Raw genomic sequence first — 546171 nt, forward strand, 5'->3', positions numbered from 1 at the left:
CTGGCGGCCTAGTTATTAAAGGCTACAACTGCGGGGGCTTTCGTGGCGATCCATTGGCTGTAAGGGGATTGTGTCTAACAGGGAGAAGGGTTGACTTATCGGGATGGCATTCCCTAGATCTCCCCTATGAACCCGCAACTATTCTGTGTTTTCCCCGATGTGGGTGCTCAGAGCGTTATGCCTGCCACCACCCCCAAGGACTCTGCACTGGGTAGTCGCCGCGTGGGATGTCTTGCAACAACTACGCGGAAAATCCAGCAGGAGGCCAACTGGGCCCGGGGCGGAGGTCAGAGCGGGGAAAGGAGGAGGGCTTCTCCGGCCGGCGGCGGGAGAGTTTAGGGTTAGGCACCTCCTGCGGCCAATCCCGCCAGCGTATGTGACTTGCTGCCTCCATCCAAAACTCCGCCGTTCGGCTCCTGGAACAACTTTGAACCGGGAAGGCGAGAGATTGACGGAGGGATCGGGCGGGGGGACGGAGCCTCCTCCCCCCGCGGCATGGCGAATCCTCCTCCTCCTCCTCCTCCTCGCAACCTGGGACAGAGACCCTTTAAGAGGTGGGGGCAACGCCTGGAAGGCTTGGCTAGGGGGTGATTTAGGGAGCGGGCCGCTAGGAAAGCCGCCTTAAAAACGCCCTGAGGAGAGAAAACACCCTTTGGTCTGGGGGAGGGAAAGAAAGCCGAACCACCACCAAAGTCTCCCTCCAAACTTTTCGTATTTTGGCCCAGTGAATGAGATTTCCACCCCGGTCTCCCTTCTCCTCCGTGTCTCTACCCCCCACCCACCCATCCGTGTCCCGGGCGTGGAGTAAAATAGGATGGTGGTGCACAACGCCGAGCTTCGCTTGGCGCTGATTTGCCTCCTCCTGCTGCTGGCTGGAGCGAAGCCGAGCCGGGATCCTGCTGCGGCCAGCTGCGAATTCCGCGGAAAAGTAAGTTCTTGCCCCGGGAGAAACGAAGTGCGGGCGGAATTTCCACCCAGCGCGGGATGGAAAAGGAACGCCACCTCCCGAGTTCGTCCGGCAAAGGTGGGGAGGGCGGCTTGGAAGGGGAGTTTGGCTCTGGGGAAAATCCGGGGGGGAAGGGGGACGCGCACACCTCCAGCTGTTTCTGCCTCTTTAAGGTCCAGGGAGCCTCCCGAGCTTTATCCGTCCGTGCAATTTTTTTTTTCATGCAGGGCGTGTAAGCTTTCCACCAAAAGCTGGACTTTTGGGTTTGCGGGATGAAGATGGCAAAGTTGGTCGGGAGGTGTGTTTGTTAAAAGCCGGACCTACCTAAATCCTGCGGGCAGAGAGGCGAGGCTTCCTCCCTTCAAACCGCAGTTGAGGGCAAATCGTGAGCGCCACCTTATTGTGCTTTATAAATCAATGAGAACAATGTAAGCTACCTGTTATAGAGATGTCACCTTGGGACGTGGGTGGGTGGGTGGCTACCTGTCGGAAACGTTTTAGGAGTACTTTGATTCAGGAAAGTGCACTAGGCAGTCAGCGGCTGGGCAGATCCGTGCTTACTCAGGGAATAAGTCCTCCCCTCCCTTCCCCCCCACCCCCACCAGTGCAGGACTTTTGTCTAAACGAGAGAGTATCCGCATCCGTCTTGTTTCCCTTCCACTCCAGGTGTGTTGAGAGCGCAAGTTGGGTCCCCGAGTTGGGTTTCTCTCCCCCCCCCGCAACTCCTCGGGATGCGTGTGAATGAATTTACTAAGCTGTAAACTGCAATTCCAGGTTCCCCCTGTGTAGGAGCTGAGTGGAAGGAAGGGGAAACCGCTTTTCCAGGCTCTGGGAGATTGGAGAGATAGCGCCGGTGGTGTTTTCTTCATAAGGGAGAGAGAGGGGGCGGGGTGTAAATTAGCCCTTGATGGGATTTAGAGTGCCTTTAATGAGATCCAGCCGGGAGAGGAGATAAGGTTCAGCGGAGGTGCCTGCCTGCTGTTTGTTTGGTTCGGCCTCTTTTGAGTTTTGTTTACTTTTGACACTCCTTCGCCAAAGCTCTGGATCCCCATCCCTCCTTCACACTGTCCGCACCTTACCAAGATGCGGGGTGGGGGGCTGGGGGGAGGGCGGGGAGGAGCTAAATCAGACAGGAGATTCCTATATTATAAATGAACCTCAGCAGCTGCTCCTTCCTTCCTTCCTTCTGTTTGTTTTTTTATCTCTTCTAAAATAAATTTCTTAAATGGCTAAGTTTAAATCTGTTAAAGACTGCTTTTCTTTCTCTTTCAAAAGTCTACCTGATGATTTTGGGGGGCATCTTAACTAGCTAAATAAAATGGTCACATTTTTCATAGAGACACCCCCCCCCCACTCACCACCAATGAAAAGTTCTACAGAAGATTGCAAAGAGCAAGCTGATCTTTGGATGGCTTCTATAATCTTGTTCCCTGGAAATACTAATTCGCCCAAAAATATAACATTGGAGTGAAATTATTTTTTAAACAAAACAACCTGCATCCTAATCCTGGCTTGTCCAATGTGCTGTTGTACTCTGGGAAGTATGATGATGTACACCCAATGGCTTATCCCCAAATAATATAAGCTTGCAGCTATAGTTAGGAAATAAAAACTGTTCAAGTGGCCTTTCCTTCTTCATAGGAGGGAGTTGTTTGTCTAATATTAAGGCATGAGCAGTTTTACTCAAACTTTGTAATGTCTTTTTTTTCTTGTCATACAAATGGTCAAAAACTCTAGAACTCCAGGGCAGATTTGAACTAGAGTTGCAGGAAAAAGTAAATTCATGTGTATTTTTTGTATCAGGAAAATACCTACCAGGTCAGGCTATACACTAATATCAGGGGAGTCACACTTGTTTCTCAAAATAATTCTAAAAAGAATGGCTTTAAAATGTGTAGTGACCTCATTCACTTATGTTCCATCCAGTTTAAGAAGCAATTTATGTACAGAATTGTGGGCCTTGATAATAGCAATAAAGAATGAAATTGAAGAAATAGACTGCTAAAGAAATCCAAGCATTCAGTGAGAATGGGGCAAAAGTCCAGAAAGCAACTTTTCAAATGGTTTTAATCCTGAATACATTCCTTGAAAGCAAGTCAGTTTTAATTTAGTGTCATGCAGTGCACTGGGGAATCAGTCTGGTGGAGTGACATTAGAGTGGTATGTGGCAATGGCTGAGCAAGAATTAAAATATGCAGTTTATCAGCAGACTAAAACAATGTTTAAAAAAACCCAGCAAGAGTTAGTCAGAAATTAGTGTTATCTCATATAACTTTATTCAGAAGTAAATCCTGCTAAATTGAATGGGGTTTACTCCCTGGAAAGTATGCACAGTGTCAACCCTTGACCCATGGCATTTTAGCTATGCTTCTACTAAAATCAGCTGGTTTTATGCAATCCTAAATTATTCCTTTGCTCTTAATGGCACTTAGCTACCATTAAATCTGACTTGATTTTAGTTCAATTCCAAGTGATGCTGAAAATTTTGTTAGAAAACTATGGTACTATCCAAAATAACGAATGCTTCAGGGTGAGATTCACACTGTTCTTTCCTGATGATCTAATTGTGCAAGTTGGTATGTATGAGTAATTAAATTTCAGCTAATCTGATTCTAGTCTAGTCGGATTTTGGAAAACAGTGAATTGGCCCTAGAAACTAATTGACAGGCATGGCATTCAATGAAGCACTATCATAATATGATCATTGACATGGGCCTGCTCACAATCTGTTACTGTGCTCTTTATCTCTTGGAGTTGCTGCCTATATAGAATGTTACAACAATCTGACTTGAAGATAACTAAACTATAAATGACCATAGCAAGATCAGTGTTCTCCAGAAAACACATAATTGTTGCATCTAAGAATAATAAAGGAAAAATGGGACCCCTTGTAGGACTTCAAAGGCTGCTGGCTTTGAGGCACACAAATCTTTACAGTACATCTATTGAGACATTTTGCCTCTCAGAAACAATTGGATCTATCAGAAAAGTTGCCTTCAAGTTACTTAGAAGAAAACCATGGCTGATAATATCAATACCAGCAGAGAAGTACTCCAGGGGTGGGTTCTACTTACCTTTACTACCGGTTCACAACGGGGCCGCGCGCAAGCACAGAAGCTTCTGTGCATGTGCAGAAGCATTTTGATGATGTCAGGGTCAGTGGGTGGAGCCTCCCGCTGGTTTTACTACCGGTTCAATAGAACCGGTGCAAACCGGGGGCAACCCACCACTGAAGTACTCCCCGTCTTTATCTCCCAGTGTACCTAACCCTACCAGAATCATCAAAGCTCTCTGTAACTCTAAACCAAACTGCAAATCTGATTTTTAAAGGATCCAGATCACAGGTGGATAACACCTGGGCTGTTAATCATGTTTTTGTAGCCACTGATTAATTGCTGGTCCACATTCTCTGGGTGGTATGCTGTCTGAGAAACTGGGTGATAAATAGGTAAGTCTTGGTTTGAATCTTACATCTTCTGTCATATCCCTAGCTGGCCTTAGGCAAGCCACATGGCAGCAACAGTAAAGAGACAGATGCTACTTCTGGATTTATTACATACAGCAGTAAAAGGTTAGCTGGCACTTGTGACAAAATATAGGGTGGGGGGAGGGATTTAGTTACTCTCTGCATCCAAGGAATTGGGCACTGCCACATGCATCTCAAATGTTATGCTCCCCAGTGAGCCCAAAAGCTTACAATAAATTTCCAGGCATCATGTATTGGTCAGACTCAAAGCAGATGCTGGCTAATATCAATTGACAGATCTTTGCGATGCCAGTCTTTCAAATATAGGCATTTTTTTTAAAAAAAAAGGGTTAGCTGCTCTTCATGTATTACTCCATCTGCCACTTACTTGGCTTCCAAAGTACCCCCACTAGCTCCAGTGATGGTTCTGTAATCTAGGGCGCATCTGAGGGAGAATATTGCATCCATCTCTTTAAAAGGGATGGAAGCTCCTGGAACCTGAATGGACAGAAGATACTGCAATGACAGAGGTGACATGTTATGGGAGAGTTTTGGACCTCTGGATCCTGATGAAGTAGATAAAGTTCCCTGCAATTTTAGCTCTACTACTTGTGATTTGTACCCCTGCTCCATCTGGGTAATCAAAGTGGTGAAGGAGAGCATCAGTAGTTTGATGCAGGCTGCACTCAATGCCTCTTTGAAGGAAGAGGAAATGTCAGAAGGTCTTAAAGATGGATTGGCTTGCCCAGATCTAGATCTAACAAAATTGGATAGTTTCCTTTTGGGGGAAGGTTATTGAGAAAGTGATGGGGCTAAAGCTACAGAAGCTATGAAGGATATCATAGTCCACATCTGGACTTTCAGCAGTTTAAGTTCATATTTGGACATGAAACAGAAACCAAACTAGTCACTTTCATAGTTGAAGGGGCCTAAATGGAGGTGCCATGGCCATCCTTGTCCTTCTAGAACAAGAGTGTCAAACTCACGTTGTCATGTCACATGACATATTGGGACTTTTTCCTCCTTTGTTAAACCAGGCGTGGACATGGCCATCACGTGACGTATCCCACGGGCTGGGAGTTTGACAGCCCTGTTCTAGAACTTTCAGCAGTTTTTGATACAGTTGACTAAGATATCCTTTCTGAACCAACTGCAAAAGTCATGAGTTGGAGTCAAGCATTTTGCTAGTCCTTACCTGAGCAGACAGACGCAGAGGGTGGTTATGGTAGCAGGGGAGAACCCATGGCACTTTGTATGAAGTGTCTCACTATTCAGTCCTTTCTCCTTGCTGAAAGAGGTCATCCATCATTTCAGGGTGGAATGCTATCAATATGCAGATTGCATTCAGTTTCACATCTCCTCCACTAGACCCTGAGTCTAGTGGAACATGTGGGTAAAAATAACGATCCAAATCTTGAAGCTTTCATCTCCGATAGGGAAAAAACAGGATTAGACTCATCCTAAAGAAGACAGAGTGGCTGTTGATCGAGTTACTAACCGATTCTGGGGTTGCACCATTTCTGGTTCTTGATGGGATTGATCTTTTCTAAAAAGAGCCAACTTATTGTCTGTGGTCCTGCTAAAAAGTAGATGAAGACTGTGGCCAGAAGGGTTTTGCAGAACTTTGACTGATGCACCATCTGTGGCCTTACCTGGAACAGGATGAAGACAGTCACTTGTGCCTGTATTGTCTCTTTATTAGCTTATTGTAATTCACTCTGTGTGGTGCTGTCCTTGAAGACCACCCAGAATACAGCAGCATATGTGTTTGGTTGATAATCACAGTACTGCCACATTATACTGCTGTGTGAATGCAACTGAAGGTGCTGTTATAAGTCCCTGTATATCCCAGGGCCATCTTTTTTTAATAGTTTCTATCCAGACAACTACGAAGTGTCTACTAAGAGTTTCCACCTACTAGAAGTAATAGCATGAGTAGGCTAATGTTTATTGCTCTCTGTAGTATCTCCCCTCCTCTGGAAATAGTTTGTCCCCTTAAGAATGGCTCCCTCTGTCATGGCCATCCAGAAGCAGAAATTCTTGTTATATACTGTAACAGCAGCATTTCCCATTAAACCAAAGTTTAGCCTTTTATCTTAAGATTTTTTTTTCCAATTATTTTTATTCTGACATGTCTTCTATTTACTGTTCAGATTCTGTAAGCTCCCTAAAATCTGGTTGGTTTTAGATGGTTAGATAAATTTCATCAATAAAAGATGCACATTTCTCACTCGTGTTGTTTGGCCGTGCAGTTGTCTGAATCCTTAAGCAAGAGAAATATCCAATTCTGTTTTGGTTAGCATCTTGATTGTGTCTTGTTTATTTCAAAGAAATTCAAAGCTAGACCTAGATTTGCTTTGGAAATATCTCAGCCCAAGTATGTTGGTAACTTGATTTTGTGGAAGACTTGAATATAGACCAAACTTTTTCCAATTCTCTGAACCAACTTGTTAAGTAACTGAGTAGATGAGAAGTGAGAACTGAATAGGTGAAAAGGGAAAGAAAGCTATTTGGCAAAATGTTCCTTTTCCAAGAGTATAGGTGTTTCTCTATAGATATAATTGGAAGATAAGTTAATCCTTTTGTATGCCTGTTATTTGTATAATATCCAGAAAATATGTATAACCTTCAGAAAAATTGTCCAGACAGCTTGGTGGTTTTTTTGTGTGTGCCCTAGATTCTGTTATGCTATGCTAAAATTATGAAATTGGGAAAAGCTAATCGGTGTGTATTCAGATGGCAAATGAAAAGCCCGTGTCAACATCCTTATCTAGTAATTTTTTATGTTCTCTTGCCACCTTGTAGGATCTGATTGCCATCTCCCAAGCTGTTTTGTTTCATCTTCCCCATTGTGACTGCACCTATCAATGCTGATCTGGAAGGGGTAAAGAGAAGTCTAGTAATCTGATCACTGTTGTTCTAAAAATCTACTATTGATATTGGGTCAAAGGTAGTTTGCTGCCCCAAAAGAATAGAGTAACCCTGTAGCCAAGAATGATTGACCATGTACTGCATTCTATTAAAAATGTCCAACTTTGGACCATTTGGGCTTTTCATACTTGATCTGACTAGCACCATCTGGAATTAATAGTTATGGGACCACCATGTTCCCATGTTTGTTTGTTCATTTATTAAATTTCTACACCACCCATTTCAACTAAGTGCTTCTCGGTATCCTTGTTGTACCCTTTTTGGTGATTGCTCTTCATGCTGATGCCTACATTGAAATTTTATCTGATTTTCACATTCTTTTAGATTGAAAGTAGGTGAGAAGGAAAGAAAGCTATCTGGCAAAACGTTCCTTTTCTAAGAGCCATTGGAGCCATTTTGGGGAAAGAGGCAACTTTACCGATAACCTCTTTAGCTTATACATTATCCTTAAGTACTAGTTGAGCTTCTAAAGTACCATGGCTATTAAACAAAATTCACAGTTGGAGGAGCTAGACATAAAATGTTTCATTTTTATACCACTCTCAGCAGTTTCTGTTCCTGGTCCTTTATTTTTACCATTTGGAATGTTTGAGAACGGCAAAAGTTGTAGCTTGTAGAAAGTTGTACAAACAAAATTGAAGGTTGTACCTTCTTTATGCTTTTACATGCTAATTTATTTCTTGATCTATCCTATTTCCAAACATACAGTGATTTCTTTTATGCCATAGCTGTTATTTAAAACGACTAAGCTAGAACATATTTCATAATCCTGTTTTCTCACAAATATTCAAAAAAGGGCCATTTTTCAGACATTCACATCTCTAACCCTATCCAAGTTCTGTTACACTTGTGATTATTGCGTAGTGGGCTTCAATAGGCAAGAACCAGACCAGTATAGCTACAACAGCATTTATTGACTGAAAACTGGAACTGAGGAACAGCAGGCAAATGCCTGTAATTTATACTCTAGGCCCACAGGGCCTTAACCAATCATAGTACTTGAAAAAGCCCGCCCAAATATGAATGTATCAAGTTTCCCTCCAAAACAGTTGGAGTTAATAGTTAGGGTCATCTAAAAGTTAGTTTCACTTTATCAGGCCAGTTGGCTGAGAGCGTCGGCGTGACCCATTTCCTTGCCCAGCTTGTGGACTAGCCAGTATGAGTGTACAGCCATTAAAATGGATCATCGTAGCATTCATGGTGACAGGACCTGCAGTGTCTGTCAGCTGTGAAGAGACGAAGCAGAGGTTTGTGGTCTGTAAAGATGGTGAAGGTTCGTCTAAATAAGAAGTCATGGAATTTCTTAATGCCAGCCACTATGGCGAGGGCTTCCTTGTCTATCTGGGCATAGTTCTTTTCAGCCGATGATAATGTTCTAGAATAGTATGTGATGGGGCCTCTCTACCATCTGGCATCCTGTGTCTTAGTACTGCCTCAATGCCATATGGTGAAGCGTCACAGGCTAGTGTTACTGATAGGGTTTCCTTGAAATGCGCTAGGATAGAGTTCGAGGATAGCAATGCTTTTACCGCCTTGAACGCTTTGCCTTGAGTGCTTGACTAGACCCAGGGTGCTTGTTTGTCCAGTAGGTGGTGTAGCGGTTCTGCCAGGGCAGCCTTATGCAGTAAGAAGGAGTGGTAAAAATTGAGCAAGCCCAGGAATGCTTGAAGCTCCCTCTTGTATTTTTTTTTTTAATTTGATTTATATGCCGCCCTTCTCCGAAGACTCAGGGCGGCTTACAATGTGCTCAGCAATAGCCTTCATCCTTTTGTATATTTATACAAAGTCAGCTTATTGCCCCCACAACTGGGTCCTCAATTTACCTACCTTAGAAAGGATGGAAGGCTGAGTCAACCTTGAGCCTTGGCGAGATTCGAACCCTGCAGTAATTGCAGGCAGCTGGTCTTAATAACCAGCTTAATAACAGGGTGCCTTAAACCCCTGTACTACCAAGGCTCTTTTTGGTGTGGGAGCTTGTTGAATTGCCTTTAGCTTTGCTTCAGATGGGTAGATTCGACAGCATCAATGCGGAATCCCAGGAATTCTGTGGATTCCACGCCGATCTGGCACTTTTCCCTCTTTAGTTTTAGGCCTGCCTCACAGAAACGTTGGAGTACTGTGCGAAGGTGTTTTGCCAGGACTGCTGCTGATTCCCCTGCAATCAGGACATCATCAAAGTATGGGCAGACACCGGTAATGTTCTTCAGTGTTCATTCCATAATACTTTGGAACAATCCTAGTGCTACACTTAACCCAAACTGCAAGCGGCGCACTCAGAATGCACTTCTGTGTGTGACTATTGTTTGTGCTTCTGCGGTAGCGTCATCTACTGGTAGCTGCTAGGAACCCTATGCGGTTTTAATTGGATTGGAGTTACTGCTGGATCAAAGTTGAGTGAAATGGGTGCCCCTTTGTATTGTCCCAGCTCAGCACTGAATAAGTCAGCTTATTGTTGGCATACTGCTTCTAGATCGGCTATTTGGGTTCGATGAACGCCCGTTACCCTGATGCCAGGGCCTTGAACCAGTCCAGTCCTATGAGACAGGTGCGTGGCCCCTCTACGACCACTATGGTGAGGGGACCCTCAAACTCTCTAAATTGTACCCTAATGGTAGCTTCGCCCCTTATGGGAACATGACAACTCTGGTAGTCTGTTAGCACTAAACTCGATGATTTGAGTGGGACTCGCTGTCTGCTACGTTTGCAAATGTGGTAGTAAGTCATGGACGATATAATGGACAGGGCTGATCCAGTATCAAGCTCCATGGAGCATGGAACCCCTTGAAGTTTTAGTTGGAATCTTATCTTTTCTTTGATGGGGCGTTGGGCCCCTGTGCGTTGGATCCTACACCTTCACGAGCAGTATATAACTCTGTTCTGTCCTGGGGGCCTTTTCCATTTGTGCTGCTGTGTCGCAGGTTTTGTTTCCCACAGACGACCTCTGCAAACTCTGGCAATGTGCCCTAGCTTTCCACAGGCATGGCATACAGCTGTGCGGAATCTGCGCTCTGCTCTTTTATGTTGTCCCCCGCAGCTTGTGCAGCTCTGTGGGAGAGTTGCTTGCTCTGTGGAGCATGGCCATCTGGGTGGCTCTCTTCGCAAGTGATCAATTTTGTCGCTCTCACTGACCTTCCCTGAGCTTTCTGTGGTCTCTTGGTGGATCGCTGGGGGGCTGGTGTGTGTTTTTGGTGGCCAGAGAGTCTTGATGGCCCCTCTGGCAGCCTCATCCGCCATGACTTCCTTCAACACATCTTGGAAAGTCAGTTTCTCCATGGCAAATAGGTGCTGCTCTAATTCACTACTATGCAGGCTGCAAATGAGACTGTCTCTGAGACTGTCTTCCAGATCAGGGAACTCACATTGGCACAAAGCTTGGCGAAGGGCTGCCACAAACTCTGCTGCAGATTCTCCAGATCTCTGTTCTCATTGCTCAAATGCATGGCGCTGGGTGATGACCGAGAGTCTAGGCTCAAAATGTTCCTTTAATTTTTTCTTGAGGTCTGCGTAGGCCACTGTCTCTATGCTTGCAGGTACTACCAAGTTTTCAGCTATATCAAACGTGGCTTGGTGATATCAAATGTGGCGAAGCGCACAATCACCGAACTGGTTGTTAAACCGGCAGCATCCCACCACTGGGTGAGGACTAGTCTTGCCAGGGCTTTGTTGCCCAGCCTATTGCCCAGTGACTTCAGTCTCTTGGTTAGCAGCAGCTGTCTCCCGTGCAGCAGCCCATCTTCATCGCCATTATTGTGTAGTGGGCTTCAATAGGCAAGAACCAGACCAGCATAGCTACAACAGCATTTATTGACTGAAAACTGGAACTGAGGAACAGCAGGCAAATGGCTGTAATTTATACTCTAGGCCCTGTGCCTTAACCAATCATAGTACTTGAAAAAGCCCACCCAAATATGAATGCATCACGTTTCCCTCCAAACCTGTTGGAGTTAACAGTTAGGGTCATCGAAAGGTTAGTTTCACTTTAGCAGGGCTTAACACAACTATATATATTCAATACATAACAGTGATGTTCACATGTTAGCTTCCTATTTTTAGTATGGTAATGTCTGAAAACTTTAAAGGTCATTGTTACAATAATCCTAAAGAACTGAACACACTATAGCATATTATATACCTGGTAACTCATGAAAATTAAAACTTGTATTCAGTGTTTTGTATTCAGTGTTTTGTATTCAGTGTTTTGAGCATAGGTCCTTGAATTGTGCACAAACTCATCATTCATTCATTCATTCATTCACATTCATTAATTGATGTAGCTTCCATAAATTGAGTGTGTGATTCTTGCTTTGCTTCTTAGCAGTCTCACCTTCTCTTTGCCAGATGGAGTCATATTTTATTACAGAAGCCAGACTGTCAAAAGAATATTAATTATCAGCAGGAAGAAGCAAGTTCCGTGCTGGCTTCAATCTCTTTTTTTCTTTGCCAATGAATGAGACTTGAGATTGCTTAACTTTGCATTGAAAGTTCGCCTACTTTTGAGGGTTTGTGCAGTGAAGGAACAAGCTTCATTGTGTTGGGTTTGTATTTTAAAACCCAATTTTTCCTATGACGAATCACATTTGTTTTAGTTTTAATGTTAGTATATTTTTCCAGCCAGAAAAATAGATACACCTGCTTAGCTTTGCCACTGTAAAGAGTAGATCTGAGAAGTGCTTAAGTGCTTTTTGACTGTCTCCAAGTCTTGAACTGTTTGTAGTCAGATTTTGGTTTGAAACCATGTTATGCTATGTTTCCTCTTATGGCAAAGACAGTCATACATTTGAGTGATAATCAGAAAACTAACCATGTTAATAGAAACTCATTACATTTTTATTACTTAGCAATTATAATGCATAGCAATCTGTGGCTTTTCTCCAGGTTAATTTCCTTTAGTTCTCATAATAACAGGAAGAAGATTACTTGGTAGTCAAGTTCATTCACCCTGCTTAACAATACGAAGAGCTTAGTTGCAAATGCAGTTTATAGTTGCTTGATTATTTAGTATAACTTTTGCTTGTCCTTCCTGATACTGCTGTATATGACTCCTCCTCCAGTCTCATGCTTATTAAAACATAGAGCTTACTGGGTTTTGTATTTGCAGTTTTACTTCTGTAAGACAACCAGAGCCACCGTGGCTATGTTAGGCGGCCATACAAAATTTCTTAATAAATAAATATAACCTTGTGAAACTTGGGCTTCAAACTTCAGAGCGTAAGGGCCAGTGGTGGGTTGTCCCCGGTTCAGACCGGTTCACAAGAACCAGTGGTAAAACTGGTGGGAGGCCCCACCCACCGCTGGATGTCGTTATCTCCGACCTACATAAGCGCAGAAGCGCCCGTGTGAGCGATCCTGTTGCGAACCAGTAGTAAAGGTAAGTAGAACCCACTCCTGGTAGGGGCCATATTTCCCCACTATATAACCATACCTGGATCTTTTTTTCTAACTTTTGCTCAATATGGTATCATGTATAGCAACTATAGTTTAGGTTTGAACACAACCCATTGTGGTTTATATACAAACCATGTATTTTTCAAACCTAATTTTTATGTGACATCAATGAGCAAAGCATTATTTCAGTTAACAACAGTTAAACCAAGATTTCAGAAGACTTCACCAATGTGGTGCCGTCCTAAACTGTTTGTCTACAATTCCTATCGTCCTATAATCATCACCTCTCAAGTTGGAGAACACTGCACTACCCCACATTGGCTCCAGTGGTGGGTTGTTCCCGGTTCTGTCCGGTTCTTGCAAACCGGTAGTAAAAGCAGCAGGAGGCTCCGCCCACCCGCCAGGACATTATAATGGACGATCTGCGTATGCGCACGCTCCTGTTGCGAACCGGTAGTAAAGATAAGTAGAACCCACCCCTGATTGGCTCTCTACTTTTCCACCTATTCTTTCTTTTTTACTGTCAAAATATAAGCTCTTGGGACAAGGATCTAGCTATGGATTTCACTGTTTAATGGTCTTTTTGTCTAGTTTGTGACATATTAGCCTTGCCACTTACTCACAGTAATCTCCAAAAGCTATATAATATACTTCCCGTGCAAAGATTTTGTTTTTATAGGTGCTGTAAATTGTAAATTGAAGCTATGGTCAAAATGAATTTTAAAGAAAGATCTTTCTTCAAAATAGGATAATGTATCTTAACTGTATTTCTTAAAAAGACAGCTGATCTCAAATGATTTAAATTGACGGAAGAGGTCTTGAATTAAAAAAATAAATTTATTTTGTATGAAATATTTTTCTGTTTCCAGAAAATCATGCTTGACTAATCAGCTTCTTAGAAACATGAACTTAGTAGGGGACATTGAGACCTTTGAATTCAATGTCCTGCTCAAACAGGAACCCAGATTAATGTATCATTGATGGTTTAGCCTCAGTTTAAATATATTCAGTGGAGGGTATCCCACTGTTAATTGACCATAATGTTTCTAGAGACTTGATGTTTCCAGAAGTCTTACATCTGGACTGGGCATTCAACAGACTTAAGACAGACACCCAGATGTTAAGGGTGAGATCAAAGGAAAATGAAATGTGGCATTCTCAAAGCAGCTTATGTATTTGCTTCCTGCTTTCCCTATCTTTTAGTTTGGAATGCTTATTGTTTCAGTTCACAGACCGTAAGCGAACCCTGGGTCACCAGAAGGAATCTTCCAGAATATATGGAGGAGTGTAGCAGGTCAGTTTATGGAGGAGTACTGCAAGGCTAGTAATTTTAAATCCAAGACATAATGACCAGAGGTGGGAGGCTTTAGATAGCCACTTAATTGGGACATACAGCTTTATTGAGAAGCATATAATTAAGACTGAATTTCCCTCCAAGTCAGTTAACTATCCCTGATTATGATTAAAACTCTAATAGCTTTGTATTTTAAACTCAGTGTAGAACCACCACTGTTACAGGAATAACATGGCATCTGCTTCTTTGGCAATAGAGTTTCTTATGTTTTTTTTCTTAAAGATAAGAAATACCACTTCACTTTAGAAAATGTTATAAGATAAAAAATAACAGCATGCACATTTTTTTTAGCATTCATGGCTAGCAAATTACAACTATAACAACTATTTAAAATAATAAAAAGATGCTGCAACACTTAATTTGATGCATTCAAATTTGGTGCACCCACTTAATTTGGTACACTCAGATATACCCATGTATGTCCTGAATGCTGATGTTTGGTTTCCTGGATATGTCCATCATTTCCCACTCTCCAGATTATGCAGTCCTAATATTTAACCATGAAGTTGAGGTGCAGTTGCACTGTTTCTTCCTCCTCCTCCTCCTCCTCCTCTTCCTCTAACTCCTCCTCTTCCTCCTCTTCTTCTTTCTCTAACTCCTCCTCCTCCTCCTCCTCCTCCTCCATCGCTGTTTTGGGGGCCATGAGATCGCTTCCCATTGACTTCTAGTTGATAGGCAGTCTTTGTAATGGTGGAAGGTTGCTCTCAGGACACGTCCATACCAGCAGAGCCGGAGCTCATCTTCTCTAATTGGTGCCACACCAAAATGTTATTGAATGGTGTCATTTGTGATCAAGGGATCACAAGAAGGGATTGCCCGATATTCAACAGAGCATTCACATTTCCGTGACATGGACATGGTTTTCAGTCCCTGTTGTTGCTGCCTAGCATTCAGTGCCATATAGTGCAACCAGGTGGATGGTTGTCTTATAAATCTTAGATTTAAGACGAGTTGGCATTCATCTGTCACATAACACACCAGTGAGTTCTTACCAACGCATCCAGGCTGCATTCACCCTTGCTCGTACCTCACCATTGATGTCGCCATTGCCTTGTAGGTGGGATCCCAGATATCGAAAAATGCCCACCTTCTTTAGGTTTTCTCCATTGATTTGAAGCGTTCCAGGGGTGGGGACCGTCTCTAAGTACTCAGTTTTCTTGATGTTAAGGCGGAGTCCAAAATGGTTGAGGCAATCATTCCATGTTTGAACTTGCTGCTGTAGTTCACCTCTGGTGGTGGAAGCAAGCATAACATTCTTAGCAGAGCATAGTCTAGGGTAGTGATGGCTAACCTTTTTGTCATTGCGTGCCAGGAGGGGGGGGTGGGGGAAGTTCATGTGCACATGTGCCCACACCCATAATTCTATGCGCCCCCCCCGCTCCTGGCACGCGATGACCCAGTAGGCCTGTTTTTCTTTCTCACCTGGCTCCAGATCCTCTCTATGCATCTGGGGAGGGTGAAAACAGCCTTCCCCACCACCTCGGAGGCCTTCCGGAGGCCTGAAATGGCCCATTTCCCAATTCCCAGATGCATAGAGAGGATCTGGATCCAGGTGAGATAGAAAAACGGGCCTTCCCCACCCCTCCACAGGCCCTCCAGAGGCAGGAAACAGCCTGTTTCCCTACTTCTGTTGGGCCCAGAAGGCCCGAAAATCAGCTGGCTGGCGCACACATGCGCACCAGAGCTGAGCTGGCATGCCCACTGATATGGCTACTCATGCCACCTGTGGCACACTTGCCATAGGTTCACCATCACGGGTCTAGGATGCATTCTGCTGCAGGTCATGCGTGATGGTATCCATGACCATTATAAACAAAAGTGGTGACAGTGCAGAGCCTTGTGTATTCCAACTGTCACTGGGAATCTGTTGGAGAAGCCAGCTGGGCATCGTACTTGGTGACTGCACTGTTACTATCTATTTCAAAATTAAAATGTATGCATGGAACTGTCTATGTAGATTCTCAGTCATCCAGGTCATGGTTGTCCTAAAGGTGGTTTTTCAAGAGGCAACTGGACTTTCTGGTTTTTCTTTGAGGATGTTTCCCTTCTTATCCAGAAGAGATCAGCTCTCTGAAGAAGCTTCTTGGATGAGAAGCGAAACGTCCTCAAAGAAAAACCAGAAGGTCCAGTTGCCTCTTGAAAAAACCACCTTTGGGATATGCATGGATCTGTATGAACCAGAGGGGAGGGGAAAGGGACCCTCCCCTTTCCCCTCTCCTCTCTCCTGTCTTCCTTTTCAAGAGAATCTTAGTGTATTCTGAGGGCTCGGCAATGTACCTCTACATCTTCTGCTTGAAATGTGAAAATATCAGGATCTCTCAAAAGCCTTGTGTGGTCAGTTGTACATCTCTACCTCACTTGGTTCTGTAGAATCAGTATCCTGGTGACTGCATCAGGTATGCCTTCATAGACTTTATAGTCTTTGAAGATTTCACAGGTATGCCTGGAGAGTCTCTAAAAAGTGCACTCAAGTCTTGGAGAGTTGCAGCACTTCAGTGCTTTAGGCAAAATGCTTGAGAGGTGTTTAATGAGTTTTGCACGTGGCTTTGCATAATACTTTATAATGCTGCCACTTAGTATTGTGACATTATTCCATATATGGAATATTTAACTGCAGGCAAAACAGTAAGCATTGTCTGGACAACATTTGAGAGTAGTATTGAAACCATTTGCCCTTGTTGCTTTCAGGACTCCCCATCCCTCATCCCTCAATTTTTCCAGGTAGTCTGCTGTTCTGATTTTCTTGTAAGTCTTCTAGAAATTAGCAATTTTATATATCTATAGCAAATGTTATGTTTTAATTCATTGTGTTATTTATTAAAAATATTTTTGCTGTTTAAGTCTTTTTGAAACAGGAATGTTCTGGAACAGGGGCGTCAAACTCAAGGTCCACGGGCCGGATCCGGCCCACAGGTTGCTTAGATCTGGCCTGCAAGGCTGCCCTGGAAACAGCAAAGGACCGGCCCATAGTGCCTCTGCCAATGAAAATGAAGCTCGGGAGGGCTGCACAGGGAGCCCCCAAGCTCCGTTTTCGGCTGCGACAGACTCCTGTAACCCTCTGCCAGTGAAAATGGAGCTCAGAATGGCTGCACAGGGGGGCCCCGAGCTCCGTTTTTGGCTGCGACAGCATCCTCCCCATGCCCTCCCATTTATGCCCAACCCAAGTTCAAACACAACCCTGATGCAGCTCTCAATGAAATAGAGTTTGATATCCTGTTCTGGAGCTTTTTTAAAATCTTTAGTTCTTGGATAAATTATTAATTATAGTAATCTGAATTGGACTCAGTGTTGATTCCTGGTGACAACCTGAACTAGTCTGCAGTTTTCTTGGTAAGATTTATGGAAGTGGTTTGCCATTGCCTCCTTCCTCGGGCTAAGAGTGAGGGACTGGCCCAAGGCCACTCAGCTAGCTTCATGCCTAAGGCAGGACTATAACTCATAATCTATTGGTCTGGTGCCTTCACCACTACAGCAGACTGGCTTTCCTTGAACGAAGTAGAAGCATAGTAAATCAATTCATAGCAGAAATAATCTAAGGTAATATAGTTTTCTGCATTAAACCACTCTTATTGACATTGTTGTGGGAAATGACAGAGGTGTAATCTTTTTGCTATGTCTGAAGTTGACCTGAATAAATGGAATCTAAATGTTTTATTAAGAGAGACAACACTGATGATTGTTCCTTTTTATTGTTGACCCAGTGGCCCCTATTCAATAATTGTCAAATAGCTTTTGAAGATGAATACAATGCCAGATTTTGATGTGTAATTTGAAAAATGGCATTTTCAAATTCAGACCATCTGGAAGAAACACACTGCTGCTGTTTTAGAAATACTTCTGCTAAACTGCAGTACAACATTCAGGAAAGTAATAAATAAGTGTTACTAGTGTGAATGGAATGCTATTTCCTGTTTTGGATCTATAATTAAACCTTTTTCTTCCTGGAAAAATATGGCAGTGGCCATAGCTTGAATGAACTTAGCATCTATTTTAAATGTTTTAAAAATAAAAGTTATTAGATAACTGGCCTATACATCCCTTTCCACCCTTCCTAAATTTAAGACAATCCCCCACCAAAAAGATTTTTTGGGGAAAAAATAAAGACAAAAATCCTCTCTACCACTGATCTTCCTTACCTTGGCAAACCTAGTGTTGATTACAGTTGAAACCAATCCTGAAATCTTCCTCCACTCCCAAAATATGTATACCCGTGAAATCTTTGCATAAATTTGCATGTGTATGTGTGAGTCTGTATACCTGCCAGGCACTCCATCAAAAGGCAAAGGCGTGATAATTAGAAAGTATTCATTGAATTTAAAAATAGTTAATTTTCATTGACAATAAAATTTACTTCATTTATAAAATTAAATACTTTACATCAGGGCTCGCACCCTGTGGACTGGATGCGTCACGTGCTGGTCACACCCATGTCCGGTTTAGTGAAGGGGAAAAAAGTCCTGATACGTCACGTGATGTCACCATGACGATGTGAGTTTGACAGCCCTGCTTTACATCTACATATATTAATGATACTCATTGACACAGGAACCTGTCACACGTAAAAATGTGTGAAAATGAACAATAAAAATAAATATGGCTCAAAAAGTTGAGATAGGTTGTAGTTTCTCTCACATGTGCCCAGTGTGACCAATGGGCTTCCTGCTTGTAATATATGAGTATTAACTGCAAACACATAGTGATATGCTTTACATTCCTTGTAGGTGGCTTCATATTACTGGTACTTCTTTGAATAGACTGTTTTGGGGATAACCATATTGAACTGGAGACGCTTTGTGTAATTCCACAAAAGAGATGAGGCAGGTAGTCCTACCATCATCAGATCTATCTGGAGGAAGTGAAGGACCTGGTTTAGAGGCCTGTGATCATTCTCTAGATTTGCTGAGAAGAAAAATCAAATTTAACTCCAGTTTTGTTGAACTTCCATTAGCAAGGAGAGGTATTTTTGTTTAGATGGAGGTGCGGCTTTTAGGCAATGGACAAAACCAGTGGAAAAGGAGCTTTTGCTGTCAGCTTGGAAAGTTGGGGGGGGGTATCTGCAGCCCTGAGGCTATTCATAATTCAGAAGACCTGTTTGAAATTAGGAGAGTGGGAGTTTAGGCCTAGAACTTGATGCAGAAGATGATAGCTGAATTCTCATTGCCTGCCAGTCCTTTAAAGCATCCCTGAGCCACAGACAGGTACCAATCTGTGGCTTGTTAGGAAGTGGGGTGCACAGCTGGAGGTGAGCAGTGGGCGAGTGAACAAAACGAAAACCACCACACACACCCGGTCCATGGAAAAATGGTCTTCCATGAAACCAGCCCCTGGTGCCAACAATTTTGGGGACCGTTGCTTTAATAACAGTATTGCCCGACCTTTTGGCTTGCCTGGGCTGCATTGAGTGAAGAGAATTGTCTTGAGTTGCAAATACAATATATGATTAATGTGTGTGTGTGTGTGTGTGTGTGTGATCTTGTGGGGCCACCGCATTACTAGCTGTCCAAGGCTGCATCTGGCCCATGGGCTGCAGGTTTGACACACCTGCTTTAAAGTGTCAGCTCTGAAAAAAGGCTGTTTTCTGTAAGATTCAACTTAGGTTTCACTGGCTTCCAGTTCTACAACCTCTCTCTTGCCACGGGTTTTGGAGAAATTTATTACGTGAGAAACCACTTTTTAAGGGCACAAACTGCTTGTTTCTTGTGCAACCACAATGTCTGGTTTTAAAGTTGCAGGATTGAATGTGGGAGCAAGTAGGATCACTCTTCATAGGACAGTCTAAAAAAAAAATGCAGGCCTTTGTCTCATCCTGGGACCTTTCTTACATTAGATCTGAGAACAAGGGTGGAGAGTGGGTGGGCGGGCGTTCATCAAATTCTGAGTGGGCCCGGGGAGATGCCTTTTCATTGTAAAATGCCTTTTCGAAAGACTTGGATCTGTCTGTGTGCTCTTTGTCACATACAGATCAGGCTTATTTAAAACAAAGGCCTATTGACCTTCCTAACCCCTTCTAGGCCTGTGGCAGCTTTCAGGATTCATTGTTTGCTTTTAAGTGGGTAGGTGACACTTCTCGCCTCTTTGGACTTTCAGTTATCTTCATTCATCTTATCAACAAATAAGAGAGGCTTCCTTTTATTTTTTCACCCCCATATCCCGCCCCAAATCGCTTTGCCTTTCTCTGTGGGCTGCTAGTTTCAATCTCCAATTAGATTTTAAAAGTTAAAAAATACATGTTATGGACATTTGAAGGCTGTTTTCAGCATTCTGTATCTTTTTGCTTATTGGGATGCTGTTGTCTTTTTTTTTAATAGGAGCATTTACATGAGGGCTTATTCATTGATGTATAATATCAAAGTTTTTCTTTTTTTTCCCTGTTACATACATACTATTATTAGAAGTATTGTTCAGTTTTCTTTTGGGAAGAATAACATTGTGCAAAGCACAGAATAAGGAGTAGTAAACAAAAGAAATTAGAGGTACCAGATTAGAGAAGAAAAAAATCCTTCTAAATATCGAATTTAAACAGCACTTTAGAAATGCTCTGTAACCTCAGTCCATTTTCTTCTAGGTGAAATCAATAATTGTGCTATTCTGTTCATTTCTCAGTGATTGTTCACTTCTCTATTTCAGCTGAACCAATGCTTATGTAGCTTGCTACTATGAGAACTTTAGCTAATATCTAATGAAGTCATTTTTTTGTTTTATTTTTTTGGACGTTTCTCAGTCTTCCTGAAATTTTGTTAGAAACTTAGCCTCATTCAAAATTTGTACCCAATCTACTGTTTTCTCAGTAACTTTAATGACAGGCTGCGTAACTTATCCATCTCACTTAATGGTTAGTTGTTCCCCATGTTGTTTTCACACATACAGGCTTGTTTATTTTCACTGCTGTGTTTCCTTTCCTTCAGCAAAGTGAGCTGAACTCCTTCCTGTGGACTATAAAGAGAGACCCGCCATCTTACTTTTTTGGTACCATTCACGTCCCTTATACTCGAGTCTGGGATTTTATCCCTGAGAATTCTAAGAAAGCCTTCCAGGACAGTCATATTGTCTACTTCGAGCTGGACCTCACTGATCCCTACACAATCTCTGCTTTGACCAGTTGCCAGCTCCTACCACAGGGCAAGAACCTTCAGGATGTGCTCCCCAGGGACCTCTACCGCCGACTCAAACGCCATTTGGAGTATGTCAAGCTGATGATACCTTCCTGGATGACTCCAGATCAACGAGGCAAAGGCCTATATGCAGACTACCTCTTCAATGCTATTGCAGGCAACTGGGAGAGGAAAAGGCCTGTTTGGGTCATGCTAATGGTGAATTCTCTGACTGAGGTGGACATCAAGTCACGGGGTGTACCTGTTTTGGATCTCTATCTGGCTCAGGAAGCAGAACGCCTCAAGAAGCAGACAGGTGCAGTTGAAAAAGTAGAGGAACAATGCCATCCATTGAACGGTCTCAATTTTTCTCAGGTAAGGATGTTCAGACTGTTTTTTGATAGACATATGAAATACTTAATCTGTGCTCTCATAATTCTTAGCTGGTAACCTTTTCTTAAAGGAACCTGAAGAAGCTAGAACATTAGGTCAGCTTTTTATCATTGAATACCTTCGTCTAATATTATAAAAGAAGGAAGCAGATCAATAGCATAAATGTTATAAAAGTAGAACAGAAGGTTCAGTCCATATGACCATGCTTTTATTAAAATCCCAGCAAAATAAACATATCTCCTGTTTAAATAGTAATATATTTGTTCTAGGAATACAGTGTTGTATTTTTTATTTTTTAATTTAAAAACACTTTTTACACACGTATTTATAGTTACTTTTTCTGTTCAGGCTTGAACTGTTTCACATTTCTCCTGCTGTGACTCTGCAAACGTGTACAGATCTGTCAAGTATTTGTTCTAAGCCAAATGTGTAAATTGAGATCCCTAACACCTTTCTGTTTAACGAACTAGAGTTGCAAGCAAGTTTTTTTTTTCCTTTTTAGTGCATGATTTGGATTTCTTAAGAGAACCTTGTTTTACAGCTTTTCATTAACGCCAGGATGATTAATGCAATATATCGACTGCAAGTCCTTCATCACAGGCCATTTGGGCTAGAAGTGATGAGTATTGGAATTCAATAGCATCTTGGTTAGGAAAAAAACCTAAAAATAAAAAATATTTCTCTTGATTAGCCAGCCAAGAAGAGAATTTGGAAGGCTGGTGAAGCATATATGAGCATACTTGATATGTAATCACAGCCAATTAGCATGACTTGACAAATGTATTGTTATTTGATTATTATAGTCACTCTGAGGGCTGTGCAGCACTTTAAATGGCAAAATATAGCACCTGTCTGCAATCCTTTAGAGCGGGCCCATATCTTCTCCCAAATTTGCAGTTTCTAACCATGGCTGCAGTGCAATTCCAGCTAAAAATAGATTTGGGTTAGAGAGTTGCAGACAAGTGCTGTGTATGCACTTCTATGTTCACCAAACCACCTTTTTGCTTTCAAATCCAAATTGCTGCCCTATTGTTGGTGCTGGGTGCCTTACCACTAGGGACTTAATGGGGATGTTTGAAAAGATACATGTAATTCCAACAAACATTTAAGAAAGGATTCAGGTTATGGAAAATGTCTTAGAATGCAACATATTGGAATGGATATCTTCACTTCTCATTTAACCCCGTTAAACAAGTACAGCTTGTAATGCTGTTGCACGAAAAACCTGGGGAAATGTTAACATTGTATATCTGGTAAATGATGCCTGAAATTGTTGCCATTCCTTCTATGGAAGCAGCATGTTTGGAGTAAGTTGAAATGTTTAATGTAGGCCCATCCTCTGTTGCTTTGAAATTAAGTACACTAAAAGTGCCTTACCATGATAACAAAATGGCATACAGTAGAGCCTGGAAACAGCCACTGATGATATGATTATCAAAGAATCCCAGGCTTTCACATAAATACTTTTGTCTCTAGTGGTTTTGAAAAAGCCTTTCAAATTGCCTAAAATGTTAGACACGCTCTTCCTGTCCTTGTTCTGCTAAGTTCTGCAAGAGGTTGATACAGCCTGAAAATCTGCATTCATGGACATCTGGATAGTTCTAGGTCATAAGTGAAGGCTCTTGATATTATCAGACACAGTTTGTAATAAACCAAAAAGAGAAAAAATGTGTAATTTTGAAGATTCTTTTTTTTAAAAAGGAAATATGCGTGATCCCCATCCCCTTTTCCCTAAAAGAGCTATCTTGACCTTTATATTGCTTCCTGGACAAGCATTTGTCTTTTGCTCTAGTTCAATGTTTTTCAAACTTGGGAACTTTAAGTTGTGTGGGCTTCAAATCTAGTTTGAGCAGCAGTCCTTCCTTGCGTTTCAAAAGGTGAGAAAAAGAGGATTAGAGTTTCTTAGATTGTCTTCATATATATGCTCTTCAAAGGAACTTTAAGCCCAAACCTATAATAGTTTTACATTATAGTGAAAATTCATCCAGGATAAGAAAACATTGACAATGGTATTTAGGACCTAGGGTATTCTCTACGAAATTTAATCTAGTATTCCATATATAACATGCTCCAGTTCCCATGGGTGAAGTAAGGGAAGACCTTAGGCCTGAAATCTGAAGATTTTCCATGGAAAGTTGCTAATGGGTTATTGAAGAGCATATAATTTCATTTTGTTGTAAAGAACAGTTTTGTTAATAATCAATTAAATCAAATAATCAATTATTTGTTAATAATCTGGTGAGTCTGATAGCAAACCTATGGCATGATTTTCAGAGGTGGCACACAGAGCCGTCTCTGTGGGCTTGCGCACCGGCCTGCTGGTCTTCCGGTTTCCAGCGCTCCGGTGCACGCGCATTTCAGTTTGGGCACTCGGTGCTGAAAAGGTCCGCCATCACTGGTCTATGGTATCAAATTCATAACCTTTTGGATGGGTGGAAGGCACACTTCCATTTTCATAATACAGGTAGTCCTTGACTTATGACTACAGTTCAGCCCAAAATTTCTATTGCTACGTAAGACATTTGTTAAGTGAGTTTTGCCCCGTTTTATGACCTTTCTTGCCACAATTGTTGTGAAACTCAGCTTATCATTTTTTTTATTCAGTTATAAAATATTATAAGATATAAAATACAAAAGTAAATAGGAAAACAGTGGAGAGGAAGAGGGGAAAGAGAAGTGTGGAAGGTTAAGAAGAAAAAGAAGCATTGACTTCTGACTCTGTTGCAGTAAAATAAGGCATTAACAATTTTTTGCTTTTTTATAATAACATGAACAAGTCATTTCTATAAAGATCTATCAATCTACTCGGTAAAATCTACCCTATTTGCCACAGTTGTTCAATGAATCACTGCAGCTGTTAAGTGAGTAACATGGTTGTTAAGTGAATCTGGCTTCCTCGTTGACTTTGCTTGTCAGAAGGTCGCAAAAGATGGTCACATAACCCAAGGACACTGTAACCATCATAAACATGAGCCAGTTGCCAAGTGTTCGAAATTTGATCACGTGACTATGGGGATGCTGCAATGGTCGTAAGTGTGAAAAACGGTTTTAAGTCACTTTTTTCAATGTTGTTGTAACTTTGAATGGTCACTAAACAAATGGTTGTAAAGACTACCTGTAGTGTTATCATCTTGGTACTATACATAGTTTGCAATGCTGCTTTTAAATGAAGATATTCCCACAAGATAACGGCATTTACTTAATTATAGATCTGAATAGATATGAAAGTATTGAGCTCTTATGTCAGACAGGGTTGGTCTGTCTTTGGCAGTGTTTCTCAACCTTGGCAACCTTAAGATGTGTGGACTTCATTTCCAGAATTCCCCAGTCAGCATGGTTTCTGGTTTCCATTACAATTATCTTTTGACGGTTTTATCTGCTGAAGATCTATTGTACTTCTGGAGGATCACAATGTATTCCAAGATGCTTTCCCACTTAATGTGGCCTATCAGTCCAGTTATTTCAACTTACCATTGCTTCAAATTACCTAACAGGGCTTCAGGGAACATACATTTTCTGAGTATTCAGAAAGCATACTTGTTGCCTGCATTTCAAAGCACAACTGAAGATTACATTACTAATTTTTACAACTCACATTAAAGGAAAACTATTTTCTCCCCAGAAGGGGAAAATCATCTTAGATTTACTGAGAAAATAGTACTGAAGGTAGATAGTGCCACCTTTCTAATGGATCTTTCCAGACGGTGAATCTACGTTCTTTGAACACCAGAGGGCACATTGAAAATAGCGTGTACAAGCTCTTGAAAGCACCCATTCTCCACACCTTTACCATTGTTATTCATAGGAAGTATATTCAGTCTGTTGCTACCTTTTAACATGGGAAATTATGGGTGCAACAATCTTAATCAGTCAAAGCAAATAACACATCCAAGGCTTATTGTTGTCACGTATAACAAGATACCTGGTTTCAGCATTCTAATTTCATGAGAATGATGGTCTCTTATTATCCAACACATGTATTTTCGGAATGAGTATGACAGATAAAATTACAGCATTTTGTGAAGGTTTCATAAAACAAATTACAGACATGATTTGGTTTGATTTAAATTTGCACTCGCTTTCTGCCATTTCATTGTGGAATCAAATTTCTTGCCTCACAAATGTGTCTAAACAATAACCAAATTCATATCAGATCTAATTTTTATCTTCACAAGAAATTCGAGTAAACTCTGATCACAATATGTTTTAATAGCTTCTTCCCCCCACCCCATGTTCGTTTTATATTATTAGAAATCATGACAGAAGATGACACTGAGCTTTATAGGATTAATGTTCCGAGCCCTGTTTCTGACAATTTTTAATTTTTTCCTTTTTATTAAATATTTGAAATAACCCCAATAGAATAAATAGCTAAAAAAAGAAAAAAAAGATGAAAGGTTGTAGATAAAAGAATAAAATATCAATAAATATGAATCTTGAATCATGAAATCATGAATCATGAAATATGTTCATTGAAATTATGAATCATGAAATATGTTCATTGAAATTATGAATCATGAAAGGTGAAATTCATTATTTCATTAATTCATTAATTGTGCAGAACTAGGTTTATTATATCATTTAAAAAAACAATATAAGAAATTAATATCACTATCATATTTTCATAATGTCCTTTGACCATGCCTTTTTATAACAGATTAATTTTGTAGAAATGATGTAGAAAAAACATCATTCAGATCTGGTTTCTACTTTCCTGGCTATCAATTTCTCTACAACTGTTTGCAGTAATTTTTTAATAAATAAATAATAGGTTTGCATTGGCTAATTCCTTACCATTTTTTTAAAAATCCCTTTTTATGACTCTGTAATCTCTTAATTCAGGATAGAGTCATCGGGATGATTTGTTTGGATGCAACTGAGCATTTACTGGTCGGATACCCTTCCTGATGCCATGTGGAATTCACAGCAGATATTTTTTCTTTATGCCTAGGAGATAAACATCTGCCACTACCTAGGATTGAACTCTCAACTTTCTCAGTGGGAGGCAATTGTCTTCACCACTAGACCACCATACCGCTCATACTTCCTTACCGTTTATTTAAGCTTATACTTGTATATCATTATTACTGTTGAGTCAATGGTTTAACTACCTCAGCGTTTAAGTACACATAGTTTTTGAAGAGAGTTTTTTATGGGATCATCCCAGCGGTGAAATCCGGCCAGATCTATCCGGCTCGCACGAACTGGTAGGGCCAGCAGCAGGAGGCTCTCCCCACCCGCTGGAATGTTATTACATCCTGTTTTTTACCTTCTGCACATGTGCAGAAGACGCATGCACGCTCACATTTCCGAACCGGTAGCAAAAGTAAGTGCATTTCACAGCTGGATCATCCTGCCAGGCATTATGGGATTTGGAAAGTGTTATACATCGTCATGTTTATTTATATACCATCAAATGCATTTGATATTTCATTGAATAGGTTACAAAATTTAGGTGATCACCATTTGGGCATAATATTTATGCTTGCAAAGGTGCAAAAACATCATGCATTACAGAATATAAACCACTCTGTCTTGCAAATATTGATACCCTAGCAGAATTATACTTTTGGCTCCAGCCAGACAAAATTGATCTCCTATGAGAAAACACAGCATTTATGTTTCATAATCAGTCTGCTGTAGAGATATGATATTGCCTTCCAACTGCAGGAACTTGTATTACATATTTCAATTGCTTTCTATGGTGGAAGACAATTTAAATTGAATAGGCTGAATTCAATCCAATCCAATCCATAATGTTCATTTTCTACATTTGGAGGTTTTCAGTTTGGTTATGACAGGCTCTGATTTAACTCATTTTAACAACCTGGGGAAAAATACTTAGATATTCTTCAGTAGCAGGTGAGAAGATTAGCACTAGAAAACACTTTTCTAAAAAGAGCTATAGTTCTTCAGGTTTTGCATTAGAGTTTTAAATTAAATAGCCTGTATCTAGCATAACCGGTGACCAATTAAGTATTTGATGGAAGTATTTTTTTTTCTATATTTGGTAATGAATTTTACAGGCATTGAAGAAAGGAATGTGCAAGACGATCCACACCTACTTATCCACAATCCACCTAATTGGCTGGATTGGATCTGAGTGTGAAAAATGTTTAAGCTAAGGATTTGTTATAACCTCAGCCCTGGCATATACTGGTGTTAAGGAAGATTTATATATCCAGCCTTGTAAATTTCTTAAGAGGTTTGTTGCTTTGCTATAACAGGATTAACTGATTGTTACATGTGGCTAGATTATCTCTTAATAAAAGGTGAACTCATTCAGACGTTCGCCCTTGCACAGTGGTCTTTAGCTGGTGTTGAGAAGAACATGTCTTTCAAAATGTCCTTTTGTGTACTTGTGTTCTGTTTGCTTTAGAACAGACAGTTCTTTGTAGGCTGTGTTCATATACTTAAGAATAAGACTTAAAATATTGATTCTTCAAGTATGCACCGAATCTGAATCAATCTGTTTAATCCTGTCCTGGACATTCTAATGAGACCTGACTTGTTTCACTCTTTTTCTTCACCAAGAGAACCCAGGGAGATATAAATCTTGATTCTAATAATACCTAAAACACCTATATTCATCCTGTCAACAAATCATCCTTTGTGGAAAATTATTCCATCAAGTTTAGAATTCTTTAGAGGGCGGGGTGGGAAATAGGACAAACTTCAAAACCTGGGAGGACTTTGTGTTGTACTTTTTCAAATAGTCTCAATATACTTGGAAGACTTTGCTACACTGGAAAAGTCTGCCCTAACAGAACGTTACAAAACCTTAACTGCTTATTATTTGAGTTTTCCATACTAGAAAATGACGAGGATTAAATTTGACATCTTCTACATGCCAAAACATAGCTCTGCGTGTAGAATTTAATACCTTTATTTCTCTAGCCAGAAAACCAGGCTTAGGAAATGTTTCACTATTTCAGAAAATCTCTGAAACAAAATCTTTTTTTCTCTCCTCATTAAGAAATACTTAGACTTGATTTGCCTCTGCCTAAAAGTTTATCCTTTTGATGTGATTGTTAAGTTACAGAGTGTCCTTTCAGAATACTTAAAGGTTAAATTACAGGTAGTGCTGACTTAGCAACTGTCTTGGACAGTAACTGTTTGCAGTTATGACAGTGATGAAGAAGTAACTTTGTGACATATTTATAACTTCTAAGGTCTGTAAAACAAAGGAAAGCTGAAGTACGATCATAAGCACAGTTGTGATTTCACTTACTGACCGCTTTGCTTAATGACTGAGTTGTTGGTCTCATTTGTGGTTGCTAAATGAGGACTACCTGTAATGGATTCATTTGAGGGCTGCTTTGTGATTGCAAACATTGCCAAAAGATTAAAACCCAAAGTGAATTCTGGACAGTATTAATTTGAGGTCATTTTCTATTTCTGACATATTCTCAACAGCCAAATTGGAAGAGAAATAAATGTGAACTAGAACTTTCCTATGTTATTTAGTGAGGTTTTTCCCCAGCTCTTTACATTTCTGAAACATCCACACTCAAAATAATAATTGCAAAAATATAACCTCTTTTTGTTCTAGTGACAGTATTTTTCCCATTTGTCAAACCTGTTGTGTTCAATACAGTGAAACATATTTTTTTTTTAGAAATTCTTCTAAATTGTCTTGTTATCACAGTGAACTTTTTTTTTCCAGTTGTCAATTTGTGTGGCAAATGCAGAACCTAAAATTGGCTTATTTAGTTGAAAGCTCTCAAGAGTTAGACAATGATGACACAAAATTCAAAATTTGGGATGACTAAAACTGAAGCTGTCTGATACTTTAACTTCTAACTCAGTCTTACTAGTTTGTATAAGTGGTATGAAATACATTTACAAATGTATTCATGAATTCCTATATCTCAATTTTGCATCTGTGTGCAGATTTGGTTGTTCAACAGCTGGCCAATTCTGTCTCTGAAGACAATTTCTGCTGCTGCTGCTGCTGAGATTTCAGAATCATTAGGATCCTTTAAAGGGCTGTTTTGAGCATGTCAGGGAAGCTGTCAGTTTGCATTAGTAAAGACGTGCCATCTGCACAGTGGCTCATAGTTCCTGCTACTTGGAGTGTGATGTTTTCATAACTTCCAATAATTATGAGCTTGCTCAGGACTGCTTGATAAAGACTCTCTTGTGTTCCTCAACTTGCCACTGGTCATGGCGTGTGATCACAAGCCACTGCTTGTCAAATTTAAGTTTCTTTTTCTGTCTCTTCCTCTCCCTTGCCCTCCTGCCCTAAGTTCCTAGAGATTACTTTTCATGAGATCCGGTGTTGGCGCAAAAGGACATAGTTTGCCATCATTCTGGAGCTGATTGCAAAGAAATAGCTACCGTAGATGACTTTTTCTCCTAAAATGTCTGGGAAGAGTCGAAAAGTTCCTTTCCAGATTACATTCTTCCCGGCAGGAGAGAAGGAGTCCGATTCTGAATTTAGGGGACTTAGACTCAAAACTTAGTTTCAGTCCCATCTCCATGACACTTTCAGAAAAATCTGTAAAACAGGCTAGAAATAATTCTACAGTTTGATTCTCTTTAAAGTGGGTGCAGCCTTACTGGAACCTGTAAAAAGGAGAACCCTGTAGAATGTGATGTGATTTCTAGGCCTTCTTACGCCTTGAGGAATGTCTATTGAGATACTCGGTCATCCAGGTCATCGTTGTCCCAAAGGTGCTTTTTCAAGAGGCAACTGGGCTTTCTTGTTTTACTTTGAAGATGTTTCACTTCTCATCCAAGAAGATTCTTCAGCTCTGAGCTGAAAGCCCAGTTGCCTCTTGAAAAAACACTTTTGGGACGCCTTGAGGAATATTTATTTATTTATTTTATTTATTTATTAGATTTCTATACCGCCCTACTCCCGAAGGACTCAGGGCGGTGCACAGCCAGACAATAAAAACACATACAATACAAAATTTAAAAAATAGAATAAAATCAAATTAAATAATTTTGGCCCCGACAAATTTAAAACCCCAAACTTTTAAAACCAATTTAAAATTGAATATATAAATACTAAAAGATATTTAAAATTTTAAAAATCTTTTATAAAAGAGGGGGAAAATTAGGCCAGGCCGGCCTGGTGAAATAGTAAGGTCTTTAAGGCGCGGCGGAAGGTGCGCAGATCCGGGATCCTCCGTATCTCTGGGGGGAGCTCGTTCCAGATAGTAGGTGCCCCCACAGAGAAGGCTCTCCCCCTGGGGGCCGCCAGTCGGCATTGTTTGGCTGACGGCACCCGGAGGAGCCCCTCTCTATGGGAGCGTACCGGCCGGTGGGAGGCTATTGGTGGTAGTAGGCGGTCCCGCAAGTACCCGGGTCCTAAGCCATGGAGCGCTTTAAAGGTGGTAACCAAAACCTTGAAGCGCACCCGGAAGACCACCGGGAGCCAGTGCAGCTCGCGCAGGAGAGGTGTTACATGGGAACGCCATGTCGCCATAGTTTATTGTAAATTAAACTATTGCTTTTATGGTTCTTGAGTTGTCTATGGTTTTTGTCTAGCAACTACTTTTGCCTTATTTATTGACTGATTAAAAGAAATCAATAGGATGGATAAAATTTAAAAAATGCATGCCAGCAACTTGGGTTTCCAGTGCTACATAAAAATGTCATTGACCATTATCTTTCCTGTCATAAAAACTTTATAGCCTGACATGAATCGATATCAGCTTCAAGCTCATAGGTTTTTCCACTTCCAAGATGCCTGCAGATGCTTACATTACTGAGTTAGGTGTTTAGGATTTCCAGACAGAGCCGGAGGCCTCCAGATGGCAGTTGAAACAAGTAGCAGCTCTTCAGACTAAGCCTCATGTCATATCTACTGATTGTGTAAACTGAGATAATGTAAATGAGCGAACAGGTCATTTCCTAGCTTCATTTCAGGTTTTAGTGGATTAGTCAATAATAAATATATCTGTTGGCTGCAAGGAGGTTGACAAGAAATTCTGATTGGATCGTTTTGATAGAACGAATTTGGAAGTGTTTGAAACAATTTTTTTTAAAAAAATAGTCTTGGATTCTCATACTGATTTTAGCCTTTATTTGGATTCAGTTTATATTTATGGAAGGATGTCATAGTCATTGGTGGCACAGTGGCTCAGCGGTTAAGTTGCTGGGCTTGTCAGCTGAAAAGGCAGGTTTGAAACCCGAGCGCCACATGACAGGGTGAGCTTCTGTCCTTGCCCCAGCTCCTGCCACCTTAGCAGTTTGAAAGCATGCAAATGTTAGTAGATAAATAGGTACCACCTTGGTAGGAAGGTAACAGTGCTCTGTGATGTCATGTTGGCCACATGACTGCATAAATGTCTCTGGACAGCGCTGGTTCAATAGCCTTGAAACGAAGATGAGCACCACCCCATATAGTCTGCAATAAGTAAAATCTGAAGGGACTTCTTTTTTTTTTTATTGTAGCCATTATATGGAATTTTCTAGTAGAATTAGATCAAACGTTAGGAATATAATTACACTTGCTATTGGGAGAACATATATTTAGGAAGGATTTGTGATTTGGATTGATTAGATTACAACGTAAGCCAAGTAGTAAGAGTCCTTGATGGCAGTACAGAAATGACTTCTGCAAATGACCACATCCTTTTGCCTCTTCACAACCTCTTTTTTTATACTCTTGTATAAAACTTAGAACAATGACTAAAAAAAAAACTGGCTGTAAATAAGAAAGACAAAGAACATCCCTAAAAACAGCAGAATGACTGCGAACATCTGACCTACTGCACTTCTATCTTTCTTGATATTAGTTATTGATTGTAGCGTTGCAAAGATTGGCTGGTTTCTCTAAAAGGAAAAAAATTGAAAGAGTTTCTGTGTCTGAATGCCCTGGGATGATCATAACCTCACTGCTAAATTTCATTTTGTGCTAAAGCCTTTGCTCTGGTTTTTTTTTTTTTTTTAAATACTGCCAACATTTTTTTTACTGTTTTGTAGCAGTATTGATCAGATGAATATGTTTCTATAATTTGAGGAAAAATGAGAAATTATCGGTGGACTGATCATAAAGGAAACACTGCCATTTTAATTATTTAATTGCCATGAGATGCTGATATTTTCATTCTGTCTGGTGGCCCAGTGATGTCCTAAATTAAGGTGACCAGACGTCCCGCTTTTGGCGGGACAGTCCCGCTTTTGAGCAATTTGTCCCGCGTCCCGCGGCGTTTCAAAAAAGTCCCGATTTTTCTTGAGCCCCAGCTGATGGCTAGAAGAAAAAAAAAACTGTTTAAACTCTTGCCCGGGGCTTCAAAGGGCCGCCCTACAGGCAATCAGTGTAAAGCAGTTTTTTTTCCCCCAACCGAAACCAGGGTCTTTGGTGCAGCGTGACAAAATGAGGCAGAGAGAGATTTATTTTTATTTTTATTTTTCCTCCCCAAAAAAGGTAGGTGAAAAACTGCAAACAATGGGAAATTTAGGAGGAGACTTCAAGATTTTAAAACACAAAGGAAAAAAAGCTGTATTTAACTAGGGAATTGTAATAATTGAGATACTATTAATTGTATATTGTGTTGAAAGCAGAAATGGTTAAGTTGTGGTTTGGAGGAATATATGGGAGAAATTATTTGGTTTATTATTATTGGTAAATATAATTAATTGATTTGTAAGAAATTGGATTGCATGGAAATAATTGGAATATTCATGTTCATATTGATTGATATACAAAAAAGATAGTTTTATAACTAATTGATTTATATTAAAATGTTGAATTTGTATTAAACAACTGTATTACATAATTACATAATTAAACAATGTGAGGATGGATATAAAAATAGATGATAATGGGAAGGGGTATAATATAGAATAGAAGGGAAAAATTGAATTTGATTAAGATTAGAGATGAGGATGAAGGGTAATATTGGTTTTTTAAAAAAATAGATGAGGAATAAATATGGCAAAAAGGAAATATAGAAATTGTAAATTTAATTGAAATGACTAAACGCTGTTTAAATTTGTGAACCAGCCAAATATTCTGTTCAAAGAAAATACATTGTATGTTTGTATGTGTGTTTCTAATTATTGCTATTTATTCATATTTGTTCTCTTTTATTCTTTAAAGTTTAACAATTCATTCTTTATCTTAATATCTTTATATTTGCTTGGGGTTGGCTTTCTTCCCTTTCATCTTTTTTATTGTACAGCAATCTTTCTCCTCAAACCTACCACCTCTCTCTTTTCTTTCCTTCTTACTTTCTCTTCCCCCCACCCTCTTTTTCTCCTCCCTACTTCCTCTTTCTTTCTCCTTCTCCTCCTCTCTTCCTCCCTCTCTTACCCTCACTCCTACTCTAATTTCCATTCCTTCATCCCTCTCTATTGCTGTAATCCTTTAATGCATATGGACTACTCAGAGGGCTGAAAAAGTTATTTTTGACTGGTCCTCACACTTTTGACCAGTCCTCGAACTTATGACTGTCCTCACATTTTACATTTTTGCCCTATCTTGTCATCATGGTGAAGAGAAGCAGTTGTGAAATGAGTGACATGGTTGTTAAGAATGCTGCATGGGCATAAATGTGAGGATGGTCATAAGTGTGAGGACCAGTCAAAAGTGCGAGGACCTGTCAGAAATGACTTTTTTCAGCTCTCTGGTTAGTCCTTTTGTGCATATGGACTACTCAGAGGGCTGAAAAAGTTATTTTTGACTGGTCCTCGCACTTTTGACCAGTCCTCGAACTTACGACTGCCCTCACATTTTACATTTTTGCCCTATCTTGTCATCATGGTGAAGAGAAGCAGTTGTGAAATGAGTGACGTGGTTGTTAAGAATACTGCACGGGCATAAATGTGAGGATGGTCATAAGTGTGAGGACCAGTCAAAAGTGCGAGGACCTGTCAGAAAGGACTTTTTTCAGCCCTCTGGTTAGTCCTTTTGTGCATATGGACTACTCAGAGGGCTGAAAAAGTTATTTTTGACTGGTCCTCGCACTTTTGACCAGTCCTCGAACTTACGACTGTCTTCACATTTTACGTTTTTTTCCCTATCTTATCACCATGGTGAAGAGAAGCAGTTGTGAAATGAGTGACATGGTTGTTAAGAATGCTGCACGGGCATAAATGTGAGGATGGTCATAAGTGTGAGGACCAGTCAAAAGTGCGAGGACCTGTCAGAAATGACTTTTTTCAGCCCTCTGGTTAGTCCTTTTGTGCATATGGACTACTCAGAGGGCTGAAAAAGTTATTTTTGACTGGTCCTCGCACTTTTGACCAGTCCTCGAACTTACGACTGCCCTCACATTTTACATTTTTGCCCTATCTTGTCATCATGGTGAAGAGAAGCAGTTGTGAAATGAGTGACGTGGTTGTTAAGAATACTGCACGGGCATAAATGTGAGGATGGTCATAAGTGTGAGGACCAGTCAAAAGTGCGAGGACCTGTCAGAAATGACTTTTTTCAGCCCTCTGGTTAGTCCTTTTGTGCATATGGACTACTCAGAGGGCTGAAAAAGTTATTTTTGACTGGTCCTCGCACTTTTGACCAGTCCTCGAACTTACGACTGTCTTCACATTTTACGTTTTTTTCCCTATCTTATCACCATGGTGAAGAGAAGCAGTTGTGAAATGAGTGACATGGTTGTTAAGAATGCTGCACGGGCATAAATGTGAGGATGGTCATAAGTGTGAGGACCAGTCAAAAGTGCGAGGACCTGTCAGAAATGACTTTTTTCAGCCCTCTGGTTAGTCCTTTTGTGCATATGGACTACTCAGAGGGCTGAAAAAGTTATTTTTGACTGGTCCTCGCACTTTTGACCAGTCCTCGAACTTACGACTGCCCTCACATTTTACATTTTTGCCCTATCTTGTCATCATGGTGAAGAGAAGCAGTTGTGAAATGAGTGACGTGGTTGTTAAGAATACTGCACGGGCATAAATGTGAGGATGGTCATAAGTGTGAGGACCAGTCAAAAGTGCGAGGACCTGTCAGAAATGACTTTTTTCAGCCCTCTGGTTAGTCCTTTTGTGCATATGGACTACTCAGAGGGCTGAAAAAGTTATTTTTGACTGGTCCTCGCACTTTTGACCAGTCCTCGAACTTACGACTGCCCTCACATTTTACATTTTTGCCCTATCTTGTCATCATGGTGAAGAGAAGCAGTTGTGAAATGAGTGACGTGGTTGTTAAGAATACTGCACGGGCATAAATGTGAGGATGGTCATAAGTATGAGGACCAGTCAAAAGTGTGAGGACCTGTCAGAAATGACTTTCCAGCCCTCTGAGTAGTCCCTATACACATAGCCATGGCCACCCGGTCACATGACCAGCTAGCCACGCCCACCCAGTCACATGGCCTCCAAGCCACGCCCACACAATAAGCCACGCCCACAATGGTGTCCCTCTTACCAATGTTAAAATCTGTTCACCTTACCCTATACACATAGCCATGGCCACCCGGTCACATGACCAGCTAGCCACGCCCACCCAGTCACATGACCAGCTAGCCACGCCCACAAAATAAGCCACGCCCACAATGTCCCTCTTTACCAATGTTAAAATCTGGTCACCTTATCCTAAATCCTAATTTGAGAATTTACTTTAAGTGTTTAATTTGCTTCATATCACAGGGATGTTTATCTAGGAGCCTGTCGGCATTTAAAGGGGATTTAATTGTCATAAAATAGTGGTTTCATGACTGCAAAGATAGAACGTAATGTTCATTTCAAAGCCTTGAACTACATGATAATTATAGAAAACCCTGCTTTTCAAGAAACATTGCAATGCGATGCAATGATCATATTCTTATTAGAAGATTATAAAAATTGAGACTAGATGGTACTCGTATAAATGCCAACAGTAACTTAACATTAAGTTTACCATGGGGATCGTTCAGTGTAGCTGTAATTTCTGACCCTTAAGCACGTAGTTGTAGGTTTTATGGATTGCTTCCTTAAACATTTATGAGAGAACTCTATTCCCAAGTAAAAATTGGTCTGCTGATCATGCCAAGTTAGAAAACTTGGCATCAGCAAATGGCGGCTGTCAGTTCCCTGACAACCTGGCAACACCTACTTTCTGGAAGCCACAATTTTTTATTTATTTAATGATGGCATGGAATAATTAGTATCTGTCTCTTCACCTCTTCAAGGTGAAACGCTCCAAATTTCACCAATTTGCTACTGTAAGAAGGGGCCCATGAGATAGTCTTTGCCAGTAATGCTCTACCCTCCCTAAAAAGCACTAAACTGGATATTGTGTATTTTATTGTGTATTCAGTTTTTAACAGAAATGCTTCTTGGATGTAACAGAACTATGGTAAACAATTTTTAGCCAATTTTAAAATATCATAGTGCAGTAATGGCAAACCTTTTCAGCCCCGAGTGCCCAAAGTGGAATAGACATGCGTATGTGTGCGTGCATGCGCCGGAGCGCCGGAAACCAGAAGACCACCTGGTCTTCGGGATTTTGGTGCTCCGGCACATATGAAGGCCAGCTGGCCAGTGCTCATGTGTGCACCAGAAATCCAAAGACCAGGTGGCCGGCGCGCATGCACACAAGGGAAACCAAAAGAGCAGCTGGAAACGGCAAGCGTGCCCACAGAGAGGGCTCTGCGTGTCACCTCTGGCATACATGCCCTAGGGTCGTGATGGCGACCCTAGTGGGATTTTTACTTCAATTGAAGCCTGGAAGGGTTGTGATTGTTGCCAAGGGGCTATAAATGGCGAGTAGTAATTTTTTTAAAAAAAAAATAAATTGAATAATTGAATGTAATTTTTTAAATTAAAATTTATTTTTTTAAATCAAAGAGAAAAAGAAATTGGTAGCAATTGGTTGGACTGTTTAAAGCATGGCAGATTAATCTCTACAGTCTTTGTTTCATCCAGAAATGCATTTGTGGTAGGCTTCCAGTTTTTGCAATGCAGCCAGTCCTATGGCAAGCATGTTTGTTAGTTGCAGACATGGCTTTTGGTGGGGTTTCTGCTGTAGGTGAAATTGTTTTATCCTTTTGTCTGAAAATTAGCTGCTCTAAGTAGATGTATGAGCAACGGAGACCCTTTTGAAACATCTGTTGTGGATAACTGCAGTGAGGAGAAAAACCATGTTTGCCATCATGCGAGACCTTTAAGTATTCAATACGAAAGTTGGAAGAGAATCTGCATGCAGTCAGTTGAGTATATTTAGAAGCATCCCTATGAATAGAAAACCTATGAATAGAAATAGTAGTATAACTTGGAGAACCTTTGTTCAGTGTTTAAGGAACATCCTTTCAGACATTCAACCTAACTGAACATAGGAAGACCAGAAGAGAGAGAGACGGGGGGGGAAACACTCCTAGAAAGGACTTTGATGATACAGTCCATGTGTCCAGCTCCTTATAGTCCATCCAATGGTTTCTCAAACATTTGGCAGAGTAACTGCATAAATGTCTGCAGGGGGTAAAAAGATAGATATCTGGATTGCTAATTTAGTCAAATATAGTCAACGGAGTACTTTCTTGAAGGGGAAAAGGAATAAAAGTGATGGGGAAGTCAGACAAAAAAGAAGTAGCTGACACAGTAAAAATGGAAAAGAGATCATCAGTGTATCTAAAAGATTCTGCTGTCTCTTGTGAAAAATAATCACCTTTCATTAGAGAATGGATTATTAGCATGGACTATAGGTGTAAAGTGGAAGATCTCATACCCTACATTAATTTTCTTATAATGTTATGGTTAAGTAAACTTTAATTGTTTGCAATCATTGGTCCTCTGAGCAAATGCAGAATAGAATAACCTTCCTCCCACATGTCTAAGAGACGACAAGAGTCCGAAAATGAACTTATTTGGAGATGAGATGCTTTCATTTTACACTTCGGGGTATCACCGCAGAGATTTTAATATTTGTTTAGCTGTCAGTGTAGGAGCTGACAAGGCTGAGCCCAAGGGAGGGGTCAAACTGGTCACAAGTCTCTTCTCACTCACAAGAGATTTAAGTCCAGCCAACCTTGAATTCCATTCTCTGTGGGAGCGAACCGGCCGGTGGGAGGCTATTGGTGGCAGAAGGCGGTCCCGTAAGTACCCTGGCCCTAAGCCATGGAGCGCTTTAAAGGTGATCACCAACACCTTGAAGCGCACCCAGAAGTCCACCGGAAGCCAATGCAGCTCGCGCAGGAGAGGAGTCACATGGGAGGGCCCCGTTGCTCCCATAATCCCCCGCGCAGCCGCATTCTGCACCAGTTGGAGCCTCCGGGTGTACCCCAAGGGGAGCCCCATGTAGAGAGCGTTACAATAGTCCAGACGAGAAGTGACGAGTGCTTGAGTGACCGTGCGTAGGGAGTCCCGGTCCAGAAAGGGGCGCAACTGGCGTATCAGGTGAACCTGACAAAAAGCCCCCCTGGCCACAGCTGTCATATGCCCTTCTAAAGACAGCCGCGCATCCAGGAGGACACCCAAGCGGGCCCTCTCCGTGGGGGCCAATGATTCGCCCCCGATAACCAGCGATGGCGTCAGCTGGCTATACCGATTAACAATTAGAACCAGGTTTTGATATTGGTTATTACATGGATAGTTCTTCAGCTCCAAAATTTGCACTCAATGATGGGTTTGGGATCACGCTTATTCAGACTACTTGTTTGGACAAGCCCTCCCACTCAAATCTTAATACTTTTATAAATACCGGGAAAGAAAGATGGAAAAACCCCTTCCTTCTCATGGATCTGCTCTTCTTGATTCATCAGCAATACACCGTCTGTTGATTTTTACAAAGTTCAGTTCCCATAAAGCTTGTAGCCAAATTGCCAAATTGCCAAATTGTCAGATTGTAAATTAATCTCAGAAAACTAAAGCAATTTAGTCCCATTGTGTACGCATGATAGAATAGAAAAGGGATATTAAGGTAAAATTATACTTCTTCCTGAATATGATAACTAAAAAGCATTTGATAATATGCAATTAATTTTAATGGAATGATTAAAAAAAAGACAAGCCATTAGGAATTTTAGTTTTAATTCCTACCTCCAAAACTTTATAGTCAAATAATTTCTTGGACATATTTTTAATAAAATGAGCAAGGTGTTTAGATTGTCAGTTGAGAGAGAAATGAGTCTCTGCAGTTCCTTACTGTGTTGGCTTAGTTTGTGTTATAAATGGGAAAAAGGCCTGAATGTATGTATTTTACTAATACTATTATTTTTTTTTAAATTAGATTTATATGCCGCCCTTCTCCGGAGACTCAGGGCGGCTTACAATGCGTTAAGCAATAGCCTTCATACTTTTGTATATTTTATACAAAGTCAGCTTATTGCCCCCACAAACTGGGCCCTCAATTTACCTACCTTGGAAAGGATGGAAGGCTGAGTCAACCTTGAGCCTGGGGAGATTCGAACTTGCAATAATTGCAGACAGCTGAATGTTAATAACAGGCTTTTAGTCTGTTGAGCTATCCAGGCTCCTAATTTATTAATAATAAATAATACATTATTAATTTGTTAATTGTATTAATATTTAAAAGATTGCGTTCCAGTCTGTTTACACTCAAAAGAGGAAACAAACTTCTTGTAAACATTTCCTGCCCAGACTATTGCAAGATTCACTCAGGATTGATAAAACCGGATTTTTCATGCTTACAGTGACACCTGCAGTATATCATAAAAGCTTCCTCAGTTGGAAATTGGAATGGATTTCTCTCACGACTCTTTTTTTGTGTGGTCAGATCTCTGATTGAGAAACACTCATTACTCACTTAAAACATGCTGCACTAATGAGAATATTGAGCATGTTTTACAGATTGTTCAGAGTTATTTCACAGATTTGTTTTTGGAATTGTTACTACAATTGCACAATGCACTTTCATCACCTCCAACCCAGTGAGATCTGTCACAGGTGATGCAGTGTGATGCATTCCAGGTTAAGATTGGCTGCACTCCTACCCAGTGGTGAAATGTAAAATTTGTTACTACCGGTTCTGTGGGCGTGGCTTGATGGGTGGGTGGGTAATGTGACTGGGTGGGCGTGGCCAACTTTTTTTTTTAACTTTTAAAAGCATTTTTTTCTACAACCTTAAGAGGTTGCAGAAAATAATGCTTTTAGAAGCCTCTGACGATCCCAGCTGAGCCACGTGATCATCAGAGGTTCTTTTTTTAACTTTTAAAAGCATTTTTTCGGCCGAAGAGGTTGTAGAAAAAATGCTTTTAAAAGTAAAAAAAAAAAAAAAGCCTCTGATGATCGCGCAGCTCAGCTGGGCATGGGGGTGGGGCAGGGATTTTTGCTACTGGTTCTCCGAACCACCCGCCCACTGCCATCACTACTGGATCGGGCGATCCGGTCCGAACCGGGAGCATTTCACCCCTGCTCCTACCTTGCTGCAGGACCCTGAGCTCCATTTCTTCTCTGCCCAATTTTTCCATTGATTTCCTTTTGTTTCCAACTTTAAGGTAGCACCCCATGAGTACTTCCCTTTCTTTTCACTAAAATGAATTTATACCTTCAATAAACATTTGATTTTTATTACAGGTTACAACAGTTCATTTAGTGACTGTTTAAAGTTATAACAGCACTGAAAAGAGGGACTTACGATTGTTTTTCACACTAAAGACTATTGCAGCATCCGTATGGTCACACAATCGCTTGGCAACTGACTCATATTTATGATCCAGTGTCCCGGGGTCATGTGATCCCTTTTTGTGACTTTCTGACAAGCAAAGTCAATGGGGAAGTCAGATTCACTTAACAACCGTGTTACTAACGTAATAACTGCAGTGATTCACTTAACAGCTGTGGCAAGAAAGGTCATAAAGTGAGCAAAACTCACTTAACAACTGTCTCAGTTAGCAGCAAAAAAGTTTTGGGCTCATTTGTGGTCACATGCTGAGAACAAGGACCACCTGTATTAGTGATTTGCTTAGAGAGGTTTTGTGTAATATAGTCTCCATTGTTTGTAAGTTAGCCAGCCTGAGAGTGAGTTGGGCAGCCATATATGCTCTTAGTTATCAAATTCAGGAAGAACTACAATTTTCCCTTAATATTCCTTTTCTATTCCATCATCCATACACAACAGGACTAAGTTGCGTTAGTAGTTGTAGTTTTCGCAGGTTAATTTACAATCTGACAATTTGGCTACTGCAAGAGAGAAAAGTTTTATGGGAGATAAACCTTGTCCAGCCTGCCACACATGCCATTTATTGTAACAGGCTTGGTCTTTTCCCTTTTATGTTCAGCTAGGGTATGTGTAATTTGTTAGCGGGGAATAATATTCACGTAGAGTGGCATCTGCTTCTGTAATGGAGCACAATATCTCAGCGGAACGAGTGGAGTCTCTTCATTGGTTGGCTGAGTTAATGGAAACATCAGTTGTAGCTCCAGCTTTTATTCCTTATACTGTATCACAATGCATGAGATTGTTTATCCTTCAAAATAACATCTAATGTTGAGTAAAGGCAGGGAAATGCACATGGCACAGTTCGTTATTATATAAACATTATAGTATAGGGGAGTTCTAGGGGACTTTGATGCTCCCTAGCTGTTTGGAGACCTCACAATCATTTAATGCAGTATTAATGCCAAGAATAAGAGCTACTTCCCAATATACAGCTGTTCCTCCTCTTCTTTTTCTTGAGGAAGAAAGAAGCTTAGGGGAAAAAATACACTGGAGAATGGGATGCAAGCTCCATTTTAAGTTAACTTTGAAATCAGCCAGGTTTAGAGTTTAGCATAGTAGTAATAATTAATAAGCACAGAAATTGACTGTTAAGTTTTAGAAGCCCATTGATTTTATTTTGCAGCTAATGTTTTTGATGTCAATTTATCCAGAAAATATCCTATATAAATATCCACAACTTACTGTACTTAATTATAATGGCTCCTTACACATCAATTGTATTTGATCTGGGAAAATATTTGAGTATTTTTTATAACAACTCCATTGGTTGAAATGTTATTAAAATAATTTGATTCAAGCAGGACATCCCAAGACTATGAACCCATTTATTTAACATATCTGTGTTATTTAAAAGATAGCTGGGCAATATTATATCTGCAGATTGTATTTCAGTTTTGTATTTCAGTTCTTAGAAATTATGTAGCAAGGATTCTATTTGAAAAATAAGTTTAGCAAAAATAAAATAAATTGAATGCTGAATGAGGGTACTATTCCCTGAAATGCTAGAGTCAAGCTCAGGTTGATGGCAGACATTTGTTGCATAAAATCTGGAAAGTTTGCCCATCTGTTTTGTTCAATCATATTCTGGAGGATTCTTCCTACAGCCTGTTGTCATCAAGGGCAATGTTCAGGTTATGCACTTTGCGAAGGGCTTCAAAAGCATCGGAGAGTCAGACGTAGAACATCTAAGGAAGCGCAAAGCATCTGAGTGAAGAATTCCACTTTTCTTCTTCTTGGTGCTTGGCACGAACCATTTCCATGACAAAAGAGGATTATTGACTTTCATAGCCATGCTGCCTTTGATTCAAGGATCGCTTTGATTTCAGGGCCGCAGCCTCTGCTTATGAGACACAGAGCCCTGTCTCCTGTGTGTGTCAGGTGAAGAGGGAGGCAATGAAGAAGTGGTCAATTGTTGCAAGTATTCCCAGTGTGAGGGTCTTGAGTGATGTGGCAGGTTGAAACGATCGCTGGGACAATGAAAGACAACCGACCGTTCCTCCTGAATCCGGGAAGATGTTCAGCTTCGGCTATAATTCACGGAGCTGAATGGCTCTCCAAACTGAGAGCTGAAAACAAATGCACACACATGCTCGTGCAGAGTGAGTGAGCGAAAGAGAGAGAGAAGATGAGGCAAAGGGATGGAACAGATGTGGGAGCCTTTGTTGAGAGGCCTCGGAGGCTAGCGGGGTGGCGATAGGCTAATTTGAGGCGCATAATGCCAGGTCCCTTTCATATGTAGAACAGCACTTTGATCCAGTCTGGATGAAAGTGATGGAAAGTGGAGAGGATGGCTGGGGATCTTTTGTCTTTGACAAAAAAGGCATCTGCCGAACTCTAACCCCCCCCCCCCTCTCTATGCAGCCTCTCTAGCAGGCGGTTCCAACAATGCTGGTAAAAGGGATGTGTCTCTTTCTTATCCCTCCGTTCCCTGACCAAAAACCCTTGTCCTGACAGCTGAAGAAATCCTAGCCAGGGGAAAAAAAAAAAAAAGGCTAAGCAGTATGTTGACTACAAAGCTTAATCATTTATTTTTCCACCGTACTAACATTTTCTCTGTTGTCAGCAAGGTCCAATGCAGTTGTTACATTTGTTCTCTTGGTGCATCCTTTCAAGAGAGACTTTGAAGTTGGCATGAATTCATTTTCGCAAGGAGGGGAGTATCGCTTGTGAAGAAAGAGAGAGAGAGAGAGAGAGAGAGAGAGAGAGAGAGAGAGAGAGAGAGAGAGAGAGAGAGAGAGAGAGAGAGAGAGAGAGAGAGATACTTGCGGCTCATAGAAAAGGTTTTTGAATGCCAGCACACTGCATAGGATAAGGGAGCAAAAATATACAGCCCATTCAGCATACTTTGCTTGAGAGTAAAGATAAAAGTAACGATGATTCCATACTTCGGTTAAACAGTGAATACTTTGGTCTTATCCTGTGCAGTGTGTTGGCAGTCAATATCTTTTCTGTTTGTAAGTAGCAATTCTACCTTAAGGGATGCTGCGTCAAAATTTAGTTTGGGGGGGCGGTGCTTTTCCTAATATTGAAAATGGTGGAATTGCTTGTTGAGAGAGATACAGATAGTCCTTGTTTAGCATCTGCCTTGTTTAACGACTGTTCGCAGTTATGCCAATGATGAAAAAGTAACTTTACGACCAGTCGGCGCATTTACAACCTTTGCAGGTGTGTAAAGCAAAGGAAAGCTGCAATAAATTCCTAAGTACAGTTTCAGTTAGCAACCGTTTCACTTAACAACTGAATTGCTAGTCCCAATTGTGATTGCTAAATGAGCATCAGCTATAACCAAAAAAGCTTCTGTGTTTGATTGTGGTAGCAGTTGCCTCTAAGCCTTATTTTTTTAAAAAAAGTATTTTGAAGAATGTATCATTTCTGTGTACAGGTAGTCCTCGACTTACAACAGTTTGTTTAGTGATCGTTCAAAGCTACAACAGCACTGAAAAAAGTGACTTATGACCGTTTCTCATATGTACGACCATTGCAGCATCCCCATGGTCACATGATCAACATTCAGACGTTTGGCAACTGTTTCATATTTATGACGGTTGCGGTGTCCCAGGGTCATGTGATCACTTTTTGCGACAAGCAAAGTCAATAGGGAACCCAGATTCACTTAACAACCAGGTTACTAACGTAAGAACCGCAATGATTCAATTAACAACTGAGATGAGAAAGGTCATAAAATGGGGCAAAACTCACTTAACAAATGTCTCACTTAATAACAGAAATTTTGAGCTCAATTGTGGTCGTAAGTCAAGGACCATCTGTATATTACCTGAGTTTTGAGTTTTGTACAGGAATTATCATGTATTATGTGAGAAGGATAGACTTTGTTTCATGCCAGTTCACTCTAGTCTAGTGAAACCTTAGTGTTGTCTCTGACAGCTATATAGGCTTAACAATGGCTATTTTATATGTCAAGATTTGCATATTTACATATGTAAAGCTTGGTAGAAAAGCAGGTTGTCATAGATTTCAGTATGGTAAAATGTAATTAATCAAATCAAGTCAAATTAAATTAAATCATACAAACTAGAAGGTCCTGGCCTAGAAACCAGGAGACTGAGTTTTAGGCCTCCTTATGCATGAAAGCTAGCTGTGTGACTTTGGGCCAGTCACTCTCTTTTAATACAACCCACCTCACAAGGTTGTTGTTGTTGCAGGGAAAATAGGAGGAAGCAGTATTAGGTAAACTTGCTGCGTTGAATTGGCAAAATACTTTTTTTTAAAGGTAGAAATCTTTTCATTATCATCATTGTCGTTCCCTAGTAACACACTACCATGACTCCCAGTGAGACACTACCTTGACATGGTTGTGGTGCTTGTGAGCTCTGAGGAAGAGGAGAGCTATGAGAGGTTTAGCCATACTGGACAGATCTCATCAGAGCAGCCAACTGAAGAGTGTTCTCGCATAAAAAATATGATGAGATGTAATTTACAGAAACCCATTTTGGATCAGTCCTTGCTCAAGTCATCATTCACTAGGTGAATTCCTGGACGTTTACCATAATTTGGCTGGGCAGCCAAGGCTAGCAGCTGCATTACTACGGAAAGAAAAGTTGTTTACCCATTGCAAATACACAAAAATTGGAGACAAAGAAATAATAATCTGTTATTACAAATCAAGTCCAACAAGAAGAGGATATCTGAAAAGAATGGACTGATTCTGGAAAGAACAACAGATCAGAAATAACAAAATAGAGGCTAACAGAGCAACATCAAATTATAATACGAAATGAAGTATACACAGAAGCAGAATTGGAAGAACTGCAAAGGTCTTCCCAGAGCAAAGAAATTGAAGCCTTACCAGAAGTACTTCAGACTATAGAGGCAAACCAGTTGGCAGTAGAGGAAGCCAGCACAGATATTGAATTGTTTTCATTCCAAATCAGGCATCCTCTCCTCTTCCTTCTGGTCAGAAAGAATAAAGTCCTCTAACTAAAAATAATAATAATAACGGAAATAAAGAATAACTGAGTTCTAGATTAGCATAAAAACAACTGAATACGTTGCCTGCATTGAAGCTTGTTCCAAAGAAACACTAGCACCAGTATTTAAAATATGCCAATACTGTAACATCAAATATAAGCAAACCCACCATGGAAGAAATATCATTAAGGCAATTAATACCAGGGCAATTCCAGCCATTAGATACATAGCTGGAACAGTGAAGTGGACACGAGCTGAACTAAAAGCCCTTGAAAGGACAACAGGAAAAATAGTAACAATGAATCATGCCCATCAGCAACGTTGACAAATTCTACTCTCCAAGGAAAATAAGTGGCCATGAAATGATGCAAGTACACCAGATAGTTGAAGAAGAAAATAGGGGATTGGAAGAATATCTGAAGGATAGTAAAGAAGATGCACTGAAGCTAGTTTACCACAAAGGCTTGCCAAGTACTAAGAGACCAAACTGATCTAAAAACGAAATGAAGAATAAAATGACATGGCAAAATAAAGTATTACATGGCCACTACATTAAAAAAAAAAAAAACAGGTAAAGCTTATTACCATTAATGGTAATGACTAGCAGCCGGAATTTTTTTTTTTTTTAATTTGATTTATATGCCGCCCTTCTCCGGAGACTCAGGGTGGCTTACAATGCGTTAAGCAATAGCCTTCATACTTTTATATATTTATACGAAGTCAGCTTATTGCCCCCACAAACTGGGTCCTCAATTTACCTACCTTAGAAAGGATGGAAGGCTGAGTCAACCTTGAGCCTGGGGAGATTCGAACTTGCAGTAATTGCAGGCAGCTGAATGTTAATAACAGCCTATTAGTCTGCTGCACCACCAGGCTCTTTTTGAATTGAATTGAAGCAAGAAATGGGGCATATTCTGGCTGTACAAGACCAAGCCTTAAGAACAAATCCATACAAAGACTACTGAATAGAGTAGACAATAACAGACACCAAGAAGTGCCTCTCTAAAGAAACAGGAGAAACATTAGACCACCTAATTCTTTGATGGCAAACCTATGGCACCACGGGCCCAAAGTGGTACACTGAGCCATGTCGCCTGGCACGCATGGCATCACCCATTCCTCTTCCGGGTTTCTTGCACTCATGGCCTTTTTGCATGCAGCAGTGCCAGAAACTAGAAGAGCTGGTCTTCCATTTTCCTGCAGGGGCATGCACGCCAGCTGATCATCACATGTGTGTGCATGCCAGAAACCCGGAAGAGTAGCTGGCTGAAACCGGAAGTTCAGTAGCTGAAACCGGAAGTTCAATTTTTGGGTGCGTGCATGCGCCCTGGGCAGCTCCTCTTCCAGGTTGCGGCCCAGACACTTGCTCACTTGCTTGTTCGCCATCACTGACCTAGTTAGCTGCTGCAAAAAGATCACACGGATGGGCTACAAACAATGGCACGACAAATGGTGCATTGGAAGATCTGCAAGAAATACCATTTACCTGCAAGAAAGAATGATGAGACCAAAAAATAGACAAATTAATAGAAAACAAAGAAGCTAAAGTGCTCTGGGACTTTAGAATTCAAAGAGGCAAACATCTGTCACACAATAGACTTAACAATTGTCAATAACAAAGACAAAAAAGTCTGGATAGTGGACGTGATAATACCTGGAGACAGCAGAAGAGAATAGAAAGAACAGGAGGAAATTACAAAACACAAAGATCTGCAGGTAGAGAAGAAGAATGACCGTGGAAAAAGAAAACAAAAATTATACCAATAGCAATAGGCCCCTTGGGTGAAATAGTAAAACATCTGGAGCACTACTTGAACACCATCGGCATTGACAAAATCTCCATCAATCAATTGCAAAAGATAGCTTTACCTGTAACAGCTTACATCTTGCAACAATCTTTTTAACACCCTCAAACAACATCTGCCTATCGCAGGTCCTTAGGAAAGACTTTCATAGGCTGATAAAAATGCCAAATCCAGTTTAAACATCTGGCAGACAGTAATAAATTCCCTTATTAGTGAATGTCATTTTTTTAAAAAAAATCCTGGATGAAACATTCTTGGGTTTAAGAGAAGAGTTTAGCTTCTTTATATTCACTTACGTATTTATGAATATGGAATCAATTAGTTAAAACACCTCTTGAGTAGTGCTCCTGGTTCCTGTAGTCTGCAATTTTTTCCTCTGGAAATCCATTCCTACTCCCACACCATTTAAAGGGTGTTCATCCCAAATTGTATAGCTAAAAGTCTTTTGACCTGAGGTGACTCTGAGGACACAGATAAACCTCCAAGTGCTTCAATGACCCTCTAAAAGGATGCAAATGACCAGCTGTCTGCAAGGAATATAAATCCTTCCATTCCCCACTATCCTGTCAGAGCTGAAGAAGCTTCTTGGATGAGAAGCAAAACATCTTCAATGAAAAAACAAGAAAGTCAAGTTGCCTGTTGAAAAAGCACCTTTGGGACAACCATGACCTGGATGACTGAGAATCTCTACAGATTTTCCTTCAGTCTTTCCTCTCCAAAATCTAGAATATTAGTAACAGCGAGATCATCATCATCAGGATGGAAGGGAATCACAGTTATACAGTCTTTCAAATAATGTTATTATATCCAATTAGGATGGTGGTGGTACTGCTCCTGCTGCTGCTGGTGAGGAGAGGAAGAGAATCTTTCTTCCTGTGAAATTTTCCCAGTGAAATATTGCAAAGTTACTGCATTGAGTAAAAGAGGCTCATGTGACCCTGTCGGGTGTATACAAAACACGTTGAATTCAAAACATTTTGAAAACCCCTTTCCATTTGAAATGTCCCCTTTTTGACATTGAAACAGTTGTTTCTCATCTGAAATGGGCTGTTTTGACCATTTGTAAATCCCCCCCCACACACACACCTCTAAACAGATCTGCCTGAAGCTCCGAACACTCCCTGAATGATGGAAAACCACCCATTTTGAATGTGAAACAGCTGCTTTGCATTCAAAGAGGGATATTTTGAATTCAAAATGGGGGGGGGGGAGAGAGACTTTGTACACCACTATTATGTTCTAATCAGCAGAGCAAAGAGCAGTTTTGGAAGAGGGCATTTTAATTGGATAAAAGAGTGAGTGGTGTGTGTGGCTGTTTAAGTGGGAGGAAGCCATACTGGAGATCTAAAAACAGAAATCTCCATTCCGCCTTGTCCTTAGAGCTAAACTCGATATAATCTAAGTGTTACACTTCCCAAACTAGATTTAGTTTTTCAACTGTATGTTGAACCAGAAGTAATATAATGCAAAAGTTACCAGCGCATAATCTCTGCTGAGAACACTGGTCTACTTATAAACTTTAAAGCAGTGGTGAAATCTAAAATTTGTTACTACCGGTTCTGTGGGCATGGCTTGGTGGTGGTGGGTAATGTGACTGGGTGGGCGTGGTCAATTTTTTTTTCTTTTAAAACCATTTTTTCTACAACCTCTTCGGCGAAGAGATTGTAAAAAAATGCTTTCAAAAGACTCTGACGATCCCAGCTGAGTTGCCTGATCGGCAGAGACTTTTTTTCTTTTAAATGCCTCTGACAATCAGGCAACTCAGCTTAGATCATCAGAGGCATTTAAAAAAAAGGGGGGGTTCTTTTAAAAGCCTTTGATGATCCCAGATGAGCAGCGCGATCATCAGAGGCTTTTTTTTTTTACTTTTAAAAGCATTTTTTCGGCCAACGAAGTTGTAGAAAAAATGCTTTTAAAAGTAAAAAAAAAAAGCCTCTGATGATTGTGCGGCTCAGCTGGGCATGGGGGTGGGGGGCAGGGATTTTTGCTACTGGTTCTCCGAACCACCCGTCTCCATCGCTACCGGATTGGGCGATCCAGTCCGAACCGGGAGCATTTCACCCCTGCTTTAAAGCAAGGTCTCTCAAAATGGTATTGGTGCCAGGGGTCAAAAGGACTATCTAAGGGGTTACTGTTGTTATTCTTAGTAGTGATAGTCCTATTAAAGTATTAAATCATTTTCATACAGTAAGGATCTGGAGGTCAAAGAACGATCTGAAACTTTATGAAGGGGTCAATGAGCTGAAGAGTTTGGGGAGCCCTGATCAAGGATGTATCAATTCACCTTAAATCAGAGCCAACCTTTATAAAGCATGTCTTAAATTACTGTAGAACATCATTAAGGAACTGCAAGGAATATAAATCCTTCCATCCTCCACCATTCGGTCAGAGCTGGAGAAGCTTCTTGGATGAGAAGCAAAACATCTTCAAGGAGAAAGCAAAGTCCAATTGCCTTTTGAAAAAGCACTTTTGGGGCAACCATGACCTCGGTGACTGAGATTCTACATAGACCAGGGATGGGCAACTGTGGCCCTTTTACAACCTGTGGACTTCAACTCCCAGAATTCCTGAGCCATTTTGGCTGTCTCAGGAATTCTGGGAGTTGAAGTCCACAGGTTGTAAAAGGGTCACAGTTGCCCACTCCTGACATAGACAGATCTTTAGAAACCTCTCCGGCTTAGAACTTGAACACTCTGATGACTAAGCCATGAACCCTCATCATCCAAGTTAGATCTCTGGACAACCTTAGTTAAAACACTGGACTGCAATAGAGTTACTTTTCCCAATGTTTATGTAAACCACAGTTGAGATAATTCCCATGAAATGCTTTGAATAATCGGAACATTACAGAAGTGCTAGCTACTAGGATATCTGAAAAGGGAACTAGGGACAAGTACTTGCCACATGCCATTTATTTTGGGTGCCCACTTTGAGATAAGCTTGCATTTTCCTCACGCTTTCCTCCCCCGCACCTTTGCCACTGAACAAAAGCACTTCCATGTGAAGAGAGCACCTTCAAATTCACAAGCTCTGGAATTTTTTTCCCCTGTTATGAAAGCCTCGGACTTGCGGGTCACTTGACTATGTACTGAAGATAAACCTTTCACAAAGGGCGCCCTGTTTGAAGCTGCACCTGGTATTGCAATCTCTGAATGCGATAACACTTGCTAGAAAAATTGTTATTGGAGAGCTGTGAGGTTGGACTTAAGAGGATTCCATTTATAACAGCTATTACTTTGCAAGGGAGGCCATAAAGTTCCCACTCTTTACAGAATGTAAAAGAATATTGGTTTCTTAATTGCAACTTTATTCATACGGTAGGTGAATTGTATTTAATTAAGTTTATACCCTCATAAAAGCCATAGGCAAAATATATTTTGGTTACTTTTTTGGTCATGGTTTGAACTGCAGGGAATTCTATTATTACTGCAAAATGGTTGATTTTGTTTTGTTTGTATGAAAACAGATTTAGGCAGCTAGAAAAGGTACATGACTGCTCAAAAGAATTAAGTGGGGTTTTACTTTAAAAAAAAAACATGATGTTTGATCTAGGAATTCTAACTTGTTTTCCCCAAACAAACCAGAGCTGAATGCCATGTTTTATACTGTCCTTTTATTTCCTTTTTTTTTCTTTTAAGAAAGAAAATGCAGGGTTCTCAGTTCATAAGTTATTACATACTTCACATTACATAGAGATAGTCCTCGACTTACAACAGCAATTGGGATCAGAATTTCCATTGCTAAGCAAGGCAGTTATTACCTGAGCCCGCACCAGAATTTATCGTTATGGTTTGTGCCATGATTGTGAAGTGAATCTCTGCAATTCAGTAAATCCCACAGTCGTTAAGCAAATCCAATTTCCTCCATTGACTTTTCTTGTTGGAAGTTCGCTGGGTTACAAGTGGTGATCATGTGATCCCAGGAGGCTGCAACCATTCAAATTCTGTACATGCCAATTGGGTGGTGCCCAAATTTTGATCATGTGACCTGTAGGGAGGCTGCAAAGGTTGTGCGAGGATTGGTCATCGGTCACTTTTTCAGTGCCATTGTAATTTGGAACGACCACAAAACAACTAGTTGTAAATTGAGGACTACCTATACATACACATACATACATAAAGCAAAGTCTTAAAGAATACTCTGCTTTGATAGAAATGCCCTTCAAGGCAGCCTGATGTGACGACTCATGAAAATGGCTCTTTTTGATACATTTTGCTGATTTTCCATTACGCGCATAGAACTCAGTATTTCTTCAAAGGAAAGGATCATTGATTAGAAGCACTGAGATGGTTCCTCACTTTTTTTTTTTTTTTTTTTGAATCAAGCGATTTTGGTGAAATGTATAAACTTCTTCATTGATTTGGCTTCTGAAGAGGATTTCCTGCTGAATGGAGCAGTGAAATTCCTTTCCATTGTAAGCCAGAAATGCTGTGGCCTGCAAACATGATTCTTGTGTTAAGTAACAGTACTGCAGTCTTGTAAGTCTAGATGTACAAGGAAGCTTATTAGCAGTTGGTTGGTTATAAGCTTTCTTTGGCATTTCAAGGTCTGTATTTCTCCTGTGGAAAGTTACCCAGCATCCACTAAAGAGGCCATTATGGAAACCACAGTGTGGTTCTATTTCAGCTTCTTGTGAAGCTGCTGCCAAATTACTGCTCTTCCGAATTTAATCAGGGAGCTTAATTAAATTGGTGCTGAAATGACAACCAAAATTCACCTAATGTATTTTTTAAATATATTTTCTTAATATCGCAAGGAAGACATTTGAAACTAGTAGGAGGGGGATGTTGCAGAAACCTTTTTACCTTGAACTTTTTGTTGTTGTTCAAAGTTTTAAAAAATTACAGGCAGAGAATAAACGGTCCGAAGGGAAGGATTACGCACCTTTTCTTCTCCAACCAATTATTTATATAGTAGACTGGTTACGTTTTTCTTAAAGGAAGAAGTTGAGTAAAAACTTGAAATTTCCAGTGCATTGAATAATTTTAATAGCATTGCAGAGCAAAACAAAACAGACTTGAACAGTAAAAGATGTGAAGAGGACATAGAAGTGCATGGAGTATCTGCTAGCATCTGTTTGAACCAAGCACCCACTTATTGATTGAATACATCTTCAACTTGCAACAGTTCATTGAGTGTCCGTTCAATGTTGCAACGGCACTGAAAAAAGTGACTTATGACCATTTTTTACACTTACCACCGTTGCAACATTCCCCATGGTCACATGATCAAATATTCAGATGCTTGGCAATTGACTCGTATTTATGACGGTTGCAGTGACAAGAAAGGTTGTAAAATGGGACAAAATTCCCTTAACAAATGTTTCATTCAGCAATGAAATTTTGGGCTCAATTGTGGTTGTAAGTGGAGGACTATCCGTATTCCCAAATCTAACAATTTCACTGTTGCTGTGGGAAAAGTCTCATGTGAGCCATAGAAAGGATGTGTTGGATTAAAGGAGAGCCCACTGGTGCGGCACGACTTCCAGTCTTTGTTGACTTTTCCTGAATATGAGTCATACACAGACCTATAAGTTTATTTATTTGGGACATTGATGATGACATCATTCTTATAATAACAATTATATAAACTATTTTCTTCTTTGTAGATGGTTGAGTGTTTAAAAGATGTGTTTAGGATAGAATGCACAGACACACACATAAATGAATGCCAAATGTTTATTATTCCAGTTTAATATATACTATTTAAAAATGAGTTTTAAGGACTGATTGGGAACTTTCCCTTTCCCTTTTCCTCCTTTCCATTCCACAGGTGATCTTTGCTTTGAATCAGACTCTCTTGCAGCAGGAGAAGCTCCGAGCAGGCAGTCTACAGATTCCTCACAGTACAGAGGACCTTATCAAGCATTACAACTGTGGAGACCTCAACAATGTCATCTTCAATCATGATACTTCCCAAGTGAGTTGTGTCTCCCCATTCCTTTGTGCTGCTCACATTACTGCTAGTTAGCTTCTCTTGTGAGCTGTCCATATCCCCAAGAGACTGGACATTTTAAAGACAAGTTTATTTTCACTATTCAAAGTCAGTATCTATGCTTCTTTGTTAACACTGCAATTGGCAATTGTGCTTCCAGAAACATATTTGTTGGTGGCATCTGATGGGCTGTTGCTGATTTACTGGATAAGAAGAGAGTTTATAATATGTTTATTGAATTAAATGTTTTATTGTAATAGAGAGGGAACACATACTTCTATTCAACTTAATTTTAAAAAGATACCACTTTTTTTTTAAACAATTCTGTAAATTATGAGCCGTGGTGGCACAGTGATTAGCGTGCAGTACTGCAGGCTACTTCTGCTGATCACTGGCTGCCAGCAGATCGAATCTCACCAGGCTCAAGGTTGACTCATCCTTCCATCCTTCCGAGGTCAGTAAAATGAGGACCCAGATTGTTGGGGGCAATATGCTGACACTGTAAACTGCTTAGAGAGGGCTGTAAACCACTATGAAGCGGTATATAAATCTAAGTGCTATTGCTATAATCCCTTGCATTGGGATGAAGTCTGGGCAACTGAATGGAACTGAGCATTTACTGGCCAGATGCCCTTCCTGATGCCTAGGTGGAGTTCACAGCAGATATTTTCTCTTTACGCCCAGAGAGAAATATTTGCCACTACCTAGAATTAAACTCACAGCCTCTTGATTGTGAGGGAAGAGCTCCACTTCTAAGCCACCACACTGCTCTTTAAAAATATATAGTAAAGTAGGGAAAAATGGATTTGTCTCACTACAGTACTTTGCCAAATTAGAGCTGGTTTCTTTTGCCATGTCTATACAATGGCTTCCTGAGCTGTGTAGCTTTTACATGAGCATAGTGAGATGTCCTGCATTTCCCATTTTTCTAAGCACATTAACTTGACATGGATGACATAATCAAAGGCCTTCTATAAACAAGGAAGCACATGTTAACTTCCTTTTGGTGTTTATAACCGGTGATATGTAGGTATTACAGTTAGTTCTCACTGAATGACTGGCTTGTTTAGCAATTGTTCAAAGTTACGATGGTGCTGCAAAAGTCACCTTATGACTAGTCTTTGTAGTGACGACTGTTACAGCATCCTTGCAGTTGTACCAAGATTCAGGCACTTTTGCAATTGGCAGGCATTAATGACTATTGCAGCATTCTGTGGTCACGTGATCACCATTTGCACATTTTACAGCTGGCTTTCAACAAACATAGTCAGTGGAGAAGCCAGCAGTGAAGTTACAAGTTGTGGTCATGTGACGTCTCCTTTAGCGATGGAATTGTATTTACAAAAATGTACTCTATTGCTATCCCATACTTTTCATTATCCCAGATAAGAATGGGGACAGGAGGTCAATATGAGACTTTAAAAGAGTGAACAATATACCACTGATTTAGGATGGAAATGCCATCTTCCCATCATGCTTACAATCTTTTTGGACTGTTGCCTTATGGCAGAAGTGTTAGATCAGGCGCAGGAAATGAAGACGTGACCAGCTCGATACATTTAGTAACTTTATTAGCTACAGTAACAAGACAAGACAAGACTGGCCGCGCGCTGCCGGAGCTCTCCTTATATTCGCTCCGGCAGTCGCACCGCCCCTGACAGAGATTCAAACTTTCCTGCCCGATGGCTGGCAGCCAATCCGGGCGGATGTCCTTATAAGGACATAACAAGAAGATACAAAACAATTAAAACTCGGACCACACGTTTTCTGAATAGTTTTTATCCCAGAGCTATAATTGCACTCAACAATGAACTAAAGGGCCACCATCAGTGAGCTGTTGGACAGCATTACTTGGTCTGTTGTGTGGATGTTTGGGTGGTTTAGAGGTGGGGAATTTGTGGTGGGGTGTTGGGGATTGTTATGTGTGCTGGACCTGATCTTTGGGTGTTAAGTGAATTTCGTTGTATGGGTATACTGTGTATATACGTACAATGACAATAAATATATTATTATTATTATAGAAGAAATGTACTGCTGCCCCGGATTTTGGGAGACTACCCTTCATATACCCATCCATTATCTTACAAAAAGAAAGAAAGAAAGAAAGAAAGAAAACACTCACTATATATCAAATACTAAGGGAGCCATGTTAATGAGCAATTCTATTTAGTTTTCTCTGGAACTCAGAGTATTCACCAAGCTGTCAAAACTGTTAGTGGTAGCCTGGAATAGTTAATCCCAAACACCAGCCTCTCAGAGCTTTGATTAATAAGCTTTATTAAGAAGAAGCTTACAGTAGCAAGAATTCCGGCAAGTAGTCTGTTTTCCAATGAGAGACCTCTGTATTGCAAAATAAGATGAGAAATCTCTAGTTGTTCTTATTTGTTTTTCAGGAGGTGGGAGAGGTAATTTGCATCTGCTATTATAAGTATTATAATTATACTCTTTTAGAACCAATTTTCATACAATGTTGCTGTGATTTTAGTGGCACATCTCTTAAATGTGGTGCCCCATAACTATGTGTGATCTGGAGACAGAGGAACACGAGGTGAACATCCTGCCCTTGAAGCAATTTATTTTTCAGGGAATATGGAAAAGAGCCACTTCTTATACTTGCAACATCTGGTATAAGAAAAGGTTTTTCTCCTCCAATACAGGAAATCGGCTATCCAAGAGGCAGTCAGCTAATCACTGACAAGTCACGTGCTTGAAATGTGTGGGCATCATGACTTTAAGATTTGAGAGTCTTATACATATGGCTCCTCTCATTTACTGCCTGCCCTTGAAGGTATGCAATGCTGGTGGCTCTCTCTAACAATAAGGGGAAATCATGCAGGTTTTCCATCACTGGCATATTTCAATAGTCTCCTGTTAACACATGCATGTGCATATATTACGTTCTTTAAAAAACAAACCACCAGGTTGCTAGTCTCAACTGAAACTCACCTGACTTATTTCTCATCAAAGCTCGCAAAGCATTGAGTTAGATAGTATTTCTGGCTGAATGGGAGAGCTGGACCCAAGAGAGTAAAGTCTAAACTTCAGAATATGTGGCTGTGGTGTCTTTCCCTTTGGCAATGGATCTTCATGACATTTCTCGATAACTTCAGGGTGAGATGGTTCTAGTCAAAAGACACAAAGGACATAAGTTATGCCAATTGCCAGGTGATTGGCAATCTTCTTTTCTCTGATCTTAAGAGTTACATGTATTGTCCCACTTGAAGAGAGCAGAGCTGATCCTGACAGCTCAAAATTGATGCAGAAAAACCTGTAGACCACCTTCATGTCTACCCACAAGGATCCTCCTATACTCCTCAAACCCAAAATATCAAGGAATATTTAATCATCAATCCCATAGTGATTACAACTACAAAATATGCATGGAGTATCTATGGAGATCCTCACTCATCCAGGTCATGGTTGCCCCAAAAGTGCTTTTCCAAAAGGCAACTGGACTTTCTTGGATTTTTTTTTCCTTGAAGACGTTTCACTTCTCATCCAAGAAGCTTCTTCAGTTTTGCTGAATGGTGGGGAACGGAAGGATTTATATTAGGTGATTGCTAAGGAATATAAATCATTCCGTTCCCCACCATTCAGCCAGTACTGAAGAAGTTTCTTGGATGAGAATCGAAACGTCTTCAAGGAAAAAAACCAAGAAAGTCCAGTTGCCTTTGGAAAAGCACCTTTGGGGCAGATATGCATGGGGCTTCATTAGTGGGGCTTCACTGCTGTTTAGACCAGGGGTCTCCAACCTTGGCAACTTTTAAGACATGTGGACTTCAACTCCCAGAATTCCTCAGCCACCATAATCCCGGACAGTATTACCACAATGCAAATATATGAACAGACATGGGGAGCTTTCTGCAGATAGAGCAGGACTAAACTTTGTCTCCTCTCCTGTCCCACACATTTTGTCCCTCCAATTGAATCTTAGTGAATGAGAATCCTACTTTCTTTCAACAAAATCCTTTGTTGAACAAACAAAACGCTGGAATGAAAAAATGCTTAATGGCAGCTGTTCCTTCATGCATCCCTCTTTGATTTATGAGTCTCATAAATATATATATATATATACATATATATACATATACATATATATACATATACATATACATATATACATATACATATACATATACATATACATATACATATACATATACATATACATATACATATATATATATATATATATATATATATATATATATATATATATATTTTCTTCTAGCCAGGTTTTCCCTACGTAGCCAAGGTTTTTTTGTAACTCCAGCTCAGTAGAATCACATCTACTCGGTTCTGGGCTTTTTTCCTTTCTAACACCTAGCAAGCTTTCTCCCACCTAGCAGTTAGAGCTTGCTAGGTGTTAGAAAGGAAAGAAGCCCAGAACCGAGTAGATGTGATTCTACTGAGCTGGAGCTACAAAAAAACCTTGGCTACGTAGGGAAAACCTGGCTAGAAGAAAAACACACATAAACCCTACGAAGAAGTAAGAAAAAAAAAAAATATATATATATATATATATATATATATGTATATGTATGTATGTATGTATGTATGTGTGTGTATGTGTATGTGTATGTGTATGTATATGTATATGTATATGTATACAATAATTGTGTTAAAAAAAAGATAAAAACTAATACAAATTACAAAAAACAAACAATAAAAAGAGAAATATTGCAGAAGAAAGAAATATAAAAAGTAAGAATATAACAAAGAAAAAGAAGTCCCTTGAGGTTTTTGCAAGGAGTCACAGTCTATTGCACAAGGAGAGCAGCACATTTTATCACTTCAACCAGTAAGACTCCCCTTGGGGATATTTTGGGGTGGGAACTTGATCGTCTATTTCTTCTTTTGCCAAGCAGTAAAAGTAAAAGGGACATGATGACTCAGTGGCTAAGATGCTGAGCTTGTCAATCCAAAGGTCAGCAGTTCAGTGGTTCGAATCCCTAGTGCCACGTAATGGGGTGAGCTCCTGTTACTTGTCCCAGCTTCTGCCAACCTAGCAGTTCGAAAGCACATAAAAAATGCAAGTAGAACAATAGGGACCACCTTTGGTGGGGAGGTAACAGCATTCCGTGTGCCTTTGGCCACATGACCATGGCGATGACTTCGGACAGCACTGGCTCTTCGGCTTTGAAACAGAGATGAGCACCGCCCCCTAGAGTCGGGAACGACTAGCTTATATATGCGAGGGAAACCTTTACCTTTAAAAGCCTTACAAATTGAATATTTTCACTGCTGCTGAGTTTTGCTTTGGCAGGTCAGTTTTTCAGTGGGCAATCTATTACTACTAATTGCTACTAATCTTTGGTTTTTATTATGGCTCCTAGCTATGTGTGGTAGGATGTTGTCTTCTACTGAAAAAAGGGGAATATTCTTTTTAAAGTAAAGAATAGTAAAGTAAAGTTAAAAAAAAGTAAAGATTCTTTTTTTACAATGCTGAGTAGGCTTTCCTCCCTATTTCCTTCCCTTAAGTGTTCTCTTTGGTGGAAGTATTGTTTTTTTCTTTCTATCTATCTTTCTGTTTTTATTACTGAGGTCATACTTTTTCTTAGTGGTATACAAAATATTGTGATCTCAAAGTGATCTATTTTGATCTCACCAGAAATGCTCCAGGACTGTTCCAACCAGTCCCAAGGCGTTTCAGCTTGAAATAAAGGTACCTTTTGATACTGAAGTGTTTCCAGAACAGTCATTGGGACTTCTGTAAGGTCAGAACAATCTGTTTTAAACCTGAAGCAGCAATTTTGAGTTAAAAAAAGGGAAGTTTCAAGTGCAAAACAATTTAAATGAATCACTTATGTTATCCTGTCATTTGCAATGGGATGAAGAAATTTGACCTTGCTGCTTGAGCAAATCAGAGGAGTAACCTGCTGTAGGAACCTTCACAATAAGTCTAGTGTTCTATTTACAGGTGAAAACTATTTATTAGAAGATCAATATCCAGCGTGATTTATCTAGGGCTGTCTTTGAAAATGGGATAGCTAAACTGATATGAAAGATTTAGGAGGTTAATGTGAGCAGCATTATCTGTTCTGAACTTTGTACTTGTGCCCTTCCAAACTGGTTCTGAATACCTTTGTGAGCATTTGAATGAGCATTGCACAAATATCATAGCCTCCATTCTTCTCCTGGTTATAGTCTTTTATACGAACCTTCTGTCGCTTTCTTTGATATCATAAAAATGTGATTTCCCAAGCTTCTGAGAATATGCTTTGTAACTGTAGCTTATTCGAAATCTACCGTGTTTCCCCAAAAATAAGATCCTGTCTTATATTTTTTTGAACCCCGAAATAAGCGCTTATTTTCAGGGAGGGCTTATTTTTGGAGGGGGCTTATTTTAGCGCATGTGCTCAAAAGCCCAATTGGGCTTATTATCAGAGGATGTCTTATTTTCAGGGAAACACAGTATTATACCAGTGGTGAAATGTAAAATTTATTACTACCTGTTCTGTGGGCGTGGCTTGGTGGTGGTGGGTTAATGACTGAGTGGGTGTGGCCAACTTTTTCTTTTTTTACTTTTAAAACCATTTTTTCTACAACCTCTTCGGTTGAAGAGGTTGTTAAAAAAAATGCTTTTAAAGCCTCTGACAATCCCAGCTGACTTGCCTGATCGGCAGAGGCTTTTTTTCCCTTTAAAAACATTTTTTTCTATAACCTCTTCGCCTGAAGAGGTTGTAGAAAAAATGCTTTTAAAAGCCTCTGATGATCCCAGCTGAGCCGCACAATCATTAGAGGCTTTTTTTTTTACTTTTAAAACCATTTTTTCGGCCAAAGAGGTTGTAGAAAAAATGCTTTTAAAAATAAATAAATAAAGCCTCTGATGCTGGCGCGGCTCAGCTGGGCAATGGGTGGGGGGACAGGGATTTTTGCTACCGGTTCTCCAAACCACCTGCCTCCATCGCTACAGGTGATCCAATCCGAACCAGGAGCATTTCACCTCTGTATTATACCCTTAAAATCAAATTTAAATTAAATGGTTTTGAAAATCAAAGTACAAGTTAAGAAATTAGTGATGCTGCCAGATGCTGTTTCACAATTTATTTTATTTGTATCCACCTGGAGGATGGAGTATTAAGTATGTTCATTACCTTGAGTTATTTATATAAATAATATAAATTATTATTTTTATCCAATAATAATTTATATTATTGATATAAATAATTCAAAGTAATGAACATACTTAATACTCCATCCTCCTATTTAAGACCCTGTTTTTCCCCACAACAGCTACCCTATGATGTGAATTGGGCTGAGACACAGTGATGGCCCTAAATCACCCAGGTGGTTTTCATACCTAAGGTGAGACTAGAACTCCACATTTCTAGCCTAGTGCCTTAACTACTATACCTCTTTATATATTTTGATGCTTGTCAAAATCAAGTCTTATATGGGATATTTCAAACTAATGACATTAAAGGCACAACCAGGGCTTTGATCTGAAAACCACTTAGCCTCACTAAGGTCTAAAGGAAGAATTTCAAGAAAATGTAGTTTGTCAGCTAAGGAAATAGTTTTCCATGTCAGTCTAGAGTGAATAACATAGTATTATGTGCTTCTACCTCTTAGTTACTTCTTTCTGTAGGAATAGAAAAGAAAGATGCAAATGCTAGCTAACCATATATAGCTCCTAGATAACCCATGCACCATTGGGTCTTTGTTACAGAGATATTTCGTTACCTAATCAGAGAAACAGAATGCCATGGGTGGGCAAAAAAATCAATAGGAATGGGAATGACTACTGACTTCCTGTTGGCTTCCCCCATTGAGTTTCCTTGTGGGAAACTGGCAGTAGGTATTGGAAATGTTCCCTTCCCTTCCCTTCCCAGCAGGCAGGTACATGGTGGCTGCTGTGTGTGGGAGGTACTGAAGGATTGCATTTATGGCTGGAATCTGTCAGGGAACATTGAAAATGAGAATTATGTGCCCTCAGTGGCACAGCAGCAGTGCTAAAGCAGCACTGAAGCAGCCTCCATTTTCTCAAATTTTATTTTGTCAATAGTAATGACAAAATTACTTTGTCAATATTGACAAAATTATTTTGTCCCAGCATTTTGTAAGTTACTACAACTTGGTTGAAAACATTTTGTCCTACGATACACAGTTTTGCCCAGTTAAAGGTTACAGACACAGGTATATAGATATCTAACACATTGTGGTTTGATGTCCATGGCGTGTGTGTGTGTGCGCGCACACACACACGTACTTTTTACTTTTATTTATGACCTTGCTGTCCCTATTCGAATAGAGTCAGGGTGACTGATGGAACTGAGTGTTTATTGGCTTCCTCTCTCCATCCCTCCCTCCCTCCCTCTCACACACACACTGGTAATTTACTTTTATTCTCCTGATTTATTGCTTTCAGCACCATGTATAAGGATACAGTATGTAAGATCTCAGAATGTTTTCTAACTGGAGTGGTATATAAGGACTTCTTAAGAAATAAATGGATAAATATATATTTTTCAAGAGTCTTTCTTCAAATAAGCAGCACAGTTCAAAAGAAATTACAAAAACAGTGCTTACACACTTGACTAATTTGAAAAATTCATAAAGGACAATTTGTAGCATCTTTTCGGGCTTATTTACAAGTTGCTACTGAAATACAATTCAGAAACTGAACTAGTTAAGGACCGTATGATCCAACAGATGCATAATTTAAACAGTACAATTAATATACAACAATGGGACTATTAGTGAAAGATAAATATTACATTTTTGCTAATATTACACTTTGAGAAAACAGGTATACAATATTTTATTGCTAGTATATACTGCTAGTACAGATTGTCAAAATATATAATTCATGTTCCAAAAACTGTTGGAAATATAATACAGGTAGTCCTTACTTTACAACAGTTCATTTAGTGACAGTTCGAAGTTACAACAGCATTGAAAAAAAGTGACTTATGACCATTTTTCACACTTATGACTGTTGCAACATCCCTATGGTCACATGATTTGCATTTGGATGCTTGACAGCTGCTTCATACTTATGACGGTTGCAGTGTCCCAGGGTCATGTGATCATCTTTGGCAAACTTCTGACAAGCAAAGTCAATGGAAAAGCCAGATTCACTTAACAACCATGTTACTAATTTAACAACTGCAGTAATTCACTTAACAAATGTGGCAAGAAAAATCATAAAATGGAGCAAAACTTACTTAACAAATTTCTCACTTAGCAACCTAAATTCTGGGCTCAGTTGTGGTCATAAGTCAAGGACTACTTGTAATCAGGTTGTACTTTCTCGTTTGGTAGTAATATTGCAAAGCTCAGCAATTCTGGAAATGGTTTATTACAGAATGAAACAAATCTTAAAAGTTGAGTCTTCTTTCCTGCCAGCAGTTTTTCTGCTAAACTTTGTATCCCTTCAAAATATACAAAGCTGATTTATGATAACAGTTCTAAGAATGCTTTAAGAAAACTTAACTGGATATTCAATACAAATCCTTCTTCATAAGAATGGGAAATCAAATTATGGGAGTATGCATTCAGTGTCAAAAATAACTTCATATTGCAAGACAAGGTGGAATTTAAAAAGAGAAGAAATCTTGTATGTGGAAAAGAAATATAAAAGGCTGATGTACAAGAACATAAATGAAAAAAAAAGTGCATTTAAAAATATAAATGTCACTGTGACTTTTTCTTTAAAGAGGGCTGGAAATAATGAATGTATTTACTTTTAAAGCTCAGGGCCTTTACCAGATGAATCTAATGAAATATTTGTTTTCCCTGTCTGTCTTTCCCCATACCCAAGTCATTTAGAAAAATGGTACATTGTGCTTCTATTGCATTTCTAATGACAAAAGAACTATCAGAATACAAAATAGACCCTTCCATGAAATAGCGCTAATGTCATATTAAGCATATGGCTATATTGCTATATTTGCTTTTATTTACAAAAAGCAAAATTGGACCTCAAAAGAGAAAGCCCAGTCCTGGAGAAATGCAGTGGTTCTAATAAGTAAAAGTGAAGCATGAGAGGATCTAAGTACAGTCAATATTTTTCTGCCTTTTACAAGACTGTTAGAAATATTAAGAATGAGCTAACTCTGGTGTACAGTATATCACAGAAGTGAGTACACCCCCTCATATTTTGTAAATATTTAAGCATATCTTTTCATGTGACAACACTGAAGAAATGACACTTGGCTGCAATGTAAAGTAGTGAGTATACAGCTTGTATAACAGTGTAAATGTGTTGTCCCCTCAAAATAACGCAACACGCAGCCATTAATGTCTAAACATGTACACTGTTATACAAGCTGTATACTCACTACTTTACAATGTAGCCAAGTGTCATTTCTTCAGTGTTGTCACATGAAAAGAATATACTTAAATATTTAAAAAATGTGAGGTGGTGTACTCATTTCTGTGATATACTTAAATAGATTTCCATTTTCCAACTCTTCTTTGCATTTCCTCTGCATAAAACCTCAAGTTTCCCAACTCTCTGGAACAAATCTCTGGGACATGCTGGGAAGGGACAGAGATTTGATCTGTTATGTTGTATAATCTTCTTTCTTTCCCATAGGTCCCAAATTTCATCAATGCATCTCTGCAACCTCATGAGCGCATCATGGCTCAGGAGATTGACAACTACTTCCGCCATGAGCTCATCTACAAGCGGAATGAGCGGATGGGCAAGCGAGTGAAAGATTTACTGCAAGAGTATCCAGATAAAAGTTTCTTCTTTGCATTTGGAGCTGGTAGGTATACATTTTAGAAGTCTTTTAAAAAATAACATGGATAAATTGATTCTCTGTCTTTCCTCAAGGTGAAAATTATCTCTTAGGCTCCAACCTAAATATACAGAATTTTAATTGGGTTTATTATAACATAAAATTGGCTTCAACTGGCATTTTCCTCCTAATAAAATAACCTCACCTGGTGGGCTGTACCTACCTCCCAAGTGTGAATCTGGTCTGAGAACACTTTGGAAGATGTAAGCCAAGTCACTGGATACAAATTTGACAACTTAGATATGAAAAAATCAACAGTGGTTTTTTTTTTTTATTAAAGCAGGGGTCCCCAATTCCCGGTCCTCAGACCGGCACTGGTCTGCAGCCTGTTGGGAACTGGGCTGCATAAGTGAGTAAAGCTTCATTTGTGCATGCATGGGATCTAGGTAGCATGTGAAATCACAGCCCCTCCGGTCCGTGGAAAAAAAAATTCTGCAGAACTGGTCCCTGGTGCCCAAAAGGTTGGGGGCCACTGTATTAAAGCATGCATTTATGCCGCAAAATGCCTGTAGTATTTTTCTAGGATTTCATTGTTTAAATTGACTAGTGTATAATGTCAGACTGTACTACCTGGAGGAGTTCCTGGAATACTCCACACAAGGGGGAGAGAGCAGCAATTGTATTTCAGTGCTTATTTTGTGAGATAATCAAATGATCTCAGATATTATCTGTTCTGGCACGCATAAATATTATACTGGCAGAGAGACAGTATGTACTCAATCATCTGCATAATGTCCTTTTCCCTCAAGGAAAAACTGATCAGGCGCACATTATCCAGTCAGGCTTTGTATACTCCTGGGTGTTGGCATTGTGTAAATTAACATCTGTCACTTCTCCCTGAATTTCTGGGCATGTAGTGTGGAGTGTTAATGTTGGCTAATCCTTTTGATCATTGGTTTTAGTGAAAGAATTCTAAACGTCAGCCATTTTTAAAACTTGGAGCATTCCTGGCAGCAAACCTATAATTAAAGATTTGTTTTAAATATATATTTGAAGTTATGTACTGATTTAAATGTGCAGGTTCTGTAGATGAATGGCAATAATTTTCCAATAAAGATATTCTTATTAGGCCTTAGAATGTTTTCAAATATCCATACTTGAGACGGATTTCATCTCCCCTCACACAGAAGTTTCTGTGTTGCCATTTCAATGATTCCAAAGATATTTGCAAGAGGTAGTACCTCTTGAAAAGTAGCACATATAACTTTTTAAATGAAAGTACTTCATTGGGAATCATAAAAGCATGACATTTACTCAATATTGTTATTAACTGTGATATATTTTAATAATATGTTTTATTTATTATTTAGTATTATTTGCTTACTAAACAATATATTTATTAATATATTTTCTAACCATGTTGTGGCCATAGCTGAAAAAGTGAACTTACTTTCCTTAAGATATAATGCAATAAGGGGTTGTTTGTTTGTTTGTTTGTTTTTCCAACTATGGTAAAGATAGTACAAATATGCAGCAGTTTAATGAAATGCAAAAAGTGTTATAAATGTTTGCAGACAATTTAAATAGAATGTTTCTTAAAGCCGCCTTTGGCTTCTGGAACAGTGATGGGATAGCCACCCAGAGTTATTGAATCAGAGAAATGGGCAGCATAGAAATTTAATAAATACATTTAATAAATAGATCTAGCACAGAGTCGGTCTCCTCCGGGTCCCGTCAGCTAAACAATGTCGGCTGGAGGGCGCGCGGGGGAGGGCCTTCTCTGTGACTGCCCCGGCTCTCTGGAACCAATTACCTCCTGAGGTCCGGACCGCCCCCACCCTATTGGCCTTCCGCAAAGCGGTGAAGACCTGGCTCTTCTGGCAGGCCTGGGACCATTGATCTCGTTATAATGATTTGCGAGACCCGGCCACGAATTAGAGTGCATGTGTTTTAACATTTTTAAAGTTTTTAATGTTTTAATGTTTTTCTTTTAACATTTTTTATGGGATTATTCGCATTGTTTTATTCTTTGTTGTAAGCCGCCCAGAGCCCCTTGGGAGTTGGGCGGCATAGAAATGCGACAAAATAAATAAATAAATAAATAAATAAATAAATAATAAAATACAGGTAGTCCTTGACTTACATTTAGTGACTGTTCAAAGTTGTAACTTCACTGAAAAAAGTGACAAGTAAACTTTTTGTAAGTTTTTCAAGATAGAGATAGAGACAGAGACAGAGACAGAGACAGAGACAGAGAAATAGATATATAGATACACATACACCACCCATAATGTAGGGCTATACTAGATCTTCCTGTACCTATAGCTCTCTGAGTTGCTTCAGCTGATGTCTCTGCACCAGATAAGGCCACAATTGGCAAAAGCCTTCTGACTTCCATTTGCTGTTCAAGCAGTAGCTGTACGTTCAGAAAGATACCCAGATCTCAAATCTGCTATTTCTGGAATAATACTTGCCCAGAGATAACACTGATATTAATAGAACAATCTGATCAACAATGCTAACTCCTGGGTTCAACTTCAGTCTGTTTTGCCCCATCAAAACCCTTAAGATCTTCATGCACTAGGCTAGGGCATTGGCAGCACCTCTCCTACAATCCAGGCTGATGATGTAAAGTGACTTAACTTGGATATTAACAGACAAGGAAGTGAGAGCTCATATATCTATGGCACCCCATATATCTGAGGCCAGTAGGCTGATCTCTCACCCGTTCCTCGACTGAGTGAAAATACCCGGTGAAGAAGAAGAGGAACCACTGCAAAATAGTATCCTTGGTTTGCAATCCCCATAGAGTTGGGGTCCAGTGGTCCAGTAAGATACCATAGGTGATGATACCAAAGGTCATGAAAAGGTCAAAAGGGATGGGGGGGCGCACTACCTTCATCTAAGTTCCAAACAGGCCATCTAAGAAAGCAATCAATGTTACCTTTGTCCCATTCCCAGGTTGGAGCCCTGACTGAAAAGACTCCAATTAATTTGCTTCTTTTAGGGAGCCACGATGTTGGTCTAACACCTTTATCTTATGTTGCCACCTATGTTTGCTAAGCACAGTGAAAACGGGTCACATGCTGACACCTTCCCAACTGAAGGGATCTGGTTTGTTCAGGACTGAAGGGTGCTTCCTATTTAAAGCTTGAAACTGGAAGTAAACATCAGAGAAAGGACCTACTACTACTAAACAGCAATCTGTGCTATAGGTGAAAGCACTTTATGATGTAAAGTTCTCTTCTGTTTAGCAGGACGCAAAACATTTAAAAGAATATAAATCTGAGTCTGTTGTCAAGCTTGAAAGAATAAATCCACCTTTTTTTTTGGGGGGGGGGGGAAAGAGGGCCAAAAAAAGAAACCTTCATTAGAACAGTGGGTACCTCTCTTTATTTAAGACTAGATGAAAAGACTATAGCTTATTTACCCACTTGGCTAGAATTGATACTTACAAGGAGATCTCAGTTTCTCCCGTTCTTGAGTTTGAACACAGAACAATGACTGCCAAAGTAAATTGACCTCCCGAACGCCTGTGTTCATGTAGTAGGATAGGGATAATGGAGAGCTGAGTGCAAAAAGAGAAGGAGGGGCTTCTGCTGGCACAAGGGTCCGGGGGCCTTTCTCTTTGGAGTCACTCAAGTGTGTCAGGCCAAAAGAGGAAACAGATGAAAAGGGTTTCTGCTCCCTATCATGCTTCTGTGGACAGCCTCCCGCAGGAGTGAGACTGCTTGATCTTACGCTTCTGGGGTGACCGTGTTCATTCATAGCTGCTTTAAAAGAAATGTTGAAAGTGGTAGGCGAATCTCTTAAAAGTGAAGCACTTCTCTTAATTGCCAGAAAGTCTAGGATGTGCCTGTGTTTGGACAACAGCATCCAAGTACATTTCTGCCAAGGATTTCTAGTAGAAGGGAAGCAAATTGCAATGCAAAGATAAGATCCTTGCTGCCAATTCAATTGTGCAGGTAGCTTTCAGGACAGGGAAGAGACAGATTATCACAGGTGAGCGCAATGCACTCAAGAGTACGGTTTGCTGAACACTGGGTATGTGTTTGAAATAATGGAAGGTTCATTCTACACACTTTTGGACATGCCTAAACTAATAAGTGAAACCTTCATTTGTGTGCATTTCTATGTGTGTGTATGTATCTGCTAGTTTCCCATTCTACACATGTTTTGACAATTGTTCTTCTCTTTAGTCTTGATTTCTGATTGTTCAGTAGTGGTAGAAAAAATAGAGAATGATCGGGAATATTGATAATAATTTTCAATATTAATGGAACACCGCACAGTAAAGTGTGATGCTCAGAACTGTTGCTAGAAATGTTCACAATAGGGTCTAATTAACACTAAATAATGTGCAATAAATTATGCACCCTAAAATTACATTAAAATTACATTTTGCAGCGTATTACATTGTCGTTCTTAGCTACAATTCTAACAACTTTTTCATATGAATTTTTTAAACCGATAAAGATGGTTTTGAGTTGTATTTGTCACTTACAGTATTAGTTATCCCACTTTGTGTCTGCTGCAAATTTGTAAATTCTTTCATCCGCTTGTCATCCAAGTCATTAATATAAATGTTAAAAAGCATAGAGTCTACGGCTAAACATGGTGCTATTTCACTTGCTATCTCGCTGAGGATAAAGAATTTTTGATACGAAGTCCTTAATCTGATTTTTCAATCCAGCAATATATCCACATAATTGCCAAGCCATGCAGTCCATGGAAAACTAGTTTGATATTTCAGCATGACTTGCTGAAATGACAAAACATATGTATATCTATAGCAGCTGCATAAGATGCTACCGGAAGCTATCTAATAAAAAAACGAGTGGTTAGTCTAATATGACATGTTCCTAGTAAATCCATGGGGATTTGTGATAATCACCTCATTGTTCTCCAGCTCCTCAAGGAATCAGTTACTCTGTGATCTCCTGTACAATTTTTCTAAGTATCAATGTCAAATTGACCAAATTCATGGATTTTCCTTTTCTTCTTTTTTGAAAGCAGGATTTTAGGATTTATAAAAGAAATACATATCAGGTTCAGCTAGACAGTCATGAACTTGCTTCATAAAAGATGAGTCAAGTGACTCAGGAAGTGTACATTGGTCCAAAGTAAAAAGATATTCCCTGAGAGTGTGTTTTTAAAATCTTTCTCAAACTTCAGTTATGCTCTTTTAAGGTGCTCTTTCCAATTACTTTCTTTGAACTGAAATCTTGTTGGAGAATACAAAGCCAAATACAGGTAGTTCTCGCCTACAACAGTTCATTTAGTGACCATTTGAAGTTACAACGGCAGTGAAAAAAGTAACATGACATTTTTTAAACCTTTTTTTTTTTTGTAGAAATAGATGAATTTGTGCTGTTTCAACACTTCCAAATGCTTTTTTTGCTAGTTCTTATATGGTGCAACCTTTTTTTAATCTGGCACTCCAAAATCAAGATAATTCAGATTGCAGTCCTAGAAAACAACATTCTCCCTTTGATATTTTGAAAGCCAGTCGTTCATCTGCAGTATTCTTTCCCTTTCCCAGTCCTCTTCCACAGGGATACACATCTGATCTTCTATTAATTTTAGTTTTATTTCAAATTCTTACAAATGCATGATGATGTGGTTGTAGTTGCTCCCTGCATATGAATTACTAGCAAAGAGGAATGGCCTTCATACATCTTAGAAATTCTGTCACATGCCTGATCCATGACATGGTAGACAGCTTATTTCATATGCTAATGGCTACAGTCAGAATATGCTTGTTTCTGTTTCCAATAGTGCTTAGTATCGAACTATTTTCTCTGTGTGTTCTTGCAGGGTGCAATTACATTGTCTCTGCCTTTCAAGGTTATGCTATTATTGTGTTTGTTACACTAGATCTTTTTCTTCCTTTGAAGGTTCAAAGCCAGTTGAACTTCTGTAAGAGCTTCAAAGCTGTTTTGGAATTGAAGACTATCTTCTGTGTCTCTTGCTTCTCTTGGTTATCATTCTTATCTGCTGTACTTGTTCCTTTGTTTACATTTCTTCCTTACGGACAGTAACTTCTTTTGTTGGTTGCTATTGTATCATCTTTGTTCCCCAAAAAAACTTTGTTCTTTCTTATGAATGGTAATACGGTCCATTTCTTACCTTGAAAATTAGATTTCTTTTTAAAAATCACATCAGCATAATAACATCTGAATATTAATTAGGCAAATAGTATTTTAGGAAGCTAATAGGTATCATCTTTCACGCTGTTACAATAAAAACATGCTTGTTGAGTCATGATGAATTTCTAAAGATTCATGTGTTTAATATTTATAATGAGTTAGAATGCTATTTCTGAGGCAGTAAAGAAACTTTCTTCCCAAATCAGTGGTTTGTCCATGTTTCATTATACAGTTGAGTGAAATACTCTTTTAATAATAAAGGACTAGAAGTGTAGGATTCTTGAGACACCATCATACAATGGTATAATTATATAACATGTTTTGCATGTTGTAATCCTGTATTTTTGCTCTTTATGCATCTTTTGAATTCTGGGATGGGATGAAGGAAAATTTATATAAATATAAATTTATATAAAAATATCAGTCCAGGCTTGTTCAGATTAACCCCTTGGGAGACCGATACACTATTTAATTCTTCTCAGGCCCTTTCTTATATGAGGAGATTCATAACTAACAATAGTTAGTGATGAATCTAGATATGAGCTTCATTAAGTATAGGAACCCTGGTGGCACAGTGGTTAAAGTGCAGTATTGCAGGCTAACTCTGTCCACAGCCTGGAATTTGATCCTGATGGGGCTCAAGGTTGATTCAGCCTTCCATCCTTCTGAGGTCGATAAAATGAGGACCCAGCTTGTTGGGAGCAATATGCTGACTCTGTAAACAGCTCAGATAGTGCTGTAAAGCACTGTGGGATGATATATAAATCTAAGCGCTATTACGTTTGCTAAAATCCTGTTTCCTATCTATTTCCATTTTTTTTACTTTCTTAATATGTTTAATGGTTCCTCATAGAAACCTACTGAACAGTCTAGTATGGGTCTTCCCAGATTACCTCATCATGCAGGATAAAGCCCTGCTGTGATCTCTCCCAATTCATGGGAGATGTTTTTGCTTCCTGAATTAGTACATTGGCTCTACTGGATTGTTTGCTTATTGATGCAGATAGGCATGAGGGTTCTCAGGAGCTTGAAAATTTTCCATTCTGCATTAATGCTTTAATAACATTGTTTTTTAAATTATTTTTATTATTATGTTTTTAAGAGAAGTTTGTTTATATTTGTAGTTTATAAGTATCTTACTTTTAGGGTTCACTTTCTAGTACGGATACTGATAAAACTGAGCAAGTCCAGAGACAGCCAGCAAAAACGGAGCAGGGTCTAAGGGACAAAACACATCAGGAGAGATTGGAGGAACTAAATATATATAGCCTGGAGGACAGAAGGGAAAGGGAAGACATGATTGAAATCTTTAAATATATTAAGGGTGTGAATAAGGGTTCTAGAAGATAGTATTTTCAATATGAAGCAAAAAATCAAGAACACGTGGGCATCAACTCAAACTGACAGGAAGTAAATTCAAAAGTAATGTTAGAAAGTATTACTTCACAGAAAGCATGGTGGAAGCCTGGGACCAACTTCCAGTGGAGGTAGGGAATCAATCCTCAGTACCTGAGTTTAAATATGCTTGGGATAAACCTATGTCCATCATCTGACAAAAATTTAAAAAATAAAAATAATTAAAAAAAGAATAAATAAGAAAACAAAAAACTCCAAAAACTCAAAATGCAGATTCAATAGACTTTTTCTGCTGTCAGTTTTCTATATTCCTATGTTTAATTATAACTAAACTTAAATCCAGCATGATTAGATCAATTCCTATAGCTATAGCAGCTTTTCCCAACCTCAGTCCCCAGCTAGGCGATGGCTGGTTTCTAATAGAGACTTCCTAGGATCGAGTAAAGCAGGTGTTCATAGTAAACTTTGCATTGTTGTCTAATCTGTACTTTAAAATATTGTTTGTGTTTTGATCAATGTTACTTGGGGCTTTTCTCTATTATCTAAAGGTCATTTCATGGGCAACAATACAGTCATAGATGTTTTGAGGAGAGAAGGATATGAAGTAGACCATACATCCGCTGGGCAAGCAATCAGGTAACAATTGCTTTAACAATAATGATATTAAGCATTAAAACATAATAGAAACTGCATTTTGGAATTGAAACTGATGCCATTTTATTCAAGGTAAAAAGGTATGAACCTGGATACTTGCAGAATAAAAAGCCTGCCAATTTCTCATGCCCTCCTCTGCTTCTCATTCATGCCTCAAGTTCTCTGATGGAAAAAACACAGGCTGACCATTGTGTCAATAGTCCTACCACGTAGAAACTCAATATTTGTAAGATGAGTGAAAATATAATCATGTCTCCATAGCCATCGTGCAGTACTGTATAGTTTCATGGAATAGTGTTTCTAATTTAGTGATGCAGGTTATAATTTTCTTCCAGATGACACAAGTATTACTCTTCTCTAAGGGATATCTTATCTTCTATCTATCCATGGTAAATGGTACTGGATGTCACTTTTGTGAGTTGCTATCTGCTCCAACAACTTATATCCCTATCTAAACTTCACTTCCTCACTTGACGAATGAAGTGCCAAGTTATGACTTCCATATATGAATAAATTTCCACAAATATAGCAGACTTGTCAGGCCCTATCATATCTTTTGGCATTCACGCAGATAGCAACACCAGAAAGTTTCATATCAACTGAAATATGATCTTTTCAGAGGATGAAAGCTGACTTACACATTCCAGAACAATTCCTCCAATGTAGAGTGCCAGTCATTTTGGTAGTTCTTTAAAAGAAGCAGGAACTGGGAAATAGCAGATATGAAAATCCATTCAATTCTGTCCCAATGCAAAGTGAAAGCTTAATTATTATTTTATATCTTGTTTTAATACAATTAAAAAATACCTCAATAAATAGACTTTTGTATGACAAGTAATTATCAAAATGGCTTTGGGGGGAGGTTTTGAAGAAATACAAATAATTTCAATGGACACAGGGCATTCTAATTGCAACAGCAGAATAGAACTATGTCATTCTCTATTACAGGGGTGTCAAACTCATATTATCACAGCATTGTCACAAGACGTAGAGTGACTTTTCCCTTCGCTAAACTGGACTTGGGCATGACTAGAGCATGACGCATCCAGCCCCCGGACCACAAGTTTGACAGCCCTGCTCTATTATTACACCTGGCCATGACAATGATAGTTCAAAATAAACACAAGAATCCTTTAACTTAAATTTACATTTTTGTTTTGTTTTACTGATTATAAGACACTCAGTGTGTTGGGGATTCCCTAAACTATCCAAAATGTGATGAGTTCAAGAAATGTTAGACTGCAATATGACCTTTTCTCTCCCACACCAATGAGAATTTTATTCCATATACATGGAAGGATGGAGGGAAAGCAGGAGGAGGAAGACTCTGCTAGGTTATAATAATGAACTACCAAGTAAAAGTATGTTGTGATCAGCATATAATTAAGGTGGTTAAATATTTGCCCATGTTTCGCCAGAATGGAAGGAAATATTTCATTTTCTTTGACTGCTTTTCCCTTCAGTAATTAATCATATGGAAGTGGCGTTTATCCTTTTGTTTAAACATTTTTTATAGATGAGTCATGGAATGTTGACTCATCAGAGAGAATGGGAAGTATCTCTGTACAAACCCTTAGTGAAGTCTAAATACTGCTTTCTCTCTCTAATTGCTTTTGGGAAAAGTAACATTCAGATTCATCCTGTTCTCATCTGGGCTCTCCCAAGAAACTTTTGCACTTCATCTCCTATTTGCCTGGCTTTAAACAGTTTACCTGAAGTTTATTTTACATTCTCATTCCTGAGTTAAAGTTCACTGAGTGCATTTCATTGAGCATTAAAGACATCAAGGATGTTTGTTTTATTTTCCGCCTTACTTGCGAATTCAACTCACTGGAGAAAGGGAATCACGTAATATCCACTGCTTTGCAAATGCTACATTTTTCCACACATTGCCATTAGCATGCAATGGATAGTGTGTGTGCATACAGTATGGTATTTTGTGCATTTGGAGAGACTGAAGATAATCTCTCCAACCACATGATACAGATTATTATCCTCTCAATTGTCTTTAATATCAAAGAGGAGATTTTCCTTTACTCCTCTTTTGGGAGCATCATGGCACTCCCATGTAACACCTCTCCTGCGTGAGCTGCACTGGCTCCCAGTGGTCCTCCGGGTGCGATTCAAGTTATTGGTGACCACCTTTAGAGCGCTCCATGGCTTAGGGCAGGGATATTTACGGGACTGCCTTCTGCCACCGAGAGCCTCCCACCAGCCAGTAGACTCCCACAGAGAGGGACTCCTCCGGGTGCCATCGGCCAAATAATGCTGACTGGCGGCCCCCAGGGGGAGATCTTTCTCTGTGGGAGCACCTGCCCTCTGGAACGAGCTCCCCCCGGAGATACGGACGATTCCGGACTTACATACTTTCCGTCGGGCCCTCAAAACCTTTTTATTTCATCAAGTCGGGCTGGCCAAATCTCTCCAATTGTGTATTTTAATTTGGATTTTTAATAGGGGATTTTAATTGTCGGGTCAAATTGTTTAATTCATTTTTAAATTGTTTTTATATTTTGTATTTGATGTTTTTTACTTCTGGCTGTTCACCGCCCTGAGTCCTTCGGGAGAAGGGTGGTATATAAATTTAAATATTAATTAAATTAAATTAAATTAAATTAAATTAAATTAAATTAAATTAAATTAATACATTATGTGGGCAATACAGTATCAGAAGTGGCTTTGTGTTGGAGTGCTATTTCTGTTACATTTGCGGCAATTTGCAATGTCCCGTGGTCACATGACATGGATTACGATGGCTTTGCCAAAAATTGGCACATACTTCTAGTTTTCGGCATACCATAGCAAACAACCAGTTTGCTTAACAACCACATTTACACTTACAACCTCTGTGTTTGCTTAATGACTGCTGCAAGAAATGAAAAATCAGGTCAGTCTTGTACCCATCCCATTTTATTACAACTTGTGACCATAATAATTGTTATGATACATAATGACCTGTACTACTAAAACTCTTGTGTCTATAATCTTTTAACTGGGTGAAACGATGCATCCTATGACAAATCTTTTTCAACCAAGTTACCCCAAATAGGATAACTTACAGAATGCCATGACGATTAGTACTGAGGTAAAGTGATCTGGGGAGGTGTGGCTGCTTCAGTATTGCCAAGCTGTCAACTTCTCACTGTGGCAGTCATGTCATCCTCATTTTTAATGCTCCTTGACAGCTTCCTGGCCATTTGCACAATCACTTGTTCCCTCCTCTATCCAGCAGCAGCCACCATGTACCTTCCCTTTGGGAAGAGGAAGGAAGGAAGGAAGGAAGGAAGGAAGGAAGGAAGGAAGGAAGGAAGGAAGGAAGGAAGGAAGGAAGATTTCTATGCTCACTGACAGCTTCCCATAAGAACATTAAATGGGGAAGCCAACAGGAAGTCAAAAATTGCTCCTGCTCCCTCTGAATTTTTGCCAGCCCACAGCCATTCTGTTTTCTGTTTAGATAAGGAAAAGTCTCTGAAATGATAACCCAATGGGACACAGATTTTTTACTATCTTATTATAGCCTGCTTTAAAAAGAAGGTGAATGGGCACTTTTGCCGCGTTGAACATTTTTGGCACTTTCAAGGGACTGAGATGTTTGCAGCATACAGACTTGAAATGTTTGTAGCAATTTACTTGTTTTGTACATTAACTTGGAAGACGATCAACCCCTATTCTCAACCTTATTTTATTTTGCTTTTCGTAGTGGAAAAAATCAACATAAGTTCTTGTCCGCCCTCTCCTCAACATCCCCAGAATATGCCTCTTACATTATCTCCCAAGAGATCCAACAACAGGAGGAAGAAGAGGAGGATGACCTGTTGCCCCACACATTATTGCCTGAAAGCATGGACCTGCTGGAGAAAGCAGAGAGGAAATACAACAAGAAGAAGAAACAGCAGAAGAAACAGCGTTTACGTCAGTTCAATGATCTTTGGGTACGCATCGAGGAAAGGTAATGAGTGAGTAGAAGCAGGCAATGCGTTTCCGAGAAATAGCAAAAAGGGAGCCCCTTAAGAGGAACATAATTTGTTTGTTTATTGACTTTTCCGCCTACCACAAAAGAAAGATTCTCTGCAGTTTACAGTACAAGCATAAAAAACAACACAATAAAATACCCATAGTATAATTAAAGCAGCTAAAAATAAAAGCAGATGAACTCCAAATTTACACAATAACCAATAAAACAGTTAATTCAAACTTTTAAGGCTTTCTGAAATAGTTCAGTTCAGTTTTTAGTAATTCAAAGAAAGCCAGCAATGTGGCAGTTCCATAACGCTGTTCCTTAATGCAGGCTCAGCACCTTCAAACCTCCAACCCCCATACCTTGCAAGGGGAGGGAGAATCACCAGTGGTTTCTCTTAGACGTGCACGTTGGATTGTTCAAAACTGGTTGCAGAAGATGATCCTATAGGTCAGGGGTGAAATCTATTTTTTTTGTGGGCGTGGCTTAATTAGTGGGCAGGGCTTGTGGTAAGATGACTGGGTGGGCGTGGTCAAGTCAATGTCACTTCTTTGCCTTTTTTTAACCTACAAAACACAACACAACACAACTGGCTCACCCACAATGTAAAAGCAGCTGTGCTAGACCCAAAATGGCCCCGCAACAAGCAGGAACCTCACACAGCCACAAAAAGCCCAAAAAAACAACTTTCAACTTTACACAGACACAACACAACACAACACAACACAACACAACACAACTGGCTCACCCACAATGTAAAAGCAGCTGTGCTAGACCCAAAATGGCCCCGCAACAAGCAGGAACCTCACACAGCCACAAAAAGCCCCAAAAAACAACTTTCACGCTTTACACACACACACAACACAACACATCTGGCTCACCCACAATGTAAAAGCAGATGTGCTAGACCCAAAATGGCCCCTGCAACAAGCAGGAACCTCACACAGCCACAAAACGCCCAAAAAACCAACTTTTACACTTTACGCACACAAAATTCCACATACAGCTTTGTGAGATTTTATGTGTTTGTGTAGTTAGAGTGAAACACTACAGAAACACACTAAATCTCAGAAAGCTGCACAAATATTATTTTATTTTATTTTACTTTTATTTTTATATAAAAGCAGCTTAATTTAAAACTTCCTAAACTTTAAATGGCTAGGTCTAAAAAAAGAACAACTAAAAAAAAACCCAATTAACTATTTTTTTTAAAGCTTCCAAAGGAGAAAAAAACTTACCCAATAGAACAGGGGTCTCCAACCTTGGCAACTTTAAGACTTGTGGACTTCAACTCCCAGAATTCCTCAGCCAGCTTTGCCTGAAGTTGAAGTCCACAAGTCTTAAAGTTGCAGATAGAGCTGCTCACTGATGAGCTTGATTGCAGGCAGGGAGATTCAGTTGCTTGCTGATGCAATGGATTGCAGGTATTACAGCATTGCGACCAGCAGCTAAGATAAGCAAGCTGGAGGCGAGGGGGGGGGAGAAAAAAAGAAACTTTTTTTCTTTTACATGGCTCTGGCGATCCAAGCTGAGTTGCCTGATTAACAGGCAACTCAGCTGGGATCGTCAGAGCTTGGCTGGTCAGAGCCATTTAAAAGGAAAAAAAGGCTCTGATGATCGTGTGGCTCAGCTGGGCATGGGGGGCAGGGGCAGGGATTTTTGCTATCGGTTCTCCGAACTGCCCGCCACCATCGCTACCTACTCACCCGAGCTGGTCCGAACCAGGAGCATTTCACCCCTGCTATAGGTGTCTCGGTGCCAAGCTATATAGATTTACAGATTAAAACCAGTTCTTGAAATTGCATTTGGAAGCCTATTGGAAGCTAGTGAAGATCCAGGGCACTGAAGTCATATTCTTTTTCATGGCATGTATCAGCCAAGACAGGCTGCTCCTTCTGGACCTATTCTAGCTTCTTATTGGTATTCAAAAGCAGCCTAATGTAGAACATATTGCAGCAGTCCAGACAAGTCATGTTGAGGCCATGACTCATTGTTCCAAGGTTGTCTCACTTCAGGTTGGGCTGCTATTGATGCCCCAGCATCCAGCAATAACTATGAATCTAGGAGGAATTGCATTCTTAGAGGTAGTACCATCCCTCTGAGAGACAATATTGGAATTCACAGAGTATTCATGAAAGACAGTAACATACAAAAAAGACTTTAGCACAAGGAACTTGTAAGCTTAGGCAAAAGGTTTCAATGCTTAGCATCACCTATTAGTTCATGTATATCTGGGAAGTTCACAACCAAGAGAGCTGTTGTTGTCCAACAAATCATATTTTAAGAGGCACTCCCTTTGATTCAAGGGGATCTTTACATAATAAATAGCCACAAACATCAAGAGCCACTCATAGCCATATCAGTGATTTTGTTTAGGCCTTTTTAAAACCATCTAAATAAATCAGCTTCACTATAATTAATACAGTAAAGTCTATCATTTAATTAAGTATTGCAAAGAAATAATAGTGTAGATGTGATTCTTTTAGTTTTTGGAGTTCAGCAACAGAGGCTGAACTCTTAACATTGCAAGAGAAGGAGGGGGGAAAGGCTTTGTTCATATTTTCCACACCATCCAAAACCTGGTCATATTTTAACTTGATGCTTCCAATTTTTTTCCTTCATTACTCAAATCTGCATATCAGAAAGTCCTTATTCAAATATCCGTGTTGTGATTGGATAAAAGGTTTATGTGTCACTAGCCAAAGAACAAAACACTGTTATCGGGGGTGGGTTCTACTTACCTTTACTACCGGCTCTCATTGCGTCCGTGCACGTGCGCTCTTCTGCGCATGCGCAAAAGCTTCTATCTATGCACAGATCACCTATGATGACATTGGGGTCAGTGGGTGGAGTAGAACCCGCTGGTTTTACTACCAGTTCTTGCGAACCAGTCCGAACCGGGGGCAACCCACCACTGACTTTTATCCTATTTTGTGTAATTTATCCAAGTTTGGGAAGCACTGTCTTATCTTGTCTAAAAGCCAAAATAGTTCTGTTTTAAGTTCTCAACCTTAAGAAAAAAAGATCAAAGCTATGGTTACAAAGAACAGGCCTTGCTACAAAAAAATTCAAGAAAACGTTATCATTTCAAAAGTGAAAACATTCTGAGGTTCCAATTATCATTTACTAAAATAAATTAAACATTAACAAATGTTAAAAATAATAATTGTAATTGCTATTGCCATTACATTCTGGTATTTTCTTGTTTCATTGTTAATAACTCAACTAAAAGATGGATGAATATACAGTAGCTATATAATCTGAAAGTATAGGTAGAGAACTGTGACAACATATACCGTAAATTAATCATTCCACATTATTTGGTTTGGAGCAGGACCTTTTATAATACTGAGCACTGGAAAAAAAAAGTTTTTCTGTTGATTTCTGGAAATTAAGCAGAATGTTTAGTCTTGGTTCCTTTTTGGAGAGATCTGCCATCAGTATTGTTTGTTTATGTATTAAATTTATATGGTGCCCATCTCATTACTAAAGCTATTTATTCTTCGCATAAACTGCCAACTGGCTATTTTCCATATGTCTGTGAACATTTTTTAAAAAACTTCAGGGATGTGTTGGTTTAAAAGATACATTAACTACCTTCAAATTTCCCATGTTTTGTTTCTTTTCGTTTAATGCAGGGGTCCCCAACCCTGTGGCTGTGGCCCATGCTGGAGCATGTGTGCAGCTCAACTTGTGTGAGCGGCGGGCCAGTAGACATTTGCACACATACTTTTGGCCTGCTGCTTGCGCAAGTTGAGCTGTACATGTGTGTACAGGCCCACCTTCGTGCGGCCCAGTTCCCCTCTTCCCCCAGCTGGGTCAAGCCACAAAGGTTGGTGACCACTGGTTTAATGCACTGCCACACAGAAGTAGAGTAGAATATTGCAGTTGGTATAGACTGACTGGTTTAATTTGAAATTAATATATTTTTATTTAATTGATCAATATTTACTTTCAATTTTTGCCTGGAATTTTAATTTACTTTATGCTTAACAGAGCACTAATAAACCACGTGGTTCGACAGGGATGCAAAATAATGTCAGGTTTTCACTTCTCACTCACACATGTCGAATACCAATGGTCCATTTCTTGCATCTTTTGCATGGTTCATCTTTTGGAAATTTAGTTCCAGTTTCTGGGGCTTCTTCTAGAGGTTATCATCTCCCCATATTAATTGGGTAAAGGAAAGTGAGGGGAAAGAAGAGAATCTGTTTTTAAGGAAGCTGGGATGGAATGCTTTCAAGTTTATAATTGTGCTTATAGCCAAGGTTAATATATTTCTGCCCAAGAAAAAAATCTATCCTCAAGCCAAAGAGGTCAGAATGGTGGATCAATTACAGAACGGCCCAAGGTTTAATGGTTCCGTGGGAAAAGTCAGAAGCTTTAATACTGTTGATGTTTCTGATCCTGAAAGTTAATTTAAATCAATGCAACGATATGGGAAATATCTGACTATTATTCACCTTAGGAAGATTGTACAAAATCTCAAAAGATTATAATTTGAATTGCTTTGGGAAAAAATTGATATTATGGAGAAAAACAAAGCAAGCCAATGGATTTGCATACTTCGGCAAAATATCTGTTAATGTTTACCGAGGATAGAAAAGTAGATGGAGAGAGAGATTTTAAGATGTGCAAACACTGGTAATAAGGATACGAAGTTGCAAGGAGCAAAGAAGCAAAAATGTCTGCGAGTTAGGCTCTTGATTTGTTACATAAAGTCAGAGTTGGGAATGTCAACAGAAACGTACAAATTCCCACTTGAATGCAATGGGAAAGGATTCCTTAATACCAAGAAAACCCTAATGAAGTCACTGGCAGATATAATGTAACAAACGTTAGGAAACTGGATCCCTTTTACTATGTATTATGCAAAGAATGCATGTGGAAGATTCAATGGATGGCTTCCATACTTGTTCAAAGATCTACATTTTTTGTGAACTGTGCAGTGTAATGCTTCTTATTATGCAACTGTAGCTTTTGACAGGGCCTGTCCGTCTCTTCCCCCCCCCCCCCTTTTGATCAACTGCATTTAATTGGGTTTTTTTATTTCTTTTTTGTCTTATAGCACCACCGAGCCACCTCTGCGGATTCATATCATTAATGGTTACATTTCTGTGGAACCTCAGCCACGAGGACACAAGCAATCCCGCCATATCCAGGCAGAAATGAGCTCTTCTAGCAGACCCTTTCTATTCTTCTTCACTTTGACTTTTGTGTTGCTTATAATAATCTGTTGAAGCTAGAATGACTCTCCCATATTCAGCTATGTGCCTTTAAAATAAAGGGAGGGGGGTTGGGGGTAGAGAAAAAGGAAAGCATTTTTTTTTCCTGAACAGGAAATCATCTGTGTGGATTTTATTCTTTTAGAAATCATCCTTTTCCTGAATCTGGACCATTAACTGGATTAACTGTTTTGACCATACCCAATGCAGGAAAAGATATTTTTTTAATGAAAGCCATTATTTATTCTTCCCTTGCAGAAGAATTATTTCATGTTGTCCCAGAATTATTGGGAACTATATATGTAACATAGCTGTTATTTAGCTGTATGGATTTGACTTGAATACAATTTATTTGGGGGTTGGTTTGTTTCTAGTTTTATGGTAAAGAAAATGTTCAGCACTTTAAAGCAATAGGAAGAGATTAAAAAGAATGCCAGATTTAACTTGTTCCCTTCCTTCCACCTGTTCCTGAGAGGCCTTGTTCTCTGGCTGTAACAGCAATTTCTTCCACTGACATTTTATCCATCTGTTCCTTTTTTAAAAATTCTCTAAGTTCAAAAACTAGTTCTTTTTTTAAAAAACAATGACTATTACTGTAAGCTATTATTTGTACCCTATTTGACTCCTATTTGAAATAAAGAATGCTCCCTAATCCCAGTCTCTTCAGAAAGATTATTAAGCCTTGCCTAAAGATGGTGGAGCTTCTATATATGACAGAACATCTGTTTCTAAGCTGGCAGAGTAATATTAATTCTTTCTTTTCTCGAAGAGCAGGTGGTGGTCATGGCCAGGAGGGCCTTTGCACAACTGCGGACTGTGTGCCAGTTACGCCCTTTCCTGGATTGACAATCCCAGTCACTGTCACTCATGCCCTAGTCACTTCCTGTCTTGACTATTGCAACATAGTCTACATGGAGCTGCCCCTAAAGAGATCCAGAAGCTCCAGTTGGTGCAAAATGCAGCGGCCCGCATGGTTTTGTGCAGACCTCAGTGTGCACATGTATTACTGCGGGAGCTGCATTGGTTGCCGATTTGCGGGTGCAATTCAAGGTGCTGGTTGTCACCTTTAAAGTCCTTCATGGCTTGGGACCAGGTTATCTGAGGAACCATCTCTTGCCAGTCACATCTACCTGACCCACCAGAGTGGAGAGGCAAGGAATGTTGTGGGTCCCATCCCCTAGGGAGATACACCTAGTGGGACCCAGAAGAAGGGCCTTCTCTGTAGTGGCTCCCTCTCTCTGGAACATCATTCCCCCAGAGATTAGAAAGCCCCCTACTCTCTTCCGGAGGGCACTAAAGACCTGGTTCTGCCAGCAGGCCTGGGGAACGCAGAGTGGGATGGAGCCCATTAAATGGTTCGTGTGATGTAGTGGGGGGTTATATTATTTTATTATTTTTTATTAGTTTTATTGTTTTATATATGAGGTTTTTATATTCCTGTAAGCCTCCTTGAGTGCGAATAGGCAGCAATAAAAATTTCCTAAAATAAATAAGTAAAATAAATATTAATAAATATTTTAGACAATGAAATTTGATCAATTTTTCATGCAAAAAGAAATAATGGATATAAGTTCAACACTCAGAACCTAACTCAGATCTATCAATAGGTAAGAACTGTTTATATCCCTTTACAATGCTTAGTTCCTAATCTCTTCTGATTGCAATAGATTTTGACCAGAATAGAAAAACCGAATGAATGGTTCAACTAATTGATGATCTAGCAACTTTAGTTCAGATCATGAGGGTGGATTGGCATATGATTATTGGAGATTCATCATTAGTGTTCAGTATGAATTTGACTCAACATATCAAAAAGTGTCATACTATGCAAAACACGTGTAGATGAATAAACTATGCCTTTTGTCACACTTTGGCCTTTTCTTTCTGCTCTGTCTGCACCATTTAGGTTAGAATGCTAAAGCAGAGTATAGTTGTCCCCAAATTAGTGTTAAATTGTAATTGAGACTGTTAATTAGTCTTATAACTAATAATTTTCTACAGGGTATAATTGAAATGATCATAATGGGCATGAAAATGAACTCATGCATGGAATGTCATGGGTTCTTTTGGTCTACTATTTATAATATCACAAAATCAAGAACTATTGTTTTCAATATGTTTAGAGACAAAACCAAAGCAAAATCAGTAATCTAATTCTAACTTAATTGTGCAAAAATGTTTGAAAAGAATAAGCAAGACTGAAGAAGTGAAAATGATACAAAGGCAATGTATCCAGATGCTGAATTCCAAACCCTGTTAGCCTAGCCAAGGAGCTGGAACCTAAATTTGACAAATAATACAAGATTAGGGCTTGTGGGCACAGTTTGTAAAGACTTCTTTGCTATAGAGCACGGGTTTCAAACTCGCGTCGTCATATGACGTATTGTGATTTTTCCCCTTCGCTAAACCCAGCATGGGCGTAGCCAGCGCATGACACTTCCTCCAGCAGGCTGCGAGTTTGACACCCGTGCTTAACTCATTTTTACACAAAGGGGAAAAAACAGTCCAACCTATCAAAAACAGCACCACAAAAAACAGATTAGGAACACAAGTTAAAATAGGGAAGAAAATGGTAAGTGAACACCTGTCAATTATATATTACTGTATATAAAAATTGCCAAAGAATTCCATGTAGTCAAATACAACGATGAGGGGCTTAGTAAAAGGAGAACTAAAAGTCAAGCAGAAAACCTCCAAAATCCAGGAGAGACTATAGAAAGCAAACCATAGTAAGTACCCATAGGAGCTCCATTACAATATGTTCTTAGGATAAAACAGCAAGTTCAAGAACTCAGCAACGTGGTTAAAAAATAATGACAAGAAAAAAAATGAAGGAATGTTGGGTTTGAAAAGAAAATGAACATCCTGTTCAAGAGAGATACTTCTGAAAAAGAAATGTAAGCGTACAATACATGTATATTATACCTATTACACTATTCCCTTTAGGAAAGAAGGAAAGAAACAGAAACAGAATAAAAAATAATAAGCCAAAGATATTAAGGCATGAGATAAAGAATTCAATAAAATCTGTTTCCCATCACTAAGCCTCTCCACTTTTCTAGCTTTACAAATCAAGTAATTTAACAACCGGTTCTCTGCCCTAATGGTTTCTTCCAACAACCAGTTTGCCAAACCGCTCAGAAAGTTAACAACCGGTTCTCCCGAAGTGGTGCGAACTGGCTGAATCCCACCACTGGGTTGGGCTGGGAGAGACCGCTGAGCCAAGGTTACAAAGCTGGCTTTCATGCATCAGGTGGCACTTGAACTCATAGCCTCTAGCTTGGACATTGCTTTCTGTTCTTTAAACTTTCGTCTCTTTTTGAGGATTTCATCAACCACAACTTTCTTTTTCCCTTCCCTTTCACTCATTCTTCATCACATTTGTTTTGTGATTCAACTTAATTTTTTTATAGGGCACACCACCTTGGCATATATCTTTCACACTAGTCATTACATTTTGCATTCAGTGAAGATTTATTGTGGGCCTTTTCTTGTTTTACACATTTCTTAAATAACAAATTCTGCACTCAGTTTTTCTTTCTGCAGATTCATAAATCACCTAATAGCATTCTATTTAGCTTTGATGCTTATATACTGAGCTCTAATTTCATGTAAGGCAAAATGCATGCTGTTACTCTTAAAGTCACTTTCTTTTATTATTATCTATTATTAAATTTATTATGGCCACCCACCCTAGAAAACTCTGGCTGTTGTCAAACATTTATTATTCAGAGGTTTTTTTTATCACATCAGTATACTGAAATATATTTTTAAAATTACAATAAAAGAAAAATATTAAATCTGACCACATGGGAGTAATATTTATTTTTTTTCTAATAAAGCAAACTAAGATTCAAGTCACAAGCAGCAAACAGATTTCATCAGTTTATTATCTGAGGTAGCTCTGTCTGTCCATTTAACTCCTCTGGATTCGTTAAAAGCCATCCTCACCAAAAATTCCTTTCTTCAATATTCTTCCACACCTTTCTATCTTCCTGACCATTTGAAGAGTCACATTTACTAGACGGGAAGCTGCGCTCAACCACAAGTATAGCATTGCACTGGCACAAGATGTCGCTCAAGTGACGTTAAGACTGAACAAAAAAAAGTTTCTTCTCTAGACTGGAAAATCCTATGCAAGACACAATAAATTAGGCACTTAAGCTTAGAGCAAAACATGAATAGAATATGTGATGCTTCGCAGGGCTAGTGGAAAAACTGATTAGAGGGCTGTATATCCATCTACTTCACTGCCTTTACACTAGATGGGGACAATCATTCTGAGTGGTATTTGGAGATTTATTCCATCAATGCAACGCAATCTTATTTTAATATGGGCTGATTAGTGTACATTTAAAGTGACAAAGTTGTCCTGTCCTGTCCTATCCTATCCTATCCTATCCTATCCTATCCTATCCTATCCTATCCTATCTCCTATTCTTGAGCAGCAGTTCAAGATCCAGCAAAAATGCTTAAGATCTGACGATGCTTCGGATCGCAGGGCTGCCAAGGATTAAGCATTAATCTCTTCCATATGGCATCGTTTGGACAGCCGCGACTTGGCTTGGGGGAGGCGGCTGCTCTTAGCAGGGGAAGAAAACGAGGGCGGGGCTCATTAAAACCCAGAGTGACCGCAGGTGACACGTGGAAGCCCTGGCGTGGTAACCATAGTGACACTAGCTTCCCGCCCCTTCGTCGCGTCCCGCCCGGGGAATGCTGGGATACGGTCCTGGGGACTGTTGCTTGGCAACGGGGCGACTCTCTGGAGGGTCTGAAGTTTCTGTAGTTTCTGGACGGGAAAGGTAAGTTCCCCCAACGGTAAACCCCGCCGGTGTCCCCTCTTCTTTTCTAAAAATGGGGAAAGTGAGGGAATTCCGCTGCTCCGACTATTGCAGCCCCGAAAGGATGCTCTCTTCCGACTTTTTTAGCAGCATCCCTTTTGGAAAAGGCATTTGAGCCAGGTTTCCAAAAACTGCCTCGTCCAGAGAGAGCAAGGGGCAATCGAGGGTGCCAACTTCTTTCCTTTGCCGTCGCGACATTTAAAATAGGAGAGAGAAAGAAATGTGGGCTCAACTTCTAAACAGAATAAATCATAGCTAATTATTACTCTTTGCCTTTCTCTGTGCCTGCCTGCCTGCCTGCCTGCCTGCCTGCCTGCCTGCCTATCTATCTATCTATCTATCTATCTATCTATCTATCTATCTCTCTATCATCTATCTATCTATCTATCATCTATCTATATCTATCTATATCTTTGTCTGTCTATCTGTCTATCTATCTATATCTATCTATATCTTTGTCTGTCTGTGTCTATCTTTCTTTGTCTGTCTGTCTATCTATCTATCTATCTATCTATCTATCTATCTATCATCTACCTCTTTCTATATCTAACTATATCTTTCTACGTCTATCTATCTGTCTATCTATATCTACCTATCTATCTATCTATCTATCTATCTATCTATCTATCTATCTTTCTATATCTATCTATCTATGTCTATATCTTTTTTGTCTGTCTGTCTATCTATATCTATCATCTATCTCTTTCTATATCTATCTATCTATCTATCTATCTATCTATCTATCTATCTATCTATCTATATCTTTCTATGTCTGTCTATCTATCTATGTCTATCAATATCTTTCTTTGTCTATCGATCGATCGATCGATCTATATCTATCTATCTCTTTCTATATCTATCTATCTTTCTATGTCTGTCTGACTATCTATCTATCTATCTATCCATCCATCCATCCATCCATCCCTCCCCCCCCTAATATTTTATGCTGCATCTTGATCCATCCAACAGTATGATGTTTCTCAAATCTTAATGTGCTCATACCAATACACATTTTCTTTTTATATTCTTATCCATTTGCCTTAGTTTGTTCTTGGTTACAGGACAATGTTAATGTTTATAAGGCACTTTGTTTATATTAAGACTTATATTAAGGTTGCATATTTTATTTTCAGGCCACTATGTCAAAAAGAGTCTTATTGCCTTCTATTCCGTCACTGGAATCAACAGTTAGTAGAAGCAATCAGAGTTCAAGTGAAGAGTCTTCTAATGGGAAAAATTCTCCTTCAATAAATGAATTAAGAAATAGACTGACCAGCGTGGCTCCAAAACAGATGGCACCAAATCCTGAAGCTCTGAAATTTGAACATAATACAAAATCTCAGGAAAGAACTAGAAAGCGACAGCAGCCTATAAAGCTAGAACCTTTAGTAGGTTGATTTTGATTTTAAGACTATATTTTTAATTTGGAAAAAGTTGTGGGTTTTTTTTCCCAGATATGTTTAGTCTTATGAAAAATGGTGCATAAATACCATTACATTTAGTATTTATATGTAGAAAACTGAAGTTAAGTCTATATTTTTTTGTTGATTATCAGTTAATTTTGAAATGGGAACTTACAAAGATATAAAACAGTTTAATATTAGATTACTGCTTATCAGGGTTGAGGAAATACAGTTCTTCTGTATGAGTAAATGTTATACAAAACATTGCAGAGGTCAGTCATGTCAAATTAATCATAATTTCATGATCCTAAAATTTCATGGATCTCTCAGTAGAAAAAAATAAACTTTCTAAACTTGCAATTTACAATAGTTACATTAAGAAAGACTAATCAATGCATTCTGTAACAATGGAATTTTGACCCTTATAAATAATTCTTCCAATTAGATAAAAAAATCAGCCTAGTACAATTCGATTAGTTGAGGTTTCCAGGATTTATCCCCTGCCCAGAGGGCAGACCATGTACTTCCTAATATATATTAAAATCAGGAAATTAAATATTTCTTATCACTGTTATTAACACAAGATGGTTGGATGACTTTAGAAAATGCTGTAAGTCACTAACAGTGTGAATCTTTGCTTTAAGAGAATGTGCAAGCCATGTAAAATAAAAGCATGGTTCTTCAATTTATCAGACTCCTGCCTTGTGGTACATGCTGTCTTCCCTATCCATAGTTAAAGAACTATGACAGAGTCTGTACTTAGCTAATTTTATTTTATTGTCTATTAACTTGTACAAAACATTTCTATTGATGAGTTATTCATTTTTTAAAACTTACTTCATTCTTAATTTAGCCTGCCTTAAAAATATATCAGCACCAAAAACAACCTGAATATATATACCAGAAGAACAGAGAAAAATTGTTAACAGCTGGAGTATTAAAGCCTACAACTTCAGCAGAGAAAAGAAAATGGCCTGGTACGGTGGAGGCAATTTCAGCTGAACTCCAAGAAGAACTGAAAGAAAGACAGGTATTGTCTGTCCTTACAGATTGGGAATGCATATTTTTATTTAAATACTTTAATCTTCCCTTCAAATAAATACAGGTAATCCTTGATTTATGACCACAACTGAGCCCAAAATTTCTGTTGCTAAGTGAGACACTTGTTAAATTAATTTTGCCCCATTTTACAACCATTCTTACCACAGTTGTTATCAGGCAAATGTCTTACGGACCACCTTTCTTCAATAGTTTCTGTCCATTATACTCAAACAACTAAGTAGTACTTGCTAATTGTCCTCATCTATCAGAAAGAATGGCAGGAGGGGGCTCTGCAATAGGCATTCTCTTCAAATGTTGCAAGAAAGTACAATTATTTGAAAATTCAAAGAACTTTCTAACCCCACTTGTCTGAGATAAAAGAAATACACAGTGTCTCATGAAGCATTTAGAATAAATATATAAACATTATTATTTATGGTTAATATTGAAATGTTGTACTTGTATTCTCAATACTATAAAAATAATCATCAGGAGTGAAACCAGTTTCAAGCAGTGCATTCTCTATATAGTAGCAATTTTCTTCCTTTGGAAGAGCTTGCCTGCTGAGGCAAAGATGGCCCCCACCCTCAGAGCCTTCTGGAGCTGGATGAAAACACAACTTTTCCAGAAGGCATTCAGGTTTTAATTGTACAAACCGTGCCATATTCAATTAATTCAATGTATTATTTACTGTTTAGCATGGATTAACTGAAGCATAATTGGGTTACCATTTTAATTACTATAACAACTTGCATTGCATTTATTCTGTAAGCAATTTAGAGATGTCTGGTTTCAGGTGGTAAACAAATGTTATCAGTAAAAAAGCATTAAATAAATAAACCCCTGAGAATTCTCATAGAGGATGCTATCTGTCATGAGCACTGAAGTAATGTGCAGGTGTTGGGCCAGCTGAATTGTGGATGCGGAGTGTGGAGGAAGGCAACTGGTGCTTTGCTTCAGGAATCCAAGTAGATTTATCTGGCCTGCTTACTTGATCACAACAAAGAGCTCAGAAACACTGTAGCTTTCAGATAATAAAATTTCTCATTAAATCTGAAATGGACACCTGAATATGGTTTCTTCAAAACACTTTCAATCCAGGCTTACTTGAATGAAACATAATTCCACACTACAGAAGAAAGTAGAACTTCTTGTTAATTTAACTTAGGAAGGGAAAGATTCCAAACTTTTATAAACCATTCTAGTATACAGTACATAGTGATAAACCATGATATTGATTGTCTTAAAAAAATATAAGGGAAGCAGTTATAAATATTATTGTTGTGCAGTAAATTTGGGATTTTATACTCCTAAGAATCTACAAGAAAATGCTGGGTTTAAAAAAAAAAAACAACCCAGGAAATCAATAGAACCTTTTTTTAAAAAAATGTTGAGTTATATATATATAAGTTCCTTTCCTTTATTATCGCAGATACTGAGTGCAATGGTACGAGTTCCAACTCCTCCTAAGCAACCACGTAGTATATTAAAGACAAGTGCTTGCAAACCAAGTTTGACTCCACCTTTACGTACATTTAGTGAACCGGAAGAAGTAATTAAAGCTAATGTTACAGAGCCTCTACAGATTATAAGAATAATATGTGAAAACAAAAATCTTGGATTTCTGTACATGACTCCTGCGGTGCCTAAATCATCAATTGAGTATGACACGTATAACCTGAAGTGAGTTACCTTTAAATGTTGAAATAATTGTATGTTAAAAAACAATAATGTTATGTTTAACATGAATTCCAGATTTACCACTTATAATACCAATCTCTGTTCTACTGATCGTTAATATATTTACTCAAAGAAATCTATATATATAAAAGTGAAAACCACTCATGTTGTAATTATAAAATCTGGAGGGCCCGGGACAGAGGTTATTCCTCTGTTCTGGTCCTATTGGATCTTTCGGCGGCATTTGATACCGTCGACCATGGTATCTTGCTGCGTCGCCTCGAGGGGCTGGGAGTGGGAGGCACTGTTCTACGGTGGTTCTCCTCCTACCTCTCGGGTCAAACGCAAGTGGTGTTGGCAGGGGGGCAGAGATCAACCTTGAGGTCCCTCACCTGTGGGGTGCCCCAGGGATCGGTCCTCTCGCCCCTCCTGTTCAACATTTATATGAAACCGCTAGGGGAGATCATCCATGGTTTTGGGGTGAGGTATCATCAGTACGCTGATGATATTCAGCTCTTCATTTCCACCCCAAACCAACCCAGTGATGCCCTTGGCGTGATGGCCCGGTGCCTGGAAGCGGTATGGGTCTGGATGGGTAGAAACAGACTGCAACTCAACCCGGCCAAGACCGAGTGGCTTTGGGTACCGGCATCTCGGTTCAGGGGAGAGGTGCCATCGCTGACTATAGGGGGTAAAGTTTTGCCCCCTGTAGATAGGGTGCGCAACTTGGGCATCCTCCTGGATTCACGGTTGAGCTTAGAAGATCATATAATGACCGTGACCAGGGGGGCATTCGCCCAGATATCGAGATGCCCTACGCACAGTTACTCATGCGCTGGTCACCTCACAGATTGACTACTGCGATGCTCTCTACATGGGGCTGCCCTTGAAGACCACTCGGAGGCTTCAGCTGGTGCAAAATGCAGCCGCGCGGGTTGTGATGGGAGAATCCCGATACTCCTATGTTACACCCCTCCTGCACGGCTTGCATTGGTGACCGGTTGCCCTCCGGGTGAGATTCAAGATGCTGGTGATGACCTATAAAGCCCTACATGGCTTAGGTCCAGGATATTTGGCGGACCACCTACAGCCAGCAACAATATCCCATCGCCCGGTTCGCGCCCATAGAGAGGGCCTGCTCAGGGTGCCGGCGGCTAGACAGTGTCAGCTGGCGGCTCCCAGGGGTGGAGCCTCCTCTGTGGGTGCGCCCACCCTCTGGAATCAACTCCCCTTGGAGCTCCTATTAGCGCCTGACCTTCGCACCTTCCGCCGTGAATTAAAAACTTGGCTTTTCAAATCCCTCAACCTGGACTGATGGGGTTTTAAGGGTTAAATTTTAATTTTTTTTTAGATTTTAGATTTTATTTTGTATTGTGGCTTGTGTTTTTATTATTGTGAGCCACCCTGAGTCCATTGGGAGATAGGACGGCATATAAACCGAATAAAAACAAACAAACAAACAAACAAACAAACAAACAAACAAACAAACAAAATCAATCTCCAGAACCGTAAAGCCTACAAACTTGAAATTTGCCACGAATGTTCCTCTTGGCTTCTAGATGCTCACTAAGAAAGGATTTTTCGAAATGATAGGAGATCCTTCTGTGGGGCAAGGCTGAGGGAGAGAAGGGGATAGGATAGGCTTCTGTGGGGCAAGGCTGAGGGAGAGAAGGGGATAGGATAGGCTTCTGTGGGGCAAGGCTGAGGGAGAGAAGGAGATAGGATGGGGAGGCTTCTGTGGGGCAAGGCTGAGGGAGAGAAGGGGAGAGGATAGGAGACGTTTCTGTGAGGCAAGGCTGAGGGAGAGAAGGGGAGAGGAGAGGCCAATAGCAACTACTCATTAATTTTCAAGCTGTAAGTGTCAATTTATCAAGCCCCATCACATCGTTTCATAGCGAAACACAGGTATCCAGCTAGTAATTTAATATAGTTATATCTAATTTCTATATTTTTCTTACATGTATATGTTTTAACATAAATGCGGTGCTAAAATTTGAAAGCTTGTGTCTTTTTCCTTAGAAAGAGGAAACTGATATGAAATTATCAATTAAGGAACACTGTTAAATTTTGATTAAAAAGGCAATTATATAATGTATACATCTCAAAAGACATAGACTATAATTAGGGTGTGTCAATTTTTTCAACTTTCTGGTGGCTCAGCAGACTAAAAGCATTGCGATTAACACCAGCTGTCTGCAATTACTGTAAGTTTGAATCTCACCAGGCTCAAGGTTGACTCAGCCTTCCATCCTTTCTAAGGTAGGTTAAATGAGGACCCAGTTTGTGGGGGCAATAAGATGACTTTGTATAAATATACAAAAGAATGAAGGCTATTGCTTAGCGCATTGTAAGCCACCCTGAGTCTCCGGAGAAGGGCGGCATATAAATCAAATTAAAAAAAAAAAAACTTTCAATTTCCAAACATTAGGAGTGCCCAAAAGTTTTGACATGCCTTGGGGATTGTAAAGATATTTTGGTTACTTTAATATAAGTAACCATATTAGATGTGCTTGTTAAGTAACTACATAAATATTATAACTTTTTAACATTTTGTTTGTTTCATGAATGTATATGGGATTTTTTTCAAACAGTTGTGGTAACATAGAAAGACAGTATTATTAGATGCCAAATATCTGTTTCATCATATAGTTTTGTCAGGTAATTTATATAACAACTACCAGCATACACTGATAATTATTGTATACTCAGTATTCAGGCAGCTTAAATGCCCTCGTGCAATTAACAGTCTATTGCTGAAAGAGATGGGGAGAAAATGTCTGTCATTTCCATTAGAACTATGCAGAGAACATATCATATGCTTTGAAAGCATGAATTGGAATATCCACTCACTGCAGAGCATGACCCAATACTCAGATTCAGAGCAAATTTTGTTAAAACCAAAATATATTGTATCCTAATCTAGCAAGGAAAGAATCAAATTGCTGTCGTATTATTGTTTTTAGCAAATTGGGACAACAATTTGATGCAAGATAGAGCTTTATGCAAACACAAAGTGTGCTAAATTGTACAAAAATTGAGCAGGGACATTTGAGTACTAATGCATTTAGAAACCCTGATTTATGCCTTTGTGTGAACAACTAAAGCTTGGATGGATGGGAAATGCATATGCTTTAGTACTACCATTTGCATTGAAGGTGAAACCGGTGCCATTCTGAATCACTCCGTCCTGGATAAATAAAGATTTGCTTCATGTCATTGTAGCTTGTCATGGATTTTATATAAATGTGATGGGATGAGGCTGCATCTAATAATTTAAAAAACAATGCAACATGTTCAGTTATTCAGGATATATCAGAAAACGTCTTGCCATGATCAGAAAAGTTATGTTAATTGCCACCCTCCCTTCTTGAAAATTAATAGATTGGTAGTAAACCCCATGATACGGAATGATACAAAAATAACAAGTATTATTCTGTTAGGTTCTGTTTCCTACAGGTACAGAATAGGCATATATAGATAATCCATCACTGCTTATTCATGTCTATAATTTATCCTATTAAACAAGATGTTTTTTTATTTATTTTTAGAATTGTAAGCTATGACTGCATAAACAAAAATGACTACTACACTATTAGTCCACAAGCAGTTATTCATACATATAATGGAGAAGTTGAATATCTGGAACTTGAACGCTGGGAGCAAGAATATGTCTATCATAGGGCACTTATCAAAATAACTATATTTGCTATATTTCGCAAATGGAAGTCATTTAATGTATGGAGAAAAAACGTCCGCTGCAAAACGATTAATTCATGTCGCCGAGCTTTACAGAAGAACTTATTCATCGTTAATGCTGTATGTATTGAGGTTTTTATTAATGAAATAATACATATGAAGGACATTAGATAATTTAAAGCATTATATTGTTTTGAAGAGGTCACTATTTAATATCAAAATGATTTACAGTGTACTGTAGGTTTCCTTGTGTGAAATATATTGATATTAACATAGCTGTAGTTCCACAGCTCTAAATTAGTGCTGCTAAAGTTTAGTTAGTATGGAAAGTCAATAAAGCTCATAATCTAAAAAATTTATGGAGATTGAAATATTTTACAAACAGAAAAATAGTTGCACTATCAGAAATGCCTGTTAATGCAAAGGGGAAGTTTTTCACTTATTCTCTTCTCTTCCAATAATCCCTTGATCTGCTTCTATGCTCTTCAGAAAGATCCATTCATGCACACAGAGGAATTTTTAAGGGATGCTATGATGAAACAATACTTCTTCCTCTTCCTATTTTTCCCACATCACCCCTGTGAAGTGAGTTAGGCTGAGAGAGAGACTGGCCCAAAGCCGGCTTTCATGCCTAAGGCAGGAGTTAGTTAGTTAGTTAGTTTATTGTATTTATATACCGCCCTTCTCCCGAAGGACTCAGGGCGGTGAACAGCCATGGTAAAAACAATATACAACAAAAATTTAAAAACTTAATTAAAATAATTCAATCATTGGCCGAATTTAAAACACCCAAGTAAAATCATTTTTAAACCCCTATCAAAACTCAATTGAAAATCCCGTCAGACCAGCTTGCTGGAATAAGAGAGTAGAACTCATAGTCTCCTGGTTTCTAACCTGGTTTTTTAACCATTAGATCAAACTGGCTGATGATGATAAACTTGTTTTTCTATCTGGAGAATATTTTTTAATTATTGGAAAATACAGCCTCTCCTTCCTTTCCTTAGTGAATACAATACTAGGAGCATTTTTTCCTTGAGTGGAATTTAAAAATCTATTATTTTGAAAAATTGGAAAGCTGCTTTGTTCATTTGCTTTTAAAAAAGCAACAACAAAATATAGGTTCTTGCTGACATTATATATTTGATAATGCATGATCACAAATACTTTGCACCCCTGTATCAGGGGTGTCAAACTCGCATCGTCATGGTAGCATCACTTGATATATCGGGACTTTTTCCCCCTTTGCTAAACCGGGTGGGGGTGGGGCCAGCACATGATGCATCCAGCCTGCGGGCTGCGAGTTTGACACCCTGCTCTGTGTAGTCAAGGCAATATTTTTAATATATGGGAATTCAGAGACACTAATATCCGGGAGCCATTTTCCAGGAGCCATCAACTATGCACATTTATATTTCAGTTTAGACAATTTATGTGTAAACATGCCAAGACCCCTTTATTCCATCAGGATATGGAAAAAAAAAACCTGAGAGACATAGAGAAAGTAGAAAAAACAGATGTAACCATGTGATTTCCAATTTGTCTCAAATATAGTCTAAATATGAAAGCCAATCAATTTGCTTTTGTTGTACTATTCAGAAAATGTACATAATACTTTCTAATAATTCTTTCTGTCTTATTGATTTCTTCTGTTTTGCAGTGTTTGAGACCAGCAATTCTAAACATCCAAGAAATGTGTTATCGAATTGGTGACATGGTACTTTGTCAAATTGAAAAGGGCTATATATATACATTGATAGAGTTTAAAGGTACTCAGTTCAGTCAGCTAAAAGATGTGAGTTTCATGTTTCAGTTATTCAATAGTTCATATTAATAATTTAACTGAAATTTAATCATTATTCACCTGTAATTGCATTAAAATTTTAGGTGGCATCTCGTTTATCAGAATTCAGAGAATTAGCCAAAGAAGTGGTTAGAGGTGCATGTCGAACTGCTCTGCTTGAAACTGGTTTCACTCCTGATGATTATTTTTATACTATTGAGAATACAGGTACAAAACTGCCATGTTAACAATAAATAATGTTTATTTATTTATTCTAAATGCCTCATAAGTGTGTGTGTATTTCTTTTATCTCAGATAAGTGGGATTAGAAAATTCTTTGCATTTTCAAATAATTGTAATTTCTTGCAACATTTGAACTTTGGGAATTTCAGTTTTTAGTGGGTAAAGTATCTGGCTAAAAACTGGGAGATTGTGAATTCTAGTTCCACCTTGGACACAAAACCAGCTGAGTGACTTTGGGCTAGACACATTCGCTGAGCCCTTGACAATGGCAAACCACTTCTGAAAAACTTTGCCAAAAAACCTCAGAGAAGTGGATCTAATTCAATAGAAAAAAATAAATAAAAGTAAGACAGAATCAAGATATGATCTTATGTACCATGAGAAGAAAAGGGGGGGGGGGGTTGTTACCGACCATTACAATCTCAATATGCAACAGGGAGGAGATAATGTGAATGGGGGGGGGAGTACAGCCTAACCCAATCCACACTTTGCTTTGTATTAGTCCCAAACATTTGAGTGGCCCCTGTAAAATTTCACAGGGATCAGTATTACCCTCCCATTCTAAGTCAACAGGCAATAGATTTTTTAAAATTGTAGCTAACAGTTTATGGATAGATTGTTTCTTTAACTGTAAATCCACTGTTCAGCTTTGTGCCTGGAATAATTACAGCAATTTCTACCTGTATTTTTCCTCAGAACAGATAACAATGGCAACAAGAAAAGAAACTGTGGTAGGAACCGTTCCTCGTGTCGAGAAAGAATTGTATGGCGAACAACCTGAAAGAATGACATACACAGAACAGGCCAATAAAAGGGCTCAGTGTGGAAGACTAACATGGTTAGTAATAGTGTATCTATGGGTGTCTTGTCATAATATCTTTCTCACAATTTAGTACTGGTAGATGTAAAACAGCAAAAGTGCTTCTTGCAAGAAGTGGTTATAATTTAGGCTAACTTCATCTGCTTTGTGAAAACAGAAACAAACATCTGATTATGGGTTAACATGCTATGTGACCTGAGTCACAGGCATCAAATCAGAGGCCTTAAATCCTATTTTGTAAATGTTGTAAATATTTCTTTCGGCAGTCCTTCCATAAGAAACTAAGCTAATCTTTAATAATAGTGGTGAAAATATAAATGTGAAAATTATAGTCCATTCCTTCCTTGTTATATTTAGTACTGCATATATCATATCTGGGTGTTATTTCTTGGCAATATGAAAGAGTAATCAATACATTGGCCAGTATGAAATAGAAATCAATAACCTGGGAACATTTTTAATGTTAATTAAAGCAATGTTAAGTTATTGCTTTAACTTAGGCAATGTTATTTATTGCTTGCTATCCTTGGCCCTTTGTTTGAATTTTGTTGCTGCTTTTTGTTTGATGAAATTATATAGTGTAATGCTCGACAGTTGTTTTACTGAATAGGTAGTACCTGGCTCAATAGTAGTAACTGCAAGAGGAATCTTGGAGTCCTAGTGAACAATCACTTAAATATGAGCCAGGAGTGTGCTGCAGCTGCCAGAAAAGCCAGTGCAGTCCTAGGCTGCATTAACAGAGGGACAGAATCAAGATCACATTAGTACTGCTTTATAGTGCTTTGGTAAGACCACACTGGGAATATTGCATCCAGTTTTGGTCACCATGGTGTAAAAAAGATGTTGAGACTCTGGAAAGTGGAATGACTTGTTTCCAGAATACTGGAGATTTTTAAGATAAGCGATTTGTTTGAAATGGTGTGGAGTTTCCTGTTTGAGCAGGAGGTTGGATTAGAAGACCTCCAAGGTCCCTTCCAACTCTTATTATATTATTTTCAAAGCTATTTTGATTTTTTCCTTTGAAGGGCGAAATAAATAGGATAAAGATTTCTTCTTGTTGTTGTAGTTGCGAAGTCATATCTGACCCATTGCAACCCCATGGATGTTCCTCCAGGCCTTCCTGTCTTCTACCATCCCCCAGAGTCCATTTAAGATCATGCCTACTGTTTCAGTGACTCCATCCAGCCACCTCATTCTCTTTCGTCCCCTTCTTCTTTTGCCCCCATTCGTTCCCAGCATTAGGCTCTTCTCCAGTGAGACCTTCCTTCCCATTAGGTGGCCAAAGTATTTGAGTTTCATCTTCAGGATCTGGTTTTCTAAGTCAGGGTTGATTTCTTCTAGGACTGACCGGTTTGATCACCTTGCAGTCCAAAGGAGTCGCAGGAGACTTCTCCAGCACCATAGTTCAAAGCAGGGGGAATTCAAAATTTTTTCCTACCAGTTCTGTGGATGTGTTGGTGGTCATGTGACTGGGTGGGTGGGCATGGCCAATTCAATGTCACTCCCACCCAGTCACATGACACCCCTCAGCCACACCTGCCCAGGTTTTGTGGCTTCCAGTGTTTTCTGTGGGAAATGGGTCAAGTGACTGGGTGGGCATGGCCAACTTAATTGGTCTCACCCTTAGGAAATTTCTCCTTAGTCCAACTCACAATAAATAAGCCAGGGATTCCCAACCTATTTGCAACTGGGCCACATGAATGGTGGACTGGGTGCACGTGCAACTCATGCAAGCAACAGGCATCAGCACTTGCAGCCCCACTCACGTGAGCAGTGGACACACTCACACAAATGAAACACCTCACAAAAAACATTCCCTCGCCCCTTCCTCCCTGCACCTGGCTGCCTACCAGGAAGGGTTGGGGAACGGTGGTCTAAGCAGTTTACAGAGTCAGCATATTGCCCCCAGCAATTTGGGTCCTCATTATACCAACCTCGGAAAGATGGAAGACCGAGTCATCCTTGAGCTGGTGAGAATCGAACTTCTGGCAGTCAGCAGAATTAGCATGCAATACTGCATTCTAATTATGGCACCATCCCATTACTGTAAGGAATATTTCAGCCCTCTTCGCATATATAGTGGTTCTTACCTATTTCTCTCAAGGATTTCTTGATTTCCTGAGCCATTTCCATGTAAAGCTTTAAAGATAACAACCAGCACCTTGACTTGTGCCAAGTGTAGCCTAGTAACAGTGGTGTACAATAGTACACCAATATTGAACATGCCACTGTAGAATCCACTTCAGAATCGGTGGAAGTTTTTGAATGTTCTTCAAACTAGAAGAGCCCAAACTAGAGCTAATTGCAATACCTGAATTGGAAAGTGACTAAGACCTTAAGTGATTATCTTATCTAGGAACAGACCAACTGGTGTACAATCTATAGTTAAGTGATAATTCTACTGTAACCCAAGAGAACCCCTAAATTGTACTCTAAAACTGCCTGGGGGAGTGTTGCATCATACCGTTAAGCATGTGAATTTGCCTTGATGTGTGACATCTAATATATAGATTCTTGCTTAAATTTAGTCTCAAATTTATTCTGTTAATTTTGCCAGTGCTGTTATTCTCCAGGTTTAGTTTCCCATAAATTGCTGTTATTCTCCAGGTTTAATTTAGTCAGGATAGTATTTCTTTTCAGTGTTCGGCCCAGACAGACAATATATTCTTAATAATTTTTGCATGATTTTTCTCTCTCTCTCCCTCCCTCCCTCCCTCCCTCCCTCCTCCCTCCCTCCCTCCCTCCCTCCCTCTCTCTCTCTCTCTCTCTCACACACACACACACACACACACACACACACACACACACACGTGAAAAGTCTCATTAAAGCCCATGAGATTGTCTATGCTAAGACAGAAGTCTATTTTGCATTGTTGATCTGTTTCTTTCTTCCCAGCTTTATTCGTCTTGCTGATTATCTCATAGTAAATACTATGCACGTCTTGGCAGTTAAATCTGTTGCTACTCTCTTGCGTTACCTTACTGATAAGTTGAAGAAGACACCACTTGTAGAAATTATCCAAACATGGAATACAGATGCAGAAGCACCTGAAGTTGTGGAAAAGAAGGTAATATTCATCAAAGTGAGATGTTCAAACTGTTTAGAATGACTTGATCAAAATTTCAGAAAACTTACTGTTTAAAGCAGAATCATTGCTTTCTATTGATCAATATCAATCTTTTTGTCTTGATCTAATATATTGTTCCTGACTTCATATCCTGTGAAAATGTATTTCTTGAATCCATGTTATCAATGGAAATTAATGAAACTTAACCTTTACAGTATGTTTTCTAATTGGAAAATACTTCAAAGAGTTCTGTGCAAAGGCTTATAACATAAGAAATGATACATTAGTGCTGAATAATATCCAGAAAAAGTCTCTACAAATCCTAACTAATTAATAATATTCACAATAATATTCACAGAAACTGGATAGGTCTGATTAAAAATATCAATTTTAATATTATTTTAAGAAATGAGTATCATAATTAAGGATTCCAGTAAAAGGATGCATTTTATAAAGAATGAATACAATATGATATGACAGAAGAGAAAGGAACAAAAACAGCTGAAGTATCCTCATAATCATAATTAAAACAAAGAAGTAACATGATCAAAGAAAAGAAAGACTCTCACCAACATTCCTAAACATTCCAAAACATGCAGTCCCACTGGGCCTGTGAACATTGTTCTGGCTATCTGAACCATTATTTGAATATTATTTACGTTCTAACAAACAGGGAACTTTCTAGGCTAGAGGGCTTTAGAGTTTGAGTTCATTGTCTAATTTTAAAAAAAGACTTAATTCATTCTTTTCTGTTTTTACTCTAGGGAACTCCTTCAGCGGTTGCAGAGGAAGAAGAGGCATCCATTCCAATGTTTCTTGTCGAGCTAATTTTAGAAATCCATGCATTGCTGTTTGAACCAACTGTGGAAGAGTTCCAGGTTAAAGTTCATTTAGTTCTGAAAAGATTTCCATTTTTTAAAAATGGAAAAAAATGTAATTATAGTTGAGTCAGATGTAATTTTCGACGGGCATAGATTTAGGCTGGAAGGTACCTCTGGAAATAATTTTTGATCAACTGAATAATAACTTAGCTTTGAATCTGACCAGAATATTTGAGAAGAATATTCATCTTTAAGCAATACAATATGAACAAGGACAACCTGTTATTTCATAATGAGTTGAACTGCTATTATTGTAGGATTACAGGAATGAAACTTGCAGTGTTAACTGCTAGTTTTCTAGTTAGTTTTCTAGTTAACTGCTGCATAAAAGGCACTATTTGAAGCCATTTTGGCAATGACAAAGATGCTGTGAAAATTAGGAAGGAAAGAAAAGTATGTAGCCAGCAACAGAAAAAACTCCAAATTTGTAATCCAGGGGTGACCATGTTTAAAATAAAAACTTCTGGGCAGCCTTGCCACTTGTCCACTGACATAGACAAGCCATGGCATTTAATTAACTATTTATTAACATCACTCTTAGAGATACTATGCAAAGGTGATTCTCCTTTTGATATTTCTATATTTCTTTTGGTGGCTTTAGTATTACTTATGAACTTTGGAGATTTATTTCAGTTTTAGGTGGCATTCAGGTTTTATGCATTATTAAGGTTACTGTAATTTAATACACAAATCAATACCCAGCAGTCCTCATATTCTTTTTTAAGAAGTGAAAACTTTTAAAATAAAAAACTCTAGAGACTTGGCATTCAAAGTGTTAGATTTGTGGGTCTTCATGAGAAATTTTTACAATTGTTGTAAAGGATTCAACCATATTTATGTGAAGAGCTCTGAAAATGCTATGCAAACCTTCATATCTAGTATAACAAACATTTCAACTGATTTTCGTCTATTTGGTCAAACAGGATGCTATGGCAGATATTGTGTCTCAGTTTCAGGCAACTGTGTTATCTGTTGCAAACCTTGTTCCAGATCAGTATTTTGATGCCTTCACTCGTCCTGTTATTAACAACAAAATTGAAGAAAAAACATGTGGTGAAGGACCAAGCTTATCAACAATGTTTAAAGATGATAAACATCTTCAAACTATTATCTTACAAATAAAGGTATATGTCACCCTTGTTTATAAATTTATTTACATTTAAATATTTTATATTGCAGAGGTATTTAAGTAACAGTTTCAAAACTGAATGATTAACAGAATAACAGAGTTGGAAGGGACCTTGGAGGTCTTTCAGTCCAACCCCTTGCACAAGCAGGAGACCCCATACCATTCTGGACAATGACTGTCCAATCTCATCTTAAAAATTTCAGTGATGGAGCACTCACAACTTCTGAAGGCAACCCGTTCCACTGATTAATTGTTCTCATTGTCAGGAAATTTCTCCGTAGTTCTAAGTTGGTTCTCTCATTGATAAGTATCCATTTATTGCTTCTTGTCCTGCCTTCTGATACTTTGGAAAGTAGACCCTCTCTTCTTTGTGGCAGCCTCTCAAATATTAAAAACTGTCACCCCTAGTCCTCCACTTCACTAGACTAGACATATCCAATTCCTGCAACCGTTCTTCATATGTTTTAGCCTCCAGCTCTCTTATCATTGTTGTTGCTCTTCTCTCCATTCTTTCCAGAGTCTCAACATTTATTTTATAATATGGAGTTCAAAATTGGTTGCAATATTCCAAGTGTGATCTTACCAAGGCATTATGAAGTGGTACCATACTAACATGTCACATCATCTTGATTCTAATCCTCTGTTAATACAGCCTAGGATTACAGTGGCTTTTGTGGCTGCTGCAGCACACTGTTGGCTCATATTTATTTATTTATTTATTTATTTATTTATTTATTTATTTATTTAATTTTATTTGATTTCTATACCGCCCTACTCCCGAAGGACTCAGGGCGGTGCACAATAAACAATAAAACAATAAAACACATACATACAAAATTTAAAAGTAGGATAAAATCAAATTAAATAATTTTGGCCCCGACAAATTTAAAACCCCAAACTTTTAAAACCAATTTAAAATTGAATGTATAAAATACTAAAAGATATTTAAAAATTAAAAATCTTTTATAAAAGAGGGAGAAAATTAGGCCAGGCCCGCCTGGTGAAATAGTAAGGTCTTTAAAGCGCGGCGGAAGGTGCGCAGATCCGGGATCCTCCGTATCTCTGGGGGGAGCTCGTTCCAGATAGTAGGTGCCCCCACAGAGAAGGGTCTCCCCCTGGGGGCTGCCAGTCGGCATTGTTTGGCTGACGGCACCCGGAGGAGCCCCTCTCTATGGGAGCGTACCGGCCGGTGGGAGGCTATTGGTGGTAGTAGGCGGTCCCGCAAGTACCCAGGTCCTAAGCCATGGAGCACTTTAAAGGTGGTAACCAAAACCTTGAAGCGCACCCGGAAGACCACCAGGAGCCAGTGCAGCTCGCGCAGGAGGGGTGTTACATGGGAACGCCATGTTGCTCCCATTACTACCCGCGCGGCCGCACTCTGCACCAGTTGGAGCCTCCGGGTGCTCCTCAAGGGGAGCCCCATGTAGAGAGCATTGCAATAGTCCAGGCAGGAGGTGACAGCATGAGTGACCGTGCGTAACGAGTCCCGATCCAGAAAGGGACGCAACTGGCGAATCAGGCGGACCTGATGAAAAATCCTCCTGGTCATGGCTGTCAAGTGCTCTTCTAAAGACAGCCGTGAATCCAGGAGGACGCCCAAGTTGTGAGCCCTCTCTGTGGGGGCCAGTGATTCGCCCCCAATAGTCAGTGATGGCATCAACTGACTATATCGGGACGTCGGAAACCACAGCCACTCAGTCTTGGATGGGTTGAGCCTGAGCCTGAGCCTGTTCCTCCCCATCCAGATCCGTACGGCCTCCAGGCACCGGGACATCACTTCAAGGGCATCGTTGGGGTGATCCGGGGTGGAGATGTACAGCTGGGTGTCGTCAGTGTACTGATGGTACTCCACCCCGAAACCACGGATGATCTCGCCCAGAGGCTTCACATAAATGTTGAACAGGAGAGGCGAGAGGACCGACTCTTGCGGCACCCCACATATGAGGGGCCTCGGGGTCGACCTCTGTCCCCCTGTCAACACAGACTGCGACCGGTCAGAGAGAAAGGAGGAGAACCACCGCAACACAATGCCTCCCACCCCTAACTCTTCCAACCGGTGCAGCATGATACCATGGTCGATGGTATCAAAAGCCGCTGAGAGATCTAACAGGACCAGGACAGAGGGGCACCCCCTGTCCCGAGCCCTCCAGAGATCATCAACCAACATGACCAATGCTGTTTCTGTGCTGTACCCGGGCCTGAAGCCCGACTGGAACGGATCCAGATATTTAAATGATTGTCCACTAGAATTCCAAGATCTCTCTTGCAGTTACTGCTATTGAGCCAGGTTACACCTATTCTATACCTGTACATTTGATTTTTCTTACCTAAGTGTAAAATTTCTCATGTTTCTCATCATTGAATTTCATTTTGTTAGGGTACAGTGTTCAAGTTTGTCGATATTCTTCTGGCTCTTGAGCCTATCTTCTGGGTGTTGACTATTCCTGCCAATTTAGTGTCATCTGTAAATTTGATGAGTTCCCCTTCTATTTGCTCATCTAAATCTTTCATGAAGATATTAAAGAGTACTGAGCCTAAGACAGAATTTGGAGTACCCCATTGCTTACTTCCCTCCCTGTAGATTTAGTTCCATTAAGGATCACACGCTGAGTGCGGTTTGTCAGCCAGTTATGAATCCTTCTGGTGGTGATGCTGTTTATCCCACATTTTTCTAACTTACTCAGAAGTAGGTTGTGGTCTACTTTGTCAAATGCCTTAATGAAATCCAAGTACACTATATCCATAGCATTTTGCTGGTCCACTAATTTAGTCACTTTGTCAAAGAATGAAATAAGATTTGTTTGGCATGATCTGTTTTTGACAAACCAGTGTGGGGTTCTTGTTTTAATTTTGCTTGCTTCTAGGGGTTAGCAGATCCGTTGTTTGATGATCTTTTCCAGGATCTTCCCAGGTATTTATGTCAGGCTGTTTGGTCTGTAGTTTCCTGGATCTCTTTCCCCCACTTTTTTTGAAGATGGAAACCATGTTAACTGTTTTTCAGTCCTCTGATAGTTCACCAGTATTCCAGGATTTTTGAAAGATATAGTTCAATTGTTTCAAGATCATGTCTGCCAGCTTCTTCAGAACTCTGGGATGTAATCCATCTGGTCCTGGTGATTATGTACCATCAAGTTGTTTTTGATTCAGGAAGAACAAGTAAAAGAAACAATGATAGCCTGGGCAAAACATTTTGGATATTCAATTGAATTGGATAAGTGGCAACAATTATGGGAAAGAAATTATAAATTCACAATGTCCCCTGCATACAAGGAAAATCAATACAAAATATTTTATAGATAGCATATGTCCCCTGAGAAACTGACAAAAATGTTTAAAGATAAATCAGCTAAATGTTGGAAATGCCACTAGTTACCAGGTTCATATTACCACATGTGCTGGATATGCCCTAAAGCAAAAAACTATTGGAATAAAATTAAGTTATAGGTGGAGGAAATGATACAACAACGTGTAGACTTAAAACCAGAACTATTCCTATTGGGTACCTTATCAGAGAAAATTAGTAAAGATAATATATATTTGATTACACATGTCTTAACAGCAGCAAGGATTATTTATGCACAAAATTGGAAAGCAGAGAATATACCATCGGAGGGAGAAGTAATTAAAAAAATTTTAGACTGTGCAGAAATGAATACATTAACTATGATGATAAAGGAAAGAGAAGATTCAGAATATTTTAAAATATGGAATAAATTTTACTATTGGTTAGAAAAGGGATATAAATAAGTTTTAAAAGAGATTGAAGAAAAAGAAATTGTTGTAATTAGAATATTATACTAATGGAAAACTTTTGTAATGGACTTGGTGAGATTGAAGACAGAAGAGATAGAGAAGAGAAGAAACTTTTGAAGATAACACCGAAATGTCACATGGAAGAAATGTATGATGTACTAAATGTTTTTTTGTCTTAAAAAATAAAAACAACTTTATTTTTAAAAAGTTGTTTTTGACTCCTAGCAACCATATCAATAGAGATTTTCTCCATAACAATTGGTCTACAACCTGGTCCTTCAGATCTTTCAATGGTTTGTGCATCACCATTGTAACTGAGGACATCCACCTTGCTGCTTGTTCTTGTCTTTCCATTCACTTTTCCCAATCAGGAAATAATTTGAGCCTGCTCATTTATGCCTTAAGTGGGAATTCTGGGTTGATTTGTTTAATGATCCATTTTCTTTTTTTGGACTGTACACAGTATTCTAAAGAATCTTTTCCAATACCAAAGTTCAAAAGTGTAAATAGTCTTTCTATCCTCCTTCTTCAAATTCCAACTTTCACTTCCATACAATATCACAGGGAATGTTGTAGCATGCATGATACTGATTTTTGTAGGTAGAGACACATCATGGCATTTGAATATCTTTTTCAAGGACTTTATACCTGTTCTACCAAGTGCTAGTCTGCAGCTCTTGACTGCTTGTTCCTTTGGTGTTGATGGTTGATTCTAAAAGGCAGAGATTATCCACCACTTCAATTTTTTCACAGAGTCGATCTCAATTTACTGAAGCCTAAGGTGTCAATTTATAGTAATTTCATTTCATCTTATGCTGTGTTGAGCTTTCCTGTGTTCATGCTTCTTATGTTCTATGTTCCTACTGTAATTCTATCTTGCACCTTTGGCTTTTCTTTTCTTATGGCAACATCAGCAACTAGACATCCCAAAGACTATTCTAGCTATGTTATCACCACCATTACTATTCTGAAACATCTTTAGCTCTTCCTCAGTAGCATGTTGCGTGCCGGTGACCTGAGGGCCCATCATCCAGCACTACATCACCAATCAATTTAGTTTTTCTATCCATGTGGGTTTTTTTTGGCAAAAATAAAGGAATGGATTTACTGTTGTTTTTTCCCATGAAGTATGAATTGATTTTTTTGCCATTGTCAATAAAGTTACCATGTGCCTCCAGCATTTTTCTATATTGTTTCTGCCCAATATAGGTGGCTTCACACCAATTCTATTCCTAATCTTTTTCTTCTTCCTGTATCTTCTCTGAGAAAAGTGCTAATATCAATAATTTTTAAAGATATCTTACAACAGCTATTATAGACCTATACAGTGGTGGGATTCAAGTAATTTAACAACTGGTTCACTGCCCTAATGATTTCTTCCAACAACCAGTTTGCCAAACTGCTCAGAAAGTTAACAACTGGTTCTCCCAAAGTGGTGCGAACTGGCTGAATCCCACCACTGGACCTATACCTAAATTAGTAATGCCATCCATGAAAAGTCAGAAGGGAAAATAAACTGGCTAATAAAATTTCTTTGAACCAAACTGTAAGGTTAAACACATGTCTCTCTCTAATACACACAAAAGGGAAACAGCAGCTGAGGTTGTTTGTTCAATATTGGGATAATGGTCCATTAATAACAATGGGAGATTTGTTAATGCAAATTGCAGCTGGTGGCTTGGGATAATGATTATAATCAAGGCTCGTTGGTGTCATTGAGAGGTTTCCTTGCAATGCAAATTTGATTTAGGAATAATATTATTCACATTATTGTGAATAATACTATAGCAAAGAGTGGTGGTAGATCTTTTCCATTACTTTCAGCTGCTATTTATAATAAGTAACGTAATTAATAATAGTTTGGTCCTTAGAAAAAAATAGTACACACTTTACAGCTTTGGTATTGGGCATCACAAAGAGGAATCAAATTAATTATGGAATGTATTTATTTATTCATTAATAGCTGAGTGCAAATGAAAATGTAATAGATTTTTTTTTAAATGTTGAATTTGGGTAGTAACAGCTTAAATTCACCTCAACTGAAGACTTATTCTCACAACAGCAATCCTGCATGTAACCTAAGCTGAGAAAAAATGCCTGGCCAATAGCAACATGGTTGTGAGATCCTTAAATCTGGATTTCTCTGACAAGAGTGCCAGTAGAGTCCTACTGAACTCTACTGAAATACTGTCTTTTCTTTTTTTAATCTACCTAAAACAATTTGGTAGTAGATAACAAGCTGGCACAATGATTACTTATTTTATGGTAGATATTTCAACTTGTTCTTTAACTTTTATATGCTTGCTATCATTGCTTCTATGTAAGAATAACACAGCATAGTAATAAATGGCAGTGAAAAAAGGAGAAATGAAATAGAACCATTGTATGGATGGAAGTTAATTAAAGACTATAAAAATTTAAATATCTTTTTTTACTTTTTAGGAAACAATTGATTCAGCATTTGAAGCAGCAAATTTTTATGCAGCTACTTTTGAAAAGTTTCGATTATTTTTCAGAGAAAATGAAAGCCTTGATTTGCAAGCTCTAAAGAAAGAAGAGCCTGGTAAATATTGTTTTATATTTTGTTACATTTTGTGCCTCATTTGATTAGAAAATAATTTTCTTAGCAGACTGTTGTGCCAGTAAACATTTGAAATATCGAAATTATAGAAAATCCCCTGGATGTGGCATTAAACAAGTTCATTTACTGTAGGTTGCAGCACCTAGCCAACTTTAACCAAATTTGGGGATGTTAAGGAGGACCTTATGGACGGCCATAAGAACATCCCAGAAGAAACAAATGAGAAGTGACTTTCATAGTGTTGCCTGAACTACATGCGATTCCATAAAGCCACTAGGAGTCAAGTTTATTTTGAAGGAAACCTTTCTTTTATCTGAAAATATTATATTTCATATATATTTTAAAAGGAGAAAAGGGGCTTCCTTTTTCACTTTCTCCAATATAGGTATCTTACTATGTTCTGAAATAAAGCTGGCAACCTGCTCCTAAACCAATCATATAGCCCTTAAGAAGGTTGTCTCTGTCACTTTAGCGATTATGTTAGCATTGCAAAGCATAGACAAAGGTAGATGAGATTCAGCTGTAATTATGTAATTATGTAACTGTGAATGGTGTGTAGCTGGTCATTGACTGTCTGTATGTGATATGATATAGTGGTTAAAATGGAAGGATTCGTGGGTGTATTCATAATTAAATTTGGCGGTTTGATGCACTGATACTGTTCTATAGTAATGAACCTTTAAGGCAGGGGCCTCCAAACTTGGCAACTTTAAGACTTGTGGACTTCAACTCCCAGAATTCCTCAGCCAGCAAAGCAAAGCTGGCTGAGGAATTCTGGGAGTTGAAATCCACAAGTCTTAAAGTTGCCAAGTTTGGAGGCCCCTGCTTTAAGGTTTTTTAAACATTTTTTTTATCCTGCTTTTTTATAAACAAACAACTCAAGATGGCGAACTTAATACTCCTTCCTCCTCCTCTTTTCTCCACAACAACAAGCCTGTGAAGTGAATTGGGCTAAGAGAAAGGGACTGACCCAAAATCATTCACTCACAGTTTCCTGGTTTCTAGTCTGGTTCCTTGATCACTAGATCAAAACTACTCTCCAGACAACATAAGTATGAAAGGATTATAGATAAAGTGTGTTCACACACACACACACAATTCTTGCTTTAATGGCAAGGGGTATCTTTTAAGATGAATGTCCACTAAGTGCTAAAAGGGATTTTTTTCTAAAACATGTACACGTGACAGTTTAATAATCTGCTTCACTATTGTTTGGGTCATTATTGTCTGAAATTCAGAGCAAAGTTAGATTTGTCTATGAAATCTAAAATTCTCTCTACCAGGTTTCAACTTTAGGTTTCTTTTTTGAACTGAATTTGAATAAAAACAAAGGAAGACTGCAATATTCTATTATACAATGGTTGGCTAGGGTGTGTAGTGTAGATAATCCTGGATTCTTTCTGATTCTTTAATTGACTAGTAGTAGTTGAGTTTAAAAGGCTTTATGCTTAAGAGTCCGCTTGAAGCATCAATCTACAAACAAGCCTTTTTCCAAGATCACACTGGAACTGGAACCAGCAATCCCAGAAAAAACTACTTTAAACTACTCACAACTACTTTAAAGAATTGCAAAATGTTGCTGCATATAAGTGACTAATATAAACTTCATGATAAAAAATATGAAATATTCATTGCAGTGACACATCCTTTTTGTTGTTCCTTGACTACTTACCCTTTCTATAGTTACTGTGAGCATGTAACTTTTTATGCTGTGAGCATGCTTGCTCTCCAAAGTGCTATTGTGCCTTTCAATCCAAAGCTTTTCACACTTCTAATAAGTATGTTAATCTCATGGTTAATACCATTTTTTACAGCAACCATTTTTTAAATAGTTAAAAACTTTGGTATTTTCCAGGATATTTTATCGGAGAATCACTTAACAGAATGGAATAGAATGGAACAGAATCCCTTGCTATTGTTAAGCAAAAATCTACCACTTCTCTGGAATTGTATTGCTGAGTTGAGATTGTTTGTGTCTAGGTTTCATAACATTCTGGAATTGGAAGTGGCTGCTTTCATACAAAATAAACATTTGTTTATTTCTGTAAAAACTCTCTATAGACCAGGCAGGAGAAGATAACCCATTTTGAATAATCTCTGTTCATCACTAAAAAAAAACTTTTCTAAATAAAAAGGGGGAAAATTGTCTTCTTTCCCATGAGGAAATCCAATATAATTTTTCCCCTCAAGCCATCTGTAAATGACTAACTGTATCCTTCTGTTTAAAATAAACAGATGTTAAATTTTTTGCTGAACAACTGGAGAAATATCACAGACAACACAAAGAAGCGTTGGCAATAAAACAAAAGAGACCATTAGGTTTGTTCCTCATAGATGCTAAAAGGCTGAAAGACAAACTAATTCCATCACCAAAGCGCTGTTTGGAGGTAAATCCACATTGTCCTTTAACTTCCATTTTAATGCTCCCATAACAGATTAGAAATAAAATGGGGCCAATATAAAAACAAGAAAGTTTCTGCATACTAAGGGGATTTTCCAGAAAAATGTGTGTGTGAAAGAGAGATAATGTAACATAAAAGATATATGTATTATCAGTTGATTGATTACTAATTGCATTTATATCCCAGCTTTTCTTTGGAAACTATTAGAAATATCCTTTCATTTAATCCCGACAATAATCTTGAGTTAAGGTTGGATTAAGACAGAATAACTGTCTCAAAATTGTGCACTGAACTCTATGGAAAAGCTTGGAAAGAAAATGCTATGGAGCAAATCTCATATGGTGGCTTGGGCATTCCTCCCTCCAGAATAACTGAAATTTTACCAGATCTCAAAGATTGCTGTAGTTTTATGACATTTTTGTATTCTGCAACAAAATCCTGAAAAAACGTTCTATATTCTCTTGTGAGATCTTACACAATTTTGAAATCAAAACACAATTTTAGTTATTTGTAATAATTTAAAAACAGTGTTTGGGAAATCAGGGATGCCCCTTGGGGTGTGATAGGTATTGACTTCTATTTCCAATAACTAAAAGACATTTCCCAAAATTCTTTTGTCTATTTTATGCATTATGAACTGAAATTTTATTTATTTTATTTATATCTTGCTTTTATTATTTTTATAAACCCCTTAAGGTAATGAATCTATCCAACACACCTTCTCCCATTTTACCCACAACAACCCTATGAGGTGGGTTGAGTTGAAAGAAAGTGACTGACTCAGTCACCTATATCCATTTAATCATGACCTGGCATTTACTCGTTATAAACTACATAATCTTTACTAAAGAATAGTTTCATATTAAGTAGATTCCTATCTAAATGTAACTTGTCTGTTTATAATATTACTAATGCTTTTAATACTTTCTTTTGCATGTAGGTTATTAATGAAATGCTTCCTGTAATTGCAAAGAAAAAAGTGAACACCATTCTTGCTGAGGCAAATGATGCTAAATTTAAACTTGAGTTTCTGCCAAGTACAACTACCGAATATGTGGTTACTTTGACATTCCTTGATGAAATACAAGATAGGGTAAGTTCACCATACTGTTTTTATTAAGTAGCACGAGTTAACAAGTTTCATTTTGTTGCCATTGCCGGATGTGTTTTCCTTGCTTTTAGATACTATGACACCTTCTATCTACAGTTCATGAAACCCATATATGCTAGTCAGTTTCTCATAAGAAATCAAATAGATCCTTTTGATCTGGGTAATAATTATGTTCTCCTGCATTTGCTTTCCTGGGAGATAGGTACAATATAATTTGCATATCTAAATCTAGTCTTGCTGTACATCCTAGCTGAAATAAATAGGGCATGAAACCTATGTATCACAATTGGTTGTGTGGCCTGTCAAAGAGTAATTTTCCTTCACATCTGCAGTGCCTAGTTAGCGCTCACCAGATGTTTCCAACATCTTTCACAATCCCTTGCCACAGGCTATGCTGGCACTAAGTGAAGTAGAAAATGTTTGGAGGACAGCAGGATGTTGGAGGAGATGCAATAGAAGAGAAGTACAGCAAAATCAGTGGAATTTATACCCAGTCTAGCTAATAGAGGTAGCACTTGTTTTGCAATTACAATTGGAAACTCAATTGTTAAGTGAAGTGGTTGTTAAGTAAAACTGTGACTGTGCTTATGACCCCAAGAAATCCAATTGTCTTCCTTTCTTTTCTCTCATACTGAGAGAAGGAATCTCTGTCTCTCTCATGACCCAGAGGCAGGGGCATGTGCAACACAACAAAAATTGTTCTTCATGTTATATATCTTCATGTTATATAGTATCTATATGAAACTACTGGGAGTGATCTCCCAGTTTGTAGTAAGTGTACTGTTGATTCTCAGTTGTACAAATAGTCCTTGATTTATGACTACACTGGAGCCTTCCCATTATGGTCACAAGTGGTGATAGCCATTAAGCAAGATGACCTCACTTAATGATCCTCACTCTCCCTGATGCTCTCTCTGATGCAGCCATTAAATGAACACGCAGGTTATTAAATAGAGCAGAGAGTGGCTCAAATTGTGGAGGCTCCCGGGAGGCCTAGTGTACTATGGACGGAGTGAGTGAGAGTGAGAATGAATGCATTTGAACTTGATTTTTATGTAGGTAGTAGGTAACGTCGATCTCTTTGTGCAATTTTAAAATCAGGTTCTGCCCTGTATTTAAAATGGCATTTGACAGCAATTTAGATTTGTGAAGTGTTTTAAGATAACCTGTCAGAGTATTTGCGAACAAAATGGAAAAATAATTTGTTTCTACCTTCCCTCAGATTGAAATTCTTGATGATGAATCAAAAGTGGTTTCTAAGATGTATCAGCTTATTGAACAGTATGTCATACCCACGCCTCCTGAAGATTTTGCTTTGTTCTCAAGTTTGAAGCCCTCTATTGTTGCTGTTCGTAATGCAATTGATAAATCTGTGGGTGAAAGAGATGCCAGCATTATTAAATTCTGCCAGCTTCTAGATGAAGATGTTCATGATCTGAATGAAGAAGTTAAAGAAGTTAGACTTCTAGCACAGGTATTAAATTAATTATTTTTTTATATTCCTGCATTATTGACTTATAGTTTGTCACAATCATCCAGATGTTTAAACTTGAATTGGCATTTTATCCACTTATCAAGTGCTTCCCATGGACCTCAGATAAGCAGATGTTCATGTTTGATGGTGTTAAAGGTATTGCTACAGGATGAAAGCTGTTCCAGGTAAAGCTGTCTTTTACAATTGATTGGTAGTGATTATGTCAATACCGATGTTCAGTGTTCAAGTGGTCCTCCAGTTGCTTTGAGATTGCACCCAAGGAAGGAATACTACTATTGGTACTACTCATGCTTTCTCTTGCCACAATTCTTCTATTTTTATTTGCAGGTCTTTTCATAATATAATTCTTGTTATTATTTACTAGTTGTTTACCCTTATTAGTTTCAGTAGTTGGGTATGCTAAACCCAAGATGAATTAGAAAGCCATACTATGTGGTAGAACTATGCTTCCCCAGCAATAATTCTCAGAGTTAGCATCTGATATTTAAAAAAATGCCTTGGGTAAAAAGGCAATGAAAAGTCTTTGACTTAAGAAGCAAGAAAAGCAATGCAACCCAATGGATCCAGGGTAAGGAATCTCATAAATCGGGTAATCCACATGGGTTTGTGTTTTTAAATTAAGAAATATGGCAAGCTTTGATTTCACTCAGAAAAATCTATTTTAATGGCACATACACATTAAAAGTGACAGGAAAACCTTTACAGCCCCACTTTTAATAGATAAAACTGGATAGAATTTGAAGGGTGAACAGTATGTACTGTACCCTCTAACTCCTTCTTGGAAAATCAGGGCCATGAGCAAAAATACTTCTCAGCTCTGTCTTCCCCGTGTAAGTAGATGATAGAGTTGTCAAGAGCCATTGATTTATTATGTATTCCTGCTCAACTAAACTGCTCTTTTATCAGATATTGAAACAAATACTTGCCTAGCTCTTTTTTCAGTTGATAACAGAGAAAAATTGATCAGTGTTACTTGGTGCCTTTTGTAGTAAGAATTAAACCAAGCATAAAAAATTAATTGCATTTACATTGTACTGTACTCTAAATAGAAACTGTCTCCACACTGAATTTAATTTTATGGTTTGGTGTACAATATTTATATGTAACCTTAATGATAGCTGATTATAAAATGACTTTTGACATTTTTTAATAGGATCCTCAGATTTTGGATGCAGATGCTGATCAAGAGAGAATAAAAATAGTTCTAAGTGAGTTGCAGGCCATTCTTGATGAAATACAAAAGCGGGCATTCCAGTATAAATCTTATCAGAAAAACTTCAAGGTAATTTGTCCACAATTCCATTCTTCTTTGTAGATGGATGTTTAAATTATGATTTGCAAAATGAAACAAGTCATATGATGTATGAGATGGTGTGCTATATTAAAGATAGCCTTGCCCTGCAATAGGAGGGCCAGGTTCAAATTTCCATTCTGTGATAGAATATTGAATGCCTTGAACCTAACCAATTTCATAGGGGCATAATGATAAAATCAGAGTTAGGAAAGAGTGCTTGAATTCCTAATAACCCCTTATTTAGTTTATTTAATGAGACTATTATTCTAATTCTGCATATTCCAGAATGGTTCTATTGAAACAATAGCAAATGTTGATTCTGACTGTATCACTGAGTCCTACTGGTTCTTATAATACAGTGCTCAACAGAATACAATGCAATTATAATATACTATCCAAGGTCAGTCTCCCTCCCTCTCTCTCTCTCTCTCTCCCCCCCCCTCTCTCTCACTCTCTCTCATAATAATATTTTTCTATTAGGGATTTGGGAATGTTTTCATTTCTTTTCTGCATTCTATTCAGCACTTACATTTCCGGGTCATGTGAAACCATTGAACTAACCCAACAAATAATTATTTATACACAATAAACATGAAATAAACAAGGCTACAGGAGAATAGAGGAATAGCTTTGATAACTGGATGCAGTTCGTAATGTGTAGTGAATAAATATTTGTGGTTAATTAAAAATATTCGTTTATAATTCACAGCAGCATATGGAACCACCACAGTCCCATGCTAACCAATCTGTTTTAAATGACATATGGGCTAATTCAATCATGTGCAAACAGTTTTTTTTATCATCCATCTCATGAAGTTATGAAATCAGTCATGTATCTTTCTTTAGAATACAGTACATTGTTTTACAATACATAGTGGTGTAAGTTTTCATAGCCTGAACTGTGAAATGGGTGGCAAATGAATTTGATAAATTAAATAAATAGTTTTACAATACATTGTTGTATTGTGGCCATGACATAGTTCATTCTACAACAGCGTGGAGCCAGTGGTCATGATTGGGTAGTTACAGTCATCTGATCTGGACTGGGTCTGCAATTTGAGAAGCTCCTCCTCTTCCTGTAGCTTCCCAGATTTCAGACTCAGTCGACCTGTTAGGACAGACTTGGCTGAGCTGACCCAGTTTTTCATTGCTTGCTGCATTTAAAGGGGATTTTTTTTCCTTTAGGATTTTTGTTGTTTTTATTATTTACACTTAGAAAGAGATACCAGGGATCTGGTGAGTCTTTTTCTACCAGCGTGAAGGGCTCATGCCCGAAACCGCTGAGGACCGCTCAGCGGTTCCAGCAGGCATCTCCCAGTCACCCGGTCGAGGTCCTGCTTACCAGCGTGAACGGCTTCGGCCGGAAACAGCTGAGGGTTGCCCCTTTTTGGAGCGACAGCTCTGCCAGCTGGCAGAGCCCTAATTGGCGTTCTCTGGGCTTCGCCTATGATGTCAGGCTTGCGGAGCGGGAGCCGAGTGTATAGCGGCCGCCATTTTGAAAAATGTTGAGGTTGCCGTTTCCCCATTGCTATCAATAGCCACATTGCAGAGAATTTCGTGCACTCTTGGAAAGCGGTAAGACCATTCTAATTCTTGTGGCTTCTGTCTGGGTCAGTGAGGTGTCTTTATTTGGAGTTTCTTCTAATGATCCTGCCCGGTCGCCATTTTGCCTCGGCTCCCTTTGGGGCAGTACCTTCAGCGGCCGCCATTTTGAATCGGCCTCGTGTCTATTGGAGGCCTATTTTCTGTTGCAAGATGTCTTCACGACATTTTAAAAGAGCCTCTTCTAGTCGTTCTCAAGACCCTGTTCCTCCCAAACATGGCAAGGGCACTTCTGCTACGGATAAACAGCCCTCCAAAGCCAGCCAGAAGGAGGATCTTAAGAGGCATAAGACTATTGAAAAGGCAATAGAAAAGGCCATTAAGGAGGCTTCTCTGAGGGAATTATTACCATCTCCAGTACCACTCCCCTCAAGGCCTGAACTTCCAGCAGGACAGGGGATTCCTTCCCCCTCAATCCCTTCATGGTCCCCAGATGGTGATCCTACTGTATTTTCTCCAGGCCAAGCTGAGACCAGTGCCAGGCTTTTATAACCTATTCAGGCTTCTTCTGCACATTCCATTCAAGTGGTAGCTGAGATTCACAAGCCTCCTTCTTCCCAGCCCCTACCTCTGCCTCAACCTTCCCTTCCTGTACTCCTTCCACAAACAATAGCTCCAGCTCAGGAACCAGTGATTCTTTCTTCCTTGGCCCTTGATTTAGCTACCCTTATCCAAGCAACTGTGCAGCGTGGCATAGCTGAGGAAAGGCAATGCAGAACTAGTTCCTGGATGACTGAACACTCTTCTGCACATCTGTCTCAGGGCTCAGATGGGCTTTCTCAGGATCAGGAGCATTGCAGAGCTACTTCTAGTCAGAATTCTGAAATAGGGGAGAACTTTGGTGAACCTGGCTTATCAGAAGATGAGGACTTAGCTCCTGATCAGCCTTCCTTTGTGTGTCTGTTCAGACCTCAGGTCTTCAGATCCCTCCTTCATAAAGCCAAACTCACAACTCGTCATGGCCTTTCACAGTCCAAACCTACTCTTCGGAGGTTGACGCTGGTGCTTCAGCTTCCTTATTTCAGGAGCCTACATTTGAAGCTGAGGAGATCCCCGGTCCTAAGATATTCAAGGATGTCATTACTTGCCAATGGTCTACCCCAGTCTTGGGTCCCAATCCTAATTCATTGGACAGACGTTTGTATAACATGGCTTCTGATATTTCCTCTATTCTTCAGGTTTCTTCAGTGGATCAACCTGTGGCTGCTCTCAATTCTTCAACTGCTATCACTGGTCCTCCAGAGGAGGGGCTCAGACCGGAAGAGAGGAGGTTAGAACACTCTCTCACCAAGACACACCAAGCTGCCGCCTGGGCCATTAAGGCTTCCTCTGCGGCTTCATTTTTCAATAGGGCCACCCTTATGTGGGTTAAGCAGCTTCAGGACTGTTTACCGGCTTCTGATACTAGGGCCCATCAGGATATAAACAAAATTATAGCCTCCCTAGAATATTCGGTGGACGCTACCTTAAATGCTTCCAGGTTCGCCTCCAAGGCAATTGGTTCCAATATCACCTCTCGTCACCTCCTATGGCTTCGCCAGTGGCAGGCGGATACCAAAAACAAATGGCATCTGGCGTCCTCCCCATACTTGGAGGACAAGCTCTTTGGGGCTCCTCTTGAACCCCTTCTCATTGAATCTAACGATAAGCAGAAGATTCTCCCCTCCTTATCTCGTAGAACGGATTCTCGTTCCCCTTCCAATTTTTGTCCCTTTAAAGCAGTGGTTCTCAACCTGTGGGTCGGGACCCCTTTGGGGGTCGAATGACCCGTTCACAGGGGTCGCCTAAGACTATCCGAAAACACATATTTTCAATGGTTTTAGGAATAATTTTATGGTTGGGGGTCACCACAACAGGAGGAACTGTATTAAAGGGTCACAGCATTAGGAAGGTTGAGAACCACTGCTTTAAAGGGTCCCTATCGGGGTTTTCTTCCTCCAGGTCTCAGAGATTCTCCTCTCCTCATCAGGATAGGTCCCAAGACAGGCAAGGGGGTTTCAACAATAGGGGTTAGTCCCGCAAACCCTTTCGGGGAGGTAGGGGCCGCCCCTTCCGCAGGTTCCGCTGACGGCTTGCCCGACCCTTCCATCGGAGGCTGCCTGGCTTTGTTTGCCAGCCAGTGGGAGGTGTCTTCCTCAGACGCTTGGGTCAGGGAGACCATCCATTTGGGACTATCCCTGGAATTTCTCTCCACCCCCCCCCCCCCGACTCGATTTCTCCAGTGCCCTATTTCACGAGATCGGTCTCACAGGCTTTTGGTGGAATCGGCAATCAACCACCTTCTGGAGATTCAGGCCATAGAACCGGTTCCTCTGGACCAACAGGGACAGGGATTCTATTCTCGTCTGTTCCTTGTTCAGACGTCCGTGGGGGGATGGAGAGCAATTCTCGACCTCAAGTCTTTGAACCGTCAAATTGCATATTGACGGTTCAAAATGCAATCCCTACAGACCATTCTGGACTCTATCAGGGACGGGGATGTCCTTACGTCAATAGACCTGACGGAGGCTTACCTGCACGTACCCATTCATTCGGCCTATCGGAAATTCCTTCGTTTCTGTCATGCGACTTGTCATTTCCAGTACAGGGATCTCCCATTCGGCCTGTCCTCAGTTCCCCGAGTTTTCACCAAATTGATGACGACACTGGCGGGCCACCTACGAGCACTGCTGATAAGGGTTCAGTTCTATCTGGACGATCTTATCCAGTCCTCGTCGGAGCGACTAGCGCTGCAGGACCTGGAAACCACGAAACAGGTCCTGCAAAGCCATGGGTTTTCCATCAACATGGCCAAGAGCCACTTGGTCCCAACGACTCGCATTCAGCACCTCGGGGCGGTGATAGATATGGTCCAGGGCAGGGTCTATCTTTCTGAGGAACGTCTGACCAGCTTGCGGTCTCTGGTCGGGGATGTGGGGTCAGGTCGGTCATTACCGATCCGCCTTCTCTCTCAGCTCCTGGGAAAGATGGTGTCTTGCATCAGCATTGTTCCGTGGGCTCATCTCCATTGCAGATCTCTGCAATGGTTCCTGCTACTGTATCAACGAGCTCTCAAGAGCTCCTCCCCCCTACGAATTCGGCTAACCCCCAAAGTAATCCGCTCCCTTTCTTGGTGGTCCTCCCCGGCCCTTCTCAAGGGCTGCAGTTTCAAGGATTCCCCCCTTCTGGATCTTCACTACAGATGCCAGTCTTTACGGCTGGGGAGCTCACCTGGGCTCGGAATTTGTTCAGGGCAGGTGGTCTCCAGTGGAGGTGACCAATGGCATAAACTGGCTGGAACTCAGGGCCATTCATCTAGCGTTGAGAGCCTTTCAGTCGAAGTTACAAGACCGGGACGTCCTCGTCAGGAGGAACAACGTCACAGCGAAAGCTCACGTGAATCGACGGGGAGGTACTCGTTCACAACGTCTCATGGAGGAAGCATGCCTCAGTCTCTGGGCGGAGACTCATCTGCGGTCCATCAGGGCCTGCTACATATCCAGAGCCGCGAACATCCAGGCGGATCTCCTCAGCAGGAGCACAGTAGACCAGGGAGAATGGCATCTCCATCAATCAATCTTCAACGAGATTGCTCTCCACTTTGGCCTTCCAGAGGTAGATCTCTTCACATCTGACACAAACGCCCAGACAAGCAGATTCTTCTTGAGGTTCCCGACTCCGGGGACAGAGGGCGTGGATGCTCTTCGGAGCCCGTAGCCCAGAGGTCTTCTTTACGCCTTTCCACTGCTGTCCATAATTTCCAAGGTCATCCGAAAGTTACTGGACGAGAGGGCAGAACTGATCTTGATTGCTCCTCATTGGCCTGTCGGCCATGGTTCGTGGACCTAATTTCCCTGTCCAAGGTCCTCTGCTCCATCCAGATGTCGGCTGGCTCAAACTGACTGCATGGTGGTTGAGCGGCAACTCTTACGCATCCACAACCTTTCTCCAGAAGTCATAGCTACCCTGCAGGCTTCTAGGCGGTCATCCATGAACCGTATTTACAATTCAACATGGGCTTCCTTCTCCCGCTGGTGTTTCCGGAGATCTGTCATCCCCACAGAGGCTTCTATTGAGCAGGTTTTGGAATTCCTGCAGACTGGTCTAGGGTCAGGTTTGGTGCCTAACACTCTGCGGAGACAGGTAGTGGCCCTTTCAACTGTTCTCTCATGTGGGACCCCTGAGGCAATCTCTAGATCCCCTCTCATTAGGCAATTTATCAGGGGAGCTTCTAATCTGTGTCCTCCCACCCTACATAGGTACCCTACTTAGGATCTGCCTAAGGTCCTCAACACTCTTACCCAGAGTCCCTTTGAACCCTTGCGGGAGGTGAGCCTTCGCCATCTTACCTACAAAGTGGCCTTCTTGGTCGCCATAACTTCAGCCCGCCGGGTATCCGAGTTAGCGGCCCTTTCCACCAGGTCCGACCTTTGTATTTTCCATACGGACCGCGTGGTCCTCCGCCCTTCATTTCTCCCGAAGGTTAACTCGAGTTTTCATAGGTCTCAGGAATTGGTTCTCCCCAATTTTTGTCCCAATCCTTCCCACAGTTTAGAGCGCACCTGGCACACCTTAGATGTCCGTAGGGCACTCCGTATTTACATCAGGTGAACTGCTTCAGTTTGCCATTCGGAGAGCCTCTTTGTCTCCTTTCAACCGGGAACCTTGGAGCATAATGTTTCATCCTCTACCATAAGTTGTTGGCTGCGGGCAACTATTGCCTCGGCCTATGAAGTCCGGTCCTTATCAGTTCCCCGCTGTATTACGGCTCATTCTACACACAGTGTGGCCACATCAGTGGCTTGGTCTATTCAAGCCTCATTGGAGAATATATGTCGGGCGGCCACTTGGTCTTCTCCCTCCCCATTTATCCGCCACTATAAGTTGGATGCTTAAGGCCGCCGGGTGTTGCAGCAAGTTCATAGGGCAGTAGTTTCCACGGACCGACCAGGTCCCTCCCTATAAAGGGTATGCTTTGGCATGTCCCAATCATGACCGCTGGCTCCACGCTGTTGTAGAATGGGTGTTGCCTTACCTGAACGCCCTTTCTGCAAAGCAGTGGAGCCAGCAGTCAGCCCCGCCCTAGTTTTTTTCCGATCCTCTGTGTGGGGAGGGTTGTCTTCCCCTTTTTTTGTGGTCATCTCAGCCCATCAGTCTTCAGCATCTCCTTCATGGGAAATCTGGGAAGCTACAGGAAGAGGAGGAGCTTCTCAAATTGCAGACCCAGTCCGGATTAGATGACTGTAACTATCCAATCATGACCACTGGCTCCACTGCTTCGCAGAAAGCGCATTCAGGTAAGACAACACCCATTTTTTTCAATCTTTTCCCTGTCTAACTATTATTGCACCACAGGCAATTATGTCTCTGCTACTGTTGACAATGTTGCAAGAAAAACTGTTTATAAATGTCAGCTTATCTATTAAATGACTGCTTTGTTTTTAATGCAGAAGTTAGAGTTCTTATAGGTCAGTAGTTAGAGTTTATATGAGCTGTCTACAAGTAACCTTGCCTACAGAAAAGAAAAAGCAGTGAAAAAATAAATACAAATTAAAGAAGGCAGATAAATGCCAAAATTTATGCTGATAACTGTTTTACACACCAGTGTTACCACTGTTTTGAGTTGCAAATAGAAAGATTACTACAACAGTGACTGCAGTTGCAATCATGGAAGTAAAACAAAAAGTTACCTCTTCTGTGATCTTGGCATGCAAAACAAGTGAACAAGGAGGTTGCTTCAATTTCCACTTGAAAACCATTTCAAGTTTTACCTTGTCAAAATGAGGGCAGTGCTGAATGTTTCTATACAGTATTTCAAGTAGAGCTGTTTCCTAACCTCTAAACAAATTATGCTTCAGGTTTTTTTGCACATTCTTATTCTGTGACATGGTTTAATAATATAATACGTGCACAAGCTGCAATGGATCTAACAAAGCATGGTTTCACATTCTTCTCTCTTTCCTTTGCTTTCTGACTAGGAGCAAGACTTAGTTACCATTTAATTTTATCTCCTGAGAATGTGCCTTATTTTTTAAAAAAAACAAGTCAGAGATCATGATTTAGTTGGTTAAATAATGCTATTTTATAGCAAATAATCATAGAAACAGTAGCTTTATATATTGATTATTTGAAATGAATTGATTTTTCCTCTTCCAATTTATCAGTATTTAGTATTGTAGATTTTCTTAAAATACTGTATGTACCATATTTTGCAACATATGGGCTTCAAATGAATGTAATTCAATTATTTCAATTGTTTCTTGAAAGGTGGATATAACAAAATTTGATACCTTGGAGGAAGTTTGTGCAGAGTTGAAGTTGAAACAACTGTTGTGGGACTCTCTTTCTGAATGGTCAGTACTTGAAGAAGATTGGATGGAGGTAAATTATATATATTGAAATTTAATGTTATCCATCTAAATGCAATAATTTAACAATCTGGAAAATTTTAAAAGAAGACAAATATATTATGGGCCAAATTAAACTATCTTTTAAAATTATTCTTTGGGTTCCCTGGCTTTTGATACCTTAATCTGAAAGAGAACAACTAAAAAAAAAAAGATAAAATATTCAAGTGCCAAGCCATAAAGGCCTTTATAAGATAAAAACAGCACTTTAAATTGTATTTCGAAACCAAATAGCAACTAATGCAGAGCCTGCAAAATCTAGATTATACACAGCTAACAACAGTAGCCAGAAAGTACATAAGGTGCTGTTGTTTTGGACCAACTGTATTATATGAGGTTTTTTAAGGGCAGCCCCAAGTAGACATTTTTGGTAGTCGAATCAATTTGTTTCATGAGGCTTCCTAACTTTTTAAAGGAACTCTGAATAATTTACAATTGTATTGAAACCCCAGACCACCCCAATGATGCCCTCGAGGTGATGTCCCGGTGCCTGGAGGCCGTACGGATCTGGATGGGGAGGAACAAACTCAGACTCAACCCATCCAAGACCGAGTGGCTGTGGTTTCCGTCGTCCTGATATAGTCAGTTGGCGCCATCTCTGACTATTGGGGGCGAGTCGTTGGCCCCCATAGATGGGGTTCGCAACTTGGGCATCCTCCTGGACTCACGGCTGTCTTTTGAAAAGCATATGACGGCCGTAGCCAGGAGGACTTTTTATCAGGTTCGCCTGATTCGCCAGTTGCATCCCTTTCTGGATCGGGACTCGTTACGCACGGTCACTCACGCCCTTGTCACCTCACGCCTGGATTATTGTAATGCTCTCTACATGGGGCTCCCCTTGAGAAGCACCCGAAGGCTCCAACTGGTCCAGAATGCGGCCGCGCGGGTGGTAATGGGAGCAATGTGGCGCTCTCATGTAACCCCCCTCCTGCGCGAGCTGCACTGGCTCCCAGTGGTCTTCCGGGTGCGCTTCAAGGTTTTGGTTACTATCTTTAGAGCGCTCCATGGCTCAGGACCAGGGTACTTACGAGACCGCCTCCTGCCACCAATAGCCTCTCACCGACCAGTTCGCTCCCATAGAGAGGGACTCCTCAGGGTGCCGTCGGCCAAACAATGTCGACTGACGGCCCCCAGGGGGAGAGCCTTTTCTGTGGGGGCACCTACCATCTGGAACGGGCTTCCCCCGGAGTTACGAAACATCCAAGACTTACGCATATTCCGCCGTGCCCTGAAAACATTTCTATTCCAACAAGCTGGTCTGGCCTAACTCTCCCTTTTTAATTGGCTTTTAAACTGGCTTTTAATTGGGTTTTAAACCTCTTTAGATAAATTTGGATGTTTTTTAATCTTTGAGCCTAAATTACTTAATCTGTTTCTTAATAGTTTTTAACTTCTATATGTATTTGTATTTATTATGGCTGTTCACCGCCCTGAGTCCTTCGGGAGTAGGGCGGTATACAAATATGAAAAATAAATAAATAAATAAATAAATAAATAAATAAATAAATAAATAAATAAAAACAAAAGGACTAGAAACAAAGCATCGCAAATATCTAGGACACAAAGTACAAAATAATAAAATAACAACAGAAAACAAAGCAGAATACCAAAGGCCAACCACTGTTCAGATCATTTAAAAAACCCTCTTATTCTGAATGGGTTCATCTCACACTCATGCTCCAGGAAGGACCAGGTTTCCATGGAGAAATATTGTTCTATGGAGTAATCTTCTTTCAAAAAAGAAATGGTAATTTAATGACTTTAATTTAATTCTCAGGTTTATTTTTAAGTAAGTATGCTACTGACTTCGCTGAAGCTAATATTTATTTTGCTTATATCTATATTAGATTTGGTTTTTGTAGGTTATTTTAAAGCAAATTTCTTATAACACATATACTAAAGAAGTTTTCTAACTGATACCTTTTTACTTACATATTTGTTTGTAGTCTAAATTTGATAGCTTGGATCCAGAATTATTGAATGGTCAAGTTTCCAAATATGCTAAATTTGTGAATCAGCTGGAAAAAGGCTTGCCACCTAATAATGTTGTCCCACAACTCAAGGAGAAGGTGGAGAAAATGAAAGAAAAGGTACAAATGGCCATTTGAAAATGTAGTATAAAGAAACACTTTCAAATAAAAAAAGTGACACAGGCAATAAATTAGGAAAGTTTCTAAAAGGAAATAAAATTGTACAGAAATATTCATCATGTCAGATTCATGTTTACAATGTTACTTTCAGAGTTAAAGAGACAAGACATGGACGAATAAGGAGTTTTCAGAGTAAATAGTGAAGCAAGATCAAATGTGAATAAATCAAGAAATGAGTAGAAGAATTAATAAATATTACATACATTTTGGGTTAAACTGCTGGCCATAGTTTTACTTTTAGGTCAGATTCATAGCATAAGCTAGTTAACAGAGTTCTATTGTAGCATGGTAAAGTTGCTAGTAGGATGTGATCTAGAGCATATTCAGATATCTAACTCTAAAATTCCTGTTCTCCATTAATCACATAATTTAAAGATCTACAAAGGGATTAGTCATTTTACTCTTTTTCAGCAATACAAACCAAAATATATTTTGATACATTCAAGACTAAATTGTATTTCATACTAGCTTCAAATATCTCATCTTTCTTCATTGCATAGAATGAAGACCTCAAAGAGATTATTTTTTAAATACTTATAATTGTTGTATAGAGGAAACCAAAAGGGAGAAAGTGGGAAAAAGCAGAAGAAATTCATTATGCTGGAATCAACATTCTGCCACCTGAAAACTCAGCACCTTCTGTAGTCCTTGTATAGATTTATTTTCTATGAGAAACGATTCTGGCCATGCCAACTCATTTTTCATACCTGCACATAGCTTCAGAATTTAATTTCTGAAACCTGGATGTTGCAGCTTTTGCAATCAATTTCTTCTATTGCCCCACTCCACAGTTGTGCATTAGGTTCATAAAATGGAGTTGCCACATTTTACTGTTTGCTAATATGTCATTTAGAACTTTTCTCCTTTCTCTTCTTCCAACACTGCTCATGAGGGCTTAGTAGGTTTAGTACCATAATAGTATACTTGAAGCCATTCAGAAAACCTCCTGTGTGCAGTGCAGTGCTATTTTGGTCATGTAACTACCCTGTTGATGGATTGTCTATGCAGTTTTAACAAATACTCTTCCCTTACCACTATCCTACATAAAGCACCCCATTAGAAGAGATTTTATTTTTATAAATATGCATTTATACAATATGGCAAATATTGGCAAATACATGGTCATGCAGGCGATGGAATGGGAAGTATAAGTAAGGAGCATTATTATTTTCTATTTGAGGAGTGGGATGAAGGGATTTTTGTTAGCTCATGGCCCATGGAGGCTCAGAGGCACTGAAGGTGGGCCTGTGGAACAGCACAAAGGACATTTTATATTGACCAAATTGGATAAATTGGATAAATAGTGTTTCGCGTGATTAGCAAACTATTTATGTTAGTGCAGAAATTCAAAAAACATAGCCTGTAATAATAATACAGATATAAATGTTGGCATAGAAGAAAAAGATAGAGCAATCCAAATAAAATCTTATTATATTTAAATATGTATTTAAAATATTGGAAAGTTATGGGCTAGCCATCTCTTAAGATTGGATGGAACATATCATAATTTATTATTATGTTGTAACAGCCTGTTGGTTAATCCGATTATTCACTGAAACAGGAAAATGGTGTGAATTGAGCTGTATTGATACACTTTTCATTCTTTCAGCTTCCAGTTATCACAGATCTTAGAAATCCTTTTTTGAAACCCAGACACTGGGCAATGCTGGAACAAATAGTTGGTTCACCATTAATAGATATGGAAAATCCATTAACCTTGGAGCGACTTACTCAGATAAGTGCTTTTGAATATACTCAGGAGATTCAGGATGTTTCTGGACAAGCTTCAGGAGAAGCTTCTCTGGAGATTATTCTCAAAAAGGTACTTTTTAATACAATATAAAAAACTCTAATCTTGGACTGAAATACATTGTATTGATTGGTTATACTGAAGCTTCAATAATATATTTATTGAACTCACTTGGAGTTTAACAATCTCTAATACGACATAGGGAAGAGCACAACATTCTTTCAAGTAAATGTTGAATAGTTCACTGCTTGAATTACAATAGTAACATCAGTAGAAAAACTTCATGGATAAGGGAATCAGAAAAGGAATAGACATAATAGCTGTCATGATGCCAATGTGGGTATCTGAGGTTTTATGATACAGTGTTGTAAACTGGATTTTTCTAAATAGTAATATATCAAGCATTTTTGTTTGTTTATTTTGCTTCTTACAATTGAAAATGATTTTTAGCTCTTCTTCCATCCCCCTTTCCACCTCCTCCTATGTATGTGGGTAATCCTTGACTTATTCATTTAACAAGCATTTGAAGTTACAAGTGGCACTGAAAAAAATGACTTACAACCTGCCCTCGTATTTACAACTTTTGCAGTGTCCCTGTGGCCACATGATTAAAATGTGGGTGCTGGAGTCACATTATCTCTATTTGCAACCAACCCCCATCCAATTTCTGACAAAGTCCATGGGAGAAGCCAGATTTACTTAACAATCATGTGATTCAGTTAACAATCAATGTGATTCACTTAACAACCAGGTTGTTGCAAAACAGGTGTAACTCACTGAACAACCACTTCGCTGAGCATCTGATGTTCCGGTCTCAATTGTGATCATAAGTCAAGGACTACCTGTATGTATATTCATTCAGCAACTTTACTTTATCTACGTATGAGGGTCAATTTTATCAACAAGCAAACCTGGTGGTGGTGGAGAAGCCTGTAGTTGCCCTTCTTTATTCCTTTTAGGAGGTTCACTGATAATCCCAGGCAGCTGTGTATAAATTGTGTAAACAAACCATAAATGGAGGCATTCATATTGTTAGCTGTGCATGCTGTTCGTTTGTTGATAAGCTTATGTGGTATGAATGAATGCATCTAGTTGGTCAAAATTATATTCAGAATTGCATTATATTTTTCTTCCAGGTGGAAGATGCCTGGAAAACAACAGAATTCATTGTAATTCCTCATCGTGATTCAAAAGATGTTTTCATCCTTGGTGGCACAGATGACATTCAGGTTAGAAACTATTTTTGTCTAAATTAGTTTTTAAAGCAAACTGTCTCCATTCTGTCCAGATTGAGAAATCTGGCAAAAACTTGTAAAATATTCAATCCAGACAACAGGCTATTATGTTCTTTCACTGGACAGTTCCCTTGCCCCTGTGCCCTGCCACTCCCTACCTTTCTGTTCTAGGAAAACAGTCATCTATTGGAGTCCACATATGTACAATGAGATCAACCAGCTTTAAAATAAAAATTCCTTTATGTCGGTCTGTTGGTTTTTAATATCTTTACCATTTGTATTTTATTGATCAAGCATACCAAGCCTCAGTAAGAAAACATATAATTCTTCTGGTATTTACAGTGAGCAGTCCTGTCCTGCTCACGCACGCACACACACCAAGAGGGTTTGAAGTCTTTACTGAGGCTTTGAAAGCCCCTAACATTACTCCACAGGGCTCGCTCACATGAAAAAAATGCAATTCCCAATGAGTCCGAGCCCTGAGCCACATCAAGTCTGAGGGCAAAGAACAAGTCCATAAATCTGCACAAAGGGTCTGAAGTCGAGATACAAATCCACATTCCAAGCAAAGTACACAAAGCTAAAGCCCAAGTCCAAAATCCAAGGTCCAAATGAGGTCAGCAAAAAAGACACAGGTCCAGAATCAGGGAAAAGAAGTCATAAAGTTGGAGCGCATGCCTGGCAGGAAATGGATAGGTTGTCTTCAACATCACTTTTCTCCATATGCTGGGCTAGGTAGCTGCTAGCCAGTGCAGATCATTAGGAGGGATGAGGCTGCCTTCTCATGAGTAGACTTGTGAACTTCCATTCCGTTCAGGTCCTGTGCACCCTGGATCCAGTGGAGAAGGCAATTTCTCCTTATACTTGCTGACTGCATCCCTTCTCTGCCCTGCACTTCTGGCTGATCATCCGAGCCTCTTGGCTCCAGCTGTGTCTCTTCTTTCTCCTTTTCAGTCAGGCATTCATCTGTCCGCTCCCCTAACAATCCTTACAAAGTTCCTGACCTCTCCTCCTTCTCTTGTTCATCCTCCCGGGTATGGAATTCCCTGCTTCTTCCTGACCCTCCTCTGTATCCCATTCTGAAGTCCCCAGAATTGGCTCTTCCTTGTTATCCAAGCCAGTATCTGGGGAAGCCATTACACAATGCAATGCTAACTGTCTGGAACTTATCTAGATGGTGTACAAGGATGAGAAATCCATTTTCAAAGCTATTTTTGTTCAGGTGGTATGCAAACAATAGATACAGGTAGTCCTCAATTTGTGACCTCCACTGAGCCCAGAATAACAGTTGTAAATTGGAGTGGGGGAGGCCCACATAGGTCTAGGCCCACACTACAGATAAATATTGATAAATATAACCCATACAAACGAAGTTCTTTGGGGGTCCTGTATAATTCTTAAAAGTGGGAGGAGGGTCCTGAGACAAGAAATACTGAACTATCATGTATCACTGGAAGTTCACGTAATAGAAATGAGGATGTTGTTTTATGTTTATTTTTAAGGTCATTCTAGATGATAGTACTATTAATATAGCAACAATTGCCTCTTCACGGTACGTAGGCCCTCTCAAGCCACGCGTTGATGAATGGCAGAAGCAGCTCTCTTTATTCAATCAGACATTGGTGCGTACTGCATTTTTAAATAATTTCTTCTACATTTTGAAGTTTGTCTTAAAAGAAAGACATTATGTTGACAATGTTATTTAATAGACGCTTAGTTCATTTTGGGCACAGCTCACTTGGCAGCATTTTAGCTAATCTCAAAAAAGCTAAATTCAGTCAGACCAATTAGTAATTTGAATGGGAGATCTCCAGGAAAATGAAAGGCTGTAACTTCACTTATAACTTCGAAGAATGCAATGGCAAAGTGTTTCTGATTGTTGCCAAAAAAATCCCTGGTAATGTCACTAGGAGTCAAGCTTAACTTGAGGGATACTTTACTTTATTGTACAAGAATATCCTTTAGAATGTTAATATTTAAGAGCTCACATAGATCATAATTAAAATATTCAATTAGATTCAAAGAGATCCAGGTTCAGATCCTCTCTTAGCTATGATATGACATTGGAGCAGTCACTATCTCTTAACCCACTCTTGTTATAGGGAAAATGTCAAGTGGCATTGATTCTTCTTTATTAAAGGCTTGAAGAGATGTAAAGAAAGTATTGGCACTCATTTCAGGGAATATTAAATAATGTCACTATAAAAAGATTTTGAAAGGGTTTCCCTCCATTATATCTGCTGAAATAGATTGGTGGCAGTTTTGCTTGAGAACCAGTATCCACACTCATACATTTGTGGAGGGAGGAGCACCCCAGTTATACATGTAAAGTGTGCCCTGTGTAATTTTTCTTACAAGTAGAAAGGAGCATTTCCAAAGGTTTTGAATAATATTTTTCTGATACGTTTCTTTTTTCTAGGAGGAATGGCTGACATGTCAGAGGAATTGGCTCTATTTAGAAAGCATTTTCAGTGCTCCCGATATTCAAAGACAGTTGCCCGCAGAAGCCAAAATGTTCTTGCAAGTAGATAAGTCTTGGAAGGAAGTTATGAGGAAAGTGAATCGACTGCCTAACGCCCTCCGTGCCGCTACTCAGCCTGGTAATAATACAGTATGTCTAAATTACGTGCTGCTTGCATTAAACCATGTATCCCTTCAATTCAAGACAGCTACACATTTTGTTTCCTACATCTACTCAGAAATTTGTCAAATAATGTATGAACAACTCCTTACATATTCTGATCTCATTTTGTATTGAAAGGTGCTTATTCCTTTATAAACCTTTGCTCGTCTTTAATGTGCTTTTACCGTTCTTTCCCTTTTCTTCTAGAATATTTTTTTTCAGGATTTCTGGGGGAAAAAATTCTTAATATCCTCAGCACTACATTCAGTGAATAAAAACATTCCATGGATGTTAGACTCATCTCACCTGAGTAGGATCTAAAAGTTGTCCATATTGTATATTAAATTAATACTTATTCTGCTTTTGTTTTATTTCAAAAGACTGCATCTCTCAGGATAACATGGTTTGAAATATAGGCATGTGCTAAGATTCATCTTCAGACAGTACCTGTTTTCATTTTACACTTTTATCCATTATTTTTCTCTGACACAGGCCTTTTAGAGACCTTTCAGAATAATAATGCTCTTCTTGATCAGATTCAGAAATGTCTGGAGGCCTATTTGGAATCCAAGAGAGTCATTTTCCCAAGGTTAGTTAAGAATCAGTAAGAAGATAATTAAGTCATCTGTTCTGTTGCTTTATCCTTTATTAGCCGGGAATACAATCCTGGCAAAGTTTACATATATTGAATCTCATTGATTTAAATGAAAGAATTAATTTGCTTCCATTGAAAGTAATTAGGACTTAATTAGTTCAGTTTAGAATTATCTTTGCCAGTTTCTTATTTATTTAAAATGATACTCATTGCAAACAGTGAATTTAATTAGATGCTTAAAGGCTGTCTCGCACCATTCTGTACATTTAAATAAAAGTAGGTACCATTGAAATATGTTATACTTTCATAAAGCTAAAGTCAGGAATGCTGCCTAAAATGATCCATCCAGTTCTTTTTTATTTTTGTTCATTAGACATGTTAAGTCCTCCCAACTTTGGAAAAACTATTAAGTATAATTATAAAATATATTTTATAAAACATTAATTAGGCTTCATTTGTATTTAAATTTGCATTTTACAACTTTTAATGTTATCTCAGATTCTACTTTTTATCGAATGATGAGCTCTTGGAAATATTGGCCCAAACTCGCAATCCTCAAGCAGTTCAGCCTCATTTAAGGAAATGTTTTGATTCCATTTCTAAACTGGAGTTTGCCTACATGGCACCAGCTGAGGGAGAAGAAAAAGTTCTCACGAATGATATTCTAGCAATGCTGTCCCCTGAAGGTGAAAGGGTAAGCATTTTTTTAAAAAATTCTAGAAAAATGCCTATAAAAATGCTTATGCCTATGATAATTATAAATAAGATTATTCACCAAAAGGTATGTTGCAAGAGACCCATAAAGGGTGGATGAATGGAAGGCTATATTTTTGTATATAAAATCACTCTATAGTATTAGATACCATTTAATATCTGGTGTTTTAGTTTTTCCCATAGGCAAGAATTGTAACTATTCATATACCAGTGAAAGTAAATGAAACTGGTTCTTCATGATTCCATTTTTTTTTAAGACTATTTTTCTGGTAGAATCTCATGCTGGATTCGCTTTTTTGGTACTGTTAGAGCAAATAGAATATCTGGTGTCTGAATATTGCTGAATCAGTTATTTTAAAAAGTCATACTTGAGAGGAGAATATTTAGAAAGAAACTAGCACTTTTGTATGAAGAATGTTTGAAGCATTTTTTTCCATGTTTGTGCTGCATAAATATGATTTACATCAATTTGTAGTAAAGCATATTTATTGGAGTTTGCCTACCTGGCACTAGCTGAGGGAGAAGAGTGATATGAATTCTGGGGGGAAAAAACACATAACAGTTACCCTGCCTTTTTAGGTTGGCTTGGGAAAAGGACTTAAGGCCAGAGGAAATGTTGAAGACTGGCTCGGTAAAGTTGAAGAAGCAATGTTTACTTCCCTTAGACGACTGAGCAAAGCTGCCATTGCAGATTATCAAACCAGAGAAAGAACGGAGTGGGTTATCGCTGGACATCCTTCTCAGGTAAACCACTCTCTTTAATGGCTTGACGTGCACAATCATATTATTGCTTTATCTTAGGAATTCAGTATACTGCTCCTTGGCAATAGTTGAGTTCTTGGGATAGTCCCAATTTTATGATAGAAATCTATCAAATAAATATTATGTGTTCCTAGGTTGAGTGTTAACAGATGTAGCTGCTTATACTGAACCACGTTCGGAAGCATTCAGATTGGTGGTAAAGATCAGTGGGGTAATAAGCCTACTGGATTCAGATTGTTGAAGAATGGTTCTGAAAGTTCAGAAGTTTTGTGTGGTAGAAATACTCAGGAATGTTTAAATGATAAAATCAGAATGTTTAAATGATAAAATCAAATAAAACTAGATATTATCTCCAGCACACGATATGTCTGTCTGAATTCTGTTTCGTTTCCTTTATATAGGTTGTGCTGACCATTTCTCAACTCATGTGGTGTCGTGATCTCACTCAGTGTTTAGAAGGAGAAGATGAAGATCATTTAGTAGCTTTGGAAGAGTTTGAAAATGAGAATTTTGAGGTGAGTATTCAGAATCTTTTTTTTTTAACATGTTGGTATTATTTTATACTTTTGTAAATATAAAATGTAGAAATATTTTAAAATCAAAATTATTGTGGATGGGTGGCTTTTTATATAAAGCATAAGTCATTCTAGTCTGAAATGCCTACTAAAAAAACATTTCACATATCTGAGAAGTTCTTGAATGACCATTTATATTCTGTTTCGCAGAGATCCCTGAAACAATATAAAATACGGCAATGATCTTCATTGCTGATGAAAATATTCAAGAAAGTTCCTATGATTCTTTTTGGATTCAATATCATTTTCTTCAATTTAACTTATTCCTGTCCTTTCAGTGCAAGGCATTATGTTAACTCAGGACATTTTATTTGCTTTCATTTCACAGAGACTAAATGCATTGGCTTCACTAGTCCGTGGCAGCCTTCCCAAAATTCACCGAAATATCATAACGGCACTGATTACTATTGATGTACATGCAAGAGACATTGTTACAGAACTTGTACATCAAAAGGTACATTAATTTTGTTTAAAGAATATTTGTAGGTTTTCCATTTAAAAAATAATCTAATAAATATTTTCCATTATTTGCCAAGGTGGATTCTGTGGACAATTTTGACTGGCAAAGACAACTGCGCTACTATTGGGACCTTGATTTAGATAACTGTGTGGCAAGAATGGCTTTATCACAATATACCTATGCCTATGAATACTTGGGTGCATGTCCAAGATTAGTGATAACACCGCTCACGGTAATGTGTTGCTGTTATTTTCTTGCCTGTAAAGTTTAAGAACTTAACCTCTTGCAGATGGGTAAATTATTTCAGTGAAAAGAGACTGTAGCAAGAGAAGTTTGGGAAATGAAAAAAAAGGCAGAGGAAACAGGAAATACAGCAGAGCAACAGCGGTTAATAGAGGGAGGCTAAAAGTGGTAGAGTGAAGGTTGATGACATTGAGTAATAGGGATGATCACCCCAGAGCTTTGAGGCTAAACTTTTTCCTCTCATAAGGTAGATCTTGCAGCTAAAAGTACCTTTGTAATAGAACATCTTACCCCCTTTCCCACACCAAAAAACTCCACCAGAAAAAAAAAATGAGTAGAGACATTGATAAAGGAGCAGAAAAAATAAATACAATACAGGTCCCATTAGATTGATTGGGGGTAGCCCCATGAGACTAGTTTAAGCGTAAGGTGAAAAATAAAATTAATTGCTGTGCCCTGATTTCAGTTCTAGGCAAAATATTCTAGCCTACATAGCCTCAGGACTACATTAGGGACAGATTTAGAAGTAAAGAAAAAGGTTTTTAAGAAACCAATTGCTTTTTCTTTCACCCAAGAGTCCAAAATTAAATCAGAGTTCCATCAATATCCTATATAATTATTGTATGACTTGATGCTGCAACCTAATTGTGCAGTTGTAGTTATGTCATATTCAGATTGCCTTACAATATTGTGCACATGTTAATTGAATATACATTAAATCTCATCAGGATCGTTGCTATCTTTGCCTGATGGGAGCCCTGCAGCTTGACCTAGGGGGAGCTCCAGCTGGACCTGCCGGCACTGGAAAAACAGAGACTACTAAAGATCTTGCAAAAGCACTTGCCATCCAGTGTGTGGTGTTCAACTGTTCAGATGGCTTGGATTACAAGGTATGGCATTCAAGTAGGCTTACAGAAACAGGAGAAATGTTTTTTGTTTGCTTGTAGTAAAGCATACTAATAATTTCTGTAGAATAATAATAATAATAATAATATCAAACATGAGCCAATCATTTTCATCCAGTGCTTAACTGATCGATCTTTGGACACCTTACCTGGAATAGAATGAGATAATTGAATAAAAGAGAGGGTTTGAAACTATGAAGGAAAAAAACCCAATAATTTTATGGGAAACTAAACATTAATGGCCCTTGGTAAGATAGGATGTTAAAGAAATTATTTCTCATGTTAATGATTCCTCTAACAGAATTAATTACAGCAAATTGGATTATTGTACGATTATTCTATCTATCTGTCTGTTCAGTCCCTTTCATACTGGTTGTAGCAAGGTCAGTAGCTTTGTTTAGATGTGATGTACCTAATCCTGGTTTATTAAATAAGCCAGAACCTGCTCCTTAAATATTCAAATACATAATTGCTTGATTTACATACATGTTTTCCTCATTGCTCAGAACTTGTAAGCTAGTTCTTTTATCATTGGAAGGATGAAGAACTGATGCAAATTAGAGAGAATCCTTAGAGGGCATTAGTCACCCTTGGAACTGTTTTGTTGTTTCCCCCCCCCTTTTTTTTTTTAGCACTGGTTGGCAATCAGTACAAAAGTTTAACCTGGTCCCTAAAGGGGTGGACAAATGTTAGCATAAAGTGAGTGGAAAATGACAGCAAAGTCTATTAGGTCACTCAGTAATTGCATCTATTAAACTGTCGGCATAGGTTCTAAGAGTAACTATGCTTTTAACATCTACATATAAATATTTATGAATGAAATCATCCACAATCAGTTATAAAATGCCTGGCCTGGTTGCTATAGAGTGCTGTGAAGGAGTGCTGAAGCATGGCGGGTAAAGAAGTTTGTTGCCATTAAAAAAAGATGGAAAGAACTATGAAAGCATCTACACCTGCCTCTTAGTTTTATGGACTATGTTTCAGTTTTGAGTTTCTCCTTCACATTTCACTTTGAAGTTGGGATAAAGCAATGTAGCAATAACTGTTAAACAGAATTCCATGTTTAGATGTAATGTCCAATAGCAGTACATAAAATTGTCCATAAATCAGCTTCAAACTATAGCAATAGCAATAGCACTTAGTCTGTACAGCCCTCTCTAAGCAGTTTACAGAGTCAGCATATTGCCCCCAACAATCTGGGTCCGCATTTTACTAACCTCAGAAGGATGGAAGGCTGAGTCAACCTTGAGCCAATCAGGATCAAACTGCTGGCAGTTGTCAGTCAGCAGAAGTAGCCTGCAGTACTGCATTCTAACCACTACGCCACCATGGCTCTTAAAATGCAACTATGCAAACTATATTTTGCATTTTAATTCATTAGGCCCTAATTTACTTTGGGTGAATGAGCCAGTTGGTATCAAACATACAAACAAGTCAGAGTAAATCTGAAATAGGCTTCTATTGTTTTGATGAAGTGATGCAGAGATTTAACACAGACCTCATGAAACTTGGATGTATGCATCCCTCTCATTATGCACTTTAGGAATTGATATTTGAAACTACAACTGATCTCAGGATAAACATTTAAGTCAACATAACATCAATGTATACATATTGTTTCAGATGATGGGGCGTTTCTTCAGTGGTTTGGCACAGTCTGGAGCATGGTGCTGCTTTGATGAATTCAATCGAATTGACATTGAAGTTCTGTCTGTTATAGCCCAACAACTGATTACAATAAGGAATGCTAAAGCAGCAAAGGTACCAGATGTTCTGTTTCATGTTTTTTTTTCAAATGTAATAGGTACATAAGTATTAATTAGCATTCTTTGGTTCTCTGTTTCAAGAAGAGTAAAAGAGGGAAACATTTTTACCCCATACCTCTTAAATTTTTATATAAATTCATTAATAGGACATGATTTTCATTCTCCGAAGGATGCTGGTTAATACTAGCAGTCCTGCTCTATGCAGACATTGCTGTAATTTGCTCCACAAACTTGTCATTTTCAGTGGCGCACTAATAAGATAAATATAAAACATTCCAGGTTTTTTTAAAAAAAAAACCCTAAAAAATCATTGCTGATATAATTAAGGGAGAAGAAACATGGTGGTTCAGCAACTTAAAGACGTTGGATTTGCTGGCCAGAAAAGGTCGACTTGCTGTATTCCATCAGTTCGAGTCCCAGCATCACGTGACGAAATGAGCTCCCATCGCTTGCCTCAGCTTCTGCCAACCTAAAAGTTTGAAAGCATGCAAAAATGCAAGTGTATAAATAGATAGCATTCTAGTGGGAAGCTAACAGTGCTTTGTGCGATAGCAAGAAACCAACTGGTGCTGGACGTGCCTGAATATGAGGCAAAATTGGTGGAGAAAAGCCCTGGATGATGCTGACATTCCCACAGAAAGTCATTATCAATAGCCACTCTATGTGTGGAGCTAGTTTGCCCCCTTCAGTGCACCCTGGAGTGTGAGCTAAACGAACTAGCAATTCTAGGCAGTCAAACTTCTCTGTAATAACATTGTAGACTTCCTGGCTTTTAATATACAAATGCCATATGCCAAGTAAATAAATAATAACAAGGGAGATATTGAGAGCAACATCAAGGATTCAATTACTTGAGCATTGCTTTTCATTATTCTGGTATCCTAAAAGAACACAATATGTAATATCCCAAAATACCCAGGAGAGATCTGCTGCTAGTTTATCAAGCTAGAGGTACCCAGTATATGTTTGTGCTTTTTGGGTATTTTGAAGCAAGTACTCTTCTCAGTTATTTTACAGAATCCAATCTATATTCTACTTCTAGATTTTAAAAATCTATTTTCCAAGCCCCCAAATGCACTGTTAAGACTGTTCTATTGAAAGTCAAGGCAAAGATTTGGGCTGCCATGTTTAATTTTGAATTAGAATTAAATCTGGTGCCTTTTAGGTTTGACCTTTGGTTTTGAATGATTCCTGCCATTCTGTATTGTGCTATCATTATAGCTAAACTCAATTCATGTGGATTTTCACCACTATTTCTCATGGCTTTAGGGCCTAGGCATGCTAAACCAAGTGTTAAAACGAGTTAATGAGATAGAACATCAAATAAATGTGTCTTTCGTTCCAAGTTATTACTTGCTTAAACTAGCTAAATATCTTTATAAATCCTATAAATAACACATACAGTGAGCCACACTCTGTGGTGATTTATAGAAAATATAGGCGACATTAGCTGTTCTTATCTGATTGGAGTGACTTTGAAACATTGCTTCCTTTGTTTTTACTTTTCAGAACAGACATTGGAATATGTATATAATGGGAAGAAATAATGCTGAACCGGATATTTTAATTTTCATATGCATTTCTTTATTGTTATCATATTTATAATACTATGGTTTTATATTTTATATAAATTAATATCTTATGTTTTATGTATAATTATATTGTATTCATGTAGGTTCTGATCTATGACTAAAATAAAGAATAATTTAATTTGAATATAAATATAAATGTAATGTTTTCTTTTTTCTTTCTTTCTTTCTTTTACAAAAGGTCACTCGGTTTATGTTTGAAGGACGCGAAATCAAATTAATTATGACTTGTGCAGCTTTCATTACTATGAATCCTGGCTATGCTGGACGAACAGAGTTACCTGACAATCTAAAAGCGCTCTTCAGGCCATTTTCTATGATGGTTCCAAACTATGCTTTGATTGCAGAGGTACTTTTTCAATACCTATTATTAGGGCCAGAGGCAGCAATTAACAATAGTAGACCAGGTCCATCATTCGATTGCTTACGCCTTTTCTGCAGCCCAGCCAATCTATCTAAACCAGAACAATGTTTTTTCCAAACCTCCCACATAGAAGCAATTAAAAACATAATTTGCAATATGTGAAGGTTGTGAAAAGGGGGCCTTTGGGCAATGAAGAGCGTTTTTTTGACTAAATGGTACATGACTAAACAACGGGTCAAGCCAAGATCAAACAATTCCTTCTGAATCCCTCCTGTTCCTCAGCATGAATATTTTCACTTTGGATTCAATCCAATAGTTTTAATAATTACTATTAACTAATAATTACTATTAATTACTATATTACTATTATTAAAACTATTTAAAAGTTTTAATTAAAGGTATTTGGCGTATACTTTCTTCAACAGGCTAATAGGTTTGCAATTAGCAGCCTTTTATTAAAATCAAATGTAGTATCTGTTCTTAACATTTTAATTATTTAATATATATACTATATGTACTAAATAAGATGACCTAATACTCCTTCCTCCTCCTCTTTTCTCCACAACAACAACTCCATGAGCTGAGTTAGGCTGAAAAAGAGTGACTGACCCAAAGACACCTAACTGACTTTCATACTTAAGGCAGGACTAGAACTCACAATCTTCTGGTTTCTAGGCCAGCATCTTAAATCAGTAGAACAAATTAATTCTCTGGTTATTTAGTTATGTTTAAGATTTCTGACTTTTGTAAGAATGCACTTTATATTTCAGGTTATCCTGTATTCTGAAGGATTTGAATCCAGTAAAATACTTGCAAGGAAGATGACTCAGATGTATAAGCTCTGTAGTGAACAGCTTTCCCAACAAGACCACTATGATTTTGGAATGAGAGCTGTCAAATCTGTGCTGGTCATGGCAGGGTAAAATATTTACTTATTCCTTTATTTATTTGTATCCCCACCTTTATTATTTTTACAAATAATTCAAGGTGGTGAACATACACAGTTTCCTCCTCCTGTTTGCCCGACAACAACCCTATGAGGTGGAATGGGCTGAGAGAGTGACTAGCCTAAAGTCATCCTGCTGGCTTTGATGGTTAAGGTGGGACTTGACCATGGTCTCCCACTTTCTAGTCTGGTGCCTTAATCAATAGGCCAAACTGGCTCACATATGTTCTATGAAGTCCAATTTTATGGACTTTTATTGTTGTACAGTAGCAATTCTATGGAACTCAAAGTATACAGAGGCTGATACATTCCCCTATTGTTAGGAAAAGCTATATATAGTAGACATGTAGAAAATAAAATTATTTCTGGTTATGTGTAATAATGCTTTTGGGGAATACCACTTTAATGTATATTTTTTTTTATAGTATAGTTTATTGAATAGCCCGAAGGCCTTTTCAAACAAAACAGAAAAGAAAAAGGGAAAAAGATAAAACAGTTACAAAAATAGCAATCTAAAAATATATGATAGATGACATTAAAATTTTACAATATCAAATTTCAATAGCTAAGTTGCCAAGACTAGATAACCCAAATAGGTTAGCTCCTCTCTAACTGAGCTCATCTTCCTTACAATCGATAAAATGTTTTTTGATATAACTGGCTCGTATTGCCGTCATTCTTTTAAGGTATCGAGTGATCGCTCTTACCAGGGGAGGAGAGTCAGCCCTCAACAGAAATGCTAATTTTTGGCTTATATTCCAGTGGGGAAATTTATTTATAATTGGGGACAGATATTGTTTTCTTACTTCTTGATAGAGACTCATTCAAATATTATATGTGCCGTATCCTCCACGACGTTTACCCCACATATGCATATTCTTTTGTCATACGGGATTTTCCGATAGCGGCCGAATCTAATGTTGGTATCTAGAAGTTTGAATCTAAATTTAACAAATAACTGTCTCTCCACTGATGGCATTTCTAAATGTAAATACTTTTCCAGAGTGAAAGTTGTTTTAACTGCTGTCAGCAGTTTAAGGGAATGATTAGTTGAAAGGGTTGCCATGTCCATTTGCCCATGTATATCTTTAATCCGTTGTTTAACTTGGTTCAGTGTGTCACACAACGGGAACCCTACGCCATATCGGTTCAATATTTCTGACAGCCGGGTTAGCCAGGAATACCTTTGAGGATTTGAAATCTGCTGTTCCTCTAGACATATTTTAGGGAGTCTGCTGGCATCCATCTGGGTCATTTTTAGTCAGTAGGCTACCACCCTAGTGATTGTATAGGTGTACAGTGAGAAATGTCCCAATTCAGCTCTGACGGCTGCAGCTTAAGTGGAATTGTTTACCCCAAGCATCCTCCTTAACAAATTATTTTGAGTTCTCTCTAATATGGGGGCCTCTGTAAGACCCCAAATTTCAGCACCATAGAGCATGATCGGAACAAGTTTAGCCTGAAAGACTTTACGAAGAAGTAAAATGGAGGTTGGTTGGATTTGTTTACTTAATTTGGATACAAGGCTTGCTCCTGCTCTGACCTTTTGAGAAAGGTATTGATGGTACGGAGTCCAACCTCCTGCACTGGAAAAAACAATTCCGAGATAAGTATATTGGGTAACTTGCTCAATTTTTGTGTCATTAATCTGCCAATTGTGCTTTTTATTCTTATTGCCAAAGACTAAAACTTTAGATTTAGCTACATTTATAGTCAAGTGGTTTGCAGTACAGTAACGTGTGAGCTTGTCAAGAAGTCTCCTCATTCCTATTTGGGTTCTAGAAAACAACACTAAGTCATCGGCATACATTAATATGTTAATAAATCTAGAGCCTATTTGGGGGCTGTGTGTCAGAAGATCATCCAGCTGTGCTGGGATATCATTTATATAAAGGTTAAAAAGAGTAGGGCCCAGCAGGCAGCCCTGCCTCATTCCTCTAGTTGTCGGTATGCTGTTTGTTGAGGCCCCATTTGCTGCATATCTGACTCTAATTGCCGTATTAGTATAGAGAATCCTGATCAACAAAATAAGTCTGGGGTCCATCCCCATAACTTGTAGTTTCCTCCACAAGTGGTTCCTGTCTATAGAATCAAAAGCAGCAGTAAGGTCAATAAAGGCGGTATACAGCTTTTTCCCCTGGGTCTTGTATTTATTAATTAAGTGGGAAAGGACAAAACAATTGTCTATGGTAGACCTACCTGATCTAAAACCTGCCTGCTCATTTGCCAGAATTTCCTTATCCAAGCACCAGTCCTCTATTTTATTTAGGAGATGTTTCGTATACATTTTTGAAATTATATTAAGAAGACTGATGAGTCGGTAGTTGGATGGGGCAGCTCTGTCACCTTTCTTAAAAATTGGAAAAACTATAGCTAACCTCCACCCTTCAGGGATTATCCCTACTTTATCGATATAAGTAAACACTGCTACCAGCACCAGTACCCAAAAGTCAATGTTGGACCTAAAGAGTTCAGGAGGCAACAAGTCCTCTCCAGGGGCCTTCCCGGCCTTTAAGGATTGAATTATATGCTTAACTTCAGTAGGGGTAACTGGTGTCCATTCCGGACATTTCCTTAATTCTTGCTGGAGGATATCCAATTGCAAGACATTTGTTGTATTGTTACCATCAAATAAAGCAAGATAGTGCTTCTCCCATTTTACTGCTGATATATCAGTGTCCATAAATGGGGAACGTTGTTTTAATATACCGGCTATCTTATGCCAAAAGATCGTAGGGAATTGGGATTTCGCTGCCATTTCTACCTCTTTCCACATCCTGGTGTTATAGCTACTTTTCTTGTTTTTCAGTAGGGATTTGTATGCTCTCCTGAGTTGAACCATATTTGAATAATCACCATCCTGTCTGGATCGGTTAACTTTCTTAACTGCGGCTCTTAGATTTGACCTCAAGTTATGGCAATCATCATCAAACCACTTTCTAGAGATCCCATCTACTTTTCTATCGTTCTGGATCATTAAGTTCTTAAGAGTAGAAGTTAGCTCTGTATAAGCTGGCATTGGGGTGTTGTCTCCGGGCTTAGATTGGGAGATTTCCCTTGCTAGGTGTCTGGCTTCGTCTGAGCCCAAATAAGTGGTGACAGATTTGACATCAAGTCTGTGCCAATATAACCTTTTATAGTTATAAACCTGGGCGTTTGCTAAGGTGTCAATTTCCTCTCTTGAATGAGGCCTAACTTCTGAAGAGAGTGAAACCAAAGCCGTGATGGGAAAGTGGTCACTTTCCTCTCTAAATATAGCTCTTACTTCTGAAAAATGGTGTACTAAACTAGAGGACGTGCAGATATAATCGATAGAGGTTGGACGAGAATAGGGATATATATACCCATCACTCGAGCCACTAAGTACTTGCATATCATTCATAAACAGCAGGGAAATTAACCTCTGGGCATATTTATTGGTCCTCTTGTCCATTGAGGACCAAGTGAACTCATTATAAAAGTAACCAGTTGGTACCAGGCCTCGGTTAGCATAGCTCTTCATTGAGAGACCTAGTCTTGCATTAGTATATTTTTAAACTTATATGATTAATGTTATATAGAACTGGGTATATAATAAGCAGAATAATCCATTGTTTGGGGTTTTTATGAAGATTTAATTCATCTATTTTAGCAGTCTGTATATGATTGTGAAACACCTAACAAAGAGAAAGGATATGTTATATAATAAAGGTGTTTTATGGATCCAGTACCAATCTTAGGGATTTTGTAGTTATTAGTAAAGACCTTTATAAAATCCTATACACATATATGTGAAATGCAACTGACACACTAAGGTTAATATAAGCTTAAAGTGCTATTTTCTGTAAATGTAGATCGCTTGCTCACGTTTGTGTTGAAAGCACCAAGGCGAACATAAGCGAGTTGATCTAAATTTAGAGAAAACACTATTTTAAATTTATATTAACATTAGTGTGTCGGTTGCATTAGACATACATATGTGTATAGGAGTTTTATAAAGGTCTTCCCTAATAACTACAAAATCCCTGAGATTGGTACTTATCAAATATTGGTATTCATCAAAAGTGTTATTGCACAGGAAGTTATAAAACTCATATACAATATATACCTATATACACATCTAATGCAACTGACATACTAAAGTTAATATAAATTTAAAAAACTGTTTTCTGAAAATTTAGATCACTAAAGAGAGAACATCCAAACCTGAATGAAGAAGTTGTTTTAATAAGAGCCTTACGAGATTCGAATCTCCCAAAATTTCTTGCGGATGATGCTCTTTTGTTCAGGTACTTTTAAAATTAATTATTACTTTTTATTTTGTTATAAGTTACACAATTAAATAAAATGAAAATGGGTGGTATCCTTAAACTCTTAGGTACTTGAAACTGGATCCAGAAACTGATTGTGAATCAATAAAAATGCTAAAGAACTGATGAGGTTTGGTTCCTTCTTCAGTCCTAGTTAACAATCTTAAGGTCTATTCTGTATGATTGCAATTAGTTAGTCTACTGTTGTTTCAAAGGCAATCCCATAATGACTGTACTGTAATAATCCAGGCAAGAGGTTATCAGAAGCTGGATAACCATAATAAAAATGCCTTTGTTTATGTTGATTCCATATATCCACTAAGCAGATGAAGATTTGCTTAACTGCAGAATCCTGTTATACTCTGCACTAGAGGTCACCCAGAGTCATCTCGTGGTTAGATGGACAGCAAACAAATTTCATAAATAAATACTTCTGGAGACAATGTTGGATGAAAATCTGAACTGAAAATCCAGATTTTGTTATGAATATTTCTCGTTTCTGACTATTCTCTCTGATATCGTATCCCTGACTGCTTCAATTTAATACATGGAAGTGGCAAGGACAAGGCAATTTTAGACTTAAAAGTTTTGAATCTGGACTTTTTATTTTTCCTATTGAATATGTACAACTATCTTGTTATGCTCATTTCTGTATTCTGGCCATAGTTGGGGAATAGAAAACCCCCAATCCCAATACGGGTTTTACCCAACTATGTCTATCAGCATTTCAATTGAGAGATGAGATAAAGGAAAAGGAGAATTAGGGGAATGAACAACTGAATTCAAATCCTCCCCTTATTTGCTATGTGAAATGTTCTCTTTGATATCTTAAATTTTGCACTGGTAATGATGGGGTACCAATAATGTAAATAAACGAGCAAATCTTTGTGCTTCATTTCTCTTAGTGGAATTATATCTGACCTTTTCCCTGGAGTCATAATCCCAGAACATAATTATGGAGTGCTGCAGTCAACAATAGTAGATACCATTCTTTCCAAAGGATTGCAGACTGAAGCTACCATGATCCGTAAAGTGATTCAGCTGTACGAAACTATGCTGGTAAGGCATGGGGTCATGCTTGTTGGACCAACAGGAGGTGGAAAAACTACAGTTTACCAAATTTTGGCAGATACACTTGGAACTTTACATAAAGCAGGTGAGGAATATCATTTTTTCCAGCCAGTTAAAACATATGTTCTGAATCCTAAATCAATAACTATGGGTGAGCTATATGGTGAAGTTAACAATTTAACTCTGGAATGGAAAGATGGCTTAATGGCACTTAGTGTGCGAGCTGCTGTAGTCGACACCTCTGAAGATCATAAATGGATCATCAGTGATGGACCTGTGGATGCACTATGGATTGAAAATCTGAACACGGTTCTAGATGACAACAAGATGCTTTGTTTGGCTAACAGTGAAAGAATCAAACTCACGCCATCCATCCACATGATGTTTGAGGTAATTTACGTTCTTAGTTTTAATGGATTTTCTAATGCTGTGTTCAGAGTATCGCTGGATTTCACTGGGCTTCTTCCAGTGTTTTCCTCAAGAACAGCATCACTGTTCAAATCTTCAAAACTAATTTGAGTTGGATAAATGTAGACGCCTCTTGTCTTATTCAAAATGAAAAAAAAAAGAGCTCTAACTTTATCTCTTACATTTTAGCATTGGGGGAATCCATTGCTGTTTTCAATGTTTTTCTTTCTTGTATTTCTTTTATATGAGGCAGTAAATGTAGTGTAGCCTAAAATCTTGCTTTTATTGTTATGCAATTGAACAATAATTTTACAGCTGGGCTAGGTTTAAAGGTTTTTTATTATTATTATGTATGACTTCATAATATTTTATGACTGTCTCATGTGTTGTCTCTGTTACTGGGAGAAGCTAGCCAGTGTGTGCTGTTGACTCAAGCTGATTCCAATAAAGGAGAATATTTGCAGCTCAGGGTTGAAATGAGGAGTCCTCGGTGCTCTCTGAGCTTGTTAGTTTTCTTGCAAACATTTCATTACCCAAACTAGGTAACATCATCAGTGCTAGTGTTTTGATGATGTTACCTAGTTTGGGTAATGAAACATTTGCAAGAAAACCAGCAAGCTCAGAAAGCACCAAGGACCCCTGATTAGAATTCTGATGAAGGATATGAAAGACTTGGAAATCCTTCTTCAGGGGCCTAGCTTTCCTCTTAGCTATGAAATCCAACAATTCCTGTATTTGTCTGAGATTACAATCTCAATTAACAAAGAAATAGAGATGTTATTTCTGAACCAAAGATACAACTTTATCTGCATTGCTTTCTTTGCTTAAGAATATGCTGAACTAGAAATAGATGCAGTATCTACTGTATGAATTTTAGGTAGAAGACTTAAGAGTTGCTTCACCTGCCACAGTAAGCCGATGTGGAATGGTATACATTGACCCAGAGGAATTGAAGTGGATGCCATATGTAAAAACATGGATGGCAGGCATTGAAGATAAAGTACGTTTTGTCTAGTACATAATAATAACTAAGCATTTTGCACATTTTTGTTAAGATTGAATATTCTCTGAGGCCACCTTTTTACAGGCCCCACATTTATGGAATACTCTGTTCCCAGAGGTGCACTTGGCCTTTTTTAGTCTGGCATTCAAGCAGATATTGAATGTTTTTCTTTTATAAACATGCCTTTGTTGTTATGTTACATTAGGCAATCATCATATTTGATAGCCATGCAATTTATTTTTACTTTATCTATATTGTAATCTGTCCAGAATCTGGGATGGGCAGTATAGGGGAGGGAGGGAAGGAGGGAGGGAGGGAGGGAGGGAGGGAGGAAGGAAGGAAGGAAGGAAGGAAGGAAGGAAGGAAGGAAGGAAGGAAGGAAGGAAGGAAGGAAGGAAGGAAAATGATTCTCAGTTCTCATAATCCTTTTTCATTGTTGAAATGACTTTGTAAAATGTCTATAATCTTCTCTCTGGGCATACCAATACCTCCCTTTTCTTTCTCATTTACCCCTATTTTGACTCTAGAGCTATTGGCAAAGGAGTCTTTAAAGTACAATACTATATACACTAATAATCAGATTTGCTTTCTTCTTATGAAATGTACATTTTTCTGAGTTGCTGAGGAAACAATAATTGTACAACAATATTGATTTTTGTTTAGCTCAATGAAGAAACAAGAACATACTTGTTTGAACTCTTTTCTCGTTATGTTGAAGATGGCCTAAAATATATTCACAAAAAGTGTTCCCAAGCCATAAGGCAAGTGGACATCAGTAAAGTTGTTACTCTTTGCTGTTTACTGGAGTCATTACTTCTTGGAAAGGCAGGACCCAGCATGAACTTGGTACGTCTGTTTGTTTTACCTTTTGTATAGTTCCTCTTTCTTTTTCCTACATGGTGGGATCTGCGAGGTCTTATAGAAATAGAGGAAAATTTTAACATATTCCAGTCTTATTCTATTCTAAAGTTAGTCTACTGCCTATATCCATTTAATCAGCAAGTTATGAGCGTGCTAAAAAAAATGGACTTATGACCAATCCTCATTGATTAAGTTTGATGAATTGTCAGAACTCGTTTTTCCTTAAAATTTCTCAGTTCATCTCATTTTAATTGAATTTTCATGTCAGCTCTTCAGACTATGTTTGCATGAGAATGCCCTATAGTTTATGATTATGTGTAACTATTGACATCACTCTCAAATGTCTTCTGTGGGTTGTTATCAGTTTATAGAGTGCGCTCTTTTCAAGATTCTCTACAGTGTTCTATAACAACACAGTGTTACAGAAACAAATCAAAAATTGGGTTGTTTAAGTGTCTTTCTTCTGTTATTAGTGAATGGAAACGAAAGCAGTCAACTTTTCTTTGGCTCAGGACTATAATTCCTATTTCTGTTCTGTAGGTGAGCCACAAGCTGGTAATATTATGATTAAGTTGGATTGGTTTGGGGGAGGGGGGATTAACGAGTGAAATTGATTAGGTTAGCTTAAGGCATCCCTTTTATTTTTCAACCACCTTAAAATGGGAAAAATCAGGCCAATATTTAGGTATACAAATATCTTTGGTTAAAGACTGCCCTGTTTGATCATTTGAACTTATGACAGCATCCCTGTGGTCACATGATTACCTTTCTGATCTTCACAGCTGGCTTCTGACATGATTAGATAACCCAATGGGGAAACCAGCAGGAAATCCCAAGTATCTGTCATATGACTTTGTGCTTATCCATTTAGGGTGATTCTCTTAGCAACTGAACTGATATTGTCAGTCAGGCATGGACACGTTATATGTCACTTAACAACTATATTGCTAGACCGAATTGCGGTAGTGAAGCGAGGACTAGCTGTATTTTGAATGATTATTTATGGAGTGTTATTAATCCTTTTAGCACCAGTTTTGCCCCTTGAAACCTCCAGAATTCTGAGGAGATCTGCAGATCAGGGATGGGTTCTACTTACCTTTACTACCGGTTTGCAACGGAAGTGCGGAAATGCGCTTCTGCACATGCACAGATTGTCAATTATGATGTCTGGGCGGGTGGGCAGAGTCTCCCGCGGCTTTTACTACCGGTTCTAAAGAACCGGACAGAACCAGTAGCAACCCACCACTGCTGCAGATGCTTGAAGCTATATCGGTCCAGGCGAAACTCAAAACTCCAATGGCAGCATTTGAAAATAAAATATCAAAAGTTACATGATCATGCTTTCTGAATTGTTCAGGATGAGTGTATCGTAGAAATGTATTATATTTCTTCTGAATATTGTGAATATTAGTCATTTGTGAATTTATGTGTTAAAATTCTAATATATTTGTTTATTATGGCATGGTGCTTAAATATGATAAAATATGAATATAATGTGCACATATGTTTTTGCTCTATTTTTCTTTCTCAAAATATGTGGAGTATGTATTTCTTAAAGTAATCTACTATTTCCCAGGGAAGATAAATTTAAATTTGCAAAATTCATATTCCTCAATAGAAATTTCCTCAGTATCAATTCCTCATATTTTTCTTACACTTTTTTCTATCAAAATCACCTTTATAGTCACCTAACCCTAATCATCTTTTCCTATCTATACAGGAACAATCACGGTTAAATTCTCTTGTGTGCCAAACCTTTGTCTTCTGTTATTTGTGGTCTATGGGTGGAAATATAATGGAGAACTGTTGGGATGCTTTTGATACATTTGTAAGACAGCAATTTGAGGATAACCCTGATGCCAAGGTATGAAATATATTGTGGGAATAATTCATTGGCATTTGTGGTAATGCTCTTCATTATCATGTTGCTATAAAAGAAGAGTAATGTTTCCTTCAACCTATAAAAAGAGATATTAACAAGTATGTCCCAGACAAGCATCCCTTTAAAATAATGTTAGGCTAGGAATGCGCAAAATTCACAGATTTGGAAAGAGAACATTCTGGAACTCGGGAAAGTTCTCTTTCTCTATAGATCTTGCTAAACCTCCTCTTGAACTGGAGATGATCCATCAGTTTCTGGAAGTAAATTCCCTGAACTGGAAATGTTTAACATGCTCTGGACCAAATTCCTAATCTGCTTCAGGGCTGGATCAGCCTGGCTCACCTTGAATTGCTTCTGCTTTGAAGGATGGCAACCACCCCTGGAATGGCATTTTGAAAAAGTATTTTGCCATGGCCTAGAGAGAAATGGAATATTCCATCCCCAAATGATGAAACACATATCACTACTTAGAACCTTTCCCTACATGCACCTAACCATGTACCGGCAGTCTTTTCTTTTTTTTCTGCTGTGTCTCAAGATCTGCTTTCACCTCCTCTACTGAACCAGAAAACATAGCTGAAAACATCTCTCTTCCTCTTTGGTTTCTGGAACCAGCTCTCTAGGGCTATTATAATTTAGACAATAAAAGATTTCGGATTTTTCAAATTGGGGTGTTCCTCATAATGAGGTCTCCAAGCATATCTGTGACTCAGAATCCTAGATCAGCTACTTTTAATTCAACAAATTGACTAGACTGAACCTTGGTTTAAAGATAAGCTAAATACAGCAGACAGGAATAGCATGGAGGTTGTTCCATGAAGCAGTAGAGAGAGAAGTGGCTGGTTCTTTCTCCTGGTTTATCTTCTGAAAATACCCCCCACCTCCACCCAATCTGTGCCTGTCAGCTCTTTTTCAGATTTGCTGACAGGTGCTAATATTAAAGAATCAGCTTCCCCATTTCCTGCCACCTCTGCCAGCATCTGGGAGGTGGAGAGAGAAGAGGAAAGCATGGTGATTTTACTCTATTTGCCCTCCAGGTCTCACAGTAAATAAAGATACAGCACTTATGGCATCATTGATATAATTTTCTGTCATCTGAAAGACTGATAGACAGCCTTCTCAGCTCTTAGTCTCTGTAAGATTTATTATTGGTCTAAAACCTAAGTAAGCCTCATGTACAACTGGCAAATATGTGAAATAAATAAATTTTTCCTTGATTATTTGCTGATTCAAAATGCATAGTGTAATACCCTGTTTCCCCTAAAATAAGACATCCCCTGATAATGAGCCCAATCAAGCTTTTGAGCGCATGCGCTGAAATAAGCCCACTCCGAAAATAAGCCCTCCCAAAAAATATTTCAATGCATGCACAGCCGGTCCCCGCCATTTCCTCTGGTTAGGGTTAGGGAGACAGAGCTGGAAATCAGGTAAGATGGCAAGAGGAGCCCATCTTGCTCCATGCACCCCAAAATAATAAGACATCCCCGAAAATAAGGCCAAGCACTTATTTCAGGGTTCAAAAAAATATAAGACAGGGTCTTATTTTGGGGGAAACACGGTGCCTGCATTAGATTTTTTTTAATGGTAAATTCTGAGGATAATGAACAAAATTCTGCCTTCATTATTACAGAGAAAAACCCAAGAATGTATTACGGTAGTAGTTTCTGCTAGTTTATGGATTGAAAAATCTGAACAATTTATGGTTGAAACTCCTATATCTGTATTAATAGAACGTTTCCCATTTTCCTGTATGTTCCATTCTTTGCTCTTGGTCCTTGGTAGAACATTAACATGACTGTTTCACCTTCTAGCTCCCAACTTCTGGTGATTTGTGGAGTGTTTACATTGATTATGATACAAGACGCTTGGATCCTTGGGAGCGAATTATACCAACCTTTAAATACAAAAGCACAGTTCCATTTTTCGAAATGCTTGTTCCTACCACTGACACTGTACGCTATGGCTTTCTAATGGAAAAATTGCTAGCTGTCAAACATTCTGTGCTCTTCACAGGAATTACTGGAGTTGGCAAGGTAAGAAGCATTGGACTACATAGTGAAATTATTTGGTTTTGGGGGGAAAAAAGCCAGCAGATTTAAGAGGACCTATTAAAAACATTTAAAGGAATGTTCATGAAGGCATTCTTTGACTAAGGCCCAATCTAATTATGACTCCCACCATACAGTTGGGTGTTGTGTAATTCTTCATTATTTAACAAATAACAGCACAAGGGTTGTGAGCCAAATAAGGCATCATCTGTAGAGAAGACTTGAACATTTTTTTCCTACTGTAGGCCTAACTCAACCCTTTTCTTCCCATCTCTGAAATTAGCCATTCTGTTGCAACACAAGCCACACACACACACACACACACACACACTTTGGATGTGTGCCATGACTTTGCACAAACATTCCAAAGCTGCAGAACTTGCAGCAAATTGGCATGAAACTCTTTTTTCTTTCTTTCTTTCTTTTTTTTTGTCAATTTGACAAAAGCATCCAGAAGCAAAGGACCCACCTGTAGGCAACATCAAGTTTCCTCTGGTTTGAAGTTAACTTTAGAAATTTCCACAGTGTGTGAAGGATTACAGGAAGAGTCATAGTTTCTGCATTTTGGGAAATTAATTCTCCCTTACAAGTATAACTTCATTATAAAGGTTGCAATATCTCCTGATCAGCTAAAAAGGAAGATGAAAAACAAATGCATTATAAACATTTTGAAAGACTTGTTGAATCCCTTGTTTAGTGAGAATGGGAAAAGAGAAGAAAAAAAACATGCATGTGAACATTTTTGATAGAAATGGAAGAAAAGTGATTGGGAAATGTAATACTGCTCATAGGATTCTGTAGTCTGCTCCACATGTAGCAGTATAGTAAATATTGGAGGGAATCTACATGTCCTGTTATTTCTCTCCCTTTTCTTTTACAAAGTCTGTAGTTGCAAGATCACTGCTTAACAAAATACAAGATGAAGCCGGCTATGTTCCTGTTTACTTAAATTTCTCTGCTCAGACTTCTTCAGCCAGGACCCAAGAGATTATAGAATCAAAATTAGAAAAAAAAAGAAAAAACATTTTAGGTAAAGATAAATAATTGCATTCTTTTTCTTGTACTTGATTATTTTGTTTTTGCTTTTCTTTTTGTTTGGTTTGCTTATCTACGTAGCACTTGATCACCTAACAGAATTGGAAGAAAATTAGTTTTCTGATAAGGGGAATTCATTAATACTCTTCCTGTTTCAGATCTGAATGTGAAACAATATAGTGGTACCTCAAAGTAACAGCAAAAGGAAAACTGACTTGAAATATGAATATAGGCTGCAATATTATATTGTATGCTTCCAACACTTCTCTCACAAGAGGGCACTATTGGCATTTGGAAAATCTAATATATTCATCTTATTACCTATGTTCTATCATGTTAACCTGAGTTTTTGCTTAATGAGGATTTTTCAGTCAGCCTCTCTCTTACTTGTGTCATGCAGGAATTCCCAACTACTGATGTTTATCAAATATGTTTCCCTTCCCTGTTTATAAAATAATGTTAAAATTATACCAAAGTGCAATTTCTGTTACTTGAGACTAAATATAAACACAATTGCATATAATGTTCAGGATTCTCTGGCTACATGTCATTCAACCCTGAATAATACGGATATATGTGGGAAATAGACAACCCAGCCCCTCCACCTTTTAAATGTTGGGATACAGCCATGATCAAAAACTTAGATTCTAATGAATAGTTAAGGGTTGGGTTTTTTTTTTGCAGAAATAACAGAATAACATTTGGAAGGGACCTTGGAGGTCTTCTAGTCTAACACCCTGCTCAAGAAGGAAACCCTATACCATTTTAGACAAGTAATTGTCCAATTCTTCTTAAAAATCTCCAGTGTTGGAGCACCCACAACTTCTGGAGGCAAGCCATTCCACTGATTAATTGTTCTAACTATCAGGAAATTTCTCTTTAGTTCTAGGTTGGTTCTCTCCTCCGAGTGGTTTCCATCCACTGATTCTTGTCCAGCCTTCAGGTGGTTTGGAGAATAGACTGACCCCCTCTTCTTCGTGGCAACCCCTTAGATATTGGCACACCGCTATCATGTCACCCCTAGTCATTCTTTTTATTAAACTAGACATATCCAATTCCTGCAACCATTCTTCATAGGTTCTAGCCTTCAGTCCCCTAATCATCTTTGTTGCTCTTCTCTGCACTCCTTCTAGAGTCTCAACATCTTTTTTATATCATGGCGACAAAAACTGGTTGCAATATTCCACATGTGGTCTTACCAGGGCATTATAAAATGGTATTAACACTTCACGTGATCTTGAATCTCTTCCTCTTTTAATGCAGCCTAGGACTGTATTGGCTTTCTTGGCAGTTACAACACACTTCTGGTTCATATTTAAGTGATTATCTACTGGGACTCCAAGATCCCTCTCGCAGTTGCTACTATTGAGTCAGGTACCACCTATTCTATACCTGTGCATTTGGTTTTTCTTGCCTAAATGTAGAACCTTACTTTTCTCACCATTGAATTTAATTTTGTTAGATAGGGCCCAGTGTTGAAGTCTGTCAAGGTTCAGAGGTATTGTTCTATGTTAGGACTTTTTTTCATGCTCTGAATGAATCTTGTCAATAGGTGTGTTCAAGAGAAAAAGCATTTTGCTTTCTAACCTAAACATCGTTTGGCCATATATTGTTCTTGTTTTACCGATATATTATGAAAGAAAAGAGGATAGAATTATGTGCCTCCCTTTCCCTTCAACAGAAACGGCAAAATAAACTATTTTTCCTAACAAAATTCCTTGATAGATTCATCTACTTTGCCAGGACCCATGGAATTTGCTACCTAGAGCAGCTTTTCCCTAGATAAATCTGAACTGCAATTCCCTATATTCGCTGCTGGGAATTCTGGGATTTGCAGCACCGAAAGATCTGATGATTTCCAGGTTGGAGAAGCCTGCCTTAGATGCAAGTAATTACACTGTTTTATAGGTAACGCTAAAGGCAGTTTAGATTTTTTTAAAAAAAATTTTTTTTGGCTCTGCACAGCTTTCTTCAGCTCTGATGATCATAGGCTACCACTCGTCTTCTGTTGCCTTCACCCTATCATTTTTTTTTTTTAATTTGATTTATATGCCGCCCTTCTCCGGAGACTCGGGGCGGCTTACAATGCGCTAAGCAATAGCCTTCATTCTTTTCTATATTTATAAAAAGTCAGCTTATTGCCCCCACAAACTGGGTCCTCATTTAACCTACCTTAGAAAGGATGGAAGGCTGAGTCAACCTTGAGCCTGGTAAGATTCGAACCTGCAGAAATTGCAGGCAGCTGTGTTAATAACAGGGTGCATTAAACCACTGTACTACCAAGGCTCCTTTTCCAAGGCTTTCTTTTGTTCTCTACTTTTAACAACATATTGCTAGAAGAGAACATAAAGCTGATTTACTGCAGTTGTTAGGCTATTTATTTTACATATTATTTATGTTTGCCTGCCTCCTTGCTGACAATGTGCTCTGACATGCCTGATTTTAGCTTTAAACTTACCTGTGGACTTTGTCATAGTTCTCTCCAATATTCACCAGAAAATGGAAGATAAATACCATTATATCCAGTAGATAAAAGAAATCTATTATTGCTAGTCCTATGGATACAGAACATCTGACAACTTCTATTTCAGATTTAAATTAACAATTAATTTAATTAATTGTTGTACACTGCCCAAAATCCCTCTCTGGGGGAGACGGGTAGTTCAGAACTGTAAAAAAAATAAATTTAAATAAATAAGTAAATAAATAATCTCACAGTTGTTCTGAAAGTGGTACATTAGTATTTTTCATTTTAGTGCTGCTCTTGCAGCACCTTGCACAGCACACTTAAATTTAACACGCTTCACAATGGGGGAGATGGTGTCCCCTCCTCCTCCTGGAGCCCATTGCGACGCAGAGCATCAGCCATAGCCCGGCCGGGCCAGTATCTCCCCGAGCGATTGAGGTGCGCAGCACCAAGAAGCGCTGGAAGAAGCATACACGAGATGAGAGGCAAGTACGGGGCGCTTCTCTCCCGCTCTGGAATATGGATCGAGTCTCTATCCCTACCGTCGCCCTTACCTTCTCAGGCCACATGAGGAGTTACTGGAAAGGGAGAGTGAGGGGCAGGGCCAGCCAGCCGGCAGGGAGCCACAGCAGGGGGACAAAAGAGCTTCATTTATCTGAGAACCTGAAATGACTCTTGATTTAAATCATATGGTAAAAAGCGCCCAAAGAAGAAGAAAGAATATCAGCAAACAAAAAACAAAAAACCCAACCCTCACCTGTTTTTGGAAATGGTTCAAGAGGTAATACACACACACATGAGAGAGAGTGAGAGAAAGGGGGGGGGAAGAGAGAGGGAGGGAAAGAGGTAGAGAGATGAGAGAAAAAAGGGGGAAAAGAGAGAAATGAAAAAATGATGGAGAGAATGAGAGAGGAAAAAGAAACAAATGAGAGAGAGAAGGGGGAGAGGGACACAGAAATGAGAGAGCTGGAGGGAGACAATGAGAGGGAAAAGGGAAATGAGAGAGAAGGGGAGAGAAAGAAAGGAAAGAAAGAGAGGGAGGGAGGGAGCGAGCGAGAGGGAGAGGAAAAAAGAAAAACACAGGGAAGGAGGGAGGGAGAGAGAGAGAGAGACCCATTTCCCATAGAAAACACCTGGAGTCACAAAACCCGGGTATGCATGGCTGGGGGGGATGTCATGTGACTGGGAGTGATGTTGAGTTGGCCATGCCCACCCAGGTTTTGTGGCTCCCAGTGATTTCTTTTCTGTGGGAAACAGGTCCAAATGGCTCTTTGAGTGCTTAAGGTTGCAGACCCCTGGTCTAAGTGCTACCGCTATTGCTAATATACTATAAAATATCTAATTTACACAAAATGTGTTATTACAGCACGGCCTATATAAAGTTGGTATAAGGCTAGAAACCGGGAATTCTGCCTTAGGCATAAAGACAGCTGGGTAATCTTGAAACAATCACTCTCTCTCAGCCTAAGAAAGAAAGCAATGGCAACCCACTTATCTTGTCAAGAAAACTGCAGGGACTTGTTCAGGCAGTCACCAGAAGTCAACATTCATTCAAAGCTGCCTGCACACACAAAAATAGCCTTCCCCAATAGGATGCCTTCCATGTATTTCTATTATATATAATCCCTAACCAGCATGTTCAACAGTTAGGGACTGGGAAAATCAAAATCAGATACTGTATTTCTGAACCATTTAATTTGAGAAGACTGAAATAGAGGCATTCATTTTGAGGAGGAGCTAAGGATTAAAACATTGGGCGGGAAAGAGCAAAGCAACCTAGAAAGGTGTGCAAAAATGTAAGACTACCAGAAAAAGCCTTATATTTTTGCAGTGGGTACAAAAAAAATATCCCAAATTGTTAGAGAGCTTGGAGGACCAAATCTAATAGCTATGAGCTATTGACCATAAGAAGAAAATTGTAGATGGAGAGTTAGGGATTTACCCTCTGGGCTTTCTTTGTTCAACATTCTATTGCTTTTTATCTGAAAGAAAATTAATCTGAGATCCCTTCAATTCTGACTTCTGTGCATAGGTTCTGACTCTTTTCCTGCTACAATGTAGTTATCCAAGGCCAGTCTTTGATTAGCCCTATAATGTATTTTCGGTAAATACATTATCTATTATAAATTACAATCCTCGTTTCTGATGCAGCTGTCAATCTTGTGTCACTAATACTTGCTCAGGTTAAGCTCCCACTCTCAGAAATGATTGTATTGACACCTGTAGAATACTCCAGTCTCCAATACAAATTACTAATGTTTATGATTGTCCTCTTTTTCAGCCTTTTTGCTCTTGTTTATGTTTCAGTGATTTTAGGCAGCTACTTTTTAATTTTAAAAAGTAATTGCTGCATTTTCTTTATTTCACCTTCACCTTTATTTTATTATTGTAAAGGTAGTATGGGCAGCAGGGTGGGGAGCAGAAATTCACATTAGAAGACCAACTCTGCCCCGAATGGCACCATATCAATTTTTTTCTCTTTAGGAAAGCTGTATGCCTTACATCAATATTTTCTGGAAGATCAGTTAGTTCTCAGATGTGGTCTCTAGGTGACTAGTCAGCAAGCCCACTCTGTCAAATATATAGTGGTTGGTGGTGTTAAAATCTTGTTTGACAAATTGAATTCTTCTGATATCCATTTAACACTTGGGCTTATTGAGGAATATGTGCAATAAGGCAAAAAGACTTCTCATTTGTTGAAAGTAGCCTTTTAGATGCCATTATTGACATTTTAGGTGCATTCAGAAGTAGTATGCCTGATTTAATTGTTTCCCACTGTGATGTGGCCTTCTGACTATTCTCATCCCTTCGGTGTCACCTCTTCAGGTTCTCTTGTTGTCCAGTTAATCTCTTAAATTTTTTCTACTAAGGAAGCCCTATTAAAAATATGATAAGCTTTCTTTGCAACTGCTTCTTCTGCAGAAGGGATGTTAAAACATTGCCATATGCCTTCATCCTGTTTGGCAGTTGTCTCACTTGAGAGAGGCCTCAGCAGGCTTTTACTACAGACAACTGTTTAGTAACCAGTGGTGGGATTCAGCCAGTTCGCACCATTTTGGGAGAACCGGTTGTTAAATTTCTGAGCAGTTTGGTGAACTGGTTGTTGGAAGAAATCATTAGGGCAGAGAACCGGTTGTTAAATTAATTGAATCCCACCACTGTTAGTAACCATTATATCACCCGTGAATATAATACTGGTGATCATTACCCCAAATTGGTTTTTGTAGACTGTTCCCTTTCTGCATCTGATAAAGCTTTTCTTTTTTCTGATTCAAAAATGCAGAATTAGTGACAATTTATGTCCATTTTTACTTAGAACTGCTTACGTGATCTTGCTCAAACTCTATTGCACATAGTATTTTACACAGATATTTGCTCTAAGGTAGTCATTTTACCTTTGTTTAAAAAAACCATTAAATATCTCTACAGCTACAAATCAGATATTCTTGTATTTCCTGAGCAAATGTTTTGAAATGTTAGTAAAATATATATCTCTGAGAACTTCCTCTCTGTTTGCGTACAGTTTATGCGATGGAATGTAGTGAGGAGATGGATCCCCATGAGAGTGGGGGGGTGCATTCCAGAAGAGTAAGAGGCAACTTAGCCTAGATATTATGTGTGAGAGAAAGAGGACAAAGACAGCACCTCCCTAATAGTTCTCAGAGTATATTGTAAATGCAGATAGTAGAATCCTTAGTCTGGCAAGGTTTTGTCTGTAGGTGTGGAACAATAAAGAACTCACCTTGGAAGAATTGCCACTTGTCCTTTTTTATTTTGGGCCTGACAGTTTATTAGTTGTCCTCTTGGTATTACAGGTAATCCTCAATTTACGACCACAATTGAGCCCAGAATGTCTGTTGCTAAGTGAGAAATTTGTTAAGTGAGTTTTGCCCCATTTTTCAACTTTTCTCCCCACATTTGTTAGTGAATCACTTCAGTTCTTAAATTAGTTATACCGTTGTTAAATGAATCTGGTTTCCCCATTGACTTTGGCTTGTCAGAAGGTCGCAGAAGATGATCACATGCCTCTAGGACACGGCAGCCGTCATTAATGGTAAGTCAGTTGTCAAGTAGCCAAATCTAAATAAGGTGACCATGTGGATACTGCAACGGTCATAAGTGTGAAAAACGGTCATAGGTCACTTTTTTCAGTGCCGTTGTAACTTTGAACAGTCAGTAAATGAACTGTTGTAATTCGAGGACTATCTACAGTAATATGGAAATCATTCAAACCTCGCCCACAATTTTATTAATAAAATTCTCAATTCATTTAGAGATTAAATCAGACCATAGAAGAAGTAAACTGGCAGCCTTTAATATAGATCCATCCTTCCTGTTTTTTTTTCACAAGATAAAAAAAATAGTGCTGTGTCCAAGTATTTGCTTCCTAAGGAAGTGTCCTGTTTTCATGTTAGGGCAGTATCCTGTCTACTTTCTTTTGTTTGCCAAGCACCTTTAACAGCAAGTAATGGCATTTTTTAATCCGTTATGCGTAGACTTATCAGAATCCTTCCTTAGTGTTTTTGGGTAGCAAATACTTAACACACATGCTAATAAACTGGCCAACCTGCCTTCTTCTGCATGCATTTGCCTTATTCCTCTGGGTCAAGCAAGCTTCTGCTATATTGATTTCCCAGGGGAACTGCATTGCCTGACATTTGTCAAACAGCTAACTATCCATCTTCTCTTAACACTGCAGATTAGAAACTAGAGCACAGTCAGATGCTGTTTTCAGATGGGCAGTCTTCAATAACCAGTCTGCCCTTCCATCAGCAAGCATAAATGTGTGGTACATGGAAGAAAGAGACTGGCTATCTTCAAGTGTGGGTCTTCAAAATGATAATGTGTGCTTTCACACAATCTACCCACCATCCTTTTTCAGGCAAATTTCTTTTCAGCCTACTGTGAGAAGCGTGCCTCTGCCTTACACAGCGTCTGTTTAAGCTCAAGGACCTAAATGGAGCTTCACAGAATTTGTGGTATTCCTGTGGAAAGCTTTGCCTTAGGATTTTTCAACATTGCTAAGTGTAAACGAACATTTGAAGAATCAGAATTGTAGAGTTAGCAGAATTAATGCACACTGAAATACTAAATATTTGGTGCATGTATCTTTATTCTTTGGCAAGGCTTACCAGCAGTGGTTTCTTTACTCATGTATTGTTTAGGAGCACCAGGGAAAAAAAGAGTGGTCATTTTTGTGGATGATTTAAACATGCCGAAACTGGATCGTTATGGCTCACAGCCCCCTATTGAACTACTTAGACAGTACCAAGACTTTGGAGGATTCTATGACCGAGATAAACTGTTTTGGAAGGAAATCCATGTAAGTCTATTTTCAGTGCCTCTGACTGTTCTAATTCCATGTTTCATTAGAGACATGCTATAAATAGTGCTAATTACGGTCTTCCTTCCCAAGGGCTGGATTCTGATGCATGTAGAGTTTTGAGGCTTGTTGTTTCTGTAAGACATTCTTCACTCCAGTTCATACAAGCAAGGAACACTGCATATAATGGAGGCTTTGCCCTGTAGAACAAGCTGTTGGTTTATTATTGTTCTCTGTATATATCTATGCCATATTTTTGTGTCACAGTTTTACCAAAAAGTGTCATTGCATTTGGAAGATTTCTCAATTGTTGTTGTTCTTGTTATTATTTAAATTTGTAACAGCCCGACTCTCAAGGACTCTAGACAATTGTAGCAGCAGGAGAAAGAAGGTAAATTCGGAGAGAAGCTATGTTCATAACAGAACATTCTGAACATTCCCTTTGCAAGTTGCTGTAGGCATGTGTATTACCTCCACATCCCATTCTTCCATCTGGAAGCTCAAATATTGCTTCATCTGATATTTTCTTTTCAGTGTCTGTTTGGTCCAGGCAGATATCGTATCATGCCATATCAATCTGCCAACACTGGGACAAAATGGCTGCTTTTCAGAGGTGCATTATTTTGCAATTTTTGGTCTAAAATGAAAATCAGAAAGGTTATGTTAAACCTCTCTAAAGCCTGAGGCTCCTATTTTGATGTGTAATCCTTCAATTTATGCTCCAAAATGGACTGAAAATATTCAGCGTTGGCTACCCAGTGACCTCCTAGCATGCATCTCCTAGCCCTAAGACAAAATATCAGGTTGGATCAGCTATAACTAGCAGGAGGGACCCTCAGGAGAAATGGAGGCAGGAATGATATATCATTTCCTTTTTTCAGGAAAAGCAACCATGGGTTATAAACTATTCTGTTTCAGAGAGAAAGCTCTTAATGGAATTTTCTCCTGGGTGCTTCTGTGTCCTGGCATGTCTGGGCTGGCTTAAAGCCTAAAAGCTATTTACGTCACCACAGGTGCCCAGTGCTTCCTAATCCTTCACCTCATTACTATGTGAATGATTAGGCTGGAAGGGAGAATGGGTGAAGGTGACCTCCCTCGTGTGCCCTTTTTTTCAGTGTGAGACCTATATCAGAGGGCACATGACAATTACAGCTGAAAGGAGCACGATGAAATAGCGTATGCACTTGACCTTTGCATGCTCTCTTCTCCAAGTCGATCATATCCTTGACAAACTGCCAAATAATATGGGGACCTTACCAGGAATGCAGCTGTACCTTGGCAGAAGTGGACTAAGATGTGACAGTGACTAGTGACTAGTGAATAGTGCCTAGTGAATAGTGCCTAGGATTCTGCAAACTATTTGAAAGAAGTGCTTTTTGCAAGGCAGATCAGCACAAATGAAGTGTCTCTCTCTCTCTCTTCAAAGTGTCAATGCAAGCTGCATCCTTTGCAAGGCTGCACAGTTGGTTTAAAGGTTTGGTTTTCTGCGTGTATATTGTTCTGTCCTCGCTACACATTACTCTGTTTGCAGATTGACGTGCAGCTAAACCCAGCTATCTTCCAATACAACAGACTGTGTGTGTAAATCTGGATGCTTTATTAAAGGAACAGGATGATTGAAACTGGGAAAATAGAAATACATGCAAAAATGAATGAATGAATGAATGAATGAATGAATGAATGAATGAATGAATGAATGAAGTTCTTGTTGATGCTTCTGTTTCCTTCTGAATGTTAAAGGAAATGGAGTCTGATTTCCCAGGATGCACTTGTTTTGGGAGTGAGGGTTCATGGGTAGATGACTCCTAAAGGGGCGGGTCCAGTGGTGGGATTCAGCCAGTTCACATTACTTCGGGAAAACCGGTTGTTAACTTTCTGAGCAGTTTGGCAAACTGGTTGTTGGAAGAAATCATTAGGGCAGGGAACCGGTTGTTAAATTACTTGAATCCCACCACTCGGCGGATCAGCTTCCAAACAATACATATTGGTATTTGGCCCTGGACACTAGATGGGGATAGAGAACAACAACAGTATATACACAAATTACTGTATTTTTCGGAGTATAAGATGCACCGGAGTATAAGACGCACCTATCTTTTTTGGTGAGGAAAAGAAGAAAAAGAAATCTCCCTCTGCCTCTGAGCAATTTTGCCTCCTTGCAGCAAACAGCCTGCTTTACTTTCATTTTCGTTTTCAGCATAGCTTGATTAGCACAAGGAAAAAAAAAACTGCTCCAGCAATTTACCTCTTTGCAGCAAGCAGCAGAGCCCTGCGCAAAACAGCTGAGAGCAAATCAGCTGAGAGTCGGGAGGCAGATCCAATCAACTTGTGCCAATTAGGCTGTGCTGAAGCTGAAAGGAGCTGTTTTTTCTTGCTGTTTGCTTGCAAGGAGGTAACTGCTGCGAGGCAGAGGCCAAAGGATGGGGGCCAGTGGGTGGGTGGGGTTACATTCAGTGTATAAGACGCACCTAAATTTTCACCCCCTTTTAGGGAGGAAAAAAGTGCATCTTATACTCCGAAAAATACGGTATATGCTGGGCATGACATATATTCCAAGATAATGTTTCTGCTGGGACTATTAGTAAACTAAGTGCCTATGTACACATGGACAGAGGGCCAGAAATAGCCTTTGAAGCAGACGTGAGACAGCGACTGTTTTAACACATTAAAAAGATGTTCCATTACTAATAGTACATTTTGTAAAGCACCTGTTTTGAATACTCTGCATGACACTGTGTATATTTTTTCCTAATTTATTAATGTCTGGTCACAGTCAGTAGTTGTGCTGTGATGAAGGTAAAATCTGCTGATTTTTTCCTGTAATTTAAACACCAGAAGAAACAATCCACTAGAGGACAGCAGTTTTCTGATCAAATTACTCTTGTACTTGGCTAGGTCAATATTTGTCAAATTCCTTGTGTTATGCCATCTGGATTCCTTTATATTCAAAACCATAGAAGAACACAGAATTGTACAAACTCAAGCTAAACCTTTATGCTCATAGAACAGGTATTTTGATACCAAATTAAAAATTGGAGTAAGAATAGAATATCTCAGTAAAGTATATTGAGTTATGGTTTACTTATAAATATATTCTTTGAAACGGATCTTTAGAAGTAATAGCACCACAGATTATTAACTTCTCACACAAATCATCTTCTCCCCAGGATGTAACTATTTGTTCAGCTTGTGCACCTCCTGGTGGCGGACGTAATCCAGTTACCCCACGTTTCATAAGACATTTTTCTATGCTGTGCCTTCCAACACCCTCTGAACATAGCCTTAAACAAATTTTTCAGGTGAGTACAACCATCTATGTACATAAAAGAAACACAAAATATATATGTATTTCTTTGGGTTTTCTGTTTTAGCATGTTGTTGTGTAGTGCTAGATCCAGACAGCTGGGCTAAAAGCTGCTGGTAATTTCATTTAGATCAGAATGTAAAGTAGCAAACGTACCTCTATAAATAAACAACCAGACCCAGGTTTCTGCTTAAAGCCAAAAGCAATTAAAACAATAGTTTTAATTGCTTTTCTGGTTTTTAGTATTGTTTCTGTTCTGGTGAGAATTTCGTTCTTAAAATAGGTGCTCTGTACACATCTTTTAAATAAACAAACAGGGTTAGACAAGACTGCCTTATGTTCAAACTGACAAAATTTACCTTTTTTCAGTTTGCTTTTTCTGGAGAAAAGGTTTTCAGGCTAAAAAACATCAGTACATTTAATGCTCATTTGTACAGATAATGTTCTCTGCATACCTTCCAGATGCATTCTTTCTTTCTGTAGCTTTACAAATTAAAGAAAATTATAGTATTTAAAAAAGCAAGATGGCAAGCCAAATCTATATGTTCCAGCTGTGAATGGATGAATTGCTCTGATGCACAGTGGAATTTTTTCCATCAGCTGCATTGATCCAGAACCTTGAGTGTGTTTGGCAATGAAAAATAACACTCTTGCTTTCAGATGCTTCCTTATTGCTTTAATTTGTTTGCAAATTATGAATTGGCACTCCCATCATAATAAATTGGGAATTTTGGTAGATGTAGAAAATGGTACTCAGAGTAGATGAAGAATTTCAGCACTTTTTACTGATTCTGGTTATTTAGGGTTGATATAGAGCTGTAGATTTTAGTGATTTTGTAAAACAAGACTGTTGTAAAAGAAAGAAACAAAATTAAATATTTAGCTTTGTGTTTTATATTATTTTTCCCTTGGTCTAGGCAATTCTGAAAGGCTTCCTAGCTGAATTTGCCCCAGCAGTAAAGCAATGTGCAAGTAGTATAGTGGAGGCTGCTGTTGAAATATATCAAAGAATGAGCATTGATCTGCTCCCAACACCAGCAAAATCTCATTATGTGTTTAATTTACGTGATTTGTCAAAATGTGTCCAAGGTAAGGTATATCTGTTTCATATAATAGTTTTTTGTTGTTCAAATTCTGTGCTCACATCTTCAGCAATTATTCTCTATAATTATCACATTACATACATTTAATTTTTTGGTTTTAGTACAGGTAGTCCTCAATTTACGACCACAACTGAGTCCAAAATTTATGATGTTCAGTGAGAAATTTGTTAAGTGAATTTTGCCCCATTTTACAGGTTTTCTTGCTACATTTGTTAAGTGAATCACTGCAATTCTTAAATTAGTAAAACGGTTGTTTAGTGAATCTGGTTTCTCCCTTGATTTTGCTTGTCAGAAGGCCACAAAAGGAGATCACATGAGTCTGGGACACTGCAACCATCATAAATGTGAGTCAGTTGTCAAGCATCCGAATGTAAATCACGTGACTATGGGGATGCTGCCACAGTCATAAGTGTGAAAAATGGTCATAAGTAACTTTTTTTAGTGCCGTTGTAACTTCAAATGCTCACTAAATGAACTGTTGTAAGTCGAGGATTTGTTCTCATATTTTAGCCATAAATAACATTATTGCTAGCATGCTTTCATAAAAGTATCATACTTAATATAGTATTTTTAGAACTACTGCCACATTCTTGAGCAAAGATGCCTATTTTGAAGAGGTTGGTTAGAGAAAACTTCAGATCAGAGTGGTACAATCTATACCAATCATACTCAAAAAGCAGATGAATCCAGTGCAATTACATATAGATAAAATAATTTATGTTATAGCCCTACTGAAATCTATAATAGGTAATGCCAAATATTGTAATAATATTTGCTGGCTTGTGTGGTCTGAAATTAATTAACTATGTATTTCTGATGTACTTTTATCCGAACAGAAGTGGACAATCCTATTACATTTATTGTATTTCCTAAAGCACACATAGAATCAGAGAATATAATGATTAGAATTTGTCTTGTGTTTCCCAACTTTGGTAACTTGTAGATGCAAGAACTTCAGATCCCAGAATTCCACAGCCAAGATGACCATTGCTGAGAATTCTAAGAATTAAAGTTCACATAACTAGAAGTTGTTGAAATTGAGAACATTAATTGGGTTCAGTTCCACATTTAGTGTAGAAATCATATTACTACATCTCCAACAGATGTCCATTCAGTTCCTGTTTTAAGTTCTTCCAGCGAAGAAAATCCACATGCTCTCCCACTGCAACCTATTCCACTCTAGGAACAGCTCGCAGCATTAGGAAATGCTACTTAACATCCAATCAAAATTTGCTTCATTATAATTTAAATCCATTTATTTTTGGCTTGTATTCTGAAACAACACGAAGCAAATCTACTCAGTCTTCTACATGGCAGCCATTCAAATGCATGTCTGACTGCAGTCTTCTCTTCTCCAGACTAAATATACCAAATGTCTCCAAGTGTTCCTCATAAATTTTTCCTTCCAGGACCCTAATTATGTTGGTTGCTTTCTTCTGGACACATTCCAGTTTATCAATATCCTTCCAGGAATAAAGACAATATTCTAGGTGTGGACTAAAAAAAAATAGAGAGGGAGGAAAGAATTTTCACCATTAAAAGTATCAAACTATATAGTGCAGGGCTATTTAATTTAAATATATGCATTAGTTCCAATCCTATGTCTACCTAGCAACACCTTTATTTTCAAGAATAGCTCTTGAGTTCCACATAGATCCCATAAGCATATCTGGAGGTGGGGGGGAAACCTAGGTGATTATATTAAAGTGTACCTCTCCCCCGCCATTTTATATGAACAACAATAATGCTGTCAACATTCCAAACACGGATAGGTTTTTCATTAGTGTATAAAATCAACTTTATTTGGTAAACTGGTAAGATTGCATCCTGCAGTCTTCTCTAGATATGATTATGTGATTAATAATAAACATGAATTAGTAGTATTAATATTTCCCATATTTTGGTTTTGAGGCAAGGAGGTGCTGCTTTTCTGCTGAAATGCTAGCATTGTAGAATAGCCTCTCAATGGAGGTCAAGCTGGCTTCCCCTATGCAGGGGGAAGTTTTTCAAAACCAAGCTTTTGCAGAGACCCTTCCCATGATTTGAATTGTGGTTGCTATATTCTATTTTCTTTTCATTTGCATAATTTCACTGTGTTTTTATTTTTCTGTGAGGAGGTTTTACATGGTATTTTTATGTGAGGCTCCAAGAATAATTTTTGATTGCCGTGGCATAGAAATATAATACAAATATTCCTTGTACTATAAAAATCCTTGTGCAGTTGTTTTCTGTGTTAGACATGACATTCTGTACAATGTTTCCAATAAGATAGATTGGTGTTTGCCTTATAGCAGAGAATGAAAAGAGCTGTAAACTAAATAGGTGTGACAAGTGGTTTACACTATTGCTGTTCAGTTCTGGAGAACCGGTAGCAGAAATTTTGAGTAGTTCGGAGAACCAGTAGTAAAAATTCTGACTGGCCCTGCCCCCATCTATTCTCTGCCTCCCAAGTCCCAGCTGATCAGGATGAAATGGGGATTTTACAGTATCCTTCCCCTGCCACGCCCACCAAGCCACACCCACAGAACCGGTAGTAAAAAAAATTGAAACCCACCCCTGGATCAAACCTAGTATTTTCCAACATGCATTTACATGATTTTCTTTTAGAAATTTGACTGAGAAGTCAACTTTCTCCTTTGGAACATTCTCCTTTACTTAACAAAATATGAATTACTAAAGAAACAGGAAGATTGTATATTCTTTGATTATATTTATTTTAAAAAAATTAGCTTCAGGACTATTCAAGTGGAAGAATAATTTTATTACCGTAAATAATAGCTGTAGATACCAATTTTAAGCTAGTATAGGAAAACATAGACTATAAAATAGCATCAAATAATTTGTGAGGGAAGTAATTTTCTAAATTTTTAATGACATTATGCAAGAAGACTGTTAACCTTATTTATTAATCATTTTAGGATGTTTATTAAAGTTAATGTATTAAATGAAATTAATTACCTTAACAGCATCTGAATTTGGTTCATGTATTCCATCCCAATAAATACAATATGTAGGAACGACAGTATTTGATAATAATATGAGAGAATGATAATAAATTTTTTACACAAAATTGGGTGATTATTGCAAGTTTTCCAGGGATAGCTTTTATTATCTCTGAGTATAGCTTAGTTTTTTTTGTGTGTCTTTTCCCATGTAAGATTGAGAGTATCTTGGTGACGTTTCGACGAGGTCCCACTCATCATCTTCAGGCTGGTGCCTTCGGCTTCGTGCCTGTGCAAGCAAAGCATGATCGGAGCTGCCGTCTCTATAAATACTGTTGGGGAGGTTTGGGGTGCTGGCTTTGTTGCTGTGAGTGGGTTGGTTGCCTGCCTTGTTACATCTTGATTAGTTGATGGAGTTGATGTTTGCAGATTAGTCGGCTGTTTCGTAACATCCTGTGTGGGTGAGGTCCTTGATGTGTGCCCATTAGTCTTTTTTGTTTTAACGACCTGGGTAATGGGCTGGGTAGTTGATGTAATGTCCTGAGCAAATCGCTGTGAAGCCACATCCTGGGCTTTGGTTTGGCTCCGAGTTTGAGGTCTTGCCATGTGTTCATGGCATGTGTCATTTTGCTTTGTGTGGGGATCGGAGGGGGGTGCAGCAGCTGGTGATGCTGCCATGGTCTGGCTTCTGGATGGTGGTTGTATTTCGTCTATGGGATGGGTTTGGGTTTGAATCTGGTGAAGATGATTGGTGGTGGTGTCATGTGTTATCTTGGGTCCGGTGTTAATCTTCGTGGCTGGGACTCGTCTGTTGACTAGGGCTAGTTTCCAGATGTCCGGTAGGCGGGAGGTATCGTTATGTTTATTCATGTTATGGGGGTGTTTCTCTATTTCGATGGCTTCCATGATTATTCTCTTGTTGAAGTGTTCAGTTTTGGAGATTAATTTGGTTCCTTCAAAGTCAATTTCATGTCCTGTTGTTTTAAGGTGCTGGAAAAGTGAGGAAGTTTTTTCTTCTTTTCTGATTGCGTTCTTGTGTTCTGCAGTGCGTGCATTTATTCTCCTATTAGTTTGTCCAATGTATGTGGCTAGGCAGATTTTGCATGGTATTTCATAGACTCCTTGGTTTTCTAGCTGGATCTTGTCTTTGGGGTTTCTTAAGATGTTGGCTATTTTTTGGTCAGTGCAGAAGGCTGTCTTGCTATTGTGTTTGTGGAGAATTTTGCTGATTTTATCTGTGGGGCCTTTGATGTAAGGGAGGAGGGCGGTGCTGTTGTCCTGTTCTGTGTCTCAGTTATATATATATAACTATATATAGCTTTTTTTTAACTACCTGTTCACCCAAACTGGTAGCTAACTACTGGTTCGCCTGAACTTTTTAAACTGCCAGTTCAACCGAACCAGTAGCTTTTTCACTACCGGTTCGCTTGAACCCGAGCAAACCGGTAGCATTTCACCCCGCCTATGACCATTTTTCACACTTATGACTGTTGCAGCATCCCCATGGTCATGTGATCAAAATTTATATGCTTGGCAACTGTTCATATTTAGGACAATTGCAGTATTCTGGAGTCATGTGATTTCCTTTTGTGATCTTCTGACAAGCAAATTCAATGGGGAATCCAGATTCATTTAACAACCATAACAAATGCAATGATTTACTTAACAACTATGGCAAGAAAAGTTGTAAAATGGGGCAAACTCACTTAATAAATGTTTCACTTAGCAATATAAATTTTGGGCTCAATTGTGGTCGTAACTTGAGGACTACCTGTATAACCTGAATTCATCCAGTGAATTTGAATGAGAGATTAGGACACATAAGGGAAATGTTTTACTTTTATGTGTAGAATTTATTAGTATAAAATAGATACTGCTAGCCACTCTATTAGAGAATTTTAAAATAATATTAGACAAACTCATTGGATGAGAATATGAATAATGGTTGGAATACGTTCAACATACTTCAAATGAATTAACCAAAGAAAAGGAAAAAAAAATACATTCCAGTTGCAAAACCTTTCCAAAAAATTTGACCAGTTTACCCAAAAATACTAATTCTTGCTTGAACCTCCCCTCAAGACATTTTGAAGAATTGCACATATCAGGTATCTATTTCTAGAAGTTAGGAGTGGATTCAACTTCCATTATTATATAATAATTCTTTTGACCTTCTGCCATGTATAAAAAATCTTAACGTTCTTAGATTTAAAGATTCAGTTGCTTAGTTTAACACACTAGGTTCTTAAATGCTATTACATGTAAAACACTCACAAAACAGATTGTAAAAGTACAATAAAAACATAAACTATATTTGAAACATTACTATATTTGCTACATAGCTCATATCCCTTTGAGGTTATCCAGCCAAGAAAACAAAAACATGAGTACTGAAACTATCTTTATTGTAAGGTTACAGTAACAGAGAATCTGAAAACACTTCCCCTCTTCCTCACCTTTAGTTTCCAGAGAACTCGAGAAGGTTCCTTCCTCCACTCTCATTCTCTTCTCTGAACATTGACTAGGCTGCAGTTCTTCTTCCTCCTGTCTCCCAAGGCTATTCTCACAGACCAATTACAGAAGTGCACTGCAATCAACACATGAAAGAACTGACACTAATCTGATTGTCACACTGAATGACAATTCAGTGATGAATTTCATCCCAATTCAGGGATGAAAAAGAAGGCTACAGACGTTGAACATAACTAGGAAAGGCTTGCTACACCAAGTCATGATAAGCTGTGTCTTGCCATGATCTGAGGCAGCATGCCTCTTAATTCCAGATACTGCAGAACATGACCGATGATTGTTACTATGTTCGTATTTTAATTGTGGGCTTCCCTTCAGTAATTGGCTGGCCACTCAGAGAAAAGACTTCTGCCCTAGCTGGGCTTTTTGTCTGATCTAGTATAACTCTTTCTGTGTTCTTTTGAATATCTTAGAAACAGTAGCATGTCACAGAAAAATATTTACTTGCAAATTGCATTTATAATAATCTGTTGTCATAGCTAATCACAAATTTGCATAGAATAATAGTTTGATGTTGCAGTTATCAGTTGGTGAATATGTACATATTTTTAAAAGTATTGAAGATTGCTTGTTGTGTAAGTAGCATTTGTTTTTCTATACAGGTATACTGCAGTGTGATCCAGTGTCAGTTCGAGACCAGAATCAGATATTTAGATTATTCTGTCATGAGTGCCAAAGAATTTTTCATGACCGTCTCATCTGTAATGAAGATAAACAATATTTTTATTCTATGTTAAGCGACATGGCTAGTAAGAATCCTTATTTAATGTATTTGTGTATGTCTGATTAATTTTTTATTCATAAGTATTCTGTACTTACAAATCAGCAAACCAGTTATTTTAATTTGTAGGCAAATATTTTGGAGCTTCAATTGACCCAGACTCATTTGCATCTAAACCTATCTTATTTGGAGATTACATTAAGGTGAGCATACTACCAACATATATAGAAACATAACTTTAAGATTAGCTTTATTTTTTTATTTTAAAAATGTCCTTCTGAATCAGCCTTTCTATGGTCAAAGTTGATTTACCCTTATGAAAGGTATATGAATTTCAGCATCCAGTATTACAATAACTATCTTAATAATCAGACTTTTGCTGCTGGCATTCAATAAAACCATGAAAGTGTTTTTAGATCAATAATAGAGAGGCTTGAACAATAATACAGTATCTTATTTTACAATCAATTTATTTTCCTGATCTGAAAAAACATTCAAATTCTCAAGTATAGTCCAAAGGCAGGCCTTGAAGGGATAGTGGAATATAATCCAGTAAAAACTGAAGAAAATTGTATGTACTGAGATATTGTTTCAAATATAAAAAATAATAGACCCCAAAGAGTGAAAAGGCAAAAGTGAAGTTTAAAACCACTCTCTCTGCCAAATCTCTGTTAGTTTGAAGACATCTGTTATTTTTTTACATGAAAAATCTACATAATTATTAAGTATTAGAATGGAATGATGCCTAAGCTTAATAACATTCACAGAATTCCTTCCCCCCACAAATGATGGTGTCTCTTTTATTGAGATGGAATATTCTTCGATTTGAAGTGTCTGTTAGATTTTCTGAAAGTGTCATATTTAGGAATAAATTCTGAGCCGCTTTCAGAACTGACAGATCAAATCAGTGCAGAAAGTAAACAGCTGATCAGCAGATGGCCATGGCACAAACATATGGAGTGAACATGTTGATGGTTTTCTTGCTCCTTCGCTTTGGAATAGTTCCTAGAGTAATCTCTGAGGCACTGAGTCTCATTTCACTAAATCTATTAATTAAATATTTACCTATATAACTGATGTGATTCATTAAATTGAATTTACTTTTAGTTTTATGAAGGAAATGCCCTCAATATGCACAGATATTAATTATAATAAGGATACAAAATTGTTTTAAGTGGTAGTCCTCATTTTGTCATTTCTTTTTGAAGAACAATGCTTAGGACCCTGAGAAGATTTGTGGACCTCCTGGACTTCAAATCAAAACATAGATCTGGTGTCGGCAAAAAACATGCACTAGGGTTTTTTTTATATATTTTCCCAAAAGGCTAAATTCTAGACTTCAAAGAATTTGTTAGATGTACAGCCAAGGAAAGGGAGACTTCCCTGCTCCAGGCATCTTCTGGAAGCTTATTTATATACAGTATATCAAATAGAGAGTCTCACTGCAAATTTGTAAGATTCATTTATAACAGTTGACAGCATCAGTAGGTCATGGACTTAGACTATAATTTCTGCTTGGATGACAAGGGGATTAAAAAAGCATACTTTCATGATAAGAATGTCAGTTTTTTTCCACCAGGAAACTATATATTTTCTTGGAAGTTATCTTCATAAACAAATAAGAATATGAAGTTATATTTGTAAAAAGAAAGCCTAGAGAGTGACAGATATGTATACTGCAAATATACGTTTTCCACCTCTGAGCTTATCAAGCTGAAAAGGAAAAACAAGAAAACAAACAGAGGTTAAAGTTAACCCCTTTGGAAATGGTTTAGATAGATCATTTAGATTTAGATAGTTGAAAATGTAAACATCTAAAAATGATGTATTCCTATCTGTTCATTGCTGAGCAATGGATCAGTAATCACCTTGTTGAGTCCTCTTTTCTTCCATATCAATCAGCCAGGGAGTATCTTATGACATATTCCAAATTGCCTTGAAGGATGGTATAGTTGAAAACTAGGATATGCATTCATTCATTAATAAATAAAATGCTATGAAGTTTAAGAACAGAAAAAAGGAGATGGTTCATTGAACTAACTCTTAACTTGCTATAGCGTTTCCCATGAATCCATGACAGGGAGTCAAAAACAAGAAGAGGATTCCAGTGCACCTACTTTCACAAGGAACCATTTTACCTCTAACATTTTAAGTTAATTAATAGATCCAGGAGGTGTGACAAGCTACTTTTCTCTCTGCATGCTTAATTTTGTGTAATCTCTGTCAACCTTGTTTCACTCCTGTCATCTCATCACTACATTTCTTTGATTAGTGTCTGTTCTCAATTTTCATTAAATTATCATTTCGTTATATTCATCTGATTTTTCTCAATGGTGCCATGTAGATTGGAATAGAGAAAGCTGAACGAATTTATGAAGAGTTACCTGACATGGAAAAGATTATTGGAGTTTTACAAGACTATCTTGATGATTACAATATAACAAGCTCTAAAGAGGTCAAGCTGGTATTTTTCCAAGATGCAGTAGAGCATGTTTCAAGGTAAATAATTATCATTGATTTAATATTAATATTATATATACATTATTGAATATCAAGTATATATGAAATATATGACATACCTTTGTCACATATAGGTAGTCTTCAGGTTACAACTGCAATTGTGACCAGGCTTGTCATTTCCAAATAATGAGATAGTTTAGTTTAGTTTTATTAAATTTGTATACCACCCTACTCCAGAAGGACTCAGGGCGGTGAACAGGCACAAGATAAAATACAGAAATACAAAAGTTAAAACAATTTAAAACCAAATTAAATATTGGCCCACGACAATTAAAATCCCAATAAATTTAAAACCAATTAAAATTTCAATTTAAAATTTTAAAAAGGGGAGAAAAATTAGGCCAGGCCGGCTTGCTGGAATAAGAGGGTCTTAAGAGCACAGCGGAAGGTGCGCAGATCTGGGATCCTCCGTATCTCCAGGGGGAGCTCATTCCAGATAGTTGGTGCCCCCACAGAGAAGGCCCTCCCCCTGGGGGCCGCCAGTCGACACTGCTTGGCTGACGGCACCCAGAGGAGACCCTCTCTATGAGAGCGTACCGGCTGGTGGGAGGCTATTTGTGGTAGTAGGCGGTCCCGTAAATAACCAGGTCCTAAGCCATGGAGCGCTTTAAAGGTGGTAACCAAAACCTTGAAGCGCACACGGAAGACCACCGGGAGCCAGTGCAGCTTGCGCAGGAGAGGTGTTACATGGGAGCGCCATGTTGCTCCCGTAACCACCCATGCGGCCGCACTCTGCGCCAGTTGGAGCCTCCGCATGCTCCTCAAGGGGAGCCCCATGTAGAGAGCATTACAATAGTCCAGGCGGGAAGTGACGAGGGCATGAGTGACTGTGTGTAGGGAGTCCTGATTCAGAAAGGGACGCAACTGGCGGATCAGGTGAACCTGATGAAAAATCCTCCCGGTCATGGCCATCAGGTGCTCTTCTAAAGACAGCCGTGAATCCAGGAGGACACCCAAGTTGCGAGCCCTCTCCGTGGGGCCAGAGATTTGCCCCCAATAGTCAGTGATGGCGTCAACTGACTATATCGGGACGTCGGAAACCACAGCCACTCGGTCTTGGATGGGTTGAGCCTGAGCCTGTTCCTCCCCATCCAGATCCGCACGGCCTCCAGACACCGGGACATCACTTCAAGGGCATCGTTGGGGTGGTCTGGGGTGGAGATGTACAACTGAGTATCATCAGCATACTGATGGAACTTCACCCCGAAACCACGGATGATCTCGCCCATCGGCTTTACATAAATGTTGAACAGAAGGGGCGAGAGGACCGACCCTTGTGGCACCCCACATATGAGGGGCCTCGGGGATGACCTCTGCCCCCCTGCCAACACAGACTGCAACCGGTCAGAAAGAAAGGAGGAGAACCACCGTAGAACAGTGCCCCCCACTCCTAACTCTTCCAGCCGGTGCAGCATGATACCATGGTCGATGGTATCAAAAGCCGCTGAGAGATCTAATAGGACCAGGACAGAGGAGCAGCCCCTGTCCCGAGCCCTCCAGAGATCATCAACCAATGCAACCAATGCTGTTTCCGTGCTGTACCCAGGCCTGAAGCTCGACTGGAACGGATCCAGATACGTCGTTTCATCCAGGTACTGGGGGAGCTGTCGCGCAACCACACTCTCAACAACCTTCGCCACAAAACGAAGATTGGAGACCGGACGATAATTAGCCAACACTGCTGGGTCCAGGGAAGGCTTCTTGAGGAGAGGCCTCACCACCGCCTCTTTCAAGGCGGCGGGGAAGTCACCCTCAATAGTGAAAACTTAATAATTCAAGTCCTTAGCAAGGAACAAAGAATTATTAAGGTATCATCTGAGAATATAGGCAGTTCCAAGCTGTTTATATTTTTGTAAAATTAAAGTGTTCAGGTCTGATAAATTCAACATTCCTAAATATCAAAGATATCCTTTTTTTATCCCCCTACCCTTCACATACAGACAGTGGACGTATCTAATACTCCTGCTCTCTCTTTTCCCTACAAAAACTTTTCTACATCTTTCTCTAAGAGAATGACCAGGCTTAATCGCCCAGCTGGTTTTTATGCCTAAGGGAAGCCTAGAACTCAGAGTTCCTGAGTTCCAGAACAATTCCTTTGTCAAAGTGAACTAAAACTAGATCATATACATAGACAATACATACCAGAGATATAGCGCTCCTTCTGCCTTTATTTCTTGACTTTTAAATTATTCTATCTTGGTTTTTACTTGGCTCCTACTTTACTGATATTTTTATGGTTTTTAATTTTTTACCTGTGAACTGCTCAGAGTGACTCTGTGAGTGAGATGGGCAATATCTAAATTTTATTAAATATAATTTATATGTCTATATATCTAATCTATCTCATTCTCTCTATCTCTGTCTTTATATAATCTATAGCTATAGCTAGCTAGCTAGCTATAAACAAACCAACCATTAGGTCAGTTTCCAAGCAAGCAAAGACAAGTTCACTCCAATATGTGAACCTAATTTTATGTGTCCTTCTCCATATTCTAGGTAATGTGACATTTGAATAAAGTAAGATTATCACCACACCCTGTTGAAATCTAAAAATATTCTACAGAGATTGCAGAAAGACTCATAATATTTGGTTGGAGAGCACTGAAGAATAGCAAAAGAATAGGAAAAAGATGCATGTGTCAAAAATGTAGAAAGCACTATTTAAGTCATATCAAAAGTAAATATGGTACAAATAGTTAAAATATAAAACCAAAATAAGTCTGTAAGAAACAGAACTAGAAAAGACATGGTATGCAAATAGGGCAAAGAACAAAAAAAGGAAAATGCTAGTGAGTAACCTATGCCATTGAAGCCATCAATAGGCCTTGTACCAAAGTAAAACAAACCACAAATTCATAAATCAGAACAAGTTTGGTGGTGATTATGTTATATTTCATAAACTTAATTCTGCCTGGTCAGAAGGGGTAACCAAATCTAACACGTGAAACTGTATTGAGATATTTTGCCATCAAATTTTAGTTATGTGGGTAAGGGTGATTCCTGAGCCACAATAAGAGGGTGCTTGAACCAAGCTGTGTATTGCAGTCATGTCCTGGGAGAGTATTAAAAGAAAATTCCTCTGCTTCAATTCCTGTACATACAGTATGTCACGGATGAATATGGCAGAATGGTGTCTTTACTTTAAGTTTTATCAAAGTCAAATGTCATTTCAATTTTCATCCTAGAATTGCTCGGATGATTCGTCAGGAAAGAGGAAATTCCCTCCTGGTTGGTGTTGGAGGCACAGGGAAGCAGTCTCTGACTAGACTTGCCTCTCACATTTGTGGCTATAAATGCTTTCAAATAGAACTAAGTCGTGGCTATAATTATGACTCTTTCCATGAAGACCTTCGGAAGCTATACAAAATGGCAGGGGTAGAAGACAAAGACATGGTTTTCCTTTTCACAGACACCCAGGTATGATATAATAATATTGCAATTCATTTTGCAGATAAAGCACTATTAATATAATGAAATGCGATGTGATTTATGTAATGTTACTTTTGTTTGTGCAGCTAAAGCACTTCAGAAAGAGAATTTTAAATGCCATTCAATGTTTAAAGTTCAGATAAGACACTGAAAATAGATGCACTCTGCTAGCACAGGATGAAGATAAAATTTGGCTTCATTCATGTTTCTGCAAGATGTGGGCTGTTGTTTCTTTGTTTGTTTCTTTGTTTGTTTTTGGTAATGCAGGTAGACCTTGACTTACAACAGTTCACTTAGTGACCATCCGAAATTGCAACAGCACTGAAAAAAGTGACTTATGACCATTTTTCACACTTATGATGGTTGCAGCATCCCCATGCTGCAACCACATTTGAGATGTTAGATTTTTAATTGTCTATGGGTTTTAGTTGGGATTTTAAATTTAGGCCAAAGTTATGTAATTCTTTTAACAAATTTTAAATTTTGTATTGGGATGTTTTTATTTTGACTGTGCACCGCCCTGAGTCCAGTAGGAGAAGGGCGGTATACAAATTTAATAAAATAAATAAAATAAAAATAAATGATCAGGTGATTTACAGGTGCTTCACAACTGACTCACCTTTATGACGGTTGCAATGTCCCGGGGTCATGTGATCCCCTTTTGCGACATTCAGACAAGCAAAGTCAATGGGGAAACCAGATTCACTTGACAACTGTGTTACTAATTTAACAACTGCAGTGATTCATTTAATAAATGTGGCAGGAAAAGTCGTAAAATGGGACAAAACTCAACAAATTTCTCACTTAGGAACATAAATTTTGGGCTTAATTGGGTTGTAAGTAATTGGATCATAAGTAAGGACTACCTCTATCTGCCTTGTGATTTTATCCCAGATACCGGTATAAACTGTGGCAGGCAATGAAGTTTGCTAGCTTTTGGTGAAAGGTAATTCAAGGCATAGCAAAGAATTCTCACTCTTCATTCTAGGAATTGTAATGGAAAGTGATAGAGGGACCTAGCTAGTAATGTACAATTGCAAATTAGGAAGATGTACTCATTTATGGCATGAATAAGAATGCTTAGCTACTTGAGAACTTGCAACTGTCTGCATGTGAGTCACTGCTGGATTATGACACTCCCCATAAAAGTAAAAAGTGTCCATAAATTACAGAAAGAGAAAAAATAACACTATAAGAATCCATTGACATGCCTAAACCAGTATAAAAATACAAGAATAAAAATGAGGGCAAACCCCCCCCCAAACAAACAAAAAGAAATACACTTGAAATGAAGCTCATGAAATGTTATATCAGGACATTGTTTTCAACAACAAAAGTGACAACAATTTCCATGGCAACATTAATAAGTGATTGAAGTGTGGAATAACATGGAGTAATTGTGGCTAAAGCAGTGATGTAAACAGTGTTTGATACAATAATTTGAGCATTTATAAAACAAACTACTGTATTTTTCGGAGTATAAGACGCACCCGAGTATAAGACGCACCTACCTTTTTTGGTTGTTGTTGTTTTTAAAGTTTTTTTTTTATTTTTTAGACAAACACAAATATAAACATACAATGTATTTTCTTTGAACAGAGTATTTGGCTGGTTCACAAATTTAAACAGTATTTAGTCATTTCAATTAAATTTACAATTTCTATATTTCCTTTTTGCCATATTTATTCCTCGTCTATTTTTTTAAAAAAACCAATATTACCCTTCATCCTCATCTCTAATCTTAATCAAATTCAATTTTCCCTTCTATTCTATATTATACCCCTTCCCATTGTCATCTATTTTTATATCCATCCTCACATTGGTTAATTATGTAATATTACAATTGTTTAATACAAATTCAATATTTTAATATAATTCAATAAGTTATATAACTATCTTTTTTTGTATATTAATCAATATGAACATGAATATTCCAATTATTTCCATGCAATCCAATTTCTTACAAATCAATTAATTATATTTACCAATAATAATAAACCAAATAATTTTCCCCTCTTATGTTACTCATTTTCACATCTTAAACTCTCCCAATAACCCACAGAGTTTTCCCATATAATCCTCCAAACAATATATAATTAAAAATATTTCAATCATTACAATTTACCTAATTAAATTTAAAAATGTTCTAGCTGTTATCCAAGCTACTACTTAATCCTTTTTACTTTCATCACCATATACCATTAAAGGTATTTCAATTGTTAGTTTATACTTATTCATATTTCTAAAAAAAATAAAAAAATAAAAACTTATCATTGTCTAGATTTCAAAAATACAAAGACAAATATTCCAATTCTTATTAATTTCATTTTTACAATCATGATTTCCCATTTATTTCTTACTACTATTCGTATTTCCATTCTAAATATCTATAACACTTTTCTCTTTCATTTCTTTTTCTTTTTCTCCCTTCCCATTTTTATTTTTGCTTATTTTTTTCACCTTTTTTTCTTTTGTGTTTAAAATCTTGAACTCTCCTCTTTTGCCCTAAATTTCCCATTGTTTGCAACCTACCTTTTTTGGTGAGGAAAAAGAAGAAAAAGAAATCTCCCTGTCTCTGCCTAATTTTGCCTCTACTCGAGCAATTTAGGTCTTTGCAGCAAGCAACAGAGCCCTGTGCAAAACAGCTGAGAGCAAATCAGCTGAGAGTCAGGAGGCCGATCTAATCAACTTGTGCTAATTAGTCTATGCTGAAGCTGAAACGAGCTGTTTTTTCTTGCTGTTTGCTTGCAAGGAGGTACCTAAATTTTCACCCCTTTTTAGGGAGGAAAAAGATGCATTTTATACTCCGGAAAATATGGTAGATATATTGAAAGGGCATGTTTAAAATAGATATTTGTGCCAGTATTAATTGATGAATAGAGGATAGAAATGAACAAATGTTACCATGTTACATGAATAAGATTCTGTGGGTTTACATAATTCTCATACCTTAAAAAATTGAACCAATGAGGAAAAATTATAGAAGAAGTTTGGATGGTAATACTGGGAACACGTGAAAGATGAAAAGGGGAAGGCCAGGAGAGACCCCAGTCTTGCCTTATTTCTGGCATGAAATGCTTCCAGGACTCCTTGGGTTGCATCTCAGCCAAAACCCAGAATCACAAAAATAGTTGAGAGGTTTTTTGGATGAATTATGAGCAGTCTCAAATAATTTAGCACAGGGTTTCTCAATCTTGGCAGCTTGAAGATGTGTGGACTTCAATTCGCAGAATTCTGGGAGTTGAAATCCACACATCTTCAAGCTGCCAAGATTGAGAAACACTGATTTAGCAGAAGGTCTGGAATGTGAAGTTATGTTTGGCTTTGAAGGAAAATATATTGATTTGCTCTTAAGGAGCAGATTAGCATCCCTCCAGTCCATAAGAAAACTCTAAAACCACCCAATTCACTGTTCTCATATTTAGTTTATCCAGTATCCGTTTTTTAAAAAAAACAGTCCTGTAATGTTGTCTGACCACTCAGGCTTAACCTCACTAGGGACTGGGAACTCAAGAGATAAACACTCCCTCTGTCTGCCTCCAAGCTTTAGTTTCATTATCTTAATATTCAATTTACAATGATACCTCTTATACCATACCTGAGCCAAGACTTAACCACCAACACCCACACATACAATTTTTATTTTTGAAAACTTATTTCGGCTCTGTGAGTTTTCATAATAGCCATTCTCTGCAGCTGCTGTTAGTTTCCCCCATGACTCCCTGCACTCGCCTTGGAATAGCCTCCCCTCTCATAATCAACTCCACCACATATTTCCAAATAATGGTGTGCCTCCAGTAATTTTTGACGGTTTACACATTTGCTACCTGAAAGCAGCAGGAAGGTCAATTTTCACTCAGCTTGAGAAACAATACAATAAAAGGCTGATAAAGATGTAATGTTAATCAAAGGTAGGGAATTGTTTGCAAAAGGCTCACTCAAGTCCTTGTCTCTATGGCTGCTAGCTCCCCCCCCCCCCCGAACAACACAAACACATATTTGCTTTACTACATTTATAATTTTATCAGGCTGGTGTTAAATACATTTTCACCTTTTCCATACAATAGTCTCTCTGTTATTCTGTTCTGGCTTTTTTTAATTTATAAAATTGTTTGAAATTAAGAAGTTTGATAAATAAATAAACAAACAAACAAATAAATAAATAAGTCTATTACCACTCCTGGTTTTTTATACACACACACACACACACACACACACACACACACACATATTGTATATAAACCAATAATAAGCATTATTTTTCAAGATATATCATGACATTAAGGAAGCTCTCTTCATTCCTAAAAACAATTCCATTTCCCCCCCAATTGTTTCATTATAGAATCCAAATAATACATTGTAGAATAGAAATAAAAATTAAGTACAGTGGTATAGAATGAAGAAGAATGTAGTAGAAGAGTTTGACTACATTAAAAACTGGAACCTGTTAACATTGAGATTATTTCAGTAGATCAAACTTTTCAAAAGTTTTAAGTTTTCAAGATTGGTTACTCGATCAGATACAATATTAGTTGAACTGCATTCAGGAATGCTTAGGCTGCTATTCCAATAGACCCACTTCACATAAATCACATTTTATAGGAGAATTGGAACTGCCATGAAATAGCCCAGTTACTGTGAGATGGTTGGTATTATTTATCAAGCATTTTTCTTTTTTTAAAAAAGCATTGATTAACACTATTAACAACATTTTAAGTTTGATGCATATCTACCTCATTTAATAGCAAGGAAATCTCTCCAGTGGTATGTAAAATTTAATTAAGCTCAGCAGGCTTTTCCTGAAAATTTTTATCAAACTTTGGAGGATTAGGATTCTGAACTTGATACAGTTCCTTATATCTTTCTACTCTTTGAAGCATAAAAGTCCTTTTAAAATGTAGTTTTCATCAGGATCAGATAAATATCAATAGGAGGCACTATACTAAATTTGTATAAAGTGTTAATAGTGTTGGTAGGATGATCAGCAAATTCATACATTTTATCATTTTTGGTGATAATGCCCAATTAGTTTTTTATTACAAAGTTTTTGAAGAAAATCACCCCACAATCTTTCATAATGAATCCTGCTTTTAATTATCTACATTTCCTAAAGCATAGAAATTGATGCAGCAAAAGTGATAGATTCAATTCCTGTCGTTAGCTGCCAAATTTACTATTGCAATATGTTAGAAAACTAAAACACAACTTTAATTAGAGCAACGGTACTTAAAAATATCTCTCTGGCTGAAAATTAACACAACAATAAAGAGCTTTGAAAACCGCCACAATAAATTATGATTCTCTAACTTTTACTGCTATTTATTAGCTATATATTGACAGTGGTTTTTCTAATTATGTAATCTGTATCAATGTTGCTCTGGTTACCAATATTGAATTTGGGATGTTTAAAATCTCTTTCTTCTTTGAATATCACATGCATCAAATCTTCATTATGGTGATAGATCATCATGAATATAATCACCAATTGTTTTAGTTCATCATTGTTATTTTTGTTTAGTTTTTGCCTTTTCTTTTACTCTGTGAAAGAAAAAAAATGGAACTTGCATTAAATACTTCAATTGTGTGAAATAAATATGTGTTTGTTTATTAAATTTATATGATCCTTATCTCCCCAATAAGGCAATTCTGTACGACTTATATAGATCATACATAATTTATCATTGTTAATCAGGCATGTTTTAATCTCTTTATCTCTTAACACCCAACAATAACAATGAAATTGGTATTCATGAAATTAGTTTCATTGGTCAGGGTCATGACCAGTTACCCTAACCAATGGTTAGCATTTGTTCCATTTTCTCAAAAGATTAAATTCTGGCCTAGATGGATTTATTTCATAGAGTTTGAAATCTGAACTAAATCAGTATCCTTTCTTAACTGGAGCAAAAGAGCTGATCATTAGGACATACTGTATGCTATATGCAATCAGACTGCCAAAGGCACATCATCTGAAAATGTTAATTATGTATCATGAAATGGAAACAGCTTAGCTATCAGGGAACAAATTGAATAACGAAGCCACCCTATAGCAATTGATTAAACATTATAGAATGATTATAGAATGATAGAATTGTAAAGAGCCATTAAATCAACCCTTTGCTCAGTGCAAAAACACATCCTAGACAGATTTATTTTATTTATTTATTTATTTATTTTATCATATTTGTATACCGCCCTACTCCCGAAGGACTCAGGGCGGTGAACAGCCAAAATAAAATACAAAGACATACAAAAGTTAAAAAACTATTAAAAACAGATTAAATAATTTAGGCTCAAAAAACAAATTAAAACATCCAATTTATCTAAAAAACATTTAAAACCCAATTTAAAAGCCAATTTAAAAGGGAGAGTTAGGCCAGACCAGCCTGTTGGAATAGATGGCCATAGAGCAGGGGTGTCAAACTCACGTTATCACGGTGGCATCACATGATGTATTGAGACTTTTGTCCCCTTTGCTAAATCGGACATGGGCATGATCAGTGTGTGACGCATCCAGCTCATGGGCCAGGAGTTTGACAGCCCTGCTGTATAATCTCTGTCTGAACACCAGTGAAGGAGAACTCATCACTTCTTGAACTAATTTGTTCCACAGTCAAACTGCTCTTTCTTTCCTTCTTTCTTTCTTTCTTTCTTTCTTTCTTTCTTTCTTTCTTTCTTTCTTTCTTTCTTTCTTTCTTTCTTTCTTTCTTTTTTTTGACATTCATTTGGAATCTTCCTTCTTGTAACTTAAATCCATATTGTGCACCCTGGAATGATAGAAACAAACAAATGTGACAGTCTTTCAGGTGTCTGAAGAAGGTTATTATGTTCTTCTTCTGTCATCTCCTCTCAAAGCTAAATGTGGTGAATTCCTTCTGTCAGGTTCAAGGATCATCAATAACATTCCCTTATGCTGCAAAATATTCTGTGGTTTAGCCTCACAGCAAGACAACTTATTTCCCGTGAGAAACTTACTCTGGGATCTGATGGACTGGTCTGGTAACTGGTTTCGGCATGGGGGTTACTCAAAGCCCTTACTAAAGAATGTTTAGTGTAGGAAATATATTTTCAGGGATATATTTGAATCAGATTAATTTATTAACTGAAGCACAAATTGGTTTATTGCCAGCTTTGAAGGAAATAGAGGAGGCCTAAAAAAACCTGTGCAGCTACAATTGCTTTTAAGAGATATGTGCAAATTAGAATATGTATGTAAATGGACACCGCAGTCAGGTATTCCATGAGATATAGCCAGCACAAAATATTTGATTAGATCACATACCTAGTTAGGTCAATGCAGCTGTTGGGGTGCAACTATAAGGTAATGGGGCAGGACTACAAAGACAATGGGTTTTTGAGAGAACTAAAGGCAGGATTCTGTGATTGTAGTCCGTTCCCCCAAGGGAGTTAATTTCTTTTGCTTTGCCAGAGTTCTGTGGTCTCCCAGCTTATCAGCATTTCTTGGCCTTTTTTGTGTTTGATACTTAGCTGACTATTTTAGTTTCCCTGGGAACGTATATTAAAGTAGCAATTTTTAGCTTAACTCCCCCAAATCTCCATCAGCAAACAATTTGTTTGAGAATTTTTACTTCATCAGAGATAATTTAACAAAAAGGTATGAAAAATATTCCAAACAAGTAAAATATTGAGATAACGCACAGAATCACTAAAACTTGGATACCACGTACTAGTAGATAAATCCTAAAACAGAGTTACTTTGAGGTAAAGTGGGTGGCCTATTAATTTAATAAACAAACAAACAAACAATAAAAATACAATTTAAACTTAATCCAGCAAAAATTCATAAAAATCTTACTCAGATGAACATAGGCATGGAATTCTAAGAAAAAACATCTGTTGCTTTTCTGCATGTGCCTTTCTTTCTGCATCCCACTCTCTTTTCCCTTATTTTCTAGTAATGTTTGTTTTTCTGAATTTGAGTGACATATAGCATTAGGAAGATACAATATAGAATATATTCTGTGGGATATTATGGTACACTCTTCTACTTTTTACTGTACTGATTTAATGAAGCAGAATAAAATTTGGCAATATTATGATTATCCAGAGAATCTTGGTTCTGTTGAAAATATAAACTTCTCTTAAGTATTTTGGATTTAGCGAATTTGTGGTAGAAAGGAAATCAGTAAAATTGAACTATCCAGATTTTTAAAATGTTGCTTAAAACTTCCTTATTTTTCTAAGGACTTGACATTAATAAGAAAAAATTAGATGAGGTTAATTTTTCAGTCATTATTTAGGTTCAGAAGTAAGCCCTATTCAAGATAAATCAAAACAGTACAAATTATCAGTCTTGGATAAACAATCCAACAGTTCAAATAACATGCTGAAAAAAAGGAGACATCTGTTCCTCTGCTGAAAATCTCAGATTTTAGCAGCAATGATAGGTTTTATGCTCATTAATACTGCAGTTTTTTTAACAACATATTTTGGATTTAAACATCATGTGGGGAAATGCTTAATGATTGGCTTTTTATACATGACTTAGGAAAGACAAATTAACAGTAAAGCTGAGAGGAAAACATATTTTAGAAATAACAGCATCTGTTTCTAGTAACGGGTACTTGTTCTCTTTTCCCTTATTTTGTACTAATGTTTGGTTTCTGACTTCTTTTTTTTAACAATATAACTTTTTAAATACCTGATATTTATAAAACCTTTAGATAGTTGTAGAAGAATTCCTAGAAGATATAAACAATATTTTGAATTCTGGAGAGGTACCTAATCTGTTTGAAAAGGATGAACTGGAGTTTGTCATGGCAGCTACTCGACCCAAGGCAAAAGAAGTAGGAATAGCAGAGGGCAACAGAGATGAGGTAAGATATTATAAATACTGCTTTACATGTATAATTTAAATCCATGTTTATTATAGATATTTAAATGTATCAGCAATTTATAGGAATTAGAGAAGTATATAAGTAGTCCTTGACTTACAACCATTCATTTAGTGTCCATTTGAAAATTTTAATGGCACTGACTTATGACCATTTTTCATTCTTACAACCATTGCAGCATCCCCATGGTCACATGATCAAAATTCAGGCCCTTGGCAAGTGACATGTTTATGTGACAGTTGCACTATATCGGAGTCATGTGATCACCATTTGTAACCTTTCCAGCTGGCTTCTGACAAACAATGGGAATTCACTTAATGACCACATGATTCAATTAACAACTGCAGTGATACACTTAACAACTGTGACAAAAAGGTCATAAAATGAGGTAAAACTTACTTAACAACTGCCTTGCTTAGCAATGGAAATTTTGGGCTCAGGTGTGACTGTAAATCCAGGACTACCTGTATTTAGGCTTAGACTATCGCTTCTTGTAGTATATCATTCTCAGTAATACAATGTCTAAAAAGTGGATGATGGCAATGATACTAATAATTATGTTTACTTTCCATCTCCGAATTATAACTTGTCTTTTCTCAGGTATTTCAGTACTTCATTAGTCGAGTCCGACAGAAGCTACACATTGTCCTGTGTATGAGTCCTGTTGGAGATGCTTTCCGAGCACGGTGCCGAATGTTTCCCTCCCTTGTGAATTGCTGCACTATTGACTGGTTTGTGCAGGTAAATAATTCATCGAAGAATGTTGATAAGATGTTAAATAATTCATGATTCTGTTTCAAGGATTGCTACTTTCCCATCAAGTTTACTTTTTTCTATATCCTGCACCATTACATTTAACCTATAATTTAAGTACAAGTTAATATAATTTTGGGTAATGGTCAAATATTGGCCCTTAGTCTTTCTCACCATTCATGGCTTTTGAGAAAATTCTTTTATATTTTATAGGGAAAGTAGAAATATCTCTGCTAAATATAGTAGTAACTAAAAGGAAAATATACTTCAATTGTCAATTTTCATTAACGTTTTCATGGGTTACAAGTGGAATACATTAGTATTTCTTACCAATTCCATAAATCATAAATTAAAGCAGCTGCCTTATGTTCATGCCATATGAAAGTAGGATATTATATTAATTAATTATTTTAATAATGTCCTCCACTTCCTTTTAGTCTTTCAGTGACAATTCTGCTGAAATAATTAAAAAAGAAATGGTTTGTGTATTGCATATATACTTCAAGAAAGATTATTTAGCTAGCCATTTTCTCTTATTTTTCTCCCCAGTGGCCAAAAGAAGCACTTCTTTCTGTATCAAGAACTTTTTTTATGCATGTTGATCTCGGAACTGATCGAATGAAAGAGAAACTTTCTGTAATGTGTGTAGACATCCACATGAGTGTTACAGAGATGGCAGAGCAGTATTATGCAGAGCTCCGGCGACGATACTATACAACACCAACTTCCTATTTAGAGTTAATCAATCTTTATTTGTCCATGCTTGCTGAAAAAAGGAAGCAACTGGTTTCAGTAGGTTGATCTTTATTAAAATAATAATGGAATTAAGTATAAGAAGTGTGTTTTATATTCTACCCCACTATTGACATACAAACAAACACTTCTTTCTATTGTTCTTTGTAGTGAAAATATTGCTATTCAGTAGTAGGAGTGTAGGTATAATTTCTATCAAATTGGCTTAAATATAACCCCCATTCAATTTATATCTAAATTCAGCATGATTGTATAAGAAATTCAGATGTCAACATTTCTGTCTCTGAATAAAGCTATCTGCATTAAGGAAAAACAGATCTAGTAGAATAAAACATTCTTTGAATAAAAAACATTGCAACAAAATATCAATTTTAGTGTGAAAACTAGGTTAACTTTGACAGAAATATTTACTTTCTTTGTTATAAAAGATAATGTTTTTCAGTAAAATAAATGCTAAAGCTATCTAGACAAGTAATTTCTTTGACATGCTGATTTGGCTAATTAAAATGATGGTAATAAATAAAATATTCATATCATTAGTATGGTCATTTTAATTTAAGTTTGATTATCCATAGAATTACTGAAAACAGCCACCAGCATCAGATTTTTAAGATAGTATCTTTTCAAAGTACTGAAATAAATATCAGTATTTATTTGCTTGCTTTTCAGGCTCGGGATCGGGTAAAAAATGGTTTATCCAAACTGTTGGAGACAAATGTACTTGTTGACAAAATGAAATTAGATCTTTCTGCTTTAGAACCAGTTCTCAAGGAGAAATCAGTGGATGTTGAGGCCTTGATGGAAAAATTAGCAGTCGATCAAGAAAATGCTGATCAGGTATAAAATGTTATTAAAGATTATGTATATGTACATATATATGTATATATAGATATAATATATGTCAATGTAATTCCACTGTGTGTCTTCCTCTATCTGAATATATCAGATAGCATTTTTCTATTCAGCAGTTCCTAGCTAAAATAACATATATAAAAACATTTAAGAGTCTATGCATTATAAGTTATAAGTATGTTGTAAGAATTTGGATGCCAAATGATTTTGTAATCCTAATAAATAGGAATGCACAAGCATCTTTGAGATCACCTTTGAGAAACAGAATCGGCCCATCTGCCATTTTGGGCGCTGCCACAATTTTTGCAAGCCAATAATTGCCACTACTTCCAAAATGGTGCCCTCTTCCAGAATAGTACCATGTGGCCTCTGTATAGGAAGATTGGCTAGCTCTCTTTCTCAAAGATGATCTTCAGTAAGTGGAGTGAGATGTGTCTAGGATGAGTGAAGCTCCAAGGGTATGGAAATTAGTGGGGTGGGAAATTGTGAAAAGGGTGCCTTGGGGTGGAGGACACCCAGGTAAAACACATGTGAATACCAAATGTTCCACTTAATGACATTGAGAGTCACTTAACCATAATGAGGAAAGCAGGAATTGTGGCCATTAAGCAAGGCAATCACATGGGCACCTCACTTCATGACTTCCACAACTTATGATCATAATATTGTGCTCAGTTGTGACCATAAGCCAAAGACTACATGAAATGCAGTCTGGATTGCTTTGGGTAGGAAAAGCATTATCAATGCACAATTTTTAACTTTCTTCTTTAAGAAAGTGATACCTTACCCCATCTTAAAAGATCATATCATAATAGCAATAGCACATAGTCTACACACAGAAGAAATACACATAGTCACAGAGAGATAGTTTCTGAGGAACTGCTATTGCCCCCTTAGTACTATCAATTATAAGGGTGCAGGACAGGGTAAGGATCTCCTCCTCCCCCTGTTTTAATAGCAATAGCAATAGCATTTAGACTTATATACCCTTTTACAGTGCTTTACAGCCCTCTCTAAGCAGTTTACATAGTCAACTTATTGCCCCCAACAATCTGGGTCCTCATTTTATCAACCTTTGAAGGATGGAAGACTGAGTCAACTTTGAGCTGGTCAGAATTGAACTGCTGGCAGTCAGCAGAGTTAGCCTGCAATGCTGCATTCTCACCACTGCACCACCATGGCTCTAGTAGAAGAATTTTACTACAATAGAAACAATAAACTTACCAGAATTTTTCTCAATGGAGGTTTTTGATCCACCAGAATTCTGTTGCCTGAAAAGAAATTTCTCTGGTTATACGATTCCACCCTCTGCTTTAAAACTCTGGAGCACTAGGGAATCCTTTGAGGCAATGGGGAAGATAGTATTGGAGGCCTGTCTACACTCCCCTGCATACACTGTTCTTCCTACTAGAAGAATTTTGCTTAAGGATATTTCATCTAATCCTCTAAATTATGAATTCCCATATAACCAATGACCGCTACCTGTTCTATTTCATTTTCTTAGGAAACATGCATGTAATCCTCAACTTAAAAGCATTCATTTCACAATGGTTTGGAGCTACAACAGTGCTTTAAAAAGTGATTTACGACCTGTTCTCAAAGTGACGACCATTGCATCACCCCCGATAGTCACATGAGTTTGCGCACTTGGCAATTGGTTTGCATTTGCAACCATAGTCACAGGATGGTGATTTGCAACCTTTCCAGCCGGCTTCCAACAAGCAGAGGCAATGGGGGAAGTTGGATTTGCTTAACGACCATGTGATTCATTGAACAACAATGTTAAAAATAGTTGTGAAATTGGATGGGGGTCAAATGATGACTCGTTTAACAACCACATTGTTAGCGACCAAAATCCTGTTCCTCATTGTGGTCTTAAATTGAGGATTACCTGTATTTAAAATATTTTTTTTCTTAAAATATGTATTTCTTTTTCATTTTATTTATTGATTAAATTGTTATGCTGCCCATCTCCCCTACAAGGTGACTCTTTTTTCTTCCAGGTTCGGCGTGTTGTTCAGGAAGATGAAGCTGTTGCAAAAGTAAAAGCGGAGGAAACTCAGGCAATAGCTGATGATGCCCAGCGAGATTTGGATGAAGCCCTTCCAGCTTTAGAAGCTGCCAACAAAGCCTTAGATTCTTTAGATAAGGCAGATATTTCTGAAATCAGAGTTTTCACTAAACCTCCTGATCTTGTCATGACAGTGATGGAAGCTATTTGTATTCTTTTAAATGCAAAGTAAGATTGCTATACTGTATATTTAATCTTTTGCATTGACTTGTAGCTTTACCCTTCACCTAGAGTGATGTTGTTTCTGAAAGCAATTTTCTTCAGTGTTAATTTTGTGTTAATTTTTCCATCTTTTGTGCAATATATGTGATGCCCCTCGGATACAAATTTCCCTACAGCTTTTGAATAGCTAACGTCATGAAGATGAAACCATAGACATGGTGACCTCACACTATACCTTGGTAATATAGATAGGTCTTTCCTCCCCCCACCTGATATTAGGGCTTCAGATTCAAAAGGAAAAACATGCATCGGAGCGCACCTGGCACTTCTCAGCAACTTTTAAAACTACTCAGTCTCTTCCCAAGGTCACATAATTGTCTTCTGCAGCTGGTGTGCAATCTTGAGAAAAGAAATGTTGGCTTGAATGAGTAGCTGACAGCATATACCAATGGAATCTGGTAATGTGTGACCCTTTAAGTGTGGTTATTGGAAAGCAAATAAGAGGCATAGTAGTAGACTTTTCTAAAACATAGGTTCATCTAATGATTAAGACACTCTGCTAGGAACCAGGAAACCATGAGTTCATTCCACCTTAGTCATTAAAAGCTGGTTGGTTGACTTTGGGCCAGTCAGTCACTCAACCCACCACCTCATAAGGTTGTGTTTGAGGGAAAATGGGAGGAGGAAGAAGTAGTATTAGGTATGTTCACTGCCTTAGATTATTTATACAGATAATAAAGGTGGGATAAAAAATAAATAAATACAATAAGAGTTCTGACTTTTCAAGGCTTTAGTCCATCTCATTGTAAAATTCTAGATAGTAGAATTTCATCTACCATCACCAAACTCCACTTCTTCCTTAATGCTTACAGTAGACTTCAGCACCCTTTTCCTCCCGATGTTTACTCTTATTTTTTCCTTCCAGGTTTTTTTGCCGTTGCACTCTTCCAACTGCTCTTTTTATACATTTTCCCCCCAGACAAGCTGTCAACTATTGTGGCACAGCCTTGAAATATAGCTGTTCAGTTGGCTATTGGCATGAGTATTTCATTGACTTTTAGACTTTCCAAAAGACCAATGCCCACACCGTTCTCTAAACTATTTTCCCCAATGGCCAAAATCTCCTGTGCTCTGATTCATCTTATAGGGAATATAAGGATGGCTGTACATCTCATAGCTAGTCCATTTTGTCCTTAGTATAGTCTATCTCATGACTGACATTTGTAATCAACTATTACATATTTATTAGAAGATGTGATTTTTCAGTTAGGGAAAAAAATCCACATTTGTAATCCAAATTCTATTTTATACATGCCAAGCCAGACAAAGCTGACACATAGAGTAAATTTGCAAGTTGGCTCTTCCCTTTTAAGCATTGTATGTCCCATATGCTTAAAAATATGAATAACTCCCTAAATAGATGCACCTCTTTGATGTTTTATGATGATTACTCATTTGACGTAATCCAATGATTACTCATTTGGTTATGTCTGATTTATTCCAACCATGTCATGTGTGCAAATTCATTGGAGAAGGCAATGACTCTAGGAATGGTTAATGGAACAAGAAGAAGGGGCAAGCAAAAACATGCTAGCTTGATAACATCAAATTTTATACAAATTGTACATCCAACAATTGAAAGAAGCTGTGCTTGACAGGATAGCATGAAGAGCACTTGCCTATAAAGTCGTCAATAGTCAGATACGACTAAATGGTTAAAACAACAGTAACTCATTTACTTAATTAGTTTAATACAAGATTATCAATTTATATTTTTGTTTTGGGTAAGTTGATCATAATATATATCTATATTATACAATTACACATATTTATTAGATACAGATATGGATTTAGTATAGATGTACTTGTAATAAGATTTAGAAAAAATGAGTCCCACTGAATTCAGTGACTCTACATAAATAGAAATGCTATCCGATATTATCACATTTAAAGTGGAATAACTTTTCAATAACTATGACTAAATGGTATCAGTTTGTTTATATGTTTGTCAATTTTTTACACGGCCATCTTCTCTTCATTTATTGATATCAGTTTGAGAATCTGTATTCTACATATCCTTTTTAATGCTGTGAGAGCATTGAATCATATAGAACAATATAGAATTATTTTTCTTTTTGGATGCTTCACTTACGTTTCAGTAGTCTTGATTTTAAAACAATATTGTTTTGTCATGTAGCAATTTGAGCTTTTGTACAAAAACATGACATGTACATAACTATCCTTTTTAGGGAAGAGAAATCAGAACATTTTATATATGAGTTTCTCTTCCTATAACTAAAGGACTGTAATTAATCATATCTTTCAGGTTATTTATACATAAAGAGTATAACCCTATATATGTTTACTCAGAAATAAAAAATTAATAATTGCTTTTAGAAGGTGTGACATAGGATTGCAGACAGCCTACAGTAATGTTATTTGCCAAATAAACTACAACACATGGAATATTTAGTGCTGGCACTTCAGTTTCTCAGCAGAACTAAGCCTCAAGCTGCAGTTGTAAATTGTTTTCTTTCCATTTCTACATAAAAAAGAATTATGTATGACATCAAAAATGACAGCATATTTTATCAATCTCTCATTTACTTTTAGAGTATGTCAAGGATACGGATGAAAACGTATTTTCTGTTTAAAAAGTAGAAAGGAAACTTGTGTTTGCCAAGGAAAAAGAAAGATCAAAAAGACTGCCTCAAGATAATGAAATTATATATTTTTACGTGTTGGGATGTGGTTAGATTTTTTATGTTGTAAAGGAAGAGAAATTTTAGCAGCCTAATATACTTTATTTTTAAAAAATGAATTAAATTATGGTTAAGGCACCAGGGTAGAAAGCAGGAGATTGTAAATTCTAGTCCCAACTTTGGGCCAGTCTCTCTCTCTCTCTCTCTCTCTCTCTCTCTCTCTCTCTCTCTCAGCCCAATCACCTCACAGGGTTGTTGTGGGGAGAATAGGAAGAAGGAGGAGTTAGGTATGTTCACTGCCTGGAGTTACTTATAAAAAATAATGGAATACAAAATATAAATAATAATAAGCTTTACTTGGAATAGCTTTCATCCTGCAATGATCCACCATCAAACATTCATATTTACCTATCCCAGGTCCTTGGGAAGGGCTCAGTAAGTGGATAAAAATGCAAAACCCAATCTGACTATCTTGGCTGACTGTGGGACAAACCATAGGAGCTTCAGTTTATGATACTGCAAAACAGTAAATTAAGCATCCAGCTTCCCTTGTATTATATCTTCTCCCTAGGATCAGAGGCTTAAATAATTGTTTTTAACTCTTTTCACCAAGTCTGCATACTGGATATACCTGTAGGTCATTAAACATATATTTCATATTAAAACTGGAGTATTTAAAAAACAACAACAACACCTATAATACTGATCTTTTTACAGTGTATATTTTCCAGGGAAGATCTTTATCAATCTTTTCATTTTAATCTTTCAGGCCTGACTGGGCAACAGCAAAACAATTACTTGGGGATTCTGCCTTCCTGAGGAAGCTTCTAGAATATGATAAAGAAAATATAAAGAGCGCGATATTAGCTAAGCTTCAGAAATACGTAAACAATCCTGACTTTGTGCCAGAAAAGGTAGAGAAAGTGTCAAAGGCATGCAAGTCTATGTGCATGTGGGTGAGAGCTATGGATTTATACTCTCGCGTTGTGAAGGTGGTCGAGCCAAAAAGGCAGAAGTTACATGCTGCCCAGGTATTTATACTTTTTTTCCCAGGATTTTTTTATCTGCGGTCTGATTATTAACTGGTGAGTCAATTCACTTTCATCAGATTCTCTTCTGTTTTCAACTATTAGCAAGTAGGTGACGAAAACAAGCACTTTTTCTGGTAGAATCGGTCCGCTGTTGATTCTTTCATGCAAGGCTGTTTCCTATATTAACATGTAACCTGTGTTGGATTATGGAAACTGCAGTTCTTGATTCACAATGTTAGATGTCTTTCTTTCTCTTTCCTTTTCATTTCTAAACCTGTAGGGGCATAGAATATTTTACTCTTCTTGTCTTGCAAAAAGCATAAGAGTCAAAGAAGAATTTGCTGATTCTTTAGGCCTGCCCTTCTGCATTTGCTTCCTTAGACAAAGCTGACAGTGGTGGAGAACATTTGGTTAGTTTAGCTTTCATAAAAAATCTCCTCAAATTACCATTGTCTGAATAGTACCATTGCTACCACAACAATTTCAATATTATTATTTTTTCTTTATCAAACTCTCTCCTTTAAATCAAACTGACAGAGCTAGGGCTCAGTTTATGTACTTCCTGCTTCCCCTCAGATCAAGCCATCTCTGTATCTAAAGTTGAGACAATTACAAGTGAATGTTCTTTTTTTTTTAGTTAAAACCATCAGCTTATTTTTATGAGTGGCAATGTTTGCGTTTTTATTTTGTTTTCCTCGTTACATTTCTATTGTATGAGCCCCAAATTAGGGAATGTGTTGTTTCTGGAATTGCCTTCATTTACATCTTTAGAAAATTTACTTCTGTAGCAAGATGCTTATATGATAACACACCGGGGGTGTGGGGGTGTGCTATAATGTTGTTATTTATATATTTTAGAGAAGAAATATATTTGGCATTTCTGTAATTGGTTGTTGTTAGCTGTCTTGACCCTAATATGAACAGAATGGAGGACTATAAATTGAATATGAATCTAATGTATTTTGCTAACATGCCCCAAAACCATTAGTCCATCCACTTTACATGTCTTTAAGTGAAGTAGCAACATTTCAGAAATATTTGATTATCTGATAAATGAGAACCATCATATGACAATATAAAATAAAATTGAAATCAGGGAGGAAAATCTCTGCTGCTGCCCATTTTCTCACAAACGTATCAAGATGTTTCAAGGAAAGTTGTTGCTATAATTCCCATTCCAATGTTTTTGTTCTCAACAAAGTGTATATGCATGAACCGGAGTAGGAAGGAATATTTTATAGCTGTTCCATTTACTAATTACATTTAATTATATTGGTGTCACAATAAATTGTTAGTTTAGCATGATACCAAAAGAGTTGGATTTGATTCAAACTTTGATTCAAATGCAATTCTATTTTTAAGGGTGGTGACTCATTTTGAGGAAGTCTTGAGATTCCTCAAAGTGAACATGAATATGTATTAAATGTTATATAATTTATAAGGTTATATAAGTAATTATAATGTATAATTATTTGTAGTTTCTTCTATATTCTATTTTGCTGTAAAGCAACTATGCAAATGAATAAAATAAGACATTCAGAATATATGGCAGAATAATAATTTGAATTAATTTGTACTATGATTAGGCAGAACTTGATGCAACTTTAGCTACCCTTCGTGATAAGCAAAAAAAACTGAGACAGGTAGAAGAACAAATACAGGAATTACAAGACCAATATGAAAGAAGTGTGAATGAAAAAGAAAGCCTTGGTAAGTATCTATTTTAAAAATTATAAAAAATATTTTAGAGTGGTATTTCTTAATTACCTTCTTAATGTAAGGAACAAATTCCAAACTCTCATAAAGTCTGTACCAATACAAGTAGCCCTTGACTTATGACCACAATTGAGCCCAAAATTTCTGTTGCTAAGCATGACAGTTGTCAAGTGAGTTTTGCCACATTTTACAACCTTTCTTGCCAAAGTTGTTAAGTGAATCACTGCAATTGTTAAATTTGTGACACAGTTGTTAAGTGAATCTGGTTCCCCCATTGACTTTGCTTGTCAGAAGGTCGCAAAAGGTTATCATATGATCCTGGGACACTGCAACCGTCATAGGTGTGAATCAGTTGCCAAGTGCCTGAATTTTTGATCATGTGACCATTGGGGATGCTGCAACTTTCATAAGTATGAAAAATGGTCATAAGTCATTTTTTTCAGTGCTGTTGTAACTTTGAACAGTCACTAAATGAACTGCTGTAAGTCGAGGACTACTTGTAAAAGTTCACCAGTGTAGTTTATTAACATCTTAAAATCCTGCTGACATGTTATCTTTCAAAAATATATTTTCACTGAAGATGTATACACAAAATGTAATAGCAAAATATCCATATGTGAGAAATGTATCAACACAAAATCAAATGATCATAATCTATTTTTTAAGAATTACTCCACAATGAAATCTTTCACATTGTTAACTCTAGTGCTGTATTTTGTTATTCATTCAAAAGACAAAAAATAGTTAACGAAATGAATTACACTGAATTATAATCATGATCTAATAGAATTATCATTGTTTAGCAAAGACCATGGCACTGACTCAGGCTCGTCTCAACCGCGCTGGAAGACTTACAGCTGCATTAGGGGATGAACAGGTTCGATGGGAAGAAAGTATTTTGAATTTTGAGGCAGAGATTTCAAATATCACTGGAAATGTATTCATAGCTGCTGCTTGTGTAGCTTACTATGGGGCTTTTACTGCACATTATAGACAATTGGTGAGTTAATTAAAATATTTACTTTCTCTAGACTATAATTTTTAGTGATTTGACTTTTATTTTTATCTTATTCTAAAGCTGATATGCTTCATAAAAGCTGCTGTACATCATAGAAGCAGCTGTAAATCTAAATAAGTGCAAATAATGTTTCTACATATAGAGAACTGAAAAAAAAATCTACACAGCCAAATCATGATTTTTCCCTGTTTGCTGTCAGTAATCAAGAGTGGCTAAGGGAACTGGATATTTATTTATTTTTTTATTGAAAAAGTTTTTCAAATACAAATTTTCCCCCCTTTTTTCTCCCCCCCTCCTCCCTAACCCCCCCTCACCACCCGTCCCCCTGTGACTTCTTCAAAATAAAATCCAACTTCATAACAGATTATATAATATTTTACCATCCCCTTGCTCCTTCCCTGAAATACTGACCCTTTCTTTCTAATAATATTATTACATCCCCCTTTTACCATACATTTCAAAATAACATTCTACTGTAACATTGTATAATAACTTCTAGTTTAGCATAATAACATTATTTTAACTCCCAATTTAACAATAATCTGCCCTTTTTCTCCTCCCCCATACATATATCTATATATTAATATAACATTTCAAAACAACCTTCCACTTTAAGACTATATAATAAATCCTATTTTAACATTTAATCTTTAATGTATATTAATATAACATTTCAAAGCAGCCTTCCCCTAAAAAGCTATATAATAAATCCTAATTTAACATTTATTCAGCTCTATCCATTTCCTCCACTCCCATAAATGTATCTCTTAAACATCCCTTTTCTTAAACTAAACAATCAATAAACTAACCTATCTCTACCCACTTACCTACAAAATTAGCATACATAACAATTCTTAATATCTTTATTCTTCTACCCACCCTACTAAAAAAAATATTCCCTTATATAGATAAAATCAATGACTTTAAACTTATAATCCATATAATATAATATCTTCTTTGATGTCTCTCCACTGGATTGTTAATTCCATCGCCCATATTAGGGTAACATAGCATCCTGATTGCAACAGAATGTTCAAGAAATCCTCAGTTATCATCTGCCCCCATCAGCAATAAATATCTTCATGTATATAAAAAAGGAAAACAACCACCCGAGTGACATTATAATTGTATTCCATATAATATCTGTAGTAGTGGATTTCTTCAGGATTATTAATTCCCACCATCATAATGGGGTAACAACCAGATCTTCTGCATGCCCCAGCATAGCTCTCTTGCCATATAGCTCAGGATAAGCATGATATATTTATCAAAAAAAAAAAAAAATCCAAAATGGATAATTCCAATCCAACAATTTAAGGCCCTTTTCACATCCCAAAATTACAGCACTGCAGAGGTCTGTCACTCTCCTCAGGATAATATTGACCAATACTTCGCCTCAACTATCTTTTCATGTATTCAGTCATCTTTTAAATAACTGGCTTCACTGTTGCCTAATTTAGAAATTTTTGTTTTTGGGAGATCTATTTCTTTTTTTCTTGACTTGTTGTGGGTTTGATCTCCATCCTAATTTCCTTTCTACGAGTTGTATATCGACTGATCGGTTTTCATTCTGATTTATAGCTTGATCTTGTTGGTTTTGCTTTTGTGACTCATATTTCTTTTCTATAAGTTGTGTATCATCTGATTGATTTCCATGCTTGTCTGTAACTTGATGAATCATCACATTAGAATCCAATGCCACATCTCTTTTATTTGTGGATAATCCAGCTGAGGTATCTAAAGAATCCAAAGGCAATTCATCTACAGAGGCCTCTGTTGCTCGATATTTTTCCTTTATTTCCAACTCCTTCTGCTTATCTTGTGTTGTGCATAAAAACGTTGAACTCATTTTCAAAAATTTTTGGTAAAATTCTTCTGCTTTTTCAACAGTATTTAATTGATACCTTACTCCTTGATATCTCAATATTATACCAACTGGAGTATCCCACCTAAATATAATATTTCTCTTTTTAAGCTCAGTCACCAAAAAACCAAATTTCTTTCTTTCCAATAACATCTTAGATGGTAGCTCTTTGTATATCCAAATCTTTCTTCCAAACAAATGCAGAGTAGAATTAAAAGATTTTTGCACTATATTATTTCTTATTTCTTTGTCTTTAAAATAAATCACCACATCTCTTGGCAATTGCCTTTGCTTTGCAATCCAGGAGTTTATTCTATAAACTCTGTCAATCCTACAAAATACTTCCTCAGGATGAACCTTTAAGATCCCAGCCAGAATTTCAGAAGATATTTTTCTTAAGTCATCTCTGTTGCTTTCCTATAATCCTCTCAGTCTAATCGCATATTCTGTGAGATTATATTGCATCATTAAAACTTCTTTTTCAATCCGTTGTTTTATATTTTCTGCATTACAAGTCTTATAATCAGCTTCCATTTTAAGTTTTTCTTCTAAGCTATTATCTTGAGTGTTTATCAAATCATTTTCAGTTCTTTGTATTTTATTGTCCAAATTATCCTCAATTTCCTCCATTTTAGACTCTAATAAGTCAATATTTGTACCCAACTTCATAACAATTTCTGAAAAACCATTAGTCACTTTTGCAATCTTTCGTTGCAGAATATCAAACTTTAATTGCACCATTTCTTTAATTTCCTGCTTAAATTTTTCAAAGTTCTGATTCACAATCTCATCCCTTCTTACAATCTCCTCCAAGAGAAATTCAATTATATTAAAATCAGTTTTCTGAGTCTGTAGGTTTAGAACTTGTTCATATATAGATGGGGGAATCCCCCCCCCACTGCTTGTTTGTCTGGCTTTGTAAGACTGAACGCCATATTTCCACACAGACAAACTCTCTTAGAAAAGAAAAGAAAAACAAAGAAAGAGAAAAAAGCTTCTTTCTAAACAAGATCAATACCAAATCTCCAGGAAAGAGAAAACACAAAAGTGGAGCTTTTTCTTCAATTGTAGCCAGGAGTATTTATTCCGCTACTTTGTGGCTTAATAAGAAACGGAAGGACTTTCCGTTTTCAGCTTCCCTGCTCAAACTTCGGCAGTCGCCATTTTAAAAGTTCTTTTTTACCCTTCCGGGTTTCCTTGTCTTCGGCGTCGGCGGCGCTCTTTGAAGCTCCGCCAGCCCCGCCGCCTGTAGAGCCGCTTCGAAACGAAGAAGCGGCTCGAAAACTTCTAGATCCTAAAGGATTGAAGAAGAGAGATCGCAGGGCACTGGTTGAGCCCCTGTGACCCCCCAGGGAAGTTTCTGGGGAGAGAACAGGCGTGGCTCCCTTCCAGCCTGCTGAAACTCCGGGCGACGTGGGACGATTCTGCTTTTGCAGAACAAGCCGGCTGCAGGAAACTTAAAGCGAAAGAACCGGCTTTAATAAACAGCGAAACTACCTGAATCCTGAAATTTGGAAACGCAAGTATCAGCACTTTATTGACTTTCAATTTGAGAAATGCGAGTGAGTGAAAGTGCTTTGAAAAGAAAAAAATATGGCGCCTAGCCTCAGAGTTAACGAGCCAGTGAATGTGGATTGGTGAAGTTATCTTGTTTTGTTACAAAGTTTCCAAGTTGTTACAAAGTTGCCCTGCTTGTTAAAAGAGAAACAATAATTTCTCCCTTTTTAATACTGGACTTTGCTTTATTCAAGTCTTTATTTGATTAAATCTGGGGGACTTTTTTAGAAGTTTTTGTGCAGGAGGGAAAGGAAAAGGAACCTCCCTTTTCAGAAAAACTAGATCACGAGCCAGGATGGCTTCAAAGAAGCAGGAAGGGAAGGCGTCAGGGGGGGGATCCCCCACACACAAACATGAAAAGCAACCTCCCCCTGCTCAACAGTTACAAACTCAGAAAAAAGAATTTGATGTGGGAGATTTAAAAGAATTTATTTCTAAAACTTTGGATGACAAATTTCAAAAATCCCAACAGGAGATAGATGATAAACTTCAAAAATCACATCAGGAATTTATGCAGGAAATTAATGAAGTTAAAGACATGGTGAATCAGAATCAAAAAAAGGTGACCAAAAAAATATCAGAAGTGGCGTCTGGCCTGGTAGAATTTATTGGGAAAGTTGATTTTAAAGTTGAAGAATTTAAATCAGAAGTTAATGTCAAGATGAAAGACAATGATTATAAAATTGATGAAGTTGACAATAAAATGCAGAGAATTGAAGATGAGATTGTTATGATACAATTCCGGGCGATGGAATTTGCTATACGGCTTCGGGGAATTCGAGAGGAGGAGAGACAGGACTTGAGACAAGTTTGCTCTGAAGCCTTGGCTAAGATTTTACAAGCTAGTCCTGATTTGGTATTTCACAAAATAGATAAAATTTACAGAGTCAACTCTTGGGTGGCCAGACAAAGACAACTGCCTAGAGATGTGGTGATATATTTCACTGATAGAGAAATTAGAAATCATATCCTGCAAAAATCTTTTCATACTTCTGTACAAGTGGGGGGTTCACGACTTGAAATTTTTAAAGAATTACCTCCTAAAATGTTGAAAGCTAGAAAAGAATTCGGTTTTCTTGTTAAGGAATTGAAAAATTTACAGATACCCTTCCGGTGGGATGCACCAGCTGGGATAATTTTTAGATACAAGGGAGAAGGATATCGGTTGAATACCGTGGAGAAGGCACAACATTTTTATAGTACTATACTTAAGGAAAGAACTCCATCTCCACGTACATCTACAGTTTTGGAGATTAAGGAGAGTGAAGAGAGGCAATTGGAAGAACAGTCTAAGCAGGAATTAGAAACAGTGCAAGGTGCAGAAGGAGGTTTTTTGAGTGAGCCCTTGCTGGATTCTTCTCCAATTTTGGATTTGATTCAGTTGGCTGAAGTGAAAGATCAACGTATAACTAGAGCTCAATCTAAGCTATTTAAACAACAGCAACAACAACAACAGGAAAGACAAGACAAGAAGGCAGTTAAGAGTACCGTACAAGAGAGTGGCGCTATGGGAGGAGCGAGATCGAAGCTTTCGGAGGAACTTCAAAGATATTGCTCCGCGCTCCAGAAAGAGGCCGATGACCTTTAAGTGTCTATCTTGGAATGTCAACGGGTTGAATTCAGCACAGAAAAGGAAGAAAATATTTACATATTTGAAACAATTTAATAATGATATAATATGTTTACAAGAAACGCATATAACTACTCAAGATCAAAAATATTTGATAAATTCAAAATTAGGAGTACATTTTATATCTTCGACATCACAGAAAAAGAATGGTGTGGTTATTTATGTAAATAAAAAATTAACAGCGAAAGTTATAGAAGCAGATCAAGATGGTAGGTTTGTAGCAATTGAATTGCTTACAGCAAATGGACCAATTCTTTTGATTGGAATTTATGCTCCCAACCAACAACAGGATTATTTTTATAAGATATTACATACTAAAATATTGCAATGGGACTATAGATCTATTTTAATTATGGGAGACTGGAATGGAGTAATTGATTCTAAATTAGATAAAAAGAGCTTGGCAAAGTCTAGAATTAGACTACCACAGACTTTTTTTGATATGAAAGAAGATATGGAATTAAAAGATGTTTGGAGAATACATAATTCAAATGTATTGGATTACACTTTTTTTTCTGATAGACATAGATCTTTTTCTAGGATTGACTTTATCCTGTTGTCAAATGATCTACTTGTTAAGACCAAAAGAACAAAGATTTTTCCAAGAACTTTGACTGACCATAGCCCTGTATGGATAGAAATTGAGATGGATAAGGTTGAGAGACGTTCTTGGAGATTAAATGAGAACTTGTTTAGATATGAAAAAAATATAATAGAACTTAAAAAGCATTTGAAAGAATTTTTTGAAATAAATTTGAATAAAGGTACTCCAATTGAAATTGTTTGGGATGCAAGTAAAGCTTATATGAGAGGGGTACTTATCTATATGAACTCTAAACACAGACAGTTCCGACAAAAGAAAAGAATCGAGTTGGAAATGGAAATAAAGAATAAAGAACAGCTACTTATTAAAAATCCAACAGATGAAAGAATTCGAGGTGCTATAAAACTTCTGAAAGACCAATTTCAAATGCTTATGGCGGAACAAGTTGCAACAAGCCTACAATATGCGAAGCATAATACATTTTGCAACGCTAACAAACCGGGCAGATGGTTGGCTTACACATTGAGGAAAAAACAAAGTATACGGACTATTGATAGTATTGATATTGGCGGGAAAGAAATCTTTCAACAAAAATTAATTAAAGAAGCCTTTGTGGATTATTATACTAAATTATATGCTAAAGAAGAGGTGCAGAATGGACTTATAGAAAAATATTTAAATGATAAGAGAATTACAAAAATTACTGATCAACAAAAGGAAAGAATGAATTATCCCATAACAGAGGAGGAGATAACAGCAGCAATTAAACAGTTAAAAACAGCCAAAGCTCCTGGCACGGATGGTCTGACTGCAGTGTATTATAAAACTTTGCAAGCTGAAATGGTGGGACAACTTAGAGACTTATTTTGTAACATTCAACAAGGGGGTAAAATACCCCCATCTTGGACAACTGCTTATATATCTTTGATACCAAAAGAACAAGTTGGTCCTAAAAAACCAGAGAATTATAGACCAATATCTCTTTTGAATACAGACTATAAAATTTATGCGAAGGTATTAGCCAACAGATTGATGCCAGTAATTCAAAAGGTGATTCATGAGGACCAAGCGGGATTTATTGAAGGCAGATATATGAAGGACAATGTAAGGCAAGTAATAGACTTATTGGAATATCTTGATAAGAATAAACAGATTCCTGCAGTGCTGGCTTTTTTGGACGCAGAGAAGGCCTTTGATAGAGTGGATTGGAATTTTCTATTAAAGACTTTAAAAAAGATGGACTTTGGGGACCAATTTATACAGGCAATCTCAGCAATTTATCAAGAGCAAAAGGCACAGATTATTATTAATGGAAGTTTGACGACAGAGTTTAAAATTGAAAAAGGAACAAGACAGGGATGTCCGTTGTCCCCACTTTTATTTATTTTAACATTGGAAGTCTTGTTAAACACAATACGGGATTCTAAAATTTTGAAAGGCATAATGATAAGGCAAGAGGATTACAGAATAAAGGCATTTGCAGATGATCTGGTGGTTACCCTATCACAACCAATGGAATCAATAATCTTGATGAATGACATTATACAAGACTATGGTAGAGTTTCAGGTTTTAGATTGAATTCAAAAAAGACCAAAATGATAGTTAAAAATATGACACAAGATCGTAAATATGAGCTTGAAAGGAGGGCAGGTTTTGAAATTGTACCTAAGGTAAAATATCTTGGAGTTCAGGTTGCAGAATCAAATTTGAAATTGTTTCAAAATAATTATGAGGTGTTGTGGCGAGAGGTCCAGAAAGATATGGAGACCTGGAAAAAGCTGCAACTGTCTTTACTTGGAAGAATAGCAGCAGTTAAGATGAATATTTTGCCAAGATTTCTGTTTTTGTTCCAAATGATTCCGGTGCTTAAAAGTGATAAACAATTGAAAGTTTGGCAGTCTGGTGTGAATAAGTTTGTCTGGAACGAGAAGAAGCCGAGAGTGAAACTGAAAATTATGCAAGATGTTCCAGAAAGAGGAGGCCTTAAACTCCCAAACCTACAGTTATATTATGATGCTGCAGCTTTAACTTTAACAAGTGATTGGTTTGGAAGTAAAAAGACTGGAATACTAAACGCAGAAAGTTTTGATCTCGAATTTGGATGGCATGCTTATTTATTTTATGACGACAAAGTAGATAAAGTATTTAAAAGCCATATACTTAGAGACTCCTTGATGAGAGTTTGGAAGAAGCACCGACTCAAATGGGATTACAAAATACCGCTATGGCTGGATCTTGGTCATACTTTGTGGAATACAAATATAATGTCACTCGGGGGGGTTTTATACAAAGAGGTTCTTTTTACAGATGCGGGCAGATGGCAGCTGAAGACATTGCAGACACTGTTGGACGAAGGGATTAATTTAACCTGGTTACAACATAATCAATTACAAATGAGATGGAAAGAGGACCAAAAAACTGGTATTATGTTGCATGAGGAAGAATTGGTTAGACATATAAGAGAGAAAGGTCCAATGCATATTAAAAGGCTTTATAATGTTTTGTTAGAAAGAGATTCAGAAACGGAATTAGTTAAAGATTGTATGATTAAGTGGGCACAAAATTTTGAAGAACCAGTGATGTTGGAAACATGGGAAAAAATTTGGGTTCAGAATGTTAAATTTACACAGTCGCAGAATCTGAGGGAAAATTTCTATAAAATGTTTTATAGATGGCATTTAGATCCCAAAAAGTTGTCATGTATGTACCCTAATGTTCAGCCAAAATGTTGGAGATGCGAATGTTTGGATGCTACGTATTATCATGTTTGGTGGACCTGTAGGAAAGTTAAGGCTTTTTGGATAAAAATTTGGTGGGTCATGCAGAATGTTTTGAAGAAAAAAATTCAGTTTTCTCCACAACTGTTTTTATTGGGTATAGTTAAGGGTTTTACATTGGGTGAAACAAAATTGATATTGTATATGATAACAGCAGCAAGACTGTTGATAGGTAAATACTGGAAGAATGAAGCTTTGCCCACTATCGAGGAATGGACTGTGAAGATGGCCAGTTTTGCAGAGATGGCGAAGATTTCAGCGTATTTAAAAGATTGCTCACAAGAGACTTATGAATGGGAATGGAAAAGGTGGATAGAATATGTTCAGAACAAATATCAAACTAGAAAGTATCAAATAGCTTTTATTTGAAAATAATGTATTAGAAATATTTTAATGCAAAGGGATAAAGAGGAAAAATTTTATAGGGGGAGGGACGGGTTCAGGCTTATATATTAGTGTCATTAGTTATGAATAAGTAATAGGGAAGTCTGGGGGGGGGAGGGTTAGGGAGGGTTAGGGAGGATGGGAAGTTTGGGGAGGGAGGTGGGGGGTGAAAAAGGGGGTGAAAATGTAATTGTAAAACTTTTGCAATAAAAAAAAAAAAATAAAATAAAAGTTCTTTTTTACTTTGTTCAGTATCCTTTACAAAATAAATATAAATACTTGCGATTTAGGGTCACAGGTCCAGGTTCAGATCTCATCCTCTTTACTTAGTCTGTTAATTATCTTGAAAAGCTTGTTTTCGTCGCCTTGCTCTGCAAAAAGGCAGAGGTCTCCCAACGCCCGGAGCAAACGGCGAGTGATATAGGGAGCCTCATCCGCTCGCCCCCAAGAGTAAAAAAAAAAACTCTGGGGGCTTCGCGGAAAGCTCTACCTACACTCACCTGCTCTATCTCACATTTCCTCCTGGAAATGGAGTTTTTCGAGCTGCCTTTCCGTTGTAAAGGCGGCTCTTTACAGGTGATGGGGCTGGCGGTCCCGAGGGACCGTCTGGCAGCGACGAGAAGCAAGCAGGAAGTCCAGAACTGGATATTTTTTTGATCCTGCTCTTTAAAATAATAATCAAGATCAAAAAGAAGGAAAAATGTATAAGTGGAAACTGTACCGTAGAATGGAAATAGTGATTTGGGAGCCAGCATTAATGCATGCCACTCAGGTCAAATATTTATGGTGGCACAGTGGTTACAGTACAGTACTGCAGGCTACTTCTGCTGCCTGCTGGCTGCCTGCAATTTGGCAGTTCAAATCTCACCAGGTTCAAAGATGACTCAGCCTTCCATCCTTCCAAGGTGAGTAAAATGAGGAACCAAATTGTTGGGGGCAATATGCTGACTCTGTAAATCACTTAGAGAGGGTAAAGCACTGTAAAAGGGTATATAAGTCTAAATGCTATTGCTATTGCTATTAAAACAAGGAGAGGAGGAGATCCTTATTCTGCCCTGTATCCTAATAATTGATAGTACTAAGGGGGCAATAGCAGTTCCTCAGAAACTATCTCTCTGTGATTATGTGTATCTCCTCTTAGTTTTAGCATGTGCCAAAATGGTTTACTGTTATATATAGATGGAGATATTTTATAGGAAAGTAAAATATGTTATGTTCTTATTTAGAGGTAGTGCTCGACTTATGGCCACAATTGAGCCCAAAATTTCTGTTGTTAAGTGAGACATTTGTTAAGTAAGGTTTGCGCCATTTTATGACCTTCCTTACCACAATTGTTAAGTGAACAACTGCAGTTGATAAGTTAGTAACTGGTTGTTTAGTGAATCTGGCTTCCCCATTGACTTGTTAGAAGTTCGCAAAAAGTGATCACATGATTTTGGGACAGAGCAACAGTCGTAAGTATGAACCAGTTGCTAAGCCTATGAATTTTGATCACATGATCATGGGGATGCTACAAAGGTTGTAACTGTGAAAAAATGGCCAATTTTTCAGTGCCATTGTAACTTTGAATGGTCATTAAATGAACTGTTGTAAGTCGAGGACTACCTGTATTTTAATGGAAATTGCAAATTGTTTAAAAAGTAAAAATTGTCCAAAAATTACCTAAAAACAAAACAATATGTTTAAAAACAAACATATTTTCATAATTTATTAGTATCATTAATAGATGCCTACAAAAGCAAAAATGTTTTCATAATTAGATTTTCATGGTTGGTTGCACAGTCAACCAAATATTTATATAATTCTTCCCAAGGACCTGAGATATTTTTATTATTACGTTATTCAATGTAGATGACAATGCAGTTCTTTTTACCTGTACTTGAACTTTTGTATCTACCAATCCCATTGACTACTATTCAGCTACATTTCTATGTAATTTTCCACCACCAAAGTCAGAAGCAATTGCTGAAAAATCAGAATTCTGGTCTTACTCATTTTGACAATCTCATTAAGAGAAAGATCTTTTGGTTTATAAGATTATTTATATTCCAAAACATTACTATATAATTTCAGATCAGCCAGTTATATATATATCTTCATATTGAACATCTGCCTTATTAACTCTCATACAAACTTTGTCTTGATTAAAATAATTAATATTTCATACAGTAACCGAAATAGCTTTTCCTGATTTGTGTTTCCCCCTTCAAATTAGTTAATTGAATGCTGGATCAAACAATGCCAAGATCTAGACATTCCTATTAGTTCTGACTTCAGTCTTATAAATATTTTGGGAGACCCCTATGAAATTAGACAATGGAATACTGATGGATTACCTCGTGATTATGTTTCTACTGAAAATGGCATTCTAGTTACACGTGGGCGGCGCTGGCCACTCATGATTGATCCTCAGGATCAGGTAAGTGTTTATTTTAATCATTCATTCATAGCTGGCATATTCAAGAAATATAGTTTGTTTTTATATATAAAAGACTTGTGTGCAATTATTATTCAGTACTGTTGATTTATGGTCCTTTAGAGATCCAGCTTCTTTTCTAGGCTCTGGATAATATGTTCCTTCTGTTCCTTCTTCTATCAACTTGCTCTGCTAGTTTGAAAAGAAGAAGAAAGACACAGAAGAATTTAGGGATTTGCCACTGCTTTTCTGAACACACTACCATTGACTTTGTCAAATTGGATCACTGACCCTCTGAACCTTTCCTCTGGTACTCAGCCACAATTTCACCTATCTATCACCGTGATCTGGATTCTTTGAATAAACAAGCACCCTGTCAACACTGAAGCCATCTTGGAGCTTCAGAGTTGCCACACTGGAGATGAGGGATAGGGAGGGGGGAATTGAAATAGTTGGGACTTTGTAGCCAAAATAAAATATTTTCTCTTGGGAACCAAGGACATTATCACACCTGGTCAGAGGAAGGAGGAGTGATGTCACCAGGCAACCAGACAGAGCCATGATTGGACCACGTGACTGTTTGTCTTGAGAAAATGAAAAACTTTTGGTTTTAATTTGGTGAAAACCGCAGGAACCGTCAGAGTCAGTTTTCACCAGATCTGTGCCAATACGATATATCTAATAAAGCTATTCTTTGAGGCATCTAATTGCCTCAGAGTTTTGCTTGTTATGGGTCTATTGCTTGGAACCTTGACACACCTCCTTTTTTCTCAATTATTGTAACAGATATCCAATAACTCAATTATTGTAACAGATATCCAATAACTGCTACCCTGTTTCTAGAACTGTTGGCTTTTGAACACCCAGAATTCCTTCAACATTTTAATTGGCCCTAGAACTATTCACTTCTTTCTCTAGGCCCAATATATACCACAGTAGTATCTGGCAGTCTTCTGTAATGGCAGTGTACAGCAATAATAGCCACAAACAGCAATATCTATTTAACCACATAGAGTTGTGTATTTGAAATGGGTGGCCACATAAATCTACCAAATAAAATAAAACAAAATAGAGTTACCCCGTGATAAGATAGGTGTACTTGTAGGACAAGGTAGCTATGTGAAAAAAAGGCCATAGTTGTTTCAAATTAACTAGACATTGTCTTCCAGCTGCCATTATATCATTCTCTTCTTTTTTTGGTTAGATAGAATAGGGAATTTATGATTAAATTATAGAGGTAAATTGAAATCTATATATGTAATTGTTTATCCATTACTCTGTGGTGGGAGGCAGGATTACTAAAGTAATTCTCTATCAGGGTTATCGTATTGCCCCTGTAATCTGTTTTCTTTTTCTTTATGCCAAGGAAAAGAGTTTTAAAAAGCACAGCCCAGAAATTCAAAACAATAGCTAAGCTGCAGTCATGAAAAGTTCCTTATCAAATTCTCATTCTTATAACTGCCATGTAAGAAGAAGGCGCCTCCTGAACCTTCCAAATCCAAGCTGCCAATAGCATCTTCCTTAGATATTCGCTATATTTTTAAATATATATACAATGCATTTTCAAACTGGGAGTGACGAAAAATCATTCATGTTTCCTAGATTCTGCAAATAAATGGATGATTGTTGATAGTAAATAGATCCTGACATATCCTCAATGCTGATAGTATTCTTTCTCTCAAACCTTGTTAAAAAATACTCTACACTGTTAATACCACCACTATTATATGTATCAGATTTGAAGGATCCCTCTGCTGCTTGTTATAACAATCCTCTTTCTCATGCAAATTCCTTGCCATGGGTGGAGGAACTCACGTACCAGGCAGTGGAGGAAACTACTCTTGTATTTACCTTAATTTTACTTGTAAAAGGATGAGCAAAATTGAGAAATGTTGATTCAAATTCTCATTCTGCCTCTAATTATCACCCTGAAAAAACAAGGCAAGCTGTAGACCTCGATTTCACTCTGTGCTGATATAACAATTATAGAAATAAGAAGGAAATTCATTTTAGGGTCTGAATGTTTTAAGGAATGTTTTAACAAATAAAATGGACAGTACTTTTAGTGTTCAATTAAAATTTCACATTTAATCATTTTTTTAATATACAGGCAAACCGTTGGATAAGAAACAAAGAAGCAAAATGTGGTTTAAAAATAATTAAGCTCACGGACACTGGTTTCCTGCGTACACTGGAGAATGCTATTCGTCTGGGTTTACCTGTGCTTCTAGAAGAGGTTTAAATCTTTTTGCATTTACATACGATAATATTATTATTCTTTTATTTATAGCTTTTAGATTTATTCCGCATGCTACAATTGTTTGCTAAAAGCTCCATAAGAAAAATGACTTTGTTCGACTTCTGGGAGAATCTATGTTTATTTATTTGTTTGTTTATTTTTCTACCCCAGCCATCTCACCTGAATGCTCCTAAACAGTTTACAAACAAAATATGCGGTCACATAAAAAGACATACTTAAAAAACAGTGTCAAACGGGTTTAACAGAATTAAAACAAGTTAAAAAGTTTAAAAATGTAAAATGTGACAAAAGGCGGAGGGTGTGTCTCAAGGCACCAACCATTCCCAGGGTTGCATACCACTCTTGGGCCCCCATGCTAGTTATTTGCCATTTATGAGAATTCCGTGTGAATAGAGGACATTGGATTATAGATTAAACTTCAAAAAGTTTATAGTAAAATCCTTGTCACTTAATTTATAAAAAGACTATGTGATTCGACTGTGATTGTTATCACATTAAAAATGGTCATAAAATCCGGTCATGAGATGACCCAATATATGACTATGATGACTTACAACAAAAATTTCAATCCCAATTGAGGTCATAAATCAAAGGCTATCTGTAACAACATTCCAGCTCATTGTCCAATTGCCTCTTCCAAAAGAGATGTACCGTATTGTAGAAGTTTTAAAATTCTTTTCTCCATGACTCCAGACGAGGGCCATTTATTTTAAAACACAGTTTTTCTTTGGCCAGCTTATTCCCCAATATCCCAAATCTGCTTCCATTCTATTCGGCGTTAGAAAGCTATCCTGCTGAAAGATATAGCTCTGAGCTCTTTTATATCATTTCTTTATAACAGTCTGTTGAGTTGAAAAGCATAAAAAAGGAGGTGTGGGGGAGAACCATCCTAGTTGTGCTTTTTACCATTGTGAATACCTGAAAATACTTTTTCCCATTTTAGGGAAGAGATATCCCAAAGCTTTGCATCCTAGAAAGTTATCAGCTTTATCCATATTTATTGAATATAATGGTAATACTAATGGTAAAGTTAGACAATGGACTTCTTATATGAATGCCTCAAAGTCCTTTATATGGTGTAGTAGTTAATAAGTATGACACACCAGTAAGGTTTTGAAACTTGGAACCCTGTAGATCGGGACAATTTTGCTGGTCTTTTTGGCTTGATAAGGTCCAAATTGAAAGAGAAGTAATTATATAACTAGCTGTTACATATAGAGTTCCAGCTTTTGAAATACTATTATATATGTATCAATTGTGGCTCAACTATAGCTATGGCTGTGAAATCTGACCTCTTGTTCCTGATCTCTTCTAAACATTCTAATGCCGTGATGGCGAACCTATGGCACGCTTGCCAGAAGTGGAATGTAGAGCAATCTCTCCAAGCACGGTAGCCGTCGCCCATTGCTCTTCCAAGTTCCGGCCAACTGGTCTTCGTGCACACGGGAGTGCTGGAAACTGGAAAAGCAGCTCCCTAGCGCAAATGCATGCGCCGGGAAGCTGAGCTTTCTGTTTCCCATCTTCGCGTGCATGTCAGAAACCGGAAGACCAGGTGATCGGCACACATGCACACACCAGAAACTTGAAGCTCAGCTTCGCTGTGCGCTCTTCCGGTTCCCAGTGCTCCCCTGCGTGTATGCGCATGCTCCCAATTCGGCACTTGGTGCTGAAAAGGTTTGCCAACACTGGCCTAATGCATGCATGTGCTAGCTGATTTTTTAAAATGATTTTTCAAAATCGTACTTGGTAAAATATATGCTTTTCTTATATATATGCTTTTCAATATATATATGCTTTTCAATAGATTAAAGAAACGCTTGATCCAGCCCTGGAACCTATACTTTTGAAGCAGACTTTCATTTCTGGAGGAAGACTGTTAATTCGCCTTGGAGATTCAGACATAGATTATGATAAAAACTTCAAGTTCTACATGACAACAAAAATGCCAAATCCCCACTATTTACCTGAGGTATAATATTAATTAGAAGCTGTAGCTGAGCTGCAATTTTCTGCAGAGTTATTCAATTGAGCATAATTCTGAGTAGACAACATAAAATTAGACTCTAAGAATTTAAAAAGAGGCATTTTTTTCCACTCAATTAAAGTAATTGTATATTTTGTTTGCAAAACCATCTTAGGCTTTCTTTTATCTAAATTAACAACATCTGCAAAAGTTATACTGGGAATGTTTTTGTACAGTTGATAGACAGTGTGCTAATGACACTTTCTGGGCTCCATGATTTTTGCTTTGTGGGTTTGTTTTTTTTTTTTTGTATGCATAATTTATTATAAGAAATGGGAAGTCTGAATGTTAATCAGCTTGTGTTCTAATGGTTCTCAATTTTTTTTCTATGGAGAAAAATGGGCTAGAATTGGCAAACTGTTTACTTTCTTTCACTTATAACATTTGAAATAGAATGTAATTTGAAATATGGTCATGGAGCCCAGAAACTGTTATAGTAATTATATCAGAAAACAATAAAACCAGTTGCAATGTTCAAACACTTTCATACAGAAGCTCCTACAAAGGTGAGGTATATGAGAGAGAGAGAGAGAGAGAAGATAAGAGATACTATATATTAAAGGACAAACCTCTCAGGTAAGTTTGTTTATTGTAGAAAAGTGATGGATCCATTATGAAACAATTCCTGCTTTTATAATGAAATCAATTTTGAAATTCTTGTATCTCTTTCTCTTATGTGAACAACACAATGAGATAGAAATCCTGGTTTCGATTTATCTCTTTTTTTTTGGTACCAGCTAATATTTAGTAACAGCCCAAAATGCAGGTGCAGGCTGTACTACAGTATCTCTTACTTGACTGTTCTGTAGACACTATTTCTTCATCCCATTACTGAAGGTCTACTCACATACCATTACAACGAAGGCTTAATGTGGTTTGTGCATAATTTTTTATGTGAACCCAGCCTTTTGGGTTAAATAAATAATAGATTACAGCTTGAGGTATTACATAGAACCAGTCACAATGCCTTTTCCAATGAAACCTTCTAAAAGAAAGCCTTGGGCTAGCTCAAGCTGTGAATCAGATAGTGAATGACTCAGCATCTGGATAAATATAGTTTACATCAGAATTTTCCATGTATCAGTCAAATATAGTAGATTTTGTAATACAGTTGACATTGGAAGGCTAAGGAAAAAAACATTTTCTGTTAAATTCTGCCTCTTTCTCTGTAATATATTACAACACTTAACTTTTTTTACAATATTGTAGCGCACATTTTAAATCTTCACCTATGATTTGAAACAGGGCAAGGAAAGGTACAACATAATGACATTACAATATGAGAAATAGTATATATTAGAAGATAAAGAAGAAGAAAGCATTGGACTATTAATTTTGGTGCCATTTCCATGTCACCATAAAATGATTTTGGTGGGGTAGTAAATGTTTTATAGTCCAACTGTGAAAAATCAATTCAAGGCCACAGTTACTGTATAACTTTTCAGAAGTAATGAGCAGTGTAACAACAACTGAAACTGATAAAGAATGTCATTTGTACTTGGGAATATCAAGTCCTATCAAAGCACATTAGCTTGCTGGTTTGGCAACAAGCTAAGGGACACGAGTAGTTCTTAACTGCTTTGCAAAATTCAGGGATATCTTAATGCCTTTGCAACCAGTTTCAGAGTTCAAAATATTTATAAAATATATAACTTTTATTTCATTAAAGGACCTTAATTGAGATTTATGGTTGAATAAACATCCACTAGACTGCAATGTGAATTTCCTGTTATCTTTTGAAGGATCATAAGTAACTTTTTATCATTATTTTTTTATCCGAATATAACATTTTTTTTGACATGCAGATGCTTTTCTTTTTTTCTTTTTCTTATAGGTGTGCATCAAAGTAACTATAATCAATTTCACTGTTACTCGATCTGGTCTGGAAGATCAACTGCTAAGGTATTGCTTCTATTTCTTAGTGTCATTTTTTTTAATATGTTTATAGCATATAGCAGGAGCCTCAGTCTTATAGACTGTGTGGGTGAATTCTGCACAATTTCTCTGTAGCCTCATCTCACCTGCATGAAGCAATATTAGTTTCTTCTATTATTGTTGTGAGGCATGAAAAAGTATTATGTATATTCATTAATTAGATTAAACAAAGTAGTGGAAACATAATATTCATCGGTAATAGAAAAATGTGTTTCACTGAAATAGGGTTGTGTGCTGATAAGCATTACAAAAGAACTTACTCATATTCCAAAATATGGTAATATCAATCTATCCAATGAGTTTTAATTAATTAATTAATTAAAATCTCCTCCATGCTCAAAGATCCAGCGTTGAGATGCTGATTACTGTATCTCTGTAAATGTCACTGTTCTTTCCAGCTTCCATTCAGAGGGTTGAGAACACCAGTTCTGCCATTTTTTATGTTATTATATTTTATTGTCTCTGGGGAGACTGTTGGGGAGAGGAGCAAAAAGGTGCGAAACATCCATTTGCATAGTTCAAAACAGGCCATGCCCTCATTTCTTATAGTTTCCAGACCATTTAATATGGCAGTGGCCCCACCATCCTATCACTTATAAATAAAACTAAGGAAAAAGACCTGCTTAAAACAACTGCTGTTCCCAGCCTGCCATTATCAACTCAACTGACGTGTTATCCTTTTGTAAAAGCTAAATAAACCTATACAGGGCTTAAAGTGGGGTTCCCCATTGTGGGAGGCCATACTGAAAACTGCTTAACCTCAAACTGAGTTTTTTGCCTGCCTCCCTAGCATCAGAGCTAGTTCTGACATTGGAGAACAAAATAGATGGGAACAAATATTTTCTGTTGACTGAACATTTTTCTCCTTCCTTGACACTTAGAGGCCAAACAGGAAACTAAGTAAAATTCCTCTTCAATCCAACCTTTTAGTACCAAACTTTTAATCCATAGCAAACTCATGGGTTGGTGGGGTTTTTTTTTACTAATTGGGAAAATTGATAGTAGGAAGATATTTATGAAAGCACTTACTGATATCTGGATCAACATTAAGAAGCTCTTGAAAGGAGTTATATAAAACACTAAACATTTTTATGTATTTTTTTTTTTATTCTACCTGGAAAATTAGAGTTCCAAATCATTGCTGCATAACAGTGTTTATTGTAAAAAAAAAAAAAAAAATCATTTGTAAGTTTGCCCAGAAGCTTCCACTGTGAGACCCCCTACACAGCTGGGAGAAAGCAATCAGACATTCACTGAAGAGTTAAATATAATTTCCTGCTTTGGAGAACTCTGGTTAATCTAGTTCATTGTGTTTATGATGCTGCACTTTAGTACAATATGCATATGCCTGCTGGGTTTATGATTCTAATGCCATCTCCTGAATGAGATTGTTTACACATGATTCTAAACAATTTTACCTTTATGTCAGTCGGTCTAATTTATATTTGGGAGGCATATAGTGAAATATTTCTAGAAAATCCTCTCTTTATTATAAACCTATAAGAAATTTAGAGACATTTATGACCAATAGGCTATGCTATAGTATCATGTTCTGATATTCTAATATTCTGTAGGTTTCTAGCAAAGCAAATTAAAAATTACCAAATGTTTAACAATGATTGCAATTAACATTTACCAAAATATTTCATGAAGTTCTTGCAATGAACCCTAATAATTCTCCCTAATGTTTTGAGGTAACTTTTGCCTTGTGAAATACTCAGTAAAAATTTAAAAGATGTATAAAAGGAGTGAGCCCGTTCTAAAAAGCAGAAAAAAAGAATTCATTGTTTTAGATAAATGAGATTATTTATGTTAATGTTTCCTTAATCAATTTCTTTTGCATCCAAGTTATGACAGCCTAGATTGCTTCTTGAATGGAGGGGCACCATGATTCAAAAAGCAAGGCATTATAATACATTTAAAGATTTGGTATCTTTTCAGTGAAAAGCCAGTTTGGTGTAGTGGTTAAGACATCAAGCTAGTTGCCAGGAGACTGTGAGTTGTAGTTCCTCCATAGACACAAAGCTAGTCATTTGGGCTAGTCACTTTCTCTCAAGGCTATGGCAAATCATGTGTGAAAAATATTACCAAGAAAACTGCAGGAACTTATTCAGGTAGTCTCTGAGAGAATCAGACATGATTAAACAGAAGAAAAATAAATATTCTTAGTAGCATGTTTCAAAAGGATATCAATGTGATTAAAGATATTTTCAGTGAAATTTGAGTAGTTTAATAATAAAATAACACATATGCACAAACAGATTGTTGGAAAACTGCAACTCTCACAATTCCCAGCTTTAACTCATCCTTAAACCAGCTTGAGGGAAAGTGCAGAAAGATTGTAATCTTCATAATGTTCAATGGCAGACAAATTGTTCTACAGCATGTCAATGTATGCATTTGTGACTACAATAAACACATTACTAATAATTACTTGAATAAAATTAAAAATTCTGACAAAATGTATCCCTCAATTTTGATATTTGCCAAATGCTACCAATACAAATAAACAATATTTATCTGGCAAAGTGAGGATGATTACTGCTAAAACAGCAGCCTTGCTTTCCATATTGAAATAGTTCCAATCTTTCAATTTTATCTCTATTGCTAGGGATTTCATAAATAATAAATATGTAAAAATAAATATATGTGTGTATATATTAATTTCTAAGCCTATTTTCTAATAGTATTTAAAATATCTTTTGTATATACATTGCACAGTAGCTTTACTATAAATTGTAAGGGAAAAAGTAGGAATCTACATGTATTCTTAAATTATGAGGTGATTTGGATAATGTATTGCTACAGGGCTAAGAATGATCATGATCAAATGCTTTTTTTCCTTCTTATGACAGAATTGAGTACAAATAGTCCTCGATTTACAACAGTTTATTTCATAACTTCAAAGTTACAATGGCCCTGAAAAAAGTGACTTGTGACCATTTCCCTCACTTATGACCATTACAGCATCCCTATGGTCACATGATTTACATTCTGATGCTTGACAACTGACTTACCTTTATTACAGTCGCAGTGTCCCGGAGTCATTTCTGACAAGCAAAGTCAATGAGGAAGCCAGATTCACTTAACAACTGTGTTACTAATTTAACAACTGCAGTGATTCACTTAACAACTGTGGCAAGAAAAGTCATAGAATGGGGTAAAATTCACTTAGCAAATTTCTCACTTAGCAACATAAATTTTGGGCTCAGTTGTGGTCTTAAGTTGAGGACTACCTGTAATCATGATAGCATTAATTCCAAATTACATTTGAATTTTTCATTTCTTCATTGATTTCTAAAAACAGTTGTCACATTTTGAAGATTTTTAGAAATATGTTTTCAAAGACAAGTGAAAATGGCTTCCTTTTCCAAATTCTTCATTGCATTCTCCTTCTTACTTTATTTTTGCCCTATAGGCAATCAGAATTGTATGCCCAAGCTCGCTTCACATTAAGCTGGTTTTTTGGGGGGAGGTGGGGAGGAGGGGGGGCGCTTCTCCCAAGCCTGCTGATCTTCTCTTTTGTGAATGTCAATTGTTTTTTTTTTCCCCTCTATAAAGCATCCCATCTAGCATTTGGGTGTCAGGGAAAGAGGCAAATAATAAAACCTGCATTATGACATAGCAATGCAATTTCTATCCTTCACAGGCTTGCATGCAGAATTAAGATGCAGTTAGAGAATAGTGGAGCATGTATTATAGTGTCATGATACTCATTTGGACATTATTGGGGTTGTGTTCCTGTGCTCCAAAGGATCAGAAATAAAGTATTTTTGTACCAAATAATGGTTAAAACATTAACTTATAATAATGGTGCTCATGTTCACCAATTGTACATTTTAACTATCATTTCAGTGATGTTGTGCGATTAGAGAGACCAGAACTAGAGGAACAAAGAACACAGCTCATTATCAGAATCAATGCTGATAAGAATCAACTGAAAGCAATTGAAGATAAAATTCTAAAAATGCTTTTTACATCAGAAGGGAATATTCTGGACAATGAAGAACTCATCAATACACTTCAAGATTCAAAGGCAGGAGCATTTTATGTCTGTCTGTCTGTCTATGACTTTTATCAATTTATACAGTATGTTTATCTACCTACCAACATATATACCTATCTTGTAGTTTTCAGTGATTATATTCTAGACAAGGTTATATTTGAATAATTGGGATAACTTATTTGACATTGTGCATATTACAAAGTGGACATACTATCATTTTTCATTAAGAAATAGATTTTATTTTTTAATTTTATGCAAACAATGGAATATGAAAAAGGATTACATGTAAAAACTTCTTGTTTATGCCAAGCTCACAAATCAGTTTATTAGGCTTTACATTACAGGGACATCATTAGATTTACAACATTTAGAAATATCACTTGCCAGCAACTACTTTGTGAGATGTAAATGCCTTATTCCCTATTGTGTAAATAATGTATATATGGGACATCGGGGGTTAACTTATTCTTTGGTTCCTAATGTATTCATAATTCACCACTCCCATCTTTGACTCCACCCCTTGTGTATATAAGGAGTCACCTTCACCATTTTCCCTGCTTCTATCTGTGAATATTCAGTGAATATAGAATGCCTGTTATAATTAAAGAGAAATATATTTAAGCCTCTAACTCTTATTATCATTATTGAGTCTGATCCTGAAAATATTGCAACAAGCTGGTAGCAGAGGATGGTTAATTGACTCAATAAATACTTAAAAATGTCTAAGAAAGATAGGCCCAACACCAGGGCCTACAGCAAAGAAATAGAAACTGAACAAGAAATAATCAACGAATCCGCAAACGCGATTTCGAGAGAATCCGAAGAATACACCACTGAAGAAGAAGAACTAATAAATGAAAATAATGACCAGGAGGAAATCGAAATAGAAAATAACGAACTCAGGTCAGAGATATTAAAACTATTAAAAAGCCAGAAGAATGATGAAAGCCTCATCGCGAATCTCCAAGAAATGCTGAAAAACAGCGGAGCAGCGAGAGAGAGAAACATCGCTAAAGAGAAACCCAAAGACCAAAAAACTGTGAGTGATATGACTACAGAGAAAGTCGTTATGAAAAAGAAAAGATATGATCCCGCGCGAAATTTTGAATGGCAGCCATCTTGGTTTCAACAAACCTCCAAAGTGAGCGAAGCAGAGCCAATCAAAATGCTCAGTTCAAAATTTCTGGCGCGAAAAACGTTATCAGACAACGAAAGTGAAAAGGAAGATTCAAACTCTTCAGAAGAACCAGAATCAGAAAGCGAAGACGACTTGACGAAATCCCAAGTAAAGTCAGCAATGAAGACGCTTCTTGCTGCATTTGGGCCAAAATTAAAAATTTCCAAAGCGACAACGAAGAAGCTAGAGAACAAGCCGATACCTCAAGACCTGCACGCTCCCATCCTGACTTCAAGAGCGACGACGCCCGAGCCCAGAGAGCCATGTCGATTCCGCCCTACACCGCAGACCGGATCAAGTACCAACGCACACAAAAGAAAGAGAAGAGCAGTCGCCGCCATCAAGACTCCTAAAACCGAGCCAGAAACCGACTCGTCTGAAGAGGAGCGGAGCGAGCGAGCTGCAATGGAGAGAACCTTCCACGACGACGCCAAAGAAGAAATGAGCAACGCGCATGTGCGAAACTACGTAGACGGTCCGGAAAGACTTGAACTGGCCAGAGAACCGCGCAGACTCGTTGCGAGCATCCCCATGCCGTTTTGCAATTTCCTGCACTTGCGAGACCACGGACTTCCTCAGGTTGTAAGTAATGGACAAAATAATGTGGGAAACTTACCCAGTGACTTCCCAAAACTTAGAGTTGATGGCATTAATTTGCAAGAATGGTATCAACAGCTCCAGGTTGTCTTTATGAAAGAAAATTTACTATTCTTTATCACTAGTCCTCCAAGAAGACCTTGGACTTTAAAAATAGATTGTTTACATCATAGAGCATTTTTCTTAATAATATCTAGCGTGTCTCCTGCAATGTATCATAGCATCAAACCAAACCTAACTGTGTCAGAAATAATTCAATGCATGTTTAATCTGTTTCACAGCGATAGTGTAGCTACCACTACAAGAATGTCTAAGGATTTCTTTTCTTCCAGAGTAAAACCAGGGGTTTCCATAAGTGAGCATTTGATATCTCTAAACAAAATAAGAGCTGAGCTGCATTTGAGGGGGGAAGTGATTTCAGATCAAACAATGAAAAGTGTTATTATCAATTCACTTGATTCATCATGGGATAGTTTTATGTCACACTTAGACACCATCAATCTAGGATATTTATCCATAGAAAGTCTATCTAACAAATTGATAGCAGAAGACAATTCAAGAAAAAATCGTTCCAGCAATCACACAGAACACAAATCTTTTAGGAAGGTAGCTTTCCAAGAAAAATACAATGAAGCTTTTAAATGCCATAATTGTGGGTCCAGGGAACACAATAGAAGAGACTGTCCCAAAATCTCAAAGGAGAGACATAGGTCAGAGTATAGGAGCAAATACAATTATAGACAGTCTTCCACAGATAGACATAAATATAGAAGCCCACTAAATTACAGAGAAAGTAGAGGGGGTAGAGAAAATTCAAAAGAGAGAAAATCTGGTTCACTGAATGGACTAAATAAACAAGACAGCACTAAAACACAACAAAATGAGAACAATAATTGGCTTATTGATTCTGGGGCAACCAACCACACCACTAATAACAAAAATATATTGTCTTCATTTACAGAAGATAAATTTGTAATAAAGGTAGCTAATCAAGAAAAGGTTCAAGTATTAGGCAGAGGAAATGTGACCTTGCCTGGCCTAGGAAAAATAGAGGGGGTATTGTTAATTCCAGAAATACCTCATAACATACTAAGTGCTATAAAACTAAGCAGAGATTCTGACATCAATATAGTTTTCTCAAAGGGGAAAGCAACTTTAGAGAAGGACAAAACAAATGTAGGCACTGTGATGATTAAAGGAGGCCTACCCTATCTAATAACAAAAGAAAGATGGTTACATAACATTGATTCAAATATGGAAGATTGTAGTGAGGCAGATGATGAAAATGTTAGTAACAGTGACAATGATGAATGTAAAATATCTCATGATCACGCAAATACACACAATGAGAAGAAACCAAGAATAGGTAAGCCAATTCATGATGAGTGTGCTCACATCTTGCATAGGAAGTTAGGACATGCAAGTTTTCCTGTAGTACAAAAAATGACTGAACACGCAGAAGGTGTCAAAATAAAAAATTGTGAAAATTATTTGGAATGCTCAGTATGTAAATCCACTAAACTAAAAACTAGTCCCAGACCAAAAAAATCCAACAGATCAACTAACAAAATTTTTGACTTAGTACATATGGACTTAGTTGGTCCATTAACTCCATCAATCACTTATAGAAAACGTTACTTCCTAACAATAGTAGACGATTACAGTCGCTATGGTTTTGTTTACACATTGAAACACAAGGATGAAACCTTTCAGAAATTTAAGGAATTCTACAAACGCATAGAAACACAACATAATGTCAGAATAAAACAAATTATGACAGATAGGGGATGTGAATTCATGTCTAAAGAATTCTCCCAATGGTTAAAGGATAGAGGAATGCTACATTTCACATCTAGTCCATTTTCTGCGTTCCAAAACGGGATTGTAGAGAGAAAGAATTCCACACTACAAACCATGATTAGGTGCACATTAGAGGATGCTGGTTTAGGCAAACAATTTTGGTCAGAAGCCTTACATTATTCAAATTACACTCAAAACAGAACCTGGTCCAGTATTGTGAATAAAACACCATATGAGGTGATGTATAATAGGAAACCTAAATTAGCACACATGCACATATTTGGAGTCACTGCAGACGTACACATACCTAAGCAGTTGAGGAGAAAGGGAGAAAACGTATCCAGAAGATTAAGATTTATGGGATATGAAACTGGCACCAAAGGGTACAGATTCATTGATAATAATAACAAATTTATAGTTTCCAGAACAGCTGTGTTCCATGAACAGGCCAATTGGTCTAAATTACATCTTAATGAAATATTTCCAAATAAATGCAAAGATACAAAATCTTGTGAGGAAGGGACAATAGAAAATCAAAATATCAACAAAAATAAAAACAAAACCAAAACTTGGACAAATAGTCAGCACAAAATAAAGACAGACACATTAACCAAAAAAGAAGCAAGATATTTGCATGATTACCATAGCAAACCTGAAAGAGCTATTAGAAACAATAGAAATCAAATACCAAATAAATACAGAGATTACATAATGCATATGGATGGTGAACAAATGACACCTAATACATATGAGGAAGTATTAAAACTCCCTCGTGAAGAAAAAGAAAAGTGGGAACTAGCTATGAAAAAAGAGATGGAAAGTTTGCAAGGATTAAATGTGTTTACACCTGCGATAGCACCTAAAGATAAAACAATTATAGGTACCAGGTGGATTTATAAAATTAAGAATCTAGAAGGAGGCAATACTCTATACAAAGCTAGATTGGTTGCACAAGGTTATGCACAAAAATATCCGGAGGACTATACTGACACGTACTCCCCCACAGTAAGAACAGAGAGTGTTAAAACAGCTCTAGTAGTGGCATCTGCACTCAACCTTGATGTATTTCAATATGACATACAGACTGCGTATTTACACGCAAAGCTAGATAAGGAAATATATGTAAGAGCACCACACAGTCAATACACTAATAAGAATGAAATTTGGCTATTGAACAAGAGTCTATACGGATTAAAGCAATCTGGCAAAAGATGGTACGATTGCTTGGTAAAAGTGCTTAAGACCATGGATTTCAACGCTACCACTGCTGATAACTGTTTCTTTGTAAAAAAGAGTGATGATCACATTGAATTTGTATTAATTTATGTAGATGATATTTTATATATAGGAAAACACAAGGAGAGAAGAGAAACCTTTGTAAACAAGCTAAACGAACATTTCTCGTTGAAATCTCTAGGTAAAGTAAACAAATACCTTGGTGTACAAATTAACAAAACTAGAAGGGGATTCAAACTTACTCAGAAAGATAAAATCATTGAACTTCTGAACAAATGCAATTTAAACAATGCCAAACCATGTGACACTCCTATGCAAACTGATTTCCTTAGAAACACTGATGAATCTTCCCCTGAATTCAAGGATAATACATTTTATAGATCAGTCATAGGTTCACTTCTTTATATATCTAATTGGACCAGACCAGATATTGCATTACCACTCAACTTATTGTCAAGATATGTTAGCAAACCTACATTGTATCATTGGGAAGCGGTCAAAAGAATTCTAAGATATCTGAAAAGCACATTAGACTTTTGCTTAGTATTAGAACCTAGTAATAATAAAGAACCAAAACTTACATGTTACGCTGATGCGGATTGGGCTGGAGATATATCATGCAGAAAAAGCACTTCTGGTTATATTTTTCTATTAAATGACTGTCCAGTTTACTGGTACACTGGTAAACAAGAACTGGTAGCCACTTCGACCACAGAAGCGGAATATGTTTGTTTGTCCAAAGCTGCAAATAACCTTGTATGGTTTAATGACTTGATTTCAGATGTTTGGAAAAAACCTGCTTTGCCTTTTGTTATGCATGAAGATAATAAAGCAGCCATTGAAATATCCAGATCCGATGCCATTGGACAAAGGTCCAGGCATATAGATATAAAATTTAAGCATGTGAGACAATTGTCTCAAGATGGATTTATCAAAGCAGTGCATTGTGATACCTCTGAACAATTAGCTGACATATTAACGAAGCCTTTACCTTCAAAACAGCACAAATATTTAACATCAAAATTATATGTCTTATATTGTCCTGAATCTGAATGTAATTGGTGTTGTATAGCGAACCGGCATTTAGAGGGGGATTTGTGAGATGTAAATGCCTTATTCCCTATTGTGTAAATAATGTATATATGGGACATCGGGGGTTAACTTATTCTTTGGTTCCTAATGTATTCATAATTCACCACTCCCATCTTTGACTCCACCCCTTGTGTATATAAGGAGTCACCTTCACCATTTTCCCTGCTTCTATCTGTGAATATTCAGTGAATATAGAATGCCTGTTATAATTAAAGAGAAATATATTTAAGCCTCTAACTCTTATTATCATTATTGAGTCTGATCCTGAAAATATTGCAACATACTTCAGTTCATAGTTCTAACATAAACAATCTCCTTCATATTTCAAGGCAATTTAGAGCAATTAATCCACCTTAGAAACACAGTCTCCAGTTATATCCTACTAATCTAGGGGTGAAATGCTCCTGGTTCGGACCGGCTCGGGCGAGTAGGTAGCAATGGCAGCGGGCAGTTCGAAGAACCATAGCAAAAATCCCTGCCCCCACCCCCCATGCCCAGCTGAGCCGCACGATCATCAGAGCCTTTTTTTCTTTTAAATGGCTCTGACCAGCCAAGCTCTGACGATCCCAGCTGAGTTGCCTACTAATCAAGCAACTCAGCTTGGATCGCCAGAGCCATGTAAAAGAAAAAAAGTTTCTTTTTTTCTCCCCCACCCCCCACCACCCCCGCCTCCAGCTTGCTTACCTTAGCTGCTGGTCACAATGCTGTAATACCTGCAATCCATTGCATCAGCAAGCAACTGAATCTCCCTGCCTGCAATCAAGCTCATCAGTGAGCAGCTCTATCTGCAACTTTAAGATTTGTGGACTTCAACTCCCAGCAAAGCTGGCTGAGGAATTCTGGGAGTTGAAGTCTACAAGTCTTAAAGTTGCCAAGGTTGGAGACCCCTGTTCTATTGGGTAAGTTTTTTTCCCCTTTGGGAGCTTTAAAAAAATAGTTAATTGGGGTTTTTTTTAGTTGTTCTTTTTTTAGACTTAGCCATTTAAAGTTTAGGAAGTTTTAAATTTAGCTGCTTTTATATAAAAATAAAAATAAAATAAAATAAAATAATAATAAAATAAAAGCTTTCTGAGATTTAGTGTGTTTCTGTACTGTTTCACTCTAACTACACAAACATACAAAATCTCACAAAGCTGTATGTGGAATTGTGTGTGTGTAAAGTGTGAAAGTTGGTTTTTTGGGCTTTTTGTGCCTGTGTGAGGTTCCTGCTTGTTGCAGGGGCCATTTTGGGTCTAGCATAGCTGCTTTTATATTGTGGGTGAGCCAGTTGTGTTGTGTTGTGTTTTGTAGATTAAAAAAGGGCAAAGAAGTGACATTGACTTGGCCACGCCCACCTTACCACCAAGCCACGCCCTCCCAGTCACCTTACCACCAAGCCACGCCCACAGAACTGGTAGCAAAAAATTTTAGATTTCACCCCTGTACTAATCCTAATGTGAGAAAATTTACATACTGTAACTGAGTACGGTTTCAACCCATTGAACACCTAAAAAGGATATACAAAAATGAAATATTCTTGTTGTTATTATCCATGTCTTCCCAAAAATGGTACAGCAGGTTTCTTTTGTGAAAATTTTTTTCCATGTTTAAAATGAGCCCATATTATAGTGATTAGAAACAACATTAGGATCAAGAAGACTCAAGTTTAAAATTATCCTCTGCCCTGGGTGACTTTAGGCCTGTTACTCTCAAACCTATTTTTTAGGGACTTTGTGGAGGAAAATTGGATGAGGCCATTTTATGTAAACTGCTTTGAGAGATTGGGGGAGGAGGGAATATAAGACCTTAAATAAAATTTATAATTTGTGCTTTTAGATTACCTCTGGTGCCATTAAAATAAGGCTTGTAGAAGCAGAAACTACAGAAGAAAAGATAAACGCTGCTCGTGAAAAATATCGCCCTGTTGCTACTCGAGGATCAGTTATGTATTTTGTAATTGCAAGTCTTTCCGATATTGATCCAATGTATCAGTTTTCTTTAAAATATTTCAAACAGGTTGGTAACTTTTCTTTCAACTGCATATTTTCATTAGCTATTTTTTTTTCTCATGAAAAACAGACATAACAATGACAATTTCCTTAGAGGTGGGTTTCAGCAGGTTCTGACCAGTTCTGGAGAACTGGTAGCAGAAATTTTGAGTAGTTCGGAGAACCGGTAAATACCACCTCTGACTGGTCCCGCCCACATCTCTTCTCTGCCTCCCGAGTACCAATTGATTGGGAGGAAATGGGGATTTTGCAGTAACCTTCCCCTGGAGTGGAGAGGGAATGGAGATTTTACAGTATCCTTCCCCTGTCAAATTGGCGGCCCGCGGGCTGGATGCATCACATGCAGGCCTTGCCCACCCCAGCTCTGCAAATGGAAAAAACATTGCAAAATGTCATGTGACGTGGCAAGTTTGACAACTGTGGTATAGGGTCTCTTGCTTGAGCAGGGATTGGACTAGAAGACCTCCAAGGACCCTGTCAACTCTGTCATTCTGTCACTTGGAGTCAGGCAACACGTAAAATTAATTAAAATTAGTTGGTCCCATGCTTTGGGCCAGTCACCATCTCTCAGTCCAACTCACCTACAGTTTTGTTGTTGTGGAAAAAATAAGAGGGGGAAGGAATATTAGGTATGTTCACCACTTCTATTTATTTATAAAAACAATAAAGGCCAGATGAAAAAGTCTTTAAAAATCTAAATTAATGTTCTGCTTCTTTTTTTTTTTAATTTCAGGATCTCACTTTCCCTATCCTCTTTAATGCCCATTTTCTTTTTCTTTGTAGCTATTTAATACAACAATTGAAACTTCTGAAAAAAATGATGTTCTGGTATTGCGATTAGCAATCCTACTTAGTCAGACTCTCTATGCAACTTACACGAATGTTTCCCGAGGCCTTTTTGAACAGCACAAACTCATCTACAGCTTCATGCTGTGCATTGAAATCATGCGGCAGAAAGAAGAACTTACAGACCTTGAATGGAATTTTTTCCTGCGTGGAACTGCTGGTTTGGATAAGGTATTTTGGGCATGATTTTTATAATTAGTGAAATTTCAAATCTCTATTTTTGGCCATTGTAAACAAGAGGTTAGCATTCCACATTCTAATTGAGAATTTAAAGAAAACAAAGAAAAACAAAACATCCTTATACAAATAGTTACCAATAGTTCTTGTTGTTAAAGGATAGCTTTGTGCTGTTTGTTTAATTGAATATACTTTTATTAGTCAATGACCAAAATAAAGTTTCTGCCTGTCTGTCTACCAAACACCCTTACACCTATAAGAAACAATTAATAGAGATACAACCATTCAGGATACAGCCAAGTATACTGTCGGTAAACAAGGAAAGGCCTGGGCAGTATTAGGCTGAGACATTCCTTTTCTGTAGGTATTAGCCTTCAAATCAACTTAATTTTGAAATGCCCAGAAAGGTGCTGTTCTTTTTGATGTTTTAGAGTACATAAAGGGGAAGAAACAGAAAGAGCACCAAAAATAGAAAAACTCTAAAAAAAGGATAGAGAGTCCTCAGCCAAAATATCTGCTGCTAAGCAAGGCAATTGTTAAGTAGTCACACCTAATTTTATTACTTTTTTTGCCACAATTGTTAAGCGAATCATTGTGGTTGTTAAGTGAATCATGTGGTCATTAAGTAAATCTGGCTTATCCCATTGACTTTGCTTGTCGGAAGCCGACTAAGAACATTGTGAATGGCAATCATGTGATCTTGGGATGCTGTAACTGTCATAAATATGTGATGGCTGCTAAGCGCCTGAAATACTGATTACTGGGAATGTTGTGACAGTCATAAGCACAAGGAGCGGTCATAAGTCACTTTTTTCAATGTTGTAAATTCAGGTAATTACTAAAGGACAGAATAGAATAGAATAGAATAGAATAGAATAGAATAGAATAGAATAGAATAGAATAGAATAGAATAGAATAGAATAGAATAGAATAGAATAGAATTCTTTTATTGGCTAAGTGTGATTGGACACACGAGGAATTTATCTTGGTGCATACACTCCAAGGAATGGTTGAAAGTCAAGGACGACCTGTATCCATACTGTTATCATTAAGCAGTTGATCAGAGATCTGAGATTAAGGATTGATCAGAAAACTAGGCAGTACAGTAATTACGTCATGCTTTGAATATTCTTCAACTGTATTCCTGTTTTATCTAATGTGTAGGCTGAATATATTCTCTATACAACTTTTGCCCATTTTGCTTTACACATCTATCATCTTTGTTAACAGGAGCGGCCTGCCAAACCTCAGATTCCATGGCTGGAAGAAAATACGTGGTTTATGTGCTGTGACTTAGAAGAAACACTTCCAAGTTTTGAGGGCATTCAAAAAGACATATTGCTCAAGCCCATTTTCATTAAACTAGGTAACATATTTCTGAAAAGAGATTGTAAAAAATGTTTATACAAGAAATGGTTTTATGCTCTTGCTGCATAAATTGGATTCCTCTCAAATAATTAAATTCCCTTTTTAAGATTGCTTACTGTGTATAATCTAATTGTATTTTGTAATGGTTAATAAGAGTTAGTTAGCTTGGTTTAATTGGTTTAGTTAGGTTGGTTGGCTGGTTAGTTAGTTAGTTAATTAGTTAGTTAGTTAGAAGATTGGGCTACCATTTGTCTGAAATGGTATAGCATTTCCTGCCTGTGCAGGGGATTGGACTAGAAGACCTCCAAGGTCCCTTCCAATTCTGTTATTCTGTTATCCTGTTAGTTAGTTACTATAAAGATCTTGTTTTCCAAACTAGACAGCATAGGTGGGAGAATGCTTAAAGGTGTTCTTTCTGGCTAGTTAGTTTGATCTACTCCAAACCTCTCCCAGGGGGAAGAACTATAGCCATGTAAAGCAAGTGCAGCTGCCACTTCATTTTATGTTTTAAACGTTCACATTAGAGACATTTGCATAAGATAGAACAATATCAGAAAAGCTTGCATTGGGAAATACAAATGGTAAGGAAAGTATTTTAATCGTACACAACTTTGTTATTTTTGTTTATATATTTGGGGTTTTTTAGAGACTTTTAAAAAGATAAACCTTGTGGGATTCAGTCTAGTGTTGCTGTCTGCAATGGCAGACTGCTTTTTAGTGATTCCACTGTGGGAGAGATCCATGCTAAATTTCTTTTTAAGTTCCCTAATGACAGTCTCAGCAACTAAAGCCTACTTTATCAACTGGTATTTGCATAATTGGAGCCTCTTCCTTTGTCAGCAAATACTCCCATTAAGACAGTATCCTGACTGTCTGCAAGCCATGGTTTGCAAATCAAGAGGCAACTTGGGGGATATGGAATCTCTCCTATTTTTCCATTCCACTCCATTGTTTTTATAATCTTTTAAAATGCCAGTTTCTAATAGTAATAGCTCTCACAACATCTTCCAATAAAAAGTTTTTTTAAAAAACCACAATAACATTGATACCATTCCCAAATTCTGCTTCCTTGTTCTTTTTTTGTCATGTGTAATAGTGCTACATTTAAACTAATTATATATCACGCTAATTAGAGTTGATGGCAACCAGGATTTAAAATTAGGGTTTGAAAGCATGCTAAATGAAATTAGAGTCAGATCAGGAAAAAGAACTACATGAGTAAAGCAGGCAAATTAAACATCCAGTGCATTTTTCACAGGAGACCTTTTTGGTAATATTCCATTTTTTTAGAGTACTGGTAGTGTTTGACTTACAACAGTTCGTTTAGTGACTGTTTGAAGTTACAACGGCACTGAAAAAAAGGGATTCATGACCATTTTTCACACGACTGTTGCAGCATGCCCATGATCGTGTGATCAAAATTCAGATGTTTGGCAAATGGTTCATATTTATGATGGTTGCAGTGTCCCGGGGTCATGTGATCCCCTTTTGCGACCTTCTGACAAGCAAAGTCAATGGGGAAGTCCGATTCACTTAACAACCGTGTTACTAATTTAACAACTGCAGTGATTCACTTAACAACTGTGGCAAAAAAGGTCGCAAAATGGGGCAAAATTCACTTAACAAATTTCTCACTTAGCATCATAAATTTTGGACTCAATTGTGGTCCTAAGTCGAGGACTACCTGTAAAGGGAATACCCTTCCATTAGAATTAAGATTTTCTTCATCTTTTCCAATATTGCAGAAACTTTTCTAAAGAGCATTTGATTAGTTTGTTATTTTAATTTACTCTAATTTGAATTAATTTTATGGGTTTAATTGTTTTATTTATCTTTTTCTGATTTATTTTATTTATTTTTATAAATTGTATGTTAACTTCAGTTTATTATTGGTTGTTTTAATTTCTTTATATTGACACGTATGTCTTAACTACATGTAAGTTTTATCAACCAATGTGTATCTGTATTGATTCCCAATGACTGATTCTCAATAGAATGACTGATTAAATAATAATTAAATTAAATTAAATTAAATTAAATTAAATTAAATTAATTAAATTAAATTAAATTAAATTAAATTAAATTAAATTAAATTAAATTAAATTAAATTAAATTAAATTAAATTAAATTAAATTAAATTAAATTAAATTAAATTAAATTAAATTAAATTAAATTAAATTAAATTAAATTAAATATGGGATATACACTTACTACCACATGATCTCCAAAGAGATATCATTATGGCCATATTGTTTAAAAGATCCATATTTTTAATGATCCGTGTGGAGATCTATTAGATCTATTCTAATACCATATCAACCCCATTGTGAAAATGACTTTTTTTTTTTTTTAATTTGATTTATATGCCGCCCTTCTCCGAAGACTCAGGGCGGCTTACAATGTGCTCAGCAATAGCCTTCATCCTTTTGTATATTTATACAAAGTCAGCTTATTGCCCCCACAAACTGGGTCCTCATTTCACCTACCTTAGAAAGGATGGAAGGCTGAGTCAACCTTGAGCCTTGGCGAGATTCGAACCCTGCAGTAATTGCAGGCAGCTGGTCTTAAGCAGCTTAATAACAGGGTGCCTTAACCCCTTGTACTACCAAGACTTGAAACTATTACAATTTTTTAGGACAACTTGATATTCGTATCAATCCAGAAGAGTGGGAAGGCTATAAGTCTGACGTTGACGAAAAGAAAAAAAAAGATGACAAGCCATACATTCCCTGGGATAGTAGGCTGACCATGTTTCAGAAATTAATTATAGTGAAATGTTTTGTGGAAGAGAAGGTAAGTTTTCTATTGAGAATTTAAGGCATTGTTGCTATTTTAGTAGTGTCCTTTCAGGAATCCAGGAAGAAAAGCTACTCTCCTTCATTCCCAATAAGATGTTAGTGGTTTAGACTCGACATTCTTAAACTTTTTGTCCCTGGATCCCTTGAAGAATCTAGTGAAACTCATGGATGCCTTCTCAGAAAATTATATTTTAAAAATAAATATATACACATAGATTGGGTTGAAATGAAATGCAATGCAAAAAATCATGACTTGACTTTGATTGATTTTTTTTAACTGTCATAACTGAACGGTTGCTAAACAAGGCAGTCAGTAAGAAAGGACTACCTGTAGTTTATAATAAAATATAGCTAGTCTTCAACTTACAACAGTTCATTTGGTGACCATTCAAAGTGACAATTGCACTGAAAAAAGTGATTTATGACCGTTTTTCACACTGCAGAATCCCAGTGGTCATGTGATCAAATTTCAGACAGTTGGAAACTGACTCATAATTATGAGGGTTGCAGTGTCTCAGGGTCATGTGCTCCCCTTCTGCAACCTTCTGACAAGCAAAGTTAACAGGGAAGCCAGATTCATTTAACAACCATGTTACTAACTTAACAACTGCATTGATTCACTTAACAATTGTGGCAAGAACAGTCGTAAAATGGGGCAAAATTCACTTAACAAATATCTCACTTAGCAACAGAAATTTGGGGCTCAATTGTGGTCATAAGTTGAGGAGTTCCTGTATACTCAAATAAGTAACCGATTTAACTTTATATGAATAGTGTTCAAAAATAAGTGCAATTATTGTTCCACTATTTTTATTCATACTGGAACCAGATGTACTTGCGTACCCCTTATGCTGTTGCGCTAGCAAATTAACTGTGTTGCTATTTCTAGATTGTATCAGCACTTACCGAGTTTGTAATGGAGAATCTTGGGAAGCAATTCATTGAGAATCCTCCAGTTGATCTGGCAACTCTTTACCAAGATATGTCTCCTGCCACACCGCTGGTGTTCATTTTAAGTACAGGCTCTGACCCCATGGGAGCTTTCCAAAGATTTGCAAAAGAGCGAGATTATTCAGAACGGTATAGATTGTCATTCTGTATTCTATATGACACATAATACCATTTAAATGTAAAACTATGCATTCTTTTCATTTGACTATTCAAGATGGTGTATTAAGAATTGTTTTTTAAAAAAATGGGATTATATACATGCATGATAAACTTCTTGAAAAAGGCTGCCGTGCAAAATATAAGAAAAGATGCCAAATATCCCCAGGTTATGTAGTTTTTAGCAGCACTATGACCCATTTAAATGGTCTACATTTAATTCTCGTTCTGGAGTCTTCCATTTTCCTTTCTAATAAGTAGTATGCTGTCACTAGTGACAACATTTAGTTCTGATTGGATTCATTAATGAGAACTGTTGCCTCAATAAGAAGGAAAAAAATATTTTGTTTTTGACATCTGTCTTGCCTGTTTTGAAGTTGGATGAATCAGACGTGACATTTTAATGCTGATAATTTTTAAAAAGAAGCTGCCAAAACCTCAAGCAGTGATACATTTAATGTTTTAGTTCTCTATTTTTAAAAATATAAGAAAGGAGACCATGTGAAGAAAAAATAGAGCAGTAATAATTAAACTTTGCCTGTACTTATTAATACTATGCTAAATATTCATATGTCGTAATTTGGCCACTGGCTGACAGTATTTAGCTGCTCTATTCTGGCTTCAGTTCCAGCCAAGTAAACTGTCAAATTAGATTCGTATGCATTAAAGATATATTTGCTCCTCTGGACATTTTGAGTCTCGTGCTCTTCCCTAATGTGATGCCAAACTAGAGATCTTTTATGAACAGTATAAAAATGTTCACAAACATTTGTCCCCTGCTTTGGTTTATCTGGCATGCATATGACTAAATCTGATATATAATTTAAAAAACTGCTCATCTATCTCACAAAGGGGTACACAAGGGAAAATTAATTTTTTCCTTAGTCATTTGTAGAATAGAAATAGTAGCATGTATTCATAGCTCCAACAATATTGAGCTCTCAATAATTTTATTGGAAAAAAAATGACCCACGATAGTTGGATACCTATTCAAAGAGAGAGGTGCTGCTGTTACTGAAACAAAGCAAAGCAAGCCAAGGACAATCCATCAGGCAGATGATAAGCCTTTGCTTTTTGCTGTTTGAATAGGACTGTCAAATAGTCAGGATTTCAAATATGATTATTTGTTTCAGAGGCTGGTACCACTTGTAGAACTAAAAGAGGAGACCCTTTTGCACTTCATTGGGTTCAAAGAGTGATTGAGGGCAGACATACCTTTTTTGGGTCATGCCTAAGAGCTTTGATATGTTACCATTTTTCTTGGGACAAAGACTTCATGGAACTTTCAAAATAAGTTTTTATTGCCTTCACTTTGAGCTTTGCAACTTTCAGGTTTCACAGGGAGATGGTGTGAGTTATACAACTGATTCATGTCAGCTGTATTTGAGAAGGTCTAGCCCGGGGGTGTCAAACTCACAGCATCACATTGTCATCACGTGACGTATCGTGACTTTCCCCCCCCTTCGCTAAAATGGGTGGGCCTGGCCACCGTGTGATGCATCCAGCCCACGGGCCACAAGTTTGACACCCCTGGTCTAGCCTGAGGATTTTCCACCGTTTCAAAAATACATAGCTGTTCCTACTGGTTGAGGCACCTGTACAAAAAGGCTTGTTAATCATTTTAAAATGATTAACTGCATTAATAGTTTGAATTTTATCAAACATTTCTTCTTATATTTTTAATGAGGCATGTAGAAATGTTTTAAATAAATACAATAAAAGAAATAAATGAATAAAGAGAGCAGGTAACGTGAACTCTGAGTGTGGGATGTATTCAGTATCAAGTAATAAAACTGCTTTTCAGAAGACGGATATTGTAGTCCAGATTCATAATAACGTAGCATACAAAACATCCTGTATTGATTTCAGTGGATAAATAAATGATTGCTCAGTTTATGTGAAAGTTGAATTATTTTTATGTTTAGATGTATATAATTGATCCTGCTAACCACTAATATTTAAATAGAATATTTAAATAATGTATTTCAGATATGTATAATATGAATACTAACAAAATGCATTGATTTTCAGAGTGCAATCAATCTCCTTAGGACAAGGACAAGGACCTATTGCTGAAAGAATGATTAAGGATGCACTGAGAACAGGAAACTGGATATTTCTTCAGAATTGCCATTTAGCTGTTTCATGGATGTTACCAATGGAAGAGCTCATAAAAACATTTACAGAGCCAGGTAAGTATTTTAAAATTATTTTTCTTTCTCGGGAATGTTTCATCTGAAAGAATTCAAAGTTGATTCAGAATTTAAACTACGGGGCCATGTTGGAGGTTGGGGGTAGATTGTAACATTTAAAAGAAAGGTTGGTGAAAAGTTGGTGATCTTCTGAATATTTCAATCCTATAATTTAATAGCTACAACGTTTCTATGAGTATTTTACTTTCCTACTGCAGTTCTTGAGATTGAAACATTCCTGACAGAAGGTTTTACATACCTCTTATTTTTAATGGTTATCACTTTTTTCACAAACATTATCTCAGTTATCCTCGCAATAACCTCGTAAAATGGAACCTGATTATTATTCCCATATTGCTGAACAGTTGCTGAAAAAAAATGGGTTGGCTGTAGGCTCTTGGCAATAGAAGACAAGACTTGAATCATGGGATTTCATTTCTTGGTTCATTTTCTGTTGAATAAACTAAACAGAATAGGCAATTATATATAATGTCCAGAAGAAGAATGGAATGATGCTGCCTTGAGCGTTTATGGGAAAAATGGGATAGAAATCTAACAAATAAATAAAAATTCAAAAATAATCACTAGGAAAATGTTAAATTATTTGGAAAGGAATATGAGGGAAAGGGTGGGAATCCTCATTCCTTTTTGCAGCAATAGTTTATTTTCCCCCCAATCTATTTATGTCAATAGATTTATATTATGTTGAGTTTAACCTTTAACCTCTGTCCTACACAGTCTTGATTTCTTTGTGTTCTAATTGAAAGAAACAGTTGTATCTCTTTGGGTCTATGATAAAAATGTTTCACCCATGTACAGGTAGTCCTTGATTTAAAACCAGTTGGTTCAAAGTTACAATGGACACCCCCAAAAGGTACTTATGACCCAATATCTCTGGGCCACTGCCACCTAGTCATATGACTGCGTTTTCAGTGCTTGGCAACTGACATACACATCTACATCATTGTAGCAACCCAGGGCTACATGATTGCAATTTACAATATTTTTGCCAGAAATATGGCATTTACTTCCAGTTTCAGGGGAAAAAACTGCTTAATGACTGCAAGACTCAGTTAACTTAAGAACTACCTGTATTGTAGATGAAAATATATTCTTTGTTCAGTGGTGGGATTCAAGTAATTTAACAACCGGTTCTCTGCCCTAATGATTTCTTCCAACAACCAGTTTGCCAAACTGCTCAGAAAGTTAACAACCGGTTCTCCTGAAGTGGTGCGAACTGGCTGAATCCCACCACTGGCTTTGTTGCTTTGCCACCTTTCAGAAATATATACAGTTTATGTTCATCACAGAAACTTAGGTCACATTCAGCACGAAAAGTTTAGAATTATTAGTTTTCATATTGCTTCCTGTGTTTAATTTTTATTTAATAGAATCTGCTGAAAAGTGAGGAATAGTAATTGGTGAGCAATGGTCATAATAGTTTAAAATGCATTTTGTTTTGGGAACTGGCCTGTTGACCAATTTTTCCTTCACAGCTAGAAAACTCAGATTTTTGATGAATTCAGCATTCCAAAAGGGAACATGAAGGAAGAAAGATCTTTGATTATCTTCTTTCTCTCTCAAAACTTTTATTAAAGGATTTATATACCAGCTGAAGGAGGGAATTTAGGCGTGGGAATGTGAACCTTCTCCTAGAAATCTTCCTTTGGCTCTTGCAAATCTTACATTTTCCCAATATTTTTTTTAAAAAAGAGCCCTGAAACCTGGTCAGGGTTCACAGAAATTGTAACATTCCCCCTTTGCTCTGATACTGGAGTAGTCTCAGAGACCAGGGAATGAAATAAAAGGCATCTTATGGTTTCTGGTTTCACTATATTAGAAATGTCTTGTTTTATCATACGTATTATTAAAAATTCTATATTTTCAGGTGCTACTATCCATGAAAGCTTTCGACTCTATTTGAGTTCCATGCCATGTACTACTTTCCCTGTTACTGTCCTTCAGAATTCTGTCAAGGTAGGGCTGATTTTTTTAAAAAATTAAAATGGAAAATACAGTTGCAGAGTAAATTATTTTCAGCATACAGAACAAATTGAATTCACTGCAGCTGCAATTATCTGTTTCTGAAATTGCTTCCTCTCTAAAAAAAAAAATGAGCAGCATAAAAAAAAATGAGCATAAAAAAAAGCCCCAATACCCTAATTGTTAGAACTTCCTTTGTTCCATCTAATTGTTTTTAAGTAACAAAATAACATCAAAATCCAAAAGAGATTATGTAGGAATTTATAATCTAAATAATGATGGAACACCACAGTGAGTGGAAAAGAGGACCTAAAGGGGCATGATGAAGTGCAAGAAGTTATATAAATGCAATTACATTATTTAATTTATATTAAATTTTCATTTCAGTTGGTGAAGACTAGGGAAGTTTTATTAAAAAAAGATTATGTTCTGCAATATTCAAAGCAGATATACTTCAGAAAGAGGCACAAAACAGCCACTGGTAGCATTATCTTTTTTGTTTTAATTTTTTCTTTTATCCGCTTTTTCCGTGATAACTGTTTCTCTGACTTGGATTCTCAAATTGGTTAGTGTCCATCAAGTTAAAATCCCGTCAACGAAAGAGCTGCTGCTCAAATCCATTAAAAATAGTCCCAAGATTTCTGTATAATTGATTGCTTTTGCACATGCAGTGGTTGTTTTATTATGTTTTACATGAAATATTATTTCCATGAATAAAATGTTTAGGCTCATCCAAGGCTGCAGTGCATCAAATCTGATAAAAAAATATTAAATTGTGATGGAAATAACTCAAGCCCTCTTCAGATTCAATAACTGCATGGTTATTCCATGAACATTGTTGTTTCCATACTGTAAAGCACCCTAAGTTTAATTATCAACTGCTTTATGAACTATGAAGTTCCATTTTCTAAAAATGGCAAACACTGCTCCTGATGGCACTATTACCTGTCCTGAGGGCAAAGCCTACAAATGAATGAAGTTTTCATCTGCATGGTCCAAAAAGGTTTGTCAACAATGTAATATGAGACTGGCTGCCTTAACAGAATACACCCCTTGGTCTTGGGTTGGTATTGATAAATGACAGCTCTATCTGTAGTAAGGCCTTATCATTGCATAGTACAGTTATGTAATGAACAGACATGGCATGTATAAAATTATCAAAAACATGGTTAGAAGTGTAAAAAAGATATAATTCTGTTTTGGGTGTGGGATGTTTTGGCAGCCTACACAGCAAAATCAGAGAAAATGGGGGGGGGATCCTACAGGAGACCACGTCAATGACGAATTGTGCGCCTTCTCATGGTGCCTGAATGTATAATCTTTCTTTGAGACTGTACTGTAAAAACAAGCTAGAGCTTTCATTAGTGTGTGATCCAGCCTGCTGGCCATCCTACATGTCACTGTCGGAAGGGTGGTGCCAGGCTGGTTCCTTGTAGTGCTGTGGACTTGAACTTTTGTTCCCATTGGAACAAAAGGTATGCAATCTAAAAATGGAGCACAGTGCGCTACAGTCAGTTCGCTGTCAGGTTTGTTTGCCATCAACAAACTCTGCAAAGGCAGTAGACAAATTAAGATGGCCTGCCCCTGGCAGCTGATAGATCTGAATGCTTTCCTGGCACCATATGGGGATTTACTCAGTGTCTAGCACCTGGTATCCTATTGGAATGGGGAGACAGACATTGTGCGGAACATGATTGCTTTTGAGCATCCTCACTTTGGTTACAGATCCTTGAATGGTTTTTAGTTTCTTACAAAGAAATCCCAGGAAATCAAGGACATAAAGAGATGCCTACAGGGCTCGTTTAAAAGTCAACAAATAAAAAAATATAAATGACAAATACAAGACCATGTTTAATTACTTATTTGTTTGTTTGTTTATTAAATTTACTTGCCTCCCATCTTGTATCAAAACAACTCTGGGAGGCTTATAGCATTAAAACACTAAAATCGTAACAGATATTTCTATATCTGTATATTTCTAAAATAGTAAAAATAGAAACCACAATCAAAATTAAATTTTAGTTATTAGATGGGAAGGAAGGGAACAAGACACACGAGGGGGAGGTGGGATTTCCTCTTAATTCATCAATCAGCTCCAGTGTGATGCTCCCCTATTGAGGTCCCAAATCATCTGGCAAAGCCAGGTCTTCAGGCTCTTGTGGAAGGTCAGAAGAGTGGGAGCCAATCTCACCTTAGGAGTAAGATGTTTCTAACTGCAGGAGCCACGGCAGAGATGGCCCTTCTCATGGACCTGGCCAGCTAGAATTGCTTGACCGCAGCATGCTTCTGCCGGTGCAGGTAGGGTGGGCCAGTCCCAGTTGGGTGAGACGGTTCCTTGAGTAATTCCATATGTGCAGACTGTAATACACTTTGGTATGCCATAACAAGTAAATACTTTCACACTTAGTATTAAAAACAAACTGATTTTTTTTTAAAAAAAAAATTAAAAATCCTGCTTTGGCAATCAGTCATTTGAAATACAGGCCACATGTTCTTCTGCCTGTTCCATAACAAAGTCAAAATGCCGATATTTATTCCCCATTTATTGGAAACAAAGCTAGTTTGTGGGTTATTTTATCTATGCCAGAGATGGCCACTCTTTTTTGACCTGAGCAACTCATAACTCAATCCTCACAATCTGGGGAGGCATCAGCAGATCTTTGAGGATTTTAAAACACTTCCCAGAAGTGTTAACTTCTCATTATTCATATTTTCATTACCATTCTGTTCAGTACAGCAGTAGCACCTCTGAAATTTGGAATACATTCTCCAATTCTGTTCTAGATCAGATATCACTCCAGATCACCTCCTCAAAAGGAAAGAAATGTTTCACTGGCCACAATGAATATCGGTGCAAATAATCATTTAGCCTTCTCCAAAAATATGGGGAATCTCTGCCCTGAAAATGATTTTAACTTCCATTAAATCTTCCACTTCCACTGATTTTACTAATTGTATCTCTGATTAAAATGCTTTCTACCCACAAAACAGATTTATATCAGACAAGTATCTCAAATGGTACAGGTAGTCCTCGACTTACAACAGTTCATTTAGTGACCATTCCAAGTTACCGTGGCATTGAAAAATGTGACTTATGACCATTTTTTACAGTTATGACATTTGCAGCATCCCCATGATCAGATGCTTGGCAACTGGTTCATATTTATGACTGCTGCTGTGTCCCAAGGTCATGTGATCACTTTTTGCAACCTTCTGACAAGGTCAACTGGGGAAGCCAGATTCACTTAACAACTGGGTTACCAACTTATCAACTGCAACAATTCACTTAACAACTGTGACAAGAAAAGTCATAAAATGGGGCAAAACAGATGTCTCACTTAACAACAGAAATTTTGAGCTCAATTGTGGTCATAAGTTGAGAACTAACTATTTGAAAATGATAAAAACAACTTTATTGTATGAGTTCTAACTACAATTGCTCCATATTTATCATTTATGTAAGCAGATTCATTTTTACCTGCCTTACATATCCTTACTTTCTGAAGCTTTTCATTTCTGTATGCAACTTTGGATAAGTAATCTCATATATTAACTTGGTTAAAAGCTGAGAGTTTTCCTCTGACTAGAAAATGCCATTTGCATACAGATAGCTACTAATTCATGCATTAACTTGACAACACAGTGCACAACTGGAAAACCTAGTCCTGTAGCTGTACAAATGATTAAATGCAATGAGGCATGATGTGTGTGAATTACCGCTGCTTCATAGCTATTTCATATTACATAATTTTATAAAAGCATCATAGGAATACTATCTGGAAGTTGTTAACATATATATTTGAAAATCAATTTGATACATGTGTGTACATATATTTTTCCATTCAGGTAACAAATGAACCCCCTAAAGGTCTACGGGCAAACATCAGAAGAGCCTTCACAGAAATGACTCCCACGTTTTTTGAGGAAAATATCTTGGGCAAAATCTGGAGAAAAATCATTTTTGGCATTTGCTTTTTTCATGCAATTATTCAGGTATCTCCTATTCTAAGAATATATTAAGTAATAATTAATAGTGATCATCCGTGTATGTTGTAGTAATGAGATATTTTTAATAGGCATATTAATATCAAGGATGTGCAAAACTTAAGGTTTTACTCCTGGAGCATTCTTCAAAATGTTCCTTTTATTCTCTCTGAAAACACATTGAATCAGTCAGTCTGGAAGTGAATTGACTGTTTCTTGAAATAAATCTTCAAGGATTGTAAGTTATTTGTGGTTTCTGGACACAGTCCTAACCTCTCCAGTTCTGGACTATTAAACCCCACAAACAGATAAATCACCTTCAGAATGGCCAGATTGTTTCAGATTCATAATTCCATTCTGAGGAATGGGTCACACAGGTAATTAACACTCGTATATTAGTTCAGAACAGCAGTGTTCGTGAAGCCTACTCTATTCATTTTATTTACATCAAAAATTTATCGGTAATCTTTCTGCAAAACTCAAAGTTCTGGTAACATTCCTCTGAGTTGTAGCCTTTGTGTTGCATGCAACCTTCATCATAATTTTAAAAACAGCCTACAGATGATCAGTTCAGATCACTGGTGAAAGCAAACTGTACTTCCGCTGCAGCACACAGCTTGGAAAAGAGAGGAAATAGTATCAGGTGCATTCTTTTATTGAAGCACAAATTGCTTTTATATGATATCAGAGGCAGCAGAAGCAAAAGCCTTAAAGGCGTGAGTGGGCAGACCCTCAATACAGAGTTTGCTTACCAACATCTTCCTTATGTCGTAATGTTTCTGTAGTTGTGGTAACAATCTTTTTTCCTTGGGAATATGGCTTTGAGGCAAAGGTAATTTGCTTGCCTTGACTAATGCCTTCTTATTTACGTCATAAGATTATCATCATAGCAAACTTCCAGTAAAATCTTAGCCAACCTAAACATGTTTTCAGTTAAAGAAAATTTAAGATATCAAGTATCTATTGGAGTGGAAGATTTGCATTCCTGTTGTTGCATTCAGAAACATTTTGATTTAATTTCATCCAATCCAATTTATTGCTATAAAAGAAAGAAAATATACTCTGTAAATATTTATGCAACAATTTGTTCATCTCAGTTGAACTTTCTTCTCCATTCCATTTTGCTTCAAATTCTCTTAGCTGTTTGTGACAAAACTAAGCATAAAGAATGTTGGAAGACACCAAAAGAAGAATCCAAGTTTCTCATAGTAAAATATAATATTTATAATATCTGCAGATTGTTAATATTGTGCAATGAAATATTATAGACATTTATGGAATAGAAATCCAGGCCTATTCAGAAGCTTTTTTTGTATTGAGTTACTGCCCATATTTAATGAAGGGACACATTTTAAATTCTAAATACAAATATTGATGAAATACTGAGTTCAAACTGAAATCACAAACTGATTTCAGTGGAATTCAGATATACCTCAGTTTCTCTGATCTTACCCGCTGATTATAAAATGAAAATAATTATCTCTAATTTTGGAAATAGAATCCTTTCTCTCCTCCTTAAGATTAGAAAAGAAAAATGGTGTATAATTCCCGATTTCAATTTGGGTATGATCCATGTGCTGGAAATGAGCCAGCCAGTGTTGAATATAAGTATAGCAGTTGATTGAACTTGAACGGGGAGATCTGGATTTAAATCTGCTGTGCAACCATAGTGTGTCTTTGGATCAGCAATTCTCTTTTAGTCATAAGAGTTGTTGCAGAAAAGAGGTCTCATCCATATAGGCTGGACATTAAAGGAAAAAGTTAGCCATTAATTTGGCCTTGGCCGTGGTGATTATATGGACAATTGCCTGCCATCTTGACCTGCATATGTGCATAGCTCTCCCAAAGACATTTGAGTAATTCAAGTCATTTCTCTACCTTACATATTGTTTTCCCATTCTGCTCCACTCAGTCTTGCCAAGCATATTAATTTATGCAGATCACTATTTGCTCACGAATCATGCATATTTATTTTGAGTTTCTCCTTACTGATCAATAGAGTAATCAGTCTTTATATGTTCAGGAACGATTTCTACATCCAGCTTTCACCTCTATGTTTCCACAAAAAGACCCATTTTTAACCATCCTAACTTTAAGTGTTGGAAAGATATTTCTAGTTTGTCATTTTATTTCTCCCTAGATAAATCTCCTCTTCACTTTTTCAGCACATGATCTTACGTGCTCTTGTGCTCAAGAACATCAGTCTATCTACTGGTTTCTTTTCTTTACTATGGACTGTTTAAATCTTGTTTTTGACATTAATATTTGAATATTTAACAAAGATTTTTCACTTCACATTTTCAATTTCATAATGAACTTTTTCAAATTCTGTATTTTAATTTTATTTCATCTAATAATTCTTTAGTTGTTTGATTCCAAGTATCATCCCTTCTAATCCTGTCATTCATTGAATATATTTTTTGAATTAGTTAAACAAATCAGGAACAAAATGCATCTTTAGCTCACTTTCTTTTCTTTTCTGAATTGGTGTTTCTTCAAATTCAGTTCCTACAGAAGCTTCTTCTTTTTTTTTTTTTTGCAAAATATTTTTTTTTTTCCAACATAACACATAAAATGCATCTCTTTCGAGAGCGAAGTCTCGATCCGGTCATGAATAGGTACAATTGCTTACATTTTGAAAAAGCTGCATTCACAATTTCCCATTATATCTTTTAAAATTCAAAGTCAAAACATAGAAAAATTTTTAGTCATAAACTCTAATATCTTGATCAGAACCATTCTATTATATCACCACCAATTTAATTTCCAGGTACACATTTAATTCATTATTATGCTCATTTATAAATTCAATTATCTCTGGTTCTTTTCCAAGCTCTCTTCATTACACCTTTTAACATCAATATTAAAACATTAAAAAAAAGAAAAAATATATTCTAATCTCTTAGTCTAATTATTTACCTTACAATTTCTAACCACACATCGTAATTTCAACTTAGATACAGCTCTATTTTTTATTTCAATTAATAAATCAAAATTCAATCCATATTTCTTAATCTCTTGACACCTTCTTCAGTTCTTTAAACCTTAAAGCTTTATCAATTTGCCTTTAGTTTTGCATATTTCATATTCTCAAATTTATCTCAAAATCCATATCCTCCTTTCTATCTCCTCCTATTATTGGCTGATTTCCAGCATATTATAGTTTGGCTGATTAACAGCATATCCTCTTCCATACCTCCAGCTTTTGTTTGGCTGATTTCCAGCATGCTTTATTTTGGCTGATTTCCAGCATAGTCACCTCCATACCTCCACCTATTGTTGGCTAGTTTCCAACAAATTGTATTTTGGCTGATTTCCAGCATAGTCTCCTCCGAACCTCCCATTATTATTTGGCTGATTTCCAGCATGTTTTGTTTTGGCTGATTTCCAGCATATTCTCCTCCAAGTCTCTTTCTCTTATTTGGCTGGTGTTACCAGCATATTTTCCTCCACGCCTACATCTGTTGTTTTAGCTATTTTATTTTAACTAGTTCACATATTACATTTTTTTTTTTCAGATGCCACAATTTGGCTCAGCATAAATTTTAACAAATATCTTCTCATATATTTTAAGATCATCTACTTCATATTTATTTTAAATTTCAAAAATTCATTTAAGCGTTTAGAACATTTAGAAAAATCATATTCTCATTCATTCATTCATTTATAGTCTTATTTCATAACCAAATACATATGTTATATAATCTAATTTAAAAGGAATGGAAATAAAAGGTGAAAGAGAGAAAGAAAAGAAAACAAAAACAAAGAAGGAGAAAAGAGGGAAAGTAGAAATAAAAAAGAAAAGAAAAAGTATCAAGAAAAGAAAGAAAATCAAAAAGATAGCAAAGGGAAACAAAAAAAGGTATATCTCATATCAATATTCAAACTTCAAATATGCATTAAGCATTACATTTCCATTTTAATCAAACTATGTTGTTTTGCTTATCTTGCAACCTACTATAAATCTTTTCATCTTTTCAATCTGTCCAAAATTGTTCTTTTTCAATTTCAATATTATCAATGTTAAAAATTCTATAAAGTTTAGTTCTTTTATATCATTCCATATATAAAATCATCATCTCTTCTTTTAGTGCCACGCCTTTTTTCCTTTTCTTGATGCGCCTGTTAGTTCAGTTATAGTTATTCCATTTTATTTCTTTTTTCTTTCCATCAATAAAGCTTCCAATAGACAGATTGAGTATCCCCAGAGTCAAAGCTCCTTATTTGTTGCCAAAGTAATCCAGTTAAAATAACAAGACACTTAGTATCTCTTCCAAGCTGCTAACAATCTGCAATTATACTTTCACTTCTTCACAGTCTCCATTTTGTGTATTGCAAGGCTATCCGTTTGTCTTTTCCCTTTGTTTTAAAAAAGTCCTGTTTATCGCCTCTTTCCTTTTTCTCTCTTCCAAAAATAATCCATTCCCATTTAAAAAAAGAAAAAAGAACAGTTTTCAAAATTTATAACTTTCCAAAAAGGCAATCATTCCAAATAAGCAATAAAATCCATAATCCTTTGGTGGGTCTTTCTGTTTTAAAAAGTATTTTGCAAATCTTCTTGCCCCAATACTCCGGAGCTGCTAATTAAGGCTAGTGCACATTTATCAATATCCACAGTTTAAACGCTGTTCCCGCCTGGGTTTGGTCTTACTTACCCGGCTTCCGAACATCTCGCTCTCACTTTTTGTTCTTCCTCCAGCGCAATGCTTTCTCCGGTTGGCCCGGGCTTCGAGGCAGTCACCATGACTGGCGCTCCCCCATCGCCGGCTCAGAGGGCTTCCTCCGGCCTTGAGGAACTTGCCCGTTCCTCTCGGCTGTCTAAGAGGTCCCTCTCTCTTCCCCTGTCCCTGCAGGACAGGGTAGGTCCGCAGACCTGCCGGCAGCGGTTCACCAGTCGGGGTTTTCGCGGGACTCATAAGAGCCCTGCCATTTCCCCAACTGAATCGCCCAGTGCCAACCGGAAGTCCAGTTCCTACAGAAGCGTCTTGTTCATTGTAAACATTCCTTAAAAACAATTAGTTTCATTGCTTATTCTAGAATGTGCCTATGTATTTGATATTTTTGTGTTCATGTTTGGTTCTCTAGTTTTTGTAAGATTTTAAGCAACCCTGTTTATGTGAAGGAGTGCTCCAGTAATTTGCTTATTATTGGATTAATTATTGTGTCTATTTCCAATCTCTATGCCATATTTTCTTGCTCCATATTAGTTGGTATAAAGCTCTTAATTTTAAGTGTTTCTTCTAAAGCTTTAAATAGTTCATTTCTGTGCCTTGTACTTTTCTATTTGACAGCTAGTCTATTGTCTATTGTACCTCACTCTCTAGTGGAATCAGTCCTTGAATATATGTCCTCTCTATAAATGTAACTGTCATTCTATAATCCCATTTGTAAAGGGTTTTGGAATAGTCTTTCCATCTTCCTTTAACCTCATTTGTCTCTGTTAGACCTCTTCTATGATTGAGTATTCCTCCTTTGCTGTAAATTTTCTGGTGCTACCTCTCATTTTAAAAATACCTCTCATTTTTCTGGTTATTTTCAAAACATTGTTGACATTCTTGATTGAGATATCTTTTTTGTCCTTACGTGTTTAATACTGAAAATCTGTGTTCAGACATCAGACTTCTTTCTTACTGCCCAGACTTTCATCCTCTGACTTTTTTTTTGTCAAACACAATAGCTCATCCTCAAAGCCACTTGGATCATTTCCTCTTTGAAACTTGAAGAATGATCTTTTCTGCTTTAGTTGTCAGTGTTTCTTATTTATTTGAATTGCTCCAAAAGTTGTCCTATGCCTACGTTAGGCATGCTGAATTTGTTCCTTACATTAAACTTGAATTCTGGCTATCTGTACTCTTGATTGAACATTGTTGCCATGTTACTTTCTTTGATTTTGCTAAGTGAAACTCATCTTTATTTGACATCAATACTTAATAGACTTAATAGTTCCACAATTTGCATCTGGAAGTAGTCTTGCAGACTGGATTTTTCCTTCTCCATCTATTTCTTATGATACAGTCAAATTGATTCTGATGTCCTGCGTATCAGTGTTTTCAAAAGGGCACTAATCTTTTACCCTGAAACAATTAAGCTTCTGGGCATTAAAACTCACTGCATCAGAGATGCAGTATCATCCTTAAAAAAAAGAATGTAATCTATTCCTTTCTCCAAGTGGTACACTAGAAAACTACATGCATCTGCTGTATGTAGAAGAAGGGTTATAAATATAAACATCTAATTGCATCTTTAACAGTTTTTGTATTTTTGTGAAAATTGTTCAAAAATGCTTTCCCAAGATTTCTGGAACCAGGGTGACATTCTAGCCAGGTTTTCACCTGCTGCTTTTACTCAAGCTGTTGAAAATAGAATCAGGAAAAACCTTGATTTGTTTTCTAATCAGTGCGTGTGGAAATGTATTATATAATTCTCCCTAGTTTCTTAATCACTGCCATTCAGTTAGTAGCCTCTGGTTCCCTGATGTTCCTCCGGTAATATAGATCTCAAGAGAAAACTAGGTACAGGTAGAAAAAACAACTAAAGAGGAAATAGCTCTTTCATCTCATTCTTCAGAAAAGCAGGAGCTATTTTGTCAGTTTTCTAGGACAAACATATCTTCTGTTGATTCATTATCACAATGAAAATCTGATATTATAACTAAATGAAATAAGCCATGGGAACTCGCGAAATAGAATCTGGTGGGGAGAACTATAGAAATCGTGAAGGAACTGAATAATTCTTACAGGGTTTTTATGATTTCTTATTTTTGTCATGAAATACTTCAACGCTGACCAAAAAAATTAATTTTTCTAATCTTCAAGGAAAGGAAAAAATTTGGACCCCTTGGTTGGAACATATGTTATGAATTTAATGACAGTGACAGAGAATGTGCCTTATTAAACCTCAATCTTTATTGCCAAGAAGGAAAAATACCCTGGGATGCCCTCACATATATAACAGGTAAAGGTATCAACTTAATAATTTTGTGACATCTGTAGTGATCCATATATATTACCTATCATAAATGTCTGCTGTAAGTGATTGGGGTCAGAGAATTATTTATGTGAGACCAAGGACTTTGTGTTATCCAATGCACTTTTTAACCTTAAACGTAAAAACAAAACATAATCCTCCAGTATGACTATCAGCTGGGAATTTTATTTGAACTGTCCCCATAAATCTGTGTGGTATGAAGCTGTGGAATTATGCCAGCTTCTCTCAGTTTTAAAAATAGTTCGCCATAGCACAAAAGGAGCTGTTGATTATAAGTCGTAATCACTAGCTCATAGATCCACTTACATATTCATTTGAGGAATGGAATATATGTGGAGTGGAATGTAGTCCAGAATCACAGGAGGGAGGAGCAAAGAGACAATGGATTATCTGTTGGGCAGGAAGAGAGCAAGTTCAAGCCCTCCCTAGCAATTCATAGAGCATATGTATAGTTATTGCGGATAATTGCTTTATGCAGGCCAACAAAATAAAGGAACTACTCAGAAGTAGCTCCACATGTCACTCTTGGTTCTTTGAGCCTGATAATATCTCAGCTAGAGTGTTTATAATGCTTTGCTGACCAAATGAATTTAGGAAGGTTTGTTTGGGATATTAAATACTCATTTTCAAGGCTTTCTGATTACTGATGTAATTATTATCCCATTGAGTTCACAATTATACATAACAACAACTTAATTGCTGGGACAAGCAATTCATTCTTTCCTGCATAGAAAAAATATCTGGTGACTTTGTTTGTCTATATCCAGTATCTTCATTGCATTATGAAGTATCTTTATTTCCGAACAGAACTATTAGTGTTACTCATAGAGCTACCGATTTCTTCTGTGTGTGATATATGCATACCATTATGTAACGAATTAAAATTTTCCAACTGAAAAATTGAAAGCCTGAAATTGTCCATTTGTCAGTAAATTGTTGATACAGAATTGTACATTTTTTTTACCAGTAGAATGCAGGATCTTCTATAGCTACAGGTATGAGGGCAAATTATAACAACTATCCAGTTAAAATGTTAAAACAAGCAAGTAAAATTAAGCATGAAAATGGGTAGAACTATCAAGTTTAAATGTGTTTTACAAAATTCTTAAATACCAACAAGTTGTTTTAAGTCCATATCCATGGGGACTGCGTTCTAGCGATCGGGGCAATTACAAAAAAGGTTCAGCCCCTGGATTCCACTTAGCAAAGCTACAGCAACTTTAGAAAAACTTCCCCAGTTACTTCATCATCTAGAAAAATGTGCTCTCTAAGAGGCTTTAAATATATAAACCAGCACATTGTCTTTCACTATGAAATCACTATGAAATAAACTTGCAGCCAGTGAAGGTCTTTTAGTACAAGTGTAGCCTGACTACTGAGCTCTGTGTTAATTGAGATTTCTAGGCTAGATTCAAAGGCATCACCTTACAAAACACACTGGGGTAATCAAAAAGCAAGGTGGCTACCAGTATAAAGCAATTTTCTTCTAGGAAAAGGCACAGTTGTCACATCAGCAAAAATTGATAAAAGACACTCTTAAGGAATGGCTCTGAGGAAACAGAGAGGGATCTGGTTCTACAGCAGCTCCAGACTGCACATGTCCTCTTTTTCAGGAAAATAAGTGACCTCCCTCCTCCCATGTATTAAAACTAAATATACCCAGCAGATAGATAAGTAGTAGGCTCCATTTTGTTACCCTGTAATACAAAAATCTCCATGGATCTGTTTTAAGTGATCTGAGGAGGTTAAGTTCTGAAAAGGCTTGGGTTTTGCTCCTCTGAGAATATTTATGATATAGCCCTTCATCTGAAGAAAACAGCACAATTGGGAACCGAATACGTGGATATGATTGGGGTAAATTGTAGGAGTGACACAGAAATATGATTTTCATTCTCCTTTAGTTCTTTTGCTCTATTTTGTAGCACATGGTCTTTTCTTGCTTTACATTTTATACTTACAGACCAGCAGTAGGGTGAGTTGTATATCTCATGGGAACATGTATTATTCTGATATGGCCTAATGAATAATCAATAAATTATTATTTATATATTATTATGGTTTGTCACACCGTCAGCCAGAAGTTCAGATTGGATCTGGCATTTTTATCCACCTACGGAGTCCTTCCCAAGGATTATATAATGCATTCATTATTATTTTAATCAATAAATTATTATTATTGTAGGAAAAACACGGTGTTCGCCTTGATTTGTGGACAAAATACAAACTCACGTAGTAAAAATTAGCATTAGACTCTTATTATGATTTCAGTCTCTGTTAATTTTCCTGGCTGTTTCAATACATTTATTACCCAGAGCTCAATCTGCTGGCACTCTCAGCTTCAGTATTGTTAATGTGCGGTAGGGCCAGCAATATATTTAACACTGCAGTTCAGTGAAAACTGCAAAGTAGGTACAACTTTATATATTTATGAAGTTATTACAGTTGCCATAAAGCTCTAAAAGGTTGAATATTGTTTCAACTAAAAGCTTTTAAAAACAAAATTTCAAAATCTGACATGAAAATTGAAAGTCACAATTTGCACTAATGGTATCTATTATGTTTATCATTTTGGCTACATGTTTCTATTTAAATGATAGAATAATCTTACTGAGTGTTTTCGTAACCCAAATTTGTACACCAAAGGTTGCCATAGTTAAGGAAAAAATTAGTCACAAAATGTTATAAGATACCCAGGTATCCATATTTTACACTTTTTCCACCAAATAGCACGTTATTTAATTATGCAAATATTAATCAGCCTGCAATATTTTGCATATTCACCAATTCTTAATCTTTTATTACACATATTTTGAGAGTCTGGCATTTTGCACATTTCTATTAATGTAGTCAGAGGAAATTTAGATACATGATAACACATTTTAGAAGTCACCAGTTCAATAATTATTCAGAGAAAATAGAGCTAAAAATGTGTTACATTAAACATAATGAATGATGAGATCATTTATAAAACAAATAATGTTGCAGGGGAGATTACATATGGAGGAAGAGTTACAGATGCTTGGGATCAAAGGTGTCTTCGCACAATCCTAAAGAGGTTTTTTTCTCCTGAAACCTTAGAAGATGAGTATAAATATTCTGAATCAGGTAAATACATTTTAAGTTGCCGATATCTGACATCAGTAAAAGTTTCTATTAAACTGATTACAATTGCTCTATTAAAATGATTCAATTGTGTTTGAGAAGAATAAAACTAATTACTGGTATTGCATTCATCCCTGGAATGGTTATTATGAGCAAGAATACACAACCTGAGGTGTATTGGTCACCTGTCACATATAAAACCTTGAATGTGTACACCAGAGCCTCAAAAGAATTCACCAAGCTATAATTTTCAATGACATAAATACATAGGTAATTGATTCCCTTAAAAGAATGGACATAAAAATCAGGTATACCTAATTTCATTTTAAATTAATACAATTTCAAGTATTCAGCAATACATTTCAGATTCTCATGATTTAATCTGTTCCTTAAGTGACTGCAATGTATTCTCATTCACCCCCAACTGCTCATTTGCCACCTATCCTTATGTTCATCAATTTAGTCCTCATGGATATTTCTATCTTACAAGGAATTGGGCATATGTTAAAATGTGCTCTCCCTCAATTTCTTAAAATCTGAATTGTTATAGGTATCAGCATGTGGCTGTTTTTCTGGATTATTCCCAGTCAAAAAAAGGCAAGATCTTCAGCTCATGCAGCTGCCATTTTTAAAACCTTTCCCTGAATTCAGAAGAGCTAAACTGTAAAGTTAAATGAAGAGAAGTGTTTTAGAATTTTGATGGTCGAGTTTCTGTATGTTCAAATATAGAAGATCTTACCCTTGTGATGCAGTGTTTCCTTCTGTTCCTTTCAAGGTCAGCTGCATTAGCTTCTTTTGCTGGTGAGCTAAATAGAGCACACTGTCACAGTACAATGGTTTATTAGTTCTGCGTATGGCAAATGCATCGCCAGCATCCTTATTCCCAGACTTTTGAGTGCAAATGAGTGATGTCTTCTAGATGAGGATATGATGTTACTTTACTCAAGTTCTCCTTTCATACTCCTGATTCCCAACTGTGTTTGACTTCAGTTTTGTCTTTTCTTGATCAACCTTTCCCAATATGACACTCGGTTCCGATTTTTTCAAATAAAAGACACTACCTACATATCTACAATATGTTGCGTGAGCTTATTTTTATTCCCTACTTCTCTTTTTGCTGAGTTTATTTCTCAGTAGATGCAACTCAAAAAGTCTTCTATATAGGGAAAAAAATTGAATCTCTCGCATACGGTAGTTAGACATTTCTAAGCCAGCATTGTATTTGGGGGCGGGCACAATTATTAGCAAAATGTTTTATTCAGCTATTTTAAATTATTGTCATCCATTAGTGGTTTCTTGATAGGAGCTCAAGACAACCTTTGTTTTGCTTCACTAACTTGCTTTTTCTGGAGCAGTACTTGTTTCCTAAGAAGCAAGTTGTTGATGAAAAGCATTTACAGGAAAAAGGTGTCTTTATCGGTGTATAGAGGGAACATTTAGATATAGGAACCACCACTTGAATAATACAAATAGAGAGAGAAACTATTTGTATGGATGTTTTTTAAACCAACAAGAAGAAATAATGCATTTCAATTAGCAAATAATTGCTTACCCATAGAGAACATTAAACTGTTAATACACACACAAATATTTTATATTTATATACTGTATACAGCAATCTGATAGTGTAAAATGAAGACTGGCTAAGTAAAGTGATGGATTTTCATTTCAAAACAGGAAGGAAATTATTAAAAGTTATCAGAGATAGTGTTAATTCATTTGAGCAATGAGAAAGCTGTTCTGTAGTAATGACATGAAACCTTAACCGTTTGCCCATTTCCTTTGGTTATAAGGAAGAAATGTGCAGCTCATCTTCTTAAAAAGCCTCCATTCTCTTCCCCTATTTGTTCTCAGTCAAGCATTCAAGCACATCTGTCTCATAACTTGCTCTTTCTGATCTAATCTCAGTTCATTTGGAAACAAACAGTTACAGCCCATTAACAATATGAGGAAAGCTATGTTCCTTCCAAGCCATCTTTGTGAACAGTTTTCCTAGTTTCTTGTGGTTTCAGTTACATTCACTGCAGGTTTTCAGTTTTTTTCTTAAATTGTAGTTCATCTTCTGGTCTTGTCCTTCAGAGCATTTGCATTGATTTCATTCTCCTACTCTTCCTGCTAGCTGTTGAGTACAACCATGATCTGATTCTCCCTGGCATTAATGCTCTACAAATTAAGAATGTATTTCTGTACCAAAAAAATACCTTACTCCATGCTGTTAGCGTGGGTGATCAGGTAATTCACCTTTTTCCCCCTGTCATTAGGATGCATGTATCTATGTGTAGATCTGTCTCAATCAGAAGAGTTTCAGGTACTAATTTGAGCCTGAACTGCCCAAGCATCTCCATTCTCATAAAACACGATCAGAGAAAATGTTAACCCTATTGGTCTTAATTAAAATCAATGCCAAGCATAGTTTGTACCTTGTCTGAATAGGTTCTGTACTCTTTCCCTCTAATTCCAAAGACTGGAGAAAATTCAGCCCTTGATCCATTCTGCTTTTCATTCTCTACATGCATCCAGTGATTTTCTCTGAAGAAAAAAAACACGAAAACTGCTGAAAACTGCTGAAACTTTCTTGAGACTCTCCTCCACAGTGCTTAAAAAATAATAACTTCCCAAACGCTCTGGAGAGCTTGAGCCTTTCCCAGGGCCTAAATTCTGTTCTCCTACTTTTATTCTCCCAATTCATTATCTACCGTTATACCTGTTCTTAGTTTTTCTACTTTAGGCTACCTAGTTTTTCTGCTACCCTAGACATTTTAAAAGTCCTTCTGCACTTTCAATCTGTTTTTTTTTTTTTTTAAATCCTTTTGAATCAGTCTTCACTCCTGCCGGGATCAATGTCTGTAGTTTTCTTGGCAAGATTTCAGAAGATTACAGAGCTGAAAGAGTGACCAAAAGTGCCCAGCTGGTTTGTATCTAAAGCAGGACTAGAACTGACAGCCTCCTGGTTTCTGGCCTGGTGCCTTAACCGCTACCCCAAACTGGATCTCCTCAATCTTATTTAATCCTATCTTAAAGGTTGGCTTTCTTTGCATGCCCAAGGGACATGTTTTAGTTAACTCTTTTCATGTCATTACTACAGAACAGCTTTCTCATTGCTCAAATGAATTAACACTATCTCTGATAACTTTTAATAATTTCCTTCCTGTTTTGAAATGAAAATCCATCACTTTACTTAGCCAGTCTTCATTTTACACTATCAGATTGCTGTATACAGTATATAAATATAAAATATTTGTGTGTGTATTAACAGTTTAATGTTCTCTATGGGTAAGCAATTATTTGCTAATTGAAATGCATTATTTCTTCTTGTTGGTTTAAAAAACATCCATACAAATAGTTTCTCTCTCGTAAATTCAACCAGAAGATTCACTCCAAAAGAAGTGTGAACATTATTTCTAATTCACAATGCTAATTTCAGCAAGTTTTCCCTCTCCTTGCCACCCTAGTAGCTGTGCTGTCAACACCTTGTAATTAAATGTCAATGTCATTCTATTCTATGTGCTAAAAACACAACCAAAAACTCCCCAAGGAATATTAAAATTGCTTACTCAGTGACTGGTGCCTTAGTACCACTGGGGACCAGTTTAGAAGAAAAAGGGCATTGCAAATTGCAGCTGTTTAGGGACTAGAAATTATATTCAGAAGCTCTTTTCTAAGTATCCTCATCAAATTTGCAGTGGTGGCAGGGGAGAAAGCCTTCTCTTGGATGGCGTCCTTGAGGAGAGCTCAAGGAGAGAGGCTCTCCTCAAGGATGCTTCCCCAAAATCCACATTCAATGGAGCTCTTTCTATTTCTCAAACTTTTTTTTTTAATAAAAAGAACTTAAAGCTCTAAAAAAAATTGCTTAATGTTGCTTTTATTTGCTGTCTTGATTGTTGCTCTTTTTATGTATTTAACTGAATTCCCTGTGTTTTATCTAATCGAGCTTAGAATATTTTAAAGTTATTTGTTATCTAATACCCAATTAGATAAAACACCAGCATTCAGTTAAATACACAGAAAGAGCAACAATCAAAACAGCAAAAAAAGCAATATTATTTGTTGTTTCAAATAAGCTCTGTATAAATGGCGTTCTGTATTAATGTGTTTTCTGTACTCTTTCATAAAGCAACAAATATTGCATTGTAAAACAGTAGAGGAAAATTATGAAGGTGTTATAAAATGCTTAGGCAATTTTTAATGTATATGTTTGGGAAGTTATTTTTCAATATTTGAACTCCTGTAACTGTAGGAAGACCTAATCTGACACATATCATGTAGAGTGGTAGAATGTTCTCTGAAAGCTAGCTGTATGATATTAATTATTAAAGTTGTATCTACATAAAATTGCATCGTATAGAATGCATGAAATTGTTATTGTGTTTGCCTTTTAATAAATTTCTGTTTCTTTTTAATAAAACAGGAATATATTTTGCCCCTGTGGCTGACAGTTTGCAAAATTTTAAGGAGTATATTGAAAACCTTCCTTTGATTGATGACCCAGAAATATTTGGAATGCATGAAAATGCCAATTTAGCATTCCAGGTGCGAATGTACTCAAAATAAATGTTCAAAACTAATTTAAGATAAATTGTGTTTTACAGCTCAGTGTAAAAGGAGGACTTTGCTAGTGTTAGTCAGTTGCACAAAAATAACAAGCAGTAATTGTTAAGTGTTCTGTACAGGATTGCTAAAATGTGTCCATCCCTAAAATATTACTAAGATAATTCTTAGTCATGCAAAAGTTTTTCTTTTCAGTTATTTTAAAACATATTATAATGTATGCTATACATATTTCATTACCAATAATATTTATACCAATAATATTGCCATATCAATTTAAAATTTTGCTTAATAGAAGAATAATTTCAAACTTACACTATCAGCCTGCAATATTCTTGTTAAATAAAACTGTGCTCTAACATCTAATGCAGTTTCTCTGCGGTTATTTTAAATCATTCATTGAAAATCATCTTAATTATCCTCAATGGAAGGACCAACATTCTAAACTCCACCATCCACCTCCACCTAGTCCTCTCGGCATGGGGCAGGTCACCTTTACAGTTGGCAGAAATCTGAAGCAATCTGCAAACAGAATAAATTCACTCCTGCAGTCTAAAATACAAAATCTTATTTCAAGGGCAAGATTTCCCTGGGAGTATTTCAGGTATCTGTCATCTGTTATACAGCCTGAGTCCTTGTGTAATATTAACAAAATAAATTATTATGGTTGATTGCACAGTCAGCCAGATGTTTAGAACTGTTTTGGCATTTTTATCCACCTATCAAGTAATATTAGGTACCCAAAAATGTGAAATCACTTCTGCCAGTTCTTTAGTTGGTGTTGGCCTTCATATGCACCAAGTTCTTCCCAAGAAGCTAGGATGTCATAATGTATCTGCAACTTGGCCTTTTGAAATTGATAGATGAAAATTTTGTCAAAGCATAGATTCTCTAAGCGCTCATTTTTTGAATTAATTTTTCAAATCTATGTTTTCATTATTGCTACATGATAATTTTTACAGATGTTCCAGTGAATCCAGTGAATTCTGTTTTGTTTTCATCTTTACCGCACTTTGGTATCAGTATACCTCACATGTACATACAGGTTATTTCCATATTTTTTCTTATATGCATTATAATTCATGACTATAAATTAACAACGTACCTTGTTCTGTACACTGTGTGCTTGTTATAGATACATAAATATATATTCATTTTTATCACATCTTATCTTATTTTAACATCCTTAATCTTTACTTCTATTCTTTAACCAGTTGTACCATAAAGTCCAAATCAAATAGAAGTTAGTTTCTCCTCTGTCTTTTATTTCCATTGTCAGCCTATACATCTCCACACATTCTAGCACTTTCCTTATCACCATTCCATCAGAAGGTATTCTTTCATTCTTCCAATTTTGCACATAAACAATTCTTGCCGCTGTTATTATGTGTAACATTATGTATTGAATTTTTTTATTATAATTTCCTATTAATATACCTAATATACCAGTGAATCACTCTGATAACTGTTATGCCATTGTTTATAATCAGTTTGTGTGATCTTCCTGCACCAGTTGAGTATATGATCTACTTTTCTTCTGGTTTTTTTTTTTTACATAATCTGCACTTTGAATTATTTGATGGTTTTTCAATTCTTACTTTGATTGCATTACTTTCAATAGCTTGCCCTTGCGCATCTAAAATCAAGCTTCAATTTCATTATTTAATGTTCTCCAGGTCATGGACAATTTTTATAAAAGATTGAGAGGAAAGTGGCTAAGGTAAAACCTTAGCTTACAATTGGAACATTAAAAAAAGAAACCAAAGGTTTGAATTTGGGTGCAGGAGAACAAGCTAGTTGAATTAATGCAATCAAATTGGTGGGAATATAGAGTTGAAAAAATATAGTTGAGAATGAGCAGGGTGAAATATTGTAGGATTTCCAGTATAAAATCTTGACATTAGATTTAATGGTGGCTGAAAAGAAGGATGTCTGGATAATTGATGTAACAATATTAGGTGACAGTAGAATTGAAGACAAAGAATTGGAAAAGATTGCAACGTATCAAGATCTGAAAATGAAAATTGAAAAATTATGGCTTAAATTAGCTACGGTGGTCCCAGGGGTCATGGACACACTGGGTGCCATACCAAAAAATCTTGGACAATATTTAGAAAATATGTACATTGATAAATTTCCCATCTGTTGATTACAAAAGGCCACACTGCTTGGATTCACTCCTATGTTACATTATATCCTAGGTTTCTATGGAGATTTTCAGTCATCCAGGTAATGTTTGTCCCAAAGATGCTATTCAAAAGGCAAGTGGAGTTTTTTGTTTTTTCCTTGAAGGTGTTTCACTTCTCATCCAGGAAGCTTCTTCAGTTCAGAACTGAAACTCCACTTGCCCTTTGAAAAGCACCTTTGGGACAACATCCTAGGTTCTTGGGAAGAACTCAATATGTATGCAGACAACACCAGCTAAAAAACTGGCAGCTATGATTTCACGTTTTGTGTATGTAATAATGGTAATTTATTATATGCTGTTTGACTTCCAGCAACTTAAAATATTTAAAAATAAGGAACAATGCAAAAGTCACAAAAACTGTACAAAACAAAAAGGGGAGCAAATAAATAAATTTCGAGGGGCACAGAAAGGAAGAAAGAACTTGAGTGTTTCCTTAAAAGATATATTATCTTACTGTAAATCATTTCATTATCTATAATATTTCCTGTGAGGAAATGGAGTATTAGGCAGAAAAATATATAGTAAAAACACTGACATTTGGTGATAAAGAGCTCATTTTGATGATGTTAGCTTGGGTAATGAAACGTCTGCAAGAAAACAACCAAGCTCAGAGAGCACCAAGGACCCCTCAGCTCATTTTATCTTGTGTATCATCATCTCATTTTTAAACTTTCCAAAGCAAATATCAAAATTGGTTACTTCAAGATTGAGGAACTGGTTTTTAAAAATGTTAATGATGGTTGATGGTATATCAGTCATTATAAGTTTAATAAATAAATAAATAAATAAATAAACAAATGAAGGATATAATAAGCTTAAAGCTCAACATTTTGAAAAACATTTCACAAGATATACATAGCCTAAGAAATTGTGGCCCTTCAGAATGAGCAAAAGGATTTTAAAAAATTCTTTTGCTAGAAAGTAATTACATAAAACCATTAAATATGAATTCAACCTTCAGCATTAAGGCTACCTCTGATCTATATTCTAAAAAGTTAGTGGATCATTAAGTTAAAAACATGTAGATGGATTGCCTTTCCTTCAACTGAAAGCTTTAAAATTATTTACTTGACTGAGTTGCCAACTAGTTTAATCAGCTTTAAATACTTCTGTTGATTAAAGAATCAAAATGAGAAACCTAATATGAATGCATTTTATAAGCAATTTCAAAGACCAAAGGGAAAAATATATTGTGAGATGATTTTCACACAGAACCATTTTTTTTATGAGTGAAATCTTCACCTTGATAAAGAATTAGTGTGCTTTCATAGTGATGGTGAAATTAAGCAAACAGGCAAATTTATAGAAAGAAATCTTTCAATTTTAAGTGTCAGATATTTTTAATACGGGTTTCTAAAAATTAATATTTCATATTTTCTTTTTTTTTTATAGCGAAAGGAAACTAATACTCTGATTACTACAATACTTGATGTACAGCCACGAACAACAGCCCAGGGATCAGGAAAAAGCAATGATGAGATTGTGCATGAGCTTGCTACTTCAATCCTTGCTAAAATTCCTGGTATGACAATCACTGCTTACTTTTCTTAATATCAGGGATTATCTTTCCTTATTCCATTATGTACAAAGTATTCGGTTAACTCAATTAAACAATCACTTTCCACATATTCGCATTTATATAAGTTATATATCTTTAAGAAGTGGTCTGTTCCATGACCAGCGGTGCATGGTGAGTTAGGTTCAGTATTTTTTATTTTAATTGAAGACAAGGATATTGACATCTGCTGGGAGAAGTGGGGGGGGGGAGGTAATATGGCAGCCATGGTGGTGTGATCAAAGCCTTTCCTCTATAGACATCATTTGAAGTGGAGAAAAGTTTAGAGGAAGAAAAAAAAGGACATGGTCCCTGAGGTAAATATTTATTTGTGTTTGTATTATATAAGTAGATATAAGGTATTAAGGTCATCTTCAACAACATACAAACTTATACAGAAGGGGGCTGTTCAACTGAAACTACCATAACGTCACCAGAGATTCCTTTCAAGAAATAAAAAATACCTTAGTTCTTTGTACACATTGGCTGGGGAAATACATCAGTCTCCTAAACGATTCTAACGGCAAAAGCCATTTAAAAATAAATATTCTCCAGTATATACAGTATTACAAAGTAATTGGAACATAAACAATTCAAGATGAATAACTTTTATGTAATTTGTTTATCCGCTGTTTAAGATCATGTTATTCTAGTAAAATCTGTGTGCTACTTAAGATTCACACAGAATGAATTTGTTTCTTTTGTTCTTTGGGTTTAATATTGAGAAAATAAACAAAAATATAAAAATATGACAATCGTTTGAGGAAACATCTTGTAACTGAGAATAGAGATGTAGGATGAAAGTAATCTTCATACCTTTGAAGTGTACCTTGTTTCTATAATCACAATATAGACATTGTGCTGGACTTCACCATGAATTTCGCCTAGACTGCTTCAAAAATGCACAAAATAAAATCTTCACCCTGAAAAATGCTTGTCAGGCCATTTGTGGTTTGTATAGTTCTGCTCTGCAGACTGAAATAAAATTGCTATAAGGCAATAAGCAGTAATCAGCATAATGATTTTATTTAATGCAGATTAAAACTAATTTAATTTTAGCTTCCTTTAAAAAATAACATACAAATGACGTTGCTATTGATAAGCCATTTTTGAGGGAAGATCTATGGTCTTAATTGAGGCAAGTTATTCTTTTAAGTGCATATCTGCAAATATTTTCTTAATGAGTAATTATTTAGAAAATCATAATTAATTGATAAGACCTGTTAATATCAGCCCTGTTAAATAGTTGGCTGTCTATTCTGATTGTAATATCTAACTTGAGTTAGTACAGTCCAGAAACAGAATGTTAAATCCACTTGCCAGAATGCCATTCGGCAGCTTCTTGTATATGTTTATTCAAATATAAAATCTGTATCTACTTGCTCTGTATGTTCATAGAATTGTATACTTAATTTTGCAGTGCTTTCCAGAATATGCCAGTGCATCTGTACATTTAAAATATATCCCTAGGTTTGTTCCTTTGTTTTGCTTCATTAGCAAAGGAAGTCACCAAATACTGTATTTTTTGCACTATAAGACACTCCAGACCATAAATTGTACCTAGCCTTTGGGGAGGAAACAAAGGAGAAAAAATCTGCCTCTGCCTCCCAGCATCCATCAGTATTCATCTGGCTAGCATCCTTGCAGCAAACAGCCTGGTCAGCTTCAGCATGTTATCACAGTCTGATTTAGCACGAGCAGCTGATTGGTGGTTTAATCTGTGTCCCAGAATACCACCTATCGGCTGTCCCAGACTGCGGGGATCGCCACCTAACACCGCCTCTGCACATCCTGTTTTTGGCCTCTGCATGACCCCGTTTTTGGCCTCCGCACACCCCATTTTCAGTCCATTCCAGGTGGCGGGGATCACTGCCACTACCGTCTATTGCCACCAATTGGCGGCAGTGATGATCCCTGCCGCCTGGAATGGGCTGAAAACAGGGCACGCAGAGGCCGAAAATGGGGCGCGCAGAGGCCAAAAACAGCCGAAGGGTGTGGGCCAGTGGATGGGTGGGGCTTCAGCAACATTCACTCTATAAAATGCACAGACATTTCCACCCACTTTGGGGGAGGGAAGGAAGTGAGTCTTATAGACGAAAAATACGGTATTTTCTTCAAAGTTGTTTGTTTAATCTGAAGAATGCCCTATCTAGCAATTGCATCTAGCAATTTTGGGGGGTATAGTGTTAACTCAGTATATTGATATTGAGTATAATTTTATTCTACACTGTAGCGGTCTCATTTGTCTAATTTTCCAAAGGGTTTACTTCAAAATTTCCAACAAAAGGCCCAGCTTTTATTGAAATAAATCCACTTACTTTTTGAAGAGATCACTTGGATTTATACAATATATTAAAACATAAACTAACCAACTATTTTATAGTAATAACTTTTCTAAAGGAAAGTCAGAACTGACAAGAGGAAGAGAAAAAAGTCTTTCTTATGATTCCTTCCTTCCTTTTATAAATAGAGATACTTTTAGCTGAAATTTGTAGAACACAGAAAATAGAAAAGTGTTATTTCTACTAGTTACTGTAGAAGTAGAAAATGTATTTTAGCATTATAAGATCCTCTGTGTCTGCCATAGGATACCAGCTGTTTTGAATTCAGGACTACTCTCTTTCATAGTGAAAGTGTAAGAGAAGTATCATGTTTTTAGCCTACTAAGCCTTGGAGAAATTGAGAAAATTATTTTGTTTTGTTTTATTGTTTGATTTGATTTTAATATTGGCTACTGTGAAAAATTACGATTGTCATCCTTCCCTGATTGGTATATATTATCTCATAAAACTATTTAATTTGGATCTCTGCTGTGATGTGTGAAGTTGGTGCATGGCCTATTTCCTACCGGAATGGAACACTGTTCTCTGGCTGAGGGGGAAGATTAAAAAGTCAAAACTGAGGCCAGGAAGACTAATTGCCATTGCTCTATGCTTTTATGCAATGCCACTAAACAATTCCCTTTTAGGAAGGTTGGCGGTAAACTCTCAGACTTTAAGAGAGCCTGGGGATTAGATGCTTAGCCATCACCAAAGGCTTAAGTAAATGCCTTGCCCAAGCATCTCTTTTGCCTTCAAAGCCTCTTAACAATAAAGGAACATTCCTGGGTTTCTAAGTTGGTGTGAAATCTGGTGTTGAGCAGATCCTATATTGCCTGCTGTCCCACGAATCCCTCCTCAAATCATCTATTAGCCATCACTGTGTGTTTTAAATGTGTGGCAACTAACTTTCTAAGAGATGAAAACAATGTGGGTTTGTTTTATTTTATTTTTTTCAGAGAAGCTGGACATGGACCTTGCTGCAGAGATACTTTTTGTGAAGGATAGCAAAGGTCGAATAGATTCTCTAACTACTGTTCTTGGGCAAGAAATAGATCGTTTTAATGGTCTTCTCAGTCTGCTAAGGGTATAAAAACATACATTTCTCAATTAATGGAATGAATTCTGGTGTTATGATTGGGATTTAAATCAAAATGTTTGTCTAACGTATTCTATCATTCTTCCAGAAAAAGTAAATAAATTGGAAAGCAGGGATTCTCTCCAAAAGTGATGGGTGGATAAGAAGTATGAAAGAAGGATGATGTGGATAATATTGGGGGGGGGGAGGAATAGAGATAGATAGATTGATAGATGATAGATAGATAGATAGATAGATAGATAGATAGATAGATAAATAGATAGATAGATGATAGATAGATAGATAGATAGATAGATAGATAGATAGATAGATAGATAGATAGATAGAGAATATGTAAGACTGAGTGTTGCTAAATAATATCTGTGATATCATTGGGACTTAGCAAGCCTAGTTTGGGTGGTTTATCTGTGTTATTCCTTTTTCTACATATGGCATTACAAACAATCTTCAACTTAATTAATGACCTAATGACTTAATTTTGTGCTTAGTCTTTGCACTAATGACTGTGCTTGGCAACCAGCAGGGATTTTCAATGGTTCCAGTCTTCTAAGATCATGTGTTTGGTTATTGCAACCTTCCCAACTGACTTCCAATTAGCAAAGGCAAGGGGGGAGGGCTGTATTCCTTAACCACCATGGGACATATTTAACAACTGTGGTGATTTGCTTAATAACAACAGCAAAAAGGCTATGAAATTGGGCATAATTCATTTAACTGCTTTGTTTAGCACTGGAGGTTCTGGTCCCAATTGTTATCACAAATTGAGGACTGCTTTAATTGATATACTATTAAAGCTCTCCTGTCTATTTGTAACCTTACATTAGGTCAAATGTCTATGGAGATTCTCAGTCATCCAGGTCATAGTTGTCCTAAAGGTGCTTTTTCAATGGGCAACTTGACTTTCTTGTGGGTTTTTTTGAAGACATTTCACTTCTTATCCAAAAAGCTTCTTCAGTTCTGACTGGATGGTGGGGGATGGAAGGATTTATATTCTTTGCAGACAGCTGGTCATTTGCATTCTTTTAGTGAGTCATTGAGGCCACCTGGAGGTTTATCTGTGTCCTCAGAGTCACCTGAGTAGTACAAATGGGTGTGGAGCCTTCTTGGAACTGCTGAAAGGACTGTGTTGTAGACTGGAGCTAGATGATGTCGTATCCCTCTCCCCTGTTTGAGAGAGGGCTGTTCAGTTTTGACATGGATGGCCTCTTTGTCCCTGTCTTTCAAACCAGTGGTCCTCTCTATCCAAAATGTGGACTTTGCTGTCTTCAATTCAACTTTGAACAGTTGCTAAACAAATAGTTATACGTCAAGAACTCCTTATATCTTAAATCCACTAAATTAAAGGTTTTGCTACAAAAATCCAGGATGGATTACTTGTGTATAATTGGAAATTTCAAGGATCTTCACATCAGTTGTATTCACAGAGTTGTGGCTGCTGCAGCATCACTATAGTATAGTCAGTTACAGTCACGTGATCATGATTTGCAGCACTTTCTGCCAGCTTCCCACAACAAAGTCATTTGGGAAGCGAACAGGAAGTCAAAAGCCCCTCCCATTCCTACTGCAGCATGAAATAATTTCTGGCTAATGAAGATTGATATGAAGGCTGCATGGGAGAAATGTTGCTTTCATAGAATGCATCATTGGAAAGAATGCATTAACCTTGTCGGAAGAGAGTGACAAATCAGGAAAACAGTTCCAGGAATTATCTCACTACTTTCACAGGCATATATCTTTACTGACAGGAAAATTTCATCTTATTTCTCAGAACATTGGTCACACCATGTTTGTTTTCCTGGCTTCCTTTAATTGAAAGAGGTTAAGACAAAATAGTTGCATTTTTTGTCTTTTCAAACGAATATGGTAGATAGTTTCCATTTGCTTGTGAATCCTCTATAAAAATTGTTGGGAAAACCTCTTACAAACATAGATAATATAAAGCAGATAAAGCAGATACAGTGTATTACTGCTAAACTTCCTTATTACAATTAGGCAAGGGTACTCATAAGAATGTGCTGGAAGATGTGAAAGCAACCTGTATATGTTGTATAGACAACTTCAGAAACATGGCTGCAGCACCGCTGAGATTTTATCAGTGATTTTCTCTTCTACAGCTCCATTTGGTAGGTTCATTAGATCAATGTTTCTCAATTTAGCAAGTTGAAGATGAGTGGACTTCAATGAGCCACAGTGGCACAGTGGTTAGAGTGCAGTACTGCAGGCTACTTCTGCTGACCGCTGGCTGCCTGCAATTTGGCAGTTCAAATCTCACCAGGCTCAAGGTTGACTCAGCCTTCCATCCTTCTGAGGAGGGTAAAATGAGGACCTAGATTGTTGGGGGCAATATGCTGCCTCTGTAAACCGCTTAGAGAGAGCTGTAAAGCACTGTAAAGCGGTATATAAGTCTAAGTGCTATTGCAATTCCCAGAAATGGCCGGAGATGAAACTCAAATACTTTGGCCACCTAATGAGAAAGAAGGACTCTCTGGAGCCTAATGCTGGGAACTATTGAGGGCAAAAGAAGAATGGGACGACAGAGAATGAGGTGGCTGGATAGAGTCACTGAAGCAGTCGGCATGAGCTTAAATGGACTTAAATGGAGATGGTAGAGGACAGGAAGGCCTGGAGGAAAGTTGTCCATGGGATAGCGATGGGTCGGACATGACTTCGCGACTAACAATAAGATCTTAAAGTTGATAAGGTTGAGAAACACTGCATTAAATTGAAGCTAACTTGAGAGTGAGAGAGTTGGCAATACAATTGCCTTGGGAAAATACAATTACTGTTATATTCTTTTCCTCTCCATAGCAGACTAAAGCGTAGTATTGTTGTTCAACTTTCAGAACTCTCTACAAACACTCAACAAAGCCATTGCAGGGTTTGTAGTAATGTCCGAAGAAATGGAGAGAGTGTACCACAGCTTTCTTAACAATCAGGTTCCAGGCCTCTGGGCCAACGCCGCATATCCATCTCTAAAACCTTTGGGGGCGTGGGTGAAAGACCTTGTGCTCAGGACAAGCTTCATAGATGTAAGTAGAAATGCTATTCATATGTATACGCTGTACTAATTGTCTATAATTTAGGCTATGTTTCAGGTGTAAGGAGTTTTAGGAAAGTTAAAAGTTAAAGTTAACCCAAGTTCATTCTTCAGCTTTCTTGTCCCACTCCCACAAAAATGTTGAGAGCACCAATGACCTATTTATTATGAGGGGACTTCAGCTTCCAGAAGTCGCATGGCTTGCTGGGGAATTCTGGAAATTGAAGTTCACTCATCTTAAAATAGCTAAGGTTGAGAAATACTGCATGACATCATTGATTATTTTAGCATAAAAGATAAAATATGAGGTAAATTCATGTAAACACAGGCCAGTGAGCACCTGTGAAATGTTTATACAAACCAGAATGCATTAGCATATCAAACTGCAATTCGCAACTCAAAAATGTGCACAAAAAAAACCATATCTGAAAGAATATGCATATTAAGAATGTATGTCAGGAGAAAAAAAATCATATCTGGAAGAAAAATTAGTTCAGGGAACAGAAACAATTTCAGACAGCTGAAACTGTTCAAATTGTTAAAAATGAAGGTCAGAGGCTCCATTATTATGAAACAAGTGGGTACAAGAAACACTTTAAAGGGGGAGAAATTAAAAACCATGCCAAATGCTTGCCTTTCCATTTATTGCAAGTTGGCTTCCGTCTTGTTTAAATTAATATGCCAAATATGACTTGCAGCAAATAAACTAATGAGAAAACGCTTGGCAGAATGAAGGTAAAATTCCCTATTCTTGGCATGGAGAATAATGGAGAAGGGAGAGTAATGGCATTATTGCTTTCCCTAAATGGTTTAGCTGATTATTTGCAAAAGGGATACAGTTTTGTCATCAAAAATTAACAGTGGGATTTTATGTGCCTTCGTAATTCTGCAAAGTATCTTTGTTGCTATGGTTTGATAATACATCGCCATCAGATGTTGAACTTACCACTTCTCTAAGATACCGTAATTATGCTGTATGATTATGATATTTGAAATAATATGCGGCTGGTGTGCTGTATATACAAATTGAGTGCATCAGCATTTATGCAGGTACTGTGATCTGGAGACCCTCGACCTTGCATCAGAACCATTATTTTCTCTTTAACTTCAAACATGGTGCAAAGTACTCATGTTTGTTTTGACTGAGCTCCAATCTTAAACCAGTCGTATAATCAGGAAGATTGGGAGTAAAGGAAAGAGTTGGTCTATTTCACCCTGCTATCTTTCCACTAAGCACCCAAAATGGTATGAACAAAAACTAAGGCAGATGCTAAGAGTGGCTCCTCACCTCCTCCAGCTTCTGATCTGTATGAGAGAAGCCCTGAGCTTCATTCTGTCTGGGGGAACTTCAAATATTGTCATCCTGCAGCACCGAAGATTTCCTGGATTAGGACCAAAAGGAATGAAGCCATATCCATTTAGATGGAGAAGTAAAACCCTGGCAAACCCAGTTCAGTTGTCCCTCTCTGCAAATAAAATAACAGCAATCGGTTGTTTAATAAGTTAAATGGAATGTCGGATTTTATGCCTAACATATATCAATTGTTTTTTTTCCCCCTAGTTCTGGCTCAAAAGAGGTCAACCTAAATCATTTTGGATTTCTGGTTTCTTTTTTCCACAAGGATTTTTGACCGGTAAACATTCATAAATGTCTCTGTCTCTGATGTCACCTGTGTATGTTCTAAATTGTAGCACATCCACAAAAGGGTTGGAAAACCAGTTGTTCAGCTAGTTGTCTTGCTTTTGGTTTCAGATGCTCAGAATAGCCTGCCAAGCCGCTTTATTGTTAGCTGATTGATTGGGATCAGATTCGCAGGGCATTGTTTCCATTTCCCAATCCCCTTCAAACCATCTTTAAATTGGCCACAGAATTCTCTTCACCGCTGCTGCTGGCTTCTAAAAACCAAGAGGGTGTAATGGGAACCAGACACTCTTCTTCCGCCAGCTGATCAGTGAGAAAAAATCAATGTCCTGCCCTGCAGGGCCTGAGGCCTCCCCAAAACCCCTTTATGGTTGAATCTGCGCAAAAAAGGAAATAAAGCTGTTATTAAAAGGGGGAAGCTGTAAAGCCACTGAATTAGTATCCTGAAAGCACGTTGCTCATTGTGCCGATGAGAGGATAACATGCCAATAAATTTGGAGCCAACAGTTTTCCTAAATAATTCTAGTTCCATATTGGTGCTGTAAGTGGAGTGAAGAAGAGCAGGGGGAAGAGATGCAAATAGTGTACTGAAGATAATGTTGAAATCATGTGTTGTATAGCTTTGCTGGCTGGGGAATTCTGGGAGTTGAAGTTCACCAGGCTTAAAGTTGCCAAGATTGGAGACCCCTGGTAGAGCTCATTTTGTTTCAAAAGAGTATCCAGAAAAGAAGACATCTGAAGCAGCATTTTTATCGAATGCTGTTTTAGGCAGTGGATGATATAGAGTAGACCGTCCTTTCCTTCTTTTCAATTTTGAAAATAAATTCACAGTCAGAAGCAGTTTGCTAACATGCAGTGCTCATTATATTAATCTGGCACATCAATTCCAGTTGACCATGTTTCTGTGGTTCTAAGATCTGGCAGCAAAACATCCTACAAAACCATATGTACTTATAATGTATTGCCTGCTCTAAGATAGAAGTCTAGAATAAGTGAAAAGCAGCTCAAATGGATTGGAAAATATACCATATTTTTTGGAGTATAAGACACTCTGGAGTATAAGATGCACATTAGCTTTTGGGGAGGAAAACAAAAAAAAAAATACTGTCTCTGCCTACTAGCATCCATCGGTATTCATCTGGCTAGCGTCCTTGCAGCAAACAGCCTGGTCAGCTTCAGCACATTATCACAGCCTGATTCAGCATGAGCAGCTGATTGCTGGTTGGATCCGCCTCCTGGAATACCACCAATCAGCTGTTCCAGGCTGTGGGGATCGCCACAGCCCATTGCTGTCACCGCATGTTGCGTTTTTGGCCTCCACATGCTCTATTTTAGACCCATTCCAGGCTGCTGGGATTGCCACAGCACATCAGCGCCAATCGTCACCTCTGTGCGTTGCATTTTCAGCCTCCGCGAGTCATGTTTTCAGCCATTCTTGGCCTCTGCATCCCTGCCACCTGGAACTGGCTGAAAACACGATGCGCAGAGGTGGAAAACGCAACACACGGAGGCAGCAATCAATGGCGCTGTACTGTGGCAATCCTCACAGCCTGGAACATGTCTAAAATGGTGTGTGCGGAGGCCAAAAATGTGATGCGCAGAGGCCTAAAATGCCAAAGTGTGGGGGCCACCGGGTGGGTGGAGCTTCAGCAGAATTCACTGTATAAGACACACAGACATTTCAACCCACTTTTAGTGGGGGAGTGCGTCTTATACTCCGAAAAATATGGCAGTTGTTAAATAAGCACTCTGCAGTGCAGTAGAAATCATGTACTGCTTGACTTTCAAAAGAGAGGTCCTTAAACCCTCTCATAATTTACTACTTACTATGTTATTCTTTTGAACTAACAAAAGTAATAAAAATAATAAATAAAACGCTAATATGGTACTCGCAAGTACACATTAGGGCCACAATAATTGTTCAAAAAGTATGGTTCCCATTTTCTTTGTTTTAAAAAGATGGCTTGGAACAGTGGAATAGTATAATAAAGCAGTGCTGTATAAAAAGGCTTTTACAATATTGAAGATTAAATTATGAATTGGACTTTGCCAAGAGAGATTGTAACTATAGAACATATTTCTGAGTTTGTGTGAAGGCAAATTGAATTCCAATTACTGTGCATTGTTAATGGTTCTTTGATGACTGCTTATTTGTTCTTAAAAAGAGAACCGGGCCCTTTTTTTACTTCTCAGGAACTCTTCAGAATCATGCTCGAAAATATAACTTACCAATTGATGAGCTTAGTTTTAGTTACAACGTCATTCCTGTCTACAGAGACCAAACACAAGTATCAGAAGCTTCGAAACTGTGCCACTTTGGCAGTGAATTACCAATGGATGAAAAGGTATTTATAAATCTATAACTGCAATGACTATCCAGCCACAAAGAAGGACAATCTTGAATTCACATGAAATACCTTTATATAAAACCATCATGTTTATCTTGTACTGTGGTTGATTTCTGATACTTTTTTAATATGTTTTGTTGTATTTCAAGAATAGGTACCTGAGTACGGTAGGAACTTGGTAGCGCTAATGAATTATTAGCTCAGCTTTGACTCCCACCTTCCATCTTTTTTTTTTTTTTCAGTTGCCTTCTCCTGACGATGGGGTGCTGGTTCATGGCATGTTTATGGATGCCAGTCGTTGGGATGACGATGAAATGGTTATAGAAGATGCGTTACCTCGACAAATGAACCCAATGCTTCCAGTAATTCATTTTGAGCCACATCAAAATTATGAGCCCCACCTCTCGCTGTATCATGCGCCCCTCTACAAAACTGGAGCTAGAGCAGGAACCCTGTCCACCACGGGTAATTATTTTTTAATATCAACTTGGCAAATATACATGAATGACAGCCTAGCAAATGACTTTTATTCAACCCCCAAATAACAGTCATCTTCCAGGTGATGCTTTGAAGGGACTTCCTGGGACAGGTGTCTCAGAGAATCTCCCATCTAACTCAAGGGTGCAAGAGATCACAAGGAACCAATGTACAGCTTGTTAAAAAGCCAGAGGCCTGAAATTAAAGTCCTGTCGTGACATTATTATGTTTTTAAAAATGCAGGGAAATCATCTACGTTACCATAGTCCCACTTTTGAAATTTTTCACATCGATAGTATTTACAAGGGTTTTCAAAATGATGTACTTGGAATAGGTCCTGGTTCTGAACCAGATCCTGGGAGTAGATAAATCCTTCCTAAAAAGCAAGTACATTTCCTTTTTTTAATCTGGAAGCTGGTACAAAAAGTGCAGAATCAAGTTCTTTGGAGAGTTATCAGATAGTCATTTCTTTTCCTTAAAAAGGATGTATGCTTTGTTGTAAGAGATCTTCCTCTTTGCAAATAGCTCACAGAATAAGAGTGCAGATTGCCTTCCTGTGCAGAACTTGCTTCTGGGAATGTGGCAGGTGGGGGTAATGCCACATGAGTCAACGGATGTGGGCTGATATTCCAACTTCCTGACACTAGTATCATAGATTCTTCCCTAGAATTATGAATGAGAAAGTGGAAATGAAAAACTCCAGGTAATTTGAATAGGGAGAAGGTGAGTAGTGATATGTTGGGGGCATTCCACTCCATTGAAGCTGGACAGTATATAAGGATGTGACATCTGTTGCTAACTTCTGTTTCAGCTCAGCTCAGAAGTGACTAGCACAGATGAAAAACCATCACAGATTGTTTGGCTGTTTGTTTGGCTGGTTCCCATATGCTTGCTTCCTTTATTACACTACTGGTAATATAAACATAGAAACCGTTCAGAGCGCTAGTATGTCATATGAACTAAAAGCCTTCTTAGATGAAAGTATTAGATAATCTTACAACATTGATTATTTATGGCCAGCTCAACAGACTTATGTTCTGACTACATTGTTGCTCCTTTCAGCTGAATTCCCTATCAATAGTGAAGAAAAAACAAATTGGCAGAATTTTAGAATTTCAACTAATACATACATTCCTGTAAATGGCTTGGTTGTTTTAAACTTCTTTAGTTAAAACCCTGTCTTCCAACTCATAATGTTCTCATGTAGCATCTTCATTTTCACCTGTTTCCACAAGGATTTATTGTCACATCTGATCCAGACTGGGATCTTTATGCAGTCCTAGGGATGAACTTTAGTGCAACTGGTCACCATCCATTAATACAGAAACAGAGGCTTAGAAATAACTTCATTCCAACCATGTAGTTGTTTTAAAATAACTTGGTAAACATTTGTGCATTCTTTCTGTATAGTTTGCACTGTGTCCATTGTCTCCTATTATCACCAAAAGAAAATAATATAAAGAAAATGGTTTGATCTCATGGTCTCACAACCTATAGCAGAGCTGGGCAACTCAGGGCCCTTGTTTGCGGCCATCAGATTAGAATTTGTCTTTAATGTTTTTGAGCCAAAGGACCAGAAGAAATCTTTGTTTTTAATTATGGTTTTTATAGAAGGGCTTTTATTTCCTAGAATGGTAGAAGCATGATTTTCAAGCATTATGGTTTAGTGTGTTTGTGTGCCATGTTTAAGCTCATGGCAAGCCTTTTCTTGCGATTCACCATAATCAATGCAAGTATCTGAAGAATAATGTCACATTAACCCAAAATATAAATGCGGGTCTCTGATTTATGGTGCCTGCATTTTGAAACTACCTAAGTACATCAAGGTACACTTTGCCAAAAGAGTAGGAAGTTTTGCAAATATAGACTTTTTCCCCTTCCCGAAAAGCTAGCCTATTCCACAGCTGCACACAAGTTGACCCAATTCATTGGGAATACTAGGCCTCCAATGGGCTGCATGCAGACCCCAAAGCTTCCAAGGCAGTCTGCCTGGATGACTTTCTCTACCCCTAGTTCCTGCTGTCATCTTCACATGCCCTTCTGTCAGCAGTCATCAGATCAGCAGGGGAACTCAGGCAAGCCTAATACTGCATCGAGGAAGAAAGTATTATGAGCTCCTTCTTTATAGTTCTCTCCTCCTATTAAGATGAAAAAGAGGTTTTCTGTTCATGTCCGCACACTTTTGTCAACATGCATACCTATTGCTTAATATTGGCAGCATACCAATACCCAATGGTTGCCCACCTCTCTAAACCAAATATAATGAGCATGTTCTATTGTTTTCTTTCTTCTAGATCTTATTCTGGGTTTGTGTCTATTGGGGGCGGCGACAGTTTAGGAACATGGGGACTTTGAAACACTAACAATTTTCTTTTTTGTAATTAGGTCATTCTACCAATTTTGTGGTTACCGTCTTACTTCCTTCAAAAAGATCAAGCGATTATTGGATATCCAAAGGATCTGCATTACTTTGCCAGCTAAATGAATAATCAGCAGGGTTGGGTTTCTGTCTTCTAGCAAGACCTTGGCATCATGCTGAGACTCTATTCCAGGTGGGGAACAGTAACACTCCATCACTGTCATGCCTATGGAAATAGATTCCTGTATAAAACACATTGTCAAAAGGCCATACTTCTCTTCAATTTCATTTTTTAAAGTGCATTACATTTTATCAACACGTTGGAATCAATATTCGCTTTTCATTTCTCTTGATTCTTTTGCATGCATTCACTGGCAGCTCACATGGATTTTTGCATCAGTAATACAGGTTTTAAAAATGTCTACAAAACGTGCATGTTTTGTATCAAATTAACTTATCCTTTTAGTCTTTATATTTCATTTTCTTTATAAATGTGATTTGATTATAAAAGATGATCCTTTAAAAAAAATGGTTTTGGCTGATTCTGTTTTATCTGTAAAATGCTGTAAATCCTTCCTCAGTTTCTCTCAAACCTTCCACATGAAATAATTATCAGGGAAAATATCATCACAACAATTTGGCAGCTTGCAAACAGTTGGAAAATTTTTACATTATATACTTTCAAGAGTTGATGGGTACAAATTGTGTTCTTGGGTGAGTTTAATGTATGATGTGATTATTTGCATTTGGCAAATCACTATCTATTTCAATTCTGGGGACTTAGAATGAACAATTCCTTTATTCATTAACCGTGGGTCTAATGGGGGGAAAAGCTAGATTAACAACATCTTTCTGTGATCTTACAAGCTTCTTAGACTCTTGAATCTTTTTATTCTATAGAAAAAAAACTTTGTAATTGTTTTCTATAGAAGGTAAAAACTACAAGGAGTCATGACCAGGTTTTAATGTGCAGTTAGGTGCGAAGGGAATGTGTATTCCATTCAAAGTAATATAGTGCAGAAAAAGTGAACCTTGCTTTGATGTGCATTAATTTTGCTCATTTCACTGTAGCTCCAATTTCTATCAGTAGTTGTCAGTAATAAGTGAAACGTGCTGCATTCCATGCACATTTGGGGTTGTGGTATATATTAATTGTAAGAGAATTAAAATCAATAAGGTTGATGCAATTTAAGGACATTGGAGATGTTCAGACATAAATTCAAAGACAAAGATAATAAATGTGCAGCCGCAGCACTCAAGTTAGGGAAAGGGCGTAATTTATGTAATAGAAAAACAGAATATTCAACAATGAAAACATTTTTAACTTATTAGAAAAAAGTATTGCATTGACTTAACATTGTTATCAAGTGGAAAATGTTTCAGATTATCACAGTGATAGTAAAAGCTAAAACTTGCCATTTATTTGACAAACAGCAACTAACAGCATCATTCAATACATTACTGGAGATGAAATCTGTGTTAAACAACGATGCCAAACAAAAATATTGAAAACGATACGTTTAGCAAAGATCATGTTTCTAGGAAGAATTTACCAATGCAGCAACATGTTCACTAGTGTTTCCTAGTAGCACATATAGGTTCTATTTACTCAGTAAAGTGTATGGTGTGTATCTGATTTCTTGTCTAATATTGGTGATTATGATCACAAGTATAGGGAGAAGACACTATTTGAAACAAATAACAAATAACAAGAGCCAATTCTGTATCTAGAATATCTAACACTGGGGAGACAATTGGAATTTGAAACACATGCCGACTTTTTTTAATACTGAATTCAGCATAGAAAGTCTTTATTTCCATTTGAAATCTCATTGTTCTTCAAAACTAATGGCATCATTTCGTAATTTCCAATTACACTGGGGCATTCTTGTATTCATTTTGGAGAGGCTTATGTAAAATCTTTTGTAACAGCTTCAATAAAATTTGGAGCGGACATGAGAATTGTAAGTGTGCAGATGATGGCAAAAAGTGAAAATGCCACAAGGCATAATCTGTCTATGACAGCAGCTGCAAACTTCCATTCACTGCAGACCTCTTCCCCTTCATCCTGTTTCCGGAAACGGGCTGCAATGAACTGAACTTCTTCCAGGATTTTCACAATCACTGGGATAGTGTCCAGTAAAACTTTTCTCTGAGTGCTGTCGTTATCTTCAGGCGAAGAGCTCTGGTCCTTTCCGCCCTTGGTGTCTATCTCATTATTCTGTGGGCAACAGGGGTTTTCTATGGCATGGTAGCTGTAGATCATGTTGCCATTGCTAGAATGGTGTCCTGGTAAGATGTTCATTTCTACACTGCTGACACTGGACTGGTGCCTCGAGTGGCCATATCTGCAAGAGAGAGGCCTGATGTTCTCCCCTGGTTTTTTCATTCTGAGAAACCAAGCGCACCAATTCAGCAAGACGATACGGACCTGAAAAAGACAGAAACGCTCAGTGCCCTTCATGGAGGTCTTGTGAATGATTGCACAAAAGAGAGCAATGTGGTTCACAAAGAATATTGCCGTTTGGTAAATTGCTATATGAAGCATAACCGCTCATTACAAAGACCTTGGACAAAATCATTTTTCAATTATCTGCTTCCTCCAGCCCTTCCTCTGGCCTTAAACTGTTCATCTGGAGAGAAAAAAACGCTTCTCAGGTATTTTCACAAAATCACTTTTTTATTTTAGCCGGAGAAACAGATTCTTTCTTAAAGATACCTATAATCCTTCATAATAAGGTTTAGAAGTAGCTTTAGGAAGAATTTGATTGCTCCCAAGAAATTAACATTTGCCAAGAATCCAATCACTGGAAAGTTTCATTTATTGAAGTCAAAGAAATTTAATTTGATTGAAAGCGATTGCTAAGCCTGCTAAATGTAATGAACAGGAAAAGGCCAACTGCTATTTTGACACAACCAGTCTAAACTTTTTCATTTATTTCTCTTATTGTTTCCTATTTTATTCTAATTGTTGGGCAGAAAAATCCCTATGAACTTTGAACCAGCTTCAGACCTGAGAAAGGCATCACTCCTGTACAGGTAGTGCTACAGGAGTCCCACAATTGGGACAAAAATTTTGACTGCTATGCAATGAGGTCATTCAATGAGTCATTGTGTGATCGAACTCACTTTTAAGACCATTTTATTGTGGACATTAAGCAAATCACGGGCTATTAAGCGAATCATACACTTGTAATTCAAACGCGGCTCACCCCATTGACTTTGCTTGTTGGGAGATGACTGGGAAGATGGTCACAAATCACAGTCACATGACCACAGGACACTGCAACAATCATAAAGGTGAGGTGGCTCCAAGTGCCAAAATCATGTTCACGTGACTGTGGGAGTGGTGTGACCGTCACAACTTTGAGGATGGGTCATAAATCATTTCTTTTCAATGCCATTATAACTCTGAATTGTAGTTAAACCAATGGTTGTTAAACCGAGGATTACCTGTATTTGTTTTGTGAAAAATACTCACCAAAGTATCTAATTCAAAGTCTGTTTTAACTGGGTAGCTTTTAAATAAACTAATATCTCTGCCACTGAGAATACTCAAAACATTTCTTGAACTTTATGAAAATATCTACAAGATGGAAAACAATCGTACAACTAAAGAATATGTCTTGGAACGATTACTCAGATTCCTGCAACAAGCAGATCTCACAGAGTATTATGTGGCAGAAATATAAAGGAGTAAGACTAGCACTTCTGTCCTGCAATGTTTTGTTATATCACAATGTTTAGCTCCCAAGACACCAATGGAGCCTTTTTAATAAGTACAAGGAAGAAATAATACGCTCCTGATGATGAATATTTAATGTTTTAAAATTACATTTTAGAGTGTTTACATGTGGAGGGAATTTTACAGTGGAGGAGGGGCAAAAGTGCAATACCATACATGATGATGTATTATTCCAAAAAGGTATACATGAGAAAGCAAGAAAAAAAAAACTTCAGAAGGTGCTATTGATGATCGTGAAATGCCAAGACTAAGGAAAAACATTTCTTTAAGATGACCATAGCTGATTCTAAGCAGAGTCGGGTCTGGTTATTACTCAAATGAAACTCATCGGGATATTTGAAACTGTAGACTAAAAAAATTAGAAAACATTTCAAAGGTAAAAGAAGGTAATGGACCAAAAAACCCCAAACCCTACATGAAGACACTCATGTTGTGAGAAAGAGTTGAACTAGAATTCAGAGGTGATGCTTTTGGCGGAACAGAAGCAACGGCTTGTGGTTAGGTGGCCATTTTTAAAGAAATGGGCCAAATGGTGAAACTAAGTCATGCTAGTATATCTGATGTTTTACTAATTACAAAGTGGGATTTTGTTGGGAACATTGTTTCTACTACTGATCTTTTGATATATAGATGCTTCCATAAATTAAAAATATTTTTCAAGATGGAAAGTAACTATGCAACAGGGTCCACATGATTATAAATTTGAGAATTGAAACTGAGATGCACAGTGTATGAACTAGACAAGAGATGGCTAACCTTTTTGCCATCTCATGCCAAAAACAGGGGGAGTGCAGGGGGGTCGTGAGTGCGCGTGCCCACACCCATAATTCAATGCTGCCCTGCCTCCCCCCGCAAATGTGTGTGTGACCCCCCTCTGTGCTCCCCCCGCTTTTTGCATGCGACAGCAAAAAGGTTACCGGTGGGTGCGGTAGGCCCATTTTTTCACCCTCCCCAGGCTCCAGAGGCTTTCTTGGAGCCTGGGGAGGGTGAAAAGGGCCTCCCCCACCCCCCGGATGCCCTCCGGAGGCCAAAAATGCCCTCCCAGCACCTCCACACAAGCTCTGTACTTACCTGGCATCCAAAACGGGCCGCGTCAAGACTCCTGGGAAGGGAGGGATGGCATGGGCGGGGCCATCTGAAAATCAGCTGGCTGGTACACGCATGCATACTGGAGCTGAGCTAGGGCAACGACTTGTGTGCCCACAGATATGGGTCTGCATGCCACCTGTGGCACACGTGCCATAGGTTTGCCATCACAGAACTAGACCCTAACAGGTCCATATGGGAGATTCCACAGAAGGTAATGGAGAAGAACAGGTGACCTATGCAACAGTGCCAAGTAACAATAACATGGGGAAGAAGAAGTATTAGAAGCTGGAGAAGTACCAGGGCCTGAAGGAGGAAGAATGGATGAAGAAAACAAAGGTCAAAGTAGTTCCAGTGGTATTAGGAACACTTGGGGCTGTGACATCTAAGCGGGAAGAGTGGCTCCAACAGATCCCAGGAAGAGCATCAAGAGTTTTCTGCCCAAAGGAGTGCAGTGCTAGGAACAGCTAAGATACTGCATGAACCCCCAAATTCCCAGGCCTCTAGTAGAGAACCCATGACTAAGGAAGACACAAACCACCCAGAAGGATGAGTAAGAAGTCTGTGTATGTGTGAGAGAGAGAAACAATTCTGTATTCTTGTTTTTGTTTAATTTTTAATTCACTTTTCCTTATTTTTCTTTTTCCCTATATTAAAAGAAATAAAAATACTTTTTTGAAAAAGTCAAAAGTAAAGATGAAAGGTCTCCTGCTTGGTCAGTCATAAATCCTGCAGGCTCAACATAAACCAAGGTGAGGAGAGGAAGTAAGAATTAGTATCCTACCCTTAAAGCCATCTGTTCTTTCTAGCATCGTGTAAGTGATGAGATATATTAGATATCGCTGTTTGTGAAGGCTGATTTGTAGTGGTCACTTACCCACTGGGGCATCTTTCCTGCTTGAGGGTCATGATGATGAAACTGAAGCACCAAGACTGTTACTACTACAGATAAACCAACAATGACCATGATGCTTGCAAAATACTGAGCTGCAGATTTAAAAGGGAAACAAGAATAAACAGTTACTTATTGTTTTCGGATTCCCAGAGTAACTGATCACAGGTTTATTTTACAACTTTCAAGCCCTAAAAAAAATAATTTTAGTAATACATAATGCTACATTGCAAAAGAGTTACCACAAAATACATCTGGTTAAAGCATATTAAAGAAAAAAATGAAACAACTACATATTTCTAACCCTATTAAATTTAATTCCACACTTCCTGTTTTTCATCATGTTCTTTGCTCTAGAATGCTGATGACAAAGAGAAAAGAGGTAATGTTATTAGATCACGTATCAGCAACTTTTCTTTTTTAGATGCTCAAGACAATAATCCTTAGCAATTGCAAATGGTATGTGTGGTGCAGCTAGAAATGTTTTTATGGATGAGCAGGCAGTATGATAGCAAAAACCTTTATTAAGTCAACAGAGTGGTTGCAAGATATTGTGGAAGGCTTGAGCTTAACTCCCCAACAGGCAAGATAATTAAACTTAGGAGCGTCAGCTTGAAGCCTGTGCTCAGAGAGCATCTAAAGTAAGCCAGCAATGTTTAAGAAAAATAATTACCTAATATTTAACATCTAATTCCACCTCATGTTGGAATTCTGAACAAATATTTGAGCCATGCTAGATGAATATAGTGTAGATATAATTATACCACTGATGTGCTTCTTACTTGTTTATCGAGTTGCTAGGCTACCGAAATCCAAAATGGCTCTAGACAACGTCACACTGTTTGTTTGTTTGTTTGTTTGTTTGTTTTGTTTGTTTGTTTGTTTAATTTATCTAGCACTTCCCTGCCCCCCATTTCACATTTGTGACTGGGCAGCTCACACAGTTAAATAACAAAACAATAAACAAAAATAAAAAGCAATGCAAAGCCCATTAAAACAGTTAAAACCATAAAACTTAATTTGTGGGAAAATACAATCTGTACAATTGCTATCAATATAGCTAACTCACAGGCTCCATACCACCATTGGATCCCCAGGCACGATGACATTAATGGAAAACAACATGGTTTTAAAACAGCAAGCAACCAAAATAGTCTCTCTACATTCTCCCCAGCCTACAAGGCCTAATTGCATCCAATAATTGTTTTATGTTCTTCCACTGTGTTCCCCCAACAGATCACGAGCAAAGATTTGGTCTGGCTCAGCCAACTAAAAGAAGCTTTAGATACATACTGTTCGTGTTAATTAAATTAACATGAGTTAGCAGACGTGATCTTGGTATTATGTCTCTTTTTAACAGCACATTCACAACACAAGAGATTGAGCCTCTTGTGTTGTGTTGTATTGTGTTGCTCAAAAAGGTAGATGTTTTCTATAAGATAAAACAGCAGTAAAGATTCAATCATAAAAAGAAGATGGTACATCTCAAAAGAATGTCTGGAATCACTTGATCCTGAGTAAAAGACTTTAGAAATTGCTTTGGAGTGAAGAACATGCAGAAAGATTACCCAGTACAAAGGAAGAAATATGAGAAACAAACTCAAAAGAACGCCTCCTTGATTTTGTTTATTGTAAGATGTACTGTACCCTACACTAATAAAGGGGCACTCCAGAAATTTCAGTGGCATCTTATCTTGAAGGGATGGCATCCATTTTGACAGCCTGTCCAAGTGTGTCTCTCTGTCCCATCTTATACTAAACAAAATCAAAGCAGATCTTTCTCATGCTTACTTCCATTTCTGGATTGTGTAAAGTTTTCTGCAAGTTTTAGGCTGGCCCATGACTGAAAGTAAGATTTGGTTGATGTTGCAGCTTTCTTCTTAACAGTTCTCCCATACCTTTCCCCACGGTCATCCTTAAATTTCTTTACATCCAGGAATTGAGCTCAAAACATTGAACTGAATATTGGGATTTAATTATAATTTGCTCCAAAGGTAAAAGGATGTGGGGGGACGCATGCGCCAGGGTGGGGCGCGTGCAAGGGGCTGGACATACACACGTGGGGTATGTGCAGGGGCGCATGTGCATGCACAGGGGAGGCATGCAGGGACCCCACGTGCACATGCACGGAGTACATATAAGCATTGCATTTTGGGGGTTCAGGCACGCACATTTGCAAGGGCGCTTTGGGCACTCAGTCCAGAAAAGGTTAGCCATCACTGTTCTATGTGGCCGCATTATTTTATTTCTTACACAATAGAAGATATCAGCCTGCCTCTTATATTAATGCAGAATTATCAGTCTGCTGATGAAACTACAATTCTCAGCATTCTTTACAGCATACGAAAAAAACTCGACTGTTCTTGGTTGCAAACTGCCCTTTTCTGGGTGTCCATAAACTTACTCTCTACTCCCCAACATATGAAATTCTTGTCTAAGAGAGGAAGCCTTGCTCATGCTTCTGGATAACTTCAACCATTCCAACTACCAGCTCACAATTCCCAACCAGCTTTACAGGATGGAACCTTAACAAGAAAAAAAATGGCAGATCTCTCTTTGGGGGACAGCTATAACAATTAAGTTGGCATAACATTGATGTCTTTTGTGACACTATTTATTGAGAATGTGCCTGTTTAGATACAGTTCAGACATCACTGTTTATCTTGCATTTTTACTGCAAAAAATGGAGAATCAGTTGAGGGAGAGAAAGAAAGAGAAAAAAGAGAAGAGCTTCTTAACTGTTTAGAGGCACCCACTGGAACAGCAAAAAGTCTCAAGAAATGGACTATGAAGACTAGATAAATGTAGTTGATAATAAATGGCATCTAAAAAACCATCTAAAAAACCAGGTTTTGAATGTTTCTTCACAAGAAGATGTTTAAAAGGAACTAGAACTTCAGGACATAGGTGTAACTTAACCTACTGAAGTATGAAATATAAGCAAAGCAATTTCTTATTTTAGTGACCTTTTTTTCTTTGGGCTGCTATCTGAAAAGACAGCAGTACACAGAAATGCCATTTGACTGAAGTTTATGGTTTTATAGATGAAGTTGTAAAACATTCTAGCCCATCAGAATCTGTGGTAGACTTCAATTCCCATCACCTTTGAATATTAGCTATGCTAATTAGAGCTGATAGCCAGGTGAGAAGCAACATAGGAGCCCTGTGGTAGAGTCAATTGCTATGAGTAAGATGGTGTATTTTATGACAGAGTTGGGAGAAGGCTCTTGGTTTAATTTGGACACCCCCAAGCAAGCACATCTGGCTTCCAGAATTTCTTTCTAGGCTGAAAATGCATGTGTATCATGGAACAGGTCAACTGCTGAAGGAAAGAAGAAAGGATAATCAGAAGGTGGAACGTGTGATGGAAGATCCCACTCAGAAGAATTGAGAAGGAAGAATTGAAGAGCAGGCTGAATGGTGAAAAGACTGGACAATGGAGAAAAGGGACTATGTTGGAAGAACAGTTCAGGAGATGAGTAATAGCACCACATATAAAGAAGCATGACCAAGAAGCCTCAGAAAAAGAGTTATTTTTTTCTTTTTCCCCATCCTCCTTTTTAACTTAGAAAAGATCAGAAACAGAAAACCAAAAATAAAGCAAAGAGAAGGACTTAGCAAAGTCCAGGGATTAATTTTAGAAATGTAATGAAAAAGAGGGGGGTGGAAACAGTTAAGAAATGCAATGAACACTCTCTAAATAAATTTAAATTAAGATGCAATTATGATGTAAGAGGAAGATCTGTTTATATGGTTGCTAGGAGTCAACAATAACTTGATGATATACAATCAATCAATCACCCAATCATAATAGAAAGAAGACCATTGTCTATTGGAAAGATAAGCACACATCAATGACTTTGTCAAATCACTTTAGTTGGCAAGTGTGTGTGTGTGTGTGTGTGTGTGTGTGTGTGTGTGTGTGTGTGTGAATGAGCTGCTGCCTTTTTCCCACCCTCTGGATTGTCCCAGCAAACTTCCTTCTCAAAACGTTGACCAACTTGTTTCCTACTTCAGATTCCAAGAACTCATACAATACTGAGAAAGTAGATATACAAAGTAAACATACAAAAGGGAGAATATCTTCCTGTCTTCCTTCGCTATCAAAGAAAAGGAGTGGGTGGGCTGTCAAATCAAGCAGGAAATGGAAGGGAGAAAGAGAAAGGAAAGAAGCTTCACTCTTTTCTCACCTGCTGCTTCATCAGTCTGAAACATCTATCATGCAGAGCTAACAGCAATTCTGACTAGATAACAATGTGAGAAGAAAACTGTTATACTTAAAGCAAAGAATATGTTCTCTTGAAATAGATTGCACATCATTGATATATCAGGGATGAAAGGACAGTCCCTGGGGTCATTTTTTTTCCTTCCTGTGCTCAAAGTATTTCAGACTAGAGTTTCAACCATCTCTTGCCATTGGCCAGAAGCTGAGGCCCCAATTATCTGGAAGGCACTGAACGGCCAAAATGCAGTCTCCTTTGAGCTCCCCAGATGTGTCCATGTCATTTTTTTGACAGCCATATGAATGTTGTTTTCTACTGCCTTCGTCCAGGAAGCTTTTCAGCTTTCCAATATAATCTATGGTGCTGGGATCTTTCTGAGGTTGTCCCATCCAACCACTATCCAGGTCCAAGCCTGGTTAGTTAGCTTGGTGCTGCAACTGGTTGGATCCTGAAAATAAACAGCCTCTTGCTTACTGAATTTAATTCCTTTCTGCAATGTTTAAATAGGGCTTCGCTCTTTCTTTTCTAACCAGCTATTTTGTCCCTCTCAGCCAGCTTCGCTTCCTACTTCCGCTGTTCCGTCCCTTCCTTCCAGATGCAACCACCCTGCTCCTTCATTCTATCTGCACCTTGTTTTGTTTCATGGGAGGGAACTATTTTTCAATTTCCCAGCCTAATATATAGTTTTGGAGTTTCTTGGTAATCTCCCATCCAAGTAATAACCCAGCATGACCCTGCTTAGGTTTTAAGACTAACCAAAGTTACTTAGGGACTCTTACATGCTCCAGTTTTCTCAAATGAGAGTAGCAATATATCAATCATCTGGAATTTCTTTAAAAAATGGACTGGGTGTTCTACAATTGCTTTCTAGTTTAGCTGAATTGTGTGTAAATGTCTATACCTCAGTAACAAGCAAACTTCTCTTTTGTTTCTTTGGTGCCTGAAACCGTTATAAACAGGGCCATCAATTGAGCTACAGCATTTTTCCAGCTACGTCTTATTGTTCGCCATCCATAACGTTGTATTTGATAACAATTAATCAATATGAGATTCTGTTTCTTGGTATGTTGCTGAGTTCATTAATTGATTCATTTTGCTGAACTCTCAACATTGTTGTTGTGCGCCTCCCTAGAGAATGCCCAGGAAAGCTATCAAATAAATTCAGCTGCTGCCAGTCCTACTACTCTGTCAACCTGAAAGAGATTAATCTCTACTGGACACAACATTCTGCCTGTTATTGATCCAGAAACTTTGGCTATTATTATTCAATGTGTGGGCAGCCAATGATGATGATACTCCAGACTCATATAGTAGATTGCAGCAAAACAAAGATCCTCATCTTATAAATCTTACAGGTGAATCATACAGAGGTCTTATGGCAAATGTTTTGACCCAGAAAAAAGGCAACGAAAACAACTAAAACACCCGAAGAGATTTTATAAAAGTCAGAAATCCAAGAATATTTGACATGGCTTATTCTACGAAACAGTTATCCTCTGGCAAATAGTGGTAGATGTTTCCTATAGTCTGTGCTGATAAAGGTGTTGGAAGAAATTCCAGACATCTATATTTTATTCTGTGCAATGAACTTTTGTGTTACTGATGTGTGAATACACTTAGCTCCCAGGAACTAATCAAGATGTGCCTATGTGTGTTACCTATGTCTGAGTGTGTATATGTCTCCCTATTTAATCAGGGAGTATGCATATTGGTCGCGTGTGTGTGTGTGTGTGTGTGTGTGTGTGTGTGTGTGTGTTATGCTAACCCATCATACTGCATTTGTGTATGTGTTCACAAAGAAGCAACAGGCGGAGTGTCTAATGGTCTACTCTGGGCCACATGACCAGAAGAAACTCAGATGAGGATGGTGCGATTAGCAACATGCCTGGTTGCTGCCCAAATAATTATTTCATGAGGATACATTGGGCATTTTTTTTCCTTTGCAGTCCATGGTCCGTTTCAAGGTATTTTCAAAGTTTATTTTATTTTCACTGGCTTCTTCCACCACACAATATGTAGTCTCAATTTATTTTGTTCCTTAAAACTTAAGACTGTTCACAGAGTTTTATGCCTCTTTACATAATCACTTTCCAACATTCCAGTGGATTAGAAAGAGGGGAAAATTTAGTTTCAATGTAGCTATTGTAAAATCAGTCTAAGTATCATTTGCAAACTATACACTAAGCATCTGCTGGGAAGGTTATGGCACTGGCTAAAACTCTTAAAATCCTTACAGAAGAACAAAAAGAACTTTGTTCATCAGGTCTTAATGGCATAGCATTTGACAGAGAAATATGCACAGTCACCCAAGTTGTCCCTATACACTAGCTTCATAAATTGTAAGACTGCACTGGATATTTCCTCCAGAAATAAACTCTAAATCAGAGGTGTCCAACCTTGGCAACTTTAAGACTTGTGGAAATGGCTGGCTGGGGAATTTTGGAAATTGAAGTCCACAGGTCTTAAAGTTGTCAAGGTTAGACATCCCTGCTCTAAATCAAGTTTGATGGATTTTTCCCGCTAACCTATAACTACCTTTGTTCCTCCACCAGTTTTATTCAATATATTCAATACATTAGGGTTGGATAAGGTCTGTTTATTATCTCTTTATATTAATAGTTAAGTAGACCATTTCAACAGTTCAGAATTCCAGAAATATCATTATTTTATTTTAAGGCTACTATTCCAAACTCTCAGAAAAGAGCATTTATTTTGGATTGGTCAGTAATCCTAACAAAGATTTAATCAATTGATCTAGTTTTGAGTCATCTTGTCTTTCATACACATAATAATAATAATAATAATAATAATAATAATAATAATAATAATAATAATAATAATATTTATATACCGCCCTTCTCCCGAAAGACTTGGGGTAGTGTACAGCCAGAATTAAAATATAAATATACAATATCATAGTTAAAATTAATTAAAATCATTAAATAGCTTTAAATTTTAAAACCCAAAATTAAAACCCAATTTAAAATCATTCAATTTGACAGCCCCGCCTGTCGGAACAGTAGGGTCTTGAGGGCACAGTGAAAGACCCGGAGGTCAGAGATGTTACGAATATCCAGGGGCAATTCATTCCAAAGGACAGGAGCTCCGACAGAGAAGGCTCTCCTCCTGGGTGCCGCCAGCGTACCGACGGTACGCTGAGGAGTCCCTCTCTGTGGGAGTGAACTGGCCGATGGGAGGCTGTTGGTGGCAAAAGGCGGTCCCGTAGATATCCTGGTCCTATGCCATGGAGCGCTTTAAAGGTGGTGACCAACATCTTGAATTGCATTCGGAAGACCACTGGGAGCCAGTGCAGCTCGCGCAGGAGAGGTGTTACATGGGCGTAACGAGGTGCGCCCATAACCACCTGTGCAGCTGCATTCTGGACCAGTTGGAGCCTCCAAGTGCTCTTCAAGGGGAGCCCCATGTAGAGAGCATTACAATAGTCCAGACGGGAGGTGACGAGGGCATGAGTGACCGTGCGCAAGGCATCCCGGTCCAGAAAGGGACACAACTGGCGGATCAGGTGAACCTGATAAAAAGCCCCCCTGGCTACGGCCGTCATATGCTCTTCTAAAGACAGCCGTGAGTCCAGGAGGACACCCAGATTGTGGGCCCTCTCTGTGGGGGGCAAAGATTCACCCCCAATAGTCAGCGATGGCACCAGCTGACTATACCGGGATGCCGGGAGCCACAGCCACTCAGAATTGGAAGGGTTGAGCTTGAGCCTATTTCTCCCCATCCAGACCCGCACGGCCTCCAGGTAGCGGGACATCACATCAAGGGCAACATTGGGGTGGTTTGGGGTGGAAATGTATAGCTGGGTATCATCAGCGTACTGGTGGACTCTCACCCCAAAACCACAGATGATCTCACCCAGCGGCTTCACATAAATGTTGAACAGAAGGGGCGAGAGGACCGACCCCTGCGGCATCCCCCAAGCGAGGCGCCTCGAGGTCGACCTCTGCCCCCCTGTCAACACAAACTGCAAGCGGTCGGAGAGGTAGGAGGAGAACCACCGTAACACGGTGTCTCCAATTCCTAACCCCCTCAACCGCTGCAGCATGATACCATGGTCGATGGTATCAAAAGCCGCTGAGAGATCTAATAGGACCAGGACAGAGGAATAACCCCTGTCCCGAGCCCTCCAGAGATCATCAACCAACGCGACCAATGCCATTTCTGTGCTGTACCCCTGCCTGAAGCCCGACTGGTATGGCTCCAGATAGACAGCTTCCTCCAGGTACTGGGGTAGCTGTCGTGCCACCACACTCTCAACAACCTTCACCACAAAACGAAGGTTGGAGACTGGATGGTAATTTGCTAATACAGCCGGATCCAGGGATGGCTTCTTGAGGAGTGGCCTTGTGCATACAGTGTAGTATAAAAGAGTATTAAGCATCAATCCACACAGGCATCCATAGAATCCAACAATTTGGCGAGAACGGTGAAACATGTGTCAAGCTCTGCTCCTGACATATGTTTGTGATATCATGATGCAGATATAAAAGGGATGGAATTTGCATTGTGTAGTCACAATACTTGTTTCATCATCCATCATTTTGGATGATTATGCTGGACCATTTAGCCCAATGGCCCCTTTTTTCCCCCAAGCAATAAATTTGCAGGTCAAGCAAAATGGATTATGAACAATTGTTTTCTGTTAGCATTCAGTGGTTAACAGTACAGCGCCCCTGGTAAAGGAGGCTAATATTCCTGACATACATTCTCCATAAGAGGTGGTGCAGTGGCTCAGCGGTTAAGATGCTGGGTTTGTCAGCTGGAAAGACAGTAGCCCAGGTTTGAGACCTCAGTGCCACATGACAGGGTGAGTTCCTGTCTTGCCCCAGCTCCTGCCATCCTAGCAGTTCGAGAACACGAGTAGATAAATAGGTACCACTTTGGAGGGAAGGTAACAGTGCACTGTGACATCATGCTGGCCACATGATCACTGGCCTTTAGGCAGCATTGGCTCAATGGCCTTGAAATGGAGGTGAGCACTGCCCCCAATAGTTAGCAATGACTAATGGAATAAAATCTGCAGGGACTCCTTTACCTTACTTTACATTCTCCATAACATTGTCTAAAGCATGCTGTGCTATTACTCAACTTCACTTGTTCTAACTCTAAAGCTTTTCATGTTCATTGTGAAAGGTTTTTGTTTTTGTTTTTTGCTGGGTGATTAACTTAAGTACAATCAACTTTAATTAGAAGATGCAGACTTCTAATATTAGGCAATCTTCATATCATGTGTCTTTTGTCAGAATTTAACCTTGCTTACATGGGTTTTCTGCATCTATAAACTTACTGAGCACTAGGAAAAATAGATGTTGAGGCAGTTTGGTTGAGAGACTCTGCACTTTTATTTCCTGTTCTTGTCTAAGACACTTACTTTGCATATTGTTGTGTGATATACACTATTTGAGAGATGCGGAATGATTTTATCACTTCTATCCTATCTTTCCTTTAAGAGCAGTAGTGGCGCAGGGGTTAAAATGCAGTACTGCAGGCTACTACTGCTGATTGCCAGCTGCCAGCAATTTGGCAGTTTGGGTTTCACCGGCTCAAGGTTGACTCAGCCTTCCATCCTTCTTAGGTTGGTAAAATGAGGACCCAGATTGTTGGGGGCAATATGCTGATTGGAAACCGCTTAGAGAGGGCTAGAAAGCACTGTGAAGGGGTATATAAGTCTAAGTGTTATTGCTATTCTCTGTTCAACTCTCTCTCTTATCTTTGTGCAGTTCACATTCTCAACTGACTTGCTCTCCCTCGGTAATGAAGAGCACATCATGGGCTCTTAGCTGTAAAAACACTTAAATCAGGGAGGCTTTCCTATCACCATGTTCTATTCCTAAATAAAGTTTTCTTTTATTTCACTCAAGCCCCAGACTCGAGAAGTCTTTCTCAGAAAACTTACAGCTTTAGCGTTTCTCCTTGCACACATTCTTTCTGCTGTGCAAGGTTATTGGCTAACATATTTGACTTTTATTTATCACTTTCCCCAAATCCAGTCCCTTTCCCCCTCCCCCTAAATTAACACCCTCAACTTCTTTATTCTCTTTTTATGAGAGAATTTGATGCTCCCTTCAACTAATCTTTGGAAAGATGCGACCAGAATTGTATATCATATTCCAATAGCTCAGGTACCGTATTTTTCACAGTATAAGACGCACCTTTTTACCCCCCAAAAGGGGGTGAAAATTTAGGTGCGTCTTATACACCAAATGTAGCCCTGCCCACCAACTGGCCCCCACCCTTTGGCCTGTGCCTCGCAGCAGTTACCTTCTTGCAAGCAAACAGCAAGAAAAAACAGCCCCTTTCAGCTTCAGCATAGGTTAATTAGCACAAGTTGATTAGATTGACCTCCCGACTCTCAGCTGATTTGCTCTTAGATGTTTTGCGCAGGGCTCTCCTGCTTGCTGCAAAAAGTGCTGGAGCAGATTTTTTTTCCCCTAGCTATGCTGAAAAAACGAAACTGAAAGTAAAGCAGGTTCTTTGCTGCAATGTGACAAAATGAGGCAGAGAGAGATTTCTTTTTCTTTTTTCTCACCAAAAAGGTAGGTGCAAACAATGGGAAATTTAGGGCAAAAGAGGAGAGTTCAAGATTTTAAAACACAAAAGAAAAAAAGCTCTATTTAACTAGGGAATTGTAATAATTGAGATACTATTAATTGTATATTGTGTTGAGGATGTGAGGATGGATATAAAAATAGATGACAATGGGAAGGGGTATAATATAGAATAGAAGGGAAAAATTGAATTTGATTAAGATTAGAGATGAGAATGAAGGGTAATATTGGTTTTTTTAAAAAAATAGATGAGGAATAAATATGGCAAAAAGGAAATATAGAAATTGTAAATTTAATTGAAATGACTAAACACTGTTTAAATTTGTGAACCAGCCAAACACTCTGTTCAAAGAAAATACATTCTATGTTGTATGTGTGTTTGTCTAAAAAAAAAAAAACTTTAAAAACAACAACAACCAAAAAAGGTACTGTAGGTGTGTCTTATACTCCGGTGCGTCTTATACTCTGAAAAATACAGTAGTTTTGCTGCTTTAAAGTCTGGCATTATTGATTGTTGGATTGCTTGCTTGCTTAGTTCATTCATTCTTCTGCTAACTACCTGTATATTTTTATGCTGCAAACTCTGACATTATTCTAGATAAGAATCCCAGACCTTTTCCCAAATAATTTTAATTATAAATAAGCACATCCTAAATCTAATTTCTCACTTAAAATATCCTCTTGAGTTTAGATTGGAGTGCAGTGGAAGTCTTCACTTGTTAAGTCTGTGATACAGGTGTATCCAAGAATCAAGTGGTGCAAATTGCTACACAGGCCTGATGTCCAATATGCATTCTGATATGGAAACTGAGCTCCTTTAATGAATGACCTCTTCTCGTTGTGTGATTGAAGACAAACTAGCATTCTATCTCTAGATACATAAATCACCATCTTCCAAAGACACTCAGCCCCTCCCGATCTGCATTTTCCCAAAGAAAAATAAATGGCTAGCTCAGCCGTAAAACACAAAGGAATGCTGATTCAGATAAGTAGAGACATTGGAAAGCAAGGACATTTGATATAACACTCACTGAAGAAAACATCTCAACCAGAGGCATTCTGCAAGCTCTTTGTTTAATGCAAGAAATCCATTATATTCACCTCATTGCCTCATTCTCCTGACCTCATTGACACATATCTGCCATAATGCAATCAAATCATTCACTATATTGATTAAATGTACATTGTAAATGTAAATGTATAATGTAATTTATATGTGTCCATGTCATAGACCTCAGTGGCTGAAATAAATTAATTTGGACTTCATATCAAATCAAAATTTTATTACTGCCATAGATCAGCATAAAGGGATGGGATGCTATCATTAAAAAAGGCATAAAGTTTATGTGTGTGATTATATATTACAGAGATATGTATAGTCAGAAAAAGAAAAAAATGAAAAAGTTAAAAAAAGAATTATAAAAAGATATATAAGTTAAAAATTAAAAGGATACGTAACAGTAGTAATCTAAAACAAAAGGTAAGATATTTAGATGGGCATAGGGAAATAAAAAGATAGTATGTGGAACCTATATCTATCAAGTTACAAAGCAGCTTAATATGGCAAACTAGGCACTTATTAGGCCTAATTTAATTTACTAGTTGAGCCTGGGAGGATTGTATACTGTAGCAAAGTGGGCACCTGAAAACAACAGGGTGGTATAAAATTTTCCTGTACACCCTAGATATTGCTGTAGTAATGGTAAGATAAAACCAGTGCAAATATCTCTGTAGTAGAGGCACCAGAGAAACACACCCTGTGTTACGTCTGTCTGTACAGAATCGCAGGGGCATGGTCTCTCCAAGTAGGGATTTCCCTGTTCCAGCCATCAAATACAGTTAAGCAGAGGGCATGACATCATGCCAGAGTAAAGGCCTTTCTTTGTTGGGGTACTTTGAGTATTTAGGTCTGCCTACTGTCCTAAGATATTTAAGAAGGGCAGATGAGCTCCTCTGTGTATTTTCAGCAATGAAGTCCCCATGAGCTTTGCTACTGAAGGTAAATGAAGGAAAACTCCCCAGTATTTGGTACAAGAGACCTGTTCCCTCGATAATTGAAGTGGTAAAAAAAGAGGACCACCTGTTCAGACTTGTGGCCCTCCATCTCTGTTTCAGGAATGGTTCTTGGGCCTTTTGGAAAATGCCACGATTTTAGTTTTCTGATAATTGATCTTTCATGCAGGACTGACCTAGTGTCCTCGCTGCTCTCATGAAAGCCTTCTTGAAAGTATTGCTGCATCGTATGTGTCTTCCAGCAAATTTTTGGAAGTGAAAGTTCATGTTGTGGAGAGGGCCCACCATAAAAACTGAATAAGAGTGGGGCCAATATGTAGCCTTGCTTGGTGCCTTTCCAGTTTCAATAGGATTGATGAGAGGAGCATACATACTAAATGAAGTAGACATTGGTCAACTTAACAGGCCTCCAACATCTCCCATATTTTAGCTTGGGATATAAAATTAAATGCTGCTTTGAAGTCTATGCAATCAACATAGAAAATGGTTGTGTTGCCGGAACAGTTCGAGATGAAGTACAAGACACTGATCAGTGGTGGATCAGGGCTTTCCTTAAGTCAATGTGTCCCTCTGCCATGAAACAGTGCACTGATCTCCAGTACAAATGAGCTCCTAAACTTTCTATCCCAGATTTCAAACTACATTATTATTTGAAGAGAGGCTCCAGTACAACCATTATATTTACAGCTTAATATCCTATACCGGCACTACAGAGTAATTATTATGACTGCTGTAGCCATTCTATGTTACTCTACTCAGGAGACTTCTGCTCCTTTCATGACTAGATTACAAAATTCAATTGTCCAGCCACAATTATCCCCAACTATACACATGCTTTCGCTTGTAGTCTGGCTTTTCTGTTGCACGCACAACAGCTAGAATCAAAATTTAATAGCTCTTGTAAAGAACAAACCCAATTTGATAGTTCTACTGACCTAAACCAATCACGCAGTGGAGGAAAGAGATATTTGCATCCCAGAAGCAGCATAAGAAGGGAGAGCAGTTGTGAAAAGACAACCATGCAATGTGACATGTACATTTGTTACCTTCTGAATTAAAACCGGTTTTCCCAACTCACTGGTATGCTTAAAACGTCTGTCGCTTCCTTTCTAATTTCATGTCATGCCTTGCCAGTTTTAGTAGCCTATTTCTAAGTGTTACAGTTTCCTGCCTTCATCCGTTAGGATCATCATCTTTCTCACCTCTTTCTACCTAAGCATTTTGGTTTAAGCTGGAAGTCTCTTTCAATAGTGTATCTCCTTGCTCTGTTTCAGACCCTGCAGCCACAACCAGAAAGCATAGAGACACATATCACAGAAATACTCCAGCCAAAGCACTGGACTTCGATCAGCCTTTGTATTTTGATGAAGGCAGGAACCTGCTCACATCTTAACATTTTTCCCCCCAAAGTGAACTAGGAACTTGGTGGCCAGCTCATGATTTACAAGTTAGGTTCTCTATCTGTCTGCCCATAAAACAGTGCCTGGCTCACTATCTCTTTTCATAGTTTAAAATGAAAGAACTGCAAGGGTGATTATAGCCTTCATAAATCTATCCTTGCATTTTCTCTTTCACACAGAGAAATATGCACATGGGCATAGGTTACTCACTCTTTGGACAGGCAAACGTATTGCAGTAGAGATGAAGGAAGAACAAACGCAATGAAGTTTAAAAGGAAAGCAAACAAGATTATTAATTAGCCTCAACATATGTCATAGTAGCTCCTCCGGGAGTCTTCTGTCACAGGCTTTTGTACAAAGTGACAGATTATAATTTTTGGCCCTCAGGGGAAATTTACTAGCCTTTGCAGAAGAATCAAACAGAACAACCAAAATTCAGTCTGGTGAGGCGTTTTCAGACTAACACATTTTATTGAAGTACAGTTTGCTTCATCAGGTGGATGGAAGAGCTAACCCGAGGTAGGACTTAATATGGGATAAGATAAAAAGAAAAAGGGGAAGGGAAGATAGGTGGTCATGCAGAGGAAGATTAGACAGATGAGACAGGCTATAAATATTTAAACAGTTATATTTATAACATAAACAGAGGGATAGAATCAAGATCGCGTGAAATGTTAATATCACTTTATAATGCCTTGGTAAGGCCACACTTGGAATACTGCATCCAGTTTTAGTCGCCACAATGTAAAAAAGATGTTGAGACTCTAGAAAGAGTGCAGAGAAGAGCAACAAAGATGATTAGGGGAGTGAAGGCTAAAACATACGAAGAATGGTTGCAGGAACTGGATATGTTTAGTTTAATGAAAAGAAGGACTAGGGGAGACATGATAGCAGTTTTCCAATATCTCAGGGGTTGCCAAGCTACTCTTCAAAGCACTGAGGGTAGAACAAGAAACAATGAGTGGAAACTAATCAAGGAGAGAAGCAATTTAGAACTAAGAAGAAATTTCCTGACAGTTAGAACAGTTAATCAGTGGAATAACTTGCCTCCAGAAGTTGTGAATGCTCCAACACTGGAAGTTTTTAAGAAGATGCTGGATAACCATTTGTCTGAAGTAGTGTAGGGTTTCCTGCCTAGGCAGGGGGTTGGACTAAAAGACTTCCAAGGTCCTTCCAACTCTGTTGTTCTGTTCTGTTCTGTTCTGTTCTATTCTATTCTATTCTATTCTATTCTATTCTATTCTATTCTATTCTATTCTATTCTATTCTATTCTATTCTATTCTATCCTATCCTATCCTATCCTATCCTATCCTATCCTATCCTATCCTATCCTATTCTATTCTATTCTATTCTATTCTATCTCCTGGCTCTACTGTGCTCTTTCCTTCCATATTTATTTTTTTGAGGAGTGTGCTTCTGACAGATTAAGATACACATGCATACATATAACTCAGTGTGAATTGGCAATCCTTGGTCCTTAAGAAAAGGAACCGGAGGGTTTTGTATCCACATTTCTCATGCAGAAGGAGGCTTATATTCTTTTTTAAAAAATTTAATGGCACATTTATTAAATTTTAGCAAATTTAGTTAGTAAACACAGTGTTCTTTAAGGCACAAAAGTATCTCTGCTAAGAGGATAGTGAATCCAAGTTTCACAAGAACAGTACTTTTCAGTTTAAACATGTAACCTTCACCAAGAGATAATCGAAAGTTGTAGAAGACTGTCTGTCAAGAAAGAGGATGAGAAGAAGATCTTTAGTTTTCAAATCTTGCTTGGAAATCAGAAAGAAAATAAAGCATCTGAGTGCAAATACTATAGGGAATAAAAAAAACTAATAGAAAGAGATGTGATAGAAGAGTGAAGAGCAAATTATTTCTTTTGGCCAAGTAACCTATGCGGGTCATTTTAGGGCAATGTTTTCATTAAGACAACTGACAGGCTACAAGAAGATACAAACCTTTAAGATATTCCAATTTCTTTGTCCTGCAAGACATTACACAAGCTGGTTGGCAAAGTAGTTTGGAAGATATTGTCAAACAAATTAGCTAGTGAATATGTATACAGTATGTCATTTAAAATTTAGAATTGAAAGCTCATGTAAAGAACCACTTTGAGGATGATGGGCAGTTCAGAAATGTGATGGATGGATGGATGGATGGATGGATGGATGGATGATCTAAATCCCATCACTGGGAGGGGAAAACGGCTGGTCGGAAGCAATTATTTACATCTTCAGCACAAATATTGAGCGGCTACCTCATATGCATTAGAGAAGCAATCATTTCTTAATAGTAGTAGTAGTAGTAGTAGTAGTAGTAGTAGTAATTGTAATTGTAATTGTAATTGTAATTGTAATTAATTGTAATTGTAAGCAAGAAGCATATGTGCAGCTCAAGGCAGTCTGAACTCTCTTCCCAGTTAGGGATACAGTTGAGAGAGACAGAACTATTCAGGGTACATTCTGGGCTATTCAGACCATTTACCCAGTGAGTAACATGTGTACTTTTTAGAAGAATTTGTTTTGCTGCTGTAATAAATATGGATGGCAGGGAAGGTGTCTTTAAATTGTTGTGAAGAAGTCTGGAAGATCATAGTTTACACAGAATGTGGGGAAGAAGAATGGCCACAAATCAGCAGAATGCGAGTTCTAGTCCCTCCAAAGACACAAAGCTAACCACGGTGACCCCGGGCTAATCCCTTCTGCTCAGCCTTAGGAAAGTGGAAATCGTAAATCCCTTCTGAAAAATCTTGTCAAGAAAACTGCAGGGACTTGACAGGCAAACTGTGAGAATCACATACAACTGAATGGAAAGGGTGGGAAAAGATACTCGCAGACTCTTGATACTTGCAGGATAGAATTTTTAGGTAAGATAGAATTTGAATGAACATAGGAAGAAACTGTTTTTTTTTTTCAAGAAGCCGAAGAAGCTTCTTGAATGAGAAGTGAAACGTCTTCTAAGAAAAACCAGAAAATCCAGTTGCCTCTTGAAAAAGCACCTTTGGGACAACCATGACCTGGGTGACTCTCCATAGACATTTAGAAGGAACTTATAACCAAAATTAAGGAACCCCAAATTATGGAAAAGTTTCCATTCATAAACAATTTTCCTTTTTTATCCTATACCTTGAAACCTAATTTTATGGATCCTTCTATATACTGTATTTCAAGATGTATCAGTATTTCATTATCTTATCCTAAGATGTGTCTCTTTGCAGGGATTTTTTAAAAAAACCTAATACATAGTGAGTTTTTTTGAAATATATGAACTCATTCATTAGTGCAAGAACACTGAATAGGCAGCTAACTCAAGAAAAAGAACATTTGCAATTCTCCTGAGTTTGCTGAACTGCACTTTCCCACGCAGCCTAGCCAAAGCTGAGGTTGCTAGGAACTGTAGGTCAGTCATAGCTGAATCCCATGTTCCTAAGCTCCCTGAACACAATATTCTTGCTTCAAAGAAGATTCATGCGTTCAATTTTAAAAGAACATATGAACACATCCTTTTCTTTGATTAAATATTATCAGGAAGTGATGTTCTCAGAAAAATGTGGAAGTCCTAGATAAGTAGGAATAGGAAGATATGCTGTAGTAAACCCATCATCATCATCATCATCCTTCTGGCCCTTGTTTATCCACTGCAGGATGAAGGCCACTAAGTAAATGCTGACTATTTTGTTGCTTCTCCTACCCTGACCAGTCTGGATGACTGCAAGCGGAGACAAACAAAATATTGCTACAATATCATCAAAAAATGAAAAACAAAAATTGCACATTAGAGGAAAGAAGAATTCATTTTTGAATCAGCTTCTCTGTGCAGTCATCCAGTGTTTTACAGATGAGTAGAGGAAAGTACTAGACCTCAAGTAAAAAAAAGCACTGGTTTTATCTAATTGAAATAGTACATGTCCCTGGCTTTCTCTTCCTTCTCCTTTCTTATTCTTGCTTATCAAATTTTCAATCAGCAAAGGTAGCATCATACAAAGAACTGGGCATGCTAATGAAGCTTATAGAGTCATGCAAATATCTCAGAAGGATCTATGGAGGTTGCCATGCCCTTGTAACTTCATCAATAGTACCATTTGTACTTGGCTGGTAAAAAGGGGAGAAAAAAAAGAGAGAGGGAAAGGGAGAGAGGGAGGGAGAGAGAGAGAGAGACCAAAATCCACCTGATTTCTGTGGCTTACAAATCAAGAGAAAAAATATAGCTACTTGGGGACGCATGAGTTCATTCTATGGTCTTTTTATAGGAAAGGCAAATGGAATAAATATGCATGTTTTCTAAAATATACATCCAAAGCAGCAGCCTTCTTTCTACTCCCACCAAGGAGGTAAAGCTGTACCAGAACAGATATCAGGCAAGAGTACAAACAGAAAACAGTCTCCACATAGACTAAAAGGGGCAAGCTTGTTATTTAGCCTGAAGACTCAGTTAGGATGACACAGAAAATCAAGGCACTGGGGGAAAAAGTCTTATCTTCCCAGCTTAACACTTTTCTTGCAAAAAGAGAATCAAAGAGGCAAAGAAAATGGAAGAGACAGGAGTTTCAGTGGCCACAAAACAAGTATGAGAGCAGAAGACCGTAAACATAGCAAGAAACAGATCAGCCTTGCTCTGCCTCTAGCCAGGACCATTCATGGCACATCTTTTGTCTTTCTGAAAATATGTCTAGCTCTAGAACTCAGCCTAGCTCATGAGTACAAAAAGTCCCTGTGGGAATGAAGGAGGCCACAGTGCGAGAAATGATCTCAAACAGCTACTCTGAAGTTCATCCTCAATCCTCTATGACCACCATGAAAGGCACGGGAGAAAATATGGAAAACGAACATTGGGTGATACTAATAGATCTATTGTACAAGAATAAATCTGCTACAACACTCATTCCATGTGTGTTTTTTATAATGATAAGAAACGCACACTCTCTGTTACGTAGGTAGGGAGAGAGAGAGGGAGAGAGAGAGAGACAGACAGAGAGAGAGAGAGAGAGAGAGAGAGAGAGAGAATTCTTTATTGGACAAGTGTGATTGGACACACAAGGAATTTGTCTTTGGTGCATATGCTCTCAGTGTGCATAAAAAGAAAATATACATTCATTAAGAATCCTAAGGTACAACACCGGGGTGAAATGCTCCCGGTTCGGACTGGATCGCCCGATCCAGTAGTGATGGCGGCAGGTGGTTCAGAGAACTGGTAGCAAAAATCCCTCCCCCCCCCAACATGCCCAGCTGTGCCGCACGATCATCAGAGGCTTTTTTTTTTTTACTTTTAAAAGCATTTTTTCAGCGGAAGAAGTTGTAGAAAAAATGCTTTTAAAAGTTTTTTTTAAAAAGCCTCTGATTATCATGTGACTCAGCTGGGATTGTCAGAGGCTTTTCAAAGCATTTTTTTCTGTAACCTCTTCCAGAGAAGAGGTGGTTTAAAAAATGCTTTGAAAAGGCTCTGATGATCCCAGCTGTGTTGCCTGATCGGCAGAGGCTTTTCAAAACATTTTTTTGCATTTGCAGAAAAAATGCTTTGAATTTTTTTTTAAAAAAAAGTTGGCCACGCCCACCCAGTCACATTACCCCCCCCCCCCAACCCACATTGACAGAACTGGAAGTAACAAATTTTACATTTCACCCCTGTACAACACTTAATGATAGTCATAGGGTACAAATAAGCAATCAAATCATACATGATGGGTATTTTCTTACAAATGTGGAATCTCTACCATCACCTCTTGCATTAAGTGTGTGGGGGGGGGAAGAAGTTGGACTGAGCTGAAACTATTTGTGTTGCTTTGACATTTCAGGCAGAGTTGAAAAATATCACTGTGTTCGTAGATTGCCTGATCATATTGCCCACACAACTCGCGTATTAATTTCCATCCAATTTCTCCTAGCCTTCCTTGAGTGTGAAGTATTTCTAGTTACACTGGTAAAGGGGAGGACAAATTTTATATGAAGCTGTCCTAAGTTCTGTCCAGACAACCAGCCTTTCTGTTTTCCAACTTTCCAGCAGTTGTGCAAAACACAAAAAGGATTGATCTGAACAAGAATCTCAGAATGCTTGACTTCTGGTTTGGTGAGACAGCCAGGGAAATAGTGGGCTCTCAGGAGCCCAGCGAAAACCCTGACTGCCGAACCGTTGCCGATGGGTCTTCGGACCAGAACCGTCCTGCAGGGACGGGGTAGAAGGAGAGGCACCTCGGATGACCAAGAGGAACAGGCAAGTTCCTCAGAGGATGGAGGGAACTGTCTGTAAGTCGGCAGTGGTGGGGCGGCAGCCATGGCGGCTGCCACGAAGCTGGGACAAACCGGGCTATGTGATGTGCAGGAGGAAAGTGGAAAGGAACTATGCTTTTTGAAGTCGGGTGAGCGACAACCAACCCAGGCTAGAAACAACGTTTGGAGTAATGGCTTTATTTGTAAGACCCTTAGCTTTAAAACAGCGGCTGAGGAATTACGGAGCATAGAAGATCTTAGGATGAAATTTTTAAAAGAAAAGAAAAAGAGCCGACTGAAAATTGATGTTTGAATAGACTGAATTGGAAAAATAAACATTGAGACTAGGCTCAAAACTGATCAAGCTTTAAATTTGAATTGGACTATTAAAGAAAAGAAGAATTATTATTTTTAAAACACAGAAGAAGGAGAGAATCAAACAGGAACGTTATATAATTGAAACAAAATGGCAATTTGCATGACTAATGGAAATTGTGGATTGTAGAGAGACACCTTCTGGTCCAAAAGAAACATTGTAATTTACTTTTTGTTTGGGAACATTGTGAATATTACAGATAACAACCGTGGGATTTTTGGTGGTGGAGCTGCTTTTTCCTTGTCTGCAGGTGGCTGGACTTTGGTGAAAAGAAAGGGAAACCATAACAGAACTCATATAATTGGACTAATTGGCACAGGAACAAAAGAAGTCAGATGGCACAGGAACAAAAGAAGAAAATTGATGTGATTTGCTTGAAATAAAAGTAAGAAAAAGAACTAAATTGATATATGGAGAATTTAATTGAGAACATTGAAATTGAAATGAAATATAGCTTGAAAAAAGAAGATAAAAACGCTGTGATTAAAAATGAAAAAGCAATGTAAAGATGGATAGTAATAATAAAAAGGAGGTTTTTATAGAGGAATAAGAATGAATATGAAACATGAGAAGAATTTGTTATAGATACATAAAAACTGAAATAAAGAGGGAAGTTAGAATATAAGAGGAATAGAATATGTTAACAGAAATGTATTAATTTATATAAGGATGTGTTTGGTGTAAGAATTAAGTCTCAATGTTAAAGTGTAGCAAAGATGATAATGATAATGTGATTGAACATGAATAAGTAACATAAATGGATGGTAAAATAAAAAAAGTGATTATGCTGGGATAGGCAGCAAAAATAAAGATGATGTTACTGGGTATAACAGTAAAAATAAAGATAATTATGCTGGGTTTGACAGCAAAATAAGAAGATTATACTGGGCATAACAGTAAAATAAAGATAATTATGCTGGGATTGACAGTAAAATAAGATGATTATACTGGGTATAACAGTAAAATTTAAGAAGCTTATGCTGAGATTAGCAGCCAAAAGAAGATGATTAAGATGAAGATTATATGCTGGGAGATGATTATACTGGAATTAATATTAATAATGAAATGATTATGTTGTGATCAAGAGTTAAAATAAAGGTGACTGTGTTGAGATAAAAAGTAAAATGAAGATGATAAATGTTAACAGTTAAAATACTGTGTAAATATCTTGATGATTTATGTTTTTAAGATACATCCATCCATGCTAAAACAAAAAGAAATTGAAATGATATTTGGTTAAAGATTTTAAGATTTAGGTAATGGGTTTTAAGACATTTTTAATTAGACAGAATTTATGCCAATAATGGTATAGAATATTAAGTTGTGTTATTTGGAAATTAAAATTTGAGGTGAAATAATAGATAGGTAATTGATTTGTGTAAATTAATATAAGTTAGACATTTCTCTTTGTTTTTTTCTTTGTTTTTTTAAAAAAAGATGGTAATTAATGGGGATTTGGAAAAGGCTTTTGTTAAAGAAAAATTAGTAAGTGTACCTACTTATGACCAGATCAATGGCTCGTTCTGAAAAGAAGTATTGTATGTTTGTGTGTTTTAAAAAAAATGTTTAAAAAAAAAAGAATCTCAGAATACTTTATGTGCAATGACATGGTTTACTACTACGGGTTTACAGTAATGATAGAGAATGAGCAGTCAAGCAGGGGATGGCCAATAGCTGATCACAGAGAACTGTCAAACACCCAATGTTCAGCTGATGTGTGCACATTTTCTCAGAGTGCTTACAGAAGCCTAATAAGCACTAATTGTGGAGACACAGTCATTGCAAGAGTGGCCATTACTGTTTGGGACATTGGAGGACATGGGATATCATTTAAGTCAGACACCGCCTCATACAATCAAGGGGGGAGGAAGGGTTATTTCAGTCTATAATCTGGGTTTATATATTTCTCTGGAAAAACCCTTTGAGCAAAATCCCTGGTCAGTCCATTTAACTGGTCATCTACAGGTAGTACTTCACATACAGCCATTTCCTTAACAACCGTTTGAAGTTACAAAGGCACTGATAAAACTGACTTACAACCAGTCTTCACACTTAACAACTGTCACAGCGTCCCTGTGAACATGGAATCAAATTTGGAAAGCAGGACGATTTTATGATTGTTGCAGCATCTTATTGTCAAGTGATTACCATGTGCAAACTTCCTAGTTGGCTCTCAGCAAGCAGTCAATGGGAGAAGCCAGATTTGCATAATGACCACAATGATTTGCTTAATATCTATTGAAAAAAGACAGTAAAATCAGGAGCATCTCCGCTTTGCTTAGCAATGGATATTCCAGTCCCAACTGTGTTCATAAATCAAGGACTACTTGTATTTCACTCAACTGCTTAATCCATCGAACGGTGACTTACAAAGTTTCAGAAAAAAGTATCTCCAGCTCCAGGGTCTAATCTTTGACTTTTCCACAGGCAAAGCATATGCTTTACTACTAAACTGCCCCAATGATATAATCCCTGCTGAACTGCATATCTATAAACAATATCACAATGCAAAACAATCACAAGATTCTAGCAACCACACTGCCTTTCACAAGGAATATGGTTTTGGAAAACTGCTTTGGAACTTCCTTCTCTTACAAATAAGGACAACAGAGCAATATTGATAAATTTTAGCATTCACAAAGCAATCTGGCAGGATGCCTTTACAGTAGTGGCCAAAATTGTGGAAACCTTTTGGGAAAAATGTATTTTTGAGGTTTGATGGCTAATAACACCACCTTTTTTTTTTTTAGTTTCAAGATAATCATATTCCACTGCTGGAATGGCCTGGGAATAGCCCAGACCTTAACCCAATTGAAAATCTATGGAGCCGACTAAAGAAACTTGTTAGTCAGAAGCGACCCAGCAATAAAACCCAGTTATAGAAGCAATCATTCAATCTTTGTTGCATATTATAATAGCTGCAGAACTAAAAGACTTGGTTCACTCCATGGGAAGACATTGTAAGTCCATAATTCATGCTAAAGGTTACCCAACTAAGTATTAACTGACATGGTGATAATTTTTGTATATCTCATTTTTTCTGTGTTTCACTTTTCTTCTTTATACTGTAACTGCTATTCTAATAGCAAATCCTTCATAAAAGTTATTGCATTACATTCTTGATTAAATTATCTTTCCATTGATATATAATTGTATGGTACGACTCCAAAAAAAAGTGGGGTATTAGCTAGTTTTAAAAAATACACTTTTACCAAAAGGTTTCCACAATTTTGGCTACTACTGTATATCATCTGAGCCCAAGGATTTCTTCAAGGACTGTGCTCCACTAACTGTCAGCAGGAATGGTAGAGCTAATAAATACAGCTGGTCTCTATGGCTTTGTTTTGGCACAGATGACTCTCCGTAATAATAGGCTACTTTAACCAAAGGAGCTTTTTGCTTTTCTTTAAAGATGTTTCCACCCAATCTTTTTTTTTTACAAATCCTACACTATATCTTGATTACTTACATGCATATAGTGGAGGTTCAAATAATTTGACTAAATGTCTAAAATACTATTCCTTTTAATTATCTCCATTTTGTTGAGTTTAATTTTTTCCATGAGTTTTTTTTTTTTTAAATTAGCTATTTAAAATATTTTTTCATCAGCTCATATTATCAGCTCATATTATCTAGAGATAGAGATAGAGGTAAAAGTAAAGGTAGAGGTAAAGATATAGATAGAAAGATAGATATAGAGATATAAATAAAGATATATAGATATTGATATATTAGACAGCATTTAAATTTAAAACATCGAATCTGTAGGTACTGATTATTTTAATACAATTAGCCAAATGTCCAAGGCAATAAAAGTATTCTAAAGCCTTTTCACAAACAAAAACAAGAGAAAAATGCTACATGACAAAAAATTTAGAAATAGTCTTGACGGGGAATTCAGGGGTTGACATCCACATAATTGCTAGTTGCCAAGTTTCCAAAACATTGATATCGAACCTTAGGCAAAAGCAATGGTGGTCTTCCTCTTTATGACATTTACTTGGTAAGTGATCAAATACAACAGAACATATATAAACTAATTTCAGCAAAGATAGAAAACAAACCAACAAACCACATAGCCGTAAGATAAATGAACTGGGTGTCAGGGATGTGCAGTGATCAATTCAGTGGTGGTATTCAGCTGGTTCTATCAGGTTCGGGCAAACCGGTAGTAATGGCTGCGGGATGCTCCGCCCACCCACCCGGACCTGCCCACGTCCCATTTTTGACACTCTGTGCATGCGTGGAAGGCCCTATGCATGCATGGAGGTGGCGCGTACGTTCACATTTGCAAACCGGTAGCGAAGGTAAGTGAATACCACCCCTGAGTCAATTGTTTGTGTGTACTCACAGCAGCTGTACAGAACTTTGCTACATTATGGGGGATAACATTTTCCTGGACTCAAGCAAAGCTGGCATGAAATTCCTCAGGATAATTTGCTTCTTTACATTTGGTAGTCTAACTTCACAGCAGAGCTCAGAACATAAAAGTTCTATTATAGCACTAGTAGTATTCTTCCAAGACCCCTCAATATATCATTGGTTTGTTTGTAATATTCTCCAAACCAAACTACATTCCAGAAATATAAATAAATCAGTATACCTCTCAGAATGCTTTGTATTTGTATTTGTAGGGGGAAAATACCAGCTTTCCTCCTTTCTAATCGCTCTTCCTAACTGCTTAAATATCTCCTTTCTCTCTTGCTAATGTGAAAACAGAAAGTTTTTCATTTTTTTTTTCTTCAAACCCCAGACATAAAAAAGCATTTAAACCCTAAAGCGTGTCTGGTTGAGGAATTCTGGGAGTTAAAGTCTACAAGTCTTAAAGTTGCCAAGTTTGGAGATCCCTCTAAGATGAAGGTAAAAAATTCCCCTGCTCAGTCGTTTCTGACTTCTAGGGGGCCGTGTTCATCTCCGTTTCCTAGCCGAGGGAACCAGTATTGTCCGAAGGTGCTTCCGTGGTCATATGGCCGGCATGTTACCTTCCCACCAAAATGGTGTCAATTTGCCTACTTGCATTTTCATGCTTTCGAACAGCTAGCACTCAAAGCAAATTTATGCCTTGGTCTCCTAGGTGGAAAAAGCTGGAGTAATTCATTGCTTAATTAATTAATTAAGATGGCGTCTTCCTCTACCGTAAAGACTACTAAGCTGGAAAACTCTATTTCAGTTTAGGAAGATAGAATGGGAAGCTTCTATTTATTGGACTGGTCTCATTCCTGGACATTTTATTCACTTTAGTGGCATAACCAGTGGCACTGTCTTTGAGTCATGGGTCTTCCTGTGTGTTGTAGTGAAAGCCATCATTCTTCTTTTATGGCAATTCAGCAGGGAAAATCAAATCCACTAAGTAGATGAAAGGTACCAAGTATGTTTGACCTAGATGGCTACTTTGTACAGTGCATTTCAAATACATTCGATATGCTCTAATTGTTCAGGCATTACAAAAAAATATTTGAAGCATCAATGAGGCTTTTTAGGCATTCTTTGTCTAAGAAAGGAGAATAGCTCTCAAAATCAACTTGAAAAACCTGGTTTGTTCGTTAGGCCCTCAACCTTCAAAAAAGATGTTTTTCCTGCATGACTAATCCACATTTTGGGATGTGAGATTAAAACTTGGGCCTTTTTTCAAGTCTTGTCCTACTGTACTTAGTTTGATGAAGTGCTGCGGATTTGCATTGCATAATTATTGTCATTCCCAAATGTTTTTAAACTACAGTTCTCAGTTTTGCATCTGCTCAATTCTTAACTGAGGCTCACAATGATTGGGATAGGATGATGCCCCCCCCCCCCCCAAGTTTTTCAGCTCCTCTCCATTTTATTTTAACAGTTTTAAAACATAAAGGAAATATTTTTGTATATATTTAAATAGAAATGTTTAAGTATATATTTAAATAGAAATATTGAGGTTGTACACAGGAATGGATTAGGAGGCGGGCGAAGTCACTCCTTGGTGCTTAGAGGAATGTGCCAGAGGCTGGTGTTGAGTTGTAAAGAAGGAGAAGAAGAAAAAGATGTGATGGCCTTATTCATGAAGAAAGAAATAAACACTATTCACACAAAATTGGAAATGCAGAGAGAACCCACAAGAGTTAGAAGTAATTAACAAAATATTGACCTGTGCAGAAATGGACAGATTAACAAAGGAGCTCAAAGATAAAGATGAATTGGAATTCTATGTAACCTGGAATACATTTTATAAATGGCTAGAGAAAAGGAGGAATGTAGGGATAGAGAATTAGAAACAGAGTGAAGAAAAGGGGAGAAAAATAAATAAAATAAAATTAAGAAATATTAGATAGGAATAAATTGGATTTGAATAGAGACGAAGGGAATATGTATGTAACTGAAGTGAGATTAAATGTACAAAAAGTATATATGGAATATGCATGATATTATATTGTAACATACACAAAAAAAAAAGTGTTAGAAAAGTATGTATCAGACAAGTCGCACCAAGTCTAATGTTTTTAAACTGTATACTTAATAAAATTTATTTTTTAAAAAAGAAAGAAGTAAACAGATGATCATGGGAAGAAATGGAATATGGAGGAGTGAGATGGGAGAATGAAGGGGATTGGGGAAGTATGAATGGCTAGAAGACAGAAAAGATGGGATTGGAGGAGAATAAAGATGTATTATTAAAAGGGATGTGGTAGAGGAGAGAGGCAGCTGAAGTGCATTCCTGTGTACACTGCATTGTGGGAATAGTAAAACAGGTGAGACTTCTAGGAACACTTTTACCACTGCTCTTGGAAGAGATGGCACTATTCAGGAAGCCACATCTGGGTAGAACTGAGAATATGGAGTCATGCTCTCAAACAAAGAAAGCACCAGTTATTAATCTTTGGCCACCTGGACTGGGCACAAGGACCTTCTATGGGTAAAAAAATAAGGAGGGAAAGGAACACAATTACTCAGATTCCTAAGCCTTGAGTGGGATCCAGATAGGTTGTGGGTAAGTGATTGGATGAGGGAATGTCAGCATTTATGGGGTTTTTAAAAATGATTTTTAACACTGACTGCTTTAAAAACTGACATGGACAAAATGCAGTTTGGTCCCTACCTAGCATCTTACTACCATGTTATGAAATAACTACGTTTCTGGTATTTGACAGCATGATAGTCTATAATTCATTCACACAAGTGCATCATTTGTCATCCAGAACTGAAAAGTCACCACCACATGAAATTTTACCCTTACAATGGTTTTATGCAGACTTAACATTCCATTTGTAATAATTGATCTGTTGTTGATCAGTAAATTTATGTTGCAGTTTTCCTAGAGTGGTCAAGCGTTTTGTGAACTAAGCTACAGAACAACTGTAAGAATGAGAAAGGTTCCCAATGAATTCCCATTTTCATCAGAATGTGATTTTATTTATCTGTATTTATAATTCTTGTTGTGGTCCATTGACAACTCAGAAGAAATTAGTTCTTCCTCCAAATTTCTTTGGAGAAGAAAGGAAGTGTTTTGGAAGCAGTTTTTCCCTTTCCCACGGGACAACGAAAGTTGCTACTGGTATTTACAGTCATGATCTAATTCTAAAAAGTAAATAAATTTGTGTTCCAATATGGGGAAAAATATTTTTAAAAGATTTTTTTTTCCATCTCTATTCCCATCTCCTCTCTTTCACCTTTACTTTCCCATCAGTTGCCCAGGCAGGAATCTGATCCAAATAAATTTTACGCAGTTTTAAACCTGATTCATTTTTTATCATGAGAAGTGGTGCACCATCAACATACCTATTAAGGGAACTGAATCTGATGTGGCAGGCATTATTTCTGCTACAAGGAGCATAAAAACCGTCAAGGACAGAAGAACAGTTATACCTATAACAAAATTGTGAAAGAGACAAAAAGTGAAGCGGGACTGAAGTCATGCATGTTTTCCACTTTAAAGGTCATTAAATAAAGTGCACATTCCATTTATTAGATAGGCAATATCTCTAGATTAAGAGAAATGTGTGTTGTAGAAAGTTTTTAAAAAGTATTCTGAACATCATGAAAACATTACTTTTCTAGCATAATTTGAATAACAATAGATTTTTCCAATTAATCTGCTTTCTTCTTTTGAATCCAGATTTCCCCAATTTTGAGCAGGGCTGACTGGCAGGAGAAACAGCCACATGGTGAACCCTCCCCATGCATAGTTTCACACTGCAGGTAACATTTAAAAAAGGCCAGAAGGCAAAATTGAGACTAAGACGGTAGAATTCTAGACTGCAGTATTTCTGGATGAACGCATGAGCATAAGCAAAATAAATGCTCCTTTATGTTTAGGAGATCAGCATAGTAGAAGACAGTAATGCTGAAAGGCGCTCTCTTATGTTTTGGCTTAATCAATACATTGAAGGATATTTGTATATATAATCAAAAACACAAATCATCCGTGAAGAGGTATAGCCTTTGTCAACTCTTGCTGATACATTCTTTTCTACATATTTAAACTGTGCATTGTCTTAATCCTTACCCAAAGATATTTTCTCTCCAGAGTCAGCTGGAAGTAAGAAAACAAGCAATGCTAAGCCTGAAATAAGGACGCAGGGAATCAATAAGTTCAACCCATAGTAAAGGGTGCGACGGCGCATTGTAACAGTGTAAGTCACATCTGGATATGGCTCTTTGCAGCAGTCATAGTACAGCTCATTCCTTTTGCCTGGGACACCTGCACAGAAGCAAATTGAAAATATAATAAGAGTAGAAATATGCAATTTCATTCTCAAAATAGCTGAACAGTCAACATTCTTGCTAATTGAGGGCAGTCAGGGATCTAGACCTTATCCAATGTCTTCAGATATATTGAATTTAGTGGTTATCGATTATAAAAGTGGAAGTCTAATATACCATGAGGACACTAGGTTGAGAAAGGCTGGTCTACACTCTTCTTTCTATCAATATATTAGGTCAGTTCAGATGATGTGTGAAATCACAGTTTGCAAAAATTAATCATGATTCCTGATGATAACTGAATGGATAATATGTTTTGAGCTGAGGCAGCAAACGTGAATTTAGACTTCAAGATTGGAAGGTAGTTTGTAGTCATGTAGGGTTCCATGACTTAACTATAAGTTGTAATTCATAGCCTTTATTTCCTTCCTACCAACTGTTTATTTATATCTCTCATCTAACCTTTGCATTCCCTTAGATGTACATCTTAAGTATTAAACCAATTCCCAGTTTAGGAACAGGAGACAAGCCTAGCAGAACCTACCAATTCATTAGTGACTTCATTCATTCTGTAGATTACCAGGTATCCCACATCAGATCACTTCGATTATTTTACCCTTTTACTACTTCTTAGAGAAAGTGTGGAGAAGCTGTGGTCCTGCAGAAATTGCTGAATAGCCTATTTGTGAGAAATGCTGAAAACTGAATTGCTGAATATCCAGAGAGCCAAAGCTTATTTAATGCTTCTATCCCATTCATTTTCAGTAATTATTGTGAACACCATAATATTCTAGGAAATAATGTATGAGTACCATCTCAGGATAAATATTTAGCTCTGTCACGGCACTAATCTTACTCTAAGGGCATATGATTGTACACACTGAAAAATCCATATAAATCTATGAAGCAGCGCAAACATATCTCATGAAGAATCAGTCAATGTTCCTTTAAAAATTATCTAAGCATATACAGTAGCCATTACTCTACTGATCAGTTTCATTATAGAACTGTAAGGTGTAATGGACTATTCTTCAATCTCTCTATCAAATTGCAAATAGCAATCAACCATTATTACAATGTTTAGTGATTGAGGTTGTAGGTCTCAAGCTATTTATAGGACAGCAGATGGAAAATATTTTCATTGTGTTGCCTTTGTATAGAACCAATGCTACTTCTGTTTTTAGTGCTTCTTTCAACATCCCTCTTTACATGTTTTTTTAAAATAATTTTCATCCAGATTATGTCTTAAACAAGCCTAAAGGACATGGCTGGAAAAGTTCAATAGCCTTGACAGAAACAGATGTGCAGTATGAACATCAACTCTGAAATGGCAAACATGGGGAAGTTCTGAAGCCTAGTTTTAAAAAGTTGTGGCGTTACGAATCAGCCTTTTTTTAAAATGCATACTACAAAAAGCTCTGCAGCTTTTGGGGGGAAAAATCACCCAAACACCAGCTTTCATTGTGAGCAAGAAATATATAAATATGCAGGCATTCATAACGATAAAAAAAAATTCTCCCTTCCTCCAGGCAGAGCTGAATTTAGTCATAAACTAAACAAGCTACAGCTTAAGACATCAATGTCTGAAGGGGGCCTCCAATATTTCAGATTTTCATTTGTCATGATTTTATTATAATTTCACATATGAAAGCCTCCATAAATTAAGCTCTCCTGTATGGTCCATATGGCACTTTCTAGTTTAATTAAATTATGCCTTCTTTCAGTATGCGTTCACATTTTCTGTTCATCCTGGCAGCATTCTTGCTATGTTTCCTTGTGTTATATTCTCTGGTAGTCCCTGCCAAATACAGTCCATAGCTTAGGGCCTCACTATGTTTAAATCCAATCCTGGCTCTGGGCAACAGCTCTGATAAGTGAAGAATTAAATTCCAGGATTTTGTTATCACTGGAAATAACTTTTGCGGCACACATCCACTGCTGTCACAGTCGATCAGCTGTAGGAACAGCATAGGTTTCTCAGGCCCACCTCCAAGCCTATGAATATTTAAACATAAGCTGACAGAAGAAATGTTTTGAAATAAAATATGCAAGTTCTTAGGGGTTCAGTTCTTAGGGTGTCGGAGAACTGAAATTGTAATCTGAGCTGAAGCCACAGTAGAGGAATCAAATGGCAATACACTATCCCTGTCAAACAAGACATCTCAGATATGTCAGTGCAAGGGGGCCTCTTTTGCAACTCTCTCCTTTCTTAAAAAAAAAACTGAAAAAGGAAAAAAAAGTACACTTAGTTTGCAAGGATGGAGAACTTCTTTCTCTTATGATTGGCTGATCTACAATTGCTAGCATACAAGCCAACAGCAAAGTATGCAGGGTGCTGTAGTTCAGTAATATCTTAAGCATTATTGTTTCCCGAAATTATTTACAGTACACAAGCAGCCCTCAACTTACAACAGTCCATTTAGTGACCATTCAAAATTCCAACGGCACTGAAAAAAGCAACTTATGACCATTTTTCACACTTATGACCATTGCCCCATTCCCATGGCCACGTGATTTACATTCTGATGCTTGGCAACTGATTCATATATATGATGGTTGCAGTGCTCTGAGGTCACGTGATCATCTTTTGCGACCTTCTGACAAGCAAAATCAACGAGGAAGCCAGATTCACTTAACAACCAGGCTACTACTATTTTAACAGCAGTGATTCACTTAACAAATGTGGCAAACAAAGTCATAAAATGGGGCAAAACTCATTTCAAATTTTCTCACTTAGCAACATATATTCTGGGCTCAATTGTGGTCATAAGTCGAGGACAACCGGTAATATAGTTGGAAAGCAGAGTTAATATATTATGTTTAATTCTGGAGGTGGAGGTTACTGCCAAGGAGGAAAAGTCCAAGTGCTGGATAGGCAGATGGATAGCAGATAAAGCAGCCAGCTGGATGGTCAATCCTTCTGCTGAGAGGAAGCAGGAGACCTGATGTTCCTCTGTTGGATTGGCTACTTGAGATCCTCTGATTCCTTGAGCTAGTGGGATATAATTTATGTAATTTATCTCATCTAAAATAAGCAGGATTAGGACTGGGTAGTATTAGTCTGAAAATATCTTGGCTGTAGGGAGACTGGAAAGATTTAAATAAAAAAGAAAAGAAAAACAACCTCCAAACCAGGGGTGAAATCCAGCAGGCTCTGACAGGTTCTGGGGAACCAGTAGTGGAAATTTTGAATAGTTCGGAGAACTGGTAAATGCCACCTCTGGCTGGCCCCAGAGTGGGGTGGAAATGGAGATTTTGCAATATCCTTTCCCCAGGAGTGGGGAGGGAATGGGGATTTTGCAGTATCCTTCCCTTGGAGTGGGGTGGGAATGGAGATTTTGCAGTATCCTTCCCCTGCCACGCCCACCAAGCCACACCCGCAGAACCTGTAATAAAAAAATTTGGATTTCACCACTACTCCTAACCAATTCCATGAAAACTATAAAGGCGCAATCAAGAAATTTTCAAGGGTTCAACTTGATTTGAAAGAGTCTTTTATCTTTATCGTAAACTTGACCCACTTTATTCCATTCTCTCAAACCAAAAGGTGCAGGGTCCTAGAAATGGTATTACTAAGTGGCAATGTATGAGTGATACAATATTTATCTTACACCTGATATGAAAACACATTGAAGCATAGCTGAAGTAGCATCACAGAAACAGATATATAATTATCCCTCGCTAACAGGATTTTAAGAAAATCTTGATTCATTAAGCTTCTTTAACAAAATTCAACATACCTACTAAATCCCATTCACCGTTTGATATGTAGTTAGAAACATCAGCTTCGAGCATTTGCAGATCAAGCAGCCAACCATTGTGTGTCCATGAACCAAATTTCAAATTGCATTTCTGCACATCAAAAGGAAACCAGCGGACATCAATGTAACATGTGCTTTTCAAGATGCCTGTAAGGAAAGACAACATTAAATTGATGAAGACAAGAGTAAAATGGGATGAAATTGCATTGGTATACATTTATGTATATTTACACCAAACATTAAAGGGGCTGATGGCTTTAAAGTGTGTTCCAAACTCATCTGCTAATAAATTAAATCTGTAATTTTAAATCCTAGCTGCACTCTTTGGAGGAGAGTGCAGCAAAAGTTAACAAAAGAAATATCTAGAGCAGAGTTGCCCAATCTTGGCAACTTTAAGATGGCTGTCTGGGGAATTCTGGGAGTTGAAGTCCACATGTCTTAAAACTGTCAAGGTTGGGAAACCTTACTCTAGAGTATCAGTAAAGCTCAAAGCAACTTTGCCTCCAGTGCGCAGATATCAAATTCTTCTCCATAGTAGCATGTATTGACGTGAAGACTGTATATTATCCATTTCAGCCTCAGCAAAAACAGCTGAATTGCTATCTATGGAAGTTAGTCATACTGTGAAACTAATGTTCTCACTTCAGTGCCTCACATTTTCTGGCCACTGGGACATTTCCGAAAGGTTTTTTGAGGACGGCCCACAGGGCCCGTAGCTCTTTGGTGGTTTAAGTTTGTTAGTTTAATTTATTAGCTTACAGGAAGGTTCATTTTCAAAGACTGTGTAACCTAATAATGTTTTTCAAATGCTGTGGATGGGAGTGAAAAAAATCCTACAGTAACCTGTTATATTCCATGTCTGGAAGTATCAGATTGGTCTTCTGATATCACCTTATTTCCCACATGAGAGAAATGCTGAGCTCTCAGATATTTTGTTTTTCCTGACTCTGAATAATTTGTCACTCAGGAAGACAGAAAGTATCATCAATGTTTCTAATCTACTTTCATAATTATTGGTCTTAAAACCTAATAATATCCATCTTGGTAACTATTGTCAAAATGCAAGCTGGCATGAAAAACAACATTAAAAGAGAAACTAACAGCTTGCTAGGATTAATGCAGAAAACTTAAACAGTTCTGTTTGAATACTTTTTAAAAAGAAATAATTTGACCCAGAATTCTCATAGAATAGAATAGAATAATAGAGTCGGAAGGGACCTTGAAGGTCTTCTAATCCAACCCCCTGCTTAGGCAGGAAATCCTATACCATTTCAGACAATGGTTATCCAATCTCTTCTTTAAAATTTCCAGTGTTGGAGCATCCACATCTTTTGGAGGCAAGTTGTTCCACTATTAATTGTTCTGTCAGGAAATTTCTTCTCAGTTCTAGGTTTGCTCTCTCCTTGATTAGTTTCCATCTATTGCTTCTTGTCCAGCCTTCAGGTGCTTTGGAGAATAGCTTGACTCCCTCTTCTTTGTGGCAGCCCCTGAGATATTGGAACACTGCTATCATGTCACCCCTAGTCCTTCTTTTAATTAAAGTTATGGTGTCCATGACTGCAGAACGGTAAAAGTTGATCTATATCTTTAAATCAAGATGTACAGTACTGAAGAATATCACATTTAAAGATAACTAACATGCATGAATCATTGCTACCAAGGAATAGAGTGCTGCTTGTTCCCAAGTAACGTGGGGTCATTGCATCCTAGCAATGCAGCATTGCTTACTTTCTATGCCCAATATGCCCAATAATGGCACCGGTTTTTCCTTAGCCGAGCTCCAGTACTGCAGGTGAATCTACTGAAAGAAAATTGCTTAGGAGAGTTTGGCTGCATAAAGGTAAGCAATACATTGTGGCAGTGGGATTAAATATCCTTTACTCAATTTGCATTTAAATTGCATTACATAATGCTTTATATAATTGAAGCATGTCTTGGTTCAAAATACATAAATCTGCAACAGCCAGAATAGTTTCGTCCTCTGTGAAAAATGTGGCAAGATGCTTGTTCAATAAACTTCAGTGGAAGACTTCCAACTTCAGTGATAAACCATGAGCAGAGTGCCTTAACTGTTTGAAACTGCATTTATAATGCTTGAAACAAAATAACAAACACACACAATTTAGACTGATATGAATTTTGAATTATCGTTAAAAAAAAGTAACACCGTAACTAAATTTTCTCTTTGGATTTATATCAGCTTTTTAACATCTTTTTCTGCAATAAAATGTTCTCTCTAATTTTGCTTTTCCCTAAGGACTGTCTGCTCTGACATAAATACTTCATGTCTAACCAGCAATTAATATTTATCACACATTCTTTGCCACTTAATTATTCCATCTTTCACTGACTAAAAATAAAAGCAGAAGGAGGGGGAAAAAACAATGAGATATCTCCAAAATGTTTGACATAAAACATAGAGCTCTATAACACTGTGGTCTATTTGAGACTTAAATTGACTTTGCCATGAAATGCTGGGGCTCAGCAAACAGGAGATACGGTTAAAGTTTTTCTCTCCATACAGAAATGAAGTTGGGAATGTACATCCCTCTTTCCACAAGAGGACAGAAAACCCTTCTTCCTGATGGGAAGGAAATTACATTTTAGGCTGTTTACAAAAAGTCAGCACAATATTTCCAGCATGGGCACAGGACCATTGAACTAGCTTTCCAGCTCAGATAAGTTTTTCCCTCTGTGATATCGCTCATGTACAGTGGGCAGATGGGAATCTGTTTTTATTGCCTCTTTCCTGCCACCATTAGGTTGAAATTTTTACAAATCAAGTAGATGGTGGCAGGGCTAGCTGACCTCAGCTGGAATTGGAAGGTAAGCAAAATTGTCCCTGGGTGATATTTGGATCTGTGAATTCCAGCCAACAGTAGTGTTGGGGGGGAGGGTGTTGGAATTCTCAGTGTGAGAAATGGATAGAGGTAATTGAAAGGTGGGAATAAAAGGTTAACTCTTGCCAGCATCCATGCAACAGTTCTAATCCAGATCATATGAAACCATATTGTTGCGGAAAACTGGAACACAAAATCACTGCTTGTGATGTATCTGTTCTCCTGCTTTGATGTAAAGGTTTGATAGCTCATTGTATGATTTCACAACTTGCAATCCAGTGAAACAAAGGAAACAGAGGAAGAGAGAGACACACACAGAAAGGCAGAGAGGAAGAGATGGAGGGAGGGAGGGAGAGAGAGTGAGAGAGAGAAAGAGATAACCTACTTTTATTTCAAAAATATTTCAACCTTTAAAAAAATAATATTTAGAAGTCCACACGACTCGTCTCCGAATAGATGTTCAAAGGGACTGTGTTACTTTTAGTGAGTCCTTAATGTGTTTATTTTGCATAAATTGTGTTTAGATCATTCAAAGCAATGCTTTTACTTTGCTTTTTTACCTATTGAACAAAAATAAGTAGATATAGACAAGCCTGTTTGGCACTTTCACGTTTTTCTCCACAAAAGCAATCTGGGGACATATCCATAGCTTACTGCTAATATAAATTCTGATGGTGGAATAACTGTCATGTTTACAAAAGTTATGCCTGATAGTTGAGTGCTTCGCAAAATTCACCCCTATTCACAAGCAAGAATGTTTTTGTGCAGCAGTAATGACAGAATATTCTAATAATGCAGACATACTCTAAACATTCTAATCTACAGTACATTCACAGATATTCTTTCCTTCCTGAAGAATTGATTAAAACGCTTATATTAAAAACTCTCTTACCTGGAGGTATATACTGACATGATCCCGAATAGTTTACCAAAACATTGGTATGAAATGTTGCATCAAATCTTTCATCTGCACTATAAAATGTATCAGAAACAATTAAATATTGGTTAGAAAAACATAGAAAAATAATAATAATAGTAATAATAGTAATAATAATAATAATAATAATAATAATAATAATAATAATAATAATAATAATAATAATAATAATAACTATTATCATTTGAGTCTTTTTTACTATAAGTATCAATTTTAGCAGAACTATCAGAATACATATGTAGTGGAGTAGGGATTATGAATTATAAATCACATGTTTCAACTATACACATATAATTTCCAATTCATTATCAGACTTTAGTTCTTCAGTGTGTAGCAATTAGATGAATAAGCTTAAACCACTATATAAATCAAAACTTCAGCAGATTAATTAATAAAAGTCAATTTTTTTCTGTGTGGCTGGGACTTGATGGCACTTTTGTGTTGCTTTCTTAAAATACTTTTCCCTTTGGTACACCGAAACATTGATCCAAAATTTAAAATGACAATTATAAAATGTTTCATAATAACAGTATTAGCTTACATACTACTGTTAACTTTATCAAGCAACATCTGCCTATCCCAATTCCTTGGGGAGGATTCAATGAGTAGGATAAAAAAAGTCAGATTTGATTGCTTATTTGTTCCCTATGACTATCATTTAGTGTTGTACCTTATGATTCTTGATGAATGTATCTTTTCTTTTATGTACACTGAGAGTATATGCACCAAAGACAAGTGTACAATCACACTTGGCCAATAAAGAATTCTATTCTATTCTATTCTATTCTATTCTATTCTATTCTATTCTATTCTATTCTATTCTATTCTATCCTATCCTATCCTATCCTATCCTATCCTATCCTATCCTATCCAGATGTAGTTTAAACGTCTGGCTGAAGGTGCAACCAACCACAATAATGATAAAAATAGTAACTCTTCTAATTCCTAGTAGCTCTCAAAAGAGAATTCTGTCCTCTCTTAACTGATGGGTCATCTGAGATCTGCAAATAGCAGATCTGAAAAAGGATAACTGAATTCTATTCATTTACCACTGCTGTCAAGTTAATTTTACCAAGATATGTATTTTCATGCCTTCGTTTAGGATACATTTTTATTTATTTTTTATTTTTATTTTTTATTTTATCTTGAATTTATATACCGCATCTTCTCCAGAGGGACTCTGGGCGGTGTACAGCCAGATAAAAACATACAATATAAACATTAAAAACAGTTAAAAGGATATATATTAATTTGGCCCCAATTTAAGATAACAGACCAATTAAAAATTAAAAAATATTAAAAAATATGTTAAGCCAGCCCGGCTTGCTGAAAAAAGAAAGTTTTAAGGGCACGGCGGAAGGCACCGAGGTCTTGGATCCTCCTTATCTCCGGAGGCAGCTGATTCCAGAGGGTAGGTGCCCCTACAGAGAAGGCGCACCCGGAAGACCACTGGGAGCCAGTGCAGCTCACGCAGGAGTGGTGTTATGTGGGAGCGCCAAGCGGCTCCCGTAATTACCCATGCGGCCGCATTCTGGACCAGTTGGAGCCTCCGGGTGCTCCTCAAGGGGAGCCCCATGTAAAGAGCGTTGCAGTAGTCCAGGCACGAGGTGATGAGGGCATGAGTGACTGTGCACAGGGAATCCCAATCAAGAAAGGGCCGCAACTGGCGAATCAGGCGAACCTGACAAAAGGTCCCCCTGGCTACAGCCGTCAGATGTTCCTCCAAGGACAGCTGCAAATCCAGAAGGACTCCCAGATTGCGCGCCCTCTCTGCGGGGGCCAAAAACTTGCCCCCAATAGTCAGTGATGGAGTCAACTGACTATATCGGGATGCCGGGAGCCACAGCCACTCAGTCTTGGTAGGGATGAGCTTGAGCCTGTTCTTCCCCATCCAGATCCGCACGGCCTCCAGGCACTGGGACATCACTTCAAGGACATCGTTGGGGTGGCCTGGGGTGGAGATGTACAGCTGGGTGTCATCAGCGTACTGATGGTACTTTACCCCAAAGCCACGGGTGATCTCACCCAGCAGCTTCACATAAATGTTGAACAGAAGGGGCGAGAGGACCGACCCCTGAGGCACTCCACAAATGAGAGGCCTCAAGGTTGACCTCTGCCCCCCTGCCAACATGAACTGCGACCAGTCTGAGAGAAAGGAGGAGAACCACCGTAACACGGTGCCCCCATCCCCAACTCTTCCAACCGGTGCAGCATGATACCATGGTCGATGGTATCAAAAGCCGCTGAGAGGTCTAACAGGGCCAGAACAGAGGAGCAACCCCTGTCCCGAGCCCTCCAGAGATCATCTACCAATGCGACCAATGCCGTTTCCGTGCTGTGCCCAGACCTGAAACGCGACTGGAACGGATCTAGATAAGATGTTTCCTCCAGGAATTGTGGAAACTGTCGTGCAACCACACTCTCAACAACCTTTGCAACAAAGCGAAGGTTGGAGACAGGACAATAGTTGGCTAATACTGCCGGGTCCAGGGAAGGCTTCTTGAGGAGAGGCCTCACCACCGCCTCTTTCAAGGCAGTGGGGAAGTGACCCTCACTCAACGAAGCGTTGATAATTCCCTGGAGCCAGCCTCGTGTAACCTCCCGGGAAGCCAGTACTAACCAGGAGGGACACGGGTCCAGTAAACATGTGGCCGAACTAAGTCTCCCCAAAGCCCTGTCCACATCATCAGGCGTCACAGAGTCAAACTCTTCCCAGGTAACATTCTCAAGACTATTCCTCATCACCCTGCCTGGATCTACCCAGTCAGAGTCCAAATCCCCCCGGATCTGAGTGATTTTGTCATACAGGTATTGTCCGAAATCCTCGGCTCTGCCTTCCAGGGGGTCCTCCCGCACTCCCGGATGGAGCAAGGAGTGGGTCACCCTGAACAGGGCGGCCAGATGATTCTCTGATGATGCAATAAGAGCGGAAAAGTAATTACCCTTTGCCGCTTTTATCACCACTAGGTAGGTCTTAATATGCGACCTTACCAGTGTTCGGTCAGATTAAGCGAGGCTGGCCCTCCAACCGCTCTCCAGGCATCTTTTCCGGCGCTTCATCTCCCTCAGCTCCTTGGTAAACCAAGGAGCCATGAGGGATCAGCACTGGGTCAGAGGCCTCAAAGGCACGATTCGGTCCAAGGCCCGACCAGCTGCCCGATCCCAGGCAGCCACCAGGTCCTCGGCTGAATCGTGTGCCAGATCCTCAGGAAGTGGCCCAAGCTCCATCTGGAACCTATCAGGATCCATCAGGCGCCTGGGGTGAAACCATCTTGTTGGCTCCGCCTCCCTGCGGCAGGGTGTAGCAGTTCGAAGGTCCAGGCGAAGGAGCGAGTGGTCTGACCATGACAAGGGTTCCATGTCTATATCCCCTATAACAAGACCACTCAACCACTGGCCAGAGACAAAAATCAGGTCCAGAGTGTGACCCTCCCTGTGGGTGACCCCCCCTGTACATGTAGTCCTCGATTTACAACCATTCACTTAAGAGACTGTTCAGAGTTGCAACGGCACTGAAAAAAGTGACTTATAAAACTGACTTATTCTTCAGAGTTACGACAGTTTCAGCATCCCCATGGTCATGTGATCAAAATTCAGATGCTTGGGAACTGACTCACATGTATGACCATTGCTGTGTCCCAAGGTCATGTGATCCCCTTTTGCGACCTTCTCACAGGCAAAGCCAATGGGGAAGTTAGATTCACTTAACAACCGTGTTACTAAATTATCAACTGCAGTGATTCACTTAACAACTGAAGGAAGAAAGGCTGTAAAATGGGGCAAAATTCACTTAACAGATGTCTCACTTAACAACAGAAATTTTGGGGTTCATTGTGGTCGTAAGTCAAGGACTGCCTGTATAATCTTTAGTTAAGAATCACACTGTTTTTATTTGTTTTGGTGTTTTTTTACTGTCACAAAGAATAGCCTAGCAGAGCTTAGCACAGCATAGCATACTCCAAAGACATTTGTAGCGATTCTTTGATCTACAAATGCTTTCCATCTCCAGCTCTTCAGATCTCAACTGTGTCTCCATTCCTCTCTCATCAAGACACCATAGATTTGTCTGTTTCCAGACCTTTGCTGACCCTTTGCTTTAATTTTCTGCATCTTGTCTTTCCTTTACTTTGATATCTCGGATGTCCATTAACGTGCTGACAGACTTTCCTTTTTTGTCTAACAGACGCCAGATGAAAAACATTCTAATAATTTGTTCTGTAAGTAGCTGAATACTCCATTCCATTAAATCAGCCTAGCCAATTGATAACAGGGTTCACTCCCCACCCACCCCACAGAAATATTTTGGACAAGGGAAATATTCTCAACATTTGTTGCTTTCTCTTTTTAAGTATTGAATGAAATGTGCTCAGCCACAACAGCCTCTAATGTACTCATGGTCAGCTCAGAATGGAGCAAGAACCAAAGAATTTGATAACTGTTGACCATTACTAATGATCATATCTAGTGCCAGTAAGCAACGTTCTGATCAGCCCTGATAAGCTTTGGCGGGAATTAAAGTAGAGATGCTTGAGATCCAACCTGCTTAGAGGAACACGTTTCTGAATTAGAACAAGACCAGGGATGAGTTCTAAAGTTTTTTATTACCGGTTGTGTGGGCACGGCTCATTTTGTGGGTGTGGCTTGGTGGTCATGTGACAATTCTTTAGGATTTAGCAGAGGTACTGGTCTACCAGGCTTTTAACTGCTTGCAGAGCTGTACCGGTCTACTCATTTGTTTTTGGAGGCACCGGTCTACCCATTTATTTTTTCAGGCACCAGTCTACTCATTTGTTTTTGGAGGCACCAGTCTACCAGCACACTGCCTTTTAACACTGATCAGCTGTAGGGCAGCCCTTTGAAGCCCTGTGGCAAGAGTTTAAACAGCTTTTTTCTTCTAGCAGATCACCTGGGACTCAGGAGGCAGCAATAGATTGGGGGTGGGGCCAAATAAAAGGTAAGAATAACGCGGGAGGGCACGGGGGGTGCAGAACCGGTTGAGTGACCTCATATCGTCACCGCTACCGGCTCAGCGGAACCGGGCCAAACCAGGAAGAGCCCACCACTGAACAAGACCCATCTTAGTCTTTGAGATGTTCACAATTAGAAAGTGGATGTATACCACTCTCCAACTGTTGTTCCTCTTAACTTGATATTTGTGGGCAGGTTGCCAAAAGGGAAGGGTGACTCTTCAAGTTTAAAAGTCTAATCTGCTTTTAAAGTTAATGGTTGTCACGTGTTTTGTAGTAATTAAGTCCACAGGTTACATGTGCCTTAGAAGGAAAAGAATTGATCACATTGAATTATTTGATTAGATGAACTTGAGTAACCACAATACTATTCTGCAAGTTTTTTAAAGAATACTTCATACATGATTGCCTACCTGTTGTACAGAAGAATATCTGGCACCCAAATCTGATCAGCTGGAAATCTCAAATTCTGAACTCCTGGATATTGATACTGATCCCATGACAAATATGCATCGATCCAGTACTATGGAGAAATATACACTGTATATTTATTAGAGCACCTTAAATGCTGTCACTATATAAAATAATATGAGGAATCAGTGCCATCATCCCAGGGCCAGGTTTATCTGTGAGGAGATATATATCAATTTTTATAGATGGAATTGCCAATGACCTACAGAAAACGATAATGGAAGATATTTGGATTCACGGGGGAGACTAGATATGCCATAATAGTTTTAGTAATTGACTAATATGCAGAGCATTTCTGTTTCAAAACCCTGTTCTGTTTTTTTAATTACTATTTTTCATGACATAAAAGTACCTACTTTTTTGCTGGGCTTTTTTTAAAAAATAAATCCATTGCTGCTCTGTTTCATCATTGTTCTGATCGCTTAATATAGTGAAAGAAAGAAAAACAGTAATTTTGAAGAAATGACAGAAAGTGCAATGATAGTAACTGTTTCCTGCTCACAGATAGGAAAACAACAGGCAAGTTGGCATGATACAGCCTCAGGGAAATTTCCAGTAGGAGAGCATGGTAAAGTGCAGCTCATGCAGACTCTTCTAAACCAGTGATTTTCAAACTTGTCAACTTTAAAATTTGTAGACTTCAACTCCCAGAATTTCCCTATCAGCATGCTAGGGAATTTTGGGACTTGAAGTTCACACATCTTAAAAGTTGCCAACTTTGAAAAAACACTCTTCTAAACTAAGTATGTGTAGTAATGTACAATAACACTGAATACAACTGTTAGGTTACTATTAGGAAGATTATGGGCTAGGGTGGAGGTATAGCAGTCACCCAAAATGGCAATCAGATTTATTTGTAATTCCTAATAGGATCTACCAGATGATACCACATTCTGCATTTCTCTGCCGGCATGCCTTATTAGCAACACCCACATTAATAAGGAATATAGGGAGCAGAACCGGGTAATGTGGGGCCTACTAAATTAGGGGTCAGAAGGAGGGACAAATTGCAGTGTTCAGTTTTCAGCACAAATTGAAGCTTAGCCTCAACATTAATCTGGCTCAAACCTCTTCCAGAAATTACTCAGCTTTCTCTGAAATCCAATAAAGCCAAACTATTAATTTCTCTATCCTAAGAATTATAACTAACATAAACTCTAAATAGGCAGGATTTATTTTCTGCTTCAATCTTTTCTCCATCTGGAGAATCTGTTCTTTGGCAAATAATTAAATTCAGCCAGTGGCTCACCTAGAATAAAGACAAAGTTACTCACCATCTGTAGCCATGCATTTGTTATCAAGACCTGGTTCTTTTCATCCTTAAAAAAATAGGAGGAAAAAATCATTTAAATGAGCAGTTTTCTTAATTATTTATAAATCAATGGTTTTAAAAGATAGGCTCAGGAGAATTCAGACTGAGTACAGATAGAGACATTCAAATAGGCTTATTATGGACTGTTTTTATTGCTCTAATTATTAAAAACTTGGCAGACGAGGGATTGACTCACTGTTTATATATTAATTGTCCGTATTATTTTTTAAGAGTGGCAAAATTCTGCACAGTTCCTGATTCTTTATAGCAGTGCTTGAAAAATTCATTGGCAATATATTTTAAAACTATAAATGTTATTCCGTTTGTAAGCTTCAAGTCTAAAAGTAGTTCACTCTTTAACTCTTTAGGATGAATTGGTGGCCAACTGGGAAATGGTCTTCTGCTTCTAGAATCCCAGCAACTAATATAAAATAGATAAACTTAAGAGATACAGATACTTTTCATAAATATTATATATTATGATTCTTTCCCCCCATTTTTATTTGTACAATTGTTCTATAACGGCTATATTTACCACTGCATTTGATTTGTTACATATCCAATGACAGTAATGAAAAGTATTCTTTCAATTAATGAGATTATTTTCTTAGGATATTATGAAAAATAAATGTCATTAAAATCACACAATTTTAATATAGTGTGGGTATTTGTTCTATACAAGTGGGCCTGTAGCCCAATTGCTGTTGCTTCCCTTTTTTCATAAATAATGTACTTTTGACCAGTGATGGGATTCAAATAATTCAACAACCGGTTCTCTGCCCTAATGATTTCTTCCAACAACCAGTTCACCAAACTGCTCAGAAAGTTAACAACCGGTTCTCCCGAAGTGGTGCGAACTGGCTGAATCCCACCACTGCTTTTGACCATATAAGAACTGATACTTTAAGAATGAAGATCTTCAATGAACAAATGTAACCTGCAGAGTACTTTGTATCATTGAGTAGAACATAGAGGTATGCTTCTATCAATAGATGGAGTTTTCCTTCATAGAACACTGGGTGACATTTCTTTCCCTAAGCATCTATTTTAGAAATTGCCGCAATCTTGCCCAGGTTGTTGAGATAGAATGGGAGGAGAGAAATAGTTCAGTCTACAAGCATAACATTGGATTTCATTTAGATAACTACATCTAGCTCCCAGCATGATCAGCTAGAAGGGGAAGAGGGAGGAAGAAAAATCAATTACAGTTCCTACAAACTATAATTAAATATATGTAAGTATATTGTTCATTTGGAGCGTGTCAGCATTTCTCTGTTACAGAATCCAGTCAATATTTATTAAATCCTTACCGAGAGGTTATTACACCATGACATTGAGATAAACAAACCAGGAAAGAAACAAAAATGAAATCAACAGTATAGGAGCAGCATAAAAATGAATCCAGCTACTATTAAGTTCATTGGCTTCAATAAAAGTATACAGAAGACGCATAAAAGTTCTCTCTTCATGAAAGAAACGTAAGATATATTCTGAATGCAGGAATGAAGATATAATACACAACCCCTGCAGTCATAATTCACAAGATCAGGGGTGTCAAATTCGTTTTCATTGAGGGACGCGTCAGGATTGTGTTTGACCTCAGGGCGCCAGGTGGGCATGGTCAGGGTGGCTGGGCTGGTGTGGGCATGGCCCCGGTTTTGGCCTAGATGGCCTCCTGCAGCCCTTTACCAGTAAAAATGGAGCTCAGGGAGGCCACAAATGCCTCCCCCCCCAGAGCTTCGTTTTTGCTGACAGAGAGTTGCAGGAGGCCATCCCAGCTGAAAACAGAGCCTGGGAGGGTTGCGCATGGCCCTCCCGAGCTCTGTTTTCATTGGCAGAGGCACCACGGGCCAGTCCTTCACTGTTTCCAGGGTGGCCCTGTGGGCCAGATCTAAGTACCCCGCGGGCCAGATCCGGCCTGCAGGCCTTGAGTTTGACACCTCTGCAGAAGATCATGCACAGTAGTCATGGATCCATTAGGATCAATTAGTAGTCATGGATCCATTAGTAGTCATGGATCCATTAGGACTCTGCACAGTGTTGACACTATCTTTATTGCTTATCCTCTTCTCATCTTAAGTTCACAATAAATCCAAATATTACACTGAGTGAGGAATTTGAAGGCATATTTTCATTTCGGCAGCATCACTGACATCTTCTCCATCATTATCAACATTTATTCATCCAAAAGGCTTCCACGAATCCAGAATTCCAGTCTTCCACATGAAGCAGTGAGACTCATGAGCACTTTATTGAAGAAACAACAATTTATTCATTTAATTTGTATAACCACCTAACTCAACAAGTGACTCTGGGAAGTGAACTATCTCAAAATAAGTTGAAAACAATTCCCGCTACAAATGTAAAAATTAAAATACACAGCAGTCAAAGAAGATATCATAATTGACAGTCACTAGCACTGTCAGGATATGGGGCCCTGAGTGTGTAAAGGCCCAGGCATAGAAGGACCTCTTCAAGATGTCACAAAAGGCCAGCAGGGTTGAAGACATCCTAATTTTCAGAAGAAGAATGTTCACCAAAGTGGGTGCTTTGGAGACACACTTTGCAGTAGAAAAGACACACTACTTGGGTCATGCCAATTGGCATTCCTTAGTCAATGGGACCCAAAGCATATCCGCCTTCTGGATCAGATCAGATGAATAAAAATAACCAGAGAAATAATACACTGACATTTCAAAACATTCAGTTTTTCTCACCAAACTCTAGCACTAGATTGAGTTACAGTAATGGCCAAAATTGTGGAAGCCTTTTGGGAAAAGTGTATTTTTGAGGTTTGATGGCTAATAACACCACTTTTTTGGGGGGGGGGGGGTTTCAAGATAATCATATTCCACTGCTGTAATGGCCTAGGAATAGCCCAGACCTTAACTCAATTCAAAATCTATGGAGCTGACTAAAGAAACTTGTTAGTCAGAAGTGACCCAGCAATAAAACTCAGTTAATAGAAGCCATCATTCAATATTGGTTTCACATTATAATAGCTGCAGAACTACAAGACTTGGTTCACTCCATGGGAAGACATTGTAAAGCCATAATTCATGCTAAATGTATTAACTGACATGGTGATAATTTTTGTATATCTCGTTTTTTCTATGGTGATAATTTTTGTATATCGTATTTTTTCTATGTGTTTCACTTTTCTTCTTTATACTGTAACTGCTGTTCTAATAGCAAATCCTTCATGAAAGTTATTGCATTACATTCTTGATTAAATTATCTTTCCATTGATATATAATTTTATGGTACTACTCCAAAAAAAAGTGGGGTTATTAGCTAATTTTTGAAAATACACTTTTCCCAAAAGGTTTCCACAATTTTGGCCACTACTGTATAATTCAACTACTATCTACTGCAATAGAGCAGTATTTCCATCTCCTACCATATCTCAAATTTAGCTTATTCTTTCAAAACTAAAATTAAAATAATAATAAAATGCATATTTTCATATCCAATCACTTCAGTTTTATTAAGCATTGATTCACTTAGGAGCCACTTTCATTGATAATGGCAGCATGATTTGAAATGTTGATGTATTCCTTTTACCACTGCCAATACTATATTTTACAATAAAACCATTTTATTATTCTTTCCAGCATTGGTCATTTCTTGATAGTAACAGCTCCTTCTTCAAGAAAATAAAAGTCCTTGTACTGACAGTTTCAAGGGAGCTGGGGGATTTCAGAATGAAAATCTACTTCTCATTGAAATGATAAGCCTGTTTTTGAGCCAGAACACTATTCAATCTTTAGGAGAGCTTGCAAAATTCAATATTCCTCCCACACAAATATAAACAAATCCTTGTGGATGTTTATTTTATTAGATTTGTACCACTTTTTCCCCATTAAAGGTATCCAAGGCAACAAAATCCATATTTAAAAATAGGACATATAAATATTTTTATCTTTGCCATCGAGGTTATAGCACAGAGCAGTCAAACAACAAGCAACAATAACTATCAGCTGTATAGGTAAGCTGTTTATTTTAACAGAAATGTTCTTGGCAATTAATGGAAATCTTAGAAAGGTCCTCTCTAAAAAGTTTCATAAACAACAATTTCCCACTAGTAGGAATTCACACCTCATTTGGTTTCCCAGCTCCTGAAGGCAACCTTCTCTTGCCTGAAGTCAAGGCAATTTAATAATCTGTCCCATTGTTCAGAATTGCTTGAAGGGCCAGTTTTGACCTGTCCCCCTCACAGTTGGTTCCCATCTCTCTTTTGTTGTAAAATAAAAGCAATGCAGTAAGGAACTTAAGTCCAGGCATAGAATCAGAATTTTCAAACAAAGGGAATGAAATCACAGTTCTGCACATACACTTCAGAAGAGGAAAAAAAGACCAGCTACAGTTGCTGTCACAACATAGCAAACTTTAAAAGAAAACCCTATGCATTTATTATCTGCAAAGATCACTATGAATATTTGAAGGGTTCCTCCATGTTTATCCATACACTTTCCTTCATCTGAAAACAGTTTTTATTTCCATCAAAATCCTCTGCATTTACTGCACTTTACTAACCTTTGCAATTCCTTACACTCTTTTAACATATTTCTTGAACTATCTTTACACACACACACACACACACACACACACACACACACACACACCTCAAACCTTCATTTTTGGCAACAATCCTTCTCCTATATGCATTTTTATTTTTATTTTCCACAGTTTCCTTGTTATTCTACCAAGTGTCTTTTAATGGAGTTCTACATACTTCTAGGGCATTCTGTAATAGCATTATTTTCACTCTGTTCCAAGCAGGTTCTACATTATCTTTCTTGATATTCCCTTTTCATTTAGCAATACCAAGAACATTTGGGCTTATGTACCATCCTTTAGTGCTTTACAGCAATCTCTGGGCAGTTTATAATGTTTGGTAAAAATTGTTTTACAATAGTTTACCTTTACAATGTTTTGTAAACTGTTTACAATGTTTGGATATTGCCCCAACAATCTGGGTCCTCATTTTACCGACCTCAGAAGGATGGAAGGGTGAGTCAACCTTGAGCCCGTCAGGATCAAATAGAATTTGCCTGCAATACTGCATTTTAATTATGCTATCAGTGATTAAAATTTATTTGCTCCCCTCTAGGCTCCCTCAGATTCTTTGTTTTGTTCCATGTCCATTTTTTCCAAGATCCCTCTAGACAATGCCAAGTAATGATCTGTACAAATAATAACAATGCAGAATCTCTCATTACCCTTGTATCCTTCATTAATGCTCTTTATCATATTATCATTAATGCTCTTTATCATAATCAAAGCAGTCTTGCTTTTAGAATTACGTTCATTCCTTTGTCATCTATATGTGTATAAAGTGGTGATTTAAAACAGATTGTTTTTAAGCATATGTGCATCAATCACTGTTTTCATTTATCCTTGGATCTATTAAAATCCAATGACATTTTCTGTAGCCTCTCCTCTCCTACCTGTACATTCATGCATGCCATCTAATCCTGGATCATATTTATTCAGCATGTTACAAATGTTTCCCCAAAGTAATCTCTTGTTCTTCCAGATAATACTACTGCTACCAACCTGTAGAGTCCTACTTTCGTAACAACCTAACAGTCACCTATTCATATTTTCTGTCATGTCTTTTTTAGCCCTTTCATTCATCATGGAAACGACTTCATTCAGATCAATTACTCCGATTAATTTTAGGGAGGAGGAATGCGTTAAAAAAAATAAGGGCAATGCTGCACTGGAAAAGAAAGTGAGTTGGAGATAGATTTTCTTGAATCTATAGACTAATAATCAACATTTGTATACTTCACTGGACAGCCTCTGTTTTGCTGAATATGAACTCATAGTAACCCCAGCAGTGTAGCTGATGGATGTTGAAAGATAAATCTTGGCAACATCTAGATAGCCGCTAGATATGCTGTATATATATACTTCAGAGGTAGGTTTCAGCAGGTTCTGACCAGTTCTGGATTTTGCAGTAACCTTCTCCTGGATTGGGGAGGGAATGGAGATTTTACAGTATCCTTCCCCTGGAGTGGGGTGGAAATGAAGATTTTACAATATCCTTCCCCTGCCATGTCCACCAAGCCACGCCCACCAAGCTATGCCATGCCACCAAGCCACACCCACAGAACCGGGGTAGTAAGAATTTTTGAAACCCACCACTGATATACTTGCAATGATTCTTGAACTATAGATCTGTAGGTATAGTGTTATAGTGGAGATGGGTAACTGAGACTGTCTTATTTAAATTTCATTTATTTGTATAATTAGAGACAGAAAACTGTTGGATAACCATGTGCAAACATCTCCATGGGCATGATCCCTTGTGGCAGTGGAGGCAGCATTAACAGAGTGCATTGAATAAACTTACAGTATTGAGGGCTCTAGGCACCAAGTCTTCCGTAACAAAATAAAATGATATTTAATGATTAAATCCAAGAGATAAACATTTTCCAACCAGTGGTGTTCCAAAAAATCAGGGAGGTCACCCTTTGTCCCTTGCCAGGTCAGTATGATGCAAAATTGGACCCCTTGTTCTGGTGAAGGAAGTTCTTTCTGGTGAGATCAATTTATTATGTTGGGCAGCCTGGTCCACTTTACATTGGAATGGGGGCACCCAAGTGATCCCACCCATACTGATAGTGGAGCATAAGGTTATAAAGGTCCTTTGGAAGCTATTTGGGGTGGAAGAAAATTATGAGGCTTTAAGTGGCAAAAGCAGAACAGGGCAATAGAGATTAAATTATTAGATTAGGTGATATATATTTCCTATGAGTTCTTCAGCTTGAGCTTTAGGACCAAGCTAAATTAATTAATTTAGCTTGTTAATTTGCCTGGAGATGGACTGTGTGACAAGAGGGAATAAATCACATGTGGAAGAAACACCTATGCTTATAAAATACTAGTTGAATACCCGTGCTCCGCTACAAAATTATGTGATCGGGCTTGATAAATCGACACTTAGAGTTTGAAAATTAATGAGTAGTTACGATCGGCCTCTCCTCTCCCTTTTTCTTCCTCAGGCTGGCCCCATAGAAGCCTGTCCTGTCCTCTCCTCTCCCCTTCTCTCCCTCAGGCTGGCCCGATAGATCCTCTCCTCTCCCTCAGGCTGGCTCCATAGATCCTCTCCTATCCCCTTCTCTCCCTCAGGCTGGCCCCATAGATCCTCTCCTCTCCCTCAGGCTGGCTCCATAGATCCTCTCCTATCCCCTTCTCTCCCTCAGGCTGGCCCCACAGAAACGTCTCCTCTCCTATCCCCTTCTCCCCCTCAGGCTTTCTAGCCCCTTCTCTCCATGAGGCTTGCCCCACAGAATCCTGTCCTATGCTATCCCATTCTCTCCAGAATTATTTTCAAGTTGGGTGAGGGAGTAGAATGTCTAACTAATTAGCATCAGAACATGTTAAAATGATATAGGAAATGCTAATGCTCTAATGGTCATTTTTGAAAAATCCTTTCTTAGTGAGAAGACAAAAGGAACATACTTGGCAAATTTCAAATTTATAGTTTTACGGTTCTGGAGATTTTGTGATTAATGCGTGAGTGGTTTTCACTTTTATATATATAGATTTAAAGTTTGATTTGGAATGATTGATGAAATCAGTTTGCAACGGAGAACATTCAGACAAACAAGAGCTGTTTGTTATCCATTACACTATATCCTGCATTCTACCTGCCTCTCCCAACTGTGCCTCTCCCAGCTGTTTCAGTGATACAAGCTTGCTCAGAGGACATCTTATTTGTACCACTGCCTTGTGTCAATTTAAATGGGGGAGATGCTGATGGATAATTCATCTTGACTTTCAAGAACTTGGGTTGGAGAAAAGCAGATGTTGTGCACAGCTGTTAGACAAGGTATCCATTTGAGCTTTTTTTTTTTTGCTGTTTTTGCAGGATACCTCATTTCCATCAGAAGGTCACAGTTATCTTAATCAATGAAGACACTGAACCGTGGCCATTTCTCTGTTGGCCTTAACTGCCATTTTGTGTTATGAGCAGGATTGGAGTCTTTAGTTAGATGCACTAAAGCAGCAAAGGGCTTGTCTGTCTCCTGGATCAGCTTCATTGCTTGCACAAGACCTTCAATTTTAGATAATATCTCTCACTGTTCATTTTTAGCCATTGTGCTCTGTGAGTTAATTAGGTCACTTTCAAAAGGACCAAGTGATGTTTTTCTTTTGCTGGCAGAGCGTTTAGTTACACCCCCTGTTGTCAAGGATAGGGATAAGATAGACGTTTGGCAGCCATCCATGTTAAACACAGCATTTTGTTTAAACATGCGAGCTGGTATAGTATTACGTATTTAGAAGGGGTCTCACATTTTGACCAATAAATATCCAGATGGAGAAAATTCCAGACTTTTTCAGCAAGGTCCTCTTTTTATTTTTATTTTACAAACATTAATGATATAGAGTTGCTGAAAAACAGCTGAACTCTTTGGTGCATTTGGCACATAGGGTCAAGATAGCCAAACAACACATGTCATATGCTGACAAGGTGATTTTAAAGACTTGGTGCTAATTAACAAGTTCTCTCTTCTTATATTTGTAATCATAAGGTAAAGGTAAAGGTAAAGATTCCCCTCGCACATATGTGCTAGTCATTCCTGACTCTAGGGGGAGGTCCTCATCTCCGTTTCAAAGCTGAAGAGCCAGTGCTGTCCGAAGACATCTCCATGGTCATGTGGCTGGCATGACTAAATGCCAAAGGCACACAGAACACTGTTACCTTCCCACCAAAGGTGGTCCCTCTCTTTATACTTGAGTTTTTTATGTGCTTTTCTTACGCGGCACTAGGGATTCAAACCACTGAACTGCTGACCTTTCGATCGACAAGCTCAGCATCTTAGCCACTGAGCCACCGTGTCCCTTCCTAAATTTGTAATCATATTTTTCCCCAAAAACGCCACATTGGAGATCAATTGCACCATTTTAAGGATAAGGATGTGAACAATGCAGGGTAGTGTTGATCATGCACCACCAGAAAATTTAGGTATTGTATCAAAAATGATATGCAAACTCTTATTAAGATACCTAAGACTTAAAGATTAGTGTTGTACCCAGTTTTGGGCACAAGAGTTCAACAAAGACATTGGAGCAAATTAAATGAGGCCTACCAAGACACTGACAAATCTATGAATGAAATCCTATGAGGAATAGCTAAAGAATGTTTAGCCTACAAACTGATATAACAGCAATTTCCAAATATTTCCTATTGCCCTAAAGGTAAGGACCAGATGGGATCTCCCCTTTCAACACTGAATGCTGCCAAACAGCCCTTACCGATAGAACATCAAAGAATAAGAAAACGAGTTGTTCTTGAGCATAAAAATAAGTGCTTTAGAACTGCAAGCTTCAAAGGCCCGTTGCTCCTCAACAACACCTCAAACTTCCTTCTAATTTATGCCAGACATTAGTTGAAATTAATTCTCTTCTCATTGGCATCAATGGATGAGTTAAACCAAAAGAAGAAAAAGAAAAGAAAGCAAACAAGTGTCCCTCTTTCCTTCCACTTTGACAATTCATCACTTAACAAAGCTTTTAATGTTCTTGAAGGATTCTCTGTTGGAACTCTTCACAAAATCAGTTCAGATTGCCTTGTCTACGATCCTTATTTATCGCCACTCTCTTCTCTTGCTGAAATACAGATACAATTATTCTCTAGAAAATAACGAATTACCTGTTATTAATTTCTCTACGAAAATAACAAATAAATTTCTGGGAATGATTGAAAGGCCAAGTGCATTACAGCCCTTGTGGTCACATATCCACATGATCCAGGGATTTCAGTTTCAGAACCGTTTACCATTCCATGGTTTGTTTAAAAAACATCAGGAAGCAAAAAAAAAAAGTTTAGTTGTGATTTCCATTTGTAGATTGAAAAGAGGGCAGTAGCATCTTAAATACACAAAACAGAAGCTGTTTGCACAACTCAACTAGAAATCATCAACTGGCAAGTCATGGAAACAGGATGCTGAGTAGTGATGAGGTACCTGAGTAGTAATGAGGAATTTGTGAGTAACCCTTTGACCAAACCACAAAGTTCTATGATAGAAGTGAGAGTCTAAAAAATAAACAATATTCTCAGATGAGGTCTTACAGGATTTTTATGGGTATCAATTTGGAAGCATGCAGGAAACATGTGCCAAGTTGTGTCATCAACCAAGTGACTAAAAATTCTAAGCTGTGCATTAAATATTACATACATATTCTGTTAGTGGCTTACATATTGACTTGTCATTTTAAGTATTCAACGGCACATTTCATGCCAAAATCTGCAGATGTTGCAACAAAGGAAATGAGACATCAGTGGTTATTCTAAAGTATTAATTGTTTAACACGACTCGTGGCACAAAATGAGAGAAGATTGCAAAGATTAAAAATGAAAGCAACTGGGTTAGTATTTTTCATATATATGGAAACTGATGATATCATTCTCTTCATTCAAAGACAAGGAAAAAGTGTGGCTTAAACCAGAGAATTTTTACAAGAAGGACATTTTATCATGCTTGATAGATATGTTAAAAAAACCACTAGAAAATGTTGGATTCAAATACATTCAGAGGATTTTAAAGATTAATGTACAATTGAGACCAGAGGATTTTCTTTTGGGACTGATGGACAAAGAGTTGGAAAAATGTAATGGTACTTTGTTTTTGTATATGATACCTGCAGCAAGAGTATTGTATGCATAGATGGAAAGTCTCAGCAATATGTACAATGGAGGAATGGTTGGTGAAGATGATTGTACCTGCTGAAATGACCAAACTGATTAGAGAAAAGACAATATCCGCATCTATTGCTGATTGGAAACCCTTATAAACTTTGTGGTGTTGGAATATCCATCTGGTTCAGTTCCAAGCCGGGAGAAATGCACTGGAGACAAAATGGAGGTTGGAGGCTGATTGGAAAGAGGATCCATTTATTGATGAACAGAACCAACAGGGTTTGTGGTTCTGATGCAGCTGACAAAATGGAGTTCAGAGTGGGGGGGGGGTGTTATATCTTCTTTGGACTTTGTATTTGAACTTTGTATTTGAGCTTCTTGTTCCTGTGCAAGAATATGTCCTTTAACATTCTACTGGCTGTTATCAGATTCCTATGGGGTCATCTAGGGGTCATGTAGGGGTCATAGATGGCTCTATAGGCAAAAGAGGAAATGCAAATCCTAGATGCTTGTCTGAGCTAATTTTGTCAACCTTTTGTTTGTTTGTTTGTTTGTTTGTTTGTTTTGTTTGTTGCTTATCTGAGTTTCTGTCTTGACCCTGGTCTTTCTGAATGGATTACCAAATCTGCATTTCTAAAAGCTGGCCTCCTTAGTTTCTGCTTGGGGCAGGGAAACTGGAGCTGGTTTCTGAATAGGCTGGCCCAATCTTTCTTAATGGGCACAAAATATCTGCTGGGGACTATTAAGAAAGACTGAGTCTGCTTTCTGTCCTTTTTAAAAAAAAAACATGTTTCTCCATTAGGGAAATATAATATTCTGCCTTTTTAATATTTTACAAAATGTTTCATTCTTCTGGGGGTGGGTGCTAACTTTCTACAGTGGAAAACAGAAAAGAATGCTCTCATGATTTATGTTTTTGATGATTAGACAGGCTAGATTACAGAAAGACAGACATGTTGTAACAGAAAGGTAGATTTATAACTGTAGTTATAACTGGTATAAAGAAAATAGGAATACAGTTCTTTACATCTTTTTTGTTTTCTATTTTTCTTTTATTTCCTTTCTTGCACTTTTAGCTTTCTCTTTGATTTCTTTCTTTTTCTTTCTTAATTTTTATTCATTTTATTACATTTTTATTATTAAAAAGGAACAATTTTCTAAAGGTAGACTCAGAAAATGAAGAAAATTGTCAAGAGAGGCTATGGAATTCCATCAGTTGAAGATTAGATAAAGAATATTTGGAGCGTTCTGGGTTTATTAAATGTCAATATCAGCCATTTTCAGAACTGCAAAGGCAATCTAGACTGTGCATTTATTGTAAGCAAATAAAATGGGGCATCACTGTATTTTGTTCTATTACATGACCTGAAACCACAATATACAAATATTATGCTGAACAGTCATACCCTCTATGCATTCCTATATATTTAGGATAGCCATATCTCAACAATAGGGTATATCCTTCACGTGCAAAAAGTCCAAATTCAATTCTTGGCATCTTGTGATATTTTTGGCATCTCATAGTAGAGTTGAAAACCTAAAATTGCAGAGAGCTGTTTCCATTATATGATGTGTGTTTTTTAAATAGATACACATTCTGACTTTTCCTGTGTGCACCCATCTATCCATCCTCCAAACCTATAATTAGACCTACCATAAAATGTTTTAACACACCACATATCACATATGCCTAGCATCCCTTGTAAATTGGAATATAAATTATGAGATGTGTGCAGATGCTCATTATAAAGGATTTTGAGATATTCTTTATAGGTTACATAGATTTCAGGCATTAAAAACAGACTAGCTCAACCCCAGGAATCTCTCCAAATATCTGTAGGTGTTACAGCTAGGTGGTAAAACAGACATTGCTGTCCAAAATGAGATCAGGAGCATCCTAGAGAAACTCACTGAAAATGACAAGCGGCAACACTGAGCTATTTGGACAGATATGTGGAGAGACAGGCTACATTTGCAGTGCAGTAACTAGGAAAGACATCTGCAGTTCAGTCATCAGACAAGCTCTTCCCCACCCCATTTCTAACCTATGCTTTTGCCCAAGTCAGTATTCTGGGCATGTCTCCCAGTTACTAATGTCATATGCAGTCTTACAGTTGGCACTGTGCTTTGTGGATGGCTAATTCTGCTGCATCTCTTTATCATACCAGATGAAGAGAATAGGTAGAGGCTGACTGGAAAAACAGAGGTCTCGAAAGGGGGTAATGATGCAGCAGACAGGCTCCTTACGAGCAAGTCCTTTGGGCTCAACTAAGCAATGGATCAATTCGTTTTTTGTACTTTTATCTGCAAGTCAAGTACATCTATTTACTGTACTCCAGGCCAACTCAATTCAATTTCAAATCTTTATTTTCAGTGCATAACATATGTACAATGAGATTGGTTGAGCTCCCTCAGTGCACCCCCCCCCAACACAATACAACTCACAGTGAAGACAAAAATTCCCTAACCCAATAAATCATATTAACAAAACATCCAGTCCTATTGCACCAATGTGAACATGTTACACATTGCGCCAGCCCTGCAGTCCATCATACTACATAGTTATGGTGTCATTTCTCATTCAGGAGTCTGACAGCCCATGGATAAAAACTGTTCTTCAGCCAGTTTGTGTAGCTGGCTATACTTCTATATCTCCTTCCTGATGGTAGGAGGGTAAAGAAGTGATGACTAGGGTGAGAGTCGTCCCTGAGAATTTTCCTCACTCTTCTAAGGCAGCGAGCCCTAGCAATTTCATCTAGTGGTATCAGGCGACAGCCCACAATGTTTTGTGCTGTGCTCACCACCCTCTGTAATGTTTTTCTATCTGTGGTTGTCAGACCGGCATGCCATACCATGATACAATAAGTGAGGACGCTTTCTATTGTGGACCGGTAAAAGGAGGTCATCAGTTGTTGTTCCACCCTGTTTTTATGCAAGACCCTAAGGAACTCATTGCTATATGTTGTAAATGATATGCTCATCAGGGAGCAACAATTAAAATGAAATGTGGAACAATAATGAGCTCAAAATTAGGAAAGGGATATGGGTTACTTTGTATATAGTCATCTTATTTACCAAACCTAATATGCAGAAGGTATCATCAGAAACATTAAGCAGGAAGGAACAGAAATTGGAAGTAAAGTTGCTGGAAGAAATATTAATGATCCCAATTATGCTGATAGTATCACCTTAGTGAATGGAAATAAGGAAGACTCAGGGAGTCCCATGATGACAGTAAAAAATGAAATTGCAAGAGGCACTTTGATACTTTATATTTTTTTAAAAAAACCAAAAACCAAAAAGTTTATATCAACTGCTAGTGCCAATCAAAAACGGAAGAATTAGCAGAAGTAGTAACAGATTATTTTTCTGAACTAAAAATCCACATGGCAAATACTACCACAAGCTATATAATAAGACACACGAAGCATTCCATGATAGATAAAGTAGACAGCTCCCTAGAAGTATTCATTATAAAGCTGAAGCTTAGATATTTTAAACACACAATGCAAAAGTAGGAGTCTATAAAGAAGATCCTGATGCCTGGAAATATTAAGACAGTATCAAATGAGGTTGGCACAAAATGCTAGATACTATTATTGATATCACAAGCATGAACTTAAAGGAACTCAAAAGAACAGTTATTGACATACAAGTGACTGAACAATTGAAGAAGAAGAACAACAAATGCAACTGACAGGTCTGTATGGAAAGAATTTTGGGTTCAATGAAGCATTGAACTTGAACTTTGGGTTTCAATGAAACAAGAACAGTATATCTTCCAGTGACAGGAATTAAATCAGAATAATTCCTTACATGTGCTTGACTTATATTTATTCTTTTCCTCTAACCAAACATTCCAAGCTTTGTTGCCTCTTTGTCCCCTGGAATGCAGCCCCTCCCTCCTGGGAATCCAGGCTACATTCCATCACAGATAAGCAATCTGAAACTACATGTTGAAGCCTAAGAATATATTTCCCCATTTTTTTTTTATTTGAAGAATCCATCAAAAAGAAAAATAAGGGGTTTTTTTGTTGCTAATTTTAACTGGTGATAACCAGAAACCTTTTCCTCCTCATCTTTTTATACCTGGAGATTTTCCATCTTTTCAGTTTGTGTACATAGCAATAGCACTTAGATTTATATACTGCTTTACAGCGCTTTACAGCCCTCTCTAAGCACTTTACAGAGTCAGCACATTGCCCCCAACAATTTGGGTTATCATTTTACCCACCTCGGAAGGATGGAAGGCCGAGTCAACCTCGAACCTGGTGAGATTCGAACTGCCAAATTGCAGGCAGCCGGCAGTCAGCAGAAGTAGCCTGCAGTACTGCACTCTAACCACTGCGCCACCAAGGCTCATTATGTTCTAAAACAGGGGTGTCAAACTTACAGTCCACAGGCCAGATGTATCATGTGCTGATCCCGGCCCCACCTCCGCCTTGTTTAACAAAGGGGGGAAAGTCCCGATAAGACATGTAATGCTGCCATGACGTCGCAAGTTTGATACTCCTATTCTAAGATAAATATTTTTATGTACAAAATAAATCATTTAATTGTTATATAGGGATATTTATTTCACCTAGTAGTTTCTTTAAAAATGCTGAAGTTTCATATTAATACAAAAGAAGCTTGTGGGATGAGGACAAAGTATGTATTTATTTAAAGTTGCCAATATCTCAGGCATCTCAATCTATCCTGCTCCTTCTCTGAAAAAAGAATTGCTTGCAATAAGCAGGAATCATTTCAAGAAACTAAAGAAGTACTTTGATTTATCTACCATTTGAAATCCTTAATACCACTAAATGTTGTAGTATAACTATTGGAAATCAAACAGAACAAACATCTCCTGGAAGAATTTTGATGTAACCATTAATTTTGCATTAAAAATGTAGCTCATATTTTTTTAAAAGCACAGCATCTTTAAACAGGTTTAACTCCGTAATCAATTGCACTGAAGAACATGATTAAATCCATTTATGCATACAACTTCAGGCAAAGGCAGTAATTTTTCACTTTGAAAATTAATAGTCAGCATGTGAAAACTGTCAACTTGCTTGTTTTTTAAGCCAACCAGTAAATTAATGGCTATCTTCTCTGATCTTCAGACATTGCAATCTTGACATTTATGTATCTCTTTTTTTTTCCTAGAGAGGTTTTTTTATTCTTTCCAATGCAAAGAAATGTTAGGGGGAAAGTACGTAAAATAGCTCAAGACTCTGAGCTCTGTTTTCAGGACTCTTGTTTTTGTGTCAGCAGAACATCTCTGAAAAAATTTATCAGGATGGAACTCAATTTGCTGAAATGGGAGAAGCCAGAAAAATAAAAATCAAGTTTGAAAATGGCCTAGATCTGGCTGAGGGCTAGAGAAAACATTTAAAAAAAAAAACCCAAAACCAAAACCAAACCAAACAATGCATCTTCATGAGAGAGACAGGTGGTCAGCAAACTGTTAGGATACTGTTAAAATGCTCCATTTTAAGCCCCACACATTTCTCCATCCACAATCCAAAAAGGAGGTATGCAGCCTGCCCCATATTTCCCATTTAATAACTTTTATTGTTTTAAATATATATAAAATACCAAGAAAATTTTTTTAAAAATATATTTTGATTCTCTGTTTGAAGTAGAGCATTTCTTTCATGTATGGCTCCATACATGAATTCATTAAATGTGAAGTGAAGGTCTTTGGCTAAGCTAGGATATGTTTCTAGCTGCTTCAGATTGCGATGATTGTCAAGTTATTAGTTAAGCTTTTGATAAGGTTGGGAGTGATGGGAAGAGAAAGAGGAAAGAAGTTGATTAACTTTCGAGGTCAAACAACAATCAATAAAAGTGGATTTCTCTTGTAGTCAATGGCACAAGACACAGAGTACTAAACGAACTGGGATGATGAATTAATGTTAACAATATTAATATTGTTTAACATTTGTTGTCTAATGCCAATGGATGATTAAGATTTTGCACACTTCAAGTTGTTAGGAATATCGCTTTGCTTATTTATGTACATTTTATGGTTGAAAAAAATAAAATAATCAGGTCCGGAGCTGCATCTTCACTGAAATAGGTTCATTAATGTGTGATTCCCAGGAGAAAAATAATCCTAATACTTCCCTAGAAATGAATCGGACCACGAGTATCTGTTCCTAATGATGAAATCTGTAACCTATAACATCTCATAGAAGAATGTACAGGAGTGAATTTGCATGAATATATTTTCATTTGACCCTCAAACTTCAAATTTGATGCCTATGAATTTTTCACGAAGACTGAAGTACTTTGCATTGAATTAATACTGTCTAAGGTCAAAGATTAAAGTCCATTTAAAAACACTGGCCTTACGAGAAGCCCCAGTTTCTTGAAAGTTAATAAAAAATAAACATCTCTATGGTGGTGATAAATTATTTATAAGTTTCCTAAGAAGTATCTTTGAGAGGGGGAGCTGAGAAAATTGGCTCAATTTTCCTTTCAAATTAGTGATCATTTTCATCAATTCATTCTAAATTGCTGCAGAGTAATTTATCATGTTCATGTAAATTGTTTTATATACTTTAGGGGACAACATTGGAAAAATGTGCTCCCTGGGCAAAGCAAATGTTACCAATTCTAATTTAAGACACAGTCCTGTGTTCTACTGAACATTATCTTCCTCATGAGACTTTACATCTTGAATATCCTGTCTGCCCATAAGACAGTCAGTAGAAGTAAAGCTAACTTAAGGAGCCTTGGTGGCACATCGGTTAGAATGCAATACTGCAGCTACTTCTGCTGACTGCTGGCTGTCTGCAATTTGGCAGTTCGAATTTCACCACGCTCAAGGTTGACTCAGCCTTCCATCCTTCCAAGGTTGGTAAAATGAGGACCCAGATTGTTGGGGGCAATATGATGACTCTGTAAAATACTTAGAGAGGGCTATAAAGCAGTATGAAGCGGTATGTAAGTCTAAATGCTATTGCTATTTCAAACTGTAGGAAGTTAGCACCCACCCCTCTCCTAGAAGAATGAAATATTCTAGGAAATATTAAAAAGGCAGAATATTATACCTCCCTGGATGAGAAAAGGAGAAACATGCTCTTGGAAAGCAGCCCCCAACTTTGTTAATATCCCCAGAAAGACTGGTGCCAACCTATCTACAAGACAAAAGACTGGGCCATCTTATCTACAAAAGACCTTCAGCTCCAGGGTGATAGAATTAGCCTTCACTCAAGATCCAAACCAGGACAAAGCCATTAAGCCATAATAGGAATTGCCCAAAGTCCCTTCATTACATCACCCAGCAAGATTCAACCAAGCCTGGGACTCAAGACAACCTACAAAGTTACCCCTGCATGGCACTGTAGGAAGTTAGCACCCACCCCTCTCCTAGGAAAATGAAATATTCTGGGAAATATTAAAAAGGCAGAATATTATATTTTCCCTAAAGGGGAAACATGTTTATAAGGACAACCTCAGAGCCTCAATTCCCTGCCCCCCCCAGCAGATATTTTGGTGCCAACCTATCTACAAGACAAAGGCTGGGCCAGCTTATCTACAACACAAAAGACATGGCCCTCATGTCAGAACCCAGATGGACATTTCTTCCAACAAAACTTTGTCCATGCTCTCATTCTGGCTAACAGTGATCAAATACTGCCACACATGAACACATTTGAACATTATTCTATTTTGAAAAAAGAAAAAGCTCTTTGCTCTTTGGTCAAGACAAGATGTAAGTAAATGGTTGTTGCAAAAAACCCCACAGGGGCTAAATACAGCTTCCAAAGCTAACTAAAAACTGTCCACAGTGATAGTTAATGACTGCAGTAAAGTTTGATGACTGACAGATTGACAGGCTATTAATTTTAAATGTTCAAGACATGGCAAACAGGATGAAGATGATAAAGATATGGCAAGTATGAGATCTCTTGCTTTCTATTAGAATTTCAGTACTGCAATTCTGATCACTTCCCTGCTTTCCTTGTCCTGTACTCTGCTTGAGCAGTAAAAACATTTGTCTAGAGTTGTTTCTGTACAGTTGCTTTTCATCTTGAATTATGATTTCCTCCTCATTTAGGCCTCATAGAAAGCTAACCTTTTAGCTTGTTGCACTTCAAGGGTTCAATCATTGTCTCATTTTTTTACTAGTCTCATTTGTAATTATTGTTTTTTTTTTAATTGCATTTGCATACAATTTCAGCAGTAGCCTATTTTAGAAGAAATTGACCAAGCTCTACTGAAGATATCAAAGCCTTCAACATCAACTTCCTCCACACAGCTTTTGCATAGAAGAAATTATCTGTCATTAGTGTGATTAGCTCTCAATTAGTTTTTGTCTCCCATGCTGTTTTTTTTTTTTTAATTCATGTTCTCCCTCTCAAAAAGAGAACAGGAACTGACAAATTAAGGAACAATTTATCTGTGCATTAGTGGAAGCCATGGAGAGAATTCATTTAATTAAATTTGCAAGTGATTTTCCCAAAGCAGAATTTATTTTAGATTACAGAAGAGCAGACTATCAAATTTCATTGAAATCTCATTTTATTAAAAACTTTTGATATGTCAACTTTCCATACCAATTTAAAATGTTCCAAAAAAGTCATTTAATTTGTCTGTGCTTTCTCCTAATACACATATTTTTGCACACATGTGGTAGTATTCAAAATTCTGCAAACAATTGTCCCATATTGTACAGTGTTTTTATGCATTCTTCATTTGTCAGGACTTGCCACATACTCTTTCCTATTATGTATATTATTTAAAATTTGAACTTCATTTCAAAATTCTGAAAAACATTATCTTTGGCATACTTTGGATTCAGTATTGCCTTTAGAGCACAAGCTTCCTTTTGAGTTTTCTCTGAGATCAAGGAATATACTTAATATTAAATACACCAACAGAATATGCTTTCCAATTGCTTTGTATGCCCTGTCTTTGATATATATTTCAAATCTATTTTCAAAGGTTTTTATCTGCCTCGCAGAAACCACTAGGTAAAAAAATAATAATCCCATTCACAGTAAATAAAAGGTTTGCAGACATTGGCACAGAGAGTAATCCAAATAAGTCAAGGTTCAAAACACATTTCTGTACTGAAACCTTGAGCTATCGCTTAGTAATTTTTCAATCATTGAAAGAAAAGAAACATGTGTCTCTCTTTATATGATGGAATTTAAAGTAGGTTTTCCCAATTTCTAGCTGCTGAGGAATTGGCTATAGGGAGCTTGTCAGAGATCAAATCTGTATTCTTTACATATGAAACAGTCTGGTCTCACTTGAAATTGATCAGCAGATTGCTTTCCAAAATGTAGATAATAGGGCTGAACAATACTTTAGATTCAAAGACAAAAAGGTGCTTTGGAGCTTCTGAGGGTACATATGTCCTTCTATCTGTCACCAAATCATCTTTTCCCAAGCCCCTCCTGGGAAAAGATGAAGTTACTGTAAGGAATCCCAGAAAAATGCTATTTGTGTGGCTTCTCAAATTCTAAAGTAACTTTTTGCTTTTGCTTCTGAATCCATCACACTTTAAGAAGGAGCCATCTAAAAAATCCCTAAAGAGAGAATACATCACAGTGGCCAAGGACATACTTTGCACTCAGACTGCCTCAGCTTTAACTCCCAGCATCTTTAATTAAAACGATCCAATTGGCAGAACATAGGAAAGATTAGAAACATTGCTAGAAATATGTGCTTGAACTTGTACATTGGCTTGGCTTTTAACACCAAGCAAGAACTTTTCATTGGCCTGAGGGGAATGGACTAACCCTTTCCTCCTTTTACTCCAGTAGTATCCCCAAGCCCAAACTCTTTGTATACTTCCCTTAGAAATGAATAGGCACCATTGCCTAAAGGAAAGCCTAAATTTTCAAGAACAATGTTCTACAAAATAAGATCACCCATCAGTCCTGGATGATTTCCCAGGCTATTAAATCTTTCCTACAAATATACATTTATGGCCCAGCATTTTTTGTTTATGTTAACAATAAAAAGGAGTCCCTGAGGATTTTACTCAGTTAGTCATTGCCAACTATAGAGGGCGATGTTCAAGGCCATTCCAAGGCCATTGAGCCAGCGGCTGTCCAAAGACATTTCTATGGTCAGGTGGCCAGCATGACATCATGGAATACGGTTCCCTTCCAACTGAAATGGTATCTATTTATCTATTCACATTTGCATGCTTTTGAAGTGATAGGTGGGCAGGAGCTGTGGGGAGGATGGGAGCTCACACTGTCGCATGGCGTTCGGGACTTCCACCCGACAAGCCCAGTGTCTTAACCACTGAGACACTGTACTACCCCATTACTAATAACAATAGTAATAACAAAACCAAAAAAGTCTGACTGTTGCATTATTTCAGAATCAAGCAACAATCTGTAACATTAGTGAAAATATCTAATAATGCAGTGGACCAAAATAAGAATAGGTCTCATTTTATAATACTTTCTCACTGCATATTTTTTGCTAATTACATTGCTTATTAACTTCATATAGCCATCCCTTTTACAGCTAAACAGTCTAAACAATTGGAAAGGAAGCAATGAACGCCACCTACTATTACAGCTTTGCAGTAACCTATGGGAAAAGCATCTGATGAATCATTTATAAAGAACACATGCCTCATAATTTATCTCAATATACAAGACGCTTTTGCCTAAAATTGTAAAAAGCTTCATAATTAATCAACAAATTACTTGTGAAACATCAGGGATATCTGCTCATTTCAGAGTCACATTCAGCATTCCAAAGCAATAAAGCCATGTGTTAACATTCTGGGAAACACCTAATATAAGTCCCTTTGGTCCTCAGTTACAATTAAACAGAAGTCTAGTTATGAAATAAAATTCAGGCAGATAGTCATTTGTAATGGAAATCAGGTAATCAGATCAATTACTTTCAAAAAGGGGATTAGGAGTTGATGAGTGTCCATCTACATCTAATATGCATAGCAGTTAGAAGGATGCACTGCTTTCGTCTTTGATCTTCACAGAGCCCTTCAAAACTGGGTGTTTCTCTTTCAAATGAGGTGGCCTGGAATGATATGTACCAACTCATCTGAGTATCAGCTCTGCAATCCACATTGTTGAGTTCCATAATAAATACAGAACAGAGAGAAGGATAAGTATCTGGCTTTTCCTAGAATATCTTATTTTTCATACTATTGACTAAATACTGTGGTATCCAATGAGGAAGGTACAATGACTCTCTTAAATATGACCAGCTTGTTTCTTGTATTGTTAGACGATCTGCAGTGATGAGACAGACTTATAGCTAATTTAAAGTCATTTTTAAAAGCCCTTCATGGCTTGGGACCGAGTTATCTGAGGGACCAGCTCTTGCTGGTTATATCCACCTGACCCACTAGAGCAGGGAGGCAAGGAATGTTGCAGGTGCCATCCCCTAAGGAGGTACATTGGGTAGGACCCAGAAGAACAGCCTTTTCAATGGTGGCTCCCTTCCTATGGAACAGCATCCCTGCAGAAATGAGACTGGCCCCCACTTTGACACTCTTCTGTAAGGCACAGAAGACTTGGTTCAGCCAACGAGCCTGGGGAACTCAGAGTGGGATAGAACCCATCAAGTGGCTAATTTGACTGTGTGTTGTCACCAGAGGGAGGGGTGTTATTGGTTTTTATTGTTTTTTAAAATTATTTTTATACTGGGTTTTTACTGTTTATAAGTTTGTAAAGATGCACACTTGGGATCCAAGTCCAAATCAAACAACGTTCAACAAGCTGTTTTTATACCACAAAACCACAGATACACATCAGCATTTCTTGATATGTCATCATTTGTTCCTGATTCAGTGAAGATATGTGCAGTTTAGGCTAGTATGTGGGGTATGCTTAACTAGCTAAACTCTCCACCTCTGGGTCAGAGGTGGGTTTCAGCAGGTTCTGACCAGTTCTGGAGAACTGGTAGCGGAAATTTTGAGTAGTTTGGAGAACCGGTAGTAAAAATTCTGACTGGCCCCGCCCCCATCTATTCTCTGCCTCCCAAGTCCCAGCTGATCAGGAAGAAATGGGGATTTTGCAGTAACCTTCCCCTGGATTGGGGAGGGAATGGAGGTTTTACAGTATCCTTCCCCTGAAATGGGGAGGGAACAGAGATTTTACAGTATCCTTCCTCTGCCATGCCCACCAAGCCACACCCACAGAACCAGTAGTAAAAAAATTTGAAACCCACCACTGCTCTGGGTGTGTGTTTTTAACATGCTAACAATGAACTTTTCGCCTCCACACCTTTGCCTGGACATTCATGAGTGCAGCTTAAGCTAAATGCCACATTGTCTTTCCTTATTTCTTGCAAAATTTTTCAGCACATTATAAAGCCGCCGTTTGCCAGATAGATTAACATTTCGTATAACTGAAGTGTTTGTGGTTAGCCTCTTTAGCTTCTTTTGATAAGTGTCAAAGTAAGTGCTAGCTAACTGCTGATTCCAACAATGGCTATATCAGGCAAAAGCACAGACAAAGTGATTAAGATGGAGTAGCTCTGGTTGAAGCTAATTCATGGCTCACTTGCAAAAGCTCCTTAACAAGTTGCTAATAAGTTAATAGGCCAGGGCCTTAGGCTCTCAACTCCACACAGACTTGTCGTTAAATCAACAAAACGAAGCTTAACTAAAAGCTTCAAAATCGATTGTAATCATTCTGCCCCTACCTGCAAAAGTAAACACATTGTAAGAAGGGAGCAGTATAATGAGTATCAGGAAACATCCTTTAAATTCTGAGATCAGTAGGCGCTTCCTTATTCTTGACCCATTTTAGAGGTGCCCAGACTTCTATTAGGGGCGTGCAAAATATTGATTCAAACTCTTTTAAAATGCAGGACACCACATTTCAAGCATAAAACAGCTGTTTTAAGTCAAAAAGAAAGGATGATCCAAACATGAGCTCTTTCCAAATCCTTCAGCTTTGAATTGAAACATTTTAGATATTGTGACCTTCCATATTCCTTTTACTTTTTTGACAAGATGGAGTCAGGAAGCAGAATTGCCACAAACTCACTGATATTCCATGCTTTCAATTGCGATGGGTAAATTGGTAACATCATCTAATAAAATGATCCAGGTGTAATTTCTTATAGATAGGCTTTTAGTGGAAGCACCAGCATACAAACAAATATGGAAGCTACTTTCCAAGCATGCTCATAAATTCCATTACGAGTATAGAACAGAAAAAGATATTTCCTCTTCTATGCTCGTTTTCACATTGGACTGCAACTTCCATCACCCCAGGTTGCCTTAGCATGGGTGAGAGTGATGTGTCTAACAATAATTGAAAGTAACACTTGTGCAACAATATCTGGAAGCAAGAAATTCATTGCCTCTGCTTCACAATCTAAGAAAAACATGAAAAAATATTAATCTCATTAAACATGACTGGCATCACAGAAAATATGGAAAGAATCTTGAACCCATTTAGGTCTCAATGGGATTTCCTCTCCCCTTTTCTAATACTAAGGAAAAAAGACATTATTTGCTGTTCTTTAAATTTACTACAATGATACAGATGATACAAATTTGTTGTGGAATACCTGTTCTTGAAAAAGGGCTAGCACAATGTCCTGAAACAAATTTATGCAGATGAATCAATATTGGAATAATATTCTATTGGATCTTATTATTAAATTACAAGTTAGTTAGTTTAATGTTTGCTCAAGGTATGATAGGATAATGTAAAATAAAATAAATATACAGGTAACAAGCCCTGTTGCAGATAATCAATATAAGCTTCTGGAAATCTGGTTTCACTAATTTACATTTTTCTGAAAGTGTGATCAAAAATGCAGGCAGAGGAAATTTAACATAAATTGCAATTTACTGTTTCAAAAGATCATTGCCAAAATCTCTCACTGGAAATAAATAAGCAAATGCAACAGCATGTGATAAGAAGATATGCTCTTGTGAACTGGTAGTTAGCTAAAGAACAGGAAATGAAAAATAGGAACAGATGAACAATTTTACCCAGGAAAGACATGAAAATGTTGTATTTCTGTATGATGGGTTTTAATCTGTCTATAAATAATTAAGAATGACTAGTAAGCTGGGTACATTTGCTGGTAATACCAAATCTTTCAAGGTATTAAAATAAGAAGGGATTTTGTAGAGTCTAGATCTCTCCAAAGTAGGCAAGTGGGGTTCAGAATGACAAATGCTTTTCTATGCAACGTTGGCCCAAAAATTATACATCAAAGTTCACATATACTGTATTTTAATGGGATCCGAGCTGGCAGCAATTAATTAGGAAAAGAAACTTGGAGTCATCATGGACAGCTCAATGAAAATTCAATCTTTGTGTGTGGCCGCTATGAAAAGATAAGTCCCATGCTACAATCATTAATAATAAAAATGGCAATTAAAGCAACCAATATCGTATTGTAGAAATCAATGGTGCCACTTTAGTTGAAATACTGTGTTCATTTTTGGCCACCATGCTTCAAAGACTGCATTATACATTTGGAAAGGCAGCAAAATGTGCAAGCAAAATTATGAGGAAGCTAGAATAAATCCTGTATGAAAAAAAGACTACAATTGTCTTTTTAGCTTCAGTCTTAAAGCAGATAAAGGGAGAGCTGATAAAGATATAAAAATACATGCCCAGAATGGGAAATGTAGCTAGAGAGTCCTTTGCTTTCTCTCATCATATTAGAACTCAATCACTGAAACTAAATAGAGATTCCAAATGGATAAAAGAAAGTAATTCTTTAAAGAACAGATAGTTACATGGTAAAATTTGCTACCATCAGATATGGTAACAGCTTCCAATTTGGATGTTTTTAAAGGAGGACCAGACAAATTTATCAAAGATAGGGCTATCAATCACTATTGTTTTGATCACTATTTTGGATCTTTGCTTTCACGGTTACCATGCCTTGAAAATAGAGTAGGCTGGACCGCTCTATCAAATTCTTAGATTTTTATGTACATGATTGCTTTAAAATGTGAGGTATTTGTCATTGGTTCAGGAACAGGGAGCTGAATTATAGTTAACTTACCACATCAATTATCTGCAGCAATGAAAGTTGAAGTTCTACTACAAGAGGTTGTGAGTCATTCACAACAGGCCGTTCCAATCGGTTGTAATTTTTCAGTAGTTCTCGATACAGCCGTCTTTGGTTTTCACCTTGCTGGGAGACTAGAAGAAGAAAAAGATTTGCTTTAGGCAACTGTTCTTTCTCTTTTAGATTCTCTTTCTCATTATATTAGAAATATGATTGCCTAAGTTGCTTTCTTTATATGAAAGTTTCCAGCTCAATGGTACACACATAGTCCTCGACTTACAACAGCTCATTTAGTGACCATTCAAAGTTACTACAGCATCAAAAAAGTGACTTATGACCATTTTTCACACTTACGACCTTTATAGCTGTTGTGGCCCTGCCCTCTGAGCCTATCCCATCGGAGGAAGAAAGCTCCAAGCATGAGGAAGAGGAGTCAGCCAGGCCTCCCTCTCCAGGCCCCTCCCCTCTGGCACTGTCTCAGGTGCCGGCCGAGGGAGAAGAGATTAGCAGGGAGACAGGTGTCTCGGATGAGAGTGAAGGAGAGACATCATTCCTGGACGCACGCCTCCGAAGGCATGATAAACGATTGTAGCAGCTCAGGAGGCGTGCTAGGGATTAGAACTGAGTCACTGGACCACACCCCAGAGACTATATAATAAAGGGTGGTGGCCAGTGATCCCTGTGACGAACAAAAATAAACCTTGGATAGTCACTAGAGCATCGTCCGAAACTGCTGAGAGGAATATTTATTTTTGTTGGACTCTTGTATGCTGAGTATATTATCTTTCTGTTTTCTGTGGAAATAAAAGCACTTGGCAGACGGTGTGTATATCGCTGCCAAGTTGGAGATAAAGACCTGGGTGTGTGCCAAGTGCTTCCTTAACCCTTGGCTGGCTGTGTTTGTGTGTGTGTGTGGACGGGGACAGATCAATAGCATCCCCATGAGCATGTAATCAAAATTTAGATGCTTGGCAACAGACTCATATTTATGACACTTGCAGTGTTCTGGGGTCATATGATCAGCTTTTGTAACCTTATGATCAGTAAAGTCAATGGGGAAACCAGATTCATTTAACAATTGTGTTACTAATTTAAGAACTGCAATGATTCACTTAACAACTGTGGCAAGAAAATTCGTAAAATGGGGCAAACTCGCTTAACAAAGGTTTCACTTAGCAACATAAAATTTTGGGCTCAATTGTGGTCATAACTCAAGGACTACCTATATTCTGCTACAAAATGCCTCTGATTCAATACCCAGGATCTCAAGGCAAGGCTTGAAGCCTGGCATTGTGGAGACCAACTCATTGAGCAATGGAACAATACTCCGACTCGTCATCAAGTCAGATTCTTATGTTGCTAACTTCTTATACACTAACCTGTTCTCCTTAGGCAGGTTGGAAAATTAATAAGCAATTAATGCTTATTCTTTAAAAATGACCTAAAGATTCCTGCCTTAATCCTTGAAAACCCCTCTTTATTTGTGATGATTCTAAATTAAAACTAAAAATGTTATGGGTCCTAAAATACTTTATGTTTTCCTAGAACTCCATTAGCCTAAACCATACAATGCATACTCAGCTATAGGAAAGACATATGTGGTATGGTCCCTTTTTTTGCTTCTGAACGAATAAATGTATTATTATTTTTTATTGATGTCCAGTATAATTTAACAAATGCAAAGATTTAATGAGGCATTTTCTATGAAGCTGCACTTTAACAAAAACTTTTCTCTGAGAATGAAAAATAAGGCTAATGTTCTTCCGGTTACTGTGGCTTGCATCAATTTGGATTCCCTTGGTATGTCTTGGTATAACTCACAGAATATGTCATTCATTTACTCTCATGAGAGAAATAACTGTTATTCTACCTATCATTTTTAGCATAACAAATAGAGTTTCTATCCATATGTTTCTATGCAGTTTTTTTAAAAAAATATGCAAATGTTTACGCAAGCAAATCTCTCGGGTTCCTAACAAATCACCCAAGCAGCTGTGAGTGTTGTGCATGGTTGGTTTATCTAATAAAGCTCTATGTTGTTTCCTTTGTGTTTGCCCCAGGACAAAAATAAATGAAGAAGTAGTCATAACAAAAGTCAACGTAAAAGTAGCGAGGAAGCAATTGTAAAATTGGAAATGTAAAAATATAATGCACACCTGCTCACATACACATACATATCAATAGCACATCCACATCACATGAACAAAATTCAGGACCTCTTGGGACCATCCATATTTATGACTAATTTTTGGCTGCCCTCCCACCCATTGCCACCAGCTGCCCTGCTACCTAGCCTTGCCCACAAGTACCACACCCTTCACACCAGAGGTGAGTTTCAGCAGGTTCTGACCAGTTCTGGAGAACTGGTAGCGAAAATTTTGAGTAGTTTTTAGCGATAGTAAAAATTCTGACTGGCCCCACCCCCATCTATTCTCTGCCTCCCAAGTCCCAACTGATCAGGAGGAAATGGGGATTTTGCAGTAACCTTCCCCTGGATTGGGGAGGGAATGGATAGTTTACAGTATCCTTTCCCTGGAGTGGGGTGGGAATGGAGATTTTACAGTATCCTTCCCCTGCCACACCCACCAAGCCATGCCATGTCCACCAAGCCACACCCACAGAACTGGTAGTAAAAAATTTTGAAACCCACCACTGTTTCACACCATTACTGTACCAGCTGAGACCTTTTTTCACATCCTCTCCTTTTTCACTGTTGCATTCAGGTCTTTCTCTTGCCCCCCACCCCTTCACAAAAGAAGTCAGGCACGTGAAAGAAGATCCTGGCTATACCAGTGCAAAAGAAGGACCCAACGTAAGAAGCTTGGCATGGGGAAGAATAGCTAAACTGTGCCAATGCAAAAGAAGGCCCCTTCCAGCCAGGTCTTTATTTGGCGCTGGTACAGTTGGGGCCTTCTTTTACATGCCAAATTTCTTTCATGAAGGAGGCCCTGGGTAGGGCATATCCAGAGGCCCTGATTGGTATGTGAACAAAGGTCCTGGCTGGTGCATACATAGAGGCCCTACAAATGAAGACCCTGACCAGGCACAAAAAAAGTCCCAGCTGCATCAGGATGAAAGAAGGTGGCATGAAAAGAAGACACAGCAAGAATAAAATGCCATGTGATGCAGCAGGCATGACAGCACAGGCCAGGGCTGGGGGGGAGGGGCAGCTGGTGACAAGGAACAGGTGTGGGGCCAAAAAGGGCAGGGCTATGGGGAAATAGGCAGGTGGGAGTGGGGAGCTCAAAAGGAGACAGCAGAGACAGTCCCTTACCTTACTGAGGCTCAGAGATGGAATGGATGGATCAATCTGGGTATAGGGATGGTTCTTCACCTAATGACTGTTGGATTTGGTTAATGGCAGCAATGGAGACTGCCAGGATTTCTGTCGCTAAGCAATTAACTGCATCGCTTAGTGACAGAAACTCTGTTCCGAATTACCATTATTAACCGAGGACTACCTGTAGTAATGAATGAATAAATAAATGACCTACAGTCTGGGCCACTCGTTCAAAAGAATTATCAAGGCCTGAAAGAAATATTCTATTATTTTTATTAGTTCACATGTTTCTTTTTTAAAAAGAAAAAGTCACGATTCGTGTAAAATAAGAAATAATTACTGGAAAACAACTGCATATTTCTTCCATGTAAATATGCATAGTATTACATCATAATGCAACAAGTCACATCTGGAAACTGTTTTCTGATACTTTTCCCTGAAGTAGCCTCATACATACATATTTGATACCCCATGAACAAGTTATGAACAATGGCAAGTTATAAGCCAAAGTAGCCTTACTGAAATGCAGGGCATGTCATTATTTTGGCAGATTCAGGTAGCTGCAAGGCATGCAGCTTACTTGGTGCATTTTGCAGTTCCAAGGATGTAAAACTTACTACCACCATATGTTATTTATTCCCCACAGGTATAAATATGTCCCATCTGCTCTTCTGTCATATAGAGAGCGTTGTGACATTTGTCTACAGCTGCAAGCATGTGATAAATATCCTTAGATCTAAAGATTCTTTTAACTGTACAGTAAACAAAAAAGGATGAAGTATGAATAATACTTTTCTGAAAAGTTAAAATTATGGGTATCATTGCTCCATATCTCTCTATAGGGTTTTGCTTTGTATTTTAATATTTTTCATCTTGAGTTAGAGCTGACTTTCATCTAGATTACACAGAGTAGGTGGTCTCTTTTGACTTGAGCTAAATTCCTGGTGACTTTAAAAGGTGGATCCATGTTGTTTTCTTGGCAGCAGATGGAAGCACTATGTCATTAACTTTTTTAAGGATGATTTTCAACTTCTTCTGTGAATCTGCCCTACAGTTGTGCTATTCTCCCATCCAAATACGTGCCAAACCCAGTCATGCTTAGATTCTGAGACCAACTGAGGTTAAATCAATCTATTTTCATCCAAAGCTGTTACTTGGTTTACTCTTGACTTCAGATCTCAGAATTGGCTAGTTGGGGGGCATCCAAATTCAATAAATTGATGAATAAATAAATAATTTTTATAATGAGACATACACATACCCTACTGTATCACATAACAAAATTTTATCATAGGACACCTGAGATGGGTGAGATGGATGCTGTCCTCAATTGCCAATAATTATTTGATTGTTTTACTGAATTTTTAACATTGTTAGTCTCACTGTTGTGAGATTTTAAAGTGAATGAATGAGTGAGTGAGTGAGAAAGGGAGAGAGAGAGAGAGAGAGAGAGAGAGAGAGAGAGAGAGAGAGAGAGAGAGAGAGAGGAAAACTAACCCAGCAGAGATAATTTAAAATAATTTTTAAAAGGAGGACAATGAGAAATTTTAAAAACAATTAAATGTCTATCATGAAGAATGATGTTAGATTCATACTCACCAAATCTGTACAAATTTCCTGTCTCTTACACACACATCCGTACACTTTTCTATCTCACATATATATAACTGCTCTGTTTTCTCTCCCTCCTTTTCCCCCATAAAATATATGAAATTTTCAGGTTTACATTATTATCACCCTTTCATGATAGTATATGTATATATTTTTAAGAATTTGCACAGGCAGCTGCCAAAAGAAGGGCAAAAAACCCTTAGGGCTATTCCTGCATTTATCCACTTTCTATCTGCCCCAATCATTCTGACTTACTACAGGTAGACTCTATCAATCCTAGCAGACTTAAAAACAGACACCATGCAAATCTAGGCTACAACAGCTGCAGAATCTTGCAAACCAGAATGTGCTTCTTTTTCTCCCTGTTTTATCTTCATGAGAATACAGGGAAGTGTGCTTTCTAAGGCATTTCCTCAAATTATTTTCTTGGCTTGGGCTCATTTTCCATTTATCTTCGTAGCAGATCTTCCTTGTGTCCTTCAAGGCCATCTATCCACTACAGACTCTTTGCCGGCCAGTCAAATCAGTCAGTGCCGTTTATATTCTTATTGCCTACGCATCTCAGCCATAAAACATTAGAGCTATCACATATGAGCTGCTAAAGTTTGGACATTCATTAAGTGGATGCACAATGTTAATGCTTTTAAAAAGCATTAACATTTTGCTGTCATATATGGTTCTCTGGAGTTTAGTGGTCCAGTTATGGTAGTCTTATAGGAGAAGTGACAGAGCAGACCAAGAAGGCAGACAATGTGTGTCTACTAGAGTGTGAAGACAAATGCAGGGAGAAGCTGTGAAAAGATATGGCATAAGTCCAGACATCTGCTGCTGTGTTTGACATTGCCAATGAGGTCAAGTACAGAAGTGGTATTCAATAAATTAACTTAGAAGGAAAAATAGAAATGTGTAAATTATATACTAAGGGTAGAAATATTAAGAGAATATACAGTATTCATTCTACCAGTGCTGAGGCTGATGTTTGTAATTCCTATTAAATAGTTGGGGTTTAAATGGAAATGTACATAGAAACCACTTTCTGATGCAGAATCAATTATTTCATTATCAATTGTTTTTTCACTTAAGGTAATTCAGTTTACCTTTCATGAAGACTTTCAGTAATGAAGAGATACCCTAGCCAAGGCAAAACCTGAAATATCTTTAACATTCTTAAGACATGAAATGTGTAACACTTTATCTGGCATGTTTTGCTTTGTTTTGTTTCCCCTGAATGCTGAGAACTACAATTTAATGTAAAGGTTGAAAAGCTCCTGTTCAATCCCAGCTGTCTCTTCACAAATTACAGAGTACTTTGAAGAAATAAAACAATTATCTAGGCTACAATCCTACATATACTTACAGGAAATAAGATGGATGTTGTAAGACTAAAGTGAGCTGTAGTTCACAAAAGCTGATGTCGGAAAAGATGCTTCCAAAATCCTGATTAATTGCACTAGAAATTAGGATGTGTTTTTTTTTCCTGCAGTCTGATTTTTCTCAAAGTCAGCCTTAACAACATAGAAGAAAGGGGAAAACACAGTACCGTATACTGTAATTAGATCTGCTACTCATCCACCTGTCTTGTAATTTACAAGCTAGCATTTTTGGATATGTGTATATTTTTCCCAGGATGTAATTCCTTAGATGTTTCCTGAAAGCTAACAACTAAGAGTGTGTGTGAGTGTATGAGTGTGTGTCTTTGAGTGTGTGTCTTTGTGTGTAAAGAGAGGGAGAGAATATTATATAACAGGTTTGAATTTTTTTAAAAAAATAATTTATTTATTTACACTTATTTCTGTTACCTAAGCCAGAAGACTCTGTGTGGCTTACAATATTTACTTATTATTAAACAAATTTATATAGCCTCTCATCTCATGAACAAATGATTCTGGGTGGCTATATAAATTATCTGAAATAAATAAATTATATGGGCTAGAATCTCCTAAGTCCAGATAGGATATCCCACAGAAGGTCATAGAGAATAAGAAAGCTAAGATCCTTTGGGACTTCCAGGTCCAAACAGATAGGCAAGTACTAGCCAATCAAGCAGACATTGTGGTAATAGACAAGTATTAGAAGACAGCAGTGGAGATAGATGTAGTGATGCCAAATTAAAGCAACATCAGGAAGAAGGAGCATTAGATGCTGGAGAAGTACCAGGGCTGAAGGAAGAACTGGAGAGGATGTGGAAAGGAAAGATCAAAATGATAAGAGTGACAGTAAGTAGGATCACTTAGAGGTGTGACAACTAAGCTGAGAGAGTGGTTCCAACAGATCCTGAACACCTGTCCAAAAGAGTGCAATGCTAGGGAAAGCTATACAGAACCGTCAACTCTTAGATCTCTGGTAGAGGACCAGGGGTGGGTTCTACTTACCTTTACTATTGGTTCGCAACGGGATTGTGTGCATGCGCTTCACTTGTGCACACGCCGAGCTTCTGCGCATGCACAAAAGCTTCTGCACAGATGGCCTATGATGACATCCGGGGCGGTGGGTGGAGCCTCCTGCCGATTTTACTACCGGTTCTTGCAAACCGGTCCGAACTGGGGGCAACCCACCACTGTAGAGGACCCAATATTGAGGAAAATAGATAGATAGATAGATAGATAGATAGATAGATAGATAGATAGATAGATAGATAGCAGTATAGAGATATAACTCTGAGAGAGTTCAGCAGTTCAAAAATGTGAAAAATAAATAAATAAAAATAGAATTTTTAGTAGAGTTACAAATCTTCTCATGTTCTAGTCATAATAAAGGCAAGACCAAGATTTTTAACGTGTCTTAAAAATTTTCTTGCTCTCAGTTTCTTGCTGATGTTAATATGTAGCCCAGGGAGATTAAAGGAAACTACAAAATAGATGAGTGAAACAAAAGCTAAGTTATACAGATTCAATCCTTGACATATCTAAATAGACAGGAAAATGGCCTGAAATCCACGATAATAATGATGATCATCATCATCTTCATATTCACCATCAATGAATTCAATACAAAGGCTGCTGCCTATGTATCTGACCCATTATCATCCTCAGTCAAGCAGTGTGGGGTATAAATGCATGATAAGTCAGCCAACTAAATAATTAACTAAATGGCATTTTGAGCAGTGGAGCAAAAGCCTTTAATTAAAATTAAGCAAAACTGGACAAATGGGGAGTGATGGTTTATTAAACATCTCTTTTAATTATTGTAAATCTCTTTTTTTTTCTCATGTCGATTTACATAAATATAAATACAATGTACATACAGTACACGTAAGGTAACATGAATATGTTCCCATTAAAACCAATGGCTTCACAGAAATTATTTTACAGAAATAATTCCCTCTTGCATCTGGAATCCAAGTTGCATTTTATATTGAGCATAATAGGTTTCTCCAATCCTATGCTGAGCAGATGTGTTGAAAAAATACTGGATTCCCCTTTATGGTTTAAGCCAGTGTTTCTTAACCTTGGTGACTTGAAGATGGGTTGACCTCAGCTCCCAGAATTCCCCGGCCAGCTGAGCTAGCTGGGGAATTCTGGGAGTTGGAGTCGACCCATCTTCAAGGTTGAGAAATACTGGTTTAAGCAAAAGGTGGACAATCATTCTTCAGGGTCCCTTTACCTTGGATCACTACATACCTAATCAGGGTATCACAAGTTGTGTGGTGTACCTCTCTTGAGGCGCAGACAGAGTCCAGGAGGTATGAGGAATCTTTTAGTTGTACAGTACATTGTTATAATAAATGTGCCTTTCATTCAGCGGTGGGTTGCTCCCGGTTCAGTCCGGTTCTACAGTACCGGTTCAGTAGTAAAACTGGCTGGAGGCTCCACCCACCCACCACGATGTCATCATGAGTGATCTGCGCATGCGCAGAAGCTTCCCATTGCGCATGCGCTCCCGTTGCGAGCCAGTAGTAAAGGTAAGCAGAACCCACCCCTGCTTTCATTACATTGTTCTCATTATTCATTTGTGTTCGTTTGGTGTATGAATTTTTAGAGGAGATGTTTACATTAGGATTACAGTATAGGGAGGTATGATGGCAAAAGGTTTAGAAATCCTTGGTCTAAATTATTCTTTCCATTTCTACTTTCTGTACTCCCACAAACTCTACTCAGGCTGAGCAAGCTCATGATATATTCCTCTAAGCTACATTTATTCCCTGCAAAGTTAAAGTTGCAACGACACACACTATTTCTTCACTTAGCCTTCTGCTATGATGTTATTTTCAAATAAGTATAATAAGAAAAATTAAGCAAAAGGTTCCCCGCATTTAGCTTTACTAATTTAGCTTCAAGCCTTAGGCAAAAAGTTATTTATGATATAGAATACATATTTACTTTCTGTAATATTGTTGATGCCACCAACATCCCTTAACCTTAATATGCAAAGCTAGGCCAATTTATAGATTTGCTACATAAAAAGAAAACTCATCCTGGATTCCTAGGTTCCAAGATTACAGAACAGCTGTTTGTTTTCTTACACTCCTGGGCTTGCTGCAAGTACATCCATCACTGGATGTGATTGTAATGTGGCCTTTTTATTCAGATGCCCCTTAACAGAGGGAAAGACACTGTTTTGGTAGTTAATGAGAGTTTATAAAGAAAAGAAGAGGCACAAACCAATTTCTTGGACTCATCAGTTGACGTGACAGATTTTGCTCAAAGAAGTGTATCAAATTGGCGGAGAAACCCAGACTGATGGACCTTCTCTTTACAATGTGCTAGACTTGGCTAAAATAAATTGTATTAGTCATTTATGGATCAACGTATTACAGAAAACCAGGCCAGGCTCCCATACCAAGTTATTATAGAGGTTTGGGAATTGCCTGTTCAAAATACAACAGTTGGATTCGCTAGGCACAGAATTGAGATCCCGTGAATAACAACCAAACTCTGAGCTTTCTGTTTGCCTAGATTAATGTTTCTGAGACATGTGATATTTTCTGATTTTAAATTTGCACTCCAATATTGGACCACTTTGAGTAGCAAAATCTTAAAAACACCTCAATTGACATTAAAATTTGGAACTAGTTTTCTACTTCTATCCCTGTACCCCTGTAATCTATGGCCAGGGATGTACTATATTCAGTGGTGGGATTCAAGTAATTTAACAACTGGTTCTCTGCCCTAATGATTTCTTCCGAAAACCAGTTTGCCAAACTGCTCAGAAAGTTAACAACCGGTTCTCCTGAAGTGGTGCGAACTGGCTGAATCCCACCACTATATTCTTCTAGATGTATACCACTCTTTTCTAGCTAGTATACCGTCCACCTAGAAGAGTATTTCACCCCATCTAAGGTTTGATTAAATTCTGCCACTAGGTATGAGTCCCCACTCAACCATGGGACTCAGCAGATTATTTTACTTCAACCCGACTGCATAGGCTTGCTATTCTGAAGGTATAATTAGTGGGCACACTACTCAAAGCTCTCAGTGGAAATATTTTGGATTATTTCTACATAGATTACTCACTTTGTATTCCAGTGTCTCATTTTTAAAAAATTTAAATATTTAAGTTTACAATTTGGGTGAAAAATCAAATGTACCTTATTTGGCCTGCCCATCTCAAGTGCCCCAATTGGAACCTCTCATATTTTCCCAGTTCTATGAACACAGATTGCTCAATAATGCTAAACTATAAAGCACTCAATCACAGCAAAGGATGAATGCAGAACTGCAGAGGGATGAAAATTTGACTGTGCACACCTCAGCTAGTTAGCTGACCGTATTTCCTTTCAGATAATTATGTAAAGAAGTGCAACTTTAACACGGGGTGACACTCATTACAGTATTATCTCTGGATCATATCTTGCATTGCGAGATCTGAATAACATTAAGAATTGATCTCTTACTATTCTTGTTACTCTTTTACTGACATGCCTTTTTTTGCTTTTCTTTTTAGAAAAAGAGTCTTGGAAAAGAGTCTACTTTTATTGTTCGGTAAAGCATTAGGGGAGCTTTTGATGGATAATGTTTACTGAAATGCTTTAAATTAATAAATGCATTTGCAATTTATCTCTAAATGTGTACAGAGAAGCAGCATGAGGTCTTCTGACTGTTCTTGGGCAGAAATATTTGTTGCTCAAAAAACAATCCATTGCATTTCACAATGGTTGTTGAATGACTCCTTTACAATGCACAGTGAATTAAAGATATTGTATCATGGAAGATATTAAGAGAAGTTGAAAACAAGTTTGGAACATATAAAGAGCACATAAAAGCTCATATGTAGAACCTGGAAGTTTTCAAGGGAGGAAATTACCAAATGGATACCACATGGTCACAAACAAGCACCACTCCTTTTTTTACAATACCTGTGTCACAATGTCACACGAGAGTACATACGGGCAGAGCCTGCATAATGATATTGTAATGCACATTTTATCATATGGATAAAATTTCGGTTTGAATCAGATGCCTCTAATGAATGAATTAATGTATTTTAGTTTTAGTGTGGATGGAATCCATTGCTTTACCCTCTTTATTTCATCAAATACTGCCAAACATGATCTCATAGCTTTTTGTCACTTTATTTCTCATGAAACAAAAGCATGCCAGTAATTTAATTATTACGTTCATAATAAAAGTAGCACAACTTTCACAGTGCTATTCTATAAATTAATGCAAACTGTAAGGTGAACAATTGTTGCAAAATCTTTCATTTGGTTCTTAGTATATCCTCTTGAGTGCCAAGGGATAAAATTAAGCCAACACTGCTCATTGCCCAAAACAAACAGATCCCTCCTGGATATGTAGCAGCTCCATTAAACAGAAGTCCTCTCTCTATTGCTGAATTGAAATACTATCTATTCGTTCTTGAGTCAGCTGTAAACTACATCAGCATGTCCTCATTGATGATCCAGGCACTCTTGCTTCAATTCCCAAATACTGTCAGTCATCTGACTTCCTTCTCACATAAGTGAGAAAGCCTCACAGATGTTATTGCATTTAAGACTGTCCTTGGACAATTCTAAAATAAGGAGGGAAAGCTAAGGCAAGTTAAACCTGCCTCATTCCTGAGTTGGGAACAACATGAAAGCAATGATATACAGACACAGCAGACAATAGATGTTTATCAGGTCACGTTTGCACTGCAGTTAGGTGCAAGTAGAGAATGGCTCAGAGATGACTATCTATGATACTAATAAGATTTCACTGCCATGACAGACTCTTCACACTAAATAAAACTTGGCAACATGACAAAGATTTTTCCAACTGGACAAATTTTGGAGAATGGCCTGATGCTTTTTTTGTTAAATCATAAACCTTTTCTGTTATTATATATCTACACATTTAATTATGGAAGGGCTTTACTGTTAAATTTCATGGATTCGAACATTTCATAAACAAAAATATCCACACAAGAACACAGGAAGATGGGGCAAGTTGAAACATCTGGCATATTTACTTACCTATCTATCTATCTATCTATCTATCTATCTATCTATCTATCTATCTATCTATCATCTATCTATCTATTTAATATTGCCACCTATTCGCCCATGGCATAATTTAGTCAAGAGTACCAGACACCTATACTTATAACAACTGTGCAGATTCCAATACATCAAGCTGTATTTGCTCCAATTTTCTCTTCTGTGCAATATGAAAACTGAAAGAGATTCTTTTGCATTGGGCTGTATCTCCAAACCTTGGAATATGTGAAGAAAAGCATTACAATCATTGTAAATCTAAAAAGTTATATAATTTTACAATATATCTAAAGTCAGGATAAACATCAGCTGCCACAAACATCCAGAACTAGGAATAATAAACAAATACTGCAGAGATATTCCTGTCTCTGCCCTGAAGAGCTCTTGATATATTTCATAAAACAAAAATCAGGAGTATTCAAGGCAGGTAGTGATCAGATATATTTGTTGGCCAGACAGTCTGTTAAGAGGAATGAGTTATCTTCATGTCTGGGATTTGATGGAAAGACTCCTGGGACTCTTAAAAACTATTATCAGTGCTTTTTCCCTCCGTATTCCAAGACTCAGCAACATGTTATACCCCGTGTATCCAAATTAGGGATTCAAGAGGTTCACTAAGATCAGTCTAGTTATCAAGGACATGAGAGGCATTTCATATTCCATCTAACTCATCTTGAAGTTTTCCATTTATGGTGCCCTTCAAAATATCAGCTTCTTTATATAAGAAAATGAATTGGATACATGAAATATGTAAAAACATAGCAATTTTGTAGAGCTGGATACTTACAGAGTAAGTATTCTTATATATTTGTAGTTTATAAAGCAGGGTATATTTGTGATTTCAAAAATGGCAAATAACTCACGGGTTCCACACTAAAGCATGCTGTTCTTTCAGGCTCTGTAATCATCAGTCAGACTGTGCAATAGTCAGTGGAATGCAAACTACAATACAATTTTGGTAAAGGTAAAATGGAAGTGTGCTGTATAGAAGCACTTCTCACATTACTGAATTAACTTATAAAGATTCCAGAAGATCTGGCTTTGGGCCAGGATGGATGAAGCTCCTTGTTGATTGCATGATATATTTGTCATTGACCTGATTCCTTATCTTCTTTGGTGATTATTTTTTAATTTACATTTCTGGTTTTGTTTTGTTTTATGCTGTAAACTGCCCAGAGTCAATTGTGCAGGAACCTAAGTCAAATCAATCAATAATGGGGAAAAAAGTACACACTACATTCAAAGAGAATGATTGGCATATGCATTTAGGACAGGTGAGCTATACTATACTTGACAACACACAAGCTTTTAAATGAAAGCTATATACTTTTCTTTAGGAAAGATTTTGAAGAGCCCTTAGAATAAATAGAAAAAATAGTAAATGTGATTATAACACATTAAAAGACATAAATGTGCAGTTAAATGATAATTTAAGCCGGAAGCAAAAATTTCCAGTCAAATAAATCTGTGTCTATCCAGAGTATTTGACCTTATACATGTTTTGCTGATGGCTAAATCTGATATATTGTTTGTCTTTTCCAAATATGTTGTAGCTTGGTGAGAAAATTTATAATCTTTCAACTTGACAGGGGAAAAAATGTGCCAGTGTTAGCAGTTTCCTCTGGAATGAGTAAGCCGCAGGGGATTGTTGAGTTCCTTAATAGTCCAAGCAAACTCACAATATGCTCAGTTCTAGAACCTTTTGAATTGGCTTCTGAGTTTAATGGGGATACGGTTTGCTTTAGCTGGTTTTATTGTTTGTAAACTATCTAAATTGTGGTGATTAATGGGGGGTATAAATATAAAGCCAGTCTGGTATAGTGGTTAAGGTATCTGGCTAGAAGCCAGGAGACTGTGAGTTGTAGTCCTGCCTTGGGCACAAAGCCAAGTGACCTTGAGCCAGTCACTTTCTCTCAGCCCTAAGAAAGAGACAATTACAAATGCCTTCCAAAAAACCTTGCCAAGAAAAGAGCAAGGATTTGTCAGGGAGGTCTCTGAGATGCGGAGTCAATTGAATGGAAGAAAAATAAATAAATACTTTAATTAATTGATTGATTAACTGCATAGCCTTTTCAAAAAATAACCCCACATGCATCAGCATGTATAGGGTTATTGTGTTAGTCCCCAACCTGGTGCTGTCAAGAATCATTAAACTGTAGCTTCCTGAATTCCAAGCACGGTTAATTAACTAAATCTAAACATGCTAATATTGAAAGTCTGTTTTCCTGTCACTGAAATTGCACAAAGCTTGATGCCCAAAGAATCTCTCTAGAGAATATAGATTATAGATAGTCGTCAAATTGCAATCATTCATTCAGAACTGTTTGAAGTTATGGCAGCACTGAATAAACAGACTTATTGATCTGTGGCCACCTGCTGGGGGTGGGGCACCCAGCCGGGCTGATCACCCTGAAATCATGTTTCCCTGAAAATAATCCCTAGTGCTTATTTTTGGAGCCCTAAAAACTATAAGACCGGGACTTATTTTCAGGGAAACACGGTATCTATCTCCCGCCTTTATTATTCTTTTAAATAACTCAAAGCAGAGAACGTAATTAATGCTCCATTCTTCTCCTATTTTCCCCATAATATCCCTATGAGGTGAATTGGGCTGGGAGAGCATAATTGACCCAAGATCATCACCCAGCTGGCTTTCACGACTAAGATGGGACTAGAACTCACAATCTCCCACTTTCTAGCCTGGTGCCTTAGTACTTGTCCTTTTAACAGCTACTGCCCTTAACTTGGGCACCTCAACTGGCTTTCACTGTGTTCTTGCTCCTGCTGCTGGTGAGGTGTGATCTGGGCTTCGTGATACAGAACAGAACAGAACAGAACAGAACAGAACAGAACAGAACAACATCCCAGAACCATGGCATGCTAAAAAGCCCCTTTGCACCACACTCGTGAACCAAGCTGGGGTTGGCCTTTGCATTACAAAATAAAGTGAAAAGCAGCTGTGGCACCAGAAAGCCCTCACGCTGCGAAAAGAAAGTGAAAAAGAACCCTGGAGCTTTTTCAGTAGGGTTGTTTTTTTTTGAGTCACCATGCTACTCACTTTTTCACTTTTTTTCCCCAGCAGTGGAAGCAAGAAGACAGTGAAGGTCAGCTGGGGCAGAGGACTGCAAGACAGCAGAGGTCAGCGTAATGGAATGCATGAGTAGCTTGAGGAAGAAGGAGAGATGCTTCCTAGCAAGCAATCAAGACAAGAAAAGCAGAAGCCCACAATTGCTTAATGGTTGAAAGTTAAAAGTGGCAGGCAGGAAGTTTGTTCCTTGAGACTTGCAAGACCGATGCCAGCTCTCCCAGGTAAACAAGACAGGAAACAGGATTAGATGAACAAATTCTACTTTATTATAAGGTTATGACACTAACAGAACTTTGCAAGTTTGAAGGTACAAACTTTCCACCTCTCTGATCCATTGGGGGGGGGTCTTTCTTATCAGTTTCTTTCTGTGTCTGTTATGTGATTGTGGGCTCCTATATCCTCCTGTCTGATTGTTTCCTAGACGTCATCTCTCCTTCTCTTTCCTCAAGGTTATGCATACATTCCATTACAATATCAGAGTACAGAATGACAAGGGCAGATGTGGCTAGGACTGGGCAGAGGCAGGTTTGGTTTCCTGAGGTGTGGCAAGCGGCCCCAGATCTGCATGGTTGTGGGCTGCTTGCCACCCTACAAGACAGTATGTAGGGTGGCCCAAAGGGCAGAGACAGGGGAAACTGCAGGCCAGAGGTGGGATTCAGCCTATTATGACCGGTTCGGGCAAACCGGTAGCTCCGACGATCAGCTGAGAGTGAACCGGTTCACACCGATCATCAGGTAGGCCCGCCCACCTACCCCTGCTCTATACTGACCTTTACTTGAAGCCCAGCTGATTGGCGTGGCACATTGCCATGCCTCAGCTGTTTTACTCACCAGGGCTGCAGTAGAAGGTAAGTTTTAGAGCTGTTTTCAAATGCACCATGCACATTCAGTGAACCGGTTGTTACACTGGTTGAATCCCTCCACTGGAGTAGGCCAATAAAGGAGAATATTTGTAGCTCAGGGTTGAAATGAAGGGTTCTTGTTGCTCTATTAGCTTGGTTGTTTTCTTGAAGACCTTTCATTACCCAAACTAGATAACATCATCAGTGCTAGCAAAGAGTGGGGTTGCTCTCAGTTTATATTCTAGTGGCTTGTCCTGTCAGCGTTGGTGGGGGTGGTCTTAAGAGATTCTTTGATTGGGCTGTTTCATGTTGGCTCATTTGGCAGTTCCTCGATTGGGGTATTGTTTACTCAATTGTTGGTCTGATATTAATGGCCCAAAGGGTGTCCCGAAGCGCAGACATAGAGGAAGATATAGGCAGTTGAAGAGAAGTTAGAAGCAATCCCTTACCTTCCTGAAGCTTGGGGCTGGGTGGGATCAAATCTGGAATGTTTTGGATTGAAGCTTAACAATATGCGATTCTCAGTTAATGACAGCAATGGGGAGTACTGGTACTGTGTCACTAAGTGATGCAGTGTCATGACATCTCGTTTAACAACCTCATTACTTAGCAATGAGAATTCCGGTCCCAATGGCAATTGTAAGTCGATGATTATCTATATAGATAAGGCATCACAAAAAGAGAGAGCCCTTGCATGTGATACATTTGCCAGAATTTCCTTTTCATACCGTTACTGCTGGCTTGTAATTCTGTGACTCAGTTCAACCAGCAGGCAGCAGGTTGAGATGCAGCTGTTGGAAATGCCACTGATTTTATATTTAAGGATATATGTTCTTTAAATTAATTTGCCACATTACGGCCTGGAGCAGATTTTATAAAATTCGCTCTCAACAAATGAAAGAGCGAATCACAGTCCCAGTTGCTACGCTGACAGATTGCTGCTGACACAGTAGAGAAGATGTCACATTAATTAATCTTTTATCTATGCTCTATCCCAAATAGAAGCACAGCATTAAAAAAAAAACACAGAGGAAAAGGCATTGTGTAATAATAACTTGCCATTCATTCATTTATCATGGAAGGAAATTGTTTCCCCACCCCATCTTTTCATCAGACCTTGTTCACCTGACCTTGTTAGCTGTACTGTTTCACTCAACAGTCCTTCAGAGCCTCTCATGACAGAGTTTCAGCCATCTCCCACACAGTTCAAATCCAACTTGCAGAATTTATGGACCCTCCAGTTATCTGTTAACCCTCCTGATCTTTCTAAACCTTCTATTGTTATGGCCTTGCTGGGACTACAGAAGCTGAGGAATGGTTAAGTATGTGGGATAACACAACAAATGGGAACCGTTCAGCTTGACAGGTCACAAGTTGCACAACTCTGACTTAATTTACTGCGCTGCTATAAAGACACTTTTAAAGTATTGTGTCATTTTATGATTCCTGCTGGACAGAAATACTAATCTTCAAACATTCATTGTCACAACCAGTATTAACTCTACATGTCCTATATTGGTACTGGACTGTGAAGATGTGATTCAATTGTATTCCCTGCAGGGCAGTGTTTTTTAGATGCTTCCATCTTTGAAGAAGTGACAGACAAGGCATTTATGACTATTGCCATATATTTCTTCCTTAATCTCTTGGCCTTTTGCTTCCCACAGTTGCACTGGTTAAATAAGAAGTTCCATTTGCCATCGAAAACAATGTAGTTAGGATCTGCAGTGAACTGTTTCTCAGCAGACAGCTCAGATGCAGTAAAGTTACATGACAAAAATCACAGAATCACTATATAGAATCATTCAAGAAGCTTTAAAAAAGCAAAAGTTGGGGACTATGCAACTAACTTATTCGACATAGTGATGGGTTAGAATTGTGCCAAGATCATCACTCTAATGGAGATTTTCACTTTAACTTAACCATTAAACACCTGGCCAAATTAATTAATACGTATTTTACTATTTATTTATATTGTTTATATTGTATATTAAATGTTGTATAATAGGTACTGCACACAGACTTTACTCTGAAATAAATACTACACTACCTCCTTTGCAACTCTTAATCTACTTTGTCATTTTGCATTCCTGAGCTTAGAAAAACATCAAAACAGTGATAGTATTAAAATCTCAGATGAGTTCAGTGGGCACCTCAATTGTTTATGGGCACTAATCCCAAATTTTGTAGGTACTGGCCTTGACCCCTGCAAAGAGGTTGCTTCTATATAAATTCCAAAAAAGCAAGAGACCAGAGACAGACCAAAAGGCATTACTAACGGGGTAGAAAACATAATTTTACGCCATTCAAAATGGGAAATCTATAATACACCTTAACAAGACCATTGACCTTTACTCCTATTGTAATGTATACTTATGCTAGCCAATACACATTACTACTTCATTTCTATCAGAATAGGTTATAGAAATGATACGCTGTTCAATCATATACATGTAGTTCCAGGACCTAAGCTTTCATAAACCTGTTTAGATCCCTGTAAGTAGTATTGCACTGTCCACATGCAATTGATTGAACCACTGTAATGGAAATAACTTATTAAAATCAGGGACATTCCTTAAACAAATGACTACAGGTGTTGATGCTGACAGCACTGAGCCACCATTCCCCCCCCCCACCAATCTTATGAAAAGGAAACCAAGTACACAGCACTATGTTTGATCCGCAGAATCGAAAGACATGATGGCCTTCATCTTCCCCACTCATGATCCTACTTTTCTGAAGTTACTCAGAATGGAAAGAAGAAAGGATGTGGGATACACAATGTCCTTTTCACCCATTCACCCATTCAAGAATGCTATAGTTATTTAGAATTACAGAATTAATCTCAAAAGCAGATTAATCATCTGAATATACTTTGATTAGGCTAACATGTTTCAAATAATTCAGATTATTTATTTACATATTTATTTCTCAAAAGTTGCATACTATTAAGAGTTCTATTACAAACACTCTTGGCAATTTACAAAGCAAACAATAAGATTTGCTAGACCCCATTCAACCTGATGTAAACATGTACATTTCAAATTAAAACATCACATGCAGCCAGCAAAAGTGGAAAGCAGGAGCTGGATGTTGGTCATGAAAACCTTATCTGAAAAGCCAAATTTGAATTGTTGTGGGGGTTTTTTAAGATAGAAGGGAGTTAGGGGTTATTGTTGTTAAAGATAACCCTCTAGTTTTCAGAGGCAAGAAACTTATTCCAGTGAAAGTGATGATAGATAAATATGGCTTTGCACCTTGGTCTCCTTTAACCACCAGACCTAAAATAACCTATAATATTCACCCCTGAGCAGAACAGAAACAAACCAGCCAAAATCACTATGGAAGGAGTAGTTTCCTCTTTGCCCAAGTAGAGCTTTAAATGCAGCACTTTGGACAGTACCTAATAAAGGCCAGTGCGGTATTCCCAATATACAGTAGGTGTTATAATACTGGACTGATTCTCACCAGTCAGCATGTGGGCTCCTGCTTTCTGAACTAGTTGCAGTTTCAAAGTTATCTTCAAGGGCAACACATTGCAGTAATCCAATCAAAAAGTAATGAAGACATTTGTAACTATAGCAAGGATCTCCAACTTTAATGAGGGTCTCAATTGTTGTACTAGTTTTAGTGGGGAAAGCCTCCTCAGAACGTCCAGATGGAGCCATGAATACCAACAGCTAGCCTAGTCTTTAGGCATTTCACATGCTTAAGGACTCTAGTGGAAATCAGCTATAAGATGCTTGGGCTACAACTTTAAGTCTAGTCATTTCACTCATTCTATGGAGGGAAAAACTATTTTCTACTATATCTAGCATTTTGGCCTGTCAATGGGAGGCCACCAGCAAGATAACAGAAGTTCTCCATTCCAGGACTATACTAGGCCCATCAAGTAATCCAACACAGAAGACGATATCTGCAAAAATATTTGGCCTTTTAGAGTCAAAGATACTATGGTAGTAAAAGAGTTGGTGATCCCATATACGGTATATATTAGATTACAACTCTCCATCTGCATCTTCAGACTATAGACTTACTTGAGCTTGCCCAATTAAACACACTTCTAAGTGTACATCTATAGCATTGCAATGTTAAGTTCATCTGAGTCCTAGAAAAAATTTTAATTATACGTTTAGCTTTATTATATGTATTTATTAATGTTTTTTTAAAAAAAGCAAGAAGCAAGACTGGAACGGAATCTTATGAACTGTCAAGCACTTTTTCTTCTCTGTTTTTATCATCTTGAGGGTATATATGGGAAATCCTCTGCTTGATAGTAATATTAAAATAAGACCATGTATATCCAAGTATTTATAATTAAAATACTTGTCAATCAGATTTAGGGACAAGAACAGGAATGTTAAAATTTTATTTAGTATGATAAATAGTCATTTATACTAGTAAGCTTTTACATGTTTTGTAGTATTTTTTCCTACAATAACCTTGTAAAGTAAATTAACATTTGCTTATTTTACAGATAAAGAACAGAGTACAAATAAGAAAGGGTAACTTATGTCTGGTCCTTAAATGAAGATACATCAGTTCAGATTTTTCTTTTGATACAAGTCAAATCAAGTTGATTTGATTTGATCCATTGGGATTTTACTCTTTGTACTGACATTGTTATATATTTTTATTTAGGATAGAAAGCTCCTGAAAATGTTATATTGTACTCTACTATTATATTTGTTGGGGTCTTTCCCCATTTTTAAAAACATTTATCTGGATTTCTGTTCTCTTGGTTTTTGTCAGCTGAACTACATCATCCTTGAACAATTTCATATTATACTGTAGCTATAAAGGACTAGATTGCATGTGCTGGTTCATTATATCTACTATATTCGTATCATCCTGGTCCATCTTCTAAAATTAAGCCCAAACCTATTCGGATCACTGGCATGAGACAAATGTATAAAAGTAAATAATACTATGCCAGCTAGAGTGAGTCAAGCTTCTTTCCACTGTCTAACAGAATTCTCTTTTCAATTAATTCCTGACTTATAGTAAAGTAAAAGGTAACAGGACAAATACTGAAGCAGGTAATTCTCTTTCTTTCTAATGAGACAATCCCCGACTGGCTCTTAAATCAATCCTATATTTATCTTGTCATATCTGAGGATAAATATGTTATATTTGGGTTAGGAATTTCACATTGCATTTTTTTTCTCCCGCCAGTTGCAGGCTTCTCATTTTTTTATAGCTGACGAGAGTATGTTCGCAAAAGAAGTTACCGAACCAGAAGAAAAAGTGGCACTTTTTAACAGTACTGTCATGAAATCGCCTCTCCCCCTCCAAGCTTTTATTCTAATTTGTGCACACACACACACATACACACACACCTCCTCCACCAAAAAAAAAAATTCAAAATAATAAAGAGGTTATCTGTAGTACAAGTTCCCATTTTTAATAGACCCTGTGGGAATAAATGATGTCCTTTCTTTCAAAAGACAAGGCTCCGGAGGCACCCCTCACCAAGGCAATCAGAAAAGATCCCACAGTGGTGTGTGTGTGTGTGTGTGTGTGTGTGTGTGTGTGTGTGTGTGTGTGTGTGTGTTTCCTCCCATAGCCCCAGCTATCAAAACAACCCAGGACTTACCTTGCAAAAAAGAGAGAAACAAAGATGCCCAGAGGTACAAGCCACAGTAGAGCAATCCCAGGCATCTCTCCGTAAGCATCGTCAAACCCGGACAGACACCAGACCTCACGGGAAGGAAGGGACTCTTCCCGCTTGCAACGGACGAGTGGGGGGAAAAGGACGCTGGAAAGAGCCCGGGTAAGAAGCCACTTTTGCCACCGGGATGGGGGGGGGGGGGACGGACGGACGGACAACAACAACACCTTGGTCCAAATTACACGTCCTCGCACTCCGGCTGCTTGCCGGTGAGAGCCAGCCAACACGGCTGACTTCCCTGAGATCGAAAGCGGCGAGGAGTTGTTAAGGGGGCTTGTTGCGTTTCGCGTCTCCCTCTCTCTCTCTCTCTCTCTCTCTCTCTCTCGCCCGAAGCGCCTTGCGCTTTTCACAGCCAGAGGGAAGGCAGGCGCCGAAGCCTAGAAGAGGGGCTGGAAGGGCGGCCGGGGGTGGAATGCGAAAGCGACATGGTGCTGCTCCGAGGCGGGGCGGGGAGGTGGGGGAGAGAGTGAGAGAGAGATTTGGTACCTTCCCAACTTGTCTTCGTAGCGGGTACCTCAGCAGCCCGCACGTCAGCAGGGGGGCTCTTTCTACGCTAGGAGGAGGAAGAGGAGGAGGAGGAGGAGGAGGAGGAGGACTGGTGAAGGGGCTCCTCTCGAGCTAACGCGCCAGGCGGTGCGAGACGACGGTCCAGTCGGATTGCTTACGTAGCTGCGGGAGAGATTTTTTTTTTCCCCAGTCACCGGAATTTTTATTTATTTATTTATTTTTTAATCGCCCGACGCGCTCAGGAAGACAATGAGGAGGCGCGAGGCTGCGAGGTGGGGGGGGGGGAGAGGGGACGAGCGCGCGCCAAGGGAGGAGTGGGGTGGGGGGCGCGCAAAACCGCGGGCGCGAAGGATGAAGAAGAGTCGAGAGAAAGTTGCTGGTGGGCTCCCTCGGGGAAGGTTTTACGGCGCCCGGGCTCAGTCCCTCACAGAAGAAAATGACTCAAACGCGAGGGGGGGATCTTTTCTGTCTCCCACGCTGTTTCGGCCCCCAGATATCCCAGCTCGGCCACGTCTCCGTCCTCCCCCCTTTCCCCCCCTTTCGTTTTTGGTTTAAGGAGCAGGCAATTTAAGCCCACCCCGGACCGAGCTCAGCTTTAGAAGAAAGGCTTTGAAAACGACATACTTTTTGTTGTTGTTAACTGTACTTTTTTTTTTCTTTGTTGGGAGACCTACAGCTTCAGTTAAAAAAAAAAAGAGAGAGGGGCATTGACTGACTTTTTTCTTTTTTTCCTTTTATGTGTACTGAGAGCATATGCACCAAAGACAAATTCCTTGAGTGTCCAATCACACTTGGCCAATAAAGAATTCTATTCTATTCTATTCTGTTCTGTTCTGTTCTGTTCTGTTCTGTTCTGTTCTGTTCTATTCTTAGGAGTAGTAGATGCCTTGAGCAAGGCAAGAGTTGCTTTCAATTAAAAAGGTCAGTTACTTCAAGGACAAGACACAAAATGCAGACACTAATCACACTATAGTATCTGGATCATATGTAGCCAAAGTTAACAATGCTGTAAAAACACAAGTTTTCCCATTAGCCTACGTTGGCTTTTACTTTTTAATGCAAAAAAAATAGTTATATAAGTAGTCTTTGACTTACAACCATTGTTCAGTGACTATTCAAAGTTACAATGTCACTGAAAAAAGGGACTTATCTTGCGTTTATGACCGTCACAACATCCTCATTGTTACAGCCAGAATTCAGGCTCTTGGCATCCAGTGTGTTTTTAACAATGGTTACAGCAATTCAGGTTCACGCGATCTCCATTTGTGACCATCCCAGCCAGCTTCCAAGAAACCAAGTAAATTGGAGGAAGATGAATTGGCCAAATCACCATGTGATTCACTTAATAACTGCAATGGTTCATTTAACAGCCATGACAAAAAAAAAGGTCATAAAAATCATATGTGTCTCATTTAACAACTGCCTTGTTTAGCAACAGGAATTCTGGTCCCAATTGTGGTTGTAAGTCAAGGAACTATCTGTATTGCGCGTAATGCTTTCTATAGGATAGTAAGTGGAAGAACAGCATTTGTTTGGACAACCTAGATTTATTTTTGTTAGAAAAAGTACTATCAGCTTATCCAATGCAATATTTACAATGAAACAAAAGGTTTATAGAGGATTTTATTAATCCAAGCTGCTGGCAAAGCAAATGGAGATACATGGAATTTTGGCAATTTTAAAGTAGTGAGATGGTTATCTCACTTCTTTCTTTTATTTATAAAACAAATATATTGTTTATATATAAATTCAGTTTCAAAAAATTGCTTTCTCACAAGTGACTCAGGATGCCTTGCATGCTGGCTAAGGAATTCTGGGAGCTGAGGTTGACACTCCTTAAAGTTGCCAAGTTTGAAAAATACTGATTTAGATCAACAAATCCTGTAGAGAAATGACTACACTCTCCGTCCTTTTCCCCAGAAATTTTTAAAGCAGCAATCTTGCTTAAATTAATTTACCAACTGATTCACATTTTTAGTGAAATTCTGCATATAAGAATATGGACCACAAGAAATAAAAAGTTGTGTTAAAGTTGAGGACTTTGAATGCAAAAAAGACTAAGCATCAACAAACTCTGGTGAAAATGTAAATATGATTTATTGTAGAGATCAAAAAAAAAAAATTCTGGTCCAAGAGGACAAGAAATATCTTATCTTTCCCCACTCTTTTTCTCCTCTTCTCCATATACCGTATTTTCCGGCGTATAAGACGACCGGGCGTATAAGACGACCCCCTACTTTTCCTGTTAAAATATAGGGTTTGGGCTATACTCGCCGTATAAGACTACCCCTCTTCCAACGCACACCAAATAAAAATTAAAAAAACATCAACTGGCTCACCCACAATGTAAAAGCAGCTGTGCTAGACCCAAAATGGCCCCTGAAACAAGCAGGAACCTCACACAGCCACAAAAAGCCCCAAAAAACAACTTTCACGCTTTACACACACAACACAACACAACACAACACAACACAACACAACACAACACAACTGGCTCATCCACAATGTAAAAGTAGCTGTGCTAGACCCAAAATGGCCCCTGCAACAAGCAGGAACTTCACACAGCCACAAAAAGCCCAAAAACCCAACTTTCACACTTTACACACACAAAATTCCACATACAGCTTTGTGAGATTTTGTGTGTTTGTGTAGTTAGAGTGAAACACTACAGAAACACACTAAATCTCAGAAAGCTGCACAAATATTATTTTATTTTATTTTTATTTTTATATGAAAGCTAAATTTAAACTTCCTAAACTTTAAATGGCTAGGTCTAAAAAAGAACTAAAAAAAACCCCAATTAACTATTTTTTTTTTAAAGATCCCAAAGGGGAAAAAAACTTACGGTACCCAATAGAACAGGGGTCTCCAACCTTGGCAACTTTATGACTTGTAGACTTCAACTCCCAAAATTCCTCTGCCAGCTTTGTTTCTGGGAGTTGAAGTCGCTTGCTGATGGAATGGATTCAGGCAAGCGAAGCAAGGCAAGCAACTAAGGCAGTGGTTCTCAACCTTCCTAATGCTGCGACCCTTTAATACAGTTCCTCATGTTGTGGTGACCCCCAACGATAAAGTTATTCCTAAAACCATCAAAAATATGTGTTTTCCGATGGTCTTAGGCCAGGGGTCCCCAACCTTTTGGACCTCAGGGACCACCAACTTCATAATTTTAAATTTCGCAGACCACTAATACGAATCCAGTGCCCCGCTTGCTGAAGCACCTGGACTCCCAGTACGGGATGGGGTCCTTCAGGCACTCTCCATCCTCTCTGTCTCTCTCTCTCTCTCTGTCTCCCACTCTTTCTCTCTCATTCTCTCTTTCTCTCTCTCTCATTTTCGCTTTCTCTCTCTCTCCCTCTCTTTCTTTCTCTCCCACTCTTTCTCATTCTCTCTTTCTCTCTCCCCCCTCTCTCATTCTCTTTCTCTCTCCCACTCTTTCTCATTCTTTCTTTCCCCCACTCTTTCCCTTTCTCTCCCCTCTTTCTCATTCTTTCTCTCTCTCCCACTCTTTCTCTCTCATTCTCTTTCTCCCCCCTTTCTCTCTTTCTCCCACTCTCTTTCTCTCTTTCTCCCCCCCACTCTCTCTCATTCTCTCTTTCTCTCTGTCCCCCTTTCTCTCCCCCCCACTTTCTCTTTCTCCCTCCCCCTCTTTCTCTTTCTCTCTCTCCCACTCTTTCTCTCTCATTCTCTTTCTCTCTCCCCCTCTTTCTCTCTCTCCCCACTCTCTCCCTCTCATTCTGATTCTCTCATTCTGATTCTCTTTCATTTTCTCTCCCTCTCTCTCATTCTCTCTCTGATTCTTTGGTTCTCTTTGATTCTGTCTCTTTCTCTGTCTCTCATTCTCTCTCTCTCACTCTCTCTCTCTGATTCTCTCTGTCTCTTTCTCTCATTCTCTTTCATTCTGTCTTTCTCTCTCTTTCATTCTTTGTCTCTTTCTGTCTCATTCTGATTCTCTCTCTCTCATTCTCTCTTTCATTCTTTGTCTCTTTCTCTCTCTGTCTCATTCTGATTCTCTCTCTCATTCTCTCTTTCATTCTTTGTCTCTTACTCTCTCTGTCTCATTCTGATTCTCTCTCTTTCTCTCTCTTTCTCTCTCTCTCTCATCTCATGGGCCAGCCAGTGTCTTGGGGCTGAGAGGAAGTCAAGCATCTCCCTGAGAGACTGAGGGCCGGAAGAAGTGTGGGAGCGAAGCACTACTTGAACTTGTGCGGCATGAGCATTCGCCTTGGTATATTTGCGCCAGCCGATGGCCAAGGCAGCCCTCATCTGTCTGCTGAAAGTGCAGTATCAGGATTCTGCCTTGCTATATTTGCGGCGCAAGGCAGCCTTTGTTTCCTGCTGCTTGGGACTCAGAGCGGTAAATAGCGTCTGATCCGGAGAGCAGCTGGATTTTGCTCTCTAATCCGGATGCCAGATCGGCCCCCTGCAAACTCTCGTCTCTCAAGGAGCGCTCCCTGAAGCGGGGCTGGAAACTTTGGTTGGACTGCTTGAGAGAGGAGAGCTTGCAGGGGGGCGATCTGGTGTCTGCAACAGAGAGCGGCATCCGGCTTTTTCTCTCCGCTGTAAGAGCGCTGTAAGAGCGGCAGCCCTCATCTCCTAATGCTTGGGACTGCAAAATCCAGCTGCTCCCCGGACCAGTCACCATTTACCGCTCCGAGTCCCAAACATTAGGAGATGAGGGCTGCCGCTCTTACAGCGCTCTTATAGCGGAGAGAAAAAGCTGGATGCCGCTCTCCGTTGCAGACACCAGATCGCCCCCCTGCAAGCTCTCCTCTCTCAAGCAGTCCAACCAAAGTTTCCAGCCCCGCTTCAGGGAGCGCTCCTCGAGAGACGAGAGTTTGCAGGGGGCCGATTTGGCATCCGGATTAGAGAGCAAAATCCAGCAGCTCTCCGGATCAGACGCCATTTACCACTCTGAGTCCCAGGCAGCAGGAAACAAAGGCTGCCTTGCGCCACTCCTGACACAAATATACCAAGGCGGAATGCTGTTGCCGTACAAATGAAAGTAGTGCTTCACTCCCACAGTTTCCAGCCATCGCAAACGCCGCTTCTTCCCGCTTCTGCCGCCCCCTCCCCCACCGCCACAACAGCACCATTCATTCCGGATGGCGAGGGTTGCGCTCGTTTTTCTGTATTGCACCACCATCAAAACCCCTGTGAAAGGGTTGTTTGACCCCCAACCACTGAGCTAAGGTAAGCAAGCCAGGAAAATGCGCTGCGCACTCCCACCCTTTGCCTGCGAGCCCGGACGCTGATCCGGATGGCTGCAGAAGGAACTGGGCACCGGCTGTCATGTCTTTTCTGCTGTGCGGGGTTCGGCACCTGGGCTCCCGGGGTTTAAGCCCCTGGGCCAGCCCGTGCTGCTCCAGGATGTTAGCTTCGGGCTCCTTGGAATCGCTGCCGGGTGGTTCTTCCCGTTGGGGCGATGGTGGGTGGCTGCGAGCCTGGAAGAGGTGGTGAAATGCAGAGCAATACCTCGTGGGGAAGGAGTCCGCCGTGGCTCCCGCAATCCAAGCGACGCTGATCGCTGCCGAACCCCGCACAGCAGAAAAGACATGACAGCCGGTGCCCAGTTCCTTCTGCAGCCATCCGGATCAGCGTCCGGGCTCGCAGGCAAAGGGTGGGAGTGCGCAGCGCATTTTCCTGGCTTGGCGCCGATCCGGACGACTGCAGAACGAACTGGGCACCGGCTGTCATGTCTTTTCTGCTGTGCGGGGTTCGGCACCTGGGCTCCCGGGGTTTAAGCCTCTGGGCCAGCCCGTGCTGCTCCAGGATGTTCGCTTCGGGCTCCTTGGAATCGCTGCCGGGCGGTTCTTCCCGTTGGGGCGATGGTGGGTGGCAGCGATCGGCGTCGATCGCTGCGCACTCCCACCCTTCGCCTGCGAGCCCAGGTGCCGATCCGCTTGGACTGCGGGAGCCACGGCGGTGCTGGCCAGGCTGGGTCTGGTGCGGTGGGCGGAGATGAAGGAGCAGCCTCGGCGGCAGCAGCAGCAGCAATTACAACGGGAAAAGCCATGGGGAAAGGAGGACGAGGAAGATCTGGCAAGGCGGTGCGAGCACTTCATGGCTCCTCCGGTGAGCGGATTGCGAGAGCTGTGCGACTGGGGCGGAGACATGCGAAGTCGCATGGAGCTTCTCATAATGGAGACTCAGAGCCAGGTGTGCAAGGCGCTGGCCCAGGTCGACCGCGCCGCCGCTTTCACCGTGGACTGCTGGGAAAGGAAGGAAGGTGACCCGAATTCCGGGGTTGAGTGGGGACGCGTTCCTTTCTCGTGGGCCGCGCACTGCCTGGCACCTCTTGTAGGTTGGAACTAATTCGGAGTACAGCTTCCCCTCAATGTTGCCGGTGCTCCCAAAGTGTCATCGGTCAGCGCCAGCAACTCAGATTCGGGTACCCGGCGTATAAGACGACCCCCGACTTTTGAGATGATTTTCCTGGGTTAAAAAGTCGTCTTATACGCCGGAAAATACGGTAATAATTTCAATGTACATAAGGAGAGGAAGGCTCTAAGAATCTTAATTTTTAACAAATAATTCATCTGTTACTTTTGTTATACATATATGTTCTTTATCCTCTTAGTGTTTCTGTTGCTCAGTGGGTTTTTTTCATCCTTTGAAACTAAGTTCCAGACATCACAAATCCAGTAAATGTTTGGAATCTAATCCTTTTGTTAGATTTCTCCAGCAATGATAGCAAGTGGTTCATAGCATTGTCAGCTCTATTCTTCCCTTTTAAAATCAGTTTCATGCATTGTATCAGATCATTCATCCAACTGTTTTTTAACTCATTGGGAAAATTCATGTCTTTCTTTATTCTACGAGTCAAAGTACTACAGTCAAAAATTCTAAAGAGAAAAAAGGCCAACCATCTTTAGAAAGTCCTGGTTCCTTCTAATACAAAACTACCTTAATTCTTCACCGAGACTGTCTTTTGTGGCCTGCCAAAAGCGTTTTGTTCATGAACAATAGTGCATTTTGAGTTGTGATTATCAAAAATTATGCACACTTTGATACATTTGCTATTATGTGCCTTTTAAAGCACCATTCAAATCTAAAGTCCTATGCAGTCATATTATTGAGCAATTTATAAAAACAACTTCAAAATGCATTTTATTTAATTATTATGGTTGGTCACACAATCAGCCAGATGTTCAAACTGGATTTGGCATTTTTACTCGCCCATCGAATCCTTCCCAAGGTCTTGGAATAGGCAGCTGTTGATTTTTAATGGCGGTTAAAGGTATCTAGAGGATGTAAGCTGTTTAAGTAAAGCTGCCTTTTGCAATTGATTGATAGTGGTTTTGTCAATATTGATGGTGTTCAAGTGGTGTTCCAGTTGTTTTGGGATTGCAATAACACTTACCTAGACTTTTTGTTTTTCTTATTGATAATTGTTAAGTCTGGGGTGTTGTGTAGTAGGTGCTTGTCTCTTTGAAGTCTAAAGTCCTACAGCACTTTTTCTTCTTCATTTTTCTATTACTTTGTCCATTTTGTGGTTTCACCAGTTATTATTATTATTATTATTATTATTATTATTATTATTATTATTATTTTATCCCACCTTTTTAATACATAATTCAAGGGGGGAAACATATCTAATACTCCTTTCTCCTGTTTTTCCCACAGCAAAAATCCTATGGGGTGACTGGGCTCAAGTCACCCACCAGACTTTCATACCTAGCGCAGGACTAGAACTCACAGTCTCCTGGTTTCTAGGCCAGCACCTTCACTACTTACATCAACCTGGCTCTCAAACTGTTTTTAAATGTGTCAGCAATGGAATCTATTCAGAGAAATAATTACATATTTTTATAAAATTATTTCTCAGATTCCTTTTCTCTTGGTGTATACAGTATAGATCTTAAAATATTCCTTGCCATTCTTTTTTCAAAATTTTAGTAAACAGAATTTAACCAGGATAAACACATAAGTCAGAGTTAGGCATATGATTCATTTAATCAACTTTTGCCTGGCAGGATATAAATAGAGGTGTGAAAATACAGAATGTAAACATGATAAATTTGTTTCTCCAGGTACATATCCTTCTCTTTACCAGGTTTAGTTTACGGTACATTAAAAAAAAATAAGATTGTTGATATGGAGATGAAATAAATTATTATTTTTAAAATCTATAGAGAGGAGCCTCATAAATCAGTTCACAGTTACTGAAACATAGAAAAGTTGTAAAATATATTTCTAGTTTCTGTATAACTTCCTCCACCACTCCATACTGAAGCAGAATACATCTTGCATAGCTTGAGAAATAACTTTCTTTTTTTGTTGTTGCTCAGCTTCAGCACTTTCTGTTATTGAACATGGAACAGAATTTTAATTGATTACTCTAGTAAATTTATTGATTTTTGTGAGGAATGGTGTTGGCAATTGATTTGCAATTCTTCATTGTCATTTCAAGTTTAACTCCTTTTCTCCAAACATTTGTTTGAATGCTCTTTGGGAAAGTGCATTAGAACGGGAGGGAGGGAGGGAGGGAGGGAGGGAGGGAGGGAGGAAGGAAGGAAGGAAGGAAGGAAGGAAGGAAGGAAGGAAGGAAGGAAGGAATGAATTACCAAGGTTCATATAGTTTGTTCATATGAACTAAGTAATTAAATCAGTTAGTCAGTTAGTGCCATTACTGATCATAGTATTGGGAGTAGGTTAATTCAGAATTAACCTACTCCCAAGGCCAAAACAGTAAGTCATGCAAGACCATCACAGGCAACCTTCTTTGTAGGTAAATATCAGGCTCGGTCACTCTATAATATTCTTCTGCTTTGGGGAGAGCAGCAAAAGGTTCCAACTCCTATCAAAATGCATTTTATCAGATAAGTAGTTCTGTATTGTTCCTTTATGGTGCCCGTATCAACAGCCTGAGGCAGCCACCTTACTCTCTCTCAAAGTAGAACTGGCCATGTCTAGTGACACTTAGCTTCAAAGAAACTGAAAATTACTCCATTTATTTTCACTCTCAGTCAATTTGGAAATTAATTGACATCTTGGAACATACAAAGGGCTCTGTTCCTATTACTGAAAAGATAAAGATTTTAGTTCAAAACAATTGTTATGAAAGGTGTCTCATAAAGTGTCCAGCCCACTATGGAGGTGCTGAATACCATTTCTGTAAAAGCTGACAAAACACGATGTGAAAAACATGCTGGGAAGAGAACATACAGATGTCAGGGCGAAGCAAATACTTCTAACAAAAAAAAAAGTGTCGTAAGAGTTTGTCTCTTGAAAAGAGAAAGGTGATTGCTCTCAAAAAGCCAAAATACTTGTTACAAAAAGCAATCAATTGCTTTTGCAAGTGGGTGACATGTAAGATTCTTGGCAGACAGGAAAGATTCATAAGCAAACTGATGTATCAGCCAAATAGCACAGCTAGCAGTGACAGCCACAAAAACCAGGCGCACGGAGAGACTGTTTATGACAAGACAGCACAGACAAAGCTAAGTAAACAAATGACAGAAAGAAAAGGAAAAAACTCACTAAACAAGCTAACCGTTTAGAGCTGTGTAACTAATAATAGGGGAAAAAGGAAACTGCCATACACAGACATCTCCACAGTTATTTTACAAATCACCAAGTTTCCATCAAATAATTACAGTGAACCTTCTAAAAGGAGAGGTTCTTTCCTTTCAAATCCAACTGTAAGTACTTGTACTAAGTATCAATCTAGCTTTCATTAAGAGATCAAAGCAACCATCTGTAGAAGATGCTGTAGATTGTGCACAGCAGGTAGCATTAGCTTTCCCTGTCTTACGTTCAGGGCAGCCTCTTCAGGGTATCTTTGTGGTTACCTAAACCTATCCTATAGGCCAAGGTAATTAATCCTATGTGCTGCATATTTCAGTGCTTCCAAGAAGAGTACGGACCAGTTGTCGGTAAAAAAGATATACCGCCAGAGCATTTCTGAATTTTTAGTTTTTCACTTGTATTTCAGATGCAACATCTTCAATTTTGTCTGACGCTCAATTGCTGAATAGGGGTACCCATGCCTGCACAACTGTGGTTGGGTTCATGTGTTGGCATTGGCCTTTTTGATGGAAGGTATAGTATCTCTTGACATGATCCAGGACTCAGATTCTGATTCTTTTTTTTATTATTAAAAAGTTTTATCAAGTATTACAACAATTTTCCCCCTCCCTCATCCCCCCCCCCTCCAAACCCCCTCCCCACACCCACCCACCCCGGACTTCCCAGAGCAAATACAGGGTATAACATTTAACAAACATTAACTAAAATATGCTAACTTTCTATAAATTCCAAACTCCCTCTTGCTCTTTAACTCCCCTTTCAACTAACAAAACATAATTCAAAAGGAAAATGTTGGTTTCATTCATAGGCTATTTGAAACTTTTTAGTCTGATATTTGTTTTGAATATAGTCAATCCATCTTCTCCATTCCAATATATATCTTTCATTTGAATGGTCCTTCAAGTATGCCGAAATTTTTGCCATCTCTGCTAAATTCACTACTTTTAATGTCCATTCTTCAATAGTAGGTAAATCTTCCTTCTTCCAATACTGCACCACCAAAAGTCTGGCTGCTGTTATTAAAATTAAAATCAATTTGGTCTCTATGACCGTACATTCTGTAATTATATCTAACAAAAAGAACTGTGGAGTAAATTTTATCTTCTTTTTGAGAATGTTTTGGATAATCCACCATATTTTTATCCAAAATGCCTTAATTTTTTTACATGTCCACCATATATGATAATACATGGCATCATCACATTCACATCTCCAGCACTTAGGTTGCCAACTTGGATACATACAGGCTAGTTTTTTTAGGATCTAAATGCCATCTATAAAACATTTTATAAAAATTCTCTCTTAAGTTTTGGGTTTGCGTAAACTTTACATTTCTAACCCATATTTTTTCTCACGTTTCCATCATTATTGGTTCTTCAATATTTTGTGCCCATTTTATTATACAGTCCTTAACTAGCTCTGTTTCTGAATCTATTTCTACCAATACATTATACAACCTTTTTATATGCATTTGACTTTGGTCTCTAATTTGTTTTACCAAGTTCTCCTCAGTTTGCAAGATACCAATTTTCTGATTTTCTCTCCATCTAGCTTGCAGCTGTCCATACTGAAACCATGTTTGAATTATCTTTTCTTCTCTTAGTTGATTCAAAGATTTTAATTGTAGTATACCTCTTTCCTTGTTAAGAAGCTCTTTGTATGTAGTCACATCTTGGTTTTGCTCTACGCTTATATTCTCTATCGCGTTTCTGGGTATTGCCCACATTGGTAACTTATAGTTTAATTTATACTGATACTTTTTCCAGATACGCAATAAAGCATTCCTTAATATGTGACTTTTAAAAGCCTTATCCACTTTCTTATATAATAAATAAGCATGCCAACCGTAAACCAAATTGTATCCCTCAATATTCAATATTCTTTCTTCTGTTAAATTCATCCAGTCACTAATTGCTGACAGAGCAGCTGCCTCATAATATAATCTTAAATTGGGCATTTTGAGACCTCCTCTTTCACGTATATCCTGCATTATTTTTTGTTTTATTCTCGGTCTCTTCCCTGCCCAGACAAAATTATTAATACCCTTCTGCCATATCTTCAAATTTTCATCTTTTTTAAGTATTGGTATCATTTGAAAAAGAAACAAAAACTTAGGCAAAACTTTCATTTTTACTGCTGCTATTCTTCCTAACAAAGATAATTGTAATTTTTTCCAGTTTTCCATCTCTCTCTGTATTTTTTGCCACAACGGATCATAATTATGCTTAAATAATTTCGCATTTGATGTCACAATATATAAACCCCTAAATACTTAACTTTTTTTACTATTTCAAATCCTGTTAGTCTTTCTAATTCATCTTTTTGATTTGTAGTCATGTTTTTAGTTATTATCTTCATTTTCCCTGCATTTATTTTAAATCCAGATTCTTGTCCATATTGCCTAATTATATCCATTAAACCTACAACCGACTGTAATGGTTGGATTAAAGTAACAACCAAGTCCTCTGCAAATGCTCATAATCTGTAGTCATACTGCCTAATTTTAATTCCATTTATTTTATCCGACCCACGTATCTTACTCAACAAAAATTCCGAAGTCAAGATAAACAATAGTGGAGACAAGGGACATCCTTGTCTTGTTCCTTTTTCTATATTAAAGGTATCTGTTAAACTACCATTATTTGCGCTGTTTGTTTTTGATATATTGCCTTAATAGATTGTGTAAAATATTATCCAAACTGCATCTTTTCTATTGTTATCAATAAAAAATGCCAATTCAATCGATCAAATGCTTTCTCCGCATCAAAAAATATTAGCACCGCAGGGATTTGGTTGTTCTTCCTCAAATACTCTAATAGGTTAACAACTTGCCTTACATTACTCTTCATTTGTCTACCATTTATAAAACCAGTTTGATCATTATGAATCATTTGTTGCATGACTGTCATTAACCTATTTGCTAGTATTTTAGCAAAAATCTTGTAATCTGTATTTAAAAGTGATATAGGCCTATAATTTTTTGGCTGGGTGTGGTCTTGCTCCTCCTTTGGAATCAGAGAGATAAAAGCTGTCCTTATCGTCACCACTACCGGCTCGGCCGAACCGGACCGAACCAGGAGGAACCCACCACTGGTTGCAACCTGATCTGCCATTAACACATTAAATTGCCCTCGCAGTAAATTAATTGCCTCTTTTATTTTCTTATCTACTGGATTCAATATCAAAGCTTGTTCTTTTTTTTAATTTCCTCTTCTAAGTCCTTCCTTTTTTTCTCCTGTTTACGTCTATATTTATTATTCAAATATATCAAAATACCTCTCATATATGCTTTACTTGCATCCCAAACCATTTCTAAAAGGAGAGGTTCTTTCCTTTCAAATCCAACAGTAAGTACTTGTACTAAGTATCAATCTAGCTTTCATTAAGAGATCAAAGCAACCATCTGTAGAAGATGCTGTAGATTGTGTACAGCAGGTAGCATTAGCTTTCCCTGTTTTATGTGCAGGGCAGCTTCTTCAGGGTACCTTTGTGGTTACCTAAACCTATTCTATAGGCCAAGGTAATTAATCCTATGTGTTGCATATTTCAGTGCTTCCAAGAAGACTATGGACCAGTTGTCGGTAAAAAAGATATACCGCCAGAGCATTTCTGAATTTTTAGTTTTGCACTTGTATTTCAGATGCAACATCTTCAATTTTGTCTGATGCTCAATTGCTGAATAGGGGTACCCATGCCTGCACAACTGTGGTTGGGTTCATGTGTTGGCATTGGCCTTTTTGATGGAAGGTATAGTATCTCCTGACATGATCCAGGACTCAGATTCTGATTCTGAAGAAGCTGCTCCAGCTGAATATCAGCCTCAGGAGACACCAAGGAATCATATCATTCCTCATGGTACCAAACACAGGTACCATGAGAACAGCTGGAGCATCAGATGGTGGCATGAGACTTAAACCCTGGGATTCTGAGAAAAGAAGGAAAGCAGAGTAAAGATAGTCAATAAAGTTCCTTGCCAAGCAAGGGTGTAACTCTTGATTAAAGACAGTTGGCTGCATCCTGATTTAAGAGGCAGCTTTGACTACTGTCTGATTTCCTCCTCTGCTTTGTCATTCTTGTAAATCTTGCTTGTGAAATCTGGCTGACAAATCTGACTTGGCTTTCTGAACTTTGGACTGGATTCGGACTGCCTTGATCATGCTTGTTGATGACCTGTGCAGAACTGAGTTGGAGATGGTCCTTCCCTCCTCATGGTGCCTGATTTTTTAAAAAAAACTTTTGACCATCACATTCTCCTGAGTTGCCTCTATGGGCTTGTGGCTGGATTACAGTGGTTCTTCTGGGCTGGTTTCAGACAGTGCTGGTGAGGGGAGAGATCACTTCCAAGATTACTTTTTTTTTAATTTGATTTATATGCCGCCCTTCTCCGGAGACTCAGGGCGGCTTACAATGCGTTAAGCAATAGCCTTCATACTTTTGTATATTTATACAAAGTCAGCTTATTGCCCCCACAAACTGGGTCCTCATTTAACCTACCTTAGAAAGGATGGAAGGCTGAGTCAACCTTGAGCCTGGTGAGATTTGAACCTGCAGAAATTGCAGGCAGCTGTGTTAATTACAGGGTGCATTAAACTACTGTACTATCAAGGCTCCTTACTCCTGTGTGAGCTGCTGTAGAGTTCTATATTATCTCCTCTCCTTTAAAACATATACATGAAATCCACTGATTTGGGATTTGGTATCATTCCCAGCTTGTCATGATTCTAGTGAATCTTGATATTGACCCATAACATGTTTGCTATTCCCTATAGCTCTGTGTAATTTACACATCTAATAACTATCATTAAGACATTCATACAAGTTATTTCTAAGGATGTTGAAAAACAACAAAGATGGGTAAAGGTCTCCTGGGCACATAAGAGCCATGAGGCTAGGAGATTACCCAAATCATAAAATTGTTCCTTCATGAGTGGCACAATCCTATCTACAGCCAATTAGGAACCAAGAAGGCACTGTTTACATAGGACCATCACCCCTATCTTGTTGGGATTCTAGTTTGAGTTTATTTTGTCCCATCCTGTTCCTCAAATTCCAGTCTCCAAGTAAACTCCCCCATTGCATCTCTAGCCCAGTCTGGGATATTGATATATTCATCTATAGATTACTGTATATCTCATTCTCTCTATGTCTTCGATTAAGTCTTCAAGTAACTAAGATGAGAAAATTAGTTGAACCTTATAGTATTCCACAGGGGAGCAATCATAGGGTTGACCAGCAACTAGATCCATCCACTCAGGACAGAGCAGACCCACCAATGCCAGGCATAAGGAACCAAGAACCATGTGAGGAGTTCATCAGAGTAGCTTCTTTATTGCTGCTAGCCTATAGACAGGAATCTTATCAGACAAAGCACAAATCTGCATAATTATTAGGTATATCCTGTGAAGGGTTAGAGAGGGTCCACCCTGGTTCCCTTCCTGGCTAATCTGCTTCTTACTCCTTGGGGGGAAAACTTCCCTGCTGCAAATCTATACCCTATACAAATCTATATCTATACATTTTAAGAAGGATTCCAGGTTAATTTGCCTCTTAGCTCCTTGGGGAAAAAACAACAACTTCCCTCCCGCAAATCTATACCCATTTAAAGAAACCATGAGATATTTAAATTACATAAAATGGCAGAATATAAGGATACTTAATAAAAACCTTTTCTGATTTTGCAGTTTTGCCCAGATGCATCCGTTATATCTAGAACTCCTGAATTATCATTATTATTTGAATTTGCTTTGGTGAAATCCAAAGCAGAATCCCATATCAAATTTTTATAAAGGTTAAATCAGATGTTTATTAATCATTGAGAACTTTGGAATCACACTATCTTAAACTGTTGAACAGGGCTGTCTAGCAGCCCAGAACCAAAGGAGCAAAAGGTGAGGTACTCATTTCATACCATTGGGCAACACATTTTTAAAAATGGCATCTTTTCCCAGTTCCTATGGCTGCCCTCTGCAGCTGCTGAGAGATCCCAGGGAAACATATTTTTGGAATTCCATTCAAATCACCTTTTCTTTTCAAATCTAGATCACAGTGTAGCATAAAAACTGTATAGTTTTTTAAAACATGAAGTATGATCTTAAGATGGGGTAAGCATCTTTTTCACATTTATTACACTCCTTGAAGAATGCTTAGAAAGGGTACGATACCAACTACTTTGTAGTGGAATATACAGTTGAAGGAACACTTACTCATAGGATATGGCTTGTTCTACTGATGCTGTGTTTATTTATTTGTTTGTTTACTGCCTATAGTATTTTTATAAACAAGGTGGTGAACACTGCTTCCTCTTCCTATTTTTTCCACAACAACCCTGTGAGGTGAGTTGGACTGAGAGAGTGACTAGCCCAAAGTCACCCAGCCAACTTTCATCGCTAAGGCAGGACTAGAACTCACAGTCTCCTACTCTATAGCCTTGTGCATTGGTGTCAAACTTGATTGCGTCATGTGACGTATTGGGACATTTTTTGCCTTTGCGGAGCCAGGGTGGGTGTGACGAATCCAGGCCGGTTTGACAGGCCTGGCCTAGTGAATCTAACCGCTAGACCAAACTGGCTCTCGGCATTCACAAAAATGTAAGATTATCACAATGGCAAAACTGTTTATTATTTCATGTAGTCAATTTATTTAAAAATGTGGCTGAAATACGTATTGTATATAGTACGACCTTTTTATTTCCTTTTTAAAGCATCTGATTTTTCTATTTTTCCTTCTTTGATCTTCCTTTTTTGTATAATGTTTTTGATAGAAGATGTATTGCTTTGCTGTATAAATGTACAATATTGATTTTTCCCATAATAAGATATTTTAATTTTTTTAAGAAAAAAAGTTTGGATGGTAAAGAATATCATGGCAGGTTAGAGAAGTTGGCTGGAAATATCCTCAGGCATAATTTCCACAATTTCAATAATTTCAAATATGACCCTTGCCCAAAAGGTTTTATTATCTGTCAGGTAATAGAAGAAAGTATTCAGAAACTTTAGATTATGGAGTTCCGAGACAGATCTGAAAAGCCAATATATAGTGCTGATGAAGCCAACAAGGTTTGGCTTACAGCACTGTCTAATGGAGGTATCACCTGGAATTACAGGCAGGCCATATTATTATGAGTATTACAGCTGTGCACAGTTCAAAAATAATTGAGCAGAATTGCTTCAGCCTTTACATGAGTGAGTGACTGCTTTGAAGAGTTCATTCATTAAGAGCAAAGCAACTCTTCAAGCTGCTAAATCTTTTTTTCAGGCTCACATGAAAGCCTAAATAAAAGAGGTATTTAAATAATAGAAAGGATCTCTGCTTGTATGAAGTCTTCAATCATTTTCAAAACACTCACATCCTTAATAAAGATACATTTTAACTGGCCTGTTAAAGTATGATAAAAACATCTACCTCAAAGACAGATATAAGATAAAAACCATTCACAAATGAATTCCTATTATCCAGATATATTCATTAAAATTAAAAGTTTTTGTGTTGATCTGTCTCCTGTTACATTTTGTGATGATGATGTGCAATCTACACATTGGTTGCAATTTTATAATGCCATTTAAAGTTTATTATCTGAATCAGATCACAATTTTGGCCAGGAATTCATATAGTATATGCATGTTATTCATGACACTCAACTTTTAAGTTTTGAAAATAATTATAGATTGTCAATATTAATTTAACAAGAGATTTATAATACTTGCAGCTTAATGAGCCATTGCAAATGTACTTAATCACTTGTTGGATAAAGCTAAATCACTTGATGGCTAATGCAGAATTTTGCTGCCATCTGCTGTTCAGATATTTGAATACAGGATGCCTTACTGAAGCTTCTCTTGTTCCTTTTTAATGATATGCCTGATATGCTTCACCTCCCATAATCTTCAGCCCCTGGCCACTTCGATTGGATAAAGAGTTCAAGCCTTGTGTATCTGAAGAATACTGGGTTCCAGTCATGTATTAATAGCATGATAGTGATGATACTCAATTATATATCTCCACCCCTAGCAAATTAAGCAATGCTATGAACATCTCCTGGTGCCTGGAGGTTATATGGATCTGGATTGGGAACAACAGACTTCAACTGAACCTTGACAAAAATGAGTGGCTGTCAGACACGAAAGACTTAAAAGTTCCAATTAAACTGATTATCCCTCATGCCTATGCACAGAAATCTACTCAACTAATGGTCAGCACTATTTTGGTGCTAGATAAGGATCAATGGAATCCAAGAGAGATTGGACATAATCTGCTTGTGACTACGTAGCAATTTTAGTTTTGACTCCATCCTCAGGTTGTGCCCCTGTTTCTCCTACCGTGGGTTCGATTTTTTGCATCTGCTGATTGCAGGACCATGCCATCTTTGGTGCTGGATGGGATTGCATTACCCTAGATAGACACTGTATACAATCCTTCAAGACTCACAACTCCTGCTCAATGAGCAGGTGGCAGTCTTGGCTTTGCACAGCTTCATCTTGTGCACCAGTTACACCTGTTCTTTGATTAACAGAGTCACTCACATCCTAGTCACTTCCAAATTGGATTACAGGCAGTCCTTGACTTATGACCACAATTGAGACCAAAATTTCTGTTGCTAATTGAGCCAGTTAAGTAAGTTTTGCTTCATTTTACAACCTTTCTTGCCATGGTTGTTAAGTGAATCACTGGGGTTGTTCAGTTAGTAACACAGTAGTTAAGCAAACCTGGCTTCCCCAATGACTTTGCTTGTTAGAAAGTCGCAAAAAGTGATCAGCTGAATCCAGGACACTGCAACCATCATAAATTGCCAAACTTCCAAATTTTGACCATATGATTATGGAGATGCTACAATGGCCATAAGCATGAAAAGCAGTCATAAATCACTTTTTTCAGTGCTGTTGTAACTTTGAACAGTCGTTAAATCAATGGTTGTAAATCAAGGACTTAAAACTACATGAGCCTGCCCTTGAAGAGTATTTGGAAAATTCAGCTGGTACAAAATATGGTGGCGCAGGCAGTTATGTATGCTCCTAGAACAATGCTTATTATACCTTTGCACTGTGAGTTACATTGGTTGCCAGTTTGCTTCCGGGTCCAATTCAGGATGTTGTTTTTAACCTTTAAAGCCCTTCATGGCATGGGATCATTTGAGAGATCACTTCTCCCTGGTTTCAGCAGCTTACCCCATTAGATCTCATGGAGAAGATATGCTGGAGGTAACAGGGATCTTCCTTTGATATGACCCAGGACATGTGCCTTCTCTGCTGTGGCACCTGCTTTATGGAACATTCTTCTCCCTGAAATTAGATTGGCCCCATCCCTTCTGATTTTTTGAAAGACTTTCAGGACTTGGCTATCAGAGATGGTATTCAGCAGGTTCTGACCAGTTCTGGAGAACCGGTAGTGGAATTTTTGAGTAGTTTGGAGAACCAGTAGTAAAAATTCTGACTGGCCCTGCCCCCATCTATTCTCTGCCTCCAGCTGATCAGGAGGAAATGGGGATTTTGCAGTAACCTCCCCCTGGAGTGAGGTGGGAATGGAGATTTTACAGTATCCTTCCCCTGCCACGCCCACCAAGCCATGCTATTCCCACCAAGCCACACCCATAGAACCGGTAGTAAATTTTTTTGAATCCCACCACTGCTGGCTATGCTGCCAGGCAATGAGGCTCTGGAGATTTGTCTTGATAGCTCCATGGTCAAGGTGGTCATTTTTATCCTTCCTTTGCCTATGGTTAGTATTTTTGTTTTTATGATATTTATTGCTATGGTTTTTAAAGATTTTTATGTATTTTTGTTGACTATTTTTTATTTGAGCAGCATGGTGGTCTAGTGGTGAAGATGCTCACCTTCCACTTGGAAGGTTGAGGATTCAATCCTAGGTTACAACATATGTTTCTCTCTCGGGGCACAAAGAGAAAATATCTGCTGCGAACTCCATGTAGGCATCAGGAAGGGCATCCAGGCGGTAAATGCTCAGCTCCATCTAGTCACCAGACTCTACCCCAAATAGAGATTACAGGGTTGTAAAAAGATTGGCTGTTTTATCTATTGTTGTAACATAGAGAATTGCTTTTGGTGAGATGGGTGGCTATACACATTTAAGAAATAAAATAATTAAATACAAAATTAATTCTGGATTAGATAATTATGCATGCTCTTTTATGGCTTCAAGTGGGTGATGACTTGCTATTACAAATATTTAACACCCTCACCTTGAGCTCTCCTGTAAAGTCATCTCACCTCCATCTCTTTAGTGAAATTCACACATTTAGTTGCTGGTGCTATACGTCAGCCTATCCATATCACTCGAGAGTCCACATATTTACTGGTTGCTTCTATTTATGGTGCTATAAGTGTTGTTTACACTTCATTCACACCTGGTATGATCATCAATCTGAAATAATCTGTTGCAATTTTATAATGTAAAGCAGTTGTTTTGTCCCTCCCCCAAAATTCCAGAAGAAACATCTTGACCTACCCCATTCTCTATCTTTGGAGGGCTTCAGGCATCTGCCCCACCAAACAACCTTTGAGAAACACCCTTTTAAAGTATACCTTCTATTTCTAAGAATGGCAGAATCTAAAGTAGAAACGACTCTATTCTTTTTTTGTTTAAGTGGCTGTTAGTATTCCTTCAAAATAACTGTCTTCCTGGTCTCCCTCACATATTCAGGGTGGACGATAAAGCTCTTTGGCATCCAAACTTTTATAATCTCTGGATTCCCATACCCTTAAGCATTCTATGTCACTGACAGTGCAACTTCAGAAAGGTCTTCTCTAATTTTGATTTGTCTGCAAAATCACCCAGCAAAAAGGGCCAGTTGGATATTATTCTGATATAATTGCCGAGGATGAGACCAAAAGTTGGGATTTTATAAGCATTACCATTTGGATAGCCTGAGGCACCGCTACAGTAATAGAGGTTAAGGTTAATCATACAAACCTTAATCTGTTGAGCAGAAAATGTGAATGTAATCAATCTCTGTGACTGTTGTTGCAAGGATAATGTTGCAATATTTTCAGGATCAGACTCAATAAAGATAATAAGAATTAGAGATTTAAATATATTTCTCTTTAATAATAATAGGCATTCTATATTCGCTGAATATTCAAGATAGAAGCAAAGAAAATGGTGAGGGTGGCTCTTTATATATACAAGGGGTGGAGCCAGGAATGGGAGTGGTAAATTATGAATACATTAAAATCCAAAGAATAAGTTAACCCCTGATGTCCCATATATACATTATTTACACAATAGAGAATAAGGCATTTACATCTGACAAATCCCCCTCTAAATGCCGGTTCGCTATACAACACCAATTACATTCAGATTCAGGACAATATAATACATACAATTTAGAAGTTAAATATTTGTGCTGTTTAGAAGGTAAAGGCTTCGTTAATATGTCAGCTAATTGTTCAGAAGTATCACAATGTATTGCTTTGATGAATCCATCTTGAGATAATTGTCTCACGTGCTTAAATTTTATATCAATATGCCTGGATCTTTGTCCAATGGCATCGGATCTGGATATTTCAATGGCTGCTTTATTATCTTCATGCACAACAAAAGGTAATGCAGGTTTTTTCCAAACATCTGAGATCAAGTCATTGAACCATACAAGGTTATTTGCAGCTTTGGATAAACAAACATATTCCGCTTCTGTGGTTGAAGTGGCTACCAGTTCTTGTTTACCAGTGTACCAGTAAACTGGACAATCATTCAATAGAAAAATATAACCAGAAGTACTCTTTCTGCATGATGTATCACCAGCCCAATCTGCATCCGCATAACAGGTAATTTTTGGTTCTTTGTCATTATTAGGTTCTAATACTAAACAAAAATCTAATGTACTTTTCAAATATCTTAGAATTCTTTTGACAGCTTCCCAATGATACATGGTTGGTTTGCTAACATATCTTGACAATAAATTGAGAGGTAATGCAATATCTGGTCTGGTCCAATTAGATATATAAAGGAGTGAGCCTATAACTGATCTGTAAAATGTATTATCTTTAAATTCAGGGGAAGACTCATCAGTGTTTCTAAGGAAATCAGTTTGCATAGGAGTGTCACAGGTTTTGGCATTGTTTAAATTACATTTGTTTAGAAGTTCAATGATCTTATCTTTCTGAGTAAGTTTGAATCCCCTTCTAGTTTTGTTAATTTGTACACCAAGGTATTTATTCACTTTACCTAGAGATTTCAACGAGAAATGTTCGTTTAACTTATTTACAAAGATTTCTCTGCTCTCTTTGTGTTTTCCTATATATAAAATATCATCCACATAAATTAATACAAATTCAACGTGATCATCACTCTTTTTTACAAAGAAACAGTTATCAGCAGTGGTAGCGTTGAAATCCATGGTCTTTAGTACTTTTACCAAGCAATCGTACCATCTCTTGCCAGATTGCTTTAATCCGTATAGACTCTTGTTTAATAACCAAATTTCATTCTTATTAGTGTATTGACTATGTGGTGCTCTTACATATATTTCCTTATCTAGTTTTGCGTGTAAATACGCAGTCTGTATGTCATATTGAAATACGTCCAGATTGAGTGCAGATGCTACTACTAGAGCTGTTTTAACACTCTCTGTCCTCACCGTGGGGGAGTATGTGTCAGTATAATCTTCTGGATATTTTTGTGCATAACCTTGTGCAACTAGTCTAGCCTTGTATAAAGTATTGCCTCCTTCTAGGTTCTTAATTTTATAAATCCACCTGGTACCTATAATTGTTTTATCCTTAGGTGCGATCGTAGGAGTGAATACATTTAATCCTTGCAAACTTTCCATCTCTTTTTTCATAGCTAGTTCCCATTTTTCTCTTTCTTCACGAGGGAGTTTTAATACTTCCTCATATGTATTAGGTGTTATTTGTTCTCCATTCATATGCATTATGTAATCTTTGTATTTACTTGGTATTTGATTTCTATTGTTTCTAATAGCTCTTTCAGGTTTGCTATGGTTGTCGTGCAAATATCTAGCTTCCTTTTTTGTTAATGTGTCTGTCTTTATTTTATGCTGACTATTTGTCCAAGTTTTGGTTTTGTTCTTATTTTTGTTAATGTTTTGATTTTCTATTGTCCCTTCCTCGCAAGATATCGCATCTTTGCATTTATTTGGAAATATTTCATTAAGGTGCAGTTTAGACCAATTGGCTTGCTCATGAAACACAGCTGTTCTGGAGACTATAAATTTGTTATTATTATCAATGAATCTGTACCCTTTGGTTCCAGTTTCATATCCCATAAATCTTAATCTTCTGGATACGTTTTCTCCCTTTCTCCTCAACTGCTTAGGTATGTGCACATCTGCAGTGACTCCAAATATGTGCATGTGTGCTAATTTAGGTTTCCTATTGTACATCACCTCATACGGTGTCTTATTCACAATACTGGACCAGGTTCTATTTTGAGTGTAATTTGAATAATGTAGGGCTTCTGACCAGAATTGTTTGCCTAAACCAGCATCCTCTAATGTGCATCTAATCATGGTTTGTAGTGTGGAATTCTTTCTCTCTGCAATCCCGTTTTGAAACGCAGAAAATGGATTGGACGTGAAATGTAGCATTCCCCTATCCTTTAACCATTGGGAGAATTCTTTAGACATGAATTCACATCCCCTGTCTGTCATAATTTGTTTTATTCTGATATTATGTTGTGTTTCTATGCGTTTGTAGAATTCCTTAAATTTCTGAAAGGTTTCATCCTTGTGCTTTAATGTGTAAACAAAACCATAGCGACTATAATCATCCACTATTGTTAGAAAGTAACGTTTTCTATAGGTAATTGATGGAGTTAATGGACCAACTAAATCCATATGTACTAAGTCAAAAATATTGTTAGTTGATCTGTTAGATTTTTTTGGTCTGGGACTGGTTTTTAGTTTGGTGGATTTACATACTGAGCATTCCAAATAATTTTCACAATTTTTTATTTTGACACCTTCTGCGTGTTCAGTCATTTTTTGAACTACAGGAAAGCTTGCATGTCCTAACTTCCTATGTAAGATGTGAGCACACTCATCATGAATTGGTTTACCTATTTTTGGTTTCTTCTCATTGTGTGTATTTTTGTGATCATGAGGTATTTTACATTCATCATTGTCACTGTTACTAACATTTTCATCATCTGCTTCAATACAATCTTCCATATTTGAATCAATGTTATGTAACCATCTTTCTTTCGTTATCAGATATGGTAGACCTCCTTTTATCATCACAGTGCCTATATTTGTTTTGTCCTTCTCTAAAGTTGCTTTCCCCTTTGAGAAAACTATATTGATGTCAGAATCTCTGCTTAGTTTTATAGCACTTAGTATGTTATGAGGTATTTCTGGGATTAATAATACCCCCTCTATTTTACCTAAACCAGGCAAGGTCACATTTCCTCTGCCTAATACTTGAACCTTTTCTTGATTAGCTACCTTTATCACAAACTTATCTTCTGTAAATGAAGATAATATACTTTTGTTGTTAGTGGTGTGATTGGTTGCACCAGAATCAATAAGCCAATTATTGTTCTCATTTTGTTGTGTTTTGGTGTTTTCTTGTTTGTTTAGTCCATTTAGTGACCCAGATTTTCTCTCTTTTGAATTTTCTCTACCCCCTCTACTTTCTCTGTAATTTGGTGGGCTTCTATATTTGTGTCTATCTGTGGAAGACTGTCTATAATTGTATTTGCTCCTATATTCTGGCCTATGTCTCTCCCTTGAGACTTTGGGACAGTCTCTTCTACTGTGTTCCCTGGACCCACAATTGTGGCATCTAAAGGCTTCATTATATTTTTCTTGGAAAGCTACTTTCCTAAAAGATTTGTGTTCTGTTTGATTACTGGAACGATTTTTTCTTGAATTGTCTTCTGCTATCAATTTGTTAGATAGACTTTCTATGGTTAAATATCCTAAATTAATAGTATCTAAGTGTGACATAAAGCTATCCCATGATGGATCAAGTGAATTGATAATAACACTTTTCATTGTTTGATCTGAAATCACTTCCCCCCTCAATTGCAGCTCAGCTCTTATTTTGTTTAGAGATATCAAATGCTCACTTATAGAAACCCCTGGTTTCACTCTAGAAGAAAAGAAATCCTTAGACATTCTTGTAGTTGTAGCTACGCTATCGCTGTGAAATAGATTAAACATGCATTGAATTATTTCTGACACAGTTAGGTTTGATTTGATGCTATGATACATTGCAGGAGATACGCTAGATATTATTATGAAAAATGCTCTATGATGTAAACAATCTATTTTTAAAGTCCAAGGTCTTCTTGGAGGACTAGTTATAAAGAATAGTAAATTTTCTTTCATAAAGACAACCTGAAGCTGTTGATACCACTCTTGTAAATTAATGCCATCAACTCTAAGTTTTGGGAAGTCACTGGGTAAGTTCCCCACATTATTTTGTCCATTACTTACAACCTGAGGCAGTCCGTGGTCTCGCAAGTGCAGGAAATTACAGAACGGCATGGGGATGCTCGCAACGAGTCTGCGCGGTTCTCTGGCCAGTTCAAGTCTTTCGGGGCCGTCTACGTAGCTTTGCACATGCGCGTTGCTCATTTCTTCCTTGGCGTCGTCGTGGAAGGTTCTCTCCATTTCAGCTCTCTCGTTCCGCTCCTCTTCAGATGAGTCGGTCTCTGGTTCGGTTTTAGGGGTTCTGGTGGTGGCGACAGCTCTTCTCTTTCTTTCGTGTGCGTTGGCACTTGATCCGGTCTGCGGTGTAGGACGGAATCGGCATGGCTCTCTGGGCTCAGGTGTCGTCGCCTTCGAAGTCAGGATGGGAGCGTGCAGGTCTCGAGTTGTCGGTTTGATCTCTTGCTTCTTCGTTGGTGCCTTGGAAATTTTCAATCTTGGCCCAAAAGCAGCAAAAAGCGTTTTCATTGCTGACTTTACTTGAGACTTTGTTAAATCGTCTTCACTTTCTGATTCTGGTTCTTCTGAAGAGTTTGAGTCTTCTTTTTCACTTTCGTCGTCTGATAGCGTTTTTCGCGCCAGAAATTTTGAACTGAGCGTTTTGATTGGCTCTGCTCCATTCTCTTTTGAAGTTCGTTGAAACCAAGATGGCTGCCATTCAAAATTTCGCGCGGGATCACATCTTTTCTTTTTTACAACGACTTTCTCAGTATTCATTTCACTCACAGTTTTTTGATCTTTGGGTTTTTCTTTAATGACGTTTTTCTCTCTCGCTGCTCCGTTGTTCTTCAGCATTTCTTGGAGGTTCGCGATGAGGCTTTCATCGTTCTTCTGGCTTTTTAGTATCTTCAATATCTCTGACCTGAGTTCGTTATTTTCTATTTCGGTTTCTTCCTGGTCATTATTTTCATTTATCAGTTCTTCTTCTTCAGTGGTGTATTCTTCGGATTCTCTCGAAATCGCGTTAGTGGATTCGTTGATCATCTCTTGTTCAGTTTCTATTTCCTTGCTGTAGGCCCTGGTGTTGGGCCTATCTTTCTTAGACATTTTTAATTATTTATTGAGTCAATTAACCATCCTCTGCTACCAGCTTGTTGCAATATTTTCAGGATCAGACTCAATAAAGATAATAAGAATTAGAGATTTAAATATATTTCTCTTTAATAATAATAGGCATTCTATATTCGCTGAATATTCAAGATAGAAGCAAAGAAAATGGTGAGGGTGGCTCTTTATATATACAAGGGGTGGAGCCAGGAATGGGAGTGGTAAATTATGAATACATTAAAATCCAAAGAATAAGTTAACCCCTGATGTCCCATATATACATTATTTACACAATAGAGAATAAGGCATTTACATCTGACAGATAAATTATATATAATAGCAATAACGGATCCCAACTATTATAGGGCATAAACAGATAGTCAAGCAGCCAAGCAAGAGGCTCACAGGCACAGGCAATTGTTTTAGATGATTCCAGAAACCAGAAAATAGTAATGAGGAAGGCTTAACTTTAAAAATGCTTTTCTTATTTTTAATGATGCCCATAGCTACCCAAAGCTGCTAACAACCTGAAAGGAGGTAGTAACATGCAAAAAGGACCCAAGTACAGGTAAGAGAATATTGAGTGTGCCTACACTGGATATATTTCTCCCTCCTTCCGTGTGTTTAGGTGCATCTGATATCAATGAAAAAGGGGAAACTAAATGTGTACAACTACACACCTCGTCACATCATGAGCCATGACTGATCAAAGGTCCAAATAAATTTGAGATCTATCTATATACATATGAGCCCTTTCAGGTTATTAGAGAGGAACCCAGAAAGGAGTGTCTGCAGAGAATGCTCAAAAAAAATCTGAGATGGTAGCCACAATAGTGCAATCAAAACTCTGCCTTTTTCATGGATGTCATATAAGACTGCACACAAAAATTCTTTCTTCCCATACAGTTGTGCCTTGGATTGAATTTTTTTCTTACTCTTTTTACTCTTATTCTAGAAGAGGTAATTATTGCCATTTGTATTCTATTTCTTAAAAAAAAAAAAAAAACCTCCCCAAACTATCATTGTTCTTATGGTAAGCAGGAAATGCTGCATATGGCACAAATGTTGACTAGGGCTGAAAACCTAGTCTACAATTTTTCTAATTTATTAGAAAGAATTATATGGAAGCATCAATTGGCCAAAAGCATTATGGGCCAATCTTGTGCTGACCAAGGCATAATGGAAGATGGCACTGTGAAAGGCAAGAGGAGTCAGTAGTAAAGAGCAGGAATTAACAAATGAAAGAAAGGAAATGAAAAAAAAATACAAATGTGTTGTGTGATCATAGAAGTAACAGAAACAGCAAGAATATAATAAAACTGAATGACTGTGGCTGATCTTGAACAATGCAGGTGATGAATATCTATGGAGATTCTCAGTCACACAGCGCATGGTTGTCCCAAAGGTACTTTTTAAAAAGGTAACTGGTTTTTTGCTTGAAGACGTTTTGCTCAGTGGTGAAATTCAAATTTTTTTACTACCGGTTCTGTGGGCGTGGTTTGGTGGGCATGGTGTGGCTTGGTGGGCATGGCTTGGTGGGCGTGGCAGGAGAAGGATACTGCAAAATCCCCATTCCCACCCCACTCTGGGGCAGCCAGAGGTGGTATTTGCCAGTTCTCCGAACTACTCAAAATTTCCGCTACCAGTTCTCCAGAACCTGTCAGAACCTGCTGGATTTCACCCCTGGTTTTGCTTCTCATCCAAGAAGCTTCTTCTACAGTTCTGATTGACTGAATGATGGAGAATGGAAGGTTGAGAGAGGGCTGTTCAGTCTTAATGTAGATGAAGATAACAAAGTCCACATTCTGGACGGAAAGGACCGCTGGTTTGAAAGCGGTGTCAAATAAGCCATCCACATTAGGATTGAACAGCCCTCTCTCAACAGAAAGGGAGGGATATTTACACCATCTCTCTCAGTCCTTTCAGCAGTTCCAAGAAGATTCCATACCCATATGCATTATTCAGGTGACCCTGAAGAGATAAACCTCCAAGTGGCCTCAACAGCTCTCAGAACGAGTGCTTAAATGCCAGGTGATTCCAAGGAATATAATCCTTTCAACCTCCAGTTCTGAAGCTTCTTGGATGAGAAGCAAAATGTCTTCAAGCAAAACAAAGAAAGAAAGTCCAGTTGCCTTTTGAAAAAGCACCTTTGGGACAATTGATGAAGGTATCCATAGAACTAAAGGTATAGATTTAATTATGAATGAGAGGGCTAAATGTATGTCAAATCCATGAACCTCTGTTATCCAGATTATTGCGTAGGAATTTGTAGGTTGGTGATAGTTGCTTATTCTGTGAATTGTGGCAATGAACGAACTGGGAATTTGTTTTGGAAAAAACGATCAACATGCTGAATGAACACAATCCAGTAGGAGAAATTATATGGATGAAGCAATAGGTGGGAATTAGACCAGAAAGAAAAGTGCTTTGGGGACCATGAATTAATGGAAATGAAGATTGTTTGGTGAGTATCTCATTAGAAAAAACTCTCTTTGTTTGGAATCTGTGTTTTAAACATAAATCTATTTATAGATATGCAAGTAAAATTACCGTATTTTTCGGACTGTAAGACGCTCTTCACTATAAGATAAGATGTCTCTGCCTCCCAGCATCCATCCGGTATTCATCTGGCCTGTTCGCCATGGCCCATTCACCACCACCGCCCTTTTGCTGCAGCCCATTTGGTGTGGCCCGTTCACCGCCACTGCGGCCCATTTGCCGCCGTGGCCCATTCTAGAACAGCTGATCAGCGCAGCATCAAGCCCCCTCCCCCCGCCGCAATATTTGCTGTATAAGACGCAGAGTTTTTCACCCACTTTTGGAGGGGAAAAGTGCATCTTATACTCCGAAAAATATGGTAATCCGAAAATAAGACTGAGATAATTAATGAAGACTATAAAGATGGTTAAGATGGGACAGATGTTTTTTACAGTGTCAAACGTGGACCTTGGGGAGAAAAATTGGGAAGATTAAAAAAGGTGAAAGAAACTAGAGTAAAAGTAGAATGTCTGCTGGAATAGAAAATAAAATAGAAGGCAATAGATTCATCTCTTAATTAAATGAATGGAAAGTGAACACAAAGAAAGAGATGAAAAAACAGCTTAGAACAGAATAAAAAGTATCCATGCAGGCACACTGAAGGAAACAGTTTTGAAGCAGATTAAAAGAGGCAGAGAAAACAGAAAGTGATTTTGATGGAAATTTTTTAAAAATCCTTTGGAAGTGTGTGAAAAGATATGCCAGGAACTTTCAGCAGAAGAAATAGGGTTAAGAGTAAAAGGGAAGTAGTTATTTGGAAATATGAATTGAGGAGAAAGTAGGAAAGAATATTTCGTTGAATAAAATAGATGGCAACGTTCTGAAAGGTAGAATAAAATGAATGTTACAGTAGTATTAAAAGAAATTAGGAAAAGGAAGTATAAATATAGGGAGAATGTTTACAAATTGAGACTGTCAACCTTTTTTTTTTTTTATTTACTGGAAATTTCAGAGAAATTTTTTTAAGTTTAGAATATAATTATTCCTATACAGGTAGTCCTCGGTTTACAACAGTTTGTTTAGTGACCATTCAAAGTTACAACGGCACTGAAAAATGTGACTTATGACCACTTTTCACAGTTACAACTTCTGCTTCATCCCCATGATCATGTGATCAAAATTCAGATGCTTGACAGCTGGTTCATATTTATGACCGCTGCTGTGTCCTAAGGTCATGTGATCCCCTTTTGCGACCTTCTGACAAGCCAAGTCCATGGGGAAGTCAGATTCATTTAACAATTGGGTTACTAACTAATCAACTGCAGTGATTCACTTAACAACTGTGGCAAGAAAGGTCGTAAAATCGGGCAAAACTCACTTAACAAATTTCCCACTTAAATTCTGGGCTCAGTTGTGGTCGTAAGTCAAGGACTACCTATAATTTCTTTAGCTCAAATTATATTGCTCTTTCTTCATCTTGTTCTGCACTTTGCAGCATAACATTTGCAGCAAAATGGAATATATGATGATTATGTACTGTAGGAGTGTAACATGGGCTACCATAGAACATAGAATAATAGAATTGGAAGGGATTGTGGAGGTCTTTTAGTCCAATCCCCTGCTCGAGCAGGAGACCCTATATCCATGATGGCGAATCTAGGGCACGCGTGCCACAGGTGGCACGTGGAGCCATATCTGTGGGCACTCGAGCATTGCCCTAGCTCAGCTCCAGTACGCATGCGCATGCCGGCCAGCTGATTTTGGGGCCTTCCGGGCCCACCGGAAATTGGGAAACAGGCCATTTCCGGCCTTCCGGCCTCCGGGGGGAGGCCGTTTTCACCCTCCCCAGGCTCCAAGAAAGCCTCTGGAGCCTGGGGAGGGTGAAAAACAGGCCTACCGGGCCCACCGGGCCATCACGTGCCAAAAGTGGGGGGAGTGTGGGGGGTCGCACGCTCATGCGTGGGGTGCATTGACTGATGGGTGTGGGCACGCACACGGGCAACACTCCCGTCCTCCCCCCACTTTTGGCACGCAACGGCAAAAAGGTTAGCCATCACTGCCCTATCTCATTTCAGACAAATGGTTGTCCAGTCTCTTTGAAAACCTTCAGTGATGGAGCACTTCTGAAGGTAAGCTGTTCAATTGATCAATTGCTCTCAGCATTAGGAAATTTTCAAGCATTTTATTTATTTATTTATTTATTTTATTGAATTTGTATACCGCCCTACTCCCAAAGGACTCCGGGCAGTGAACAGCCATAGAATAAAACATATAGATACAAAATTTAAAATAAACTAAAACGAATTAAATAATTTGGCTGAACAAATTTAAAACCCCAATAATTTAAAACCAAATTTAAAATTTTCACCAATGGTCGCATTTTCTCTTGCTATCTCTAGTGTGCTCCTTCTACTTTGTCAACACAGAGACTGTAGAGCAGCAAACACACAGTAACTGCTGGGGGGAGTTGCAATCACATAAGAATAAGTAGTGATGGGTAGGATATATTGATTTACAGATGCATGCATGTGTAGACTGGAGGAATGCATGGGTCAACACAGGATGGAGATGTGGCATGGATATGGCATATATTTGGGATTGACATAGGAGTGGGATTAACATCGGATTGATATGTGGCATATATTTGTCTTTGATCTTGCCCACTTCTCTTTTGTACTCTCCATTGGCATGTACCCCTTTCAAAAGCTTACCCCAAATATTATGAGCAAGAGCTATTCAAACACTTTCTGATTGGCAAATTGACTCCCCCCCCCCAAAATGCAGACGATTAGAACAATAATAGATACTTTATTTTATTTACCAATTTTTTAAATTGGTGATATTTAGAGTTGGGTTTGTGGCTATCAGTTAAGAATCTCAAGTTAGCACCCAAATCTAAGGTGCACTTTTCACTTATAATTGTACTTTTTGTCAGAATGCAAAGAATGACATTTGGATCCAATCTTATGCCATACTACGTGTTGGAGCCATTGAAATAAATGTGGCTAAAGTTGGTTATGTCTTAAGTCATAAACCTGTGAGCCTAAGTAATGGTTCAAGTTAGCTATGACCTACTGAAAGTCCTAAATTTCAGTGGGTCTGCCTTAAATATATTTACGTTTGAATCCACCTCCAAATAAGTAATTAGCAGGAGCCAAATGATTTTGTCAAAAAGCAATTCTCACCATATTATATATCAGAATGAAAGAGGGTGTGTTGTGTTCCAAACCATTTGTGATATGGCACAAGAGTCTGCAGATCAAAGAAAAATGGCCTAAGAAGACTGATGCTTACAAGACATTAGTCATCCTAGTTTTGGGGCTGAAATCCTTTGGTCTTGAGCTGGTTCATAAATGTATACCCTAACAAGGATGCAATAAAAATTGTGTAGTATTGTTTGTCCAGGAGGTGGCACCTGGACACTGTATATGGTTTCTTTAGTTTCTGATATTTGTTTCCAGCCAGCTGTGATGATGCTTCTTTTTCTTTTTTGTAGTATTGTTTTACTTCTAGCTTATAAGTGAATTTAATTTTCATTTTAACTGAACTAGATTGATGAGCTGCAAAGAAGGACCAATAGGAGAATTGGGATTATTATGTCATTTTTTTAAAAAAAAAAACTTTGTGATATATATATCAGCATGGCATATTTTCATTTGAGTTATGAGAATAAATGTAAAAGAAAACAAACACAACACTTTTGAAAATACAAAGATTAAGATCATAAATTTATCAAGTTCCAGACAACACTAAATAATGGGCTTCATAATGTCAAGTGGGAAAGACCAGGTCCACGTGTGAAGGTTTGTTTGTTTATTTGTTTGTTTGTTTATAAAATTTATATGGCCGCCCACTCATTTTCAGTGAGTCTAGGCGGCCTACAAAAAAAGCTAAATTAAACTCAAAGTCAGTTCAATTAAACTGATTTATTGCTGAAAGCCTAATCTTCTCAGCTAAGGTTGGCACATGCTTAGAGTTAGATAAGGCTCAACGGTACTGAAGGGCGGTTGGACTTAGTTCTCTGTGACTATGTAGGGATTCTAAGCTGATCCCCCTTTTCACCCTACCCTCAGATGCTTCCATCCCTTCTCCTACACACAATTTCACAACAGCAGGGTACATTATTTCGGGGGGGGGGAGAATGAGGTATTGTATTAAAATCCATTTATATTTATAACCCTGTTGATATTTACTGAAATTGATGTGAAAAATGGAGATAATGGGCAGCCCGTTTCATGTAGTGGTTAAAGCACTAGACTAAATTCCAGGAGGCTCTGAGTCCTTCCTTAGGTACAAAGCCAGTTGGGTAAACTTGGGCCCATCCCTCTCTCTCAGCCCTAGGAAGGAGGCAAGGACAAACCACTTCTGAAAACATTGCTAAGAAAGCTGCAGGGACTTATCCAGTCAATCGCCAGGGTTAATACTGACTCAAATGCACACAAAAAAGGTGGGTAAAATAATAATATGCATGTATGCCTGCATACATATGCATGCAATATGTATGTTCCTATAAACAACAATGGGAAAGGACTTTAGCAGAAATGAGCATCTTTTTATTCTTTCCAACTCAAAGGAATGTTGATAAGAAAGTATGTAAGGAGCATGAGACGCTGCCTGTCCATCAGCAGAAGAATAACTCTTTGAAAACTGAGTTTGCAAAAAGTGTTAGGGTTTCAACCACCTAGAATTTTGATGTGGTGGAGATACCCCTGCAGAACAAGACCAATGTGTTGGAAATTAGACTTCCACTGACTTCAGCTTCTCAGTATGGGATAGGATCCCAAGGAGCTTGGCATCTCAGGATCATCACAAAGGAGCAGTGAATTCAACCAGAGAATTAAGGATTCTCTATGAGTCCTCTGTTTGTCTCTCACTCTCCCTGCTCCCTGCTAATCTCAGATTACTTTCTTCTGCCTTTGTTCCAGGACAAACACAGCCCACGTGCTCTCTGTCTTTTCTAGTTAATTAGGAGGTAGGCTTTGTTTATCCCTATCACACATTTTTCTTATATAAATCTCCTTTTGGTTATAGTTATGCAATCTGATTCACTGTTCATAAAATTTGTTCTTGCTCTCGGGAACATTTATTCACCATGCATGAATCTTTTCCCTCCAACTCAGATTTGGCATGGGGGAGAAGCCAACAAAAATAAGATCAAGTTCTAAAATGGGCCAGATCTGCAAGGAAAAAAAATCTAAAATGGGCGGCAAGAAGAACAGCTCGGTTCTGCTCCTTGTCATAAGACCCAGAAAGGTATATGCCAATATTTTTCAACCTTAGCAACTTTAAGATATATGGACTTCAGCTTCCAGAATTACCTAGTCAGCATGCTGGCTGAGGAATTCTAGGAATTCAAGTCCACATATCTTAAAGTTGCCAAGGTTGAGAAACACTAGTGTATGCTGTCTTTCTTGGAACATCTATACACTAATCTTGATATTAGGAATCTATAGAATGTATTTCTGATAGTGTGCATAGTATGGTTTAGCCCATGTAGTGTGGCCTAAGACAGTTAGAACAATTAATCAGTGGAACAACTTGCCTCCAGAAGTTGTGGATGCTCCAACACTGGAATTTTTTAAGAAGAGGTTGGACAACTGTTTGTCTGAAATGTTTGAGCAGGGGGTTGGATAGAAGACCTCTAAAGTCCCTTCCAACTCTGTTCTTCTGTTATTCTGTTAAATGTTTTGGTCACAGAACCCCTTCCCAATTTTAAAAATTATGGAGGAGTCTAAAGGAGCTTTTGTTTGTAAGAGTTATATTTATTAAAAATTAAAACTGATGAATTTATAGGACATTTATTTATTGAATCAAAAATAACAATATTAAACCATTAGGTATCAACATGAATAAAGTATTTTTATTTTCTAAAATGTTTTTAAACAAATAAAACTAATAAAGAGAAGAATGGCATTGTCTTAAGTTTTGGGAAATACCCTCAATATCTGACAAATATTTTTGATTTTGTGGACTCTTATGAGGGACTGCCAGGGGTCTTTGGACCACAGTTTAAGGTACACCAGCCTAAACATATATGTATATGTTTATATATTTACATGTATCACCCCATCCTACTCCTTTGCTCCTTGGAGAATGGAAAGAGTATAAATGATGTAGATCATTTAAATAAGATAAATAAACAGGTAGATAATTTTTAGAACAATTGCTTATCTTGGTAATTCAGTATGATTATAGGAAAATATTTATTTATTTATTTATTTATTTATTTATTTATTTATTTATTTATTTATTTATTTATTTATTTATTTATTTATTTGATATGTTTGCCACCCATCTGGCTCCGAAACATGAACTGAGTTGATAATATAAGACACTTATTTAACCAGGCACTTATCTAGATATGTCTTCTCTACTTCTCTGCCTCTCTCTCATGCTTTTTCTGAGGAAGGAAGCATCACATATATTTTTAAGTAAGGTTTTTTTTTTTATCACTTCCATCTTCCAAAGAAGAAACACTCTGTGTCAGTCTCCTGTGGGATTTTCAGCAGCATTTTACTTAAGGCACATTCTTATTTTAAGCCATGCTTCGTATTTCTCGTAATATCCAGTCTCCATCTCACCCCAGTTCAAATATCACTCTTTCATGGTGGTGTTTATTTTAGAAACAGTGACTCTTTCTGAATCTTTCCTCCCTAGACAACAATTATTCCATTTTATTTTTAAGCTGGGTTTTCCAAACCCTGTAGCTTAATTATGATGGTGTTAAGACTGAATAATTTAATTTGTTATGATTCTGTTTTATTGTTTACATCGGTCTACACTGCACTGCCTTCATTGTACTGCACATAGATGCAAGTTCATACTAAATAAAAATACCTCCACAAGATACCGCTGGTATGAAAATAGTGGATGGGAAATAAAATATCAGTAAATTTGTAATTGTCATTAAAATTTAAACCCATTATTTCATTGGTTAAATAATTAATTGAATATATACATACTTGAGAAGTAATTGCAAATCACTGTGAAACATAAAGTTTTCAGTAACTTTAACAGTAACAGAGTTGGAAGGGGCCTTGGAGGTCATCTAGTCCATCCGCCTGCTCACACAGGAGACCCGTACTAGGGATTTGAACCGCCAAACTGCTGACCTTTCTGATCGACAAGCTCAGTGTCTTAGCCATGCAGCACTGACTTTTGCCACTCCCTGCCTAGCTGATGTTGGAGGTCCTTCAATTGTTGTGATTCGTTTGTCAAAGAATGAAAACATGCATTGCAAGAATAAGAGTAAGACAACAAGATGTAATCCAGCAGAACCAGCTCCCTGACCAAGTCCCTACCAGAGAGGAATTCAGTGAAGTTGCATGATAGTCACCCTATTATTTATTCTTTATATTAGCTCCATGCTCAATTGTTTATCTAAAACTATATTTCATCCGTGAAATGCAAGTAAGCACAAAAGGGTACTATTTTATCCAATTGATGTAGCGATGCTACCATTATTATTGCTGGCTGAGCTAAAGAGGGTGCTTCAATCTTTATCCATCTTCTGCAGAGAGCATCAGCTGCAGTTAAACTGCCATAAAACTAAGATCATGGTACTTTCAAACAGAGCCAGAAGCATGACCTGGATCATTAATAAGCATAAATCTCAGCTGTGTTTCTGCTTTATCTAGGGGCGACTTAATTATCTTTAGGTGATTTTCCACTCATCTGGAAAGTAAAAAGTAGACTTTCTCTAGGCATCCCAGAAGACCTTAAAGAAGCACCAGAGCAATGATTCCACCCCAGGGCAGCACCATATATTCAGGCCGCTATCAAGCACAAGTCCTCCAAGGAGTGAAATTTAAGTTTAGGAAGTAAGACATTTTATTTTCTAAAGAAAGTATTCCAAGTGAGCTGTAACTATCAAATGGTAGGATTAATATGAGACTCATAAAGGTAGAAACTAGGAGATGAAGATTTTAAGCATTGTGTTGTGGCTCTGTTACCTGAGCCTGTGTCATCGGCAGGAGAGGACTCCATGAGTGAAGGAGAGGAGTTGGCAAGGCCTCCCTCTCCAGGATCCTCCTCTTTGGCAATGCCTTCGGTGTCCGCCGAAGGGCAAGAGATAGGGCCGGGGCCAAGCACGTCCACGCAGCCACAGTGGACAGTGATGAGAGTAATGAGTCTTGGCTGGATTCACGCCAGCGTCACAGAGATAAGCGCACGCAACAGAAGAAAAGGCGTGCCCGAGATTAGTCTGAGTCACTGGACCACACCCCACAAGGTATAAAAGGGAGTGTGGTGGCCAGTCAAACCTTGTGACGAACAAAGCTGAAAGCTTCCACGCCATTCTGCATTGCCGGACTTTTGCTATAGACTTTGCTGGATTATCTCTGGACTTGATTGACTCTGTAATTATTGAGCTGTTTCTTTTGATGTACCAGAAGCAGGGAGAAGTTATCTCTCCTCTTCGTAAGTAATAAACTCTTGGCAGGCAGCCACTAGGTTGTTGCCAAGTTCCGTTATCATAAGGAAAAGGATTTTGTCGGCTGGTTTAGTCTTTAACTCTTGAACGTCTGTTGGTGTGTGTGCGTGTGGGATGGGGACAGAACACATTGATCAAATATTTGAAGAGCCGAGGCGGCGCAGTGATTAGAGTACAGTACTGCAGACTACTTCAGCTGACTGCTACCTGCAGTTCAGCAAATCGAATCTCACTGGCTCAAGGTTGACTCAGCCTTCCATCCTTCCAAGGTGGGTAAAATGAGGACCTAGATTGTTGGGGGCAATAGGCTGATTCTGTAAACTGCTTAGAGAGGGCTGTAAAAGTACTATGAAGTGGTATATAAGCCTAAGTGCTATTGCTATTGCTATTTCATCACAAAGCCTGGCCTCACTAACATTGGTAGATCCTTTCCATTCCTTCAGAAACTGAAGATATTGAAAATACCTTCAATACTGAACAGTGTAAAGTTCTTGGTGCTCGCTGAACTTGGTTGTTTTCTTGCAGAGATTTCATTATCCAAACTAGGTAACATCATCAGTGCTACTCAAGGTTGGAGACAGTGGTGGGTTCCACCCAGTTTCGCCCGGTTCCACCGAGCCAGTAGCAGTGACGATATGACATCACCAAACCAGTTCTGCCCCCCTTATTCTTACCTTTTATTTGGCCCCACCCCCAATCTATTGCTGCCTCCTGAGTCTCAGTTGATCGGCTAGAGGGGAAAAAACTGTTTAAACTTACCTTTTATTTGGCCCCACCCCCAATCTATTGCTGCCTCCTGAGTCCCAGTTGATCGGCTAGAGGGGAAAAAACTGTTTAAACTCTTGCGCGGGGCTTCAAAGGGCCGTCCTACAGCTGATCAGAGTTAAAAGAAAACAAACGAGTAGACCAGTGCCTGCACAAATAAATGGGTAGACCAGTGCCTCCAAAAACAAATGAGTAGACTGGTACAGTTCTGCGAGCAATTAAAAGCCTGGTAGACCAGTACCTCTGCTAAATCCTAAAGAATTGTCACATGACCATCAAGCCACGCCCACAAAATAAGCCACGCCCACAGAACCAGTAGTAAAAAAATTTAGAACCCACCCCTGGTCGGAGAGCACCAAGGGCCCCTCATTTCTACCCTGAGCTACATATATTCTCTACAAATATTCTGTCTTCAAGCTCTTTGTAGCTCAAGGTTGAAATGAGGAGGGTCCTTGGTCCCCTCTGACCTTGAGTAGCACTGATGGTGTTACCTAGTTTGGATAACGAAATATCTGCAAGAATGAAATGTCTGGAGAATGTGCTCCCTTAAGACATGTTAGAGGAATAGAGGATGACCTATCGAGAGAGGTGCTGAATTAGAGACATAGACATATGGACATGTAGGAAGATCAGCCTAGAATTTCTGCAAGTATGTGCAACGTTTTTACACCCTCCCTTTAGAAACACACAAAAGTGGATATAAAAACACCCCATTGTTGTTTTTTGTTGTTGTTGTTGTTGTTGTTGTTGTTGTTGTTGTTGTTGTTGTTGTTGTTGAGTAGCAGATTCTGCCCATGTGGAAAAGGAGTGATAGAAACACTAAATTCTTCTGTGTTCTTTTTTCTATACAAATCACCATAGCACCATAATAGAAAACTCTTGCAAAAGCTTCAGTTGCTCTAGAGCAGGGGTGTCAAACTCGATTTCATTGAGGGCCACATCAGGGTTGTGTTTGACCTCAGAGAGGCCAGGGGGCTTGGCCAGAGGGACTGTGTGTGCCCCCCCAGCCCCGTTTTCAGCCTGGATGGCCTCCTGCAGCGTTCAGCCCCCCGAGCTCCATTTTTGCTGGCAGAGGCACCATGGGTCGGTCTTTTGCTGTTTCCAGATCAGCCCTGTGGGCCAGATCTAAGCCCATGAGCCTTGAGTTTGACACCCCTGTTCTAGAACAATGTTTCTCAACCTTGACCACTTTAAGCGATGTGGATTCCAACTCCCAGAATTCCCCAGTCAGCCATGCTGGCTGGGGAATTCTGGGAGTCAAAGTCGACACTGCATAAAGTAGTCAAGGTTGAGAAACACTGCTCCAGACTTTTATATAAAAGATTTGTAAAGAAATACTGAAAAGTGACATGGCATGTAACAAATTTCAGTTTGGCAGCCTGCTGATCCTACTGCTGTTGCCTGAGGATCAGAAAGCGTAAACAGATACAAATCAGTGACCTTCCCTTCTATTTTTGTATATTTTTATATTCTGGGTAAAATTTTATGTAAACCCAGAAGCGAACAGAAAGGAAGAAAGGGGCATAAGTCATCCTCTCCAAAAGCCTGGGCAAAGAGCCAGGTCAATAAAGTTCTTCAGCTTTTCACTATATTCTGCATTGCCTGAAAAAGTTCAAGATGTTCTTGCTAATATAGGATCTCCCTGCACAGGGAATTGTCCACTGAAAGAACGAACAATTTCACAAATATTTTAGAGTTTTCTTTTTCTTCCCATGCTTTGTCCCACTATGATTATTAAGTTACATCTGTGGAAATTAACATTTGAAAATGACAAAAGACCTTTACGTATGCATAATTTATATCAGGTTTTTTATGTTTGTAGAGAGAGAAAGATTGGAAAAGAAAAAATATTACTTTACACCAGTTGATTCTAGCATCTAGAATGGTGAGGGTGAACCTATGGTACCGATGTCACAAGTGACATGGCCTCCAGAGTGTCTTGAAGGCGCCCTTTGAGAAGCTTTGGAGGCCACAAAAATAGTATGGTCCATTCTTAATTACTCATTTAATAATGAATCTGTTTTTTCCTTATTACTTTGCATGTTTCAGAGTTCATTTTGCTTGTATTTCATTTTTTGTAATTTTTTGATGTTTCTTTATGTAATACAGAGGTGGTATTCAGCAGGTTCAGACCAGTTCTGGAGAACCGGTAGCGGAAACTTTGAGTAGTTCGGAGAACCTCTGAATGGCCCCGCCCCCATCTATTCTCTGCCTCCTGAGTCCCAGCTGATCAGGAGAAAATGGGGATTTTGCAGTAACCTTCCCTTGGAGTGGAGTGGGAATTGAGGTTTTACAGTATCCTTCCCCTGCCACGCCCAAGCCTTGCCCACCAAGCCACGCCCACAGAACTGGTAGTAAAAAAATTTGAATCCCACCACTGACCACATATGATTGGAATGTATTTTGCTTAAAATAAATGAATATGCAAAGAATTGTTTCTCTTTTGTCCACTGTGTGTGTGTGTGTCTCTCTCTCTCTTTCTCTCTCTCTTCCTGTGTGTTTGTTTGTTTGTGTGTCTGTGTCTGTGTGTATGTTTGTGTGTGTGTGTGTGTGTGAGAGAGAGAGAGAGAGAGGGAGGGAGGGAGGGAGGGAGGGAGGGAGGGAGAGAGAGAGATGCCAGCAAAATCAGGTTAGACCCAGAGTCGCTTGATAGTGAGATGGGCAGCATATAAATTTGATAAATAAATAAAATTTTTGACGTGCTGAGCCCAAAAGGTTTACCATTATTAGTCCAGAAGGATATAAATAAAGTTTTATTTACATGCATATACACCATAAATATCAGCCTCAATAGTAGTAGTATAATATTTATCACTAAATCTATTCTCCTTAGTATGTTGACCTGATTTATAAAGTTTAACTTTTTCTCTTCTCTTCCCTTCTTTCCCACACCAATTTGTCCATTTTTTCACTGCTTAACAAACAAAAACAAACATGGGTTAAAATATATTAATCTGGATATAAAAACCTGAACCAAAAATGGCCATACAAAAATGATGCATATGACATTTATATTACTTTCTTGGCCACTCTGCTCGTAACATGAATGGCTGGCATTACTCTGCCTCTTTTTTTTCCCTCTCTTAGCTGGCAAAGATTCTGGAAAAGATCCCTCTCTTCCTAGACTTCCTTAAGCATGGATGTTTCCTCTTTGAGGTTTTGCTTCAGTCCAACTCAATTATTCAGTTCCTCACAAGTGCCTCATGACCTTAGGCAGACAGCCTTCTTTAAATCATCTGTTCTGTGAATTATTCAACAGCATTATCTTCGCATTGTTTGTTGGTCCAAAGAGATAGAACGACTGAAGAGAAACAAAACATAGTTTCTTCTTTCAATGCTTTATTTTCCTATTTTGTATAGTACAGTGAGTCACAATGCCAAAGTTCAATCTCCATCTCAAACATAAAAAGAATACCAAACCTTGTGCTTAATTTCCATGCTGGCAAATTGACAGCGTGTTGCTAATCCCTTTTATATTCATCTTCTGTAAGCCCTAATTAATGTTTAATGCACTACCAAAGTTTTCCATTATAAACCTGCTGCATTTTTGAAAGCTTTCTGGAAACCATAGGGCCATCACAGGGAGCATGTCTCATTTATGTGACAGTTTTATGGTTCACTTAAACCATTTTCACAGCTGTCTATTATCCTTGCCCAAGCAACTTTGTGGCTTGGCTATTTTAAACCCATGCTTTGGAGAAGGGCAGGCAAATGCCCCTTTCTGTGATCCTCCAGCAGTAAAAGACAGTTTATCCCAAAATGGTTTTGGCAAAATAAAATGGTCAGCGGCTCATGCTAGAAAATTCGCCTGTTGGCTTACAAGTCTAATGTGAAATTATTCCTTCTGCTATGTTGAAGTCATCTTCTCATGATCTGTGAGATTTGCGTGAGGAAATCTCAACGCCAAACAATTTTGGTTGCTATTTCAGTGCTGGAAGAATTCTGTTTAATAACTAAGAAATATTTAGTGGTTCGAATCCTTAGTGCCGCATAACGGGGTGAGCTCCCGTTACTTTTCCCAGTTTCTGCCAACCTAGCAGTTCGAAAGCACATAGAAAATGCAAGTAGAAAAATAGGGACCACCTTTGGTGGGATGGGAACAGCGTTCCGTGCACTTTTGGCGTTTAGTCATCCCAGCCACATGACCATGGAGACGTCTTCAGACAGCGCTGGCTCTTCGGCTTTGAAACGGAGATGAGCACCACCCCCTAGAGTTGGGAATGACTAGCACATATATGCGAGGGGAACCTTTAACTTTACCTTATGTTAGACCAGTCCAACTTGGGCAGCTTCAAAATGGTGGCATCTGCAGGATAACATCACATGTGTGTCCTCATTTTGGCATGACTGCAATTTACAGTAGATGTTGCTGGTGCCCTAAAAGAGATTCTCAGAATTAAAAAAAAAATCCACATTTGGTTGACTTTCCTTTGAGGAAGCATCTATATATCATGCAGTTTCATCAAATTTCACTCTGTTCCTTTCATCTCTGTTTATCCATTTTGCATGATGTAAACCTTCTGCAACAAAAGAACAGAAGAGTAACTCATCTCCTGGGGACTAACCTAGCTTTACCTCTTTTAGTGTTTTTTTTTTCTTTTTTCTATGGTGTGGTTTTGATGTTTATAGGGAAACATCTATCCTTTGGAATCGTGGATCAAACTTCTATCCTGAATCATTTCAGTCCAGGACATTTTAGCTACTTTAGCAACTGCGCATGTGCAGTAGTCGCTCATTACGTCTGGGCAGAAGGGTGGAGCCTCCTGCAGTAGCTGCTACCGGTTCGTGCGATCCAGCAGAACCAGATGAATCCCACAACTGGTATGTATCTGGTATTAATTAAAGCAGCCATCTTTATCTTCAACCTCTGCACAAGCAAGCCTGAAAAAAAGTTGTTTCCTTAAGAATTCCTTTCATTAAAGTTAATACAATCCCCAAAGCAGGGACACCTTTTAGGGGAGGATTTTTTTTTTTAATGAAAAATGCAGTAGAGTAGAATATTGTTTCTATCAGTACAAGCTGCCTCTACTGATGGAATAGGAAGAGAAAATTTTTAGTCCTAGTTACAACCCCATACACTCACAAAATCTGTTTCTGAAAAGGGAGAAAAAGAGGAGACATTTCCCTTGTGTGAATGGAAGTCCGTGTGTGTGATTTGAGATGTTTTAATTCAAAATCCTGCACTGGGAAGGCCCTTTCCAGTTCTATGATTCAAGGATAGAATCAGATCCATTGTTCTGGAACTGACCATTTTAATAATGTTACATTTGCTTTGACCAGTCCAACTTGATCAACGTTCAAGAGGCAACTAACATATATGCTCTGTAGTGAACATTCAAGTGAAAACATTTGTGTTATTATGAGTCACTTCATACGGTCTTTTTGGAGGCATGGGAGTTAACCTCAGTAGGAGACCAAGGACAACATTTTAAGATTAGGTGACGGAGGTAAAAAAACAAAGGACATTTCCTCAGATCACATCCTTGGTCTTGTTGATTCAATACTGTGTATATTGATTGGTACCAGCTTGCTAGGATTTCAGAGCCTCAAGCCTCTTTCCCAGGCTTGCAAACTGAATATACAACCTTTTGCATCCAGAAAGCAGAAAAGACCAGTCAGCTGTAACATGCTGCAAGAATGATCTTGAATTGGGTTGCTTATTTTTGCAACCTTTCTTGCTAATGTTGTTAACCAAATTACGCAGTTGTTAAGTGAATTACACAATCATTAAGAGCATCCAGCTCCCCCCATTGATTTTGCTTGTCAAAAGCTGTCTGGGAAGGTTGCCAATGGTCATCATGTGATCCCAGGATGCTACAACCATCCGGTTTTTAAGCACCCAATGTCAGGGTTCCAAGCTTGTCATCAAGCACCCAGGTTTTGACTATGGGGATGCTGCAGTGGTTAGAGAAGATTGGTTGTAAATCACTCTTTTCAGTGCTATTGTAACTTCAAAAAGTCATTAAATGAATAATTGTAATTGTAAGTCAAAAAATACCAGAATAAACTTTTCATTCTGCTGCATGCCAAGTTGCTCTCCATCTTATGTTTCCTCTTCTGATATATATTCTTTACAGCTCATACATGCAAATAATGGATTTGCATTTCCCCCCAAAAAGTCAGGATTTATATTTTCTTTCCTTCACTTTGACTATCAGCATGTGCAGATGAAAGTTTTACTATCTCACAAAGGCCTAAATACATAATCAAAATGCCAAGGATTTGATCTAATATAAATGGACAGACAGAGATAGATGGTCAATGGTAGATTAGGTAGATGGAGGAGATAGAGAGAGGAGTGGTATTTAATTTCACTATTTGCTAGTTGAATTATTTACTGAGAAAAAAAAATATTTCACTAGTATCCAAAAACTGTACAAGGATAAAGATTAAAATGAGAATACCTAAATAAATTTAAAGGGAAAAAATATCATTAACTATAGGAGGTATGTATGATTAATCAGAGACGAATTGGTGGGCTGCTTTTGCTGAAAAACATAGCTTTGAGGCAACATAAGATGTTGGACGTTTTACTGTGGCTTTTGATTTGTGACTGTCATTCCACATAAACAATATGCCAGGAGGACTTGTATTTGTTGAATACAACTACAAATTTCCCCATGACTTTTGAACAAGACTAGTAAATTATTGAATAAAAAGAAATGCAGTGATAGATATGGATTTGAGCTAACCCATCTTTAGTACTAGAGCAGTGAACAACATATAATCAGAATTCTATCACTAAAATATATTCAGTAAGGAAAAGTCTACAACAAAGCATTTACAAAAAAAATATGAAATATATTGGTATTATTATTATTATTATTATTATTATTATTATTATTATTATTATTATTATTATTTTGGCTTGGTACTATTCTACTTTTTCCCAAAACAAAATTTCAAATGGCCCTCAAAGAAATCTAATTATTCCAAAACAGCTTATTAAGTTTTAGCATTTAAAATGTATATTCCTCTTCAGTTTTAACATGTTGCCCCAATTCAAAAATTAATCATTCACAAGATATTCTGTCCAAACAGATATTTTGTGAAAGTTCCCACAGGAACTTTCCTGTGGAAGCCATATTAGCACCAGAAGCTTCCACGCTGCCAGGATATCTGAATCAGCTCTCAAAAGTTGAGGACCTGATGTAGACAAACAAGAAGTTGATAGAGACAAGGATTATGTATCTCAAAAGTGATGGCCTCAGATATCCTTGCAGTCTCATGACCCTTTATTATTTTTTCTCAGCTCCCTTCAATTCCTCCAGCCAAAAGACACCAGCAGCTTATTTCCCACCATTTTAAGATTTATTTATTTTTTAAAAATCAAAACATCCTGTTCCTTTCCTTATCTACTTTACATTATCAACCTGAGACCTTTCCACCTCCTTAAAAAAAAAAAAATGCAATTCACAGTTGCCAAAAATGTGTCCAAATTTATCTGCTCAAAGCAATGAATTAAGCAAACACACATAGGGATTTCAGGACCTTGGACAGGTCCCCCAACAAGGATAGCTCATTCTGACAAATTGGTGCTCAGGAGAATAAAAACAATAACATTCTCTAGTTGATGTGGGCCTACAGCAAGGGTGTCCAACCTTGGCAACTTTAAGACTTGTGGACTTCAACTCCCAGAACCTCCCTGTCTTAAAGTTATCAAGGTTGGACACCTCTGACCTTCAGCATTGGGCGGGGATAATGAATGCTGTAGGCCAGAGGTGTCCAACCTTGATATCTGTTCTAAGTCAAGGACTACCTGTATAGAGGCAGGGCTATATGTCAGAATGTAGTGTTTTACACATGAAAACCAGCAATGAACTTCTGAGCCTTGCCATGCATTTGGAAAGCCATCTGGAAGCCTGTGAATGCTCATGTTGTCTGATCTCATGTATATTTATTCAGAAGTAGATTCCTTGAGGGTAACAAGTTAAATTTCTGGGTGCAGTATTTTCACTCCTAAATTTCCATTAGCAGTATATTGTATTTATTCAAGTTAACAACTTTAATCTGCCGGTATCTTCTAGTTCAAATATTTAAAAGGTGATATATCTTGAATGATGCTGACAATCCATGTTTCTTCATTTTGCTACTGGACTCTATGTTCTGAAACTGTAATCAGATGATCTGGTAGCTTCTGTTGTTCAGCAGCAAAACAGCATGCCTTTCTGAGCTTCTCTCTTCATCAGCAGACTGTGGCAAATAATGTGTCCTTATCAATTAACTCAGGATCAATTCTTTTGACTTCCTCCCAATTTTTGGTCCATTTTGCCTCTTTTGTTCAACCTGAGCTAAACCACTGCAAGGTAACAGAAAAAACTTACAAACAGTGTTTTCTGTAGATGTAGTCAAGCATGTTATTATTGCTAATGGATAGAAAAATAAAAGGACAGCAAATGGTTCTAAAAATTACCCCTGTCTCTAACAATTTCTGTAGTGCCTAGTAAATAATGGTATAAGTAACAGCAGAGTTTGCTGCTGTCAGAAAGGTCCCTGTCCTGCATTTTAACAGATTTCTCTTATTGCAGAAGATTGTTCTGCTCTCTAAAATTGCTTGCCTTCCATCTACTTCTCTATCAATATTATCCATTGCATTGTTGCTTGGCTCTCTCTCCAAACACTGTTTTAGACAGCAAACCATCTTATCTCAAATATACTCTGTTTCCCCCAAAATAAGACATCCCCTGATAATAAGCCCAATCGGGCTTTTGAGCACATGGCAATAAGGCCAAACACTTATTTCAGAGTTCAAAAAAATATAAGACAGGGCCTTATTTTGGGGGAAACACCATACTAGAAATTATCAGAGTACCGTTGAAATATTTATTTGCTTAGTACTGTCAAAAACATGTCAAATTACTAAGTTATACTAAAATACACATCTGATATTTTCCTCTTTTGCATTGCATGCCAAAGATTCACTCAGCCACATGCATTTCCCTGGCACAAAATCACTTAGAGAAATGGTAGAGACCATCTACCATTCCCAAGAATGTCTCGACTTCATTGAGACCTTAGTAGGAATGGGACAAATGAACAATTAATGGGACTCTCTTGGATATTGATTTGGGAGTGGGGCTTCAAATGGTGACCCAAGCACAGCACCTCCCTGCTGTTCATTAAAGCATCCTGACTTTTAAAGTTTGTAAAAGGTTGCTACTCCGTCAAGAAGTTAACTTATTAATATTTAGGGCACCAGTATCTATATTGAGACAGGTGCAGATGCCTAAAAATTGGCTGCTTTAATGAAGAACAGATAAATGCTATTAAAAGTCAAATGAGTCCCCTATGAAAACTTCCTACATACCCATCGTGCTAGTAGTAATATTTGTTTTGCTCCTTGACCATCATGAAATAACACTAGATGATAAAAATGTACAGCTTTCCCAGTATGAACAGTCTAACTTACAAGGTCTAGAAAAATGACTAACATTTTAAATGACTAACAAACTATATAATCACAATGCCACTAAAATATAAAGATTGTGGAAACAGTGATGTAATATAACATAGTATAAAACTGTGTCATATTCATAACACCTTGGAAAAAGTAGCTAAAGATCAGAATCAGTAACACAAAGATATGAAATTTAATCTACCGCCACTTGTCTGAAATGATTTATCTAGAAAGACAGCCACTTGTCTGAAATGGATTAGGGACTCCTGTGTGAGCAGTGGGTTGGACTAAAAGACCTTCAAGGTCCCTTCCCAGCTCTGTTATTTTGTTATGTTCTATCTACCAGTACATTTAAAATAATCCACATGCACAGAACTCCCATTAGCTGCATGGAAGCTTCCATATGGCAGCCACACTTTTTATGAAGACTAACTCCATATGGACAGTTCCAAGGCTGAAAAGTCAGATGATGATTTTATAATACAGCCTCCTGAAAGTTTCTTCATTATGAGTAAAAGGACCTATTAGATTGCCAATTCAAAGAAGTGCAGGAAAAAAAGAAAGAAAATGAAAATGAAAATTAATTAGAGATGTATTTGTACAGATGGGAAACAATTCAGTTCCTGGAATTGTAATGTCTTCTTACAACACTGTGCTGGAATAATGCTTAGAAAAGGAATTACCATCAGCTTTCATCAGATACTGAGAATGCAACAGTCTACAGAATGAGGCACATCTTGGCTGCAGTCTCTAGAGACAGTGGAGAAAATGCACGAAGCAAATAAAATTGAGGTTGCACCCTTTTCCCCCCTACCTTTTAGACTCAGTCCTATCAGACCCAAATTGATCCTTCTTGGCCCCAAACAAAGCCCCCTTCAATTTACCTCCTTGCAGCAAGCAGCAGAGACCCACGCAAAACAGCTGAGAGCAAAACAGCTGAGAGTCGGGAGGCCGATCCAATCAACTTGTGCTAATTAGGCTGTGCTGAAGCTGAAATGAGCTGTTTCTTCTTGCTGCTTGCTGCAAGGAGGTAAATTGCTGGGAGGCAGAGGTCAAAGGGTGGGGGCCAGTGGGTGGGCGAGGCTATATTCAGTGTATAAGATGCACCTAAATTTTCACCCCCTTGTAGGGGGGAAAAAGGTGCATCTTATACTTCGAAAAATACGGTACTCTTGTGCAGGGTCCATCTTCAGGTATTAAATTCATTCATTGATTTATCCATCCATCTGTATGTCACCTCAAGCACTGAGATAACCCTTACATGCTAAGGTTACAAACCAGAGGTGAAATCCAGCAGGTTCTGACAGGTTCTAGAGAACCAATAGTGGAAATTTTGAGCAGTTTGGAGAACCAGTAGCAGAAATTTTGAGTAGTTTGGAGAACCGGAAACTACCACCTCTGGCTGGCCCCAGAGTGGGGTGGGAATGGAGATTTTCCCCCAGGAGTGGAGAGGGAATGGGGATTTTGCAGTATCCTTCCCCTGGAGTGGGGTGGGAATAGAGATTTTGCAATATCCTTCCCCTGCCACGCCCACCAAGCCATGCCCACAGAACTGATAGAAAAAAAATTGGATTTCACCACTGCTACAAACCATCATAAAATTAATTAAAATGACAAAAACCAAGTAACAAAACATCTCCACACACTGGGGAAGATAATCTGAAACATTTCTGCCCAACTTCTGGTGCTACAGGCAGAGCCACTCTTCTCAGCCTTCTCAAACCATAAGCAAAACTCTCCTTTTGGATACAGGTTGGCCTTTAGGTCATCTTATTATACAGTGTTTTGATTTATTTACTTTTTGATTAACTTAACAGGCTTGAACTCTCCAGTTCAAGAGGACTCTGAGCGGTTTGCATTCCCTTCTTACAACCAAAGGGTTGAATTGCAAGAGCAATGTAATAAAATAACAGAACTGCGATAAGAAATAATAAGAACAAGTTACTAAAAATGGGAATAAAGGCACAGAAAGGAGAAACATCTCAACACAGCCCAGGGTGTGGGATATTCACTTTGAATTAGATTCTGGGTTCTGGGCTGAAGAGCCTTGAGCCTCTCTGTGTCTCTTTATACATGATAAGGTAACCTAAATGATTTTATTCACTTACAAAATGGGAAAGACTTTTTATGCTCACCATAGCTGCTATTCTTGAAGTTACATTTTAGGCTGTGAAGATGGGAGAAAACAAGCTTTCATTATCAAGCATTAAATTCCTTTGGGCCAACCTGCTTACATATGTTGGTGCTGGGAGGATTGAGTCTAAGGAAAGGTTGGCAGATGCTACCAGTCACCACGGCTAGAAGGTGTTGGAGAAAAGTGGTAGGTGCTTGGATGTTATCCAGCTGATTCAGTGTGTTTCTTGGAAATTGGTTGTTATTTGTTTCCTCCTCGGGTCTAAGTAGAAGAGAACAATGATTGGTTATTTTTTGTGGCCTTTGAGCAGGAACCTGCTTTCAGTCTCCCTGCAAAGGACAATGTCCTTCTTGGCTCAGTCAGGATGTGGAGGGCAATGCCTGTAGAAGAGTGATAGGGTAGTTGTGCATCCCAGAAGTGCTGGGAACTGAGGCAGGGTGCTACCCTCACCACCTGGAGAGCCCAACAGGAGAAGGGTAAACTCTGTTCCATAGGAAGCCTTCTCTGAGAATGTGGGTTCCAACAACCCTCCCTTCTGTTACTTCTTATCCCATTTCTTACTTGCTCTGGGGCTCAGTGGTGGGTTGCTACCGGTTCTCCCCAGTTCGGGCGAGCCAGTAGCAGAAATGGTGAAGTGAGAGCGAACCAGTTTTCTCTGACTGTCAGTTGGGCCCTCCCGCCTGCCCCTGCGCTATACCTACCTATATTTGTTCATTTTTAGTCCAGCTGATAGGCACGGTAGAGGGGATTGCTGTGCTTCAGCTGTTCTGAAGTTCAATGCACTTGCGCGAAGTGCAAGTTCGACATGCGTGCGAGTGAAGCGAACCAGTGATAACACCGGTTGAAACCCACCACTGCTGGGGCTGGTTATTATCTCATTAGATATTATCTCATTAGATAATTAGGTGTGTGTGTGTGTGTGTTATGCCCTGCTTTGCATCCCCTAAAATTGTCTGTTTCTTCAGATAAAATGAAGGGTGGCTGAGATAATTTAAAGTAAATTAATTAGCAATTTTATGATGTTTGTGTGTCTATATTTTTCTTTTTTTTATTGCAAAAGTTTTACAATTACATTTTCACCCTATTTCCCCCCCCATCCCACCCCCCACCCCCCACCCTAACCCCCCCAAACCCCCCCAACCCTCTCCCCCTGACTTCCACAAAATATGATCCCATCAAAATCCCCTTTTTATAAAACTGGAACCCCTCAGACCCCCTTAAAAAAAATTTTATCTTCACAGTTTTCATACATTTCTATTTTTATATAATACTTTCAATGAAAAACTACTTGGTACTTTCTAACTTGATATTTGTTCTGCACATAATCTATCCATTTTTTCCATTCCCATTCATAAGTCTCTTGTGAGCGATCTTTTAAATATGCTGAGATCTTCGCCATCTCCGCAAAACTGGCCATCTTCAAAGTCCATTCTTCAATAGTGGGTAAAGCTTCATTTTTCCAATATTTACCTATCAATAATCTCGCTGCAGTTATCATGTACAATATCAACTTGATTTCATCCAGTGTAAAACCCTTTACTATACCCAATAAAAACAATTGTGGAGAAAATGGAATTTTTTTCCTCAAAACATTCTGCATAACCCACCATATTTTTATCCAGAAAGCCTTAACTTTCTTACAATTCCACCAAACATGATAATATGTAGCATCTAAACAATCACATCTCCAACATTTTGGCTGAACATTAGGATACATACAGGATAATTTCTTGGGATCTAAATGCCATCTGTAAAACATCTTATAAAAATTTTCCCTCAAATTTTGCGATTGTGTAAATTTAACATTCTGAACCCATATTTTCTCCCATGTTTCCAACATTACTGGTTCTGCAAAATTCTGTGCCCATTTAATCATGCAATCCTTAACCAATTCAGTTTCTGAATCCCTTTCTAACAAAACATTATATAGCCTTTTGATATGCATTGGACCTTTCTCTTTTATATGTCTAACCAGTTCTTCCTCATGCAACATAATACCAGTTTTTTGGTCCTCTTTCCATCTCAATTGTAGTTGATTGTATTGAAACCAAGTTAAGTTAATCCCTTCATCCAACAGTGTCTGTAATGTCTTCAACTGCCATCTGCCCGCATCTGTAAAAAGAACCTCTTTGTATAAACCCCCCCCCCCGAGTGACATTATATTTGTATTCCACATAATATGACCAAGATCCAGCCATAACGGTATTTTATAATCCCATTTGAATCGGTGCTTCTTCCATACTCTCATCAGAGAATCTCTAAGTATATGACTTTTAAATACTTTATCCACTTTGTTTTCATAAAACAAGTAAGCGTGCCAACCAAATTCGAGATCAAAACTTTCTATATTCAATATTCCAGTCTTTTTCCTTCCAAACCAATCGCTTGCTTGAGTCAAAGCTGCTGCTTCATAGTATAACTGTAGGTTTGGAAGTTTAAGACCTCCCCTTTCCGGAACATCTTGCATAATTTTCAATTTCACTCTCGGTTTTTTCTCGTTCCAGACAAACTTATTCACTCCAGTTTGCCACTCTTTCAATTGTTTATCAGTGTGTCTATATTTTTCTTGACTGTACACCGCCTTGAGTCCTACGGGAGAAAGGCGGTATAGAAATATAATAAATAAATAAATAAATAAATAAATAAATAAATAAATAAATAAATAAATAAATAAATAAGTGTTGTAAAGGCAACTGCCAGCTCATGATCTAAAATTTGGGGGCAAGACCCGAACAGCAAAATGTCTTGGTCTGTTCCTGTCAGGTTTTAAAATGATGGTGGTTTCTATGTTTCTATTTCAATTTAGAATAAGAGATTGTTTTACTATATACAGTATTTATATCTGAACTGAAGAATGTTGGGAGTCTTTTTTTTCCTGCCTTGTTACTTTTTGACTTTTTTCCCTCTCCTGATTTTTCCTTTTTTGTTACTTTATATTTTATCTCTCTTTGAAGCGTAATAAAATTGATCAATGGAAATAGTCAAGGATTATGGTAGATGTAATCCCCCTGAGAATTGGATAGCACTGACCCTGGCATTTTCTCCCTGGCACTAAGGTGAGGATATTATATGAACCCAATATGTATTTTTTTAATTATGTTTCAAAGCAAGTATTATTTAAAAGGGCTTGGCTGCATTGTATTGCACTGCATTTATTTGATTTTGCTCTGTTTTTGTGTCTTTATGCATTGTTAACCACCCAGAGTCACCAGGCTGAGATAGGCAAGAAAATAATTGACAGCTATGAAAAACAACTAATGGTGAAAGTGGGAGGGGGTGTCGTTATTTTTCTTTTTCCAGTATTTTTCATTCTTTCCTTACCCAAGGGGAGGGGGCATATCATCCTTGTTAAAAATCTGAACCAGTCATTTTTAGGAGGATATTCTGAAATAAGTAAGAGAGTTTCTTGCAACTCCAAGAACCATAGTTTGTCCATTGCGAATGACGGTAAATATATGTTTGTCCCAGAATAATGTTGCAGGATCCAATCTGAGTGAGTCACTAGGACCAAAGCTTTATTCTTCCAAGATTTTGGGATCGTGCTGGACCCCATCATCAGGGAACTTCCCTCTCTCCAGAATATTTGCACTGGGCTGTACTACACGTTGTATTAATGTGGTTCCTGGTTGTGTGTAGCTTTAAGTTGCTCACTGCGCAGCTTTAAATTTGTCCATTACGGGTATCAATAAAGCATCCTGGGAGGCTGAATTTAACTCTTCCCTTTGGCATGAAAGCCAGTTGAGTGATTTTGGGCTGTTTCCTCTCAGCCCGACTCATTTTGGAGAGTTGCTGTGGATAAAATAGGAGTTGGGAGCATATGGTATGCTGCCTTGACTTGTACAAATTAAAAGTGGAATATAAATCTAATACTTTAAAAAAAGATCAGCGAAGTGGATATTCCATGATGAAGATAAGGTGGGAACATCAGTATAATGAATAGGATTCTCTCTCCACTTCAGACAGGTTGCGTATATAGAATAGAATAGAATAGAATAGAATAGAATAGAATAGAATAGAATAGAATAGAATAGAATAGAATAGAATAGAGCAGGAAGGGACCTTGGAGATCTTCTAGTCCAGCCCCCTACTCAAGCAGGAGGACTTATTTGTTAATTAACAAATGAAAATAAAAAGATAAGATGAATGAATAATGATTAATGATGGATAAGGGACTGTACATTTAAATATGTTGATGAAAAATAAAAATAAAAAACTTAAAAAAAAGCAGGAGGACCTATACTATTTCAGATAAGTGACTGTCTGGACTCTTCTTAAAAATGTCCACTGATGGAATGCCCATGATTTTTGAAGGCAAGCTGTTCCACTGTTTAATTGTCCTCACTGTTAGGAAGTTTCTCCTTAATTCCAGTTTGCTTCTCTCTTTGATTAGTTTCCAACCATTGTTTCTTGTTCTGCCCTCTGGTGCTTTGGAGAATAATTTGACCCCCTCTTCTTTGTGTGGCAGCCCCTCAAATACTGGAATACTGCTATCATGTCACCCTTAATTCTTCTTTTCTTTAGACTAGTTATTACTTTTCTTAATAGGTCCATAGGCAAACATTGGGGAAGTGAGACTCACCCACATGCCTTGAAGTTCTTGCTCAGGTAAGTTTCACTCTTGCTTTGATTTCAGCCTCTCATGCATCTGAGCCAAGACAACCAGGAGACAATCCACTTACAGTTCCAAAGATTTGTGTATACAACATATAAAAAAAAAATAGAAAGGGCTTCAAAGCTATGTTTCTCTTTCAGATCCACACTGCAGCACAGCCTGAGAGACAGGGCAGTACCTGGGATATGCATCTTTTATTACACTACTACACGGTGTGTCTCCACTGCACAGATCTTTCTCCAGTGCGTAGCCCTTCATACATACCACATGAATACAAATTTGAAACGTGAGGAATCATCAGTCAAGTTTGCCTTCAAGATAGTTAAACTCTCCCATCACTGGAAGATTTTCTCTCTCCTCTGAAGGATGTTGCATTATTGAAAGCCACTGTTCTGGCTAGGACTGCAGCACCAGATGCAAAATTGAAATAACCACTGCAGCGTTGAAGATTTGAGGGTCTTATTCCCTTCCTGGCCCCTTTGTTTCTATCCTCAAAGCCCATTTCTTTCGTTCTCTTGAGAGAAATCATCCACTTACTCTTCCAACAATGTTTCTGCAGAAATGGTCGGTGCTTCTTTATTTCACTTTCTATTTAAGGGGACCTGTGAGCTTTTTCCTTCTCCAAGGTAAGTTCATTTTCTTATATTTCTCTCCATCTTTCTGGCAGTCTTCCCTCCACACCCAGCCCTTTCTGGATTATACCTTTGTAATTTAAGCCTTTTTAACCCCGTTGCATGCATCTGGAAAGAAACCATTTCTATATGCTTTTAATATCTGAAACCTTGTTAAATAGGATGACCCACATATTGTTAAGGCTCTTTTGTTACCAAAGGGGAAAAAATACTTGATTTTCATCCTTGAGAAAGCATACGTGGGCTTTCCTTGCTCTGCTGCAATTTAAATGAAGAAAGTATTATATTTACTGTAATAAAGTATAAATTATGAACTATTTCAGAATCAGTCGTATTATACTGGGAGGCAGTGTTAGTCTGTTAGCTTCTATTTCTACCATGTATATTGACTTGAAGAATGATCTGTTTGGACAGTGGCTGACTGGGGAATAAATCCTATGGAATTCAATGGAATTTACCTCCTTAGTAAGGTATTGAGACATCTGGCTGAAAATGCCACTTTGTGAATGATTACAATGAGTGGAGAAAGTAAAACACAAGGATTAAGAGGCTGCCACATCAAAATGTTCCCTTTTGATCCCAAAGCTTTGGCAGTCGTGATAAGCAAAATGTGACAGTTGCCCCCCCCTTTTTTTTTTTAGATCTAAAGAAAAAGTTCACAGCTCCTTCTTTCAGTTATGGTTGCCTACATTTTACTAGCGTATGTCTTTAAAAAGTCTGACAACAACATTGTAAGCAGGAAAGGTTTCTGTTGTGGGAAATGGTAATTGATGGGGGGAGAGCGGAAATACCTATTCAGTTTGGTCAAATTAGGCAACTTTTTTAAAATGTGTGTGCAAGCCGGATGTAAAAAAATATGGCAACACTGCTTATTCTCATGCTTACAATCAGTCATTTGTCCAGCCATTGGTCCAGAACAACATAGGGGAACTTTTGATTTTAGTTCTTGTCCTTATGTCAAGAATGATCAGTGGACAGATGCAGGAAAATTCTCCCATCTTTGTAGTTTTAACAAGAAAGTAAAATACAGAAGTGAGCAGATGAAGTGTTTAATGGGCCAACTGTTAATTCTCGTACTCTGTGGATCAAGAGGCATGATAGTGCTAGGCAAGTATCATGCCCTCCCCCCCCCTTTAATGCAAACATGGAATTGAGAGAAATCTCCCTGAATTTTGGTCCACAGAGTTTGTACAGCTGTACCTGATGCTGCTGTGTCTGAGCATGTGGACCAGAGTTTCTTTCTTTTGGGAACTTTAAGATGTGTGGAGTGGACTTCAGCTCCCAGAATTCCTTAGCCAGCTAACTCTTCTAAACATAATCCAGGGAATTCCCCCTGCATGACATGGCCAAAGTAAGTGAGACACAGTTTTGTGATTTTTGTCTTCTAGTGACATGTCTGGTATTAGCACTCCGCTCCAGTACTTACTTGTTAGTCCAAGGCAGGGCTGTCAAACTTGCGGCCCATGGGCCAGATGCATCACTCGCTGGCCACGCCCATGCCTGGTTTAGCAAAGGGGGGAAAAGTCACTATACGTCACGTGCTGCCACCATGATGACACGAGTTTGACACCCCTGGTCCAAGGAATATGCAGGAGTCTTCTCCAGCACCACAGCTCAAATGAGTTGATTTTCTTCCTGTCTTGCTTTTTTAAGGTCCAACATTCAGAACCATAGGTTTATACCAATAAAGACTCTTGCAAATCTGGTAGTACATTTCTCCCCAGGTTGCCTTCTTTCTCAAAACCTAAGAAACAAGGGAAGGTCCCTTCTGAGTTGTTTGCCACACCCATATTCCTGTTATGGGCTAAGATGCCTCTTATCAGACCATTCCCTTGGCTGTGACTTTCCCACTATCTCCCAAGGTCATTCTCAGATACCATTACATCTTGTTAAATCAATACCCATCTGCCTTCATATTCTATTCATAAGACAGGCAGCACACAGCTACCAATCAAGCTTCTGTAAGATGCCCAGAAACAAACCAGGTCAGTCATTTCAGAAGCCTGTCGGACCAGAAGTGAAATTGTAAGTGCTTAAGTATTCCAGGGTTCAGCGCTGCCCTTCTGGCCTCACACCAAAAAGGGCATACAAAGAGCGCCCGGTTTTGCTGCTTAGGCATGACTGCTGTGAATATATCTGATGGTTTTCTTAGTTACCATTTTTTAGATCGTAAAGGAGTAAGTCAATTTGGCTAAAGCAGGAGATGATCACACGCTGGTATTTCCAGCTTATGTTGTCCTACTTTTTCAAGCACTGCCTTAGCATGTGTATTTCTAGGAAAGCCAACTTTAGTGGGAAAGAAAAATGAACAGTGACCATGTTGTCTATGTAAAGCAATATGGAATGAGTAACTACCTAGTGTAATTACAATGTATAGTTATAATTTATAGTATATAGATATAGTTCTTACAAAGTCCCTGCAATATCTCCATATGGAATCATCCATATTTTTGTCTAGGATACTTCATTCCATCTCCCTTGGCTGTTGTTTTCTCCCCAAAGTCACTCAAAATTTCATAAATACCGAAAATGCTCAGCCTTCGCTAGGTTTGTTTTTGGGAAGGATTATGTCTATTATCCTTGTGTCTCTCTCCTCCCACCAGAGCTGAAATCAACTTACCTTACCTACCGGTTCAGAAGTGCATGCGCTGTGCATGCGCACTGGCTCCGCTCGCATGCACACATCAAGTGCACACACGGACCCTCTGCACATGCACAAACTCTTCTGCCCATGCACAGAGGGTAAAAAACAGGTTACTTCCTAGTTAAAACCAGGAAGTAATGATGACTGGGCAGGTGAGCAGAGCCTCATGCTGCCATCGCTACCGGTTCTCCGAACCACCCACTGTTCTGCCCCAGCTACGGACCCCAAAGAACGCAGCACACACAAAGTCTGTTCAAACCTTGGTTTAATAAATAAATCAGTCTTTTACAAAAACAGCTGTTAATTAACTGCATTAACAGCTGCCAAGAATTCAAAGAATAATAACTGAAAGCTTACTGTGGTTGTCAGAATGCCCAGAAGCAATTTGCAGGAAGCTGATAAGATAAGCAAGACAAGACACGAAGGTATGTGAACGAAGTTGTTCCCTGCAAATTGCTGTAGTCGGCGTTCCTCCTTAAATAGGCTAAGGGAGTGGCCAATTAGCCCCAAGCCTTACTCTCGAGGAGACCTCCTCCTCAGGAGCCACTCCTGCCTTTTGGCAGCTCTGTGCGCCCGTGCATCGAGAAGAGGCTCCTCCTCTTCGTCCTCTTCACTTAAGAGAGCTTCTGGAGGTTCTGAAGGCCCTGGCTGAATCCCCACCTCTGCACCACATCTTCTCCAGCCTCCTCATTGTCCAACTCGAGTGCCAGCTCTGGCACAGCACCACACCAGCCTCCTCGCTGTCTGAATCGGCTACTAGCTGAACAGGCCACGTACGGGCCACAACACCCACCGCCATCGCTACCAGTTCTACCGAACCGGTCCGAACCAATAGCATTTCACCCCTGCCTCCCACCCTACCCCCATAGGATCTGTTTAGTTTTCTATTGCAAATCTTAACAATAACTCCCTCTTCTATGATGTTGCCTGGGGAATTCTGGGAATTAAAGTCCAGACATCTTAAAGTTGAGAAACATTGCCACACTCTACAGTTGTTGTTTTGTTTTCTTGCTCTTTGTCCTATAGCCTTGTCTATCAATTGAATCTTAGGTTCTCTTTCCCCCCAAATGTCCAGTTCCGTATTGAGAGAGCAAAGAATCACTTTCAAATCTTTGTTCAGCTATTCTAAACCTGTTTCTTTTGTGCCTTTCCCCTTGCTGAATTAAAAAGCTGCTTACCCACACTTCCTAGCAGAAAACAAAAGTTGTATTAAATTTAATGGTCCTGTTGCTGATCCTTCTTCTGCTTCCGTTGCACCCCACTCTGACAAACTGCCAAATGGTATCATCCTGATTTTGCATGTACTGTCCATAATATGTAACATGACTGGTTGATTTTTTCAGTTTTGCTGTTTTTCCTGCACTGCATATCACCAGCCAATGGGAAAAAAATATCCACCAATTATAGTACTGAAGCAGGTTTGGGATGTATCTTGCTTCAGGAGTCTATCCTCCCTGCCTGTCCTCTGTCCACCTCCACCCTTTTCTGTCATAACTAGCTAAATAACAATTTTTTTAAAAAAAATTCTGATCAAAGGGAGTTAAATCAGAAGTAGAACTTTGAGGACTTCCTTGCACTGCTTTGTTGTGTAACTTATGGGCTTTTTGGGGCTAGGAGTAAAACCCTTCTACTTCAAGTGACTGGGAAAATAATAAAATGACCCACCCTAGAGTTTGCTGTTGCTGCTTTGTAAAGCAAGGAAAAAAGGAGGAAAGTCAGAAAAAAGGGGTAAAATAATTAAATGATTAAAAGCAATTTTTAGGGGTTTCAAAATCATCAAATCTTTGTTTACAAAGCAAGGCGTATATCAATTGTGCAATGAACTCATTACTCAGAAAGTAACAAAAGGCTTGGAAACAAACTACTAGGACAGTGATGGCGAACCTTTTCGGCACCGAGTGCCGAACAGGTCGCGCAGAAACGTTGCACATGTGCGCACACACTCATCAGGGCCACGCTCCGGAAAAGCAAACTTCCGGGTTCTAGCTCGCATGCACGCCTGATGATCAGCTGGCCGGCGTGCATATACATGCTGGGTTTTGGCACTGCTGTGTGTGCAAAAGGATCGCACTCTGGAAAAGCCGAACTTCTGTGTTCTGGCGCACATGCACACCTGACAATCAGCTGGCCAGCACGCATGCGCACACTGGTTTTTGACGCTGCCGCATGCACGAAGGACAGCTAATCATCGCATGCCAGAAACCCAGAAGACAAACAGGCAAAGCCACACGTGCTGGGCGACATGGCTTCGCGTGCCACTTGGGCACGCGTGCCATAGGTTCGCCATCACAGTACTAGGAGGTTCTTTTTTAAAAAATTCCAGATATGTGCATTTTTATACTTCAACTTTGTTTACACAAATACATAGAGCAGCTTAAACAGTAACCATAGATACACCTCAATTTAGGATTTCTCTCCCTTCTTTTCCTTTCTGTAGGCAACCAAAGCCAACTTGCAGAGTAGTACTGGGTTCTACTCAGGAGAGAATGGGATGGATTCTGCCTATAATTTCTCTTTTCACCTCTTCAACTTTGGGCTAAATTTACAAGGGCTATAGGGTAAAACACTTGAGCATTGCCATTGCACAGCTTTAATAGATTGCTGGCACAGCAACTGCTGTGTTCAACTGGGTGAGAGATGGAGAGTCCCTAGAGACCCATGGGAGCAGGGGGGGGGCTGCCTGAATTCATTTAAAATAGCCAAGAAGCCCTGATTTAATCCCACCCACAACTGGTCACCTGTCTTTGCAAGTCTTACCCATTTTGCAACTGTAAAGTTGGGCAGATGGTTGGGAGAGGGCCAGCAGAGGAGGAAAGCTGGAGGTAAATGGGCAGAGGCGGAAGCCTGGAGGAGAAAGTAGTGCAGCCAAGCCTGAAGGTCCCATTCTGGAAAGCACTACATCAATAGTGACCCAGGACAACTTAAGCCAATCTCATTCATGGATGAGATGAGAACACCATCGTTGAGATAATGGATAATAGAATATTGCTTGTACATACAGGTAGTCCTTGACTTACTACTGTTCATTTAGTGACTGTTCAAAGTTACAATGGCACTGAAAAAAGTGACTTATGATCATTTTTCACTGTTACAACCTTTGAGGCATCCCTGTGATCATGTGATCAAAATTCATATTTATGACCATTGCTGTGTCCTAAGGTCATGTGATCATCTTTTGTGACCTTCTGACAAGCAAAGTCAATGGGGAAGCCAGATTCACTTAACAACCGTGCTACTAATTTAACAACTGCAGTGATTCATTTAACAACAAAAAGAGTCATAAAAAATGGGACAAAGCTCTCTTGACAAATTTCTCACTTAGTAGCATATGTTTTGGGCTCAATTGTGGTCATAAATCAAGGACTACTTGTATTGAGAAGAAGGGAAGGGTGATATTGAGATTAGAATACAGAGTTTATGTTTTGGTTTAGATGTTCTATAAAACATGAAATTTAAAGCCTAGACAAAGATGTAGGATGAGGTGTCATAGAAAGCTCTCATAAGCTTGTTCTAGAAAAGGGATATGATAACACGAAGTTCTTCCTATTTACTTACTTTGTGAAAGACAGGAGGAGGACCAAAAGGTTTCAGTGGTCAAGACATTTTTGTCCAGGAACAAGCTGTGGGGAGAGAGCACACAGCACCAATTCACTGCTCAGTAAAAAGACAGGATGAATTTGGCAATCCTACATGAATAGATGCTTTCCAGAGACTTGGGGCTTCGACTCCCCTCAGCAGTCACTAATGGCAATGGATTTTGGGAGTATAGATGGGTGCAATATGCCAAATGGATTGCACACTAACTTTCTGAAGAGACAGTCGCTTATACACAGATGCAAGTTATATGAATGTGCTAACCAATATGTAAGTCTTAGTCAAGCTATTTTTTTTTTCAATCTGCAATCCATATTTGTGATATGAATCCATGATCAATTTTATTCCCATTTATTTAACATGGGAATTGCCTGATGTATACTGTCCTACTATTATTATTATGGTTCATTGCGTAGTCAGCCAGATGTTTAGACTGGTCTTGGCATTTTTATCCGCCTATGGAGTCCTTTCCAAGGATCTGGGATAGGCAGATGTTCTTGTTTGATGGTCTCATGATGTAAACTGTTCCAGAAAGCTGTTCAAGAAATTATCTCAGGATGTAAGCTGTTCCAAGTAAAGCTGCCTTTTGCAATTGACTGATGGGGACTTTGTCAATGCCAGTTATTTATTATTTGCTTCAAATTAAGTTGTTGATTCAAAGGGCATTCATTTAGAAACCCACATGCAGTAGTGCCATACACTTACAAACAGCTGAATAATTGGAATTTATGTAATCTAAATCAACTTTCCCCCACTCTATGTCCTCCATGTATTTTGAACCAACTTCCATTATCCCAGCCAGCATATCACCAGCTAGTGACCTTACCTCACTTTGAAGGACTTATTATTCTTATTTCCTTTTTTCCTCCCAGGTTGTTTGGCAAGTAAATCGGAAGAAAGACTTTTTCGCAAACTGTTCTCCCGTTACAACCAGTACATCAGACCTGTAGAAAATGTGTCCTATCCCGTGAAGGTGCATTTCGAAGTGGCAATTACCCAGCTTGCAAATGTGGTATGTTTGCTATGTTTGCAGGGATTGCACCATCTCACATTTCAGTCATTGACTGAAAAGTAAGAAATATTCCTTGCAAAGGATTAAAGATCACTCATCACCAGGGACTAAAGGAGAGAAAGCATCACTAGTGTGTCCCCAAGGTGCTTTTCCAAAAAGCAACTGGACTTTGGTGTGTGTGTTTTTTCAGTCCATTTGTCTTTTGTAAAAGAACTTTTAGATTTCTTGTTGGAGAGCTTACTAAGGATTCATTTTTGCAGGTTTCTCTCCCTCTCAGCAGATCATTCAGGATGTTCTCTGCAGTAAGATTCCCTCTAGCAACTCCCTGGTTATTGATTGCCTTTCCACCACAATTTATTATAGGTAAAGATCTTTCAGCAAAAAAAAAAAAAAAAGACACTCTGCATATAATATGTTTTCTTGGAATTTCTCTGACTAGCAAGCCAGCCATTAACCAAGGGCTTAAATTACAGGGTATCAAGACAGCACGATGGAACAGAGTTCAGCTTCTTTCTCTGCTTATTGCTAAATCGCAGTATTCAGAGGCGCAATATACTAATCAAGTCAGGTTCTTCACTTTTTCTTTTACTTTCCCTGGAGGCTTTTCATTAATCAGAAGCTGCTGTCATTAACAAAATAATTAGAAAAGCTGCTATATTCTGAACTCCTATGATGAGCTTGGAATTTTGCTTGAATGAGCAGCATTGATATTAGAGTTTCATTGTATGTGGGTATTAGAGTGCATTTAAAACTACTCCTTTTGTACCTGCTAACATTGGTTCTTCCCATCATGCTTTTTTGAAAACTAACCTCCTGGCCAAAATCCTGGACTTATTTGTTCAGACAGTCCATCATTTGCATGAGATCTATTCTCAAAGCTCTAGATTCCTTACAATTGTCAGAACAGAAGAGCATAATTAGTTGAAGCCACACTTCAAATATAGGGATGAGGTGGCTCAGTGGCTAAGACGCTGAGCTTGTCGATCGAAAGGTCGGCAGTTCAACGGTTCGAATCCCTAGTGCCGTGTAACGGGGTGAGCTCCCGTTACTTGTCCCAGCTTCTGCCAACCTAGCAGTTTGAAAGCATGTAAAAAATGCAAGTAGAAAAATACGGATCACCTTTGGTGGGAAGGTAACAGCATTCCGTGCGCCTTTGGCGTTTAGTCATGCCAGCCACATGACCACAGAGACATCTTGGACAGCGCTGGCTCTTCGGCTTTGAAACGGAGATGAGCACCGCCCCCTAGAGTCGGGAATGACTAACACATATGTGCGAGGGGAACCTTTACCTTTACACTTCAAATCCCATCACTACTCTCTACCTTTTTCGGATTCTCCCGAAGAAGATCACTATTAGTACAGTGTTCCTTAATGTTAATAAGATGGTACTCATCTTAATCTTCTACAAATCCCCCATGGATAACTTCAGATGAACTAGTTTGCGGTGTAAAGAGTAGCAAAGTCCATGCTTGGGGTACAAACAGAATTGTGTTGAATACAAATATTTGTGACCGATTGCCAGGAAAGCAGTGGAACAGCAGGAAAAAGATGGGAAGAGGACATGCTACTCAGTGGCTGCACCCATGCAACCAAAACTTTACCCCTTATTTACACATGTTGTACTGATTACCAACTTGACTTTTTTGAACATACCCTCACAGATGCTCCTACTGCGATCCTATGGAGTTCTCCTGGATCCTGCTTAATCCTCTCTCCTAGAGATTTCATGTATAGAACATGCAACCGATCTTCTTTATGTGGCTGTAGTTTTTCAATAAACAATAAACAGGGCTGTAATTTTTAAAAATGCATTGCCAACAACTATCTGGATCTACCTTAATATGCACAAATACTTTTTCAGCATCTTGTTTTCAATAGTTGTAAGTAAAGTATTCACAAACGTCCACAGACATTATCTGAAGGCAACACATTTTTCAACCAAGACTTCTATTCGCTGTTCCATAAATGTCCCCAGGATCCTTTCAAAGTTATTTAGGCTAACTGGAATGAGGTTTTATCCTTTGTTAACCAGATAGCCTGTCTGTAGAAATAAAGTGTTTGCCTCCTTCTGTCTGCAGGATGAAGTCAATCAGATCATGGAGACAAATCTCTGGCTGCGACATGTAAGCAAAATTTTGTGCATCGGTGTGTCAGTGTATGTGTGTGTCTATTGCCATGCTGGTTTTAGAGATGAGATCACAATGGGTACTGTGATTCAGAAGAGATTTGGATAGGGAAAAAAAAATCAGGAACTATTTAGAGATGTTCCAGGGCTCAGTATATTCATAGCGAAAGCACATATGTAGTACTTCAAAAATTCATCCATTTATTCTTCAATATATTAAGCCCTTGATTTAATGGATGAACAAGGGAGATGGGTGTTCCTTAAAGCAAAAGGTCCATTCATTGATGAATGAGATGAGAACAACAACAAAAAAGAGAGGGCAGGAACTAAAGTCACAGCCAGGGAAAAAAGGCAACACAAGCAATGGATGTTTGAGGGCTAGTACTATGATTAAAAGTATTCTAGTAACCATAAGTGCACCTGAAAATGAACTATAGGCAAGAAACTCCTTAGAGATTGGATTGGTCAGAACCATCGCCCTAGTTTACAAACCAGATTCAGCAAACAGCGAGAACAGATTTCAGAGGCAACAATGGCATTAGTGGAGGAAACATACCTTCTTATCCAGGAAATTTGATCCATTAACTCCTAAGTCTGCTAAACCAAAGTAAACCAAATTGAGTCTTCACTATATTTTTAGTGGACTATTACAGAAGAAGAAGAAGAAGAAACAAAGAAGGGGAGTTATTAACTTGAAACTCATTCCCAATCTCATGAGTCCAAAAGAACGATGGAGGGAACTAGATATGTCTAATTCAATGAAGAGAAGGACTAGGGTTGATATGATAGCAGTCCTCCTATACTTGAGGACCTGTCACAGAGAAGAGGAAGTCAATTTCTTCTCCAAAGCACCTGAAATCAGGACAAGACATGTGGAAGATCATTAAAGAGAAATCTAACCTAGAACTAAGGAGAAATTTCCAGGCAGTGAGAACAATTAATCAGTGGAATGGCTTGCCTTCAGAGGTTGTGGGTGCTCCAACATGGAAGGTTTTCCAGAAAAGATTGGACAGCCCTTTGTCTAGTATGGTATTGGATCTCCTGCCATGAGCAGGAGGTTGGACTAGAAGACCTCCAAGTCCTTTTCAACCCTATTATTCTATGTTTCATTGTTCAAATAATTCAGGGGTAGAGAAATTTAGCAATCCTGAGGGTGTTAAAACTTGGCTCCCAATATCCAATAGCAATAGCACTTAGACTTATATACTGCTTCATAGTGCTTTTACAGCCCTCTCTAAGTGGTTTAGAGTCAGCATATTGCCCCCAACAATCTGGGTCCTCATTTTTACTCACCTCGGAAGGATGGAAGGCTGTCAACCTTGAGCCAGTGAGATTTGAACTGCTGAACTGCAGCTAGCAGTCAGCTGAAGTAGCCTGCAGTGCTGCCCTCTAACCACTGCACCACCTCAGCTCCAATGGTCATGATGACTGTACCATTGCAATACCTTGAGGGCAACTTCAGTAATATTCTTAGTATGAGAATAACTTTACAGGTACAGTATATCATAGAGTTGAACACTTATTATTTCTCTCTTTAGATTTGGAATGATTATAAATTGAAATGGAATCCAGTGGAATTTGGTGGAATTGAATTTATCCATGTGCCGTCAGACAAAATTTGGAAACCTGATATTGTGCTATACAATAAGTATGAACATTCATCATTGTATTTTAGTCATATTAACATGTTTATTTTGAGTTAGAAGTGTACAATTTAAGATTCCCTTGTGCTTGCATCTGCAGTGCTGTTGGAGATTTCCAGGTTGAAGGACGGACCAAGGCTCTTCTCAGATACGATGGCACCATCACCTGGATACCACCTGCCATTTTTAAAAGCTCCTGCCCCATGGATATTACCTTCTTCCCCTTTGATCACCAGAACTGCTCCTTAAAATTTGGATCGTGGACATATGACAAAGCCAAGATAGATCTTTTGATTATCGGTTCCAAAGTAGACATGAAAGACCTTTGGGAGAACAATGAATGGGAAATAGTTGATGCTTCTGGCTATAAACATGACATCAAGTACAACTGCTGTGAGGAAATCTATACGGATATAACCTACTCTTTTTATATCCGAAGGCTCCCCATGTTTTACACCATTAATCTGATTTTACCTTGCTTGTTCATTTCATTCCTGACTGTATTAGTATTTTATCTTCCATCTGACTGCGGAGAGAAAGTAACACTTTGTATCTCTGTCCTTCTTTCATTGACTGTTTTCTTGCTGGTCATCACAGAGACAATTCCCTCAACTTCTTTGGTCATCCCACTAGTGGGAGAATACTTGCTGTTCACCATGATATTTGTGACACTCTCTATTGTGGTGACAGTGTTTGTACTGAATATCCATTACCGGACTCCAACTATGCATACAATGCCCAACTGGGTCAAAACTGTCTTCCTTGGACTTCTGCCCAAGTTTCTGATGATGAAGAGACCCACACAGAAACATGTCGACTCCCAACCCTCCAAACCTGTGAAAGAAAGTGCCACTAAACCCAGCAAGCCCAAGGCTGATGAGCTTGCAGAAGTGAAAGTCCTCAGTGAGAACCGCTGCTGCCACTGTGACAACTCCAAGGACACGGGGGTGAGGAAGCAAAGGAGACAGAGTGGCCAATCTGCCAAAAGGGAGGCTGAGCCAGTCGAGTATTCCCCAGAGGTTAAAGAAGTCATTAACAGTGTTCAGTTCATCGCAGAAAACATGAGGAGTCAGAATGAAACTAAAGAGGTAAGAGCTCTGAAGAACAAGATTGATGGATTTCTAGCTCCAAAGGCTTCAGTTATTTGGGGGCATTTCTCTAATTGCGGTTGAAACCTAAACCTAGTTAGTTGAAAATAACTGCACCTGAGAGCTAGAGAGGTAAAATGATGCAACACTTCTGGCATGAATGGGTAAGCGGCTGCCAAATGGAGCTGTTTTAAGCAGCATCAGAATTGTTAAGTCCTGCTAGAACACGGGTGTCAAACTCGATCGTGTCATATGATGTATCATGACGGTTTTTGCCTTTGCGGAGCTGGGGTGGGTGTGGCCTGCACGTGATGCATCCAGCCCACAGGCCACCAGTTTGACACCCCTGTGCAAGAAGTAGTGAAATTGGGTAGGACATTCTACTCTGGTTTTCAGTTTCCTCTATCAACAGAGAGGATTACAGAGAGGACAAAAGGGACCTCATGCTAGCTGTGTCTCAATTACCAGAGGCACAATTTCAGGGATTGCCCTGAATGAGATTCAGCTGATTAACAGAAGTTCTCCAGAGCTTTAGAAAAAAGAACCTTTTCACTGGAGATTGTTGTGGCTTAAACATGAAGCCTTCTGTGGGCGAAACATGTCCTCTACCATTAAGCCATGATAGTGGACACAAGTATCTCTTGCATTGCTTAACACTGATCATCTAACTGTTGATGGCAGAGTAAACACAATTGTAGAAAAGGGAGACCAACTGATTCTACATTCCAGTAAGGGAAAGGGAAAACCATAGTTGTGATCTAACTAGGTGCAGACTGACATAGGATAATGCTAGGCTAATACAACTAACACAAAGACAAGGAAAACCAACTGCATATAGAGCACCCAGGGAAGAATTTGAGAGCCCCTTTGCAAAATATTGAGTGCTTGTATCTCCTTGCCTGGCTTTTCACTGCTTACTTACTCCATGCTTTCTTTTCCGGATGCCAAAACATAATAAAGGCTCTGTGAAGATTCTTGCTCCTTCTTCCTTTCATTGTTCATTCTCTTCAAGGAGACAGATAAACAGGCAACAATGCAAGAAGGAGAAAGAAGGAGTAGTAGTTCCAGGGTTGGCATTGGCCTCCTACTGAGTTATGGGACTTGGTAGATGCCCAGCTGTCCCAAACCAGATACCTTCCAAATCTGATGACCTGTGAATTTCTAGCAGCAAGAGAACAGCTATGGTAGCTGAAGTTCAGGACAACAGGCTAAGGAACACTAATCAAGAGCAAAGATGGATAGATAGTTGAAAGAGTCAAATTAACCAAGTATCTTCATGTACAGTGGTACCTCAGTATTCGACTGCTTCAAAACTCTTTGAATTTGGTACTTGATGCATTTTGATGTGAAAATGTTGTCCCGGTACTCGTTGCTTGTTTGGTACTCACCATGCTGCAAAAAGGAAGGAAGGAAGGAAGGAAGGAAGGAAGGAAGGAAGGAAGGAAGGAAGGAAGGGAGGGAGGGAGGGAAGGAAAGAAAGAAAGAAAGAAAGAAAGAAAGAAAGAAAGAAAGAAAGAAAGAAAGAAAGAAAGAAAGAAAGAAAGAAAGAAAGAAAGAAAGAAAAGGATGGCTACAGAGAATAGACAAGAAGTCAGCCATGGTGGGAAGGTCACTTCACTGATATAGGAAAAGAGACAGACAGGAAGTTCTTCCTGGACAAAACCAAGGGTCACCTGGTAAAAGAGTGGTTTGTTTGGCACTCATCATGTTTAGTACTCGTCACACCTCCTGGAATCAATTAACAATGAGCACCGAGGTACCACTGTATATCCTTTGCTGGGCCTTTTGCTAGTCAAAATACTTTTGACACTATGTTCACATTAGCTGCAAAAGGGTACGATGGCATTTAAAATGAACTTCAGCTGTTGTGCTAATGGCTTTGGATACTTAAATGTATAAATATTTCATGTTGGGAGGCTCTCTGACTTTGGCAATAAGGCTCTAAATAGACATGTAGAAGCTCTAAGACAGAGGCCCTCATCCTAAAATGGAATTTGATCAATGAAGGTCTATTGAATTCTACAGGCTGTGCTGATGTGCAGAAACATAGAAGATATTTTGAAAAATAGCCAAGCACGTACAGTATACAGGATCCAAACTGCAGTGTTATAGCTAAGTCTGGGTTAACTGTGGCAATCAGAGGTTCAGAGAATAGAACCTCCAGCAAATATAAATTTTGGTGGAAAACTTCCTAGTGCAAAAAGGAAAGCATCTGGCTTTCTGTCCTCAGTTCTCTAAAAGAAGAGATGTTGACTGTACTATATTTTTATTAAATAGAAGGCCAGAGGCATGATAGGAACTAAGAAGAAGGATTTTCTCTACATCTTTATTTTAGTTTTGGAAAGGAATATGATTTTGACTTGCTAGTTAAATTTGGACATCAAAATATTTCTTACTTTTATGGTTCTCAAAGACCATTTTTGTCAAGATCTATCACCAACAAAAATAACGGTTGTGTATATATACATAAAGTCATTTATGTACCAGAGAGACAATTTTACAGGAGTTATCCTGTCTGTGCATCTTATAGAGTGAATGTTGCTGAAGCCCCACCCATCTACCGGCTCCCACCCTTTGGCCTCTGCCTCCCAACAATTTGCCTCCTTGCAGCAAACAGCCTGTTCAGCTCCACCACAGCCTGATTTATCATGAGCAGCTGATTGGCAGTTGGATTGGCCTCCCGGAATACCAACAATCAGCTGTTCCAGGCTGTGGGGATCGCCGCCACCTATTACCACCTCCACGTGCCCCATTTTCTGCCTCCGCGTGCCCCATTTTCAGCCTCAGCATGTTCCGTTTTTGGCCTCCATGTGCACCATTTTTGGCCTCCATGCATCCCGTTTTCCATGTGTCCTGTTTAGCAGCGATAGGCAGCAGTGGCAATCCCCGCCACCCAGAACAGGCCAAAAATGGGATGTGCAGAGACCTAAAATGGGGCGCGCGGAGGCAGCGATAAGCAATGGTGATCCTTGCAACCTGGAACAATTGATCATTGGTATTCCATGAGGCCGATCCAGCCGCCAATCAGCTGCTCGTGCTAAATCAGGCTGTGGTGAAGCTGACCAGGCTGTTTGCTGTTCGCTGCAAGGAAGCAAATTGCTGGGAGGCAGAGGCAGATTTTTTTTTCTTGTTTTCCTCCTCAAAAGCTAGGTGCACCCTATAGTCCGGAGCATCTTATAGTCTGAAAAATACTGTATATACTATAACACCTAAAAGATGTACAGTCTTGTTTAGAACTCTAAAGTATACTCACATGGAGAGATGTGGGAACTTCTCTGATCTTATAGATGTTGTTGAATTACAGCTCCAAACAGATCTTGTCAGCAGCGTGATCCAAAATGAGAGATAGTGGGACTGGTAGCTAGCAATTATGGAAGGCTTTGTATTTCTTATCAATAAAACATTTGTAGGTAGATATAACATAATACTTACGTAAAAGAAATTAAATGTTCTGTAATTTATTGAGAAATTGGGACAATGTGGATTGCATCCAATATGACAGCAGAAAGCGTGCCAAATTCTTCTTTACAAATAATACCAAAATATTATAATAATTAGATAAAAAAACTATACAAAGATTTTATCTTGTGACCTGCAGTTACACCAACAAATGTTCTATATATGAATCTATATGAAGATTATAAATGTATCTCTTTTTTTGAAAAAAAAAAAGTAATTGAGAAATCTCAGGAAGTACAGCATCATTTTAATATTGTCAATTAAATATTATGAATTCAATTGAATATATATGTATTTTCTTATGCATTGCAGGTAGAAGATGACTGGAAATATGTCGCCATGGTAATCGATAGAGTATTTCTGTGGGTGTTCATAATTCTCTGTGTATTTGGAACAGCGGGATTATTCCTACAACCATTGATAGCAGATGTATAATATAATATATAGGTGGTGATTCACATTTTGCATGATCCTTTTTAATAGAATAGTCAAACCACACATTGGCAACAGTTTATAGAATATCAGTTTTCATCTCAAGCCATAAGAAAAGTATTCTCATCACTTTATGATGTATTAAGCCAGCCTTTCAGATGGGTAGACTAACTCCCATTATCCACAGCCAGCAAAGCCTATGGAGTTCCACCTCAACCTTTTTGGAGGATAGTAGATTGGAGAAATCTATGTTAATATACTGTAGTGGCTTTCAAATATTCCCTAGATAATCCTTTCCACACTGATTTTTCTGCTAAGAAATTCTTGTTTACAGTGTCTGCTATTGCACATATCGCTAAGATCAACAGCAGATTAATATTCATACTGGCTTAGATACCTGATCCTTTCTATAGAATAAGGTTTTTTGCTTCATTTGTAGAAGGAATAAAATAGGTCAAGATGAATCAGAAGAGAATCGTCAGCTCAAACTCTCACAACTTTGTCAACATTCCTAAACTTTTTGTAAAAAAAAAAAATCATTTATACAAAAGCCATTCATTTGCAAGTAATAAATGAATAGATCACTGAGTGGTGCGGTAACTGAGAGGTGAAGATGCTCAGCTCCCCCTCAGAAGGTTGAGAGTTAATCCTAGGCAACGACAGATGTTTTTCTATCAGGACGCAAAGAGAAAATAGCTGCTGTGGACACTGCGTAGGCATCAGGAAGGGCATCTGGCTTGTAAACACTCAGCTCAACTCAAACTCCTTGACCCTACCCAAGACAAGGGATTACAGGGTCATAAAAAGAAAAAAATGAATAGATTGTTGATCAGTCTATTGAAGTTATCAATATTAACTGTTTATTCCTGTAAGGTTATCTATCTAATTAAAATCACGCTATCTTCCTCAACAAAATAAACTCCAAATATGCTTGATTGTAACCCACCATCTCTAATTTTAATGCTAATGGTGGGAGATGAAATTTAAACACTGCTGGAAGGCATCAAGTTGATGGACCTTGCATTCTGAAGGATAACAGAGAAGGAGAATAACCAGATGTTTCTCTGATGGTATCTGAGGGTCACTCCTAGAATACCTCCTAACCAGCAACAGAAAGTTCACTCAACATTATTTGCTATATTTCATATGAATTAAATATTTCTGTTGGAAGCATAGATGTGCTGCTATTTTGTTTTTGGTAAACGATGTGTAAAAGACATTTAAATGAAATTTTTTGGATACACATTTGATGACTGTCCAAGCTATTGTAACAAAAATTGGGAGGGCTTATCCCTTTTCTGAAAGAAATAGAAAATCACAGTACTGTAGGTTTTTTTTCCTAATCAACTTCCTTTCTTTGAATCCTGCCATACCATAAATCTGTTTGATTTACAAATTATTCCAAATACATTGTAAACTCAGCTGAATTTTTCTCTTGTTCTTCCTCACCATTTAGAGGAGCACATCCTCTAAAGGGACGCGGTGGCTCAGTAGCTAAGACACTGAGCTTGTCGATCGAAAGGTTGCCTAGATTAAAAACCCAATAGTTAAAAATAACAGCCCACAAAGCTCAAGGTAAATGATACATTTCAATCATCCAATCACATCAACAGAACTTGACTGACTTCCTGGCCTGAAAACTTGGAAACAGCCAGGGTTACAGAACCTTATGAAGGAACAGGACCATCTGCAACAGGCACACTGTTCCACAAAGCCAACACTGCCAGAGAAGGCATGATTCCTGCGTCCAACAAGATGACACCGTTTAGTTGAAGGCACCCAGATTATGTCTTCCTTTGCTAAATCTGGTGAGGAAAGCCGAAACAGTGGGAGAACAGGGGATTTCGTCATCATTTCACAGTCTTTATTGGATTGTTTGGAACATGTTTGTATGTTTTACAATGTAATACACTTTTAGAAACGTGAAGTTCTTAAAAAAATAAATTTTAAAGATAGTGTGACCAGTATTCTTTGTTTATTTATTACATTTATTTGCTGCCCATCTCTTTTCGAAGCGACTCTGGGTGGCTATTTAAAATAGTTGTGTGGATGTCCAATGAGCAGAAGCATTGATGTGCAAAAATGCAATTGTCTATTGCAGGGGAAGCACAATTCTTGAGTGTGTCTGCTACTAGGTCCCATTTTTGGAGGGGAGGAGATTGAAGACTTGAATGTCATTTAAGTCTGTGTTTTTCAACCTCAGCTATTTTGAGATACATGGATTTGAACTTCGGAATTCCCCAACTAGTACAACGAGATTGCACTCTGTTGGTCTGACCATATATTGGATAACAAGCCAGTATTTTACAGATCCAAGAAGTACACAGCCATGTAATATTGGAGTATGTAGTTAGAATGGGTGACAGTTTGCCAGTCATTTTTCATTTTTTAAAAAAGTCCTCCAATAGTTAAGAACTTGGTGTATCATTTGACATTTTCTGTGAAAGCTCTAGGCAACTTATTACTACATTTTTAAAATGATATCAGGCTGTTAAGAATCAATTTATAGTGACATTATTTCTTCCTCAAACTCCTAGGAATAATGCAGTGGTTTGATGCATGGACAAGAATTGCCTTACTTGCAGAAATGTGATAACTGACTCTTTTGCCCAGAAACATTCTATTTTTGGAAAACACTGAAGAACAAATTCGATGGTGAAAACGTACTGATAATTTCCTCTTCCCTAAAGCAAGACTATACTAGGAACAATAGTTGCTTTGATTGGTTCACTGGTAACAGTGTGAACCATATGTAAACAGTATTTACTTCCATCACGGAAGTAGAAAATATGGCCCTCCAAATCTTGCTAAACTGCACTTTTCCATCTACTGATGTTGAGGGACACTGACACAATTCAGAAACATCTGGAGGGCTACAGGTCCCACACCATCATCAAGTGTCGTCCTATCGCTAGTAGTAATGCAGATTCACTGAATTACCTTGAAAGAAGCATCAGGTAACAACAATAGATAAGATATATGAATGAATAAAAATGTAATATGAAACCAGAGGAAGAGGAAAAACATCAAAAGATTCAACATTAAGAATGAAAACATTAATATTCACCAAGAAATTGATAAGAATGATCATCATGCAACAGGGTACAAGCCGAATCTTCAATTAAAGAATTTAAAATGGGAGCTGACTTACAATACACCAATATACATTATGTATATATTTTTCTAATTTATCAAATACCGTGTTTCCCTGAAAATAAGACCCTGTCTTATATTTTTTTTGAACCCTGAAATAAGTGCTTGGCCTTATTGCCATGCGCTCAAAAGCCCGATTGAGCTTATTATCAGGGGATGTCTTATTTTGGAGAAAACAAGGTATATATCCTCCTATATCACTGTCATGGGACACCGGGTAACTTACAACTGCCCAAAAACACAAAATAAAACAACAAGAACAGTGAAAACATCAAAAGAATCAACATTAAGAATTACAATATTAAAATTAACCAAGAACTGGATAAAAATATGAAAAGGGGGAGTTACAGGGCTGCTGATCTGAGGCCCTTCCTTCCTGCATTGGTTCCTAAGTGTGCACACAATGGCAAAAGGCAGAAGGGGGATATATATATATATATATATATATATATATATATATATATATATATATATGTGTGTGTGTGTGTGTGTGTGTGTGTGTGTGTGTGTGTGTGTGTTTTCTCAGGTTTTCGCGGGTGTTTGTATGTAGGTCTTTGGTTATTCGGGTCTTGTCCCACGTAAAATTGAAGGTTTCTTGGCGACGTTTCGACGAAGTCTCATTCGTCATCTTCAGGCTGGTGTTCTCGGCTTCGTGCTTCCAGGAGCTCCTGGAAGCACGAAGCCGAGAACACCAGCCTGAAGATGACGAATGAGACTTCGTCGAAACGTCGCCAAGAAACCTTCAATTTTACGTGGGACAAGACCCGAATAACCAAAGACCTACATATATATATATATATATATATATATATATATATATATATATATATATATATATATATATATATATATATATATATACAAGAGCTGAAGTGGCACAGTGGTTAGAGTGCAATACTGCAGCTACTTCAGCTGACTGCTAGTTCAGCAGATCAGCAGATCAAATCTCACGGGCTCAAAGTTGACTCAGCCTTCCATCCTTCCGAGGTGGGTGAAATGAGGACCCAGATTGTTGGGGGCAATATGCTATTTAGTATACTGTCTTTGGTGTAAGACGCCCAGAGTCCTCAGAGAGTGGGCGGCATAGAAATATGAATAATAATAAATAAATAAATAAATAAATAAATAAATAAATAAATAAATAATCATATTTAATTTTGCCTCTAGTTCAAAATTGCTTCCTGATTTTGTGTTTGCAATGAGGGGGGAAAAATGAAATGTTGATTCTGTTTTTGTCAACAGGCTTATTGTTATAGAAATGGCTTGTACATATTGCTGTGTAAAAGCAAAAAGTTTTAGTTGTAATATTATTACCTCTGGTTGTGCCAAAGAGAGTCGGAAGTTGGTGCCTTTTTCTTTTTTTTTCTCCCATTACAGTATACCCCCCTTTTTTCCCTTCCTCTCTTCTTACTTTTCCATGGGTTATTTTTCCTTTGTATTTTATACTTTGATAAACTAATAAAAAGTTGTAATTGGTTAAAAAAAAGATGGCATCAGCTCCTCTACCTCAGAGGTAAGGAAAGTTTTGCAACATGGCCTGTCGGGAGGTCCTGCCTCAAGTCTGAGTGGGAATGGGGAGGAAATCTCTCCTGGGGAGCCTGACCAGCCTGGCAACCTCAAGAAGAAGAGCCCGTTAGATTCCTGGAAAGACTTTTATGGCTTGCAGTGGAAGGTCTCAACATTTGCAGAGCCTTTCCAAATAATTCTCACTTCCATTTGTGTAAGTATCCCTGGCACAATTAAGGGGTTTCATTTCTCAACCTCCTCCTCATGCTTCAGCCCTCTCCTGGGTTGAGTGGCACTCTGTGTAAAGAGTTTGGGACCCCTTAAATATAAATCTTTAGATAATTATATATGTCCTCTTAACTTTAAGGCTTCAAATGCACTCTTCTTGTTGGTAGTAGGCAGGGGTGAAATCTAAAATTTTTCCCTACCGGTTCTGTGGGCGTGGCTTGGTGGGGGGAGTGTCCTGTGACTGAGTGGGCGTGGCCAACTCGATGTAACTCACAGCCATGCCCACTCAGTCACAAGACCCCCTTCCACCAAGCCATGCCCACAGAACCCAGTAGGAAATTTTTTAAATTTCTTTCTCCCGCGGCTCCACCCACCCGCCCCATTCCCCAGACTCCTATTGCTCACCTTTCTCCTGCAGCTGGCTGTCAGGGAAGGCAAGCGCCCGAAAGGTACCAGAGTCACTCACTCTCCTTCTTGAATGAGCCGCTCTGGTCCACGCGCCGGCTGTGCAAGCACACACCGTTTATTTAATTCAGCGGCAGGTTGGGTGTGCGCTTGCACAGCCGGCGCATGGACCAGAGCGGCTCATTCAAGAAGGAGAGTGAGCGACTCCGCTACCTTTCGGGCACTTGCCTTCCCTGACAGCCAGCCGCGGGAGAAAGGTGAGCAGTAGGAGTCCGGGAAATGCACCATTCCTCAACTCCGGCCTTGTTGCGGAGCCGCTGCCTGCTCGCCTTTCGCCACATGGCTCTGTCCACCGGCCCCATTCCCCGGAGTTGGGGAATGGTGCATTCCCGACCCCTACTGCTCACCTTTCTCCCAGGGCTGGCTGTCAGGGAAGGCAAGCACCCGAAAGGTAGCGGAGTCGCTCACTCTCCTTCTTGAATGAGCCGCTCTGGTCCACACACCAGCTGCGCAAGCGCACACCCAACCTGCCACTGAATTAAATAAATGGTGTGCGCTTGCACAGCCGGTGCGTGGACCAGAGCAGCTCATTCAAGAAGGAGAGTGAGCGACTCCGCTACCTTTCGGGCGCTTGCCTTCTCTGACAGCCAGCCGTGGGAGAAAGGTGAGCAGTAGGAGTCCGGGGAATGGTGCATTCCCCGAGTCCGGGGAATGGGGAGGGTGAGCGGGTGGGCGGAGCCTCCAGCTGCCATTGCTACTGGTTCTCCAAACCACCAGCCATCATCGCTACCTACTCGCCCGTGCCGGTCCGAACCGGGAGCATTTCACCCTGTTAGTAGGGCTGAATGCACCCTAGGCTTTAGCCATCCTGTTGGGAAGTAGAGATCTTTGGATATTTGCTTTGGAAAGAATGATTCTCATTGGAGGACATGATGGAAGTCAAGGGAGCAGGGGTGAAATCCAGCAGGTTCTGACAGGTTCTGGAGAACCGGTAAGCAGAAATTTTGAGTAGTTCAGAGAACCGGCAAATACCACCTCTGGCTGGCACCAGAGTGGTGTGGGAATGGAGATTTTGCAATATCCTTGCCCCAGGAGTGGGGAGGAAATGGGATTTTGCAGTATCCTTCCCTTGCCACACCCACCAAGCCACGCCGACCAAGCCACACCACACCCACCAAGCCACACCCACAGAACCGGTAGTAAAAAAATTTGGATTTCACCACTGCAAGGGAGGCTCAGTAACCTGCAGCCTGATTGATGTGAGCTCCATTGCTGACTAGGCAGATGTAAACTTCATTCAACAGATGTGGAATCCATTACTGATCTGGCAGACATAGAGTCTGATCGTCATTTAGCAAGGGAAATTCTTTCAAGGGAGGGATTCTGAAGCCCCCATTTACACATTTATTTTATTTGCATTTTTTATGCAAATAAATTACAAGAATTTATGCAAGAATAAATTACATATTTATTCAGAAGGCCTAAAAATTGATGGCATTAAAATGTAGTGTGAGGCTGTTAGCATAAAATTAAATTATATTATTGGCTAATTGATCCTAACCTTTTAAATTAAATTACTGCTGACAGCTGAGGGTTTTTTTAAAAAATCCCATAAAACATTTGACATGCTAGGCAAGAATTTCCCTGTTTTGTTTACTATTTTGTTGTTGTTCTAAATGAACCCTTCCTTGAGACTAGCTCCTTTTTCATTGGAATTCTCTGAATCTGTCTATACTAGGGAAAGCTTTACTACAGGAATTCAGACTTCTCCTTGATTGTACCTGCATACAGCTTCCTTCCAACTGTTCTAAATGGTAAGTAGTAGTAGTAAGTACTAGTAAGCAGTAATGAAGTAAAGAAATCAACAGCAAACTCCTACCAACCAAGGAATAATGGATGGAAATTGATCAAGGAGAGATTTAACCTAGAAATAAGGAGAAATTTTCTGACAGGGAGAACAATTGACCAATGGAACAGCCTGCCTTCAGAAGTTGTGGGAGCTTCATCACTGGAAGCTTTCAAGAAGAGACTGGACTGCCATCTGTCAGAAATGGTGTACGGTCTCCTGCTTGAGCAGGGGGTTGGACTAGATGACCTGCAAGGTTCCTTCCAATTCTGCTATTCTATTCTATTCTATATGTCTATTCTACATGTCTAACTGTTGTCTCAAGAAGCATGCTGCAAAATCTTGAAAGCTTCATGACACAAAGTAAACTTCAGCTGGCTATATTTCAATAATGTCAGATATATATACACACACACACATCAGGTAGTACTTAAACACATCTTTGTATTACATTTCATAAACGTGGTATTAAACTTTTAGAAAAATATTAAATATGCAATCTTTCTCCAAGCAGAAACAGTGGACAAAGGGCCACTCAAATCATGCAACAATATTGGCCTCTGACTGTGCCATTTCATATGAAAGATATTCATATGGTCTCACTCTACCACCTCTGAAAACTGACCTTGGATTACACAACTGCATACCTTGATCTTGTCTATGAGATCAAGAACCATAGGGAAATTATTTCCCTCCTTCCGGAAAGAACATAATGAAACTAACTAATATGGCCACTTAGATCACCTGGGAAAAAAATTGTGATAGGAATCTTGCTTTGCCTTCAACCACCATCTGGAACCACCAGATGGAATAAAAATGGCTCTGGGACTAGAGACTTGAACAGCAGTATCATTCTGATGGCATCCATTGGACTTGACACTTCTGGCTTCTTCTTTTAGCCAGGAAGAAATAAGAGCCACAAACTTGCTATTCAAGTAAGAGTTTCAAGAAGGGAAGATCAGACCAACCAAGACAGCAGATGTGTACCAATTGTCCAATGTTTCTAGTTGAAAAAGTGGTCTTTTCATTCCCTGCTCTTCTCTTTTGTGCTTTATTAAAGTGTGATCTTGAAAACATGATTTACACTTGAAAAATGATTTAAGCCACTGAATAATTCCTGGAAAAGCAGGAGGGAAATGAAAGCAATCAATCAAGCTTAGGTAAAAAAAAATCATCGCCTTCATATGATTTGCTCCTCTAGGCTATTGGCCACAGGCATTCTGCATTGCAGACATATTTTCTACCACCCTATAGATATATATCCATTTATTAAATAATATTGTTATGTATATAATTATTCCAATGAGCGATAAATATGAAAGCTACCTTGTACTGAGTCAAACCAATCTATTCCATGATGTGTGCAGGGCCTAACCCATTTTTTGTTTAATTGTGGTTTGTCAAGTAAATTGGCTGGGTTCCTACAGTCACAATGTTGTAAAAATCATACTTGCTGAGTTCCCACAATACATTAAGCTAAGCTAAACATAAAACAAACTCATAGTTATAGCACACAAGATGTGTAGGCCTTCTCATTGAATTGCAACAATCTTTTCAGATAAGCCTTTTTCCAGATGTACATCGGTATCTGTCTTTTCCAGTCCTTCCAAAAATTAAAGTTAAATGAAAATGCTGCACTTTTATTTTCATTGTAATGTGCAAAAATTATGCAATTTTGTTTAATTGACCTTATCCCAAAATGGTCTTCCTATATTATAGGATCATTGGAACTGAATACTAAACAATCCACCAGCATCTCAAAAATCTTGGTATTGGTCAGCTAAACTCTTTCTGAAACTCATCCATTTATGTTACAAGAATGTTGTAATTTTTAGCTGACATATCACATGCTCTTAGAGACCCTAGTTTAACGATTATTTCCTTCTTGGCAAGTCAGCGTCTCCCTACTAGTTCTGAATTTCAAATTTACAGCTGACTGTCTCTCTACATATAATTCCTTTATGACCTTCCTCTGACCCATTTTTCTGCCTCCTGCAGATTTTCCACTTATTTTTCCATCCATGCGCCAAAATGCTTACATTGCAATGTTCTAATCAATGGATATAGATATTATGATAATAATGATAAATGATGATTTAGGATTATAGAAAGTAAACTAAATCACCCAACAGAAAGTTGAGTTAATGTTGGAGGGATGAATCCCCCCCACACTTTACTCCTGAATTATGTGTACTTATGATTTAATTTGTGATCCAGACTAATTGCCAGGTTTTATTCTACTGCTATTATTTTCTAAGTTTTCATGCAGATCATAATTAGTTAAAGCTGATAATTAATTCTTTTTAAAGGGGTGGTGGTTATTGCTTGGCTGTTTTCCTGGTCTGTAAAATTGAAGTGTTGTGTGAAACTGGTTGTTATCAAAAAGAAAAGACAAACATGAGAGAGAGAGAGAGAGAGAGAGAGAGAGAGAGAGAGAGAGAGAGAGAGAGAGGGAGGGAGGGAGGGAGGGAGAGGGAGAGAGAGAGAGAGAGAGAGAGAGAGAGAGAGAGAGAGAGAGAGAGAGAGAGAGAGAGAGAGAGAGAGAGAGAGAGACGGATTGAGTTTCATACCAGTCCTACTTACACTACTTTACAATAGAGAGCAAAAATATTGATATCATTGGTAGCTTATATCTATTTAAACTACCTTTAATTATTGTCTACAGTATTTCCTCCTACGGTGGAAGGCTATTCCATCTTTCCCATTTGTTTTTGTTTTGTTTTTGTTTAATACACAAATAACATTCTCAGTCTTCAGATTATTTATTTGTTATTGCTTTCATTAATAACATATACAATCATGAGCAGCTCTTGTGAGTGGATGACATGCCACTACTGGCTGACAACATTCAAAGTGGTGTTATGCTCACATATAAGACTTAGAGACTTTGTAGTCATTGCACTAAATATTTTTACTTCCCATGCTAGGAGAGGTGGACTGAATGAAGAACACAGTTATTTTCCATAGTATCACTTACTGATTGCACCCAGATGGACTTTATGAGCTGAACTGAAGGAGAGAGAGCTTCAATAAACACGTCACATCACGTATGAACTAATCCATAGGAATAGCTTACTTATTTTTCGCTCAGGTGCAAGAAAGTCCTGAAACCTAAGTGGTATAAGTAAAAATGTGGACATTGTCTTGAAACCCAGCAAGCAAAAAACTGCAATTGTGGCTAACATATGGTAGAACCCTAGAATTGAAGTTTGGAGGTGTAACATCAACACTCCAGGGAGAATATAACACAATAAGGCAAAGCTGAGTTCAACTACTATTGGTTGTGTCTGTAGCTTGCTAGCATTGGAATTATGACAGTACATGATTTGGGCCCTTGCCTTTGGATAAAATCAGCTCTTACTTATAGAAAAACAGTGGTATAAACTTCTTATAAGCCTCTTCACATATTGACTACTACTCCTAAGACTGGTATAGAGCTTTGGAGGAGACATTATTAGGATCCAAAGGGGATCCTAATTTGGGTATACATGAGGAAATGAAAACATATACCCTCTGACAGGCAGGAAAACTGGTCTTCAAAAAATGGCATGGAAATACTACAAGACATTGAAAATCTACAGGCAGATAGAAGCTGTTTCGACAGAAGGATAAATGCTCTCATTTTGAAGACATCAAGATAATGTTCCTAATTTTCTTTCCACTGCCTTTCAATATAGATTATCTGGACAATAATTATTTTAAAATTAAAAAGCATCCATCTTAAGTCTTCTCTCGAACCATTATGAGGATTCTAGTCATAGAATATGTTCATGTGCAAGTATATTTTTTTAGAGACTGAAAAAAGTCTAAATCCCATTCCAGATCTTTGTCAAGTATTCAGCTTTACTTGAAAGTAAAAATCTCCAACCTTAACTCTAGCAAGATATAAGTACTTTTAAGAATATGCTGGTAGATGCAACCCTTTTCTACTTATATATCATGATATATAGTTATATATCAATATCAAATAGCTTCCACTATACCAGTCAATTTTTCAGCACTTTATCGTCATTTATTTTAAAGCTGCTTGGTGAACATATCTCTTATTTTCCTTTGAAAATAGATAAGGTTGCTCTGGGTGCTAATTAATACTTTAAATTAAGCATATTAGTGTTCTTGAATTCCAGCCTTTGGTAACTCATGTAGCCCATGGAGTTGAACCAGTATAAAGTACAATAATTGTATATCAGCCAGGACAGTTCCAAGATCCATTTGGGTTTTCAGCTATGACACATCCTTATTTACTTGTACTCAGCCACCTACAGCATACTAACCATCACACTGAACAAAGCAAAACCATTGTGCATCTGTATTTTAAAGCACCTTTCCAGCAGCAAAGAGATAGAGATGCCATCATGTTTAGACTAGAATAATCTGACAGCCCTAATTGCTGATCCCAGCAAAGCAGATTTGCTCATTATTAATCATGCAGGGCAAGTATTAAATGACATATAAACAGTCCTGGTCTACATGGCTTCTAGTTAGGTGATATAAAGTCAATCATATATGAGGAGCAATTGATGTTAATGTTTCTTTCATGTGCACCAGTCAGTACCAATAATGAATGAAAGCAAATATATATGTCCCAGGATAATGTTGCAAAATCCAATCTGGATCGGTCACTGGGACCAGAGCTTTAGTCTTCTGAGCTTTCCGACTCATGCTGGAGCCCATCTTCAGGGAACTTCTCTCTCATCAAAAAGAGAGAGAGAGAGATTCTAGTGAGAGAAATTCCCTGAGGATGGGCTCCAGCATGAGTCCAAAAGCTTGGAAGGCTAAACCTCTTGTCTTGGTGACCGATTCAGATTGGATCCTGCAGTACCGATAATCTGTAACAGTCCTCCTCAGTTTCAACATATTTAAGTCATGTAGACTTCAACTTCCAGAATTTCCTGACCAGCCATACTGGCTGGGAAATTCTTGGAGTTGAATCCACATAGCTTAAAGGGGCTGAGAAACACTGGTCTGTAAGCTTCACAAAATGTTTTAGCGGGGTGATCAAAAGCAAATCCTGTTAATTTAAATAGTATGATGCTTTTGAGAAAGCGAGAATTGAAGTGATGGAAAAAGATTATGCCCTCAAGTTCATTTCAAAAACTAATGTATAGGGACATTGCTGCTCATCACATTTAAACGCGTACATTCAGGCTTTATTAATGCTTTATATATCTCCGATGTGTGAAAATATAAAATCTGTGCTTATAACATTTACTTTTTATAAAGCTTATCCACAAATATCTTTTTTAAAAAAATAGTGCAATAAATTGTCATCTTTCCAACAACAGTTGGTGTCAGTGTAATATTGGAAAGTGAATTCTGAAATTTGATTATTAAATATGGCTGATCCGGTGGAAAGACCAGTTACATAAATCTTTCCTCATGATTTTTTGCGGACTTCTTTAACATTTTCTTTTTTTAAAAAAAATGGGACTTTTTAAAATTAAATGTTAAGTTACATCCATCTACGGGGAAACCGGCGACCAATTTCCTTCATTTGCACAAGTATCAACATTTTGGAAGCATGAGGGAGGGGTTCGGTCAGAGAATAGTTTGAAAAATTCCCAATAAATGAGCAGAAAACAACTCATGGAATGTTCTTTGAGGTTCAAAGATTATTTGGGGGGAAAGCTATTACAGTTTAAACTGAACTATAACTCTGGCCTTATTGGTTTGAGCTGATAAGAACTAAAGTTCAACAACATGCAACATCTGTCATGTAAACTAAAACAAGAAATAATCTAAGTTTCTAATGCTGAAATACCAATTTTATTTATTAGATATTATTTTATCCTGCCTTTATTACTTTATAAGTAACTCAAGGTGATGAACATACAGTATGTAAAACTCTTATATTCTTATTTTTATATTTTTATCTGTTTTTCTATAGCATTTTGGTAAACAGATAAATGCCTATAAATTCAATAAATATAGGTGAAAGTAGTCATTTGTGCAATCCATGCCCATCTCATGAGCTTAGTAGCTAAAAGATTTAATCTAAAACTTGATCTGAATCTGTACAGCATAGTTCGGTGTCAATGACATTCCTGTTGATTCTGCACACACTGAATGTTACCAAACCAGGCATCTTGATCTTCTCTTTCCTTCCTCCAGTTGATTCTTACATGATTGATGGTTTTATTCCTACAAACCACTATGCAACCACATCTCCAAAGCAGGAGTAAATATAAGAACAGACCCGATCACAGATACCACCAAAAACAGCCACAGGAAGATCCGGTCAAGAACCTGAGCTACAAACTTCCAGTCGTGCACTACCTAGGAGAGGGGAGGAAAATAAGAATTGTGAGTTTAATGCTCATTTTATACAAGTGAAGTCATGGTTTAAAATATACTTGGGACTTAAATCATCAACGCTCAGCCTTCAAAGTATGCAAGGTCCAGAAACAGAGATTGTAGGAATGATCTTCATTTTTTTAGGATTTTCTTTTTGAGAATCTACAGTATAGTAGAATACTTGTTGTTGTTGTTAGTTACGAAGTCATGTCCGACCTATCGCATCCCCATGGACAATGTTCCTCCAGGATTTCTTGTCCTCTACCATCCTCTGGAGTCCATTTAAGCTCATGCCTACTGCTTCAGTGACTCCATCCAGCCACCTCGTTCTCTGTCATCCCTTTCTTCTTTTGCCCTCAATCTTTCCCAGCATTAGGTACTTCTCCAGTGAGTCATTCCTTCTCATTAGGTGGCCAAAGTATTTGAGTTTCTACTTTATACAGTACAACCCCCCCCCCCAATCAGATGGAGTTACTCTGGATTTTTATCTTGTGCTTTCTTCTTTCCTTGAATGGTCTTTTTTGAACCTCTCCCATCCTTAATGGGCCATTCAACTCTTCTCTATTCCCAGAACCAAGTTTATGTTCCATCATATAAATTTATGCTTGATAACCCTGTGAAGAACACAGCAGACTACTAAGGATACATGGCATTAGGTAGAGGGTCACCATCTGTGGTGGGTCAGATGTGGTATAAGCCTCTTGTTCAATAAGCATTGATACAATCTTTAGGGGATATTGAATATTGAGCATGACCCATAAAAGTTATGTAAAATTATTTTGTTTCAATGCAGCTGACCAAGCAGAGTCAGCATGAATCACAAGTTCCTGCTTGTCTCTATATAGAGATAGGATTGCAACTTGAAGAAACCAAAAGCCAAATTAAATCTGCTTATAGGTAGTCACTAGTGAGCTGCTCATTCTCAAGAAATAGTTTGCTTTTTATATTTTTATGTTATCTCTGTTGGTGGAACTTGTGGCCACACTGCTGAGGCGATTAGCTAGTCTCCCGCCTAGACGCTGATGAAACCTGGTTATTGTCATTGTATGCCTGTGGGCCACAATGCGTGGGTGCTCTTTGACTCAGCCAGTAACTGACTATGGTGTGGGCATTGCCTAGCTACACTCTGGCCAATGACTGGCACTCAGTGAGCAACAGGAAATGGCAGCCAAAGCAAGCTCAATGACGAAGACAGATTTTTAGGTGAATACTTGCTTAGCAGCCCACTGATTGTCTATCTTTGAAGTAGATTTGAATTTGTATTCATTATCCTTTTCATGTTCTGTGAAGTAGAAGTTTTTTTAAGGGAGTGTTACATAACCAAAATTATTCATCAGTTAGGTAAGTTAATTCCTTAATTCTATTTCCCATATTAACGGTAATAAGCAGTATTGTCCTTTGGAGCAGAAAAACATATTCAGAAACATGGACTGTATTTATGCTGGAAGCTAACAATTTATAACTGGTACATAATGCATCAGATTAAAGTTAAGTCTAATATTAACCATTTTTTGACTTTAACTTCATTCTTTTTCAAAATGCCAAGCTCAATCATTTCTTTTCATTTTACACAAGGGTGAACAAAGAGTAAAACATGTTCCTTTGATAGACATTAGTCAATTTTTACTGAATTATCTAGGATAAGGAAGTTGCTGTTTCCTCCAAATGTAGAGATCTGCAACGTCACAAGCCCCAACCATCACTGCCAATGGCAAGGGATTATTTTTCTTTGCTTTAAAACTTGGACAATGCTGGATTAGAAGAATCCTGGCCCAATGTTGCAACGTATTCTAAATTTACAAATATAAGAAAAGCTTTTTCAGGATTAGTTTGTCCATGTTTGCTATGACCTGATGATTTGTTTTAAAATGTAGGTTTAAGTTCTTCTCTAACTTTGGAACAAGAATAGAATATGATTCTTTATTGGCCAAGTGTGATTGGACGCAGAAGGAATTTGTCTCTGGTGCATAAACTCTCAGTGTACATACAAACAACAAAGTGATAGGTCATAGATCAAAAATTGTAGTTAGAATCATTAATCATAAAATAAAAACAACAAGTGATAAATCATAAGGAGAAAGTAGTAGGAAAGATGAAAAGTTGAGAAAAAAATTATATGAAAGATGAGAAGGATAATAACAATACAGGTTACTGCATCTTTAGGCCTAAGGCATTGCTGTGGGAATTGGGAGATGAGGTAAATGGAAAACTGACATCAGACCACTCTTGTTTCCTAACTTACCTGCCTAATGAAGTGCTCCTTTTTGACATGCCTGGAGATATATTTAATGGAATCGGCAGCTTTTTCCAAGAACGCCACCACCACCTTTTCTCCATCTTTCAATTGTTTGTTTTTATACTTCCTCAGTTTTGGTTTTAGAGTTCCTTCTGGATCCGCGAAGGCACAGCGATCGACGTGTCCTTTCATGAAGAGCAGCTTGGGCAGTTTCTGTAGGAAAAGTCTTCTCACCCAGGGAGCCATGGGATGGTAGGTGGCCGAGGAACGATGGTGCACATTAATTATAAAAATTGTCACAATGATTGAAAGGGTGACAAAAATCATGATGAACAACAAGTACTCGCCAATCAAGGGTATGACTTTGGAGGAAGAGGGGATGATTTCTTCAATGACCAGGAGAAAAACTGTGAGGGAAACTAAAACAGAGGTCGAGAGTGATAGTTTCTCTCCCTCATCCGAGGGCAAGTAAAACACGAGCACTGTTAAAAAGGATAGCCCTAGGCATGGAATTATTAAGAAAAGTGTGTAGAACAGTGGGAGGCGTCTTAAAACAAAAGAATAGGTGATGAATGGGTAGGAATATAATCCGTCTTTTCGGTTTCCTTTCATTCCTTTGGCATTTAGGATTTCCCATTCCCCGTTATCAAAAAAGTCTGTCCTATCCACATTTTCGTCTACTAGGATCAGGTCAACCATGTTGCCATCGTAGGTCCATGATCCAAATTTCATGGAGCAATTCTGCCTGTCAAATGGGAAAAAGGTCACATCCATCGTGCAGGAACTTTTATAACTGGCTGGAGGTCTCCATACTACTATCCCATTGTACTTAATTATTGCTTTTGTCATCAATGAACCTTCAAATCGCCCATCAGCACTAGAAAGGATAGAGGAGAAAACTGTTCTTAAATTACATATCATGATGCTTGTTCCAATAATTTATTCCCCTATGTCAGGTTTGTTTCCTATTGCAGTTATAGTGGTAGCCTACTTAACAATTCTTTCTGCTTGTTTTAAAAGGATTCTATTTCTTGTGAGTTCACATTTGTGGAAGTTGCTGCCTGCCTGCAAATCAGACCTCAGAAATAAAACTTAAAAAGAGTTAGGAGAGTTGTTCCTTGTGGCAAAATCTGTGCTCAAATATGAGTTTTCAAAGAACACTTTTTTGACTTACTAGCCTGGTAGAAGTCCCACAATCAGATTTCCTTAAATTAAATTGTCAATCAGAATGTTTCATATTATGCCTGTAATATTTAATCAATTAATTCTAGTAGATAGCAATCCTAAATGGAATGAGGAAGGAAAGGAGATATAGATGAAAAACAACCTTTATCTTAGCCGTGCCCTATAGGTGCCACCACCCTCACATCTTAAGCATGGTTTTCAACATGTATTAATTGCTTCAATAGTAAGAAAATTACATTCACTATTCCCCCGCCCCCCCAAATTCCTGAAGATTCAAGCTGTTCCTGATATGCCCATGGAATATATTTTTGTCTTTATCAGCTTCGTTGCTCTGGGCTCAGAGAAGAAAAGACCACCTGACTCTAAGACACCTGAGATGTTGTGGGAATGTTGTGGGATCAGATCTTTCCCTCTAAGTTTGGACCACTTTCTTCACCTTTGGATTGTAAGGTCTACAGCACGGGTGTCAAACTCATGTCGACATGTTGTCGCATGACGTACTGCAACTTTCCCCCCCTTCCCTAAACTGGTGTTGGGCGTGACCCACGCGGGCAGGTTTGACACCCCTGGTCTACAGCATCCAATATTACCTGAAATAACCTCCTCAGTGAACAAAATATGTGGTCTAATCCATTGCTTTTGATCAATTTAAATTATTCTTTATATTAATTAGGAAGTATTTTGAAATATTTCAAGAAAGTACTGATACAGCAAGAATTGAATAAATGTTTTTGAAGTGAGGCTGAAGTAAATGGACTCTACCTATAGTGTCTGAGAAAACTTGCTTAGGTAAATTTCAATTAGGCCAAAGAAATTCAGGAACAAATAGAAAACCACTACAGACAACAGTAACAAATACTTCACAGATTTGCACTTGAGTTGCTATGCAAGTCCTTCTGGTTGACGAGTATTGTCAATTTCAGCCAAGACGTCAACTGGATAGCCCTTCAGATCTCTCTGAAACAGAGGATTATCTTTGAGAAAGTAGCCACCCCTCACTGCATTAGGATCCCAATACTCACTTTTCAAATAAAACAATATCAGGGAGCCAGAGAGATTCAGATGGAACCCGAATTGCAGTGATCCCACCATAATCTTCAGGATTCCAGCACAATTTATGGTCGATCCATTCCTGCAGTAAACAGCAAAAATGACCAGATTTCCATTTCAGTTTCTCAATTAAGTAATTATTCCTAGCTGAGAATAACAGTGGAGAATCTTATCAATATTTAAATGACTTTCCAGATATTGCTGAACTACAATTTCCCTAATTTCTTACTCTTTAAAATGCTGGATGATGCTGTTGAAAGTTGTAAGTAACATCTAGACAGCCTTATATTATCATAGTCATTTTTCAAGTCGATATGTAATTGCTAGCCTGCTGAATCAAGGCTTAATGTAAAATTTTCATCTGGATATGGATATAATGTCAGGATTCCTACCTAACAATCAACTATAATGTATTGTGTTTAGTTTTGGCTTAATGTGTTGAATAAAAAAGGCTTGGTCAACAAATTGGACTTTAAACAAATGGAAATACCCCTTCCCAATAATACTGATAAAGATTTTCAGTCATCTAGGTAGAGGTGTCTGGAATTTGAGCCATAGCAACTGACTTCTTAAAGTTTCTGAAGACTGAAGAAGTTTCTTGGACAAACAGCAAAACCAAAAAGAAAAGTTCAGTTGACATGACTCAACTTCCAGACTTTTCTAAGAATGTACCATTGACTTGGAATATCCTCCTCAAAGTCTAATGTCCTTACTGTGCAACTTGATTTTCCCAGGTTTTTTAAAAGTTTAGGCTCTCCTAGGGATTACCATGATTATTTAGCCAAATTTATAATTTAATATTCTTTTCCGATGTGTTTAGTTATTTGCAGTTAATTGCATGCCACTAGCTCAGTCAATAAGTATCACATCATTCATGCAATGTTTTAAACTAATTTGCTTTCATTTCCTAGTTGTTTAACTTGCGATTGCTTCAGTTGCATTAAGGACATTGCAATTTTTAACCTGTATTTGTATTGTGTACATTGTCCAGAATAAGTCTTCTTATTGAGCAATTGATGAATGGAATAGAATGGAATGATTCATAAGGACATATTTTTCATAATCAGGTTTCTCCTTCATCCAATCTGGTCTAGAGTTTGCATGAAATATATTTTAGTCCTGAACAGCAGACTTTTTTCACCAGAGCCAACATAGCACTGTTGCCTTCAACATGGTTATGACCTACGATTCTACCCTTTATAAACATATGATGATGTCAAAATAATGTATAAAAGTATGATTTTTGTCCATCAGCTCAGGAACAGCTAAAATAGTGTGTGTCTTTCAGTGTTCAGGGTGAAGAACGTAAAGGCACACGTATGAGCGGCTAAACACTTGAAGACTTGAACACTTTCAATTTCAAAAGGAGAAATACCTACCAAACCATCATTTCCCCATGAATATTGTAGCAGTTCTCGCTTTCCTACCTCTACCTCAGTGGTGGGTTGCCCCCGGTTTGGACCAGTTCACAAGAACTGATAGTAAAACCGGTGGGAGGGCCCGCCCCCGCCCACTGGCCCGGATGTCATCATCGGTGATGCGCGCATGTGTTCTGTCCCCCTTCCCCACATAGGCAAACACACAACCAGGCATGCCTGCCAAGATTTTATTAAGCAATCAGACTAGAAACCCTTGCAGATAAGAGTTTTGGCAGTAAACTGTGAAATGCCTGCCAAGTCAGTTTTCACTCACAGTAAGCAAGAGAGAGTTTATCCTCAGTCCGGTTCAGTAACAGAAAGTAATCCACGAAGCAAGAGTTAGCCAAGGTCCAATCCAAATATTCACAAGCTAGATTTCAGGTAACGCGATGTGACTCTCAGGTTTTTAACTTTGACCGTCACAAAGCCTGAAGAGCAATCACACCCACTTTTATTCCTTGTGGGGTGTGGCTCAGTGACTCAGCTCAATCTCTGGCCCTCCCACGCCTCTTTTGTTGCTGCGCACTCCGATGCTGCCTGGGATCAAGCCAGGATTCATCATCCTCGCTCCCTATCTGTTGTTGTTCCGATATGCTTTCCTCCTGGCATATCCCAGGCTGTTCCTCTTGGTCTTCGGATGGAACCTGAAGCATTGCCAGAGAGGAGGGTCCTGGAGAGGGAGGCCTTATCAGTTACTCCCCATCACCTTCTGAGTCCTCTTCCTCTGTTAGGACAGGCTCAGGAGTTGGGGTCACAACATCATGCACAGAAGCAAGGTACTATCGGATCCCATTGTGAGCCGGTAGTAAAGGTAAGTAGAACCCACCCCTGCTCTACCTCAACATTTCTGGCTGGGATACAGCCACATTGGCCAGCCACCAAATTGTTTCGGTCTGAGGTAATGACTATTTTTTTAAAAAATGCCAGAGTTGCTGTGGGTCAAGACATCATACAGCTGATGTCTGTTGTGTTTTTTAATGGGAATGCAAGGAGTAGCCTAGGGAAATATTGAAGAAACACAACTGTGACCTTTGAAAATGTAACAGCATCAATCTTAGCAGTCTTCACAAACTATACAATATAACACTTCACTAAGGGGAAGAAAGTTCTGAATAGTTATAGTTTATAGTTTATTTGATTTGTATAACTCCCGAAGGACTCAGGACGGTGAACAGCCAAACAATAAAATACATAGATACAAAAAATTTAAAAACGAGATGAAATCAAATTAAATCATTTTGGCCCAGACAGATTAAAACACCCCAATAATTTAAAAACAGATTAAAATTTACATATTAAAAAGAGGGAAAAGATTAGGCCAAGCCCGCCTGGTGGAATAAAAAGGTCTTCACAGCGCGGCGGAAGGTGCGCAGATCCGGGATCCTCCGTATCTCCAGGGGGAGCTCATTCCAGATGGTAGGTGCCCCCACAGAGAAGGCTCTCCCCCTAAGGGCCGCCAGTCGACACCGTTTGGCTGACGGCACCCGGAGGAGTCCCTCTCTATGAAAGCGTACTGGCCGGTGGGAGGCTATTGGTGGTAGTAGGTGGTCCCATAGATAACCAGGTCCTAAGCCATGGAGCGCTTTAAAGGTGGTAACCAAAACCTTGAAGCGCACCCGGAAGACCACCGGGAGCCAGTGCAGCTCGCGCAGGAGAGGTGTTACATGGGAGCGCCATGTCGCTCCCATTCCCACCCGCGCGGCCGCACTCTGCACCAGTTGGAGCCTCCGGGTGCTCCTCAAGGGGAGCCCCATGTAGAGAACATTGCAATAGTCCAGGCGGGAGGTGACGAGGGCATGAGTGACCGTGCGTAAGGAGTCCCGATCCAGAAAGGGACGCAACTGGCGAATCAGGCGAACTTGATGAAAAATCCTCCTGGTCACGGCTGTCAAATGCTCTTCTAAAGACAGCCGTGAATCCAGGAGGACGCCCAAGTTGCGAGCCCAATCCGTGGGGGGCAATGATTCGCCCCCAATAGTCAGTGATGGCGCCAACTGACTATATCGGGACGTCGGAAACCACAGCCACTCGGTCTTGGATGGGTTAAGCCTGAGCCTGTTCCTCCCCATCCAGATCCGTACGGCCTCCAGGCACCGGGACATCACTTCAAGGGCATCGTTGGGGTGATCCGGGGTGGAGATGTACAGCTGGGTGTCGTCAGCGTACTGATGGTACTCCACCCCAAAACCACGGATGATCTCGCCCAGCGGCTTCACATAAATGTTGAACAGGAGAGGCGAGAGGACCGACCCTTGCGGCACCCCACATATGAGGGGCCTCGGGGTCGACCTCTGTCCCCCTGTCAACACAGACTGCGACTGGTCAGAGAGAAAGGAGGAGAAACACCGCAACACAGTGCCTCCCACCCCTAACTCTTCCAACCGGTGCAGCATGATACCATGGTCGATGGTATCAAAAGCCACTGAGAGATCTAACAGGACCAGGACAGAGGAGCACCCCCTGTCCTGAGCCCTCCAGAGATCATCAACCAACGCGACCAATGCCGTTTCCGTGCTGTACCCGGGCCTGAAGCCCGACTGGAATGGATCCAGATACGTCGTTTCATCCAGGTGCTGGGGGAACTGTTGCGCAACCACACTCTCAACAACCTTCACCACAAAACGAAGGTTGGAGACCGGACGATAATTTACCAACATTGCCGGGTCCAGGGAAGGCTTCTTGAGGAGAGGCCTCACCACCGCCTCTTTCAAGGTGGCAGGAAAGTCACCCTCACCCAATGAAGCATTTATAATCCCCTGGAACCAGCCTCGTGTCACCTCCCGAGAAGCCAGCACTAACCAGGAGGGACACGGGTCCAATAAACAAGTGGTCGCGTTCAGTCTACCCAGAATCCTGTCCACGTCCTCAGGGGTCACAGGATCAAACTCATCCCAGATAACATTCTCAAGACCTGCCCCAGTCCCTCCCCCTGAGACTACCCAGTCGGAGTCCAGATCTTCCCGAATCTGAGTGATTTTGTCATACAGATATTGAACAAAATCCTCGGCTCTACCCTCCAAGGGGTCCTCCCGCGCTTCCTGGTGGAGCAGGGAGCGGGTCACCCTAAACAGGGCGGCCGGGCGATTATCTGATGATGCAATAAGAGCAGCAAAATAGCTACATTTTGCTGCTTTTATCGCCACTAGGTAATTCCTAATATGAGATCTTACCAGTGTCCGGTCAGATTCAGAAAGACTGGCCCTCCAACTACTCTCTAGGCGTCTTTTCTGGCGCTTCAACTCCCTCAGCTCCTCAGTGAACCAAGGAGCTAAATGAGATTGGCGCCGGGTCAGAGGCTGCAAAGGCACGACCCGGTCCAGAGCTCCAGCGGCCACCCTATCCCAGGCAGCCACTAGGTCTCCAGTCGAGGCGTGTGCCAGAGCCTCAGGAAATGGCCCAAGCTCCATCTGGAACCTGTCAGGTTCCATCAGGTGCCTGGGGCGGAACCATCCTACCAGCTCCACCTCCCTGCGGCGGGGTGTAGCAGTTCGAAGGTCGAGACGAAGGAGAGAGTGATCAGATCATGACAAGGACTCAGTGACTATATCCCCTATCTCGAGATCACTCAACCACTGTCCAGAGACAAAAACCAGATCCAGCGTGTTTCCCCCTGTGTGGGTAGGGCCATGAATTAACTGGGTCAGGTCCATAGCTGTCATGGAAGCCATGAACTCCCGAGCCACCTCAGATGCCCCGCCCACAGACGGTAGGTTGAAATCCCCCATGACCAATAGCCTGGGGGTATCAACCGTCACCGCGGCGATGACGTTGAGTAGCTCGGGCAGGGCTGCTGCCACGTGGCAGGGAGCCAGGTACGTGATCAGCAAACCCGTCTGAACCCCGTGGCCCCATTTCACAAGGAGGGATTCACAGCCAGTCGTCTGAGGAACAGTGGCCTCCCTCGGTTTCAGACCTTCCTTAATGATAACCGCTATCCCCCCGCCCCTCCCCTGTGACCTCGGCTGATGGAAAGCAAGGAAACCTGGTGGGCACATTTCAATGAGGGGAACCCCCCCTTCTGGCCCAACCAGGTCTCCGTAATACCTGCCAGGTCCGCACCCCCCTCCTGAATAAGATCACAAATGAGGGGGACTTTATTTACTACGGACCTGGCATTGCATAGCATCAGCCGAAGGCCCGGGCCCTGAGGGTCTATGCAACCTGGGAGACGGGTGGAGCCTTGGGGGCCGGAGAACACCATCGCTCGTAAACAGCGAGTGCGCGCTCCCCTAACACGATATGGCCCCCTGCTCCTGCCATATCTACCCCTCCCACCCACAGTATTGATATTCGAAACACTATCCGGATGAGCTCTACCCCCCCCTCGATCCCGGGCCCACCCACCCCCACCGCGCTTCATGGCCAGACCCGACCCCGACCCTTCACCTTGTGGGTTTTCCCCCAAACCCACAACCTGAGATCTAATTTGACCCTGCCCCTCCCTGGGACCCCTTAAAAATTTAACTAAAAAAATTGATAAAAAAGCCCTCAACCCCCTAGTTTTCACATGCCACCTCTCTGGGTCCCAAAGCCCGTCATTGAGGCAGGCCCTCGATAACGATGAGGGCCACATCTGCGAGAGGGGGGAATCTCGCAGTGCAAAGAATAATCTTTGGGGCAGGGGATGGGTGGGTAGAAAATACGTAAATCAACATAACATATCAGGATTGTCACTTTAACAAAAGCAATTCAATTCAAACCTTTATTGTCAGAGTACAACATGTGTTCAATGAGAATGGCTGAGCCTCTCTTCGTGCATCCCCCCAACCCAATAAAACCCACAGTGAAAGACAGTAAAAGAAAAGAAAAATCCCTAACCTAGTGAATCCTACTAACAAAACACAATCCTACTGCATCATGTGAACTTATTGTACATTGTGCGGGCCCCGCAAGTCAATCATAATATGTTGTTGTAAATGAAAATGAAAAGCAATGAAACCCTGGTCTCTTCTATTTAGCCTCTTAAAATTACTTGGTCTGGAGATATCGGTAGGCATCCTTTTTTTTTTTTTTTTTTTTTGGTATGCCATGTAAAACCTCCCATGCTGATTTTTACAGACATAAGATATTGAAAAAACCCACATCATTTTTTCCTCCTTGCCTCATCCTACTTCTGTTGACTTCACACTGCACTGCGTAACGGCTGCATCTCAGAACAGCGTCATTCTTACAGTAATAATAATAATAAAATCTCTCCACTTTCATTTATTATTTATAAAGAGGGGGTTTTTTTATTGCCTTGTTGGTAATGCAAAAGCCAGAAGAACGAGAGTGCTGACTAAAATCAATATTAGCAATGAAAGCTTCTTTTTGCAGAGAATTTAGACGGAGAGTTCTTACCAGATGGAATGCCTCCAAACTTTCCCATTCCGTATGTTATGTTTTTTTTTTTTTTAAATAACTTGCCCCTTTGCATCATTTATACTTCATCCATTTGCATGCCTTACGTCAGAGGAAAAATTGTGGTCTGTGGGTTTTGTTCATGGCTTCTCATCTTCTCCATAGTTCCCTTTTGCCCCTGGGTTGTAACACCCCTGGTTGTTCTTCCCCTTTGTACTAACTGGATTGCATTTCTCGCACTTCTTTCCCTGTATATCTTCCCTAATACCCCATAACCTAAGATTCTTCTCAACCCGCCTTACTCACTACATGTTGTGATCTAGGCTCACTTAGTCATTATAAGACACAATTAGTCCCCAACAAACCTATTTCATTGTAACAGCTGAGAATTACTTCATTCCCAGCTTAGTCCAAATTAATTGCAAAACAAGTCCTTCAGAAAAAGTCCTTTGGGCTTATCACAAACCTTTATCTTCTTTGGCACCCTGCCAAAGGCCTTTCTTGGCAAAGCCCCACGAAGTTCAGAAACAAGAGATGCTGACTGGAAACAGATTTACCAACATTGCTTTCCTACAAAGAGCCCAAGAGCCGTTGCTGCTCTTTTAAGCCTTATGGGAGGGGCCAATCATCTCCTGGCCTTACTCCTGAGTCCCTTACTCATCCCTTTTGCTTTAGTTGCTCTTGCCTTCTGGCAGCTCTGCGCATGTATGCACTAGGAACAGGCTTCTCCTGTTCCTCTGCCTCTCTGCTGTCCAACTCTGGAGGCTCCGGAATCCGTGCATCACTCCCAGATGGCCCTGGCCCCATCTCTGCCTACGATGCAGAGCCTTCGTCCGGGCCTTCCCCAGACTCCAGGTCTGGCCCATTGTTCTCCCCAGCCTCCTCACTGTCCGACTCCGCTGCCAGCTCTGCAGGCTGCTGGTGGACCACAATACTACATTTTCTTCTATGGCAGAGGTCCCCAACCTGTGGGCCAAGGCCCATTATCGGGAGGTGGCCTATTTGAAACTGGGCCGTGTGAGAGGCCAGTGTACCCATTTGTGTGCAGCTCCAGTCATGTGAGCAGCGGGCCCACCCTCACACAAATGAAGCTGTGCAAGAATGCCTTTCCCTCTCACAAAAGCATCCTCTCTCCCTCCCCCCACATTCCCTGCTCCGGGCCTCCAACCCGGTAAGGTTGGGGAATGCTGCTCAATGAGTCCTCTGTCTTCTCTTTCTACTTTTCTCCTGTAACCTTCCTCCAACCTTCAAAATGCATCTCTCCATATATTACTCTACGGCTCACACACTCTGTTTTTCTCCCATCAGTGCTAAAAGGTTTTTTTTTTAATAGTGCTATTACAACTCAAATAGCATAATCATCTAAACAACAGCAAAAAAAGAAAGAAAGAAAGAAAATGGATTATACAATAAAATACAAAAGGGGTTACTTTGAAGGAGGGGGGACTCTTGACTTGCCATGCAAAACATCATCTGATCCTCAAGCCAATAGAAGTTATGTACTTCTGACCTACATAATGTATTTTGGTGTTAGATGCTAAATGTTCACAGCTCTCTTGGATGCATTCCATAGAAAATAATGGGCATGTTCCAGGCTTCCCAAGGAGCAAAGAGAGATACTTCAAACTAAATATGCACAGAAATGGACTAAGTCCCAAGGTATCTGACATATATTGCTATTTCTCCCACTGCTTAATTTTTGGCCAAGTCATCTGCTGAGATGGGCCACCATGGGAAAATTTTGGATGATAAAATAGTAAATGAGGGAAGCATCCCTCCTTCACTGTGCAAAAGGCTGTTTCCAGGTGGCATTATTTTAAGCGATCATCAGGTTTCTGCAACGCTTAGCACATTAACTCAATCTCTTTATTTCATCCTATTTTCTCTAATTAAGCGGTGAAATATGCTGAGAAATTATTCACCCTCTTTGAAGCTTATGTGCACCTGATATTAATAATCAATTATGTACTGAAGTAAATGATGCAGATTTAGTTTTGCTCATTACTTGCTGGCTTCTCCAAATCCGTTTATTTTTTTCTATGTGACTTAAGCAAGGTCATTCACATTTTTTATCAAAGACTGGGTTGTGAAACTTGGGTCTTTAGAGTCATATGCACCCATTGGTTTATTTCATGCTTGTTTCTAATGCTTTTTGCAATTAATCAGTGCAAATCTATAGGCAAGGGTTCTTGTCACCTACGAGGGAGGGAGGGAGGGAAGGAGGGAGGGAGGGAGGGAGGGAGGAAGGAAGGAATTGGGTTACCCCATCCACTTTTTGAAAGGGACATGGTGGCTCAGTGGCTAAGATGTGGAGCTTGTTGATCGAAAGGTCGACAGTTCAGCGGTTTGAATCCCTAGTGCCGCGTAATGGGGTGAGCTCCCGTTACTTGTCCCAGCTTCTGCCAACCTAGCAATTTGAAAGCACATTAAAAAGGCAAGTAGAAAAATAGGGACAGCCTTTGGTGGGAAGGTAACAGTGTTCCGTGTGCCTTTGGCATTGAGTCATGCCAGCCACATGACCACGGAGACATCTTCAGACAGCGCTGGCTCTTCAGCTTTGAAATGGAGATGAGCACCGTCCTCTAGAGTCGGGAACGACTAGCACATATGTGCAAGGGGGAACCTTTACCTTTACCTTTATCCACTTTTTGCTTTGGGCCACCATTGACGAGATGTGATCACCAAAGATTTATTTCTATGGGACAATGTCCCTCATCAGAAAAATGTTTAGCACAATGACTGTCAAGAACAACTATCCAGAGAAAAGAATCAGATATTGCAAGGGTGAGTTTATCTACCGGTGGATCCTCACAGTGTATGAGTTAGGATTAGACATCATCTCTTCCACTGCATGTGTAATCAGATCCTTTAAAGAGGTAACCCATTTTTCGGCGTACCAAATCCCATGGAAGGAGTCATCTATACTTTTAGATGCTGCTGGGATCAGATAGCAACTATGTCCAAGGGAGTCTGCCAGAACAGCAGATAGCAATCCTCTTGGTATAATTATTGGAGTTGTAATCTCACATTTGGAAAGAAAAAAAAATCAGCTTGAGGAAAGCTGAATTGTGAAGTATATCTCAGTATATGAACTGGATTCTGCAGCCAAAGTTGCCTTTTTACAGTGACTGAAAGAAAGTTCAGCTTTAATCCCAAATTGTTGTTAGTCATCCAAGTGCTTTGGCAAGGAAGACATAATAATCTCCAAGGACTGCTTGGGAGTTCTTTGCCAAAATAATGAACAATGGGTATTTTTATATGCCCTTTCTTGCAATACAAATGAAGTGTTTCAGAACTGCAGACAGGTGTATCAGGAAATAAAGGAGCAATTCAGAAAAATCATGTTTTCAGTTCTTCAGCTTCACAAATCTATAACCAGAATGTTGGACAGGAATCATACTACACTAAAAGAACAACAATAACAACATTCATACAATCTCAGATTCTTGATGGTTTAAACCAAGGTTTCCCAAACTGTGAGGTCTTGGGAAGGTGCAGACAGAGTGCAGGGTAAGTGTGAAGATTTTTATATTTTATGTCTTTATTAAATATTATTTTAATAAAGACATAAAATATAAAAATTTGTACTCGTTTTGGTGTTTGGTTTTTTAGGAGAGGTATGTACATTATGATTTCACTAAAGGGAGACATGATGGCAAAAAGCTTAGTAACCCCTTAAACTTAATTGTAAATGTGAGTCTATTGAAAGTATGCTATATGTATTAAATTACAAATCATTTCAAATTTAACTTTAGCAATAGTCCATTGAAAGGTCCAAGACTTTATTCTTAATCTTAATCACCTGGAGGACAAGATAGACAGGTTTGTAGTAAACATTTGGAGACAAGAAAGTTGCTAAAATACAGGTAGTCTTCGACGTATGACCAAAATTGAGCCCAAAATTTCTTTTGCTAAGCAAAACAGTTGTTAAGTGAGTTTTGCCCCATTTTACAAACTTTCTTGGCACAACTGTTAAGTGAAGCACTGCAGTTACTAAATTAGTAACATGGTTGTTAACTGAATTTGGCTTTACCGTTGACTTTGCTTGTCAGAAGGTTGCAAAAGGTGATCACATGACCCCGGGACACTGCAACTGTCATAAATAGGAGTCAGTTGCCAAGCATCTGAATTTGATCATGTGACCATGGGGATGCTACAACGGTCATGTGAAAAATAATCATAAGCAGTGGTGGGATTCAGCCGATTCTCTCTGGATCGCACAAACCGGTAACGGCGACTGTGGGAGGCTCCGCCCACCCGCCTGGACATAATGCACAACTACTGCGCATGCGCAGAAGACCATGCACATGCGCAGAGGTGGTGCGTGTGCTCACATTTGCGAACCGGGAGGGAAAGTAAGTGAATCCCACCTCCGATCATAAGTCACTTTTTTCAGTGCTGTTGTTAACTTCGAACGGTCACTAAATAAACTGTTGTAAGTGAAGGACTACCTATGCTGATTTTTCCTTCCAATTGCTTCTTCTAAAAAACAACTGCTACAGTTTTAGAAATAGGGCAGGTCTATAGCGAAAAAGGATAAAATCCTATTGGTCTTCAGCTTCACAGTTCCCAGCGCTCCAACCTTTTCTCTTATGCTAGTAAGGGGGCACCTGGGCACCAGCAGTTCAGAAGACAGAATCAGTTGGTTGATTGTTGGAGATTCTGACCCATTTTGGTTGCAATGTCAAGCATTACAATTATAGCTAATTCCCCACTGAGGTTTTTTTAAAAAACCCACTAACATTCCACTGATATATTAACTGTGCAATGTCCCCATTATGTGATGTTGCTCAAAGGCTGCTCCGGTTTACATCCACAAAGCAATACAGCTGATGTGGATTTATATTTAATGAAACTCTCTAATTCCCTTTCCTGAATATCACATGTGCGAGCCACATGTCCTCGATTGTAACTGTTTGGGTAACTTAAATAAAATGCACACATGCAATTCATAAGGGAAAGTCCAAAGAGAACATTTTATATATAAGATTGCAGTGTTGATCATACTGAGCTAGAAGGAGAGATGAAGGACTCATTTCTTCTTATAGCCCTAGAGGGCTCATATATCTCATGTAATTATCTTGAAGCTGTATACAAACAACACAATTAAAATGACTAAATGCAATAATAACCTTACAGTGAATGTATATTAAAAAAACATATGTATTAAAAAGAGATAGAAAGAACAGGGAAGCAAAACTAGAACAGGGAAGAACAAAATAATGCAACAGCATCGTGGTGCAATGACTCCTCTAGAGATTGTACACTTCGGTCAGGTTTATCCTAGCAAAGGTGGTCTACCAGGTTGCTTAGGCCTCATGTATCAAAACTTGGAAGCCTGAATTTGGCATAGGGCCAATTATCATGATCTGGTGTACAGCAGGATGCTCCACTCAACCACTTCACTGCCACTTTCTGGACCAGCTGAAGCTTCTGGATCAATGGCCAGGACAGCCCTGCCATAAAATGCATCACAGTAGTCTAAATGAAAAGCACCCACATAAATCACTACTATACTATTCCCTATTCAGGAAAGGTATATCTATTCAGGAAAGACCATAGCAGATATGGTCCGCTGAAGGTGGGTGACTAATTAAAACTTAATTACACATCCCCCACTCCCATGTGTCCGGCTCCCTCCTTTGCCAACTTGTGTTAATGATTTTATCTGCTGTGTTATTTTATAATTGGTGGTTTTAATGTTTTTGGGTTGTAAGCCACCCAAAGTCGTTGGATATGAGATGGGAGGCAAATACATTTCATAATAAATAAAAATAAAGATATACCAACTGAAGTTGGTAATTAATGCTCTTGGCAATATGATGTTTTATTTGAATGTTTCTAAGCCACCTAGAGTCACTTTGGAGAGATGGGAGGCAAATAGGTTTGGTAAATTAAAAAAAAAATAACATTTAGGGTTCTGCTGCGTGTGTTCAAAATACAATGTGAAAATTGCTATTCAAATACATTGGTTAAAACAAAAGCCATTTATGCTAGCACTGATGATGTTACCTAGTTGGATAATAAAACGCCTGCAAGAAAACCACCAAGCTCAGAGAGCACCAAGGATCCCCCAGTTCAACCCTGAGCTACAAATATTCTCTTCTATTGGTAAAGCCATTTATATATTGTATTGGATGGCATTAGATTTGACATTTTGGATAAAGCATTAATTGGAAGTATCCTTAAATATTAACTTAGTTAGACCAAAGTATCTGTGACAGAAGCCAATGTATACCCATTAAGGTGAGGCTAGATTTATAAATTCATAGACCCACATTGAAACATCTGTCTCACAAGCTGAAAAATATTTACAGGATATTAAAACTCACTGACTGCTAACAATCCTAGCAATTAAACATTTTAAAATTAATATGATTCTATTTTTACCTGTTTCAGCCATACATTAGTTGTCATTAACTGTTTTTTTTCATCCTGTTGGAGAAGAAGGGGGAAAAAAGAGCAAATCATTTATTTTTATTTTCTTTTTTTTCCCAATTTTTATTTATAAGTACAAACTAAACAGAACAATGAAATGTACAAAACATAAAAACATATAAACACCCATTTCAATACATGTCCAGTTTATCGCAACTGTAATATACATTTCTCTTTGTATTTTGACTCTTCCTTATTTGATCATTCCCTTTTGTCTATCTACTATAGATCTTTGTTGACCTATGTCTATTCTTTGTTTCCATCATACTATATTTGGTCATTTTGTTTACTTCCTATTGCTTCATCTCTTTCCTATCTTTCAACCAACTATACCACTTTTCCCATACTAAGTAAAATTTCATGTTCTTCCCTATTTTGTAATTCCTTTGTGAGTCTATCTAATTCCACACATTCCATAGTTTTATTGATTACTTTATCTGGTGTTGGTATATCACTACTCTTCCAGTGTTGCGCGTATAGTATTTATTTTCTTTTAAATATCCCCTACACCCCCAGGGAGTCAGCTACATTTTCGGATGATATTTTGTTTCCCAGGAGGAGCCCTATGTGAAATAATTAAACTTGAATGCTTTTAAGATTGCTATTTGTATGTAAGGATAGAAAAGGAGGAGGATAGAATGACTTTACAACTCTTTACATAATTATTTGATTCAGAAGTAGGGTTACCGGAGGAGAATATCGCCTCCTTTTTGTCCTTGTGTCTTTTGTCCAGCAGACATAGTCAAATATTGTTGGGCTTTTTGAGTATCTAACAAGCTTTCTTCTCCTGAGCAGTTTTTCTCCATCACACAATCAATTCCTTAATCAGTTAACTACAAGTTAAGAAGCTCAGCTGTAATTAGCTGATTAATTAGTTGATTACCACCCTCCTCCTCCTGCCGGAAAGTGACCTTAATCAACTGTACCCTGAAGGCCTTTGCCTCCTGAACAACTCTAGCACATCCCTAAGACTGGGGGAAAAAAAAACCCCAGTATTTCTCGTACTAGAAAAGTAATTGCGTGTACACATAAACTTACCTATTTTCTTTTTCAGTTTTCCACTGTGGTTTTTGTTGTAAGTGCCAGGAAAGTTAAGCTGTTCAAAACTGTTGAAAATTAAACTGTTAGCATGCCTTCATTTTCTTCCTTTCCAATTCTCTGTATCCTCTTTTGCCTCTTCAGATATCTGGTAATCTTATTCAGATGCCACCTCAATCTCCGTGCTACCCTGCATGACACCTAAGTCATATCTTCCCTGAAGTAAAACACCTGATCTTGAAGATTGCTCTGGAGCCTTTTATAGCCATGCGGCTAGAATAAATGCAGCTGTTTTGGCTTTGCCCTTCCCTATGACAAGTAGGAGCTCCAGACGAGTAACTGAAAATCTCGCCCAAGGCTGTGACGTAACCAAGGCAGATTCCAAGTCTTTAATCATAGAAGAAAACATAGGATGCTACAGCATTTGGCAAACAGTTCCCTCTGGATTGAGCAGGCCTAGAGTATTTATCTAAATTGGACCTGATCAACAGCCTTTAGGCTCCAGTTCTGGCAAATTATAGCTTCTGATTAGCTACAACCCTGGCAAGAACCTGCCCCATGACAGACCATCACATAAGCAGAAGCTCAAGAACATTTTCACTTCCCAAGCAATAATACCAAAAGATAATCAGTAGCTACAGGGACTAGCTTAATGTCTTGATGTCTTTCCAAGTCAGTCTTTACTCCTGCTGAATATACAGACAAGTCCATGAAGTTTCTTGGCAACATTTTCAGAAGTGAGTTGCTACTGCCTTCCTCCTAGGGCTAAGAAAGAACCAAATGGCTCTCATTAATAAACAGCCTCCATTAGTTTGTCTAATCTCCTTTTAAACCTACCTAAAGTGATATATAATCAAATTCCATAGTTCAATTACATGCTTTCTTTTTTCTGTCATCCGCTTTTTGCCAGTCAGCAAATTAGAATACTTCAATTCTTCTAATAAGGCATGGAAAGGAAATTTCTCTGACCAATTTCTGTATTATTTAGCATTAGATAATAATGCTAGCATAGATCCTCTCATGCTATATAGCATCTCAGGCAGCAATTTCTGCATAAATGCATAATTTTATGTTTCACTTGGGATTTTTTTTACTTCAAGCTTAAAGTCCTCAACATTATAAAATTTTCTAATAAACAAATTGTTTTACTTCATCATTATAATGGGATGCTTACTTGGTATTTTTTCCAAGTTCATAAATGCATTGAAGATTCAGTGGCTAAGACAATATATAGTATTGGCTTGGGCCCGGGGTACTTGCAGGACCATCTCCAGCCGCTCTCCCACTGTCCTGTGTGCTCTCACAGAGTCGGCCTCCTCAGGGTGCCATCGGCCAAACAATGTCAGCTGACGGCCCCCAGGAGGAGAGCGTTCTCTGTGGGAGCCCCGACCCTCTGGAATGGATTGCCCACCGAGCTCAAGACAGCCCCCAACCTTCTTTCCTTCCGTCGCGAGCTGAAGACGTGGCTCTTCCGTCAACTCAACTGATCCATTTGGGGATACACTGTCATAATTTTAAACTGTTTTAATAGGGTTGCTGATTTTAATTTTATTTCATTGTGATTTGTATTGGAATTTGTCATTTTGTAAGCCGCCTTGAGTCCCCAGGGAGAAAGGCGGCATATAAATCGCAATTATATATATATATATATATATATATATATATATATATATATATATATATATATATATATATATATATATATATATAGTATTTTCCTAAATACAGAATTTGTCCCAAAACATTATAATTACAATTTTATTTTAAATTTGTTCCCCAATGTGAAATTTGCATTATCAGAACAACTGCACATTGAATCTATGTTTCCATCAAAATATCTAACACAACCCAAGATTTTTTTTAAATTCAACTATTTTTTAACTTAAACATTATGAACCTATATAAGAACATTATATGAAAATTAAATGGGAATTTCTGGCTTCTATCTTTTTATAAATACTTACATTGTTTTTACTATTCTAAGTAAACAGCAACTGTGAGCAAAGTTGAACGTCTAATTTATGAACAAAACATACATGCACACACAGAAGGACACCAGCCTGCTCAAACTCTTGGAATTCTCTTTCTCTTTATTTTCCCCTTTTCACCTCTGCATTCTCTCTCTTGATTAATAACTTAAAGTGAACACTTAAAATGTGGAAGAGAATTTATTCACAGTCAAATATCACTGAACAACTATTAGCAGTCCAAAGGAGATTCAGTACCAGAAATAAAATATTCAGGGATGCAGAACTGGAAGAGATTCAGAAAAGTTGCAAAAATGGAAGACCAAACAATAGCAGAATAGTAGAAGAAACTCAGATAATAACAATTGCAAATATAAGGAAAAAAAGATAATATGAACTACGGAAATGATAAATTAGACTAATAGCGGAACCAGAACAAGCCACCACAGAAACGACCTATGAACTTATCTCCCAACTCCACCAACAAGAAGAATTTAAAGAGAAAAGTATGACATATGCAGAATTACTAAAGACAAAGTCTGCCAGCAATGAAAGAAGTGTCCCCAAAAGATTTGGCATCTATACTGAAAGATGTGAATAAGGTAATAGTGAGGATTAAAATAACATCTATTGAACTGACCAATCAGCTTGGTACAGCAGTGGTCATTACAGAAAAACTGGGTATTGAAATTAGAAAACCAAAAGCAAAATCATACTCAATCCCAAAGCGAATGAATGATCAGATTAGATGTGATTAATTTAAAGAACATGAAAGAGTGAAAATTGAAGAATGTAGGGAGCAAGACAAGCTTAATAAAAAAAAATTAATACTAGATACTAGAAAAATCGAAGAAGCTTTGAAACTCATAAAGTAACAAACACCACCAGTAAAAGGAATAATTGAATTCTATGAGGCACGAATCATACAGTTTAAGCAAAATCAGCTGTTTCAAATAGACCAGAGACCATTCTACCAAGTATAAATGGCAATAGAAATTCTGAAAATGGAAAACCAAACTAAAAGGAAACAATCCATTTTTGGAAAGATCTATAGGAAACTCAAAAGACTACAAAAAATGTTGGATGGATAAAATAATTTGAAGGTGAATTTAATAAAAATCAAATGGGAGAACTAATAATAGCAGAAATAGTTAAAAATGAAGTGAAAAGAATGAACAATTGGACATCTAGAGATGATAAATTGCATGGATTGGTTCAAATAACTAGCTTACATCCAAGTATTGCTAAACAGTTTAATGAAATATTGTAATAATTGTATAAATATCAGTGACTGGTTAATAACTGGCAAAAGATAGAGAAGATTCTCTCCCCACATTACCTCCATCTTGATTTTAATTTTATTTTTTTTAATTCTATTTTGCTTTTTGACTTTTTGACTTTTATTATATTGTAAGCTGCCCAGAGTCACTATATTACTGAGATGGGTGGCATGGAAATTCAAAAATAGATAAATAAATCTTATTTGATTCAAAAAGACCCAGAGAAAGAGACAACACCAGGAAACTCTAGGCTGCTAACATGTTTGCCTATTTAAATTACTCATGGACATACAAGCGGACAATAGCCAAAATTGTTTAGAAGAAAATAACATCCTTCCAACAGAACTGAACAAAAATAAAAGGAAAAGCAGAGGTACTAAAGATCAATTTCTGATTGATGAAATGGTAATGGAAAAATCTCACAAGGTGAAAAACCGATTTGCAAATGGTCTGGATTCATTGTAAAAAGGTGTTTGAATAATTACCAGAAAAGTTTGGAAACAACCTGTGTCCATAAAAACATTAGAATGTTTATAGAAAATAGAAGCAGTGGAAGACAGAATTGGAGTTTGGAAATGAAAAATATGGGCTGGTCAACGTTAAGAGAGGCATTATCACCTTTATTATTTGTCATTGTTATGATCATAACAATGAAGAAATTTTTAATTTGGAAAAAAAATATCTTGGTTGCAAACAGCAAAAAAAATTGCTAATAAAAAGTGACATTTTGCCATGTGGATGGCTGAAGTTTTATGCAAAGTCAGAAATCAAAATAAAGTCATTGACAAATACAGGAGGAATTTTAATCAAAAATATAGCAATGGACTATGGTCTAGAGAAGTGTGCTACAGTATCAATAAAACAGAATAAAATCACAAATAGTAATGGAACTGAAATTGGCCAACCCATCAAGTTTGAAGCCTACAAGTATCTGGGCATTTTCCAGTTGAATAACATCAAGCATGAACAAGTTAAAAATGTATTTAGTAAAGAATACACCAAAAAAAGTGATGGAAATGCTTAAAACAAAATTGAATGATATAAAAGCACCATCAAAGCCATCAATGCCTGGGCACTATCTGTGATACAATGCACTATTGGAATTATTAATTGGGCACAAGTTATCCTGGACAGTTTGGATCAAAAAAAGCAAGAAAACTAATGACTATTCACTATGCATTACATCCTGAAGTTATATTCATAAATTATATCTACCCCACAGAAATAGAAGCATACTTGAAGTCTAACAAACTTTTGAAGAAGAAAATAATGCATGGCAGTGGTGAGATTCAAATTTTTTACTACTGGTTCTATGGGCGTGGCTTGGTGGGTGTGGCATGGCATGGCATGGTGTGGCATGGTGGGCGTGGCAGGGGAAGGATACTGTAAAATCTCCATTCCCACCCCACTACAGGGGAAGGTTACTGCAAAATCCCCATTTCCTCCCCATCAGCTGGGACTCGGGAGGCAGAGAATAGATGGGGATGGGGCCAGTCAGTGGTGGTATTTACCGGTTCTTCAAACTACTCAAAATTTCTGCTACCGGTTCTCCAGAACTGGTCAGAACCTGCTGAATACCACCTCTGATGCATGGATTGATTGTGTAAAAGACAACCAAGAACAAGCATTGCTGCCAGTCAAATATTGAAACTGACTGAATGTGCAGAAAATGAAACATGAATATCCAAATTATGCAATAAAAACAAGGACAGAATCCTGGAAAGGAAAAGCATTACATGATCAATTTTATAAAAGATCACGGGGAAAATGGATAAAGATAAAACCTGGCAATGCCTGACAACTGGAAGATTAAAAAAAGAAACTGAAGGCTTGATTTTCACTGCTCAAGAGCAAGCTATTAGAACTAATGCAATCAAGGTCAGAATTGAAAAAAATTGTCAAATGATTAAACTGCAGATTGTGGAAAGAGGCGGAAGACACAATAGGGCAATTCATGCAAGAAGATCACACAAACTGATTATAAACAATGACAACACAGTCATCAAAATGATCAGCACAAGTCAGATAAAAATGATTATACTGTATGTCAGTTAGGGAAAATTAGTGGGAATATAGAGTTGAAAAAGAGCTACTTAAAACATGGGAATTTCAATAAAAACTTATAGTCTTGGCTCATAATGTGCTAAATTTAACTGTGGTTGTAAAGTGGGGTAATTGATGTGACAATACCAGGTGATAATAGAATAGAAGGCAAAGAATTGCAGAAGGTGACAAAGTATCAAGATCTGAAAATCGAAACTGAAAAATTATGATATAAACCAATCATGATGGTCCCAATGGTTATCAGCACATGGGTGCCAAACCGAAAACATTTTGGACAGCATTTAGAAAATCTGTCAATTACAATAAGACAGACTGCTTGGATTTACGCATGTAGTATACTGTGCCAATACACCATCACCTTGGGAAGGACTCAATAGGTGGATAAAAATGTCAAATCCAAGCTGAACACCTGGCTGACTGTGCGACGAACTGTAAAATCGTTGCAAAAGTAAACTCTGTAATTTTTTTATAGGGCTGCAAGTATAAACACATTTTTTTTAAAAAAAAAATGCATTTGTAAGTGTAATAATAAAAGATCTGTATTGCCTATTCTGGCCCAAAACTTTATGCAAGCACATACCAACAAATAGAAAAGAATGAAAAGTTTTGCACGCCTTAAGGACCAGCTATGCTTCCTAAGAGTCACATATCTTTCAGATACTGTATCTGTATTCCTGAACTGCCACTCTTAAGACCATCTCCCTGCATGCTGGTTGGGGAATTCTGGGAGTTGAAATCCACAAGTCTTAAAGTTGCCCAGTTTGGAGACCCCTACCCTAAAGCAATAAGGGTATATTTTGCTCTCCTTCTGCAGCTTTATTCATCTTGGATTTGAACTCCCATAATCCCTAACCAGAATGGCTGATGGTTATTTGAAAAAATAGCCAGTCCTATCACATCCTGCTAATTAAATATTGGAGGGTGGGGGTGGGGGAAAAACAATTTCTCTGTGTTAGATGTTTTAAAAAAGCCATTAACAAGATTGATAGAGACAAACAGGAACAGGAACATCCTTTATCAAGGGAAATAATGTGACTGCTCCTATCAATGAATGTCAGAAAAAAATAGTTTAGAGATTACCTACCACATCTACAAGCTGAGAGATCTTCAGTCCAAAATATACCTTTATAGTATCATTAGCATGTTTTACTGGCCTTATCCATTTCTGATATCCGCGAAACAAGTGTCGCAAAAGAGCATCTTCATTCTCAGCAAATGAACTGAACACAGTAAAAGCTAAAAGACAGGGGAAAAAAAGGGGGGTGGCAGAAATAACTAACTGGAGCTACCATATAAAACATTGCAATAGCCTAATACATTCAAATTAAAATCATAGACATATCGTATACATGTTGTTCTAGATGCCAATGGCATAAACATTTCTTTCAAGACTAACTCCAGCGGGAACTTTTGAACCATAAATAATTTAAGTAGCTCTGGAAGGGGCAATTTAAATATAATAATATATAATTATTTCTAATGTAAGAATGGCAGCCAGGACAATATAGAATGCAAAATGCCAGCTTGGACAGAATTAAAAGTCTATGACAGTATATAAATTTTAGCAGATGGGCTATATATACATACATACATACATACATACATACATACATACATACATACATACAATATATATATATATATATATATATATATATATATATATATATATATATATATGTATATATATATGTAGGTCTTTGGTTATTCGGGTCTTCTCCCATGTAAAATTGGAAGTGTCTTGGCGACGTTTTGACGAAGTCTCATTCGTCATCTTCAGGCTGGTGTTCTCGGCTTTGTGCTTCCAGGAGCAATGTGAGATCTCAGCTGTCTCTTCCTTTTAACTGCTAGTGGGGGTGTGAGCTCACACCCCCACTAGCAGTTAAAAGGAAGAGACAGCTGAGATCTCACATTGCTCCTGGAAGCACGAAGCCGAGAACACCAGCCTGAAGATGACGAATGAGACTTCGTCGAAACGTCGCCAAGACACTTCCAATTTTACGTGGGAGAAGACCCGAATAACCAAAGACCTACATACAAACACCCGCGAAAACCTGAGAAAATGTATATATGTATATGTATATATATATATATATATATATATATATATATATATATATATATATATATATATATATATATATATATATATATATATAAACAATCTGGACCTATTTCCAAATGAAAGCAATTTTAGAGGGAAAAACAACAACTCTTAGAATCAGTGCCTGCCACTTCTAGTTTTGAAACACTGTTCAGGATAACAGAACTCTTGTACTTTTAACAGTTGCCTAGGAGTCTATTTTTAGTTTTTAGCAAACTGTCATATTGTACAGAGGTGAGAAAAACCATAAACAACATTATTCCTCCCTAAGCACCTATAGTACCTTATTTATAGAAGAGAACGCCAATCGTTATGCTACATTTGAAGCAGTGGTGGGTTTCAATTTTTTTTACTACAGTTCTGTGGGCATGGCTTGGTGGGCATGGCATGGCTTGGTGGATGTGGCTTGGTGGGCATGGCAGGGGAAGGATTCTGTAAAATCTCCATTCCCATCCCACTCCAGGGGAAGGTTACTGCAAAATCCCCATTTCCTCCTGATCAGCTGGGACTTGGGAGGCAGAGAATAGATGGGAGCGGGGCCAGTCAGAATTTTTACTACTGGTTTTCCGAACTACTTAAAAATTTCCGCTACCGGTTCTCCAGAACTGGTCAGAACCTGCTGAAACCCATCTCTGATTTTATTAAGCATCCCTTATTAAGCATCCCTTATTAAGCAGGTTTACATGGTTTGCCTAAACATTGTCTTTTAACCCATCTCAGTTGTTGAGGTCTTAGGTCAGAAACTGTGGTTTGCAAATCCCAGTGGCTAAGTGGCTACAGTACAAAATAACTGATCTTTGTTGTGTGCAAATCCAGTCATTAAGTTTGGGTTCAGGGATGATCTCTGGTGACTGAAAAGTTGAGTGGATTGCATCGTGAGTGAACTGCAAGAATAACCATGGGTGACAGGAGAAAGAGCTGAAGCCAGGACAACTGTCAGACAAGAGATAACTCAGCCCACATAAGGAACTGGAGGTGAAGAAAGCATCTCAGAAAGGACCCTCTCTACTTCTCTGGAAAGTAAAAATAAGGGAAATATAAGTCTTAAAAATAAATCTTTCAGACTTACAAGATTCTGTTACTGTAACCTTACAAATAAAGATAATGTTAGTACTCAGGGAATTGGTTTTATAACTGAACTACCTCAAAGGGCTGACCCATAATTGATTGGGTGTGCTGATCTTTCAATCATGCAAACAAATGTTTAAATAACAGTAGAGTGGTAAGTATTGAGGGTGATGGGTGGTCTAGAAATGAAAGAAAGAAAGAAAGAAAGAAAGAAAGAAAGAAAGAGAGAGAGAGAGAGAGAGAGAGAGAGAGAGAGAGAGAGAAAGAAAGAAAGTCAGTCATATATGAGTATAACTTATTTTATAAGTTTACAATATGAAATAATTTGGTTGAAGATTATCTATCTATCTATCTATCTATCTATCTATCTATCTATCTATCATCTATCTAACAAAACTCTACCACAGTGGGCTTCCATATTGGAAATGCAAATATGTTGTAAATAATTAGGCTGTATTTTCACTTTACTGAACATGAGAAGAGATCTGTTGGATCTGGCCAAAGGGTTATCTAGATCATCATTTAGTACCTACAGTGCTTGCCCAAGCTACAGAAGACTAACACATATTCATGATCTTAAGATAGTGATACTCTGCCATAGTGATAGTTAAAGGAACTATTATTTCTCTATCATCATTCTGATATCACTATCCAGGATTAGATAGATAATGTATATTAATACTCAAGAAAGGCTATTGTCAGGCTCCAAGTAATGCACCCATTACAAATCGAACTCCGAGGCATTGCTTTTCCTCAAAGAACAAATTTATTTAGATACATCATCTTGGCGCTACTGGTGAAAAGCCAGTACTGAAGTTCCTGGGCTTTTCACCCAAATATAAGTTTCAGTTTCTCAAGTTTCCAAAACAAACTGTCACATTGTCCAACCAAGATGGGAGCTGGTTGCTTGGTGACTTCTCTCCTCCTCCGCTCAGCCAGCTGTTGGAATGTGCCTGACTCATCAGCTGGCTATGATGTTTTGACTGAAGGCTCCATCCTCCTTCAGCTCCAAACTGCGTCAAACTGAATTCATGTCAGAATACCCAAGAATACAAACAATCCCACACCCCAATCGAATTTAGGCTTGACAGCTATATGCCAACTTTTAACACTATAAATTGGCTAGATTAGGTTAAGATCAAGAGCACAATACTATAGATAAGTACTCAAAATTAAGTCTTACTAAGCTCAATGGGACTTTTCCTAAGGTTAGTTTGTCCTTAGCATCACAGTTGCACAAAAGAGAAGATTCTCACTCTCGGCTTTATTCCACTGTCTCTACATAGCTTGCTTGCTTTTCAGCTTCCTCTGTACACACATTCCTACAATTTTATTTTAAAAATTGTATGTCTACTTACCACACTGCAAAGCAAATACACTTAGAGTATGGCTTTTACCCTAAACAAGTTATAATGCAGAAGTCAGAAATCAAAAACTATTTTTAGGAATTTCTTTTTCCTTTCTTTTTTCCCCCTTTTTAAGTATTTATAAATAATAATAAAGTGGAGATTTTGATCTTAAGCTAAAAGATTTATAGTCTTCTTCAAATAACTTAATACAATTTTTCTGTTATGATCAATATTTCATTAATGTTATACTGAGAATTAATAGTATAACTTTAGTGATTTTCATTGTCCACTTATTGATATCTTCTAAATTTATATCTTTGTTTTAAAGAAATAAAAGAAAAAAGAATAATTGTTTATATAATGCAAATGAGTTCTTTTAGATCTATTTGAAAGGATGCATATGTTAAAAATTAATGATATGAGTTAAATTAGAATGCATAAGGAAGATGAGATTGTTTATGAAAACAGTCTGAGCCAACAAATTCTGTATATACTGAAGAAAAAAATAAACCTCAGTTGAGGGAAAACTTACTTCCAAATAAAGTTGCAGTGGACTATACTTCAGGATTTTCTCCTCACAAAAAAAGATAATTTCTCAATTGTCGTGGAGAGTTACTGTTTAATTTTCTTTTGTCTTTATTTCTTTTTTTAGTAGGTCACCCATTCTTGAAGCAGGATAGGAAGAGATTCACTTTTAAAATTTTAAACCTTTCAACTTTGGTACTGGAGAAAACTCTTGAGAATATGGTGGACGGTCAAGAAACAAACTGATGGATCATCTTACAGATCAATCCAAAAAGCTCACCAGAGGCGCAAATGACCAGACTCATGTTATCCTATTTCAGACACATTATGTGATGATTTAACTCTCTGGAGAAAGCTCTAATGCTGGCAAAAGTGGAAGGACAGAGACTAGCAGCAAGGTAGATGGCCTCAGTTGTAGTCCTGATGAGTACACTGTTGGAAGACCTAAAAGACCAGGTGATGGATGTATTGTCATGGAGACAAGGGAACTGAAAACAATTTGATGGCACATAATCAACCAATCAATCAATCCTGAAGGCTCTGAGCTGCTAACGGTCAAAAACATCATCAAAAGAAGCTCTCCAACAATAAATTATCTGCCCAAAGCAATGATTTTTTTAAAAACAAATCCCTTGTAAAGGACAAAGCTGGAGGAGGAATCCTGGAGGGAAAAGCAGCCCCTGCCATCTCATTTAAGACTTTTGGTAAAGAACTACCATCGATTTTCTTCCCTCTTTGCCACCAGCTAGTGTTATCTGAAAGCCGGACGTGACGGCCTTAGTAAAGAACCTAATAAACTCTGTGGTGATGGAAGCAAGAGAAGAAAGAATAGCAAATGGGTAGGTTGGAACAAGGTTATGGAGCTGAAGTTCTGTTGTATAAACATTCCAGGAAGCTACATTTAAGCAAAATCCATAAATGGGACTCACTCTTTTGCTATCCCAACTATAAATGAACTACTTTGAGTAAATCTTCTTGCCCTCCCATCGTCCACACATTTTTCTTCCTTTCTCAATAATTAATAGTTGTACATGACAATGTCACAAGAGCTTCCTGCACGTATCTCTTATTGCCTTCTTGTTTCCCTCCATAGCCTTATTTGCCCTCTCACAATCCAAGTTCAATGGGACTCAACGAAATGAAAGACTTGCTTCAAAACAGAGAGGAGCAAAACTGCAGTGTCAGAGAATAGGTTCTATCAAAACAAAGATACCCCATTTAGGATAGTTGTACATTTCTTGCATACATGATGACAAAGCTATACACATGGGTAGCTTTGGGGAACGGGGAAGGGGGGTCTGATCTGATCAAATGCTTTAGCAGAACGTCCCTAAAGTATTAAAACTCCAAAGAACAAGCTTATTCATCAGAAAAATGAACTGAAATATGATACCCGTTGTCTTCTGTAGCTTACTATTTTTTTCCTACTTCCCTTCTTTTAAAGACAAAGAAAAGTTAATGCCAACATGCTTGAAGAAGACCAGATTAATACTAGCCCTTAAAAATACACCTCTGTGTTGCTGCAAATGGCCCGAGAGGCAACCAATTGCTGAACTTTGTTAAATTGCACTTACCTGAACCGTGAGCACAAAAAAGGAGGGGCAGTTTAATGACATCTAAGAACCTCATCACCACAGCCGGTCCTCCTGCTGGATGTTTTGGATGTTTATAGATAACCCACTTCCATCGAAAACACAAAAATAATTCTAAACCATAACAGCTGGCAGGCTAGTTGCAGGGAGAAGAGATTTAAGCCTTATCTTGCACCACTGTGAAGCTTTTTAGAGTACACTTCATTGATTTTCAGTCAGCTGTCAGAAGCTGCATGCAAGAATCCTACGAAAGGAAAAAAACCCCTGGGTCCTAAATTCTGCCTTGTTGTTTGGGCAATAACTGGGATTCTTCTGAAAGCCAAAGTTAAGTGAATTCAAAGAATAACCTTAGGCAACGGCAATCAAATGGGTGGTTGGTTTGAATTATCCTCTGTATGCTAAAAAATAAAGGGTGAATAATCTAGATGGCCTGTAGATAGGGAGAGGGAGGGAGGGAGGGAGGGAGGGAGGGAGGGAGGGAGAAAGAGAGAAAGGTTTTGTACACCCGCTGACATCTAATGGTCATCCAGATTATTGCAGCCCATTTATGGAAGCCACGAAGCAGCAGTTCCCAACTTGTTCAGCTTATTGATCTCTTCAAAAAGTTTCAGATTGTTCATCAACTCCCAAACATTTATTATATGAATATACTCTAATTTAATAAATACTACTTTAACTAATAGTACTATTAATAATAATAATAATAATAATAATAATAATAATAATAATAATAATAATATAACATCCCAGACTTAACAATTGTCGGTAAGAAAGACAAAGAAGTCTAGATAGTGGGTGTGGCAGTACCTTGAGCAGAATAGAGGAGAAAGAACTGGAGAAAATAACAAAATACAAAGACCTGCAAATAGAATTAGAATGACTGTGGCAAAAGAAAGCAAAGGTACTACCAACAGTCCTAGGCGCTTTGGATGCACCACTTGAATACCATTGTCATTGACAAATTCACCATGAGTCAATTGCAAAAGGCAACTTTTTTATTTATTTATTCATTTATTTAATTTGATTTATATGCCGCTCTTCTCCGGAGATTCAGGGCAGCTTACAATGAGTTAAGCAATAGCCTTCATACTTTTGTATATTTATACAAAGTCAGCTTATTGCCCCCACAAACTGGGTCCTCAATTTACCTACCTTAGAAAGGATGGAAGGCTGAGTCAACCTTGAGCCTGGGGAGAGGCTCAAGGTTGCAAAGCATGATCGGAGATGCTGTCTCTTTATAAATACTGGTGGGGAGGTGTGGAGTGCTGGCTTTGTAAGCCAACCAACACAGCCAACCAACCCACTTACAACAACAAAGCCAGCACTCCACACCTCCCCACCAGTATTTATAAAGAGACAGCATCTCCGATCACGCTTTGCTCGAACAAGCACAAAGCCGAAGACACCAACCTGAAGATGACGAGTGGGACCTCGTCGTCGCCAAGATACTCTCAATCTTACACGGGAAAAGACCCAAATACGCCAAGACTTGCATATATCTATATATATCTATATATTTATAATCAATATATATATATATATATATATATATATATATATATATATATATATATATGTATGTATGTATGTATGTATGTATGTATGTATATATATATATATATATATATATATATATATATATATATATATATATATATTTGTTTTCTCAGGTTTTCGCGGGTGTCTGTATGTAGGTCTTTGGTTATTCGGGTCTTCTCCCACGTAAAATTGGAAGTGTCTTGGCGACGTTTCGACGAAGTCTCATTCGTCATCTTCAGGCTGGTGTTCTCGGCTTCGTGCTTCCAGGAGCAATGTGAGATCGCAGCTGTCTCTTCCTTTTAACACACCCCCACTAGCAGTTAAAAGGAAGAGACAGCTGCGATCTCACATTGCTCCTGGAAGCACGAAGCCGAGAACACCAGCCTGAAGATGACGAATGAGACTTCGTCGAAACGTCGCCAAGACACTTCCAATTTTACGTGGGAGAAGACCCGAATAACCAAAGACCTACATATATATATATATATATATATATATATATATATATATATATATATATATATATATATATATATTGATTATAAATCAATATATAAACACAGATCCCACCACCTACCTGGAAAAAACCACTAGATCCAAAATAAAAGCCTCCCCCATCAGCGAAGATATCCAGCAAAGAATCATTCCCAGAGAGAAATCATCCAGATGACCTAAACTCTATGGTCTCCCCAAGATACACAAAGAAGGAACCCCACTTAGACCCATAGTCAGCTCCATAGGCTCACCTCTACAAAATCTAGCCAAATTTCTCACCAAACAACTACAGCCCTATGCAGAATCTATCAACTCACATGTAAAAAACTCATTCCAGTTCATAGAGATAATAAACAAAACTTACAGCCCAGTGACCTACTCGTGAGCTTTGATGTCATATCCCTCTTCACCCAAGTGCCAGTCAAAGAAGCCTTGACAGCTATCCAAAACAAATATAACCCCCCCAAGCACATCCTAGATCTGACCAACCACTGCCTATCCAACACATAATTCATCTATAACGGACAAAAATACAAACAAATAGAAGGAGTACCCATGAGATCACCCCTCTCACCTGTCATTGCTAACCTCTACATGGAACACTTTGAAACCCAAGCTCTAGAAAAATCTGATCACAAACTGAAACTCTGGCTCAGATACGTAGACGACACCTTCATAATCTGGCCACATGGGAAAGAAAAACTGGACAACTTCCTCACACACCCCAACAGCTTACACCCCAAAATACAGTTCACAATGGAAACAGAAGCGAACAACCAACTTCCTTTCCTGGATGTCCTAGTCTACAAAAAATCCAATGGCTCCCTAGGACACACCATCTACCAGAAGAAAACACACACAAACCGCTATCTGCACGGACTCTCACACCACCACCCAGCACAGATCAACTCTGTAGCCAAGACACTCATCTCCAGAACAAAACGCTTAGCTGACGAACAACACCTAAAAACCAAACTACACACTCTCACTAACGTACTAACATCCAATGGATTCCAAAGAAATAAGATCACCAACCTAATCCAAAAAGAAACCCCCACTAAAATCCAAGACAGAGAACAAGAAAACAGCAAAGCCCTCCTCCCATACATAAAAGGCACCACAGACAGAATCAGCAAGATCCTCCACAAACACAACATCAAAACAGCATTCTGCACAAACCGAAAAATATCCACCATCCTAAGAAACCCTAAAGACAAAATTGAGTTAGAAAATCAAGGAGTATATGAAATCCCTTGCACCGCCTGCCCCACCACATACATCGGACAAACCAACAGAAGAATAAGTGCACGCATTGAAGAACACAAGAACTCAGTTAGAAAAGAGGAACCAACTTCTTCCCTGGTCCAACACCTCAAAGCCACAGGACATGATATTGACTTTAAAAAGACCAGAACTATCGCCAAAACTGAACACTTTAACAACAGAATAATCAGAGAAGCCATCGAGATAGAAAAACGTCCACACAGCATGAATAAACAAGATGATACCTCCCACCTGCCAGCCATTTGGAAACCCGCCCTTATTGACAAATGAGTCCCTAACACAAAGAATGACACCAGACCCACATTCACGAGAGCCACATAGGATGTAACCACCACACATCCACGCAGAAAGCAGACTCAAACCCACACTGATGATCAGGCACGACCACGGACCAGAAGCCAGACCACAGCTGCATCATTAGCCACTTTAAACCCCTCCAATCCATACATGAAGCAGACTGACACCCAACATGAAGAGATGGCATGGCCATGAACACGAAGCCAAACAACAGCAACACAGCTCACCAGCTCAAATCCCCCTGTTACTCAGACTAACCTGAGCACAACCAAGCCCCCACCTAAACAGAACACACACCCATCCAATCAGAGCACAGCCAACCCCTCCATCCAATCAGAGCATAGCCAAACCCCCAACCAATCAGAACACACCTCCACCCAATCAGAACACAGCCAAGGTCCCACCCAATCAGTTCACACCCCCACTGGCGTGGGGAAGGAAGGAAGAAAGGAAGAAACGTTCTTCTAAAAGCTGCGATCACACACATTGCTCCTAGAAGCACGAAGCCGAGAACACCAGCCTGAAGATGACGAGTGAGACTTCGTCGAAACGTTGCCAAGACACCTCCAATTTTACGCGGAAGAAAACCTGAATAACCAAAGACATATATATATATATATATATATATATATATATATATATATATATTATAAATTATGAACCTTTGATCATTTAGAAGCATATAATAGTGAAAAGAAAGAAAAATAAATATATATCAATATTAATTTCATATAAAGATACCACAAGCAAAAAAATATTGAACTTTACAGTCAAAATTGAGTATATTTTTTTTTAAAGGATAACTGTATTTCCTATTAGACTAGTAGTTATGTGACAATTGTTTTGGTCAGAAATGAATTAGTTAATATTAAGCTCTCCAGTCTATTATTACTTAGGGTATATATTTAATTATACATCAATTTTTAACATTTCTCAGATGAAAACAGGGATATAATTGTAACCTGTGTATAAGTATTATTCCCAATCCAATATATAAACTCCTGTTATATATCAGCTGTATTTGTTTATTTTGCAGTGCCTAAAGAGTAGATGTGTTTATTTGATTAAAGATTTTTGAAGAAAAAAACTGTCCTGTATCATTGAACCTAGATTTGGTTCAAAATATTTGAACCAAAAGTTCAAAATTCATCTCAGCAGCTGCAAGAAGCTATGAAAAATGACATATTTCCTACGTGCACAGAAAAATAAAATATGCATTTATTCAATTTACTCGTTGCAACTTTATATATAAACTTCTCAGATGTCAATTTCATTGAGTTCAGCCTAATAGAACTTACACTCAAGCCCAGAGGATTGTAGCTTTAAAAGCCTCTGAGAAAACTCTTTGCAAAAAAACACAATTTGAACAAACAACATCCTCAGGAGGCAAAAAGAGCATCAGGGACGGGGAAATAAGGATAGCTGGAAAATATGAAATCGCTGTCCAGAGAAACCAGGAATTGTAATATATGTGCCTATAGCAACATGTGAAATAGGAGAGAACAGTCTACAAACTAGTAAATAAGAGGCTGATTGGGAAGCATGCAAATATGTGATAATAAATAAACACATATATAACTATGTAGTCAATGGGAGTCAAAAACAAAAGAAACACTAGGCACATAAGCAACGAATCAAAGATGGTTTCCTTATGTCTGACAGGGGTAAAATTAAAAAAAAAGATCAAACAATCACAATTTAGCTCCTTTAATCAAGGAAGGTCCCTCTTCGGATAAACATCATAAATAGAATCCAATTATAATCTGTTGTTGTTGCTTGTTGGTTTGCTAATTAATACTTTATTGTACATATTGTTAAGCCAGTAAGGAAATAAACACACACACTAGGGGAATTTACAAAACTAAATAAAAAAGACAGGAAAGGGAAAAGAAAAGAGAAAAAGAAGACAGGAAGTTATCCAAGGAACTGTGTCCAGGCCCCAAGCCAACTCAATATACCACAATTGAGACTGGCAACTTGGTCATTAAGCAAAGTGGTTGTTAAATGAAACAACAGCGACTATGTTTATGATCTTATTTTAGCTTTCCTTTGCTTTACAGACCTGCAAAATTTCTAAATGCGAGGATGGCTCATAAAGTTACTTTTTTTATCACTATCACAATTGCAAAAGGTTGCTGTCTAAGAAAGTGGCTAAATAAGGATTATCCGTAACTAGCAAGCTGTTGTAACTCCTGCAGGGGATCAGCCTGGGCGAAAAGTGATGTCAGGATTTCAAATTATAACATCAATACGCATAGTGCACAGAGGCAAATCAGGAAGGAACTGTTGTGACCTAGGCCCAAGTAGTTATTACCAGACACAATCAGTCCTAAACAAACATATTTTATTAGAACAGCTGAGAATTACTTCATTCTCAACTTAGTCCAAATTAATTCCAAAACAAGTCCTTCAGAAAAAGTCCTTTGGCCTTATAACAAACCTTTATCTTCTTTGGCACCATGCCAAAGGCTTTTCTTGTCAAAATCCCAGGAAGTTCAGAAACAAGGGATGATAACAAGAAACAAATGTAGCAACGTTGCTTTCCTACAAAGAGCCCAAGAGCTGTTGCTGCTCTTTTAAGCCTTATGGGAAGGGCCAATCATCTCCTCGACTTATTCCTGAGTCGTCCTTTTTGCTTTAGCTGCTCTTGCCTTTTGGCACCTCTCCGCATGCGTGCACTAGGAACAGACTCCTCCTGTTCCTCTGCCTCTCTACTGTCCGCCTCTGGAGGCTCCTGAGTCCGCACATCGCTCCCAGATGGCCCTGGCTCCATCTCTGCCTCTGACACAGAGCCCTCATCTGGGCTTTCCCCTGACTCCAGGACTGGCCCATTGTCCTCCCCAGCCTTCTCACTGTCCGACTCCGCTGCTAGCTCCGCAGGCTGCTGGTGGACCACAACAGGAACTACATAAGAATAAAGAAGCCATAGAGGAGAAGTCAATAACTACTTCTAAGCAGCAGTGAAGGATAATGTATTATAGCATATTAAAATCCACCATGCCATCCTGTTAGTTTCATCACTGATAAAACAAATTGTGCTAGAGTTTGGTAATCATCATTTTAACCTTTGGTTGACTTGGGACATTTTTAGATTAGAGAACTGAAAAAGAAATGATGTGCCCTAGCAAGGAGAAAAGTCAGGTTTTATTCCAATTTCTAGAAATGTTTGAGAGCATTTAAAAATGTTTGAAGTTTGATAGGCCTTGGATTTCCAGCCAAAGCTATAAAATAGTCTTTCAATCAAGACGCAGCCTTTTGTTCTGAGTTTCTGTTTGGTGGCCTTGTGCAAAACTGCTGAAAGTGTTATGTATGTAGATTTGGGTGGGCAGTTTGAATTAACTGACCATCAGCTGATTGGCTGACCACCACAGCTGCAAGGTATATAAAGGGAGCTGTTTTTTCTCTGGTCAGTTGCTAGGTTCTCACCCTACAATAAAGAGTTGTTGTCACTCACTGCCTGGCTTGCTGCATCCTCATTCACCCAACTTAACAGAAACCAAGATCTATTGTCTCTCCTTACAGAATGAAATGCCAAAAATATCAGCCCAATTTCCTGGCAAATGAATCTTTTACCTGTCACTGACATTAACGTATATCCTTAAAAGTTATGTCAGAGACACTTTTTCAAGACATCCCAGTTTTGCTGGGATAGCCCCGGTTTGGGAGACCCACCTTCCCAAACCAGGAACATGTTCTGGCTTCCATAAGTTTGTCTGATGAGCCAGCCAGCCACAGCCACAGTGTGAGGCTAATGGCTGGCTGGCTGTAGTGCAAGAAATCACTTCTATGTTTGCACCTCATTGTAACTGTGCATATGCTTGAATGCAGCTACTTACCTGGGCTGCAAAATCACAGATGGCAACTGGATTGCAGGAAAGAGCAAAAACTCCTAACACTTCACCGGCATCTGGATTTACCTGGAATTTTTGCAACACAGATATGGTAACCCTAAATCTTGGTTATTTGAACTAGAGCAGGCATTGTCAGTATGGGTAACAATAGCCAAAGAAATGGAACCAGATAATCGGGTTTATTGGATTTTCATTCATTCTACAAATTTGCAAATACTTTTAGAAGACGGAAATGGAGAAGATCTAATCTACCATTTGCCGAGCACCCAAATTTTGGTCACATGATCGTGAGGATGCTGCAACAGTGGTAAGTGTGAAAAATGTTCGTAAGTCACTTTTTTCAATGCCATTGTAATTTTCAACAGCCATTAAATGAATGGTTGTGAGTTGAGGACTATCCATAATCTGATTTCAGGCTATCTGATTTTGAAATTGCCAAAACTAGGGATTGGGAAAACTTGACTTTAAAAAGCCATGCTGATGCTTATGGTTACTTTTATCTCTGTTGTAGCTGAAGTGGGAAGTAAACTACTTATGTTTTCAAGAAGCATAGTATCCCAAAATTGTCTTGCCCTGTCAACTTCAACCCATCCATACATTATTTTGCTGGACATCACCTACTATAGTATTGTTATCTTGTTTTCTACCAAAGAGACAGTGCGTAACAAATTGTACCTAATGTAAAGATCCGTAGTTGTCATATATGAGAATTCAATTCCCTGTTAATAATTCTTCTTTTAATATATGTGTAGTTCCATAATTCTGTGTCCTCACAGGAACTGCAAGAGTGATCTAACAGCCAGCACCAGTCATACCATTTGTTGTATTTATTTATTTATTTATTTATTTTATTTGTCAAGAACGTATTTGGTAATAAGTATAAGCATGGATTGGATACATAAAATCGATACAAATAGAGGAAACATTAGGACAGGGACGATAGGTACGCTGGTGTTCTTATGCACGCCCTTACAGACCTCTTAGGAATGGGGTGAGTTCAACAATAGACAGTCTTATGTTAAAATGTTGGGGGTTTTGGGATGAAACCACAGAGTCAGGTAGTGCATTCCAGGCATTGACCACTCTGTTGCTGAAGTCATATTTTCTGCAATCAAGGTTGGAGCGGTTCACTTTAAGTTTGTATCTATTGTTTGCTGGTGTATTGTTGTGGTTGAAGCTGAAGTAGTCCTTGACAGGTAGGACATTGTAGCAGATAATTTCATGAGCTACACTTAGGTCATACCAAAGGCGGCGTAATTCTAAGTTTTCTAAGCCCAAAATTTCAAGTCTGGTGGCATAAGGTATTTTGTTGCGAGCGGAGGAGTGGAGGACTCTTCTTGTGAAATATTTCTGGACATGTTCAATTGTATTAATATCTGATATGCAGTGCGGGTTCCAGACAGATAAGCTGTATTCAAGAATTGGCCTAGCAAATGTTTTGTATGCTCTGGTTAGTAGTGTGATATTACCGGAGAAGAAGCTACGCAAGATTAGGTTTACTTGGCTACATCTCCTCTCTCACATTTCTATATGTTTCCTCTCCCATTTAATTCTTCTCTGAGTATACCCTACATTGTAGCATAAACTTCCAATCCAATCCAAAATCTCTCTTAAATATGGAACCTAGTTGTGTGTATTTGCGTGTGCTGCAGGCAGAGAATTGTTTTTTAGAAGCTGAAAAGTTAAGCCGAGCCATTGGTAGAAAAAGAAAATAGAGACATCTAGTGGAGGTTAGATGACTCTATAGAATCACTTCGTGTTGACAAGATCCCAGACACCCACTGCTGATTTCTGCAGTTCCTATCTTATATGGAAGGCTTAGAATCATAGCATGTCAGTCTGGAAGGGACATTTGAAGTCATCGGTTCAGTTCTTTGTTCAGTGCAGGAATCTGCACTGGAGGGAATGAGACGACAACAGCCGATCATCATTTAAGCAGAGGAGGAAGCATGGTGAAGGAAGAGTTTTATAGCATGTTTGGGCTACAAAAATCCAGATGGCCACTAGATGGCAGCAAAGAACTACAGAAAACATCAACTCTTCTCTGCCATCTAGAGGGCATCCAAATTTTTACAGCTCTGATATGATAGGCTTGATTTTATGTCATTTCTGTCTTCTAACCCAGATGTCTTCAAACTTGGCAGCTTTAAGACTTATGGACTCCCAGTTGTTGAAGTCCACAAGTTGAAGTCCACAAGTCTTAAAGCTGCCAAGTTTGGGGACCCCTATTCTAACCAATCCCTTTACTATCCTTTCTTCCAAGGTCACATTGTCTCAATTTCAGCAATAGCTATCTATGGAGACAGGTGAGAAGGCAGGAGATATCCAAATTCATGTTCTGTTCTCCTATTGATGCTAGAAAGCTCTTTTAAGGACTGTAGAATTGCAGTCTTAGCAAGCATCCGTGCTTGAATAAAAATATAAACCAAAAGCGTTCAAGAAAGTTTCATAAGGATAATCATAATGTATGAATGGACAAATGCTTTAGGAATTTATGAACTAGTTAAACACATGACAAGAAAGACAGACCTTTTCGGTAGCACATGTATAGTCCTCAATTTACAACTATTCATTCAGAGACCATTCAAAGTTACAAAGGCATTGAAAAAGGTGAGTTATGACCATTTTTCACACTTATGAACTTTGCAGGATCCCCATGGTCACATGATCAAAATTTGGATGCTTGGCAACTGGTTCATATTTGTGATGGTTACAGTATTCCGGGGTCATGTGATCACCTTTTGTGACCTTCTGACAAGCAAAGCAATGGGAAAGCCAAATTCACTTAGCAGCGATGTTACTAACTTAACAACTGCAGTGATTTAACTGTGATTAACAACTGTGGCAAAAAAAAAAGGTCATAAAATGGGACAAAAACTCACATGAACAAATGTCTCACTTAGTAACATAAAATTTTGGCTCAATGGTGATCGTAAGTCAAGGGCTACCTGTACATAATATAATATCATAATTTTGTATTTATTTATTTATTTTGTCATGTTTATATAGTGTATATTGAAGGTGGTAACCCTTTGAGAGCTGTATGCAATGAAATTTCATTTTAATGTATGCCGATCAGTGTACATTCAAAGTGACAATAAAGTTATTCTTACTCTAAGTCTAATATTCAGGTTTACTGCTGTGTAATATGTTAGAAAGTAAACACATTTGTAACATTTAGGCAATGTCCATTATGTCTTTTTCTGATCTGATTTTTCCGTAGTTTTATGTCTGGATAATGTTCTTTTCTTTCTTCCATTTTAGGAGAAGAAAGAAGAAAGTCCCTGGACGCTCATTTCTAGTTGTGGAGTGGCCACAAATAACTAATTAATTTTTTTAAGCACAGCCGAATCTATGAAGAGTTTCTCAAAGAGATGTTTACTAAAGTTAAACTGCTGACTTTTGTATTTTCTTTCCAGTTACTTAAAGGGCATTTTTCCTTGCTGCGTATTCACGTGAATAAGGATCTGAGACACTCCTGAAGCACTGGCATTTCTCATAGTGTAAACTGCTTGGATGCCACTGCTCAAGTCTCTTTGAAATCCTTGAATTACCGCATGAGGGGATTTTACCTCCACAGATATGTTGGGCATCGGGGAAGAAACTGGCAAGCCTTTCACCACTGCACGTATATTAATATTTCGAACCCGTGGTGCTTTGCTCACTAACAAAATGTCCGAGTTCCCCAAAACCTGCTGGATTCCTTCTTCTGGAAAAGTACATCCTAATTTTGGTATTTTCCAAATTGCTTGCTTGACGGCAACATTCGGCGGGAAAGGGTATCCGTTGACTTGGAGGAAAGGCCTTCTTTTCTGACGGTTTTGGTAAGCCCGCCAAGCTGCTTGAATGGTAACGGCAGCCTCTTGGTACCTTTGCTTCTCTAATGCCAGTGGTAAAGACATTGAAGGAAACCCTGTCCTGCTGGCTGGAAGGAAAGATGCCCTTACAAAAGGCTCTTTGAGATTCAAAGGGGGATAATTCTCGATCACCGTTTTTGGATAGTATTTTGGCTTGTGACTCGAAAGGCAGGTACACTCCCTTTCAGTAGGCCTTCCAGAATCCAGACTACGTTGTGGATGGAAGACGGGGAATGTTGGGAAAGAGCGGTTCTGCTTTCTGGGCCTAGTTTTCTTTTGTTCTTCAGCCCAGCCGTAGGAGGAACACAATCCCAGAGGCAGCTCCTTTCGGGTCAAGTATCCTCGGAATATCGCCTGAATCTTGGTGGCAGCCTTACTCGCCCTCTCCATGTTTTGACTGTCATGAGAGCCCTTCCAAGCTGACTGTAAGATGGTGGCTGCCTTGTTTTCTTGCCCAGACTGTTGGTGTGTCTTTCGCTGAGGAGCTGGGGCAAAGGCTAGAACTTCATCCATGTTCCTATTGCTGGTGTTTTGAGCTTTGGATGGATCCTGCCATTTATGAACAAAGCCCAACACTCTTGCAGGGTGATGCTTAACTTTTCCTGAAACCCTGGCCTCCTGGTCTGGTTTACATGAGCACGCTGATGTGGGAAGAAAGTAGGCAGGCGTCTCTCTATCATTCAGATACTCAGTGGGATTACTTATAGAAACTCTAGCTTTTTTATGGGAAACATGTTGTTTGCCTCTACTATCCTGAGACAAAACATCAGAGCCATCACTTAATGAATCCATATTCCAACAAAACTCTTCTGTCGGCTATATTGATGCTTTCTTTTTTCTTTATTGTAAGGATCCAGGACAAAGAAGCTAAACCATGAGAACTCTCCTCCACACTTCCTTCGAAGGCTATTTCAATTGGGGGGGGGAATAAAAAAGAAAGAATCACTATATTCTCTTCTGCAAAACCAAACTTTTCTATTAATATCAATATTCTCTATCTTGATGAGGTGGCAAGGCTACAAATATTACTGGCTAAACCAGAGGTGGGTTTCAGCAGGTTCTGACCAGTTCTGGAGAATCAGTAGCAGAACTTTTGAGTAGTTTGGAGAACCGGTAATAAAAATTGTGATTGGCCCTGCCCCCATCTATTCTCTGCCTTCCAAGTCCCAGCTGATCGGGAGGAAATTTATTTATTTATTTATTTATTTATTTATTTATTTATTAAATTTATATACCGCCCTACTCCCGAAGGACTCAGGGCAGTGAACAGCCAAAAGATAAAATACACATAGTACAAACATTAAAAAACCATTTAAAAATACATTAAATACTTTGGCCCAAAGCAAATTTAAAACACCCCAATTTATAAAACAAATTTAAAAGCAATTAAAAGGGAGGTTAGGCCAGATTTTGCAGTATCCTTCCCCTGGAGTGGGGTGGGAATGGAGATTTTACAGTATCCTTCCTCTGCCACACCCACCAAGCCACGCCCACAGAACCGGTAGTAAAAAAATTTGAAATCCACCCCTGGGCTAAACCATTTTGCCATATAATTAGTAGAAATCTATTTTAATTGATGCAAGCCAATTTTAACCAGAGATGCAGCTAGGGAAGGATATATTTGATTTGGAGGGGAAAGTACTTTTTTCCCCTTCTTTGTCTTATGAATGTTAATAGGAAATGAAGAAAATCAACCACAAGGATCACACTGTGCTAAACTATGATATATATAGATTTCTGTGTTGGATGAACCCAAACGTGATTTATTCAATAAAGCATGCTTAATCAAATCATGAACTAGTATAATGTGTGTCCTAGTTTGAGTCACATATCACATTAAGCCAAAATGATCTTAATTTTGGCTTAACATGTTGGGAAGTAAACTAAACGTAAACCATGCTGCAGCTTATGTCTTACTGGGATGTCCAAATGTAGCCCATATGTGAAAGACTAGCATGGCTGCTGATCTGAATGATGTTTCCTTGTAAGTGAAGAAAAAACAAAAGCTTGTACAAAATGTACAAGGTGTTTTACTTCAGAAAGGTGCTCTGCACTGCAGTCAAAACCAAATTCTTCTCATCAAGGCAAAGAGGCAATATGTCCTCTGAGGGAGATGGGCAGTACAGTAATGTGAAAAATTGAATAAAAATAAAAATGTTCACCAAAGTCCTTCTCTTTCTCATTTCCCTACTAACTTTATTTTCATTTGTATTTGATAGTATGGTAATCTCAATAAAATAAATATCTAAATTAAAAAAGGAAAACAACCAAAACCATTCATGTCCCCACCAGCTTCAACCAGTATCAGCAATTGCTGGAGAAGGCTGCAACAGGTGGAAGAATGTTTGGGCAGGGGCATCTTCTAGTTATTAAAGACCACTTAGAGCAGGTAAAGTAAAACATTGCTGCTGCTTAACTTTACTCTTAAGTGTGAGAGAGTCACATGCCTTCATGAAGAGCTTGGGAAGGGTGCTTCCCTCAAGCCTTCCTTAACGCAAAGCACTCTTTCAAAGATTTGCATATCATAAGTTGTGGTTTTTGTTTGTTCAATTGAAAATCAAGATATGGAAGAAGAGCTGCACAGCAAACAAATGGCAATTAGTAAAGACACTGGGTGGAAACCAGGTCATCATGGGTTCTAGTCCCACCTTAGACATGAAGGCAACAGGATGACCTTGGACCATTCACTCTCTCTCAGCCCAAGGAAGGAGGCAATGGCAAACCATTTCTGAAAAACCTTATTAAAAAACTGCAGTAGTAGTCCAGGAAATACCAGTTGACATTGATCCACAGGCACCAAAAAACATACATTGTTTTCTAATCTATGGTAGAACAATTCCATGGAAGCTGTCATGGTACAATCATTCTTCCATCAGAGACTCTTACAAAAGATTTGATGAGAAAGGTTCAAGCCCACCTTCAATTACGAAATTTGGGACAGTCATTCTCTTTCAGCCCACAGGATTGTTGTTGAGGTAAAAAAATAATCAGAGAAAGGAGTACTTGATATACTGTTCTGGCTTAAGAACAAAGTGTAGGATATACAGTAAATCTCACAAATCAATTTGATTTAAACATTAGGAGTCTATAACCTTGTAACTGCTGGCATGTGTACTCAAAGAAGCTATCAGCTTCAGTATTTTCTTATCAATAAAGAATGGTAATTTGGATAACAGTTTAGATCTTCCAAATGTTACAATGATATCTAATAAGCTTTACCTTAAACTAGATGTCTTCTCAGGATTCAGTCACATTCATTAACATTAACCTTTTGTAAGGTAGAAAGGGAGGAATTATGACATCATTATATCATCACTGATTTATACACTTAAGAGACTACATAAGCAGTGTGGGGAAGGGGAATGTGCCAATTTTTTTATAATCATTATTTCAACTTAATTTACGAGGTCTTGCATGGTAGTCTTAGTTTAAATTAGTACGCTTAAAATTTATTTCTTCAGAGGTTTTTAATTTGATAAAGCATGCAGTTGCTAGAGTTGTTTACTAGTTTGGCAAAATGTTTTAGTGAAGACAATTGCAAGCAGCTCTCATCTCTCTGATGAAGATATTTCATGAAAAGTCCCATAGCTTTTTATATTATAATGGTTCTATATATTTTAGGAGGGATGCAGTGGCCTTTTCGATCGAAAGGTCAACAGTTCAGTGGTTTGAATCCCGAGTGCTGCGTAACGGGGTGAACTCCCATTACTTGTCCCAGCTTCTGCCAACCTAGCAGTTCGAAAGCACGTTAAAAAATGCAAGTAGAAAAATAGGGACCACCTTTGGTGGGAAAGTAATAACATTCCGTGCGCCTTTGGCATTTAGTCATGCCAGCCACATGACCATGGAGACGTCTTTGGACAGCGCTGGCTCTTTGGTTTTGAAACAGAGATGAGCACCATCCCCTAGATGTGCGAGTGGAACCTTTAACTTTATCTTATATATTTTAGATTGGTAATTTTAGTATTCTTTATTCTGCGCAATCATTTATTTGCTTATATAAATTTTAGCATACTTTAGTATGCTATTTTTATGTCCCAATTCTCAAACATTAACTTAAAATTTTACTTGTTTTATGATTTTATACCTTGTTTCATTTTAATCAATTGACACTTTTTTGCTTTGTTTATTTCAGTGACTGAAATAAAATGACTCTGACTCCATGAAGAATCCCTCAAAATGTCTGGATTCACAAAGTGTATTAAGCTACAATGGTTTGTTTAGGATTTAAGATGTTATGTAAATTTACACATTTATAATCTATAAATAATTATTTATGGACTAGAGTGCTCTGCAAACCCAGCTAATTGTGATTTACTCAATAAACCATGATTAAATAAATGATTTAGCATAATGCATGAACCTGATCAATTATGTATATTCATTTATTCTAGCTATATACTGGCAAAGATTGAAAGTGTTTTATGTAACTCAATAAAAAAACACAAACACCGATAAGCATAATTAAAATAGAAAATGTAAATTTTGTATAATTATAATAGGAAAAAATAAATAGCAATCAAAATACAAGACAAAAGTGAATTGCAACCATTACATTGAAATTAAAGCTAGCAGCATCTAACAAGTATTCTATCAAAGAGTTCCATCTTAAGCTACTCCCAGAATATTGAGAGATGATGCAAGTCTTAATGCCATAAGACATCTATTTCATAAGGCTGGAGCAACAATTGAGAATCAGTGCCTCCTGGCCTCCATTTCCTTAAGCTTGTGAAACTGGATTTCACTGGAAGGTTTTCCCAGAAAAAGTGTAGTAGATAGGTTAGTTCAGGTAGGTGAAGGCAGCAATGCAATTATCTGTGTACCAAGTCGTTTTGGGTTTTGTAAGTTAAAACTAAGACTTTGGGTTGCAACTGGAAACCTATATAAGGTAGTCAGAGAAGGTCGCACACCATCAGTCATCATCATGTTGAACGCAGGCAGTGGAACTGTTTTATTCATCTGAACTAGATCTTGTGATTCAGATGTTTATTTTGAATCTGCCTCACCACGAGCACGAAATGGAAGATGAACAGGATGAAACTGAATATAAATTTGAAGGATCGTTGATCGATTTGTATCATTTACATGATTTAAGTTATCAGGCAAATGATCTGAATTTATGCAATTCGCATAAATCACCAGTCCAACATGGGTGATTGCATATGAACCCTGTTTTACTGAAGTTCATTAAATTGAGGTTTCATTGGATTCTAATAGTCTAGCACCTGAACTGGAACCCTATTACTGTCTGGGCACTATTCTAAGAGCTGGTTAGAATTTCTATGTATGTGTCTCTAACATTGCCTTTTTTTTTCTTTTTTTTTTAAAGTACAATTGAACAGTGAAAGATGACCTAGCTTAGCCATCTTTTGCAATCTCACACAGTGGAACAGAAAAGCGACATAAATATTTTTTCAGAGGCTGAGGAAACACAACTGGCCTAAATTACTTAAGGGAGATAGAATTTGAACTAAGGTTTTAGTGACTCACAGATAATAGCCATCACATTGTATCATACCACGCCTTATGAATGCTATAGAAATATTTCATAGACCAATGAATCATTGAACATAGATTGTTGAGTTTGCTGGAATTTGAATTTCCTGAGAGAAAGGGGAGGACAATGCCAATATTAATATCAGCTCTTTTGAGATCGGTAGAGTCAGATAAAGGAGTCACTAGTCTTGGAATGCACTTGAATGCTGTTAAACTACTGATACATAATCTTTAAAGCCTGACAAAGTATCTTTCCTGTTAAAACTTATCCCTAACACAATCGAGGTGCTTTGAATTTTTTTCTGATGCTTTTTTGCTTTTCCAGGATTTATCTTTTTTATTACAGCTCAGTATTTCTTTCTACTGAGTCAAATTCCATCACATCAAGCAACATATGAGCGAGTACAGTATGTTATTGTCAAGCATTCTCTACATTTAAGCATCACCAGCTCCATTTTTGAGCAATGGATCAATAAAAAGATCAGCACTAGACAACACCAACAAATGATTATATACCAACTTTTATTGTTTTGAAGGGCTGAAGTATTTAATATACAGAACTAAAAAGTCTTGCTTTTTTAAACTGAACAGGTGGGTTAGTCTGGTGAGGCTAACTTTGGCAGTGTCCCACAAATGACAATGCTAGCCTTCTAGGCAGGGACTTCTACAATTTCAAAATAGTCATTAGGCAGAATCACATAACCACCTTTGCCTGACAGCACGTCTTTTTCCTTCTGAAACTGAACAAGCTCTCGTAGTTTTTCAATCTGTTTTTCCTGACGCCTACATCGCTGCTGGGCAGTCTTAAGTTTCTTCCTCAGTTTATCCACCTGCTCTTCCAGTTGCTGAATTCTTTTTCTCTGATGCACAGTATCCTCTACGGTATAGTTGTGATCACAAAATACAGCAATATTATTGGGAGTGTGAAGTGGTGGCATCAATAATCCAATGCTTGGATCTACCAATCTTGGGTACGTTTGCGGAGGTGGTGGAGGTGAAGGAGAAGGGGGCGTTGGTACTTCAGGTGGTTCTTGTGTGCCTTCAGACTAAAAAGCAAAACAAGAAGATATATTTTACATTTGTTTCATTAAAACGTAACATAATACATTTCAGGTGACAAGCAAGATCGCTTTTCTTCTTCAAAACTTCATGCTTGGGGAAAAATAATAATTTCATTATTTTATTTGCATTAAAACAAGCTTCAAACAGAGGTAGCAAAACTGACAGGGGAACAATATGTTTAGTCAATTAAAGGCTTCGCAAATGAACAGAATAGAGAAGTCAGCTCTCACCAGAATCTTATCATACCTGAGCTCACCTTGAAAATACTGAATGGACACTGAATAAACTGATACAAGTTCAAGATGCCAGTTGTGTAAAAAGGGGAAATTTAGTTAACATATATGCTACAGACTCATCTTTGGTATCTAAGAATCCAGAGACACAATCCTAGTACATAATAATTTGTAACCACTGAAGACAGATCATTAGTTTATACCTGTGTAAATGCTATTCTACATAGAGCATGAAAGATATAATTATAAAATTAAAACTATAAAATTATCTTGGGATAACAAAAGAAGCACCCACACGTTCACAGTTGCAAGATATGAAATACTCAATCCATATTTTTGGATGCCTAAGTCTATCACTTCAATTCTACCATGTACAGGAAGTCTTCCACTTACAACAGTTCATTTAGTGACCATTTGAAATTACAATGGCACTAAAAAAAGTGACTTAGAGCTGTTTTTCACAGTTACAACCATTGCAGCATCCCCATGGTCACCTGATCAAAATTCATATTCTTGGCAACTGATTCCTATTTATGACAGTTCCAGATTCACGTGATCACCTTTTACGACCTTCTGACAAGCAAAGTCAATGGGGAAGCCAGATTAATTTAACAACTGTGTTACTAATTTAACAACTGCAGTGATTCATTTAACAACTGTGGCAAGAAAGATTGTAAAATGGGGCAAAATTCACTTAACTGCTTTGCTTAGGAACATAAATTTTGGCCTTAATTGTGGTTGTAAGTTGAGGACTACCTATACTGGACCCAAAAAGCATATAATTATGAGAAGAGGGACGCCCAAAATAAACTAAATCAGAATCAATTTGTTTTTTTCAAGAAAGCAATCCCACTAAGAGTTAATGCTGGACTAGGACCTGACCCAAATGTGAGGTCAATAAAGTCTCAAACAGACTTGGAAAGACTGTAATTTCCAGTCAAAGAATGACATTTACAGGACACTAAGAAACACGGAGAATGGCTCTTAGAAATTTGGACCTAAATAGCTTTGAAGGTAGATGTCCCTATATACCCACAGCTGAGTGCCATATAGCAGCAGACTTAAGATCTTAGTAATTGGTTTAATTGCTGTGGATATATAATTATTGCTCTTATAGCTTGAAAGTCTGATAATCACACTGGAAGCTTCTTAGGCTCTTATCCACTTATTTTGTCATTCAAAGAAGTATACTTAGAAGTAAATATTTAATGTTCTTTACATAGAAATTAACATTCAATAGATATATTATTAATTATCCAATTATGAGAAAAAATGAAATGCTTTTTTATGAAATCTAGGAGCTTTGTCTTAGAATAATTACATTCTATACATTCCCTAAAGTCAGAGGTCACCAGTGCTCCTAAACATCTGAAAAGGATAATTTTAAATAGATAGGATAGCAATACTATCTGTATAAGGAAGAAATAATAGGCCAGTGGATGAGAGATTGCAGATGAAATTTAGATTTATGAAGATCACGTGAACTTCAGATAGAAATACAGGCAGTCATTTGTTTTATTCATAGTATCTTTGTTTCATCTAAACTAATTCTATTGCAACAGAAATGAATTTCCATAGTTCTAATTCTTTAATTGATCCTATTAGATTTAGGTGGTACCAATAAATCTTTTTCCCCCCTTTTATTCATTTATTGTATCCTTCTTTTCTACTAAGCCATTAGATGTTATAGTTATGTTCCTACAACCACCTTTAATGTTTTCCAACATATGTGAATGCTCACAGATTAAATTTCCAGCTCCACCTAGATTTTTCCTTTGTATAAACAACATAGCTCATAACAGGAGCAAAAACTACAATTAATCCAGCCTAGAGGTCTCTGTTATAGATTTCAGTGGAACATTAGAAACCAGAATGTAATCTATTTCAGTGAAGTAGTTTGAGGCATTTGAATAATTTATTATACAGTTATATTTTTGTAAACATACTCATTCATCTTACTGTAAGTAAGACTGTGACTTACCTTTAAGATTTTTTTTTGAAGGAATATTAACATTTAATCATTCTAGAATTTCAGTTGAAATCTCTACCAGTCCATAGGTCAAGAATATCTGCAGTTACAGTCACTGGCTTCACAATTCACTTGCCCATTTTGAAGCCAATAACCATAGTTGTGGATGCCCCGCCGCCATCTTTCAGAAAAGACTTAATATCTGATGAGATTTACTAAGGAAACACACCAGTACACAACTGCACTGAATAGCAGTGATTGTCTAATGTGGATTCTATAATAAACACCGAACAAAATAAAAGGCAGAATATAAATCTAACAAATAAATACACTTTCTGCTTATCTTTTGGAATATGTGGCATTGAACAGGAAATATTCTCTTTAAAAATCTAGTAATCCAGTGCATTATATGAAGCATAAAATGCATAATTCATCAATTTTTTTTTTTACTTTTAGGGCATTAGTTTTTTTTTACTTCATGAGTTTATTTTTCAAATAAAATTAGATTCTGTCTTTTAACAGTATTGTGCAATCTTTTAACGCTGAAAGAAACCCCTCTGGCACTCAGGAAGAGACATAAAACCAGGCTGCGCGGTTGACATAGAGCTCTGAAGGAGAAACTGTAGGGTGCAGGTGGCTGGTGCAGTGCCAGAAGAAGGCACCACCACTTCTCCATTCCAAATCCGTGATCTTTTAGTCTGTTCTTAATCTTCTGTGATTTTAATCTGTTATTTTATAGTTAAATGTTTTTATAACTCCGTGTTTTATTACATTGTGAGAAGCTCAGAGTTACCTGAAACTGCAAGATGGGTGGTATATAAATTTATAAATGAATAAAAATAAAAATTTGATCTCAATCATTAATTACAATTTTTTGAAGTACCTAATTTGTACTGCGATTATCTTATATATTAAGAATTTTGAAACTGTTCCATCACTATTAAAGACAAAAAACATTTTCCCTCTCCCATTTATTTTAAAGTACATTGCCATTGAAAGGGAACATTGAAATGCTATTGTCTAAAACTGTATACCTACCTAGAACTAAAGCTTGCAACGAAAGTTCTTCTGTAAGTGCAACAGAGAACATTGCCCATGTCTGTCAGACGTGATCAACCAGATCCACACATGAAGAGTTCAATTAGTTACTTTATTGTTCATGCCTATTTCACAGGAATCTTCCCAGACTGGCAGTTTGTACCTGAGCCAGATTAGACATGGTTCAAAGTCCTTCAAAGGGGATTGGTCCTTGCTCTCTTGTGGCTACATAATGATTCCAGACTAATTCCCCACTTGACTTCTCCCTCTGGTTTGGCCAATCTCTCTCCAACAATGTCTTATTATATTACAACTTTTATATAGATTTGAAAACAGATTTAATCTCCCCCAATTTGGAAGGTTCTCAAGAAAAATAATGATGCATATGTTATCCGTATATTATTCAATTCCTGTACCAGTGTTACATATATTTTGATTAACTGCTATTTTTTCAACAATCTTTGAAAACTTGTGAAATCTTATCTCAAATTATAAGTGATATTATTCTTGTATGTGCTATTTGTATTTATATATACTAATTACCATAAATAGACTTTAATTGAACTGAAACAGATTTATAGATTATTAGTGTTTCTACATCTGTTAAATGCTTCAGTAAGTGAAGCTCTAATGACTAATCCATGAGTCAGTGATTATTTCTTTTTTTTTCACCCTTATCAGTTGCACTGAAAAGTTATTTTGAAATAACTTCATTAAAATGTATTAAGATTCAGATAGCAAGGTGGGGTTTTTTCCTGCAAAAAAAAAGTCATTTGACTATAATTAATAGTTATAGGAGAGGATTTGGAACTACAGCCTAGAAACATTCAATTCATGAATGTCTACATGATAGTGATAGAGGTTGATGAGCTCTCACCTCATCTCCAGGCTTGCTGTCTTACAGAAGTTGATTTTAATATTCATGTTAAATCCTATCCTCCACTAACAGTACTAGCAGGGATGGGCTTCTGGGGGTTCGCAGGGCTTCAGGAGAACCACTAGCAAAGATTCTGTGCAGTTTGGAGAACCCCCAAATCTCACTCCTGGCTAGTCCCACCCGCCCCGCCCTGCCCCTTCAAGAGTCCCCATGCAGCCCATTTTGGATGCAGGTAAGTACAGGGCGCACACGAAGGCTTGGGGAGGGCGAAAAACGGGTCTACCGGAAGTTCGGGAAGGCCGGAAGCAGGCCTGTTTCCATCCTCCAGAGGGCCTCCAGAGCCTGGGGAGGCCATTTTCACCCTCCCGGAGACTCAAGGAAAGCCTCCAGAGCCCAGGAAGGAGAAAAACGCCCCCCCACCCACCATGGTGAAGGCCAACTAGGCCACGTCCACCATGGCCACACCCACCCAGCAACCGGGCAGAGAACCCCTTGCTAAAATTTTTGAAGCCCACCACTGGTTATTAGCTATGCTAAGTCCAGGTTGATGTAGCTAGTCTAGATCCACAACAAATGTATACAGAAATATAGTTCTTTTAGATAAAAAAAGAGCTGATTACCATGCATTGAACAGCCTATCCAGTGGCAATCTTTCCATTAACTCATAAGAAAATCCCAATGGCAATTTTATATGCAGACCAGAAATACTGAGGGCCTTTATTGTAATGAAGCCTTCATATTACTGATGCTACAGCATAAATTGCAAGCCTAACCATTTAAAACTGGATTATAATTATATTAATTGCACTTTATGTCACCATTAAAAGAGCCAGTTTGGTGCAGTGGTTAAGGCACCAGGCTAGAAACAGAGAGATCATGAGTTCCAGTCATGCTTAGGCATAAAGCCAGCTGAGTGACCTTGGACTAAACACTTTCGCTTAGCCATAAAAAGGAGGTAGTAGCAAACAACTTCTAAAAACTTGCCAAGAAAACTGCAGGAATTTGACTAGGCCCTTTCTGAAATTTGAATACAAGTAAACAGAAGAAAAATGCGTAATTAATATAATCAATTCATTAATTAATGTTTATCACAGCCCTTTCCCCAAAACCGCACATATCAGCATGTGTTAGTGTCCAACCTAGTGTCAAGAATCATTAAACAATAACTTTCAGAATTCCAAGCATCATTAATTAAATAACCGGAAGAAAAAAAAACACCTATTAGCAGTTATGTTTTATGGATGGTACATCAAAAATTAAAGATTTTAAAAGGTAGTATTAATTAACATCCAAAACAGTATAATTTTTTTAATGGCATAAAGTGTGTGTGTGTGTGTGTGTGTGTGTGTGTGTGTGTGTGAGAGAGAGAGAGAGAGAGAGAGAGAGGGAGGGAGGGAGGGAGGGAGGGAGGGTGGGTTGCAGCAAAAGACCTTGGTCTCATGTAGGATATTGACTTAATATTTATAAAAAACCAGGGGTCCCTAACAGTAGTGGGCTGAGGTTGCCTCAGCCCACTACCGGGATGCAGTCTGTTCAAAACCAAGCTGCGCAAGCAAGTGCATATGCGAAGCTGCATTTGTGCGAGCTGTGGGCACTTGAGCAGAGGACGCTTGTGCAAATGGTGCTTCACATGCGAGCACGAGCACCCTCCGTTCAAGCACCCATTAATGAATAGAAAGACCTGAACAAGGATTAGAGAACAAACAAAATATATGATATAATCAAGAGAAGTAAAAGAATTGAAATGGAAATGGGCTGGTTACATAGGAAGAACTGATGGCAGGTGAACCAAGGCAGTCATAGAATGGATCCCACTTGATAAAAAGCATCCACGAAAGAAACCTAAAACAAGATGGATCAACAACATCAGCAAGTATTGTGGGCCCAATTGGCAAAAGAAAGCTCAGGACCGTAATGGTTGGAAACATGCAGAAGAGGTCTTCATCCTGCAGTGGATAGACAATGGCTAAAATGATAATGATGATGATGACTCACCTAATTAACTCATGCATTTTTAGGAGGATAAGGAAAAGACAAAGAGATTTTTTTAAAAGAAAATCTTATGGTCTGATAAAACAAGGGTTATCCATGATACCTTTAACTTCAAAAATTAAAATATGAGGATTTTTAAATAAAAAATAAAAACTTAAAATATAAGCCAATTATATAAGATCGATATATATTCTTCCATCAGGTATCATGTGAGTTTTGTTGTTTAAAATTGTATTTTAGCATCCAAAATGTAGTGCAAAATTGTAAAAGAGCCTGAAAAGGTTGCTGATTTCTAACATAGAACGTTGCAAGTACGTTTGTTGTTTTAAAAGGGCATCACTTACTTGTATTAATATAGTTATTTCTTGGATGGAAATAATAACTTATACAAGGACTCCTATTTAGGTTTTTAGTTCTGAAAGGGCTGCTGAGTAGTCAAAACAGTACCTTACTTTAAATTTCCATCAAGTCCTGTAATGGCAATTTGATAGGAAAACTTGTGTCCCACATATCCATTGTTCCAAGCAAATCATTCTCCCCATTTCTTCTTGTTTAGAAAAGAAAACGAAGTGGGACATTATGGTTGGAGCAGTACTATTCTGTCCATAAATATGACATGAGATGGAGTAAGGTGAAGTTGTATAAAACAGTAAATATTTAGTTCTCTTGCAATGGTCCAAAATATTATGAGATATTGTCTGAGGCAGAATCTTGCACTGAATCATGTTCTTGCATTAACCCATGTGAAATCAATCAAATTTAAAAGTATTCTTGAAGGAATGATGAAATGTCTAAAAGTGATACAAAAAGCTGTCAGAATTGCAATAATGAATCCATTTTTTGTTTTTATTTTAGAAGAATCCAAAATAAAAAATCAAAGGATGTAAATGAGTAGAAACAGAATTCAATAGATGAATATAATACGCTTCTGTCTGGCACTATATATCAGTCTCCTGTCTTCAAAATACTTTTGCTTAGCAATAGCAGCATTGCCTGCCAGTATTTTCTGAAATACAGAAGCTTTAAAAATAATTCATAAACTTCACTTACCTTCACATTTGGTTCTGTGTGGCAAAATATTGTTGGTACAGCATTATCCTTTAATAGTTTGTTGTTACATTCTCTTTTGAAGCAATCTGGAGTAAAGTGTTCAGAACAAATGCTGCTATATTTTGTTGGTTTGAAATTTTTTCTTCTAACAGCAGCTTCCCATTTCTTGCAGAGATCAGGTCTTGTGAGAGGAAACCTACAAATAAAATGTACATCAAACATTTTTTTTATTATTACTACCAAACTGGAAGTGGGAGGGAGAGGAAGAGGAAGCACTCACATTTTCACTTAGCTGTAGTCTTAATATGCTTTTAAGAAATTGCCTAAAACATGGTAGGAATCAAGCTTTTAGATTTAATTAGAGGTCTCTATTTTTCTGTTCTCCCAGTAACAGGAGAGGTGCTAATGGAAACCAAAAACAGAAAAATCAGTATGTGCAAGATGACTTCCAGTACAGATGTCTCAACATTCAATTTCTAGTGAAGGAATTACAGATTCCTCTCTACTCATGATCTGTGGGAGAACTTTGAAATACACCATTTCTAAAACTTTAATCCATGTTTGTAGAAATTTTTAAGGAGCATACAAAACCCACAAAAAATTATTACTGTCCAAAGAAAAGAAAACATTTAAATTAAATATAAAAAGCTCAAAATCAGTATTAAAATATATTTTATTAACCCAGCTATAGATTTACAGATAGCATGCAAACTTTCAAGTTCTCAAAAGCACGTATTCAGTCAAGATGTGCTTGTGGACATTCACAAACGTGCATGCTTATTTGTAAACTTTCAGTGACACTTCTTTGATGCAAGTCAACTCAGCTGCTCTTAAATTTTTATGAGAATAATCCTGAATACCAGGATTATAAAAAACAGTATAGTAGTTCAACAAACAGAACTGAGTTATATAGGTAGTGCTCAATTTACAACTGTTCATTTAGTGACCATTCAAAGTTACAACGTACTGAAAAGTGATTTATGACCATTTTAAATACTTATGACTGTTGCAGCATTCCCTTTGTCACATGATCAATATTCAGACGCTTGGACACTGATTTGTAATTATGACTGTTTCGGTGTCCCTGGGTCATGTGATCAGCGTTTGTGAATTTCTGACAGTCAATGGGGAAGCCAGATATACTTAATCTTGTGTTACTAAATTAACAATTGCAGATTCACTTAACAATCGTGATAAGAAAGGTCCTAAAATAGGGCATAATTTACTTAACAATGGTCTTGTTTAGCAACAGAAATTTTAGGCACAATTATAGTCTTAGGTCAAAAACTACTTGTACAGGTAGTCCTCAACATATTTATTTATTTATTTGTTCTTATTTCTATACCGCCCTTCTCCAAATAGGACTCAGGGCGGTGAACAGCCAAAGTAAAAACAACATACAAAATTTAAAAACAGTTTAAAATAATTAAATATTTTGGCCGTAAATTAAAACAACCCAATTTAAAATCAATTTAAAATTTAACTCAAGCCAGCCCAGCTAGTTGAAATAAATGGGTTTTCAGGGCCCGACGAAAAATCCGGAGGTCTGTTATTGTACGTATCTCTGGGGGGAGGTTGTTCCAGAGGGTGGGCGCCGCCACAGAGAAGGCTCTCCCCCTGGGAGTCGTCAACCGACATTGTCTGGCGGACGGCACCCTGAGGAGGCCCACTCTGTGCGAGCGTACTGGCCGGTGGGAGGCTATTGGTGGCAGAAGGCGGTCTCGTAAGTACCCCGGCCCTAAGCCATGGAGCGCTTTAAAGGTGGTCACCAACACCTTGAAGCGCACCCGGAAGACCACCGGGAATGCTGCAACAGTCATAAGTATGAAAAATGGTCATAAGTCACTTTTTTCAGTATTGAGCCCAAAATTTATGTTGCTAAGTGAGAAATTTATTAAGTGAGTTTTGCCCCATTTTACAACTTCTCTCATCACATTTATTAAGTGAACCACTGCAGTTGTTAAATTAGTAACACGGTTGTTAAGTGAATCTGGTTTCCCCATCAACTTTACTTGACAGAAGATTGCAAAAAGATGCTCACATGACCCCAAGACACTGCAACCGTCATAAATGTGAGTCCTTTGTCAAGCATCCAAATGTAAATGCTGGATGCTGCCATGGTCATAAGTGTGAAAAATGGCCATAAGCCACTTTTTTTCAGTGCCGTTGTAATTTGGAACGGTCACTAAGCGAGCTGTTGTAAATCAAGGACTACCTGTACACCTAAAGCCCAAAATCAGCCCTAGGTCTACTTGCTTTTGACAAAATGAAACTTTCCTTGCTTTATTATTTTTTTTTGGGGGGGGGGTTGTTTATTAAACCAGCCAGCATTCGGGTGCAATACCAGGATCAAAAGGAGGAGGGGGCAATCCTTATCGATCCTGCTTTGCCGATTCTTAATCATGATTATTTTAAGCAATCATTGGTAACCATTCCCTCCCAGCCTGTCAGAAAGGTTGAAGAGACGCTTTGCTGTTATTGACGGTTGAACAAGCGCGCGCTTACGCGCCTTCGATTCCACCAGTCAGGCACGTCTCGAGCCTTACTTTTTAAAGGAAAAAAAAAAACCGAAAGGACCCAGTAATCGCACTTAGCCCCGCCTTCTCCCCGACCTCCAGAGAGGCCGCGCACTATTTAAAGTCCCTCCCCCTTTGGGCCGCGCAGGCGCTCTGGCCCCGCCTTCCTGTTCGCGAAGCGAATGCTATCTCCTTCTCCCGCCTGGTCGAGAGAGCCGCTTTTTTTTTTTCTTTCTCTCCCCCCCCCCTGCTCCCGTTTTCCTACCCCCGCCCCTACTCACTTGTGGAAAGAGATGGGCTTCTCTTTGTCGTATCGATTCCGGCAACGGTAGGCAGAGCAGGACTGCACCATCCTCTTGTTGCCGTCCCCTCCGCCTGCCTCTTTAACACCACCGGGATTTCTGGGAGAGAGCAAATCAAGTTAAGACACGCGTCGATCCAAATGCTTCCTTGAGCTCTTCGCGTTCCTTTTCAAAAACAAAAAAAATCCGAAGAACGACATAAACTGGCTGTGGCCTCTCCCTATTTCAACATGGCGGTGCCAGCTTCAGATCAACTCTCTCGAGATCTTCGCATCGGGCTTGGCTATTGGTCACGCCCCGCAATGTTTGGGGTGCGACGCGTCTTCGTCGGAACAGCCAATGAGAGGAGCGACTCATCTTTTGACGCACGGACTCCGGCTTTCTGAGCTCGGAAATAATACGAGCGCCAGTCCGAAGGCTTGGCTGGGCGCGCGACGGGAGTCGTAGAGCGGCGCCCTATTTTAAGATCGATCCTAACGGTGATGCGCGCCTCGTCAAAAGAAAGAACTGGCGTTCTTCTATCGATTGTATTCTTAGTCCTGCAGTTTAGCCTTACTTGTAAGGAAGGACGTTTATTCCTAAAAGAATTAAGTTATCATCTAACATAATAAATATGGACGACTATTAAATAATAACAAGAAATTACATATCCTGTATACTTGACGGACTTTTATTCTCTCTCTCCCTTTTCCTCCCTCCTCCCCCTCTCTGTCCCTCCCTGCCTGCCTCTTTCTCTCTCTCTCTCTCTCTCTCCCTCTTTCTCCCTCCCTCCTCCTTTCTCTCTTTTCTTCCCCCCTCTTGTCCCTCCCTGCCTGCCTTTCTCTCACTCTTTCCCTCCCTCCCTCCTCTCTTTCCCTGCCTGCCTCTTTCTCACTCGCTTTCCCTCCCTCTTTCCTTTTTCTTTTCTCCCCCCTCGTCTCTCCTTGCCTGCCTTTTTCACTCTTTCCCTCCCTCCTTCCTCTTTCCCTGCCTACCTCTTTCTCTCTCTCTTTCCCTCCCTCTTGCTCCCTCCCTGACTCTTCTTTCCCTCTCTCTCTTTTCCTCCCTCCTCCCCCTCTCTGTCCCTCCCTGCCTGCCTTTCTCTTTCCCTCCCTCTTTCTCCCTGACTTTCTCTCTCTCCCTCCTTCCTCCCCTCTCTTGTCCCTCCCTGCCTGCCTCTTTCTCTCCCTGCCTCCCTCCCTCCTCTCTCTTTCCCTGCCTACCTCTTTCTTTCTTGCTCTGTCTCTTTTCCTCTCCCTCCCCCCCCCCAAACAGGGGTCCCCAGACTGTGGACCGGCAGTAGTCCATGGCATGCCAGAAACCAGGCCATGCAAACAAGTGAAGCTCAATCCACGGGATGCAGGCAGCACACGAAACACGCCCCCTCTGGTCCGTGGAAAAACCTGTCTCCACGGAACTGGTCCCTGTGCCCAAAAGATTGGGGACCGCTGGTTTAAAATAATGTTGAGATGTAAAAGGCCTCTTGCAGTTTAGAGCTATGATGATTACTCTTCCCACTATCAGGGATGCTTAATAGGGCTTTGGGTTTAGACAGTTTCCAGATTCTTGGCCTGTGTTGTTATAATAGGGTGTAGTCCTACCATAGTTAGTAGTTGGACGAAGTGTCTTCCAAATAACTTTCAACAAGTGATGTAGTAAAACTAAGAATGACAGGATAGGGCCGAATTGCAAAAGTGGCAATTTGGTTAAATGCATTTAAAAATATACAGTCCAGTGGTTCACAGAAGTCCTCCATCCTTAACTCAGAAAATGAAAAAAAAAAAAATGTACTCGCATAGAATGTGTTCTCCTCATTACTGGTCCATTTTGCTCTTGTGGCACCTGCCACAATTGCCTTCCTTAGTAACAAAAATGTTGGATTCTATTGTCATATGTTGAGGCCGACTACCCATATTGATAGGATGTAAGAAACTTTTATCAAATGAAATAAATATGTTTAAAAGCATATTTTAAAATTATTTAATAAAAGCAAATTGTTTTTATGGCAATCAGTTCTTTTCAATATTTTCCCGACATTCCATCCAGTTAGGCTTTAAATTTCTAAGCTGGAAAAGGTGCTTAGTTGTGACAGCAACACAAAAAGTTAATAATGGATAACACACACACACACAGAATAAGGAGAATTTGCACAAGCATATTCCCAGGAGAGCAGAGAAAACATCCATCCAAAAGGCAGAGCAGCAAAAATAAGGTGATCTGTCTAATAAGGTCTCCTTAAGGTTTATTTTTGCTTGTACTTCTATGTTTCCGAAGTCAAAATAATATAAAGAGCATCTGGGAAGAGACCAAGGCAGAAATAGCCCAGGGAGGAGAGACACAGATTTTGCCATAATTGTACAACCAACTAGATCCTGTAGGGTGGAAATTCAAAATGATTAGACATTGAGCAAATTACATCTTGTACTATAGAGAAGGCAGGGGAAGAGTAATTGAAATAAATGTGGGAAATAAACCAACACCCAGTTTAATATCCCTATTTTCTGACACTGCAATCAAGAAAAGGGGGGCTATTGTATCTAAAGGCACATGCCATTTCAGAATATTTTGGTATCAGCATTAATACACCTTATCTTACCCACTGTACTGAAAGGCTGGAGACTAACTGTTTGCAAAATAGGTAGGAGAGACTGCCAGGTATGAAATTGAACTCAGGAAGCAAAGACAGAGAAAGAAATGGCTATGGAGGAATGCATATGCCTCCCAGCAATGCCAAACACATCTCTCTTTGCAGTTATCACCTGTCCTTGCCTCCAGAGTAAGTGACAAACATTTTACACAGCATGAAGCTATAATGATTTTGTTGGCCGAAGAGGAAACAAAATTACTTTTATTCAGGCACAGTAAAAAATTACTTCAAGTAATTTTCACTTTTGGGTTGGCTATAAGATAACCCTACAGTCATGTGATCAATCAGTCATGTGAAGATTGCAACTGTTAAAGTATGAGAGTACAATGGTATAAATAGAAAGTTACAGATTGAAACTAGACTTAGGATGTCCCTGTGAAGTCAGAAAAGAAAAAAGGATGCTTTATTATTTGTAAATCTGCTTTAAATTTATACATTGATGGATATTTACATTGCTGATTCTCCTTTTTTTCACCACTACAACTCTTATCAGTCATTAGCTATCCCTATTTATCCCCAAATCTGTTTCAGTTGTTTATATCTGGAACTGAGGGATGGACAATTTCAGATATAAAAAGGAAACACCATGCAATATTAATTGCATCCACACCTGCCTATAAATTTAAGGCATGGATAAGAACATAAGAGTAATGTGTTGATCAGATAAAGGCCCATATTGGTTCCACATTTTATTTCTCAGTGACCAACAAGTTTCCTCTGGGGTACTTTCAAACAAGAAAGAGTGTATTTCAAACTGGATGTAATGTTAAATCTTAAAACCTAATAGACTTAAATAAATCTGCCCACCACAAATTTGCCCAATCTATCTTATATTTAACCATCTTGTATTGCATTTTCCACTTTGGAATTATAGCACAATACTTGAGCAAGCTCTACATATGTTTCCCTCATATCTTCTTGTCTTAAAAACCTATTTGAACAATGCTATCAGATATGTAATTAGCAAAGTAACAGTATATAAATAGTGTAATTTCACTTAGCAGATACAGCTTTGCATGGACATTTTCAGGGCATAGCAAGATAATACACGGGTCATGTACTGTATAAAGAATGTTAGTGCCAATTTTCATTCTTCACCTGAAGCTATCATTTCCATTCAGTGACCATGCTAGACCATGGTTGGAGGTGTAGTGTGGAGGAGATTAAGTTTGTAAAAGAAAAAAAGTTTATAAGTGACATAATTCTTTTCTGAGACTTGTCTCATTTAGACAAAAAATCAGCGCTACTTTTTTAAAATTTTCAAAAAAACTTTATTAAAATTTAAAATATTAAAATACTAATACAAATACATCTGTAACAAAAATACATCCATGATGCTTGTACAATTCAACGTCATTCCAACAGTACACAAATCTTTACATTTGAAAATTTTAAAAAAAAATTAGTGCTACTTATGTGGGATTTAATGCACATCTGCTGACTAGGACTGGATTTCTTCTGAAATAACAGGTTATTCTACATGTTCTGGTTGTTGTACTGTAAAGTAACCCCATTACCATTTGTCAAGCTGTGTCCTCACACTAGAGCTTCTCATCAAGTGCTTCTGAGACCAGCTGAAATGAGACTAACGGTTCTGATGTCAAACTAGGGTTTTCCACCTTATGCCAGCAAAAGACATGCCATGTAGACATTCTAGTTACATATGGAAGAGCTTTACTAGATCAGCAATTTGCAGGAATCCAACTGGTCCATAGCAGGATCCTTTTTCCTTCCAGGTGCTGTACCTCTACAGCTATTTTCTGTAGAGGAATTGGTTACTTCACTGGAATGGGCTGTTTCTTCTAATGAGAATATTGACTTCATGGAAACTTAGTCACTGGTCTACCATGAGGTTAATATTCCCATTTGTAAGCAATAATAAAGAAGGCAAAATTTTGCCTACAAACTTTTCTTCATTAGGTAGATTAGTAAAGGAGCAGTAGAGTGTAGTGGTTGTACTGTGTGATTGCAAAACAGTTCTTTTTGGAGTATTCTGTGTTCCTATTCAAGAAAAAAAAACAACAGAAGAGGGTTAGAGACTTCTCTTTGGATAATGGAAGAACATGGGGAATCACACCTAGAAAACCTCAATTCTTTGAGGGTAAATAACACCCGGAAAACCTCATTCATCTCTAATATTCATAGGAAGGAGAAAACACTATGGCTATTTAGATCTCATCTTCTGACCAAGACACCGACAGTAAGAACACCTTCATTCTTGACAGCCAGGAGAAATCTTCAGAAATTCAAATAACAAGAGTGCCTATCACTTCCATTGCAAGTTTTCTTTTCTGAGGGTTGGACATCACGGTGTTTTTTTTTTTTTTTAATTCTATCACAAATGCTTAGCAATAAAAGTCTAACAAAATAGGACAAAATAAAGTAAGCAATAAAAATGAATATAGAAATCTGCCTCACCACCCATTTTATAGACTGCAGTTCAGCATTCAATACCATCATTCCAGATATTCTTCTAACTAAACTAAATCAATTAGCTGTACCTGACAACACTTGTAAATGGATCATAAGCTTCCTAACAGGCAGGAAGCAACAGGTGAAGCTAGGCAAAATCACATCAGATACCTGTACATTTAGCACAGGAACCCCCCAGGGCTGTGTGCTCTCTCCACTTCTCTCTGTACATCAATGACTGCATCTCAAAAGACCCCTCTGTTAAAGTACTGAAGTTTGCAGATGATACAACAGTCTCATTCAAGACAACAATGAATCTGCATACAGACAGGAGGTTGAACAACTAGCTTTGTGGTGCAACCGGACAATCTTGAACTAAACACACTCAAAACTGTGGTAGATTTTAGGAGAAACTCTCCTATACTACCACCTCTTACAATACTAGGCAACACAGTATCAACAGTAGAGACCTTCAGGTTTCTAGGTTCTATCATATCTCAAGACTTAAAATGGACACCTAACATCAAAAACGTCATCAAAAAAGCACAACAAAGAATGTTCTTTCTGCACCAACTCAGAAAGCTCAAACTGCCCAAAGAGCTGCTGATCCAGTTCTACAGAGGAATTATTGAGTCTGTCATCTGCACCTCTATAACTGTCTGGTTTGGCTCTGCAACTAAACAAGACAGACACAGACTTCAACAGATAATTAGAACTTCAGAAAAAACAATTGCTACCAACCTGCCTTCCAGTGAGGACCTGTATACAGCACGAATCAAAAAGAAGGCTGAGAAAATATCTACAGACCTCTCACATCCTGGACATAAATTGTTTCAACTTCTACCCTCAAAATGATGCTATAGGGCACTGCACACCAGAACAACTAGACACAAGGACAGTTTTTTCCCCAAATGCCATCACTCTGCTAAACAACTAATTCCCACAACGCTGTCAAACTATTTACTAAGACTGTATTACTATTATTCTTCTCATCCTTCCTATTACCGATCTCCTCCCACTTTATGACTATAACCATGTTGCTTTTATTTTTATGATTTGTATTGTTCTGTTTGTTTCCTAGTATGATTTGATTGCTTATTAGTAACCTATGACTATTACCAAGGGTTGTATCTTATGATTACCTATCTCCTCCCACTCATGACTATAACGAGGTTGCTTATATTTTTATGATTTATGTTGTTCTGTTTGTTTCCTAGTATGATTTGATTGCTTATTAATAACCTATGACTATTACTAAGTGTTGTATCTTATGATTTTTGATGAATGTATTTTTTTCCTTTTTTTCCCCTTTTATGTACACTGAGAGCATATGCACACTTGGCCAATAAAGAATTCTATTCTATTCACAGGAGCAATTACAATAGTAGTTAAGTTTTCTTGTTGGTGGAAAACGTTAGGTAGGACAGTCTATTCCTTCATTTGAAAAAAGTGCAGACTACAACAGTGAGCAGACTTGTCAATGCATAGCAAAGGCAAGTTGTGGAGCAGAGTTCTCTAAACTGGGATGTTTTCCTGTTGACTCGAAGATGGGAAGAAAGCAGATTGCTGAAGGTTTACTGTTTTGTAGTAAACATTCTCTCTGAATAGCCATATATTTAAAGAAAGCTATATGATCAGGTGTGCCTTTTGTTCAAATTTATTGTTTCAACTTCTTGTAACTTCTTGGACAAAATAATCTCACAATTGTTTTAAATTCACCTAAGCAATTTTATTACTTGACATGTTTCAAAATTCTCTTTCATGAATGAAGTGCACAACAGTCTGTGGAGTAGTTCATTCAGAGTATACTCAGTGAAATAAATTGATTAAATCTATTACGTTGCACATTAGACTTTCCTCTCCCTGTAAGATTAACACAGGATTCTCCATCATCTTTGGGGAGTTTTGAAGATGTGAAATTACTTCTGCCATATTCCATTGATTGAAGCAACTCTTTCAGCTGAAGAGATGAATTGAATACCATCTCTCAAATTTGAATCAAACATGACAAATTTCTGACTTGCTATCATTCATGAAATTAGAATTCAAAGGCAAAAAGAGAAATCTCCCTATAAATTATAGGGCACAAGACAGACTTTATTATGCCTCTGCTAATAACATTGTCTGAGAAATCTTCAATAACAAACCTTAATGTACAGAATGTGATGTCATTCATTCAAGACAGTAACAAAAAAAAAATGTTTTGCAGATGAAGTCCACTTTTCATTTTAGGAGCTAATCAGAGTTAGAAGAGTGGGTGGCCAGTGTTGTAATGATATAAGTGGAATGGGGCCACAAAGTTTGGGTTAGATTGGGACAGTCAACTGGGAAATTGTCCTCTCCCAAATCAACACATTTACCGCTGAATTTCAGCAGTGTGATCTGAATGTTCTGACGGGCATAAAACAAAATACCTGTAGTCCTCAACTTATGACCACAACTGAGCCCAAAATTTCTGTTGCAAAGTAAGACAGTTGCTAGATGAGTTTTGCCCTATTTTATTATCTTTCTTGCCACAGTTGTTAATTAGTAACCCAGCTGTTAAGTGAATCTTAACAGCTCCCCCACTTATTTTGCTTGTCAGAAGGTTGCGAAAGGTGATCTTACGACCTCGGGACACTGCAACTATCATAAATACATGCTATTTTCCAAGCATCTGAATTTTGAGTGAAGGGCATTGATTTACAGTAAGTAGTTTTCCTTCCTCCAGGACTGGCTACGATTGGTGGGGAAGAAGGGTCCAGATCTAGACACCTGCATTGCAGCGTGGGCTTGACTCTCTCTCCCCATTCTTCAGTATTTAACATTGATGTGAAGGTGCTGAGTGAAATCATCAGTCTTCAGGCTTAATATCAGTATGCTGGTTTTCAGTTGTGGCTTTGCCGCAGCCTGCCCAAAAGTGATGCTCTCAGGGTTATTTCAAATGCCTGGAAGTTGTGGGGATCTGGATGGAGAAGAACCCATCCAGCTTAACCCTAGCAAGACTGAATGGCACTTTTTGTTTTTGTCTATCTTAAAAATTTTGTGGGATGTTTTTGGCTTAATGGCAGAAATGCCTCTTTATCAACACGTAAACATAACTTATGGCTGCCTCAGGCATGGTTTGAAGTTAAGATAAAAGCAACAATGTGCAGGCAAAAAACAGAGTTGCCATATAATGTTTGTCTAGGGATGTCAAACTCAAGGCCAGGGGCCAGATCTGGCCCATGGGGTGCTTAGATCTGGTCCGTGGGGCCGTCCTGGAAACAGTGAAGGACTGGCCCACAGTGCCTCTGCCAACAAAAAGCTCAGGAGAGCTGCGTGCGGCCCTCTCGAGCCCCGTTTTCGCTGGCAGAGGGTTGCAGGAGGCCATTACATCCAAAACGGAGCTTGGAAACTTGTTTTCGCTGGCAGAGTGCTCGGGTCACCACAAGCACCCCCAACACGAGTGACATTGAGCTGGCCACGCCCACCCCAACCACACCCACCCTGGCCCCCCAAGGTCAAATACAATCCTGATGCGGCCCTCAACGAAATAGAGTTTGATAACCCTGGTCTAGTGCTTATATGCACCTTGGGAAAAGCTCATTGGCAACACCTCCTTGCTGAACACAGGTAGTCCTTGACTTACAACAGTTCATTTAGTGACCATTCAAAATTATAACAGCCCTGAAAAAAGTGACATGACAATTTTTCACTTATGACTGTTGCAGCATCCCCATGGTCACATGGTTAAAATTCAGGCGCTTGGCCACTGGTTCATATTTATGACTGTTGCAGTGTCACGGGGTCATGTGATCCTTCTTTGTGACCTTCTGACAAGCAAAGTCAATGGGGAAGCAGATTTACTTAATAACCATGTCACTAACTTTAACAACCTCACTGTGGCAAGGGTGGTAAAATGGGGCAAAAATCACTTAACAAATGTCTCGCTTAGCAACAGAAATCTTGGGTTCAATTGTGGTTGTAAGTCAAGTACTACCTGTATAAGTAGCCTAGTTTCTATTTCCCCCACTGCATTTTCTTTCTAGTGGCTCTGTATTTGTAAAGGGAAAGGTCCTTTCTTTACAAAGAGGAAAAGCAATTTCTCGAAGTGAGGATGAAAGCAGGAAGGCCCTTAGGACGAAGATTAGGGTCACTCTGTTCTTTTTTTCAGGCTGGACTAAGCCATAGCAGCTTGGCCATGACGATCTACTACAGGTAGTCCTCGACTTATGACCACGATTGAGCTCAACATTTCTATTGTTGAGACGTGTGTTAAGTGAGTTTTGCCCCGTTTTATGACCTTTTTTGCCACAGTTGTTAAGTGAATCACTGCAGTGGATAAGTTAGTACCCTGGTTGTTAAGTGAATCTGGCTTCCCCATTCACTTTGCTTGTCAGGTCGCAAACATGGCCTTGGGACACTGTGATGCAGTGGTGGGTTGCCCCCGGTTTGCGCTGGTTCTACAGAATCAGTAGTAAAACCGGTGGGAGGTTCTGCCCACCGACTCCAATGTCATCAAAATGAGCTTGCGCAGAAGAGCGCACGCGTGCACGACCCCGTTGCGAACCGGTAGTAAAGGTATGTAGAACTCACCCCTGCTGTGATGGTCATAAATACAAATCAGTTGCCAAACATCTGAATTTTGATCTCATGATCATGGGGATGCTGCAATGGTCATAACGGTGAAAAAGTCACATTTTTCACTTCCCTTTGAACAGTCACTAACCAAACTGTTGTAAGTCGAGGACTACCTGTAGTTACCCGCAATTTCACTTCGCCCATTTATCGGCTCGTCCATCAGACTGCCGTTGTGTGAGAAAGTTTGGGGGTGGGGGGAGCGAGGGGGAGGAAACAGGCACCTTTCTGCTCCTGGTTTTGAGGAGAATCCGGTAGCCCGCGCGAAATAGCCGGAACCCCAGGCGTCCCCGCCGCAGTGCAACGTCGGAGAGCAATAAAAAGTTTCGCGGCGAGATTTCGCTTTGATTTCTCTTATCCGCCTTCGGGCTGATCTCAACGCGAAGCCCCGTTTTATTCGGGAAGAAGGGAGAGAGGAGAGCAAGGGAGGAAGACGGAACCAGGCGACGCGGCTCCGTCGCTCCGCCCTCCGCTGCCGAGCCGAGAGGGCCGCGTGTGGCCGCCGCAGCCACAGCCAAGAAAGGCGGAGTAGCGGGAGCTGCTACTAGGGCGAGGCATTTTGACATCAGTTCCTCTGGTTGCAAGGGGGGGGGGGGGAAAGAGTTTTCTCCCCCTTTAAAAGCCGCAAGTCGAAAGCGCCGAGCCCCGGGCGGGCTGCCTCAGGGGCGGAAGATGGAGCGCCGGCGCCAGGCGTGAAAAACTCGCTGCAGCCTTTCGCCGCGCTGGGAAGCGGAGCTCGCGGCCGGGACCTCAACGTTTCCTCTTTCTGGAAGCCAGACAGAGCTGGGGACTGGCGGCGGCGGCCGTGGCCACTCCAAACCCGCCGCCGTCCCGCCCAGCATGAGCAGCGTCGGCGGGCGCACGGGCGCCCGCGTGGCTGTGAAGATGGAGGTGGCACCTTACTACGGCGAAGAAGGTTTGGAGCTGCTCCCGGACTTCGTGCAGCTGCCGGGCTTCGGTGGCGGGCCCGGACCCGGAGGACCGACGGGACTTGAACCGCCTGAGGAAAGCGGGGTGGTTCAACAACGCAAGTTGCTTCTCGTAGGGAAGCCGCCGCCGCCGCCGCCTCCTCCTCCTCCTCGGGATTTGGGGGCGGCCTCCTCGGGTAATGCCACCTTGCCCCCGGCCGGGCCGTTCTTGCGCCCCCGCGGCGGCACCAGCAGCGCCGTGCACCGCCTCATTCAGGAGACCACCGTCGGCGCCGGCCCTGAGGTGGGCCCAGCCGTTTTGCAGCCTTTGCTGAAGCTGCCGGCGGCCGCCGACTTGGAACAATTGCTGATCCAAGCGGGGAGCCCGGGCCTCGCCGGCCCCTCCAGCCCCACCGGCGGAGGGGCCTCGGTGGCGACGGCCGGCGGGGCGCCTTTCTTGTACCGCTCTCCTCAATCCTCGGCTCCGCCGCAGGCGGTGACGCAGGAACAGGAGGGCTTCGCCGACGGCTTCGTGAAAGCTCTGGCCGATTTGCACAAACAGAACCAGTTGCTCGGAGTGTCCCCGGCGCCTCTCTCGCCTACCCAGCACCCGGGAGGGCCCTGCTGTCCGACGTCCAGGCAGGATCCCCCCGCCGTCTACACCACCTTAGGCAACTTCAACCCGGCCAGCCCATCGGCCGGCGGCGCTTTTTTCAATCCCCAGACTGTGGCTCGTTTGCCCGCGCCCGGCTCGACCGGCAGGGCTTTGGAAGAGCCGCAGACTGTGCCGGAAGCGCCTGTAATAGTGTCAGCTCCGCCGCCGCCGCCTCCTCTTTCGGGGCTTTCGTCCGGGGAGTCTCCTCCGCCGCCTTCCTCCTTATCCCCGCTGGACGCAGAGAGCCAAGAGCGCCTGAAAGCCGAGCGCAAAAGACTGCGCAACCGGATCGCGGCTTCCAAGTGCCGCCGGCGCAAGCTGGAGCGCATCGCCCGCTTGGAGGAGAAAGTCAAAGCGCTCAAAGGCCAAAACGCCGAGTTGGCCGCCACCGCCAGTCTCCTCCGCGCCCAGGTCACCCAGCTGCAAGGTCGAGTCCGGAGCCACCTCTCCAGTGGCTGTCACATCAACGCCAATGCCGCCGCAGCAGCAGCCCCCGCGCAGACCTTGGCAGTGGGTGGTCAGCCCCCCGGCAGGGAGGCACCCACAGAGCCGGAGACCAGTGCTTGCTGAAAGCGTGTGATCCCTCCCCGAACAAGGAGAGACCCATCCTGTGCCCAACTTTGCCATGCATGCATGGCAGAAAGGGGATTAAACCTTGATCATCATGGTCTTGGGAAGGGCCATGGAAGCCCTGCCTTCCGTTTTCACATCCTTTGGCTTCTGCAGAGTTCCTCATTCATCTGAAAAGCTGAAGTAGACAAGGAAAGGTTCCGCTTCTGCGAGACCATGCAGGTATCTTAACCGGTTTCTAATAAAAGTCGAAGAGCCAGAGAAGAACTTGGTGTAATGGCAGAGAGAGAAATATGCTGCAAAGAATATCCCATGGAGAGTGTAGGACTTCACAGTGTTAGCCTTTCTAGAAACAACTTCTTAAAAATAACAACTGTCATCCTTAACTAAAGGTTGGCAGTTTCAAGCATCTCCAGCAACTAGGAGGTTTCCTGCCAGCCACCTAAGTAATGAAAGTAATACTGAAATTGGTAATAACCAGCTGGAAGTAATGCTGTTGTGTTCTTTCCAAGAGCACCAAACAAATGCAGAACCCTTCAGAGGGAAAGAGGAAAATGTCAAGCTTCTCCAGTTGAAGCCCCTCTGACCACCTTCAGCCTGTGAAGAAGTTTGGGGCTGGGTTCTTTCTTGGTCTTCTGAAAGTTCCAGCTTATTTTTCTAGCTTTCTTGCCCTGCTTAAAATGAAGAACCAGAGCTTTGCTGACTAGATGTAAAAATATGTCTTGTTGCTGGAAATCCAAAAGTCTCTTCAAAGATCATGCCTGTGGACAAAAGTTATCTTTGTGGAAGACTTTTATATGTTCTAAAGATTCTTAAATTTTATTTTTATTCTGTGGTTGAAGGTCACTGAGTGTAACATGTATTAGCATTTCTGCAAAAAGAAAGAAAAAAGTTACCAGGGATGGTTAAAAACACTCCAGTATGTTTTGCTGAAGGTGTATTTACAGCTTTCTAATGAACAGTGTGGATTTTCTAAGATGGGATATTAAGGGAATAGTAATATGTTTGTATACCATGGATATTGCTAGTTATTTCAGTAGAGAAATCATATTTTTAAGAGAGAGCAGCTCTAGAATTCGGCAGTGGATAGAGTTGTGAAATGTTTTTCAACATTTAGAAGATTTGTGCAAAGTTAAGTGAATTTTGTGTACAGACTTATTCGTTATTTTCTTGCTGTAGAGGTTCTCTAGATTTGCTAAACGCTTGAGAGACACTAAATTTATATGTTTAGGAAGTACTATGGAGTATGTGGCTGGACAATTTTTCTTGATGAACAGAAGAAAGCAGTCACATAATTTGTCGCTATGAAAATGTTGACATTCAAGCTAATTTCACATTTTTGATCCTGGAGATTTAGCCTACTATGCCACATAAAATATTTATTTAAAAAGATTTTAAGAAAATGTTTTTCACCCTTAGATCTATGAGCTCTATATTATTTCTTGTGCCAGCACAAAGTTGGGGTATGGGTGCACTTATTTATTAAAACCATAGGATATCTGTTTATTTTTATAACATGCAAGGGGATAAAAGAAATCGTTTTGAAGAAAAATATCAAATGTTTTCTTTTTTACAGTAAACATTCCAGCTGTACTTGTTCTCGGTATGATCACAACTATAGTGCTATACAGAGAAAAAAATTGGATTTTTAAAAAAAAGATAAATCAGTTAATTCAACTATGTTTTGAATAATTCATGGAAAAAAATTAATAGAAATGTAGATAGCCATATATTTTTAGAAGAACTATGTATAAGCTATTTTACTTTATCCAAAATGTAAAAAATGTTGTTCTCAGGATGGGAGGTGGAAAGTAAATTTATAAGCTGAGTTTGAAAGGTTTATTGAGTTTTATTTTAAAATGGGATCAGAAATAAGCATTGTTTCTTGCTTGTTTTTTTAAGGGTTTTGATGGTTTTATTAGTATTTTGTCAATTTTATTAGTAACTCTGCCAAACTGTTTATCATAGATGACAGCCCTACCTACCAAAATATTTCATTGTATAAGTTCAGAGAATAGTTTTTACCCTTCTCCAAATGCAGTTTTTTTATGTCCTGTGATTTTATTTTCTGTTTCAGCTATAACTTTCCATGCAGTAAAAACCCTTGCCTAGATATTTACCTGGAAATAGTGTCAAAAAGATAGTAGGGCACAGTTGATTTTTCTTTCATGCAGCAGTATTGACATAACCTGCTTGATTGACAGGTTGATATTTATCCTAGGCTTAGATGGATACCTATGAGGGAGTCAGATTTTCAGAAAAAAATAGCAATTAAGAGCTTTTGACTTGGAATCCTATCACTGCAAGTGTTAAATAATCTATTTTGGCATTTTAGGAGTAGAGTGAAAACTAGTGATGGAAACCTACATTAATTTGATTAAACCATCTTGTACTGATTGACAAAGATACTTTAATAATATAGTCTTTAACTTTTCCCCCCATGTGATCATTTTTTTCTTGTTTGGAATGCAAATCTATACTAGTATTTTCACAGTCATCAGTATGAATAATTTTCTTTCCAATTTTGTTAACAGTTCAAAATCAGATCTTTTCAAATGTTCTCTAGAAGTTGTAATACTGAAATAGGAGAATTTATCAGGTAAGTTCTGTACTGAAATATTGCATTTTGGAAAAGGAGTTTAGAGAAATCATTATTCCTACTTCAAAAACAGCATCCTATTTCTTAATTTCTTCAAAAAAAGACGGATCATAACTGAAGCTGCTTTGATCTTGGTACTCTGATCATTTATTGTCTTGTTAATGTTGTATGTATGTTGTAACAGTTTTTGCCAAAAACATGGTGTGCTTGAAATATTTGCAGTATTCTAAATTGTTTGCCTTTTTCTAGCCTATTTGGCAAATATTGCCAATGTATGCAGTTTTTGAAGCTTTTTTCTGTGAGAATTTCTCTGAATACAATGTATTTTGGACACAATTTCCAGATGTCATATTTTTAATATTGTATTTTTTTTTCATGTACTAACCAATCTACCAGTGTCTTTGAAATCCTGTTTACATGCTGCATCATTTGTTGGTTGACTATCCATTATTGCTGATGAACTGGGAACATACTTATTCCCAAGGGAAGAAATTTCATCCTTATGCAAATGTCACCCTTATGTTTGCCTCATCTGTTCTGATTAATATGGTTGTTGTTGTTGTTGTTGTTGTTGTTTTGCATGTGCCTCTGAACTACTATTAGAGATTTGTTTTTATACACTTTGTCTCTTGCACTTTAAGTAATTATAAAAGCAACCCATTTCCCCAAATTCTAGATTAAATAGTACTCACCTGTCTTAAGAATTCATTAGACAAATATCCCATTCTAATATTGTTGATGGTTCAGATGATGTCTATTGTTGAAACTGACGTAAAATCTCATTACAAGGAAAAAAAATGTCTTCGGGGATTTGAAATCTTATCCTTGAGTTTTAACAAGAAGAGTTGTTTGGCAGCTGGTTTTCTTTGTGCACTTCCCCAGTTCATGTGAACACTCAGGTGATTGTATGGCTAAAAAGGCTGACTAATTTTGTTGCTAACTTGGTGAGTGATGATGTATCACGACTCTTTTCCAACAGTTCTTCTTTAACTTACCAATGGAATCATTTTGGGTTCTATTTTGGAATGCTTGTCATTGATAGAAATGTACATTCGGGTGTGGACTTACACTGAAAACACCATTCATTATTATAGGTTTTGTAGGGATTGATGTAAAACACTGCATGTTTTCACAGCAGGATTTTTATTCATTGTAAGAAAATCGTTGTTGGCTTTATGAGAACTCCACTGTTAGCCTGAAAATTTTGACTGAATGATTTTTTTTTCCATTAGAAATGTTAGTGGGCCATTGGCTTTAATTATGAAAGTGTATTTTTTCCTGGAGGTTGTAGAACGTTTATTAGTATTAAATGTATTAGGATTAAAAGACATTAGGGCAAGTGTCAAGCAAATTCATATATGTTTAAACCCCATGATTTTAGTCAAAGGATCTTTTTAAATTTGCCATGGAAATCACTGCAATATAAAAGTGCTTAAAATTTGCTGGAGCATTGCTTAGCTTTTTATATTGCTGCCAGAAAGTATTTTAATAATATGTATCTGGAACAGAAGGATGTAAAAAAAATCAAACATAGTCCTGGTGCATATTACTGTAATTTCTTGTTTTCTGCTGCAAAGCTGAATCTGTTTGAGTATGACAATATTTCTATTGCTCAATAAACTTCAAAGTGATTTTCTGCTGTGTTAATTGTTGTCAGTATTTCCCCACTGTTGAGCAGTTGTACTGTAAATAAACACCTGCTCCTTTGATCAGAGGTATTTAACTTGATAACTAGCTGTAATTTTTGCAGTCAGACATTCAGATGCAATCATATAATTTTTGTCTCTTGCATTTTTAAGTGTATTGTTTTTTTAAAAAATAGTATAATTTTAGGTTTAAGACTGTTTCTATGCATGATCAGTTCTAAAAATGCTTATTTAGTAATTCTGTGGAGGGCAGAATTAATTTTGTAGATTTGAAAGATTTGGGGCAAAGGAAGTTTATATAATAGTTAATCAACCTGTCTTATGCATGATGTCTTCAGGCAATTTGTTCAGATGAGCTTGAGTTATATTTTCCTTTTTGGAAGCAATACTCAAGTTGTCTAAGAATCTGCTAGGTGGGGTGTGAGTAATCCCTCTTAGATAATGCATAGTTTTAACCTTTTGTGTAGTTTGAAACATTAACTGGAAACTTACATGATAGATGCCTGTTATATTAGATAATGCAGTTATTATATGGACAATATTTAAAATGTCTCCATCAGGAGTACGTCTACTGAGATTGGAGTAGTAGAAATTTGTAGTACACTCGTAACCTTTTTTATTGATGCTAATTCAGTATGGCTTCCAGAGGGTTCCTGATTTAATAATGAATTCCTGGATTATCTCATGATACCTTTACTGCTTTGAAACAAATCAAAGCCAATGGTTTAAAATAAAAAGCAGATACCTATGTTTCTCTAAGAAAAGCATAAATCTGATATTTTAAACCTTTTTCTTCCAAACATAGCATTTCCATATAACATTCAGGAAGATGGTATGCATTACACCTTTTAAAGGTCTCCAGCTCCATGATTCCCATTTTTGACTCACTAGTCTTCACTGATTGATTAGTACACATTATTATGTCACAGAGTCCCATACAGGAAAGAATTCTGAAACTCCTTGGGTGAAGTAATATGTCATTAAAAAAACCCATAGTTGACCAGTCTCAAGAAGAGACCTACTTATTAACCTATAACGCGCATGTCTCTTTCTGAAATTTGATACAAATGAGCTGTTTTTCTTGCTTAGGAGCAAGAAAAGTCATGTTTTTAGAAGAATAAGGTAATCCAACCATCTGAGAAGTGAAAAAGTATGTGCATATATGTGTTTAAGAATACACATCATGAGTTGAATTTGGAGTTAATTATACTTCATGCTCAGACCTATGAAGTCAGTGGGATTTTAGGTAGTTTAGTAGTAAGTGCGGTTAAATATTTATCCAGCATAATCATTAACATTTAATCTCGCAAAGCTACCTTTTTATATTAGAGACATATATAATTGATTTATTTTTATGCTGAAGACATACCTTGAATTGGGACTGACTTCCAATTCAGTCCCAATTCAGACTTAGCTATGATCAAAGTAATTCCCCCAGGTAGAAAGAGTTTTGACAAGATTGGGATTCTCTGTTCAGTCTTTTTGGGGTTCTACTTAAAAATAACTTTATAGTTTTGACTTTTGGATGGTTTTCTAGAAGCAGAATTTTCTGTAATCTAGTTTTGAATATCTAGAATTAGATTAATGGAGGTAGATTGAACTCAAAGCTGGTTCACACAAGTAGAATGTAATGGGGTCGAAGAAGAAAAAAACAGGATGTGTGTCTATATGAAATTAAACCCATCACCAATCACCTTAAGCAATTTTGTAGTTGCTTAAAATTTGGAGTGGGGTTTTGATTTCATTCTGAAAATAAATACCAGCATCCCAATACCAGCATCCCAAACAAGCATCCCTTGTTTTCTTATTGAATTCTACCCCTCTCAGATACGACAGTACTGCCTATGGCCTCATAGTCTATCTGAAGCCACCATAATTACAAATATATTCAAATGAAGTATTTGAAATAGTACCAAATAATGCCATTTTAAATGATAAGAAATCATAGGAAAGGAGCATTCCTGTGCCTTTAAAACAAGCATGCAAGTTAAGCCTTTCATATCTTGCTAGTGTACCACTTAGTTTCAGAGCTAAGAATGATACAGGGTTTGTTGTTGTACAGTTTTTGAAATATTATCTGAAGACAGAAAGTTGTGCCATGATCGTACTGCAGACAACAGACCAAAAACACTAACTGCAGGATATGATCATATGGTGAAGGAGGTAAATGGACTTGTCTGATTCTGTTGTCTCTTAATTGCTTAGCAGTTAACATTTGTGATATGGTGGCAGCTAAGCATTGTAAAAAAAAAAACCATGGCCTTATTAAAGAAATGGTTAAGGGAGATAGTCCTTTCAGAGACAGTTGCAAGACTGAGAATCAAAATAAATGGATACTCCCCTTAGCAAGAGGATATAAAGCTTGAAGGGAAATTGATCTCTCCAGACTTCTGTATTGGAACCACTGGTTCTTAATTTCATAAATGATCTGAAGTTAGAGATGACAGTGAGTGCTGAGGATTCCAAAATCTTTAGTGTTTTGCTCAAACAAACAGTACAAAAAAAAAAAAAAAACCCCGAACAGCAAAGCATTCCAAAAAGCTTTTTCCAAATGGGCACTGAAATAGCACATTCCATTAAATGTAGGCAACTTTACAGCAATGCACACGTACACGCACGCACACACACACACACACACATACATTCCAACTGCACATACATTTGAGCTGATGACTAATAAGGAAAGATATCTTAGGGTTGTGATAGCTCACTGAAAATCTTGGCAGTTTGCAGTTTTCATCAAAAGAGCCAATTCTGTGTTGGTGGTGGAAATAAGAAAATCATATATAAAACTGCCAGTGTCATAATGCCTTTTACAAATTTTATGGTGTAACCACTGGGCACAGTTCTGGATAATACACTGGAAATAATTTTTGGCTCCTTCTCTGAAATAATTTACCACTATTTCAGAATTAGCTATTTTTTTAAATAACTTTTTTTCTTTAATCTGCATTCTTCTGTTCTTGCTCCGCTTCTGTTTCCTACAGTAGCCTGACAGATGAATTAAAGAGATATATTGAATATATATTCTACAGGTGTATTTTGTACTGTCAGAAGCGTGTTGGCTTTATTTGACAAATATCATACTGTATTGCTTATTATATTATGTATATTGTACTTCTAGATGGCATTCGGATGTGTCAAGTTTTTGAGATGTAGAGAGGGAAGATGCATTTATGAAGGCTGATGTTCTGGGAACATGTTCAGAACCAAACTAGAAAGCGGTTCCAGTTACTGCTTTGCAAAGAGAGTCTTCAGATCTAAGGCTCAAGGACTGGTATATGGCCAATAGTTGCAAACAAAACCTCCGGTTTAGTAGAAGTAACGGGTGGGAGTTGCAGAACAGTACTTAATACAGAATACAGTATACAGTACTTGTCTGTAGAGAAGTACGCTTTATTTATTTATTCATAGTGACTTTCTTCAAGTAAGTGCACTGGATTGTGAACTCACATGTTAATAGTGAAGTCCTCATTCACAATTTCCGGCTTTGGTTTGCTTTTATGGAATTGAAACATTTGCATGGAATGAAACATAAAATACAGGACAGTAAAAATGCATTCAGGTCATGTATTTTTTTTCATAACGTTCATAATGTGTAGAACTAAAAGGTGTTTAATTATTATTGACACATCTTTTTAAAGTAACACATAATTCTACTTGATTAAGTGTGTATCTTGCTTTAGTGTAGTGAGTGATTGAGGAAATAAAAGTGCTACACCTTTTCATTGACTGGTGATTTAAATCCATGTTTACAAGAATACTCCAAATTTATACTGCCAAGGAGCAGTTAGCTTTTGTTTCCTTATGAACTGAGTTTGTGGATGTTTTTATTCAGTGCAGCAGTTGGAAATCTTGCAATGCTAATTTCAAACCTGCTGTTGTTGCAAATAGTGGATCTTTTGTCTGTGACTCCACGGGAACAGGATTAGATCTTCAAATCTTTGTGTTAAGCATTTACGACTAAAAGGCGACTTGCCTTGTATGTCTAACCAATAGGGCATCTCTGCCTGTAGGGACTAATGTGGACATTCTCTGGTTTTTATCACTTTCTAACCAGAATAATTAATGGAGACTGAAATGAAAAAGTGGGAGATAATGAGCGTTCTGGAATGTATAACATTCTTGTGCTGACATTGTTTACATAAAAAAAAGATTACATTTATGAGTTTGTAATCTCTAATGTGCAATTTTGTATATGTTGTGTTAAAACTATGTTTATAAGATACTGTATGTAAAAAATACTTGACGGAGTATTTGATATAAACATCAGAACATTAAAATGTCTTTATATTCATACTAATTTTGTATGTGTTCTTCTTTTTATCTTCCCAAAATGGAAGCACCAAAATTAGCACTAGCTGAAAATCATTGCCTTTAGTCCTATGGAGATCCTGGGAAAGAAGGGCTTTGGAACACATAGGAGTGTGTATGAAACCCTGTTCATTGGCTAATTAAAGCAGCTGCCTCTTTCTTCAATCTCACTTGGGTATTTCCAAGCTGGCCCCACTCTCTGCCTGCTGGTATATTCATTTTGCTGGGGGAGGGAGGAGAGAAATTAGAGTGGCTGTGAACAGATATGCATGCTTTCATAGCTGCACATGTTGGGAAAAAGTTGCCTTAATGACCCAAAGACAAATGTGTTTTATATATTCCTACACATTACAGAAAACTCCCATTAAAGGGTTTGCAGAAATCTAACTGCCAAGGTAAAATGTAAATATACACTGGAAAAGATATGTTGCCAATTTAGAGATCAGTATCATTCTAAGCATGTGAGTTTGACTAACTTTAAAGAGAGAATTATAGATACTATGTACCTTTCTGAAATGAAAATACATAAATATCTCTATAGATACTTTTGTGATCAGATGCCTACTCATAAAATAAATATTTTGAAAAAATATATGAACATTGAAACAAAGTAGCTTGAAATTTACATATAAATCCATATGAATAGTAATTACTATTAATCGCTGCTTCCCGTGTTAAAAAATGTCTTATGTATTTGTTAGGTTTGTGCTCTAGCGTACATGATTGATCCATCCAACCAGTGCCAGGCCTCCTTCAGTGTTCAGCCATTTAACCTGCTTGTGTATATTTAGATCTTATTTTCACCCAAGGATACCACTCTGTGCTAAAGGGTCTCTATATACACATACACTTAAACATACACATTGAGAGAGACAGACAGGCAAAGACAGATTGGGAAGTTTTGAGTTTGGTTCTTCTGTTTAGTACAAGCAGGGAAACAACCTGTATATTCCAAGTGATGTAGAAGTTTCAGTGGGGGAAAAAAAGGAATTTAATAGCCATCTGATTGTAATTCTTTATGTTATTGATCCCCAAATTTTTCTAATTTCTGGCCAGATGACTCTGAATCTGAATCCTAACTAGAGTTTTTAGTTTTTTATTTCATCCGTATTATTTTTATAAATAACTCAAGGTGGAAAACATATCTAATACTTCTTCCTCCCCTTATGGTCCCCATAACAGCAGTGTTGTGAGATGAGATGTATTGAGAGACAGTGACTTGTCCAAAGCCACCCAGCTAGTTTTCATACTCAAGGCAGGACTAGAACTCATAATTTCTTGGTTTCTAGGCTGGTGATGCCTTCACCATTAGACCAACTGGCTCTATTGCTTTAAAACAACTTTGATCTAGTGAATATGGAATGCTAACCATTTCTAGTGCATAGTTAAAATTATTAAATCATGAAGTGCATAACATTCCTGTAGTGTAGGTCTAATAGTTTTTTTTAGGCAGTGCTGAAAAATTGAATTAAATGCTTCATATTCTTGGTTCAAGGACTAAAAATACTCAACTATTAGAGAGGAAGGAAAGTTAATTATGCTCATGAAATTGCTGCTGACTATTAGATTGAGGAAAAGAAGGCATATGTCAGGAGACAGGGTACCTGTATATGCAAACTGATACAAAAATCACAAAAGATCCCTTGGATAATCTTATCAAAGACTTAAGAGCAAAATACACATTTGAAAAATAAACCCAATATACAATACAAGTTATTTTCTGATGTGCTGCACTATTTGTAGGTCATTTGAGAAGTGCTATATCCATTACAAGCTGCAATGTTGTCAACATCTGGCACCTGTACTATGAAATACTCTTCATTAGTTTTATTATTGTTTGTAAGCCATTCCGGGTTACAATACATAAGATGGGTGGCTGTATAAATCTTCGAAATAAATAAATACATCCAACTTAATTATGAAAAATTGGATCGCATGCACAATGACATCATGGCATACGCCATCATTTAGACCACTGTAGAGGAAGGACCATAGCAGAATATATGCTTAGGATAATTGCGTCATTTTGCTATTCCATAGTAAATTTGGCCTTGACATATTCTCTTAGAAAATTCCGAGAACATTCTGGAATCCTTCAGTTCTTGTATGTTACCAAGCATGGAGCATGCTAATCAATTCACATCCCTATAGGCAGGAGAGAGATCGCCAGTCCATTTATCACCAAAAGTGGTTAGATAAACTATGACAATAGGATGGTAAAGAAGGAGAATTCTACTTTGAGATATCTTATTCACACACTTACTGAAGCACAAATTAATTGTACTCTACATTCCATGCACAGAGTTGGAAATATTGTATATAGAGATAGCATGTATAGTTGTTATGTAAACCATAAAGTCCTGAACCAGCACTGCCAAAGCATGGAAGATGAAGCTTCAAAGCACCATATTTGGTTCTCCAACACACTGTTGCTTTTGCCAGTTTAGATAAGACACGGTCCATGGGATAGGTAGAACACAATAGCAAACTCAATGTATCTCTTTGGTCAGGTGCAAACAAATGCAAATCCAGATTAGATGGGTTTATGGGGGGGGGGAGAGACAAAGGAGTTTTTATTGACCACAACCACAATGTATGAATCCTCCCTAATTCTCTAATCCACATTGGTATACTACCAAATACATAGACAGGTAGAGCTGGATCAAACTCATCAGCCTAGTTTTCCTTAATGTATAATTAAATCATAGATGACTGATGCTTTAATCTGAACTGATGTTGACACTCATCAACAGTGCCACTAGGCTACAGACTGTCCCATTTCTGTACATATCCAGTCCAATGTGTAATCCATCTCTTTTCTTTCCTGTTGCCATTTGAAGTATAGTGTCTATTTCCCATGCTATATCCCAGATTCACTACTGAGAGCAAAATCTAAAACTGCAAAAATACATTCACTCAATTCACAGGCAAAGGACTCTGTCTCTTAACTCATCTGATCTAATTTGCAAGATCATACTCAAAAGCTCACCTTCTCATCCCACTGATCTGTTCTAGGATTTTCCAGGTGCTCAGGCTATTAGTAGAGAAATCTTATTTGCAAACCTGGATCTTCTTTTCAATTGGGAAAGAAGAGAAGTGACTGCTAATATAGCCAGTATTGTCCTGCATTTTTCAGGGTCTTCACAAGTACCTTGGGGGAGAAGGGGCCGGTTTCAAGGCAACAGCCCTATTTCATTGTTCAAGCTCCGTAGCCAAATATATTACCTTGGATTGATATTAGATATATCTTGTAAAATGGGACCAAGAATACCACTGTGATATGTTCAGATCTCAAACATCTATAAAAGATAAACACGATGAGCCTGTGCAATTGTGCAGTAAATATAGGGCTGTCCTTTTGCTCTGCAAATTTAGCAGTTGTAGTGAGGGAGCAGCAGGAAACTACAGTCTTGGTATGATTCTAACCTAAAAGAATTAAGTATTATGAAGCACACATACAAACAAGTTTTGTGTTGCAAAGTACTTAAGTTTCTATTTAAGCACCTTATGATATTGATGGGCTAAGCACAAAGTGCTGGATTAAGAGCCTGGGGAAATAGGAGTGAGGTAGCGTCTCAGACAGCAGAACAAATATTTATCCACAAAGTATTTTGGCACATAATTGAAGGGTGGCTCATGCAGGCTGAAGCTGTAGAGTGTGTATGAAAGACAAGGTTCTGCTTCTTGTGGAAGTAATGAGAATTAAGCCAGCCTCGAAGTCATTTGCAAATATGGTACATTCAAAGATATAGAAGATTTGAGTTACATAACCATCATCATAGGCAATCCTTGACTTACAACTGCAATCAGAACCAGATTTTTTTATTGCTAAATAAATCAATTATGCCCAATTTTATGACCGTTTTTTTGCAATGGTTGCTTGAGCAAATCACTGCAGTTATTAAGTGAATTGTGTGGTCTTTTAGTGAATCTGGCTTCCCCCTGTAGGAAGTTAAGCACCCATCCCTTTCCTAGAAGAATGAAATATTTTAGGAAATATTAAAAAGGCAGAATATTATGTTTCCCTGGATGAGAAATGGAGAAGCATGTTTTAAAGACGAAGCAGCTCCCACCTTCTTGCCCCCCACACCCTTTGTAAATGGGCCAGAGACAGAAACTCATTTCCCTCCCATCTCTGTCAATGGTCCATCATCTGCAATACAATAGGACCCATCTAGTAACAGAAACTCACCACATGGCACCTGGGAAGATTACATCAGCCAGCAAGACTAGTTAAGACCCCCACCCCCTGGGAGTCTGACAACCAATCAGGATACTCTTTCTGGGCCCCAGGAAGTTCAAAGCCAGAGAGGGCATAAAACCCGGGAACTCACAGCATCTCAGCCCCTTTTTCTGTTCAGGAACTCAAACCATGTGATCCTGTCCACCATTAAACCATTTTTCAAGCAATCTCCATGTTTCCAGTGTCTTTTTCCCCACTTGGAGCTGAACCCAGAAGGATATTTCTTCTAACACCCCCCTTGGCTTTGCTTGTTGGAAGCCAGTGGGAAGGTCACAAATAGTGATCACATGACTCTCAGATGTTTTAATCATTGTAAATACATGCCGGTTACCAATAGCCCAAACTTTGATCATGTGACCGAGGGGAATCATACGATGGTCATAAATGAGAGTTGTAAGTCAGTTCTGTCAGTGTAACGGTAACCTCAAACGGTCTCTAAACAAACAGTTGTAAGTTGAGAACTCCTTGTGGTTAATTTGAGACCAAGTCCAGACCTCAGAGAAAATGAGTTCCTGGCAAACAGGACTTTTTATGATCAATGGATGATCAATGGATCATAAAGTTTGGAATAGATCTTCTAGGAATTGATCCTTTACCTTTTGGAAATATACTACAGTAAAAATAGAAGTTAGAACATTTCAGCTGATTTGATTGCAGTTTTGGTCAGGTCCGTAGGCTAGGATGGAATAGAGTGGATCAAGTGTCCATATAAAATATATAATTAAGAGAAGCGTTTTTTCCTTAGAAGCAAATGGAATTGATCTGCCTGGAATATCTACTGAAAAGTTTTGACATAAGCCTTTGGTAAGAGTTCTCTTTTTTTTCTCCCTTCATTTGCTAAATACCAGAAAGGTTAATTGAAATATTGGCTTTTTAAGAGGTATAATCTTCTTTTTTACAGTGATGTAATGAATATGCATTTCCTGAATGTTTCTGGAATGAAGTCTAGGAATCTGATATTTAAGAACAGTTGAAGTCAGCACCACAAGGTAAATCAGATTAAGGAACCAATGCCATATAGGTCAGGACTATTTTTAGTGTCAACAGTAACTTTTTTTTTTAAAATTTGATTTATATGACGCCCTTCTCCGGAGACTCAGGGCGGCTTACAATGTGTTAAGCAATAGCTTTCATACTTTTGTATATTTATACAAAGTCAGCTTATTGCCCCCACAAACTGGCTCCTCAATTTACCTACCTTAGAAAGGATGGAAGGCTGAGTCAACCTTTATTGCAATAGCTATAGTTAGAGAATCTTCCACGTGTGAATGTTCTTCCTCCTCCCTAAGTTTACCTTCATGTGAACTAGAAAAGGGAGTGTCCGAGATATTTTCTCAAGTTGCTTCCTTGGGGTCTGCAACCTTAAACACTCAAAGAGACATTTGGCCCCGTTTCCCACAGAAAAGAAAACACCAGGAACCACAAAACCCTTCCAGTGCCTGACTATTTCTTGAGCGGCCACAAAATTAGCATACGTAGTTGAATTAAACGTTCTATTTTCTTCTGAAACTTTTTTTTTTCTTGGATTTATTCATGGTTGGCCTACTGGGGGTTAATTGAAAAGCTCAATAAATCGCGTGCTGGCAGATGTCACACATTGGCGGTTGTGATGCATATTTTAAGTGACAGGGAGCCATAGCAGAAGGGTGAAAGAGCCACATGCGGCTCCAGAGTCACAGGTTGCTGACCCCTGCCTTGGCCCATGCTGAAGTACCTCGTATCTCACTACTCCCTTGGTTGTGGTTCTTCCTGCTGTCTCTTCTCAAGGCCATTCCCTAGTCCCTCTACATTTGCAGAAGCAAAGGAGACCCAGTTATTCTCCTCAGAATGTTTGAGATATATGTATTGAAGAAAAATACTGAATTAAGATCAGGAGTCTACATAATCAAATTTTAGGATATTCTGGATTTGATTTCTCTCACAATGAGTTGATAATCAAATAACAGTTTTGGGCTTTCCCTCATGTTACTTTACTTCATGAAAGGCTTGGTTACAATGTGCCATGATAGATTAGTGTCTGAAGCAGACTTTTCAAATGATAAATATAATAAATAACAAATAGTCTCAATTAGCCCATTGTTCGTATCCTATCTTTACAGGGTCTCATGCTACCCAAATCATCACATGATAGCATCTGTCTTAAACAACTGAAGAAATACCAAAGGTACAATGGTGGCAATGGTAAAGGCAACTGGATGCAAACATTCCATGTCATCTTCAAAAGTCATGTTACTCTATATTGTAACTTCCAATAATGTAAAAACAAATGATATGTCATCATAATAAATATGTTCTACACTTGCAAGTAACAACCACTGCAGGGAGATAGGTGATGGGAAAAGAAACTGGCCAATCTAGAAACAGAATGGTAGGACATTGATTGGCCTTCCTCCTTTTTAGTCTGTAGTCCAACTAAGGAAATCAAGTAAATAGTGAAGCTGGCCTTTGCATTCTGTTATATTTCAGTGCCAGATTAATGGCTGCTAAAAATGAATAAACCAATAACCAGGATTTAATTCTAGGGGAAGCACTGACTTGCTCATATCGCAAAAATCTTGCTGACGTTTGTCTCTTCCACCTCTGTCTGCTAGGTTCCTCTGTGGTATATCCCATCTTGCTAACTAGATGGCAGCTCTTCAAGTAGTCCAGCTAAGAAAGCAATATAATCAGTGGTGGGTTCCTCCCGGTTCGGTCCGGTTCGGCCGAGCCGGTAGCGATGACGATATGACGTCACCGAACTGGTTCTCCCCCCCGCCCTCCCACCCCCCCCACCCCCCCCACATTATTCTTACCTTTTATTTGGTCCCACCCCCAATCTATTGCTGCCTCCTGAGTCTCAGCTGATGACTAGAGGGAAAAAAACTGTTTAAACTCTTGCCGCGGGGCTTCAAAGGGCCGTCCTACAACTGATCAGTGTTAAAAGCAAACAAATGAGTCGGGTCATAAGTGCGAGTACTGGTTGTAAGTGCGAGGACCTTCCAGAAATGACTCTGACCAGCTAGCCACGCCCACCTAGTCACATGACCTCCAAGCCACACCCACAAAATAAGCCACGCCCACAGAACCAGTAGTAAAAAAATTTAGAACCCACCTCTGAATATGATGTGTATTAACACTACCTTTATCACAAAGTTACAGATACTACTTGCAAGTCTGAATGCATCTCTCTCTCCCTTTGCCTGTATTTTCCAGGGAACTAGGGAGCGTCCCTACTGAGACACTTTTCACATCCCCATTCCTTCTTTGGGCTGGGAAATCTTTTATCTGACTGTTGCCCTGGCTGCAGTGCTTTCTCCTCTAAAGGATATTCCCACAGACCATTATACCAGGCACTTGATGTAATAGTTCATATTGCTGTGTTTAGGGAGCTGGGACACCAAAGGGATATTGTTCAATACTCTGTGCTGACATGACTAGAGTCAAAACATGGCCACAGACAAACAAGAACATGTTTGGGAACTTGCAAGGGTTGCAGAAATATGAACAATGCATAGTGCAATGAGCATATTCTGTAATCACCCAGATTAATCTGATTAATCATACTAGAGGGTCCTTTGTCATTTTAAGTAAACAGCTTGCAAAATAGACAGCAAGCTAATTACAATGTACCAACTCTAACTATTTCAGACTAGATTCCCAAGATTAACTTAGCTTTCCTTTTCTTTTCTATAGATCCCCAGATACTTTCTTTCAAATACTCTGTAAGACACCATAGTCAGTTGCACGAAGTATAACTATTTTGCAATATCAGATATTAAACTTAAAGCATTTGACATCCAACACCTTCCTTCTTGACTACTATAATACACTCTACATGGGACAGGTGGCTCAGTGGCTAAGACACTGAGCTTGTTGATCAGAAAGATCGGCAGTTCAGCGGTTTGAATCCCTAGTATAGGTCTCCTGCATGAGCAGGGAGTTGGACTAGATGACCTCTAAGGTCCCTTCCAACTCTGTTACTGTTACAATTGATTCAAAATGTAGTGGCCTGTGTGATTCTGTGCAAGTCTAGATTTGCACACGGGTCATCTCTCTTGCGAGAGCTGCATTGGTCACCAATTTGCTTCAGTGTCCAATTCAAGGTGCTGGTTGTCACTTTTAAAGCCCTAATGGCTTGAGACCAGGTTATTTGAAGGATCATCTGTTCTCAGTCACATCTACCTGACCCAGAGTGGGGAGGCAGGATATATTATGGGTCCCTTCTATTAAGAAGGTCCATCTAGTAGAACCAAGAAGAAGGGCCTTCTCCATGGAACATAATCGCCGCAGAGGTACGATTGGCCCCTACCTTGATAATCTTTTGGTAAAGGTCCTGATGACATGACTTTGCCAGTGGGTCTAGGGACCCCAGGGTGATATGGAGACCATAAGGTGGTTTGTATGTTGGGTGTCATTGGGTGAGAGGGGATTTATTGGGTTTTGTATTTGGGATTTTACTGTTCTGTCCCCGTCTCACACACACACACAAACAGATATCCAGGGGTTAAATAAAACTGGCAGACAACAAATTCTTTCGATAAGAGGATTGGCAGCAACCCAGTAGCTGCTTGCCAAGAACTTTATCCATAAAGGGAGGGGTTGTTCCTGCGACAGATTAAGCCAAACAATATATACACAGTTCAAGAATTGTCAAGTCCAGTCCATATTAATTCCGAGGCAGATATCGTTGTTGCAAAGATACAATGTGACTCGCTAGTAGTTAGTTTTGTCCATCACAGAGTCTGAATGGCCACCTCACCCCCTTATATCCCCTGTGGGGTGTGGTCCAGTGACTCAGCTTAATCTCTGGCACGCCTCCTTTTCTGCTGCGTGCGCTTGTCTCTCCGACGCTGGTGTGGATCCAGCCAAGACTTATCTCCGTCACTGTCCGACTGTGAGGAGATACCTGGCTCCTGGCCAATCTCTCCTCCCTCGGGAGACACCTGAGGCATTGCCAGAGAGGAGGGTCCTGGAGAGGGAGGCCTGGCCAACTCCTCTCCTTCATGTTCGGAGCCTTCTCCCTCCGATAAGTCGGCCTCGGGGGTCGGAGTCACAACATTTACTTCCATAAGCCACCTGGAGTCACTATGAGTTGGGCAACCATATGAATTTCCTTTAATAAATAAATAAGAATAAACATTTTTGGCAGGAGACTCTTTGGAACTGTGCCGTGTGTAGCAACTATGCTGCAATGGTAAACATTTGCTGACACTCATAGATGCCTAAGACTTAGTAACTTTTGTACAAAGTTGAATCAAGTGAACGGTTAAATAAGTGGCAAAAACCAAAGCATCCAGATTTTAAATGTTGAGGTTGACTTGTAGGACAAGCACCCAGGTAGCTGTGGAAGAAAACTCCTGGCTGCTGATACCTGTCCACTTCCCAGGGTGCCTTTGGAGATTCCAGTACTTAGAATGTAGAAGCAGTATATTCTGCCACATGAGAATGGTGACTACAGAGGTCTGAAGCTTAACTCTGCAGCTATGGGCTGGTCTATCAAAAGCTTAAAAAGAAATAAAGGGGGAAAAAATAAGTAGAGATATTTTAACAACTGCTGTCGTAAAGTTTCTTTCCACAGGACTTCAGTCTAGCGTTTATGGTGCTATTGATAACAGACATCCTTGCTAGAGATACATGCTCTTATTTAGAAGTTGTTTTATTTAGACTGAAGGCACATCTGATGTAAGGTAAAGATAAAGGTTTCCCTGTCAGTCATGTCTGATTCTAGGGCACGGTGCTCATATAAGCTGTGGTGGCACAGTGGTTTGAATGCAGTAGTGGTGGGTTTCTATCAGTTTGCCCCGGTTCGGGCAAACCAGTAGTGGCGGCGGTGGGAGGCTCTGCCCACCCATCTGGACGTCATCGCAGATGCTCTGTGCATGTGCAGAAGATTCTGTGCATACGCAGAAGCATGGTGCGTGTGCTCCCGGTTCCGAACTGGTAGTAAAGGTAAGAGGAACCCACTACTGGAATGCATTATTATTGTAGGCTAACTCTACTCACATTGCCAGGGAGTTCGATTCCTTCAATCCTGGCCGGCTTAAGGTTGACTCAGCCTTCCAACCTTTCAAGGTCAGTAATATGAGGAGCCAGATTGTTGGGGCAATATGCTGACTCTGTAAACTGCTTAGAGAGGGCTGTAAAGCACTGTGAAGTGGTACATAAATCTAAGTGCTATTGCTATTGCTATCTCTGTTTCTTGGCTGAGGGAACCAGAATTGTCTGAAGACATTTTCCGCGGTCATATGGCCAGCATGGCTATACGCCAAAGGCTCACAGGACACTGTTACTTTTCCACCAAAATGATACCTATTAATCTCTCACATTTGCATGCTTTCAAACTGCTAGGTGGGCAGGAGAAATGTACCATTAGTTAACATCTAGTGTACCACTTTCTAAACTAGCTGAAAATAACTCTCTAAGATTGTCTTCTTTTCTTGCCCTAAACTGGAGATCTAAAACTTTACCTCTTTCTCTCTCTCTCCTGTGTTGTAACAGGTTCTATGAATTGCTTCCACTGGGGAAAATGTTGGATATTATAATATTTTTTTCTGTTTAATCCCCAATCATTGTTATATATCAGGCAATCATGCTTCATATTAGTTTTGTGCATGATACTCTTAATCAGGGTAAAATAGGCTTTCTCTGGAAGATAAGAGTTAAGCTGATCATTATAGATATTTTATTTAAAAAAATATTTTTATCCTTAAGCATTGAGAGTTATCATTGAAGAGGGTTGATTTTTCTCTATGACAGATGGAGGCTCACATGGCAAAGTATAAACAATGTGTCACCTAGTACTGAAAACTTATTTTGTTGTTTTGTTTTTTTTACATTAGCCACAGATGGCTTGGCACATTTGAAAAAATATATAAAAACTGGTCCCTAACTTTATATTTTCTTTCATTCTGTATTTGCATTTTTATCATGACACCATGAGATTTCTAGTCAGGAAGCTAACAGGTAGTCCTCAACAAATGACTGTAATTGAGACAGAATTACAGTCATAAGTCATTGCAGTCGTAAGTCAAGGCATCACATAATTGGATTTGAAGTTATGACTGTTTTTTATTATGGTTCTTAAGCAAACATAGTGGCTATTAAGTGAATACAGCAGTCAGTTGTTAAGCAAATTCATTTTTCCCAATGGGTGTTTTTTTTTTTGTTGAAAACTAGAAATAAATTCCGGAAACCAGCAAAAAAAATCCAATTTCTAATCATGATCATGTGACTGTGAACAGCTGTAAGGGTAAACAGATCCCACAGAATCGGTCTCCTCCGGGTCCCATCAGCTAAACAATGTCAGCTGGTGGGCCTGCGGGGGAGGGCCTTCTCTGTGGCTGCCCCGGCTCTCTGGAATCAATTACCTCCTGAAGTCCGGACCGCCCCCACCCTATTGGAGTTCCAGAAAGTGGTGAAGACCTGGCTCTTCCGGCAGGCCTGGGGGCGTTGATCTCGTTATAGTGATCTTGTGAGACCCGGCCACAAATTGGAGTGTATGCGTTTTAACATTTTAATGTTTTAATGTCTTCTTTTAACTTTTGTATGGGATATTGTTGCATTGTTTTATTCTCTGTTGTAAGCCTCCCAGAGTCCCTTGGGAGTTGGGCGGCATAGAAATGCGACAAAATAAAATAAATAAATAATAAATAAATAAATAAACCAGTTGCCAAGAGTCCACAATGCAATCATGTGACTCCAGATGTATCTGTGGGTGGCCATCCTAACTCTGAAAATGGATCATAAGTAGCTTTGATGAGGTCCATCATAACTCTGAATGATTGTTAAGCAGCTGGTTTAAGTCGTGGACTACCTGTATCTACTCTTTTTCAACTTTGGCAACTTCTAGGCATGTAGACTTCAAGAATTCCCAGAATTCCCCAGTTGGGATGACCACTGCTGACAATTCTGGGGATTGAAATCTACACATCTAGAAATTGTCACAGAAACACTCTGCTAACTTTAGTCTTACAGCTACAGTATAGAGATGTATGCTTAGAAAAAAAATTCTGCTTCCCCACTATATATTTGACTGTTTTTCTCCAAAAAAAGAAGGATTTTTAAGGGATATAGTTGGAAATATTTCCTTTAACAGTACTAATCCTGCTGCTAATCAATTTATCTGATTAAAAAAAGAAAAGAGACTTGCAAATAATTGCAAATAATTGATACGGGAATGAATTCTAGAGTCATGTGGGAGAGGAAAAAATGTTTCTGAACTCACTATGCTCCATTCCTGACTTTCTTATCAAGCTCTTTTCCTTTTCTAATCAAAACTCCAAAAACTTTAAGAAAAGTCCAGTGCTTAAACTATTAATCACTAGCACTATCATAGCGCTGCTAAGATTCCTTAAGTGAAATTGACTGATCAGTCATACAGTACAAATCAGTAGACTGTTCTACTGGAAACACAACTATTTTCTTCCATCTGGGTTGTTTGCAAGCATGCTTTTTTCCTTACGATGCTAATCTGTTGTAGAAGTGAAGCATCTGCCAGAAACTCCCAATACTGTAAAACGAAGAGAAAAATCTCTTTTGGTTCATTCCTTTACAGCCTTAATAATTCTGAAGAGTTCAGATAAAGATAGTTGGTCTGTGATATCCACTTTCTCTACAGTGGCACTCAACACTAAATGTAATACTCCACTTTCTTGAAGCTTTAGGCATAATAATAATAAAAAAAGAGGGGATTCATTATTGACCCATGGTAGACCTTACTTATACAATTTTCTCTTAAGATATACATTTTTTTTTCTCAAGCTAGTCAATTTAGTTTGCCCAACTGGGCATTTGTTTATTTAATAAAAACTCTGGGTGGGTGAAGAAGCTGTAGGAGATAACCAGGCAGAGCCTGAGAGAGGGGTCAAGTGCATCATCAGTCTCGAGTCTCTGCGTGCCTACAAGAGATCTAAGCCCAGCCCAGTAGTGGGTTCCTCCTGGTTCGGCCTGGTTCTCCCGAGCCGGTAGCAGTGACGATATGATGTTACCGAACCGGTTCTGCCCCCCGCGTTATTCTTACCTTTTATTTGGCCCCACCCCCAATCTATTGCTGCCTCCTGATTCCCAGTTGATGGCTAGACGGAAAAAAACTGTTTAAACTCTTGTCGCGGGGCTTCAAAGGGCCGCCTTACAGCTGATCAATGTTAAAAGAAAACAAATGAGTAGACCGATGCCTGCAAAAATACATGAGTAGATCAGTGCCTGCAAAAATAAATGGGTAGACCAGTGCCTGCAAAAATACATGAGTAGATCAGTGCCTGCAAAAATACATGAGTAGATCAGTGCCTGCAAAAATAAATGGGTAGACCAGTGCCTGCAAAAATAAATGGGTAGACCAGTGCCTGCAAAAATACATGAGTAGGTCAGTGCCTGCAAAAAATAAATGGGTAGATCAGTACAGCTCTGCAAGCAGTTAAAAGCCTGGTAGACCAGTATCTCTGCTAAATAATTGTCACATGACCATCAAGCCACGCCCACAAAATAAGCCACGCCCACAGAACCGGTAGTAAAAAATTTCAGAACCCACCCCTGGTCGAGCCCATCTTGAATTCCATTGACTCTTATCTACCTCCAATTTGCTTTAACCTAGTAGTTCAGATTCTTGTAGACAGCATGAGCTTGCAATAAATCTTTATATTCATTTGAACTGCCTGGCTTTTTTGATTTTTCTAGGGCTTAATAGAAGCTCAACATTAGCCATCAGGCAAACAAAAAGAGTAGGTTTATTAATAGGGATGGTTTAGGAGGTGGGAGCTTCTAAGCAGACTGTG

The 546171-nt window shown here is 38.4% G+C and overlaps 7 protein-coding genes across 7 annotated transcripts; 4 read left to right on the plus strand and 3 right to left on the minus strand.

The window, feature by feature from the left end:
• Window positions 1-814: 814 nt before the first annotated feature.
• TRABD2A (TraB domain containing 2A) lies at window positions 815-81849 on the plus strand. The gene is made up of 7 exons (XM_070935457.1): window positions 815-928; window positions 20988-21548; window positions 53640-53786; window positions 64345-64519; window positions 72546-72633; window positions 76352-76600; window positions 81678-81849. Exons 1-7 carry the CDS (start codon window positions 815-817, stop codon window positions 81847-81849), a joined length of 1506 nt encoding a protein of 501 aa, XP_070791558.1.
• Window positions 81850-88012: 6163 nt separating this feature from the next.
• On the plus strand, window positions 88013-272097 carry DNAH6 (dynein axonemal heavy chain 6). The gene is made up of 76 exons (XM_070935458.1): window positions 88013-88063; window positions 88932-89108; window positions 90552-90802; window positions 94348-94615; window positions 96153-96287; window positions 96380-96503; window positions 97254-97356; window positions 100235-100406; window positions 101171-101284; window positions 102211-102411; window positions 108612-108732; window positions 110986-111137; window positions 112093-112245; window positions 113486-113737; window positions 114912-115040; window positions 122901-123014; window positions 124987-125130; window positions 126800-127012; window positions 128077-128169; window positions 129678-129797; window positions 130595-130775; window positions 131291-131387; window positions 131892-132087; window positions 132687-132851; window positions 133271-133384; window positions 133773-133898; window positions 133981-134136; window positions 134876-135037; window positions 136676-136813; window positions 138589-138756; window positions 139542-139690; window positions 143878-143985; window positions 144912-145467; window positions 146363-146485; window positions 147152-147334; window positions 149070-149213; window positions 151043-151264; window positions 152162-152309; window positions 159947-160104; window positions 163272-163403; window positions 164326-164497; window positions 170585-170731; window positions 170833-170906; window positions 173048-173202; window positions 176409-176640; window positions 185337-185489; window positions 186108-186248; window positions 186810-187052; window positions 187683-187850; window positions 189869-190104; window positions 193570-193831; window positions 195418-195541; window positions 196351-196547; window positions 207538-207741; window positions 209849-209974; window positions 211803-211967; window positions 213856-213923; window positions 217812-217992; window positions 225680-225859; window positions 226636-226869; window positions 228106-228241; window positions 230879-231036; window positions 231931-232121; window positions 234180-234340; window positions 236229-236317; window positions 240170-240316; window positions 247123-247261; window positions 250280-250399; window positions 254805-254926; window positions 258525-258654; window positions 261965-262092; window positions 264948-265133; window positions 266703-266775; window positions 268977-269128; window positions 269374-269596; window positions 271994-272097. The coding sequence occupies exons 3-76, from the start codon at window positions 90564-90566 to the stop codon at window positions 272095-272097; spliced, it is 11994 nt and encodes a 3997-aa protein (XP_070791559.1). The 5' UTR covers window positions 88013-88063; window positions 88932-89108; window positions 90552-90563.
• Window positions 272098-273876: 1779 nt separating this feature from the next.
• Window positions 273877-368976, minus strand: LOC139313131 (neuronal acetylcholine receptor subunit alpha-7-like). Its single transcript, XM_070938528.1, has 10 exons — window positions 368898-368976; window positions 347061-347200; window positions 321393-321437; window positions 320061-320170; window positions 314636-314715; window positions 310883-311050; window positions 306946-307140; window positions 306219-306305; window positions 277676-277785; window positions 273877-274398 (listed from the first exon to the last, which is right to left on the minus strand). The coding sequence occupies exons 1-10, from the start codon at window positions 368974-368976 to the stop codon at window positions 273877-273879; spliced, it is 1536 nt and encodes a 511-aa protein (XP_070794629.1).
• Window positions 368977-423824: 54848 nt separating this feature from the next.
• CHRNA6 (cholinergic receptor nicotinic alpha 6 subunit) lies at window positions 423825-439909 on the plus strand. The gene is made up of 6 exons (XM_070938527.1): window positions 423825-423903; window positions 431020-431159; window positions 433238-433282; window positions 434823-434932; window positions 435028-436015; window positions 439787-439909. Exons 1-6 carry the CDS (start codon window positions 423825-423827, stop codon window positions 439907-439909), a joined length of 1485 nt encoding a protein of 494 aa, XP_070794628.1.
• A 13276-nt stretch (window positions 439910-453185) lies between these two features.
• CHRNB3 (cholinergic receptor nicotinic beta 3 subunit) lies at window positions 453186-484029 on the minus strand. Its single transcript, XM_070938529.1, has 6 exons — window positions 483975-484029; window positions 478439-478590; window positions 470958-471002; window positions 457782-457891; window positions 455581-456451; window positions 453186-453320 (listed from the first exon to the last, which is right to left on the minus strand). Exons 1-6 carry the CDS (start codon window positions 484027-484029, stop codon window positions 453186-453188), a joined length of 1368 nt encoding a protein of 455 aa, XP_070794630.1.
• A 17316-nt stretch (window positions 484030-501345) lies between these two features.
• Window positions 501346-512109, minus strand: THAP1 (THAP domain containing 1). The gene is made up of 3 exons (XM_070935459.1): window positions 511830-512109; window positions 509033-509228; window positions 501346-501857 (listed from the first exon to the last, which is right to left on the minus strand). Exons 1-3 carry the CDS (start codon window positions 511898-511900, stop codon window positions 501462-501464), a joined length of 663 nt encoding a protein of 220 aa, XP_070791560.1. The 5' UTR covers window positions 511901-512109; the 3' UTR covers window positions 501346-501461.
• A 10218-nt stretch (window positions 512110-522327) lies between these two features.
• On the plus strand, window positions 522328-523620 carry LOC139311118 (transcription factor Jun-like). Its single transcript, XM_070935460.1, has one exon. It carries the CDS (start codon window positions 522328-522330, stop codon window positions 523618-523620), a length of 1293 nt encoding a protein of 430 aa, XP_070791561.1.
• The last annotated feature ends 22551 nt before the right edge of the window (window positions 523621-546171 follow it).

This window comes from Pituophis catenifer, unplaced genomic scaffold (genome assembly GCF_029215685.1).
Source record: "Pituophis catenifer annectens isolate HBS135680 unplaced genomic scaffold, rPitCat1.0.hap2 SCAF_2, whole genome shotgun sequence".
Taxonomy (NCBI): domain Eukaryota; kingdom Metazoa; phylum Chordata; class Lepidosauria; order Squamata; family Colubridae; genus Pituophis; species Pituophis catenifer.

Coding starts and splice junctions, on each gene's coding strand:
- CHRNB3 (XM_070938529.1), bottom strand. CDS start 484,029: ATGAGGTTCTTAGATGTCATTAAACTGCCCCTCCTTTTTTGTGCTCAC. Junction 478,591..483,974: donor TTTTTGTGCTCACGGTTCAG/GTAAGTGCAATT, acceptor CCTGTCTTTTAG/CTTTTACTGTGTTCAGTTCA. Junction 453,321..455,580: donor AGGAGCACTTCATTAGGCAG/GTAAGTTAGGAA, acceptor CCCCTCTCCTAG/GTAGTGCACGACTGGAAGTT.
- LOC139311118 (XM_070935460.1), top strand. CDS start 522,328: ATGAGCAGCGTCGGCGGGCGCACGGGCGCCCGCGTGGCTGTGAAGATG.
- TRABD2A (XM_070935457.1), top strand. CDS start 815: ATGGTGGTGCACAACGCCGAGCTTCGCTTGGCGCTGATTTGCCTCCTC. Junction 72,634..76,351: donor TCCGCTGGGCAAGCAATCAG/GTAACAATTGCT, acceptor TGCTTTTCGTAG/TGGAAAAAATCAACATAAGT. Junction 76,601..81,677: donor TGGGTACGCATCGAGGAAAG/GTAATGAGTGAG, acceptor TTTGTCTTATAG/CACCACCGAGCCACCTCTGC.
- CHRNA6 (XM_070938527.1), top strand. CDS start 423,825: ATGTTTCTGCAGAAATGGTCGGTGCTTCTTTATTTCACTTTCTATTTA. Junction 431,160..433,237: donor TTACCCAGCTTGCAAATGTG/GTATGTTTGCTA, acceptor TTCTGTCTGCAG/GATGAAGTCAATCAGATCAT. Junction 436,016..439,786: donor GTCAGAATGAAACTAAAGAG/GTAAGAGCTCTG, acceptor TATGCATTGCAG/GTAGAAGATGACTGGAAATA.
- LOC139313131 (XM_070938528.1), bottom strand. CDS start 368,976: ATGCTTACGGAGAGATGCCTGGGATTGCTCTACTGTGGCTTGTACCTC. Junction 311,051..314,635: donor ATGTCAGTATATACCTCCAG/GTAAGAGAGTTT, acceptor CTTTCCTTACAG/GCATCTTGAAAAGCACATGT. Junction 277,786..306,218: donor AGATTCAGTTCCCTTAATAG/GTATGTTGATGG, acceptor TTAAATCTGCAG/CTCAGTATTTTGCAAGCATC.
- DNAH6 (XM_070935458.1), top strand. CDS start 90,564: ATGGTACGAGTTCCAACTCCTCCTAAGCAACCACGTAGTATATTAAAG. Junction 115,041..122,900: donor CTTATCAGAAAAACTTCAAG/GTAATTTGTCCA, acceptor GTTTCTTGAAAG/GTGGATATAACAAAATTTGA. Junction 195,542..196,350: donor GAATGAAAAAGAAAGCCTTG/GTAAGTATCTAT, acceptor ATCATTGTTTAG/CAAAGACCATGGCACTGACT.
- THAP1 (XM_070935459.1), bottom strand. CDS start 511,900: ATGGTGCAGTCCTGCTCTGCCTACCGTTGCCGGAATCGATACGACAAA. Junction 509,229..511,829: donor AAGCCCATCTCTTTCCACAA/GTGAGTAGGGGC, acceptor TTTTATTTGTAG/GTTTCCTCTCACAAGACCTG. Junction 501,858..509,032: donor ACACAGAACCAAATGTGAAG/GTAAGTGAAGTT, acceptor TTTGCTTTTTAG/TCTGAAGGCACACAAGAACC.